Source organism: Nycticebus coucang, chromosome 5, assembly GCF_027406575.1.
Source record: "Nycticebus coucang isolate mNycCou1 chromosome 5, mNycCou1.pri, whole genome shotgun sequence".
In the NCBI taxonomy this organism is placed as follows: Eukaryota; Metazoa; Chordata; class Mammalia; order Primates; family Lorisidae; genus Nycticebus; species Nycticebus coucang.
The window spans coordinates 1,281,687-1,771,338 of record NC_069784.1 but is presented as its reverse complement, the minus strand read 5'-3'; the positions used below and the strand labels follow the sequence as shown (position 1 = coordinate 1,771,338).

General features: G+C 45.1%; 1 protein-coding gene, 1 long non-coding RNA gene, 2 other non-coding genes and 1 pseudogene across 6 annotated transcripts; 2 read left to right on the top strand and 3 right to left on the bottom strand.

Annotated features, from left to right (window-relative positions):
• Positions 1–10,419: 10,419 nt before the first annotated feature.
• LOC128586625 (40S ribosomal protein S8-like) lies at positions 10,420–11,014 on the bottom strand (annotated as a pseudogene).
• Positions 11,015–67,308: 56,294 nt separating this feature from the next.
• On the top strand, positions 67,309–67,415 carry LOC128586886 (U6 spliceosomal RNA). The gene has a single exon (XR_008380344.1). It is a non-coding gene; the product is annotated as a U6 spliceosomal RNA (small nuclear RNA).
• A 13,002-nt stretch (positions 67,416–80,417) lies between these two features.
• PDE4B (phosphodiesterase 4B) lies at positions 80,418–464,395 on the bottom strand. 3 transcript variants are annotated; one of them, XM_053591241.1, is made up of 16 exons: positions 464,278–464,395; positions 457,790–458,043; positions 197,399–197,593; positions 191,026–191,062; positions 190,846–190,916; positions 175,648–175,697; positions 118,894–119,006; positions 96,040–96,133; positions 91,768–91,946; positions 90,245–90,343; positions 89,977–90,141; positions 87,949–88,048; positions 86,462–86,616; positions 86,241–86,363; positions 85,351–85,533; positions 80,418–82,671 (listed from the first exon to the last, which is right to left on the bottom strand). In XM_053591241.1, exons 1-16 carry the CDS (start codon positions 464,317–464,319, stop codon positions 82,306–82,308), a joined length of 2,226 nt encoding a protein of 741 aa, XP_053447216.1. In that variant the 5' UTR covers positions 464,320–464,395; the 3' UTR covers positions 80,418–82,305. The 3 variants fall into 3 exon arrangements, with proteins under 3 accessions (XP_053447216.1, XP_053447217.1, XP_053447218.1); XM_053591242.1 differs by lacking the exons at positions 457,790–458,043; positions 464,278–464,395 and adding an exon at positions 409,791–410,204; XM_053591243.1 differs by lacking the exons at positions 175,648–175,697; positions 190,846–190,916; positions 191,026–191,062; ... (1 more) ...; positions 457,790–458,043; positions 464,278–464,395 and adding an exon at positions 119,250–119,269.
• On the top strand, positions 122,295–132,875 carry LOC128585867 (uncharacterized). The gene is made up of 3 exons (XR_008380131.1): positions 122,295–122,396; positions 130,607–130,971; positions 132,539–132,875. It is a non-coding gene; the product is annotated as an uncharacterized LOC128585867 (long non-coding RNA).
• Positions 464,396–473,705: 9,310 nt separating the features above from the next.
• On the bottom strand, positions 473,706–473,818 carry LOC128587057 (small nucleolar RNA SNORA17). Its single transcript, XR_008380484.1, has one exon. It is a non-coding gene; the product is annotated as a small nucleolar RNA SNORA17 (small nucleolar RNA).
• Positions 473,819–489,652: the final 15,834 nt, after the last annotated feature.

Here is a 489,652-nt window from a genome sequence, read left to right as displayed (position 1 = left end):
TAAAAGCGCCCACTCCGTGGGGCTCTGGAACCAAACTGGCAACGTTCGAGATCATTTCTGGGGCGGGAGGCGGGGACGGAGGGAGCCGGCGGGGAGCAGAGGCCTGGCCGGCCTGGACAGCTGGGCGCGCCCCGCTCCCGCCCCCGCTCCCGCTGGGCCCGCGGGTGGCCGCACGCTGGACACCGCGGGCGCCCTGGACCACCGGGTTCGAGTCGCGCTGCCGCCGCGCCGGCCGAGGGTGGCTGCTGCTGCCCACTGCAGTCGCCGTGCAAACCGGACTTTCTGCTATGTGACCGTTTTTCCGCTATGCGCCTCCGGCATCTGGAGTCTCCTTCCAGCCTCTTCGCCCAGCCGGGGGGAAATCAGGGGGGGCGATCATGATGGGGTCGGCAGTGTTTGGGGGTGGGCGGAGCCCTGGCCACGCGGCGTCCGGGGACAGGGGAGCGGTCTGTCACCCGGGCGGTTGAGCTGAGTCTGTCACCCGACCGCTCCACAGAGACCCTGGGTCGCAGCGACCCGGTCCCCTTCAGCAGGTTCAGACAGCGGAGTAAGAAGAGGGCAGGGCTGCCTGTTAGAAGGGACGGAGAGGCCGAAGAGCGCGGGCTGCTTGGACCCCAGGAGAGACGCGAGCAGACGCGGCTGTTCTGCGCTGGGAGCAAAGCTGTGCAGGTGCAGACAGAGCTACTGCGCGCCATCGAGGGAAAGGTGCTGAAACAACTTTCAGGAAGATGTGCGGCCTGATCAGGGCTGAGTCTCTCTTTCCATTGTTGCTCATTTATATTGTCATCACACACTTTTAATAGTGTTCAGCCTTTGACATGGTCTAGATCCTTCTGCCAGAGCAGATAGAGGGTCTGGGTGGCTGAGAAGGACTGAAGGAAATACAGTGGCGGGTTCAAACCCGGCCCCGGCCAAACTGCAACCAAAAAATAGCCGGGCGTTGTGGCGGGCGCCTGTAGTCCCAGCTACTCGGGAGGCTGAGGCAAGAGAATCGCTTAAGCCCAGGAGTTGGAGGTTGCTGTGAGCTGTGTGAGGCCATGGCACTCTATTGAGGGCCATAAAGTGAGACTCTGTCTCTACAAAAAAAAAAAGAAAAAGAAGTGACTGACGGGGCGGCGCCTGTGGCTCAGTGGATAGGGCGCCCGCTCCATATACCCAGGGTGGTCGGTTCAAACCCAGCCCGGCCAAACTGTGACAAAAAAATAGCTGGGCTTTGTGACTTCCTTGCAGTCCCAGCTACCCGGGAGGCTGAGGCCAGAGAATCGCCTAAACCCAAGGATTTGGAGGTTGCTGTGAGCTGTGACGCCACAGCACTCTACCGAGGGTTAATAAGTGAGACTGTCTCAAAAAAAAAAAAGTGACTGACTCTGCCTTAAGAGTCAAAGCAAAAAAATACTTCCTTGGCAATTTAGAAGCTTTAAAAAAAAACGTATTTCAAAGGCCTCTAAATTTCAAAATGAAAATCTCCAGAGAGATAAAAGTACTTCTGACTTTCCCTTATACCTCTAAGGCAGTTGAATGTGAAAAGGGGAATAAAACCCACCTTGAGTACAACTTTCACTGCTCTGAAAACTGCAGGGGATGACCACAAAGACAACTGTGTGCACGTGCATGTGCCCAGCAAATTTATCTTTGGTAATGATTAAGAACATGGGTAGATATGGTGTCGATCCGACTGGAATCCAGTTTTGTGTCTGCTACTTAATGAGCTCTGTGACCCTGGGTAAGTTATGTAACTCTCTGTGCCTCACAGTTTTCCTATCCCCGAGATGTAGATAATAATAATACCAAGTTAATTGGGCTATAAATTTAAAATCGCATTAATGGTTTATTGTGTGCCAAACAGTGTTCTAAATACTCTGCCAGTGAATTACTTAGTATTGTGTTGGAGCTGCACTCTGTGTTAGCTATTTGATGTCGGTATTATCACCTCCAAAGGGCTGGCAGGTGTATCAAAGATGTGTGCCACCAAATGGAAACTGCGCCATATGCAGGAGACACCTTAGCAAGAGACCAGGCCAGGCACAGGCGGTGTGCTATGGTGGAGAGCTCTGAGAGGCTGCAAAGGAAGAGTGATTAGAACCCAAAGGGCTTCTTACAGAGAAAAGATTTTAGAGTTCAGAACAAAATTGGAAAGGGCATGGAGTGTCCAGGCTAAAGGAGACAGGGAGCTCTAAATAAGAAAAAAAAAAAAAAAAACTATGTAAAATTGAGCGCTGAGAAGAGGGAGGGGCCATCACCAGAGAAACCTGGTCTGCCCTCCCTGTGTAAGTTTTACAGTGGATTACAACAGTCCTGCCGGCCAGGTAGATTGGTATTGGCACATACAAGTTCTGGATTAGACTTGCGGCAAGACAACCAGATAGGGCCAGTTCAAAGTAGTCAGCAGATATTTGGAGGAAAAACAAAAGTGTGTAGATATGATTGGCAGAGGAGGACCTAGAAAGGGATGTGTAGTTAAAGACTGTGAGGCTGACTGCAAGTCTGGTCACACTTCAGTGCAATTTCATCTGCTGTTTGTGTGTTATAACCTTTAAAAAGAAGATGCTGTGGTGGCGCCTGTGGCTCAGTCGGTAAGGCGCCGGCCCCATATATGGAGGGTGGTGGGTTCAAACCCGGCCCCAGCTGAACTGCAACCAAAAAATAGCTGGGCGTTGTGGCGGGCGCCTGTAGTCCCAGCTACTTGGGAGGGAGGCTGAGGCAAGAGAATCGCTTAAGCCCAGGAGTTGGAGGTTGCTGTGAGCTGTGTGATGCCATGGCACTCTACCCGAGGGGCATAAAGTGACACTCTGTCTCTACAAAAAAAAAAAAAAAAAAAGAAGAAGATGCTGTTACCTATTATAGGAGTACCTACATTGCTCATGTATGTTATCAGAAGGGATTAAGTATTCTAATTTTGTTTGCTTCATAGGTTTTTGGAAGAAAAATCGTTTTGCTCAGGAACAATGACAGTACTTGAGATTGTGGCCCAGATTTTAGCATTTCATGGTACAGTTTTTGCTTACCAACTAGTAAAAAAGAGAATTTATAGCTTCTAAAATAATGGATTATTTTTTGCAAGTATGAAATGGAAGTTGAAGGATTTGTGGAAAAGATGAGGTAAGTCACTGATTTGCATTAAAGTAAAGGATTGTCCAGGAGTTCAGATCATACCAGGCTCTCAGAGAGTTACCACCAGTTCAAGAACAAAAATTTAATTGCTGAAGTCACTAGACATTCAAAAAATTTTTTTTCTGAAATAACATTTGTATAGTAGTGATGACCTATTATACATGTGTTTTAGAATAAAATCCTATTATTTTCTTCCTATAAAAGTTGTATTTTTTCACTATCTCCCAATTTTAGTGTTAGTGGGGGAGGAAACCTCTTCATACTTTGCAAAGAGAAAGAAGAATACTGAGGAATTAATCACAAAGGAAGGGGAAAGAAAATTAACAAAGGGAGAAGTTTCGAGTATGGACCCGGACGTGTGTGTATCTGTATTTATGTCTCTCTCTCCAAGGCAGTGAGGATAACATGACAATTGACTCTGGCCGTTCTGCTGTCACCATTGGGATAATTTAATGAATGTAGAAGGAAAAATCTTGTTCAAGCCCAGGAAATCAGCAAGATTGACGAACTGGATTTCCCTAGGCTGATACAGATGGAAGAGAGAGATAGTATCTCTCAGGTGTGTGTGTCTATAAGTGTGTGTGGGTGTATATACACACATATGCCCATACTCACTATGCTTATGGTTAAAATAAAAGAACTTCAACATAAACTAATATGAGCAAAAAGGGGATTTACTAGAGTAGCTCACGGAGTTACAGAAAGAATGGAGCAGGTGATGGAAGGCAGGAGGCAGGACGCGCCAGGAACTTCCTTACCAGAGCCCAGTGTCCAGAACTCTGTCCCAACACGCCAGATTCTTTCCTTACTAGTTTCCCTCCACATAACCAGGGAGCAACTAAAAGCATGGCCTAAACTCACATCTTTATAACTTGACTGTCCCAGATCTTCAAAGATTTTCTGGGAAGGACTCTGACAGGCCTAGCCTGGATCTTTGTCCCACTTTGGACCAATCAGTGGGACCGTGTTGATGAGGTTTGGACCAATCAGTGGGAACGTGCTGGTTGCTGGTGAGGTTTGGACCAATCAATGGGACTGTGATGATGAGGTTTGGACCAATCAGTGGGAATGTGATGATGAGGTTTGGACAGATCAGTGGGACCATGATGATGAGGTTTGGACCAATCAGTGGGAACGTGATGATGAGGTTTGGACCAATCAGTGGGAATGAGGTTTGGACCAATCAGTGGGAACGTGATGATGAGGTTTGGACTAATCAGTGGGAACGTGATGATGAGGTTTGGACCAATCAGTGGGAACGTGATGATGAGGTTTGGACCAATCAGTGGGAACGTGATGATGAGGTTTGGACCAATCAGTGGGAACGTGATGATGAGGTTTGGACCAATCAGTGGGACCATGTTGATGAGGTCTCTTGATGGTTTGTTTAGACCAAAACTTACGTGGAACTTAGTCACATGCTCACGATAGTGACTAAACACAGGAAGGGAAAATGAAAACTTTTTATGACTAACAACCTTGGACAGGATGGACCCCTAACACGGATGGAGGAGTAGACGAGATTCCCCGGAAGAAAGGGCACAGTTACCAGAGGAAACGTGGGGAAACAGACCACGAGACAAACGTGACACGCCACGTAGACATTACCCAGTGTTCTTAAAATCCAGCTTCCAAAGGGCTCGTGGTTGCGGAGAGGGCGGAAGGCCTGGAAGGGTCTCCCGCTGCGTCACTCACACGTGCTCGCTCACCTCCTCCGGAGGGAACCCTGTCCTCGCGGCCACCTGCTCCTCGGCGCCGGCTGCTCGCGGCCCACTGACCCCAGGGGGCAGCCGCCTGGACGGCCGCGCGTCTCCCCTACCAGGAGCCAAAAGGATCTCCGTCAGCGGGGGGCGCCGCTCAGTCCAGACCTACATGGACGAAAACAAGCAACAAAGACTGAGCCCAGGGGGAGAATCAGCAGTTTCAAGAAATAACGTAGCTCACTGCAGCAGAGGTGACGTATACAATGGGGGAGGCGTTTTCAAAAAATCAGTTTTTTAGTTATAGTATAATTTCGAGGATATAGCAGCAATGAATAAGAGCAGATTGCTATGATAAAAGGGCATGTTGAGAGTCTAAATACATGCATGTGAAAATAGTAAAAACATTCTTAGCAAACATTTCTAAACGTTACAGCTGTGATCAGTGGTGTAATGAGCAGGTCGGGACTGAACACTGACAGCCAAGCGGTGGTGTGAAGAGCAGAGACCTTGGGTGAACTCGGTGGGGTTCCTCCTCCCCTTGAATAAGCAGTTTACTCATATGTGGCTTTAACAGGTCTACAAAAAGAGGAAAACCGCTGTAAAGATTTACTTTATGAATTGTGAAACTATGACAAAAATAATTAAAATTAAATATAGTTCAATTTCACTTAGGAATATTGGTGCCAAAATTTTAAATGAATTGACAGCAAACAGAACTTTTCAAAAGCATTATTTATCTATATACCATAATACTTGTATCTTAGACTTTATTTTAGGAGACAGAAAAATAGTCCAGCGTTAAGAAATCTACTTATATAATCCACAATATTAAGCTATCAAAAAGAAAATTAAATATATTTAACAAAGTTACACACATATCACTCATTAAATAAATGAAAATCTTAAGGAGATAAAAATTTCCTTAGGATGATGACATATGCACATACCTATCCAAAATCTACCACCTTGTGAAGTGGAGACATAACGTAAAAGTTTCCATTGCCAGGAATACAAGTCAGGAATACAACTCACTTGCCGTCACTGTGTCGGGGACAGGGACACCTGCTCGTCACACCGCTCTCTCCACCTGGGCACGCTGACCACTGTGCTCTTCAGCCTCCCTCCTGTGGATGGGTCATGTGACTACGTTAATGGCAATGCAATGTTTCAGGCCTGGCACTTACAAGCACACTACATACTTTCCAGACCTTTCTCTTCCTTGCAAAAGTCAGAGAGCTGCCTGATTTTCATCAGACTTTGAATTGGTGGAAACTAAGCTCCTGTTGTTCGTCTCTGTGCTGTTTGTGTCCATCAATATAACTATCTATATGTGCATCAATGCATCAATGTCTCAGTCTGTTACAACAAAATACCATGAACTAGCTAGCTTATAAACAACAGACATTTATTTCTCATAGTTTTGGAGCTGGCAAGTTCAAGGCCAGGGTGCCAGCAGGTCAAGTGTCTGGCGAAGCCCGCTTTGTAGTTCATGTAATCTAATCTGGGTGGTGATCACCTAATCACTTCCCAAAGACCCCACCTTCTAATACTACAATTTTTGAGGTTGAGATTTCAACATGTGAATTTTAGGAGGATATGAGCATTTAACCCCTTGTTACATGTGTGCGTAAGCTTTTATAGATGATATATTAAAATGTATATTCTTAAAAAGAGCCAGAGGAAGAATAATTCAAACAGGAAACTCCAAGTTAAGTATTTTCTAGACTCTAGCACTGCAATGTACAACGCAGTAGCCACTTGCTATAGGTGACAATCGCATTTGAAGCCAAGAAGCTGCAAGTCAGCACTGAAAGTGGGGAGGGGGGGCAAAACGATGACCATGAGGCTGTCTGAGACCGTATGTTTTGAAAGTGCTGTGAGACCTTTTCTCTTTAAAGGTCATTAATCGAGGGCCCGGCATCGTGGCTCATACCTGTAATCCCAGCACTCTGGGAGACCAAGGTGGGCGGATCGGTTGAGCTCATGAGTTTGAGACCAGTCTGAGCCAGAGCAAGACCCAGTCTCTAAAAATAACCAGATGTTGAGGTGGGCACCTGTAATCCCAGCTACTAGGGAGGCTGAAGCAAGAGAATTCCTTGAGCCCATTGCTGTGGAGTTTGAGGAGTTTGAGGTTGCTGTGAGTTGTGATGCCATAGCACTCCACCCAGGGTGACAAAGTGAAACTCTGTCTCAAAAATAAATTAATTAATTAAATAAATAAAAAAAAGATCACTAGCCAAAGTAACAGTCAGTGGGTCAACTTAGTTCAAAGATATGGGCAGAGTAAGAGCAATAATCAGAATTTCATAAGATAAAGTCATTCCTTCTAAGAATCAAGCCCAAAGAAGGTCATTCTCATCTTAAAATATTTTTTTCCCCACTGACATTTACTACTTTCTTTTTAATGTCTATTACAAACTAAATAAATCCTATGCTAGACAGGTGTTTTTTAATCTTTTTTATCTCACGGCACACTTGAATCTACAGCTAAACTTCCACGCACACTTAAATCATGTTGATCAAAGAAAGGAGTAAAAGAAAGAATATGCTTACTGTGCTTTGAACTGCTTTTGAAAATAACTTAATTAACTATTTTCAAATATTTTTGCAGCACACCTAAGATCCTCTCCTGGCACACAGGGTGAAAATCCCTGTGCTAGACTCAAGGGAAAAAATTAAAAGGAAATCAAACACTGAATATATAATATGGTGTACTAGCTGAAGAACTCAAGTGATTTAGAGTTAACGCATATAAAAAAGAAAGCCTTGATTCTTGGCAGATTTCATTTCAAAAGGATAATGTGCTGAGGTTTAGATTAGGAGACAATCAACCTTTGACAATGAACCGGAGAGGCATACACCACCACTAATTATATGGCTGTCAAAAAAGGATTTCTCCCTGTGTATTTTCATTTTGAAAATATAATTGCCTGAGCTTAATTTCCCGAGTTTAACTGGGGATTGATGTTGAACAGCAAGCGCTAAGATGTCTGTGGTTCATCGGTTCACCTTGTGATGGCCGTAGCTACCAAGGACTCCAGTGCCCCGACCTCTGGGAGGGAGGGGTACAGGCTTGGATGGAAGCTTTATTTAGCAAATCCTTTCCATTCAAAACCCATAAGCTTGTCTTTGTCAGCAGGTGTCCAGAAGGGGCCATGTCAACCGATCCCATTTGACGGGGACTTGCTGTGTGTGGAGGGAAGAGGGGAGACTTGGGAGCTTCCTCTGCAGTCAGGCGTTTTGTGTGTGTGTGTGTGTGTGTGTGTACACGCACATGCGCACATACCTGTATGTTTATCAGCTGTAATTGTGCAGTGTTTTCATGGTGCATAGTCCAATAAAAAGTTAGACCTTTAATTGCTCCTTGGCGGCTTTGTGATTATTGCCCAGAATCAGAACAGCATTCAGCCAAATGTACTGCAGAATCTCCCACCAGTACAAACAGTATGACCAAAATTTTTTGAGGGCTGCTAATTTCAATGGATCAATGTGTGTTCAAGCTATTATATTCATCTTGCGACTTACTCATTTAAGGCTTTAACATTTGAGAGTAGCTTATTGTTTACACATGAAATAGTAGAGATGCTTACACTATCGCTTTTTTTTTTCTCCCTAAGAAAATGGTCGTGCCCCTGTTTAGCCCCTTCCTTGGGTAGAGGATGTGATGGAATGTTTCTAACATCAAAGGGACAAATTATTAAAATCTCTAATCTAATCACTGTACAGCTGGCAATTAAATCAAATTATTACACCTTAAAATAAAGTAAGAGAAAGGTCTTACTGAACAAATCATTTCAATTTTAGTGTTGTTTGATAAATAATGACAGGAATGTAAATTCTATTAAGTGAGAAACTCTACACTCTAAATTGAATAACACCCAGTGGATTTGAGAGTGAGAAATATATTCTCTCTGTGAACCAAAGTAATGTAGTAATTGCCAATTTCATTAAGGCAGTGGCTGGTTATTATGCAGTGTGTTAATTTAATATAATGGGTGACAAGCTTTGCCCTAGTTACACTTCTTATTTATATGACTGCGGGGATGTTTGTATCCCCTTGGCAGACCATGCCTTGGTGTGTATCCCTTTGAATTGTCGTTGTGGGTATCTTTCATCTGTAGCTTCAACTGCTCTGCTGTGAACCTACCGACAAAAGCTGGAAAGATTGCTAGGAATTGCGTTTGCTCTGACCAGAAGGTGTAGCCTAGAATTATTTGTGTTTGCAAGGCGGCATTCCAGAGCACCCCTGCCATCTTATCCTCTGATTTCCCCTTAGTTTTCCTGCTGGCTTCTTCACAGGACCTGTTTGTCTGGGGCTCTGATCCTTTCTCTGGTTTCACCAATTTCCCTTGTATGGTTTTCCACTTGCTGCTTTACATCATTGGACACAACTGCCACTGAGCCACGGGCGCTGAGGCCACAGGCGCTGATGGAAACCAGCAATGGATGGTTGCTCTGAGTTGTCTGCTGTGCTCAAGTAAATAGAACAACTGCAAGCCGTGGTCATAACTGATAAAAGACATATTTGGGCTTACACAAATATGGGAGTAACAAGGAGAATATTAGTCTAGGTGCTGAAGCTTGAGACTCTATAATTAGCCGTAGGTGTCAGACTGCAGCCCAAGGACAGGGAAGAAGGGCCCAGCCTCAGGGAGCTTCCGCCCTCTGTGAGTCCTCTCAAGGAGTCTGGAGGCCGCCATCTGTAGTCACAGTGACCGTCACCAGACTCAGTGACTTCAGTTCTACCTTCCACATCTCACATGAGCTGTTCTTATTGGAAAATTCTAATCCAGAACCATGTAGGCAAGGAGATTTTAGGAAACGTGTTCCCCAGGCTCAAGAGGGAATTGTGAAGATGCTGCTGATTTGACAGCCATCCAGCAAAGTCTGCCTCTCTGGAACGTGACCTCTATCCTCCTTTTAAATCCTAGGATTTAACTCCTAGGTAACGAATTTCATTGCACATTGTAACTGTGCTTTAAAAACAAAGGACTGACAAGCCCTCTTCCCAAAGGAGAGATTTGAGTCCCCTGTGTCACTGTCTCCAGTTAATGTCTTATCCTCTTTAAACTTACTCCTTTGAAATCTATAACATAAATACTGAAATACATGAGTAAACATTATTACAATATCTTATCTTAGATCATATAAAACTTAAGATATAAAAATTTATTCACTAGTGTACATCAAGTATAAACAAATGAAAGCGATAAGACAAGTGTAGGGATGGCCCCTGTGGTTCAAGGAGTAGGGCGCTGGCCCCATATACTGGGGGTGGCAGGTTCACGCCTGGCCCTGGCCAAAACTACGAAAAAAGATAGTCTCAAGAAGATGAGCGTAATATCTACAATTACTGTCTCTACAACGGATTGTTTTGCCATGATTTGTATTTGCAATTTTCTTTCTTCTTCCTCTTCTTCTTTTTTAATAATGAACGTTTATTACATGAACTAAGACAGGAGAGAGGAAGGCTTCTTGCCTGTAGCACAGTGGTTACAGTGCCAGCCACGTGCATGAAGGCTGGTGGGTTCAAACCCAGGGCCAGCTAAACAATGACAACTGCAACCAAAAAAAAAAAAAAAAAAAAGATAGGTGAGAGGAAGAATTATTTGCCTTTCCGGGCCTTGGTTTTCCACAGATAGAATTCCAGCTCTTTGCCTTCTAGCACATAGCCATCTGCTCGGCCACACTGGCCTGGTCTTGATGCAATGGACACAAGAAGACTGCTTATTTTGGCATTCTTTTTCCTTTCATCATATTTCTTCTGATTTTTTTTGAATGTTTTTTGTTTAAAATCTCTTCTTCTTCTGGAGTCAGCTTGGCTTCTTTTTTGCAGCCCAGGGGCAGTGCGCAGGGGGGCTCACACACTGTCGGTGTGGTGTGCTGTCAGTAAGCATGATGTGGTTCTTCACCAAGGTCTTGGTACGAACCAGCTCATTACTGGATGCATTGTAGACGACATCAATGAGCCTTGTTTTCCTAGTACAACACTCTGAGCCCCAAGAGAAGTTCCTCATGTTCAGCCTCTGGGCACCGTATTTCATGTTACCTCCCAGAACATGATCTGTACATATTCGGCGGGGGCCAAACTTAGTGTTAGCTGCGGGGCGTCCCAACTCACACTTCGGCTTCTTGTGGCAGGGCTTTCTCTTGCCCCCGGTCTTGCAGCGCTTGTGCCAGTTGTCCTGAGAGATGCCCATCGCTCGATGCTGGCTAGAAAGAGCTGTATTTACAACTTTCTTATTCTAGTAAACTTCCCTTCGTCTCTGTCCTGGTGAGTGGCTCAGCTGGTTGTAGTTCCTTGCCCAGTGGCGTCACCCACGTCTTTCTGAAGGGTGTCTGTCTCTGTCACTGGCCGTCCTGGCTGCAGTAAGCAACTACAGTCTCCCGTGATCTTTTGCCACAGGACTCAGAAGCTCTAAGACAGGGGTCCTCAAACTTTTTAAACAGGGGGCCAGTTTACTGTCCCTCAGACAGTTGGAGGGTTGGACTATAGTTTAAAAAAAAAAAACTATGAAAACATTCCTATGTACACTGCACATATCTTATTTTGAAGTAAAAAAACAAAATGGGAACAAATACAATCACACCACCTCATGTGGCCTGCGGGCCACAGTTTGAGGACCCCGGCCTAAGAGGTGTCCTGTACAGCCTTCTGAGTCTCCTCATTCCCTCTTCACCCACATTTGCAGTAGCAACTTAATCTCCTCTTTGTAATCAGAGTGAATTTTCCCAAGCAAGTGCCCTACTTTGCTTTGGTCTAGTGGCAGGAGGTGCCCACAGCAGCCAGATGGCATCACAGTTACTGGTTACAACAGCTGCTACTGGGGCCCCTGCTCTGAGGAAGTTAGATCTAAGAAACAGCAAGCTGGAGCCAGTTCTATTTGTATCACATGGTCCTTAAATCATACACCCTGGCAACAGGTGGAATAACACTGCATTCCACCTTGGCACTAGGTGGAACACTGCCCCCGATTGCTGATTCAGAGCACATGCGGCATGCGGACGCCATCTTCCCAGCCCTGCACTCTGTCCAGCAGCGAAAGCCCTTTGCCTTCAAAAGGCCATGCCGGTGTTATGTCAGGCCAGATCTGGTCACATGTGGAGGTCGTCCATTTGCTCATCGCACCTCCCAGGCCGTGTTGAAGTGCTGTCCTTATTGTCTGTGGTGTGGTCATTGTCCTTCAGAATCTTTCCTTCTCACGATACTGCAAATTCATTCATTTGTGATGCTCCTGATCCTCTCACCGTTCTCTGATTTCAAACGTCATCTCTCTTTTCATTTTCAGTTGTATACCTACACTTCTCACCACCAGCCTTCCCCAGGTGGTGACCAGGAAAATATAGGACACTAACCTGGGAGCGTTAGGGAGCCCTTCCCATTCCTGGTCAGGGATTTAAGGTGGTTTCCATTAACTTGTTTGAATGTTTCCCCCTCGGCACCCCCAGCTGGATGTGGATGTGGAATGGGGGAGATTTGGACTTAGCCAGGGTTGTGGTTTTGCCTGCAAGTAAGAGAAACGAGGAAGGAACTGAAATAAGTGACTGTAAATATTGACCTTGGAATTTTCAAGCAGGGTACGAAGCAAGAGAGGATATTGAAGCATTTAGGTGTTGACCAAAAGGGAAGAGGCCAAAGCACAAAGTGTGATTTGAGAGATCAGTAGAGCCAAAGTGAGACAGCTGCCCAGGAGACCCAGACCCAGGGAACCTGGGATGTGAGCACTACTTGGCTTTTATAACAGCAGGTTTTAAAGGCAAAAAAGGGGGATGTGGAGTGGGAGTGGGCTGATACAAAGCTCTTTGTCAGGAATTCTCATTGGTTTATAGAAATAATATTGACTAGTGATTGGCTATTCATTTCTTCCTTTTTTTTTTTTTTTAGGGACAGAGTCTCACTTTATGGCCCTTGGTAGAGTGCCGTGGCCTCACACAGCTCACAGCAACCTCCAACTCCTGGGCTTAGGCGATTCTCTTGCTTCAGCCTCAACTAGCTGGGACTACAGGTGCTCACCACAACGCCCAGCTATTTGTTGTTGCAGTTTGGCCGGGCCGGGTTTGAACCTGCCACCCTCGGTATATCTGGCTGGCACCCTACCCACTGAGCCACCGGTGCCGCCCTTCATCCTTAAACTATATAGTGTCTGGTTTCTGGTGCCACATTGTTAGGTTAACTTTTAGCTACTTGTGGCAACAGCAACCAATTTCAAGAGGTGAACGCCTTGTTCACAGGGGGAGTGATGTGACTGCTGTCTCATTCTCATGCCCCTCTGGGCCTGACAATTTGAAAGGGCTTGCTATTCTCAGATGAAAGTTCTTTTCTTTCCTTGTTTCCTACTTTTGATCAAAAGTCTTTCTTCTTGAAAGCACTGGTGATCAAAATCTGAGTGCCAAGTCCTGTCCCATGCTGGAGTGGGTGGTGCAGCATGCAGACGAGAGAAGGAGACATCTCAGAGGTGAATTTTTAAGAGCCCTAAGATTCAAATTGGGATGACATCACCAAGAGATGAGGTCTCAGTCAGACCGGCCACCTCCAGCTGCTGTCGCTTACTTAATAATCTCCAATCTTCAGAGTACCATGAATTCAGTTTTCTCAAAATAATTAAAATGACAAATATGTAATGTTTTACTAAATTGAATAGTAGAAATGGGACACACAGGAGAATTATAACCAAAAGGAGAGTGTGTCTGCCAAAGCCCAAAGCGAGCCTGTCCAGTGCGGAGCCAGCTGTGAACTCCAGGAAGACGGTTGACCCCAAAGGGAGCCTGTCCAGTGCAGAGTCTGCTGAGAACTCCAGGAAGATGGTTGACCCTAAAGGGAGCCTGTCCAGTGCGGAGTCTGCTGAGAACTCCAGGAAGACGGTTGACCCTAAAGGGAGCCTGTCCAGGCAGAGCCAGCTGAGAACTCCAGGAAGATGGTTGACACCAAAGGGAGCCTGTCCAGGCAGAGCCAGCTGAGAACTCCAGGAAGACGGCTGACCCTAAAGGGAGCCTGTCCAGTGCGGAGTCTGCTGAGAACTCCAGGAAGACGGTTGACCCTAAAGGGAGCCTGTCCAGGCAGAGCCAGCTGAGAACTCCAGGAAGACGGTTGACACCAAAGGGAGCCTGTCCAGTGCAGAGTCTGCTGAGAATTCCAGGAAGACGGTGGTGATCCTGGTCCTTCTTTAGGGGTTGTTGTGGCCGAGCGGCCTTTCTGATTTTTATTAGATGAGTTTCTACATCACGGGAGTGTTTGTGCACACACAACAGGAGCTGTTTGGCTCTGGGCACACCTCCCTGCTCAACTAGTGTTAATCTAACGCAACGTGGTTGCCCAGCACAACCATAGCAGGTGAATTAACAGCTTTTAGTTGAGCTGTGAATGAGGCCACAGTTTCATCAGTGATACGCCTGAGGTTTTAGGGAGATTTCTAATCATGTGACATCTCACCAAGGAAAAAGTGCACTCCCCAGAGCGCTCAGAGTAGTCGTTTTGACGGCTGTGCAGACAGTGGGGGGTTCCCCACACCAAACCTGCATCGAGTAGATCAGCGTCGCGGCTGGAGGAAGGATGAGGAGGCCAGTTCAACACCGGCTCCTGCAGTGCTGCGTCTGTGAGTGAAACATCGGCCAAACGCCCTAAAAGGCATTGGCCTTCATCTTTACATGCCGCAGACAGTGACAGGCCCTTGGTCGTGATCCCCTCCAAGGACAAAAACAAATCTGGAGCGGCACAGATGAGCTGCTCGGCTCTGGGGTTAAACCAGGTCAGAGCTGGGGCCAGAGGGCAGGAGGGACTTTTTTTAAAACTACATCATGGTTTTTATCACTATCATTTAAAAGTGAGGTGGCAGCTAATTTGACGGTAAGATTCTAATGGATTCACTTGAAACATGGGACAGGCAGGTTAGGGTGAGTCAAACAGAGCAGACAGACGGGTTTTGCCTATGTGAGTCCTGAGTTACGTTGTGGGTACAATCAGGAATACTGGCGAAAGTTAGGGCAGGATACTCCCCTGGGTCACTGTGGTCAAAAGTGTTCAGGGCTGCAAACCCAGCACGTCGTCAAACTTCCCACACCGGCAATGGTTTGTGAGACTTAGGTCAGAGAATTATCTCTCCATGCTACCATTGAATTAATTGAAGACAGTAAAAATAGAATTTTGATCATAGGCATTTTGCTAAGGTATATACAAATAGAACTAGTATATCTTAAGAGAAGTGTGTGTCTGTGTGTGTGTGTGTTAAAGAGCTGCCTGGAAAGTATCCAGCCACATATGTCCATATGTTTTTCATATTATACAGCTTGATAGCTCTGTGTATATGTATGTATGTGTGTGTATATATATTATAATAACTTTACTAAAGCCACCAAAAAAGGATCCCTACAAGGTGAGGAAGGCCTAAAAACCTAAGTGTTCAGTCAAAAGAGAAAAGAGACCGAGTATTTCATGGGTGGTAAGTGCTGGAACCCTGAAACATGCGTGATGCAGGCCTGGTCTGTAGCTAGGGTGGACGCAGACCACAGCAGACCTCCGCTGCTTGTCGTCCTGGTCAGGAAGACCTTGACTCGTCTTTAATTGTAGATCTCCTGGGACAGAAGAGTTTATTCTGTAAACGGGAAACGTGAGTCCATGAGTCAATGCCCTTAAATGTAGCAGCACAGGGACTGGTTGGCAATACTTGATATGATCTGTTCCAATGGGGTTAGGCAGAACCTCTTACTTGATGCTGTTTCTGGTAAATGAAATCTCCAGTTTATAGACCATGATTTTTGACACCTACATCTTCTAGGAGTTTGCTGTGAAATGCATCCTTTATTAATTTGGAGGTCTTGGTGACATTTTTATGGGACCCTGGCAGTAACGGAAGAAGGCACCTTTCAGACATGCAGGCTCCTGACCCCTTTGTCTAGCCTCCTGGCCCTCTCTGTTCTCACTTCGAAAAGAGAGAGCTGATATTTTCCAAATGGGGTGGATTGGAGGTTAAGAGAACCAACGGGAAAGCCTTTGGCCAGAGAAGATTAAAAATTTCTGTTAGCTTTGCCAATTGAGTTTTTATTAAACCACTGAGTGTTCCACCAGTCTGGACAATTGAGGTCAATAGACACAATGGAAATGTTGGAATAGAGGCCACATTTACAAGTGGATCGAATTACCTGACTGTAAAGTGTGTTCCTCAGTAGCTTGGGGGATATAAAGCCTGAGCGAGGTTTGAACTCAACACCCTGATTCACAGACTGGCGCTCTGACTCCTGAGCACAGAGCCGGCTATGGAGCTTGGACAGAACTCTCCCTATGAAGGAATTACCTCTTCCAGTAACAATTTATTTACTTCTTGGGCTGTAACTCTTCAACATGGAAAGGCTTGTAGCAGTGAGAGACATGTAAATTAGCACCATGACAGATCTGTAGCTCAGTAACCCTGAGATGGGGGCATCTGGAGAAAGTCCAATTGCCATATCTCAAAGGGTCCAAAAGGTGAAGAAAAATGTCCTTGGGACCAGTGAAGGGTTTTTTCAGGATTATGTTTGAGACAAGTCATACAGCAAGAATAAAACTTTTGTGCAATGTTAGTAGGTAGATTCCAATAGCACGGCTTTCCCCAGGCTGTTGTTTTATGTGGATTCCAATGAGTCAGCTCAGGAACGTGCCATAGAAAAGGTGTAATGACAGCCCTAAGGGAAGGACTGGTCTACCAGTAGCTCCACACCGTGAGCCTGTTTCTGGGAAAAACTTTCCTCCGTTATCTCTCCGGAGATCTGTGTCCTCTTGGGGAGCTCCTGCATGAGCCTTCTCCAGTGAAGTTTTTGTCTGGAAGGTCATTTCAAGACACCCGTCATCTGCTGTCACCTTCTGCAGCATCGATTAAGTGGTTGCTCTTCCCCAAAGTACCCAATTCTGAATGACCAGAAATTTTGCTAATGGTCAAAGATTTGGGTTTTGGTATTACCTCTAAGAGCTTGGAGCCTTGACCGTTTTTGATGGGCTGACCTGATGGGTTCAGATGCCACTTGGATTCCAAAGCATCCCCAAATCACGTGCTGCCCCAAACCCGTGTCTGCTGTCGGTTGTTAGCTGTTTGTCTTCTGCCCATTGACAAGTGTGAATTAGGGCAATCAGTTCTGCCTGCTGAGCTGATTTTACAGCTGGAAAGGATTTTACATCTGGAAGAGCATTACCTGCTATAACCTCAGTTAAAAACGCCGAGGCATAGCCAGCCCTGAAATTTCCAAATTCATCTTTTCAGTAAGGACAGCCAGTGGGGTAGGACAGAGATAAGCTGCAACATGGGCAGCAAGGGCCCGAATGATACTTTCTGGGAACAGTACAATTTGCTTTCATTGTGTAAAAATTTACATCGACAGATATGAGGATTTGCAGAAGTCATGTTGCAACCCAAAACCATCTCTCCAAATTTTCATGTTATTGACATATAGGAGATGTTACTTTTTCTGAGTGCAAAATCTGGAAGATACCTGGTCCCTGGCCGAAAGCTTTGTCCAAAATGTATGCAGATGATCCGGTGGAGGAGTGATGTTGACTCTGGAGATCACACAGATGGAAACCGGAATCAGACTATGAAAGGTCTGAAGTCATCCCATTTACAAATTTAGGAGCGCAGACTGCATTCCTCCAGAAACTGGTAAAAGAGGAGACAGAAGGCACCAGAAGGTGCACCTACTGGTTCCGACCCACACGTGGTGGCGACAAAGAGAAAGCCCATGGTAGCCGCCTCCCGGTGTTCAGTGAGATGGGCCTCTGGGATTCCCTGTGGAAGATGGCTCAGGCTGCCTGCGATTCTTCCAAATGTGGAGCTGAGTGAGCTGGACGGCATGTGGCTGTGTGATGAGCAGGTCAGAACGGAAGGAGGGGCAATAATCCATAATAAGCATGCTGGACAACTGGAGGTTTCAACCAGGGGACCCTCAGAGCTCCGCTCTACGTCTGTAGTTCTGTCATCCTAAGACACTCACATTTTAAGCTTGATTGAAAGCCGCCTCAATCTCCGCTCACCATGGTCTGATGTTTTGTTTGGATGCTTCAATGTTCATTATTAGATATCAACTTAGATGGACTCTTTCTCAGTATAGTCCTTGATGTGCATGGTTCCCACAGGCAGAAATGTCAGTGACCACAATTTAGTTAAATAACACCAGTCTCCTAAAAGCACAGTTCCAATTTCAGTTACGGCAGTATATTAACTGAATAAATGCGTGAATGCGACCCTCTCTGCTAGCTCTTCAGTCCCCAGGTCAGTATGTAAATGACACGTGGGCCTCACGATTGGTGATCAGTCACATCAGTTCATCCCTGCACACCTGTCATTCAGTCCACGCACAGCTACGTGTTCGGTCGTGTTGTCTCTTTGTGAGGCGCTGGACGTTTCCCAGAGTGGACATCAAAAGATCTGAACACCAAAGATGAAATGAAAAATGCTGATGCTGGAAGTGCGGTCTGGACAGAACATGACTGGGGCTGTAGGAGAAATCCTGCTCATGGTTCTCCGACTGCCGCTGTTCCAGGGACTCAGACACACATCCATCAGGATGCAGCGAAGGCAAACGCACCCACACAAGTGGGGACAGTGGGTAGGGTGACAAGGACAAAGTGATGGCAAAACCCTTCACACTAAAGGCCATATAATGTGACATAGAAATAGAACATTGCAAGCACACACACAAAAATGGGAAGCTGGTCCAAACTTAAAAGGAATATAACAATTGCCACGGTATAGAAAAGATGTTTACAAAATACCACAAGTTATCTGATGAAAAAAAGCAAGCACCATTCAAACTGCTCTGAATTAGGTTTTACAGTGAAATAAAACACTTTGATTCTCTATGTTTCTAATGTTTTAAATTACAATGTACTGAATAAATTATTTGTAAACGTTTTGCATTTTCTTCTATATTTGTAAATGATGTTAAGAGTTTTTAATAAAATATTTCGACAGATTTTTAAAGGTCATGGAATGCTGGTGACTTTCCCCACTGGTTATTGAGATCGCTCTGCCATGACCATTTTTTAGGTCTCATGGTACTGTCTGAAGGGGGACCAACGCCACTTCAGCAACAACTGCTTTTGGTACAATTGACTAGCTGAGGGTTAAGCTACTTTGCAAATAATCTACATATCTCAGTGCTAAAATCGATTTTTCTTTTTCCAACTTATTCATCAAATAAAAAATTAAAATATTTTAATACTATAAACCTTTCATTATTTATTTCATGCATTCTCAGTAAAAACTGTTTTCAGGGACAACAAGTTATTCTTTTTATATCTAAAGCAGCGTGGATATACAATACCTAAACAGACACTCCATCGGTGATGGTAAAACCTGGGGCTGACTGTCAGGATTAAAAGATCCAGAAAGTTTCCTGAGGGGAATGATAAAAATGAAGAAAGGAGAAACGCCGGTTAAGACGTGGAGTGTGAATAAATTTTTGGAACGTCTTGAATCTGGCTGTCGGCATCTGCACAGGATGAGGGTGACATCTTCTCTCTGCACATTTCTTTCCTGGGTTCGTTCTTATTTGCTCTATATGTATAGTAGCTTTGCTCAGTACGGTATCATTGGATAATAGTTTCTTTTACTCATTGTAGACATAGCTTGTTAGTGTATATTACTTTTTATTTCAAAATATTAAAAGGCTACAAATGTTGGTGTTAAATGGGTAGTTTTTATAATGTTTGAATCAGGGACAGAAGTGTGTGCGTCACCCGCGTCATGTTCATGGCACCTGTTTGGTAGAGTTAATCTTCCCCTCTTTGCTCTTTTTCCCCTAAAGTCAGCTTCCTGGCACTTGTCTAAGCGCTTTTTCACTAGGCCATCGCCACTGAATTAGTTTTTTGTTGGATACGGTGCTTCAATTTAATCAAATTAGCTTTTAAAATTTTGAAATATTTTGTAGTTATTAAAACTAAATTTAAATTAACTGTTTTAAAATTGACTATTAAGATTTTAAAAAAATTTTTCATTTTCCCATCTTTTTAAAATGATTGGTTTGACTTTGAGGGATTGGCATTAATCCAATCAGAGAATTAAATGTCATTTTAGGTTTTAATTGTTCACTGACACAGTTATTAGAAGTACAGTTAGCTTATCAATTCCTTCATCCATGTTTCAACTGAACCCTAGCCAAAAAATACTCTAGCTTTACACACACGTTAGTCAGATGCTAATTTTTTCTGAACTAAGGAAATATTTTGTTATTGAGGATACAAATACTCCAATTGTAATTCAATTTTAATTAGATCTTAGTTAAATTACTATTACCATTTTTTTTTCTCCTAAAGTTAGTATATTCTTAGATTCTCCATAGGGTCAAATTATAATCTTAGTTTATTGTGTTTAAAATAGGACTATCTTTTTATCGAATTTGTGACTTTGAAATTCAAATTGGTATTTCAGCTTTTCTTAGTAGCGTACATCTGTGTTGTTTTTCAAGGATGGTAATAATTTTTCAAGAGAAAATTTGTTGAGCCATTTTGCTAAGATTGTTCATCATTCCCGTTTAGGAGATCAAACTAAATGAGCATACAAAAATGTTTTCAGAGAAAATCATATCTGATTTACAGAAGACTGTAATGAAGTCTGTGTTTTGGAAAAACTTTAAGAAAATCAGTAAGCCAAAATAAATTGACTTATCTATAGGTGTTTCTCATAGGTACCGTCTCGGTGCAAGAAGCTGGTTGTCATGGAGATACGGCCAGGATGGCTTCTCCCTATCCACAGGCGCAGGTGGGATTAAGATCATCCTGGAGCAGCAGAGTTTGGGCTTGAGCAGGGGGGGGTCTGCAGTGAGGTGCGCTGTGATCCTTAACACATCTATTACGCCCCCACACTTCCCAGTTAAGGACCCCAGTCTATTTCCCTGCTCTTCATGAATAAATGGGGAACACGAAGGTCCACGGGTGGGGTGCCATTGTCAGACTTTCCTCGTTTACTTGTATGGCTTTTGGTCCCTGTGGTGGCCCAACCAGATAACCAGGTTGATCCATGGTAAGGAAAGAGTATAAAGGTTGACCATTAAAAAAAAATCAGGTATCCAATTGTGACAGTGTCCAGCCAATTCCAGTTGTTTCTTTGTGGAGGGTCAGGGAAGGTGAGAATGCCTTCAGTCCTGTCTGTGTCTGTAAACTGCCCTTCCTCAGAAATCAAACGTCCTGAGTATCTTACCTGCATCGGGCAGGACTGGAGCTTCTCTCTGGAAACTCTATGTTTGTTAGATTCCAGCTGTCATAAGAGATATATGCTGTGGTCCCTTGAAGCATGTGTGTTCAGGGAACAGAGGATGAGATCGTCCCCACATTGGATGAGTGCAGACCCCTGAGAAATGCACCAGGCCAGTCAGACTTCAATATTTGTGAAAAGTGGGGCCCCTAGTGCACCCTGCAGAGTGACAGTCCACATTCGTGGGTGTTCTTCCCCAGGAAAGGCAAATGCGTGCTGACACGCGGTCTCCTGGAACACTCAGGGGGCACTGCATTTTAGCAGGGACCACTGCAGCAGAATGTGGGGTTTGGGGCCACCTATGTTTTGAGACCACAATATTGCTGATAGCTCTCAAGTCTTGGGCAACATGCCAGCCCCTCCCATTTGGCTTCCTTCTGGGAAGGATTAGAGCAATATGTCAGCTGGCGAAGGAGTGACTGACCCTTTTCTATATATAATCTTTTACTATAGGTCTGATTCCTTCAATTGCTTCAGGCCTTAAAAGGCATTGTCTAATATTGGGCAAAGGTCTAATTGGGTTTAATGGAGGTGGCTGAACATGTCTTACCAATGTCACTGGAAGGTCAGGACCATAAGTGGCCCAGCAACGCTTGCGATAAATCATCGTCCGAGTTTAGTAAAAATTTGTTCCATCTGGGTTTTTATAATTTCAATAGTTGCAGTCTCACTCTGCGGTTGTTCCGTCAAATTTATATTCTATTATAAATTTAGATACACTTCCCCCTTCTGAGAGAAGGAAATGGGTGCATCGCGAAGCTGCAAAATGTCTCTGCTGAGAGCTAGCTGGGAGCCAAAGGGACAAGCAGGCAGGAATGAGGATCCTGGAGGTCGGGGGCCGGGACTCGCAGGTCCGAGGCTCACTAGACATCCCTGTGTTACTCCGGGGAGGGAGCAGGTTAAGAGACAGCCTCTAAGGACAGAAAAGGCGTAGATGGGCTTGTGTCTGTTCTCCATCTCTGAAAACTTCCCTTTCTCCTAAGGTACTAGAAGAGACGGGAGGTCACCTTTCGTCCTTTTGTTGTCCCTGCTGTCACTTAAGATTTTACAATGTTTTTGAAATGGCCTGGCTTTTTGACACTAGTTAGTTGTTATAGTTGCAAATTCATAATCTTCTAGGCCTTAGTTCTTTCATCCTTCTGAGTAGTTTTAGAAAGTGCATCTGCTGAGTTTACTAATTCATGAGTTTGTGTATTTGTCCAGTTAAGCTGGTATCTTTTAACTAAGGTGGCCAAGTTCTCATTTAAGCCATTGAGTGAAGCTGAATTTACTAGGCAATTATTCCAGTGATTTTAGAGCCCAGCACCAGCCTTTCTGGAAAATGGCTTAAAACAGTGGTTCTCAACCTGAGGGTCACGACCTATAGGAACTGTATTAAAGGCTCGCGGCATTAGGAAGGTTGAGAACCACTGGATTAAAGGTTTCTTCAAATCATCCAAAACATCCAAGTACAGAGTTCTGGCCTTTGAGCATGTTGCTGACATCTCTTATCTACATTTTTAGGAAAAACAAGGGGAATGGCATCATGAGGAGACTTGGCTAAAACATGAAGCCTGTCACAGTCTGTCTCGGCTCCTGTTTGAAAATTCTCTCAAAGATTCTTTCAGGCTGTCTTTATCTACTTTGGTGGCCCTGCCTTCTGACACCAGGATATAAATTAATTGATAAAGTTCAGGATATCCAGGCTCATAGTTCCAACAAGGAAATCAAGTTCTTTCACAAACCCTGCAAGCTCCAGGTCAGGGGAGTCTTTACAATGTTCTTACATTCAGGATTTGTCCAAGGGGCACACGCAGCAGTGGGTTCACCTCTGCCTGCGGGTTTTACCCTGAATGGGGCTGCCAGAATAGGAGTTTCAGGAAGGGGGTCAGAGACCTGGGGAGTTTCCTCAGCAGTGGTGACGGAAGGAGAGGCAAGTCAGGATGGGGGTTCAGTAAAGGGGGAATCTGAAGGCAAGCGGGCATGAATTTTCTGAAGGGGGAATCTGAAGGCATGAATTTTTAATTCAGAACTAGTTTAAGATGCTTTGTTTACATCTTGGAGTGGGGGCAATTTTCTACAAATTTCTTTCAGAAAGTTCTAGGTGCCATTGGGAGTAAGTTTCCAATTCAATTTGGTTCTGAAACCACCTTTATCCCAGAGTGTCTGCAAATAAATCATCTTAGGCGTTTCAAAAAGACTCCCGTGTTAGCCACTGCTGCTGTGACCATCCTGGGTTGGGGGGTTGTCTCCCAGACACTGGCAGGAGGGATTCCCCTAAGTGTTACATCTGTGTAAATCTAGCTTGTGTTTCTAAAGGCTGGTATTTGTTTGAATGGTGCGCAGCTTTTGAAATTTAATTTCCCATAAATTAGGAGTTTTGCAAAGGGACTAGGGCTGGGAATGTGTTTAGGGTTGACTGGCTTCTTGCCAGGACCATTCCCAGGTGTCACCACCCGTCACAATCGCTCTCTCTGTGTCGCAGACGGTCTCTAACCACGTGGTGGCAGCAGAGAGTTCAGGGTCCGGAGACTGAGTGCACAGTTTCTGGAGCGGCTGGGAAGGCCTGTGAGGCCCGCAGGGGCAGGGACCCTGGCGCCTCTGCAAAGTCTCCAGTCTCTTGGAGCTCACGATGGGGCGGAGGAGCAAACCACCTCTTTTCCTTGGGGCGAGAAAACTCACTCTCATGCACTTCTCGGCAACTGACAGAAATCGTTCAAAAATGAAAAACTGTCTGAAATTTCGAGCAATGGCTGCAATGGGTCAGAAGCAGAAAAGGCAGAAGTTTAGAGAGCTCTGCCCAGCTGTGACCCGCATTTTCAGTCCGTATGCAGAAATGGAAAAGGCGGGAGTTTGGGATTTTTTTTCTTCCTGTAAAAAAAAAAAAAATCTCTTACTGGCCAGGTGCTGAGTCTGGGAGGCGTCGGTAGTGTCAGAGTGTGGAGAGTGAGTCACTCACCATCCTGCTCGGAGGGCCAGAAAGGTAAGAGATTGAAATGCAGAATGTGATTTAAAAAGTTTAATTGCTCCGAAGTGAGAATGGGTGTCGGGAAGACTCAGCCCTGAGTAGCCCGGACTGTGTGCTCCTTTCAACCTTTGTCACAAGCAGGTTTTTGAAGGCAACAAAAGAGGACAGGAGTGGCTGGCAAGGCTGTTTGTAGGCACGCTCACTGGTCTCCAGAAGAGATGCTGAGTGGGGACCTCCGGACGGCCCCACCCAGGGCATGTGGGCTGTGGTGTCCAGCGCAGCCTGTTGTGCTGCTGTGTAGCTGCTGGTGGTGACAGCAAGTGGTTTCAGGGACAGACACACAGCTCGGGGGCGGGTAGGGCACGGCTGCTGCCTCTTCTTCACAGTTCCTGGGCCAGTGATTCTTAGGGGATTACTATTCTCATAGACGATTCTTTCCTTTCCTCCCTGGGACAGTAAAACGCTGATCAATTGAAGGACGGTACCTTGAAGAGGCTGCCTGAGTGCAGGAGGCTCCCTCACCACCCTCGGCCCCCTCGCTCTGCTTTCTCACAGCAGATGCCGAGACTGCACAGTATCATAGATAGACACGCCATAGCTCCGGGTTTGGTTGTTTACCTTTGACCTTCTTCCCTAGACGGTGAACTCCGTGAGAGCATGAGCCCTGTCTGCTGCTTCTCCAGGATTTGTGCTCATCCCTGAACTGAATAGGCGTTCACTCATTACTTGTTGAGTAAGCTGAAGAGGCAGAGTCTGAGGCCTCAACCTTAGGGATTTCTCCTTAGGAAGCACGGTGGCTGTTTCTTACCAACGCTGTTGTTGGCCTGATGCTAAACAGGAGGACGTTCAGGGTGCCCCTCCCTCTGTCACTGTGTTAAGAGGCGAGGTGATCTAGTGGGGAAGGCCACAGATTCCACGGGTCTGCCAGGGTTTGGATCCCGGCTCTGCATATGTACGAGCTGTGTGGTCGGGCAGGGTATCTCCTGTCTCTGCTCCCAAGTTTCATGGCCTCTCAGTTGTCCATGAGGATGGTGGCCCTTCCTTCACAGGGTCATGGTGAGGACTGAGTGAGTTCCCACATGGAAAGTGCTTAGAGTAGCTTCCGGCCCCCTTTCAGCTTGATATAAATGTTGTCTGTTAATATTAACCACCATCTGCTGGGCCGCTTTGTGTTTGATAAGAAGGAATTCTATTAGACTTTTAAAGTTCTTTTAAAATTTTATAATGTGAATTCCTAGTTATTTATTGATATGTGTATTGGGTGAGCACCTTGCCCCTTGAGAGCCAGGTTTACTACTTGTGTAACATAATACCTGGTCCATTTTATATTTCTATACATCCTGGAGGGAGGGAAGGGCTGATAATAGGGCCAAGGACACTTACAGACTTGGACAAAAGTACACCAGGGCTTACTGTTATTTGTGGTGATCATTGTGGTTAATAGCAAAGTTTGACAAAAAATATTCCAGGAACCTGGCCATTCAGGATGCATTCTATCTGCTTCTCTCTGAACTGTCAGCTCCTCAAGTCCGAGAACCTGAGTCTTCTTTACAACACGCACGATGTCTGGCTTGTTGGTGAGAACAAGGCGCATCCCCAGCATGCTTCCTCTTGCAATCAGACCCACTGGTAGATCAGACAACTCTCTGGTCCAGCCAAGTCATTCATTTTCGATGCAAAGCACTGTTTTTGAGGGAAACCTCCTTTTGCTAACAGATGGAAGCTAAAGAACCTGTCAGAGGAAACAATGTGGCATTTGACAAAACGCTTCCGCAAAGTTCAGATGTGCTCCTGTGTGCACTGTCTGCCTTCCTGATTAAAAACAAGACAGAATAGGCCTTCAACATTATTTTTCCTCTTGGATACCAGCAAAATCTGTGCCAGGCCCCCTGCACAGAGACTCGCCTTGTTTGTTAGGCCGTAGCAGCACTACCATTACTATTGTTATTTTTGCACTGCTAAAATGCTATAGCTTCTGTTATTAAACACGTGTCTGCTCTTTTAAAAGGTTTTTTTTCTTTTATTTGACATAGATTCAGGTGAAAGTGAATTAGCTGAGTGCTGTCCATCACTTCAGGAGGGAGCTCTCGCAAAACAGACTGTGAATCGCAAACACAGGCACACCATCTCCATGTCTTTGCCTGAAACATTGTGAATTCCTGCACAGGACTATTTTTTTAAACATCTATTATGTAAAGCAATATTCGAAGTGTTTTGCATGTAGCAGCTAATTTAATCTGTTCCACAAGCACAGAGCTCTTACTTGGCGGTCACAGTGAGTGATGTTACCTGCCCAAGCCACCAGCTGAGAACTGGGGGAGTTGGGCTGGGGGTGGGGGCAGGGTGGCTCCAATGCTCACCTTCTCTGTTCTGAGGAAGGGGGTGTTTCAGGTTCTATTTATTTATATTGATTTACACATTCTCAGAAATGCTACTCACATGTGAACATCACTGCAGTCAGCTGTTGTCCTCAGGGTGGCAAACTGCTGCTTGTCTGAGGCCCCCAGTTGCTGCTTTCACCCCCATGTATCTGTACTCGGAAGCCAGCCAGGGTCTGGAATTTCCCTAACCTCCTTCCTCTCCTCAGAATGTCCTGCCCTCTTGAGACTCTAAAATATTGGCAAAATAATCCAGTGTAAAGGTTAATGGTTTCTCTGTAGTGAACATCCTCCCCTTGTCTAAGTCCATAATGCTTGGCCTTAATGAAGAGAAGTTTAATTAGGCCAATGAGGTAGTTCCTGTCTGGCAAGTAGAGCTCAATGCCCCTTCTGTTAACGCTAAAGGTCAAGTTAAAAGAGAGTCAGACTGCACAGAGCAGGAAAAATGGGACAGGCAGGGACAGGAGCCCCTGGGCAAGGCGGGCGTCCAGGTGAGTCTGTGTATCTCTCTGTCCTCGGATGAGGCTGAAACAGACTCAGTGGCCTCGCTTGCTCAGAGACCACAGGTAACTGCAGTTGAGCAGCACAGCCCTCCTGAGCAAAATCAGACTTTTAGTATATACAACATATAAGGTGTGAGAGAAAGGAATGTCGGCTGACGCTGTACTCTCCGAAGCATTCTTTGTTAAATGGCATGTTTTGGCCCAGGGACTAAGTGATCATTTTCCATCCCTCTTTTTAATTTTGTTACACTTTTTTTTTTTCTGACAGTGAAGGCAAAACCCCCCCAAAACAAAACAGTAGAACCTCTGTAAGGTGACCACCCGAGGGACTGTAACAAACTGGCTGACACACGGAGAAGGTGGTCAGTGTAAGGAGCTAGGCTGGCTGTGCTGATGTGTACACGTGGTGCCTGTCAGGTTTGTGGAAATTAGGCCAACTTGAGGAGGTGGTCAGTGTGGGGAGTGGATCGGTGGGGGAAGGAGGTCAGTGCAGGCAGGGGGTCAGTGTCAGTGTGGGGTGGGGGTCAGGGTGAGGAGGGGTTCAGTGTGGAGTCAGTGGAGAGAGGTGGTCAGTGGGGGAAGGTGGTCAGTGGGTGGAGGTGGTCAGTTGCGGGGAAGTGGTCAGTATGAGGAGATGATCAGTGGGGGAAGGGGATCAATGTGCAGATGTGGTCAGTCGGGGTGGTCAATGTGGGGAGGTGGTCAGTGTGGGGAGGTGGTCGGTGTAGGGAGGTGGTCAGTGGGTGATGTGGTCGGTGTGGGGATGTGTCAATGGGGGGAGGTGGTCAGTGCAGGGAGGTAGTCGGTGCTGGGAGGTGGTCAGTGTGGATGTGGTCAATTGGGGGAGTCAGTGTGGGGAGATGGTCAGTGGGGGAAGAGGGTCAAAGGATCCTCCTGCCTCAGCCTCCCAAGTAGCTGGGACTACAGATGCTTGCCACCACACCTGGCTAATTTTTTTCTGTTTTTAGTAGAGCTGGGGTCTCACTCTTGCCTAAGTTCAAGAGATCCTCTGTCTCTGGCTCCTAGAGGGCTAGGGTTGCAGGAGTGAGCCACCATGCCTGACTTAAAATTATATTTCTAATGTTTGTGTTATTCATCATCAGATTATATTTTATCTGGAAGCTCCTATAGAGTAACCAGTGTGCTATTTTGCCAGAAATTATAATCTACATCTTTCTTCGATAAATTAAAATTTTTTAGGTCAGGCTGAGAGCTTTGGTTGTCTGAAATTCTAAGGAACTCTGCACATTTTCCAAAAGGATAACGCACATTATGATCATCCTTGCCCAACTGTTCCAAGCTCTGATGCTCTAATGACAGAAAGGATGGTCAGGGGAAGGAAGTGGCTTGTCCAAGTTACTTTAGCAACTGAAAAAACAAAAATAGGGTTAGAACTTATCACCAGAAACCAAGAAAGTTCTCAGGTTTATCCAGCAGTATGTAAATAGGGCTCAGAAAAAAACAGATCAAAGGTGAGGGTGAAGCCAGAGCTCTCCCAACAGCAGACTGCTTGGCCTACGTGAGTAATCTGGGCTGTCCAGCAAAGACGTTTTCTCCACCCATGTCCTTAGTACAACCATGATTTTCTCCATCCTGAGTTTGATCAGCACCTGCAAGGTGGAGTCATGAGAAATTGGAAGAAAAGAAAATTTACCAGTTGAGCAGCCAGCTCTTTTAAGCCCGGCACATCGTACGTAGCTTGTTCTCTTGGAGACATCACAGGGTATCCACTTCTATCCCAGGAATCTCTTCAAGATTCCATGAAAGGGATGAAGAGTTGCCTAATGGGTATCAAGTACACTGTTCAAGTTAACGGGTATACTAAGGCTGGACTCCAGCACTATGAAATACATCCATGTTACAAAACAGCACCTATACTCCCAAAATCTATTAAAAAAAAAAGATTCCTCGGGAATGACCTGACTCTAGATGCTTCTTTCTTTACTGCTCAGGAAAGCTTTGTGTTTAAATTCTCAGACTGGTAACATCTGGGGAGAATTTGCAGGAGCCCCCCCCTTCCCCAAAATGTTGATGTTTATTTTCTCGGCTCTCAGCTATAAATCTCAAATTAAGGAGTGAAGGGACCTGTTTTAGAGGACTGTCTTGGAGGCCCAACTCACTGTTTTGGTAGCAAAGCAGACTAGCGTTAGCTCTGAGAGAAATGAGGAGAGAGCGACTTCTGAAACCAGCGTGCGGGTTTTGTGATACGCACCTGCTGGGTCCCAGGCCTGTGAGGCCTGACAGCCGGGGGGCCCTGGAACCGGCCCTGACGGTGAGGGCCTCGCGGCGAGGGGCAGGACCCGCCGCTGGGTGGCGCCCCAGAGCCGCTCATCGCCGCTCACCCTCCAGCCTGAGCCGCGGTAGCCGGGCATCATGGAGCCTTGTCTTTCTGAAAAAAGCTGGAAATATTTCTGTTTTATCTTTGAGGGTGGTGACTGTTCGAGCAGCACGTCTGCTACAATCAGATGCGCGCCGATTCCCGTGGCTCAGGCCCCAGAGACAGTCGCACCTGCGGAGCGCGGAGGGCGTGTTGGGCCCAGCTCAGGACTCGGCCCCGCCCCGCCGCCCTGCGGCGCTTCCCCGGAATCTACCCCGGAGTCTCCGGAGGCGCTTCCAGCTGCGGCTGTGTGCGCGAGCCTGTGCTTGTGTGCGTGTGCATGGGTGTGTCCACGTGTGCACGTGCATGGGTGTGCTCGTGAATGTGTGTCCGTGTGTGCATGTGTGTCTGGGAATGTGTGCGTGTATACGTCTGTGTGCCTGTGTGCATGTGGGGGTCCGTGGATGTATTCGGTGTGGAGGGTGCGACAGTCCCCTCAATGCCCCTCCCAGCCCTCACAGTCTGTGGATCTAAGTCCCTTAGTGTTGGTGGTGGGTCCTGGTCTGCCTGTGCACACACCAAGAAAATGTGCATCTCTGGGCTCCGGGAAGGACAGGCCTGCGGTCCCGGCTCTCCCCCAGCACCCTCCTCTGTCTCCCGGGGTCTGTGTTGTTACTTATTGTCACCCTGAGCTCTGGCTGACCCAGGGAAGTCAACACATCAGGCCAGAGGCATTTGGAAAAGGATCGCAGAGACAGGGCGTTTTCATGGCAATGTAGTTAAGTGAAGAAGAGAATATATACCCACCTGCTACAGTGAGCTTATGTACACAGAGAAACAGTGACTGCGTGTCACCGCCCTCACACACGAGGGCGTCCACCCAGCAGACCGTGCCCAGAGGCAGGGGCCGAGCTCACAGAGCACACGGTGGCAGAGATGGGCTGGGAGACAATGGCGGGAGAGGGCTCCACAGGCCGTTTCAGGCATCTGCTGTGTGCTGGGCTGTGAGGGCAGGAAGGAGAACTTCAGGGACCTCAGGAGCTGAGCGACAGGGACATGCTGGAGAGCTGCCAGTTTGGGAGGGACAGGGTGCTGGGGCGAGTCAGGGAAAAGGCACTGACTTTGGTGGGAGACTTGCTGGAGAAACTACTGTCCAGCCAGATCTCAGTGGGCCCAGAGAACACCACTGAGGTCTCCAAAACCTTGGCTAATGGGGTTTTATCAGTGATTTTATGGAAGTTTTGATTGGACTTTTTTTTTTTTTTTTTTTTTTTTAATTTGGCCAGGGCTGGGTTTGAACCCGCCACCTCCGGCATGTGGGACCGGCGCCCTACCCGCTGAGCCACAGGCGCCGCCCATGATTGGACTTTTTTGGTATACCTTTGGTATGTGGTTGCATACAGTTCATGATGTAGTAGTATTAATAATAACTGCTCTTCATTAAGTAGGGTACATACAATTCTATATTTAATCCTCAAAGAAATCCTGTGAGCCAGACAGGTATTAATATCCTGGTGTTGAAAATATTTTTATGGAAAATTTCAAGCTCAGACTGCTTTTCTTTCTCATGTACAGTTTCCCACTGTACCCACCACCCAATGTGAATAGTTACTGACTCAGCAAACTCTGTTCACCAGTGGCCCCCCCCACCACATGCGAATGTTGGTTGTATGTTGAAGCCAATTCCAGACAGCATATCATTTCCTCTTTATATAGCACAATAATTAATATAAAAGATAACAGATAATTCAAAAAACATGACCATAAGTCTACTTCCGGCCATGGTGGAGTGGCAAAGACCAGATTTACCCTTCTGCCTGAAACAAGAATAAAAAGAAAAGAGAAGACGTATGTGAAACTATGTTTCTGAAGACCCTGAAGGCCAGGGGTGCCGACAAGGATGCCCGGAAGATGAGGATAAAGAGCGAATCCCTGCCTCAGCTCCCCACTCTGAGAAAGTCCAGGTGTGGGACAGGGAGAACGGGCCGGAAGCCTATTGTTGGGTTTTCTGGAACTTGATAATTCGCTTCTAAAATTCAAATGGAAATGCAGATGACCTAGAATCACCCAGAAAAATTGGAGAAGAGGAGCAGCCCTGCCTGACCTGAGGGTCCAGTGGAGGAGCAGCCCTGCCTGACATGAGGTTCCAGTGGAGGAGCAGCCCTGCCTGACCTGAGGTTCCAGTGGAGGAGCAGCCCTGCCTGACATGAGGGTCCAGTGGAGGAGCAGTCCTGCCTGACATGAGGTTCCAGTGGAGGAGCAGCCCTGCCTGACATGAGGTTCCAGTGGAGGAGCAGCCCTGCCTGTCCTGAGGGTCCAGTGGAGGAGCAGTCCTGCCTGACCTGAGGTTCCAGTGGAGGAGCAGCCCTGCCTGACCTGAGGTTCCAGTGGAGGAGCAGCCCTGCCTGACCTGAGGTTTCAGTGGAGGAGCAGCCCTGCCTGACCTGAGGTTCCAGTGGAGGAGCAGTCCTGCCTGACCTGAGGTTCCAGTGGAGGAGCAGCCCTGCCTGACCTGAGGTTCCAGTGGAGGAGCAGCCCTGCCTGACATGAGGTTCCAGTGGAGGAGCAGCCCTTTCTGACCTGAGGGTCCAGGAGAGGAGCAGCCCTGCCTGACCTTAGGTTATAGCAGTGTTATACACTGTGCAGTGTTAGAGTGAAGAGGGGCAAGTAAGTCAGCAGTCAGAACAGGGAGTTCAGAGATAGACGTACACACACACATATGTACACACTTATGTACACACACACATATGTACACACTTATGTACATACACACATAAATTACACACATAGACATATATACACACATACACCTCCATATATATGCACACGTACAGACAGATATACGCACTCACATATATACATACACACCTACATATATAGACAGAAACACACATAGACACATACATATATAATACATACATTACACATATATAGGCTGTCCATAACGTTCATGTGCAATTAGTTACATTTTATTAAATGCAAAGTGCACATGAACGTTATGGACACTTTGTATTTACGCACTCACATATACACAGACACACACGTACACACATATACACAAATATGTACACACATACATATTTATATACAAACACACACACTCATATATACATTGAGAAGTGATTTTTAATGAAGCTACAAGGGAAAGTGTGGAGAAAAGATGATAGTTTCTATAACAATACCAGAACAATTAAATATTTATATGCAAAAACATGAAGTTTGATAGCTACTTTGCAAAATAAACAGAAATGGACCATAAACTTAAATTTAAAACACTAAAGCTACACAACCGGGAACCTTTTGTGGTTTGGGGCTGGGTTAGGCAAAGTCTTCTTAGGCGTGATCCCAGGAACCTGATCTATAAAGGAAGAAAACTGACAGTCTCGACTTCATAAAAATTTAAAACTTTTAAGAGAGTAAAAAGACAAGCTACAGGCTGACAGAAGATTTTTGCAAATCATGTATATGATAAAGAACTTGACCACATACAGGCTGAGTATCTGTTATCCAAAATGGTTAAGATCAGAAGTGCTTTGGATGTGAATTTTTTTTTTTTTGGAATATTGTATGTGTGCATAATGAGATATCTTGGGTCTAGGAATCTTGAAATTCATTTGTGGTTCATAAACACCTTATAAATGCAGGCCGAAGGTAATTTCATACAGTATTTTTAATAATTTTGTGCATGAAACAAAGTTTGTATGTATTGAAGCATCAGAAAACACAGGTGTGATGTGCTTGGGGCTCTGCAGCACTGTAGCTTCCCTGTACACTAGAGCAGCTCAAGCGATGGCAGCAAACAATTCTGGGGTGGAGGGGAGGCTGTTTACTGTTTGTTGTTTGATACAAGTTTTCCCCTTGTCACCCTGGCTGGAGTGCAGTGGCATCATCACAGCTCACAGCAACTTCAAACTCCTGGGAGCAAGAGATCTTCCTGCCTCAGCCTCCTGAGTATCTGGGACTACAGGGGCCTGCCACCAAGCCTAGCTAGTTTTAGAAAGGGAGTCTCGCTCTTGTTCAGTTTGGTCTCGAACTCTTGACCTCATGAGATCCTCCTGCCTCAGCCTCCCAGAGTGCTGGGATTACAGGCATGAGCCACTGCTGTATTTTTGGCTAAAAGTTATTGTATACCATATTTTATTTCATTTTCTAGGTGAGAAGAAACGTCAGAAATAGTTGAGAGACCAGGAAGTGGAAGCTGCAGGGATGGGAGACGTTTGTTAGATGGCTTTGTACATGTTTTCTCCAGTTGTTCGCCTCAGTGACAGTGGTTTTTTTTTTTTTTTTTTTTGCCTTTTAGTATCTCTTTAGTTTTTTAATTACAGATTATTAAAAGGAGGATCAGATGCACCAGGTAAAAGACAGACCTGTAAACAGGTCTACAGTAATGGAGTGAGTGGGAAGTGAATTGTTCCCCCGTCTTATGATGAGGTCTCAGTCTTTTAATTCTCATATGCCCCTGGATTCTGAACTCTTATCAGTCTTCCTCCCACCCCCTTAGGTGAGACAAAGTGACTTGGGGAGGCTGGGGTTGGGTACTTCTTTACCCCCAGATTGACTAGGTTCTGGTACAACTCCAGCAGATTAGACTTTAGTTAATTAGTTTCTCCTGTGGACAAATCTTGTTAACAAGAACAGAATACTGTGCTCAAAGGAGTAGGGCACTGGTCCCATATACTGGAGGTGGCGGGTTCAAACCCAGCCCTGGACAAAAACTGAGAGTAGATGATTTGTAAAGAGCAGACATGGTTCTCGATGCTGGGATGTCCAACAGCGGGGACCAGCGTCTGCTGGGGGCCTTCACATCCTGTTATGCTCTAGTGGAAGGCAGAAGGGAAGGGAGAGGAAGGCCAAGAAAATCAGTGACAGTGGTTTTGTTTCAACCTCTCTCTCTCTCTCACACACACAGAGCCATGTGCGGGCCAGTCAGTCATGTCCTGCATATACGATAGTGGTCCCATAAGATTATAATAATGGATTTTCACTGTACCTTTTCTATGTTTAGGCATGTTTAGGTGCATAATACTCACCACTGTGTTACAATCCCCACAGTATTCAGCACAGTAAGGTGCATACAGGTCTGCAGCTGGGAGCCGTGTCACCACCACGTGCGCGGTGGCTGAGTCATTCAGGTGTGTAAGTACATTCCGTTCATGTACATTCCGTTCACACAGCGGCAAACCACCCAATGATGCTTTTTTCAAAAGGTAATCCCGTTGTTAAATAATGCATGACTGTTTTTTAATATATATGTACTATTTAACATACATAATAGATGTAATATTCACAGGGTATATGTGCAATATTTGTAGCACATGTGTGCGTGCAGTATCTATGTGTGTGTGTGTAATATCTATGTGTGTGCGTGTAATATCTATGTGTGTGTGTGTAATATCTATGTGTGTGCGTGTGTAATATCTATGTGTGTGTGTAATATCTATGTGTGTGTGGGTGCAGTATCTATGTGTGTGTGTGTAATATCTATGTGTGTGTGCATGCAGTATCTGTGTGTGTGTAATATCTATGTGTGTGCGTGTAATATCTATGTGTGTGTGCATGCAGTATCTGTGTGTGTGCGTGTGTAATATCTATGTGTGTGTGTAATATCTATGTGTGTGTGCATGCAGTATCTGTGTGTGTGTAATATCTATGTGTGTGCGTGTAATATCTATGTGTGTGTGTAATATCTATGTGTGTGTGTGTAATATCTATGTGTGTGTGCATGCAGTATCTGTGTGTGTGTGTAATATCTATGTGTGTGCGTGCAGTATCTATGTGTGAGTGCATGCAGTATCTGTGTGTGTGTGTAATATCTATGTGTGTGAGTGCAATATCTGTGTGTGTGTAATATCTATGTGTGTGTGTGTAATATCTATGTGTGTGTGTAATATCTATGTGTGTGTGTGATATCTATGTGTGTGTGTGTAATATCTATGTGTGTGCGTGCAGTATCTATGTGTGTGTGTAGTATCTATGTGTGTGTGTGTAATATCTATGTGTGTGTGCATGCAGTATCTGTGTGTGCGTGTAATATCTATGTGTGTGCGTGTAATATCTATGTGTGTGCGTGTAATATCTATGTGTGTGTGCATGCAGTATCTGTGTGTGTGTAATATCTATGTGTGTGTGTGCAGTATCTATGTGTGTGTGCATGCAGTATCTGTGTGTGTGTGTAATATCTATGTGTGTGTGTGTAATATCTATGTGTGTGTGTAATATCTATGTGTGTGCGTGTGTAATATCTATGTGTGTGTGGGTGCAGTATCTATGTGTGTGTGCAATATCTATATATGTGCGTGATATCTATATGAATGTGTGTGTAATATCTATATGTATGTGTGTATAATATCTATGTGTGTGTGTGTGTATTTTCAAGATGCTTCACCAAAGAAGATGCACAGAAAATAAGAGTTAGATGCTCAGAACCATTAACCATTAGGGAATCAAGTGAGCCCTCCAGCAGATGTCCCTACATAACCGGTTAGAATGGCTAAAGATGGAAGAAACTGAGGCTATGGAATGCTAGTGAGGAGACAGAGCTTTAGCCAGAACTGAACCCCAAAAGCGCTTCTCAAAACTCACTTCTACTTGTCTTGCTTTTCCAACGCCACCAGAGTATTTTATTTCGTCTAAACACCCACATCCCTAATTTAGTGAACCGAAGCCTGGGGTAAATGCGCTGAAAGGAGGATGTGATCATCTGCCGTGCGGGTTGGGAGCACTGAGCTGTGCAGAGCCCAACGGGACCCAAGTTCTGAGAGTTTCGGGGCATGCGAGCTTTCACTCCAAACATGCTGAGGTGAGGGCATTTCTGCCTGGACAGCAACCTCCCCCAGAGAAAGGCAGAAAGGGAAGCTCCTGAGTGGGGATAGTCCAGCAGGACACATTTCCTTCCTGGAGCCCCTGTTTGCCCTGTTCCCCTAGTTCAGATATGCACATGGACTGCAGTGCGACACCGCAGCTCAAGTGTCTGTTAGGAGAGGGAGGAAATTGGAGGGTGGTTGTCGTGTCAAGAGAAGCCCTGGATGTTGTTTTCTGGTGACAGTGACTCAGAACTGTACAGGGAAATTCAGGGTAGCATTTTCAAATAATCAGATCAATAAGTCCAGTATTTAAAACATAACATGGACTTAAGCTCTGGCCAAAAACTGAACACTGCAATTTACCAGGCCATGAGTAATGAGCATTTGACTTCAGTAGATGCATTTTTAGCTAGTGAAGTGCACATTTAGGGTTTAAATCATGCAACTGAGCATTGGGAATCACTAATTATTCCGGATACAGGTCCTGCCATGCCACACCGCCCTCCACCTTCTTCCTTGGTCGAAACTGTGTGGCCGCCTTGAGTAGTCCCCTTTGCCATGTAGCGCCTGAGGCTTCTCACGTACGAGGCAGAAGCTAACGTCGTTATGCTCAGGGAACTCAACAGAGGTCTAAGATGCGTCCCTTAAATGAATGTACAGCCGGCTTGGTGCGGTTACCGGTTAAGTGCTATCACAGGCCACATCAATGACCATCATCTTCCAGGGCCTCTAAAGCTCACAGAGGATGCAAACCATTTCCTGACTTCAACTGTGAAAACCAACTTCCTCGTTTCAGTAGAAGTGAGACATTAGCAAGGGGTCAATGCCGTAAAAGTGTGTGTTTCCTAACACTGGTGATGCTCTTCAAAATTTCTTAGTGCTTTTTCTCCCTTCAAAAGTTGGAGATGAATTCCGTGGCCTTCTGGTTGTTCCTGCTGTTTCACATTCAAGCAAAGTGTAGCTGCAGTGACAGGGCGACAGCAGAATTGCCTCTCCTCACTGAGTCCTGGGGGGAAGAAGGCCATCGAATTCTCCCTGAAACCTGCTGTTGGTATCAGGTGGCAGGTGTGATCTGTGAAATTGATGGGGAGGCGGGGACAGCCATGCTGATGACAGGGAGGGACGGCTGGGTCTGGTTTCATCACTAATGACCTGAATCCCCCCAACTGTAGAAACAAACCTCATACCAAGAGAGTGGAGGGTGCAGGAATCAGAGAGGGAGGAAGTGGAAAGTTCCATTAGTCTGGGAAGCTGGGTATAAATAGATACCAAAAAGCAGGATGGCTTCAACTTCCACAGAAATTTCAGGGAAGGAGAAAGAATGAGTAGAAAAGCCATCAGAGCAAGTCCCTGCGTGTCGAGAGACCCATTCCCGCCAACCTTGTCCTGGTTGAGATCGAGGGGGGTAGGGAGAGGGGAGTTGTCGAAACATGAGTCACAATTCCACACTTCAAAGGAACAAAAAAGCCATTTCCAAAATATGGAACTTTAAAATAAGTAAAAAGGAAGGAAAAGAATATGTTCACGAGGGAATACTAAGCTCATTGGCATCAAGTTACGTGACTGCTTCTGAGACACGCTCGCCCTCACAAGCAAATACCCTCAGCCCAGGTGCCGGCGGCCTGCAGGACGCCCCACCACGCTCCTACGCAGGCTGCAGGGTTGCCATGGCACTTTCAACATTTTGGGCCCAGTAATTCCCTCTGTGGGGGATTTTCCTGTACGTTGTGTGGTGTCCAGCAGCTTTCCTGGCCTCTATCCATGAGAGGCCAGTATGGAGCTCCCCAGTGGTGACAACTGAGGTCCCCCGGGAGGCAAAATCACCCCCAGGTGAAAATCCCTGCCCAAAAACTCTGCACCCATTGTGCACGTACAGAAAAGGAAAATATTTGTATAAAATGAAAAGTAAACTGGAGGGGATCTGGGAACAGTTAAGCAAAGCTCAGTCAGTGAAAAAAGTCATTGTGCTTTATATTTATATACTTATAGGAAAAGCAAAATATAACATATTTAGAAAAATATTAAATTGAAATATTAAATATAAAAGTTCTAATAGAATTATTTCAAAATGTTAAAGTAGAAATTTGAACTTATTCCCGTTGACGTATCTTTTTTGCCAACTATGCTCAAAATAACTGAGAAAACTCTGATCAACACTTTGTAATGATGATTATCTCAAATTCCTAGCCGTGGCTTTCAACAAGAACCTTCATTCACACAGGCAAATGATAAAGTTCTAAACCATTGGTTTACGACCATTTGAAGATTTGCAACATTTGAAATGAAAGAATCTAATAGCTAACGTGTCCTTTTCTTGTACTGACAATTTAATGTTTAATTTTATGTGAAAAGAAAAAATGTATTTCAAACTTCGATGTATCTTGTGTTTCAAAATAATAATGAAAGTCTAATTTGTGTATTACACATAGAGCCATTTCCCCGCAGCTATAGGGAAACTACTATATGGGCTTCTTGTCCACCCTCTGCAGGCGGCAGGAATATCTGGTACCTGCAGAGACAGGGCTTCTGTTCCCTGGCATGGGCAGACCGGAACCCCCGGCTGCATCTGGGCAGAGCTCAAACCTTCTGGGCCCTGGATACAACTCCCCCCTGGTCCTCAGGCCCCATCTGGAATGGTCAGTGGTGTGCTCTGAGCTGGCTCCCCAGGCAGCAGCCCCTTCTCCCCTGCATGCACTCAGGGCATTTTGGTGGGGAAATGCCTGGAAGGTGTGACTCCTCATGTTACTGCCTTCTCTGAGGACTGTAAGGGTTCTTAGGATGCTCAGGCCTCTCCCTGAGGAAACTGTGGAGGGCTTCTCTTGGCCTGAGGCACACTCCAGGTGCCAGAGACTCAGTAATCACAGCACGCCTACTGCACACAAGGTGGGAACTCTGCCCTGGAGACTCTGCCCAGTCTTGGGTGAGTGAGAGTGTGGGGCACAGGGGACAGGTGACTCACCCCAGATCACGCACTGAGTTAATGATGGAGCTCGGCCCCCACCTAACTCTTCCGCCCCAGCTCCACAGCCACGTGGGGCTCTTCATTTTGTGCCTCTGATCCCCTTCTGTCTGCCTGCCTTCCAAGCACACACCTACCGTGTGCTCCCTGCTAATCAAGTGGTGAGGGCGGCCCCCCATGAGTGGGACAGAGTCTCTTGAGCTTTGTGGTGCATAAGAATAGATGTGTGTTTGTGGGGAGCAGGGAGAGAGAAGAGTGAAGATATTATCAGGAAGGCGAGGCAGCGTCTCCATTATACTCCCTCTGCTGTCTGTGGCTGAGCCCTACACTGAACCCAAGAGCGTGGTGACCTTGAAAGAGACACAGGGGTCCAAAGCTTACAAACACCTAAGAGTTTAAAGCAACAGATTATTTTACCTACAAGTGGAAATGATCTCAGATGCCTGTGGGGCCTGCAGCTGTTTTCACGTCCTGTGTGCGTGAAGAGTCTCACAGAGAGCTTGTTCAACTTACCTGTGCGGGCAACTCTAAGCCAGTTGATTACACTAAAGACATGGTGTGTGTCCTAGCGAGAGCCCTGGAATAGCTAATGGAGAAATGCTGAGATAGGGGCAAGACCCGAGAGCTTGATTGTGCTGTATAATTTGGACATTGCAAAGGCTGAGAGGAAAACACATTTTTAAATTAAAAAAATTCTGATTTCTCTAGAGAAGTGTTTTCACATTACAGATTATTTCCTAAAGCCCAAACAAACACACACAGATCTCTTGCTGCTCCCCTCTGCTTTATATCTACCTTGAAGCTAGAACGAGGGGGGTCTTGTGTTCAGACCATTGATAGAAAGACCCTGTCATGGGCGGAAGAGCCAAGTCACGAGCTGTCCTGGTCCCACATCTGTGACCTTTGTTCGGCTTGCCAGATACAAATCGCAGGTAAGGCTCCCTTTGTTTGGGGGTAACCTGGACACGTTTGTGCGATTTCTCTGCTCTCTATACAAGGAGAGGGAGATAGTGGGGCAGCAAGGTCAGGGCAGAGGCTGGTGACAGGGTTCTGAATGCCGGGCATGTGAGATGGGGAGTCCTACCCAGAGATGATAATCTCACTCTCTCCTTGTAAATGCCGCTCATGTGTTTTATCACATTGTGCATGTGTTGTGTGTGTGAACCCCCCTACCATTTTACCCTGCCACCCACAAGCACTGTGCTGATATTTGCATATATTTTCCAATCTGATCCTCAAAGCTTTGTGAGGGAGGGAGATTTAGAGCTCTAACATGTAATGCTTGGAATCACCAAAGTCTTCTCAGCTTCTGGTTTGTTTTTCTTAGCCTAGAAAATAGTGAGACTTGCACGACCAACCTCTTGGCCACATGTATCATACTGAACTTGTCCGCGATCACAAGGCTAGGAAGAAACCAGAGCCTTGATGTTTTTCCTCCGAGTCTGCTGTGTGCTTTTCTAAGTAACTGGCTTGTTAGAGAGGACACAGAGCCATCAGCTGGGGACTCACGCATTCAGCTGTGTCCAGGGCAACAAAGCCAAGATGAGCCCTGCACTGCAGCCGCCTGCGTGGACCAGTCCCCTGTGCGATGGTGTGCTGGGGGTGCCCTCAGGACGTCTCCCGGCCATGGATGTTCTAACTGAGCACAGGTTTGGAGTCAGGATGTGGTAAGAATACTGCATGGGCAGCAGCGGCTTCCCAGTCGGGCCCTGCCTGGCCACAGCAGGCAGACATCAGCCTGCTGGAGTCCGAAGGCCACCACATCTGCCTCCACTGGGTCTTGGGTACAGTCTCACTGCTTTTAAGTGAAGAAATGGGGCCTTCCTTACAGCACCCTGTTATCAGACACAAATTCGGCCCAGTGTGACAGGATCAGTCAAGCTGCAAATTGGAGGTTCTTATCCTAGTTCTGAATAGCTGTGCGACCTTTAAGTCACTTGACTTCTAGGGAACTGAACAAAGAAAATTTGACTTGGGGGTGTTTTATGCCCTCCCACCTGCCCTTGGCTTATATGTTGGCTTCCTCTCAACCTAATGCCCATCACCCTCTCGACCCGCTCAGTCTTAAAGCCCAGCTTCTGAACTCACCTCCTTTAAGACGGTCTTTCCCCACCACCCTGCCTGACTGTGATGTCCTCTTTGCTCCTAGACGCCAGTCTGGCAACGCCAAGTGACCATTCTGTCTTTCCTGTCTGTGCGGCGTCCTCTCTGCCCTCGTGGCAGGAACTTAGTGGTGTCTCCCAGTGGCCAGGCACTGCTGTAACTCCCACCCCACACCAGCTTTGCAAAGTATTCAGTGCAGATTAATCCGTAGGTGTTTTTTCTTTTTGAGACAGAATTTCACTATGTCACCCTTGGTAGAGTGCCGTAGCGTCACAGCTCACAGCAACCTCAAACTCTTGGGCTTAAGTGATTATCTTGCCTCAGCCTCCCGAGTAGCTGGGACTATAGGCGCCCACCACAATGCTAATCTGCAGTTTTCTCTTACAGAAGCCTTTACTGGCTCAACAACAAAACTGGTGTGCACTTGGGTGAGACAATTAGCTTCTGAAATTTTTCTCTGTTTGCAAAATAGAGTAATCAAAACAGGATACTCCTTGTCCCGGGATGTTATAAGAAACAATCTTTTAAAATGAATAATTGTTGACTAAGAAGCAAACGGGCCAGGTGCACCTGCCTGCTTAGATGGAGAATGCTTCCTTTAAGTAATTATGCAAGCTTCCCCCTCTGCAAAGGATTTCCTGACATCCACAGATGGACTTGTTTTTAATAATTATATTTGTTGAACATTACTAAGAATTGGACACCCTATTAAACACTTCATGTACATTATTTTACTCAGTTGCCAGGCCACTTCACACACTAGTCATTACTAACCTTACTTTATAGATGAGGAAATTAAGGTTTAAGAGATTAAGGCATATAATTTAACAAAAATCACATGCTAGTTTGAGAGCTGGAGTTTGCATGAAGGGCATTCTGGCTGCTGCGTATTAGTCCCTGGCCCTACTTTGTTGTAGAGCACCTAGCTTTACAGGACCCCTCCATTGCTCTGCTGGGGAGCGCCCGGCTTTACAGGACTCCTCTGTTGCTCTGTTGTGGAGGACCCGGCTTTACAGGACCCCTCCATTGCCCTGTTGTAGAGCACCCGGCTTTACAGGACCCCTCTGTTGCTCTGTTGTAGAGCCTTGGCTTTACAGGACCCCTCTGTTGCTCTGTTGTAGAGGCCCGGCTTTACAGGACCCCTCTGTTGCTCTGCTATGGAGCACCCGGCTTTATAGGACCCCTCTGCTGCTCTGTTGTAGAGCCCCGGTTTTACAGGACCCCTCTGTTGCTCTGCTGTGGAGCACCCGGCTTTATAGGACCCCTCTGCTGCCCTGCTGTGGAGCACCTGGCTTTACAGGACTCCTCTGTTGCTCTGTGGTGGAGCACCTGGATTTACAGGACCCCTCTGTTGCTCTGTTGTGGAGTACCTGGCTTTACAGGACATCTCTGTTGCTCTGTTGTAGAGCACCTGGCTTTACAGGACCCCTCTGTTGCTCTGTGGTGGAGCACCCGGCTTACAGGACCCCTCTCTTGCCCTGTTATAAAGCCCCCGGCTTTACAGGACCCCTCTCTTGCCCTGTTGTAGAGCCCCCGGCTTTACAGGACACCTCTCTTGCCCTGTTGTAGAGCACCCGGCTTTACAGGACCCCTCTCTTGCCCTGTTATAGAGCCCCCGGCTTTACAGGACCCCTCTCTTGCCCTGTTGTAGAGCACCCGGCTTTACAGGACCCCTCTCTTGCCCTGTTGTAGAGCACCCGGCTTTACAGGACACCTCTGTTGCTCTGTGGTGGAGCACCTGGCTTTACAGGACTCCTCCATTGCCCTGTTGTAGAGCACCTGGCTTTACAGGACCCCCCTGTGCTGCAGAACAGTCACATGAAGAGACTGTGTGACCTTTGGAGGGGAGTGCATGGCTGTTCTGCATGTCCAGTGTGTGGCCCAGAGCAGGTGGTCAGTGAAAGCAAAGCGAACACAGAAGTGAAGGTGAGAAGGGTATAGAAGCACTATACCCAGGCTCGGTGACTGGAATGCCACCACCAACGCAACTGCAGAGGCTCAAGGTGGGAGCCCCCACCTGCTGTCAACTAAGGCGTCGGCGGAGGAGGCTTCTGTTGAGGTCGTAGTGACTCCTCCCCCAGAGTCCTTTCCTCAATACCCTTGACCTGCACAAGCCCCTCCTTCCTTCCTGACAAATAGGATGCCAAGTACAGGACACTAAACCTCTTACCAACTCAGATAGTCACTGTGTCACCTGGGTTCCTAGCTGCAAACTTAGAAACAACTCTAATTTAAGCAGAAAATAAATTTACTAGCTCACAGAATTTCCAGGAGGGCCACAGAATCAGGCTTAGGGGTTATTCAACCAGAAATACCAAAAAGCCTCCTTGTGGTGAAGCATCCACACCGCTCCACGGCTGGAAGCAGATTCCTCACTTTGGCTCATCCCTGAGTCCTGTCCCATGCTAACTCCAAACTGGACACTCCAGCCCCCCATTTGTTAAAAGTTGGAATCCACTTTAGTTGCTTTCTTCCTAATAAAAGAGTGTGAAGCTGCTGGGCAAAGCAAAGCTTCACGTATCCATGTTCAAGCTTCGAAACCTGCAACTATAAAACTGCTGGAAAAACCACCAGGGAGAAACCCCACCAGGTGGGTGTGGCCAGAGATGTCCCTGGCGAGGAACTCAAAAGCACAGACCATAGTAAAGTAACCGGCCTGGGCTGAACTATCACAAAAAGTTTCTGGGGAGCAAAAGAAACAGAGTGAAGGGGCAACCCACAGAGGGGGAAGAAACATTTGCGAACCATACGCATGACAAGGGGTTAATATCCAAAATACGTAAGGAACTCAATTCAATAGCAAAAGGAAAAAATTAAAACCGGGTAAAAGATTTGATCAGACACCTCTCAAAGGAAGATAAACTGATGGCCAACGAGTTCATTAAAATCATCAAAATTGTGAATCATTGGGGAAATTAAACTTGAAACCACAGTGAGATACAACCTCGCAATCAAAAGCATGGAAAATAATAAGGGTTGTCAAGGATGTGGGGAAATGGGGACCCTTGTCCACGTTGGGGGAAATGTAGTAGCATAACAACTGTGGAAAACTGTATGAGGGATCCCCAAGAAACACAAAACAGAATTATCGCAGGATTCATGAATCCCACTTCTGGGTATTTATCAAAAGGAATTGAAGTCCATATGCGATGGGACGGTGCCCTCCCAAGTCCACTGCAGCCCTGTTCGAGGCAGCCGAGGTGTGGAACCAGCCTACGTGTGTATCGGCAGGTGAACGGACGAGTGTGTGTTTATATATAATATTTATGCACACACTGGAATGCTATTTTGCCTTAAAAAGAAATTCCTGTCACTCACAATAATGTGGATGAAATTTGAAGACCTCACGCGGAGAGAAACCAGCCAGGCAGGGCCAGACAGACGCGCACAATTTCCCTCACGTGTGGAATCTAAGAAGCTGAACCCACAGAAGCAGCGAGGAGGAGCGCGATTCCCTGAGGCTGGGAGTGGAAGAAGTGGGAGCTGCTGGTCAGGGGTGCAGAGTTCCGGTTAGACACGGGGAGTGACTTTGGCGATTGATTTCTCAGCGGGATGACTATAGTCACTAGTAATGCATATGTCAGAATAACTCAGACAATAAATCGCAGTGTCTCACCACAAGACAGTGGTAAGTCAGGAAGGTGATGGCTATGTTAATGATCTTGATTTAATTATTCCATATCAAATATGCATATCAAACTATCACATTCTACTGTATAAAGAATACAATTATGATTTGTCAGTTTAAGATAATGTTAATAAAACATGTATGTATATAACAAAAAGGTTGAGACGGAGACTTCTGGCTTCTCCCTTGGCAGAGCAGACGTCACAATGTAAGTCATTCTCCCAAACGTAAGGAAGTAGTTAGAAAATGCTGAGGACGCTCTGAAGTGGAACAGATGCTGATATAACAGCATCAGGAGTGGAGATCACTCGGCCTTTGTCCTTGGCATTTACACACATCCCCCTTTCTTCCTTGTCACAGCCCCACAGCTGATGGCACCAGTGTGCCTGCTGTTCACAGGTGGATGGTAAGACCAGGACAGGCTGGTTTCCTAAGGCTGTGGGTCTAAGGCATCGAGTCTGAACTCGCCACCTTCCTGACCTCCCCCTCATCATATCAGTCTTTGTGTCTCATTATTCCTAAGTTGACACTTCTTCCTGTCCAGGTGGCATGAGCACACAGCTCTCACTGTCTCGTTCAGGGACGTGCCCATTGTGTCCCCAGAACCGGCTGTGTCCCTTCACCCAGGACCAGACACTGACCGTGAGCTGTGTGCTAGACACCTGCATCTGTCTATCTGAGGACGAGGCCTTGGCTCTGTCTAATGGGCTGGGCACTGCGACTGGGCCCTGCTTAGGGACATCATGGGGACAGGACAAGCAGGGACCCTGCCTCCTGGGAGTTACCTTCTGCCTGAGAGAGACAGACAATCAAAAAATAAACCTGTGCATGGTGTAACTGCAGGCAAGGAATAATAAACCAGAGGAGTGGGGAGAAAGCAACTGGCGTGTCAGCAACGAGGAATAGGTGGCGTATGAGACTGAGAATGGAGGAAAGATCTGCCTCTTACCCCAGGAAGATAAGGGAGCCACATCCTAAGTGCTGGAAATAACACAGGCAAAGGTCCTGAGGTGGGCAGGAATTGGGCTAAATCCAGTGAATAAGACGGAAATGCTTAGGCGTGAGTTTACAGGGACAATGAGGAGCCAGGCGCGTGCGACCTCGAACCTTCCCTCTGCCTCATTCAGGTTTTGTTCAATACGACACAGCATTGTGAGGTTCTGAGCAAGGAAACGCCATGGTTGGAGTCAGTCCCGACTAGATCGCCAGCAGCCATGTGAGACGGGGCAGGGTCTGGAGCAGGGGAGTTGTGTTGGGGCTGTGTTAGCAGGAAAAGAGGAGAGAGAAGTTGGACTGGGATGATGGTGTGGAGGAAGGAAGAACTGGCTAGATTCGGCTAGAGAAGATAGGTTTCCTATGCATTCAGTGAAGTCAGGGAAAGAAAAGTGATGTAAGCACCTGAGTAAAAGGAGACGCCATTTCTTGAGATGTAAAAGACGACAGGAAAAATGTTGGAGGAAGAACCCAGACTTCATGGTACTCTGGACTCAGCCCCTTCATGGTGCTTCCCAGACACCTGGGTGAACCTGCTCAGAGGCACTGGGTATAGAAGCCGGGGTTTCAGGACAGGGTCAAGACCAGAAGTACACACTTGGGCAGCCTAAGTACACACATGATATTTTAAGCCTTGAGACCAGATGGAATCACCTTCGTTGAACTCAATACATTAAGTATGTTTCAGGGTGGAGACGGGGCTGACACATGGTTCTGACTCAAAGCCTTAAGACACATATATTTCATTGCTTAGCTGTGTGACCTTGACAAGTGCTTTGTCCTTCCTGAACTTAGGATGTAAAGAGGAAAAAATTTCACTGATGAAGAGGGGGAGACTGATGGTGGGAAAGAGCCTCTGAGAGGAGGGCGTGGCAGGCGTGCCAGGCAGAGCAGGGGCCGCGCGAGGGAGTGCCGTGGGGTCCCGGGACCCCTCCCACCTCTTCCACCTCGTTTGCTCACCATCCCCCTCTGCTCAGTGAGGGCGTCTTGGTTTCGTTGACCACATTTTCAGAGATTACTCATGGAGTACATTTTACAAGGCCTCTTGAGAGAACGCTATTTCTATTTGTACCAGGAATAGTCATCCTTTCTTGAGAAATTTCCAATGAATCCCAAGAAGTCTAGAATCCCACAGCTTGCTCACGTATGAGGCTCTTTTTGGGTGTCTCTTCTGGAGGCTGAGAGCTTCTTTCCAAGTCTGTCTCGCACCCCAGTAACATTTGTCTGTCGTATTTATGTGCTTCTTGTTTACGTTTCTTTGTGGTCTGTAAATATCTCTGACAGCGACGTGAACTCCTACAGGGAGCAAGGCAGGAAATAAACAGCAAACAAACGCAGCGACGGAAGGAATCTTTATTTTAAATCATCTGTCCTGCCGTCCTCGTGAGCCCCTTGGTGGACATGTGACTCCATCACTGCAGGGGAGATTCTGTCTATGAAGAGGCTGTGCCCCAAGTTTCTAGTCCATCTTCTGTTTTCCAGAGGAGAGAGTGAGTGAGCTCAGCCCTTCTTCCAGTCACTTTGAGAACAAGAGCAGGATTAGATTAGCTCCTGTATCGGGAATAAGAGAGACTGACCAGTGCCCAGCCCTCTTATCACCACCCCGTGGGTGGCAACCGGGGCTGACGAGAGCCCCCTTTGGCTGCAGCAGGGGTCTCAGCCTGGCTAAGTTGTACTCCTTGGGGGGCACCGACAGTTTCAGGCACGTGTGCATGAGGTGGGTCGAGCCCCAGAGCCGTGTCACATGAAGGAATGCTTACTGAGCCCCAGTAAGTTCCCATCTAGAGTGGAAAGGTCACATCATGGAGCCTTTGGCATCGGCCGTGACAGAAGACATCACCACTACCAGGCTGAGCAAGAACAGTGGAGAATGGTAGCCTGGAGCTCCACTGCAGAGCCTGTATGAGAACGTTGCTCCTGGGGACCCTAGAGCAGTGAGGTGGAGTTTGGGGGGCTGTAGTCACTGTAACAGCAGACAGGGGAAGGGCCCGAGAAATACTGCTTTGCTAACGAGTTGCCGAGACCCCTGATTATTTGGCCTGGAGAAATGCTATTAGTACACTATTTTTAGAAAGGATTGAATCATTAAAAGCATAGAACATATTTATCTAAGTAAAATTCTAATAGCTTCCACAAATGCTAAAGTAAACCTCCCTATACACAGGGAAGCCCTGTGAATTCAGTCACTGCTGGAAATAGGTCACGTGCTAGGGGGACAGAGATGTACTTCCAGGCATCCATCAGTCAGTTGAGAAAATTTATTAAGAAATGATTACAAGCTTGCCCAGCTTGGGGTGGATTTATTTATAGAAAATAAAATGTGGTTGCCATGGAAACTGCTGATAACTCCCCGTCCACCAGCCCAGGCGCAAACTGATGTAAAAGGCCTCTGACTAGATCATTGTCTCCAGGCAAAGGCCTGCGAGCTCCGAGCCTACTGCAAACCAGACTTCCGGCTTTGTGCATCAAGTCCTCACCCCACCGAAACATGCTGTGCGGCCCGGGCCCCCATCTTCACACTCACCTCGGCCTGGCTCACACTGCAGGCTGTGGGGAGGGCAAGTGGGTGGCGGCAGGGGGACAGGGCGAGCTGTCGCACACTCATTTCTTGGTTCACACCAAAGCATTTCCCAGGAGGAGAATCCCAGAGACAGATGGCCCCACAGCACCCGGGAGGATGGCCGCAGCTCTCACTTAAGGTGTCCACCCACCGTGGGTCCCAGCTCTGCTGCCCAGTGGCCCTTTGACACCTGACAAATCCCTCAGGCCCTCAGTCACCTCTTACTTTAAATGGGGATGTCAGTTACTAGATCATAGACCTGCTTAAAGATCACTTGAGATAACACCTTGGAAGAGTTTGGGTTTTTTTTCCCCAAATAGGAATTCATGCTACTCTCTTCACTTTGGGGGAAGGGGATCAGGACTTAGTTCGGGCATTTCTGCAGCTTCCTGAGCTCTGAGAGCTCAGATCTGGGCACAGCGCTGGGCTGTGCAGGGCTACAGTGGTTGTCTGTTGTTGAAGACACGGAGGACTGTGCCCACTTTGCTTGGAATCTCTTTGATCTTGACTCCAAGAATTGGAAGGAAGGCTGGAGGTCATCCAGTCTGCACCTCTGCCTCTGGTTACGCAGGTGAGACTGGTGCCGTGTGAACGCTGCCACGGGGATGTGAGTGTTCCTGGACCCCAAGACTGGTCTGCTGGGCAAGGGATGAAGGAGCCAACTGGGCACTCACAGTGCAGGCCTGGCCAACGTCGGATAAAGCAGGGTGTTATCTGCGTGGACATCATAAGGCCCAGCTCCGTACAAATAACTCCGCTGCCCTTAACTTCCTGTTAGTTTATGAGACAATGTCTCCACAAGGCTCCTGCTGACAATATAGATGTGGTCCCAGAGTATGGAGGACCCGCTGGACGGGAAGGTGCCACTGGCTAACTATTAGGGGCTGGGGGATGGAGGGTGGAGTGTTTCTCCAGGAGCATTAACAAGCTGGGCTCAACAGAGTAGTGCCAGGGAATAGGAGACCCAGAGACAGAAGCTGTGAGATGTGCGTCTGGAGATGTGGCAAACTCCACCCATTTGCCTCATTTTTTAAACTGAAATTTCAATTGAGATAATTATATTGTAGACGCACACGCAGCTGTGAGGAATGATGCAGAGACGCATTATGTATACTTTCTCGCGGTGGTGACACTGTGCAGAGCTACAATATCATGTCACGACCAGGATGTTGACATGAATGGAAGCCACAGACCTGCGGACTCCCCAGCCGTCCTTCATGTTGTGTGTGCCAGGTTCTAAATCATTGTTTCACTTCCATGGGTTCACGTATCATCGGCACTGAAAGTCTGACTAATTGTTAAGGTAATTAAGAATTTCAAAGTACAGCTCTCCTGATTTCCTCATGTAGCACAGTCATGGGAGGGGGTCCAAGGAGGTCCTGTAACCCCACAGCGCCAAGTGAGGAGATTAAGGCCCACGCTACTTGGGTGACTGTTCACTCAGATGCTACGTGTGGAAGTGCCACTGCGGTCTGTCCCTTCTGAATCCTAGCTGAATTCCCTTTCTGTTAAGCCCAGCTGCCCCTCTCTCTTGGACAACCTAATAACAGAACAATGACAGCCCAGTACAAGTGGCCCTAGCAGAGGGGTGTCAGCTCTTTTTGGGGTGACTGTTCTTTTATGGAGCTATCACTACATAGAAGGTATTGTGTTAAATACCTGAGAAGCATTAGTCATTATCAGTTATCACCTGCAATTACAGATGTGGGAAATGAGCTGTAGCGTCCTTGCTCTCATGGGCCAGTGAGAGGTAAAGCAGTGGCTCAAATCCAAGTCTGTCTGCCTTCAGAACCTGGGCAAGCTCAGCCTGCTCACCGGAGGGTCTCTGGGGTTACAGGTGCTCTGGCAGAGCCCCACGCTGGGGTCCTTCCCCAGTGCTCCCTTAAGTGGCTTTCTAGGCTGTCGGCCCAGGGGAGTCAGTCTCCCTGCCTCCGGGGCAGCCGGCTCCATTTCAGGACTGTTCTCAGGGTTGTATCTCACAAGGGAGAGAATTTCCTTCTTCCAGCAGCAAATACAGGAACAGTTTCATAGGAAATGAGCACTATTGCCCCCAGGAATCAAACAAACTTCTGCAAAATCTATAAAACCCTAAAATATCTGTTTGGTTTTTCAAGGAAATCTGTGGGGCGGTTGGCCTGGGGATATTCCCAAAGAAATAGAGATGGTGCCTGTGTAGACAGTAGCCTCGGTGTGAGTCCAGAGTCCAGGGGATGGGCCCAGCAGCCTGGCGTTGAGGCCTGGGGTGGAACTGGAGACTGCAGTAGCTCAGAGTGGACCTCCTAGGGCCAGGAGGCCTCGGCGGACGCCTGAGCTGCAGGTAGGAGGCTCATTTCCCAATCACCACACTCCTGTGAGCTCATTCAACTCCACTGTTCCGAGTAGAGGAAATGGGTCCAGTATCTATCTCAACATGTACATGTGATACTATTTGAGACTTTCTCGAATTCTCATCTTTGTGAATATCATCATGGCCCGTGATCTCCTATGCATTAATCTGCAAAATGAGACTAATAATACACCCCACAAGGACTTTTGTGTGAAGATCAGATGAAATCCTGGACTAGCTGGAGACAAAGCTTTTTAGAGAAGTGGCCTCCAGGCAGTCAGGCAGGCTCGCTCCCCCAGATCACCTGCTTCTCATCGTGGGAACCAAATTTGTGCCTCGGCGAAATTTGAAAATGGTGGCATCACTCAGCCTTCAGAGGGAAGCTGAAAATAACCAAATCCTAAGGGTAAAGTTTGTGTGCCATGGTTTTCTATGTCAACCAACATATTCAGAATACCTTCCATATTCTCTGAGTTAGAAGCCCCAGGTCTTTGCATGTCAGCACCAGTCCCAACTTAAAAAGATGAATGGTCCAAATAACTGTGCCTCATTTTCCTTCCAGTTAGTAATGAGCTCATCTCAGGGGCTTAATTCTCCCTGCTTTCAATTATTATCTGGGAATAGGCAGGAATTATTGATTAGATCCTCAATCCTTGTCCCTTATGCCATCGGCAGAGTCAGAAGGAGATGCTGCCTCCCTGGGGCTGGAGTCACGCTGGGGACCAGGGGCCGGGCTGGAGTACAGATCCCAGCTGGGCGGGATGCCAGGATTGTGGGCAAACATCATCTTGTGTTTATCTCCCAGGGGATCTGCAAGAGGCAAGAACTCCACTTGTTTGATTAGAGAACGTGAGTCTTAACACTGCAGAGATAATGAGTGAGATTGGTATCACAGATAACTTGGGGAGTGATAGGGTGGTCCCACACATACTGTAAGCATCCGTGGGTGAGCCGGAACTCTGCATGTTACTACTGGCTACGTGAGCCCCTGAACTCCCCACATGGTGGGTGATTAACCTCCTTGGAGGGTGCCCAGTGCAGATCCCTGGGCCCTCTGAAGATAAGACAGGGGAAGCAATGACGGGGTTGGGGGAGAGGCCAGAGGCTGCGTTCCCGGGACCATTAGAGGGCCAGCAGAAGGGCTCCAGAATGCTGTTTCTTGCAGGAAAGACGTGGCATTATCTCAGAACCATCTGGTGGCAGCAGGAACCAGAAGGCGGAGGGCGGCTGTAAGCAGTGGTCACGTAGGCTGGCCTTGCTGTTTGCAGACGCCCACGGTCAGTGACTTCCTGACAGAAGCAGGTCGGCTAACAGACTCAGGAAAGAATGGAGCTTCAAGGAACGAGAAAGGATCTCAGCATCTGCAGGGCAAGAAAAGTCTGAGCTGTCACTTGAAGCTTCCTGTGCACCGGGCAGAGTCCTGGGAACGGGGAGTGCTCGAGTGCACTGGACCTTTCAGTGTGAGATTTGACTGGATTCAGGAGGGCTGACCCTCCAGGAGCCTCATGCATTGCTGGTGTCCCAGGGCTCAATGTGACCCACATGTACGGCCCCTGTTTAGCCCCAATCAGTGGTAAAAGTATGGCTGGACTAGGACCCACCTTTCAGATATCAAGATATTTCACGTAAGGGATGGCTCTCTGGCTCCTGCTGATGAAGGTGACCCTAGGCCCATGTTCTTACACAGCAACATGTGGCTGGAATTCAGTGACCACTGTCCCCAGAAGCCAGGCCCTGACTGCCTCTCCAATGCATTCTCTATCCGTCCACTTTACTCAAAGCCCTTCAAGCTGCTGTCTTTGTGATTGCTTTTTTTTTTTGAGAAAGAGTCTGAAGCTGTCACCTTCGGTAGAGTGCCGTGGTGTCACAGCTCGCAGCAACCTCCAACTCTTGGGCTTAAGCGATTCTCTTGCCTCCGCCTCCCAAGTGGCTGGGACTACAGGTGCCCACCACAACGCCTGGCTATTTTGTTGATGTTGTTGCAATTGTCATTGTTTTAGCTGGCCTGGGAGGGGTTCGAACCCATCAGCCATCAGTGGCTGGCACCCTACCCACTGAGCTATGGGCATTGCCCGTGACTCCCTTTAGAAAAGAACAAGAGAGAAGGCAAGGAGGGAGAGCTATGACGCGGTGGGGCTTTGTCTCTGGCGTCTGGCTGCCCAGCGGCATTTAATCAGTATTTGCTTAATAACAGAGAGTGAACGGATGCGGCTCACTGGATGCAGAGCACATTTGCTGTCAATCCAGCCTGCCTGGTCTTGGACAGTGCCTGCTCTGTCTAAGCCTCTGTTTTCCTCCTCTGTAAAATGGGGCTAAAACACCTGCCTCATGGGGGAGCCTGAGAGGGTGAATGCAGAGCTCTCAGGGCCCGCACAGAGTGCACGCAGCAGATATCTGCAGCAGCCTGAAAGAATGTTCAGTGACAGGGCTGTGATCTGTGGGCCTTTGGCTGGGTAAACTAGAAATTCATTAGGTTAAGCAAGCATGAGAATTGTGGCGGGTTAGAAAGGAACCACAGATGGTAAGAAAACAGCGATTCTCAGGTTCTCATGGCAGTGACAGGGTGTGGAGTGGGGATGGAGACTGACTCCTCCCCGGAATTATACCAGCTCTCAGGGCAATGGCAAGAATTGCAGCAGGGGACAGAGGCTGCTGGTGAGCTGTGGGGACAAAGGTGAGCACAGGCTTTGGAGACAGGCAGATGTCTGGTGTGTGCTTTGCTAGACTGCTGAAGCCATTGGAGACCCTTGTCTCCTCCATCACAAAATAAAGTAAATGATAACTGCTCTGTGGGGTTCACTCTGATCAGTTAACACAATCCATGTGACATGCTTAACACGTGGGCGAGCATGGTGGGAGACGCTCAGCAGACGGTGTGAGACGGTGCCTTGAGGCTCCTTGGGTGCTGCCCTTCATTCTGTCACTTTGCTGTGTGATGCTGGGCCATCCACTTTCCTCCTAGTGACTCTTCCTGTAAAGCAAGAACTTCAGCTTATGAGGTAGGTGCTGCCATGAGTCACTGAGAGCCCCTCGCAACAGAGGCATTTGATGCCCCCGTGGCTGGACGTGCTGGCTGTGGATGGCACCCCGGTGCTCCTCTTTGAGAACCGCTGTCTCTTAGCCGGGGATACCCACCTTGTTCCAGGCCCTTCCTTGGAAGCCAGACTGTGCAGGGGTAGGAAGAGCAGAGAGATTAATCTGGGGAATCTCTAAAGGGCCACTCCAGCTTCAGAGTTCCCTTCAGGACCAGCTGGAACTTCCATGTCACACCAGTCCTGTGTCTGCTCTGCCCAGCCCTGTCTCCTCATCCCTTCCCAATGCTGTCCCTGAGAGCACTGTCCAAGCAGCTCCAGCCACAGGTCTCCCTCGGGAGTCTGCTTCCAGGGCACTGTGGGTCGTCCCCGCTGCCGTCTCTCTGAGCTCACACTTCTTTCGGCTTGCTGTATGTAGGTTGGATTATAAGGAACTGGCATGTATCACAGAAGAGGAAGGATTTCTTCCTGGGAAACCCTTAGTATAGGATTTTCAGAAAACTCTCTAGTGAGGATCTTAAAATAACAGGAGGACACAGAATTCAAGCCAGCGGCAGACGTCACCTCCTGGGGTGGGATTTTGGAGCTTGGGGAGAAGGACTCCACAGGTCCGTCAGACGTGCCTTCCAAGGGCCTACAAGGACTCGTGGAGGGAAAATCCTGCCTTGAGCCTGGGGTGCAGACGTCAAAGCTCTCCAGATTTCTACCCCCCAGTGCTACATACAAGTTCTGCAGAACCAATATCTTCTCGCCAGATAAGGTGGTGGGTGCTGCCACCATTCCAGGGAGAGGAACCTGTGAAATCACTGGCCCAGAAGGGCTGGTCCCGTCCTGCGGCTTCCCCCTCCCTACTTGAGTCATTTCTGCACTCGGAATGGTGAGCAGAGCCTGCCTTTCCCTGCAGAGATGAAGAGCATCTGGACAACAGAGCAGGAAGCCTCAGACGCCCCTTCAGTGCTCTTCAGAAAGGGTGCTCGGCCTTCCAAGTGTGGGCCAGGCCCCTCCAAAACCAGTGAGCAGAAGGAGCCAAGGCCACAGTTGGTGTCTGAACATGCTGTCCCGGGACCCAACACCTAGCATCCTGTGAGCCCTTGTCTGGTTCAGAAGCAAAGCTGCAGGGAAGGAGGCCAAGTTCATTCCTCACAGAGACTCCCTGAGGGGGAAAGAAAGCACCCTGGCCAGGCTCATGGGGGCCACGATGGGGAGTGGCCTTGGGGTCTGAGCAAGTGAGCAGAGGAGAAAGAGGTCTTTCCAACTCTCTCCAGGAGTACGTGTGCACTCTCTTGGGGCAGGGTGTCTGCCAGATATGGGTGAGGCATTCAAAGGAGGCAGGGATGCGTCTTAGAGCCAGAAAACTGACTTAGTGCAGGGCCGGCCCTCTACGAGGTGACACACTGAGCGTCTAGTGCAGGGCTGTCCCTGGGCAGGAACCCAGGACTGATCTGTCTGCACCTTCATTCTCCAGGGCGGCGGGTTCAGAGGCACCAACAGGAAGAGTCTGGGCTCTTGGTGCTTCAGGCCAGGTGTTCTCAGGAGCTGGTTTAGGAGGTCCTGACCGATGTAGGGCAACTCACACGTGCGGTTGTCACTGTGTCCAGACTGGGTCACTGCCTGTGTCTGAGTCTGACTGGCTGTTATCAATAGAAAAGGACCGTCCTTCCCTTCCCACGTGCCAAGCCAGCTTATTCCAGTCCCTCTTGATTCCAGTGGGCATCTAGTTTAAAACAGTGCAAGGAAGCCCCAGAGTTGTTTTCCTTCGTTATTAATGCCATTATCACAATACATTTTGATTAACTGAGTCCCTACTGTGCTAGTGAGCGTGGCACCTGTGTCAATCAGAATTAACCTTATCGGGTGGGGATGGTGGAGGAGAAAAGGAAAGTGAGGTGGGAGCAACACGGCAGCCAACAAAGCTGGTTCCCAGGTGCATGTGGGACCCCTGGGATCTCCCAGAAATCTCTGGGCACTCTCTCCAGGACCACGGGCACTCCCTCCAGGACCATGTGTGATGACTCCCTCTAGGACCATGTGTGCACTGTCTCCAGGACCATGTGTGCACTCCCTCCAGGACCATGTGTGCACTGTCTCCAGGACCCATGTGCGCACTGTCTCCAGGACCATGTGTGCACTCTCTCCAGGACCCATGTGCGCACTGTCTCCAGGACCATGTGTGCACTCTCTCCAGGACCCATGTGCGCACTGTCTCCAGGACCATGTGTGCACTGTCTCCAGGACCATGTGTGCACTCTCTCCAGGACCCATGTGTGCACTGTCTCCAGGACCATGTGTGCACTGTCTCCAGGACCATGTGTGCACTCCCTCCAGGACCATGTGTGCACTGTCTCCAGGACCATGTGTGCACTGTCTCCAGGACCATGTGTGCACTGTCTCCAGGACCATGTGTGCACTCTCTCCAGGACCCATGTGCGCACTGTCTCCAGGACCATGTGTGCACTCTCTCCAGGACCCATGTGCGCACTGTCTCCAGGACCATGTGTGCACTCTCTCCAGGACCCATGTGCGCACTGTCTCCAGGACCATGTGTGCACTGTCTCCAGGACCATGTGTGCACTCTCTCCAGGACCCATGTGTGCACTGTCTCCAGGACCATGTGTGCACTGTCTCCAGGACCATGTGTGCACTCCCTCCAGGACCATGTGTGCACTGTCTCCAGGACCATGTGTGCACTGTCTCCAGGACCCATGTGTGCACTGTCTCCAGGACCATGTGTGCACTCTCTCCAGGACCCATGTGCGCACTGTCTCCAGGACCATGTGTGCACTCTCTCCAGGACCCATGTGTGCACTGTCTCCAGGACCATATGTGCACTCCCTCCAGGACCATGTGTGCATTGTCTCCAGGACCATGTGTGCACTCTCTCCAGGACCCATGTGTGCACTGTCTCTAGGACCCATGTGCGCACTGTCTCCAGGACCATGTGTGCACTCTCTCCAGGACCCATGTGTGCACTGTATCCAGGACCCATGTGCGCACTGTCTCCAGGACCATGTGTGCACTCTCTCCATGACCATGGGCACTCTCTCTAGATCATGCAGGTATTCTCTCCAGGATTATGTAAGTACTCTCTCCAGGGCCATGGCACTCTCTCCAGGACCATGGGCACTGTGTCCAGGACCACCTGGGTCCTCCTGGGCAGTGGAGGTGAGAGCAGGCACCATGTATGTCAGGGAGCCCTTCTGAACTCTCTCCTTGTCAAAACTTTTGTGTTGTGCTCTAAAATACCTTCCATATCTTTCTCCACACCTCTGGGCCAGGATTTCCTTGTGCCAAATAAGGAAAATTTCAATTCTTTCCCCTTATCATGGTCCTAGACTGGGAGTTTGTCTCTTCAATTCTAAGTATGCGGCTGTGTAGGAGAGGGCCTCTGCTCTGAGAAACCACTGAGAACACCCATCACTGGCCACGAGAGTCCAGAGGAACCTCTCCAAGAGCTTCCCTCAGAAGCTTGCTTGGAACTTTTCTACTGATGTTCATTCCATTCTGTGAAGCAGCAGGATCTCCCCAGCCTTCCTTCTGGAAACAGCCCTGAACACAGGAATTGGCTTCCTTCCAGGCCTTCTTCCTTCCCTCTTTTCTTTCTTCCGTCTTCCTTCTTCCTGCCTTCCTCTGGTTCTCCCTCCCTCCTTCCCTTCTTTCCTTTGTCTCTGCTCCCTTCCGTCTTGTTTGTTTAATTGCTTCCAGGTCTCAGCTTTCCACCCTCTGCCTTGTGTTTTGGTCTCTCCGAGCCTCACCTTTTCTCTCTAAGGTGTCCATCATGACTTCTATCACCCTTTCAGCCCTAACGCCCAAGTTAGCATTGCCCCCAGGACAGTGACTAGGTGCTTGGACACTGGTGTCAGTCAGGACTGGTTTGGAGCCCATGTTTGCCACTGACCTCATGACCTTAGGCCAGAAAGGCAGGTGCCGAAGGCTTTCTAACATGGAGGCAGTGCCGACCTCCATGGTGAGCAGGCACTGATGTGTGAACGTGCGCGGTGCACCCATGCTCCGGGTTCTGCAGGCTCTTTGCCCGCTGACTCCCTGCATCAGGGATGTAACCAGGAGTATCATTCTGCTCCTTTTCTGCAGTCTCGTTGAGAGTACTTATTTGCTCATTTCAGATGTAATCCCATCACTTCCTATTTTTGACTCATCTATAAACAGCACAGGTAGCTTCTCTGTTCTCATTTAATATGTTATTTTAACATATATTGTAAAGGCTACAGGCAAGAATAGAACACCAGGAAAATAGTGATAACCTTTGCGTGTTAGAACATGAGAGAGTTTTTGAGATATTTGAGTGGTTGGAATCTCTGAGGGTGGGACCAGATGTTGAAGTGTTTTAACAGGTGCCCTGTTTGTTCTGACAGTTGACGGGGACGTGCATCCCACGTCCAGGAGTTCTGACTAGACTATCTACCTGAATGGATCTGGGTGAGGTGACAACACACTGTAAGTCTGCTTGTGTGAGCACTACACCCATATTTTTGGTGATTACCCAACTGTCAAATCCCTTCTGGAATCAGAATACACCATTTAGCACGCTCCTGTTCAGAGCACCCTAGTTACCCTGACAGAAGAATGCTAGCTCCTGCTGTTTCCATGATCATATGTTAGAAATATGCTCTAGGGTTTTTCCCAAATTAATTGCAAAAATTAGTAATTTCTGAAATTCACCTTTTTTGAAAATTAGAAACTATTTCCAGTCTTCTAGAATCTTACTCCATACTCTTCAAGTAACATTTAAAATGGCCTATAATCCTAGCATTTCGGGAGTCTGAAATGGGAAGATTGATAGAGCACAGAAGTTTGAGAACCCTGTCTCATTAAAAATTAAAAAAAAAAAAATAGCCAGGCATAGTGGTGCACTCCTGTAGTCCCAGCAACCCAGGAGACTGAGGCAGGAGGGTTACCTGAGCCCAGGAGTTTGGGGAGTGTGGTGAATTATGATCAGGCCACTGTGTATGCCAGCTTGGGCAACATAACAAGACCATTTTGCTAAAAAATTAATATTTTTTAAAATTACATTAAATTTTTTTAATTTTTAATTTTAAACATTAATTAATTAAATTTTTAGCAAAGTGGTCTTGTTATGTGAGCCACAAAATCACCAAATATGTAAGCCAAATGTATTTAGGCTCCTTCATCACACCTGCAAGCACCTCAATTCTGTTCATTATAATCCATGTGTATTTGCAGGCTCAGAGTTAATTATGTGATCTTAATGCTCTTTTTCTGCCCCTGGCTTCTTTCCAGTTGTATTCACGGATTAGTTATTCCCTCAGTCATGCTGCAGACCAGCTCTGCTCCCAGACTGCTGGGAAGATAACCCCCTGGAGGCTGCTGGGACTCTGTTCCCCGCAGCTCTCCCTGAAGAAACCTCTTCACCACCTTCTCCTCCACTGCAGCATCTCAGCTCTCAGCTCGGTGTGAATTGTCCAGTCCTTTCCAGTTTGCAGGCTCCTGGGTGGATGGTCTAAAATTTGCTTCAGGGTCTAATATCTAGTGCCACAGTTCAATGCTCTCTTCTTTTACGTTTGGGGTTAGTAGGAGGGTACACATGATTGGGTTACATTATTCATGTGTTAGGTGAAGTCCAAAGTCTGAGATGTGTTGTGTCGCTCATCCAGGGAGTGTGCCGTATGCCTGCATTGCACCCGATAGGTGGGAACAGACTTACCCCTTCTTGAATTTAATTGTTATTTTCTCTGATGTGGGCCTGTAGCTTCCCGATTGGAACTGAGTACATGGGATGCTTGCTTTTCCATTCTTGACATACTTTACTTAGGAGGATGTTCTCCACAACCATCCAGGTAAATACAAAAGATGCAAAGTCTCCGTCTTTTTTACGGCTGGATGGTATTCCATGGTGTACATTCACCACAGCTTTCTGATCCATTCAAGAGATGATGGGCACTTGGGTTTTTCCCACAGCTTGGCAAAGCTGAATTGAGTTGCCATACACATTTGAGAGCAGATGTCCTTATGGTTAAAATAATTTTTTTTCCTTCTGGGTAGAAACTTAATAATGACATTGTAGGATCAAATGGGAGGTCAACTTTTATTTCTTTGAAGATTCTCCATACTTCTTTCCAAAAAGGCTGTCCTTGGTCGCACTCTCACCAACAGTGTATGAGTGGACCCCTCTCTCACACCCACACCTGCATCTACAGCTTTGGGATCTTGGGATGTGGGTATTCTCACTGGGTTTAGGTGATCTGTCAAAGGGGTTTTGATTTGCATTTCTCTGATGATCAGGGATGATGAGCATTTTTTTATGCCTTCATTGGCGATTCATGTATCCTCTTGGGAAAAGATTCTGTCACGTCACTTGCCCATTGATAGATGGGGTTATTTGCTTGTTCCTTGTTGATTTGCTTGAGTCTTTTGTATATTCAGGTCACGAGCCCTTTGTCTGATTCATAACATGTGACTATCTTCTCCCATGCTGAAGGTTGTCTATTTCCTTTGTTGATTATGTTCTTAGCTGTGGGGAATCTTTTCATTTGAGTAGGCCCCATTTATTTAATCTTGTTGCTGCTGGGTTTGTCAGTGGGGTCCTCTTCATGAGTGTGGAATGCCCTCTCCTGCTCCTGAGAGTGCTGATAGCCCCTTTACCAGACCTGTCAGAGCAGAACAGAGCCTGCCTCTTTGTGTTCTAGTGAAGCTCTTATTGCACAGCGTTCAGACTTAGAGCCAACATGTGTTCTCCAAAACACAGCTCGCTGCCCTGGAAGGCTGATTCAACACAGCCTACGTGCTTATCATCAGGAACCTGTGAGTTTTCACTATACACAGAAAACAAGTCAGAAATTGGATGTGAAATAAATCAGCTTTTCTAAGTTTTCCTTTCTTTTCACTCTAAACTTTACATATTCCATAATTATATTCCCCCAAATCCCTTTGAATACTGGGGAAGTTTCTAATTACAAAGTCCATTAGGTACTGGATTGTTATCCATTTTAACTCCTATAATTCTCATTAAACCCTCTCAAAGGTAGGTGTGGTAATACAGCTTGGGAAGCTGAATTTTGAGTTGCTAAGTAAACTGCCCAAGTTCTGACAATACCATGGGGCAGACTCGTGACTCCAACCCAGGCATCTGATGACCCAGGCTCTGTTCTTCACACAGCCTGAGCTGGCGCTCCAGGCTCCAGCCCAGTCCACGCCTGTCATTAGTGGGTAACATTCCTGTGGGAGATCCTACTGGAACATTCCTAGCAGTACTCACTCTCGCAGAGTGTTCAGACGCTGTCCCCACAGAGCGCTCACACGCCGTCCCAATAGAGCGCTCACACGCCGTCCCAATAGAGCGCTCACACGCCATGCCCACAGAGTGCTCATGCTGTCCCCACAGAGCTCTCACACGCTGTCCCCACAGAGCGCTCACACGCCCTCCCCACAGAGCTCTCACACGCCCTCCCCACAGAGCGCTCACATGCTCTCCCCACAGAGCGCTCACACACCGTGCTCACAGAGCGCTCACACGCTCTCCCCACAGAGTGCTCACACGGCCGTCCCCACAGAGCGCTCACACACTCTCCCCACAGAGCGCTCACACGCTCTCCCCACAGAGCGCTCACACACCGTGCCCACAGAGCGCTCACACGCTCTCCCCACAGAGCGCTCACACACCGTGCTCACAGAGCGCTCACACGCTCTCCCCACAGAGTGCTCACACGCCCGTCCCCACAGAGCGCTCACACACTCTCCCCACAGAGCGCTCACACGCTCTCCCCACAGAGCGCTCACACGCTCTCCCCACAGAGCGCTCACACACCGTGCCCACAGAGCGCTCACATGCTCTCCCCACAGAGCGCTCACATGCTCTCCCCACAGAGCGCTCACACACTCTCCCCACAGAGCGCTCACACACTCTCCCCACAGAGCGCTCACACACCGTGCCCACAGAGCGCTCACACGCTCTCCCCACAGAGCGCTCACACACCGTGCCCACAGAGCGCTCACACGCTCTCCCCACAGAGCGCTCACACACCGTGCTCACAGAGCGCTCACACGCTCTCCCCACAGAGCGCTCACACGCCCGTCCCCACAGAGCGCTCACACACTCTCCCCACAGAGCGCTCACACGCTCTCCCCACAGAGCGCTCACACACCGTGCCCACAGAGCGCTCACACGCTCTCCCCACAGAGCGCTCACACACCGTGCTCACAGAGCGCTCACACGCTCTCCCCACAGAGTGCTCACACGCCCGTCCCCACAGAGCGCTCACACACTCTCCCCACAGAGCGCTCACACGCTCTCCCCACAGAGCGCTCACACGCTCTCCCCACAGAGCGCTCACACACTCTCCCCACAGAGCGCTCACACGCTCTCCCCACAGAGCGCTCACACGCCCGTCCCCACAGAGCGCTCACACACTCTCCCCACAGAGCGCTCACACGCCCGTCCCCACAGAGCGCTCACACACTCTCCCCACAGAGCGCTCACACGCTCTCCCCACAGAGCGCTCACACGCTCTCCCCACAGAGCGCTCACACACCGTGCCCACAGAGCGCTCACATGCTCTCCCCACAGAGCGCTCACATGCTCTCCCCACAGAGCGCTCACACACTCTCCCCACAGAGCGCTCACACACTCTCCCCACAGAGCGCTCACACACCGTGCCCACAGAGCGCTCACACGCTCTCCCCACAGAGCGCTCACACACCGTGCCCACAGAGCGCTCACACGCTCTCCCCACAGAGCGCTCACACACCGTGCTCACAGAGCGCTCACACGCTCTCCCCACAGAGCGCTCACACGCCCGTCCCCACAGAGCGCTCACACACTCTCCCCACAGAGCGCTCACACGCTCTCCCCACAGAGCGCTCACACACCGTGCCCACAGAGCGCTCACACGCTCTCCCCACAGAGCGCTCACACACCGTGCTCACAGAGCGCTCACACGCTCTCCCCACAGAGTGCTCACACGCCCGTCCCCACAGAGCGCTCACACACTCTCCCCACAGAGCGCTCACACGCTCTCCCCACAGAGCGCTCACACGCTCTCCCCACAGAGCGCTCACACACTCTCCCCACAGAGCGCTCACACGCTCTCCCCACAGAGCGCTCACACGCCCGTCCCCACAGAGCGCTCACACGCTCTCCCCACAGAGCGCTCACACGCCCGTCCCCACAGAGCGCTCACACACTCTCCCCACAGAGCGCTCACACGCTCTCCCCACAGAGTGCTCACACGCTCTCCCCACAGAGCGCTCACACGCCGTGCCCACAGAGCGCTCACACGCTCTCCCCACAGAGCGCTCACACGCCGTGCCCACAGAGCGCTCACACGCCGTGCCCACAGAGCGCTCACACGCCCTCCCCACAGAGCGCTCACACGCCCTCCCCACAGAGCACTCACACGCTCTCCCCACAGAGCGCTCACACGCCGTCCCCACAGAGTGCTCACACGCCGTGCCCACAGAGCGCTCACACGCTCTCCCCACAGAGCGCTCACACGCTCTCCCCACAGAGCGCTCACACGCCGTGCCCACAGAGCGCTCACACGCCGTGCCCACAGAGCGCTCACACGCCCTCCCCACAGAGCACTCACACGCTCTCCCCACAGAGCGCTCACACGCCCTCCCCACAGAGCACTCACACGCTCTCCCCACAGAGCGCTCACAGGCCATCCCCACAGAGTGCTCACACGCTGTGCAGGTAGCCACCTGACATCTCTCAGTCTGCAGGAGGGCTGAGCTGCCATCCCTTCGCAGTATTTGGGCACCGACCACGTGTTGTTAGTTGCATAATACAAGGACAGGGTCTTGTAGTAGCCATAACCCAAATTGCTTGAATTTTACAGCTCCTGCCAAAAATCTCATTCTTTTTATTTAAATCCCTCACCGTTCTCTTGAAACAAAAACCAATTCCTATGCTCACCAATGCTCTGCTTGCCCTGCCCCTTCCTGCCTCTCGCCCCTCATCTTGAACCTCTGACTTTTTTTTCTGCGCTCTGGACACAGAGAGAATCTCCCAGTTTCTCACATAATTTATGCTTCCTTCTTTCTTGGGGCCTTTGCATGTGCTATGCTTCCTCCCTGTCACATCCAGCCTGCCTCCTTCACCTGGCTGGCCCCTCTCCTTCCTGTGGACCTCTGCGTGCTGTCTCTCAAGCTCCCATTCCATTCTTAAATACTGTCACTGGTAGCCACCGTCCTTTGTGAGCACACTTGGACTGTGTCATTATTTAATCAATGCATCCCTCCCTCACGGACCGCCCTAGTCTGGCACACAGTAGGCAGGTAATAAGCTGACAGAGGAAGGCAGACCCATCTCCGCACATTCTGAACCATTCCTGCAGTGAGCCGACAGCTTTCTCCGTGCTTTGAGCATTGAAAGCACCCACTATTATTAAATGTGCAGACGACATGGTCAGAACATGATGTGCCAGAGAGTCACAGCCTCCTTTCCCTGCGCTCCCCTGGGCACACGCAGACACGAGCCGTCTGGCTGCCCTGCTCTGTTTCCACCCAGAGGCTGTGGACACAACAATGGAGCGAGTGGAAGTGCTGGTGTCAGCCTGGGGCTTGAGTCCCAGCGCAGACCCTCCAGCTGTGCAGCATGTCACGTGGCTCAACTCCTGCATTCCTCGATTTCCTCGTCTGTAGAATGCTTCACTTGCAGGACTGCCCTGGAGACTACAGGGAACACAGATCTGAAGTGCCCACCTGGCTCAGGGTCTGACTTAACACACAAGAATTCTCTTCCTTCCCTGAGGTAATACCTGCTCAAACAACAGTGCCTTTTCTGAATCAAGTAATACAATGAAAGTGGCTGACACCAGGCCATGGCATATTGTCCTAAGCACCTCCCCCCACTAACCCATTTGAACTCGTAAGAGCTCTAGGAGGCACGTCCTGGTACCGTCAGCCCCATCTTATGCATGAAGCAACTCAAATTCAGAGAGGTAAAATAACTTATCCAAAGTCAGCCCACATTTAATCCCCACCAGTCGGGAACCCTCTGGTTCACCCTTCCGGAGCTCCCTGGTTCGGTGCTAACAGAGAACTAGCAAAATCTCACAGCAAGAGGAGCATTTTCTTTCAAAAGAGGAAGTTTCCCCGTTCTCTGGGGGGCCTTGGTCAGTGCAGTTCTCTGTTCCCTAAAATGAGCCTGAGACCATGTGCCATCAGGGTGACACCCACAGAGGGGACAGAAGGAAAGTCCCTGTGCTCACCTGGCACTGGGCGCATGTGGGCTCTTCCCTCTTGCCTCACACCAGCCTTTCCTGTCAACACAAGTAGCCTAAGGTAATATTTCTCTCTTCTTACAAAAGTGTAACCTTTGTGCTTTCTCTCCAATTTACCTGGACAGGGTTAAGAGACCATGGCCTTCAGCCAGCTCTAGAACTTCTGTAACAGAAATTGTTGACACTAAGCCCACACTAGGCTGGAAACTCCCAGAGGGAAAACTGCACAGGCTCTGACCCAGCAAAGATTTCCCCTGAATTCTCCAGAGTTTCAACACATATGAGGCCCTTAGAGAGAAAAGCCCATGATTCCGGAAACAGAGTCCAGCAGGAAGGAGGGGGCTCCATTCCCCTGAAAGAGAGACGGTCTCTGTGATTGTGACCAAGTGTGGTCCAGCAAGATAGCCCTGAACTTCAGAACTGTCATGAATGTTGCTCTGAAACCTGTCCCCAACTCTCCAGCAGCATACAGCATCCCAGTGCTGTCCAGAGTTAGGGTTTTCAAAAGAAGCAATTTATTCTGACACTGACCTTTGGAGCTCAGAATCTCCCTCTTCTGTAAAGGAGAAGCATCTGCCCAAGGTGGCCTCAGGACACATCTGGGCACTCTCAGCCTGAGGGAAGGGTTTGTGGCTGCACCATGCCTCAGTCCCCATCCAGGAACAGGCGCCGAGCACAGTCACCTCCCTTGGTTATGTGAAGACACAGTGAAGTGACACATGTTCAGAGCCAGGCCCAACCCCAGTCCCAGTCAGCTCTCAGTGAGTGGTATCCGGGCTCATAGCCCCAGCAGTGTAGGCCTCTTGCTCAGGGTCACACGGGAACGTGGGGAGAGGCAGGAGGACTGCGGGCAGGTCATGGGGACCCTCCGTCCCAGCTCTCTCCCCACATGAAGAGCTTCTCCCCACCGTTGGAGCCTCAGTTTCCTACTCTATACCGTGGAAGAACAAAACTATATGGAGAGTGTGGGAAGAACACTAAGCTCAGAAAACACCTCCCTCCGAATCTCAGCCTCACTCCACCCCCAAAGACTCTGCCCCATTAAGTTGCCCCCGACCCACAATCCCTTGGGTGTTCTGGGCTCTTAAAGGCTTCCTCAAGCCTCGGAAAGTCCTCCTGGGATAGAGGCTCAGGGAGATGGCACAACGGGGCCGTGTCCGGCCCTGGGTCAGTGTGGCCAGTAAAATAAGGGCATGTCCCAGGTCAGTGTGAGACCTGGGGTCCCATGGCAGCAGGTGTGCAGGGCAGGTGGCACTGGCAGCTGGGGACACCTGAGCCGGAGAGGACAGCCTGGGGTGTGGGGGAGGCGGACAGCACTTGCTCTGCCTCGGATTGACTCAGCTTTTCCTCTGCGGATAGGAGAGCTTAACCCCCTCCTCGTGGGGTCTGGGGAGAATTAAGAGGGACGTTCATGTAGGGAGACCTTTCCTCTCCTCTTCCAATACAAGTACAAATAACAGCCTGGGTCCCAAGAAGGTGGAAAGATAAGATTACAAAGTGGACATCAATGCTCAGACTATTCACAATAGGCTGCAATATGTCATTTCATCACCTCAGGAGCCCGTGAGAAGGGACTATTATCATCCCCTTTACACAAGAGGAGACAGAGGCTTAGAAAGGGTCAGTGACTTGTGCAGCACGGCGGGAAGGTGGTGGGGCTGGCCGTGACCATGGCCCACTGTCTCCTAGGTTTGTCTGCCTCCCATGTCTGACTGTTGTGGGGACTGAGCTGTAACTATCAGCCAGGCAGTTGTGGGCCTGGCCTCCTGGAGTTTTCTCACAGCTGACAATTCTCTAAGCAGTCTGCCAGTGCCTCGCTTGGGGCCCCCACCTTGCCCTTTCTTTTGAAGCCAGTGTCTCCTGTTAGCTGTCCCCTCTGAGTCGCGTGATGGGATGTGGAAATGGCAACATCAACACCCAAGGATGCCCAGGCTGGCCAGACTGGGGCTTGGGCATTTGGTGAATCTGGCTGTGGCCTCCCCAGGGACACATTTCCCAGTTCGATGCTGGGACAGATTGGCCCTTCTCAGCTGTTGACAGCTCTTCCTCTGCCAGGGGCCTGCACCCTGCTGCCTGCCCTGCTCCCCACTGCCCACCCCTGTTCCCCACTGCCCACCTTTAATCCCCACTGCCCGCCCCGCTCCCCACTGCCTTCCCTCCACTGCCCTCCCTCCACTGCCCGCCCCGCTCCCCACTGCCCACCTTCCACTGCCCACTCTGCACCCCACTGCCCTTCCTCCACTGCCCGCCCTGCTCCCCACTGCCCACCTTCCACTGCCCACTCTGCTCCCCACTGCCCTCCCCCACTCCCCACTGCACACCCTGCTCCCCACTGCCCATCCCTCTCCTCACTGTCCACCTCTGCTCCCCACTGTCATGGCCTGCTTTTGCGTGGTCCTCAGTGGTGCTCACACTCCAGCTGTGCGCTGTGTTCTCTTCTTGCCCCCACACTGTGCTACTGAACTTCCCATACACCGTCAGCTTCGGGCCCTCACACACACAGGTCCTTTTGCTTAAAAACCCATCCATTTCTGTGCTCGCTTCAGCAGCACGTATACTAAAATTGGAATGATACAGAGAAGATTAGCATGGCCCCTGTGCAAGGATGACACGCAAATTCGTGAAGCGTTCCATATTTTAAATCCAATACCAAAAAAAAAAAAAAAAATACCATCCATTTCTGCTCTCTTCAGGGCATACTCCTCCAAGTCCTTCAAGGTCAAGGCCACTACCTGGCACAACTCTGTCATTAACATTATGGAATGACTCCCTAGAATGACCCCCACCACTCTCCCCGACCACCTGCTACCACCACTGACACCTGCTTTTGGGCAAAGGAGACCTGAGTGTGAGGAGGGAAGGGCTAGAGAGCCCTGGTGTGTTTGGAGGTGATGGGGGCAGAACTGACTGAGCCCCCAGCCACTTCACCTGTCAGGATGAAGCCTTCTGCATTCTGGGCAGAGGAGCCCAGAACCTGCTCAGGGTCCCAGGTGAGGGTTGGTCTCCTGGGAAGCAGGTGCAGGCCTGGTCACGTCCTCCACTTTCTGGTCTTAAGGTTTCAGCAGGTATGGCCAGAGCATGAGATGAGCTGGAAAAGTGGCCCTGGGCTTCCCTGTCTCCAGGAGCACTGGGGGCTACACCTGTCCCTTCAAGAGCTGTGAGATCGGTCAGGGCTCTCAGAGGCCGTGACTGCCTTTGACCATCATCGAGTAGATGGGAAAAGTGTGGGAGTTGGGGCATGTTTTTGCTAATGCTCTTTCCTGTGATTATCAAGCCTTCTAAAAATATTTTTATTCCTTTTTTTCTGATTATAAAATAATGCTCTCTAAATGTAGGAAATCTGGACACCATAACATAGAAAAGTATTTTTAAAAAGCCAGCCAAAACCTTAACCCTGAGAAAAAGGGAATTTCGTATCTGGGTTAATTATTCTTTTTTCCTATAGTACGTATTTGTACACTCAGGTGTACAAATATATCTTTATTATACAGCTTTTTAACAAATTTGAAACTAAATATAGCATTAAGATATATAATTAAATAGTATTCAAAAATATTATTTTAATGGCATGATAGGGTTTCATTGTGTAATTATTTTCATGTTATTAAATATTGAGACTATTTTAAGGTTTTTGCTACTATAAAAATATTATAATTAATATATATGAACATATGTTTATGCACAAATCATTCCCTTAGTCAGTTCTACTGAAAAATAGGTAAAGACTAGGAAGATTTTTTAGGCTTCTGACATATAGTAGCAAAAACACTTCAAGAGAGTGACAGATTGACAGACAGAGTGACATTTAGAGGGTTGAGTTGTGTCGGAACCTGGCCACTGGGTTTGATTTTTTAAAAATAGTTTTGTAAAGTTGAGAAAGAATATCCTCTGGTTATTTTAATTTGCATTTCTTTTGCTACTTACAAGGTTAGTATTTTTCACACACAATTAGCCACTCAGATTTCTTCTTAAATGTTTCTTCTGTTCACTATCTTCATCCAGTTTTTGAGAGCAATGCTTCTCTTTTCTTTGTTCTTATTAATTTTGAGAATGGAAACCAAACCTTATTGATTTTTGAGATGCCTGTCACACAAGGCCAATACACATTTATGTTTCATATACATGACGTTTTTTAATACTTATTATTTCTTTTAATTTTGCACATAGTGAGGTTTGACCTAAAGATTTTAAATGTTATAGAAAAAAGTTGATTAATGTTTTACTTTTTAGTTTGTTTTCTGTTTTCGTGCTTGGAAAATCTCTCTCTTCCTTGAGATATGACTGTCTCAGGTAATTTCTTATAATTCACTTCTATCTTTAACTCTTTAATCGATTTAAGCTTAAGCGAAGGGGAAACGATTTCTCTGTAATAACTAATGAATAGCTCCAGGTTTGGACAATATTGATTAAGCCTTCTTTTCAGAAATGATTTAGTGCACATCCTCTGTCACGCATCACAGTCTTGCAAACCAGAGCTCAGTGGGCTTCTGCTGTGCTCTGTTCTGTGGGCCCCTTTCCTTGGTCTATAACATGGTCCCTTGTCTTGATTATTATAATTCTACAATAATTTTAGTTACTTGGAAGTTCGTGTTATCCTTTTTTTCCTTTGAAATTTCTTCAACTACTCTCTTGCTTTGATTTTTCAGATGAATTTTAAAATTAGGTTTTTAAATCCCCTCCAAAACTGGCACTGATAATTTTCTTGGAATTATACTAAGTTTATATGTGAACTTGAGATGGATTTATATTATGATATGGAGTCTTTTCACCCCAGAGTGTAATGCATTTTAAACTTGGTAAAGCCTTTCCTTATACACTTAATAAGCCATGTCTTTGAGGTTTTTTCTTACAGGTCCTACCTATTTCTTCTTGTTTCTTCCTAGGTATTTTAAGATATTTTTGCTGCACCATTGGAAATGTGATTGTATTTTCTTTTCTTTTTATTTTTTGAGACAGAGTCTCACTTTGTTGCCCTTGTAGAGTGTTGTGACGTCACAGCTCACAGCAACCTCAAACTCTTGGGCTCAAGTGATCCTCCTGCCTCAGCCCCCCGAGTAGCTGGGACTGCTGGTATATATCACTGTACCTGGCCAAGATTTTATTTCTTTATTACACTTTTTCTATGGTTATTCTTTCATATGAGATTTTATATTTTTATTTTACTACCGGGCCCAACTTACTAATCTGTCCCATTAATTTAGCTTCAAGGAATTGCATGTGAATCAAATGTAGGCAGCATTTCTTATTTCTCAGTAGTGCTAAGAAGCAGGGAATTTTGTTGATTCCAGTTCTTATCCTCCATCCAACCACGTAGGTTTTTAATCACATGGATAGTAGGTGCCTTTCCCCTGCTGCTCTTGGCAGTGGGGGTCGGCAGCCTCACCCGACGGTCACCATCTGAGCTCACTTGTGCCCCCTTGTCCTTCATTCTCCTCTGCCCGAGCCCACAGCCATGGTGAGGAGCTGGGTAAGTGTTCATCACACTCACTGGCAGCCTCAGTGCTCATCTGGAGGCTTCCTGGATTTGGCAGCGCTGACTTCCATTTTAATTAGTTTCTCTGGGGGTGTTTCACAATTCATAAGATAAACAAAAGCGCAGTGGAGCGAGCAGCGCAGTGAATAGCAGCCTGGTCTCCCAGGAAAGCTTCCTGGAGCGCTGTTTCTGAGAAGGGTGATCTAAATTGTGAGGAAGGGAATCCTGGGGCTGGCCGAGCTCATCCTCACGGCGAGTCGGAAGCCTGAGCTGCTGCTGGAGACCCAGGCAATGGCCAGGGTCCTGGACAGAGGCCATGTAGGGAAAAATAGTCAACTATTATTGACTTTATCTTTATTTTCGAATTTTATATTTGGTCCAACATTGACTTTTTACATTAGTTTTGCAAAGATAGATTGCATGAAAGTATTCTTCCTCATCACTGAGGATGAAATCCCCCTGAATTCTGCATCTGACCTGAGCACCTCACTCTTCTCCCCACAGTCCTGACCCAGCTGGAAATGGGCCTGTATTGGGCTGAACTGTGGCTCCTCCAAAGCTATGCCCACATCCTAGCCCTAGAATCTGTGAATATGGCCTTGTTTAAAGGAAGAGTCTTTGCAGATGAAATTAGGGATCTCAAGACGCAGTCATCCTGGATAATTTAATGGGCCCTAAATTCTGTAACAAGTATCCTTATAAGAGACAGAAGAGGGAAGGAAGGAGGCTCGCAGAAGAGAGGGTTGCACGATACAGACCCAGAGTTTGTAAACTGGCAGAGCCCAGGAGTGCCTAGAACGGAGGGAAGTGGGAGAGTTCAGGGAGGATGACCCTTAGAGGTGGCGTGGCTTTGCCTGCATGATTTTGGACCGAGACAATACGTTTCTGTTGTTGTAAGCCACCACCAAGTTTGGGGGTCTTTGCTAAGGCATTTTGATCAGTTAATGCAGTTTGCAAGGTGGGTGTGTGGATAAGAATTCTGTAAGTTGGACTGGGTAGAAACTTTCATGCTCTGGTGCAAACCAGTTGCACGTGTCCTAAAGTGCGTATAAAGACAAACAAGCACAAAATTAAAAGTTAAAGACAGCTTCTGGTAAGTTGAGAAAGAGAGAGAGAGTGTGTGAGAATTTTTGTTGACTTATCACATATTTATTGAGTCCTTTCTTTTTGCCTGCCCCTGTGCCGGGCAGTGTGTGGCCTGAACACACCCTTGCATGGCTGTCCAAGCATAGATGCATGATTTAAATCAAATCTTAAGAGATGGAGCTAAATTATGAAGCATCTGTTAGATTCTATTCAGCTTTTCCAAGACTACTTTCCACATCCCTTCTGTCTCCTTAGGAGAGCTAGTGAAGCCATTTCTCTGTTACTTCTTATGCCCTGGGTTCACTGCTAGCTGGTAATTTCCCCGCTGCAATTATAATAAAAGATTCCCTCATCTTCCCATTTCCCCAACAAGGTAAACTCCTCAAAGCCAAGCAGACTCAGAAAGTGCCTTGTAAAATGTCTACTACTCTCGTAAAAACTACAGATGTTGAAAATATAAACTCATCCACTTTTTTAGAATAGAACCCAAATAACATTTTGAGAAAAGCTATCAGACATGATAAACAAGGCCACAGTTACTGTAACCTGGAATGTTTTAGCAGAAGTCTTAGAAAGCCACCAGGCAGGGAAGGCAGCGTGTGCAGTGGCCAGACCTGCAGGCCCCAGGCTAAGCTTCAAGTCCGGTGTCCTGGCTCTACTGTTTATTCCTGCAGCCTGTCCCAAAGTTCTCACATACTGAAAACTAGGCTCCCAGGAGTCCCTGCCTTATACATCTGTGGTGGGAACTGGATGTAATAATTTTTAACTACTATTATTACTATTAGTAATACTATTACTACTATTGTTGAACAAATAACTTTGAAGAGTATAATATTCTTATGTGTCCCCAAAATAGATTGACAGCAAAACATAATTCTAGAAAAATGAAGGAGTGAATGATATAAAAAGTTATTAGCTTTAAGTTGAATAATTGTTAACTGTTTCCTGATAAAAATGATGTCACTGGTTTTGAACTTATTCTTATGAAGATGGTCTTTTTTTCTTTTTGGAGATGGAGTCTCACTGTGCTGCCCAGTTAGACTTGAAGTCCTGAGCTCAAGCAGTCCTCCTCCCTCAGCCCCCGAGGAGCTGAGGGGACACGTGTCCACCGCCTTGCTTGGTGCCTTCCTGTTCTGTGCGGCTGTGCAAGGTGTAAGGTCGTTTTCTGAGTGAGTGAGGTGTAAGGTCGTTTTCTGAGTGAGTGAGGTATTTTGCAGAAAAGTTGTAGTATGTTAAAGATGTAAGTTTCTAGGGTAGGTTTGTCATATTAACCGCAAAAGACCTAACTAAAGGAAAACTAAAATAGCAAAAATATTGACTTCTGAGCACACTTGTGTTCATTTCTCAATCATTTGATTAATGTCCCTCTAGATCAGTGGTTCTCAACCTTCCTGATGCTGCACTGTATTTTCATTGTTAAAAGGGGTTGCGACCCACAGGTGGAGAACCACTGCTCTAGGCGGTCTATGCAGTGAGCTTGTTTTTCATAATTTTATCCTAAGAGTCTAGACAGGGCTTGGTAGGTCTCAGGTACTTACTAAATCATTTTTGATTAACTGACTGACCCGCAGATGGATCAATTGGGTGTGCTGTCAAAGTTGGCACTGATGTGCGTTGAAGAGGAAAAATTTACACACAGAGAGCTAAAAAGAGGCCAGAGTAATTTGACTCAGAGCTGGCCGAGACTACCTAAAATACAACATTGAAGAGAGCTTGATAAAAGGAGGTCTCAGAAAGTTCATTCAATAACTCAATGATTATGTTTTACAGTTGAGGAAGTAACGAGGGGAACAGCAATTCCATGTAATCACAACCAAAGGGGAAGAGCTCATTGCTGAGGAGGAAACGCCGGCGGCCCTGGAGAGAGTGAGAGTGCCGACTGACTCGGATTTCACCATTACCTGACAGCCAGGCGGCGGCTCTGCGTGGACAGAGTCTAGATGTCAGGCCACGCACACGTCCACTTCTCAGCTCTCTAGTGGAGCACCTGATGGAGGTGATGACGACAGTGGTGGTGATGTTGGCAGGGGAGGCACACCTGGGGAGGCCTGAGTGATGATCACTGCAGGGATCCCTGTGAATTGACACTGTCAAGTTACAAGGTGCCTTACAAAGGACCGATATTCCTGGATTTTTGGAAGAAAGGGAAAAAAACTCACGTGACTGCACAAGAAGGCTCTCTGAAGAGCTCAGGTTGTAAAGTAATAGGTATCAAAATGATAGGAGGAAGACCATTTTCCCAGAATAAAAACAAGAGAGGGGGGCCACAAGAGAAGACGCAGGAAGTTCATTTGACGAACTCCATAAGCTCCAGGGAAAAACAAGCCAGAGAAAATGCACACCCCAGACACACACATGCAGACAGCCACCAGGGACACCCACAGACACACACATGCAGACAGCCACCAGGGACACCCACAGACACACGCATGCAGACAGCCACCAGGGACACCCACAGACACACGCATGCAGACAGCCACCAGGGACACCCACAGACACACGCATGCAGACAGCCACCAGGGACACCCACAGACACACGCATGCAGACAGCCACCAGGGACACCCACAGACACACGCATGCAGACAGCCACCAGGGACGGGGAGCCTCACAGCTCCTGCTGACTCGTAGAGATAATGCGATTCACAGGAGAACTCCAGCCTGACAATTCTTACTTCCTATCTTTCTTTTTTTTTTGCCAAAAGAATGAATTTCATGTTGAAGAGGAGACAAATGGTCTTTGGGCTGTAAAGGGCAGAAAGACAGGGAAGTGGTAACTCTCAACATTCAGTCTCCCCCTCACGCTGGAGTTTGTCCCTCTACATCTGTTCCAAGAAGTAAACATCTCTCTGAACAACCACATTTAAGATCTGAGGTTTCACCACATCTAAAGTCATATAATTCCTTTTTTGGTCAAGAATAGTCAGAAAATTCTGTTTGTCTTGCTTATGAGTTCAAACACACCTTCCCTTTGCTTTCATTAGCCTATATCCCATCTGCAGTAGACTCAAGAACTAATTTTCTTTTCATATAAAAATTCTTTGTGTCTTTGAAGGTTGCTACTATTTCTCTTCTCCAATTAGAATAATCACTTCCTCAGGCTCAGCACTCCCATTTTCCTCCAACGATTAGGTGGTTGAGTCCATCCAGCATCCTCTGATAGTGTTTTGATTTCAACTAAATGTTCCTCTTGGTTAGAAGAAGTGGCGCATGAGAAAAGTCCAATGCTCTTTCTTTAAAAGAGAATCTGTCAGACGTCAGAAGAAAGGAGCCCCTTCAAGTGTGGCCCCAGTGAACACACAAGTCCACTTATATCTGTGCCCTTCCTTTTATGTTTTATTGGAAAAAATGACCTTTCTTCTAAGACTAATTCCTCTATCAGCACTTTGGGTCACACCACTTGTGCTTCCCAGGAAAATGTTGTCAACAATCCCACTGCTTGTCTGCATTTTATTAATTTATGTGTTTATATTTCAAAATGCTAAGAGCACACAAATGTTTTTGTTACATGGATACTTGTAGGACATTTGTTAAAGTCAGGGGCTTTGGTGTGCGCATCACCCAAATGGTGACATGGTGCCCGTCAGGTAGGGTTTGGCCCCTCCTCTCTCCCTCCACCCCACTTCAGGATTTACAGCAAACTTTACTTCTTTCTGTACCCATGCAAGCCCACCAAGTAGCTCCAAATTATTAGAAAGTGAACACGTGGTGTTTACTTTTCCATTCTTGAGATACTTCACTTAGGATAATTGTCTCAAGTTCTATCCAAATTGGTACAAAAGACATGAATTCACTTCTTTGCACTGCAAGTAGTACTCAACGGTCATATCCATCACATTTTGTTAATTAGCTCATCAGCTGGGGGACCCTTGTGTTGATCACACATCTTTGTCACCACTGCACTTGCACACAGCACTGGAAGTCTTAGCGACACCAGTCAGATAAGGGAAGGAAACCAAGGGCATCCCACTCAGGAAAGCAGAGGCCAAATTATCCCGTTTTGCCAATAGTGTGATCTTCTAGCTAGAAAACCCCTAGAATCTTTTACTAAGATACTCCTGCACAATTACTGATAATACATTCACTGAAACCATTGTTGCTGTTTCACCGATTGCAGTTTTCACAAGCAGGGCTTTTCTCCTGTGTGTTGCTGTGTCCCCACTGTCTGGGAGAGCAGCAAATATTTTTGAATAAGTGAACTGTGAACATCCTGGCCTCAAAGATACGCTCCCGTCCTCTGCTCTTCATGTTCCCCCTTTCTTCTGGACGGTGGGCCTCCTGCCCGCCCTCTCCGGCTCCATTAGGTCTAGTAACAGCTCCCCCTCGTCCTTGAAGACTTGACCTTGTCCTCCCATCAGGAGTGCTCCTGGCTTATCCCTGTAGGAGTTTAGTGCTCCCACACTTGTGTTTTCTGTGACCCTGCACTCCAGCGCGTTTTATAACACACATCCACTTTCCTGTGTACTTGGACACACAAGGACAGGGACAAAGTCTCAGAATAGTGCCTGAAAAGTGTCAGGACTCAACACAGGCTCACCGGATGAGTCAGTAGTGATGCTGGAGAATCCCTCTGACCTGGAGCACAGACATGCTTGTTGTCTTCCGTCTTCTGTGGTCATCCTTCTGAGACTGTGGGTTTGGGGGGAGGAGACAGTTGTCCTCACTTAGAAGGACATAAGCCCTTAACTAAGAGTGTGCGAGCGCCATGCTCTCCTGGTAGATACACTGAGCACAGCAAGGAGGGGTTAAAAGAACCTCTCTGCTCTTGAAGTAGTTCTGTGTTTCCAGACACATGATTTCCCAGACTGTTACCAGGACTTGACAGCATGTTTGTGGTGCAGAATTGGTGATCGTTGAGAAATCAGAGAGAACAAAATGGACCATAAATCTGCAGGTGCATAGTAGGCAAATACCATTTCCTTTTTCATAAAGAAAGCATGAAATTGATGTATGAAAAATTCCAGAAGGGATTGTTATTGGATAGTTTTCAGGCTACTTGAACAGGAAGTAACCATCATTAGTTCCTGAGGACAAGCCATGTGGTCAGGGACACTTCTGTGAGTGAGGGTCAGCAGAGTGCCAAGGAGGGCGAGGCTTTGGGGTGGTGCCTGAGTGTCAGAAGAGACTTTGATCTCATTCTTCCTGATACGGTTTTGGCCAGATTGGCCTACATGATGATGTGATGGGGAATTTATAATCGACTCAGGACCATATCCCTGGAACCTTGACTAATAGATCAGCGCTGATCTGGAGGGCAGCTGGCAGCCTAGCTCACATGCATTCCTCGTCCTACATTGCTTAACACTTTTACTAAAGTGTAAACAAGAGTTTAAAATACCTAATTATCAAAGATGTAAAGCACAGATATTGGTGGAGGCATAGTTAATAGACTCTGAGAATCGGAATTCAAAATGAGTATTTAGGCCAAAGTTAATAGACTAAAACTCATAATATGGAAAAATATTATGAGAAAATATTATGAGAAACTTTTTCCATAAATGAGAAACTTTTATCTCATTTACTCGCCACTGAAGGGTGTTAATATTGCTAATAACACTCATCTATTCTATCCCTGGAATGTGCCCACTGCTCATTTATTCTTCCCAAACAATTTTTTGATATGAGTAACATTCCTCTATTTTACAGAAAAAATGTCTTCTCCAAGGTCATAAAGTGGCACTGGAGCTGGGCTTTACAAATAGATTAATCTGATGCTTAAGTTGAAAACTCTTTTTCCTACATGCTACTGGTTTTTCAGATAAAAGTACAAATTCTACACTGAAGTTCAAAAACTTAATTATGTGAGTACAAAATGGAGAAGGCTTGCTCTGGCAGACGTTCATGGGAGAGGTGTGAAGGGTTTTGTTTTCCCGTAAGCACCTGCCAGCCCCACCTGAACACAATGGTGGCTTTGAGTTCAGAACCAGGAAGGGCAAGAGTCACATGGAGCCCTCCCATGACAGAAGCGTGGTGCTTGGTTCTGGAACACTCATCCTAAGAGAAGCTCTGTCTATTTAGACAAGCCCAGAATAATTCAACCAGACTGGTGAACAAAGTTCATAGGAAAAATGATTGCAGGAGCAACACGTAGGAAGCTTGCTGCCTCTGGGTACTCACACTCAGAATCTGCCAAATGCACACCACGGGCCAGAAACTGTAGTTTACAACTTTAATGCACTTAATCCTCACAATGAACTAGGGACATAGGTACAGTTGCTATTGTCTCTATTTTACAGATGAGGAAATGGAGGTGAAGAAAGGTCATATATTTTCCCCCAAGGTCGTGTAGTCAAAACGCTCTGGAAGTCTGGCTCCTATTTTCAACTGGAAAGGGAGACCAGAGAAGGAATCATATAAAATGGAAACAACAAATCAGAGGGGGCTCTAGAGGAGTAAAATTTGACTGCATCTCAGAAACTTAGTAAGTTAAATTATTTGAAAGAATATTGCTGAGTTTCCCGCCACCAGATGCTTTCAATCAGATATGTTTTGGGTTAGAAAATTTAAGTGATTTGCCCAAATTCCCATATCTAAAACAGTGCTGGAAAGGGCCAGGGATGGAGAGGTTTTCAAATCAGGCTTCCTGCAGTGTCCTCTGCTCTTTCCCAAGAAGATCAAGCATATGGATTTTTTAAACAAGTAATTGCAACAAAAAGGGATTTCAACCCTGTTTCTTGTGTCATCAGCTCAACAAATATTACTGGGCATTAAAACCTGCATAGTGCTTGGTGGCAAAGGCTACAGAAGTCTTCAAAAGAGATCAATAAAAACCATTGTCCTATCATGGAGGGGGTCAGGGTTGGATGAGGAGACAGATCTGAGGAAAGGTCACTGCAGTCAAATGAGGGAAACTTGAGCATTAACTCACCCAGAGTGTACATTTTCCTCCTTCTGTTAACTGAATGTTTATTGTCATCAACATCCAGATCTAGTCAACAAATGCTTGACCATCACCTCTTGTGCTCTAGGTGGACAGGTGAACTCTGTGCCTGTGGGACCCCAGGCTTTGTGAAGCGGGGGACAGGGCTAGGCGTGGTCACGTGGACAGGTGAACTCTGTGCCTGTGGGATCCCAGGCTTTGTGAAGCGGGGGACAGGGCCAGGTGTGGTCAGGAGGAGAGGTGAACTCTGTGCCTGTGGGATGCCAGGCTTTGTGAAGTGGGGGACAGGGCTAGGTGTGGTCAGGCAGACAGGTGAACTCTGTGCCTGTGGGATGCCAGGCTTTGTGAAGTGGGGGACAGGACTAGGCGTGGTCAGGAGGACAGGTGAACTCTGTGCCTATGGGATCCCCGGCTTTGTAAATCAGGGGACAGGGCTAGGCATGGTCCCCGCTCCCACACGTGCTACAGTTGCCTTGAACCCCTGACTTCCCACCTGGCTCTTCTGGAGATTTCCGTGTGGGAAAGTTGTGAAACTATGCAGACCTGTCTTACCTGGAAGTTACGGGATGCAACAAAAATTGCCATGGAGAATAGCCGTATTCTCCACATGGCTGGCGACTGAAGGCAGTGGGAGGCGTGCCCCACTACAGCGTTCTCAGTCTGGAGCCTGATTCTCTACTCCATTTGCACATCATAATTATGGGGGAAAAATTTTAAAATCTGATGCCAGGGGTTGCTCCCATGCTCAGATCAACCAGAAATCTCAGAGGAGGATGAGGCCCCAATATAAGCATTTTTTAAAAATCCAGTGGTACCTCCATAGCTGACTACTTGTCTACACTGACCACCTCCTTACGCTGACCTACTTTTCATAGACTGGACACGCACCACATGTGCGCATCAGCACAGGAGGCCTCGTTACTCATGGTGGCCACCTCTGTGTGTCAACCAGTTTGTCACGGCCCCTTGGTATCATCCATAGAGGTCCTGCTGTGTTCCTCTCTGACACGATTCTCATTTGCAGCGAGGACCACGTCTTTGCGGAGCACACGGCTGCATCACTTATAGCTCAAGCCATCCTGGATGTCACACCTGTGGGTATTGTGACCAACTTTGTCACTCAGTCTGTCAAAACTCAGAGACAGTGAGAGCCCTCAGAAATCAGAGGTATGGAAAGTGCTGGAAACATGAGCTCTGCACGAGTCTTTATAGAGAAATGCGGTGATTCCAGCCAGCTGAAGGAGCTCATTTAGGGCAGACCGCGTCCTGTGGATGAGCTGTGTGGACCATCAGGATCCCTGTCTGCAGCCTCCTCCCCCCCACACACACCTCTCAAGATAAAATACCTTTAAATGCTGACTTTAGGATTTCAACAAAGCATTTAAGTATTTTTCTTATGATATTCAAATAGTTCTTTCCAGAAATAAAATCATAACCATATGATCAGCAGGAGACTCCATGGATCCCTGAGAAGGGCGTGAGCTTCTTCTGCCCATGCTCTGTGGACTGCAGTTTAAGACGAGTCTTTGGGCCTCAGGTTTTTTGTGTGTCAGGTAAATCAGTGAGATGACCTGGCAAACATTATGCTGATGTTCTCTGATCTATGATTCATTTTTCTGGAGGACCCAGTTGAGTTGGGGATTCCTTTTATTTGTCTAGTAGATTAAATTCTCCAAATTCTCTCTTTTTTTTTTTGAGACAGAGTTTCACTTTCACGCCCTTGGTAGAGTACTGTGGCGTTACAGCTCCCAGCAACCTCAAACTCTTAGACTTGAGCGATCCTCTTGCCTCAGCCTCCCAAGTAGCTGGGACTACAGGCGCCTGCCACAATGCTCAGCTATTTTTAGAGACCAGGTCTCACTCTTGCTCAGGCTGGTCTTGGACTCCTGAGCTCAGGCGATCCACCTGCCTCTTCAAATTCTTAAAGAGGTAGAAGGAAATGGTCAAAGATGAAACAAAGTGGTTTTGTTTGTTTTCCTTTACCAACCCCCTTCCTGCACCACTGAGCCAGGTGAACAGCTGCTAAGAAAAAAGTGAAACGTTCCAAGCTGGGGGACTTTTTGGACACAGATTTTGAAACTTCAGCTATGATGCTGACCGGATAAAGTGGTTGGTTTTCTTTGTGGGGAATGGCTGGACAGAACAGAAAGATCTGCTTTTAATACGTCAGAACCACAAAATCACGGGGCTTACGGTCTAATCTGATCATGCTGTTGTTTATTCACCTGTGTAAAGTGCGTTTGAACACAACACATAATGATAATAATACCATAACATACATGGTGAGAAACTTCTGGAAATGATAAAATGTTCACCTGAAACATTGCAGTGCTCACAGGTGCGCAGACCCCTGGCTACACATGGAGACACAGACCCCTGGCCACACACGGAGACGCAGACCCCTGGCCACACGCGGTGGTGCTGTTTTCGTGACTGTCATCACAAAGCTGAACCCAAAGCCTGAAACGCTTTTTACAGATTGAAACTGACACCAGTAAGAGGCCTCACAAGCGTTCTCAGAAGAAGCTTCACATTCATGTAATTTACTACATCAGTTCACATTTTATTATAAAAATTCACATTGTTTTTAGTTTTCTTTTGTAACCAATTAGAACATGACATTCCCGGTCATGGGCAGGCGGGAGGCTAGCTCTTCAAAAAGTCCGTAGTTTGGGAACACTCAGAAGAATCCTCTATGAGCAAATGCAGTGTTGCTTTTTGGGCCAAAGCCACAATTATGGAGAACCCAGTTATAACCCAGCTCACACGTACACAGATTTGGATAGGACGTGGATAAAATCTACTTCCCGTTGCCCCTGCCCCTATCAAACTATACAAAAGTAAAAGCTCCATATAAACCATTTAGTATCTAATGTGAGAATCTTAGTTCCAAAACTGGTTCATAAAGGGTTGTGCAGTATTAGCAACTCAGACTGGGAAGTTGCGGAATCTCCAAACAAGCCCACTGCGGTCCTCACTGCTGGAGGGGCCGTGTCTCTGGTAAGCCACGTTAGGGTTACATAATACAAACGTTACAAGGAAAAGTTGCAACTCTTAGGCAGAGTTTTCTACACAAATTTAACACCACCATTGGCAGGCAATGTTAGATATATAAATTAATAACTTACAAAACATTACATTATATACACGGAGTAATAAATATAGGATTGTAAACTGGGATAGGGGTGTTAGCGCAGAGGCAGTGTGAGAGAGAGGTGGCAGCATCACGGTGAAAACAGCGCATAATCGGACGGGGAGCGCGGACAGGGCTGAGCGGACAGGGCTGCCCCCGGGCAGCGGGGTTGGGGCACAGCAGGGCACAGCGCCTCGTTAAGCTGGTTTCTACACAGACTCTCAGGGTGAATGACACAATTTCCCTTTCCTACTCCCCAGTTTATTCTTTATTCTGTGCACAGCCGAAGAGTGAAGCTCCAGAGGAGAAATACCGTGTGAAGCAGGCACACAGAGAGAGCTGCAAGGCTGTGGAGCTGGGTGGACAGAGGGGAGGAGAAGGTGGTTAGAGGGGTGTCCTGTCTGTCTGCAAAGTAACTGTAGTCAAGTGAAAAATATTGCCCAAGAAAGAAGGAAGACGGTTTTCTTTCCTTTTTTTTTTCTTCTTCCAGAAAGAGTCAAAAAAGTTATGTCAACTTTGAATGCTTCTCGTGTAGAAGTTGATACACTAAACTCTAGGTACTCAACGAGCATTTTGAAGACATGGACATGTTTTACAAAAAAGGCACACAGGTGGGCAGACAAGGGACAGGTGAGCAGGTTCATACAAGAAGCTGTCAGTCTGGTCGCTTGGGGGACAGGCTCCCGACACCGAGCGTGGACGGTCTCTCTGTGCTGTCTCGTCCTGCTCAGAGCCAGCCTCTGGAAACTCCTGAGCTTCAGCCCGCCACTGCCCTGGCAACCTGGCAGGCCAGCCGCAGGGTGTCCCGAGCTGCTGCTCAGCTCATGGCTCCAAACTCAAGTAACTGGAAAGGCCAAGTGACCTTGTCCTGTGCAAGCCATGGCCTGTGGTGGGCTGGCCCCCGCCACGGCTGGCATGCTCCTCAAGGGCGGAATGTTCATCTCCACACGGACGGGGTGATTAGGTGTCGACGGGGGACTTGTCTTCTGTTGCGGCGTCTATGTCGGCCTCTTCCAGGGGATCTCCATCTTCTGGATCAATAACACAGAGTGTCTTAGTGCTGCTGAAGTAGCTGTGGGCCTCTCCTTCCTTGTCAGGCCCTTCCGGGTCTTCCTCCTCTAGGGTCAGTTCAAACTGGAACTTCTCCAGGAGCCCCTGGCAGTCCCTGCTCTGCTCGTCCAGTGGCGGGGAGGGGCTCTGGGGTATCATGCTCTGGTACCAGTTCCTGTTATCTTCCAACGTGTCCAGAATGTCCTGAGCGTCGGGCTGCACGAGGTCTGCCCAGGTCTCCCACAGCGGGTGCACGATGTAGTCGATGAAACCGACCTGGAGGAAGGAAAGGCCAGATGTCTGTAACCGGGATGCGCCTTTGGGGACCCAACAACATGCTGCCCTGATTTCCACGCAAAGGAATAATCACAACCCCAGAGAGATCAGAAAGAGTGGACCCCATTATCTGAGCACTCGCCGTGGGGTTGGCCCTACACTGGGACAGTCCGGCAAGGTGATGACACTGTCACTATGTACAGAGGAGAAAAGGGAGGCTCACTGAGAGTGACCATCTTGTCACATGTCACACACTGGTAAGTGACTCCAGAGCTGTGTTCATCCCACAGTGACAGACCGCTTTTCCTTTTGTGTACACCAGATCAGAAGTCTGGCTGCAATCCTGGCCAGGAATGACTCTGACGCTACTTGGATTCTGTGAGTCATTCTCTGAAGAAGGAAACCCTGGGTCTAACACGCTCTGGCTCAATATTCTTTCTCTGATAACTTTAGTGCCTGCCTCTGCTTCAGAATGGTGGGACACTGACTACTCTGGAGATTCTCAAGTTTGCTGGGATGCTTTTTGCCCACTGAGGGGTTTGATAAAAGGCTGGAAAATACATCAAGCCCTGGAACAAACCATATCCCCTCTGTGGGCATGTGTGCCAAGGTCTGGGCTCCACAGTGCAAGTGTCCTCTCCAGCAGGAGAAAGAAAGGAGAAGACCAGGGAGCAGCCGCTGCCGCTGGTGCCCCTGTGAGCAGCGTGAGGCTATATGGCTCTGTTAGGGTTGCCGGGGACTGGGCATCCGGCATAAGCTAGCCAGTGGCCTTACGCTGACCTCCACATGGTCGGACAAACAGGAAACACGGGGGTGGGGGCAGGTAGGGAAGGAGATTAGGCAGGAGCTGAACGAGAGAATGGAATTCCCGGCCGTGGTCTGGGGGGCTGGAGGGGTGCTGGGCAGGCTGGGGGGGGGAGGTGGGCAGGGCGCCCCTGGGACGTTACACAGGCAATGTTCCGTGCTGCTGGGAACTTTTCTTTGTTAACATGCTGGCACCCCGCCAGTTGTGCTGTACATGAGAAGCTGGGCTGTATGTGACTCTCATTCATATATCTGTACATACGCATCCTTTTTTCTGGGGCTCTCCTGGCCTTAACAAACAAGATTTCACACCAACCTTGGGCACCTCTGATCTGCACTGATTACAAGAACTGGACCGTGTGCGCTTCAGATATTTCTCTCCCGCCCACTTCTTCTGCCTCCCTTTTACTTCCTTATGGGTGTTTTGTGGATTTTAGAGACAATTTTCAAGGTATTTTCCAGGGACCCAAAATAACAAGCTCAAGTCAACAGAGAAAAGTGAATGAGCTTGAGGCAATGCTGTCATTTCCTCTCGTTTATTTGTGTCTGTTAAGAAAAGCTGAGGACATTTTGACAGGCAGCTGCTGGCCGCTGACTTCCTAGGTCAGGGGAGGAGAGAGCTCCGTGATCCAGAGCACCCAGCCAAGAGCTCTGCTGCCAGACTAATGAGAGAAGGTCCAACAGAGCCCACCCATGGGGCCCGCCGGTGGATGGTGCTGTCACAGCAGCAGGGAGACTCGTCCATGGGACAGAGTGAGGGGCTCTGGGTGGAAGCAACTGCTGAGCTGGGCCTAGAGGAGGGCTCTGCGCCAGACGTCCCAGGGAAACGCCTGCCTTACCCATCTCACAAAGCTGTTTAGGGGTTCGGATGGGATCATGTGGGAAAACGACACAGAGCGTCACACAGAGAGCATCGCTGCTGTTAATAAAGGGCACGACTTCTCTCAGTTGATGCTGTTCTCGTTCCAGGTAAGGCTCTGAGGCCCTGGCGTCGGCCCTGACTCATTCAATGCACCTGACATTTCCACAGCACATTCAACTTCAGCATCATCATTGGTCTCAATTTCATGTCATTGGGTTTCTCTAAGAAGCAGCAAAATACTAGCTGCATAGGAACTGTACATTCATATCACAAGTGTATGCAAATTTGAGATTTTCAGGTAGTGGGGGAAAGAGGGTAGACACTAAAACAAACAAACAAACAACAACAACAACAAAAATACTGTGGATGCTTTTGAAATGAAGGCCTGGAACAACCTGTGAACTATCCTCACTCATAGCCTCTGGATTAGCTCATTCTCCTGAAAGAAGTGACATTTCAAAGAGCCCTGAAGCCGTTGCGGGGACGCTGATATTTTCCAGCACAGATATCCTGTAGCTACGGGCATCTGTACATTTCTGTGTGGCCTCCTGCCCCCCATCCTCAGCACACAGAGAGTGTGCAGCTATGATACAGCCAGACAGTGTCAGCTTCTCCAAGGCCTAGAGGCAACCTTGGAAGGGGGCCAGACTGGGCTTGACCATGGGGCTTCTGGGGGGAAGACAATGGGGGTTTGTGGCCACAGAACAGAGCCAGGGGTGGGAACAGGATGAGGAGGAGAGCAGCTGGACGGGATGGGAGACAGCAGCTGTGGACTGGCTAAGGTCCTAGGCAACCGTCTGAACAATCTGGGGACACACACTCCAAAACTCGATGGTTTGGGATGAGTGCTCTGTCACCACCCATGAAACTGTGTGCCGTAGAGCTGAACGCCTGGCTGCCTCCTTGTCATTTCATGACACATTCTGTGAAAAGAAGGGACGAGACAGAACGCCCCTCCCCCGTCCTGCAATAGTAGGAGCTTACAGAATCTCGGCAAATTTCGTGTTGAGTACCTGAGACTTCTCCACAGAGGCTGTGTGCTTGTCACACATCGGGCTGATCTCCATGCCACGTTCCCGCTCCTTGTCGCCCTGCTGGAAGAACTCCTCCATGATACGGTCCGTCCACTGCCGGTACAGCTCCAAGGCCTTGGTGGGGTTGCTCAGGTCTGCACAGTGCACCATGTTGCGAAGAACCTGGAGGCCCCACGTGGTGGGAAGCCCGGGAAATCCCGTGAGAACACTGCCAGAGCCTCTGACACCTCAGCCCTCTCCTCCCAGCATGCTCAGTACCAGGCCCGGGAACGTTTTAGGAGCCTTGTCATCCTGACGCATGCACCCCAAAAAGCAGTAATGTCAGAGACAGCCCCAAAGGGGAAAATGAGTGTCTTCTCAGACCGACAGGGACTTTAAAAGCGGGAAGGGACCTTCGAGGTCAGATGTTGCTATTGTCTCCTTTCCTCAGTTTGGAAAGAATGCAAAGAATCACTCAAAGTAGACATCTTTGTATTTTCCACTTGCGGAAAGAAGAGGCCAGCTGATGGCAGTTTGTGTATCTAAAACAGATCTACCCAATTTCAGTCAAGACCTACCCCATTGGGTAGGGGATTTTTCCCAAAATCCAAACATAAGCTTTTGGGACCAGAAGTCATGTAATGCCCTGTTACAAATAGATTTTGCGATTTATTTTTAGAACTAAGCACTTCAATAAATAGGTTTATATTTTTCCTCACAAATCAGAGGATAAACTCAGAAGTCTTTTTTTTTTTTTTTTTAGCTTATTCTTACAATAAGCCTAAAGCTGTAGTAGTAGCCTAGGGTATGTAACTAACCAAATTTGTGTTTTTTTCCTTTTCTAATTGTTGTTTGGCTTGGCTCTGTGCTAAGTCCAAGGCATCATATACCTGAATGCGGTCAGTGTAGTTGTCCAGGAGAAGGACGCCTGAGCTTGTGACCTTCTTGGTCTCTACCATTGTCTTCAGGTCTGCCAACAGGCTCATGTGTTTGGACATATCGGTCGCTAACACCTTGAGGAAAAGAAAAGGGAAACTCTTAATGCATTCCACCCAGGGTGAGAACAGCAGACGTGTGACCAAGGAGGTGAGTGGAGAGGCTGACGTCCTACCATGTCAATAACCATCTTCCTGAGGGTCTGACGCTGCTTCTTGGTGAGATTTGAAAAGATGTCACAATGTTCCTCTTGCAGCAGTTTGAAACCCACGGCAAGGTGATGGTTTTCCAACACAGATTCATCATTGTACATCAGAGCAAGCTCTGAATCTAATGAATAAGACAAAATGATGACAATATGAAGGTGATGATTCAAACCCTAGCTTATCTCCATGTGAAATCAGATCTAGTTCTCTACAAATTATCTCAAGAACTGTCACCTACATGTTACCTTTTTCGTAGAAGTCTTCCCCCACGTACAGAAGTAGTCAGTTTCCAAGAAAAATAATACTTCTAGTAGATATTGAGGCTTACGCTTTTTCTCTGATTAAAATTCACTGCAGTTTAAAATCCCCTTTCTCTTTCTATAGACCTCAGATAACCAAAGTTCTTTCAACAGAGAGTGAGGTTTAAAAAAAGAAGTGTAGATCTCAAACCCAAGTCACTCAGATGCTCTGATGATAAGAACGAGGACAAGGACTCTTTTACAGCAAGGAGCTCAAGTCTCATTTCTATAAAACCATCAACACTGGATGCTCAGCAGGACCACAACAGGGTAACCAATATTCTTAGGCAACAATGTACTTGCATTTTTAGCACTTAGGGAGTGCATTAACTGAGAGAATGAATGAGTTTTCATTAGTACGTAACCCAGATATTTTGAGCCTGGCTAAAGCTTTGAGTACAGCTTGGAATCCTATGGCTGGGTCACCCTGATGGCCACTGAGGTCACCCTCTGCCAGTCCCCACCCATCATCAGACCTCTCTGGCTAAAGCTTTGAGTACAGCTTGGAATCCTATGGCTGGGTCACCCTGATGGTCACTGAGGTCACCCTCTGCCAGTCCCCACCCATCGTCAGACCACTGCAGCTACAAGACAGGGTGTGAAACTGTTAATGGCACTTCATTCTGAAGCTCCGAAACCCATTCAATGCTTTTATGGAATCTCATTTCTGTTTGGAGGTTCTCATGCTCAGATCCCACATCTGTGGCTATTTCTCAGCAGACAAGGATAGTTGTGGGTCACCATGATCTGTGCCAGAGCCTACGCAGGGCTGAAAGTCCCTGTCACAGGACCCAAAAGAAGTGTAGATCTCAAACCCAAGTCACTCAGATGCTCTGATGATAAGAACAAGGACATCCTTGTTTCCTCATCCTTATAGCATAGTTCCATCTACCACTCTTCCTTACATGTTTTATTTTCCAAACTTTGAGAACTTTTTATGGCTCCCCTCTGACCCTGTCCAGTACTCTCTGCAGCTCAAATATTATTCTGCCACATTAGACACAGAATCCAGGAGAGGCTGGACAAGCTTGAGAGGAATGGGAGCATTACCTCATCACCACCCTTGTTGTTCCCCAGAATGAAAACATTAGTTGGAAAAAAAATTAAACACTGACTCATGCAATTATCTGAAATGACTGTGCCAGCAGCGAACTCACTTGTGTTGATGAGAAACTGATTGGAGACCCCTGGGTGGTCAACGTCATGGATGGCAGCCGCGAAAATGGCAGCCAGGACTTCCAGGTCTGTGAAGACGGCCTGTGGGGAAACATGAGCCACTTAGTCCACATCCAGCTGCCCATCCAGACTATTCAGTTTCACTTGACAATATCCCACTTGATTCTGACTGGGAGAGGAACTGTGGATGTCTATAAGAAGTCAGGGCACTGTTTAGTCAAATGTAGACTCTGAGAAAGGCTGATGGGGGCGCTCACTCCTGTATCAAGCTGCAGGCTGAGGCTGGGAGGGGCCTTTGCAGGACACCAGAGGTGACTGCCCAGGCCAGTGGGTCACAGCCTGTTGCTTATGGAACACAGGTAAGCAAACGACACTGGCTCTCAGCTGAGCAACTCTCTGACCAAATGGTCAACTCTCTGACCAAATCTCAGATGCATACAATCAGCAGTGCGAGTGTAAGTTATTTCCCAAAGCTATGTTTACAGTGTGTTCACTCACTCACTGACTCACCGCACAGCCACCGACATGCGCTGTGGGAGGCCTCAGAGCATTTCCAGGGAGCCCACCGAACCTTCCCTCTCAGCTCCTCCTGCCCATCATGAGGCTTCTCTGCCGCGACCCGGGCACAGTGATTTAAACCCAGCATTTACTGACTCTCAGGCTGAAATGTCTCCCTTAAGCCCCTGTGGATACTTAAATCTTCTGAAGCTTCAAATGCCAGTGCAGAGTCTGTCTCTTCCTCAAGACTGGCCTCATCCCTCAAGGATACACTGAGCTCTCCTCTCTCTGGAAAGTTGTGGCACCTACGGGCAATTTCTGGCCACACGATAGGTGGGCACCAGGTGGGCTGCTGACACTCAGTGCTGCCCAGGGCTGGCCACACGGTAGGAGGGCACCAGGTGGGCTGCTGACACTCAGTGCTGCCCAGGGCTGGCTGCATGGTAGGTGGGCACCAGTGAGGATGCTGCTGACACTGAGTGCTGCCCAGGGCTGGCCGCACGGTAGGTGGGCACCGGTGAGGACGCTGCTGACACTCAGTGCTGCCCAGGGCTGGCCACAAGGCAGGTGGGCACCAGGTGGGCTGCTGACACTCAGTGCTGCCCAGGGCTGGCTGCACAGTAGGTGGGTACCAGTGAGGATGCTGCTGACACTCAGTGCTGCCCAATGCTGGCCACGTGGTAGGTGGGCACCGGTGAGGATGCTGCTGACACTCAGTGCTGCCCCCTCTAACGCTGCCACTGGCCATAAACACAATCTGCTTCCTCCCTCAGCAGGGTCAAGCTCTCTTGGCTTGGTCTCACTTTCCCAAGTCTTCTCAGACTTCTTTTCTCCAAAGTCGCCGAAAATACTCAAACAGGAGAGCTGTGTCCAGTTTAGTCTCTCTTTACCTCCCAGACAGATCTACAGAGAAGGGGCTGGACCAGGTTTGTCTGGTTCCTCCCTGCAGTGCCCAGGTGGAGTTAACTGGGCACCATTCCTATCAGTCAGGTCAGAGCCACATTGTGGTGACACTTGCGCACACAGATGCGTTCATCGGGAGGGAAGGAGTCCCAGACGCCTCTCAGATCTTGTCTGGAAAGATGGAGCTGCTTGCCCCAGTGTTATCAATTCCTCAGTTCTAGATATCCAGTTATTTTTTCCTTAACCCATAGAATCAGTCTGATGCATTCTTAGGAGAATGAACCTATGGATACTTATTCCTAAGGGGAGCTGTATAGAGCATTTTATGTTCTACTCTCTGAAATCCCCTACAGTGCCTGAGGTGATATTGGACTTGTAACTACATAATTTTCAATTATCAGAGATGTAAAGGGAAGATTACTTTAATATTAGAAAGCAAAGCAAGTTGAAATGCCGTCCCTTTTTATAAATAACTCAAATGCTGGGTGCTATTCTTGATAACCAGCTCAAGTACGCACCCCATCATACTGTTTTGTAAATACATTGCATGTGGTACGGTGCTGCCACAAGAGGATGGGCAGGTGTGCAAACAGGCCACAGCTACTTACATCTAACGCGGGCGTAGAAAGGAGCACGTGGGTGGACTGGGCCACGTCGGCAGCATGGAGGCTGTTGTGATACGCCACGTCCGAGTGATAATGGTCTTCCAGAGTCATCATGTAGGTTACAAAGGTGTCGGATGAAATTTTGAATGTCTTTAGGAGGTCTCTTTCCTGTGTGGGAAAGTCGATTAGAACATAAGGAAGTGGATGCCCCTAAATGGAGGAAGGTTTAAGTCACAAGAGTAGGAAGCCGCCGAGCCCTGCGGCCACCGACCTGGAATATGGCGTACATGATGCAGGTGAGTGGACGGTTGTGCGAGTACCCAGCCACGTTGAAGATGTTCAGGCCCCACTTGTTCAAGTCTTCTAGCTCCTGTGATCAAAAACAGAGGGATTTAGGAAGAGGACAGCTCTGTTGGTGTGCCTTATTCTTTTAATTTATTTTTTGGGTGCTGGCTGCTTAGGGATTTCGGGTGCCTATTTAAGAGTGCTCCAGCTGCGTGATCATCTGAAATAAAATGGCCTAGTAGGAGGTTGGTGTCCTTTTCACAATAGCTACAAGTTTCTCTACATCAGGGGTGCTCAAACTTTTTAAACAGGGGGCCAGTTCACTGTCCCTCAGACCTTTGGAGGGCCGAACTATAGTTTAAAAAAAAAAAGAACAAATTCCTATGCAAACTGCACATATCTTATTTTGAAGTAAAAAAACAAAACAGGAACAAATACAATCACACCGCCACATGTGGCCCTGTGGCCTGCAGGCTGTAGTTTGAGGACCCCTGCCATTCTTTTTTTTTTTTTTTTAGAAAAGGGAGAATGTGTATCTATCTGTAAGTTCAGCTCCTGACCTATCGCTCCACGTGGCAGCCGTCAGTCAGAGCTGCTTTCGAAGGTGGCTGCACGTGAGGGGAGGTCACTGTCCCTGTTTCCTGCCTCTCCCCTTTCTGCCCACTAGCCCATGAGTAACAGCTGGAAAACAGTCTCAGGGAAACTCCTCAGCCTGGGGTTATTATCACATCAGGAAGACGCAGCTGCCAGAAGGTGCATAAGTCAGCCCAGTTTAATGTAAAAGTTCGTGATGAACGCCGGTTGTGAATTACAGCCTAGGCTCCTAGGCCACAGATGAGCCTGGAGAAAAATCATTCAGCCCTGTGTTGTGGGATTATTGCAAGATTATCTAATTTAAGGAGTAATTTATTCCATTCCTACTAACTGCCCAGAGTAAGAGATCCAGGCTCTGCCCAGAGACTGGGCCTGACGTTTAACCAACCGACTCCAGCGGCAGCTTTCAGAAAGTCTCACTGACAGCTTTGTAAGGCCTCTCAGTGAGCTCCCGTCAAGTTCTCACGGGGAAGAAATGACTTGCTGGTTACTCTGCGCAGCCTCCTGGAGGGTGTGCAGGTTTTTCCTCACTGGAATGTGGGCTGCTGGCTTCTCTTTATGCCTCTGCAGTCTCAACCATCGGCACAGATGTCCCCCTTGGTCACTGGCACATATACAGTCCTCCAAATGTCCTCTGGAACAATTTAGACCTGCCTACGGGCCTCCCCTTGAATTTTTCCAGTATCCTTTCAGAAGGAAAAGTGATACTGTCCATTAACAAACTCAGCCCAGGACACTCCCTCAAATAAAGTGGTTCTTTGGTATATATATAAAAAAATCTTTGATCAGGTGCCGCAGTGATGTAAAGACACCACATTTGTTTCCTTATTACAAAACTTAATCATGAAGCAGAAGCATTCCTGCTCCTTTCTACAAGGCTTGTGGGCGTCCATCTGTGCAAACCCGGCCGCACACCTTGGCCAGGTGGTCTTCATTCTCTGTGCTGACTCCAAAGCGCGAGATGCTCGTGTTGTTGAGGCTGGAGCTGTGCATCAGCTTCTTCACCCCGCTGATCTGGGTCATGAGCTGCTGCTTCTTCTTTTTCTCTCTGTCCTTCTGGGTGGGCGACGGGATCTCCACGTCATTCTGCTTGTCTGCAACAAAGGGATGTGTTTGTTAAGCACTTCTCTGACAAGGAGAATCTACCACAGTGTCCAAAACACCTCCAATCTCCTACAGTGGCTATGACGTTTATAAAGGACCCCATGGCATCATCTCACTGCGTCTCCGGGATGCCCTCGTGAGGCAGGCAAGGGCACAGGAGGATCTGTTGTCCTACACTATTGCTGAGCAAACTGTCCCACCTCTCGGACAGTATTTTTTAAAGATTCCTAAGAGACTTAGAAGTTCAGAGGTGGATTTGGGAACCAATAACAATTCCACACTCTCATCTTTCAGATGAAGTCAGCAACTTGCCCAAGCTCAAAGGGCATTTACTACACACAGTTATTTATTTTGCCATTGCTTGTCCCAGACACAGTGACTTTACAGCTCAGAGCCCAGGCCTCGAGGCTCCTGCTACAAATCTATTTCCTGCTGTGCACTCTCCAGCATAAAAACTGTATAGTATGTTATTCTTGAAATTTCTCTTCTCCCTGGTACTTCATTTCTAATAATTTCTCCCTTTGCTGGAATGAAGGCCACCGCAGCTCCTGCCTTTCCAGGCTCTCTCTCTAGTCTCGGGTGCCACTGCCTACCCAGTCATTTCTAGTGGGAATAGCAGCTTTTCCCCTTTGTTTAATTAAAGATCACTGTGCCGGTGAGGGAGCAGAGCTGCTGCTGTGTCTGGAGCACTGCAGTGAACAGTGTGGGGGTGACATCCAGGAGGGTCCCCTGCGCAGACGCTGGAACAGCCAATGGGTCTTTCTGCTCTAAATTCCCTCTGTTTAATGCTCCCTAGTCAGACAATGTGAAAATAACCTGAAACACAGACTCAAAAGTTCATGATAAATATTCAGCAAATTTACATTTACAGAATGGTCAGAATCTAGTGTGGAAACATTTGGCCCGTCTAAAACAAACAAAAAACAGATACAAAAATGGCCTCCTCCAGGCTCTGCTAATGGCATAATTTGATTTTCTCTTTTTCCGAGATCATACATTTAATCACCTAGAATTCCTAAGCTCCTTTCCTGGAGTCTTGAAAACTGCTAGTCCCAGCTTTTGAGATGGTGAGCAGAGGGGTTACAAGGATGATTTTTCTCTGTCATTTAAAATATTAACAGTAAATATGACATCAAAAAATCTTGATGTACGCACTCTCTACCTGGCTCCTGCTCAGTTGCCTCTAAAGCACTTCTGAGACCTCCCTGCCTCTTGGCAGCATCGGCAGGTGTCTAGACTGGAAAGGCCCACTGTCCACCTTTCTCCCTGCCCACCAGATGGACAGAGCACAAGCTCCCAAATCTCACCATCCAGGGGTTTGCCTCCTCCTAGGATGACACATCTTAACTTGCTGGGGCGCTGAGACAGTGATCATTAGGCCTGACTTAGATTGCTAAGTTCATCGGGGTGATTGCCGAGTTCTTAGATGAGTCTTTCATATTACTGGAAGTAATATAGGCCCAATAATCCTGATTTCCAAACTTGTTTCCCAAACAATATACATATTACAAAAATGCCCTGAAATGTGATTTTCTTCTGCTTGTTCTGAGTTCCTAACCGCCTTCTTTCCTAACCCAAGGAGTGACAGGGTCTGTAGTCTAGAGGTCCACGGAGCTGAGGCCTAGTCCCTGGGTCAGGGACATAATGGGCCAGTGACCTTGGTCAAGTTACTTCACCCCTCCAGGCCTCTTTGTTCTCTCCTGCAAAGCAAGGGAATGGGGCTACATGGCTGCCAAGGGCCCCTGCAGAGCAGACAGCTTATGAAGAGGCTCCTGGTCCTCCAGGAGCACTTGCTGTGTTTGCAGGGAAGGCTCGCAGGGAAGCAGTTCCATGGCCTTCTCTGCAGTCTAGAAACAAACTCTGTGTGTTCATTTTTTGTTTAAGGTTGTCAAATTATAAGCCCAGGTTTCATCACAGAGAACCCAGGTGGCCAGGTACCTTAGCAGAACTGATAGACTCAGTCCTTTGTTAGAGCCCATGTCAGAGCCAAAAGGGACCTGGGATATGATCTGGGAAATCTCCCGGGGAGCCGACTTACGCAGCTTTCGGTTATATGATGATGTTTTTCTCTCCCTGCATTTTCCCACGTGCATTTACAATTCTAGTCTGCCCACCCAGTCTGTTTGATGGGTTTACCAACACACACTCAGATATATCACACGCCCCCACCTCATAAGGCTAAGGGTCTGTGAGGTTTGAGATTCTAATACCCTTTTTCAGCATCTGTTCTTGGCAATTTAACTTTTGGAACAGGGAAGCCAAATGATTGGTTTTCCTCAAGAGATCTGCCTAAATAGCAAATAGAATGCTCTAGAAAGAGTTGACATTTGTGCCTTCTTGAGATACCAACTGTTGAGATTGGGAGCTCATCTTTACTGTTTTATTGGCTGTCTTTCTCGGTATCCTATGATGATAAAAAAGGTTAATTGGTAGACCAAAATATTCTCATTTCCTTGCTTAGAAAATGCTGAGGGACCCCCAAATGGAGAGGCTGCTTAGGCCCATCATGGGCGAGGCAGAGCTCAGAGGCATCGTGTCACCTTAACACTGGTAGGGAGATGTCGGACAGGCTCCGGCATTTTAAAATACACTGTTCATAAAAACAAAAATGTGGTCTTTCCCTTGTTTATTTTATTTTCCTCTTTGTAGTTATTAACCTATAAAATGTCCCTACAACAGCCCCTGGTTACAAAAAATGATGGTGTGTCACACAGAACAGGGGACATCTGGAAGGTCAGAGGAAGAGCCCCATCTTCAAAGAGATAAAGGGGGAAGAAAGAGAAGAAAAGGATCGGGATGTAATGTTTTCCGTACATGCAGATTCTAGCCACCCCTAAGAGCCAGGATGCATGAGAAACTCTGCTTTGTTCTCCCACAAAGGTTGCTGCAGCTGCAGCTGCAGCTGGGAGAGCCTGGCGCTGCAGACTCTGACACAGCCAGGAGGCACCTGCACGTCACTCTGGTGACTGCAGACTGGAGCTAATGCAGTGAGTTTTACACCAGGCGGCTCAGAGAGAAAGCTGATGGATCTGCTGGTAGCAAGAACTGCTTTGGTGTTAGAGAAACAGGATTGATTTTTTAAAATAAAACCAGAAGAGGTCCATGTTTCCATGAGACATCTAGGCAAATGCTCATTGATTTAACACTATGTGACTGTCAAAAAGGGGGAGGGTGTGAGGTTCAGCTGTAAAAATGGGCCGTTTCTTTGGAAAGTGAGATTTTATAAACAGGGATAAGTCAGCAGCAATTGAAAGTAAACAGAATCAGAATCCAGACGCTACCCATTCACTCTGAAGTGCAAATTTGCAGACACTGTAGCCTTATTAAATCAAAATAGTCCAAATAGGTTCATTATACAATAGAACTGCTTTTAAATCTGAGATCAGGAAATTCCTGGTAATCAAACAAGATGCAGGACAATAGCTGAGGATGCAAACCTTTCCAGTCAGTGCTGTGTGTGAAATACTGGTAACATAAGGCAGAGAATAACCAAAAAGGACCCACTGGGAAGGTGACACTACTTGCAGAACAGGAAATCTTTCAACGATATGAAAAATTTCCCATCACCATCCGTTTATCTATAAGAAATACCTTAACAAAGCGATGATCGAATTTTTCCAAAGCTTATTCTCATGGACCAAATTACTATAGAATTATTTCTCAACCACTCCCTTATAAAGCACCTGGGAGGAAGCCTTTTGCATGAAGCCTCATCGATGGAAGAATTTAAAGAACCCCACTCTGTCAGCAGAGCCATTGGTGCTGTCCCTAGGGTCTGGGTGACGGAACCTTGTCTGTTACTTCAGAGTCTGGCAGGTCAATGGGGGACCCGAGGGATGTGTTAATAACATCAGCCCATAATAATCCTTTGTGTTTGATGGTCAGTCTCATTCACTTCTTAAATATCATCTCCCTGCTTATTTTTCCCTCTTTGAAGATTGCCCTTACTTATTATTTTAAATGGATTTTTCTATGACTTAGCCCCACACTAAATTCATACGAGCTTGGTTCCTGATGGAGGGTCCAGATCAATGCTGAACCCCCCCCAGTTATGAGACAGGGTTCCCTCAGTTGGCAGCTTACCTAAGAAAGTATTTGAAATATATTCAGACACCTGGTTCCCTGACCGGCTCATCTCTGAGAGGTGTGTCAGCTCCCGGTTCAGCATTCTCTTGAACTGTTTATAAAAAAAAAAAAAAAAAAAATTAACCACCTTAAAAATAGCAAATGATTCCCTTAAATGTCTCTAACTTCACTTGGTAGGAATTGAGAGATTGGGCAAGCAGATACCATAAGATAAATACACTGTTTCTACAAAATATAATACACCCTTAATTTGAAATCATTCCAACGTCACCTTGGGAAAAAAGATTTTCTTAAGGGTCCTTAGAATTAACGCCTGATTTCTTTTGAAGGTGCAAACATAGGACAAAGAATTTTAATGGAGGTCAAGATCACTACACTTCAAAACATAGCTACTTTTAAAAATACTTTGGTCTGAAATTAATGCTAAAATGTAATTTGAGTTAACAAATCTATTTTGTGAGAGGAGATAATATATGAAAAGTTTAAGAGAAAATAAAAGCAAGAAGCATCTTTTACAGAATTGAGTTGATTAAAAAGAACTGGATTAAAATACAGTACAATGCATTTAAACACCATGTAAGATAACACGCCCTGGTTTTACATTACAAAGTCCTAGTGGCTTCAATGAACACACAGATCCAATCATTGCAGATGCCCAGGGATATCCCCTACTTCACAGAGAAAACACACATGCAAACATTTCACATTCTCTCAGAGACACGTAACACAGTCAAATGAACCCACCTTGATATAACCCCAAGACACAGATAACAAATAGTTTGCCTCGGGCATTTTGGAATGTTCTCCTTGCCACAGTCCACAGATCCCTTTGGGAGAATTCCCAGTTCTGAGAGAGCAACCTTGAAAGGACCAGGAATGCCCAGCAGATCAGGTAAAATACTCAAAACTTAGAAAAAACGAAACCTCCAGAATCTATGGCAATTCTTAATCCAAACAAAGCCTGTCTTCGTACACCATCCTTGCAAGGAGCCCGTTCTCCCTGCCTGCTTCCTGGCAGAAGAGGGTAATGAAATCAGGGATTGCAGGAAGGCGCAGAGCCCATCCTCCGTCTGGATGCACCCGGCTGGGGGATTGAAGCACTAAATGAATAATGGATAGTCCCGGTGGCCAAAGGGGTTTCCACGCCACACTCGTCCTACTCAGCTGAACTTTGCAAGGAAGGAGCAATTCTTTTTTCCTGCGGAGTTGCCAGGCTGGGAAACACAGCCATCTTTTTAAAAGGAGAAGATTAAAATGGAGGAAGCCCCATGAATATTAAAGTAAATCTGAAGTCAGAACCCTCCCCACTTCCAACCAGGGATTCCTTAACCCTCTCTCTCCTCTGCAGACCAGCACTCTGCAGAAGCAGCCTCCACCCCCTGATGGTTTCAAAGCTATGTGCATTGGATTAATTTACTTTCTGAATATTTAAACAAATCCTGAAAAAAGGGGTTGGAATTGTGGCTGTTTTCAGACTAGGCTTCTACAATATAAGACTTTTTTTTTTGACTAGCCTTTTGGAGGTCTTCGCCTGCTAAGCTGTGCTGATGCACTTACCCCTTTTCATAACAAAAGGGATGAGAACGGAATTAGTTTATTCCCTTTGAAAAGCACTTCACATACAGCCTGCAATTTTCTGCACTCCATCAGCTCATTAATCTGCATATTTGACTGCATTTGGCAAAAGCATTTAACTCATTTCACCTTTCCATCTGGGATCTGGAGCGTGTTAGGAAATGTAAGACTTCACTGCTGAATGAATGGTAAATTATTTGGGGCTGTGAGTAGCTATACTTGTTTGGTATTTTAGTGATGTATCTTCTAACTCATGTTAGCAATACTGAATTTACTTTATTTTAGCAGCCCAGGGCGTGCTGAGGAAGTCATTCCTGTCCTGTCTGTCTCTCTCTTCCTCTGGCTCCTTGTCAGCCTTGGGGCACAGGTAAGAGAAAACCTGAACCAGAGCTGTGCTGGGGTGGGGTCCCCACCGGGCGTCCCACTCTCCTCGCTACCTTCTTGCTCTTCACCTACACTTTCAGGAGCTCACTTATAAGCTTTCTTGTTGAGGGGACAGCAAAGCACCACGGCAGTGGCCCCCGCTTGCCACTGGGTCCCTTTCCTCCACGCCCTATGCATGTGTCTTCAGCCATCCAGCCTCGGTCATGCCACTGCCCTGTCCAGGAGACCTGCCTTTTGAGTTGAAGCCACTGCAAGTCGGTGTCACGGCCTTCTGGCTCCGCAAAGATGTTCCATTGCCCTCTTTGTGGGTGACCCTGCTGGGGTATGCAAGTGTGTTTCTCTATCATTATGGGATCTCTTAATTAGTCATCTCAGCTAGAGCATTTTACTTGTTGAACTCTGTGCGATTTTGAATCCCAGGTGAATACACAAATTCCAAGTTGCTTATTTATTTATTGTGTGTTTGTTTGCAGTTTTTGGTGAGGCTGGGTTTGAACACACCACCTCTGGCATATGGGCCTGGCGCCCTACTCCATGGAGCCACAGGCGCTGTCCCCAAGTTGCTAATTTTGAAAGACACAACTGCTCAGTCATAACGGCCTCTCACTTTCTGTCCTTAAAAGACAGACACAGCGCCTGTGGCTCAGTGAGTAGGGCGCCAGCCCCATATGCCGAGGGTGGCGGGTTCGGACCCAGCCTCGGCCAAACTGCAACCAAAAAATAGCCGGGCGTTGTGGCGGGCGCCTGTAGTCCCAGCTGCTCGGGAGGCTGAGGCAAGAGAATCGCGTAAGCCCATGAGTTAGAGGTTGCTGTGAGCCGTGTGACGCCACGGCACTCTACCCAAGGGCGGTACAGTGAGACTCTGTCTCTACAAAAAAAAAAAAAGACAGACACTTACACTGAAGACTCAAGCTGGAGAAGGCAGGTTTACATGCTCTGATCTCTCAGCTAAATTTTGGCAAGACACAGACTTTACTTGAGTGGTTGTTAAAAGAATATTGCAAAAATCTTCCACAATTTTCTCTGCACTGGACTTAGCCAAATTTAACATTCATTCATCTCACCTGGGTTCCTTTGCTCTCTCTGAAATACTCAGGAATATTTTGAAGTCAGATGGGTTTGTACTAGTTCCATAATGCCATTTTATCATGAATTCGGCAAATGTTCCTTAAATACCTAAAATGTCCATGCAAAGCAGTGACATATAGCAGTGAAACAAAACGGTTTTCCTGCTCGCGGTCAGCTTTCATTCCAGTAGCACTGGTCAGCTATCTTAGGGCACGTTGGTAACCACAACAGTGGCCTTCTGAAGAGGATGGGGGCAGAGCTGTATCAGCCACACTGGTCCCTTCACTCAGGAGACAGAAGCACACAGAAACAGGGTCGTCACGAGCAGAGGAGGATGGGCTTTTTTCTTTATTTTCTTTCTACAGCACCCACTGCAAGGGGAAGCTACCAGGAGACACTGCAGACCAGTCCTGACGAGGGGTCAGGGAGCTGTTCTCAGCTACAGGACTGGAAACAACCACACCCCTCTCCTGCCCTGCACGCCTAAGACAGGGCAGTGTGCTGGTGCTGCTTCCTCAACAGATGACCATCACCACCTTCCTTCCCACACCTGACTAGCTCTCCTGGGAGCCTTTTGATAAAGGCATGGCGATGCCACCAGGACACACCGTCACCTTAAGGGAACTGCAAACACAGGGCTGGATGAGGCAGGCAGACGGAGGTCAGTCAGGGTCAGACGCCAGCCCAGTGCTTTGAAGGTTGCTTAGCAACAACTGAAGGTCCCCCCCCCCCGCCCCAGCCCTGTAAGGGAGGCCCGACCGCACCACTGAGGCCATCACTGCTCTCATCAAAAAGCCCATTATGTTGGCTCTGCAAACTCCGGCAGGCAGAGGCGGCCTTCCAGGAACAGACAGGGAGTGCCTTTTACATTCTAGTAGCGTAGATCTCAGCTAGCACAATTACGCCGGCCTGTGTGACCAGGCTCACCCAGACAGGAATTATGCCTGAGGTGAAATCTGAGGTGATAGCTGGGTGGCAGGGCTGAGCTGGGCTTCCAGCATCCAACTCCCACAGGACAGTTGTCCCTGTTGATGCCGTGAGTGGGTCTCAGCTCCCACTGACAGCACTGCCAAGTCACGTCACCCTTTGTGTGTAAAATGAGAGACGTGTGACTTCAGGGTCTCAGCTCTCAGCCCTAACTTTTTGTAATTCTGTGATACATTTCACAGCAGCCTCCTACATCTCGACCACATTATTAACCAGCAACCAATACTTTCCAGAAAACAAACTCCCTCCATACTACGGAGAAAAACAAGTCAACCTGGGACTGCTTCAGTCCATCAGGACAAGTCATCAGCAAAGGAAAGGACACAGTTCTCACCCCTCAGAGTTTACGGTCCAGGAAGTTTGGAATCTCCCCGTCTGCTTATCAAGTTGGGTGTTTAGTCCGGACATGAAGGTGAAGCAGCTGCTGAGATAAACTGTGTCCCCAGGAGTCCCAGGGTTGAACAGGAGTGGAACTATTTACTTTTTCAAATGCAATAGAGAATTCCACAGACAGTCACTATTTCAAAGATAAATATGTCTCGTGTACACAGATACAACTTTTCTGTAAGGATCCGCCTTCAAAGAAAACCCTGTTAGGGCCTACCTGGAAATAACATCCCCAGAGGAAATGGCCAGAGCTCCTTTCAACATAGACAAGCAAAGTTTGTGAATGAGCCTGTGGAAACCCAAATGCCTCCCACTCCCTACTGAGCTTACGCCCGACACTAGATTAGCAAGCACTGTTAAAAACTGCAGTTATAGTTTGAAAAGATAAAAAGGCATTATTTTCTACATAAGCGAATTAATATCATTTATCTAGAATATATTTTCTTTATAAAATAACCCATGACTTTTTAAAATAACTTTCATCATGAAAAGTTATTTAAAAAATATAGAATCATGACCAACAACTGAAATTCAATTATACTTGAACATTTCAGTTTGATGGCCTTAGTTGTTCTTTAGCTTCACTGCTACATACAGAGATTTACTTCTTCTGAAGCAATGGAATACTTCGTCATTTTCCTGTATTTCTCAGCAGAATGATCGCTGCCTTCTCAAACTTAACCATGGGGATTTTAGGTTTCTAAGAATAAAAAATCCATGAAGCTAGTTTTAAGCATAAGACAGTGGTACTTTTAAGTAAATTAGGTTTGTTGGTGTGAAAAAGAAGTCACTTGGGAGTGAATTCTAAGTGATCACAGCTATTTCTCAGCCTAGGGAAGGTTAGACAACAGGCACTTTCCTCTCACTGACAACTTCAGGACAAGGACAGAGAGACCTGACTGCAGGGATGGGATCAAAGGTGTCAGAGGGTGGAGGCAGCGGGCGGCTGTGTGTGCAGGAGCCCCGCTGCGAGACGGGCGCCAGCTGAGTGGGGTCTTCCTGTTTTTGCAGCACGAAACAACTGCCAGAGTCACTGAAGTCACAATGACTTTAGAGGGACTAACTTTTGACTCATATTTTATACTTTGTGAGTCATGACTTAATAAGAATTCCCAGGCGTCAGGAAACTGCAGGGGCTGGAAATCCCTCCTGAAGTCACAGAAAGTCAGTGGTGGGGGGAGGCTGAGACCACGGTGGGGTGAGAGGTCAGTAGTGGGGGAGGCTGAGACTGCAGTGGGGCAGCTTAGCAAGAGCGGAGTGGACAGCCTGGCCGTCACACTCTTTCCAGACGTGCTGTCCTGGGTGAAGTGAATTAGCTTCTTGGGGTTCAGTTTCTTTAGTTGTAAAATAGCTAACTTCTTTTCTTTTCATTTTTTTTTAAGAAGTGTCTTATTCTGTCTGTAGGCTGGAGTGTGGTAGCATCATCACAGCTCAGGACAACCTCAAACTCCTGGGTTCAGGAGATCCCCCTGCCTCAGCCTCTCCAGTAGCTGGGACTACAGGTGCCTGCCACCAGGCCTGGCTAGTTTTTCTATTTTTAGTAGAAAAGGGTCTTTTTCAGGCTGGTCTCCAACTCCTGAGCTCAAGAGATCCTCCAGCCTCGGCCTCCTGGAGTGTTGGGATTGCAGGAGAGAGTCCCCCTGCTTCGGAGTGCTGGGATTATAGGAGAGAGCCCCCATGCCCAGAGTGCTGGGATTGCAGGAGAGAATCCCCATGCCCAGAGTGCTGGGATTGCAGGAGAGAGCCCCCCTGCCCAGAATGCTTGGATTACAGGAGAGAACCCCCCTGCTTCAGAGTGCTGGGATTACAGGACAGAGCCCCATGCCCAGAGTGCTGGGATTGCAGGAGAGAGCACCCATGCCCAGAGTGCTGGGATTGCAGGAGAGAGCCCCCATGCCCGGAGTGCTGGGATTGCAGGACAGAGCCCCCATGCCCAGAGTGCTGGGATTGCAGGACAGAGCCCCCATGCCCAGAGTGCTGGGATTGCAGGAGAGAGCCCCCATGCCCGGAGTGCTGGGATTATAGGAGAGAGCCCCCATGCCTGGAGTGCTGGGATTGCAGGACAGAGCCCCCATGCCCAGAGTGCTGGGATTGCAGGAGACAGCCCCCGTGCCTGGAGTGCTAGGATTGCAGGACAGAGCCCCCATGCCCAGAGTGCTGGGATTACAGGAGAGAGCCCCCGTGCCCGGAGTGCTAGGATTGCAGGAGAGAGCCCCCGTGCCTGGCCTTCAGATGTCTGATTTGTGAGGTCTCTAGAAGGGGCTCTTCTAACCTCTATTTTGCATGGGAAGAAATTAATACGGAAAAAAGTAAAATAAATCTGATTTTAAAATAAAAAAGAAAAGCTAGGATGGAGATACAGTGTGCCTTGTCTGATGCCCCTCAGGAAACCCCCATTGTCCACGATCCTTAACACCTCAGAGTATCCGACCGTGTGCATCTCACCTCTTCCCTTCTTTCCATCTTCCCCTATAAACTATGTCAATCATTTGAAACTGGATGCAGTTTCTTTAATGGCTTAATTTGAGAGGCTAGTGAAGTTGAATCCAGTGAGTTGTTAATAGGAACAACAAGGAACAATAGGGTGAAAGAAGGAACAACAGATATTCCATTGTCCACAACAGCTACTTAACCAGAAACTAAAGCTCCATGCTGGGCCAGCAAATAAGATCTGCTGTGCTAAGATCTGGAGAACACAGGGAGGGCTTTCTCACTGTCCAGGTGCCAAATCAGGAAGAAAGTCTCCTAGACCCCTTAGAACTGAATGATGATCTTCTCCCTTCCCTTGCTGCCGTGATCATGGTCAGTATCTCAGGAGAAACAGGCAGGAATGTATCTACCATAATTCTACATTGACAGTAATAATGGAGCAAAACTAGAATTAGTTTTACTCCCTGGTTGGAGGTCAAGTGTCTGCTCAAGTGGCATGTAAAAAGGCAAAGTAGGGACAAACTGTTAGCGCCTTAATGAGAGAGTTAGAAAAGATGAGATGGAAAAAACTCAAGTGCAGTGCTGTATGACTTGGGACTGACCAGGCCTGCAGGACCTCGCAATCACTGGGCATTTCTTCCAACCCAACAACCTCCTTCGCCATTGTCTGTTTTACTTAGAATTTCTGAAATTTTTTCAAGAAGTGATAGGACATATATTATTGGAACACTAAAAAGTTGACCGTACCTATACCCAAAGAAATTTCCATAAGAATGTTTTTAGAAATTTCTCATGGCCCAACATTCTCTTAACTCTGAAAGTTGCTGTCATGACACAAATAGAGAAAAGACGTTGTAATTCTTTATACTTAAAGATGGAGATATTCATTATGTATTTTTAAACTCTCTCTATACATAATATTTAGAAACTTATTCACGAATTTAAAATAGTTTAAATGGCACATTAACCTTATGGACACCCTGTATTTGTTTCACATATGTGTGGCTGCCAGATTTAGTTAATAAAATTTCAGAGCACTCTGTTAATTTTGAATTTTGGATAAATAACAATTGTGTTTTTTACTACAACCATGGTCCAGATAAGCATGTCCAAATATCCCCTAAAGAGATTGGACTTCAAAGCCATATGCTCATCATAATGCATCAGATTTAGGGTTACTATATATTTTTAGATAACTTAGAATTTTCAAATTTGTTATTTTCAACAGAGGCTTTTCCTTCTGCTGAGAAACACTGGAAGGCCTGCAGCCCCGGGCCCCACTCCACTCGACAGGCTCATACCCGCCCCTTTAACCTGTCTGTCCTATAGTAATAGACAAAAAAAGGTGCTGTGGCAGATTTCGGGTGCCAGCTTCCTAATCTAACATAATAGAACCTTTTTACAACAGATGACAAGAATCACTGCAGTACCTGAGAAAAGTCAAAGACTCAGGGAATCCATCCAGGCATCCTTGCTTTTCTATTCAAATCGTGGTTGATATTTCACTTCAGGTTCCTGAGACAAGTCCAAAGTCACAGGATAGTAACGTGATTTCGAAGCAGATGAATGAGGTTTCTTTTGAAACATTTCTTTTTTTTTTTGTAGAGACAGAGTCTCACTTTATGGCCCTTGGTAGAGTGCCGTGGCATCACACAGCTCACAGCAACCTCCAGCTCCTGGGCTTAAGCAATTCTCCTGCCTCAGCCTCCCGAGTAGCTGGGACTACAGGCGCCTTCTGAAGCTCTACAACTTACGATATTTTTTAAAATTAGACAAATCACGAGGGTCAGATTCACAGACCCGCGGTCCAGGGCCGTCTCCTGACTGGGGAAGTGAGGCTGCGTCTAGGACTCTCCTACCTGACTTGAAGGTGAGTACGCAGATCGGGGAAACCACCACCCACGGGTTCTGTTTGCTCTTCGCAACCCATGAGTATTGGCCACGGTTGTCTTCAGCACCTAATTGCCATTTTCAGTCTACAACACCTCTTGGGTTGTTTTAAACTCTACCTTATTAAATTTTCTAATATTTTTGCAGCTACAAAAATCCACCATCACTTGTTTTATGAGTGGCTTTTGCCCCTAGCCAGAGCTCATGTTTGACATTTTTACTCCACCTCCTTAAAAACATCATGAGGCACATATACGGTCATTAATATTAATTGTGTTGAATTCAGTGAGTGACTCTTACACAGAGACCTTGAGATAACAGTCAATGGGCTGCTGTCCCTCCAGAAGCTGCCCTGGGAATCATCTGTGCTGGGTGGGTGTTTCTCAGGGGTGGGTCAGCCTATTGGTCTGGCAATTTTCAAGATCAATTCTGGGGTCTATAAAATAAATAAAGGAAAATCCTGGGCTATATAATCTATTCTTCCCCCGCCCCCCGAGAGCATGTGCATGATCTGTTTTGGTATTTTGATGATGGTGGATTATGAACATGCAAGTTGATAACCACCTGCTGTAGGATGGATGTTTGAATGTATTTTTAAACTACAAAGAATGAAAACTGGAGTCTTATGTAGTTTTATCCTATTAAAAAAATAGTCATACTTGTTTTGCATGTCATGTTCTCTGTTACTAGCAACTGTAGCTTAGAAAAGAGGGACGGCCTCTGGGAACACCGACGTGCCTGGAGGTATGAGCCTGCTGGGCTCATGCCGGCTCCAGGAGACCGGCTCATAGGGGGCTGCGAAGATCCTCCCCCAGGTAGGAGCCACTGGTTGTGGGCTTGTCTTACCAGGGGGCGCTCAGAGACTCTAATAGCAAACACAACATCCTCATAGCAGGACCTGGAGCATCTGAGAATTCAATGGGAATGAAAACCCCCACTGTAACTTAGTCTCAGAAATGGGCAGGTCGCGGAGTCTCTCGGAGACTTTAAACATGGGAGGATCAATGGTCACGTGTGTAAAATGGTTGGCAGCGTGTCTGGGACCTGGCTGCTGCCCTGGGGTGCACTTAGCTTGTCCTTGAAGCTCCGTGTTATCTCTGAATTTTGAAAGAATCTGATCTCACCTCCCTTCTTCACTTCAGATTTACTTTTGGCTGGAGGTTTCAGTTGGTTCTTTGGCTCTTAAACCCCTTTCTTGTAGTTGTTGAGGGCAGCTCACATAATTGACTATAGAATTCCCATGGAGTTAGGCTGCAGGTGTGAGGCAGAGCCCTGTCACACAGATTGCGTGACACGGGAGTTACTCACAGAGGTCTAGACTCACTGGTTGGCTTTTAGATTATTCACCAGGCCAAGAAGTGTAAACTAGAATTGCCAGAAAGAGACACAAAGCTTGCCAGATGACAGCAGTAACTCAAAATGGCCTTGCAAGTCATGCAGCAGAAGCCCGGATGGAGAAGCCCAGCTGTCAGTGGCTCTACCCCTTCATGATTCCTTGACTCAGCTCATTTTCTCCTCAAATTAAGAGACTTCACAAGTCTTCACATATTAACTAAAAGCCACGAATGACCCCAATTGCCTGGCACAAAGGAAACTGGGCCAAGTACTCCGCGTTTTGCTCACGTTTTTATGGTCAAGGGTCAAGGTTAGTCGGGTTACACACAGGAGTCGATGGAGTCTGTGGCTGAGCTGAGGGGCGTGGCAGCAACATGCTGGCAATGAAAAACACACCCAAAGATAGCAGAATGATTAGGCCGCCGTTCTCCAGACCAGATTCTCTTCTTATTCACTTTACTCCTCACAGTTAAGCAGAAATAGAGCCATTCCTTCTTGGTATTTTTTAGCCCGAATACTATAAGCTAAGTGGGATCTTAATCATTATAAACCCAATTTCAAGTCTTGAGAACTTGCACTTAGAGCAGGTATAAATACGATCCCCGAGAGGTAGAATGCTAGCAATGGCTGGAGGGCAGTCTGCGAGAATCTGCATGAAAGCAGAGAGGCTCAGAGAGGACTGTTCCCGGGCCGGGAGCCGGTCTGATGAGGGGTCTGAGCGGCCCGGAGGTTTTCAGGGCAGGGAAGTACCAGGGGAGGAGGTTGCACCTGTCCACCCTCCAGTGACAGTGACTCGCTCACAGCTTCAAGCCACATATTCAATAGATCTGTTGGCATCAGGGCAGAGAGGAAGTCAAAGTCTATTGTTTTGATCAATAGAGCTACTATAATTGTAGTCTCTCTCTTTTTTTTTTTTAGAGACAGAGTCACACTTTATCACCCTCGGTAGAGTGCTGTGGCATCACAGCTCACAGCAACCTCCAACTCCTGGGTTTAGGTGATTTTCTTGCTTCAGCCTCCAGAGTAGCTGGGCCTACAGGCGCCCGCCACAATGCCCGGCTATTTTTCTGTTGTGGTTTGGCCGAGGCTGGGTTTGAAACCACCATCCTTGGTATATGGGGCTGGCACGCTACTCACTGAGCCACAGGCGCCGCCCTGCAGTCTGTTTAAAAAAAAAAATCTTTGTCCTTTCTTCATATACCCACACACTTATCCTGGATCTTAAATCCTCTCCCCCCCCCCAGGTAGAATCTCCTTTTAAAACACTTTATATTTTAGCTCAAGTTTTCTTTATCTTATTTCAATAGCCAAAACACCTAGATTTCTTATTCATTGAAGAATTAGGAATTTTCTTTTCATTTCTTACATTGTATGCTAAGTAATTTCCTCTTACTTTGTCCTACTTCATAATACAAATAATGATTAGAAATGGTAAAGACCAAAAAAGCAAATGGAAGATTATCAAGAATCTTCTAGGCATGGAACGATTTCCCTTAGTAAGCGTTCTATCAAAGTGACTCGTTCTCCCTGAATATTTTTCCCTGCATCTGCTCATTTTAAATAATTAGATTAATAGTTTATTATTATCCATATTTTATGACAAAATATTTTCAGCATCTGCTTCACTCAGAGGTCTACAAATACTAAAATTTATCTTAAGCTGTATCAATACATAAAAATGTGTCTATGCTGTGATTGAGATTTATTTGATTTTAAATATTTTCGTGGGATTAATTACACTTATATTGTTTCTCAGCAGGTATCTGCCAACACTGATGCACCTAATTCCACGAGGATGTTGTTACTATAGGTTCAACAAATCACATTTGAGTTGTGAGAACGTCACATCTGGGCTATTTCGCAGAAGCGCTCTTGAGAGCAGGAAGAGGGTTAAACTGAGGTCTCCACCTTGGCACCTCTCTGAGCTAACAGCTCAGCTGCGCGGCAAGGAGGAAGGAGCAAGAGGGCAAGTTTTGGCTGTTTTTTTCGCTAGTTTGTAAAACTTTCCAGTTTATCATCTTTAGTTTCAGAGAGAGGAAAGGAAGGGATACGAAGAAGTCAGGGCAGTTACACTTATCACAGAGGATTTTTACTACTTAAACTTGGTGTTGGACTTGGGAGAGAGCGCGCCTGGCACTGAGCGCTTTAGCAATGCTCATGCCTTCAACTCCTTAACTCTGTGGGAATTTCACCTCAGAAAATAGCAGAGACGGTGCAAAGTTACAATGATGAAAACATCAAAACATTAATCATAAATTGGGTAAGTTATTAATAGTGCATTTGGCACAACTGAATATGAAACAGCCACCAAATATTAGTAATGATTATTCATCACATGAAAAGATAGGCTATTACGTTGACTAAAATAGCTGGATGTAAAAAAACTAAAGCTGGACGTAAATTATCTATGGGGATCATGTCAGTGGAAGGTGAAAGTTCTAACCTTGGTTGCCTTTGTAAAGTGAAATTTTTTTCTCTGATGCTTTATATTTTCTTTTCTTTTCTTTCTTTCTTTTCTTTCCTTTCTTTCTTTCCTTCCTTCTTTCCTTTCCTTTTTTTTTGAGATAGGTTCTCACACTGTTCACCAGACCAGAGTGTGGTAGGGTTATCATAGATCACCACATCCTTGAACTCTTGAGACTCAGCCTCTCAAGTAGCTGGGACTATAGGTGTGCCCCACCATGCCTAGTTAATTTAAAAAAAATTTTTTTTGTAGGGATGAGGTCTCACCTTGTTTGCCCAGGCTGGTTTCAAATTTCTGGGCTGAAGTGATCCTCCTGCCTCAGCCTCCCTAGTAGCTGGGACTACAGGTGCCCACCACCACACCTGGCTCACCTTGTGGCTCATTTTTTTAATTTTTGTAGAGATGGGGTCTCACTATGTTGCCTAGGCTGGTTTCGAATTCCTGGCATCAGTGATTCTCCTGCCTCATTCTCCTGAAGTGCTGGGATTATAGGCACCAGCCACTAAGTCCAACTGTTCTATTTTTAATTCAGAAATTCAATCAGCACAAAGTGAAGAAAAACAGTTAAGGCCAGGGGCATTGACAGGAACCCATTCAACTATTTACTTATATATTTTGATCACCAAATTTGCAGGTATACTAAATTAGTTCTTCACTTGAGAAAATTAAGAAACTTTACAGCTTTGACTGGAAGAAAGGTTAAGTGAAGAGTGAGATCAGTGAACTAGTGGGGCAGTGCCCGGCACCTGCTTAACCAGAAGGGGCCGCTGACTCCCGAGGAGCAGTCGCTGCACTTGTAACAAGATCTGTATTTTAGTGTCTTAATCCTACTAAGAACCTTGTGACCCTGGAGAAGTCATGCCATGATAAAGCTGCGTTTCAGGCTGTGCATTAGATTTAACAAAGTTTTTTTGTGATAGCTTAGATATTTAATCCTCACTTTTTATTAACAAGAGAATAGATACCTCAGCTTTATCATCTATAAAATGTCTACAATAGATAATACTTAAGGTTTCCTTTGGGGCTTAAAACTCTAGGGTTTTGTTTAACACAACTAGAAAGAAAATGTTTAGTTTTTTTGTTTGTTTGTTTGATTTACCAAATTTCACCATCCATATATTTTGATTTAATCAGTTTATCTTCATACTGTTTTGTTTCCAAAATAACTACTTACATTTATTGTTTCGGATACCAAATGCCAACATCTCTTGTCCTAAATCTAAAATTTTTAAACTGGCTTAATCACGACTGCTTCCTGGTATCTGTACTCACATTTCATTTATATAATTGCTACAGGCTGTAATATTATTATAGTCTGTGTTGTTAGCGAAGAGCAAGGGTAACGTGGCCATTTAAAGTTTCTTATAATCCATGTAAAAATTACTATATTTTGAAAAAAAATAAAAAATTAAGGCAGCGCCTGTGGCTCAAAGGAGTAGGGCACCAGCCCTATATGCCGGAGGTGGCGGGTTCAAACCCAGCCCTGGCCAAAAACTGCAAAATAAATAAATAAAATAAAAAATTAAAAGCTGAAAGTTGTTGAGCCATAGGATACATTTTGTTTGAGCAAGTTCTCTAAACTTGAATCTTTGAGGACATTAGGTTTCAAAAGTGGTACATTTTTAAATTGCAAGTAATTATCAGAAGGAAACTGTTGTGACTGATGAGCAGACCTGCATGATTTATACTTTCAAAATCTCCATGAAGAAGGAAAGACTATCAGGCACTTCCCCAAACAGAAACAAGAGAAACAGGAGTCCCACTGTTTCTTTGTTTCCAAATGACTTAACAGTCCTTTCTTTGTGGAAACACTTGGTTACTTTAAAGCAGATCAAACAAAGGAAGTTCCAGTGAAACATCCAAAAGACTAAACAGTTGGGCACCAGTGGGGGAAATGGCACATAGCCGCGGGCACCGCAGGGCAGGGGTGGGGTCCGGTGGGATGCCTGGGCAGTGGTGTGGGGAAGCACAGCTGCCCACCACCCCCCGGAGCCCTGGGCTCTTCTGGTTGACCAGGGTTGGGCCTTCCCCAGAGCTCAAACTTCCCCACCTGCTGAGCACACTTCCTGTAGAAATATGGTCTTTAGAGGAATAACCCCAGGCAAGCTCTACCCTTGGCTTGTCTTTCATAGATAATGAGGGAATAGACTCTCTAAATGAGAGAAGAAAGAAAGAAAAAAGCATACAAACGGAAACCAGACACTGATTCTGCTCAGGTGTTATATTTCTATTTTTCAAGACTTGTGTTTTACATTTATGTTTGATGCTCTTAACGTAGTTATTCCCCCCTCAGGTGGAGAGAGGCTTTCCTTAAAACCACTTATTCAGTACATTTGGGGGCTATTACCCTCTCTGATCAGCTACTCAGGAACGGCAATCAAAGGGAATGCTGCCTCACCTCATCCTGTTGTCCTTTAGAGATTCGTTCAATTGGGTAGGTTAACAGAGAGATGGGGCTAAATGGATTAGAACTCCGAGAAGGAAATGGTATTGTAAAAACGAATGCAGAGCTATTTAAACAAAGCGCCAAGTAACTTCCAAACTCTTTGATTTGTTACATCTTGCTAAGACTAGACCTTGGAATACTGAATTGTGTTCTCACTAACTCTATTTTGTCATAGAAAGAATAATTAAACAATCATAGATAAAGAATAGACAAGTTAACCTTCACACTGATTTTTGCTGGAGGGCAAAGTTCAAGGAAAACAGTCCTGTGTTACTCCCAGAAGGTTCTCCTGTACCTCCCGGTTTTATGGTTGTGTCGCAGGTGGTGGAAAAGACAGCACGTCACGAAATTGCCCCAATTGTTTAAATGGTAGTAACATTTAAAAGAAAATAAGAAGGACTTCTGTTCATTTTCTTCTTTTATTTTGGAAGGCAGGGCAAGAGGGAATTTAAGGGTGGGCTAAGGTCTTTAAACAAAACCTTAGTATTTTATCTTAGGCCATGACTAAGAGAACTTTGAGACACAAATTTTGACATTGGCACACTAATCCACGCCAGTCAACAGATGAGTTTGATGTTGTTCTTTTCATGTCTACGAGCGCCTCACACCCATTTTCCTATAGACACTGCTGCTCAGCAAGGAGAGCCTAAGTTCAGGGCAGCTAAAGGCTGCAGATCAGGGTTTGAACCTAAACCCACCAGGATGGCCAGAGTTAGTGGATCAACCACTCCAGAATTCCCTGACAAGAGTCGGTAAATGCCTTTGCTCTTCTTTCTGTTTACTTTTCTCACTGGGATCATTGATGGTGAGTAGATGATTCAGGTGTGAATCCTGCTCTCTCACTGGGATCACTGATGGTGAGTCAGATGGCTCGAGTGTGAATCCTGGTCTCTCACTGGGATCACTGATGGTGAGTAGATGACTGAGGTATGAATCCTGCTCTCTCACTGGGATCACTGATGGTGAGTCAGATGGCTCGGGTGTGAATCCTGCTCTCTAACTGGGATCACTGATGTGAGGCAGATGGCTCGGGTGTGAATCCTGCTCTCTCACTGGGATCACTGATGTGAGTCAGATGACTCAGGTATGAATCCTGGTCTCTCACTGGGATCACTGATGTGAATCAGATGGCTCGGGTGTGAATCCTGCTCTCTCACTGGGATCACTGATGTGAGTCAGATGACTCAGGTGTGAATCCTGCTCTCTCACTGGGATCACTGATGTGAGTCAGATGGCTCAGGTGTGAATCCTGGTCTCTCACTGGGATCACTGATGTGAGGCAGATGGCTCAGGTGTGAATCCTGGTCTCTCACTGGGATCACTGATGTGAGTCAGATGGCTCAGGTGTGAATCCTGGTCTCTCACTGGGATCACTGATGTGAGTCAGATGGCTCAGGTGTGAATCCTGGTCTCTCACGGGGATCACTGATGTGAGTCAGATGGCTTAGGTGTGAATCCTGGTCTCTCACTGGGATCACTGATGGTGAGTAGATGACTCAGGTGTGAATCCTGCTCTCTCAGTGGGATCACTGATGTGAGTCAGATGGCTCAGGTGTGAATCCTGGTCTCTCACTGGGATCACTGATGTGAGTCAGATGGCTCGGGTGTGAATCCTGGTCTCTCACTGGGATCACTGATGGTGAGTAGATGGCTCGGGTGTGAATCCTGCTCTCTCACTGGGATCACTGATGTGAGTCAGATGGCTCGGGTGTGAATCCTGGTCTCTCACTGGGATCACTGATGGTGAGTAGATGACTCAGGTGTGAATCCTGCTCTCTCACTGGGATCACTGATGGTGAGGCAGATGGCTCAGGTGTGAATCCTGCTCTCTCACTGGGATCACTGATGTGAGTCAGATGGCTCGGGTGTGAATCCTGGTCTCTCACTGGGATCACTGATCTGAGTCAGATGGCTCGGGTGTGAATCCTGCTCTCTCACTGGGATCACTGATGTGAGTCAGATGGCTCGGGTGTGAATCCTGCTCTCTCACTGGGATCACTGATGTGAGTCAGATGGCTCGGGTGTGAATCCTGCTCTCTCACTGGGATCACTGATGTGAGTCAGATGGCTCGGGTGTGAATCCTGCTCTCTCACTGGGATCACTGATGTGAGTCAGATGGCTCAGGTGTGAATCCTGGTCTCTCACGGGGATCACTGATGTGAGTCAGATGGCTCAGGTGTGAATCCTGGTTTCACGGGGATCACTGATGGTGAGTCAGATGACTCATGTGTGAATCCTGGTCTCTCACTGGGATCACTGATGTGAGTCAGATGGCTCCAGTGTGAATCCTGCTCTGTCACTGGGATCACTGATCTTATTGACTTTGGTCAAGTGGTCACACCTCACTTTACTTGTCTGTTGAACTGGGGTGATAGCAGTACCTATTTCCAAAGGTTGCTATGAGCAACAGAATGCAGGTAAAGAGCTCAGCACGGCATCTGGACATGGGGATACCTATACAGGTGGTCTGGCTGTTCCCTTTTGTTATCCCACCAATAATATGAGAGCTGAAGGAGACCATGGAGATTGTCTTCTCCAACTAATTAGTCTTGTAGATAAGAAAATGTGGAGATTCCAAATATTTGTCTATGATAACACATTTAAGTCAAGGCAGAGCTAGAATTCAAATTCATGGTTTATTCCCTCTCTTTCCACTTTACGTGGCTACCCCCAGACTTTATTTTATATAAATATGATCAATAAAGAGAGAAAAGATGTACCAAAAAAAAGACAAAACTAAACCACGAGTGCCCAGTTGGCTGCCACAGCCTGCACACCCACTCTCCTCCCACACACACCGCTCTCCTTACTCCCCAATTTCTGCCTCATGGGTTCCCTTAGGTCTAAGGCTGAGCACTTCCACAGCATGTACAGGGAAGAAGCCTGTCAGTCAGTTCAAAGGCATTTGGGCAGAGAATGCTGGAGTCTAGCAGATAGACAGTGTGGTCTGCAGAGGGGAGAGGAGCTGCCCCTGTGACCCAGCAACTTCTCATTCCTGGTGCAACAGCAGTTGGATGAAGGCCAGACAAAGGCTCTCGCTCCGAAAGCACAGGGTCCAAAAAAAGGATCTGTCTTGTGGTAGAGGTGACACTGCTGTGATGGCATCACTGAGTTTGGGGTAAAAGTGACGTTAATTCCTTTCATAGATTGGTCTCCTGCCTACCATCTTCCAGACAGAATTCTGAGATGAACCTATTGGCCAACAGGATCTATTTCCTTTCAGTTCTGCTGGGATCTAATATATTCTAAAGTTACTAATTATTCAGTTAAATAGAAAATGCCTTACCCATCAGTAGGGCAATCAGCCTGTCACAATCACCTCCCAGAGCCAAGCAGCCTGGTTGTCTACCAGCCTCATCTGGTGGGTTTATGTGACTAGGTTCCCTCCCACCCAAGAGCCCAGGCAACAAGCTGCCTTTTCTCTCAGGGGTCAGGGCTCTGGCACAGCCACCTAAGGGATGAGGGAACAAGCCTGCATAGCTGGGAGGACTCAGTTCCCCGACACGGTGTCTGCTGCTGATGTCACAGTGCCTTCAGAGACACGGGCTGCCCAGCTCTGTTCCCATCATGGTGGTTTCCCCAGGAAATCTCACAGCAGCGCCAGGTCCTGATGCTTCACTCTGAAGACCCTTCTCAGCCAGAGGCCACTATGTGCAGGGTCCCCCTTTGCACATAGGCCCAGGACAAAGCAATGGAGTAAAGGACAGTGGAGGGGCTGGGGAATGAGCACAGTGACCAGCTGCTTGAACACAGCCCCTTTTGAAAACCATTCCTCATGCTGGGTGAGAATGACCGTCTGATATTTGCTACCTGCAAATTCTAGGTTAGTGACTCTGCTTCTCAGTAAAATGGAGGAAGGGACAGCTCCTCCTCTCCTGCCAGGCACAACTGCGCTCCTGGGACTGTTCTGGGCTGGTCCTTCCTCAGTCACTGTTGTTGCAACCCTGTACTTTTCTGACTGCGTCTGCCGGAAGGAGACAGGAAGCGGCAGTCACCCTCGGCAGCTGTGCGGTTCCCCTGTCCTCCTGCGATGACGTTGGTTGGCTTTGGTGACAGGAGGCCAGGAACTGAGCCACAGTGAAGGTCAGGAAGACGGGTCACTGTTTATGCTGCTGTCGGGCTGGGGACCTGTGAGGGCGTCTCTGTCCTCCCTTCTACACTGTTTCTCTTTCCGTTCCTCTTTACAACGCAGAGCTGAAGCATCCTGTTTTCAAAACATCTAACTGTTTTGCCACTGAGGAACTCATGCTCTGATGCATTCTGCTGAAGTACCAGACAATTCTTCTAATTCAGGGGGTGGTGAAAATCGCCAAAATTAATGAACGAGTCTAAGAAGCCATTTGATGTGAGGCAGGATGGCTTAAACACGTCCAGCCAAACTTGGGCACCTGGCACAAGGCTCTCTAGGTCTCTTTTTCATTGTGAAGAACAATGCCATCTCTGGTTAACCTCCTGCTACATTTACCCCACTTTTACTTTTAATTCTTGGAGAAAGATAATTCACGATACTAATGTAGCAGCATTATTCTCTAAAATTCTGGAATTCTTTTTGGCCTGTGGCTAGCAGTAAGGGATCAGGAAATCTGGGCCAGAGATAAGACTCTGACTTTGTAAGTTAGAGAAATAGTTTGTTATCCAATTCCCTAGGCTTTGGAGTACTATGGGGAAAGTCTGTTACAATCTTTGAATAACCCAGTTTTCTTCAAAATGTGAAAGGGTTAAGGAAAACAAGCAATAAAAGCAGAGCCTACCTAGATGAAGTTTATGAAGGACGCCTCACACTTTCTCCCCGACATGGCTCTGTGCCAGCTGTGTTCAGACTGCCCAGACATAATCCCCAACACCCTCAGGCACAGTGCTACCTCTTCCAACACCATTCCCCTTCTTTCTTTTCTCTCTCTTTCTCTCTCTCTCTCTCTTTTCTTCCTTTCCTCCTTTCCCGCTCTCTTCCTTTCCCTCTCTCTCTCTTTTCTTTCTTTTAATATTTTAGGTTCAAACTTTTTTTTTTTTTTTGAGACAGTCTCACTTTGTTGCCTGAGGCTAGAGGGCAGTAACACAGCAAACTCAAACTCCTGGACTCAAGCAATCCTCCTGCCTCAGCCTCCCAAGTAGCTGGGACTATAGGTGCCCACCACAATGCCTGACTAGTTGTTCTATTTTTAGCAGAGATGAGGTCTCACTCTTGTTCAGACTCAGGAGTCTCCAACTCCTGAGCTCAGGCAATCCACTCGCCTCAGCCTCCAGGACTGCCAAGATTACAGGTCTGAGCCACCTTGCCTGGCCCCAGCCCAACACCATTCTTAAGTAAATTCAGACATTGTAAACTAAACTGAAGTGCTCACTAAGCTGAAATAGAACTAGGAACACAGACTCTCAGTGCAAATGTAGTGGCCATGGCTGATGACGGTGCCCCCTCTAAAACCTCTTCAGCTCAGATATCTGCAGGCCTCCTTGGCTGGCGAGGGCAAGCAGAATACAGTGACAATGATATTTTTAAGTGGCAAACTGGTTGAGAATCTCAAATAATTTCAGCAACATTTAAAACTGAATGTAGAATATGATTTTTGCCATAAATAACTTCCCAAAGAACTGGTATAGACCACTTTGTCTTTGGTGGCCAAGAAAATGTTCTCAAAGCATTCTATTATTCATACCACCATTTACATTACCCTTAAGCTTCACCTGAGACAATTATCTGAATAATCAAGACTTTTATGAAAAGTTAGCTAAGTAAAAGAGCTTTCTAAAAATGGAAATTGTCTTTATCTGTGAGTTGGGAATCATCCACCCAGTGGCAGTTGCTTTGCCTGACAACCTTTCCCTGGTGGGTCTGGACAGTGGGTGAGCCGTGCCTCCAGCTGAAGCTGCCTGTGTGGGGGCTGAGGGCCCGTCCTGCCTACAACACCAGAAAGGAGGAGAGGAAGCCCGAGGGCATGGAATTCTCACCAGGACCTCACCGAGCCTGGTTTCAGAGCCTCATTCACTTCTGTGCTGACTATGAAGTCATCTTCAATATGTTTGTGAGACAGCTAATGTCTAATTTCAGCACTCCAGCCACAAATTGCACTAGGACACTGCAATACATCGAGAACACTCAAAATGAACACCTAATGGCCATTCATAGTTTATTGGGAGGTTTCTTTTTCTCCTCCTGGAGTTGGTTGCCTGTTTTATCTTGGTGACTGTCCTTTGTTTATTCTGATGACTCTAGAAGTCTTCCACATCCTCTGGGCTAGGCCCTGTTGGACAACTACCCTCTAATATCGGCTCTCCACCCCCCATGGGCTCTGTGCAAACTGCAGAACAGTGTCAGTGGTGCTCAGAGCAGGTGGAGCCCGCGTGCGGGTCTCCCACATGAAGTCCCTGCATGATTTGGGAGGCCGGGCGGCCAGGCCTCCTGGGGAAGCAGTTGGTTGGGTTTCAGACTAGCCCAAAAAATACCTGACTTCAGCCTTCCTTTGACAGCTTCAGAGAAAAGTCGGCAAATAGTTAAATCTCAAATGCGTTCTTTTGTCTTCCCCGACTCCAGATTTAACTCTAAATAAAAGGTTTTTTTTTTTTTAGTTTTTGGCTGGGGCTGGGTTTGAACTTGTCACCTCCAGTATATGGGGCTGGCACCCTACTCCTTTGAGCCATAGGTGCTGCCCTCTAAATAAAATTTTTAGAAAGGGACTTCTTTTTGCCTTTTCTTAACCAGGAAACAAAGAGATCCAAGTCAAAGAGTCCTGTCTCCTCCTTCAGGCCCTTCTGAGGACCTGGCTTCCTCCACCAGACTTTCTGAGCAGGAGCCAGCACCTTGGTGGAAGGTGCCACTTTTGCCCCAGAAGACACACACTCAGTGCTGCCCCTCGAGGCTGGACGGGGCATATCAGCAGATGTGAGCAAAATCTCTTTCCAGCCCCAGAAACACAGGACTGAAAGATAATGAATGCCTCAGGCTGGAATGATGGAGATTGGGACTCTGAAACTGCATTTTGAGGGCTCAGGGCAAGGCTACCCATCCAGGGCTGTGCCTGTGTAAATGCACACACATACACATGCAACTATGTAACTACGCACATGTGACATTCTTCACCATGAAAATACAAACAGAGCAGACTCTCACTACATAAATTAGCACTCTAAGTCCAGCTGGTAATTAAACAAATGACATAATGATAGATAATTAAAGCTCTTCAACACTAAGTTTTGTCTGGGCATTGTAAATAAAATCATGGGTTTTTTGTTTTTTGCAGCATGGGTGAAACTTAACTTCAGATAATTCTGCTATGAAAAGCAATCACACTTAAAAATAATAACTTTCTGTTTTTGGAGACCAAGTAGAGTGTTTCTTTTTAAGCTTAGGTCATGCCAGCATCACAAAAGAAATAAAATCTCAGAATGCCCTTCTTCTCAAAAAGAATCTATCAAACTTGAGGGCAAACCATTCTCTCCCATTGATAGGCAGAGGACAAATTATTTTCCTATTTAAAAAAAATACATGCGACAACTGATTGCAAAGAACATGTTATACATTTTACCCAATGGACTCATTTATAGTTTAGTTTTTAGATAATTGTAAAAAAAAAAAAAAAGGCATTTTCAATTGTATAGTGATTTGGAAGATTTATAGTCACCTCTCCCTTTAAACATATTCCAAACTGCTTCAATAAGAGAGAGAAGTTTTGTTTCTGGGAATTAAATCTTAATGAGGATTTTAAACTTTTGCTTAGCATCAAGACACAAGCAAAATGTGACCCTCTGGAACAGAATCTCCTGAGACAGATCAACAGACATTCTCTGGGAGCTGGCTGGTCGGGAGCCCCAGAGCACCCAGCTGCAGCTGGGGCGAGGGCCGCTGGAGCCCTGCAGGGCCACCACAGGGGTGGGAGGCTCATTGCTTACCTTGTTAGAAGCCATCTCACTGACAGAGCGGTAGGTTTGTATGGTCTCCAGCTGGTCTAAACACCAGTCTAACTCCTCCAGCGTGTCCATTGCTAATTTTTGATATGATTCTTCTGCAAACAAGCATACGGACATGTAGTTAGGCTGGAGCGGCTGCAGGCTGTCCATAGCAGAGTCGCCGCTGCCACCACGGATCCCAGAGCTACTGAAGCTGCCCCTGTGCTCCTTCATTATCCACACGCTGGCTGACTCCTTCCTTCCACCTCTCCCCACCAGGACAGCAAATCGCAGCTCTGCCTCGGGGAGCTGGTGCCAAATTCTCACCCCCCCGTCTGGATGAGGTGTCAGTGATCTACCAAGAAACTTCCTCTGAGGAGGAAGGCGGGAACGCCTCTTAAGAGCTCATCTGCATAAATGTGTCCTAAAAGCAAAGGCAGGGAGTTTTTCTCAGGCTCACTCCGCCTTAGTCATCTGGGGTTCTGCAGGGCGTGTGATGTCACTTTGGAGTGTGTGCAGTCTCCAGGAGAGATGAGGAAAGAGTTTTCTCATTTTGCTTTTCTTCTAAAAGAGGCAGTTGGAATTGGGGGGCAACTGTTTGTCCATTGCATCTGAGTCTTTCGTTCTGGGAAACTGTCACATTGGGATGACTGTGACTGGGGAAGAGCTAGAGGCACAGGGCTGCTTCTCTCTGTCCCTGAATCTTTCCTCTAATTAGAGGCGAAATAAGGTCTCAGATGAGACTTCAATCTAAGTGGAGCTGTCTGGGGTTTTAGGGGAACACATTTATTGGCCTGGGAGTCCTGCAGGCTCTTGTTATACTAAACAAAGCTGAAACTTCCCTTCTGCAAGTGCCAGGATCACAGGGAAATTCCGAACCGGACTTTCAGGTGGAGGCAGATGTGAATGGGGCCGGCTGTCAGTTTGGAGGAAGCTGGGGACTCTGGTTTGTTGCTCTTAAGAATCTAGATTTTCAGGTCATAGGTCTTTGTGGTTCATATAAAAATACATGTAAATATATATATATATTACTTTCAAGATTATATATATATAAATTCCATTTTCAAATGTTTGTGTGTCTAAACCAACAATTCAGGTTATTGGCTTAAGAAATTTCTGTGAATGAACACTGAGTTAGTTCTACAGATGTTGGAAGGATTAAAGACACGGGGGCAGCTGTGCGAAGCTGACTGCCCACGTGACTGCCGTGGCGCGAACAACGGAGAGCTTTCTGAAACGCAAGCACAGCAGCACCGGCAGAATTAAAATCTTGTATGGAGTGCCAACACAACATTCCTGTCAGATTTAGACCCTCTTTTATGCAGTTACACAGAAATTCTAGGAAGATCATGTGGTTTTTAGTATCATAAGAACGATTTTACGTGTGCCCCATGCTTGGGGCGGAAAGGAGAAGGGACAGGCGTGGACTCCAGTGACTGCAGCCCCGGCCTCAGACGTTCGTTTCACAGAATAGCTGCGGCTCATCCCCACAGGGCGTCCCCTTCAGGGCGGTCCAGTATGTCACACTTGAAAAGCCGCAAAACCACTCCGGAAGCTTCCTCCATTTTTTTCACACTCCTCAAAAAAAATGGAGCCAAGAATCGAAGTGTTTTTAATGAAACTCACTTCTGGCCAGACGTGCACACACCTCTGAGGCTCCCTGCTCTCCTCTTCAGGAGACACACACACACACACACACATACACACACACACAGACACACACACGCACATGGGTCCCCTCACTTACTCTTGCAGTGTCCAAAACACCCTCTCCTTCCTCTGTTTCCTTCCAGAAGAGCACCTTTTCCAAGGAAACTTCTTCTGGAGAGGCAGATCCTCCCACCATCCTCTCCCTCACCCCTCAGTGTCCCACACCACAGCCTGTGTCTCTGTGACCCAGGCCAGAGCCGGCCAGCATGGTGGGAGGTGGGTGGCACCGGCTCAGCCTCTGAATCAGCTGATATGCAAACAGGCTGTGAGATGGTACATCACACTCTCCTCCATGAAGAGGAAAAAAGGGATCCGATTTCCACTCAAGCTTCATAAAGGAAACATGTACAGTCATTAAACCCACAGAAGTACTTAAAGAAAGGGAAGGCTCTTCAAGGAGTGACATCAATTGGCCGCCATCCCCTCGCCTGCTCCAGGGAGCGTGCACATGCACCCTCCAGGAGCTGGCACGGGGGTGTGAGGGTGGTGGAGGGGCCGGCGACAGGTCCGTGGACACAGCACACAGCAAGACCTTGCTCCTGCCTTCTTTTTGTCAAGTAAACCATAATAGTTTAAAATCAACAACTATTACATTTTAAAGTTACATTATTATACATTGTTACTCCCCCAGTTCTTAATACAGGGTAGGATTTCCTTTCTGGCCCATTTTACAGCCTTATCCCAGGAACGAAGGTGGGGAGCCCAGGTGGCAGAATGGTCTGGGGCATCAAACCCTGGCCAAAGAAAGTGACCAGGTGGGTCCCTGCCGTGGCTTCACAGCTCCACCACCACACCCAGCGCCGGGCACCTCCTCGCAGACACTCAGTGACCACCTGGAGGAATGGGAACCGGATGGAGTGCCTGCCCAGGCCGTCGGCCATGACCGGGCACCTGGAGGCTGCATGGTCCATGTCCAGCCCTGTGGGAAGAGCACTGGATCTGGAAAAAGAATCAGGAATATTGACGTGGTCCTGGACCCCAGTTTCCTACTTTGGTAGAATAAGAATAAAAATACTTGTCTCATGAGGTTATGCAGATATTAAATAGAATACAGTGTATAAAGTTCCTGGGGGTGGTGGCCAGTCCTTAGTGGGTGATAAAGAAATGGGAGAATTGTTAATGGCCGCAAAGAACTCAGAGGGCTGGCACTGGGCCGGGGGAGCTCACGAGGAGGAACAGAAGGGAGAGGCAGGACCTCACACTTGGGGCGTCCACAGGAAGGGTCAGCTGCGTAACTGGAAGGGCTCAGTAAAAATAAAAGCACAGGAGGGGAAAAGTGCCACTAAAGGGTCTCGACTATGACACTTGTTCCTTTTCCTTTTCTCTGCAATGTCTCTCTCAGCCTGTTATGGTGCTTTTTAAAAAAATATATGCTTTTTATTTTAAAATAGTTTCAGACTGAGAAAAGTTGCCGAGACAGCACAGAGTCCCCGCATGCTGACACCCTGCCTCCCGCTGTTCACATTTCACCCGATCCTGTTTGTCACAGTTAATGAGTGGGTTGGTGTATTTTGTTTAATATCTTGTCCTTCAGGCACAGGGGTCCCATGGGTGAGGGCAGAGCCTCCCAGGGGCTGGCGGGCCTGCACCCCAGACCAAGGACACACACAGCCCCACTGGCTGCCCCTCCCACCGGCTGCCAGAGTGACAGGCCACACCCAGCCAGGGGCATGCCCTGGGAAAGTCGAGCCAGACTTTTCTCTTTCCTGTGGTTCCAACATCTTTATCCACAGAAGACAATCCCTTAGGTCCTGGGCTATTTTCCTAAGGATGCTGTGACCTCCTGCTTGGACATGGTAAGTGCCTGGATCAGGGCTGGTGGACAAAAGGCTCACCCCCACCTTTGCCTCCTACATTATGTGCCAGCCCAGGGCAAGGACAGCTGCCACTGTGCCCTTTCTGACTTGGCAAGGCAGGCATGCCTGACTCAGACCTTCCCTGCTCCTAGAGCCGGGCCCCTGACGGGATACAGACAAACAGTAGTATGGGGGTGAGCAAAAGGAGGTGCAGTGGTTCCTGGGTGCCAAGGATCAATTAAGGGCCTGGCAGAGAACCTGTCCAGGGGCAGGCAGTGGGCCAGCACACGCAGAAGGCTCTGGGCCATCAGACTTCACTCACAAAACACAAGGTCAAAAATGAAATTAAGAGTTTTGATACAGAAAACATGGAAGGCTTCTGAACATGGGGTGCTGTGGTACCATGGAAGTTGCATGCCCATGAGTGGCTCTGTTCCTGTCCACATGAGACGGCTCTGAGCAAGAACAAGACTTCACACCACAGAAGCCAGTCTCCGGGCAGTGACAGCAGGTGATGGGACCATGTAATGTCATGCCCTTGACCCTGGTTTTCAAGTGTTTCCAGAGGGAAAGAGCAGGGAGAACCCCCCTCCTGCCTTCCCGCCCTCCTTTCTCTCGTTCACTCCACCCAGAGTGGCAAAGGAAGACTTTCTCCCTTCTTCAGGTCTGGTAGGCATTGGCCCTGAGAAACAGGAAGAGAAAATGAATGAGCAATTGTAATGAATATTAATCTGGTAATAATATGTGGCAATCAAATAGCTCTTTTCTCAAAGGAGCTCCAAGCTCACTGCTCATTAATCCTTGCAACATCCTACAGGACGGATGCAGAAGGGGCGCGTTATGTCACAGGCTAGACCAGGACACACCGAGTCACAGGTTAGACCAGGAAAGCGGATGGTGCCCACGGGATTCCTGACAAGCCTGTGTCTGGGTCTGTGACACAGGGGATTCAGTGCAGCTCTGAAAAATGCATGTCTTCTTAGAAATGCTGCATTCCCAGCTGCCTGTTGTGGGTCTTTTCTGTTTAAGGTTGTGTAACGGCTTTCCTCAGTGCTGCTATTGCTGCTGCCTCCTCTTCCCTTTTCTGATTACCTAACGAAGCTCTCAGCACAGGGGCTGTGTGACATTTCCTCGGGGGCCGTGTCCTGCCCCTTTCTTCAGTGACCTCAGCCAATTACCTAAGTCCTCTGAGACTATCTTTATTTTTAAAATGAAGGCAAGAAAAATATCCTATTCTCACGGGGAAGGTAGATTAGGAGCATGCACATGAACTTGTGAGTATATACATTTTGCAAACATTGTTTCACATGTTGCATTGTGGACAATAAGAAAATTACAGAGAAGCAAAATTTTGACATAATAAACATCTCACATTTTTACCAAGCAGAGATCTCCATTGGTAACCCTTTGAGCACGCAATTTCATGTATCTGTGTATACATACAATATATGTGTGCAATCTAAACACGTCTGAGCACGTCTTTTCACGTATGTGTGTATGTACATACATATGTGTGCAATCTACACATTGTACAAACTGCTGGGCAACATTGTTATTTTCAGTCAATGATCTTTTCTATTTTTATGTTTTAATAATGCTAAATAATTTTGTGTTAATAATGTTTCAGCTTGTCTAGTATTTAGTTTCATAGTCCAATTTCCCCAGCCTTTTCATGGCAATCCAGAAATATGTATAAGTTAGCAGAGTGGCATTGGGAGGAGAAAGAGACCCAGAGAGGGGTGAGGGGAAAGGGTAATGAGAAACCTCTGGGTGGTCAAGGATGGCCAGCTGCTGTGGTCAGGAGTCATGGGACCAGACAGCCACAGTTACAGAGTCACTGGACAAGCTTTTAACAGACCTAAGGTGCCTCAAATGCCAGCTGGGAATTGTGCAAGAAAGTCTGATCTTATTACCCCACTGATATCTTAAAAAAGTGGTGTTACAGGCCCTCTACATATTTCATGTCATTAAACTTTAAAACCCTAAGTTTCATTAATACAGACAAGAAAACTGAGGCTTGGAGGGGTAAGTGTCCTGCCCTAAATCACACATGATTCCCAAGTGAAAGCTTCGCAATGATCACAACATGCAGGTGCCTGCAGTGAGGAGACAGAGCTCATCAACAGCAAAATGTTAAAAAGTACATGAGAAAGGAACATGGTTTAATTTACATAAAGTTCTGAGGAGGGAAGGACTAATCTAGGGTATTAGAAGTCAACACGGTGGTCCCCTCAGGGGTCGGGTGACCAGGAAGGACGTGAGATGCCTTCTCCGGTGCTGGGAACCATCTAGCTCTTGGCCTGGGTTATGTGGTGCCTTCATTTTATGAAAATTTTCCAGTTTCTACACTCGCGATTTGTGCTCTGTCCATCTTTCTGATTCTCTGTGCAGGCTGTCAGCAGGCAGCCACACACAGGGAAAGTCCAGTTTAAAAACAACAGCACGATTTCTAAGAACCCATTTCCTCCCTTTTGTTAAACTACAGCAATGAGCATCAACAGAGTTAAAATCTGACACAGCTGAAAAACAACCAAAATGCTGCTTTTGGTATGACATAGACCCAGATGCTCCAAATTCAGTGGAACCTGTGGGGTCTGACCCAGCTGTTTATAAACACTGACTGTGTGACTGGCCAGCAGTGTGGCCTCAGACCAGGTAATGAGCCACCAGGCCCCTCTCTCTCCCCCTGTAGACCAGGAAGATGGTGTGAAATGCCCTCCGTGCTGCGTCCTCCTCCCTCCCCAACCTCCTGCTCCTGGGTCTCTTTCTGGGGATGTATCCACACACATTTGACAGCTGAGTCCTAGAGTTTTGCCCTGGCCCTGGGGAAGGGAGCCTGGCCATGGAAGTGCCCCTTCCACTGTTAGACTTCAAAACCCTGCCTCTATGGTCCTGCGTCAGGTGTGACCTTGCTGGGTTCTCACTTCTGAACGGTGCACCCGACCTGTTGGATCTCCATGGTCCTGCCTCAGGTGTGACCTTGCTGGGTTCTCACTTCTGAACGGTGCACCTGACCTGTCGGGTCTCCATGGTCCTGCCTCAGGTGGGACGTTGCTAAGTTCTCACTTCTGAACGGTGCACCTGACTTGTTGGATCATTTGGCTTTCACCCAATCCTCACTGACACCAGTTAGTGGCCTCTGCTCATGGAGAACTGTGTGAGAAGGCTGTCATCCATCCATCCATCCATCCATCCATCCATCCATCCATTCAGCAAGAGCCCAGTGAGCCCCAGCCTGGTTTGGAGCCTGCTACTGGATTACGGGGACACAGCACCGCAGGGGTGCTGAGTGAGTACACTGGAAACCCCCTTTCAGCTCTCCACAGGGTGAGTCTGCACCTCCTCAGCTCCCTCCCCTGCTCATCTGCTACTTGGAAGTGAGGAGTGTGCACTGGCTGGGTCCACAATGGCTTCATTCTATGTGCAGCCTTTCCACTCATAAGCTTCAAGCCCTCCTCACATCGGGCCCCTCTCCACATTCCAGGTGCCCTGGTGTCAGCGTCCTTCTGTGTTCTTCCCTGAGTGTGATAAGGACAGTCGGCCCTCCATGAGTGACCGCCAAGGGGCTGTAACAAACTGGTCAACACCCGGAGGTGGTCGGTGTGAGGGACTTGGCCTGCTGCCTTGATACGCATATGTGGTGCAGGTTCGGTCTGAAAACCAGGTCAGCTTAAGGAGATGGTCAGTGCAGGGTCAACTATGGAGGTTCTGATTATTTTTTAAAATATAAAACAGTTTTAGACATATGGGCATCAGCCTCTCCTTACATAGAAGGGCCAGGCTGGGGCTGTTGGTCTGTTTATTTGGTGGTCCGGGCTGGGAATGTTGCCTGTGTATTTGGTGGGCAAGGTCATGGTTTTTGCCTTATAGTCAGCAAAGTCTTTTCTTCCTCATAAGCTACTATGCCCAAAGCCATATAGTTTCTTTTGAGAATATTTGCTAAGTGAAACACACCCATAGTTCAACATTTCAAGAAAGCTTGTTGTTTTGACCCTGAGTAAAACATTCTTAGAGTAAATAGCAGGGACTGGAGGACATGTAAGCCTGTGGTGCGATTCTCCCAAAGGCAGAGCTCGCAGGCCCTGTGTGGGTTTTCTCTAGGCTGGACGTGGTGAACATGTCTTTGTAAATATAGAATTTTTCAATCGCATATGGCAGGGGTTCACTCTGGGAATCTGGGTGGATTCATAGAAGAAAAGGTTCAGTGACCTCGGGAGAAGTGACGGTGGAAAGCAGGTCACGTCAATGCCGATCTCCTTAGCAAACTCAGCTGAGACCACAACAGACGCACTCTGGTCACTAATGGCTTTTACATCCACAACGTGACAGGTTACCAACCACTTTCTCTTGACTATCTTATTTTTTCCTTGAAAAATAAACCCCATGAGATAGAAATTATTATCATTACGGCAAACATTTTCCATTATGAATGTGGGAAAATTGAGGCTTGGATATGACCTGTTTAGTAATTTGCTCAACATTTTATGAGACAGAGAGGGAATCTGAGTTCTCTGATTCATAATACCACAATCTTTTCTTACTAAGCCACGAGCAAATGGTCTGTTTCTCTTTCCTTTACCAAGGCAGGCTCAGACAAAGCAAAACTCCATCTTTGGCATGCCGGCCTCAGGGCACTATGTCCTTCTGGTCTACCTCCCTCTCGTACGATAACTTTTAGCTTTACCCAAACTCGCACTCCAGAAAGACTCGACTTTGGCATCAAATTGCTGGTGAGAATGTGAACTCAACAGTTAGAGGCGTGGACCACCAGTGTGAAGGGAAGTTTAAGGAACATGGTCCTTGGCCTGTGTTTGCATTAAATGTCTAGGACACAAGAAAGTGGTCAGAGATGGAGAGAAGTTTCTGTCCAATTATTATTCTAGCAAATTAGGTATTTAGAAGAAAGATTCATTATTAGGTTATAGAGTAGGAGTGAAAACTTAGTCTCTGGAGCAAGGCTGCCAGGTCTGCATTCTAGCACCACCACTTGCTGTGACCTAACCTTGGAGAAGAGTCTCAGGCTCTGCAGGCCTCAGGTTCCACATCCATGTAATGAGAATAACAATATTAAATAACCATAAATGTAAAGAGCTTAGGACAGTGCATGGCATAGTACAAGTACCAGATAAATGTTGGCTATTATTTATTAAATATGATACGATAAATATTTAATGGGTAGAATTTTTGATCTACTCATTGAGTAGATTTTTGTTTTAGGCACATCATGAAACTCTAAAGGTAAAGTGGTAAATATCATAGAGTTTTTTTGTTTACTTGAAGGCTATATCCTGGCAGGAATAGACTAATTATGATATAGAAACATACTATAATTGAGAAAAGAGCTACTAAGAAGTACAAAGTGCTTAAAAAATTTATAGTAGAGGGTCCAAAAGTATCAGAAGCGGGGAAGTATAAGGAGAGTCTTGGGAAGGCCGACCTTGGAAATTTATGAGATTCAAAGAAATAAGAACTAGGGCCAAGGGGCAGGAAAGCTCTGCAGGGGAGGGAGCAGAGGGAAGGGCTGGGGGAAGCTGGGGGTAGGTCACACCCAGCTGGGGAAGGCCCAGGACTATCCCGGACTGGGACCTTTGGGGAGCCTTATCCAAGGAGGGACCTAGCCGGATTTGCAATTTAAAAGCTCGCTTTTGCAGATGAACTTGAAGGGAAGGATGAGTGTGAGAGGCCAGCAATGAGGTGAGCGGAGTAAGAGCCCAGAGTCCAGACACAAATAAGCTGCTGTCTGGTTCTGCCATTCACTAGCACTATGAACTGGGGTGAGTTAGTTAATTTTCTAAGTCTTATTGATCGCCTCTTCTCTACAACGGGGTGTGTACTTTCTTTCATGTGGGTGGTTAAAAGGGTTGAACGAGGCTCATGCAGGCACCAGTGAGTGTTCACGCCAGGGGCTGGTAGCGACGGTCTGGATGTGTCCCCCCAGATTTATAGGTTGAAACTCACTCTCCAATGTTTTAGAAGTGATTAAGTGAAGAGGGCAAGAACTCATGAATGAGATTAGCAGCCTTACAAAGGGCTGGAGGACTCAGCAGGGTGCTCTGCCCTTTGCCCCTCCCGGGTGTGAGGACACAGCTGCTCACTTCTTCCTCTGGACGCAGCACAGGGGCCGACTCCAGGCGGAGAGAACCTGCCGAAGTCTTGATCTTGCACTTCCAAGCTTCCAGAATAATGAGAAATACGTTTCTGTTTTTCCCAAATCACCCAGTCTCTCATCTTTTCTTACACTGCAGCGTTATTGCTTTTTACTTCAGTAGCCTCTGCAGGGGGTGGGGCAGGCTCAGCATTTGAGATATTCGTGCCTTGAAACCGTGGTGGTATTGGGTTGTATGTTCATGTATGTACATGTGTGCACATCTATGTTCACTATAGTTTTTCAGGTCCATCATGTGACTTCGTCTGTGTGTTTTGAGTTCACTCAGCTCATGTCCAGCCCACAAAAGCCCAGTGACAAAGCAGAGGCCAATGAATAAACATAGAAACACAATAATTTACAAAAAGCTTTACGTGTCTCTCTCCGGTCATCGCATGCTGTCCTATGTGAGAAACCAAACTTAATCCTAAGATTGCTTGACAAGTATGAATTCGGAGCAGGGGAGTTAGCTGGAAAGTTTAAACGGCTCCTTTCCTCAAGAGGAGACCCTCAGCTCTGCTCTCAAGATGGAAGGCAGCTGTTCCCTTACGCAGTCCCATCTGCCCAAAGTGCCTTCCCAGCTTTGTTCACATGGCTGAGTCTTACTTATCTTTCAGGACTCAGCCTACAATCATCTTCTATACAAAATTTTCTAAACATTCTGAGGTTGGATCACTCTCCCCTGACACCACTGTGCACAGGCCTCTATTTCCAACTCAACATATTTCTTTGCAACTCTTTCTCTGGTGTCTCTTACCTAGTTGGTGCTACCCTCCAAGGGAGCAGGGAACATATCCTTTTGGGCTGTTCTTCTATACATCACAGCATCTATTACCTGGTAGAAGCTCGAAAAATATTGCTTGAACTGCTAACTTGCTCAGCATATCCGTAGATGTCCTTTCCAGCACCAGAAGGAACAGGGCCTTTGCTACTAAATGGCACTGGACACATGACTTGGGGGATTCCTGTTCCCTGTTCTTCTGTCGCTAGCGTGCACACCACCACCTTCTTTTTGCTGATTTATTCAGCATTACAGTTGATGAGCTCTGTCTTTATTTTGCATTCATGCCCTGATTAGATTTCCAGGCTGGCTGGTTTTAATATGGGGGGGCCTTATGCCTCGTGACAGCGTTTCCACAAAATCACACACAGCTCTGGGTAGCCACATTCAGGCACCCTGCTGCAGGAATCTAGAACTCTAAATACGTTTTTACAGTTGTCTTAAGCAAGTTATAAACAAAGTTCAGAGGCAGCACAGATAGAGCTAGAGGAGGGGAAGATCAGGAGAGATGTGTAGCCCAGGGAAAGAAGAATGGGTGGGATGTTGAGAGAGAAATAAACGAGGCAGGATAATGGGTGGCATTGAGAAAAGTATAAACTTAGGAACAGGGCACTGTTCGGGGAAGATAAATGACCGTCCAGTTTGGTTAGAACATTGGTGTGGGTGAGGCAGTAGAGAGAGAGCCTTGCAAAGGTGGTGTGGTCAGCACCAGGCCGTGGAGAGCTTGTACGCTGGACTTAAGGAATCTGACTTTGTTTGGCGGGCAGGGGGTGCGGGGGGGGGTGGTCAAGGAGAACTGTTCCACCTAAGGACAGTGCAGAGTGTTTGCAAATCTCGTCGTGTGATTTTCTTGTGGGCTGATGCTTCACAGTGACACAGACTTGCTACACGCCGTCTCTTATCCTCACACCTGGTGAGAAACGTGTCCTCATCTTTATTTGACACAGGGATAGGCTGATGCTTGGGGAGTGGGTCTCGCCGCAAACCCCACGACTAGTAAATGCAGGATCTAGGAGCTTGGCTCTAGGCTGCCTGACTCCAAGTTCCGTGCTCTTGCTGAGTATAAAAGAGCCTAGAAGAAGACGAGTTCCGGGCCTGAGACAGAAAGTTGTAAGAAATGTAAGACGGTGTGGGGAGAACAAAAATGAGTTAGATCGCTAGCGCCAGAGATTCCTGTTTGTGGGAAAAGTTGAGACTTTAGGAAGTAACAGGCCTCAAATTAAGGTGTTGTCAGAAGGAATGCAAGGATTGCTTACTTACACCTAATTTTATCTCCATTTGCAGAGTGAACGCTGTTGGAGGAACGGCAAGCATCTGAAGTGACTGTGTTTACTGTTGAGCGTGAAGGCTCTGGGTGCGAGGACAGGAAGTCACCTCCCGAAACTACCTGCTGAGCCTGTCTCTGTGGGAAGAAGGGGTCTCCACTGGTGCAATGCGGGGTGACGGCTCACACCCCCAGGACTCCAGCGCACAGCCCATGAGCATCACTTTGCCTTCGACGGCACAAGGACTGTGAAGAAAGAGCAGAAAGCCTGCCCCAACCACCTCTCCAGCTGCCACCGCACTTCCAAGTTTGCACATTTACTTCTGCAAACGAAGTCATTGGCATGACCCTGCTTTCACAAATTAGATACCTGAGGCTGATCAAGGTGAGAGGACTTGCTTTACAACCTAACGTTTCTGCACTGTTCAGTCTGGGAATACTATTCCAATACATGATCACTAGTCCAGTACAGTGGCTACTAGTCCAGTATGGGGCTACTAGTTTAATACAGGGCTACTAGTCCAACATAGGGGTACCAGTCAAGTATGGTGGCTACTAGTCCAGTACAGTGGCTACTAGTCCAGGTTGGCACCTACTAGTCCAGGACGGCAGCTACTAGTCCCATACAGCGGCTACTAGTCCAGTTGGTGGCTACTAGTTCAGTTGGCGGCTACTGAGCAGGTAAAACTCAGCTGGTCTCCTGTCCAGTGTGCTGTGGGTATGACGTACACACCAGATTTCAAGGACTTTGTATGGAAAACAATGGTACAAAACAGCTCAACATATGTTCACATTCCACTGCCTGTTGCAATGTATCATTTTGGATCTGTTGAGTTAAGTCAATTACATTTTAAAGTTAATTGCACTTGTTTCTATATATGTGTTTACTGGAAGATTTAAGATTACCCATGTGGCTTGATCATACTTCTGTGGGGCAGCCTTGCTCTAGAACAGATCATGAGGCTGTAGCCAAGACTGGAGCACTCCAAGGCCCGCCCTCGTCCCATCACACGTGCTATCTTAACAGAGGTGGTAACACAAGGACATTTGCACCAGAATGTTTATTGCAGCTCGGCTCACAATTGTGACGTGGATGCAGTCCACGCGCCCATCAACCCCTGAATGCACTAAAACCCGTGGCACATGTAGCCCACGGAGCCCTGTTCAGCCGTAAGAAAAGATGGAGGCTTTGCGTCTTTTGTCTTTACCTGGATAGAGTAGAAACACATTCTTCTTAGTAAAGTATCTCAGGAACAGAAAAAAAGTATCCAATGTACTCAGTACTAATATGAAACCAATATATAAACAACTACACTCCACGTGAAAGAAAAACCTCAAGTATACTCTAGAGAAGGGAGGAGGGGAGGGGAGGGGAAGGGGAGGGGAGGGGAGGGGAAGGGGAGGGGAGGGGAGAGGAAAGAGGGAGGGTGATTGGCAAGTTCTCACCTAATCACACAATGTGAGGCGTTCAGAACACCCCCTGGGTGAAGGGCTCAACTACAACTTGAACTTTATCTTAGAATCAAAAATAATGTAACCTAAATAGTTATACCCTCATATCAATCTGAGGTGGTAATAGCTATAATTATCACAGCTAATATTTGTTGAGTAGCAGTCACAGTTTCTAAGCACTTTACATCCATTCACTATTCCAATATATATCATAATTTGATGACCCAAGTATATTATATATGATACATCATTTTGAAACAGGAATTCAGTGACTGTCCCAGGCCCACAGACTCAGCAGAGCCGGGACCAGCGGGGAGTCTGCCCCCAGCGCTAGTAGGAATACGGCTGAGGCTGTCTCAGCCACTGAGTACCCTGGAGACATCTGAATCAGCTTTAATTTTGACCAACCCCAAGTCAGGCAATGTCTGGGCAACCTTATACATTATCTTATTTAATCTTTGCAACAGCCCCAGTAAGTAGTAATTATCCCTATTTTATAGATGAGCATCCTGAGCTCAGAGAGGTTGCACCATCTGCCCGATGTCACACACGAGTGTCTGCTGGAGCTGTCTCTGCCCCTTGGAATCCAGAACTGATGCTCACTGCCGCACCTGGCTGAAGAAGCTGCAGGGGGGTCCCCTGGGCCGTCCCCGCAGAACTCCTAGTGCACAGAACGCTTGCTCCAGGCTGGGTGATGGGAGATGATGCTTTTCAAAGTTGCTCCAGGGAATCCCCCTCCTCCCTGGGTTTGGTAAAAACTACCCTATCTGAGTCTTTCATTTTCAACATTTTGTTTTCCTAGGAGGCTTCCTTCCTCACTCCTATGAGCTGAATTTTTTTTTTTTTAAGGAAAATAAAATAAATAAATATAAGCAACATTTCCTAAAGCAGCCTTCATTAGGGCTGCCTACTCATCTCAACAGAATTCCTGCTTCTTTCAACTCTTGTCATTTACTGCAAAATGTGGCTTTATTATGTTAGGATAATCATAGATTTTAGGGATAAAACAATCATCCCTCCTGAAGACGTTCATAGCAAATATCTAAGCAGCCCAGGACTGTGTCTGAGTTGGGACTGAGGGAGTGCGGAGGTGGGAGGGCTGGGGGAGGAAGTCGTGGGGACTTACAGGCTCCGGAGGGGATTTACGACCATCCCCTAAGAGCCACTAGATTCAAATGAAGACCCAGGATGAAGGGGGCCGGAGATTGTTTGGGGTTTGGGGTTCCTGCCTGTGTACGTGCGTCTGTGTGAGGAAGGGTTAACAGGACGCTTTCTTGCAGGTTTTGTGGGTAGACAAACACTCGCTTTCTGTGACCGTCAGAACTTCCAACGAAATATAAAATTAGGCCCCAGGTTTCATGGCAACCCAACTCGCCACAGCAGCAAACAAGAATTGTTTGAGAGTTAGAGAAAGAAGCCACCACTCTGCCTGTCACAGCTCGCTGGCTTCCCCCGCCAAGTTTTCCTAATTTAGCAGGACTTCCGTTCTTACCCTAATGTCCTCTGGTTTGTAAACTACGTCACTTAATTGAACTCAGCTCCAGACTTTGGAAAAACAAAAATTCTGCATTTCAGAGATGGTTTTCCTAGCATTTCTCACTCTGAAGAATTTCACTTAATTCTCATTTTTCCTTTTTTCCCCTTGAAAGAGCGTAGCTATCAGCTGTTCTTACTCTTTCCCTGTGTCTCCCTTCCTAGCACAGGGTTAATGCAGTATAATGCAATGTCTGTGTAAATGAGATTAAAGATTTCAGTGTTTGGTTTAAACCAATATTTACCAGTGAGATGCTGCCAACAAAAATGTGCAGACCAGGGAGAAAATATTGCCTTAAATGAGTCTTCCTGCTGCACACACAGACCAGGACTGTACATGATTTGCACGTTGATTGTTTTTGCCTTCTTTGCCACCTTCACACATGGCGATGATTGGACACAGATTCAGAACCATCTTAAAAGCGGGATAATCTGTATGGTGGATTCCTAGAGTAATTTTTTAATGTTTACTTATTAGCTAAGGTTTATTGATGTTGTTTTTTATTCTAAAAATTCTTCTGGTATGGATCATATAATGTCATGTAATCTAGTTAAAAAAGTTTCCTTGAATTAAGAGAATTAGTATTATTTGAAATAGTAGAAAACACAGGAATAGATTGACCTTTATAAAAACAGAGTATGTTGCAAAGCTTATTGCAGAAACATACAGCAGACGTCCTAAGATTAAGTCACTTGCCGAGTGATTGGTTTAATTTAGCAAAGATTTACTGAATAGAATGTATTCACTGATAGAATTTATTGAATGAGTGAATTACTGCTATACTCTGAATGAATTTCAAATAGTAGTTTGGATTAGACGTTATTTTTCTAAAACTGGATAGCCCTGGCAGCCAGTAGACAGAGGCCCCAGCTGGCCCCTGGCAGCCATAAGCTCTGGTGAAGAACGCGGGCGGGCAGAGAGTGGGGAGGTTACAGGCTGAGGCTCGGGACCAAGCCCTCAGTGAGAACTCTGAACTGGACAGTTCTCACATCCACTTCCTCCCAGCACAGGCGGGCTGGGTCTGAGGTGAGGAAGAGGGCGTGGCTCACCAACAAAAAAGGTGACTGGAGTTGCTAATGGTAAGCCCTGAATGGTGCCTGGCAAACAGCAAGCACTCACTGAATGCTTGCTTATGAATAGGTGAAATTAGATGCATTGACTTACTGTAACTGGTGGAGTCAAGTACGGAATTTTCCAATCAAGACTTAAGGGTCTCCTTAACCTTTACTTTCTACTTCAGTAAAAGGGGCGGGGTCACAGTAGGAACCATGCCCACCTCTTACAGTGATAAAATTCCTTTTGTTATTTTCTCTAACTACAAATGCCTAAAAGCCTGAGCATCAAAAATGAAAGGACCACTGGAAGGATGAGTAAGAAGCATGACGTTAATCATCACAACCATTACTGGAGGGTCCACTCCCAACAAATACCTCTAATCATTGAAACAACCTTGTGGGGTGGACTGAACACCATTAGCTCATGATGAGAGTGGTGGGAAGGGAATGGTGAGTAAGGCCAGAAAGGAGACCTGGTGACTGGACTTAACCAGCAGGTCCCCGTAGGGGGTTACAAAGAGCAAAACATAAACCACTGGATCCTCCAGGAATGTGTGTCCAGAAGGGTGCAGGAAGGAAAACAGCACAGGCGGGTGGGTTGCAGGGTGGGTCATCAGAGAGGTCTGGGGGCAGCTGAGTCTCTTGTGCTTTGGATGGGGCAGACACTTTATCAGTGTTTGTGGAGGTGCACAGAGCTGGACTGAATTGAGAGTCAGGCAAATTACAAGGACGCTCTCCTGGCGGAGAGTTGTGACCGTCAGCAGCAGTCCCCACATGGAGTCCTATTCCTGCTTGCAGGAGGACAGGCTGGAGAGGGCGGGACAGTGAGGGAAAACAGAGACAGAGTGAGCCAGATTACAAGGTGAGGCTGGGAAGTCTGGTTCAATGTAGGAGTAGCAAGGAGCTGTCGTGGGTTCTCCAGCAGGAGGGAGGAGATGTGAGACCCTCGGAGGCTGGAGGGGGTGCTGTGGCTCTCAGTGGGGAGTGGAGCGAGGAGCCTCAGGAAGGCCCTGCTCCTGGGGGACCCACGCAGGCTGGATGGGGTGGTGACAACAGAATGGGTACAAGAGCTAAATTGCATGCAATGTTTGGAAGGAAAAAATTATGTCTTCACAAAAGAGGGATATAGAGGGCTGGGGAGAAGGAACTGGTCCAAAACTGTCACCAAGGTTTCTAGCCTTGGAGTGAGACAGATGTGAGGGAGTTAAGGGAGGGGGAAACAAGTGAGTTTGGCCTGACTCCCATATGGCTAGGGACAGGACTCCAGGCAGGGACTGCTGCTGACCGTCGCCCCTCTCTGGCCAGGAGTGCTGCCCTCTCGTTGGCTCCTGGAGAAAGGTCTAGAGCATGTGACCACCGCCCAAGATTATCTCAGCAACTCTGGGTACACCTCCACCCCGATTCCCACCTCCTCAGTCCCCAGTGGACACACAGTTAAAGCAAGTACCAGTGACACTCATCCTGGATGTTTCCAGCTCTGAAGGCAATTTTCATATCCTGAAGTCACTCTCAACACCTGCAGGAAACAGAATAACGGCCCCCGAAAGACATCTGCACCCTACTCCCGGCACCCTGCAAAAGCGTTTTGTTCTATTGCAAATAGGAATTAAGGTAGTAGGTGGAGTGAAGGTTGCCAATGAGATAACCTCCAAATCCGAAGATCATTTGGATTATCTAGGTGGGCCAAAATATTCACAAAGGCCCTCCACTGTGGACCCGGGAAGCAGAAAGTCAGTACACGGTGAGGGGATGTGAGAGCTGCTCTCGCCAGCTTTGAAGTTGGATGGTCCAAGAGTCAGAGTGTGTGCGCAGCCTCTAGAAGCAGGAAGAGGCAAGAAAATAGACTTTCCCTCCAGAAAGGAACACAGCCTTGTCAGAACCCTGACTCGTGTTGTTTACATTTATGTAATTTGTCACTGCAGCAATAGAAAACCAGCACAGCACCCATGTGAGCAAAACCTTCTGAACACTCCAAAGAAAGCCGGCTTCCCCAGTTAGTGCAGTCTGGCATCCACTTAAACACCTCACTTAGATGAAGAGGGTGTGTTAAAGAAAACTGGATCTGGATGTGGGGAAGTTGTCGCTGACAAGCAGCAGCTCTTACAACTGGTAAAGCATGAGGTGAAGTCCTCTGTATGTGAGTTTCTTTGAGGGTTCCCAGATCCACATCCTCGGGGATTTATCCTGAGGAAGGAGAAGCTCCGTGCGTGAAAGTAAAGCTGAGTCTCAGAGCAGGTCCGGTACGCACTGCTGAGAGGAGAAAGTGGCCCTCGGGCAGCAGCCCTGACTTCTTATTCCACTGGCAGAGGCCACCTCTGTCCCCTGCTGTGCCATCGCACCACTTCATCATGGGGAGCAGTTTGCTGCTTTAAAATGTGTATTAGAAGGGACTTGAAGAGAAATTTCTCTGAAGAAGATGGCACGCGGCCTACAGACATATAAAAAAATGCTCATCATCTTTAATCATCAGAGAAATGCAAATCAAAACTACTTTGAGATAACATCTAACTCCAGTAAGATTAGCCCATATCACAAAATCTCAAGACCAGAGATGTTGGCGCGGATGTGGAGAAAAGGGAACACTTTCACACTGCTGGTGGTAATGCAAATTAATACATTCCTTTTGGAAAGATGTTTGGAGAACACTTAGAGATCTAAAAATAGATCTGCCATTCAATCCTATAATTCCTCTACTAGGTATATACCCAGAAGACCAAAAATCACATTATAACAAAGATATTTGTACCAGAATGTTTATTGCAGCCCAATTCATAATTGCTAAGTCATGGAAAAAGCCCAAGTGCCCATCAATCCACGAATGGATTAATAAATTGTGGCATATGTACACCATGGAATATTATGCAGCCTTCAAGAAAGATGGAGACTTTACCTCTTTCATGTTTACATGGATGGAGCTGGAACATATTCTTCTTAGTAAAGTATTTCAAGAATGGAAGAAAAAGTACCCCATGTACTCAGCCCTACTATGAAACTAATTTATGGCTTTCACATGAAAGCTATAACCCAGTTATAACCTAAGAATATGAGGAAGGGGAGAGGGAGGAAAGGGAGGGGGGATGCTGAGTGGAGGGAGGGTGATTGGTGGGATTACACCTGCGGTGCATCTTACAAGGGTATATGTGAAACTTAGTAAATGTAGAATGTAAATGTCTTAACACAATAACTAAGAAAATGCCAGGAAGGCTATGTTAACCAGTGTGATGAAAATGTGTCAAATGCTCTATAAAACCAGTGTATGGTGCCCCATGATCGCATTAATGTACACAGCTATGATTTAATAATAAAAAAAATTTAAAAAGGCGAAAGATTTGTGCGATCTGAAGAGAAACCAGAGTATTGCAAGAGGGACTTTACCTAACAATTGCAATCAGTGTAACCTGCCTTATTGTACCCTCAATGAATCCCCAACAATAAAAAAGAAAAAAAACAAAAAGCTAATAGGTTAAAGGGCTCAAAGTATTAAGAAAAACGGTACTCTATTTATTCACATTAAAAAACATATTCAACTATTTATGGAATGTCTTGCTGTATGCGAAGCAGTAAGAAATGTAAATCCTGTTTCCTAGTACTTAACTGTAATAATGGTTTTCCTTAATAAATTGTTTCTCCACCTGAAAAAAAAATAAAAAAAAATAAAATGTGTATTAGGAGGGAAATGAGAAAGCAATGCTGGTGACATTTGGGAAAGCAGATGACATTACAAAGGTGGACCTGGGCAGCCTCATTTCAGACTGCTGCTGCCAGGCCCTTGAGAGGCGGCCCATGGAGGTGGAAGGCTTCCATCCAAGAGTCTCTCTAGTTGATCCCAACCTCCCAACATCACCTACTCAGTGCCGTCTGCCCTGCTCATGGAGGTCACCGTGCAGGTGCAGTGAGCCGGTGACACTCACAAACCCACAAGGACACTGGGCACACAGAGCCCTCACGTGCACGGCCTCTAGTTCTTCTCCTCACAGCGCGGTGAAGTGTTATCAAAGCCTCTTGCTGGTAAGGGATTTTCACAGGCATTGTGCAGCCGGCTGGAACCCCACAGCTAGAGAGGGGAGCTGGGGCTTCAACCGGGACTCAGTTGTTTAGGCTGGAGCTCGGCTGCCCATCCTGCTGCCCCGTCCCACCGCTGTTCCTTTCTTCCCTTCCTTTTCTTTCTCCCTCTCATCTGGAGAGCTTCAATATTCACTCTGCACCAGAAACACTGAGCATGGGCCCCCGTGGTCAGGGGGACGTTAGCAGTGCCATGAAGCAGTGGTTTGGGGAGGGTGGGAACTGCTTGTTCAAGCCGAGGAACACTTCACATTGTCTGCGTTCCTGCCTGGGAGACTTCACTATGAAAGAGGAGCCCTATGTTTAGCATCCAGAAGCTTCCCAGGTGCCCCCCACCCCAGAATACATCACCTTAGATCAGGCGTCCTCAAACTGTTTAAACAGGAGCCAATTCACTGTCCCTCAGACCATTGGAGGGCCGGACTATAGTTTAAAAAAAAAAACAAACTATGAACAAATTCCTATGCACACTGCACGTATCTTATTTTAAAGTAAAAAACAAAATGGGAACAAATACAATTCACACTGCTTCATGTGGCCGCGGGCCACAGTTTGAGGACGCCTGCCTTAGAGGATGGGTAGGATTGGGCTCAGCAGGAAGCATCCGGAATGGTGTTATCTGCACAGAGAAATGGAGAGGGGGCAGGTGCGCTGAGCAGGTGCACTGAGCCTTGGGCTGCCAGAGAACTGTTCTATGAGAGCTGAGAGTTGATGAGCTAGGGCTTCAGGTTACAGGTCGTGGAGAATATAGGAAGGATTTCCAGAAGGAAATGAAACAATGAAAATGGGAATTGGAAGCCAAAATTTAAATTGGGTCAAGAAATGATGATGTACCTAACATGTCCCACTTCTTCTTACTGGGAATAAAGGCTTCCTAGAACACAGCTGTTTCCTATTGCCTCTGACTGTTTCTGCTGCCCATTCAGCACAATGCCTGTGCAGTGTAAGTCTTGTCAAACTCTATATGTCCTCTAAAATTCTGCCATGTGGAAATAGTCTAACGAGTAAGACTGATTCATTTCACGTGAGGATGATACTCATTTCCTTGTTAGTCCCTAACACTTGGTGCTCGGCTGAATGCTGGGTGAACGCTGGGCTCCATACTTCACGGATTGGAGTCTCAGGCCCTGCTCCTTATCTGCTGTATTTATCATGCTCCATCTATGTGTTGCTCTGATAACATCATTTGGTGGTGTCGTGGGGTCATCTAACCTGACACAAATCAGGGAAATGTAGCTATAAATAACCACAGAAGCAAGTTCAAGTCTCTTCCCGAGACTGATACCTGATGACTGGAGATTCGGCTTTCAGCGATAATACAGACCATGAGCAGGCGGAGGTCAGGGCTAAGTCTTCCAGTAACTCTAAAAATATGTGCTCTTACCTCCTTCCCGACATAGTTACACAAACACTACCCTCCATCCCTGTCACACTCTAGCCCTCTCCCAACTCTAAGGCTTGCTTTTGGAAATGATCTAACATTTCAGGCAAACAGCTAGAGCATGGTTTTCTGAGAATCTCCCGGAAATGGCACTGAGTTCTCAGATGGTTTAAAATGTTGGCCAGAGAATACAAAGTCTCTGTGAGACGGGAAGCATAAGTCTCAGAGCTCTACTGCACAGCAGGATGATGAGAGTCATTGCACACTTGACAATTGCCACCAGCAGGTCTCAAATGTTCCTGCCACAAGAAAGTATGTGAGGTAATGGATGTGTCAATAGCGTGATTTAACCATTTCACAATGTGTGGTGTCTTACGTCCATGCATGTGTGTGTATGTGTCTGTATATCTGTCTATCTCATGGCATCATGTTGTACACTGTAAACATGTAATTTGTGTTTGTCAAGCATACCAAGTTGAGGGGCTGGGCGAGGAAGGGTTTTCAATGCTCTCCTACCCCTGAGGGTAATGTGGAAGCAAAACTCCTCTCGGCTATAGATTATACAACTTTTCCTCAAGACACACTTAGCCGGGCCCAGCTATGTCGGGATGGAGCACAGGGATGGGGCTACATTCCAACACAGGCAGGCGCACCGCAGTGCTGAGGACGGCCGTGGAGATCTCTGGGTGCCACAGAAACCCACACAATGACAGCTAGCGAGCTCTTGGGTCTTCATGCAGGAAGCGGTTTCCGAGTGATAAACTGAAGGAGTTACAGAAATAAAGAGGCTGGGAGAGGAAACCACAAGAAGGGCAGGTGTGCAGGCCCAGAAAGGGCGGAGCACCAAGTGCGTGTGGACAGAGCTGCCATCACTGCTGGTCAGCTCAGCACAGCAGAAGAGCTGTGTGGTGGGTTCTGATCCCCCTTCCGGGTGTTCCCCAAGGAAGCAATGACTTTGGCTTTTATTCTGCTTTTTATATTGACACCATTGTTTTTGGTGAACTCTGGCCAGTCACGTCACCTTTTGCAACATCAAATTTCTAATGGAGCTAATGACACCCATGCTTGCAGGACTTTGCAGGAATCCAGTGAGGCCATGTGTGGGGAAGGGCTTTGCAATCTCTACAACAAAAGATTATTTTTCTAATTCCAGCCACCACCGAGGACACTCCTTGTGTCCACTCTCCACTGCCCATCCAGATTTGCTCCATAAATCCAAGCTAAATTTAATAGCAACTATGCACAGGAAACCAAATAAGTCATCAGAAGCCCAAAGACAGGCTTTTAGAGTCTTCCAGGTCCCATAACACCACAGTCCATGTCACGGTGACAGATAATAGTGAGCTGAGAAGCAATGCCAGCTGGCAGCAACATTCCAGCTGCACCAAGGACCATCAGGGACACTTACAAACTGGGCAATCTAAAATTCTTTTTGTGTTTCTTGTTTATTTGACAAGTGTGGAAAATGGTGCAGGGAAAAGTTTCATGAGTGTCACTCAACTGGGAGTGATGCCCAGGGGGCCAGACTGTGGGTGAGCTGTGCCACTCCACGGCCTCCTGCCTCCAAAGCCAGCAATCCCTGTTGCTTCAGGCCCTTCTAGGATCCTCCAGAAATAAGTACAGGCCAGCACACTGCAATTTGGAAGCAGCTCAGCTTTCCCTGTTCCCTCAGTGATCCACCCTAATCTCTCTCTGCTTCTGGCTTATTGCGTAAGCCCAGCATAGGGCCAGCCTCTGCGGTTTGAGAGGTTCACAGCCACCTTTCAGTCAGTCAGGTTCGGCATTTGGGTGAGCAGGAAGCTCCAAGCTTTAGAAGGAGTCTTGCCTAGAGTTATGAAAGCCTGCAAACGTGTTAGTAATGTTTGTATCTCTCCCTCTGCAAAGTCGCTACAGCAATCCCTGCAAGAAAAAGGTCCTTGCCCTTGTAACTCACATGGGTGTATCAACCAGACACGTCACTGGAGGATGGAGCTCGATTATGCCCCGGGGCAGAGAGATGAGAGACTGAATTCATGACCTAGTTTAGGTCGTATTTCGAATGAACTTTAACATTTTCATCTCGTTGTTACTATTCTATCATGAGGTCACGTTTATGTGTTTCCATTTTTTTTCTCTAATCCTTCCTGCATTAAAAAAAATATACATGAGATAGAAATCTGGCATAGTTAAAAAAAAAAAAAAAGCACAGCCCCAGTGGCAAGGAGATGGAAGATCTCCGCCCCCCGACCACTTAGGAGGGTCAGGATCTTGGCAAGTCACTAAACCTCTGGGCCTCGGCTTCCTCCTCTGGGAGACAGAGATAATAAAATTGGTTTTTTCTCCCTTAGGGTCTAATGGAGCAGGAATAAGCCACAATGGAATGAAGGTCTGAGTGTCCAACTCAGTGTCCTGCAGGGCAGAGCTCTCAGGGGGGCAGGAGCAGAGGAGGCCCTCGAAAAACACCTGCCGGGCAAATGAGGACCTCCAGTTGGGTTTCTAAAATAATGGGAAAAGGGTGTCCTTAAATTATTAAAAATTACTAATTAAAATAATCTGCCTAGCTAATGTTGGTAGACTGGTGAAATGTCGCCACCACACAACGCCTAAAACATGCTTGTAGGTTGCATGGTGGTCCATTCATGAGCATCGCAGAGACCCACATTTCCACACACACGCTCATGGACATACACATGTATGCACACGCACACATATGCTCACAGACGTACATGTGCACACACACGCACATACATGTATGCACACATGCACACACACTCACAAACATACACGTGTATACACACACACGCTCACGGACATGCACGTGTATGCACACACATACACACACGGTCATGGACACGCATGTGTAAGCACACACACGTGTGCACATATTGACTCTCTTCTCTCTCTTTTACTAGAGATAAAAAACAGCCTCTTTTGTGGTATTAATAGCTTGATCTTCAGAGCTCATCCTTGTAAATCCTTGTAAATATTATTTATCAGGGATGCTATATGTGGTTGAGAAACCCCACTGGGATAGTCAGGGGCACACATGAGGACACATGCGGACTAGAAATGGGGCTGTACACGGCCAGCGGTGATGGCCCCGTCCAGCCAGCATGGAGAGACTGCCCTGGCATGGAGTCCTCTCCTTAGAGACTCAGCCCCTCTGGGGAATCACGTACTCAGGCAGGGTAGAGCCTGGTGCTGGGTCTGGGTCTGATCTGTCTCTGTGTCACAGCTCCTCGCACCAGCAGGCGTCCAGTGTCAGATGAATGTGAGTGGCGTCTGCTTTGTCCTCTGTCATTGGCCAAGACATGAAATTAGTCTAAGTGTCTGCAGAGAAGTGGATAACAGAGACCTGGGACACACGTGTGTGTGTGTGCACGAGAATGCCGTTCAGTCACAAAAGGAGGTGAGCTTGTGGAAGTGGAGGGCACAACGTGGCTATAAAGGGTGAGGGAGAGGGGAGGACAGAGAGGAAACCCCAGCTCGCTGGGAGGAACAGGTTTTGGTGTTCTACACAGAGGTTTCAACCTTTCTGGCACCAGTGACTGGTGTCTCGGAAGACAAGTTTTCTATGGGTTGGGGAGATTGGACTGTCGTAGGAGCTGCAGCCCAGATCCCTGGCAGGCACAGTTTACAGCAGGGTTCCTGCTCCTGTGAGACTCCGATGCCACTGCTGCTGTGACAGAGGGGCCACGGTGAGGTGCCCTGGGGAGTGGCTGAGGGCCAGGGAGGCTTCCCTGCATACCCCTCCGCTCAGCCCTGCTGTCTGCCCAGTCCCTGCATTCGGGACCGCCGGTGACAGCATTGCAGGGCGAACACTGCCAGCGACTACATGTTTTCAGATCCATGTAAAAGATGTATCAGCCTGTGCCAATGCCCACAGAGGCGCTGTTCAGGTTGAGAAGGTGTGGAACCTTTCTTCCGTTTGTTGGGGAATGTCTGCCAAGGGCAGCACCCCCCAACTGGCCTCCCAGTGGGCTTAACGGGAGCACCTGAGTTAGGGTGGTCAGTGAGAAGAGCATGAGCTTTGAAGACTTGGATTCCAATTCCCATAAGAGTTGAGTGACTTTGGACAGATGACTGGACTTTTTATTTTTAATGGGCAGCAGCGATTTTATCTTTGAAATGGAAGAAGTCAGTCATTCTATACAAGTGCCCACCCACAGTGGGTCTCACTCGCCCAAAATGTACCAATCAGGTGTGTGCATTAGGCCTGGTCCTGTGGATATAAAGACACAGGTTTTGTCTTCCATGAGTATAATGGAAAAGAAAAACATGTAACAGTGTGATAAGGCTGAAATAAAGCCAAGACCAGAAGGCTAAGGAGAGTGCAAAAAACAGACACAGCCTCAGAATAAGAGGTGTTGACTCCTGAGTTGAGGCCTAAATAGATGTGATTAGCAAGGTGAAGGGAGGAGAGGTGTGGGTCAGGAGCGGTGAAGGGAGGAGAGCTGTGGGTCAGGTATGGTGAAGGGAGGAGAGGTGTTGGTCAGGAGCGGTGAAGGGAGGAGAGGTGTTGGTCAGGAGCGGTGAAGGGAGGAGAGGTGTGGGTCAGGCGCAGTGAAGGGAGGAGAGCTGTGGGTCAGGTACGGTGAAGGGAGGAGAGGTGTGGGTCAGGTACAGTGAAGGGAGGAGAGCTGTGGGTCAGGTACGGTGAAGGGAGGAGAGCTGTGGGTCAGGTACAGTGAAGGGAGGAGAGCTGTGGGTCAGGTACAGTGAAGGGAGGAGAGCTGTGGGTCAGGAGCGATGAAGGGAGGAGAGCTGTGGGTCAGGTACAGTGAAGGGAGGAGAGCCGTGGGTCAGGTACGGTGAAGGGAGGAGAGCTGTGGGTCAGGTACGGTGAAGGGAGGACAGCTGTGGGTCAGGTACGGTGAAGGGAGGAGAGCCGTGGGTCAGGTACGGTGAAGGGAGGAGAGCCGTGGGTCAGGTACGGTGAAGGGAGGAGAGCTGTGGGTCAGGTACAGTGAGGAGAGGTGTGGGTCAGGTGCGGTGACTCACACCTGCAGTTATTTTTTCAACTTACCCCCAAAGAGTTCCGGTCCTTTGCAAACATCAGTACCTCTTCAGCACTCTGGGAGGCTGAGGCAGGAGGATCGCTTGAACCCAGGAGTTTGGGGTTGCTGTAAGCTATGACATAAGGACACCCTAGCCTTTGTGACAGAGTAGGGCTCTGGCTGGGGTGTGGGGAAGAAAGGGGAGATGGTACCTAAGTTGATACAAACGAGTAAAATTGCTCCTGGCAGATGTTTAGATGCAACGGGGGAGGCAATAAGGCAGGTGCCCTGAGCAGAGCTGACGTGCAGGGCAGCGGAAGCCAGAACGGTGCTGAAGGAACTACAAGTGTTCTAGTGGGAAGGACGGAGTGTGTGAGCCTGAAAACTGGCTGTACTGTACTGTATTGTACTAGTGTGTCTGTTTAGGAGGGAGGTTGCGGACAGCACAGAAATTGGGGCGCGCATTTAGAGATCTAGCAGTGAGTTGTTATGTCTATGGAGTAGGTCTTAAAATAACAAAAGAATAAGTTGGAATTGAACAGACAGTACCAGGTCTGACACACACGTAAAGGTTAACATCACCTGATGGAGCACCCAGACAGGCAGAGACTGAGTCTGGATGCAGGATCTGTACCCTTCCTGAGGATCAAAGAAGTCTGAACACCACTGGTTCAGTGTGTGTCTTCCAAGGGTCGGTCTCCTTTGCACCCCCACCAGGCCTCCTTTGGGGGACTTACAATCTACCTACCCCTTTTGGAAAACAAAGAGAGGCCTACAGGGTCAAACTTGTCCTGGGTTCTTACACACTGCCCACCCTCCAAAGCCCATGACCTAATTCTAATCACAGTGGCCACACAGACTCCAATGATCAGGAATTTATCTGGTACGTAATTAGTATTTCCATTTTAAAGAAGCTAGAAAAATAATGCACAAAATGAAGCTTCAAATGGTGCCAAGAACATTTGGGACCTGTAGAAAGTAGTTCCCTAAGCCAAGTGTGTTTCCACCAAATGGATGGCCCAGGTACAGTGCGGAGGCCTGAGTCAGGAAACGTGCCCCATGTGATGTCCGTCTGTACAGAGGGATTCTCCTGACCAGCTTTGGATTTGTTCCCCACTTTCTCTTCTGGAGCAGCCAATCTCTTGGTAGTTTCTCTGCTCACTGAGTTCTCTTTTACTGTGTTCCATTTTGTTCCTCTTCTCTTTTGTTGGAACATGTGAATTAATAAAAAATAGTTCATATACAAAGAAAACAAAAATACAACATGGGTTTAAAAAAGAAGGAAGTGGAGATGTACAGTTTCTTTTATATTTATTTCTCATCTGTTTGCAAGGCAAAAAAAGCCGACAGAAGAGGCTTAATAAGTGCGTCTCAGTGATCTGGTTCATCTGGGCTAAGAAGACAGTGGAATGGATAAAATTAATGGATAAAGGCACTTTGGGCCTAATTTAGGTTTGGGGCCACCATCAGTGGAACTGTGTGTGTGGTCAGCGTTCCCATTTGTCTGTGGATAAACCAGCGACAGCCGCGTTAGAGGTGACTGGGCATCTCCCCAGTGCTAAGGAATTCTCTTCTCTCTTTCTCGAAGAGCAAGCCCCTTCCCTGAACCATGGAAACACCTGCTCTGTGGAGACGCTCTCGGAGGGTCACAGACTTCTGAAACTTGAAGGGAAGCTGAGAGATCGTCTGACCCAGAGTTTCACAGCCAGTTTTATATGTGCAAGAACATAAAAATATTATATACTTGTCTTTATGCAGATTTGAATAATCCTTTGGTTGAGATTCTCTGTTTTCTATATGTCTATTGGCTAAGAAAAGTTTGTCAATCTTTATTTTCTCTGGCTTCTAAGGATTTTTCTTTTGTGTTTTAAATTAAAAATGCCATGTTGAATGTGCTTTATTAGACAATGTACAGAACTGGGAGTCACTGACGCAGTCCAAACCCCTGTTTCACAAACCAGGAGAGGGCGGCTGAGCACTTCCTGTGCCGTGGTGCTTACGTGGGGGGTCATAGCGGACGCTCAGTACAAATGCAGTTCAAATGCCTTTAAAATGGCCATGGAGGAAAAGAGTGAGTAAGAAATGCCGGACGAGAAGTAACTCCTGAGCTGCAGCCCCGCGGCTGACGCTGCTGTGAGGGAGATTTTCCAGGGGATTTCAGACTTTGCCCTCCATTCTGTCACATTTTAGTCCCTCTGCCAACAGCCCCACAGCAAATGGCTGCAACATGTGAGAGACCCTTGTCCCAGCAAGTGGTATGAACCACAGCTGCTGTTTAGAGCCCCAGAGCTCCTCCCCTACCCGCCTGATCTCGAGGGCCTCAGCAAAGGTCATTTTGTGAAACTCTGGTGTGTACGTGAGTAAACGGGACTCATCACATGTCACAACGACAGCCACTAAACCAAATGCCACAGACCAGATCACTGTGTCATCCCCAAACAGGTTATTATGGTAGGTCTGGGCTTCAGGTCACCAGGGAACTCCAGCTGGGTTGTTGTTCAACTTACCCTCAGGGAGTTCCGACCTTTTGCAAATATCAGTACCTCAAGCCATTGCAGGGGCATCTTAAATTCATTTAGACCTACTTAGCACAGACAGAATCACAACAGAATCAGGTTATTTTTCATGTTATGTAGAATTGGAGTACCTTGGAAGTGGGGGGAGGTCTCAGGAACAGATCACACATCAGGAGGGAGGGCTGCTTATCTGAGTAATTTAGATACTTAAAGTAGCAGGGAAAGAAGCATCTATCTGGTACAGAATGGGTGTGTGGACTGTACATGTCCACTGATCACAGCCATCACAGCTGTGGAACGTGTTCTCACAGTAACATGCAGAGTACTGACGGAGCCCACGGCGCGCCAGGCACACTCAGTGCTGGAGGGCCTGGCCGTGCCATTCTCACAGTAACACACAGAGTTGTGTTCTCAACTCCCTCTGTCCAGGTAGTAAGCGGTAAGTCTGTCTCCAGATTGCGACTTGGCCTGCAGAGGCTGCAGCAGCCCCGGGGCCCTCATGCCCGTGCTCAGTGGCCGTGAGACCTGGTGCTGCTCCGTCACCATTACCTGTCTGTCTTCAGAACGGAACTAAGTACAGACCCTGCATGGGAACGTGAGATGCGCGACAGAGGACATGCGTGCTGTTTGGCATAGAGCAAGTGCGTTCAATCAGAGACTGGTTTTCATTACTATAGTGAGAACCCAGCCTACTAAGGGTCACTTAATTCCTCTTACCCTTAGCAGGGAAAGGAGAGGAAAGAAATCAAACAATTAGAGCTCATTTATTCAGTGGTTCTTAAAACTTTAGTTTATGCAGAATCAGCTGAGACTTTATTGAAAAATTCAGATTCCCCAGGTGCTAACACAGAATCCAAACCTCAGGCTCCATCCCCACGAGCACACTTGGCCCTGATCATGTGGGGGGTGTAAGTGGGGCCCACGCAAACCACCCACCCTGTACTAACGGCCACAACCCCCTAAAGGTAGGTCTGTGTGCACAGCTTATTGTCAGTATGTCTGTGAATACCCTGGACAGCTATGATGCCTAGATATCAAGACCGAAATTTTGTTATCGACCTCAGTTATCTGGGAATTTCTTGTAAAAGCCAAATCTCAGTTCCCAGTCACATGGTGACTGGGTTATCGCTGCCGCCCTTGGCGCCCTCTGGGGGCAGCTTGCCCGGTCACACGGCCTCGGCACATTTGATTTTAGGGCAGATCCTCTTAACATAGGTCACCAGGTTTGCAAAAACCCCAAACCCATGAACTTTTCACTTTAAAAGGCTCATTGTTCTCAAAGGAGGGAAATATGAACAAAATCCACTAATTCTGCAATTACCCCCAAATTAGTCCCTCATTTTGATACTGTGGGAGAGGAGAAGGCAGGCTGAGAATAGCTGGAAATAAAACCCATGTGTTTTCTGAGTAAAATCCATGCCATGACAGCAGCACAGGCAGATGCGTAGACATACACGGGCCTGCAGATGCGTGGACATACACGGGCCTGCAGATGCATGGACATACACGGGCCTGCAGATGCGTGGACATACACAGACCTGCAGATGCTGGACATACACGGGCCTGCATTTGGCAGGGATTCCCGTGAACACACTACCGTGCCACGCTGGGGGAGGAAGTCAGGATTCTGGAGTCAGACCACCTGGCTTCCACTCTCCCTGTCTCTGCTTGTTAGCATCCTGAGCTTAGAATTCCTTAAAGTTAGGTTTCCTTATCTGTAATAAGAGATCAAACAAATACCTGTCACTGGCTGCCTTTAAGATCAGAGGGTGCTGCATACAGAAGCAGTTAGCCCGGAGCCCAGCACAGAACTGTGCTCAGCACATGTCAGCGGCTGCTCTCTGCCGACAACCAAAGCTTTCTGTGTCACGTAAAGACCTTGCACCCCTCCCTAGGGGATATTTCCTGGACCCTATGGCTCCTGCCCCTGAGCTGGGGGTGGAGGCTGTGTGGTGGGTGGAGGGCTCTTGGGTCCACATCGCCAAAGCGACTTCTGGAAAGTGCACGGGGTGCTAATGAGGGTGCCAAGTGGGTGTGATCCTTACTCCTGGCAATGGAAATCAACCCTGCATCAGTTAAGTCTGACTGTTAATACCATGGTGAATCCATTTGCATTCTGGGCTATATCTACTTTACATATGTGATTTCAAATCTCAGATGAGCTCTCAATCCTGCCTGCAAGGTCCACTTTCTATGACACCTACTTTTCTCTCCTCAAACCTTTCACCTGCCTCCTCTCCACAATTCAAATTATCAGATGAGAACACTCTCAGATTTGATTTACCGTGAATAAACACAGGAGGCCTGACAATCAAGTTCATGAACTTGTCCTAGACAAAGAGCTATACATCTCATGGTTGAATAACACTATAGTCACCTTGGAGGGGCTTCCCTGGGGAAGCTGTGAACCAGTGAACTTTTGGAACTCTTTTTCTGGAATGGCCATCAGAGCTGTCACTGTATTGCCCTCCATATTTTGAATGTCATTAAAATGTCTTCAATATTTCCTTTGTCTTCAGGTAAAGAAAAAAGTCACTGGGGCAGATCAGGTGGGGAGGGAGTTCCAGTACAGCGGCTTGTCGCTGGCCCAGACCCCTCGCAGACACAGCCGTGCGTTCTTTACTTCTGTTCACGGGGGAGCTCCTTCGGGACCAGTTCTGCACACACCTTTCTCATGCTGATATTCTCAGCTCAGATTCTCTCAGCTGTTTCTCTGCTGGTGTTTACTTGGTCTGCTGTGCTTCTCACAGTCAGGTGACAATTCAGTGAACTTTTGCAATGTTCTCGTGAGTCTGCTTGTTACTGGGCACCCTGACCTCTCTTCATAGTGATGCTCTCTGTCCCCTCAGAAAATTGTTTAATCCATTTGCCAATGCCATTTTCTTCATGGCATTATTCCCATAAACTTGGACTAACATGTCCCCAATTTCACTTCCACTCTTGCCAAGTGTAACAAGAAAGTTAATGTTTGTTTGTTGCTCGAATTCAGGCTCTGACATTCTTGTGACCGCACCCAGCATGACATGGGCACAGGTCAGCACGAGCCCTGACGTACCCAGGTCATGAGCCTTCCTGAGCTGTTTGTACAGTGCCACCAACGCAAGTGCACAGCGGCAAGTTCACTAACTTAATTGTCAGGCCTTGTATCTGGTTTTGAGGATTAAGTGAATCAATAAATGAAGATTGCTAAGGGCTTTGCCTGGCAGCTGCCCTGGTGATCATGGACCACCCCTGCACTGGGGCCGCCCGCACTCTGCCTCTGGGCCCCTTGCCCGTTGCTCCTCTGGAATTGCTCCTTCCACTGTGAGTATTTCCCTCTCTCCCGTCAAGGTCCCCTCCTCCATCTGGATCTGTTCTTTATCGGCCCATAAGCAGCCTCACTCCTGTCCTTGTAAATTCTACAAGTCTCTCCTCCCGAGGTTGTCAGTGACTTTCTGCTGCCACAACCAGGGGTCTCCTTTCTGTCTCTGCGTACTTCAGCTCGGCTGAGGGCGTCTCCCACGGGACGTGCTTTTCCCTCTCGGGTTCTCTGACGCTGCACTCCCTCCCTCTCCAGCCTCCCATCCGTCTCTGTTCTCCTTCTTCTAGCTCAGCGTGTCCCATGACAATGCCTCTGGGCCCTGCTGTCTCTCTGTTCTCACTCATGCTACAGCTCTGTTCACACTTTAAATGCTGAAAACTCCCAACCCGTTCCTCCCACCTCACCCCTGCTCCTCAGACTTACGTGTCCCCTTCAACACATCGCAGGGCTCAAAAGTCACTTCAAACGTCCCCGTGCTCATTTCCTCCCCGCCCCACCTTCGAACCTTCTCCACCTGAGCCCCCAGCACGACACCTGCTCTGAGGTTCAGACCAGATTCTGCCTTTCATGCTTGAACTTTTTCTTTCCCTTCTATTTCTACCTTCAGCCCCTCCCCAGGTATTCCATCACTAAATCTTTGCATCTACAAACATCTGTCACCTCCCTCAGTCCCCACCACTAACTGCCATCCTGGATTGAGCAAACATCTCTTATTGCATTCACTGTGACATTCCTCTCACTTCCTTCTTTTTCCAACTCAATTCAACATACACATTGAAGTCTGAGTAAGCTTTAAAAAAATTCTGTGGCCAGGCACAGTGACTCATGCCTGTGATCCCAGCACTCTGAGAAGCCAAGGAGGGTGGATTGCTTGAGGTCAGGTGTTCAAGACCAGCCTGAGCAAGAGTGAGACCCTGTCTCTACTAGAAATAGAAAAACTAGCCAGGTGTAATGGCAGGTGCCTGTAGTCTCAGCTACTCAGGAGGCTTAGGCAGGAGGATGCTTGCGCCCAGGAGTTTGAAGTTGCTGTGAGTTGTGATGACACCATGGCACTCTAGCCAGGGTACAGAGACTCTGTCTCAAAAAATATATATAAATAAATAAAAGTAAAAAAAAATGACATTTTCTCCTCTCTAGTTAAACATATTTTTGGTAGCTCCCAATGCACCTTAATAGAATCTGAGCAGCTGCTTACCAGGGCTAGAAGACCTACCAGATCTGGCCCCTGCCCAGCTTCCTTCAATCCCAGTTTTCACCTCTCAGCCCCTGGTCACCCTGCTCCAGCCACTCTGCTCTTCTGAAATACACCATTCTCAAGACCTTGGAACACTGCACCTCCCAGCCTGGAGTAAGCCCCTTCTTCCTCCTCAGCTGTCCAGTGTCCATAGAATCACAACTTGGCTGTTCTCTTGTGTGTAGTCTGCCTCCCTTCTGCCCCCAAGGGCTCAGTGCTTTGCTGTACCATTCAGCACTGCCTGGTAACACGCCTGCCACACAGCAGGGCCTCCTCAATACCGGTTCAATCCTCAAGACAGTAACAAGCAGTGTTGGAATGTCCCCCCTCTGAGGGGGGGACATTCCAACACAGCTCAGAAGCGAAGCAGAGCTTTGGGCATCCTCACTAAAACTGGAGCAGGGCCAACTATTCTCCCAGAAACCAGCGCCAAGTCCTGATGAGATCAGCACCTCCTGGGGTGACCTATCCCTCCCTTCCCAGCTCCTGCCAGTTAGGAGCCTCCTCGGACAACTCTTCACCTAGCCATGTAGTGCCACGGAGGGCCTGGTCCTTGAGGAAACCCCCATATTTCTCACTTGATCCTCAGAAAACCTAAAGTGCTCAGTTAATAATTATAGTCCATTTTGTGCTTTTATTCTGAACCAGATGCTGGCTTAGGAAATGAGAATCAAACATGAAGTTCATGAAGCAACCTTTGTTCAGCATCACTTACAACAGGCGATGCTAAGCATTTTATAACTGTGTTCATGGAACATGCTATGTGGCAGGCCCCAGGCTAAGAAATACTCAAATTTTAATTCATTTAATCCTTATGATAGGCCTAAGGGGCAGGTAGTATTATTGTCCCTATTTAATAGGTTGGGAGCTGAGGCAAAGGCAAGTTATTTGCTCAACAGTATAGAGCTGACCAATGGCAGGCCCTATCGAGAAGCGGGATTCCCCAGGCGGGAAGCGCCGGGCTCTTTACTCTCCACCACCTCCCAACTCCCTGGAAGGAGACGTGATCACCTCTGCTTCACCAGGAGCAACTCTGAACTCAGACTTTAACTCTGCTGGGGTTACACAGTTGGTGAGTGTGTTTGACATCAGACATGGGCAGACAGCCCAGTAAATGCTGGAGCTGTGCGGGGTCTGAGATGTTTCCAGATTGCGTCCCGGAGGCTCACAATACAGCTGATGCACAGGCAATGCAGGGCTCAGATGTACGAGTTTCTGGCCTCAAAACTCATGGCCTTTCGATTATTCCTAATAGAGTTCAATCAAATGATGTGGATTCAGAGATGAAGGTCAGCTCTGCGTCTTCACTGAGGAAGAAACCACCTTTTATTGTTATTTAAATGGTAAATAGGTCCCATTTGCACTCAGCTCTAATCTCTTTGAGGACCAGGGCTCTAATTTAATATTACTCACAGTGCCCTGCACCCTGCTACATACACAGCGTCCAATAAAGGTATTCTGAAAGGTGCCAGAGTAGTCTTTGTAACTGCTCACAAAAATGGTAGTATGAGTTTCACTATGTTTCATATTTAGTCAAGCTTCCTCCAGCTTGAATACTTAATTACCACGGCAGACGTGCACTAGCTTTTCTTGGCATTTTGGGGACAGTGGCCCAGAGACTGAATGCCATAAAACCAGGGGTACTGAGGATGTCCCCCCACCATGGGCAGGTTCTGCAAGCTTCCAGATTCAATACCACCCTCCCCCCACACACACACTGAAGCCCCTTCCATTGCCAGACCCTCTGGAACCAGGAGTCCTGAGGCTGTGTCTACAAATTGCCCCGTGTTTAGGTTGCCAAAATAGGCAAACTCTGAATTCTCACATTTTTTTCCATCCATGCAATGGGAGCACCAGGGCCTCAGTCCTAGGAAAACTGATGATGAGAAACTGACCCAAATGTATGCAGAGCAAACATGACTGTTCACCAGTCGACTTGTTTGCTCTGGGGGAATGTGGGTTTATTAATGAGTTTCTCAATGTGGCACGCACACTCGCACTACAGAGCATCAGTCACAGGGCAACGCAGGAAAAACCCATTAAGTCACCCAGTCCTGCCTCTGCCAACGCTGCAGGCCGGGTTTCTGCCTTGGCAGTTTTAACAGTTTCAAAATAAAAGATGAAACGTTAGGTGCGCTCCTCACCTGTGAGTCATCATCGTCATGACGATGGGGCTCACCATGGGAGTATGTGAAACAAAACGTACACAAAGTTCCGGCCTCTCCAAATTTCAGTTTATCACCCCTGAATTTACAAAAAAAGAAACACTGACTACTGCACTCCTCTTACCAGAAGCACATGGCATCTTCAGTGGAGACTCACAGGCCAAGGGGGGAAAAAATCTACATTTATTTATTTAGCACTTATTTATTTAACCTTCTGGCTGGGTTGGGTTGCTGGGTTTGGTTTTACATCCTGAATTACTAAGTTTATGATGGGAACGTGTGTCAGATGTTTGCTGAAGAAAAGGAACACCTCTGTTCTTTCTCGTCTCTTGTTAACAGAACCAAGCGTCCTGAGTGTTTGTTTAGAGAAGTTAAAATATGGCAGGAGGAAGGCATGCCCCTAGCTGGGCTTCATTCTCCAGATCTCCTGTCCCCTCCTCAGACAGTGCCCCAGGCAGACTCTGGTGCCTCTTGCCAGCACTCTGTGCAGCCCGTTACCCGTCTCCTCCTTGCCCTCCCATCCATCTGGCCAATGCTGCCCACATCAAAAGCAGCTAAGATTTCCCGAGAGCCAGCCCCATGCTACTCTGCATATGTGATCAAACACGTGTCCTACACTTAATTATCACAGCTACCTTATGTCACAAGAATGGACACAGTAGGGATGATGGCTCAGGCATGGGCAGGGGAGCTGTGGACACTCAGAGAAAGTCAGTACACTCACCTGGGAGACAGGAGAAGAACGCTGCCCACTTCTAGGGTTGTTTTGTTTATTAAATAGCATTACGGGGCATGTTTTGTCTTTCACTACTTCACATTTTCAAGTATACAATTCAAATATTTATAACAAATTTACTAAGTAACCATGACCATAAATTGCATTAAAAATATTTTTATCACCCTATGTGATCTCCCCTGCACCTTTATAATAAATTCCTGGCCCCTTGCCTGGGCCCAGGTAATCACTGATCACCACTCACTAATGTTTGTCTTTATGTCTTTTCTTCTACAGGATGTTTCACACAGGTGGACCAGGCAGCTCCTGGGATCTCAGGTCTTCAGGACGTTTCACATGGGTGGACCAGGCAGCTCCTGGGATCTCATGTCTTCAGGTCGTTTCACACAGGTGGACCAGGCAGCTTCTGGGATCTCAGGTCTTCAGGACGTTTCACAGGGGTGGACCAGGCAGCTCCTGGGATCTCAGGTCTTCAGGTTGTTTCACACGGGTGGACCAGGCAGCTCCTGGGATCTCAGGTCTTCAGGTTGTTTCACACGGGTGGACCAGGCAGCTCCTGGGATTTCAGGTCTTCAGGATGTTTCACACGGGTGGACCAGGCAGCTCCTGGGATCTCAGGTCTTCAGGACGTTTCACAGGGGTGGACGAGGCAGCTCCTGGGATCTCAGGTCTTCAGGTCGTTTCACAGGGGTGACCAGGCAGCTCCTGGGATCTCAGGTCTTCAGGTCGTTTCACAGGGGTGGACCAGGCAGCTCCTTGGATTGCAGGTCTTCAGGATGTTTCACACGGGTGGACCAGGTAGCTCCTGGGATCTCAGGTCTTCAGGATGTTTCACATGGGTGGACCAGGTAGCTCCTGGGATCTCAGGTCTTCAGGACTTTTCACACAGGTGGACCAGGCAGCTCCTGGGATATCCGGTCTTCAGGTCGTTTCGCAGGGGTGGACCAGGCAGCTCCTAGGATCTCAGATCTTCAGGTCGTTTCACAGGGGTGGACCAGGCAGCTGCTAGGATCTCAGATCTTCAGGTCATTTCACAGGGGTGGACCAGGCAGCTCCTGGGATCTCAGGTCTTCAGGACGTTTCACACAGGTGGACCAGGCAGCTCCTGGGATCTGAGGTCTTTAGGACGTTTCACAGGGGTGGACCAGGAAGCTCCTGGGATCTCAGGTCTTCAGGACGATTCACAGGGGTGGACCAGGCAGCTCCTGGAATCTCAGGTCTTCAGGTCGTTTCATACGGGTGGACCAGGCAGCTCCTGGGATCTCAGGTCTTCAGGTCGTTTCACAGGGGTGGACCAGGCAGCTCCTTGGATCTCAGGTCTTCAGGACGTTTCACACGGGTGGACCAGGCAGCTCCTGGGATCTCAGGTCTTCAGGACGTTTCACAGGGGTGGACCAGGCAGCTCCTGGGATCTCAGATCTTCAGGACATTTCACACGGGTGGACCAGGCAGCTCCTGGGATCTCAGGTCTTCAGGACGTTTCACATGGGTGGACCAGGCAGCTCCTGGGATCTCAGGTCTTCAGGACGTTTCACAGGGGTGGACCAGGCAGCTCCTTGGATCTCAGGTCTTCAGGACGTTTCACACGGGTGGACCAGGCAGCTCCTGGGATCTCAGGTCTTCAGGACGTTTCACAGGGGTGGACCAGGCAGCTCCTGGGATCTCAGGTCTTCAGGACGTTTCACACGGGTGGACCAGGCAGCTCCTGGGATCTCAGGTCTTCAGGACGTTTCACATGGGTGGACCAGGCAGCTCCTGGGATCTCAGGTCTTCAGGATGTTTCACACGGTGGACCAGGCAGCTCCTGGGATCTCAGGTCTTCAGGTCGTTTCACAGGGGTGGACCAGGCAGCTCCTGGGATCTCATGCCATTGAGGTTCATCCATGCTCTATGCAGCACGTGCCTGTGACTTGTCCCTTTTTATAAGTGAATAATATCTAAGTACAACAGCATTTGTACAATGACTCATCATTCAATGCATTGGTTATTTATAATTTTTGGCTATTATAAATAACATTTCTATGAAATTTTGCCTTCAAGGCTTTGGGTAGACTGTCTTCAGTTCTCTTATGGAGACACTAAGAGTGGAGTTGGCAGGTCATATGGGGGGATTTATGGGGAGCTCTTCAAGAACTCACAGAGTTCTTTTGAGGCTCTAATATTGTAGAGAAGTGGCCTACTACAATGCTATGTGGAGAGTAATGATCAATAAAAATTATTGTGGTTGTTGTTCCTGTTATTTTTAGGAAATTTCATTTTTTTAAAACATATAGATGAGGAGGCTGATGCTCAGAAATGGTTACGAAGTTGCTCAAGATTACTCAGCTACCTGATGGATGAACTGGGATTCATCCATCTCTTCCACGTTTTTTTCTGATGTCAAGCCTGGTACCACTTCCTGTCACTGCAGTCAATACTACACAAACCATCCGAGAAGCAGAGTTGGGATGGTGCTCCCTGCAGACAAGCGTCAGTGGCTGCATTCTGCATGTAAAGGACAATCTTGGGAGCCACACAAAGCCCTCTACTCTTTTCCTAGCCATCTTTCCTGCCTCATGTCCCCCCCACGTCCCTTACCTATCTTCCTTTCACTAATTTTTTAGGATTATGTTCATTCCAAGGACTAAGCAATTAAGCCTATACCTTCCTTGGCCTCTGTGCCTTTTTTTTGAGATGGGGTCTCACTGTGCTGCCCAGGTGGGAGTGCAGGGGTTATTCACACCTGTGATCCCAGGGCATGGCAGCCTCCAGCTCTTGGGCTCAAGGGATCCTCTTGCTTCAGGCTCCCTAGTAGCTAAGACTATAGGCTGTCTGCACAACTGCTCATGGCTGGCCACCATACCTCTCTCCAAGCCTGGTCTGCTTTTCTAAACAATATTTCTCACTTTGCCTTATGAATTTTACCCATCCTTTCTGGCAGAGTTTAAATTACATCTCTTATACCTTCCTTGCCCTAGTGGTCCTGGTCAAAATTCACGTGTGGTCTCCTAACACACTTGGTTATCCTGGGTGCTCAGTGAATGTGATGACTTCAGCCAAATGACTAAAACTGAGCCATGTTAATGAATGACCCAGCTAAGAGAAGTGCTAGTTTTTAAAATTTAATGAAACTCAATCTGTGAATTTCCTAGGTGCCGTCCAGCACAGGAGCCCACCTGCAGCTGCGGTGGGCTCCTGCTCTAACTTCCCGTCTTCCTCCACACACCCGCAGCACTTCCCTGAGACAGATTTTTATCTGGCCTCATTATATGCATCTGTCTCACAAGACTGTGAGCTCCCCTGAGAGAGAACGCCCGTTTCGTTCACTCCCATATTTCCATCGCCCACCACAACACCTGATTCACGCTGCTGCGCCTGCCCACTCGCTGGGTGCTCTGCAGTGAACAGGGAGTGAGGGGGAGGGGAGCCTCTCTCCGTTCTCTCTGACATAGGAAATCTATTAACAATAAGGGGTGCTCTCTTGTCTGATATCAAAATTCTAAAAGAGTTTTTTCATTTAAGAAAAACTCTAATCTTTTTGGTGTGCTGTCAATCCTACCTCCTTCAGCATGGCACACTTGATTAAATTAATAAGTATAGGATATTTTAGTCCCAGTCCCTTAATTCTTCCCATACAAAGGCCATACCCAAAGGAAGAAGAGGAACATTTAAAAAGAAACATTTTTCAAGTTGCACTTACGTGAGCTTTAAGACAGGGTTATTTTTTTTTAAGTAAGTTGTGAAAAGTTTGGATTCCACCAAGGACCCATCCATGGCTTTGCACATAGTAGAAACATGGTAAATATCTGTTGAATAACTGGCAAACATTCATTAAGTGCTGGTGAATAGCACCAGGGGGCTGACAAGGGTCTGTCACAGTGGCAGTAACAACGATGATGTATTTGGACTTGTACTATTTTAAGTGTTCTACATGAAATAACTCATTTAAACCTCAAAACAACTCTATTAAACGGAAGATTTTAAAGATGAAAGTGGGAATGAAGAAACTGAGGTATGGAAAAGGTTTGAGGTAATAAATGCCGCAGAACTGAGACCAAACCCAGGGAGTCCAGCTCCACAGAGTCCCTGGAACATGTTCCTATGTGGAGGTGAGGCAGTGCGTCCCCGTCACTGCTGTCTCCGGGAATGTTTGCTGATGAACACTGCCAACTACCAGGCAACGGGAATGAGGAAGATGACAGAGATACACTGTTTTGGGGCCACGGGGCAGCTACCATCAGGTGGGCAGCAGGCAAAAGCCAGGCTTTGGAGCCAGACCAGCGAGAGCTAGGCTTGAACCCCAAAGTCCACTCAGTGGCTGCTTCCTTTGAAACAGAGAAAGATCCAACCTGCACCCACATGCCGTGATTCTCAGGCAGGAGCCATTTCAGAAGCCTGAAGTAAGACTGGAATCCAGACTCAATTCCCAGAACAATTCAAACGTCAAGACCACTGGGTCTGGGAAGGTTGAAGACTGGCCTCAGGCTACGCTGTTATGGGGCACCAGAGCTCCAGTTTTGGGTCTCCTGAGTTTTAGCCCAGAGCTCTTTCACTGAAGTCACACGGTTTCATGTAGGGCAAGGATGTTGAACAAAGCACCACAAAAAGCAAATTATTCAAGGGGGGACTTTCCGGAGCCAGCCTGGGACAGGATGGCTGCCTCCCTGTGATGGAGCAGGACACACCCCAGTCTCACTAGAGATCTGAAATCTAATTCTCTCTCCTTGTGATGTCAGAGGCTGGAGAAGTCTTTCGAGCAGTGAGTAATTCTCTGGAGTTACATTTCCCGAAGCTCTGCTGTGTTCTAAAATTCTCCCCTGCTCCTCTCCCTGCCAGGATCGCCTGCTTGAAACCCAAGAGTCCTCGGACTTATTCCCAGAAGAGACGCAAGCACTGCCACTCCCTGCTACCCCGTCATCCCACGGAACGGAGACAAAGCACTGAAACACATTTTCTCCTAAATTCTCATTAGTTACAGAATCTGGAGGAAAGAACAGATTAAATATAGCTCAGGAAGAAGTGGGCTTTGGACAAAGCGGAGAAAGCTGAGAGGGACCATGACAGACAGCAGATCTGAATGTCACTGCAGGGGTGTTTGTACCTTTAAGACAGGCACCTCCGCAGACCTCGCCTCAGTGGCGACCTGAGGGCACAGTGGGCTGGTGTTGGGCTCACAGAGCTGAGCAGCCCGGGTTCAAATCCGGCTCTGTGACTGACCAGTGCAGCTCCCTAACGTCACTTGTCACCCTCACTGAGGCATGGTTTCATGGGTTAGAAAAATGGAATAATAATGGTTTCCTAAGGGGCTGATGAGGATGACACATCCTCTGCTGAGAGTTCCCAATTACAGATCTGGTGTTTAGTAGGGGGGTCGATATTATGTCAATACCTCCCCTGCCCCATGGCTTGTCTTTGAAACAAATGTTTTATGGAGAGCCTTTGAAAACAAGCAACACATACTGGGAGCTGCATAGAGTTGAAAGTGATTTCTTGAACCACAGTTAGGAGCATACACAGTCAGAGCAGGACGACCTTGGAAGTGACAAGTCTGCCCTTGGACAGGGGGAGGGAACCCGTTAGGAGCACCTGTCCTGTCCCGGAAACGGCTCTTCCAGCAGGGAATCGCAGAGCAGACTGCTTCCCAGAGAGACTCATTCCATTTTCTGCCAGATCTCTAGTGGGTTAAAAGCCTCACTGAGGCAAACATCTCTCATGTGAATTCCACTGACTGTAACCTGCCTCTGTCCTCTGCCCCTGCAGCACACGAAGGGGGATGCGTCCCCAAAGCTGTTTCCTGGTAGAGGTGAGTGGGAACTCTGTCCACAGAAACGTGAGCAGGGGAGTCACTGGACCATGGCGGAGTAGCAGAGAGCTCCACCAGAGCAGAGAATGGGCAGGCAGGCTAGCATTTCTGCAGCTTGAGTAAAGTAAGTTTCCAAGACCTGAAGAAAAGGCAAGATTCTGGACAGAAGAATGGTCAGACGCTTATTCCTTAAACCCCAGAAAGTATCAACACTTGGTTCAGTTTGGTAATTTGACGAGAGCATTTTTTATCCAAAGATAAAAGAGAGAGAGCAGGAAGCTTCACCAAGCAGGCAGGTCACAGCCCCAGACACTGCGGCCTCAGAGCCACCTGTGGGTCTGGTGAGTGACGGTGCTCATCTTACAGGACTCACACCCTTGTATGCGGTTTGCACCTGCTGTTCCAGTCACACTCAGCTTTCTGTGGATAGCACCCTCTCTTCCCCGAGTTACATATCATTTGCTCTTTTGTTCAGATTCTACATTCAAGAGGCCTAGAATAATCAAGGCCAGAAGCAGTTACTAAAAATCCAGGTGCCCTTGGGTGCAAAGGCCTTCCTGGAGGTGCAGCAGGCATGGTGAGAAACTTGGGGTGTGGGGAGAAGGCAGCCAGGGACACGGTCACAGAGTCACCTGGTGCTAACGTGCTCCTCAGAGAGGCTGGAGGCTTCCCTCAGTGACAGGACCACAGGGCTCAGGGGAAAACACAGATAAAGAAAGGTTTACTGTTCAGGTTTGAGAAGGAAGAAGTCTCAAAATGCTTTGGCATATTGGATCGAAATTCAAATTTCAGAATCCCGTAAGCAGGTATGAGTCTCGCAAATCCTACTCTGTGGAAATAAGTAACGTAGGTCAAGAAGGTCCGCATCCAACTTGTACCTCCCTGAGACATTTATGGCCAAAATTAACTTGTTTTAAAAGTTTTTATCTCAGATGAGTTTAATCATGGGTGGTGGGCTCCATTCACCAGGCACACATTGACTGGCCTTCTGGCAAAGCTGAAGCCCCCAATCTTTCCTTCCCTCTGAAACCCCCAATCTTTCGCTCCCTCCCATTGCTCAGACGGAGTGGCCGTGGGTTTGTGGTGAGTGCACCACTGCTGCTGGGCACTGTAGAAAGAAAATACTTAGTACTCCTGGCCCTTCAAACTGTCATTTGACTTTCAAAACAATTCTGTGAGCTGGAATGAACGATTTTGTGTTGTGAAGTAAAGTCTCAATTAGTCAGAAAGAATGGAGATCTTTATTGCCCTGGACTTTATATTTCTTTATAGTGGAGCGAGGCATAATTCTGGTGTGGTTCTGAAGACAGGTATTTTTGTTTTGCTGAGGTTTTTCTTGTTTTTTTGGTTGGTTGGCTGGTCCTTGTGATAATCGGTTTTACATGACAATTAGGCTACAGTACTGAGTTATTTAATCAATAATGATCTAGGTATTGGTGATGAAGGTACTTGTTGACATGGTCAACATCTACAAGGAACAGACGTCCGGTAAGGATCCCCTGGTAATGTCGGAGAACCTCATGCAGTCAGCTCAAGGGCTCAGGAGCAAACCTGAGGCTTTCTGGGCGAGAATAGAGGTCGTAAGCCTGCAGCATTAATTCCTCACTGGATTTCCTGTCTGCTCTATGGACGTCAAGCTTGCCAACCTCGCAATGTGTGAGCCAAATGCTTAAAGTAAATATTCTCTTACTGGTTCTGTTTCCCTGGAGGGCCTGACTGATATGGTTCCTATCTTCTTGTGCCTCATTTCTCATCTCCAGATGGTGTAAACTCTAGGTCAGAGTCTGGGTCTTGGTGACGATAGCACTCTCCCCTGTCCCTCCCCCAGCTTAGGGAGGCCATATCATAAAATTTAGCTTAAGGAGCACATAGAAACCAGAACAAATGGATGAAGGGTGTAGGTGCAGCTTATACCCACGACATAAAGAACCATGATGCTTTGTAAAAGCAACACAGGACATGTCTAGTCCAATAAAATGTCAGCACAGTGAGCAATCATTAGCAGTGGGCAAGACCAGCTGCGGGAGGCTTTCCAGAGGGAGGCTTCACATCAGAGCAGAGAGGACTATGGAGAAGGCAGAGGGGTGTGAGGGCGATGGAGAAGGGGTATGTCAGGGAAGGCCCGGAGCAATCTGTGGGTGAGGAGAGGCAGACTGCCTGAACTTGCGATGAGAGACGAAAGAAATAATGGAAATCCCGGTCAGTGAGAACAGAGTCCTATTGTGTGGACAAAAAGCACGCAAAGAACCCTTATTTTCTCCTGGGATGAAAAAGTAACAAACCAGCGTACACAGGCATATGGCTCAGAGCTGGAACATTCTGGAGCTAAAGGATTTGTTGTTTGTGAGGGCAGGTACCCCATGTAGCTGCGTGAAGAATTGAGGGGGCTGTTGCTGGCGAACACCAGAAAGACTTCCGAGCTTCTGAGTATGTGAAAAGTGTCTCCAGCACTTACTCACCACACTTACGGTGCATGCCTCCTCCGCAGAGCCGAGCCCTCTCCACTGGGGCCCTCTTAGCAGAGAAGGAAGTCTTGGTGTTAGTTGGGATGACTGGGTCTTTTGGTGAGACTGTCCTTCCAAAGGCAGCACAGGGAGTGCTCAGAGGTTTAGCCCTGCCTCTGACTTCAGAGAGGCCGTCACAGAGCCTCCGAGAATAAAAAAGCTCTTTCATAAGCCTAGTTTTCCTTTTGGGCAGATGGCAGTCTAGATTGGCATCACAGATTTTGAAACAAATTTTTGTCCCGCAGATGTTGTTTCAAGTTCCTCAAACCTGTACCAGCTGGGCAGTTGCAGTATTTCAGTTTTCCTGTCCCTACAAGCGCACTCCTCCTTATCAGAACATGCCCCTTATTCCAGGAAGCCCATTTTTCCAGGGACAGGGAAGTCACCTGAGATTTATGTCATGGCTGCTCTTTCTGTGAATATTTCTTAAGCATCTGCCTTGTGCCAGGCACTGAGCATACAGTGTAGCGGCATAAACAGTCAAGAAAACAGGCGTTTACTAACGTTTGTTCAGTGCTTTCTGTGTACCAGCCTCTGTTGTAAACACATTACATACAATTAGCAAATTGTGCTCTCAAAACAATTCTATATGGAAGGGTCTATTATTATCCCCATGGTGTGGATGAGCACATGAAGGGCCAGAGATTTATTCTATAGTCATACGGAAAGATGGAAATAGAATCAGAAGCAAGTTCAAACAGTCTGGCTCTAGAGCCTCCCTTCTCCATCACAAGGCAGCGGGGCCAGGAGCTGAGTGTCAGGAGGGACACAGCTCAGGTGTTGGGAGTTCATGCCAAAACCCAGACTCAAGGCTCAGGGAAATGTTCTGTGTCTGAACTTCAAATCAGACCATGTCAATCTGCTTCTACAAATCTTGGGATGGCTCTCACCTGAGTTTGCGATAAAATCTACGTGTCTATTACAATGTATAAATGTTCTGCCCAGCTGGGCCTCTCAGGCCTCTGCCTCCTCCCTCACTGTTGCTCGAGCCACTCGGGTGTCCATATGTGGCACCTTTGGGGACCCTCCACCCACTCCCACTCCTCACTGTTCAGGGCTCAGGTTCAAAGTCATGTATTAGCAGTAGCTTTCCCTGTCCCATGATCAACTTTAGTCCCCAGAATAACTCATGATAATAATAATTAGAGCAAACATTAAATAATACTGAGTGTCAAGAAGAGTCCTAAATGCTTCACATATTATAACTCATCTAAATATTGCCACAACCCTAATGGTAAGTACTAGTATTATTTCCATTTTTTAATTATTATTATTATTATCTTTGAGACAGAATCTCAGTCATCCTGGCTAGAATGCAGTGGCTTCAACCTAACTCACTGCAACCTTGAACTCTGAGGATTAAGTAATCCTCCTCCCCCAGCCTCCTCAGTAGCTAGAACTACAGGCACATGCAGCCCTGCCTAGCTAATTTTTTCTTTCTTTTTTTTTTTTTTTTTTTGTAGAGATGGTGTCTCTCTCTTGCTCTGACTGGTATTGAACTCTTGGCCTCAAGAAATCCTCCTGTCTTAGCCTCCCAGAGTGGTGGGAGCACAGGCGTGATCCACCGGGCCTGGCTGTAGTATTCCCATTTTTGTAGGTGAAAGAGCAGGGGATACCGAGGCCTTCTGGTTGCCTTCATTGCATTTGTCTAACACATAGTCAGGCTCTCGTTGATGTGTTATGTCTTTGTGACTCATAGGGCAGGGCCTGAATGCCTTCTCTCCATCTTGGCATCCTCAGTGGTTTGCACTGTGCCTTGTATGCAGTAGGCACTTAATTCATGCCTACTGAATATATTAATCAATGGAACTGAAGATTTCAACGTTTGCTTACTACTTAAAATAAAATGGACAGATCGATGACAAAGGCAGCAAGGAAAGTCCTGTGGTGCTCAGTAGTTAACTATGGCTGCTGACAGTCCAGTAAGTTAGCTCTCTGGCCGTGACATTCTCAACATCCTCCTTTCTGTAAATTATAACACTTGAGGTTTATGGTAGGAAGGAGGAGTGACCACGTGGGTCTACAGGGTAGAGAAAAAGCACGGGTTTTCAAGAAACAGAGGTCTCGTTTTCAATTCTGACTATCGCTTGAGTCAGCCCCACCTGCTTCCTGGCCTCCTTTTTCAGATCTGTGAAATAGGGATAATAAAGTCTATAAACCGGTTTCACTGGGAGAGTCAGGCCGGCTCCTCTTCTGAGCCGGGAGGCGGGGGGGTGGGGGCACAGGCAGCTTCCGACCTTGCCAGGTTTGCAGCTCACAGCACTTGCCCATCTGGACCCTATACATCTGAAGCCCAAAGTTCAGCTGGAAGGGCAGAGGGACACTGCACTGCCCGAGCGGCTGGCACCACAGATCAAACGAGCTGGCGGGTCGCCATGGCCCAGCTCACTCCACGGACACAGCCAGAGAGGGCAGGAAAAGTACACAGAAGACTGAGGGTCACTTTTGGTCCTCATCAATAGCTCTGGCAGGGAGGAAGTCAAGACAATAAACCAAGAGAAAGATCCAGTGAGTTCTCTGTTTCAAGGGACAGTCCCTGCTTTGTTTCTCTTCCCCTGTGTGGAAGACTGTTCCCTGACAGGCTCCTGGCTTCCGAGAACAGCTTTGGAGGCCGCTCTGCAACGTGCTGTGCAGGGGCTGGTCGGAAGCGAGCAGAACCCACCCTGCCCCCAGGATCTTGCCATCTTGGGGATGAGGAGGCAGGAAAGGGAACTTAGATGGCTCTCTTCCTTCCTTCTTCTAGCAAACTTTCACATCCATTCTTCTCTAGGCCCACCCCAATCTCCTTCTCGCCCCCGCCCCAATAAAGGGAGCAGAGGAGGATAAGGTGGATACGACCGTGTTTTCCCCTTCCCAGCAGTACTGAGAGGCAGAAAGTCTTTCTGAAAGAGCCCAAGCCTCTCCCCTTCCCCCCCCCACCCCCCAGCACACTGCAGGCTGCAGGCTCTGCCTTCTCTGATGCACCAGCTCCAATTGCTGCTCCCCAATAAACTGCCCGGGTAAAACCCACATCCAATAAGCTGACTGGGTAAAAACCCACATCCTCTGCCAGGACCAAGGTAAGATCTGGATTTAGACATTACTACAACGGTGAAGAGTCATAAGGTTGTAAATACCCTGCCTTATAAACAATGCCATCTCAGGCTTATGCAGGAAAGGCCTCTCTGTTAACTCAGATCCAGTCTTCTGGAATCCTGAACCATGTGGCCTCTCCTGCACTCTGCACCCTGGGTCGCGCCCCTCCGTGCAGACTCAGTTTCAGTCTCTCCTCTGCCTCCTCAGAGTGTGTCTGCAGAATCCTGCCCTCAACAGGAAAGCTGCTTCTGCAGAACCCAGCGTTCACGGTTGCAGGGGAAAGAATCTTAAGCTTTAAAGACGGTTTCTCTTTTAGATTGTATTCCTGTGGAAGGGAAGTAGAAACGAACCTTTTAGAAGGAGCTCAGTGAGGCTTTCTGTTTTGGTTCCCTCCTGATACCAGAAGACCTGGGCTCTCAGCTACCACATGCTGACCACTTGCCATTTGCTGTGTGAGGCATGTTATGAATGCTAATGTCAGTGCTAACGCTGGCACTTTCTAAGTACTTTTCAATTTTAGCGTATTTAATCTCTACAACCAACATATGATATATGTGCCCTTTCCATCCCAATCGTGAAGATGAGGCAGTTGGGATACAGATTAATTAATGCCCTGAGGTCATTAATGTCACGTGGTGGGGATGGAATTTGAGAAGGGTGCTCTGACTCCAGGCTCGTCTGGACATGGCTGCTCTGCGGTCACAGTGAGGACGCTGGCCACGCCTGATTGTGTGGGACCTTCAAGGCACCCGAAGTGAACTCTTACTATCCATTGCTTCAGGAAGAAGTGGCAATGTTAAAAGAAATGAAAGAAAACAAAACAACCAAATGGTGACTCATTTTCCACATTGTATTATTTTTTTCCCTCCATGCCCAGCACAGTGTGTGGCACCAAATGGGAGCCGTGTTCAGGCCTGAGCAAAGCTGGGTATGAGCCTCCATTCTCCCTAGTATTTTCTGATTCATGGATGTGCATTCATTAATTCACACTTGTTCATTTTACAAACATTTATTGAGCATCTACTATGCTCCGGGTCTTCTGCTACAAATGAGGAAAAACGAAGATTCGTATGTGTATTTGAACTTGGAATGCTCTTAGGTTAGAAGGGGAGAAAATGAACTAAATAATTACAGCTGAATATGACAAGTGCAAACATCGAGATTTTGAGACAACAATGAAGAGTGATTTGGGGTGAGTTGCAAGGGGTGTGTCCAGAAGATAGAAGCTGAATCTTGAAGAATGCGAAGGGTACTTTCCAGATGGGAATGGGGAGAGGAAATGGTGTTTCTTAAGCACGTATTATACACCAGGCCTGGTTTGAGACTGCATATTGTTTTTAATCCTGACTCCAAACTCCAAGGATCAGAGAATATAAAGAATTTGTTCACAGTAACAATGTACGTAGATCCCTGAGCTGAATGTGTGAGTGACATTCTGGGGACAAGGCAAGCCATAATTCTAGGAAGGTGAGAAGGCAGCGAGGGGAGGGGCCTTCTCCACGCTGCACCACGTCAGCCATGCCAGGGTGACTAGGGCAGGCGGGAGGAGGGGCCGAGGGAGTTGGGAGCAAAACTCTGAAGGCCTTTGCATGTCCAGGAAGAAGTTTGGGACTTAAGGCAAAGTGTGACCAAATTAGAAAATACCGTAGATCCTCTGCAAGGTGACCACCCGAGGGACCGTAACAAACTGGTCAACACACGGAGGTGGTCGACATGAGGACAGAGGTCCACTGTGCTGAGGCTCACACGTGCATGTCTGGACTGTGAAAACTGGCCAACTTAGGGAGGTGGTCAGTGTAGGGCAGGGGTCAGCTGTGGAGGCTCCACTGTAACATAACCACAGTGGGGTTTTACAAGAATCACTCTGGTGCCGGAGAGGAGGCTCGACTTGGGTGGGAAGGAGTGAGGGCAGCAAACCACGCTGGAGGGCCGCCCTGACGGGGAGCACGAACCGAGGAAGGGGAGGTGTGGGGACAGGAGAGGAGGATCACAGGAAGGCTGCAAGGACCAGCTGTGGTAGGTGAGGAGAGAGATAAACGGGCGGATGGTGAAGCTGGCAGCCAAACCGTGAAGGAGGGTGGTGGAGGGGTCACCTGCGCCTACTGACAAAGAGCTGTCCCCAAGGGGTCAGGTGTGCGGCATTTATATACATAGTTACTGATAAGTAAGGGGAGCCAGGAAGCCAGGGACAAGGACGACAGACAGGGGCAGACTCAGATGACAGATCTGAAGAAATCTGTTTGCTGAAGACAGCTCCCCAGCTTCGAGCTGGGGAGGCAGGAAAGCCTGTGTGTGAGGCATCTTTGGCTCTGCCTCCTGGTTGATGGGGCTGTCAAGAATACCCAGAAAGAGGCCGCCGTCTCCTCAGGGGCTCTCTGTGACACGCCTGGGTGCTGCATGACCAGGCTTGAGGCAGCCGGCAGCTGGGGCTGGAAGGACACAAGCACGTGGATGGCCTCCTGTGGAAGCATCCAGACAGGCAGGGAGAGAAGCAAATCTTTCTTCCCAGCTTCCTCCTCCACCCTTGCTGTAGCACAGCGCCAGGTGCAGAAAAGTGGCTTTGTGGAGGAGGGGCTGCAGCTACAAGCCACACGGAGGCAGCAGAAAGGACACAGTTGTGCCCGTGTGTGTGCACGCTCCCGCCTGCATGTGTGTGTGCATGTGGGTAAGGTTGTTTATTTAGGGAACTATATATCAAAGACAACCTTACTGGCAGACAATACTGATTTGTCCAGATAACTTATGCCACTGAATAAACATCCAGATGGGCTGGGTAGAGCAGAAGGTGATCCTCTCTAAAAGTGGGGTACCTCCCTCGTGGTCTCAATCACAGGAGATGCATTTGTGCACAAACTGTCCAGGCAATAGTATCTGGGTAGCTGCCTGAGCCTACTGTTACCAAAGAGAAAGAAAGGCCGGAACTGAAATGCAAAAGAAAGAAAGAAACTGTTTTTGGAGATAGGTTTGCTGCAGTGTAAACTTTTCCCTCTCCCTGGCTTATTGCTACAGCAAAACCTGATGGTTGTCTTTGTAAAAAAACGTGTCTATATCTAGGTCCCTGGCAGTGATTTGCCTCTGGGAGGGCCAGCAATCTATTTAATGACTCCATTGACGTCAATGGCATAACTGAAATACTTACTAACATGCAGGATTCCAACTTTCAGAGGAGGGTGGTGGATGGTGTGTCTCAGCAGTATGAAAACGTGGAGTGGAGTCGGAGTGGAGCGAGCCCAGCTCTTCAGGCTGCCAGAGACAGATGAGACCTGCCCTTCTTCCCAGTTCTCTTTAATGAGAAGAGATATCTATGCTGTATGTAGACATTAATTTTGGACCAGTGAAATGGTCATAATGAGCAGGGTTTTATTTCGGGCGATGTTTGCTTAAAGGTAATATTCCCACCATGAGCATTTTGGCCGACTTCTTAATGCTTTGCCAGGACCTACACTTAATTTCATATCTGTATGAAATAACTGCAGTCAATATAAACAGTTCAAGGCTGAGGCTCCAGGTAAACTTCCACAAGAGGACTGTTTTAGACAAAAGCAAGTCTCACAAAACAACAATTTGGAGTATTACCCTCAAAATAAAGGGAGCTTTTCTGATGTGTTTTCCCTATAGCTTTATTTGCAGGGTGTCTAAACATTCGGGATGAATAATTAAGGCGATTAGCCCAATAATTCTGGCTGCATGGCATTTAGAATACTGAAAAAAGCATAGTGTGATACTTCTATGTTTTTTCGTTTTCCCTTTCTTTTCTTGCCTTCTTTCTTCTTTTCTTTTTTAACAATTCCCTGCAATGCCTCCTTTATGAGGAACAGTCACAGCTTTTGGAAACAAGATTGGTTGTATCCCCATCTGCCCGCGGTGTTGTAATCCTGGGGCACGTTCTTGCTCAATGCAGAAACTGAGCAGAAGTGCCGCTTTGCTGGGCTTCATTTCCAGTCACCAGACACAGAGCCGCTCTCGGGACACTGCTGTGGCCTCAGAGGGCCTGTTCTGTGCACATAGAGTCCCTCTCCCATCACAGGCCCTGAAAGTTTGGGCAAGGAGGAGAACTAAATGAATGCCAGGACTTTCTGAACTCCTTAGAATCAAAGGCAGCTATCTGAGCCTGCTGGCGGCTACATGAGCAGCCCTGAGTCTGTTTCACCCACACGGTCTGCAGAAGGCAGTCATGATCAGATGCGGCAGGAGGGGCCCACAGAGAGAAACAGCCTTCCCAGGAGAAAGCCTCCTGCGACTTACAAAGTGGTAAAAAGCCATTTCCTCCCCAGAATGGCCTGAATACATATTAAAAGAAATGGATGCACAGGGCGGCGCCTGTGGCTCAAGAGTAGGGCGCTGGTCCCATATGCCGGAGGTGGCGGGTTCAAACCCAGCCCCGGCCAAAAACCACAAAAAAAAAAAAAAAAAGAAGAAGAAATGGATGCCCATGAGCACTGGAAAACTTTAAACCTGTTTCTCACACGGGGCGACCTGTCTCAGTCCTGGCTGGAAAGCCTCCACACTGCCTTACCTGATTTCCCCAGACATGGTCTTTTCTAGGACTGTGTTGTAACTGACTCTCGGCCCAGGTTGTGGGTGCTCAGGCTGGACAGACTCAGTGTCTGCAGCCGTCCAGCCTCACGTTCTCCAGGCGAGTCCTTGTCGCCTTGGTGACAGGTCTGCTGCCCTTTCCCTTGATGCACAGACGTCCAGCTATTCTTCAGAATGCCTTACCTGTTGCCAGAGGTGAGGGTCCTGCTCAGTAAGTTTACTGGTGAATTTTAGAGCCAGAAACTCTGTCTAGAACACTCCACCCGACGCGCCCATTTGGCTGCTGAGATCCTGTAGGTAGGATGCACATCAAGTCACATTATGTGACTCAGAGGTGCGGCCATTAAGGGAAACAGCTCTTTAACTAATCTGTGTGTAAAGCAAAGAATCCTTTTGTAAAGGCAGTGAACACTTGATAATGTATCTTTTCAGTAAATTCTTGCTGTCACGACATATGTGAAATCACTGTCGAAGAGCAAAAGACAGGATGGCTTGGAAAAAGTGGGACAGTCCTTCCCCTGCATGTGAATTCACACACCCCCATTTCCCTCAATTATTTGATATTTTATTGTTGAATTAGTTTTGGAGTCTGAAGTCCTGAGAATTACTTCAATTTTCCATTTTGAGTTTGTACAGGTGACAGGATTCAACGTCCTGCCTTCTTTGTGAGTCTTCTTTCTTCTTCCGTTCTATTTTTCCCCATTCAACCCTAGAACTTAGAGCCCAGCCTTGTGGAAAGGCAAAACGTGACCCAAATGGAGATGCTCATTAGATTCCCAGCACTAGCATCTTCAGTCCCCGGGGAGGATCTGCTGCATCTTGGCCCTCAGTCTGAGCACGTGGACGCCACACCACTCCAGCCTCAGCATTCTCCACTGTTTCACTCTGCTTCCCTTTTCAAAGTGCATAAGACCAGCTGCTTATATTTCACTCCTCTGTTCAAAACCCATCACAATGCACTAACATATGTAAGCAGTTAGAGAGTATGTTTCAAATCTCTTTCAATTTCAATGCAGTAAGGAATTTTTTAAATAGAAAACCCCCACCATTTGAATACTCTTCATAAGAATACAGATAAAAATATTGTCTCCTCATTAAAATTTAATTTTACGATCATTTGCCTTTAAAGTCTCTAAATTGAATGGAGTTTTGCTGGTCAAGTCAACACTCACTGTGTCCGTACTCTGTGAAAATAATTATACCAAAGCACCACGGATGCAGAGCGGCGCAAGGTGCAGCCTCCGTTTCCAGGAGCTTAGTCTCCAAGGGGAGAGACACAGCACATAGTAAAGTCCATCCTGGGAGTTAAGTTGGCATCATAGCAAAAATAAAAGAAGTAATTATGCCAATTTAAAAAAATAGAATGTCTTTGCAAAGGAAGGAAATTTGTCTCTGGCCATGAGAACTGAGAATAAACTTGGTTGAACAGTGAAAAGAAAGGTATTTCAGATTGAGAGATTTCCCTTGATTTGCCCATTGAATATTCCAGTTCATGATCAATGTATCAGAGTAAATGTATCAATGAACTATGGTTTTTGATGATTGGCTTTTTTTTTTTTTTTTTGCCACAAAGAATAAGTGTTTATTAATGCAGAACCTAATATAGAGATTTGGAATTGTTTTATCTAAGAATACTACTATGTATACATACATGTAGAAAAGTAAACAAATCAGAAATACACTGCTGGTTATGTTTAATTTTTACAAACAAATAGACCATGACCAGTATATCAGAAGTCTCCCTTATCCACCCTTATCTCTACTCACCCCAAGGGTAACCCATAGCTTGTGAAGTTATGGATTATTATTTCCATTTGTAATCAAACAATTTGGGGTTTTGTTTCTATGTTTTGCTCAACTTAAATTGCGTTTCTTTCATTTATATATTCAACAAAAAAAGGAAGAAGTTTTTTGCCAAGACTTGGTGCTCTCTCTCCTAAAACTGCTTCTATATGAGACTAGTGTCATCTAAGTCAGCCAGGCTTTCCTAACAAACTGGATTGCTTCTGTTTAAATTATGGTGGATTGGGCGGCGCCTGTGGCTCAGTGAGTAGGGCGCCGGCCCCATATGCCGAGGGTGGCGGGTTCAAACCCAGCCCCGGCCAAACTGCAACAAAAAAATAGCCGGGCGTTGTGGCGGGCGCCTGTAGTCCCAGCTGCTCGGGAGGCTGAGGCAAGAGAATCGCGTAAGCCTAAGAGTTAGAGGTTGCTGTGAGCTGTGTGAGGCCACGGCTCTCTACCGGAGGGCGGTACAGTGAGACTCTGTCTCTACAAAAATAAAAAAATAAAAAAAAAAATAAAATAAATTACGGTGGATTTCTTATGCCTTTTATGTGAGATTTCAACTGAGATACGTGAGCCCAACCTCAGTACTGACAAATGGAAGCCCCATCTCACCACAGTGACACATGGATTTCAAGGCAGCGCCCACCTCTCGCTCCTGTTCGCTCTCAGCCACTTAGTTTCATTCTCCTTTAAGGTTCTATTTAAACTCACCTCTTTGTCATATGCTGATAAATATTAAAATAACAGGAAAAATCTGCCTGACTTATTTAAGCTGATAATAAGAACAAAACACGGGCTCTGTGTCTATTCCTTCCTTTCCTAACTGTGGTTAGACGTGAAGGAGATTTTGAAACCTGTAATTACGTAATAATTGATATCACTACATTCTCTTTCCAATGAAAAGCCAGAATTTTTGTCATCTGTCACAAAGACAGAGGAAAACAAATTGCCTATGTGGTATTGTCATTTCTTTCCTCCATTGTTTTAAAAGAATTTATCTAAAGAATCTCCAGCTGCCAAGCTGTGGTCACTGTGCCAAGAATCACAAAATGATGGTTCCAACCACATCTTTTGGCTGGTGAGCTAATTTATAGAACCATAAATATCACAAATTCTCCTGTGTTTGTCAGTATTTATGACAAGAAAAAACAGTCTTAATGTTCGCATTGATGTCAAAAACTTAGTAAATTTGACTAACAGAAATGTGAGCAATTCCCCAGTGTTAGGCCAATATGATGAAATGATAGGGGTTTCGAAACTACCTCCTTTGATCTCCAAGTATGTGACACCAGTTATATGTTAAAACACTTTTTTATTTTGTAAAACTCTGAAGGAAATAGTACTCTGCACACCAGGCTTTTGAAGCCCATACAGATAGTATGCTTGTACTCCTATCACAGGGCTGCAGAGTAAACTCACACTGATTTAATAGCTTTCTTTATTCTTGTTCTCAATCTTTCTCTTATAAAAATATTTTTAAAAGCATGTGTCATAGCAGACATGTCAGAAACCAATGAGCTAATAGATTCTTCCACCTTTATTCCCTTTCTTTAGAAATTGGGTTTTTGTTATACTCATAGTCACGATCCCAGCAAGAGAACACAACATCCAGGTGAGGTGGGCATAGTGCACAGCAAGGGCAGTGCTGCTGCGGTCAGGAGGCTGAGAGGGGCAGCGCTGGGGTCAGGAGGCTGAGAGGGACAGCGCTGGGGTCAGGAGGCTGAGAGGGACAGCGCTGGCTGGGGTCAGGAGGCTGAGAGGGACAGCGCTGGGGTCAGGAGGCTGAGAAGGACAATGCTGGGGTCCGGAGGCTGAGCGGGGCAGCTCTGGGGTCAGGAGGCTGAGAGGGACAGCGCTGGGGTCAGGAGGCTGAGCGGGGCAGCTCTGGGTCAGGAGGCTGAGAGGGACAGCGCTGGGGTCCGGAGGCTGAGCGGGGCAGCTCTGGGGTCAGGAGGCTGAGAGGGACAGCGCTGGCTGGGGTCAGGAGGCTGAGAGGGACAGCGCTGGGGTCAGGAGGCTGAGAGGGACAGTGCTGGGGTCCGGAGGCTGAGCGGGGCAGCTCTGGGGTCAGGAGGCTGAGAGGGACAGCGCTGGGGTCAGGAGGCTGAGAGGGACAGCGCTGGCTGGGGTCAGGAGGCTGAGAGGGACAGCGCTGGTGTCAGGAGGCTGTAGGAGGCAGCACTGGGGTCAGGAGGCTGTGTGAGGCAGTGTTGGGGTCATGCGATCTCACTGTGAGTTTGCCCTAACTGTTCCCTGTGGTTTATCTCAGACTCACTGCTGTAACACCAGGGAACAGATTCAGGGTAAAAATTCCATTTGGATTTTAAAAATGTCATCTAACTGGTTGTATTTTATTGAGACAAGAATTTCTGCTCAACACATCTGCAGTGTCCCTTCCTCTGTGCTGCGTTCAGGGCCACCTGACACTCCCTGGAGGCACTGAGCTAAAAGATGAGAAGTCAGGTTCTTTAAAAAAAGCACCTTTGAGGAACAAAGTTGGACAACCTCCAAAAGGCATGATTCATGACCCGAAAGAGGCTTTGCGTCTGGAAAGGATGGAGATTCAAGTGGGTCTCTAGTTGACGCTAAGATGAATACACTGACGTGCCCCTGGGTTGCAGGTCTTTGAGGTTAGCTGTGCCGGACCTCACAGGCAAACAGCCCCCTCGAGGTCAGGGGACACTAACCCAGCTCTGCCTCCAGCCCCTCTTCTGGGAAGCAGAATTTCCACACACTTGTCACATTCTGAAAGCCTGGGCATGCAATGGGTAAATTATTTAATATTGCTTTTAATTTGGTTTTATATTGAGTAAAGAAGCTCCAGCCTTTGAAGAAAGTCACCAAGAGAAATACTTTTGAAGCCCACAATGTGTAAACAGAGGCTATTATTTATTATAAGAAAGGTTTGGAATACGAGGTGCATTTATTATTTGGAAACATTGAGCTAGATCTCAGGACGTCGCCTACCTTGCAGGTTGGCCCTGGAGACGGGAGGCTGGCTGGAAGCTGGAGACCTCCTGTGGAGACAGAGGGAATGATGAGTGAGTCTGTGCACCACTTCTCCCACCCTGTGTCCCCCTTCTTCTTCTTCTTCTTTTTTTTTTTTTAATAATTCATATATACTTAGATCATGAACACATTTATGCCTTTGTGGGATTCAATGTGTTGATTATTTGTACAAATTGGAGTGCTTGCATCCTACTAATTAAAATAGCTTTCACCTCATTTACTTAATCACAGTGTTAAGACATTTGTGTTCTATACTTGATAGATTTGACTTGTATGCTTGCAATATGCTCCATAGGTGTGGTTCCACCATCAACTCTCCCTCTATCGAACCACCCCTCTCCCTTCCCATCTCTCTCCCCTTCCCTCCTTCATCTGGGGCTATAGTTGTGATTCATCTTTCATATGAAAGTGTGAGTGATTATAAATTGGTTTCATAGTTGTACTGAGTACATTGGATATATTTTTTTCATTTCTGAGATACTTTACTAAGAAGAATATTTTCCAGCTCCATCCATACAAACATAAAAGAGGTAAAGTCTCCATCTTTTTTTTAAGGCTGCATAGTACTCCATGGTATACCATAATTTGTTAATCCATTCATGGGTCGATGGGCACTTGGGCTTCTTCCATGACTTGGCAATTATGAATTGAGCTGCAGTGAACAATCTGGTGCAAATATCTTTGTTGCCAAATGATTTTTGGTCTTTTGGATATACACCTAGTAGAGGAATTGCAGGATCAAATGGCAGGTCCACTTTTAGATCCCTGAGTTGTCTCCAAACTTCTTTCCAAAAGGAACGTACTAGTTTGCATTCCCACAAGCAGTGCAGAAGTGTTCCCTTTTCTCCACATCAACACCAACATCTGTAGTTTTGGGATTTTGTGATGTGGGTTACTCTTACTGGAGTTAGATGGTATCTCAAAGTGGTTTTGGTTTGCATTTCTCTGATGATTAAAGATAATGAGCATTTTTTCCATGTGTCTGTAGACTGTGCACCTGTCTTCTTCAGAGAAGCTTCTATTCATGCCTCTTGCCCACAATGAAATGGGATCACTTGTTCTTTTCTTATTAATAAGTTTGAGTTCTCTGTGGATTCTGATTATTAGACCTTTGTCAGAAATATAACTTGCAAAAATCCTCTCCCATTCTGAGGGCTGTCTACTTCCTTTACTTACTGTGTTCTTGGCAGTGCAGAAGCTTTTTAGGTTGATCAGATCCCAGTAATGTATTTGTGATGTTGCTTTAATTGCCCGGGTGTTCTCCTCATAAAGTATTCTTCCAGGCCAGTTTTTTCGAGTGTTTCCCCTGCAATCTCTCTAAGAATTTTTATAGTTTCATGTCTTAAGTTTAAGTCCTTTAACTAGTGAGGGCAATTTTTGTTAGAGGAGAAAGGTGTGGGTCCAGTTTCAGTCTTCTACAAGTCTCCAGCCAATTCACCCCACACCATTTGTTAAATAGGGAATCTTTCCTCCAATTTATATTTTTGATAGGCTTATCGAAGATCAAATGATCAAGTGTCTGGGTTCATCTCTTGGTTTTCAATTCTGTTACATACATCTACCTCTCTATTTTTGTGCCAGTACCATGCTTTTTTGATCACTATAGATTTATAGTATAGTCTGAAGTCTGGTAGCATGATTCCTCCTGATTTGTTTTTAGTTCTGAGTAATGTCTTGGCTATTTGAGGCTTTTTCTGTTTCCATATAAAATGAAGTACTAATTTGTCCAGATCTTTAAAGTATGAAAGAGGTGCTTTAATAGAGATTGCATTAAATCTGTAGATTGCTTTGGGTAGTATAGACATTTTAACAATGTTGATTCTTCCCAGCCATAGGCATGGTATATATTTCCATTTGTTAACATATTCAGCTATTTTGTTTCTCAGAGTTTCATAGTTCTCTTTATAGAGATCTTTCACATCCTTTGTTAGGCACAATCCCAGGTATTTCATCTTCTTTGGCACTATTGTAAAGGAAATAGAGTCCTTGATTGTTTTTTCACCTTGACTCTTGTTGGTGTATATAAAGGCTACAGATTTGTGAGTATTGATTTTGTATCCTGAGATGCTGCTTTATTCCTTCATCAATACTAGGAGTTTTGTAGTTTGTAGATATACTATCGTATCATCTGCAAAGAGTGACAGTTTGATCTCCTCTGATCCTATTTGGATACCCTTGATTGCCTTCTCTTGCTTGATTGTGATGGCTATAAGACTTCCATTACAATGTTAAAAAGCAGTGGAGACAATGGGCTACCTTGCCTGGTTCCTGATCTAAGTAGAAATGATTTCAATTTTACTCCATTCAATATGATATTGGCTGTGGGTTTGCTGTAGATGGCCTCGGTCAGTTTAAGAAATGTTCCTTATATACCTATTTTCTTAAGCGTTATGATCAAGAAAGGATGCTGGATATTATCAAAAGCTTTTTCTGCTTCAATTAAGTGAATTATATGGCCTTTGTTTTTTATTTTGTTTATGTGATGTATTATATTTACAGATTTATGTATATTGAACCATCCTTGGGACACTGGGATGAAACCCACCTGGTCACAATGTATAATTTGTTTGATGTGTTGCTGGATTTTGTTTTCTAGGATCTTATTGAATATTTTTGCATCAATATTCATTAGAGATATTGGTCTATAATTTTCTTTTCTTGTTGGGTCTTTTCCTGGTTTGGGGATCAGGGTGATATTTGCTTCATAGAATGTGTTGGGAAGTATTCTTTCTTTTTCTATGTTTTGGAAAAGGTTAAGTAATATAGGTACTAGTTCCTCTTTAAAGGTTTAGTAGAATTCTGATGTGAAGCCATCTGGTCCTGGACTTTTCTTTTGGGGGACATTTCTTATAGTTGATGCTATTTCAGAACTTGATATAGGCTTACTCAACATTTCCACTTCTTTCTGGCTAAGTCTAGGAAGATAGTGTGTTTCTAAGTATTGATTTGTTTTCAGATTTTCATACTTCTGAGAATAAGGGTTTTTTGGTAATATTCATTAAGGATTTTTTGAATTTCTGAGGAGTCTGTTGTTATTTGACCTTTATCATTTCTTATTGATAAAATTAAGAATTTTACTCTTTTATTTCTGCTTAGGTTAGCCAAAGGTTTATCTATTTTATTGAGCTTTTCAAAAAACCAACTTTTTGATTGATTGATCTGTTGTATAATTTTTTTTGTTTTCAATTTCATTTAATTCTTCTCTAATTTTAGTTATTTCTTTTCTTCTACTGGGTTTGGGGTTGGAATGTTCTTCCTTTTCCAGTTGCTTGAGATGTACCATTAAGTTGCAGACTTCTTCTATTTCCATTCTTTTGAGGAAGGCTTGCAATGCTATAAATTTCCCTCTTAGGACTGCCTTTGCAGTATCCCAAAGGTTCTGGCAATTCGTGTCTTCTTTATCATTTTGTTCCAAAAATTTGGTAATTTCCTTCTTAATATCATCTATGACCCAGCTATCATTCAGCATGAGGTTAGTTTCCATGATTTTGTATGAGCATGCAGATTCCTGTTGTTACTGAGTTCAACTTTTATTCCATGATGGTCTGAGAAAATACAAGGAATAATTTCTATTCTTTTAAATTTGCTGAGGTTAGACTTGTGACCTAAGATGTGATCAATTTTGGAGGGTGTGATCATCCATGGGCTGATGAGAAGAATGTGTATTCAGTTTTGTTAGGATGAAATGTTCTGTAGATGTCTATTAAATCTAATTGTTGAATGGTTAACTTAAAGTCTAAAATTTCTTTGCTTAGTTTCTTATTGGAGGATCTATCCAACACTGCCAAAGAAGTGTTAAAAATCTCTGACTATTATGGTGCTGGAGGAAATCAAGTTGCTCATGTCTGTTAGAGTCTCTCTTATAAGTTGAGGCGCATTCTGATTGGGTGCATAAATGTTAATGATTGAAATCTCATCATGTTGAGTGTTGCCCTTAACAAATATGAAGCAACCATGCTTACATTTCCTTAATTTTGTTGGTTTAAAGACTATTGTATCTGCGAATAAAATTACAACACCTGCTTTTTTTCTGATTTCCATTTGCTTGTATAGATGACCATCCCTTCACCCTGAGTCTATATTTATCTTTTAAGGTAAGACGAGATTCTTGTATGCAGAAGATATCTGGCCTGAGTTTTTGTATTCAGTCAGCCAACCTGTGCCTCTTTAGAGGACAATTTAAGCCATTCACATTAATTCACAGTACTGATAAGCTTGGTAGTATTTTGCATATTGAGTTTTTCAAAAGTCCAGTGGACACTTTTAATCCTTTTGTCACTGTGGAAGTAGGAGTTTGATCAAAAGTTTCTGAGTGAGTTTACTTTGGTGGTAGAGCATTGTGCTTGTCATTGTGGAGGATGGGTCTGAGAATATCCTAGAGAGTTGGTTTAGTTATGGCAAATTTCTTCAACATGTGAATGTCATTAAAGTATTTAATTTCTCCATCATAAATGAAACTCAGTTTAGTTGAATACAGGATCCTGGGTTGAAAGTTATTTTGTTTTAGGAGGTTAAAGGTCAATGACCATCCTCTTCTAGCTTGAAAAGTTTCAACAGAGAGATCTTCAGTCATTATAATATTCTTCCTCTTATAGAATAGGTTATGGTTTTCTTACGTCTGGCTGCTTGCAGAATTTTCTCCTTCTTATTAACTTTGGTAAAGTTAATTATAATGTGTCTAGGAGATGTTTTATTTGTATTGAGTTGTGCTGGGGTTCCGACGCTGTCTGCTATCTGGATTTCAGAATCTCTTACCATGTTTGGGAAGTTATTCTCTATTGTCTCTTGGAGTAAAGCATCTGGGCCTTTCAAAGCAATCTCTTCTCCTTCAGGGATTCCTATAAGGCAAATGTTTGCTTTTGTGAAATGGTCCCACAATTCTCTCAGGGAATGGTCCGCTTTTGTTCTCCACTTCTCTTCCTCTTTGGGCATTTGGGAGTGTTCAAAAGCTTTGTCTTCAATGTCAGAGATCCTTTCTTCTGCCTTTTCCATTCTGTTACTGAGAGATTCTACTGTATTTCTCAGATCTTTGAGGGCTACAAGTTCTTGCCTCAATGTGTCAAAATCTTTGGTGATTTTGTCTTTGAATTCATTGAATTCTTGAGACAACATTTGAATTACTCCTTGAAATTCTAATTCCATCTTTACCTCCATTCTATTCATCTTATTTGTCATCCAAATTCTGAACTCGATTTCTGACATCTCAGACATTTGTTTATGAATGGGATCATTTGGTATGTCTGTTTTGTCATTTCTTCTCTACTCTGATTATTCACGTGGCAGAGTTTTTCTGCTGATTCTGCCCCATGATTATTTTTCACTATTTGGCTAGATGGGCAGGCAAGGCAAAATTGGATTGGGGGCTCCTGGAGTTGTGGTTAATCAGCCCTTCGCCAAGGATCTGGGAATGGTGACTGCAGCTTTTTCCCCTACAGCTTTGTAAAGGACCCATACAGTATTACAGTCCTAGGCTCTGTGGACCTGCTTGGTATGGTGAGGTTAGGTGGCTCTGTCTTGTATTTAGCTGGTCTTTGTCTGACCCTAGTGGTTCAGTGACTCTAGGGTTGAAGTCTTAGCTGTGGAGAAATACAAGCAACTAAGACATCCTGCCCACCATGGGCAACTGGAAGAAGAAAATCAACCCTTTCCATTGCCAAACAACCAGGGTACCACCTGAGAGGGTCCTTGGGTGATTAGCCCAGGTTAGGAGTTCCAAACCAATTGACCCCATCAGTACCAACTCTCAAGTGGAAGAGTTCAAAAGGTCTCCAGCAACTAGATAGCAGACATCTACTGGCTGCTCAAATGTGGCTCACTCTTGTGCTCTGTGGAGTCAGAAGGGCTGGCCCAGTAGCACAGTTGGACCAGGGGGCTGGCATCTCTTTCCCCACCTTGCACCTCTTTCATGCCCAGTCAATGGTAACCCCATAGGGCTGTGGTTCTTCTCCCTCCAATAAGGAGATGTACCAGGGCTTTACGCCTGCCAGAGTCAAAGGAAAGTCAAAGTCCCTTCAGCTCAGCCACCACCCTGTGCCACCAGCCGGCTGGGGGAGCTCAGGCCTGTCTGCCTCAGGTACTCAATGGAAATTGGCGAGTGTTCCACTTGAGCTCAGTCTGAACCTGAGGGTAACAAGTCAGCAAATGATTTTCTCCCTCAGCCACTGTGTCTTTGCCCCAGCTGTTTTGCAGCACTGGTATCCCTATAGGGTGAGGTCTGGCTTCCTCTGGCAGTCCTCAGAGTTGGGGAAGTGTCTCTCTAAGATTAGACCCTGGCGGGATAGCTCTACTGTTGCTGAATCTTCATGGGAAGTGTCCCTGCATAGCTCCCAGGCAGCTCCAATGGCCAGGGAGGCAGCTGTAGCAGCAGCTCCAGGAGTGCAGGGGCCCACAGCTCCAGCAGCAGGGTGGGGTTGGCTGCAGTTCTGGCAAGGCTGGGCACCTGGTGGCTCCGACATGGCGGGGCACTTGGTGCATGGTTCTGGCAGGGCGGATGTGAGGTGGCTCTGGCAGGGCCGGGCACGGTGAGTGGCTCTGGCTGGGCAGGGCACAGGTTGCGAGGCTCCGACTGGGTGGGCACACAGCTCGCAAGCCTCGTCCTGTAGTTGGTTTGTACTTTGCAGCACCTAGCTCTACAGCCTCCACCCCCTTGTCTGCACTACTGATGGGCTCACTGTTACAGTGCAGCTTTTCTATTATGGCCCTTTGTAGGGCAGACATTCTGGTCTCTGGAGAGGTTAGGCTTCTGAACCCTCAGGCGACAGGGGAAGCACAGACTGGAAGTTCAAAATGACAGGGAAAATGTTAGTTCAACTTTCATGCCTAGGCAGAGTGCTCAGGGTTACAGCAGGGTCCCTCTGGAGAAGTAGTGCCCACTTCCTGCAACTCTTTCTCATGGGGTGAGACAAGAGGTCCTCAGTTCACCACTCACCTATAGAAAACCTACAACAAGCAAAACAAAACAAAACAAAAACAAAAACAAAAAAACCCCACAACTTTCTTCGGGGAGGGAATGGACGCTTTTCCTTTGGGATGAGTTTTGCACCTGAAATTTGCTTTCTTGGAGTCGCAGCTTGCCTCAGCGGAGGTGACATACAGTTATCACTCTTCTCTCTCAGCTCGACTCCCTGTCTTCAGCTTTATTGGGTACTTTCTGGTCATTGTCCTTCCCTTTGGACAGGAGCTTCTGTTGAAAGCTGGCTCCAGATGGCCATCTTGCCCCTCCTCCCATGCGCCCCCTTCCTTGGAGGAGCTATCAAGTGACGTAATGCCATCTCTGGAAGGCAGGCTCCCATAACACCGTAGGTGGCTGCAACTACTTCACACCTCATGGCCTGGAATTTCCCTCTGCACAGCCTCAAGATACTCCAAATCTCCAGGAAGGAAGTTGTTTACTCAGTTCCTACCCAGCCCCTGTTTTTGGCTTTTCTGTTCCAAGAAGCCCTCAGAAGAGAGGCTTGCGTAGGCATTGCTCTGAATGCTGATTCTTTTGGGAAGTGCCATATAGAAAGTTCCAGCCAGAAAGCTGCTTGGCAATCAATCAGCTCCACCCCACCTTTTCCACACCTCAGGAAACTGAGCCCTGGAATGGGAGGTCACCTGTGAAAGGCCAGACAGCCACTGGGAACAGTGATGCACCTTCCCCGTGTAGGGCACAGACTTCCCTGGGAGGAGCCTCACAACTGCTGGTGTCAGGGGTCAAATGTAACCTGCAATCGCCCGTGTCACCCTAAGTCCTGGGGCCCCTTCTTTTTTTCTTATTTCCTTTTCTTCCTCCCCCTCCAATTTAGCTGCTTTCACCATCCTCCTCATACTGTGCAGGACTTCCACATCTCCAGCATTCTGGGGTACCTCTCAGGAGTGGCACCAGCAGGGCCCTCAGACTTTGGGGCACAGCAGAGTGACCCTGAAGGCTTAGTCAAACACACTGCTGGACCCTGCCCCAGAGTTTCTAATTCAGTAGGCCTGGGGTGGCTTGGGAGTTTATTTTTCTAAAGAGTTCCTAGGCAGTGCTGGTCTGGGGACACATTTTCAGAACCACTCATGCGAAGGACTTTCTGCCTGGTAAGAAGTAATATTAGTGATTAGCCAGAGAGGGGGAACTTGAGGCCAGCACTTCTTAAAGGTGGACGAGCATCAGACTCACTGGGGAGCTGTGAAATTCCATCCTCATCCCCAGAGTCCATTTCAGCATGGTTGGGATAAGGCCTGGGAATCTGTATTTTTTTCCTTCTCTGTGAATTCTCTTGCACAGGTAAAGTGGAGAAAGAAGCCAAGTTCCAATGTGGCCTGCAAAGTTGATGCTAAGGAAGGGCCTTCCAACAGGTGGAGCCACAGAATTATTTTCCTGGGTTTGTCAGGGCTGCAAATCCATATCTGGGCCCTTAGGGATGATTCTCGTTTAGGTACCCACACCCTGGAGCTGCAGGGTCTGAGGACAGGGACTGTATCTGCCACTAATGTGCTCATGGGTGACCTGGAGCCAAGACTTTTAAACCCTCTGTGGTATGACATCTTCACATGTGACATGGGAGGGGTAATTATCTCCCAAGGATTGCTTTTTTCCCTGCTAAGCAGTGTGCTAAGCACTTCTTAGCTTCCACTGGGAATATTATGATCTCATTTTAAGCGTGAAAAAACTGAAGCTGGAAGGTGAGACCCACACTGGGGCACATGGTCTGTAACGGTGGGGCTGGGAGTCAAAGCAGAGTCCTTCTGAGTCCAAACTGCCTTCTGCTGCTAACACCTGCACACATACCAAGGGATGTTTTTCAGGGAAATTGACAGATAAAATTCCAAACTCCTTCCCCTGCATTCAAAGTCCTGTGCTCTCTAACCTTCGTTTACTCCTTCCAGCTTCCTGTTAGAGTCGCCCCCCTTTTGACATTTCATCTCAAGCTACCAGCCGGCTGTGCTCTCACCATCTTGTGCTTCTCCTATGTAGAACTTTAAAGGAGCAATCACCACAGGCACTAATCAGGGATATGTGACCCCTTCGATCAGTGGTTCTCAACCTGTGGGTCGCAACCCCTTTTTAACAATGAAATACATTGCAGCATTAGGAAGGTTGAGAACCACTGACTTAGGTTAATGTGAACTTCATGTGGGCAGGGAACAGCGTGTTAACCACTTGAGCCCTGGTACTTAGGACAACCTTTCATATGACAAGTTCTCAGTAGATACTTACTAAATGGGAGAATGAATGGGTGAATGGCTGGCAGAATGAGGGGGCAGAGCTGACTCACACTTTTCCAAGGCTAAACCTGATCACTTTTTCCTTGAACATGTGTTGCCCCCTTTCCTGTCATGACTTCAGGCTAATCTTCTGTCAAGGAAGCTCTCCCCATGCTAAATATCACCAGCCTGTGAAAAGCTGAGTGCATCTTCTCCAAAGGATGCCATCCCTTTAACCAAGAGCAATCTCTGCCCTGCTCTGCCACAGCACTTGATTTGTGTCATTGTATCACAGTTCACATGGTACATATCATCCCACAAGTGACCTGCTGATGGCAGGATCTGGTTCTGATCCTTTAAGTCCTCTGCAGAACCCATCAGTCTCTCCACCTCTGGGAGTAGGGACTCCAAAGTGCTAGTGGGCTGTTGACTGAATGAGGCCTGGGCCTGCCTCTGTGTGAGCATGTTGCCTGGTCTCCTCTCCACATGCAGCCTGCAGCCTGAACACAGCACACTCCCTGGTCTGAGTCTTCTCCATGGTCAGCTCAGCTGGACACTTTGCTGCTTCTCCACATGCATCTGCCTGTTTCTCCTGTCTCACGACTCTGCTTCAGGGCTGACTGCTCAGGGGAGCCTCCCTACCCAGCCCTCTGGCTCCCCACACCTCCCTACCCAGCCCTCTGGCTCCCCGGCCTCCCCATTGCTCTGGGCTGCATTTCCCATTTTCCTGGCCCGAGTGCTGGTGACCTCGACTTCCTCAGAGGCATAGTGTCTCACAGCGCCCACTTTTCCCAACCACTCCTTGGGAATTACATGGATTATACAAAATCTTTTGTCCCAGAAGTTAAGTTTGGAAATGTGGTTTTATTTAGAACTGTTAATTCAGATAAGCATCTCTGTGCATAAGCTTTGGGAAGATAGGAGCCACGTTTATTGCTTATTCTCAAGACTTGGTACAAAGAAGAGATTTTTATACATTTTAAATGAAGGTATGACTTCTGGAAACCACATTATTGCTTGTAGGCACGAGAGCGCCAGTTGGAAAATTGTGGTGGGTGCCAAAGGGAAATGGTGCTGGTTGCCTGATTTTCAGCCATGCCTATGGAAGAATCATAGAAGTTATGTGCCAGCGACTGAGGCTGGTGACATGGATGGCAGGAATAGGAGGACAATCTGGGGACAATATGGCCACAGTAGCTAACACTCTCCAGCCCTGGCCAGCACCGTGGGAGACTGCAGGGTGGCTGAGAAGACGGGAATCCCAGGCCTGCAGCTGGCATCTTCCCACCACACGGCCCCGGAGATTCGCTGAACCTCTTAAGCATCTTCCTCACTTGGAGGAGACAGGCAGCAATGAACATTTATAATGTGCCGGGTCCTGTGTGAGGGGTTTATGTCTATTTCCTCGTTTAGTTTGAGAACACTTGGCTAAATTCTTTCCAGCTCTGAATGCTCAAGATTTTAGGATTCCCTGATAATTTAAATCCCAGGCCAAAGTACACAAAAATGAAAGATACCTCAGACACTGAAAGAAACTAAATGGTTATTAATTCTTTCCTGAAGGCTACATGCATTTTGACGATATTACGCCTTGGAAGAATGTTTATGCAAGCGAGCTGCATGATTTCCTGGTAGTCACATGCAATACCCATGATGTTAGTGGCACAGCTGAAAGTGGCCCTCCTGGGCTCCCAGCTGCTCCTCCGGTTTCAGGTTGGTGAGTGGCGGGCACGGTCACTCCCACCAGATAGATCACTCCTCCCGTCTGTCTGAAGCCACATACGGAGTTGCTGCTATTACTGATTTCAAGTACATTCTTAAATGCCTTAAGAATGCTTATCTGAATTAACAACTGTAAATGAAAGCCATATTTTCAAAATTAAATCCTGGGACAATGGAAATATAGGTTTTAATTTGCAGCAAGAAATGCAGGTCCTGTCAAGCACCCTCAGTGGGACATTTCATGGAGGTTCGAGGAAGCCGCCTCCACAGGAGCTCTGAGATTTCCAGAGCAAAATTTCCAGGTGGCAAAGCTCAAGCAGACAATGGGTGGCCTTTGTGTAGAGCAAAGAGCCAGAAGAAAAAAGAAATCTTCACTTCTGAGAAGTAAGTTCTATGTGGGAGTTCCTTCTCGTGTAATAAACCACACCATCCAGATGTCTCATGAGAAGCACTCCAAGGACATAATTATTGCTTAAATGTTACCTTCAAGAGGGGGAGTGGTTCCTAAAATCAAGTCAAATATCCCAGAAAGCAACCTCTGAGCTCCAGAGGCTCACAGCTTCAGCTGTGAAGGCCAAAGTGTAGGGAGAGGAGCAGGGCCCCTACTCCCAGCAGACAGGCCCCCTACTCCCAGCAGACAGGCTCCCTACTCCCAGCAGACAGGCCCCCTACTCCCAGCAGACAGGCTCCCTACTCCCGGCAGACGGTCTCCTCTGCAGGCCCTTGTCCCTGTCTGAGGGAACTGACTCCCCAGAAACAGAATGGAATGGAGCACAGTTGGCAGACCCTCGGTTTCCCACCTGCCCCACCAGTTCGCTCCACTGATGGCTGACCAATGGATTTCCCTGAGGTCAGCTCCCTGATGGCTGAACCCTGACATTCAGGTCTGAGCCTGGGCTGGACTGAGGAACATCAGCCTGCTTTGTGACTCTCCACTTGTAAATATCCTGCTTTAAGCTCTGGTTGGCAAGAGTTGGTTGCACAGTGAAACTTGAAATCAGTTAGCAAGACCAAATAATCTCAGCACTCCGTGAGGCCGAGGTGGGTGGATTGCCTGAGCTCACGGGTTCGAGACCAGCCTGAGCTAGAGCGAGACTCTGTCTCTAAAAATAGCTGGACATTGTAGTGGCACCTGTAGTCCCAGCTACTTGGGAGGCAAGAGAATCGCTTGAGTCCAAGAGTTTGAGGTTGCTGTGAGCTATGACGCCACAGCTCTCTACCGAGGGCGACAAAGTAACATTCTGTCTCTCCAAAAAACAAAAACGAAAAAAAACAAGACCAACTCTGGACCCACACAGGCTGGGCTGCACAAGGTCCTTAGCTGCAGCCGCCTTACTGCTGAACCCCACTTCATTGGGCAAGTGTGGTTTTCTTGGATCACAGGTGACACATAATTTGAGGTGTGGTCCTTAGTTGGAGAGTCAGAATAAGGTCTGGGTTAGTTCTGTGTACAGCCCCAAGGCTAAGAAAAGACTTGATTCTTGAGAAAACAGCTAGTGCTGACATATTTGTTAGTCACCAGGGTTAGCCTGGATGCCCCAATACTATTGGCAGAGGAACCCCCAGCCCAAGCCCAGGCCTCATCTTCACCTCAGAGGGTGCAGTGTTGCTCCTGAGTCCAGCTACACTAAAGAAGGCTTTGAAACATGTGCTTATTAATCACTTCACCTCCATCCCCAACTAGTGCTCTGGTTTAAGGCTTCACCCACCGATTTTAATTCCTGAAAATACTATCTTGGCTAATGTCTCCACCTTCAGGCTTTCTAATCTTCATCTATGTCATAAGTTTTTCCTAAATGCTTTTCTGTTCAGAAGCCTTCACGGGTGCAGTGAAGGGAAGGACCCTGTGGTGTGAGTTAGGGTGCCTGGTTTCGGGGGTGAGTAGATGAGGTGTCCTCATGCACAAGTCCATTAACCTCCCCGAGCTTTGTCCCTTACCCACAGAGTGGGGTCACAGAACTGTCATGAATGTCATTTCTGGGGCCTTTAACTGAGATAATGCACGTGAAAACCTCACTGTTACGTTGCTCTGAATGCAGCAAGAGAAATCTAACTATGATAACAGCTCACATCTACTGAGCACCTGCTCTGTGCTAGGTGCTATTTTATGTACTTTACAAACATCAACTCATTCAATCTTCTCAACAACTCTCTTCTATACATTAGGAAACTGAGATATAGAGACAGTAGTCAGTTTGCCCACGTACATAATTTTCGACAGGTAGAACTGGGTTGTGAAGCCAGTGAGTATAACTCCAGAGGCCGTATCCTGTAAAGAAAAGAGGCAGGGATACGGGAGAGATTTTTTCCTAAAAAAGTAACTGGTGGTCTTTCCCCCAACATATGTATGATGGATACTTAGGGAGAGTAACTCTATTTCAGGCATTCTGTTAATTCTTGGAAATTCAGGGAAAAATAAGCATAATTCCCACTCTTAAAGAACACACAGTCTAGTGGGGGGAGAGACCCAGAAAGAGTGTGATAAGGTTTTCAGAGTATCGTGGGGCCAAAGGAGGCCCACTCAGCCAGACTTGGTGGGTCAGGAAGAGCATCTTGGTGAAGGTGATTCTAGAGATGAGTCATAAAAAACAACCAGCATCTGACCAAGCAGGGGAAAGAGATTTCTTGGCAGAGAGAATAGGAGGTCCATGTTTAGGGTGGGGAGAGCACTCAGGGAATAACAGACCAGGACTGTGGAACGTGTTCCTATGGGGACAGAGCACTGGTCTGAGGGTTCAGCACCGTGTCCTCCAGCACATCCTATTGGGATGTGAGCCCCCAAGGGGCAGAGGACTTGCCTTTTTGGTTACTATTATATCATCAGTAAACATTTGTTAAAGGCTGGATGAACAGCATGTACTAAATAAACACTTGTTAAATAAATTAACAAATAAATGAACAAGGAGAGGCTGGGCCAACCTCTAGGATTTTCACAAACAATCTATATTTCAATTGTACTAAATATAAACCTAATCAACTGTCAATCAGGTTAGCTGAAGCTGGATCATTGAAGGGCCATGGGGGCCAAGAGCCAGCACTTAAACTTATCTCAACACTCACAGAAGACCCACGGGAATGCCTCAGACTGAGAGCGGCACATCAAACAGCCTGTGGGAAAGACCGTTCTCATGGTAATTTGGAGGAGAGACAAGGGGAGAGCCTTGACAGGAAAGACTGCACCAGGCACAGAGTCACCTACCAGGAGGCCCCGCAGTGGTTACAGACAGTGACAGGGAAAGCGGGCACTCCCAGCAGTGTTTACACCCTCCTTTAATTAGAAAATTAGAAAGCCAAAGGATTGAGGACAACTTCACAGACGTTGGGGAGGCAGGGCACTCCAGTGAACACTGGGGGGGAAAAAAATCAAGAGTTGTAGGTTCGGGCTCTGGTAAATCTCTAGCTTGTGACATGGTTGTTAACAAGTCACTGGATTTCTTTTTTATTTATTTATTTTTTATTTTTTATTTTTTTTTATTAAATCATAGCTGTGTACATTGATATGGTCATGGAAGTCACTGGATTTCTGAGCTTAGGTTTCTCCTGTAAAACAAAGAGGCTAAATTGATGATCCCCAAGGCCTCTTCCAGCCTTAACATTCCAGGATTAAGGATTCTGGGAGCTCCGAGCCTTGGCACGGTCCTTCTCAGTGTGCCGACGAGGGGCCAGCCGCACAGGCTTGTAAAGTGAACTGATTTTGGAGAAGAAAGTTAGTGCAGGGAATGCCAAATTCAAATTCTTTATTTTATGGTCAAAGAACAAGGATCAGCAATGTTGACTGAAATGACCCAGATCAGGCAGTTAACCGACGGCAGAGGAAACAATTTCACTCTACTCATTACACTGTGGGAACCTGTTCATGTGTTATCCCTGAACAGGCAACATGAATTTGAACTTTTTGGAACCTTTAAGTTTGAATATTTGAATGTATTCGCAGCTTATTCAAAAAGACTTAATAGAATTTATGATTATTACTGGCCTAAACGGTTAAAAGTGAACAAAAAAAATACTATTCTTTCATTTGTTGAACTCCTGCTGTATGCTAAGGGTTACAAGTGCAAAGGTTAATAAGACCCAGCCTAGATACTTTTAAGGCCTCACCAATTCTAAACTACTGTAGTACTCTATCCTATTTTAAAATTTTACTGTGTATTCTCTTCTAGCATGGAGGATAAATTTCCGTGCAATAGTTGTTTTCATAAAATCTTGTTCAGTATGTTTTACTTTTAGGGAAGGGATTCATAACTCACAAAAGTCACTGCTTACTTGTTGGCTGTTCCATGAAGGTTTGTCAGTACAGTGAAATTGTTTCTCACACTCCGCAAGCTGGCAAGGACCTGCAAGAAAATGTTTCAAATAGTCAGAGATTTGATCTAGGGTCAAAATGATCTAGGGTCAGAGATCACGCTTAGAAGAGGGAGAGGGAGCCAGGGCCAGCAGACCTACCTGAGCAAAGGGAGTTACGATCAAGTCATCGCCATGTCTGGTGAGAAGAGAGAAAAGGAACATTTAGAAATGCACTTGAATCATAACTGTGACATTTATGTGTAACGTGGAGCTCTGTCAGGGTTAGTGACACACATTTGTACAAGTCCCCTGCTGGGGTCTGAGGCAGAACTCACAACCAGGCATCAACAGGTACCCACACAGGGGGAAGGAAAAAATATAATAGTACCAGATTCATCACTCCTGGATTCGTGGTGACTACAAGTAAAATCATTTGCAAATAAGCACATATCCTTAGGGTATGTTCCCACTGAGTAACAGACCCAGGGCTCTGTAATTCAAAGCGACTTGTGGATTTGGTTGCCGGAGTCAGGAAATTTAAAGAGAGGGTTGCTCACAGGGACACACACAGTCGGAAAAATGCTGTAACAGTCTGGATAAAGGTTAACTTGGGATTTCCTGGCTTTTGTTGATTTGAACCACAGGTCTAAAGCCATTTAAACACAGATTTCTATCTGGAAATCCCATTACTTTTTGTTTTGCATGTAACTTTTTTCTTTAAGTACCCAAGGAAAAGCTTTTAATGGTAGTCCAATGCTAAACCTACCATAACCACACCATTGCAATTCACTTTGCAATGATGGGAAAAGTCAAAAATATATTTTCAGAGTTCCTCCTCCCCTCCTCCTTCTCTCCCTCTCTCTCCCTCTCTCATACTTCTGTGGGTCTACCTAAGCCCACACTCCGCACACTGTCAAAGGTCGTGAAAGACAAGTTGCCCTGAGCTTCAGTTACAGAATCAGGCCACAGGCTGTCTCAGTGAGTCACGACAGCAGGTCAGACATTGATGACACCAAGCTTCCCTCCTTGTCCCACCCGCTTCTCACGATTGTCACACAAACACGGCACCTCCTCTGCTAACTATGGGTGTGACCGATAATGACGAGGCCCCTGCCCCGAGCAGGCACTAGGCGATGTGGGATCCAGGCTGAACAACGCACTCACCCACCTGGGCCTCCGCCCTAGCACAGGCTGTAGACTTGGGGGTCTTACCGAATACGATACTTTCCTTCCCATCTTTGTCTTTAGCTAGAAGTTTCCATTCAATGTAAGGTAGCAAATTTCTTGTGTGCCTACTTTTTACGTTGGCAGTAACAGGAATACTAACAGCGAGAATTCTTGGCATGCTCACCGTGCGGTAGGCCTGTGCTGACATTCTACATTCATGATCTCATTCACCTCTAACCATGAGGCTGTGAGACAGGTGGTCTTTTAAAATTCTACTTTACAGGGTTCCTGCTCTGTCATCCAGGCTGGACTGCAGGGGAGTCAGGTACTCTCAATATTACTGTTTTACAGTTAAGCAACTGCTCAACTCACATGTAGCTAGCAAGGGGAGAACTTGGACTGTCAGATTCCAAAAACATGTGCTTTTAAGCACCAGGCTTCCTACTTTAGGACGATGCTACATAGTTGACAAATTAAATTTTACAGAATCCATGATCAATCACCCTCCCCTGCAAATTAAAATATAGTAGGAAAGACAAAAAATATTCAAAAAACTTAAGAGACATTGAAAGATAGAGCGAACATACAAACAAAAGGGATATGAGAAAACAGTGGAGTCCTGAGCAGAAAGGAGCAGGTGGTGGGGTAGTTTATGGCTCATGTTCAATGCTGAGGGACCAGCTGAGAGTAAACACGGACATGGGGAAGGAGGACTGACACAGGGCAGGAGGACGGACAAGCAGGCATTTGGGCTACAGATTTGTGGTTAGTGATGACGGGAGGGTGGTTGAGGCCATGACAGGTGCCTCCTGAGCGGGGAGTGCACATGATGTGGGGGACTCAGAGGAGGAGCCTCAGGGGAGAGATGGAATGAAGGATGGAGAAAGACCGCTGTGTTAAGAGTGATGTGCTGAACTGCGTTGAGGGCTGCTATTTTTTTGGGATGAACTTTGAGATGGTGAAGGATTCTGCACTTTGTTCTGAATTCTGATGTGAACTTCACATTGTTCATATGACATCAGGTGAGTTAAGGACAAGATAAGGGTTTAGCAGTGGTTCTCAACCTTCCTCATGCCACGACCCTTTAATACAGTTCCTCATGTTGTGGTGACCCCCAACCATAAAATTATTTACATTGCTACTTCATAACTGTAATTTATGGAATTATGAATTAAAATTCATAATTTTACTGTATGAATTGTAATGTTACTGTAATTGCTACTGTTATGAATTGTAATGTAAATATTTGATATGCAGGACGTATTTTCATTGTTACAAAGGGGTCATGACCCACAGGTTGAGAACCGGTGGTTTAGAGTGGAGCAGATCTGCTACGGCTCCCTGATTTCCAGAGTCTAAATAGTCAGGTCTCAGATTTAGAGTTGAGCAGATCTGCTACGGCTCCCCGATCTCCAGTCAAGTATAAATAGTCAGGTCTCAGGCAAACATCGTGCCCTGAGCAGACGAATTGACAAACAAGTCGAGGACTCACTGAAAATGCATGACGAAAGGTCAAAGGGAGGTCAGCAAACCTTATGGGGCACAGCAGGGACAGGCCTGGCCTGTAGACGTTGTGGCGTCAAGGAGGACGGCACAGGCAGCAGCAGGGATGGGCTGCGGAGCCCGGGCCCGGCTCCCTGGTCTGAACTGCAGGAGTGTGGGCTGCGCAGCACATACGGCTGGGAGAGGAACTCTGGGGTTCTATGGTATCAGGGAAGAAACAAAACAAAACAAAAAAACCTCCCTGCTGAGTATGGCCAGAGTATTTATGGGACTATTCCTAATTTTTTAAATTCATAATTCCATAAATTACTGATCAAGAATCAAATGGCATAGAAGCCACAAAACATGTGGTTGATGATTGAAAACGTGCGTGTCTTAACCTCCTGAGCCGGCAGGAGGCAGCAGGCTCAGGAGCGGGTGGGACCCCCGCTGCACGGGCGACATCTGGTGACAGAATCAGCACAGCACAGCCTCGCAGCCCCGCTGGGGATGAGGGTCTGTCTCAGGATCGTCTGCTCTAAACAACCAACGGTTTCCAGAGGCAGAAATCCTGCTTTTCACCTACACTCTACATCGTATTTATTAATTAATTCCTCCTGTGTCTGCTCCTTCACTGGGCACAGAACTTCATTTGTCTTTTTCTTGTAGCTGATTTTAGCCTCTCACATGAGGAGATGAGTGTCAGAGTGTTTCAGAGCGCAGGTTTATAACCAAACGGCTTCGGTCTGTCTCTCAGCTGCACTGATAAGTTTCAGCACTTACAAAACGGGCTTCACACTAAGTGATTTTGCCCGGCTAGGGGCTGGTGAGTGCCTTCTCAGCATGTCCAAGACAAGACAGGCTAAGCCGTGATGTTTGGCAGGGGAGGCGTGCTAGAGGTATGTTGACTTAATGACATTTTCAGCTTAGAACGGCTCTTTCAGGACATCACCCCACTGTTAGTTTGGAAGCATGAGGAAATAGAGGGTTGCTATCTATTTCCAGCTGGTAAAAGCTGCTTTAAGATGCTCACACCTGCCCCCCACTGCAATTGAGAGGGCTCCTGTTTTACACTGTACACACAGTGTACAGAGCATTTCCATTCACATTATTTCACATGATCCCAGGGAATGGTGCTGAGCCTAAAATGTCCCTCTACCTCCCACTATGATCAACCACCAGCTGCTGGTGACCCTCGTGTGCAGCTGTGTTTGAACTGCCGTGGAGTCTGGGCTAAGTACGTCCCTTCTGCTACTCTGCAGACCGTAGCCTCCCCAGGGGCTCCTGACTAGTCACAGGCTCACCCCCACAACCATTCTTCACACCTAAATCAAAGCTATCTTTCAACAATGTACCTGATTACATATTTTCCTGCTTGAAAGCTTGTAGCTGCTCCCCACTACTGTCTGCAGCACTGAGGCCAATTTCTCCGCACAGACCCTTCAAGGTTCGGGTCCGGCCCTCCCTCCTGCTCCCTGCTCACCACTTCCTCTCCCATCATGTTCTTTGCCCATGCTGAGCTCTGGGTTCCCAGCATGCTGCCCCATAACCAGAGGGTCAGCACGTGGCCTTCCTCCCGCACATCCTCCAGCCCGCCTAGCTCCTTGGCCACCTTATAACTTCCTGAAAGTGACTGCTGGCCCCTCTGGCCAGACCTTCCCAAGCCCCAGGCTTCTCCCCACAGCTGCCTCATTGGAGCCATTAAAACTGCCTGTTGACTTACAAATCTTTTAGTGCCCTTGAAGACACAGAAACCATCTTATTTGTTAACAAAGTGCCTACATTTAAGTAGATATTTATTAAAAGAGAGAATGAATTTGACCCTTGCTTCTTACCTAAATTTAAAGCTGGCAACACTGCGTGCGTCTCAGTTAGGGAGAACATTTTACTGGTCAGTGAAATTGAGAGGAGGGTGAACCACGGGAGCGGGAAAGCCGGGGGAAGAGGCCTGAGAACCACAGCTCTGTGTTCAGACCTAGTTGGACTGTGATTGCCAAGGTCTCTTCAAGTTTGAAATTTCTATTACCTTTTAATTCCAAGTAAGGAAACATCAGAGTTTAATCTCGAATTTGTTTAGTGTTTGGGGGAGACCTGAACGACCCTGTGATTTGTCATACTGTTTCGTATGAGTTTGGGGAACTGTTAACTGGGAAGTTAGTTTGGAGATTCACTTCCAAAATTAGTTCACAGAATGATTAGCCTTTTACCTGCAAGATACTACATGAGTAAGGATCGAATTATCCCACTCCCACTATGAAATCTGGAATAGAAATAAATGTTTTATCTTGGTAGGGAAGAGAATTCCTAGAACATTCAAAGCCCCATCCACACCTTTGTCAGAAATGGCCTGGGGTTTCTACCTGTTTCTACCTGGTGGAAAAGATGCTACTTTGCAGCTTGTAGAACAAGGGAAAAAAGAGTCCATGAGGCACTCCAGCCCACCAAAATGAGGGAGATTCCATCTCAAACAAAACAAAACAGAATTGTGAATGTGACCATCGTTAGCCACACCCCAGGACATAGCACGAGACACAGTCATGGGATGGGGGGAGTTTCTCAGGGTCTTGGAGCCCCAGACTCATCGTCTGTGGAGTGGGGATCATACGGGTGTCTGGCCCCGGCAGGGCTGCTGCAAAGATTAACAGAGACAATGCGAAGAAGCTGCCCCACATTGGGCGTGCACTGCACACCGGTGCCCTCCGTGCGGAGCTGTGTGTGCACCTTCCCATCTTTCTTATTTAACGGCCGCCTGTGAGTAAGAGATCTGCTCATAACTCCTCTGTGATTCGTATCGTGTTTTATCTTTTATCCACCAGAGCCTGGCACCATGCATGGCACACAGAGGAGATTCAGTAAATATTTAGCAAATGACTGAAAAAAATAAATGTTGGCCCACGTAATGATGGAGATATTTTAAGGCTGGGGTGCTTCTATTAAAATTTTCTGATAGAAATGCCTTGGGGATGAGGCCACAGTACTCTACCAAGGGCGACGTCGTGAGACTCTGCCTCAGAAAAAAAAAAACGCCCTGGGGAATATTCTCTTGCTAGTAGCTTAAAAATGCCCACTTCCCCTTTCACAAGAGGGTAAAATTGTTGGCTTCTTTCCCAATAGCTGGAGAGGACCCAGTGGAATTTTCCAAGCTGCAGACTATAGGAAGTTACTGATACTTTTATAACATTCAATATTGAAAACCATTGTATGTGTGCCCAGAAACCTTTTAAAGCATGAATTCCAGCATCCAATTTTATTTGATTTTTAAAATGTAATAAACAAGTGACACAACTCTGGCCTTGTTTTTTTTAAATAAAAATAGGAGATTTACAATTAATTGCAGCGAAACAAAAATAACAGCAGTGCTTAATAGGGCTGTAGAGGCAACAAGTGGGCTTTGTGTTAAAGTCCAGAGAAGAGACACAGGCCTGCGGCTGGATGACAGCTTAAAAAATGTCACCGGGCAAAGGCCACCGAGACAGAACACATGTGACCAACCACCGTCTTTCTCTCTGCTGGAGCCTCATGCAAACTGCATATACAACTAAAAATTCAACTGTGATCCGTAATAAGTGTTCAAAAGTTAAGATTCTCATCTTGCAAATGATTCAGCAGTTCAGGAAATGAAGCTCAATCAAAATTTCTAAAAAATACCAGGAACAGATATAAACTGGACAATGTACCTAAGGTTTTTAATGCTCTGGCAATCCCCAGCCGCACGTTCCTCAAGCTACAAAGATGTCCCTAAGACGGCCACCACTGTCATCTCTGCTCACTTTGTCTTTTTCCTCCCTTCCCACGGGGTAAAGGGGACAATGGCTGCCGCTGCCCCAACAGGGTCAGAGAGGGGGTGAGTGTGAGGCCAGGAGCCAGGCAGGCTCGTACTTACTGCTCGCTTGGAAGTGAAGAATTTCTCGACATTGCCTTTGGTGACAAGTCATAGTCGCTGTCTGATCTGTAGAGAAAGGATTCTCTGCGCTGGCTGTGCCCAGGGAAGGTGGCGTGAAGAACCAGCCCAGAGGAGGTGCTGGCCTGAGGGTCCAGCGGGCTCCGGCCTGGGGAAGGGCCATTTTCCACATCGAAGCTTAAAGAGAAAGCAGGACACCCTGTTATAGGCGGTTCACAGAGGGGACACACACTGGGGCTCACATGAGGAGCACACCGCGTTGAGCACTTTACACACTATGGGAAGTTCAAATCCTCTAAACACCTCTGAGTCGAGGTCACAATTCCCACTTTGTACACTGGAAACTGAGTCCCACTGGCGCTCAGCCCTGAGCCCACCACTAGCAAATGGTGCCTCTGGAACTTGAACCCAGGAGCAAACACCAGGGCCTTGTCTTCTGAGACACTCAGAAGCCAAGACAAGATAAAGTGACCTGGTGACAATGAGACCCTCCAGATGGGGCCTGGGCACAGCTGAGCTGTCAGACTGAACCATCCTGGAGTGAGTCTCCCTAGCTGGAAAATTTGTTCTATAAATAAATATATCACAGCCTCATCAATGACATCACAAGCATATTCTGGAATGTTTCAGGAAAAAATGTCACTCGGGAAACCTCCACTGGCTAAGTTTGTGGGAGGCCCAGCCTGAGATTTAATATTTAGATGAAAATTTAACCACAGAAAATGACTTAATTAATCTGATGACACCAAATTGCTCTCCAAGGCTGCAAAGTGCTCTGGCTCCTCAGAAAAGTGCCATGAGGCTTCCCGGCTCCGCACTCGGAAGAGGGGCCTCAGGCCCAGAGCCACTGAACATGCAGAGGGCAGCAGAGATCACGTCTCTCTCTTTTTGCCCCTTCCTGCTGGCCCCTGGCCACTGTGCCCACGTCATGCTCCTGTGGTCCCACATGCATTTTCCCTGCACACGCCACCTGTCTCAGCCTCACACTGTCAGTAAGTCCCTTCTTTTGCATTTTTCTAGAGCACTCACGGGTCCCAGCCAAAGCTCTGCAGAGGTGTTGGAAAGGGGGCTGGGCTGGGGCTCCCTTCCCAGTCAGACCCCAGCAGTGAGCTTCCTTCACGCTCATCCAGCCACCATCATCCATTTCTACATTCTTGGTTCTTTTCTCTCACTCGTTCTTACAGCTGCTCTCTTTGGGTGGATTTTTCCTATATTTCTTTAACTGACAAAGTGCTTTTTTTCTTGATATATTATTCCACTTTCTCTTAACAACCCTGTAAAGTATGCAACGCGATTGATCTCACTGTACATATGTGGCAAGTGAGGCTCAAAGTCACAGGCCAGCAGCCTGCAGAGCAAGGGAGACCAAGTCTTCCATCTTATTCCTTACAAGTCCACATTGCCCTGGTCTCAGAGTTCCAGAATGTTCCAGAATGACCCCGGCTGACTGAGGGCAATCTCCCTTCAGTCTCTGCATTCCAACACGAATTACGGTTGGTAGGTTTTGTTGAAAGACGAACGAAGCAGTGACAGAATGCGAGGGGTAGTGTTTGCTAGGAGGCCATCCTGGGAAGCTGCCTGTGGACCACTCACAACCACAGGTGTCTGATGAGCAGTGGCAGGTGAGAGGGCAAGGAAGAGCCGCAGCAACCTGGCATGGACTTGGGCTGTCTGAGAGCCACAGATGGGTTTTCTCAGCAGGCTGATGGTCTGGGACGAGGCTGCCTCTCAAAGACTGCAGGCGGGGGTCATTCACACCAGCCTGTTCGCCCGCCTGCTAGAGGGAGAGCCATGTCCTAGGCCATGTATGTTGCAGCAAGTGAAAGTATTAGAAAGGTGAGCTGCGAACTTCCCCGGGTGGGCTCTGTGCTAGCTACTAGCAGGATAAAGAGCACCGTTGTGGGTAAGCACACTTCCTTTTTTTTTTTTTTTTAGAGACACAGTTTGACTTTGTCACCCTCAGTAGAGTGCCGTGGCATCTCACAGCTCGCAGCAACCTCCAGCTCTTGGGCTCAGGCAATTCTCCTGCCTCGGCCTCCCGAGTAGCTGGGACCACAGGCGCCTGCCACAACACCTGGCTATTTTTTTGTTGCAGTTTGGTCGGGGCAGGGTTCGAACCCACCACCCTTGGTATATGCGGCCGGAGCCCCACTCACTGAGCCATAGGCACTGCCTGGTAAGCAATGCCGCTCAGTCCTGTAGAGGCAGTGGGCCATGAGGCTGTCTCTGAACCCTTCTTAAGGACAAAGAAGGTAGGTCTACAAATGGGAAGGTAGGATCACACAGAGCTTAACATTGGGCCTAAGCTTCCAAATCCCATGTGCACTCATGTTGTTATTCACCTGTGTGTGCCCACATGGCCATGGATATTAAAACATTGCAATACATTTTTAACATTGGCATCCAGCTGCTGCCCCAGGCCCTCCCGGATGTTCTGGGCTTGCTGGTGATCCGGTAACTAAAGGTTTGGTGTCTGGCCTGGCTCGTCTTTAACAGGTGGGTGTGTGCTCACGCAGCCCCGGTCATTAAGCATCGTGAGTCTCACTGCTGTGTGTGTCTATGCTAAAGCCTCGGGGTTGGTGCCAAGGGGGCCGTGCCCACCAAGCTCTCAGAGCCTTTTCCCTGGAGGGTTTCCACCAGTGCTCACCCTGCTCTCTCCTTTGTTAAAGGCATTTCTAGTGGGCAAGAGTAGGTCTATAAAGATTCCCCTTAAAGTGACTGTCACAGGCATTCTGTCTTTGGTGTGAGCAGCCGGGACATTCCATCCTGCTGCGTCCACTAGGACTAGACTCTGACTCCAAACCCCTCCCCAGGTGCTCCTTTTCCATCTTGTTTTCTTTCTTCCTTCCCCTGCCTGAACTTCATGGGAGAGCCTGCTGGAGATCAGAAGCCAGGGAAGGAGCCTCTGGTGCAAAGAGGCAGTCTTAGGGAGACAAATGGCCTTTCATATCCCCTGGGGCACCAATTCAAAGCACCCCACACAGATGTACAACTTGGAACAAACATGAATCTCCAAACAGATACCAGTCCCAGTCACAGCAAAATTAGTGGGAAGACATCACAATATGTCCCACAGACCCAGGAAGCAAGGAGGGGCGTGGACAAGGGGAAGGCTGCGGACAGACTGGACGGGCACAGCTAATATAACACACGGGCTGAAACACATCTGGGTGGTGTGGAGCAGAATCTGGAATAACAGAAACAGACACAAAAACAGGGTCACTGTTTGGTTAGGATGATTTTTGCCTCTGTCTCAATCAGGAGACACTTTTCACCTTTAGCTTCTTTATATGGAAAAAATCATATAAAAGTAATATGAGAACGTTACATCAAACACAGGCAATAGAGGGAAACAGCCACGTTAGTTACTAGGAGCTTTGCATGTCTTTCTTCTTTTTTTTTTTTTTTATTGTTGGGGATTCATTGAGGGTACAATAAGCCAGGTTACACTGATTGCAATTGTTAGGTAAAGTCCCTCTTGCAATCATGTCTTGCCCCCATAAAGTGTGACACACATGCATGTCTTTCTTCTAAGTATTCTTTTTCTGTGAGTTTGGAGCTTTGCTGTGTTTTAAAGAATTTTAACAGGTTCTCCGATTTGGACATATAATTTCCTATGGCTCTTTGATGGTTTCCTGGCAGGTCTCCTACAGTTTCCCGAGCATTTTCCCAACTCTGGGTCATCATGTTCAGGAATCTAAGTAAGACTGCAGGTGATGACTGTGAGCTCACAGCTAACTCACCATCCTGAGCCCGTCACAGGCAGTTTCAGAGAGAAGAAGTTGCCCTCAAGTTGGAACATTTGAGGGTGACTTACACCTCCTGGACAAGAGACCCCTCCCAACCCTGCTGTCTGATCTCCAGAACTCCTCACGCTGCCCTCCCGCTCTGTCTGCCTCCGCTCACCTCCCTGGACCGAATCGGTTGTTTGCTGTCTGAAGCCCAAGTCTTAACAACTGTCTTCTGTTTTGTATCTAGTTTTCATCTCCTAGAGGCTTGGTGCTGGGCGCTGCTGTGTGTCAGCACGGGGTTCCAGTAGCTGGAACACCCAATGAATCACAATGTTCAAAACTCAGCTCACGTCACCTCCTCCAGGGAGTTCTCTCCGACACTGAAGCCCCGTGGGATTTTGATGCACGCTCCTTCATCCAGGAATTGCCAATTTATTTAGCTGCTCCCCCATAGACTGTGACCTCCGAGAGAGAGGTAGTGGCACTCTGTCACTCAATAGCATTTACTTACATCCTAGGCATCTGGGCAGAGGCTTGGGAATAGTAGGTAGCCTTCAAAACACAATGAGGGGAGTGACTGAAGATCACTGTCGCTGCTCTGAAGTGATCCCCCCCCATTTGACTCTCTGCCCTCACCTCCCTCCCCACCGGCATGGGTTTCTGCTGCTCCTGGCAAATGAATTTATAGATATACCGCATTAATTTATTGATCAGCCTTATGAGGCAATGATCTAAAAATAAAATAGATTTTTGAGAAAGCACTTCTATGTACTCTCTGAGCAAAACAGCCTGCATGGAAATATCTTAGCTGTCTGTGATGGTCACTTCTTTACACAACCCCCCTGAGGAGGAAGCCCTCTTCTGCCAGCCTCTTCGTGCTGTATTCTCATCTCTTTGTTATTCATAAAAGCAGGACAGTTCTCTGCCAGGCATGTGGTTCTCTCCTGGTGGTTTCCATTCCCTGGGAATCCTTGCAAAGTCAGCCCGAGGAGCTGGAGCAGGGGACAGGAGGACCAGCAGATGGCAGAAGACGGCCACGGTGTCCTCAGTGTGCCCTGCCTCCCGTCCCAGTGCGTGGGGCTGCCTGACAGTCTTGGGGAGAGAAATAAGACTGAAGCCTTATTCATAAGCCTGGGAGGAAAATCTGGGGACAAAGAGCAGAACCACAAAGCATGTGTGAAGCTTTGATTGAACCAGGAGAAGCTCTACTTCCAAGAATTCAAGTTAAGCCAGGTGATTCCAGAATTGTCTTCAATTGTCCCGGGGAAGGGTTGTTTCCTGATCTCCAATTACCTGTGCAACCCCCAATTTCTGCAACAAAGACTCACAAAGCAACATCCTGGGGATAGTTCATTTCTGGAGCAGAGCAGATTTTCCCTCTTCAGCTCGGTCTTTCTCCAGTCATTCTCCTCTTGGCCTTAGTCTGACAGGGACCTGCTGGAAAGGCTGCAAACTCCACACAAGAGGTTTAAACCCACAGGGCAGCAGATCTTGCTCACTGCCCTCGGCCAAGGCAAGAACTCTGCTGGCTGAGTTTGCTCTTCTGTCTTAGAAATGACTTGCAAGATATAAATGTTTTAACACAATAACTAAGAAAATGCCAGGAAGGCTATGTTAACAAGTGTGATGAAAATGTGTCAAACGGTCTGTAAAACCAGTGTATGGTGCCCCATGATCACATTAATGTACACAGCTATGATTTAATAAAAAAAAGAAAGAAAGAAATAACTGACTTGTAGGGCCTCTTCTGCACCACTGCATTCTTACAGCAGCCTTAGAAGCCCCATCTCTTTGTGCCGTTTCAAAGAGGAGAGAAAAGAGGCCTAAAATGTTTAGAAAAATGTGAAACGTGACTCTTTCATTACGATCTGGAATCTGTGCCCCAGTTCTCTCCTCTGTGTCCCCATAGCCTCCTCCTTGATCTCAGAATCAACCATCCTGTCTGTGTTCTTCAGGAACTAAGCCTTAATTCAGTGTTGTACTCCCAGGCCTGGGGCTGAATCTAAACCAGAATGCCTACAGTAGTGTTTGCTGAATGAACATAAGCACCTCACAGATTCTATCTCTTATTTGACAAAACGCCAGTTCCATTGGACTAAAGGCTCTGGCAGGTGAAGACCTCAGTGGAGGCCCCAAATGAAGCTGCTAAGCCCTTTTTTCCTGGCATGCTCCTTTCCCACAGGGTCCCAGAAACCCCAGCCCAGGGGCTTTTGATTGTGAGAAATGTTTTGTCTGTATAAAGTATCTGTGTGTAGAATATGTGTCTGTTGATTGGGGGGTGTATTCATGAAAAATTGTGTTTCTCTACAGTTCTATTGGAATATAGTCCCCTCCATTGCACTCAGAAGCTAATGTCTTCAAATGCTTATCATTTTGATAAAAGCAAATAAGAATTTACGCATTTACTTATGTGCTCACATTGGTTCTTGAGGTGGGGGGGAGACAGGGGCACACAGCTTTACTCATGATGACAGTGACCCACACTTTACATGACTAAGGACTGCAAGGTTCAGTGGTCCTGATTTCTACTGAAGGACTTAACTGTGCAGGGTCACAGCCTCCAGGACGGAGGGAGAGCCCACGTCCCGGCTGACAGTCAGACTGCTGTGCCCACAGTCACAGCAGAATATTGCAGTTTTGCCCTGAGAATGGAGCTCCAAAGTCTGTGACCTCCCCTTGCAGACGACGAAGGAGAATTCCGCTGTTCCCCTTGTTTGAATTCTAGACTCAGCTACCTGTTGCTTTCTCTTCTTCTTGGGGGCTCTGAAAATTATGTTCATGGCAATAATGGCCCAGGCCTCCCTCCCCGCAGAAAGGCCTGACCAGCGGCAGGGTGGGAATGCTGAAGAACTCCGGAGTCCTCAAAGCCTGCCTTCCAGATCCTGCTCCGCGAGGAACTGATGGGAACTCACCTCCCTGGGTCCTTCCCTCACACCTCAGCCTCTCCCACCAAAACGAAGATGTGGGGTAGACCTCCCAGCTGCCTCGGAGATGAGACACCTCACAGACATTTTGAAGAGAGAAACAAACCCTGACTTTCAAGTGTGGCTTTGGGTTCATGGTGGTGACCATTCTTTCACTCAACAGATACTTATCAGGCACTTCTCATGAAGCAGGCGCTGTTGTCTGCCTGAGACAGTATACAGCAGTGTGCGAGACAAGGTCCCTGGGGGACGGATGCACAAAAATAAAACAGATAATTTCAGACACTGATAAATGAGATAAAGAAAACAAAACCTACTGATAATAACGTGGTAGAGACACAGAGAGAATGACCCTTCTTCGGTTGGGTGGTCCACAGTTCCCCTTCATGTGATCCTGTGGGCTGCGTATTGTGCTGCCCCAGTGGACACCGTCCATCTCCCCCAGTGGGCACCATCCATCTCCCCCAGTGGGCACCATTCATATCCTCCCCAGTGGACATTGTCCATCTCCCTCAGTGGACACCGTCCATATCCTTCCCCAGTTGGCATCGTCCATATCCTCCCCCAGCAGACATTGCCCGCCCTCCCCTAGTGGGCACCGCTCATCCTCCCCCAGTGGACACCACTTGTCCTCCCCCAGTGGGCACCGCCTATCCTCCCCCACTGGACACTGTCCATCCTCCCCCAGTGGGCACTGCTTGTCCTCCCCCAGTGGACACGGTCCATCCTCCTCAGATGCTGCCAACTGAGCCAAGACTTGATAGATGTACTGACAAAGCTGTTCTTGGGTTCTTTCCCTATCTCTATTTCTATGCCTGTTTTAACTAAAGAATTGAGTGAGAAGCTACCTGGGTTTGAATATTTTTCTCATTTCTTATTCCAGTGCTAAAGGCCATGCCTGCCGAGTGGAGAGACGCAGGGATGTCTGATGAGTGCACAATGAAGGGATAGGGGGTGTGTGACCAAGGAACTTCCACTGACTCCCCTTGCTGCCACAGCAGCATGCATGAACCGGCGCTGCAGGAGGAGGGCTGCGGGCAGTGTGAGGACACTGGGCAATCTCCTGCCCTTCACTCTGATCAGCCCTGGAAAACCAGTTCCATAAAGAAGAACCACAGATGTGCCACCAAATGCCACCAGCAAAAAGGGACAGAAACGCCCTGCGTAGGGCACACGCCCCAAGGAGAAGACGAGTGACCACCTAGAGGGAAGTCGTTCGCATCCCTTGGTGTTGACTGTGTGAGACGGAAGTGTCAGGACTGTCCCTCTTGCTGTTCCTTTGGTAGAAAGCTTTAATATGTTTTTTTGGGGGGGACTTTATTTTGCAAGTTGTTTTATTTATTTCTTGAGACCCTTTCTTGGGTTTTAAACATTTCACAAGGGAACACCACAAAGGGCACCAACACCTAATTTTTCTATGGAGGTTGTAAGATAAGGACCATTGTTTACAAAGTTTTGTTTCAAATGCTTAGGAGAGCATTTTCACATGACCCTTTAACAATTAGACCCTGTGTTGTACCTGTGTCATATGATTTAATCTGCAAAGAAGACAAGACCATGTTACATTCCCACTTCACAAGTGCAAGAATGTGACTTCTAGAAAGTTTACACAATGCTCTATTTCCAAATAAAAAATGTTCTACAGAAATAGGAATGGTATTAAGTATGTTTTCTTGTATTTCAAATTATGGCTGGAATTTCACAGACCCACTCTCAAACTTTCATTCAGTAAAATTCCTTAAGGGATAAGACAACTTTTAACAACAATTGTAACTTTTTATGGCACAGTTGTTCTCAAGAAAGGCAGGGGTCCCCTGAAGGAAATAACTTTGTACGGGGATGTGCTTTGTATGTAGACATTAGAAAGGGTAGTGGGGTTGGGGGAGCAACTTTGCATTGATGTCACGCTACCATGCGCCTAGGATACACTTTGGGTATACAAATTATTCTACTAGCTCAGTGTTTTCCAGACTACATTCTCCATTAAAATTAATGTTATCATAAGAGATAATCAAATGCTCTCTTAATAATATAAACATACTCCAATTCATGAGTTAAGTAGCCCTGCCAATAATAACATCTATTAATTAAATAAAATCTTTATTAAGAAATACACTGCCAGTTTCCAGTAGCTCAAAGGGAAATGAGAATGATCTGAGAAAATTAGTTTTTATTCAATCAGTGATGGCTTTAAGAAATTGATGCAGGGTGGTGCATGCCTGTAATCCTAGGACTTTCAGCAGCCAAGGCAGGAAGATTGCTTAGGCCAGGAGTTCAACACCAGCATAGGCAACATAGTGCCATCTTGACTGTATAAAAAAATAAAAGAATTAGCTGGGCATAGGGGCATGCACCTGTCCAGTTACTTGGTAGGCTAAGGGAAGAGAATTGCTTGAGCTCAGGAGTTCAGGGTTGCAGTGGGCCAAGATAATTCAACAGAACTAGACCCTGTCTCAGAGAGAGAGAGAAGAGGAGAGGAGAGGAGAGGGAAGGGGAGGGGAGGGGAGCGGAGGAAGGGAGGAGAGGGTAACCTTATTCCGGCTTTCCTTTGTAAGTTCTCACATATCATCTGGAAATCATTTCCAGAAACCCGCTTGAAAGCAGAGTCTACACTCTGCAGATAAGTGGTCATTTAGCTTCTGTCTGTGTACTCCACTGATGGAGACATGCAAACCCCATGAGACAGGAAATTTCATTTCTGCATTGATTTAATTCAGGACTTGGGCCAGGAAAATTGAATTTGTTTTAATCTTTGTCCTGCCTCCCCCAGTCTCCCTTCCTGTCACTCATCCATCCTCCCTCACCCCATAAATGGAAACATCGTCTTCCCAGTTGTAGAAACCAGAGTCCTTCATGATCGTGCTTCCTCCTCAGCCCTCTTCCTCATCTTCAGTTGCCCAACAGGCCCTGTCCACCCTACATCCATGCAGCTCCTGTCTCAGGGTGTTAAAATCTCTCATCTGAACTAGAACAGCTGCCCACAGCTCTCCTCACTCCCACCCCCCCATCCTCTGAACTTTTCTCCACATAACAGTAGAAAAAATTCTTTAATGTAAAAGTTAAGTCATGTCACTGGCCTCAGAACATTTAATCCCCCCTCCCTGGTGTGTGTCACAGACCTTCACGTGATCTGGCCTCTGCCCCACACACCCCTGCTTGATATGACTCAGCCACAGTGACTTTCTTTCTGTTACAGAAGCAAATCCTCTCTCAATGCAGAGAGTTTGCATGTCTGTTTCATACTGGCACATCTTTTTTGCTTTAAACAATTCCTGGCTCATAGAGAAGGCTGGATAAATATGTGTTGAAGGAGTGAATGAATGAGCGAGTGAATGAGTGAGTGAGTGAATGAATCAATGAGTGAATGAATGAGTGAGTGAATGAGTGAGTGAATGAACGAGTGAGTGAATGAATGAATGAGTGAGTGAATGAATGAACGAGTGAGTGAATGAATGAACGAGTGAGTGAATGAGTGAGCGAATGCTGGCTTCTCGCCGCTTTTCTCCTCTGCTTTCTGCATGGCTTCCTCCTTCCCATTCCTTGAGCCTGGATTAGGTCACTCACCAGCAAACTCCTTCCCCAACCTTGTCTCCGTGGTTCCCCCTGCAGCTTTTGCTAGACTTGTTGTTGTTGTTTTTCTCTTGTTGCCTTCATTGCTCACAGGGCTATAAGCCCCATGAAGGCCGTTGGTTGTATTTACCAATGAGTTACAGAGTGGCTGGCCCTGCCTGGGACACGCTGCTCGTGCTGTGCACTCGTCTGCCTGGTGGATGACGTGTTAGTAGCTGACTGTGTGAGTTCACTGAACACCAACAGTAACCTCGTTTACTAGCAGCAGAGTCAATTTATTGTTGTTGTTTAAAATTTTCCCTTTTTGTAGAAAGGCTCCTTTATTTATTTCTTACCAATGGGTCAGAAAGTCTATCAATTCCAATGAAATTTGAAATTTAAAATATCAATTGATGTAAAACTTTGTCACAAGTTTGAAATATTTTTGGGTGATTATTACTGTGTTTATTTCAGAAAATGAGACTTTTTGGATTAAATTTCACAAGTTGTTAACCTTCCAAAGAGAGCTCCACAGAGGGGCCAGGGTCCACCTGGAAGACACCGTCCCATTTTAGGTCTATACAATGCCACTGCTTCGCTCTGCAAAAACTTTGCATTTTTAAAAACGATTTCTATTCTCTTGAGAACGAATAGGCCAAATATCTCCTTTTGGTGGAGGTAGGGAAGTGCAAGGAGTTGCAATATGGTTTCTATAAAATCAAATAATAATCATTAAAATCAGAAGTTGCTTCCTGAGCCTCCGTCCACCCAGCACTGATCAGCGTTTGTGTCAGTGATCACCTGGCCTCCGGTGTCCTCAGTCTTGAGCCCTGCACCTGCACAGACCTTGGCACTGGGATCCTAAATATGCTCTTTTGGGAAGTGAGGAGGGATGACCAAAGTGGGGAAAGAAAAAATAGAGGTGAGAAAATGGGATCCCAGAATCTTTTCCCTCTTACTTACTGTAGAAAATCTATACTTCTTTTGTCCTGACAGGTATTGAGCAGGTACAAGCTGTCAGGCCACAGGCTAAGCATTTCGGGTATCTTACTTCATCTCATTGCTATAATCACTTTGTTATTTTACAGTTGTGAAAACTGAAATTCAAAGGGTTTAAATAACTTTCTGACCACGACTCATGCACAGAAAAGAGACATGAAACAGCAAACTTTCTTATGATGACGGACGAATGGCCAAGAAACACGTGAAAAAATGATCATCGTCCCTGATCATCAGAGAAATGTGAACCAAAGCCACCCTGAGATGTCACCGAACCTCAGTGAGAACGGCCCACATCACAAGCTCCCAAAGCTGCAGGTGCTGGCGTGGGTGGGGAGATGGGGGGGACTGCAAACTAGTACAGCCTGTGTGGAGAGCAGCAGGGAGATTCTCAAAGAGCGTAAAGTCGACCTCCCATTTGATACTGCACTTCCACTACTAGGTATTTATCCCAACCCCCAAAAGGACATTTTGTCATAAATACACTTGTACCTGAATGTTTACAGCAGCACAGTTCACAATTACAAAGATGTAGAAACAACCCCAGTGCCTGCCCCTCAACCCATGACTGGATTAATAAACTGTGGCAAATGCGTACCATGGAGATGGAGATTTTGTAATAACCTGGACGAAAGTGGAGACCATTCTCCTGAGGGAAATATCACAGGAATGGAAGGCAAGCTGAACTGGACAGGACTGGAACCAGAAGAGTAACACCTACGTGCTCGCAGGAGAGAAAAATTCAATGAAATTCCAGGAAAATTAGGAACAAGGTAACAGAGCCTGTTCTTACCACTTCTATTTAACATTTTACTGAGGTTCTAATTAATGCAACAAAGCCAGAAAAAGGAATAAAAGCATCTACACTGGAAAGAGGTGGACCTGTCCTCATCTGTAGACCACACGCAGTGTGACCACCTGTGTAGAGTATTCACTGAGGCTTCACGCAGTGTGACCGCCTGTGTAGAGTATGGACTGTGGCTTCACGCAGTGTGACCGCCTGTGTAGAGTATTCACTGAGGCTTCACGCGGTGTGACCGCCTGTGTAGAGTATTCAGTGCGGCTTCACGCGGTGTGACCGCCTGTGTAGAGTATTCACTGAGGCTTCACGCGGTGTGACCGCCTGTGTAGAGTATTCACTGAGGCTTCACGCGGTGTGACCGCCTGTGTAGAGTATTCACTGAGGCTTCACGCGGTGTGACCGCCTGTGTAGAGTATTCACTGAGGCTTCACGCGGTGTGACCGCCTGTGTAGAGTATTCACTGAGGCTTCACGCGGTGTGACCGCCTGTGTAGAGTATTCACTGAGGCTTCACGCGGTGTGACCGCCTGTGTAGAGTATTCACTGAGGCTTCACGCAGTGTGACCGCCTGTGTAGAGTATTCACTGAGGCTTCACGCAGTGTGACCGCCTCTGTAGAGTATTCACTGTGACTTCACGCAGTGTGACCGCCTGTGTAGAGTATTCACTGAGGCTTCACGCAGTGTGACCGCCTGTGTAGAGTATGGACTGCGGCTTCACACAGTGTGACCGCCTGTGTAGAGTATTCACTGCTGCTTCACACAGTGTGACCGCCTGTGTAGAGTATTCACTGAGGCTTCACGCAGTGTGACCGCCTGTGTAGAGCATTCACTGAGGCTTCACGCAGTGTGACAGCCTGTGTAGAGTATTCACTGCTGCTTCACACAGTGTGACCGCCTGTGTAGAGTATTCACTGCTGCTTCACACAGTGTGACCGCCTGTGTAGAGTATTCACTGAGGCTTCACGCAGTGTGACCGCCTGTGTAGAGTATTCACTGCTGCTTCACACAGTGTGACCGCCTGCGTAGAGTATTCACTGAGGCTTCACGCAGTGTGACCGCCTGCGTAGAGTATTCACTGAGGCTTCACGCAGTGTGACCGCCTGTGTAGAGTATTCACTGAGGCTTCACGCAGTGTGACCGCCTGTGTAGAGCATTCACTGAGGCTTCACGCAGTGTGACCGCCTGTGTAGAGTATTCACTGAGGCTTCACGCAGTGTGACCGCCTGTGTAGAGTATTCACTGAGGCTTCACGCAGTGTGACCGCCTGTGTAGAGCATTCACTGAGGCTTCACGCAGTGTGACAGCCTGTGTAGAGCATTCACTGCTGCTTCACACAGTGTGACCGCCTGTGTAGAGTATTCACTGAGGCTTCACGCAGTGTGACCGCCTGTGTAGAGTATGGACTGTGGCTTCACGCAGTGTGACCGCCTGTGTACAGTATTCACTGAGGCTTCACACAGTGTGACCGCCTGCGTAGAGTATTCACTGAGGCTTCACGCAGTGTGACTGCCTGTGTAGAGTATTCACTGAGGCTTCACGCAGTGTCACCGCCTGTGTAGAGCATTCACTGAGGCTTCACGCAGTGTGACAGCCTGTGTAGAGTATTCACTGCTGCTTCACACAGTGTGACCGCCTGTGTAGAGTATTCACTGCTGCTTCACACAGTGTGACCGCCTGTGTAGAGTATTCACTGAGGCTTCACGCAGTGTGACCTCCTGTGTAGAGCATTCACTGAGGCTTCACGCAGTGTGACAGCCTGTGTAGAGTATTCACTGCTGCTTCACACAGTGTGACCGCCTGTGTACAGTATTCACTGAGGCTTCACGCAGTGTGACCGCCTGTGTAGAGTATTCACTGCTGCTTCACACAGTGTGACCGCCTGCGTAGAGTATTCACTGAGGCTTCACGCAGTGTGACCGCCTGCGTAGAGTATTCACTGAGGCTTCACGCAGTGTGACCGCCTGTGTAGAGTATTCACTGAGGCTTCACGCAGTGTGACCGCCTGTGTAGAGCATTCACTGAGGCTTCACGCAGTGTGACAGCCTGTGTAGAGTATTCACTGAGGCTTCACGCAGTGTGACCGCCTGTGTAGAGTATTCACTGCTTCTTCACACAGTGTGACCACCTGTGTAGAGTATTCACTGAGGCTTCACGCAGTGTGACCGCCTGTGTAGAGTATTCAGTGCGGCTTCACGCAGTGTGAACGCCTGTGTACAGTATTCACTGAGGCTTCACGCAGTGTGACCGCCTGTGTAGAGTATTCACTGTGGCTTCACGCAGTGTGACCGCCTGTGTAGAGTATTCACTGTGGCTTCTCGCAGTGTGACCGCCTGTGTAGAGTATTCACTGTGGCTTCACGCAGTGTGACCGCCTGTGTAGAGTATTCACTGTGGCTTCACGCAGTGTGACCGCCTGTGTAGAGTATTCACTGAGGCTTCACGCAGTGTGACCGCCTGTGTAGAGTATTCACTGTGGCTTCACGCAGTGTGACCGCCTGTGGAGAGTATTCACTGAGGCTTCACGCAGTGTGACCGCCTGTGGAGAGTATTCACTGTGGCTTCACGCAGTGTGACCGCCTGTGTAGAGTATTCACTGAGGCTTCACGCAGTGTGACCGCCTGTGGAGAGTATTCATTGTGGCCTCGATGTAGTAACACCTGGAAACATCACAACGCTAGGAAGTGAAGGGATAAACAAATGGTGAAGTATCAAACGGTGGAAGATGCCACTGAGCAACAAAAAGGAGTGAACCACTGAGATTGCAGCAACACCTGACCTCACCTGACCTTCACCTGATCTTCAGCTAACTAGTTACACTGTGTGAAAGAAGGCAGATGAAAAGGGCACATGCCGCATGATTACGTTTGTTTAGAATTCCAGAAAATAAACACAATTTCTAAGGACAGAAGGCAGATGGGTGATTCCAGGAAGGATGGGCATGGCAAGGGGTACAAAGGGGAACTTCTGGTTTTGACGGGTATTTTCACCATCTTGAATGTAGTGATGGTTTCATGAGTGGACCACATGTCTGAAGTGTACACTTTACAAAGTAGATGTTTTGCAAGTCATTTGTACCTCAATACAATGCTTTCAATATCAGTAAAAATACTTGGGAGTAAGCCCCACCTCCTTCCTTCCATTGCCTTGTTTTTCTGGCACTTCTTTTTAAATAAAACGTTTTGAGAAGTTGTCTTTCTTGCTATTTCTGCTTCCTCAACATCTATTTTCTTCGCAACTCACTGCAATCAGGATTTGGTCCCCGGTGCTTCCTAGGGAATCCCTCTGGTCAGGACCTGTCCACACCAACAGGCAGTCCTCAGCCATGATCCTGCTCTAATGTCAGGGCTATTTATTTGATCTGCATTATATTTCTCTTAATTTGACTGTCAAGGTAGCATCTCCCCCTGGTTTTCTCCTATTTCTTTTTCCATAGTGGACAGTCTCTGGAGTTACTTCTCAGCCCTTCTCTTTTTCTATAATAATGTCCCAGCTGGCTTCAGCTTTGTGTTTATTGGGGTGTAAAACACTGTCTATTCACTAATGACTCCCTACTGTCCTGCTGCGTTTTAAAACAGTAAGAACTACAAGACAATCATGCGTTGTCAAGCACCTGAACAGACACAGCTACCACTCTGAGACCTCAGTGGAGGATCTGACAGTCTGAGGATGACAGCTGAAGGCGCGGTACAGGGGCCATCGCTGCCGGATGGCACCCAGACCGGCCTGCGGTGTGTTCCCGGCGCGCCCTCTGCACGGCTCCTGCATCACCCTCGGCTCTGGTGGTAATCTCATGTAAAATGCATCCAATTTCTATAAAACTGCTTAGCATTGATTTTGTATCTGCAGAGTTTCAGACATGTCCCTGCTCCAAAAATAAATGGTGCCGTGATTTTATTAGAGCTCAAGCACAGTCTCCAGGCTTTGCTGTTCTTTGCTGTTATTTTTAGAAATTAAATCTTCCTGTAATATAAACCAAACACTATGAGCAGGGCATAGCTTGCCCCTCATCCTGTGGGGAAGTATTCTGTTTTATTCTCTAAGGCCAAGGTACAGCCAGTCAGGTTTGGGGGGGGCCCTACCAGCACGTGTCCTGGGGGGACTGCACCAATCCTTTACCCCACACTTGGTCCTCACGTGGAGCATAAAAACTCCAAATTAGTATGATAAGCTTTTGTTTTTCTTTCCAGAGCAATCCTTTCAAAAGAGGCATGTTGGAGTCGTGTGTTTGGAAGCAGACAGGAAAGAACTCCTTACTTTTTAAGTAATATGAATTCATTTCCTGTTCAGATGTCAATACCTCCTAGATGCCCATTTCAAAGGAGGCTTTGCCATTGCACAAATCCATTCCTTCAACGACAGAAACAGTTGCTGCCTTCCAATCTAAGCACTTGAGGAAACACATGTGCAAAGCCATCCTTTCAGCTGCTGCTCCTGCAAGCCTGTCCTCTGACTTGGTCACAGGCATTGAACAGGGCATTGAAAGGGTTGATTTATTTGATAAAGGTATCCCTGAATACTCATTCTCAGCTCTGTCAATAATTCCATTTCCACCTTTTATCTGTTCACAGCATGGATTTCCTCTTTAATGCTCAATTATCTTGACTTACTGGTAAATTACCTGTTTAACCCAAAACACCAGCTTCAGTCATCAACAGGACGGGGCTTTTGCTGTGTTGCTGGCTTATGTGTCTGACTCACAGATAGCTGCACTGTCTTCTGTGCCACCTCAATAATGTGGCACAAAAAATAAACCACCACCTTAAATAGTCTAGCTGAGTTTACTGTACAAAGCTTCTCAATTTGATAAATGAGTCACTTAACTTCTTCAATATTTTTATTTCAGTTCTACTCTGAAGCATGACCCATCTGCTCTAGACCAGGGGGCTGTAACTCATTCCATTTCCCAGGCTGGTTTTACAGTGTAGGAACTACTTTAACATAGAATTTGGAGACACTAAAGGTCATTTCTTACTTAACAAAAGTAGGAGCAACTCTTATTCGTTCTGGGAAAACTGAGTTTAGAGACAGGTGCTGTTTAAAGACTAATGGTTCTTCTGACACACCAGCTGTAAATCTTATTGCCATCTCGGACGAGGACATGAACCTTTCAAATCTCCCTTAGGAATCCCTGTAAGCAGGACTGTAATGTTTACTTGGTATTTAAAGCAATTTTCAAACTTTGTTTCTAAAGTTGTAGCCCAAAACGTATAGTGTAATTTAACTCTCAAGTGCAAAATTTCTAATATTTCTCCATTGCCAACAGAAGAAAGGTCCTCTGGCTGGCAGTCAAGGTCCTAATGATCTGATCTGAACTTGACTTCTAAGCGCACATGCCCTCTCACCTCCACTATGACCCAGGGAATCATGCCCTTTCTTGGAGCTGTTTCCTCACTTATTCTCCCTACTCCTCGCCAATCCCTCCTTCTAGAATATATTTTCTAATATTTCCACAAAACCAACTCCATGTGTGAGCAAGGGTCTGGGAAAGGGGACACAAAGACCAGGAATTGGGGAGGCGCAGTGACTTTACCTGGGAGAGCAACTTTTTGAGAACTTAAGCTGCCCTGCTTTATTGGCCCCATTAAGAAATACTCAGGACGACTCTAGGGTCCCCAAGAGGGCAGGAGACGATTGCCCTGGGACAGGTGTACTCAGCAGCTGTTCAGTGCAGTGGGCCAGGCAGAAGCTTTGGATTGAGGCAGAGTTGGATTTAAATAGAAGCTCTGTGTGATTTGTGAGCTAAATGGCCTTGGATTTAACCTCTCCAAGGCTTAGTTTTGTCGTGTCTAAATTGGTGACAGAAGAGAAAGCTGGAGACCTGCAGTGAGGATGAGATGAGACTCTATGTGTCAAGACGCAGATGGGGGCTCTGCTGCTTCCTGGCCATGTCCCAATTAGGACTAACGTGCAGAATGGAAATGGCAGTGTGGCTTCTCAGACAGAGGAGCTGAGGTTGTCCCTGCTGCCCAACTCTCTGAAATGAGATTCCTTCAGATAGGACACCCGGATGTTCTCATAGGACGAAGTGTGGAACAGGAATTTAGTACAAAATCATAAATCACAGTCGGTGCAGAGTGGGGGCCACCCCATAACAGGGCCAGGAGGCTGGGTATTGAGGGAAGATTGGCTGCACAGAAAGAGCCAAACTGTGAACGGCAGGCGTGGAACTGGCTTCCCAAAGGCCCACGCAACTCTGTGTCTTACTCCGCCTTGGGTCTAAATGTAGGTGGGTGTCTATCTCTGGGCAAGGCCTCCCCATCCCCAAATATTATGTTACAGCATATGACACTGCCATATTTATAGGTTAAAAAGTAGCTTCAAGTCAGTAACTTCAGGTAGTTCAACCCACTGAGGACAAAGTTTACTCCCTAGGACTCGTCACCCCCCTTTGCCCTTTCCTCTTTTTCTCTACCTGGAACGGGAGGCTCAATGCATAGACAAGGCAACATTATGATTTTGAAGATAAGCACCAGGATGGTGGGAAAAGAAGATAAAAGGATTCTGAGTCTTTGGAGTCACCAGTGAGGTCAGGCCTCAGGTTACTACCCCTGAAATTCTTGCTGCCTGAGAGAAACCAGGCTCCATGCAGCCTCTGCAGCAGCTGGGGACAGCTAGGGACAGCTGTGGTACCAAACCAGCAGGCAGATGGCCAGTAGCCTTTACTGGGTAGGAGAGCTGTCTCCAGGACAGCTGGCTTCAGGGAGCAGGGCACTGCTCAGAATGAGCCCACCGGTTGAAACAGAAACTCATGAGGCTTCCCCAGAGGCAAATATGAAAGGGGAAGTGGTGCCAGGAAAGATTCAGTCCTGAGCAGGGCGGTTGGCTTAGCAAAGAATCTGGGGGAACATCTGGGACACTGCGCGTCCAGCTGAGGAAACCGATAGTGCAGAGGTGAGAGCCTGCCTGGTGCACCTGAGTGACAGCGAGGTAGCCAGCGTGGCTGGCGCAGGAGGGAGGGAGTCGCAGCACGTCAGTGTGCAGCTCTGTGAAGCCGCCCATGTGAAACTTTCACAAGGTACATGTGAGAAGGACAGGGCAGAAATGACCAGCGAGGGCTGTGCCTGAGCAGTGGGAGCCCCGATGCGACTGACTGAGACGAGGAGGCAGCAGCAGAGGTGTGGGTGGGGCCAACACTGGAGCACGTTAAGTCTGAAACGACAGACGAGGAAGAAGAGAGCCCAGTAGGCAGCTGGAGTCTGGTTTCAGTGGGGCGGATCGCCCATTTCAGGCCCACAGGGATGTTTCCTAGATTGATAAACCCAGGGTGGTCTGTGCAGGCATGCACATTTTTTTAAGTGAAAAATAAACCTGTGTTTGCACCTATCGGTTCTCACTGTCCTATAGACTGAGAACTGGCCTACGAGGCTGACGTGAGAAGGTTGGGTGATCAGGCAAAATCATGTATATGAAGGCAGTGTCTCAGAGTTCAATAAAAATTCCTAATAAATATATTGTGTGCTTATATTTTTCTAGGTATTTTTGAGACAGACTTTCACTTTGTAGCTAGCCCTCAGTAGAGTACAGTGGCATCACAGCTCACAGCAACCTCAAACTCTTGGGCTGAAGTGATTCTCTTGCCTCAGCCTCCCAAGTAGCTGGGACTACAGGCGCCTGCCACAATGCCCAGCTATTTTTTAGAGGTGAGGTCTCATTCTTGCTCAGGCTGATCTTGCACCTGTGAGCTCAGACGATCCACCTGCCTCAGCCTCCTACAGTACTGGGATTACAGGCATGAGCCACTGTGCCCGGCACTTTGTTCAACACCTTGCATAAATTAACTTATTTAATCTTTACAATCCATCTGTGAAGTATATAATATTTTAAATACTTGTATAAACGAGGTCTCTGAGGTCTAAACAACTGAGGAATCTCACTCAGAGTTAAGTCATAGAGCTGTTGGGCAGAACCTGGTTTCAAACAAGGACTTTCTCCTGGAGAACCAGTGCTCTCAGCCACTATCCTGTACCCTTATGTTCAAGCCTGGGAGGCCTCATGGGAAATCCTGTGTGTGCAGTGACTCCGACGTGTGCAGTGACTCCCGTGTGTCTGCAGTGACTCCCATGTGTGCAGTGACTCCCGTGTGTGCAGTGATTTCCGTGTCCAGCACCCACTCAGTAGGTTCACATGGGTGCCTAACAAGTGTCTCTGACTTCACATGGTCCAAACTAAGTTCTGTGTTTTCCAACTAAATCTGTTGTTCTTTCAGTCCTCCCTTTGCTCAAGCCCCAGGCCAGCTGCCGTCCTTGATTCTTCATCCTTCACCTGCTACATTTGGGCCCCAGCAGGGCCCACACCGGCACATTCTGCTCACACTGATGGCTCCTGACCCAGCCCAGGGGTCTCCATTTGTTATCTGCGATCTTCTTGTTTCCACTCCTGGGCCCTATAAATTACTTTATTCACAGTTACTAGAATAAACTTTATTTTATTTTTTTATTTTTTATTTTATTTTTTTTTTTTGTAGAGACAGAGTCTCACTTTATGGCCCTCGGTAGAGTGCCGTGGCCTCACACAGCTCACAGCAACCTCCAACTCCTGGGCTTCAGCGATTCTCTTGCCTCAGCCTCCCGAGTAGCTGGGACTACAGGCGCCTGCCACAACGCCCGGTTATTTTTTGGTTGCAGTTCAGCCGGGGCCGGGTTTGAACCCGCCACCCTCGGTATATGGGGCCGGCGCCTTACTGACTGAGCCACAGGCGCCGCCCTAGAATAAACTTTAAAAAATACAATCTAGATCACACTTTAAAATCATCTGTAGCTGTCCATCACCTTCAGAAGTAAATCCAAGATCCTCATTACGGTGTAGAGGGGTCTCCATGATCCACTCTCTGCTCTCTGCCCCCACACTTCTCCTCCGATCTTGTCTGGGTCTCCATGATCCACTCTCTGCTCTCTGCCCCCTCGCCTCTCCTCTGATCTCTTCTGAGTCTCCATTCTCTGCTCCACGGTCCACTCTCTGCTCTCTGGCCCCTCGCCTCTCCTCCAATCTCTTCTGGGTCTCCACGATCCACTCTCTGCTCTCTGGCCCCTCGCCTCTCCTCCAATCTCTTCTGGGTCTCCACGATCCACTCTCTGCTCTCTGCCCCCACGCCTCTCCTCCAATCTCTTCTGGGTCTCCACGATCCACTCTCTGCTCTCTGCCCCCTCCCCTCTCCTCTGATCTCTTCTGGGTCTCTACGGTCCACTCTCTTCTCTCTGCTCTCTGCCCCCATGCCTCTCCTCCACTCTCTTCTGGGTCTCCACGATCCACTCTCTGCTCTCTGCCCCCTCGCCTCTCCTCCGATCTCTTCTGAGTCTCCACGGTCCACTCTCTGCTCTCTGCCCCCTCGCCTCTCCTCCAATCTCTTCTGAGTCTCCACGGTCCACTCTCTGCTCTCTGCCCCCTCGCCTTTCCTCCGATCTCGTCTGGGTCTCCACGATCCACTCTCTGCTCTCTGCCCCCACGCCTCTCCTCCAGTCTCTTCTGGGTCTCCACGATCCACTCTCTGCTCTCTGCCCCCTCGCCTCTCCTCCGATCTCTTCTGAGTCTCCACGGTCCACTCTCTGCTCTCTGCCCCCTCGCCTCTCCTCCAATCTCTTCTGAGTCTCCACGGTCCACTCTCTGCTCTCTGCCCCCTCGCCTCTCCTCCGATCTCGTCTGGGTCTCCACGGTCCACTCTCTGCTCTCTGCCCCCTCGCCTCTCCTCCAATCTCTTCTGGGTCTCCACGATCCACTCTCTGCTCTCTGCCCCCTCGCCTCTCCTCTGCTCTCTTCTGGCTGCACTGACCTTCCTTTTTCTTGAGGAATCACAGGCGTGTGGCCTTGCTCTGAGCTCTGCTTACATCCTCTCCACAATTGTTCATACCACTGAGGTCTCAGAGCAAATGTCAGCTCCTCAGAAAGGCCTTCCTGGTCCTCCCCTCTCACTGCCAATACTTCACACCTAGTTATATTATTTAATCTACTTCATTGCACTTATTACTATTTGAAATTTTCTTGGTCATTTATTTGTTCATTCATTTTCACCAATCTTCCTCCACCAGAACTCAGGCTTCATGGTACTGGGGACCTTGCCCCATCTTGCCCTCTGCTATGTCTCCAGAGCCTAGGACAGTGCCTGACATGTAAAACACCTTCAAAAAGGATTTGTTAAATAAAACTGATTGGACTTAAGATAATAGGGAGTGGTTGCCAGCGCTTTAGTGAATTGGATGTATGCTCAGATTCTAAAAACTTAGTTGGCCAAATCAACAGTTCTGTTAAATTTTATAATCCCTGCACTTTACTACTTCACCTGACTTGCCCTCAACAATTCCATAAGGCTGGGGACCTGAAATTACAGCTCAAAATGAGGCTGAATTCCACCGTGCACATAATCACTAGTGTGCCCTGGGTCAGCAGTGAAGGAGGCGTGCACAGGGCAGGCACAGGATGAATGGGATTTATCGATGAGAAATTATTACAAATCCACAAAAACAAATTTGTTTTCAAAGACAAGGGATTGGAAATGCCAATCTCCAGGAAAACAAAATAAAAATGGAGAGTCAAAAAACAGTGTGAATTTACATAAACGGACAATTATTTTAAAAAAGATTTTGCATCTGAATTAAACATCAAATACTCCTTTCCTGTTGCTGGGCCCAAGTATTGAGTTCATAATTTCTAGAGCCCAGGTGTCGGTGAATCCTGGCTGGGACTGTGAATGAAAACTCTTGCACCAAAAGCCCCCTGGAGACATGCCTGGGGGCTGGTACACCCGTGCCCCGGGGGTGGGGTGGGGGGGGGACGACATACACTCTTCTCTTGATTCAGTTCAAATGCACCCAGTGAATGTAAAGGAACTCATACCCCTCAGGGACCCCCATTACACAATGGAAGGGTGGATAATGTCTGAGCTCACATTAAGAAGGCAGCAATTCTTAGAAATATTATGTATCGGGATGCATAAGATGAGGACGGATCACGTGCTGTGGGTTTTCACAGAAGAGGGGATACAGGGGTGAATTTTCCATGTGGTGTAGAGGCCAGAACTCTCACTGAAGTAGGCTGAGGGGAGAAATAAAGGCAACCTTTTAGAGAGCTTTGCCGTGAAGGGGAGGCTGGACACGGGACAGCGAGGGGAGGAGGCTGTGGAGACCACTAGGTTTTGTTTGTGTGAGAAAGAGAGAGAGAGAAACTGCCCATCAAGGTGAGGGAGGAGAGAGGTGCAGGAGCGAAGGCCTTGAGGAGCAGATGAGAGGGGCCCAGGACCTGGGTCCAGTGGAGACGCTGGGCTTGGCTCATGGATTGAGGCTAAAGAAAAGGCAGAGCCCAAGGGTAGATTCTGTGACAGATGGAAAGTCAGCTCTCCTGTGATCTCTGTTTCTCAGTAAGAGTGAGACAGATGAGCACGGTTTGGGAAGTCTAAGGAGAGATGATGTTATATGATGTGGTATGAAATGGGTGTGTTGGAGACCGGGAGTGAGCTGACCAGAAACCAGCAACAAAATTGCTCTGTAACACTGACAGTCAGCTGAGACGCAGAATGGGCTCAGGAGTGTGGCTAAACATGTTCCCTGCTGGTGGGCTCATTCTGAGAAGGCAAGAATTGATCTAATCAGCTCTGAAATTCTGCCCAGAATTTTGGTGAACACCTAAGAATATTTAGGGAGGAGTGATTTAAGGATAAACATTTAAATCTAAGCGAGGTAAGGACAAAGTGGGGAATTTGTGTGAGAAGGACTGAGGGAGTGTGGGGCAGTGACAAGTGGCAGCCCAGTGAATTGGGAGTCCTCATGGAGCAGAGATCTGAGTGGGGGAACAGAGAGATGAGCTGAAAGGCGGAAAGAGAGAGTCGGACATCAAGTGAGATGCTTGATGCCGAGGTCTCAGAGACAGTTCAGCTATGGGTAGGTAAATGGTTGAGGGAAAGTGAAGAGAAGTGGCTGAGCTGGTGTGGAAGAAAAGGTCATTCAAGGTGACAGCAAACCGCTGTAAGACTTGGGTATGGAATGGATCACTGCGTGGATGTAGAGGTGCTTATAAGTACCAGCATTCATAGTGGGCATGAGGGCTGAGTCAGAGGCCACAACATCCAGTGGATTAGGGGTGCGACCCAGATGTCTGTGGCTGGCTACACTAAGGCCAGGTAGCTAGTGGTGTGCAAAGGGAATGGCCTGAAAAAAATGGCAACAGTATTTTGTCTGCCCAACTTTTTGTGAACTGAAACTTGTATCCCTGCCTGAGGCCAGTGGTTGGGAAGGGCAGGGATGTCCCTTGTTTCTTGTGCCACAGGAGATAGCTCAAGGGACTCGTCTGGGCAAAGGTCACAGATCTTCTTAGCTGAAGGTGGGATGGGTGGAGGTCATGAGACCATCTCAGCCCAAGATGGGATTGAAAGGTCCCAGGACCTTGGTGCAGAGGTCATGAGAGGCCTGAGCTGGGATTCTGGGATCAGATCCTTTGAAAGCGCCATGCTCCTGCTCACCAGTGGGGATTTGGATTTGGTGACCATTGTCTGCCATTTCCCTCTTTAGTAACTTCTTTTTCCTTCTCCTCAAGCTGCTTGTCCCTGTTCTCCTGATGTGGCTTTGGGGGACAAGTGCTGGACCCCCGTGTCAGTGGTGCAGTCTGGCAGTCAGCACTGCAAAGGGGCCAGGTGTCTGAGAAAGGATGGGAATAAAATGTCTCTGGGCATTAGCACAAAGTGAGGAAGGGCCCCTTCCATCTCTTGGGCCTCAAGTGCCTGAGATAAAGGAGAAAAACTATAGAAGAACATGGCCAGGGTAAGACAGAGGCCCAGGAGGCCAGTGTCTTTATTCCAACCCGAGCATCGCGAGTGCTGGTGGGTCCCCTGCAGCCATGGGAGTGACTGGGCAGGAGATGCTGCCTGGTGGTCGGCAGGATGCGGGTGGCCGATGACATCCACAGCCACCCAACATGCCTGGCTTGCTTGGCTTTGACACGATAGAATAAAACTTTTGATATTTAAACAATATCCAGCATATTCAGCCAAAACTCATCCTAATTAATACAGGTAGGGAGACAGAAGAAAACGTGTGAATATTCCTGGTACCTGAAGTCAGTCTCTTCAATTCTGAGTTAATTAAGGAAAGAGGATTCAATAAGCTTTCAACAGTGTTGACCAAAGGGAATAAAGAAAGATGACAGGGCTGATGACAGCAGGTGGGAGGGCCAGAGGGATAAGAGGAGAAAGGCATTTGGAACTGAAGCTCCTCAAGGATCTTAGTCTGATTATCAAAGCACCAAACAATAGGAGACACAGCAAAGAAAGAAAATATGTAATCGGAGACTTGGTCGCCAATGTTATTCTGTCACTTAATTGTTGTATTATTTGGGAGATTTTATCTGATCTATTTAATCCTAAATTACCCAATCTATGTAACAGTCATAACACTGCCGAAATACTTCAGAGTGTTGCCACAGAAGCTGGATAATGTTTTGCATTTTTTTCTGGAAAGTAAAGTAAAGTATAATGGATTTTGGTTGCTGAACACTCATTCCCATTTTTAACAATTCTATCTTTCCCATTAGATGAAGCCTTCTGATGTTCTAAGTGACCCAAACAAGGGCAGTGTGTGAGCCCCTTGGCCAGCCAAGATACCCCACCCGTGGCATTTAAATCCCAGATAGAGGAACAAAGAAGCTAAAAAGAGCGTGTTCCTCTTTATCCCGGGGATTGCATCACCTTGTGATGGCTCTGAGGTCTCCGAAGGCCCTGTATTGTTTCCTGCTCAATCCAGGGCTGGCTCTCCAGGCCTGTAGGGATTGTAGGCGCTCCCAAAATATTTTCAATAAATTCAGTAAGTTCCCCTTTGTTTAAGTTAGTCAAGGGTAATATCTGTTGTAAGAAGCCAGAGACTCTTAACTGATATATCAGTACACATTACATACTGTAATTACTATTGTTACTACAAATAGCAGTAAAATAACGTGCCTGTCCACCACTGTAGACAGAAATAGTCAAGGCTTAACCAGAAAACAAATGGAGATATCAACTTCATGTAATTTCCTTGAGCCCTGGCAACATTTCCAACTTATTCTCCTTCAAGGGACTATCAATTCCAATCAATGTTATTACCCATCTCCAGAAAGCTCTCTGCAAAAATTTTAAGATACCATTCTGAAGGTCTAAATTTGCCAAATCAGTCACAGTAAATCCACATCCACACCATTAAGAAATGGGAGCAGAGAGGAAGGCAGTTTAAGAATGTGAGTGGGCGCTCGGCACCTGCAGCTCAAGTGGCTAGGGCACCAGCCACATACACTGGAGCTGGTGGGTTTCGAATCCAGCCCAGGCCTGCTAAACGACAATGACAACTACAACCAAAAAATAGCCGGGCATTGTGGTGGGCACCTGTAGTCCCAGCTGCTTGGGAGGCTGAGGCAAGACAATCGCTTAAGCCCAAGAGTTTGAGGTTGCTGTGAGTTATGATGCCACAGCACTCTACCAGGGTGACAGCTTGAGACTCTAACTCAAAAAAAAAAGAATGTGAGTGGAGAAGGATACATCCCTGATAAAAAGATAAATTAGCAACCTAAACGCACAATGACTTAAAAAGAGGACATCCCTTCTAATTTACAATGTGAAGGCTCACTGCCACCCTCCTTCATGGCCTGCAGGCAGCAGGTCAAGCTTCCATGCAATGTCAGTAGCCAGTTCTCATGACTGACACCCGCACTGAAGCCCTCAACGTTGGGCTGCATCAGGGGGGTGCTGGCCTACCAGGCTCCTGAGTGCCCCACTCATCCCTCAGAATGTAAAGAAGAGTTGATTTGGAAACTATAAAATGTTTTCTCACTGTACTGGAAAGGAGGTGAGGCTTAAAGAAAAGTGCCTAGAGAAGAATCGCCGAGCATTCACCTGGAGCTCTGAGGCTCTGGAGTCCAGGGGTCCTCTCTACTCTCCCTGCTGGTCGCACGCCAAACCTGCGAGCTTTCCGGCTCTCAGCCCAGGATGTTGCAAAAATCCTGTTCCTCAGTTTGGCCTTTCATTCGGCAGCTTTCCCATCCCCCAGAAATCTTCCTCAAGCCCCCGATTCCTCACTGCTTCAGAAGGTAAATGGGCGATCTTCTAGTTTTATGATTTGTCACTGTAGGAAACTGTCAAGAAATCACAAAAATGATTCGCTAGCAGAAGGCTCAGCATCAAAGAGAACCAAATAAATTTTGGTCGAATGGCTGTATCAAGTTATAAAAATTGCAGTAGGATGGCTTAAGAAATGGGTAATTTCAGTCTAAGGCTTTCTTTGATCTCAAAAGCCAGGAATGTATAACTAGAGCTGCAGTCTAGGCACATACCTTGTCCTCAAGGCATCTCGCTGTGCACAGCTAACAGGCTGAGAATGAGATCACCCTCTCCAGAGTCACAGTCAAGTCCAGAAGGACAGATTCTCGACTATACTATTGTCAAGACTGACTTCTCCAAACAGCCTCACCTTCCCTGTGCCTGCAGTCAGTAGCCCCTTTGTTTGCTTACACTTCGGAAAACTGGCTAGCTGGGAAGCGAACGTGTCAAATTCTGTCCCTAGCTAACAGCTGACTATGCTCTGAGGCATCGTCCTCCCAGCACAGCCCCCTGGAGGGTGGCAGAGTCTGGTGCCGTGTCCCCTCCTTGCCTTTCCTCTCCAGGGCTGGGTCAAGGATGGGCAGGGCGGTCACTTGCTGGTTTAGGGGAGCTCTCCCTGGTCACCCTCTGGCTCTTGCTCATGAGATGGTGTTGTGGATGGGGCCTCTGGGGCACGCTCAGCTTCGACTCAACCCCCTGCCCCTACAAAGGCCCCTGCAGAGAGAAGCCATCCTACTGCGCTTCAGCCCTGACAGGAATCTACGTAGAATCCACACCCTTGCACAGCCGTGGATAGAACACCACCCCCGTGACCAGCAGTGACCTGGGCAGCTTTCAGCTCCTCCTTCCTCTTCGTCTCATGTCAACATATTCCTGTGGAGTCACAGCGCACAGGGGCAGAGACCCCAGAAGCTGCAACATCAAGTCGAGGGCTCCCTGCACTGTTACTCTAGGTTCTCCCATCTCCTCTGGCAGTTCCCAGCCCTGGGATCTTATCCCACGTACCATGCTAAAAAACTCACGTTCTTCACTGACAGTCAAACTCTATGCCCCTACGGGGAAGGTGTTTGCTGGCACTGTGTTCACTGCGCCCTTCCCAAGGGCTTGCTGCTGAGCGAGGCCTAGGAGGCGTCTGTCGCTTCTCCATGTGACGACTGTGCTGAGCTCCCTGTCCTGGGCTCTGTCTGCCTGTCAGTCTCCCGATTACCTTATCCTGAACTTCCCTCACCTGTCACAGCAAGTTGCTGCTGCCTGTTCCTGGGGTCTAGACCCTCTGTCTCCACCCACTCTGTCCACTTCTGAGCCCTTTGATCCCAGCCCTATTCTGCTCCAGCCCACACGTCTAACCCTTGCTCCTGACTTACCCGTGTTTCCGTATTTATCCCTTTAAGCCTGGACAAGTTACAGGAGAGCACTGCATCCAGTATCGTTTGGTTTGCCTTGGGCTGACCTAGTCAAGTGAGATTACTTTGGATCCTGAATTTGTTGTAATAAATTGCAGGTTTTCATCCTAAATCTGAAGTAATATGTATACTTTACACGTTAAAGTATAACGAGAAGTAGGGGGGAAGGAAAAAAGCCCCGACTTAAATCCACGCAGATGGAGACTCTCACACATTCGGGTTTGAAGACAAGACCCTCAGAGGCAAAAAGGCACTTGTGCGAAGTCAACCAGGAGGCTTTATGCAGCCTGTGATATTGCAGTAACAATGTGTATTGTGCTCAGAGGTGTCAGGAAAACAGGACTGACACAGTCAGGGTCTTTGGGACACACATTCCATGGAACACCTGTTTCACGCCAAGTCACCAAAGATCTATTTGTACACACAATTGGCATCATAGGATGAATACTGAAAAGAATTTTAGGACTATTAATTTTCACCTTAACGCCTGAAAAAGGAAAAAGGACCCAAAAGGGTGTGAGGGCAGCAAATTCCCTCTGAAGAAGAAGCTCAAAGCAACCTGGTCCCTCCTGGGACGATTTTTCATGTTCTACCACTGAAAAGTGGTCTAGTCCAGTCCCAAGGAGCTTCCTCAGGAGTTTGATGGTGCACAAGGAAAGGGTGTCTGTAGAGTTTCAGCTGATTAAGGGTGGGCTTCTGGGGACAAAATAAATCGGCAAAACCTAACTCAGACAAAAAAGAAAATCCATGTCTGGAAAATGAGGTTTGATCCACCACCAAGAAAGAGGAACAAACTTGGGTGGCTTCCATCATCTTGGTGGCCCCTGTTGTTTTGGTGAAGTCTGAGTCTTTGGTGGCCTCTGTTGTCTTTGTGGAGTTTGAGTCTTGGTGGATTCTGAGACTTGGTGGCCTCTGAGTCTTAGTGACCTCCGAGTCTTGGTGACCTCCATTTTTCTTAGTGGCCATATATGTCACATTACAGCGTGCTGTCTAGACTCACTGACCTTGGAGCTGAACGCCTTTAGCTTTGAGGAGGATCAGAGTGAGGAGGGTCCCGCTGCTGTCCTGTGCTGCTCTGCAGGTGGCTATTACACGCTGTCCTTGTCACTGAGCTGGTCCACTGCTATCAGCACCAGCACACAGCCATCTGGGAGGCGGTGTGGGGTCTATCGCAGTCACAGAAGGAAGGTCACGGTGGAGGTCACCAAGATTTGTGTCAATTGAGCCAATGTTTACGGAGCCTCCAGTGTGGCCAGGCTCACTCCACATGCCTGTTCTGTCAGTGAGCACAGAAGAAATGACATCAAGGGATTCGCCTTTGAGCGTTGAGAGAAAGACAATAAAAGTAAAAATACTAAGAAAGTAAATTACATAGTATATTGGAGAGTGACAAGTGCTGTAGGAAACAGTAAAAATAACAAAGATCAGTCTGGTGGGAGAAGAAAGGCAGGCTTCACTCAGAATGTGAGACTGAAGCAGAGGCTGGGGAGGGGTGAGAGGGCGAGCCACGGGGGTGTGGCCTGAGGAGCAGGGCAGACGGACAGGCAGGGAGAGCTGGGCACTGTGTGGTGCCCGGAGAGAGCAGCACGGAGGCCACAGAGCGGGAGGAAGGAGTGAGGAGGGCGCAGGAGTCAGAGAGTCAGAGACACGATGAGGTCCCAGGAAGGTCTGGTTCCAAGAGAACGACGGCCCTGAGGCCTGTTATCAACTGTCAACAGATTCCAGGACAAGAAATAGGAGAGAGCACCCAACAGTGGCCATGAAGTGAGGAAGAGAGACGTTCCCAGGGGCTGAACCCCATGAGATTCTCCTCGCTGTCACTTTTCCTGGAAGGGGAGACTCCAGTCCCTGCCCGACTTATTCACAGTTGCTGCTGCACAGGGACCGGGGGAAGCAGAGGATTCTCGGAGCACTTCTGGAGACTCCATCTCCAGCTTAGAAGGCAAGAAGTCTCTGTCAGAGCAACGCACTCAGCAGCACGCGGGGCAGGTGCAGCAGGAGTAAAGGACTGGGCTTCACTGGCTCAGAATATCTGCCAGCTGGACGCAGCAGGCTCAAGGCTTGTGGGGAACCTGGAACGGGAGGCCTGCTCAGCAAATCTGCCATGTTCCCCACCATGAGCGGAATGTCGTGCAGCTGGGATGACGTCTTCTGGAGTTTAGCAGACCTGGTCATGGAACACTGGACAAGTCACTTAGCTCCCTAAGCTCCAGTTGCTTTAGAAGTCGGAGTAATTACAGTGCCTACGTGAAAGTGTTGCTGAGAGGATTAAATGAGATGGTGCACGCACAGAACTTAGCACAGTGCTGTTTGATTATTAATAAACCAGTATAATTTCCCCCAGGACATAGCATTATTATTTAGCTGACCTAAGACAGAGGATACATCACTCAGTGGCAGAAAGGCGGAGCATCTGCAGGCTGGTGCAGTAGCTGAGAGTCCGTCCAAGTCTCCCTGAATCAGCCTGCTCAGTGAATGGGAGGGAGATGCATCAGCTGACAATGAGCTTGGGCAGGGTCTGGAGGAATTACAGAGCAGAGAAATACTTATCCAGAAGTATAGGAGAGATGATGTACTAGGAATGTCCAGTGTGATGGCCTGGAGAAAAATCATGCCTTTTACACAGGAAGTTGCATCTGGCGAGTGTGTGAGTTTTAGGAGACACTAAATCTCTAAGTCATGTGCCCTCATGTTCTCACCACGTGGCATTCAAGTGACCCCATGGCCAGGCTGTCCACTTGGTATCATGAGGGGTATGTCGTATCTTCCCTAGCCAGGCTCTGTCATCAGGAGGAACTGCTGAAGCCAGTCGTGATATCACAACTAGGGGACAAGAACTTTGGGCCGTACTTCTGCCATGCCTGCTCCTGAGGGCTTTGCTGACTTAGGCATGACTGTTTGAAGGCACACAGGAATGGAATAGGTATTGGAAGGGGAGTCGTGCTTATCTAATGATGGCCCTGGGAGCCGGAGTGTAAAGGGAGAGCCCAGGGTCAGCAGCTGTGACAGCAGTGTCAGCACAGACCACCCGTGTGATATGATCTCGGCTGTATCCCAGGCTGGTCCTGGCAGGCGCCAACTTTCCTCACTCCTGTGTTTGACAAATCTTTTTCTACAGGTCTCCACCGATTGCATGAACTACCCTACATCCTGTCCTTACATGCATCTCCTTTCTCAGGGAGCCAGATTGGTTCAGTTGCTCGGAACTAAGAAGCCTGGCAGACCCACTGAAAAACAGGACTGCAGGGAAGTGAAAAGATGGCTGGGCCCTCTGACAGCTGTGTAGTCCATCAGAGGGCACGTGACCATGCCATGGCAGCCGGTGTAAATGTGCAACCACATGTGAGAAAAAGCCTTCAAATGACGTGCGTTTCAGGGATTCACTGGAGTCCATCTACATTCCACAAGACTGCGTCTGTGTGCACAGCAGCGAGGGCACCCTCAGGACAAAGGCAGAGCCCCAGGAATGCTCTGGGGTAATTATGCTCACAAGCCCACAAAATGGGGAAGTGAATGTTCACAGCAGCTTAACTCATATACCCCCAAACTGGAAACAACCATGAACTATCGGGAAGCAAACAGCAGACGTGGTCAAAATGATATGTAGTATAATAGAATACTCTTCAGTAAAAAACAAACAAACAAACAAAAAAAGAATAGATTGATATAAAAACATCTGTATATTATACAGATTATAAAATCTGTTATATAGACAACACATATGAATCTCACAAAACTTTATGTCAGTGAAAAAAGTAAACACAAAAGAATATATATTGCCCTGTTTCTTTTATGGGAAGTTCTACAACTGGCAGATCTAATCTATTGTGACAGCAATCGGATCAATGGCAGCCTGAGGCAAGGGGCAGGAGAGGCCGGGAAAGGGCACAGAACCACGTACGGGGCGGTGGAGATGGTGCATAACGTGAGCAGTGTGGTGGCCACAAGGGCATATCGATGTTTAGAATCTCACCGAAGGCATCACATTTAAAACATGTTCATGTTATTTTTTATAGTATACTTCAACACAGTCAATTAAAAAATTACATGTTGCTGGGACACAGATGGGTGGTAAACATAACCTCTGATTTAACCATCAGGGCAGTTTGGTATAGACTTTGAAACCCAAGTCTGAGTCTGACTCTAAGACACTCCATACAATTAGCGGCTACTTAACTTTGGGCAAATGATTGAAGATTGCGGAAAATCAGTAGCATCATCCATTTTACAACAGAGTAAAGGAGGAAACACGAAACTCTCAGGCATGTCATGGAAACCCGATAAATAATACTTTCAATAAACAACGCAATGGGTTTCATGGTGTTGCAAGTAAAGCTACACATGTTTCCCTCTGAGTAAAGCGGATATTAGCAACTCCTGCGTACAGATTGCTGCTATCTCTAAAGTGCAGAAAGAGGCCTAAGGCTGACCAGGAGGTCTGGCACGAGGTGAGGACTCCCACCTGACACGCATTAGTGAGGCCTCCATGGTGCTGACCAAAGAGTCTGAAGCTGACAGGGTTGAGTGTTCCTGGGAGTCGAGGCGGCCCCAGTCTGCTGCCTCCTACTAGGAAAGAAACTTGGACTTGCCAGTCCCTGGCCTAAACTTCAGCTTTGTTGTAATGGGGGTAGGCACCGTGGCCACCTCACAGAGTCACCATGAGGGCTAAGTGAGACCCTCCAGGCAGGACTGGTGTGTTTCCTACACTTCCTTGGTCGATCTGCTCATTACTTTTTTGTCTTTTTTTTTTTTTTTTATTAAATCATAGCTGTGTACATCAATATGATCATGGGGCACCATACACTTGGTTCATAGACCATTTGACATATTTTCATCACATTAGTTGACATAGCTCTCCTGGCATTTTCTTAGTTACTTTGCTAAGACATTTACATTCCACATTTACCAAGCTTCACATATACCCTTGTAAGATGCACCACAGGTGTGATCCTTTCAATCACATTATGACCCACTTTCTATTTGTGAGAGCTTCCCGTCCAACGACGTATATTATAGAATAAATCCTATTTTGTAATATTTGAATGACTTTGGAGGAGCAAAAAAGCATTTTGTAGGAAATCAGTAAGTGTATTGCAAAGCTCCAGCTGTAACAATAAGCCACCTTGTTAAATTTCTTTACACTCTCCTCACCTACAGTTTCTGCAAGGAAAGATCACCATAGCTTCTCTCCCAGTTATCTTAGAATCTTCAAGGCGTTAAGCACATTTTAATAACTCGCACGGGAACCTCTATCTCTGGACCGGGCTGGGGACAGGTGGGCAGGTAGCTGGGCGTTGGTGCTACCGAGATCTTAATTGTCTGAGGGCTCCTTTGGCTCTCCAGCTCCCTGCTCCCACATGGGGACACTCAGCAGGTCGCTGGAAGGGGGTCAGGAAAACAATTGAAACAGCCAGCATCGACAACAGCTCATGTGAGAGAACTCGTGCCATCCCTCAAGCTGCCTAGAACAGAAAATGATGGAAATGGTCAGTAAAAACGTATGGGCGATGGCCACAAATGACAGGAATAGAAGGGGCGCAGCTAACGGGCGCAGAATTTATACAGAAAGCTGTTATACATAGTGGGAAAAATTTCCTGTCACTGTGAAAATACGAGGTTTCCCTTCGGGTTTATTTAAAATTACTCTAAGTAATTGAGCCACAGGAAGGATGAAGAAGTCACACTCCAACACCTGGGAAGCTATACTACTGATTGGCTAAATCAAACGTAAAGAAGACAAGCTAAGATCAAGCCTTATGGTGTTTGATACTATTCTGGAGACCATTTCAGGATACAAAAGTGCTCAGAGAGTATTTTGTAATTATAAACCACTGAGAAGACCCACCCAGGAGGAATAATTATGTGATTTCTTCCTGGCTTGGAGAATGGCAGGAAGTAGCCCCATCCGTCACTGTGGCTGCTGCAGGCAGTGACTCTCCATTACCCTGGGGACTGTGTCTTAGCATAGTTTTCCTTTTTCCTTTGTGTATCATATAAGGAATTAAGCAGACTATATTTCCCAGTGACTTAAAAAAATTTTTTTTTTAAAAATCCCCAAACTTGGGCGGTGCCTGTGGCTCAGTTGGTAAGGCGCCGGCCCCATATACCGAGGGTGGTGGGTTCAAACCTGGCCCCAGCTGAATTGCAACCAAAAAATAGCCGGGCGTTGTGGCAGGTGCCTGTGGTCCCAGCTGCTCGGGAGGCTGAGGCAAGAGAATCGCTTAAGCCCAGGAGTTGGAGGTTGCTGTGAGCTGTATGATGCCACGGCACTCTACCGAGGGCCATAAAGCGAGACTCTGTCTCTACAAAAAAAAAAAAAAAAAAAAAAATCCCCAAACTTGATTCTGTTTCTGAGATTCTTGTCAGGAACAGGTCTGCAATAGAGGTAGGCTATTATTAAAAATGAAAGAAAAGGTTTTTCATCCTGATACTAACCAAGGGGAAATGAATTTATATCTTTAATGACCTGCGGTTCTTAAATATGATAGCAAAATGCCATCTGTGTAAATAACTGGAGTTCAGCATCTAAATTCTTGAGGATAACACTATAAACCACATCAAGAAACATTTAATTTGCTTCAGTCTTGCTAGTAGTGTGTCCCAATCAATGAATACTTCCAGACAACTTCCTTATAAATCTACATGTGATTAAAGAGAAATGAGGGTGCTCACAGACTAAACGGGCTAACAGGTAACAGAAACAATGCCCTAAAACCAAAAACAAGACCCTTAATCTTCTAATCCCCCATTTGTCTCAGTGTAAATCAAGAATTTATAAACTTCTTGCTATATATGAGCTGTGTTTGTTTACTCAGTTCTGTTACTGTTCACAGTGATGGTTGCGGCTGGAGGAAAACTGTGGTTATCCTTTCAGTATAAGCGTTGTGATCTTCCACCAAGAAGGAGCTGTGCCCTTGCTTTGGGTTTTGCTTGTGTGTGTGTTTGGTCTGGGGAAGACGAACGGGAAAGCAGTGGAGGCAGCAGAGAAAGAGCCTCTCGTAGTTCATGCTGTGGTGCAGAATTGCTTCTGTTGACCCCAGCGACCTGCCTTCAGTTTAACTTGTGTGCTTTAAACTCACATACTAGAGATTCAAACACAGAGGAAACCGGTTTCAGAGCTAGAGGACCACACAGTCTCCGAAGTTCAACACATGGTTATAAATGTCCCAGACTCTGCCCTGTGGGTGACTGGCGACTTTGTCAACGCTGGTCACACTCAGATTACCCATTTCGATCCCATTTCTGCTATTTACTAGTTTCTTTGCCTGTGACAAATTACTGGGAAGCACGTTTCTGAACCAAGCCAGCTGCTGGCAGAATGAGCCAAGGCCATTGTCATGTGATGCACATTTCACATTATTGCTCCTAATCCTGCCCAAAGGAGTTTTTTTTTTTTTTTTTTAGGAGAAATGATCACAGGCTGTTTGGTTTCCCCAGCAGGACCATCTCCGCCTTCCTTTCCCGGATTCCTAGAGTGCTTGTATTGTGTGGTCACTGGGCTCCTGCCAGGAGGAGACTCTGTGCAGTGGGCTGCGTTGGCCCCGCAGAGGCTGTGCCTGTACCTGCCAGGCAGCCTCCTGTCACTGAACGCCCAGGACACTGAAACAGAAACTCTCCAGTGCATTATGTGCAGCTAGCCCATACCTGATACTAATCCTGCAGGATATATGCTAAGTCTCCCTGAAGGAATCTGGATCGGAAATTTCCACCCTGAGAGAAAATACCCAGGAGGGGGGTGTCCTGAAGCAGAGCTTCTGGGGAGTGAGACGGTGCCCGACCCTTGGGAAACCCTTCCTTGTGCACCACCCCACCGAGTCCTGGGGACGACAGTGTGCAAACCCCTGACGCCTGGTTTCTTGCCCACCTTCTCCCTTTGTCCCAGTAATCGCTGTGAGTCTCCTGAGTCCCTGTTAGAAGGAGGGATGTTACTGAGCAGAGTGAGTCAGCCTGAACGCAGAACAATACGGAGAGGCAGTGAAGCGTCCACTCAGGGAGCAGGCCTGAGAATGAGAACAGAGAGGCCGTGTATTTGTTCTATAACTTGCCTGTTTCGGTCTCTCTATGTAAAACAGGGAAATTAATAATAATACCACATTTCACAGCAGTGTGGGGATGGTCAAGCGGGCTATCCATGAAAGCGTTGTAACCTGTAGCAAGTGAATTGTGAACAGGACACCTAACACTACCCACTGAGAGTGGGTACCATGATGTGAGGCTCCCACAGGAACGCGGTGCAGGGCAACACTCGCTCCCTGCTACCTACTGTGACTGCTGTTACTCTGCGGTTATCACCGGTAAAAAGCAAAGTAAAACAAAATGAATGAATAAAAATCCCACGGGTAAGGGTGTGAGGTGAACGCAGAAAAATTAACTGGAAAAGCAAAATTAAAAGCTTTATAAACAGAACGACCTTATCAACATTAAAAACTATATATACGCTTGACAGGAAAACCAGAAGAAAATACATCAAAGTGTTGTCAGTAACTTTCTCTGAATAAAGGGATTACAGGTTTAAAGGAAGATTGTTGCAGTATCTTCTTAGTCCCCTCCTTTGAGGAAGCTGCCCCAACCCTTCCCCTAGTCTGTTTGGTGCAGAGGCAGCACCTGTGCCTGTCCTCGTCCCCTGTCCTCGTCCCCTGTCCTCGTCTTCTGCCACCCCAGCCTGCACCACGTGTGACTGAGCCAGGGTGGACTGTTGATCTAAGTAGGGTCCATGAGCCTCTTTCTAAAGAATCTAGGTTTGGACTAGAGAGGGAATGTCATACTAAGCTCTGCTCTGCATAGCTGAGTCATAAATTCTAAAACTTTGGGGCTCTGTGACCAGGCTTTGGGTCACGTGAGCTAGAAAAGACCAGCCCACCATAGACTGGTGGGAGCACCCAGATGTGCAGAAAGGGCCAGAAAGCAGCCACAGCAGGTCCTGTGTGATTCTGTTTGTGAAGCTTTGGAAACACATGCTTTTCTATTACAGTTTATCTAAGAAATCTCATTATACCTACAATAGAGGCCACTTCTGCTTCCTCTGGCTTGCCTATGCTTTCTGACTGTTTTATGGAATACAAAGAATTTTTTTCTTTACACTTTTTGTTATTTTTATAAATTTTCCAAGGTGGGGATGTACTTCTTTTATAAACAGACTAAAATAAAACTTATTTTAAAAAGCGTTGGGCACATAGCGAATAGAAAGGTAAGATGCGGAATGCCAACACTCGCTGTCTCGCAGTCACTCAGAAGAGAGACTTTTTACATCAAGTTTAAGCAGTGGCCTCCACCCCAGGACTCACTAAGAAAAGGAACTGGGGGCCCTGTGGAATCTTAGCCACTTTGTCTCAGAGTCCAGACTCACATCACCATTACCAACATGAGCAGTGAACTGACACAGACCCACGAACCTCGCATTCTTCTAGCAACTGAGCTTCCACTGTGGCCGTCGTGCACTTGGCCCAGAAGAGCTCTTTGCAGAGAAAGTAATAAAAGGGTGTGATTTCCTTGGCCCTCTCTCTTTGTTCGGTTCAAACACACTAATTTGCCAGCTCAACAGAAACCTGTTCCTTCCCACTCCAGGGCAGCAGCCATGAATTTTGAATATATGCAGGGGCGTGGAAACCGGGTCTTCCTGTCCATTCTCAAATCAAAACGCTGGTGTGTTCCAGACACGTCCGGGTTGAATCTCGGGTGGCCGAGGACTCTGAATTTGGTCTGTGCATTTCTTACATGCCTTATCCTTAAGTTGTAAAAGTCAGTTATATTTTCATTTTGATCTTTTGAGAGAAAAAAAAAAAAGGAAAGGGAATTGTGAAGGATCCACTGTTCTTTGAGACTTACGTTTTCTTCAGCAGCAAGGAGCCAAGAGCAAAGGGGGCTCTTCTCGGTGGCCAGACAGCACGTCTGCAGAGAATCTCCACAGGACATGCCAGACACACCAATCCTGAATATGCTGCTTAAAATACACAAATATATGTTGTGTGTCTCTGGCTGATGTTTCAAGACTCCCTCTTGTAGTCGGAAGGGCTGCAGCTCTGGAAGATTAATATCCACATGTTATTTTGCTTTTTGCTGGGGTGAACTAAGTTGACTTATCAGCTGATGTGGTTGAAGAATGTGGCTCAAGGCTGAGCATACAGGTGCACAGGATCCCTTTTCCAGTGCAGAAAAATGGAGAAAAAAATAAAATGTAAGGTTTTCAAATATATTTTTTATTCTAAATAAAGAGATCTAATTTAGGGCCTTATGTTGGAGATTCACAATCATCTATACTTTCCAGCTCCATCAAAATAAAATTATCAAGAGAGGCATTCCCACATGGTGAGCTCAAGAGAGACTGCAGCAACACAGGTGGATCTGAACTGGGGTCTCTGAAACCTGATTTAGTCGTGTAAATATGTGCCTCATTTCGTATTCTGTGCTTTTCATTCCCTTTTTGTTATTTTCTTCATCCTAAACTCTTGCTTATGTCTCTTTGTTCTTGTTCTTTTTACTTTTCCATTCAGTAACACATCTTCTGGCCAAACAAGACAGCGTGGTCTTTGAACCATCTAAAACCTTCTCTTGTCCACACGAGGGCAACTGCCCCTGGTGTTCTTCCCGCAGAGATGTGCTGGCCTCAGGGCTGTACCACTCTGCAGAAAGTCCTCCCTGAGCCAGTCCTGGGTCAGAGCTCCCAGGGTGTCCATCAGGGGGAGTAACAATGCCTGGAAAAGGCCTGGGGCATTGTGCTCTCATCTTAAAGGTGAAGCAAGAAACATCCAAAAGGGAAAAGTGACTTGCCCGCCCGAGATTATCTTGCTTGTAGTGGAGCTGGACCTAACCCCGGGGCAGCTGATTCCTTGTCCAGAATCTCTTCTCATACCATTTGGCCTTGACAGGCTGTAATCAATTCTCACTTTTAAAGCTATGTATTTTTTCTTTTTTTTAAATCTTAGTTTCTTATATAGCAACACATTCTCAAAGGTTTATAGCTTTGTGTCATTATCAGGCTATCAATAGCACTCTCAGAGATAAATTCAATACGATGTTTAATCAAAGACTTTCAGCAATTTCTTGTCAGGATCCCTTAAGTGCATTGAAAATACTAGTTTGTAAATCACATTACCCTGCCAATTGTCTACTAACCAGACTAGAAAAGGCAGGAACAGAGGTGAGGAGGTAGTGAAGTTATGAGAACTCAGCAGTGCCAGGATCTTATGAGCTTGGTAATGTATTTCCTATTTTATAGAAAAGAAAACTTAGGTTACAGAGGCTAAGCAATATTCCCACAATCTACTTGCAAGGCAGAACTAGACAACTTTAACTCCAAAGCTCACGTTCCTTAAGCCAAATATTTGCAAACCAAGGGGAAAGATAGGGAAGGGTGCTCTTTTTTTTTTTTTTTTTTTTCAGTATTTCTTGATTTATTTTTCTTTTTTTTTTTTTTTTATTGTTGGGGATTCATTGAGGGTACAATAAGCCAGTTACACTGATTGCAATTGTTAGGTAAAGTCCCTCTTGCAATCATGTCTTGCCCCCATAAAGTGTGACACACACCAAAGCCCCACCCCCCTCCCTCGGTCCCTCTTTCTAAGCTATCTACAATATTATGCACAAGCTCTGCTTTTTAAATGTTTCCCTACCGTAAACATTTTCCCTGTGTTATTCCCCTGGCCCTTTGGCAGTGTTCCCCGTGGGAGAAGGTCGAGTACTCGGAGACTCCTTTGAGTCATGTTTTTAATAAATAAAGCAACATTATTTAAACCTTTGCGTGCTTTTGTCTGTCACAGATACCACCGATTTTCTCTCCTATAGGGAAATGCACACGAGATCACGGAAGCCCTGGAAAGATATAAGTTTTTTAGAGTAGCTTGGCTGCCTTGGTGCCACATGACTGGACTGGCTCCTGGCAGTCACTTTCGTCACACCCGAGCTCATTTGTCATTCTCAGATGGCTCAGCAGAATTCAGGCACTGTACCAAGCAGTGAGCTCTGTACCACTGATTATTCATCTTAAGGAGCTCATATTTAGCTAACTTTTTATGAGATGCAGCAAATGGCTAACAGAACCATTTTGGAAAGATAACTGCAAATAAAAGTTTGGCTTAGTTTTTACACTAATTACTAGTGATGACTCTTTTACAATTATTCATAGTAATGACTCATAATTAGAGTTCAATAGTTGAATAAAAATTTTCACATAAGTGATCTCATGCAATTCTCACAAGCAAACTCTTCAGTAAAATTCAAATATCGAGAGTTAATCTGTGTTATGAATTGGGTGAGGGGCCTAGCTGCTGGACCTTAGAAATATAAAACTAAATAAGCAATGGCCCTTATCCTCAAGGAACTAACCACCATTATTACTATCATTTTCTCTAAGATTTTAGGTAAGTAAAGCTCAGAAGTTATAAAAATTTGCTCCATGAGTCCAGTTACACACAGTCCTGAAGCTGGGGTTGTTTGACACCAAAACTTATCTTACCACATTAATGTTCTACTCAGCACGGGAGTAGAAATTTAAAGGAAAAGTAGTTATTGACATAGATAATTAAATTATCTCCCTAAATCTGTTAGTTTTTAGTTCGTGATTTTTATAAATTTGGGATTTTTAAGGCAGTGTGCACCTTTGTGATTCCTGTTGCTGTCAGCACAGTCCTTCCTATTTCTATTGTTAAAAGTTAAAGTTTTTGTTGTACGTTTGCTTAAAGAGAAGCAGAGTCGTAGTTACTGTGTTCACTCCACGTATGCAGCTAAGCAAGTCACAGAGCATAACAGCCGAGTCTGCCATCATGTGTCACTCTGTGTTAGACAGAAAGAAATAAAGAAATTGTGAAGAAAGGTTCCAGGAATCCGGCTTAGGATGAGAGCGGGCTAACATCCTGATACACCCGTCATGAACACAAGGAGTTGTTTATTTTTTCCAGCTGTTTTCTGCCTCTAAGAACAGAGGAAAATGAGCTCAAACTGTAGCCCTCAGGATGTAGCTTAGCTATGAAAAACAACTTGCTGGCAGGTGAAAGGGTCAGTCCCTGGGTAAGGTACCAGGGAAGGTGGAGAGTCTCCTTTAAAAAAACAGAAAAGATTTCTATTCCCTTTTTAGGTTCAAATGTGACATGGCCCCAGGCAGTAAGGTGGGCTAGCTGGCATCCCAAGTTTCTTTCTAGCCCCTGACTTTATCACCATGGCACTTTCAGCTGCTAAAAGCACTTTCCACAGTGTGCCTGAGGTTTCCCTTTTATGTTACTAAAAGCTCCACCCAGGCTTTAACCTCAAAACTTCATGGTTTTTCTCTGAAGGTCAGTTACAATCAACTTAAAGGTCCCTTGGTTAGTCTTTCTAAAGGTTAAAAGGCCAAATGTAGAACCTTTCAAAAACTTTTTTCTCTTTCACTTATTAAGGTTCATGATGACCCCAGACTATGGAGAATCCGGTGGGGATTATCACTGCTAAGCTCTGAGATGACAATACCGCCTGCGGGAACTTGCACACATTTCAGGGGTCTCCTTACATCTTCAGAGGTGCTCAGAACCAGGCTGAGCACCGCAGAGGGACAGGAAGGAATGGTCCATCCAGTTCACGGGTTTAACAGCCAAGCGCAAGCTCAGGAAGTTGAAGGAATCAGGGAGGGTCACATACTTCAGTAAAACGCGAAGTTGAGAATGGAATTCAATCCCGTACAGTAACTCCTTCATAAACACGTTGTTCATTTTCAAAGAAAAATTTAAAAACCCATGTTTCAAAGTGTATCTGAATGGCTTGAAATTCTCTCCTTATGGAAACAACTGACTTTCTCTCTCCGCTATTTTCCACACCGACAGACATGCATGATGGTTATTCCCTTACCATGTTCCAGCTCTGTGTACGAATAAAATCCTGGACTTTTTTTTTATTTAACAAACTCATACCTTTTCTTATAAATTTGTTTTACATGAACCTGTTGATTTCCCATAACTGTTAAAAGTATGCTTTAGAGCAGAAAAACTTTAATTAATCTCAACTTTGCCAACTCTTACTGTCTGTGTGACTCTGTGCAAGTAATATAACCTTTTTGTTTCTTCATCTGCAAAATGAAAATAAAAATATTTGCCTGTCCTGACTGAGGTGTTGTCCCATGTGAAGTTCTGAGGGCAGGTCTGGCAAATGCCACCTGCTCCATCTGCTACAGCTGCTGCTCCGTTACTGTGCTCGCCAAATACCTCAACTCCCGGAAAGTTTCCCTAAGAAATAACTAGAAATACAGCCATTCTACTAGGCATCGAGGACAAAAGGAAAGCTTCTTTAGACAATGAAAGATGTATCTCTGTTGTCAAAAGTACATTCAGTTTAACAGGCCTTTCTTGCATTTTCTGAGGACCTGCTGTGTATAAGAGACCACAGGCGACATGGGTGTAAATGTGAAGGGCATTGGTGTGCTCCTCAAGAGTTTCATGGCCCAGAGGTGAAAGAATCATGTAAACACAAAGTGATATGGACAAGGGAAGAGGGAGGACACGGCTAGAAAGGGAGAATGGAGAGGGTGGTGGACAGAGATGGGGACCAGCACAGGTGAGTCAAAATTCTAAGCAAAAGACAACAGGAGAAATGGGATCATGATCAGTAAATAGTTTGTTTTAAAGACAACTAAAATTTTATAAGCAGAAAGAGGTCGAATTAGTTAGTAATCTGCCTGATGGTTATTCAGCTGGGCAGAAGGGATCACAAAAAGTCTTCAATAGAAGGAAGGAGGAGAGAGAAGAGAGAGAAATGATATTTTGGGCACCAGGCCCACCATATACACATACGTGCATATAGCGGTATTTACAGAGCAGGTCTTTTTCAGAAAAGCTGCAATTTGTGGGGGGTAATTATCGATGTAAGAGAATCATGACCATCTTATTTTTACTAACAACTTCTCATTCATCCAGGGAATGGTCTCAATTCTCCATTTCTTCCAGCATGTGTATTTTTATTCCAACCTGATACATAAACAGCATCATTACTGGTGTCCCTGGGGACTCCACTGACCGGCTGGGAATCTGATTATGTGGCCCACATTTATTTGAAGGTGAAGTAAAATTTTAATATCTGCTAATTTTTAAATATATGTGGTAAGTAAATCTTACTAATAACATGACCAACAGATTGGTATTTTGAATGTTATGAAACATATAGGAGAAGCCAGCTACACTGTCTGTAATAAATCATTCATATAATCTCAGAGAAGACAACTAGATATTTAAAGCATTAAACGGCTTGTGGTGCTGTAGCTCACAAAATACTTCAACACACTCAGAGCACATTCTCTGCAGAACTGAGTCCCTTCTCCACAAGGTACCAGGACCCTAGAAATAGGTTTTAGGAGCTCCCTAGACAGTATCTTTTTTCATAATGTATATTCGGTTACTATATAAGCAGAAACCATAGCAGCAATCAGATGAGATTATAAATTTCAGACAACATTCCTCTGAGATAACCTTCCTGAGATTATTTGAAAACACAACAAATATAAATACGACTCTTTTCAATGATAAGTAAAATGGGAAACAATATACTCAATTAACACTCTGAAATATTACTATTTTGTTTCAGTAGAAGTACACTAAAAACAACCACTCATAGCTAATAATTAAAGTTTTATGTAGTGCTTAGTGCTTTGTCAAACATGCTCCCCTCTCATCAATCACCTTACGTGAGCTACGCAGCAACGCCTGAAGGCTGACCTCACAGGACAAGCCCACTTTCGGGAACGGGTTCTGGACTGTGTCCTCGCAGGAAGAGAAACCCCCGAGTGAGCCCCGAGTCCTCGTCCATTCAAAACCACCTGCTACTGGATGCTGTTACTTTACTCCACAGCATGTGAAGAATTTGTCCCTTCCTTTCCCTTTCTTGAGTGATAGAAGGAAAGATCTCTGAAGCAGGGAGTTTATCTGTTGTTGCTGTTTCTCATACCTGAAATGGTGCCTGGTAATTAGCAGCTGTTCAATAAATACTTTCAAACAAGGAATGAATTCCAATTTCTGCTTCCCCAAACCTCCCCTATGGGTCACTAGGGCACCTCCCGATTGCCACGCAGGGTCAGATTTTCTTTTCTCTCATGTGCCTTTCAAGGTGGTGGCTTAGTCAGTGTTACTAAAGCACAGATTGGTTTTTTCCCTAGCTTAGCACATAAACGTCTCCTTATTACTACAGACCTCTCGTCCTCGCCTTTACGGTTGGCCACTAGTAGCTTCACCCAAGCTCCATCAGATCCCGCCTTCAGCTTGAAAACAGCATCCCTGTGCTGTTCCTGGCAGCCCCATGCCCATCTCACCTACCTGATTCTATTCAGGACGCTCCCTTGTCCCCCAGTGGCCACATCGCTCACCTTTACCTACCGCAACACCACAGTCAGATGCCACCGTGTTGTCTACGTACCCCTGTGACACAGGTCCCTAAGCTCCCTCAGGACAGCAGCTGTGCCTTACCTGTCTCCTGCCCTAAAGAACCTACTACATGTAGTAAATGATAAGTATCTCTGCTAAATTGAAGTGATTTCAAAAACGAGATCACAGAAATTAGAAAAAAATGGTGACAATTACATTATCTAACAAAAGTGAGGTTTTCCAAAAACCTCAAAAATACCTTATGACAGAGAAATTTTGGGAAAATGAAGGTGATGATGCTTTGTGCACTTTAAAGTTCTATAGAGATTCGTGTATTTTTAGCTGAGTGCAGTGGCTCACACCTGTAATCCCAGCTCTCTGGGAGGCCGAGAAGAAGGGAGTGTCTGAGCTCAGGAGTTCAAGACCAGCCTAAGCAAGACCTTGTCTCTACTCAAAATAGCAAAATTAGCCGGGTGTCATGATGGGCACCTGTAGTCCAAGTTACTCAGAAGGCTGAGGCAGGATGATCATCTGAGCCCAAGACTTTGAGGTTGTTGTGAACTAAGGCACCATGGCACACTAGCTGGAACATATTCTTCTTAGTAAGGTATCTCAAGAATGGAAGAAAAAGTATCCAATGTACTCAGCCCTACTATGAAACTAATTCATGGCTTTCACATGAAAGCTATAACTCAGTTATAACCCAAGAATAGGGGGAAGGGGGAGAGGGCGGGGAGGGAGGGGGGAGGTGGGCGGAGGGAGGGTGATTGGTGGGATTACACCTGCAGTGCATCTTACAAGGGTATATGTGAAACTTAGTAAATGTAGAACATAAATGTCTTAACATAATAACTAAGTAAATGCCAGGAAGGTTATGTTAACCAGTGTGATGAAAATGTGTCAAATGGTCTATAAAACCAGTGTATAGACCAGTGTATAGCAATTTCCTTTCATACAACCAGTGTATGGTGCCCCATGATCCCATAAATGTACACAGCTATGATTTAATAAAAAAATTAAAAAAAAAAAGATTCATGCATTTTTGAACCATGTGCTGTGGAGCTTGTTGGGTGAATGAGAAGGAAAGCTGCTTGGTTACTGTGAGTCCCTCTCTCCTTGGAGAACAAGGAGCCTTTTCCTGCTCCCAGAAGCAAAACTGCCCAGCTGGTGAAAAATTAGCACCTGAAAATATTTTAACATCACTGCTCAGTCAAGTCACTAAATTGCTGTGTGGCAGGATTTAGAGAAGTTTCTCTGTAATAAGGTATTTTGAGGTTTAGAGTTTATCATGTATTTAAAATATTAAGTTGACTACAAAGCTTTTTTTTTCTTTTTAAAAAACATGTATCTGTAACCAGGCAAACAAATAAAAAAATCCCTCCTGTAAAATATTACTCTATTCTGTGTTCCTGTCCTTGTCTGTGAGGGGCCCTCATATAAAAGTCAGCACACAAGGCTGCCGGGGTCCAGAGAGGAAGGACGGTGCTGGGGACCCGCCTGGGCAGGGAGCTGGCCCCGTCCCCACGGATGGCTGCTTCCCAGGCCGCGTTCTGCTTCAGCTATTCCTGACTCGGGAGACAGGCTGGATGTAGGCTGGGATATCTGAGAACCGTGGAAAATGTGCCTCACTGCGATGTAATCTGACTTCAGAAGGGCTTACACAATTCACATTCCTTGCAGAGGCTTTCCCACATTTCTGGACAGTTGCTGAATGTTTTTCTTTTTCTTTACATTCAGGAAAGGAGAAAACAACCATTATCTGAGAGACTACACAGCCCCCTTTCTGCAGTGAAAGCTAAGCTCTGAATCTGCATTTTCTGTTTCTTCATTTCATCTATGTGCAGGTTTACTGGACATGCTGGACTGGTTTGAAACCTCCCAGTGACGTCAGTGGGGCTGGGAAACTGGAGCGGCGGAGATAGCTGCAGCGCCCGGCCCACGGAGGCTTTACCCCCCTCACAGGGTGACATCTGAGACAGATAGTATCAATCAGGCCTCCTGGCTCAGCCTCAAATCAAAGGCACTTTATCACTCAAAGCAATAAAAGCTGCAATTAGATGATCTGCCGCGGTGTCTTTCCCAGGAATATTTTGTTCATGATAATTAATAATGCAATTAAAACTGAATTTAAGAAGAGAAGGCCTACTAAAATATTTAATTTAAATACGGGAGCAATTTCCTTTCATGCTTCATTTACAAAATTATTAAAGATTGCTCTCTATAGGTATTTCATATAAAAATTCAAAACAATCAAATTACTATTCATTCCAAATGCATTAATAAAAGCCATGATAATCAGCAGCCAGTTCCTAAGTAATGTCCAAATGCCCAGGCAAAAGAAAAAAAAAGTGCCGGTAACAAAGCCCAACCATCATTAGGGACTGAGCTGTGACAGTGACAGCCAGGCAAGACCTGTGAGAATGGGCGGGAAGCAGACAGTGCTCAGGGAATTCACATTTCTTTCAAAAACATTCAAAATAAAACCAAAAAAAAAAAAAGGAAGCAAGGCCAGCTGCTTTTTTGTTTGTTGAGCATACTGTATTATTTACTGATTTTTCAAGCTCTTATCTTAGGAATAGTCTTCTTACTAGCCTGAGTGCATAATAACATTGAAAGCTGAAAAAATACAGCACTTAATCTAATTATTTGAAATAAAGGTCTCTTTTTTCCTGTGATTTCTTAAGAAGGAAACTTTAAACTGCTAAAGATATCCAAAGCCAATCCTAGCAAATCTAATTAATAAATATCTTTAAAGTAGATTTTATTTTGCCTTTGAAGTTACCCAGGAGAGCCAGGCGCTGACCCACCCAGAGTGAGGACCAGGGAGCTCATTGCTGCCCTCTGTCCCCTTCCCTTCTCCAGTGTTTGGTGACAAACAGTGCTGGTGATAGAAAAAGCATAAAGTAAATCAGAGAAAAGACAGGGTAAACATAAGGGAGGAAACATGAACGTAAATCCCAAGGTTATGTAGCCAAATTCCACAGGATTGAAAGTGAGACTGGCCAAGCACAAGAAGCAACCCTCCAGCCACCGTCTACTGCCCAAGCGTGAGCAGGCCACTCTGTGTCATTGCATCGGCGAGCAGTGCGTATGACGACACGTTCCTCTGACTTGATAACAGCCTTCAAAGACGTGGAAGGCCATTATGCTGGAGACTTGCCTTCTCAGCGAGGAACGAACAAGAGGATGTTGTGTTTGCATGTCAGCACCAAGAGCACAGTTTAGCTGGAATAATAAACTTCGTGCCAATCAGGTCACATCTGCATATCAGGTCAAACTAGGGTATCTAAAATGAGTTTTAATGTTTGGACTTAAACAATAAGATTTTTTTTTCACCCTTTCTCATTCGTTTGGCTATGAAAGAGACAATAAATCACAGTTCAATCTACCAAGTATCCCGTACATTATTTATAAGGCTGAGCTTCCTAACTGATGCAGCTCTCAACTTCCTGCGACCACCAGCTTTATCCCCCTTTGTTCAGCATAATGGCATGCTGTGGGTGCTGAAGTGGGCGCTGATGTCGGTGCTGATGTGGGCACTGAGGTGGACAATGGGGTGGACACTGAGGCCAGCTGGGTATAGGCCTGTATCACAGCTTCTCAGCAGAGGCACATCCTCAAGTGACCTTGCACCGGCATGATGACAATGAAAGGAGACCACACATGGAGAAGACCCCTCAGATAAGATGACACACGGGTAAGACCCCTCGGAGGCACTCCAAACGGGACAACTACTGTGTGGATATCTATTAAAAACACCTATTATTGTGTCCCAGCACCAAGCACTGTGCTATGTGGTAGGAACACACACATTTTCACACACGCAACCCACAGAATAAACCAACTTAACAATCATTCCTTTTTTTTTTTTTGAGACAGAGTCTCACTCTGTGGCCCCAAGTAGAGTGTGGTGCTGACATAACTCACAGCAACCTCAAACTCCTGGGTTTGATCAATCCTCCTGCCTCAGCATCCTGAGTTGCTAGGACTACAGGCACCTGCCACAACACCTGAAAAATTCTAAATTTTTCAATTTTAGTAGACACGGGGTCTTGCTCTTGCTCAGGCTGGTCTTGAACTCCTGAGCTCAAGCAATCCACCCACCTCGGCCTCCCAGAGTGAGCCATCCCACCTGGCCTTGAGAATCATTTTTACCTCCCACAAGTAATCACCATTCCTGTACCAATGAAAGCAAAGTCAAGTCCTTTACAGCAATAAGAAATCTGGTTTATCAGCCAGGAACCTATCAGACCTTGCCAGTGTTATGAGCAGGTGAGCCGCTGCCCCTTGGGCTCTGTAGATGGGGGGAGTCCACCTCCTGGTCTTTCTCAAACTGGTTTCCTCTTCTGGCCAACAGATGCCCTCGTTCACAGTTTTACCACCTCTTTCCTGGGACACTGTTACAACCTTCTAAACAGTTCCCTGCCTTGAGATTTCCTTGTATGATCCTTCTTCTAATTTATGAATCTGGTCATGTCACACTCTGATTAAAAACCTCCCTGACTTCTCAAAGCTTTAATGGAAAAGGCTCTCCCCCTTAGCACAGCCCAACAAACCCTGTGAGGCGTGAGGCTTGAGTCACACATTGACCTCAGCTTCTGACGCGACTAGTGATTCCCACCCATGTCCTAATCTCACAGCTCCCTTCACTTGCTGGGTTGCGTCAGGCTCCCTGTGTTTTCTGACCTTTTCTATCTTTACTCTCCCAGTCCTGCTAATAAATATTGGAATGACACTCACCAAATTGCAATGTGTCGCTCACACCTGCTCCCTTCCTCCTGGACGTTGAGGGCTGTTGGCATGCAGGAACGAATGTGGCGTATTACCCGTGTCCATCTCCCCTAGCTAGGCAGAGCAGCGTGCTAAGTGGGTGCTCTCAGAGGAGGCTGATGGGTCCACGGACTTTAGTGACTTTAGAACTCGTTATGGAACAAAAGTGGATGTTCAGGAGGCCACTTGGTCAATGAGGCCCCACTTCCTTTCCCATTGGACCTGTTTCCATTGAGCAAATAGGCATTGGGGTAGGCACAGTGGCACATGCCTGTAATCCCAGCACTCTGAGAGGCTGAGGTGGGAGGATCGCCTGAGCTCAGAAGTTCAAGACCAGCCTGAGCAACAGTGAGACCCCATCTCCAAAAATAACCAGGCATTGCGGCCGGTGCCTATAGTCCCAGCTCCTTGGAGGAAGATTGCTCAAGCCCAAGAATTTGAGGTTGCTATGGGCTATAATGCCATGGCACTCTACCCAGCGTGACATAATGAGATGCTATCTCAAAAAAAAAAAAAAAAAGAGAGAGAGTATGGGCATTGGATTCTGGATCCAGGGAACCAACAGTTCTAGACTCAGGATTACAGAGATGTATTTAAAATTCACGCCTTCCAGGGGTACCCTGTGCCTGTAGGAAGTGCGTAATCTATCGTATCAGTACAGAAATTGAGTGAAGCCAGTTCATACAGAAAGCGAATCTATCATCTATTGACAATCACATTTGTCCAAATGACCTGAGTGTCCTGGACCATTTCTTCATTCATTCAGCAACTATTGACTGATGGCTGTGTTGCCCCAGTCCCTGTACATTCAACCATGAGGAAACAGCTACACACATACATTATTTACCGTGAAATTCTTTTCTTTCCTGCCAATACACATGTGAGCAGCCCATGTAGAGGACTCTATTCTAATCGATGAGAAGCACTCACTTCCTGCGCCATGCTGTGGACTTCTCCAGGTGACTTGTTCCTGGGCTCAGCCTCCACCTCTACTGTGTCCTGTGTCACTATGTGACCCGTGGGCAGCCCCCACTGTCCACGGACAAGCAAAGGAGCAGAGGATCGTGGCACAGACACTGCCCAGTCTGCCTCATTGTCCACCACAGCGACACGCTGACAGTGACAAGAAGACAAGCTGCGGAAGCGTCCACAGGAGGGTGACAGACGCCAAGGATCTGAATCCATCTGTGTAACAAAAAGCAAAGCAGACCCTGCTGACAGGTGGCTGGTGGCACAGACCTGGAACCCAGCACACAAGCTGCATTATCCAGGCTTAACCGGAAGGTCTCTGAGGACCTTTCACTTATTTACAACCGTTTCACGCACATCCCGTCTTATACAGTTACTCTGACCCACCGTGTACTATGAGTGCCATAAAAATTTGTTGAGTGTTTCATTTTTAAGCAATCAAAATATCTTCAATTAAGAGTGCCAATATCTCGGGTGGCGCCTGTGGCTCAGTCGGTAAGGCGCCAACCCCACATACCGAGGGTGACGGGTTCAAACCCGGCCCCGGCCAAACTGCAACCAAAAAATAGCCGGGTGTTGTGGCGGGCGCCTGTAGTCCCAGCTACTCGGGAGGCTGAGGCAAGAGAATTGCTTAAGCCCGGGAGTTGGAGGTTGCTGTGAGCTGTGTGAGGCCACGGCACTCTACTGAGGGCCATAAAGTGAGACCCTGTCTCTACAAAAAAAAAGAGTGCCAATATCTCTAGAATGGGAAATAAATGCTATTTTTCTGTTCATAAAGTTAACAAAAGAATTCAATATATTCATTAACTAAAACTTAAATATTTATAAACTTTATAAGTAATGACTTATACATTAAAATGGCTGCCATTAGCAGTCAAGGTATCTATAATTACACAAATTATATGTATTTGTCACAGATGGAAAGAGCAAGAATTTCAGAATAATATGGAACAAAGTTTCCTTCAGACTCTGCTCACTGTTCTATGAGAACAGGAAGTTGATGCCGGCGATTTTTAACCTTTAACACAGGGATAAGAATGTCTGTCCATTAGATTGTTGTGAGGAATCATGACTGTATAAGGCACCCTAAATGGGCATAACATAAATATTTAACATGTAGAATAAACTTTCATTGATTCTGGGCTTTTTGGGAGAAGGAAAAATTCATTACACAGTAATATTAAAATACGTCACCTGTCCTGAGCTTTTGCAAATAATATATAAAACAATAAGAAATGCATGTATCTTGACCTTATTATCATTTGGTATTTTAAAGGGGAATTACAATTCCAACTCCAGGACTGAGTCCTTGGTGTCTTAGAAAGTGACTTTAGGTGTGTGACTTGAATTGCACTGGGGTTTCCCTTGAAAAGCAAGGCCTGCCGAAGCCGTATGATCTATCCGAGTCCTTCTCTGTCCTCAGCCCTTGTGGTGCCCGTCTCTCAGACAGGCTGCAGGGCGTTCCGGCGGCTTACTTAGAAATCAGCAAAACACAACATGTCCTTGAACTGAGATTGCCCAAATGTCACAGAGGTTGAATATTTTTTATTTTATTTATTTATTTATTTTTTATTGTTGGGGATTCATTGAGGGTACAATAAGCCAGTTACACTGATTGCAATTGTTAGGTAAAGTCCCTCTTGCAATCATGTCTTGCCCCCATAAAGTGTGACACACACTAAGGCCCCACCCTCCTCCCTCCATCCCTCTTTCTGCTTCCCCCCCCATAAACTTAATTGTCATTAATTGTCCTCATATCAAGATTGAGTACATAGGATTCATGCTTCTCCATTTTTGTGATGCTTTGCTAAGAATAATGTCTTCCACTTCCATCCAGGTTAATACGAAGGATGTAAAGTCTCCATTTTTTTTAATAGCTGAATAGTATTCCATGGTATACATATACCACAGCTTGTTAATCCATTCCTGGGTTGGTGGGCATTTAGGCTGTTTCCACATTTTGGCAATGGTAAATTGAGCTGCAATAAACAGTCTAGTACAAGTGTCCTTATGATAAAAGGATTTTTTTCCTTCTGGATAGATGCCCAGTAATGGGATTGCAGGATCGAATGGGAGGTCTAGGTTGAGTGCTTTGAGGTTTCTCCATACTTCCTTCCAGAAAGGTTGTACTAGTTTGCAGTCCCACCAGCAGTGTAAAAGTGTTCCCTTCTCTCCACATCCATGCCAGCATCTGCAGTTTTGAGATTTTGTGATGTGGGCCATTCTCACTGGGGTTAGATGATATCTCAGGGTTGTTTTGATTTGCATTTCTCTAATATATAGAGATGATGAACATTTTTTCATGTGTTTGTTAGCCATTCGTCTGTCATCTTTAGAGAAAGTTCTATTCATGTCTCTTGCCCATTGATATATGGGATTGTTGGCTTTTTTCATGTGGATTAATTTGAGTTCTCTATAGATCCTGGTTATCAAGCTTTTGTCTGATTGAAAATATGCAAATATCCTTTCCCATTGTGTAGGTTGTCTCTTTGCTTTGGTTATTGTGTCCTTAGCTGTACCAGAGGTTGAATATTTATTATCTGGTTTTAATGCACCGTGGACACAGCCTGAACTTGTTCTTCCTGCCTGCTCCTTAAGATGGCTTGAGGCTTTGCAACTTCGCTGCTTTCAGAATAATGGCCAGAGAGGGCCACCCAGGGGTTGTGCTGAACACCTCACGTTGTACACATGAGGCGAGATCCCACCAACCACCCTCCTCCTGCCCCCTTCCTCCTCACCCCTCCTCCTCATTAGACCATACTTGTGTTTTTCTTTTGTGTGGGTGTGTGGTTGTTTATGTATTGGTTTCATATTGGTATTGAGTACACTGGATTCTTCTCCATTCTTGTGATACTTTACTAAGAAGAATGTGTTTCAACTCCATCCAAGTAAACACAAAAGTTGTAGTCTCCATCTTTTCTTATGGCTGACTCGTGCTCCAGGGCACAAGGAAAGCAAGCAGAGAGCCACAGATGGGCAGAGGACACCCAGACGGGGTGACGCTGACAAAGGGCTGCTAACCGGAATCTACCGAATTCAAACACTCAACAACAGCAAACAACCCCACTTCAAGTCTCTCAGTGGGCGAGAGACTTGAACAGAAACTCCTCTGCAGATGATAGAAGAATAGCCAAGAAATCCATGAAAAATGCTTGTCAGATGTCATTTCTACAAAGTCACTTGGATTCCTGATGCCTAAGTCCCAAATTATACAATTACAACCCAAACACACACTCACTCTATGCACAAGCATTTACTGAGCCCTAACTATGTGCTCACCACTGTTCTGGGCTTTGGAGACATAACAATAAAACAGACCAATGTCTTTCCCTTACGAACTTTACGCTCCATCCTGTGGGAGGATGGGTCCGGAGGGACACTGTACACGTGAGTCATCCTGCAGGCTTCCTCTTCCCTGGGCCCTTCTGGAGCCTCTTGCTGTCTCCATTCCCTGAATTTGCTTCCCTCCCCATCTGCCCGGACGCCCTGGCCACCCAGCTGGACCAAGGTCAGCTGCTGCCTCTTCTGTGAAGCCCCTGCCGCTCTCTTGGGCCTCACGGAGCTTCACCCACAGCTCTGTCTTGGCGTTTCTCATGTTGACTTTGTGTCCACAGGTGTCCATCTCTCCCATCAGAGGACAAGCCCCTTCCAGGCAGGAACCCAACAAGGAACAATTCTTAACAAGTTTTGTGTCACCAGGGCCACAGAACAGAGTAGAGTAGCATTCTCAGTAAACGTTCATCTAAAGAACGACTTCTTCAGTCTATCAAAGAAACGAAACTCGTTGCGAGGTGGTCTGGGATTAGGGCTTTCTTTGCATCTACATCAAAGTCTGAATAATTCATGAATTTAAAAGAATATTTTGCTTGAAATAGAACCACTTTATGTGAAATACATTAGCCTTATGTTACTGAGAGCTGATTCAGCAGGCACGGTAATTTGAAAGCTAACTTTTAATTAGTTGACATAAATAACCTTGACAGCAGTACTAATTTTACGTCTTGATTATCTTTTGGAATGTTAATTTCATCTGTGCTTACATTTTGAATAGGTTGAAGACCATAGTTAAGCTATTTATTTTCTTCTACCTCTCAATTATCAGAAGGAAATGAAATTGTTCTGCTATTCTGATAGGGAAATGCTAGTCACCCGTCAAGCTCTCTGTGATTAGCACAGAGGAGCTTACTTGGGGGGCACTGAGATTTCAGGCAGAGAATGTTCAAAGAGGGGGTGTACCTGCAGCCTTTACACTGTGCCCAGACCTGGTGCCACGTGAGGCCCTGGTTTTGCAGGCGGGGCTCTCTCGAGGTGTCATCTGACATATTAGCCACCTACGGTTTTGACCGGTCAATCTTCAATCCTGAAGCTTTTCTTCCATTTGTCTTCAGCTTGGGAAACGTTGCTTGCTTTACTGTTTCACCTATGCAAAGGAAGCTGCATTTGTGACAAGGAGGAAGGTCTTAGGAGGACGCTAACATCACTCCCTGTAACCAACTCTTGGGTGAATTTTAGGACTTCTACTGAAATGATAGCCTGAGCCATCTGCCTCAAACTAGCTTATAAATACTGAGTAGCTCTTACCAGAGTAAAAATGTGTCTGTTCTTGCTTTTTTTCTCTCCTGAAGAAAAATCTTTTGCCTGGCTTTTCAAAGAATTATTCTCATGGAAAGAGCTTGCGTTTCTGCCCCAAATCTGAGGAAGTACATTCACGCCCCTTTGCACCTTCCCACAGGTATCTTCATTGTCGAGAAGCACAGCCAATTTGTTGTGAGTAACAAACAATGGACACAGGTCTGTGTCCTGCTGGAGCAGGCTGCATGCAGTTTTTAAAAACAGCATGGAAAAGAAGTAATGTAATTCTTCAAACGTTACATACATTTTTCTTCATCAAAGTAGGATTACAGGCACTTTACCTATAATGCAGGCGTGTAACAGCCCGTATAGCCTATGGCTAGGAGAAGTGAGAGTTATAAGAAATACCTGTATAGCTCAATAATGGAACACCTTGGTGGAAAGGGCATGGAGAGGGATTTAGCGCCTAACAAGCATGAGAGCTCGCGAGATGAGAGCATTGGTGAATCGGCAGTCTCTACACCTGTGGTGTTGAGAGGCACCAGATCAGCCTTATATTAGGCTGGAGGAGAAGGCAGTCGGGAGCATGCACATTCTATCACGGACTCGCTTACTCTGACTCTGTCTCCTCTCCTGCCTGCAGAACGCCAGCACGGGGTCTCTCTGCTGAAGATTACCAAACTCTGCTAAAGACTAAGATCTATCTATTCTAAGACGGCTTTACCCTCTCTCTCTCCAGCTAAAGTAGATAGCCCTCAGGCACCTAACAGACCTGAGCAAGGTAACTTAGTGGTCCGCATCTGGAACCTAGTTAAGTGGGGCCCGAGACCTGGCCAGTCCTGGGCTGTGACAAGTGGTGTCAGGAGTGAGATGTGACACAGGTGCTATGGCTAAGGTCTCAAGAGGAGGAAAATGACCCTGGCATAGCAAAAACATGAATACATTTTTTTTAAATCCTGGATGTTTATCCATAAATTAGTTGTTGATTGAAATGAACTTTTCTGCTACGTGTATCTGTCAATGAGTATCAGTAAAAGTTGATACATTTTATTTTTATGATTGTTCAAATTTTACTGGTTTTTATCTTCACAGGATCCTGCATTAAGGCACGATTTTTTTTTTTTTTTCATTCTGGCTTAGGAAATTAAAACAAAGGGTCTTCTTTGAGCTGAAAAAATAATTCCTTCATAACAGAACTACAAACAGGACATAACCTGATAGTGCCCAGATTAGTTCCTGCAGTTTGGACATTAGTTTCATTCAAAAAATAAACAAGGATTTACTGGTCTCTGGAAATGTTTATAAATCTGTAACTTGACTTCTGATGTACTTGCCACGGCAGCCAATAGCATTTTAGGTTAGGCTCATAAACTAACGTACCAAGTGCACGAAATGTGGATCTGCACACCCACACTTAGCATATTTAATAATATAACACAAAATGGATCCATGAAACACAAAGAAACTAGGAAGTAATTTTACTATAATTTTCATTTTATTATAAAAATAGTTCTTCTCTTTGCTAAAGGATTTCCCCTAGCAAATCCTTTGCAGTTAGCTCACCTAGTGCAGTTATGTGACTATTTATGTATCATTAATTGATGTGGGCATAATTGAAAATGTAGGGCTCAGTTTTATTTTCTCACCTGAATTCATTTTTTTCAGTAGGAAAAAACATGTAGGTAAAGTAACTTAAAAAATATTTAAGTCAAATGGGAAGATCAATTTACACTTAACTCTTGTTATATACAAAGAGGTAAACTCTTCATCAGGTAGAGGTCTTACAAGGATACTATAAGCAAGTCTCTGCATCTTTAGCTGTTGAACCTTGAAAACATTTCACTACTTAATAATTCCCTACTCTGATGGCGATGTTTCACTTTGATAACTGAAAATGCCATGTAAGAGACAACCAAGCCATTGAGTCACCCCAAAGATTATAGACAATGCAAATAGACTCTCGTGGGTTTAGTAAACTTGCCTGAATTTTTTTCCTCCTAAAATACAACACAACTCTATCTTAACAGAAGCACCCTTAGCTTTTACAGAAAACACCTGACCTGTGTGCCTTTGGGCTGCCCCCACATTGCCTGACGCCTTTCCCTGCCTTATGCTCTCATAGTCCCCACAGATTCCAGGACAAAGGTGAAGATATCATGAGGGCTTCTCAGCCCTGTCTGACTTTTCAGTATTGTCTCAAGCAATCACTCCTCATCTTGTGATTTGGAACAGCAACAATTTTTCCCTCAGAAGGAATCATGTTATAGCGTATTATGCTTAGAAGGCCTTCTGTCTGATTCTCTGCTCAATTTCGGCCTATCTATCTATCAAGATTCTAACTATGGGTCACCTCCATTATACCCTAATCAGATACAGGTGTATCCACATTCCCACAGAAGACGATAAGCATGTGTGTTATTATTTTAACACTTTGATTTATAATCATTTATTTGTTTGTGGGTTAACCCTACCTAATGGTGATACAATTTCAGGCACTAGAAGCTTAGCACAGTAACTGGTACAAAGGAAGTGTTAAATAAAATACACATTGGAAAGATGAAGAAATCAACCATTTTGATAGGTAAGTGCAATTTTAATTTTTTTTTATTAAATCATAGCTGTGTACATTGATATGATCATGGGGCATCATTCACTAGCTTTACAGACCATTTACCAAGTGTAAGTGCAATTTTTAAAAAGTGCGCCAGTCTGTAAATGTGATTCACCCATAAACAGAAGCAAAAACAAAGGCCATATGACGACCTCAATAGATGCAGAGAAAGCATTTGACAAAATTCAGCACTTTTTCATGATAAGAATGCTTTTTGACCATATCTCAAAATTATAAAAGCCATATATGACAAACCCATAGCCAACATCATACTAAATGGGAAAAAATTGAAGGCATTCCTCCTTAGACCTGGAACTAGACAAGGCTTCCCTCTACCATCACTTCTATTCAGCATAGGGCTGGAAGTCCCACCAGAGCAATCAGACAAGAGAAGGGAATCAAGGGTGTCCAAAGGGGGCAGAAGAGATCAAACTATCACTCTTGGCTGACAATATGACCTTATAAACTAGAAACCCCCAAAGATTCTGTCCAGAGACTACTGGAGTAAATAAATTCAGCAGAGTCTCAGGATACAAGATGAACGTACACAAGTCAATAGCATTCCTATTGACTATTCCAACAATGGTCAAGCTGAGAACCAAATCAAAGATGCAATACCTTTCACAACAGCAAGAAAGAAAGTGAAATTCCTAGGAATATATTTAACCAAAGAGAGGGAGAAGTGTGAGTTAATGAGGAAGGAAATCCCAGAGGATATGAACAAATGGAAAAATATACCATGCTCATGGATCAGCCAAATCAACATTGTTGAAGTGTCTTTATTACCCCAAATTATCTACCGACTCAATGCAATCCCCATTAATAAACCAACATCACTTTTTTTTCAGATTAGAAAACAAAATTCTACACTTCATATGGAGCCAGACAAGAGCCTGAATAGCCAAATCAACCTTAAGTAAAAAGCACAAATCAGGAGGCATCTTTTTACCCAATGTCAAGTTGTACCACAAAGCTGTAGGAACCAAACAGCCTGGGACTGGATGAAGAACAGACACACAGACCAACAGGTCACAACAGAAAACCCATTTGTATAACCCATAATATAAAACCACCCCATCTCATGTCAATCTGATTTTGACCAAGTAGACAAAAATGTACACCGGGGAAGAGAATTCCTGTTCGTAAATGGTGCTGGGAAAATTGTATGGCCACATGCAGAAGGTTGAAACAGAATCTGCACCTCTTACCACTCCCAAAAATTAATTCATGAAGGATAACAGACTTAGACCTAAGGCATGAAACTATAAATAGTCTAGAAGAAAATGTTGGAAAAACTGTTACAGACATGGGTCTAGGGAAAGAATTTATGAAGAAGAGACCCCAAAGGTGATCACGGAAACAATAAAAATCAACAAATGGGATGTGATTAAATTAAAAAGCTTCTGCACAGCCAAGGACACAACCAACAGAGTCAACAGACAACCTGCAGAATGGGAGAAAATATTTGCATGTGAACATTCGGTAAAAGGCTGGTAACCAGAATCTACAGAGAACTGAAGCAAATCGACAAGAAAAAATCAAACTCAAGACAAAGGGGATAAAAGACATGAACAGAAGCTTTTTAAAGGAAGATAGATGAGCAGACTAAAGGCCAAAAAACATACAAAACATGCTCAAGGCCTCCAATCCTCAGGGAATGCAAACCACACCCCCAGGGGGCATCAGCTCACTCCAGGGAGAACAGCTTTTATCAAAAGGTCCCCAAACAACAAACAGATGCTGGTGTGGATGTGGAGAGAAAGGGATACTGTTGGTGGGACTGCAGACTAGTATGACCTCCACAGAAAGCTGGAGATACCTCAAAGAACTAAAAGTGGACCCACATTTTGACTCAGCAATCCCATTACTGGGGGTTTACTCAAAGGAAAAAAAATCCTTTTATTAAAGAGACGTGCATATGAATGTTTATAGCAGCACAATTCACAATCGCAAAGATCGGGAACCAATCCAAGTGCCCATCAGTACTTGAGTGGATTAATACAATGTGGGACATGTATACCATAGAGCACTACTCAGCCATAAGGATAAATGGTGAACTAATACCTTTTATAAAATCCTAGATGGAACTGGAGACCCTGGAAGAGCAAATTCCACATATACTCACTATTAAACTGGAAATAAGTGATCAGGTCAACACCCATGGGCACAGTTTTTCAATGGAAAGAGAGCAGGTGGGAAGGCAGGGTGGGGGGGTAAATCATACCTACCAGGCTCAGTGCACCCCATCCAGGGGAAGGGAACACTTAAAGCTTTGACTTGAACTGTATAAAAGCAATTCATGTAACAAAACCATCCGTACCCCCCCCATAACATTCTGAAATTAAAAAAATATATATTTGCTTTAAACATCATATCATTACTAAAAAGCTCTAAATTCCCAACAAAGTGCTAACTAACTTCTAGATAATTTGAAGGCGGGGGACAAGGAATAAAGCAGCTAGAATTTGCTGAGATAAATTCCTCCGAGTAGGCCCTCTGCTAAGTACTTTTACATATTAATCAAACACCATCATCAGTCACATGATACTAATATTATTTTTCCATATTTCATTCTCAAAATGAGCTCAGTTTTTACTGAGTGCTTCACACACACGTGTGCCAGTCACTGTGCTAGGTACTTTCATGTCATGTCATAATCTTGATAACATTTCAAGGGAATCATTAAATTCATTTACAAACAAGGAAATGCAAACTCAGTTCTGCATGAGGCCACACAGCTGATAAACGAGCTGCAATCTTCAACAGCATCAATCGGGCTCTCAGGCCATGTTTGTCTCACTGAAGCAACATCACATCACCCAAACTGCATTCCAGAGGTCCTCCGAGGTAATAATAGGGTTTGCGGTCAGGTAAGTTTAAATTACTTTTATCCTCTTTTTAAATGAACAATGACCTTAGCTGTATACCATAGGTCTGTCTAACCACACATTTTCTAATTTTAAGAAACTGCCATCTTTTATGTTTTTGCAACATGCCAATGCCCCACCCACCCTGTGAAGGGGTCACGTTAAAATGGGAGGAACAAGGTTCTTTCTCCACCCAATCACTCAGATTTCTCTTCTGAATGTCATTTGTGATGAGACTACTAAAAATTCTAATTTCCTTTCCCTTATCTGTCCCTGACATTCATCCTAGAAAAAAACGAGATCATGAAAAATTGTCGAGTGATGTATGAGAATCAGTGATGCTCAAAAGTGAGAGGAAGAATGCTCTGTTCCTCTGGTTTACTCATTAACACTCCCCAAAAGGGCTGTGCCAGGCACTGTGAAAAAAATGGATGACAGCCCTCATTTCTTCCCACCAAAGGCTTTGGCATCCAAAGCAGTTCAAAAGTGAAATAACATCCACACAAGCACTGCCCATACTTAAACTGTGCCCTCATATTCCTTTGTTTCCTTGCACATGTAAACCTGTGCCCATCGTGTCACACAAGATAAACCAGTGTAGAGCTCTCACAAATCACTGGCCATCTCCAGCTCGTGAGGCCCTCTGTCACCCACATACCCAGGATTCCATGCTTCTTATAGGTGTTAGCCCTGAAGACAGAGCCACGGTTCACAGACAAAGGAATGTTTTAAACAATGGGAACAAAGCATTTTAAATCTCTCCAATAGCTCCAAAAACCAAGATTAAAATGTATCATCAACTATCCATCACATTTGGGATGGGTTAGGAAATCTTCACAATGGGTAGTAACTGCTCATTACCTTATATTTCTTTCTGCGAGAGTCTAATAGAGGAAAGCTTTTTAAGGACAGTCTTATTTTAAACTTCAAATAGACGAAAATGAGTATCATTCACTAATTTTACTCTGGCCTGAGGGAATAGATAATTTATTTCATAAAAAACTCCGCTCAATTCATTATCTAGTCCTATAATTTAAGGAAAGATAAAGAACTTTAAATATATGTATGTACTCAAGGTATGTTTCCTAAAAATCATATAAGTCTACAAAGCATAACACTGTTCCCTGGACATTCTCCTTATTTTTAATATCTTGTCATCCTCCCAGCTTTACTCCTGAGCTGCCGCCTGCAGTCTGCTGTCCGTGGCCTCATCAACACCTACCATATCCAGGAGTGTCGCCGAGGAGGAGGCGGGTCACTGACTTGCAGCATCCCGCAGAGCTGGCTGCTCAGTGGGCGTCCTGCCCTCAGCAGGCAGCTCCCCTTGCCACCCCTGCGTCTGGTACAAACTTGTTACCTAGCTCTCTGTCACTGCCCACTGCAGAGCAGACATCATTTCAGTGTGGTTACAGATGACTTAGCCCTCAGCGTGCAGGCGTCCGTTAGGAGCATCTCCAATAGTTCCCCTTGGAAATTAAATGAGACCATCGCTCTGCAGCCAAATCTGAACGACAGCATCCCATGGTGTGTGCAGCATTTCTCCAAATTTCCTCAGAAAAAGAAAGAGGTTGAGTCTCCAAAATTGTAGGGAAAATCCCTCTTTAAATAGTGCCCTCTGTTCTCTCTCTCATTGTACATTTTCTGCTCCATGATGGTGATATGTCTGCGTGTTTGGCGTTTGCTTTCGGCCAAAGCCCACAGCGATCAGGTTAATCAGACCCAGTTCTCTCTCCCTCCCCCCTCACAGCCTGTGGGAGGCACGGAGCCTCCTGTCTGCCGGCTGCGCACTGCTGAGCCCATGCAGCCTGTGATCAGAGCGCACCCAGCGCCCAGCACATGGTCAGGTTTCCTGGACGAGTTATGTCAGATACAGCAGAGGAGAAAGCCCCAGAGAGGCGGGAAGGGCCTTTCAGGGCAGGAGATTAGACAACAAAGAAAATGCCTATGCCACACACAGAAATAAGGGTCACTGGAATAATGAATTCAGCATTCAGATTTGGGACCGACTCTCCTGACTGCTCTGAGCATGCTGGTGTGTATTTAAAGTTCCACCTCTGGTAGAGAAAGACCAGCCTCGAGCTAGATACAATAGCCTCTGAAGGCCACTTGGATTACCATTAACTCAGCACAACAGTAACAGGTTCAAAGATCCTCAGATTCCTGAAGAAGGAAAGGCATCTCCCAGAGTGACAAGTTACAGGCCAAATGCACCCAGCTGCGAGGACAGAGCCACTCTCCGGACTCTGGAGCAGAATACAGTCGTCTCTCACAAGGATACAATGGTGTGTGGCGAGGAGGCCGTCTGAGTGGCCACCTCTGTCTCTTTCTCAGGTCTCAGCCTTACCCTCTTTCTGCAGCCCGATGATCCTGCATTTTAATTAGATCTGTGTTCTTAGAAGGGACACTTGGTTTCTTTATTTCAGAATTGCCTCCATAGCTCCTCCCCACTCCGCTGTGTCTCAGGGAAGCTCCCCCCCAGGACAGGGCTCATTTGTGCCGTGGTAGCAACAGGCATAAAAACATACAGGCTCACAGAAAATCAGACTTAGACATGAAGCCAGTCTCTAACCAGATTCCTCTGCTACTCTTGCCTGCCTACAGTTTATTTTCAAAATTGCAATAGGATAATTCTTTGAAAACCTGATTCAGGGTCAGCTGGGCACTCTGTTCACACCTGTAATCACAGCACTCTTGGAGGCTGAGGCAGGTGGATCACTTGAACTCAGGAGCTGAGACCAGCTTGAGCCAGAATGAGACCTCAAAAAAGACTGGGCTTTGTGGCAGGTGCCTATAGTCTCAGCTAGTTGGGAGTCTGAGGCAGAAGGATCGCTTAAGCCCAAAAGTTTGCGCTATGACGCCATAGCACTCTACCCAGGTGACAGAGTAAGACTGTCTCAAAAATCAGTAAATAAATAAAGAAAAACCCAGCTCAGGTCACACAGTGCCCATCGGCGGGCACCTGCCAGCTGGCCTGTGTTTTGTTCAGTGTGAGAGCCGAGGTCCTTACTGGGGTCTCTGAGGCCCTGGGCATGGTCCTCATCATCTGCTCACTGCTCCTCTCTCTTCACATGGCGGAAGCTGCAGTGGCCCTTTACTGTTTGGGGACCATGCCAGGCCATTGCCCTGTAGACTTTTCAGCGGTTGTTTCCTCTGCTCTGCCCCAACTGGGCCAACAGCTTGTTCCCTCACCTGCTTGAGTCCCAGCTCAAACACCACCCAGCCTGCCCACCTGCCCCGCCACGCTCTCTCTACTTTGTTTTACAAAGTGTTTACCACTAACATAGTGTGTAATTTTTTATTCATGACATGTACCATCTGCATTGAGGAGGAGGAAGAGGATTTCTGAATTTTTTTTCTCACTGTTCTTCTGTCTGGGGCTACTTTAGTGCCAAGCACAAAACAGGTGCCAAATAAATATTAACTGAAAAATAAATGAATTAATAAATAGTTGGAAACAAGTGCCCGTCCACAGGTTTATAGCTAATAAGAAAAAAGATAATTAACCAGCTCATAATCAAATAGAAGTGATTTTCATGAAAATATTTTGAGTCATATTTAATATTCAAGATAACTCTCCCATAGTAAAAACCTTTTTTGTACCTGGTGGTTTGGGAGCAGGATAAATTTTGAGATGGACTGAAGAGAAAAAAGAGGCATTGGTGAATTGGTTCATTAACCCACCCAGACAGCTGACGGCTTTGGAGAATGCAACGGAAAGGTGAGCTTTAGACCGTGGAGGAAACACACCTGTATAGAGTTAACACAGGCGATGTGGAAATATTTGATAAGAGAGTTTTAAAGATGACATTTACCACACGACTCTCACTAATTCACCAGCACAACCATAACAGATTTTGCTTTTACTCTGGACAATGGAAACGCCATCCTACGTTCTCTTTCACTTCCATAGAATCATCAAGCAACTTACGTTCCTCTTCTGAAAACAACTTTATCCAGATACATTTCACATGTGTAGTATTTGCCCCTCTGCAGTGTCCAGCTCAATGGTGTCTAGTATTTTCCACAGCTGTGCAGCCATCATCACTAGCAAATTTTGCGTCATGTCAATCACCCCCCAAACCTTCATCTCTGCCCCTCCCCTCCTGGCAACTCGAACCCACCTCCTGTCTCTGTGGAGTTGCCAGTTTTAAATGCTTTGCATAAACTAACCTTCTGGCTAGCATGGAGTTTCATGGTTCATTCCTATTGTAGTGTGTTCCAGGACTTCTTTCTGTTTCTAAGGAAGATTCCATTGTGCTGTCATATCACGTTATGTCTGTGTTGCCATATGAGCTGTTTCCACTTTTTAGCTTCTGTGCAGGCATGATGCTTCTATGCACATTCATGGAGAAGTTCTTGTGTAAAAGTATGTTTTCATTTTTTCTGGATATGAAGCTAGAAATTCCTGGGTCATGTTGTCACCCCTGTGTAACATTTTGAGGAGTTGCCAAATCATCTTGATGTGGCTGCACCATCCAACTACCCAGCCAGAACCCACCGGAGTCCGGTTTCCTCGTGTTCTCCACGGTGCCGGGACCCACGGAAGTCCGGTTTCCTCATGTTCTCCATGGTGCTGGGACCCACCAGAGTCCAGTTTCCTCTCCACGGTGTTTTTGTGCATCTTTATCTCTGTACGTCACGAATCAGTATCTCACTGGGGTTTCCTTGATAACTAACGATGTTGAGCATATTTTCATCTGGTTATAAGCTATTTGTATGTCTTCTCTGATAAAATGTCTATTCAAATCTTTTGCTCATTTGTGAATTGGATTATTTGGTTTTTATTGTTGAGTTGCAGAAGTTTTTTGAATAGTCTGGAAACAAGTCCTTTATCAGATATACGATGACAAGTACTTTCTCCCTTTCAGTGGGCTATCTTTTCACTCTTAAGTCTCCTTGGAAGCACAGAACTTTTGATTTTAGTGAATTATAGCTCATCTGTTCATTATTTGTCATTTATGTCTTCAGAGTCACAGCTAAGAAATCACCGACTAATCCAAGGTCATGAGTATTTACTCATATGTTTTCTTATAAAATCTTTATAGTTTTAGCTCTTACTTTTAGGCCTGTGGTGAATATTGAGTTAATTTTTGTTTATGTTGTGAATTAGCAGTCCAATTATTTTTGCATGTGGACGTCAGTTTTATTAGCATTATTGGTTGAAATGACTATTTTTTTCCACATTGAACCATGTTGGCGCCTTGGTCATCCGTATCTGGACACAATTCTGTTCATTTGTCTGCCTACCTCATGTCAGCACTACACTGTCCAGTAAATTTTTAAATTGAAAACTTCAACTCCTCCAACTTTTTTTCAAGATCATTTTCTCCACAGGCCTTTATAGGCCCTTTGAATTTCCACATGAAGTTTAGGTCAATTTTAGTCAATTTTTCCAAAAAGGCAACTGGGGTTTTGATAAGGATTATGCTGGATCTGTAAATAAACCTGGGGAGTGATGTCATCTTAAAAATCTAGTTTTCCAACGTCCAAGAGGCATCTCTTTCCTTTTATTGAGGTCTTCTTTGAATTCCTTTGACAATGTTTTGTAGTTCTCGGTGTGCAAATCTTACACCTTCTTGGTGCATTTGTTTCGAAGTATTTTATTCTTCTTGATGCTCTTGCAAATGGAATCACTTTCTGAATTTCATTCACAAGTAACCTTTGTGTATCAACCTTACATTGGTCAACCTTGCTAAACTTAGTTGTTAGTTTTTTAGTGTGTGTGTGTGTGTTTCTTAGAATTATCTCTACAAAAAATTATATGATCTGAAAAGTTAAGTTCTTTCACTATGAAATTTATTTAGCTCAAACACCAAAGTTGAAGGTGGAAAAATGTCTTTCTTTGAGTTTCCTGGGAGAATCCACTGACCTTCAGATAACAGTATTAGAAAAAGTAATGACCTGCGAACTACTACGTCTCTTACCAAATGTTACAATGTTAATACTGATGTGATTATAGTAATACCCTGTTTCCCCGAAAATAAGACTTATATTAAGGTGTGCTGCCAAAGATGCACTAGGTCTTATTTTCAGGGAATGTCTTATCTTTCCTGTGAGTAGGTCTTATTTTCGGAGGATGTCTTATTTTCAGGGAAACAGGGTAATAACCGTAGCTATTGTATACAGAGGATGTCAGAAAAATGTACACATATTTTAATAAAGGAAAATAAATCTTAACATTGTAATACTCAATATATACCACTATGAAAGATGAACAGGAGGCACATAGGAGCTCTTCTTATAATTGCAGAAATCAAACATGACTGGAGTATATATAAAAGGTGCCCCCAAAAGTATACAAGTTTTAATAAAGGAACAAAAACTATGCTAAAATTGCAATGTTCAATTCATATTTGACTTGCAATTACAAGAGATACAATCTACAAGATAACAAACTACATTGTAGTATATTGACGTTACAAGTTCAGTACAGTTTTTTCCTTTCTTTCTAAAAATATGTATACTTTTTTCAGCACTCTCTGTATTTCAGGAAACACACTTTTTAAACTTTATACTATTTAATCTTCCCAAAAAACTCTTGAAATCAGAATAATTTTTATTCTCATTTTATAACAGTGAGTGAGCCTGAGGAGGACGCATGAGTTGTCCGAGGACACGGTTGGTTGGGTGTTGTGGGGTGCAGGGCTTCCAATGTGAGTTAAGAAGCTGAGTCTGACAGGTGCAGCTCCAGGCTGCTCACCCAGCAGGTCCCAAGTCACAGCTGCGAACTGAACCCCGACCCTTAATTTCACACGCAGTGCACCCCACTCCCTATAACAAGAGTCTGGTCTTTCACCGGAGTTGAACCATGGGTAGTAGAAATTCCATGGGATAAAGAAAAAGATCACACATAAGAAACAGATCACTGGGGGTTACGTCCCCAAGTGGCTCTTTCTGCCCAAGCCTGTCCTGCTGATGAGAGGAATCTGGTGTCCCATGGAGAGATCTGGGCACCATCAGGAAATAAATGGGAAAAAATGATAGCAGGGACTTGTACACTTACATAAAAACAAATCTCAAAGCTTGTGCTTAAAGCTTCTTAAGAGGAAAAGCCACAGGAATGAGCATCGTCTGAGTGCTCCAGGCAGGTGGGTGGCCCACCAGCATCTAACAGCAGCAGAAACACCAGGTCTCCCCCACCTGAGCCGCAGCCTCCCTCAGTGACGAGTCGCCCACCTGCACCGAGGGAAGGTCTTCTGCAGTTTTAAATGACATTTTAAAAATGACTGCACTCAGAACAATTTTACATGACATACTAAAACATGACTGAATTGGTTAAAGTACATTCTATTTCACTCACAGTGAGAGCTGCAGTCCTCACAATGGTCTGCCAGGGTCCAGACGTCTCTGAACAAATCTGATGGGCTGCAGAGTTTGAAACTTTATTTCCAAGCAATCTCCTTACATGAGTATTTCTTTGATATAAAAAATCTGAATCTATTATTTCACTATTTGACTTAGAAATGATGAGCAACAATGATTAATGTTTAACAGTTTATAATCATTTTACAAATAATCATAATAAGGGATTAATAGTACTAACAATTACTCTTACATACTAATTTCTAGCTTCCCAATGCTGTCATGTACAACACCGAATTTCATCCCCATCAAGATCTTCTGGGAAATGTCTCCTGATCTTCATTTTATAGATAAAGTCACTGATATCCTGACTCAGCCTCAGCAAACATCAGCATGTCGGACGCTCCACCAGACACTGCTGCCACACAGTCTTATCCACCAGGAAATCTGTCTGCCACTCAGCACACATTTGAGAAATGTGTTAATTCCACTCTGCAGATGAGTGTCAGGGAGAATATAAAGTTGTCCCACTCTAGCAGGAAGCAGGGAAAGAAGCAAGAATCTCAGGACATTCTCTGCTGTCTAAGGCTGGTGCTCTGAGGGACCTACAACCACCCTAGATGGGCGGCAGCATTATTATCTCGATTCAGGAAATTGGGAAACTGAACTACAAGCAGGTCAGGGCCTTTTCCATGACCACAGCAGGACTAACTGCCCTCCAGGGACTAACGGTGACTTGGATCTTCCATTTCTCAAAGACAAAAACACAAGTGATAATTCATGGGTCCACAGCCTGACAACTGATAACCTCATCCTTATTCCTCAGTTTATCGGAGGTCCAACACCATCTCCCTCACACTCCGCCCAGGCTGGGGCCAAATCCCCAAATCTGAAAATCTGAAATGCAAAATGCTCCAAAATCTGAAACGTTCTGTGTGCCAGCATCACACTCTAAGGAGATGCTTTAGTGAGATTTCATCATTTGGATTTCACAGTTTTGGATTTGGGACCCTCAACTGGTAAATGCACACAATATTCAAAAATCAAAACAAATCTGAAATCTGAAACACTTCTGATCTCACATACTGCAGTCACAGAGCACAGAGAAGTGGGCTGGTTTGTCCAGGACCTGAGCACCCTCTAACTAAGACCACCAGTTCTGTTAGGTGCTGGTCCCAGGTGCCAACCTCAAGGGAACCTGGAGCAGACCCTTTCCCTTCTCGGGAAGCCACAAACTCACAGACTATGTGTGGGGGGGATTAAAGTCACCAGCATGGCCAAAAGCAAAGAGGGCACACCCACAACCCTCACCTCCAAAGACATCACAGAGTGAGTATCTGCTACCAGTTTCTAACTCAGGATGAAGCCAGGAAGCAGGAATCTCTGGAGGTACAAGGCACCTCGGCACTGGGCACTTCACTGGACATTTGGAGCTTCCATAACCCTCATGTCAAGGCCAAATGAGGCACTTTTCTTCTTCTTTTTTTTTTTTTTATTAAATCATAGCTGTGTACATTGATATGATCATGGGGCATCATTCACTCACTTCACAGAGCGTTTGACACACTTTTATTACACTGGTTAGCATAGCCTTCCTGGCCTTCTCTCAGTTACTGTGCCAAGACACTTACATTCCACATTTACCAATTTTCACATATACCCTTGTAAGATGCACCACTGGTATAATCCACCAATCCCCGTCCCTCTACCCACCTCCCCCCGCCCTCCCCTCCCTTTCCCCCTTCCCCCTATTCTTAGGTTATAACTGGGTTATAGCTTTCATGTGAAAGCCCTAAATTAGTTTCATAGTAGGGCTGAGTACATTGGGTACTTTTTCTTCCACTCTTGAGATACTTTACTAAGAAGAATATGTTCCAGCTCCATCCATGTAAACATGAAAGAGGTAAAGTCTCCATCTTTCTTTAAGGCTGCATAAAATTCCATGGTGTACATATACCACAATTTATTAATCCATTCGTGGATCAATGGGCACTTGGGCTTTTTTCATGACTTAGCAATTATGAATAGGGCTGCAATAAACATTCTGGTACAAATACCTTTGTTATAATGTGATTTTTGGTCTTCTGGGTATATGCCCAGTAGAGGGATTATAGGATTGAATGGCAGATCTATTTTTAGATCTCTAAGCGTTCTCCATATCTCTTACCAAAAGGAATGTATTAATTTGCATTCCCACCAGCAGTGCAAAAGTGTTCCCTTTTCTCCACATCCGCGCCAGCATCTCTGGTCTTGGGATTTTGTGATATAGGCTAGTCTCACTGGAGTTAGATGATATCTCAAAGTACTTTTGATTTGCATTTCTCTGATGATTAAAGTTGATGAGCATTTTTTCATATGTCTGAAGGCCATGAGCCTGTCTTCTTCAGAGAAGTTTCTCTTCAAATCCCTTGCCCAGCCTGCGATGGGATCACTTGTTCTTTTCTTGCTAATGCGTTTGAGTTCTCTGTGGATTCTGGTTATTAAACCTTTGTCAGAGACATAACCTGCAAATATCTTCTCCCATTCTGAGGGCTGTTTGCTTGCTTTACTTACTGTGTTCTTGGCTGTGCAGAAACTTTTTAGTTTGATCAAGTCCCAGTAATGTATTTTTGAAGCTGCTTCAATTGCCCAGGGGGGTCCTCCTCATAAAATACTCACCCAGACCGATTCTTCAAGGGTTTTCCCTGCACTGTCCTCTAGTATTTTTATAGTTTCATGTGTTAAGTTTAAATCTTTAATCCAATGAGAGTCTATCTTAGTTAATGGTGAAAGGTGTGGGTCCAGTTTCAGTCTTCTGCAGGTTACCAGCCAGTTCACCCAGCACCATTTGTTAAATAGGGAATCTTTTCCCCACTGAATGTTTTTAATGGGCTTGTCAAAGATCAAATAATAGTAAGTAGCTGGATTCATCTCTTGGTTCTCTATTCTGTTCCAGACATCTACTTCTCTGTTTTTGTGCCAATACCATGCTGTTTTGATCACTATCGATTTGTAGTATCGGTCTGGTAGCATGATTCCTCCTGCTTTGTTTTTATTTCTGAGTAATGTCTTGGCTATTCGAGGTTTTTTCTGATTCCATATAAAATGAAGTATTATTTTTTCAATATCTTTAAAGTATGACAGTGGAACTTTAATAGGGATTGCATTAAAATGGTATATTGCTTTGGGTAGTATGGACATTTTAACAATGTTGATTCTTCCCAGCCATGAGCATGGTATGTTTTTCTATTTGTTAACATCTTCAGCTATTTCTTTTCTTAGAGTTTCATAGTTCTCTTTATAGAGATCTTTTATGTCCTTTGTTAGATAAACTCCCAAATATTTCATCTTCTTTGGTACTACTGTGAATGGAATAGAGTCCTTGACTTTTTCAGCTTGACTATTGTTGGTATATATAAAGGCTACTGATTTATGAATGTTGATTTTGTAACCTGAGACACTGCTGTATTCCTTGATCACTTCTAAGAGTTTTGTAGTAGAATCCCTGGTGTTTTCCAGATATACAATCATATCATCTGTAAAGAGCGAAAGTTTGATCTCTTCTGACCCTATATGGTACCCTTGATGGCCGTTTCTTCCCTAACTGCGATGGCTAAAACTTCCATTGCAATGTTAAAAAGCAATGGAGACAATGGGCAGCCTTGTCTGGTTCCTGATCTGAGTGGAAATGATTCCAATTTAACTCCATTCAATACGATATTGGCTGTGGGTTTGCTGTAGATGGTCTCTATCAGTTTAAGAAATGTCCCTTCTATACCAATTTTCTTAAGTGTTCTGATCATAAAGGGATGCTGGATATTATCAAAAGCTTTTTCTGCATTGATTGAAGAGAATCATATGGTTTTTGTTTTTTAATTTGTTTATGTGCTGAATTACATTTATAGATTTACGTATATTGAACCAGCCTTGAGACCCCGGGATAAAACCGACTTGGTCATGATGTATAATTTGTTTGATGTGTTGCTGGATTGTGTTTGTTAGGATCTTGTTGAATATTTTTGCATCTATATTCATTAGTGATATCAGTCTATAATTTTCTTGTTGGGTCTTTTCCTGGTTTGGGGATCAGAGTGATCAACCTGTTCCAAAAGGTAGAAAAAGAAGGAAGACTACCTAACACTTTTTTTCTTTTTTAGCAGCCAAGAACACTTGGATTAAAGCCAGAGCCCACTGATGAGCACCCACTTTGCATAACGAGTCCCACTCTGGCGGGGATGGCTGCCCAGGGCTTTATACAGTTTCTTGTTTAATGCTCACTACAAACTTTTGATTTTATGACCATCACCTCCACGTTAAATGTAATGGAACCAAGGTTCTAAGAGGTGAAGTCCTCTGTCCAAGGTCACAGAGCTAGAGGATGAATCTGGGATTCCAAACCAGACATCTTTGGCTCTAAAGCCCTTGCTGTTGGCGCTGCCTGAAGCCTGAGGAAAGTACCAGTGGGAAAAATGGCTTATCCTGGGACAGACACCCCATATCAGCTGTGCACCCAGGAAAAGTCCTTTGTCCTGGGGGCTTCAGTGTCTCCATCTTCAAATGCAAATAACAATATGGCTGCTGTGATAATAAAAGACAAGTAGGTACAGTTTAGACAATAATAGTACTAATGTTACAGGTGCCATAGGGAATGTAAATAGGTAATTTGTATGAAAATACTTGGTAAAGAATAGAATTCCACATAAATATGACATTAAAAAACAATAGAGCTTATTTGAAAAAGAGAGTCTTAAAAGATGAATTGATTTTCTTTTTTCAAGAATTAAGTAGTAAACCAGAAATGCATTCAGTATGATTATCCTGACACGTTAGACTTGGGCAAGTGTGAAAAGCTCCCACAGGGGACAATCTCTCAGCACTATTCTAAGAACACATGCCAAAGAAAACAAAGTCATTCTGTGTGTGTGTGTGCGCGAGCGTGTATGTGCACACGTGTGTGTGTGCAAGTGCAAATGTGTGTGTTGTGTATGTATGTACACACGGGTGCATGTGTGAGTGTGCATGAGTGTGTGTGCATATGCAAGTGTGCACGTGAGAGCTCATGCATGTGCGAGTGCATGCATTTGAGTGTGTGATTGGGTGCGTGTGTGTGTGCACTCAGGTCTGCCTCCTGCACCTGCCTGCCTGGCAGCGCTGAGACCAGCCTCACGGATGAGTTTGCTTCCCAGGTCCCCTTCCGCAGAGCTGCTGGTGTCGGCAGGTCTGAGTCACAATGGGAGGCACTCGTAACAACCATTCTGAAATAATGTGTTTTCCAAATTTAGGAGTGTATACTATAATTTCCAAGGGGAAAAAAGAACGGCCTTTTCATCTTTCAGAAGATGGGCTGTACCTGGATAGTTTTTAATTCCTGACAACGTGCACATGTCCTACAGGATAGAACCCTGATCTGGAAATGACGACACGCCGATGTTCTGGTGGTGTCCCCCCCCAGCCCCGGTCACTGTCGGGAGCAGGAAGCCAGCCTGCTCAGGGTCGCGACAGCCGGTGGAGGCACGGCCTCGTGGTGGCTTTTGATGGCTCTTTGTTTTCACTAAATCCAGGAGACAGGGTCACATAACTACATCATCAGAGACACGAAGAATCAACTTGACCTTAGAAAACATTTGAAAAAAATCTCAAGAGGTCATTGAATTCAACGTGGTTATTTTACAAATAAAAAAATCTTGAGCAGAGACACAAGTGGGGACCTTGACAACTACTTTTTTTTTCTGTGACTACATTAGATACTAGTCTCCATTAAAAAGACAAAGACAAGTGGCTGTGCCACCTGTTTCAGTGGTCGCGAAGACCCCTGCAGAGTGCAGAGTGACGAAGCAGGCGCTGGACAAGTCCCCTCCGGGCCTGTGGGTGCCCCTCGCTCTGTGGGCTGGGTCCTTCACTGTGCAGAGACTTCTCAGCGTCGTGTCCTCCCACTGTTTTCTGTTCCACCCTTCTAGTTTCATTGCCTCAAAAATTTAAATCTATGAATTCCTGCTTTTTTTAGGGAGGTTCTCGGATCACTCTCAGCATTGTCCTAACCCTGTGCACAGAACATCAGTGAGACGTGACCTGTGTCAGTGGACAGCATGCTGACGACTGCCACCAACACAAACTACAGTATGGAAGTGCCCCAGTGATTCTCCATTTATTCAGAAAAAACACAAACAGCATTCTCAAAACTTTTGTCAAAATATTCCGGAGATGCAAAAAATAGGGAATGACGGTCACTTTTGACCTGGCCTTTGGTTCCTGGGTAGAGCACTCAACTTGTAGTCAAAATATTCATAAGTAAGGCACATTCCCTCCTTCCATCTGCGTTTGTTGGACACATGTAACGAGGCAGAACTGCTCCCAGTGTGAGCAATACAGGAGACAAGGGCTCCTGGACCTATCTAGTGAGATAAAGAGGAGCAAAAATAATTAAGCAAATATTTACTATGTTGACAGGTAAGCCAGTAAGGAGACATATGGTGGTTTCAAAAGTGGAGGGGAAGGGGTGACCTTGGAGCAGAAACAGAAGAAATTGAAGAAATGAATTATGTGAAGGTCTGGTGGAAACAATCCAGGGAGAAGAGAGTGCAAATACCCAAAGTAGAAATAAGCTTGGACAGAAAGACCTGCAATTTCTAGAAAAGACTGGGTATTAGTCAGAACACTAAGGGAATCCCCCCGGATAGTTTTATTAATGCATTCCACACCATCACGTCAGCCTCACTGCAGAAGGATCAGGGAAGGATCCTTCAGAACGCTGTCCCAGAAGCTGAGGGGTGATCGCAGCGGCTTCACTAGCTCAGTAGCCGTGGGGATGGAAATGACCAGGCAGAGGCCAGGCCCCTTTGCCTGGCAAGGCCAGCAGAACTTGCCAGTTGATGCAATGCTGGGCGTGAGGGAAAAGAGGTGTTAGGGCTGACAGCAGGTTTGTGGCTAAGGCCTGCGTGAGTTAGCACCGCTTCCCAAGAATAGGAGTGCCAGCAGTGGAGCGGGGCCTTCCAGAAGTCTGTGTCGGGAGAGCGAGCTGGAGATGCCCGTCTGGAGAGTGTTGGGAAGGCTGTTGGGTGCATAGGTTTAGAGCTTAAGAAGGAGAAGTGGGTTGAAGATACAAATGGGAGAATCATCAGCTCACGAACAGTAGGAAAGCCTGTGTCCAGCTTAGTCTGCCCTGGTAGTGATTGTCCTCAGAGACAGGATGGAGCAGGGGACACCCAGGGAGGCCGTGGGGAGGCAGGAACAGCCTCGTCTGAGGCAAGGGAGGAAGTGTGTTTCCAGGAGGGGCAGGGATAGAGTGAACAGAGAAGCCGGATACCACCAATGACGGTGATGAAACAATGTCAGTGGAATTATGGGAACAAAAACCAGAGGGAAGGTGACTAAGAACATCAGGCGAGCAAGTTGAGATATGAACACAAACGCCATGTGGGCCTTGCCATGAAGAGAGAAGACACACATCTTGCTTCTCGGGGGGGAGGGGGGCAGGTGAGGACCAGCAGGGGAACCAATGGAGACCTAACAGGCTGCTTGCAAACTGAAGGGGACAGCCCAACAGAGACAGAAAAATTGAAGTTTAAATATAACACATAGTGATAATGCAAGTGCACTTGGTGTAGCGGGGAAGGCTGTACAAGTGCCGCTGCTTACTTATTTCATAACCTTCCTTAGCCATGGTGCACAGAACCCTGTATCATGTTCCTATCATAAATATTTATAGTGACATCGCAAACACTCCCCTGACTGTGTGTGGTTTGTGTTCAACTTACAAGAGCTGCTTTGTTAGCCACAATAATGGCTATTGAGTTTGAAAAAGGATGACATTGTTCATGGACCAATGAACTCACCCTCTTGGGTCCTTCCACTCACTCATTCCTATTGAACCTGAAGCCAGAACAAAAACACAGATGGCACTTTTTAATCCATTCTGACAAAAATACATCAAGGACTAAGCACACAGGAAGCAGAAGCAGATTGGTGACATGTCCACACCAGTCAGGATAACGTCATCTAGACATCGAATCCATCAATGCTTCTCCCAAATTTGTCTTCGTTTCATCCCATACTCTCCACATCTCCTGATTCTGCCATGCGTGAGGGGAAGGGCATGGAATAGCGTAATGAATTTCATGCATCACGCTGGCTTTGTAGGAACATGACGTACGAGAAGCTGGAGAAGCAGGGACAAGCGCCCTTCTGCACCTGGATGACAGATGCCATCCATGATTTGAAGCAGGGCATACCATGGTTTGATTTGTGCTTTGGGAGATTACTATTTTCAAGGTCAATTAGAAGGTCGGTGAGAGGGCAAAATAACAGGAATCAGGACCATGCGGGTTTCTCGCACAGTGGTGTCCCCTGAGCCTCACACCCATCCTGGCATCCTGTAGGAGCCATCTGCAGTATATAGCATATTACATGCACTGTTATTTATGTACATAAAAGTCTATAAACAATCTAATAGTAACAAATGGCAGACAGGTAACTATAATATATAATCAGCTGTTGGTTAGGTTAAATTTACCAATTTTTCGATTAACCTTGATAAAAATCAATTTTAAGAACTGATTTGTGGAAAACTTAGAAGTGGTTTGGCCCACAGAATACTTCCTTGAAGGGACTTATTTTTGAATCTGAAAGGCCATGAGGTTATCAGGGGTCTAGGGTAGCCAGAGTGGAGGGAGCAGAAATTATGGGTAAGCAAAAGACCTCAGGGGCATAAGTGACAGGGTGAGGAGGGGGAGCAAGAGGAAAGTGAAGGCACGCTGGGCAGGGATGGAGGGACTCGTGAGGAAGGGAGCTCATCTAGCCAGTGAGGGGGACAGGGGACAGGACTCAGAAGGCACCAAGGCCTCCAGTGAGGAGGGACAGGGGACAGGACGTGGAAGGCACCGAGGCTTCCAGTGAGGAGGGACAGGGGACAGGACTTGGAAGGCGCCGAGGCCTCTAGTGAGGGGGACAGGGGACAGGACTCGGAAGGCGCCATGGCCTCCAGTGAGGAGAGACAGGGGACAGGACTCGGAAGGCGCCGAGGCCTCTAGTGAGGGGGACAGGGGACAGGACTCGGAAGGTGCCGTGGCCTCCAGTGAGGAGGGACAGGGGACAGGACTCGGAAGGCGCCGTGGCCTCCAGTGAGGAGGGACAGGGGACAGGACTTGGAAGGCGCCGTGGCTCCAGTGAGGAGAGACAGGGGACAGGACTCGGAAGGTGCTGTGGCCTCCAGTGAGGAGGGACAGGGGACAGGACTCGGACGGCGCCGTGGCTTCTGTCCTGAGTTCAGCTACAATCCAGGTGCATCTCTGAGCTACAGCCCCGTTACCCCAGGCGACATGTGTAGACCTGCGTTCCCTGCGACCGCCCTCAGCTGTCTTACCAGCTTATTCTTTGAGCAAAGGGGGACACAGGCGTGAGAAGAGTTTTGTGCTTCCAACTCATGTGGAAGCTTTTTTTGTTCTGTAAATGGCGCATGTGCGGCCACCTTTCCACTTGACAAAATGCTTCCAGAAAAACTCCTGCCGGCAGATGGTACTTCAGATTGTGTATTTCAAAACAAAAGAGCGTGTTTCATTCGAATGCTCTTTATTCATGAATGAAACCAAAATGAGGGCAGTGGGATCGAGCATGGTCCCGGGCACAGCAGCGGTGCCTGGGGTCCCTTCCCCTCATCTCTCTTCTCTTGCCCTTGAATTCTTTTTCATCAAGCCTTTCCCCTAGGCATGCTCTGGGTTCATTCTGTCAACAAGGAAGGGCAGCTGACAGGTGCCCTTCTCAGAGAGCCCTGGTCCTTCCAGGAAGCACCCACTGGGGGTTGCCCTGTGCTAGATTCTGGGGTCGCAGAGATGAAAACACTGTTTTTCCTTAAGATCTTAGTCTAGTGCAAACTAAGGCAAGTTTTAACCAGACAGACACAGAGGGTGGAAAATCTACCATGTCATGGGCACAGGGTGCTCTGGGGACCCAGCAGAGGCGCCTCGAATGCCTGTGGCTGGTGTGAGTTTCTCAGGGAGGGCCATCTAACCACGTCTTAAAGGGGGACAAAAGGGCAGAGGTGAGGCTAGGAGGGAAGGAATTTGAGCACCTTGTCACCGTAGGCATTTAGTGATTACCCCAGGTGGCCTGGGAGACTGGGTAATTCTGCATCCGGATGAGCAAATCACCACGGCTGGCAAGTCAGACACCTTAACAACAGAGAGATTATTGGATCAGTCACCTCCTGGTGCCCCTCAAATCACACCACACATTCTGCTCCTCAAAAGCCTTCTTAAGACTGAGCTCCCACCCACTACAGGCCGCTGTCTGCTCCTACTGATACCTGCCAGGCAGAATGTGGGAAGGAGGGGAAGGAAGGGAAGGAGGGGCTGCTGCGGAGAAGGTATCTGCCCTTCTGCAACAGGAACTCAGTCTAACAAATACCGCAGGCACCAACATTTCCTGATTTGCCTTCCCAACGCAACCAGGGAGTCTGACCAAGCTAGAAGCTGGACCAGTTGAACTTGACATTCCTGGGTGGACAGCACAGTGCAGTACAGAGCAAGGCTAAGTGTTAGTGTGTAGTGGGAGCTCAACACTCTACAGGGAGCAAAGAAATTAAAACAAAACAAAAAATCATGAACTTCTTGACCCCCTTAGTCCACAGAGGAGAGGGGACAATTGCCATGAATACATATAAGATGCAAAGGGTGGGGGCTGAAGGTGAGGGCATGTGTTGGGGGAGACAGAGGAGAGAGAGAGAAGAGAGAGAGGAAAAAGTTAACTTTAAGATCACCCTCAGTAAGCGCAACTCAGTACATGTAAGAATGTATGCTTTCAATGAATGTGCAGTTTGGTGATTCATTTCTTTTTCCTAATCTTATTCATTTCTTTTTCCTAATCTTTTCCTCATAAGATTAGGAAATTATATTTATTGGCCTATTAATTTCAAACTTGACACTGCAATATTAACTTCAGCCTGAATTTCCAGCCTGCTGGCTTGGCCCTGCAAATTTTGGACTTGCCAGACCCCAGAGGTGCATGAGCCAATTCCTTAAAGTAGATCTCTGACATATCCCCTTGGTCCTGCAGGGCTGACACAGGCCGCGGGCATGTGTGAAGGCGGAGGACGGGCCCCCGCCCAGGAGGCCGAGCTGTGCTCTGCTGCTGTCTCTGCCCTGTGACAGGGAGAATTTCAGAAACAGTTTAGGTTTAGAAACACTTTACGTTTCCTGTATTCTTTTTTAAAAAACTTTTAATAATTTCTTTTATTTAACCCCAACATGGCCAAGATTTTACGTCAGCATGTAATCAACATAAAAATTGTAAATGAGATAGTTCACATTTTTCCCATAATACATATTCTAGGTCTAGCACACACATATATAGCTTCCTCTTACAGCACACTTCAGAAAAGACTATTCACATTTCAGAAGCTCAATTGACAGACACGCTCAGGGGCCACAGATGCCTTTGGGACAGTAGCTCTCCAAAATGAAAACACTTCTAGGGACTCCAATTTCTGGCAGCAGGAGGTGGTTAGCTTTCCCAGACAAATCCACCCATCGAAAACAACAAAAACCGTAGCTAAATTATCAAATAAATCCTCCTAAAAACGACAAAGAGAAACAGATAGTAAGAAATTAGCAGGACAACATTGGAGGAAAAACTGAAGAAGGCAGAGAAAGCAGCGGAGAATGAAAACTGTGCCCCAAGTATCTCCTGGGCTTGTCTGAGTTTAACCTTTAACTTTGAAGGGCTCTTGGGGAGAAGTCGGAGCCCACGGAAACCACACATGGTGATTCTACAGGAGACTGTCCCCATGATGTAGGAACGTCTAGTGGCTTGTACCATTGGGAAAGAGCAAAGTGAAGATAAAGTAACACCCAAAGTGAGAAGAAAGAAAGTGATTAAAGTAAAAGAGAACACCAATGACGCAGGAAAACAACAACAATAATAAAAAAAAAATGGAGAAAAATCAGTGGACTTAGAGACTGTTCTTTGAATAGATCTCCATATTCCCAGACACTTATCTTAACAGCATGGAGAAAGGCTTCCAGATACAGAGACACAGCTCATCCCTGAAAAGCCTTGAGTATGGAGCTCCCCTCCCTTCTTATCGAGCAGTGTTGTTATGATCATCAGAATCCCCCAAACACAGCTCTGTTACACCATAAATCCTCAAGTGTAATTATGAATCAAAACACAACAGAATTGTTTTGTATTTTCCAAAAGAGATGTCATCCAAACAGATTTTTATGCTTTCTGTTTCTTACAGCTACTTGGAGGCTGTTATGGTGCTTTTTTTACTGAAGAGTTCAAAATGTGCTACTGACATTACAATGCTAATTTGTCATTTCCTAGCATTAACTTCACTAAGCATTTGTCAGTGTCATGCACGTGCCTGGGGAAGTGAAGCAGCGGAGTTCACCCATTAATTCCAAAGGCACCACTGAGTGTCTGCTACAGGCCCGCACTCTGTTGGTTAGGGACAAAGAGGGGAGTGGAGTTGGTTCCTGCCATCACAGGGTTTATGTTAATAATAGGTGAGAAACAGACATATTAACAAAAAACACCCAGGTTATTAGATGCTTCTCACTGATATTTTAGTTAGATGACACCCGGGGTGAGTCTTAAACTTGAGTAGACCCTTTTCAATCGCACAGACAGAGGGAGAGACTGGCCTGAAGGCTCACCTGGGTGTAAGACCTCGGTGAACAAAGCCACGAGGTGAAACCGGCCTGCCTCCTGGGAAACTGAGCCATAAGAGTGGGCGGAGACTGGACACAGAGTCAGGGAGAGGTGGAGACTGAATAAAGGGACAGGGAGAGGGGGTGGAGCCTGGACACAGAGTCAGGGAGAGTGGGTGGAGACTGGACACAGGGTCAGGGAGAGGTGGAGACTGGACACAGAGTCAGGGTAAGTGGGTGGAGACTGGACGCAGGGTTGAGGAGAGTGGTTGTAAATATTGTGAGATCAGCAGGGATGAGGCTTTCAGCACAAGAAAAGCTATGAGGGCCGAGTGAGGACAGAGAGGGGCACGTTCCGGGTTAGAGGAACCCACTGCAGGCCAGGGAGTTGAGACCCTGAAGTCCAGGCAGTGGGAAGCCACCACACCCCTGCTGCCTATGCTTTCCAACTGATCCCAGAGAAGCCAAACTGTGCCACCGCTATCCTCACCGCTCAGGCCTTGACCCACAAACACCGACAAAGGGAAGCCCACGGCCAGATGGCTCTGCCAGTAAATTCTGCCAAACATTTTTCAAAAAATTAACACAGATCTTTATCACACCAATTTTTTTCAAAAGCTAAAATAAGAGGAACCACTTTCCACTTCATTCTATGAGGCCACTACTACTTCAAGTTTAACACCAATGAAGACATTATGAGCAAAAAAATACAGGAATATAGGCAGTGTCCTTTATGATGCAAAGTCCCCAACAAAATCTAGGAGATTGAGTCCAGGAGTATATGATTAACACAAAAGCAGTAGACACATGATCAAGTACGATTTTACCCAGGATCCAAAGTTAATTCAACATACAAAAATTAACATGATGTGCCATATTTATAGAATAAAGGATAAAACCCCCATGATTAATCTCATAGACACACTGAAAGCATATGACATATTTCATATTCTTTCATAATAAAAACACCAAACAAACCAGGTATACAATGGAAATTCTTTGACCTGATGAAAGACACTTCTGAAAAGCTCACAGTTGCTGATCTATTGAACAGCGAAGGACTGGACGCTTTCCTCCTATGGCCAGGAGCAATACAAGGCTGTCTACATGGACCACTTCTTCTCAGCATTGTGTGGTGGTTCCAACCAGCACAATAAAGTAAGAAAAACAAATAAAAGATGCTATGATTGGAGAGGAAGAAGTAGAGCTATTTCTATCTGTAGATGGCATGATCTTGTGTGCAGAAATTCTTAAAGAATTCAGTAGAAAACTATTAGTACAATAAATGACATCAGCAAGACTGCAGGACAGACCAGTAACCTCAGATCAACTGTGTCTCTACACACGAACCAGGAGAGTCTGGAAATAAAGGCAGGGAGACAGCTTCAGCTCCTCACCGCGTGAAGACACAGCAACAAGGTGGCAGGTGCAAGTCTGGTGACCCGTCTTGTACTTCCCAGGCTCCAGACTGTGAGAAATAATGTCTGATGCTTAACCCCCCAGAAGAAAACAATTTAATCAAAATAACTTAAAAAAATAATGATATACTTGGAACCAGATTTGACCAAGGATGTACAAAATGTATACAATAAAAACTATAATATTGCTCAAAGGAACTGAAGAACAAAATAAATGATGTCCCCTGTCTAAGACAGCAATACTCCAAAGTCATCACAGACGCAGCATGCTCTCTACCAAAATTTCATTGGTCTTGTTTTTACAGAAGTGAAAAAGCTTATTCTAAAATTCATGTGGGATTACTAAGGCCCCTAAATGGCCAGTGTCACCTTGACAAGGAACAAAGTTGAAGGATTCATCATTCCTGATTTCAAAACTTAATCTCTAATCAAGACAGTTGGTACTAGCTTAAGTATAGACATATTTAGATCAATGGGACAAAATTGACAGGCCAGAGATAAACTCATATAGCCATGGCAAGTTGATACTCTATAAAGATACCAAGACAGTTTAATGGGAAAACAGTCTTTTCAGTAACTGATGCTGAGACAATTGAATACTCCCATAGTTGGACTCTGACCTCATAACACAGTAAAGCAGTGTCTCAGGATGTATCATCTGGCCAGATTTTTAAACATGTAGAAGAACACACAGGATTAAGTTGTCATAAGTCTGTGTTAGATAATGATGTCTTATATGTGACATCAAAAGCACAAGTGATAAAAACACAGGGTATCATATGAATTAGACTCCATCGAATTAATGGGCTATAAATGATACTGTGGAGAGATTTATAAGACAACCCACATAATAAAAGAGAATATTTACAGATTTACAACTGATAATTAGACATACTTCTGTCAAGAATATACAAAGAACTTAATAGTTAAAAAACAAATAATACAACAAAAAACAGAGATTTAATAGATGTTTCACAAAAAATAGACACAAATGGCAATTAAATGACGAAAAGTAAACATCCCTATTGAAGAGAGACTCACATGGAAGTCACAATTATAGACAAAGATGGTCAAAAAATACAGACAGACAACCACAAGTGTTGACAAGGACGTGGAGATCTCAGAATGCTCATTCATTTCCACAATTATAGACCACCCCTCCCACACACAAAGATGGTCAAAAAACACAGACAGACAACCACAAATGTTGGCAAGGACATGGAGATCTCAGAATGCTCATTCATTTCTGGTGGAATTTCAAGATGAGGCAGCCACTTTGGGAAAGTTTGGCCAATCTTCAAATATATATGTCCCCATAATAATTTAAAAATTAAACATTTTTTAAAAGTTAAACTTAGAGTTACCATATGAACTAGCAATTCCCCTCCTAGGTATGCACAAAACTTGTACATGAATGCTCATAATAGCATTGCTCATGATAGCCAAAAAAAACAACCCAAATGTCCATCATCTGATAAATGGATAAACTCAGTGTGTGAATTCATTGGATGGACTACTGGTCAACAATGGAAGGGCATGGAGTGCTGATACATGTTACGTGAACATGCCTGGAAACCACTGTGTCAGTGAAAGAGGACAAAAGAGCCCTCTCGTAGGATTCCACGTAATGGAACTTCCAGAAGGTGAGTCTGTGGAGCCAGCCTGTGCATCCTGCTGACTAGTCTCAGGAGGCCAAGTGCAGGCTGAGCACTGCTGCCCTGCAAATGATGCCTCAGCGGTTCTCTGGGGTTATGAAAAGATTTTAAATTAGATGTTGGTGACAACTGAATGATTCTTTGAATATACTAAAATTATTAAATTGTAAACTATTAAATTGTAAATTATTAATTGTAACCTTTATAAAGACAAATTTATAGTATGAGAATTATAAATGAATAAAAAGGTTAAGAAGAAACAGCAAACTATAGGAAGTAAGATATGCAAGTTATCGTGGGAGACAGAATCAGCACAGAAAGCTTCAGAGAAGATGGAATTTCAGCTCCCTTCAAGTGCGGAGAGGATTTGGATGACAAGCCAGCCTGTCATAGACAATTCCATGGGAAAGTTGATGCAAATTCTTAGACTCATGTGAACGTATTCTTTTCATGTTATAGATGAGATAATGATCCCCCCAAAAGGAAACAAGTTTATTCTAATTTCTATTGCCTGCAATACTTGGTTTACTCTGGGGCAGTGCAAATGGCGGGCGCCTCAAGTGCTGGAAGGACGCCAGTCATCAGAGACACCTGTCAGGACAGGGCTCGTCCAAGCCTGGCTTTCTCAGCCTAGTTTCTCTTCCTGAGTGATTTAGAACATTTCCAGGTGAAACTCCCAGAAGCTAAATACAGGAGGTAAGAGATGCCCCTGGAAGCGCCCTATTCCCACCGTCTGTAATTTGCTCACCTGCTCCTGAAGTCTGACCGAACCCTGATTTGCCAGGGTTAGAGAACAGCTTCTGCTCTCTCTGCACCAGACACTTGACCTGGAAAAGGCAATTCAGTACGCATGGGCTGTTTTTTCTTTCCCCTGGAATTGTGTGGTTATTGAAGGGACACTGAATGTGGGCATGTGGACGGTGCCTGGTGTCACAGAGTGCACTGACCCGCTCCCCACTGCCGCACAGTGTAGCTTCCATTCCTGATCTTGCCGTGAACTGACCGACCATGTTATCATGGGCAAGTCCACACTGAACTTCACTTCCATCCTCTGCAAAGGGGCAGTAATTCAACGTGTGGGGCTAATGGGTAGGCCCAATATGATGAATGGTGATTAACTGAGCAAGTATGTATCAAGGATTTACGCTGGCAAAAGGAACACAAAGAATTCAAAGACGGGATTTGACGGAAGAAGGTCACCGTGTCATGTGAAAGCACTTCCTAAAATATAATACGTGGATAAAATTTAAGAGAGTACTTTTGCTTTCCATACATGTGACATGCCCCTCACCACATGAACTGGCTCACTTGGGTTCAGGGCTGCCACCACTTTTCAAAGCTATTGACTGGCTCGTTAACATCGTCACACTCAAACCCTGGAGAGCATGGATTCGAGATTCAAAACAGTTTGACTCTCCAGGCCCTGGAGTGGCATCAGAATCATCCCTGGAGATGCAGTCCTTCGAACTCACCTATCATTTTAGTGTGCTACAGACATAAGAAAACAGCAGAAAACATGACTTTTCCCAGATCATTAATTTTCCTTTGTGGTAGGCACTTTAACACATGATTTTTATCTTAAAAGAAACAGACACATATTATAATAGAATCGAAAGTTACATTGAATTTCTATATATAATCTTGAGTCTTAGGACAGCAAGCAGACTTACAAGTGTGTGATGCTAAGTGGATGTATTTCACGTATCTCAGCTCAGAACTGTGATGTGTCAGTCTTTGGATTGTTTGTTGCACAACTTCAAGGTCACAGTTTGCCTAGACTGATTTGAACAGTGCCCTGGGGGGTAGCGGCCGCGGGGAGCGGTTCAGCTGCTTGTCTGGGGAGACATCTTGGTAGACCACCTGTAAACCCAGACTTCCAGGGCTAGGGCCTTCTCCCAAGCCTTGTTCAATATGAGTTTTGATAGATGCCCTTTGTGGTATAAGCAGAAAAGAAGGATCAGAATGTCTACAGCATGTGCTGGAAGTCACTTCCAGAAATTGGGGAGCAGGGCATGAACTGGTTCGTCTATCAAATGCTCTTCTATCTTCACAGACTTTTGTGAGGGAAAGAAATTATTGTAGCCACTCAATCTTCCAAACACACATATACCAATTCTTAGGAATAGCAGGGATCATCATTACTCAAGGCCACAGAGCTGATACCATCACCGAGAAAGCATCATTACGAGAAAGGCAGTACTCGGCATCAGGAGATGCCCAGCAGCCTGCTGTGGGAAGCAAAGCAGTGATGAGCTGGCCAGAAAGGCTCCTTCTTTGTCTTATTTCATCCCACATTTCTTAAAGGGCAAGCACTAATAAGGCATAAAAGCTTTTGCAGAAACCACTTACCATCATCCGAAGCCCACAGGGTTGTTATTTAAATAAAAATCTTGGCAATGACTTCCAAAGGTCCCTGAAACTCACGACCTCAAAATACACCCATACGTAATACAAAGATTAATGACGGGGCGTCCTCATATCCATAAAAGGCCCATGTTTTTACTTTTTCAGTACACCTGCTCCCCTGAACTCGAGGGCGAGCGTCACGCACACCTGCTCCCCGGGGCTCAAGGGTGAGCGCCATGTGCACCTGTTCCCCAGAGTTCAAGGGTGAGCGCCACCCGCACCTGCTCCCCGGAGCTCAAGGGTGAGCACCATGCTACCCTCAAATGTTTTCTCACCACCTGCCATGGTGTCTGCACATGGTAGGTGATCATGTTTGATGAATAGTTTAATGCTCAAATTAAATATTTATTTTAGAAGCTAGCAGTCAGGTTAGTGGATTGCTATTCATGGCCATCAGAGAGGTATGAGGGATGAGGAGGTGGGATTCACACACGTGTCCACCATACTAGAAGTTAGAAGTTTGAGAGGGTGAGGTGGCTTTCAGGTGGAGATGGGGCCTCTGGAAGTGTATGGAACGAGAGTGGCCATCGGATGGCATTGATGTCCCCAGGGTGACGTCTCTTTAGCTGCTTAACTCACTTTAGAAACACACTAATTTTGTGCTTCCATAGCTCTGAGTCAGTGGGGACTGAGCGCCACGGCCACTCCTCTTCTGCAGCGCTGACATGCAACCTACAAACCCCTCCATGAAATGCCTGGAACCAGCAGCACTTCCAGTTTCAGATTTCTGGAATAGCTGCACTATATTTACTGTTTGAGCAGTTGAGCATCCATCACTTGAAAATTCAAATTCCAAAACCCTCCAATGAGCATTTTTATGTTGTTTTAACACTCAAAAAGTTTTAAATTTTGGAGCATTTTGGATTTTGGATTTTCAGATGAAGGCTGCTCTGTTTCAATAACTAAGCTACACTCCAATTTTTGCTGCAGCTGTAAGCAAGTCATTTATTCTCTGTTAGAGTTTTGGGAATTTAAAAAAAATTTCTCAAATCCTATTTACGATTAACTTGGACACATTAGTTTCCATTAGGTCACGTGTTTTGTGTCCCTGACATCCAGCACAGTCTGACACAGCAGTGGCACAGTAAACACTGACGGTTGATGAATGGATGGATCTTCTAACAATGAGCAATTCTTCAATGGAAAAAAAATACAGAAGCCTTTGCAAAGGCTTGGTAAGATCTGGAAGGTGTCTGTGTCACAACCTCCACTCAGAGTCACCTGACTTTTCTGTTCAGCTATTGTCATTTTCCCCACACATGTAGCTGCATTAGCAGGAGCCTCGGCCATCGTGGTGGAAACAAATCAGACATTTCTTTTCCTGTCATGACAGGAGTCTGAGGCAGGCAGGCCGAGCTGCTACTGCTGGGTGGCCAGTCTCCTCCATTCTTCCTGCTCTGAAATCCTCCTGCCACCCAGATAACGGCTGCCTGTCCCTGTAGACTGGGTGGAAAGAAGGTTACCAGGCGATCCAAAAAAGGCAGATGTCCACTGCGTCTGTCCCCTTAGAAGGGCCTTCCAGAATGCCTTCGGCTTACATCTCAGTGGCCTGAACGAGGCTATGTAGCCATCCCTGCCTGCAGGGAGTTCTGGGAACCGATTGTACGTGGGCACGTCACCTCCCAAATTGCCAGTAGCAGAATGCCTCGCCCGGTCAACTATGCCACCGTCCATCTGTCACCACTCTGCCTGGAAGCGCCCTGCCTGGTAGAGGGTCAAAGGTCTTCTGACTGCACTGTGCTGTTCCAGTTATGGGTCCATCAGCCTCATCCTCCTGCATGATTACTCCTCCATCACTGAATCACGCTGAGACTGTTGCTGGGATTCCAGATCTAATGCCCATCCTGACCTGTCATCTCCATGTTCCCATTTTCCCACCTGCTGATATTGACTCTATTTGTCAAGGCTCCAGTTGTGTCACCTGCTCAGCAAAGCCTCCCTGACCCTCATGACCAAAACAAATCAGTATTCTGGAGCACAAATGGCTCATACTCTGTTAGCTGTGAGTGGCCTTGTCCCCTCACTTACAGAAGGCAAACTCTTCAGGACAGAACTCTGTCCTGCCTTTTATTGTAGCTCAGTGTCTGGCAAAAAGGAGATGGCTTATTCTAACCGCCTGCCTGGCTGCTGAGTTGCGAGACTGACACACGGCCTCTACAGCCCCTCATAACTCCCTGTTACACACAGGTGCAAAGCAGGTGTGAGCTGAACCGTTCCCTCTGCCCCAGCGCATTCTCCATCCTGTCCACTTTCCTCTGACGCTGGGAGAAACATCTTCTTTGGGGACATTTTCTGGTGGCTGACATGAATGTTGAAGGTGACCTCAAAACCCTTCTTCCTCCTTTCTAGACTGAAGGCATGTAGACACAAAATTGCCAGATGTGGACAGATGTTAAAAAAGAGGGAAACAGAAAACCACATCATCATTAAATCAGAATATGGCTGTGACACTCCTCATGGCATAGAAAGCTTTGCCCCCCATGCAAATGCTGTGTGTGTAACCCGCAGCACCTGTGCTATGCTTCCCGTTTGTCTGTGAACCTTCCCTCTCACAGCAGGGGTGTTCTTACAGCAGGTGTTCTGGTGGATGCCCTGACTGTGCTGGCTTTCCTGATGCTGCCGTCTGTCACCAGGAAAACACACCCTCTCTGTGTGTTGGCCGCTGCAGCAAAACTCAAGTTCCTCCCATGGTTTCTTCATGAGAAAATAATTGCGTATTGAATTCTTGGCAAAGGATTACAGCTTTCCAATTTTTAAGTGAACCAAGGAAAGAACACATGAACTGCAGGAGCAACTCCGAGCCTTTCTGCACCACCGTTCACTGGCTTTCTCAGAGGCTTCAGGAAGATTCAGCGGACGCTTGAACAACATGGGTCTGAACTGCAGGGTTCTGTTAAACTGGGGCTGTCTTCTGCCTCTGCCTCCCCTTCACCTCAGCCTCCGAGACCTGCCGAGGATGAGGATGAAGACCTCTCTGACGATCCACTTCCACTATCCAGCCAGTGTTTCCTCTGTTTTAATAACCTTTTCTCAATCACATTTTCTTCAGCTTGCTTTATTGTTAGAATACATTATACAATGCTTATAACAGAAAAATGTGTATTAATCCACTGCTTACATCATTGGCAGAGCTTCCAATCAACAGTGGACTCTTGTGAAGTTTTGAGTCATACGTGGTTTTCAACTGTGAGAGGGGGGTGGTGCCCCAGCCCCGAGTTGTTCAGGGTCAATTGTGTTTCTACCCCCTTCCTGTTTTCATAATATCCCAGGTTCAGAAAATGGTGTGTTGCTGTTGTTGTTTGAGCCCTGACTGATCTGGGAGGGGAGTCCGTGAGACTTTGAGAAGCACCCCCAATCCTGGCCAGGAAAATGTCGCCCTAAAGGAAAGTGTTCTCGGGTGTCCTCAGGACCCGCCTGCCATACGCCCAGAAGGAGAGATGTATTCTGCCCTGACCTCTCCCAGAGGTGGGGAGACGTCCACACGGCCCGGTCCTGGAGTTCCGAGCAGGGAAACCATCACCTCTGAGGAAAGTGACGGCCTTTCAAGTTGCAGGGCGGATTGTGAGACCTCCAAGGGACTCCACGCTCTCCCCTCCTCCCCTCCCGCTCTCTCTCATCTCCTTCACTTCCACCCTCCACTAAACGGCGGGGATTCACCCAAGCAGGAAAGATACAAAAATATCAGAACCCGAATAACCAAGTTACATCTAAGGGCTTGTCCACTAAAATAAAATCATCTCCAGGAAGCTTTGTGTAATTCTTCCTGCCCCAGTTCATGCTAAGTTTCTCTTCTATGTATTCGCAGAGCTCTCTGCCTGCATTCCTGTCTGAATCCAGGGTCCCGACAACCTTAGTATCCCAGAGTTCAGGCCTTTACAGGGAACACCATAGGAGCACCAAAAAGTTTAATAAATGCAAAGTAACTTTTCTAGGTATCACTTACAGAGCCACACACACGTAAGAACACACGTGGAGACCAGATACGTTTGGCTTTGTTGGACTGACGTCTCGGACGGCCGACAGCCAGTCAGCGATCTGCATTTGCAAAGGCAGCATCTGGGACACTGCCACACTCCCAGAACCAAGACGTTAATTTATGATGTTTTTAAATATATCTCACAGGCTTCAAAACAAAGATCTAAAATGTAAGTGGGTGGCGAAAGTAGGGAAACCAACTGCCACAAAACTAATTTTCAAAAGAGCAAAAATGTATGTGGAATCACACGCTAAGTAGCAGAGCAATCTGTGAGACACCCACCACTCCCCACGAAAATGTGTCCTTCACACGAAGCGTTCACTGCAGCTTTACCAGCCGCACGGATCCATCCCACTGAGGCACTGTCGTGAGTTAAGTAATACCCTCTCGTACTGAAATAGATCCATAGTCCCCCAAAGTCATTTCTAAAAGATGAATATTTTTGAAGTTGGGTAAAATAAGCATGCAGATTCCTATAAACGGGAGGAAAACATGACTGATTTCTGTATTTTGCATCCTGAAACAATGCCGTTTTTACTTTTCACATTTCACATAGTACAAACTGAGACATTTAACACATTTTGCAAGTTTTTCTTACATGATTAAAGGATCTTCAGTTCCTTTGACATTTAAATTATATTTTGTGCTGCTTATGTAATGATGTGTCACTCTTTGCATTTAATTTGTAGCTGTAAAAGTTGCATTTTTACAGGCATCAAATGACAAGTCTTTTGTTTCCTGGTTCTCTATTTTTAAACCTGAGAGGCTTTGCAGACCCTTCCCGGTTCCTGGCCCTCTCGGAGGCAGTTACATCAGGTGGCTGCTGGCCTCGATGTGCGAGGTTGGTACCACACGGGCGGTGAGTAGCAGCTGGGGACACACATACTAACAAGCTGTGATCGCCACCCTTTCGTCATTTTATCCGGGTGAGGACAGTTTGGAATGGGCACCAAAACAGCTATGATGAAAAGGAAGTCCCCTTTTCCAAGGCATTTGCCACTCTGCTGTGTCCATTTGTCTCCCTGTCATTTTCCCCAGGGAGACGGTGTGTTTGATCGGCTCTGAACCTGCTTCAGTGACTAGCACACCTGTGAGCACAGTTAATCTGGCAGGACCATGGCTGTCCTCACCCCCACAACAGCCACCATCCCCAGAGTACCTCACACAGGTGGAGAACACCCCATGCCCGTTGATAGACTACGGACACCTGATGAAAACGGTTTTCTTTCTAATTGTGTCCACCTTGTCTCTGACTAGAGTGGACAGACAGCAGATGTCTGTCCCTGGAGCTGGGGAGTGTTCTCCTAGAAAGAGGCACTCCAGTAGCTGTTCCCCAGAAAGCACATGTGCTTGGCTGAAGGATCTCAGATGTCCCCGCCCGAATCCCCCAGAATCCATGGGTATGTTACATTCAATGACAAAAGGGACTTTGAAGGCATCATCATTAAGATGTGCCGTTGCTGGTTTGGAGATGAAGGGGACAATGTGATGTGACAAGGAAACTGGCCAGTGTTACGAGGCCGAGAGAGGTTCCTGGCTGGTTTTCAGCAAAAATACGGTAACAACAAAATAAAAACCCAGAGACCTCAGCCCTCGAGCCACAGGAGCTCAGTTCTGCCAGCAATCTGCATGATCGTGGAGTCAGTTTAGTGTTCAGAGGTTCAGAAAGGAGGCGGTGTGCTGGCACAGGGATCCTAGCTGGTGGGCCTCCCGGCAGCACACAGCCGACCCTCCTGGGCTTGGACTTCTGACGACAGACGAGAGATGACAAATGGCTACAGTTTGGAGCCAACTGATTGTGGGAACTGGCCACATCAGCAACGCGACGGTGATAACTGTGGGAACTGGCCACGTCAGCAAGTGATGTGGAGGCTGAAACCCAACCCTTTCGGTTCCACTTCGAGCTGCCCCTCCCGAATGCCTTGGAAATGTAGATAAATGAGGGGAAAGTCTATTTTTTGTGAGGATCAAAAGCTTCCTCAGAAGCCCAACCTGGATGTCCTGGTCCCTTTCCTTCTTTGGAGCTCGGGGTCATTAGGACCTACCACAAAGGCTGGGAAGGCTCCAGCTTAGGTCTGCAGGCAAGAGAGGTCCTCAGGGGAACCTCAGAGGGGATAGCAGCTTGGTGACTCGGCCTTAATGTCAGAGTCTAACGCCTCAAATAAATGCACGTAAATGGCAAATCTCCCTAGACTGTGTTTCTTTGATCAATTAAATGCAGCAAATTCTTGTTAGTGTTTAGAGCTCTGTTAGTAAAATGTGCTCCAGGGTCATTCGGAAGGGAGTGAGGTGCAGGATCTGATCCCAGAATCCCCGCAGCTCCAGTGCAGAGCGTGTCACTGAGCAAACTTCAATACACACTTGTTGGGTGGGTACCTGGACATGTGGACAGGTGGACGTGAATTCTCAGCCTTGCATAAAACCTAGCTCTTGCTCGGCTCATTTTTTTTTTTATGGCAGTTTAGTATGGCTGTAATTTTGATGGAACCTCAGATATCAGCTGCCTACTCTCAACCTGTGTCTATTCTCATCCCACTCAGATCACAGGGAGTCGGACCAGGCTGATCCTGCCTGCCGGGCAACCACCACCCACATGGAGCTCTCCTTCCTGTTTCTCCAGCTGCCTGAACTCAAGGTTTTTCAATTCATCAGGCCTCACAGTGTTGCTTTTTTGTGCTATTATATCATTCTGTAATTGATTGCTTTATTTGCGAAAACCAATCCTGTCTTCCTTTTGCTTTCCCCAAAGAAGACCCTCCCTGAGAACAGAAACTACGTATGTGTGTGTTAATAATGCATCACCCTGTGGATGGTGCAGCTGCACACGCCCGGCGCTGCCACCTAACACCTTTGTGCAAGTTCATTAATGTCATTGGGCTTTGGTTTCCTTCTTTTTAATATGGAGATAAAAGAGTTTGCCAGACTCACTGGGTTTTGTGAGAATTATATTCATTTATTAATGGAACGGTTCCTGCACATGATAAATGCTCACTAAATATTAGATTTCCCAGCATAGTACTTACCACAGTGACCAGAGGTTAGGAGATACTCAGTAAATGATGGTCAAAGTTTAGTTATAAAAAGGAGAGGGGACGGTGATAAAGGATGTGTAAATTTAGAACTCTTTTTGCAATTTTCAATATATTTTTACCCCTTGTTCTTTGACAGACTGACAAAGATGAAACATACAGATGTCGTCACACTTGCCGGTGCCAAGAGCCTGACAGTCTGGAGACCCTGCTGCAGCTCAGACTCACCCCAGCCGCAAGCAAGTCACTGAGGGCTCCCTCTGCTGTTTCCACATCTCTGCCTTAGGCATAATAATAACCCCACCCCGTCTGGCACAGCCTCCCTGCTGTCTGAGGAGTGGACTGGAAGAAGTGACTTGTGTCCTGACTCCCCACACTCAGCAGACACCCTTTCCCCTGCTTTAGTAAGGGAACAGTAGCCATCAGATGTGACGGCCTTCAACTCTGCCACCGAGAACAAACAGGCCAGAACGTCGTACACTTCCGCCACTCCCTCCTTTTTTAGACGATGAGACGACCCTCCTAACTATAGCCCCAGCCTCCTGGCTATGCTCTTAATCACCGTCCTTCCTTCGCTCCACGGGGCCGTGGAAGTGACTACCAGAGAAACAAATGGCTCAACCACATGCCAACAGTCACCTTCTGTCTTTCCTGGATCTTCAATCAGCCTCATCAATGCCAGCGGACACTGCTTAAGTTTCTCCCATCTGACAAATTCTAGCTGCCTTTACCCTACACCTCCTCCATCCAACCCTGTCATCCAACTTCTCAAAATCTCTCACCATTTCCCTTTCTTTTGCTGGATTTGCTTGCCAAGGTAGACCCCCGGCAGAGTAAATATAGTCAAGCTGCCCTTCACAGGCCCGGCTGCTGTGCTCCAGCCCGAGACACGTTCAGCCCACCGCACCACACCCCACCCCCACCTGTTGGTGCTGGATCTAAGTGTGTATGTGAATGAGATCACACCCACATTCTCCCACCACTGCTCATTTCTGCATGTCCCTGATCCTCAGCTCAGGGCTCTAACACTCGAGCGTCCACTGAACACATTCACATGTTCCAGAGTCATTCCCAAATCAGAGTGATCCTACAAAAATGGAAATAAGATCATGTCACTCACAGCTGAAGACACAGTGATGAATTCTCAGCAAACAGAAGAAAACCGAACTTCCTCTTTACAGCCCACGAGTGATTAGCTCTGACCCAATCCTAAGGCCTCATCTGTACCCCCTCGTCACCTGCTCTGCCCCAGCAATGCTGTTTTTTTGTTTTAAAAAGCTCCTGTGGCTCAAGGAGTAGGGCGCTGGTTCCATATGCCAGAGGTGGCGGGTTCAAACCTAGCCCCGGCCAAAAACCAAAAAAAAAAAAAAAAGAAAAAGCTCCCTTATTTCAATTTTGGATCATCTCCTCCCAGCTCCAAGGCCAGTGGGTCTACCCTCCTCCTTCCTTGGGTGTGACACAAGGTCATGTAAGTGGGGACCAGTGTCACCTTCACTGGTCTGTCCCCACTGCTCAGGACAGTGTCTGGGGCACAGCAGGTCTTCAGTAAATATTAGTGATTGAATTAATTTGTTATTGCCAGAAGAGTTCAAAGTATTACATCATCCTCATTCTTTCACTGGTTAGTAATATATGTTTTGCATTCACAAAATGTTGAAGGTGAATAATAGCATTTAACCTGATTTTGCTGTTTTCATAGCCAACACATAGATATTTTTGAATTTAAGTGTTAATTTTCTCTCGTATGGAAAACTATTCTAGATTCAGGATCTGTTTTCAATTTCACTATTTTTTTATGATTATAAAAATGAAATCATCATGATTATTTTATGTTTATAGTTCCTTATTTTGATCATCCAATTTTTGTCACAAATGGAAAAGGTGGAGTTGACTCTTTAACAAAGTTCCCAGGGAAACAAACGGCACGGATGTCTGGTGCAGAGGTCTGCTCCGCTGTCAGCACTGAAGCCAGCCACGTTTCTTCTGCTCCTTATCTCCAGCCCTTCTCCTGCTGATGGTGGCCCTGGGACCTTCCCACCCTGCTCTCAGCTTCCATTCTGCACAACTCTTTTGACCAGTTCTGAGAGCTTCAGCCTGCCATCCTGGGACTGAGGACTTGAACCACCCCAGCAGGGGCATTCCAACCCTGAACCCCGTTTCTAATTGCTGGGCTTTCCCCAAATGGCATCAGGAAATGGCATCTGGACTCTGTGTGAGCTTGGGTGAAAAGCAGAGCTCCCTACCCAGATTCCTGGTTTATAAAATGAATTTTCAGGGAATAGATTCATGAGCAAGAGATGTACTACTGGTCAGTGCCTTTGACCAGTGAGGAAAGAGGCCTGGAGAGTGGGGGATAAACTGTGACCGGGTTGCAGCCCAGGCCTTGGCTGAGCCTGCTGAGGCCCTCTCAGAAGGGTGACTCCTGTACGATGCTTCCCCCTGAGCGTAGGACTGACTCCATCGCCCAGCCCTGGAGGCAAGAAGGCTGCCCGGGAAGGCCGTGATCTTAGGTGGAGCAGCTGTCTTTGGTCAAGAGAAGGTATCTCTCAATAGGGAGTCACACAGCAGCCTCCACTGCCAACCTTTGGGGCAGCCTGGAAGGTGGACGCGTTCAGTCCTGGGGGGCCTGGGTTGTTCCCTTCAGAATCCATTACATGGGCTTGGTCGTATTTTGCCAATTTTGTGTAATTTCAAATGAGATTTTGTATGTGAACAGCATCTAGCCTAGTCCCTGGATCTTTCACTCAAAACATAATTGTTTTCAAAAAAAAAAGAAAGTTTCACTGATGCTGTATCTGGTGGGTATTTGCTACTTCCTAGGTGCCACCATCTATCACGAGAATCTCACTTCTTTCTCACAAAGTACGTGGCTGGAGAGGCTAAAATTTATAAAGAGCTCAGCTTAGGTGGGGCCTGTTTCCAAGTCGCCAGTCAGCCCATCTTCCACCTGCCCTGACTGAAGACAGGAAGCCCCTGCAGGTCTGGGCCAAGTGCGCTGAGTGAAGCAGCTGTGTGATGGGTCTCAGCATCTCGGGTATTTGAAGAATTAGGGTTAGGCTCACAGAAGTCAGAATTAAGAACAAAATCACTTGTATATTTTAGGATATGGTGCTAACCTAGCCAACTAATATTTTTAAATGATTTCACTTTAACCGGCCCATGTATGAGATTTGCATTAGGAACAAGGAAATATACATCTCCTGAGATAAGAAAAGTCACGTGAGGTGGTTATTACTTTTACAAAGTCAGAAATCACATTCCTCTTCCTGGATTAGTTCTCATATTTTAAAGAAATTCTTCCAACAAATACCCTTTTTCACATGACCTTGTGAGAGAGCTCCTCCTTTCCCCACTGTGAAGAGGTTTAAGTGACTGACAGGCTCCTTGCAGAATTAGTAAAGGACAGAGCTACGACTTCTAATTTTTACTACCCTGCTGCCCTGCCTCCCATAATTCCTCAGTTACTTTGTTCTCTACTTCAAAACTTTGTCTTCTTAATGTAAAATTAATTAATTCTTTTATTCATTAGCTAACATTTTTGTACCACATTTTATATGCAAGCACTCATGCAGCCAAGACCCGCCAACACAACAGGAGACGTGTCGGAAAGCAAAGTCCCAGAGTTTTGTGAATAGAATGTTTCCCTATTTTTCAATCAGGAAAGTTTGCAAAATCAGAACATTTATATGGGTTTCAAATTTTCCAAGAGGCAGCAGTCATATCCAAATTCAAACAGATACTGATGAAGAATGGAGCTCTTCTTCAACCTTCAGGGAGATGAATATCATCCTGAGAACAGGCTGGCTCCTCTGAAGTGAGCGTCTTGAATACCCATATTTAGGCTCCAGCATAAAGAGAACCTGATGGTCAGAGGACAATCATGGCCTCCTGCGGCTGACCGGTTTATGACTATAATGAGATAATGACCACAGCCCTGTTGTTAATGCTTTTCAAATCCAATACAATGATGATTATACAAATATAGGATGCTGTTATGAGAACAAAAATAGTGTTCCTTTGAAAAAAAATCTCCAGTGAGAGCTATTTCATGTCACGGTATCTCCCTAGAGACTGGTTATGGAATTTTCTTGCAGAAAACATTTTATGCGATAAAAATGGAGTGCATTTGTTTCCTTGGAAACAAACCCTTTCACCTTGATTGCACAGACTTCAAAGCAAAAAATATATATATATATATAGTAATTAGGCCCAGAATCTACCTATTTTTAACTAGTGGAATTTTCAAAGTCATGATATTATTAGAAATAAAAACCGTTTAGATCAGTTGAGGTCAAACAAATAAACCTTTACACGACTTAAAAATATAGATGCCTGGCGTGTGAACACTGGAAGAAAATTACCTCCAGACGATTACATGTGAGTAGTTTAGAAAATTCCCCAGTTAAAATCAGGCACTGACTAAAATTATCTTCACAGTATTAGAGAAGAAACTAATAAAGGCATAAATTGAGTAAAAAAAAAATATCGTTATTAGGAAGTTGATAAAGAGACAGTGACTACGACTGTGCTGGTGGTCTCTAGCCGAGCAACAGAAAATGTTTTCTAAAGGAAACAAATCGTGTTTTCTTTGTTAAAGAGAAGGCTTATAGCCATACTCTTTTTTATACCCCAGAATTAATCTCCTGTATGTACTTTAGAAATCACATACTTTCCTTTTTCATATTACTCTGTTTTTAGGGTAAAGATGTAAACATAGGTGATGCATTAGAAAGGCTGAGATTAATGCTGACATTAGTCGAGATGAATCTCGGGGTCAAAATGATTAATTCAGTAAAAGTAATCGTACAGTATAATTAAATTCTATATTCAAAGACTAGAATAAAGGTGTTACAGAAAGGCGTCCATCGCTCCCTTTGCTTCAAGTTTTCTCTAACACAGCTAGAATCAGCTTTGAACATTATCTACGCTGCCTTTCAAGTTCATTACATATGTCTCTAATGTGTAAAGACAATTATTTTTCAAATTTGAAATTATTTCAACCTTGGAGAAAATCTAAAAAAAAAAAATATGTACATGTCCTGTGTGCTCTTAACCCTTCACCCAGTTCCCCAATCTCCTTCTCACGCAGGCAAGCCATGGGCGCGTACCCACAGTACGAGTGTGGAAACTTAGAGTTAGCACAGTGCAGACGTTCTGCGATCCTATCTTGTATCTCATATTGCTCTTAGTTTTAAAAGTTTTTCATTCATCTCCAATCTGTGACAATTCTTCCCCCTTTGTCTTTCAAGAAGAGAAATAACCAGCCGTCTTGTATGGCGTGCTCAGAAGGGAAACACTTTTCAGGCCCCTCCGTGGAGCTGCGCGGCGCCCACGCGTGCCACGGCTGTGTTGACCCACGGCTCCATCACGCGGCACCTGCAGGCTTCTGCTGCACAGCACAGCGCTTCTGCTCTGTGACTATAGTTATCTTGGGTTAATACTTTGAGACGATGAAAATACTGTTTGTCTCATTCCTTTTACATTCATTAAGTGAGCATCTTCTGAAAGGAGGACCTTTAAGGACCGGTTTTATTCTGTGATTGGTTTGAAAATAAATGTTCATTTTAATTATTTGCTCTAGGTTTTCTGAGACTTATATAATAAGTATTAAATGAAAGCTCTTATCTTAATAGGGCAGGGCTGCGGGAATTAATGGCACCCAAGGCTAAGGAGGCTAAGGTAGCTGGGAAAGGGGAAGGGCTCCCAGAGCACCCATAGTTTGCCGGGTATAACATGCTGCTCTGTACAATGCGCACCCACAGTTTTTGCCCAAACTTTCAGGTAAAAAAAAACTTTTGTTTTTAATTTTTTTAGAGGAGGGTGGGCATGGCTGTGCAGGGGCCTCTTCCTTCACAGGGCACCAGGCACAGATTCACCCACTGCAGAGAAGCCGGAGCCAGCCCAGGTGGCGGGTGAGGGTGGTCAGATGGACTCAGAACTGACCTCCTAGCTGTCCCCTTCTGGCCCACCCCCATCCCACATCCTCATTTCCTGTCCCACCCATGTCTGTAGGTGGGGATGTGGCCATGGCCACTCCTCGGAGAACCCCAGGGCCCTTATATCCCAGGAAGCTGGTGTGAGGGGCCAGGGCCACCCTGTCTGCCCTAGGCTCCCAATGGTAGACCCCTGCCCTGTCCTGCTGCCTCATGTCTCACAGCTGGCCCCATGCTGAGGCCCCCTGGACACCGTGTTGAGGGGGAAGATCCCCGATGACACCCCAGGGAAGCCCTCTGCACTTGCATTCCTGTTCAGTGACCAGACCGTGACCAACTTGAGCCATCCCGACCCTGGGCACTCAGTAACGTGAGAATGAATGACACTGGCCTCAAATCCTACAGATCACCCAGGGACTGGCTAGAATGAGACCCTTACCCACACCCAGTTCCACTGAATCTGCACCCCAGGAGAAAGACCCGGGTGTCGGTTCAGCTGCCAGGCATCCTGGAGGGCCCTTCCTACTGGCCAGTCTGGGAGATCACACCAACCCGACACCTTGCCCTCCAGACAAGCCACAGGCTCAGAGTCACAATCTACAGGACTCTGAGCTGTCCTGCTTCACTTCCAGGTGCCCACAGACAGAACTTCATGGGACTAAGGCCCAAGGCCACAACAGCGGCTACCAGCAGAACTGGGTCTCAGAACTCAGGTTTTCCTGCTCCAGCTCAGGGATTTTCCTTCTCAGCATGGGGTCCAAGGGCCTCAGCAAGGGGCCAGCTGTGAGAGGCTAGGCAGCCAGGAAAGGCAGGGGTCTATTATCAAGAGTCTAAGGCAGGGGTCCACCGTCAGGGCAGGCAGATTCCCAGGAAATAAGCCCCCCGTGTTCTCAGAGGATGGCCACGTCCCCACTGATGTGGGGGTGAGAACAGGGAATGAGAGGATATGGGGATGAAGGTGGCCGGGAGGGGACAGTTGGGGGAGGTCAGGCACTTGGACTGTCCAACCACTCTCCCCTGATGCCTGGGCTCGTCCCAGCTTCTCCCAGCTCTACACCTCGTGTCTCTGGTGAGAGAAGGAGACATCACTGGGCTGCCACCTCTGCCTCCTTTCCCTGATGTCCAGATGCCGACTGTCCCGTCACTGTCTGTCACCAGCCCACCTGCTTCCTCGGCAGTAGCGCCAGGTGTCCAGCTGGAGGCTCCTGCAGCTGCCTGGTGGAGGCAGCTGGGGCGGGGAGTAGCAGGGAGGGGCACGATTACCATACTCAAGGGCAATATTATAGATACAGGTATTGTTATTGCTTTTTAGAGTTGCACTTTTAAAACATGAGCATAAATAAAAGAATTGAAAAGATGTATATCATTAAGGAATTAGTGCTACCCATGTATAATGTGTATCCTTATTTTTCCCTCAAAAGTTTGGGTAAAAATGTGCCTTCTATGGGCAAAATAGACTAAATATTACATTGGAAGCCTCTACCACTGAAGTAATGTCTTTGTATTTAATATTATACCATCAGAAGCTTATTAGAAAGTTATCAAGTCTTAATCATTTTGCTAGGTGAAAAACTGGCTTTTTTTTTCATGCTGCAACTCAAATATCTCTTCTCAAACACACTCCTCTAACTTAGTCTGCAGGGCAACACCTCCCTGATGTCCCTGGTGCTCCTCGGTGCCTAGCCTGCCGTTTGATACTATTTGCTGTATTTGCTACCCTGTGTCTCAATTGCTGGCCCTGCTCTCCTCCCCCAGCTGCAAGCTCTTTGACATCAGCCACTCATCTGACTCACCCTCTGATCTTTATCACTTAACAGCACAGAGTTAACACCCATGTGACGGATAGATGGGTGAATGGATGGAGGATGGATCAACTAACGAGTCAAAGCATATTAAGTCCTCACTGAATGTCCCTGACAGGTCTTTAGAAAGTGTAATTTTATTTATTTTTAGTTATTTATTTTTTTATTAAATCATAGCTGTGTACATCAATATGATCATGGGGCACCATACACTTGTTTCATGGAATATTTGACACATTTTCATCTCATTAGTTGACATAGCCCTCCTGGCATTTTCCTAGAATGTGGAATGTAAATGTCTTGGCAAAGTAACTAGAAAGTGTAATTTTAGATGGAACTCCATAGGTTTACTATAGGTTGACTGATATGAAGGAAAGCCAAGTTCCCATGACATATTTCTGTCACAACACATCACGAAACTTCTAAATAAAGAACCAAAATAGTTCTAGTATTAAACACTAAAATAAATATAAGTGATATGTGCATCTAAGAAAGATCAATAAAAACAAATGAGATAAATAATATTTACCCAGAGCAGGGCTGCAGGCGGCCAGCGCTGTCCTGGCAGCTCAGGGTGCAAGGCGGGGGCCCACCCTGGATAGCGCACTCTCCCCCCACCCTGGGCACACTCGTACCCACACTAACTCACTCACCTGGGAATGACTCTGGGATGTGGGAGGAACCACAGCACGCAGAGAAAACCTGCAGACCATGGAGGGCCACACAGACACCACACCGCTAGTGACCTGGCCGGGAATCTTTTGTTTTTTTTTTTTTTAATCAACATTATAACAAAACGACATTGAACAAAAGTTATTTAAGGACCTGCTGTGTCTACCCTCAGGGAGTTTATCTAGTGAGAATTTGAATTATTGTGAGTAAAATGCAGGAGGTAATGTATTGAAAGAGTCCAGCTCAGACATTGAAACGACAGGTGGACGGAGCAAAACCATTTTGCCTTTCTGGGTTTCAGTTGACCCATCAAATTAATGATTGGATGACATGTAAAGTCACTTTCGACAATCACACCGTCCATCATTCCGCCCTCTGCGTGGTGCTGCTGAGATGGGGAACTGACGCCCTCAGTGTCCACCGAGCCAAACGCATCGGCAGGCACGCGGCTCTCTCCACCGCCAATGCTTCTGTGCTCCGCCTCCATCCCCTCCCCGTAAGGAGCATCCTGTTCCGTGTTGCTGTCTATCTGCTCACTCTTCAGGACTCACCACGGGGAATGAAATGGTCATTTTACATCTCAAGCTATAGCAGAAGTAAGCAAATTTTTTTGGTGCGTTCCAAACGCCCCTGGAATTCCATTACGCCAGCCCTGGCTTCACTCATGCTGATGTTTTTAAGCACGTCACCTCTCTTGAGACAAATTCATAATTTAAGAAATGAAATTAAATGCTCAATGGCATCACACAGGCTTACTCCAGTGCAGAGCAGTCTTTCTGCTAATGAAAGTGTTATCTTGCATTTAGTTTGCGTTTTATATTTCCAAAGAGCTTTCACAGTCATCACCTTGTATATGGGAACATTTTTAAAACTCTGATGAGCTGAACAACAGTTACGTGCTGTTATTATCACTATTACAACATGATAATCTAGGGAGGTAGACAGGAGGCCAAGAACCTTTATCCCAGGTCATAAACTTAATAAAAAGCACAGGCCGGCTAAGGACGTTCTCATGACCACGCGGACGGTGGGAATTTCCACACTTCTCAGGATGTTGAAGAGTATTTGTATTTGCCTAAGGTACTCACAATTTAATAGATTTAATATTTAAATTTATAATATATTATTATTATAATATAATATAATTATTTCAATACTAACATTTAAATTTATCTATTAAATTTAATAGATTTAATATTTAAACACAATTTTTTTTTAATTTGATGACTTGGTGGTGAGGAGGGTGAAAATGTCTGTGATGAGTATTTAATGGCAATGTTACCATTTTAACAGAAGCAGGATAACACTAAAGCCTCTGGAAAAAAGAAAACAAAAAGAATAAGAGAGGGAAAGATGAATAGAAGGAGGACGGCAGGAAGGCGGGAAAGCTTCACTCCACCCTGTCTTACCAGCCTCACTTGAAAAATCAAATTGAAACATTATAATTCAACTATCTGAAAGTGCTGAGGAAAATCGGTGTTTTGGGAAGCAAGTTGCCTGGATACCAAAGGTTCTGGGGAAGGGTCATGTCCAAAATGGTGTCGAGAAGGTCACAGGCCGACACGTTCTTGCCAAACATATTAGGATCTCGTTTACCTACTTACTGACACCACAGTTATAGGAACTGGAATAAGGGCTGTTTTTTTCTCTTGTTAAAATCACTGTCCTCATAAAGAAATCAGAATTTCATTATTCTACTTGTTTCAAGTAAAATACGCTTGCAGTATGTGGAAAACTACTGAATTTACCAAATGTCGAGGTATGATAGGCTGGGTGTGTCAGCCAGGGAGAGAGGAAAGAGAAATAGATAAATAAATGGTCAAAACACAGAGTTACTGAAAAATTCCAAAGAAACTCTAGACTGTCCCACTTCTTTCACGTAAAGCACCCCTGGATCTCACTCAGCAGGCAGAGGAAGGCTTCCACGGCAGGGCCACAGCCTCCTAAGAGTGATTCCTTGGTTGTATGGATAAAAATTACCAGTCAGCGTCCAAAAATACATTTTACTAATTATATGGATCTAGGTTGTGGATTCTATATGCTATTCCATAATAGTAAATAATCTCTTGAATACCAAAACACACATCTTATGTCCAAAATTACACAAGGAAAATTTTAAATTTATTTCTTTCCATATTTTTAAAGCAACCCATCCTCAGTGAGGATAAATGGGAGAAAGAAAAGCAGCACATCTGTCAACAGTAACAATAGCGAATATTCACTGAGCACTTGGCAGGTGCCCCCGGGCTCTGGGGCTCTGCACGTGATAACCACAGAGTCCCAGTAACATAGGGCCACGGTGCTATCATCATCCCATTCTGTGGACTGGAAGCTGGAGGCTCACATTTGAACTGATTTTGAAAAAATTTGTTAGGAATTCAAGAAAAGAAAGAGGGAATGAGTATTCCAGACAAAGAAAAGGGCACCTGCAGAAGTGAGTGGAATGAAGACGTACGAGGCATTATGGACAGGCAAGGACTGTAGTCACTTGGTTCTTAAGGGCCATCAACTCCAGATAATTCACCAACATAAGAAGCCTTTTTAATGAAGAAACACCCATGCCTTATCTGTACATACCAATTGTCTTTCATTCACATTATTTTTCAGACTAAATGGACGTATGGAAAAGAAAAACGTCCCAGAATCAAAGGAAAATTAGATCATCTGATAAATTCCTCCCTGCTCGGTATTTGATGAACTGTTGCTCTGCCAAGGTCACAGAAACTAACTCAGTTTATCAACGGAGAATTTAAGACTCATTATGAAGCAAGCACTCTGCTGCATGCTATGAGGGTTATAAGAAATATTTCAGAAGTAGTTATGCCTTGAAGACTTAAAACAGACTACATAGATTCTACCTATGTTGCGACCACATTTCTTCCAACTTGTGTATTTCATATGCTGTTTTTTCTGCACTCGTATACTCTTATGTCCCCAAGTATTCAATGTCCCCCTGCAGCTAATGTTCACGATTACAGCTCCTGAGTCTTCTAGCGACACTGTTTAAACTCAGTGTCACAACAAAGTGGACATTCATATACTGATGTGAAGAGGGTCAGGAGCAACTTCTCGTTTACACCCAATACCTGGGCTCATGAATTTGATTTAAGAAAATTTCTATATGATCATCAATCTTCTCTTTCTGCAATTAACAAAAGCTTTCTTGAGAAGACAAGAGGTAGAAGAGACAGAGTTGGCCTCACCCGCACCTGCTCCCGGCTGTAATCCAGTCAGTGGCTCCTCCTCTCTCTGTTCTTTTAAATTTATTTCTGTGGCCTGTGTGGCCTGCAGTCAGTCCCGCCAGCGGGGTGTGAGCGCTTCTTCCTCTAGGCTTCCATTACTTTTTTACTTTTCAAACGTGGCCATTGTGACAGGGCTAACATAATACCTCACTGTGATTTTAATTTGCATTTCTCTAATGATTAGGGACATTGAGCAGTTTTTCAATGTGTTTATTGGCCATTTGTCTATATTCTATCTTTTGAAAAACTTCTGTTCGTGTCTTTTGCCCACTTCTTAATGGGATTGTTTTTGTCTTGCTGATTGATTGAGCTTTTTGTAGGCTTTGGCTATCAGCCCTTCATTAAGTGTATAGTTTGTGAACTTTCTCTTCATTCTGTAAGTTGTCTATTTGCTCTGTTGATTTTTTCTTTGCTGTGCAGAAACTTCTTATTTGAATCAAATCTCGTTTATTTTTCTTGTTGCTGTATTTGCCTTTGGGGTCTTAGACAAAATTTCTTTGACTAAGTCAATGTCTAGAAAAATTTTTCCTACATTTTTGCCTAGAATTTTTATGGTTTTATGCCTTGCATTTAAGTCTTTTAGCCGTCCTAAATTAACTTTCGCATATGGTGAGAGGTAGGGGTCCATTCCATTCCTCTGCATGTGGCTATCCGGTTTTCCACCACCAAAGATGTTTGTCCCCTTTTCCTCCTTAGATATTTTGAAAATAAAAATGGAATTTTCAAAAAGCCACAAATAACCCAAGTGCCCATCAACCCACAAATGATTAAATAAACTGTGGCATATATGTACCATGGAGTGCTGTTCAGGTATAAGAAAAGATGGAGAGCTTACATCTTCAGTATCTACCTGGATGGAGTTAAGACACATTCTTCTTAGTAAAGTATCACAAGGCCGTAAATGCAAGTATCCAACGTGCTCAGTACTAACATGAAGCCAGCAGAGGATCGAATGCACGCCCACACGGGAGAAAAACACAAGTGTATTCAAGTGGGAAAGGAGAGGATGGAGGGGCTCGGGGACCTCTCACCTAACGGACTCACTGTGGGGGTCACCCACACCCCCAGGATGGGGGGCTCAACTGCAACTTGGACTTTACCTTAGAGACACAGACAATGTGACCTAATCGTTTGTACTCTCATATTAATCTGAATTTTTTTAAAAAAGCAATAAATACACAATGATGAAGAGAGCGTGGGTGGGGTGGTAGCCAGCACACTAGATGACCAAAGCTGGACAGAGGGGCATCAAAGACCAAGGCAAGGCAGACACAGCTCAACCCAGTGATATCCTGGGGCTGCTGCAAAGGGAACCAGAAAGAATCCAGGGCTGGGAAACTGGGGAAGCCAAACATCTGTATTAAACCTCCAGATAGCGACAGTCTCCCTTCATCCTCAAGCTCCTCCATAGAATTTGACTAAACTGCAGGTGAAACTGCAGCCTTGCTGCCTCTGAGGCACTGGGGGGTGGAGGCGGTGGCCAGCAGAGAGTCCCCGTGGAATGCCCTGTCCACTCTCTCTGCCTGACCACCCTAAAGCTAGATCCGCCTGGATCCAGGGCTCCAAACCAGCGTGTTACTGACTCATTCCCAAATATGAACAGACAATTGAGAATCATCAGACATCTGAGGAGAGCCATGAGAGAGTTTTCAAAAAATAGAAACAGAAATGATCTGACAAGGCTCCCACATCTGGGCGCCACTCTGCATGTGGGGTCAGCCCTGCCGAGCACCTCAGGGGCAGCAGGTCAGCACTGACTCTCCTCCTGGGCTCCTGCCCACACCTCCTGGCATGCACTCAGCAGATAGGCTTCAGGGCTGCGGCACTTGTGACTAATACAACCAAGAAAATATCATAAAATAGAATGTTGCCAAGGCTAAAAACTATAATAAAATACTATATTTAAAGAAAGAAAGGAGGGTTCAGAACAAAATCTCAGAAAAACAAGAGTCAAAGAAGTGTAAGTGTGTTTGGCAGCATAGAACTCACATCAGCACAACGTCAGAATCTGCCCTGAAGACCACTGTCACAGGGACATTTTATCCAGATTCTTCACACTTTATTCAAAATATCCCAACATTATCAACTCTGTCTACTGAGATTCCAGCCTTTCAGAGCAATAATCTGATAAATGTGCCCATCCACCTAATCAAAAAAGAGGAGGAAGTTTTCAGACAGTGACTGTGTCCCACGGAAAGTGCCCAGGGTCTGGCATTGCACCCTCCAAATCAGAAGGTTTTGTGTTTGGTCAACATGCTATCAATTTCCGAGGGCTGGATTAACTTTCATGCAGGGTTAGAATCAAGTTTCAGACCTCAGCGCTTAATGAATTCACTAAAAGAATGATGTCCTATATCGCCTTGGCCGGGCAGCCAGGTGACTAACTCCTGGCCTGGCTGGGACCCACTTTGTTTAGTCTACGTCTCCCTGTACATTGGTTCTCAATATTTGCTACTCTTTTGAATTATCTGGAGAATTGTTAAAAAATTCTTAAATTAAGATGGACTACAGTTATTCAGATCGATTTGATTTGTATTTAAACCTGGACATTGGTGTATTTTAAGCAATTTCTAATTGGCCCAAAAGAAAACAAGAAAAGAGAACCACCGGTGTGAGGTAAGTCATTGCAGGCGAGGAGGTGACCCTGGGCTGCGGACAGCTGAGTCTGAACTGCAGCGTCCACTTTGAATATCAGCATTTTATTACCAGTGGTCATTTCACTCATTTATACTTCATGATCACACATTTCCAAGACACTGGGACAAAACAACTGTTACTAAAAATATAAAGAAGGTTTTGATACCTGCAACTTCTTAAGAATCGCCTGGATTGTAAACTGTCCAGCCTTCGACGGCTTTGAGGCCGAGCAGAATCCAACCTGATACTTTCTGTTCATAGGGAGACCCCAAAAATAAGTAAAACATCGTCTTTGTTTTCAGGGAGTTTTCATCCAAGGTTTCTTTTCATCCTAAGCTTGTATAATTTGCACATCAGTTATTTTATTTTTATCAGACTAATAATAACATTCAGAACTGAGTATTAGTATTTTCTTCCTTCTCCTAGATTTTCATATAAAATCTACTTTATTATTTGATGCTTTATTTCTTTTAAACTTCAGGCAGTTTAATCACTCTAAACTTCCGTTTCCTCATCTTTGAGAAATACTATACACCAAGCAGATCACAAACAACAGAAGTAACTTCTTCCCATTCCGGAGGTTGGGAAGCCCAGGGTGGAGGTGCCGGCAGAGCCAGTGTCTGGTGAGGACCTGCCTGTGGCTCCTGATGGAACCTTGCTGCTGCGTCCTCTCAGGGTGCAAGGGACACCACGATTCTTGGGGGCCCTTTCCCACCAATCTCTCTTACGAGAGTCTGCCCTCACGTCTAATCACTCACAAAGTCCCCACCCTCTAATATGACCACATCGGTGACGGGGTTTTTAACATGAGAATTGTAGGAAGACACAGACACTCAGACCATAGTGGTTCATAATAGTGAAGTTCTTACTCTCTGATCATTCTGTGGGCACTAAATGCACTCAGGCTTTTAATGCTCTTAGCATAAAGCCCAGCTCTAAGCACATATCGAATCAATGTTTGCTGTTATCCCCTGGACTCTCCAACAAGGTACCAATGAATAATTCAAGATCTCTTTCCTTCCTGCTATTAGTATAATTTAAGGAAACTGAGATATTTCCAAGGATTCCTCTGTCTCACTTGCAGAACTCTACTGATAGCATATGGAATGAATATATTTTTTGCATATTTCAAGGGATCTATGAAAAGTAAGAAATACCTTGCGTATGGAATTGGGTACTTGTCTAGGGACAAGGGGCACAGAGACAGACATACAATGTACAGTTTATAACGAGCTGTTACGTTTTCTTATTCATGTGCGTGCTCTCCATTCTCCTACAGAAGCTGGGTAATTAAATGATTATAATTATCTTATTATGGGCTAGCATAGTGAATATAAAACACGTGTGGAAATAAAGGATCTGGTATTAGGAAATGCTTATAACACAGAATAGCAACAGCTATTTTGTACTCATCTCCATGAAACTCGTTTTTGTTTTATAAATCATTAGCTATTTCCCAACTCTGCAAAATAAAGTAAATTGATATTTTCCTCCACAAAGTGCTAGTTAAACTAAAATTTCGATGGCAATTATACTTGTAAATTGATCACAAGCTTTCAAATATCAAATGCAAATAAAGCAGCTCCAAGCCCAGGACATCTGGAGCAGCCCAGCGCTTCAGCCTCTGGGTGTTTTCTGCGGTGAGAAATGTTCTAGTCAGTAAACAGATTAACCTTTCTGGATGTTATTCGCACATTTGATTCAAATCCATGGGGAAAATCACCTTTCGGTGCATGAGAATTCTGAATGCAATTTTGTCTCACAATCTCAACACCAGTGGAGAAGAGGAACAAAAAAGGAGCTTGGCTACCCCAAAGGCCATCACGTCCACTCAAACTGCAGTGTGCCCCTGCCATGTGGGGCCACGCCAGCTCTGGTGGGGGGGGCCAGCTGTAAGCTCTGTTCTGCCTCGCACTTGTGGTGTCTTAGGAAAGTCCCCACATTTCCCCGAGCCTGTCTCCTCTTTTGTTAAGATGGAAAGGACACTATTTCCTCCACAGAGCTGCTGTGGGGATTTGCTGATGTGTGGTCAGTCAGGAAGCCCTCCACCAACTGAAAAGCATTTTGAGAGGATCAGACATGATGAGGTGTGGATGCCTTGATGGTAGAGGCGTGGAAGGAAAACACGAATTGCAGCAGAGACACAGGGCTGAATGCGTCTGCAGTCAGGAGCAGAGATGACCAGACCCCTGCAGAGGTTCCTGTATGTGCTCCACACGCTGCCCACAATGGTCAGGGTGGCTGCAGCCACTAAACTCGAGCCTTACTAGAACATCAGGCACACAGTAGACAATTGGTGAATTTTTTTTTTTTTTTTTTTTTTTTATTGTTGGGGATTCATTGAGGGTACAATAAGCCAGGTTACACTGATTGCAATTGTTAGGTAAAGTCCCTCTTGCAATCATGTCTTGCCCCCATAAAGTGTGACACACACCAAGGCCCCACCCACCTCCCTCCTTCCCTCTTTCTGTTTCCCCCCCCATAACCATAATTGTCATTAATTGTCCTCATATCAAAATTGAGTACATAGGATTCATGCTTCTCCATTCTTGTGATGCTTTACTAAGAATAATATCTTCCACGTCCATCCAGGTTAATACGAAGGATGTAAAGTCTCCATTTTTTTTAATGGCTGAATAGTATTCCATGGTATACATATACCACAGCTTGTTAATCCATTCCTGGGTTGGTGGGCATTTAGGCTGTTTCCACATTTTGGCGACTGTAAATTGAGCTGCAATAAACAGTCTAGTACAAGTGTCCTTATGATAAAAGGATTTCTTTCCTTCTGGGTAGATGCCCAGTAATGGGATTGCAGGATCAAATGGGAGGTCTAGCTTGAGTGCTTTGAGGATTCTCCATACTTCCTTCCAGAAAGGTTGTACTAGTTTGCAGTCCCACCAGCAGTGTAAAAGTGTTCCCTTCTCTCCACATCCACGCCAGCATCTGCAGTTTTGAGATTTTGTGATGTGGGCCATTCTCACTGGGGTTAGATGATATCTCAGGGTTGTTTTGATTTGCATTTCTCTAATATATAGAGATGATGAACATTTTTTCATGTGTTTGTTAGCCATTCGTCTGTCGTCTTTAGAGAAAGTTCTATTCATGTCTCTTGCCCATTGATATAAGGGATTGTTGGCTTTTATCATGTGGATTAATTTGAGTTCTCTATAGATCCTAGTTATCAAGCTTTTGTCTGATTGAAAATATGCAAATATCCTTTCCCATTGTGTAGGTTGTCTCTTTGCTTTGGTTATTGTCTCCTTAGCTGTACAGAAGCTTTTCAGTTTAATGAAGTCCCATTTGTTTATTTTTGTTGTTGTTGCAATTGCCATGGCAGTCTTCTTCATGAAGTCTTTCCCCAGGCCAATATCTTCCAGTGTTTTTCCTATGCTTTCTTGGAGGGTTTTTATTGTTTCATGCCTTAAGTTTAAGTCCTTTATCCATCTTGAATCAATTTTTGTGAGTGGGGAAAGGTGTGGGTCCAGTTTCAGTCTTTTACATGTAGACATCCAGTTCTCCCAACACCATTTATTGAATAGGGAGTCTTTCCCCCAAGGTATGTTCTTGTTTGGTTTATCAAAGATTAGGTGGTTGTAAGATGTTAGTTTCATTTCTTGGTTTTCCATTCGATTCCAAGTGTCTATGTCTCTGTTTTTGTGCCAGTACCATGCTGTCTTGAGCACTATGGCTTTGTAGTACAGACTAAAATCTGGTATGCTGATGCCCCCAGCTTTATTTTTATTACAGAGAACTGCCTTAGCTATACAGGGTTTTTTCCAGTTCCATACAAAACGCAGAATCATTTTTTCCAAATCTTGAAAGTATGATGTTGGTATTTTGATAGGAATGGCATTGAATAGGTAGATTGCTTTGGGAAGTATGGACATTTTAACAATGTTGATTCTTCCCATCCATGAGCATGGTATGTTCTTCCATTTATTAATATCCTCTGCTATTTCCTTTCTGAGGATTTCATAGTTTTCTTTATACAGGTTCTTCACCTCCTTCGTTAGGTATATTCCTAGGTATTTCATTTTCTTTGAGACTATGGTGAAGGGAGTTGTGTCCTTAATTAGCTTCTCATCTTGACTGTTATTGGTGTACACAAAGGCTACTGACTTGTGGACATTGATTTTATATCCTGAAACATTACTGTATTTTTTGATGACTTGTAGGAGTCTTGTGGTTGAGTCTTTGGGGTTCTCTAAGTGTAAGATCATGTCGTCAGCAAAGAGGGAGAGTTTGACCTCCTCTGCTCCCATTTGGATTCCCTTTATTTCCTTGTCTTGCCTAATTGTATTGGCTAGAACTTCCAGCACTATGTTGAATAGTAAAGGTGACAGAGGACAACCTTGTCTGGTTCCAGTTCTAAGAGGAAAAGCTTTCAGTTTTACTCCATTCAGTAAAATATTGGCTGTGGGTTTGTCATAGATAGCTTCAATCAGTTTTAGAAATGTGCCACCTATGCCTATACTCTTCAGAGTTCTAATTAGAAAAGGATGCTGGATTTTATCAAATGCTTTTTCTGCATCTATTGAGAGGATCATGTGATCTTTATTTTTGCCTCTGTTAATATGGTGGATAACGTTTATAGACTTGCGTATGTTAAACCAGCCTTGCATCCCTGGGATGAAGCCTACTTGATCATGATGAATGACTTTTTTGATGATAAGCTGTAATCTATTGGCTAGGATTTTGTTGAGAATTTTTGCGTCTATGTTCATGAGTGAGATTGGTCTGAAATTCTCCTTTTTGTTTGGGTCTTTTCCTGGTTTTGGTATCAGGGTGATGTTTGCTTCATAGAATGTGTTGGGGAAGATTCCTTCTTCCTCAATTTTCTGGAATAATTTCTGCAGTACAGGAATAAGCTCTTCCTTGAAGGTTTGATAGAATTCTGGAGTGAAGCCATCTGGACCAGGGCATTTTTTGGTTGGAAGCTTTTTTATTGTTTCTTTGATCTCAGTGCTTGAAATTGGTCTGTTCAGGAGCTCTATTTCTTCCTGGCTGAGTCTAGGGAGAGGGTGTGATTCCAAATATTGATCCATTTCTTTCACATTGTCAAATTTCTGGGCATAGAGTTTCTGGTAGTATTCAGAGATGATCTCTTGTATCTCTGTGGGATCAGTTGTTATTTCCCCTTTATCATTTCTGATTGAGGTTACTAGAGATTTTACTTTTCTATTCCTCGTTAGTCTGGCCAATGGTTTATCTATTTTATTTATTTTTTCAAAAAACCAACTCCTTGTTTCATTAATTTTCTGAATGATTCTTTTGTTTTCAATTTCATTGATCTCTGATTTGATTTTGGATATTTCTTTTCTTCTACTGAGTTTAGGCTTAGATTGTTCTTCTTTTTCCAATTCCATAAGATCTCTTGTGAGATTGTTGATGTGCTCTCTTTCAGTTTTTCGAATGTAGGCATCTAAAGCGATGAATTTTCCTCTCAAAACTGCTTTTGCAGTATCCCACAGGTTTTGGTAGCTTGTGTCTTCATTGTTGTTATGCTCAAGGAAGTTAATGATTTCCTGTTTTATTTCTTCCTGCACCCATCTGTTGTTCAACAGAAGATTGTTTAGTTTCCATGCCTTTGGGTGGGGTCGAGCATTTTTGTTAGAGTTGAGTTCCACCTTTAGTGCCTTATGGTCTGAGAAGATACAAGGTAAAATTTCAATTCTTTTGATTCTGTTGATATTTGTTTTGTGTCCCAGGATATGATCAATTTTGGAGAATGTTCCATGGGGTGATGAGAAGAATGTATATTCTTTATCTTTGGGGTGGAGTGTTCTATATGCGTCTATCAAGCACAGTTGTTCTAGAGTCTCATTTAAGTCTCTTATATCCTTGTTTAATTTCTGTTTAGAGGATCTGTCCAGCTCTGTAAGAGGAGTGTTAAAGTCCCCTGTTATGATGGTATTATCAGATATAATATTGCTCAGACTGAGTAAGGTCTGCTTCAAGAATCTGGGAGCATTTAAATTGGGTGCATAAATATTTAGAATTGAAATGTCTTCTTGTTGTATTTTTCCCTTGACCAATATAAAGTGACCATCTTTGTCTTTTTTGACTTTAGTTGCTTTAAATCCACATGTGTCTGAAAATAAGATTGCAACTCCTCTTTTCTTCTGAATTCCATTTGCCTGAAAAATTGTCTTCCAACCCTTGACTCGGAGCTTTAATTTGTCTTTTGAAGCCAGGTGTGTTTCTTGCAGACAGCAAATGGATGGCTTGTGTTTTTTAATCCAGTCAACCAATCTATGCCTCTTCAGTGGGGAATTCAAGCCATTAACATTTATTGAGATAATTGACAAGTGTGGTAGTATTCTATTCGTCTTATTTTGTGAGAGTCCATTGCTTAGTTTTATCTTTTGCATCAGTGTGGAGGTTAGGTTCTGTCCTTTAATTTCTGAGTTCTTACTTTGCTGCTGATCCATTGTGGTGGTCAGTGTGCAGAACAGGTTGAAGTATTTCCTGTAGAGCTGGTCTTGTTGTGGCGAATTTCCTCAATGTTTGTATATCCGTAAATAACTTGATTTCTCCGTCAATTTTGAAGCTTAGCTTAGCAGGGTACAGAATTCTGGGCTGAAAATTGTTCTGTTTAAGTAGATTAAAGGTAGATGACCATTGTCTTCTTGCTTGGAAAGTTTCATTAGAGAAGTCTGCGGTCACTCTGATGGATTTGCCCCTGTAAGTCAACTGGCGCTTACTCCTGGCAGCTTGCAGAATCTTTTCTTTGGTCTTGACTTTGGACAGGTTCATCACAATGTGTCTTGGAGAAGCTCGGTTAGAGTTGAGGCGACCTGGGGTCCGATATCCCTCTGAAAGCAGTGTGTCAGAATCTTTGGTGATATTTGGGAAATTTTCTTTTATAATATTCTCTAGTATGGCTTCCATTCCTCTGGGGCATTCTTCTTCCCCTTCTGGAATTCCTATAACTCGTATGTTGGAACGCTTCATAAAGTCCCATAATTCTGACAGTGAACGTTCTGCTTTCTCTCTCTTCTTTTCTGCCTCTTTTACTATCTGAGTTATCTCAAAAACTTTGTCTTCTACCTCTGAAATTCTTTCTTCTGCATGGTCTAACCTGTTGCTGATACTTTCCATTGCATCTTTAAGTTCCCTGATTGACTGTTTCATTTCCTTCAGCTCTGCTATATCCTTTTTATATTCTTCATATCGTTCATCTCTTATTTGATTCTGTTTTTGAATTTCCTTTTGGTTATTTTCCACTTTATTAACAGTTTCCTTCATTGTTTCCATCATTTCCTTCATTGTTTTCAGCATGTGTATTCTAAATTCCCTTTCTGTCATTCCTAACATTTCTGTATAGGTGGAATCATCTGCAGTAGCTACCTCATGGTCCCTTGGCGGGGTAGTTCTGGACTGGTTCTTCATGTTGCCTGGAGTTTTCTGCTGATTCTTCCTCATGGGTGATTTCTTTTATCTGTTTACTTGCCTTAATTTTCCTTTCAATTCCTCTTGCTCTTTAAGTTCTTGTGCCTGTGGACTAAGGGTTACAGGACCAGAAGGGTGAGAAGGTTTAAGAGCAAAAAAGCGATGAAAGAAATGAGGACCGAGTGATAAGAAAAAAAAAAAAAATGAAAAAAAAGAAAAATAGAGAAAGGAGAGTGGTTGGGTGAAAGGAATATTGACAAAAAGAAGAGAGGCACAGAAAGAGGGAGACAGAGCAATATAGGTGTACAGTAGGGTACTTTGATACAACCTTAAAAAAAAAAAAAAACACCTTCTGGGGGTGCCAAGTGGGGTGGTTCCCTTGAGGTCAGCAGCTCTTTGCTAACCTGATCAGACACAGTACCCCACCTCCACCAAGTAGAGAGGAAAGACAAAAATGCTATAAATCAAACCAAAACAAGCAAACAGAAAACCTTACGGGATAAAATTGGCTGGAAAAAACAAATAATAGTGGTAGAAACACTAACAAAAATGAAGTTCTGATTATTGAAATAGGCAGCAATGGGAAATTATAATTAAACTAGAAAAATTGAGAAAGAAAAAGGATCTGTATGGAAAAGGTTGAACTTAAAAAACAAAACAACAATCTAGAACGTCAAAATAAACAAAAAAAACAACCAAACCAAAAAAAAAAAAAAAAAAAAACCAAACAAACAAACAAAAAAAAACACACACGCAACCAAAAACAAAGCAGTATGTATATGGAATTGAATATTGTCTGGGCAACACGTGGTCTTCTGGGGTATGAGATGTTAATCACAGTTCTGATACGACTGGAGGCTGCTAGTTTCTCGAACCCCAGCAGGTAGACACCCTAAATCTCTCTTCAGCCCACTTAAAAGGCACTTTGAACTTGTTCACTTACTGAGCAGAAGCTTTCTCAGGGAAGTGCTTGTTGCTGGAATCACTGCTGAAGTGGCTATCCACTTACCCTGTGTGTCAAAACTGGTCTCCCTCTGCCCCCGAGGGTTAGGGCTGCAAGGCTGCTCAGACCCCGCCCTTAGGCTACTTGGTCGCTGGGTTACCAGCTCCCACCCAATTCCAGCTCTGTGACCCTGAGGGCGGAGCTTGCCAGGGCAGATCGCTCACAATGTCTGCCTGTGACCCAGAGCCAAACTCTATTAGCTCCGTCTGGCTCAGCGGCTCAGACTGGGGCCCTAGACAAAGGCCAAAGTTCTCCGTACTCCCGCTCAGGCTCTCCCCAAGGCAGTTCAGCTGAGTGCCAAGTCCAAAGACACCAAAACAGTTCACAGGTAAGGCCTTTCTGGTTTGCAGTCTCGCTGCTACTGAACTTACAGTTGCGGGCGGGTTTAGGCGGATTGAACACACGCGACCACTTGCCGGTTTTCCACTGTTTTAGTCCTCCTCTTGGGGTCCAGAAGTCTCTCGCTGACTCCCTGTATCCTCTCAGGGGTGATAATAGGCAGATCCCACCAGCCAGAGATGCCTGGAGTCCTATATCCCCAGACTCACGGTGCCCAGATGCAAGGAAGCTGTTACTCGGCTGCCATCTTGCTCCACCCTCAATTTTTTTTTTTTTTAATTTTGATCACAAGGGATCAGAAGTAATTGCAACTGTAAGCTGTTGCTTATTGACTTCCGAGTGCTAACTATGTAATTTTTTATGTGGTTATTTAATTGATTCATTCATCAGGCATTTGCCAACGCTCCTAGTCACATTGGTGGGAAAAATGACATAATTCTGCTCTTGTTATAGTCTGGAGTGAAGGGGACATTCAATAAATGATTTCCCCAAATACATATGTATGAATTGGAAAAATTTCTCTCAATAAAGAGTGCAAAAGGAAGCAGCCCAGGACCAAGGACACCTGACTGGGGAGGACAGAGCAGGCCCGGCCTTTCCCCGCCCAGGACCCAGAATACCTGGCTGGGGAGGACAGAGAAGGCCCGGCCTTTCCCCACCCAGGACCCAGGACACCTGGCTGGGGAGGACAGAGAAGGCTCGGCCTTTCCCCACCCAGGACCCAGAATACCTGGCTGGGGAGGACAGAGAAGGCCCGGCCTTTCCCCACCCAGGACCCAGGACACCTGGCTGGGAAGGACAGAGAAGGCCCGGCCTTTCCCCACCCAGGACCCAGGACACCTGGCTGGGGAGGACAGAGAAGGCCCGGCCTTTCCCCATCCAGGACCCAGAATACCTGGCTGGGGAGGACAGAGCAGGCCCGGCCTTTCCCCGCCCAGGACCCAGAATACCTGGCTGGGGAGGACAGAGAAGGCCCGGCCTTCCCCACCCAGGACCCAGGACACCTGGCTGGGGAGGACAGAGCAGGCCCGGCCTTTCCCCGCCCAGGACCCAGGACACCTGGCTGGGGAGGACAGAGCAGGCCCGGCCTTTCCCCGCCCAGGACCCAGGACACCTGGCTGGGGAGGACAGAGCAGGCCCGGCCTCTCCCAGCCCTTCTACTTCCAGGCGAGTCTCCTCCTCTGCCAATGGACGTGAGCTCCCGAGGATGACTCGGTTAGTTAGAGATTTTTGTAGTCTGAGCATTTCACCAAATTCTTGGCCTGTAATGACCGCTTAGTGAACACAAATTGGTGAACTTGTTTTACATACTGTTTAATCATTTTGTTTGTCTTAAATTCAATCTTGGATAAAATGCAAAGCTTCTAAGACAGCAGAGCTCTAGACGCATTTAGGCTTATAAGTTGTAGGTTTCTAATACATATTTAGTCCTGACAAAAGATGCTGGACCCTTTAGTTGCTTCGTTGCTGAGAAGTGCTGATGACAGTGCACCATGCGTTGACTCCTTTGGTGAGTAAGGAGCCACAACAGATACTCTGAGAGCAGCTGAAGCCGAGAGCTGGGAGCCATGCTGACCAGACACAGCCGGGCCACACCAGCTGGGCCATGGTGAACATCTCACTGGTTGATCCCTGGCGGTTAGAAAGCTGAGAGCACGTAGGGGACAGCCCTGTCCCCTCTAGCCTGGCTCCACACACATTCACACCTACAAACATTTCTGTGACACGCAAAAGGCCCCAGACTGTACCACATGTGACTGATTAGAGTTGTGACTAATCAACACCAACAATTATGCTCAATAAGGGCTGAAAAAACAAAAAGCATAGTTTGAAAGGAAAGTTTGACACACTGAAGTAACAGCAGAAAACAATCTACGCATGTGTGTGTTTTAACGCTCACGCTGGCAGCCCTCCCGGCAGCCGCTCCCTGCATTTGCTCATCCGGCCGTGCTGGGCAGCCTCTGTCTGAGCCCTCCACGTGTACCACCTCGCTTCACGCTAGGACAGGCCAGCCTGCCTGACCAGCAGCACTCAGCTCTCTTGCCCCGACGCCTCCCACCTGCAGCCAGGGGAGTGCGGCAGGACGGGGGAGCTGCTTATTCTTCTGCCTCCTTCCCAAGGGCCACCACGGGCCACGTGAAAGGCTCACGCATGTGAGGCGGCCGTCTCCACTCAGCTTGCACGTAATTCCCTCCTTCCCCCTCCTCTCGAGACTCAGCAACAGCAAGAGTACGACCATTTCTCACTCGGCCACTGGACTATCTTTTGTGACTTCCTTCACATGTACCTTTGTAAATTAATCTTGGTCAATTCCTCAAATTATGCTAACTTGAAAGTGCCATCTGTTTTCCCATTAGGACCCTAACATACCCACTCATAGAATTTTCGGAGAGCACATGCATTGTGCACCCACCTCTGTTTGTAGGTGCAGAGAGGAAGAGGCACTGCTCCGGGGGACCAAGCTAGAGGCAAGACCAGGGTCACAGGCTTTTATCACTGAGGCAGCACAAAAAGACAGCAGCTCTCAGATGTGATTCCCACCCAGCAGCCACGGCGTCACGAGGTAAGGTGTGAAAGTGCAGACTCTCCCCTACTGGACCAGAGATGCTGTGACAAGGCCCAGCAGTTTTGTATAACAGTCCCTCTAGGGGATTCTAATTTCCAGTGAGATAATACAGAAAGGCTCAGTGATTTGGACTATTAGAGTAAAAGTTCATTTAAATGGAAAGGCTAAGTTAAATAACAGTCTTTAAAAATAATTACAGGCTCAAGGAACTCAAAGTAGACCTACCATTCGATCCTGCAATTCCTCTACTAGGCATATACTCAAATGATCAAACATTATTTTACAACAAAGACATTTGCACCGGAATGTTTACTGCAGCCCAATTCATAATAGCCAAGACATGGAAACAGCCCAAGTGCCCATCGACTCATGAATGGATTAACAAATTGTGGTATATGTACACTTTGGAATACTATGCAGCCGTAAAAAATATGGAGATTTCACATCTTTTATGTTTACCTGGATGGAGTTGGAACATATTCTTCTTAGTAAAGTATCTCAAGAATGGAGAAAAAAAGTATCCAATGTACTCAATACTACTATGAAATCAATATGTAATCACCTACACACTCATATGAATGGCAAAACATAACTATAGTCCAGAAAGTAGAAGGGAAGAGGAGAGAGAGGGAAGGTGGGGTGTGGGAGGAGGGAGGGTATTTGGGGGGACCTCACCTACTGTGCATGATGCAATGGTACATTTCAAAACTATTAAGAAATGACTATAATTGTGATGGATGTGTTACTTAGTTCAATGTAAACATTTCACATTGTTTATCGAAGCAGTACCCTGAACTCCATAAATGCATCAATTTATAGTTATGAGCTAATAAAAAAGTTAAAAAAAAAAAAGACTAGGATGATAGAGTCAAACCTCACCCAAATAGGGTGGACCCACCTAAAAGAATCAACCCCCTACCCTCTAAAAATAACTACAGGTATGTTAATGTTCATAGCATTACAACAATTGCCAAGAGGTGGCAACAACCCAAATGTCCATCAACAAACGATGGATAAAGCAAATGGCCATATAGGTACAATGGAATATTATTCAGCCTTAAAAACTAACACTCTGATGCCTGCTGGATGGCTGTGCTGGGTGAAATGAACTGGGCACAGAGACAGAGGTGTTGCACTGTGTGACTCTACCTACACAAAGTACCTAAAAGTACCTAGCTTGGTAAAGACGAGGGAAAAAGGGCGATGGCCAGGGACTTACAGACGGGAAAGGGGCAGTTGCTATCTCATGAGCTTCAGACCAGGGAAACGGAGACAATGGGTGGTGACCACGGCTGCACAGCAGTGTCCATGCACTTAATGCCCCTGGGCTGTTTAAAAATGTTCCAGATGGCAAATGTTATGTATTTTTTACCACAATAAAAAAGAGGCGTCAATTCTTTTAAAACATGCAAAATAACTGAAAACTATTTCAAAGTTTTTGCTGTATACAGCTTTTCTTAACACCTCTTGGGACTGAGGTGTTTTCATGTTGGTAAGGAGTTGGCGTGCCCTAAATCAACTAACATTACATCATTTCATCATTTACTAATAAATAGGTTGCTAAAGTTGATAGAAGTTCTTTATCATATAGTCAAATACTCACTATAACCTGTTTTCTCACATTTGCTCCATAAGTATTACAAAGGAAACTTCAGTTCTGTCAGAACTGGTCATCTCCATGAACCTGGCTTATCCAAAATCTGCACCAGGTCCTGCGGGGTCCTCACGAGAGGCCGGATAATGGTAGTTCCGGAAGCAGCAGGCGTCACACCGTCAGCTGTACTTGTACCAGAAATGGCTGGTGTCTAAACTGTGGGCTTACTACATACTATGGGTTGTTTTAATTGCTTTTTTATATAGTCTCACTCATTTATTTTCCTGACAACCATAAGAGGTAGATACTATTTTTATCTTGCAAGATTCAGAGAAGTTAAATAACATTCCCAAGTTTACCCAGCTGGTATTGTGGAAGCAATATGAAAACACAGATGGTTTGACTTCAGAATCGGTGCATTTAACCATTCAGCTTTGCTACCTCCGTCAGTAATTACGGGCTCCCATGTACTCCGCATTCACTACGTGCCAGGAATTGTGTTACGTGGTTTTTCTTGCATGATCTCACACAGTCTCCCTGAAGAGCTGGGTTAGCCATCCACACGCTGGAGTTTGTTTATCCATCCCTCCCTTCCACTTTCTCCAAGGACAGACACCTGCGGCCGGGTACATAGACCTGACCTCAGTCTAGTCCAGCATTTCTCAACCTGTGGGTTGTGACCCACAGGGACTGTATTAAAGGGCCGCGGCATTAGGAAGGTTGAGAACCACTGGTCTAGTCAAAGCTGCCTGAGTCAGAGGCAGGGAGAAGCTCCTGGTTCCTCCAAACCCCTCTATTTCACAATTCCTTACAAAAGTGATAGAAGTCATTATTGTGACTGTGTCTCCTGGGCATTATTTCCTCAAATTTTCATCAATTTCTGCTCGTTATTGAAAACCTACATTTAAGTAATGGTTTAAGACCCTCTTTATCAGTACCCTGCATTTATGAACGCTGTCAAACTTTCTACTATAACCTGCAGGTTTTTGTGGAACCCAGACCCTGCTGTGGTGCTGGAAATTTACATTAAGGCTAACATTTTGATTGAAAAATGTTGACAGTGAATTACTTGATCTTTCTACACCTCAAAAAATAGGAAACTGCTCATGTAGATGCACGGCACAGGAATGAACTCCAGTGTGGAAGTCTCCACAGAAGTTACCTGTGAAGTTCAGCCCCTGATACTCTAACAGAAATGCCTGCTGCAAAATTATCCTAGCAACATTATTATAGGCTTTTAATTTCACCTGTAGAACTACTGTTATGCTCACTCAAAGAATTATCTCATCATCACCAGTTGCATTTGCATTCTTATATACTAATATTTAAGTATTATTATATAGTAATTTGAGAAAGAAACTCTAAGAAACAAGAAGAATTTTAAAAAGTTTTCCAAGACATCCATTGGTTTGTTTTAGGTGTATCTCTGCCAGGCCATGTGTCCTAGCCATGACTGCATTAATTGCATTATCCCTTAATAAGCAGGCACAGTCATTAGCAAGAGATATTCCAATAACTTATTTCAGTATGTGTAGCATCATCCCTCCATCCATCTCAGTACAACAGTAGAATCGGACAGAAACAGAGCTGACCGGGAGAGGCATGGAATGAGGACAAGGTTGTGGGAACAGGGACTTTCCATGTGACCAATGGTTTGGCTTAAATCCAGTCAAAAACTAGAAATTGGGCAAACTAGTTCCATTGGAAAATGATACCAAATCATTTGTTAGATTTGATGAGTGAGCTGAATAAAAATCATATGTAACAACCCTGTAAGCAGAAGCTGAATAATTTGCAATCTATGACTGACAATAAATACCAACAAGTATATACGGACACCATAATAAGATGCCATTAATACAAGATGTATAAACTCGACGTGTTTTCCTGATGGTTAGTGGTGCTAGTGGCCATGGCATGTCCTGTAGGTCCTCTGCCCCCGTTTTAGTTGGGTTGTTTTCACTTATGATTAGGTGTGTGGTTCGCAAATATTCTTTCCAGTTCCCCTGGTTGATTTACTGATTGTTTCCTTTGCTGCTCAGAAGCTTGATGCAACCCTGTTTTTCTATTTTTGCTTTTGTTGTTTGAGCTTTTAAGATTGTGTCCAAAAACTCCTTGCCCAGACCAATATCAAGATACCTTTTGCCTGTGTTTTCCTCTAATCATTTTACTTAAGTCTTCAATCCATCTGGATGAAGTTGGAGGACATTTGCTAAGGGACACAAGCCAGATGCAGAAAGGCAGAAACTGAATGTTTTCACTGACATGTGAATTTAAAAACAGTCAAACTCACAGACAGAAAAGTACAATGATGGTTACGAAGGGCTCAGGGGTGGGAGGTAAGTGAGTTTGGAGAGACTATGGACAAAGGACACAAAATTTCAATTAAATAAGAGGAATAACTTCAGGAGATCTATTGCATAATACGATGTCTATATTAAAAACAATGTATTACACACTTGAACATTTCTCAGAGGGTAGATCGGTAAAGTTTTATCACCAAAAAATGATGGATGTGTGCGGAGAATCAATACATACACCAAAACATCAGGCTGTACCCACAGGTAGGTGCACCTTTTCTCAATTTAACTGATGAATTAAGAAATGAATGTTTCATTTTTTAAAATCCAAATGAAATATCTTAACTCTAAATGAAATACTTTAATCCGCAGGCTGGCAGGGAGGGGAGAGAAACTAAGGTTCAGAGCTGCTGTCTTTTGGTGGCCAGGCCCTCGGGGGGCATCCGGGCACTTTGCTTTTCACTGCAATCGTGAGATTTGTTGTTGCCGTTGTTTCATGCTGACATCTACGTCACATCCACAAAAGCTGCAAAATAGCTCTGACTATCCCCGTCCACGGTCACACAGCTGAGACTGTTCAAGTGCACTGGTCGCTGAGAATAGTTTCACATTCCTCAGGATCCAATTTGTCCTGAGAAAGACTTGCTTTATCTGTCTCATAAAAGGTTTAGAATCATGAAAGCTCCTGAAGAGAAAGCACTGGAGAATAACTTGGTGTTGTGTAGGTGAATATATCCTCAGGACAATACATTATTTCCTGCAATGCGGATTCTAACAAATAAAAGATTCTTCAGTCATCATGCTGGACCTACCGTGAAAAGTCTCATAGAAAGCAGATATTTTTTGCTGTTCCCTAAATTATGAGAACAACTGAAAACTTTTTCTAAGTATGAAAATCAAAATGGTTTTTAAACTCATTGTATATAATAATATTTTTATCAAAAAATGTGTTTATTGGGATGGTTTTGCATTCATCCCAATTAATTCAGGGTACCTTTGGTGCTGCCTGCTTCTGAAGGAACGCCCCTCTATAAGCCGTGCTCCCCTCCGCAGGCCGGCAGGGGACGGGACAGCACCAGTACACAGAGCTGCTGTCTGCACGCGGCGAGGCCCTAGGTGAGCATCTGGGCACTCCACATCTACAAGGCAGGGACAGGGACAGCACCAGTGCACAGAGCTGCTGTCTGCACGCGGCGAGGCCCTAGGTGAGCATCTGGGCACTCTACATCCACAAGGCAGGGACAGGGCAGCACCAGTGCACAGAGCTGCTGTCTGCACACGGCGAGGCCCTAGGTGAGCATCTGGGCACTCCACATCCACAAGGCAGGGACAGGGCAGCACCAGTGCACAGAGCTGCTGTCTGCACACGGCGAGGCCCTAGGTGAGCATCTGGGCACTCCACATCCACAAGGCAGGGACAGGGCAGCACCAGTGCACAGAGCTGCTGTCTGCACATGGCGAGGCCCTAGGTGAGCATCTGGGCACTCCACATCCACAAGGCAGGGACAGGGCAGCACCAGGCATGTCTTCTTGTGTCTCCTCCCTGCTTCCGAAGAGAGATGGAGGCGAGCCTTCATGTGTGGCATCTTCTGGTGGGAGGTTACCACCACTGGAAAAGTGTGTATCTTAATTACTAATAAATACAGGAAAATGGTTGACAAGTTTATTACTGTGCTTCCTCACCTCAGGTGCACACTCAGAATAACAAGTGATGCCTCTGAGTTGGAATTTCATTTCTATGTAGTTGGTTTAACTTCATATTTCCTGGAAAGCAACAGTTTAGTATAAAGCAATCTGTTTAGTATAAACAGATGTAATGAAAAGTGAATTTCACTCGGCGACCACAGAGAAGCCCATCTTGACAGATTGCACAGGGGAAAATATCTATACTTAATTTTTTTTTTGCATAAAGGCTATCATATTAACTAGAATTACTTATTAATTTTATTTGTTATTTTTTTCCCTGTGGGTTTCTTACTATAGCAAAAACTATAAGTAATGTGAAAAGGTTGCCATGATCTTCATTGACAGCTCAAGGCCACCTTTCGAGCTGTGTTACACTAATCAGTGTGTGCACAGGGTCACCACCAACACCTCTGAGAAACTTTCAGCTTCACAAGAAGAGACCCTGTGAGACCATCTTCAGTGGCAGGTACACTGGTCCCGTCTCAGGAGGTTAAGACACAAAATGGGTAGCAGGGTAAGAAGAGGAAACCCAATGAAAGGAGAAGGCCACGGTGTTCCAAAGTTCTGACCTTTGGAGAGACATAGTCAGCATCCAGTCTGCAGAGAAGGATCAAATGATGGGAAGAAATTCACATGAAAGGTGATTCCTCTCACTCCAGAGCGGACTTACAGTGATTTTTCAGCCACAGATGCTAATTTTTACAAAGTCAATTTATATGTCTGCCATGCGGTCCTAAGTTTAAACCAGATGCGGTGGTTCACACCTGTAATCCCAGCACTGTGGGAGGCTGAGGAGGGAGAATTGCTTGAGCTCAGGAGTTAGAGACTTACCTGAGCGAGAGTGAGACCCTGACTCAAAAAAATGAAAAACCCAGCAGGTTGCTGTGGCAAGCACCTGTAATCCCATCGGCTTCCGGCAGTGGGAGGCCCACAGCCCGAGTCTGAGGTTGCAGTAAGCTACGATGCCATTGCACTCTGCTCAGGGCATAGGGTCGGAATCTGTCTCAACAAGAAAAAAAAATGTGTCTGCCATACAATCCTACATTTAAACCAGATACTTTTAGAGAGGCAAAGTGATTTCACTCCATCAGTAACGATAATGCTTAATTTGTCAGTTTTTAAAAATATTGTATTCATAAATAAACATAGGATCCTTCTTTTTATATAATTAATTTCCTTGAAAGTAGGCTGTGATTTATTCTCCATCATATCTACATCTAAAAGGGTAATTTTACTATTGAAACAGTATGTAAGGCACAATATTTAAAGTACTTGGAGCCAAGACGCGTGGTGTGTTAGTCAAGTGGGTGGGGGGGCTCTGGTTTCTGGTTCTGGCCACCATTGACCTTGAGAAAGTCACCTTCTGGCATAGGGCACAGAGCCTCAGGTTTGAGCCATAAATTGAAGGAGGGATCTATAGAACCTGCTGATCTCTTCGGCTTCTTTTTTTTTTTTTGTTTGTTTTTTCTAATAATAAAAGACACTTGTTTGCTTTATTTTATTAAATAAACAAGACAGTCAAATCAAAAGATGGGAAAACAGATACATTTTGTAGGAATTTTAACAGAAATCATCTGTTAGGATTTTAGAATAATCCTCGAGATTTCCTCCTAAGCCCAAATTGTGTGACTCAAAGGCCTTAATGGCCTTCAGAACATCAGAGACTCTAAGGGCGTCAACACTGCCCACTTCACCAGCTACACTCAGCAAAACAAATCCCCGTATTTCCCGTGTACTGCTAGAATGATAAACTCTGACTACAAAATTTACTCTGTCTGGGACTCATTACACTTTCATAACATTTCAAAATAAAGTGTATTTAGGTAGACACATCCATTCTCTCTGAAAATAAGATGACAAAATCCTATATTCAAAGCAAAGTATTAGTATAGTGTGGAAACCTTTTACTTAAAAACAAAACAACCTCCCCCCCCAAAAAAAAAACCTTTAAAAGATCTTAGTATATAAAAGTATTGGAGTCTGTTTCATTTACTATTAAAATCAAAAGACTAAAAAGTCAAAAGCTTAGCATTTGGCTTAGCCATGGATACCTAATAGCAAATATTTTAGCCATCTTGATTCACAAGTAGTAATTTTAGGGAATGTGTGATTAAACTCTCCACGGAGAAACCTCTCCTCACAACACCAAGGAGACTGGAAACCATTCTTGGCGAGTCCTCATACAACTGGTTGTCAGTGTTAACCAGGGGCAAATACCCAGTCCAGCTTTGGGGCCACATGTGGCCTTCTGGACCCTTCAGTGAAGTCTTTCACTGATTTCAATTTTTACAGAGCAAATCCTTTAATAAGGGATACAAAGGATTTGTTCTGCGAAGTTTGAATTCAGTTGAGGGACTGAATTTGGGGATCTGACGAGCAACATACAGCCTTGAGGCTGTAGGTTCCCCACCCCGGTTCAACTTAAATATAACCATGATGAGATTAATAATGGAGAATTCACTTTTACTCATTCGTTGATTGATTAAGTACTCACTTGTGCAACCCTCAGCTCTAACACCTACAGAGACTATGATGAACGCACCAGCCAAAACCTCCCCTCCCAGAGCTTACTTCGAAGTGAGGGGGAGAGGGAAAATTAAAATACAAATGCATAATATATCTGATTATAACAAAAGCTCTGAGGGAAAATAAAGCAGAGTAAGAGAACAAAGTGTGAAGGGGTTTAGGAAAACCAGCCAGCATGTCTTTAATGACATTTACAGTAAGATCTCCAAGGACGTCAGGAGTGAGATGGGACACTTTCCAGTGAGGTGTGTCACAGAGAAAGGGGACATTCCGGGCAGAGGGGGCGACCTGTCCAAGCTGCATCTGCACAGAATGGACTCTGGAGGGACGGCTCCGTGGGACAGAGTCACCGCCGACCTCAGCCAGTGTATTTCCTGGCGCCCATCACGTGTACTGCAGTAAGTAGGCACCAGTGTGTGTTTGGGACTCAGACACGTTGACTCCTATTCACCCCCTGCTCACTGAGGATTTGAGAAAAGAAGAGAGGGTCTGTCTCCCAGCGCAAATCTATCAGCAACGTGTGTCCATCTTACTAGGGTTTACTGAATGTCAACTCTGTGTCCGGCATTGGCAAAACAGATTTTACTGAATTTTTGTCTTAAAATGTATATTCTGCTATTAAAAGTCATAATCACATAAAGAAAAAGGCTTTAAAACAACAAAACTGAGATGAGTTAAAAATACCTCAAAATATATTAAGTGGCATCTATTAATTTATTATTTCAAAATTTTCACAATTTTTACCAAGCCAAAAACAAAAGATCTGAGAATTAAATTTGTGAGATGCCAGAACTGATGGGAGATGTGTTATGGTAATTCAATCCCCACTGTGTCCACTATGTGTCCATGAGTGTGTGTCTGTGTGTCTCCGTGTGTGTGTCTGTGTCTGTGTGTGTATGTGTCTGTGTATCTCTGTGTGTGTCTGTGTATCTTTGTGTATCTTTGTGTGTCTGTGTGTGTGTCTGTCTCTCTGTGTGTGTGTCTCTGTGTGTGTGTGTCTGTGTGGGTCTCTGTGTGTGTCTGTGTGTGAACAGAGGTGTGACGTGTTTTTTCTGGCTTAGTGACGAAAGTACATTAAAATATATCTGAGTGAAGCCATTTATGGGAGAGTTAAAGGAAAGCACTCCAACTAAAATGCTTCTTAATGCTCTAATTTGATATAGAAACGAAGTCTCAGAAATTCAGGAACAGGACTGTTCACTATAGTCCGTAGACTTCCTTTCCTGACAAAGTGTTAACATTCTTATCTGGGTTTCTCTTGGAACCTAGGCAGCAGAAATTTAAAACTAACCTCTTGAGCCACACAAAAGGCTGATATTTTTAACTGTTGATGTAAAGGAAAAACTCAGCCTGCCAATGTCACATGCAGGTTTCAAAGAGGACATTTTGTTTTAAAGTATTTGGCCCTAAAGTATTCCAGCCACAATGGGATAATGAGCTAGATTAACACTCTCACTTGAAATAACTTTAAAACGGAAGAAAAACTATGAACCTCTGGATCACGATTCCTGAAAGAGGGTAGAGAGATGGGTGAGTGTCCAGCCCAGTGTCCAGCCTGGAGGGAGATGCCAGGCTCAGAGCGGGGAATCCAGAGGGAGTCCCGCATTGGTGCTGTGTTAAGAAAGATGTCAGACGTAGGGAGGACAGGGGGGCCGGGGACCACCAGACTGGATGGCAGCGATGAGGGATTGTGCAGGGTGGCACTCTGGGGATCTGCTGAGAAGTCCTGGTAAGTCTGGCTGAATTCTGGTTTCCAATTGTGTGAGAGCAAATTACCATGACTGAAGAAAGAGGCCAGTCTGAGCAAACCACAGAGCTCGTGTACAAGTCCCCATAGTCCAGGTTCTACCAGCCAGCGTGATTACCTGGAGCATCCATAAGAATTCCCACATAGTTATCACCAAAGCAGTGACAGTTACTGAGCCTTAGACGAAGTGCTGCTCTGGACCTGCTCTAAGGAAATGCAAAGCAGACTTCAGAAGAATCAAGCTGACTCCAAGCCGTTCACCTGGGCCAGAACAACATCAATCACTATTTAAAAAATAAAATAGAGCAAACCCAGCAGTGCACAGTGTAAGTCTGAAATGTCCTGTGGTGAGGCCCATGCGAGGTGCTGATTTCCACAGGAATCCCCAGTCACTCAGTGATCCTGCCCCCATGTCCGTCACAGGCCACACACTGGATGAGTGGTCCTTGTAGAGAAAGTTTTACTGGTGGGTGTACCAGCTCTTGCTTGCTTCTTCTGTTGGCTACAATGAATTTCAGATACACTGTCACAGAATGCTGTTACCCAACGTAGTTTTTCTTTATGAATAAAGAAGGAGAAAACATTAAGTCAGTAAAAGTAGTTAATGTGGTTATGCTGGCACCGAAACCCCCAGTCAGTGTACGTTGACATGTGCTGAATGGACTCCACCAGCCGCCCTTGGCATTACCTTCTAAACCCCCCAAACATAGTTTCTCAGTAAAAACAAGAAGTATTACTGACTCTTCCTGCTGAGCGCCAACAACTCTGCTTCTTTACAAATGATGTCTCATGACCTGTTTGAAGAAAGTGTCTAAATTTCACCTAAATGTGATGAAGGGTAGCAATCCATTAGAAGAATAAAAAAGGGATCTCAGTTTCAGAAAGTGAGTGAGGACCAGGCACACGGCTAGGCCGTGAGAACCCCTTGTCCAGCAGGGACTTCACTCTGCGATCTGCTCACCATCACTTCTGAGTTTCCCTCATGCCCAGGAGGAGGAATAAATGAATTCCTTCATTATGAACAGAGACACTCAGCGGGCAGTAACCTGATTTTTTGGAATCTCATTCTTCAGGAGGGCTTTCTTCTGTGCCTTTGAAGTTGCCCACAGGAGTTAAGTTGCTGCACATAACCAAGGAAACCGCAGGAAACTTGGTTGCTAGGAAACCCTGAATTGTCTCATGAAGATCACCAGGGTAGGCTCGGCTTGAATAGCACAGATGCTAGGAAAATAAAATTACCAAGTTACAGTTACATTTTTTTTAAACCCAGGATGCCTCTTTAATTGCCACTGCAGTCTTTTTGCCTAAAGAAACTGGAAAAACAATTTATCATTTCTGAAAGGCCATTGCACAGGTGGGCCCACAGGGTGCGTCCAAGGCCTCCTCCAACCCATGCACCCTTCCTCTTCCCAATTAACGTGGCTACCCAGGGAATGGGGTATGGGGACAGCTGCCGTCACCACAGCAGAGAGGGAGAATTTAAAGGAAACACTCTTGTAATTGAGTATTTTCAAACCTGACTGTTAACATCCTCCAGTTTGCTCCATGCAAAACTCTTTCCTAAAAATGTTACAATGTTTCATATAATAATTATGAGTTCATTTTATATTTGTGAAAATATATTTGTGAAATATATCTATTTAACATGTGCATAAATATATACACTTATATAAATATATATATGCATAAAAATGTTACAATGTTTCATATAATAATTATATTCATTTTATATTTGTGAAATATATATATTTAATGTGTGCATATATATACACTTATATAAATATATATTTTTATATATGCATATAAATATATATTTTTTTGTCATCTAAGGCTCTGTTGAACTTGTACTCATTTGTTCCTCTGAGTAACTGGCTTATAACAACACTTGCAAATTCAAACACAAAGGGATGGGCAGACTGGGCCAAGCCGCTGCACCACCCTGCACAGCCCCCACTTAGAGGGAAGGCCCCCCATGTTGCCCTCAGATATTGTGTTTATGTTCTGATGATGAGTTCTGCCCTCCACTGCACATTACTGATATATTCATAACTCTATCCAATCTGTTTAGATTCTAAATGTACTTCTACCCAAACCACCCCTAGAGGAAATTCGCCTTCTCCCTGACTGTACCCTCACAGGAAACGGTACTCCCTTCCGTACCAAACCTGAGTCTTTTCACTGCTCTGGAGTTACAGCTGCCATATTCACACTATGACCTCCCTCAGTTTTGCTGCTTCTATGCTGGCTCTGGTCACTTTGTTCTGAAAGTCCCATCTACTCCACGATGCAAACCAGTTTTTCTCAAAACGAAGTGATGAGACGTCATCCTTATCCCTTCCTTCCGTTTTCTGAGACTTAAATTTGTCGTCTACATATATCAAGGGTGGAGTGGATGTGATTTCATTAGTAAATTTAGATTCCAGCTGATATTCAAATGAATAAAGTCTTCCATTAGTTTTATCCTGTGGGCCACGGTCTTATGGGGGCAAAGGAGGGTAAAGGTCAGGGGATGACAGGAGCAGTGACCAGACTGTGTCAGACGGGTGACTACGGCTCTGTGACAGCAGCTGATGGAGTTTGGGTGCAGGACACACTGGAAGCCGAGAGGATGGTTCAGAATCCCTTTGGGCACTTCCCGGAATGCACAGAACAGTAAGCTTCCCTGAGCTGGGAGAAGCCCCATACCACGTATCACCAAACACGTAGTTTACCCAGGTTCGAGAAGCAGGTGTGCTCACCTTACATGCAGGCTTAGCAAGGTGACTGCTAAGTTACCCTTCTACAGGGCAACTCCGAAAAGCTCTATCGCCTCAGGGACAAGATGATGAACCTGGGGCTACTTTAGGGTGAATTAATTGTGCAACTCTATCTACCCACGGCCCACTAATGGAATCCGTGAGAAGGTCAGTGTCGGCACGGCCACCTGGTCCTGGCTCTACCTGCTTCCCCTCTTTCAAGCTACTGCTTAAAGTCTGAGAGGGAAACAGCCACTGCAAGATGCCACAAAGTCAATACAGTGAAAGGGACGGACATGGTAGTAACAGTGCGTGGTAGTGACTAGCTCCTGTTTACGGCTACTCTGTACCTCATCTCTAACTCACAGATTCTAGCAGGTTCACCATCATTACTCTCATCCCCAGAGCGAAGACTGCGGCTCAAGCAGCTGTGTAGCTTGTGAGCAGTTAGTACCAGCAGGACTTCAGCCCGTGGCGGCTCTCCCTTCACCAGTTGGACTGGCTCAGTTGTGCTTTGAGAACAATCATGGTGATATCGCTGGCAGGAATCTGCATCTCAGCCAAGGGGGCCTTCCCAGGAATCTGCACCTTGCAGCCACTCAGGACCCTTGTTGAAGTGTTCCCTCTCCTTCTCTGCTTCAAATGGAACCAGTAAGTTCACTCCATCTTTTCTCAGCAGTGTCTCTCCCCACCAAGAGTCTTAGCCCAGCCTGTATCTCCTCTTATCTGTTCTTAAAACTATCTCCATGAACACCGAGCTGAGGTTCCTGCCCTTCTGTCTGATCCATTGCAAATCATTTCACAAATTTCTTCCAGAACAATTTTCAAGTGAACTTTTTAAACCACTGTCTCCCTATGTGGAAGCCATGGACTGCCCAGTCAATACCCACAGGGTAAAGTGCAAGTGCAGGTGTGCAGGGAAGGAGAGCTTTCACAATCCAGCCTGAATTCCACAAGGGCTTTCACAATCCAGCCTGAATTCCACAAGGGCTTTCACAATCCAGCCCAAAATCCACAAGGACTTCCACAATCCAGCCCTAAATTCCACAAGGACTTTCACAATCCAGCCTGAATTCACAAGGGCTTTCACAATCCAGCCTGAATTCCACAAGGGATTTCACAATCCAGCCTGAATTCACAAGGGCTTTTACAATCTAGCCTGAATTCCACAAGGGCTTTCACAATCCAGCCTGAATTCCACGAGGGCTTTCACAATCCAGCCTGAATTCCACAAAGGCTTTCACAATCCAGCCTGAATTCCACAAGGGCTTTCACAATGCAGCCTGAATTCCACAAGGGCTTTCACAATCCAGCCTGAATTCCAGGAGGGCTTTCACAATTCCAGCCTGAATTCCACAAGGGCTTTCAAAATTCCAGCCTGAATTCCACAAGGGCTTTCACAATCCAGCCTGAATTCCACAAGGACTTTCCCAATTGTAGCCCTAAATTTCTGGCTTTCTCTTTTGCCCACCCTTCAGCCCCCATTTCACAGGTGTGGACCTGCCCACTGTTCTCTGGACACAGCACACACTTTGTTCTCCCAGGACCCTGTGGACACAGTTGTCTCTCTGTGGTGTAAGTGCCTTCCCCTCCAACGTCCACACAGTCCTGTAAGGTCCAACTGAAACACAGCTGGTGTCCATTCCTCCTGTCTCCCCGCACACCTCTGTCATTGTCCTGACCTGACTCTATGGAGCTCATTTCTCTACAAGTCTCTCTTCTATTGTATGAGGCCTGTGTTCTAGAACTTGCTATGAACCCCGACGTTTGGGGAGAATTAGGGTGGGGCTGAGCTGGAGAATGAAATTCTAATTAAGTGGAGCTAACGGTGCAGTTTACAAAAACCAGCATTGGCTTAAGATTTTCAGATACCAGGAGTAAAGTGACAAAATTTATGAAGAGTAAAATACAATGATTAATAAGAATAATAAATGAAATGTTATTGGCCTTATCACAACGGAAGCACTAATTAGAATTCCTTAATGACTATTGACATAAGAAAACACCCTTTAGAGTGTGGGCCACCAGGAAGGTCAGAGTGGCTCCCCCAGCACTGACGGTGAGCTGCCAGCTCGGCTCAGGGACCCCAGACTCAGCGGATCCTTTATTGCATTACCAGCTTCTTTATGAAAATCTCAGGCAGCAAAGATGCAAAATATTAACATGGCACCTGCCAGCATGATCTCTGAGGAATTTTAAATTAGCACAAAAGAAAGTGTTTCCCTCGAGAGCTATCCTGGGAGCTTATACTCACATACTGCAGCTGGTATACGAGACCAACACAACATGCTTTTAATAAAACACCCTATAAACGTGGGAGGGGTGGTTGCCATCTTTTTGGTGATAATTCTGCTTTTTTCCCTTTGGAGTAGAGAGGCAATGATCCCCACTGAGCCGATAAAATAGGCTCCATGAATCCCTGTCGCGAGGGTACCATTAGCGGTGGAATTGCATAGATTTTCCAAACGCCTGGGTAGCATTTCATTATTGAAGTTGCCTGATTGTTTTGGTTCAAACCTTTTCCCAATTCCTTTCTTTCTCTATTTAAAAATCACTACAACAAACACCTGAAACAGCCAGATCACAGGCAGTAGGACGGGCCGAATTCCTCACCACCAGAGGCGGCCACACAAACCTACAGGCAAAACAACCACTTTAGTGTGGCACAAACAAAGCTTGTCATGATTCCCTGACACCTGTCCAGGCAACAGGAAATGTGCCCTGAGCACCCTGGGCCTTCGTGCTCCTGTGGGTAGAATGTATCCTGAACCCAAAGAGAACATTCTGGAACCAGCGCGCCCAGCCACTCTGCTTGCCACAGCACCCAATTGTTTTGTTTTCATCTGCTGGCAAGTTATTATTCCCCTTCTGTATAGACAGCCACTCTCCCTGCCCCTTCTCCCAAAATAAAACTCCTCAGCTGCCACTGAGCTCAGATTAAAATCTCCCCCTTCATTACATTTGTACCTTGTCTTATTATCAAGAGGACTTCTAAATTTCCCTCTCTGCACTTCTCTCATAAAAATCCCCTTTTCAATTCGATGACTTGTTCCAAGCCATTTCATCATTCTGCTCCTTATAAAAAATTTAATGGAATCTAATCCTCTAAGTCCCACTGAAATTGCTCTGTGTCCAGTGTCAGATCCAAGTCAGCCGTACAGCAGACATTTACACCCCAGACCTGAAGATCCAGCCCCTAATTCAGTGGTTCTCAAATTTTAGCCTGCAGGAGAACCACCTGGGGAGTGTTTTAAAGATGCAGAGTGGAGGCTTGGAACTCAGGAGGCCCCAATTCAGCACAGGACTGGGGAGCACATCACACACCCCATGGCCACTGCTGAGCCGGTGAGGCAGAGCCCAGACAGGTGGACATCCAGCCTTATGCTCACTCACCCTGACATTCGGTGTGTCCTGACCAAGCAGACACTCTCTGAACCCACTAGTCTGCTGCAGCGTTCCCCACCATCCCTCCCTGACCATGTAGGGCTGGGTGTCAGCCTGGGTTTCTTAGTTAGCACTTTTGTTTCCAGCAAAATAAGACTGTGCCTGACAATAACCTCAGCCCAAGGACTGGGGCCTGCCTGGTCCCCTTCAGGGATAATCCCTTCCTCTGTAGCCCAAGCTATAGTCTAAATTTCCACAAAAACCCAGACAGACCCCAGAGTACAATGAAGAGACTGTAAGAAGAGCTAGACCTGCCAGACCCCACCTGCCTTGACACCTGAGCCCCCACACCTCCCAGGGTTAATCTCTCAGACCTCCTGTTTGTGTGACGTGGGCTCTAAACCGCAAAGTGTGCCCTGACTCCCACCCGAGGAACTATTTGCAAGCCATTTCACATTGCTTCTACGATATCATTGGCTAGACTGAGGGTAGAAGATAAAGTCCAGTGAAACTCTTCCTCGTAACTACAGTGATGATGCTGGCAAGGGTGTACTGTTCACTTCCTTACCCATTTTCCTCTTAATAAGAACCCACAGGGATGCCAAAATAGATTTAGTGCTTCTGAGCAATTGATTCGTTTGTAGCTCATGGACTCTAAACTCTGTGAGAGAGGAGAGTTCTGCTTTTTACCTTTGGCTGTGGGAAGCACAGCCAGCCTCTAGCACTAGCTTTATGCTGTACGTCACATTCGAAGCAACATTCTCTCCACTTTTATTTTTCTATTTTCTTTCATCTTAATGTATATTCTTCATTATATTTTCACACCTTGCATATGCCTTGCATTTCTAATTATTTAATTTTCATGTCAGCTTCACTGACAGACATTCACTTAGATTTAAACTGACTTCCTACTGTGGATAAGCAAGGTGCCCAGAGATCAAACACAAAGTCTCCTTTTCCTTAGGGAGTAGGGGGGAGAAGACATGAAAAGTGTGAAAGACGGCAGTAAACCCAGGCTGCCGAGCAGCGCCTGACCGGGCGTGCAGTGAAAATGAGGTCAACAAATAGCGGGACTGGGGCTGGGGGGACGTGTCAGCAACACTGCTCCAGGGTCCTAGTTTTAGTCTGTGACTCCTCTCTGTATTTATGTTCCAGTCCACTTCTCTGCTATGATGCTGTATAAAATACGCTACCCTCCCCCCACCCCACCCCCCTGAGGATTTCACAAAATCCCCCTGTCCAGTCATCTGAGGACTTTGGAATAGATTGTGGATAGGCTCATGCTGTGTTAGCAGCAAAATGTTTGTGCAAATCCAGAGTATGCATAGGAGCACGCACACACACGGGAAAGCGGGATGGGGTGAGGGGTGAAGGATGGCCTTTTAATACGCCAGCTGTCTCTCTGACCACACGACCATGACAGCAGGGCACCTGTCCTGCCCTCAGGCCCCTGCTCATGGTTTCTAACTCTGTGACGCAGGGGCTAGGTCCTCCCTGAAGTGCAGAAGGTCAGGCTCACACTGCTGATGGGATCTCAGCCAACCCTGACATCTGAAAGTTCCAGAAGTTATTTTCCCCATGACGGCAGAGACTGTCGTTCTCAAAAATTTGCTTTGTGCTAGGCCCTGGAGTGAGGGTGTCATAGTTGATGCACACAGGAATCCAGGGAGTGAGTTTTTTCTTCAGATTCCAGTCATTAAAGCCAAAACCACACTGGATATTGCAAATGAAGGGAGTTACTTACAGGGGGTTTGTTACACTGATATTAGATGATTGGTGAAAAAAAGATGCTGAGGGGCCAGGTGACAGGGAGGATGGGTGTTAACAGAGTTTACAGTGCACCTGTAACACACCTTGATGGGACTTAAGAGAGTTTAGAGTGTACCTGTAACACACCTCGATGGCAGTTAACAGAGCTTAGAGTGCACCTGTAACACACCTTGATGGGAGTTAAGAGCTTAGAGTGCACCTGTAACTCACCTTGATGGGAGTTAAGAGCTTATAGTGCACCTGTAACTCACTTTGATGGGAGTTAAGAGCTTAGAGTGCACCTGTAACACACCTTGATGGGAGTTAAGAGCTTAGAGTGCACCTGTAACACACCTTGATGGGAGTTAAGAGCTTAGAGTGCACCTGTAACACACCTTGATGGGAGTTAAGAGCTTAGAGTGCACCTGTAACTCATCTTGATGGGAGTTAAGAGCTTAGAGTGCACTTGTAACTCATCTTGATGGGAGTTAAGAGCTTAGAGTGCACCTGTAACACACCTTGATGAGAGTTAACAGAGTTAGAGTCTATGGAGTTGGAATCCACCTGTAACTCACCTTGATAGGCCACGGTGATGTGTCCCCCCCTTTTGTTTTCTATAATTCCCATCGTATGTTAAACTTCCTATCATTTTATTATAAATTCAGGCTATCTCTGTAACAATATCCTAATATTGAAATGTTCATCAATATTTTCAATGATTATATTTTGAATTTTACTTATATAATGAAGCCTTCTCTTTTTCCCCCAAATGTATCTATTTATAAGCCAGCACTTTCTCATTTGCTAAAAAGATCAATATATTTTTAGGGTGTTGGTTTTGTCAAGGTAATGATTTTAGTTCCTCTTTTTGTTTGGTTTCTAGCAACTTACACTACAGACATGTACATGGGCACATGCTCCATCAGTAGTTTCGTGGTGATTTGGGTAAGTGACACTTTGACACAGTTTTCCTATGTGAGCTGGAATGACTTTTTCATAATGTCACAGGAACACAGAAAGCTCACAGGCTAGGCAATATTCTCAGAGATGTGCCAACGAAACAGAATGCTTGAGAGTAATTCTTTTTTTTAATAGTTGGTATCTTGAGTGTCTCCTACTGGAAGAGACCTAGGATGTTTCAGGACATATATTGCAGAAATATCTGGGTACAGATAGGCCCTTGTTGGAATGAAAGAATTGCTCAAATTGGAAATTAATAGATATTTTAAAATAGCATGTCACTTAAACTGTTCAACAAGTATTGAGATCATTTACATTAAAAACTTGTTGGCAAATTTTTCTATGCTTATTTTTATTTCTTTGAGGAAAAGCTTTCACCTTATAATTGGAAAGACTACTTCATAATGTAACAAATTTTCTTTTCAACAGAGTTCACACATCTCATGTTCAATTGTCTGGTTGCTCTCAATAGTGCTTTGTTGTACAACACAAAAGTCTTTCCTCCTCAAGATTCAGTGTCTTCAAATAATATCAAAGAGCCATTAGCTCTTCCTTTAGTTTCTGCTCAGTCAAGCTGTGCACAGTTAGCTCCTTGAGTCTTTTCTCTAAACAATTCTCTCCACTCAGTTTGTGCTGCATTCTCTGAAATGTCTATAATCGACGGGCATTTGCTGAGTTGAATCACCTATGACAAAAACCAGTACAATGCACGTGATTAACTATGCTGCACAGTATCCCTGAGGGAGTTAGAGCGCCGGCAGGCTCACGGGGCATCTCACGTGCAACCTGTGAGCTACGCAGGTGTTCTGTGTACACAGGGACAGAGAGCAAGAGGCAGAATCCTCGAGCTCCCTCCAGTTACCGAGGGCACCTGTGCAGCTGTGACTCCGTCTGCAGGAGTTTCAGACAGACAGACCCAGAAACTCTGGGGGAGAGGGCTCAGAGCACCCGTTTTCAGTTCTACTCAAAGAGAATCAGCATCTACTATATAAGGACAAATATAGGCTGCTGGGTTGTGAAATGGGTCATGTTTCTGACAATTAGGGTTGATCCCCCTGACCTGCATGCGTCTGAGTGAAGCTCCTCAGAGACAGGGAATTTATCATATGTGCCTGTCAACAGCCCTGAAATGAAGAACATTCCTCAAATGAATAAATTGCTAGTGAGTGGCTGGTGGGCAGAGTGAGTCTCTGTCTCCCCCCCATGCCATCTCCCCCGCCCTCCAAGCTGCAGATGACCTGACTCGAGAGAACAGGAGTGTTCTTTGACTTACGGAAGTGGTTCCATCTGCCTGCTCGAGTTCTCATATGTGTTTCATATACTGTCCTGTGCTAGGCTGTGGTGCAGAAAAGAAGTCTATGATAAGATTTAAAGTATAGTTGAAGGTAATGATAAGGGGGAAATGTCACAATTTTGTACAAAATGAACTGTCAACTAAACATCATAGCAGGTCAGAGAAGAGACAGAGTGGATTCTGCCTGGACTCTGGGCACCACGTCGCCCTGCACAGGTGGGGCAGGGGGGTCGGTTAGGGAGATGGTGGCTCACAAGGGGCTGAAGGGAGACGCTTTAGGTCAGGAAGAAGGTAGCCGCAATATCAGTTTCCTGACCACCTAACTTTACACAGTTGACTCAGTCGCTCTATTACTCAATTTCTTTCTTGGTAAAATGTATTTAATGAGAACAGCCAACTGTTTTCACTGCTCAGTGGGCCAACCAAAAGACAATGCTTTACGTGAGTCGACTCATTTAATCCCCACAGAATCTATGAACTAAGTGCCATTAGGAGAGACAATTCCTATAAATTGCTTAGAACAGTACAGAGTGCATGGTGACCTTAGAACAGGTTAGTATGACCATTATTATATCACTGTCACCACCTGCAGGTAAGAAAAATGATGTACATAGAAGTTTGCTATTTGACCAAAAGCATAAAAACCAGAACTAGTAGAGGCAAGATTTGAACTAGGAAGTCTGTCTGCAGAGTCTGAGGATATAATTCTTCACAACACGACCTTTAAAAATAACCAAATGGCTATGGACAAGGCATGGCACTGTCTCAAGGACACGGAAAAGCTCAAATATTAGATACTACCCTTACTGTTGCAGGGAAAACCAGAATCACAGCTTTGGAAACATATAACTCATTCATTCACTTAACCACAGTTGATAGCGTGTCTACATACACTTGGCACTGAGGAAAATGGTCCCTGCCCATAAGGAGCTTGCAATATGTAAAACAAGGCAAGTTCATAAGCAAATAACTGAAGAATGACGAGAATTATGCTATGGGAATAATGGCAATGAAATCACACCTTCCTCCATCTTAGACAAGTGCCTAACCCACAATACAGATTTTAGTATAAATGCATTACTGATTTTATTACTGTTATGATCACCTGAGTGGTGGATACTCATGAAGGAAAGGGAGCTGAAGGAGCAACTCCCACTTGTGAACAAAGTCCAGCTCCCAGACGTGCTGGGTTTGGCCCTCCGATGTTTCATTTTGTTCTGTTTTGCTTATATGTGAATGAGTTTCCAAAATTGAAAACTTAGAAGATCACAGATTTCCAGTGTCTCCTGAAAAATCTAAAAACTGGAAAGCACATTTCTGCTTAGTGGACATCAGGGTTTGGCACTTGAAGGCAGCAGGGTCCTCTCTCCACTGTACATTGCCAGAGACCAGCTGGAGGTCCAGACAGCGCCAGCAGCCTGGCTCCTGGTGAAGGGGGTGAATGGACTATAAAGAAACCCCCTCTCATCCATACTGTTCCTAGAAATGTGTTTATAAGATTATAATTTTGGTCATTATTATGAATGGAATTCTTTTTCTTTTTTTGCATAAAGGGGATATTGCTAAATCTCTAAAGAATGAACATGAGGCCTGATGACCTTTCCTGATCTCACAAGCTCCCTGCAAACCAGCAAATACAAAGCCGCTTGAAGAAGAGTTTTCCTCCATAAGATGAAGGACTGCCATACGACCCAGCAGCAACTGCCCTCCGGGGTATGTACATGAAATAATTGAAAACAGCTATTCAAATAAAAGCTTATACAAGAAAATGTCCAAAGCACAACTATTCACAATATTCAAAAGGTAAAAAGAACCCAAATGTTTATCAACAAAGTGTAGTATATCTATGTGATGGAATACTATTCAGCCATGAAAAATGAAGAACTGATCAGTGCTACTGAGTGGATGAGCCCTGGAACACTGTGCTGGGTGGGAGGCACAGACACAGAGGGCGTACACTGTGGTTCTGTCCACATGAATGCTCAGAACAGGCAGGCTCAGTTCTGACAGAAGGCAGGCTGCTGGGCCAGTGTCTGGGGGTGGAGGACGAGGGGTGACTGCTTTAATTGGTACAAGATTTTCTTTTGTGGTGACAGTAGTCATGGTTATAAAACATTATGATGTACTAAATTCTACAGAATTGTGCCTTTTAAAGTGGATAAAATGGTAAATAGCAGGGTTTGCGTATTTTACCATAAATTTTAAAAAGGAATATTTCTCAGAATGTAGGATCTCAAAGATCAGGAGATTTGCTGTCTTTTATCAAAGCAGTGAGTTCTTCTCAAATACAGTCACTTAATCAGCACTGTGTGACTGGATATCACATAGTTATTGACCAAAAGAAAGCCTGACCTTATTATGCCTCACAAAGGTGTCACTGATGTTTTTTTTGTCTTTTTTTTTTATTGTTGGGGAATCATTCAGGTACAAATGCTTATGCTGCTTGTATTTGCCAAGTAAAGTCACTCCTATAATTGCGTCCCACCCCCAAGAGGTGTGTCACCTTGTGACCCCTCACCCCCTCCCTCTCTCTGCTCTCCCCCACCCCCCACCATGTTCCAGCATCAAGTGTCCTAACATCAGAATTGAGTACATTGGATTCTTGCTTCTCTATTCTTGTGATGCTTTACTAAGAAGACTGTGTTTTAACTCCATTCAGGTTAATACAAAAAAAGTAAAGTCACCCACCGCCTCTTTTAGTGGCTGAATAGTATTCCATGATAAGCATATACCACAGCTTGTTAATCCATTCCTGGATTGGTGGGCATTGAGGTTGTTTCAATTGTTTGGCAATTGTAAATTGAGCTGCGATAAACAGTCTGGTACAAATGTCCTTATGATAAAAGGATTTTTTTTCTTCTGGGTAGATGCCTAGTGATGGGATTGCAGGATCCAATTGGAGGTCTAGTTTGAGTTCTTGGAGGATTCTTTATACTTCCCTCCAAAAAAGTTGTATTGGTTTGCAGTCCTGGCTGGGGGCATCAGCCTACTAGACCTACAAGGCCATAGTGATCAAAACAGCATGGTATTGCCACAGAAATAGAGACATAGACATCTGGAACAGAGTAGAAAACCAGGAGATGAAACCAGCCTCTTACAGCCACATGATCTTTGACAAACCAAACAAGAACATACACTGGGGGGAAAGAATCCCTATTCAATAAATAGTCCTGGGAAAACTGGATAATCACATATGAAAGAGTGAAACTGGACCCGCATCTTCCTCCACTCACAAAAATTGATTCAAGATGGGTAAAAGATCTAAATCTAAGGTATTAAACAGAATTTCGGGCATGTTTTCCTTTATTATTTCAGGTATGTTTTCCTTCCTGTACTGAACACAAGGCCTTCCCCCTGCTCTTCTGAGGCCGTGATGACAAGCGGCCACACCTCCAGGACCTTCTCAAACACAGGTCGTGACTCTGCTGCAGGCAGGGCTCCTGTGCACAGGCAGATGCGGGCTGTCTGTGCTGGAACAACAGTGCTCACGGAGCACCTGCAGTGGCCCAGGGCTCTGCCTGCAGCTTCTCAGGACCATTTCACTCATCAAAGCCCCTGCAGTGTGTCTAGAGATGGTGTTCACACACACCGTGGTGCTTCCCCCACTAAGTGTCTCTTGTTCTCTGATGGGGCTTTCACATTGTTAAGTAAAACAGACCTCTCCTGAGGCTCCCCTCCTGATAGTGTCCTTAGGGGCAGCATCTACAACTGGGCTGAGCATCCCAAATGCAGTGCACAGGCTGCTAGCGAAGGAGCTCCAGAGCTCTGCTACTGAAGCAACTTATGTTTGCTTTAGGGAGAATCCTGTTATCTGGCTCCCTGCTGGGTTTGTTGCCATCTAAAGCTTGAAGTTGGCCACAAATGCATTTTCTTTTCCAAAAAGCACATGGGGGAGACAGGCTGCCTCACTGTGCGCCAGGAAGGCGCAGGTGGCAGGAGTGGGGGAGGGGAAGGCTGGGGGTGGGAGAGGGGAGGCTGGGGGAGGGGAGGCTGGGGAGGTGGAGGTGGGGGAGGGGAGGCTGGGGAGGTGGAGGACAGCTGGAGGAGGGGAGGGGAGGCTGGGGAGGTGGAGGACAGCTGGGGGTGGGAGGGGGAGGGTGGGGAAATGGAGGTGGGGAGGAGAGGCTCGGGAGGTGGAGGACAGCTGGGGGTGGGAGAGGGGAGGATGGGGAAGTGGAGGAGGGGGAGGGGAGGCTGGGGAGGTGGAGGCCAGCGGGTGAGCCTGGAGCAGGTGGTGTGGAGCCCTGGGCTCTGGAGACCCTTCTCTTCCACAGCTCCACAGCTTCATAAAGCCTCTGACATCGTGTTAAGACTTCATTGTCCAAGCACTGTTCTAAAACTTTTGCTAACACTACCTCGTTGAATTCTCATCATAATGCCGTGAAATGGACTTGAATAACCATTGCCCAAGATGATGCCATTTGTGGCAAAACCTCCACCAAACAACTATCCACCTAACCTTCTGGCTCTTGCTCTTGATGACAAGGAGACATGGTAAAGAAGGGTACAAAGATGCGTCCAGAGGGTCCAGTCTGCTGGGCACACTGACTCAGGCCAGACCCTGTCCTCAAGCATCAGGAGTCTGGCAGGACCCAGCCCCAAACCACCACACAGAGGAATTGTCCCATGTCTCAGGCAGAAATGACCGTCTGCAAAAGGCTAAAGATTGAGTACGATTTGTGTTAGGGCAGCAGGATAATTTTTAGTTGCTTAACAGTGTGTTTAAACTTTATTTCCATCATTCCGACTTGACAGGAAGATCTACATGTTCGATGTCTTTGCTTTGCGCTCCTGTCTCATTGCACCACTTACTACACTTCATTGTTTGGTTTATTCTCTTTCTTGTCTACTAGATCACAAAACTTCCAGGGCAGGACCACACGTGATTTGTCTCCGTGTCCCTAGCACCTGGCAGAGTACCTAGAACGGGATCCTAGTGAGCCAGCACACGGGGCCGTCTGGGAAGGCCATACTGAACAGGTGCAGTGTCCCCACGCTGGACAGGGGACAGCTGCTCTATCAAGCCAGTTAGTGGACTGCATAGCTACCTGCTGCTCCCCACACCACCGCCAAGAAATTATAAATGTACAAACTAAAATCGGCACACCCACTTTAGTGACAGAATTTCTCTCAGAGAAATCACAAGAACATGTCTACACAATGACGTGAAAAACATTAGGCCCCAAGCAGGGACTCGGGAAGTCTTCAGTGGCTGTAGAAGACGTCAGCTCTGCTCCCGCCACTTGAAAACATTTGGATGCGCATCTCGGGGAGGCTGCACTATTGAGGAGAAGCTCACCACTCTTCCTCACTGCTTCTTACTGTTTCTCAAGCAGCCTCCGTGGTATTCACCAACCTTTAGAATTTCTGCAGAGGAGCAGCGTGCAGGGAAGGCCCCAGCTGGACGCTCACTGCACAGAGGGCTGTTTGAGTGCATTTATCTGTGGGGCCCTGGGGCAGCTGAGGAAGGTGGGGTTCTAGGCTGAAGCATGGCCACGTCATGGCCTGGACATGCACTGATGCCGCAGAGAGCCCTGACCCACAAACAGGAGACGTGGCCTCAAGTACATCACCAGACCTGTCTGCACCCCAGTTTGAAATGAAAGAGTTGTGCAGGCTCACCACTAGGCTACCCCCACCTGATAAAGTTATATGACCTTAAGAAAACAAGAGGGCTTTTCAGTTGCCCACAGAGTCTGAAAAATCAACACGCTCTGTGTTCCTCAGTTACAGAAACGCATAGTCTTACAGCATCTACAGAGCCTTTTCTTGTAACCAACTTTTGAATATAGGAAAGATCAGTCATAGAGGGAGGGCCGTCCACAGGAGGTAAACACGCTCTTCTTTTGGAATGATGAACTCTGTACACCAAAGATGAGAAGAGGTGACAGGAGGGGAAAGCGATTCTCAAAAAAGGCAATTCGACCCATCTGAGTTGACATGGAAACACACATTTTTGCCCATGGGTAGCACTATTTCCATAGTGTATCTATATAAATGTTTTTAACTTTTTCATCTGTTGAAAGTGTAGCTCTAGAAAGTGATAAGAATATCCGTATGCAAAGTAACTCCCTGGAACACAGAAGCCCAGCAATCACAGCAGACTAAACCTGGCCTGCCGTGATCCCTGGTGGGCGCGCCAGCCAGCCGCAGCCTCCCAGACAGGTCAGTAGACGGCCCTTAAAGGCCCTGATGGAGAGAGAGTGGACGTCGTGGACGCATCAGCTGGTCGTAATTCAACACCCACGGGCAAATCAATGAATCTTCTATCACCCAGGTTTGTGACTGGATTCTAGGATCATGGGGCAGTGTTAAGATGCAAGTGGTTATGAAATCATTTAAAAAATGTGGCATCATCAGTGTTACGGATGAAACTGAGGACAATGGAATTCAGTGGGATGAGAAAAGTGACTTTTCAGAAGATAGGAGTAATGTGGAACTTGAAGAAGATGATACTCCTGCCGTTGACAGTGATGAAGAGCTCTTGGCCGTCTACGATATATAAATATCATAAATTTGTAACCAGTACACAAAATTACCTATACCTTGTATCTGTTCTTGGGTTTTGTAATTATTTGTTACATAAAATATTTTTGTACCATTAAAAAATTAATGCTAAAATTCCTTTATACATTGTAATACAAAAGAAAACAAGTATCTAAATGTAAACAGATAAAAATTTAAGTTAAAAATTATAATGCAGGTGGCGCCTGTGGCTCAGAGGAGTAGGGCACCGGCCCCATATACCGGAGGTGGCAGGTTCAAACCCAGCCCTGGCCAAAACTGAAAAAACAAAAACAAAAACATTAAAATGCAAAATCTTTTCCCTGGCAGTTTAAGTCAAAAACGTGGGTGTGAATTATAGATGGGGGTGCATTACACAGGGAAAAGTCCACTCTGCATTCCACTTTCACAAAACTGAAAAAGTAGTGAATCATTTCAGGATATAGCATCTAAAGAAATATTCAAAGGGAACTTTAAAATAGAATCCTACAATTTTGCAGGCAGCACTAAAGTTTAATACCCTGTTTTATCAATTCATGTTTCTATAGGTTGTGTTTCTACATACATGGGACATTTTTACATCATCTAATTTTTATATATTTTCCATCTATAGATGTAGCATGCTTAATAATAATTCCTTTATATTTCTGTTGTAAGTTGACAGCCAAAATAAGCAAAATAAAATCATAAATCAAAAAAGTTCTCAAAATTCAAATTGTACAAATTTGTTTAGAGAAACAGCAAGCCTGCTTTTACTGTATCAAAATGCTTGCAATGACCCTCTCTTAATATTATTAGAGTCTTTTAAGCTGCTAGCCAGTGCAAATTTAAAGCAAAAATTTAACATTCCTTAAAAAAGTTTCGTTATTGATATCACTTTATAATCAAGAGGAAGTGTAAATTAAAAAAATGGGTGGGGCCACATCTATGGTGCATCTTAGAATGGGTACAGGCGATTGCACTAATGTACACAGCTATGATTTAACAAAAAAATTTTTTAAAAATTCATATTTGTAAAATAACGTTTCCATCCCTGATACAGAAAACATGTCAAATTTTAAATGGATTGCATAATCAACAAAATTATATCTTATCAAATTGAAATCAAAGAATAGTCCATAAATTCCTGTAAATATTAACTTTCCAAGATAGAAAAAGAAATGTTTTTACACAAATCTTGGTGTGTGTCACACTTTATGGGGGCAAGACATGATTGCAAGAGGGACTTTACCTAACAATTGCAATCAGTGTAACCTGGCTTATTGTACCTTCAATGAATCCCCAACAATAAAAAAAAAAAAGGAAAAAAAAAAAGAATAGTCCATAAATTTCTGTAAATATTAACTTTCCAAGATAGAAAAAGAAATGTTTTTACACAAACCTTGGTGTGTGTCACACTTTATGGGGGCAAGACATGATTGCAAGAGGGACTTTACCTAACAATTGCAATCAGTGTAACCTGGCTTATTGTACCCTCATTGAATCCCCAAAAATTAAAAAAAAGAAAAAAAAAAGAAAGGAGCAGAAAAAATATTCAAAGAAAAACAAAAAACAAAATTAACTACAATCTAAGCTATACGAATTTTAATCAGATGATTGGCTAAAATAAAGAAGAAGGAATCTTAAGAGCTTGTCTCTAATTGTCCATATTTCCATGACAGCAATCTCTTTCCTTTCCTGCTTCCTAATATCTTTGTTGATCGATATTTTATGATAATTGTTTCCATGGAAACTTGTACTTAATCTACTTTTTTCCTAGCCTAAATCTCCACCTTCCCAAAAGGTAAGCCAAAGATGTAGAATCTCTCAGCAAAGATGAACAGCCAGCACTTTGGGACAAGTTATTTTTAAATGGCTCATTGTCACTTTGTGTCTCACTTTGTCACCTTCCACCCCCCAGATTCCCACTTCAGCCACTTTTCCCTCCTCAGAGTCCCATATCCTGACATGTCCTCTTTCTCCAGCTTGTAAATCTGTCTCTTCTGCCCTTAAAGCCTCTCTTCCATGTAGTTATAGACTTTATACAGTAACGAGAACACTCAAATATTCCAACTAAAAACTGCAACATACCTTTTTCTTCTGAGAAAAAAATGTATATAGACACATGAATCAATCTGTGTCAACCCGGTTACTAAGCTCCTGTCCTGTGTGTCACGCCCCTTAGCAGAACACGGGTGGGTGTGACTATGAGGTGGCGGCACTTGCTCCCAAAGAATTCACAGTCTCATAAAAGTGTACAAACTTGAAACAGATCATTTCAGAGTAGCAGGTGTAAGAAGCCCTGTGCAGACCTGATTGAGACGCCACATCCGGGTGGCCACACACAGGCCTGCAGCACCCACAGGTGAACGTACGCAGGGACAAATGTGACTGCAGAGATTCGCACAGAGAATCGGGAAAGAACAAATCTGATCATGAACGATCATAAATATGACTTAAACTGCCCCAGGAAGTAGAATTCCACCCAAAATGGTTTAAATGAGAGAGTGCAGGTGGGGCTGTCAGCAGAGTCAAGATTTGGCTTCCTGCTGAAGGTTTTTCTGACTCCACCCTCACTATTACCTTACGTGAAGGTTATCTTAGGCCCCCTCTAAACTGCCATGCATTCTGTTATAGATCTATCATGGCAGTTACACTCCGTTTTAGAGATTTTCTTTTCTACGTCCTCAGTAGAGCTGAGATTTGGGACAGCAGGGAGTGTGGCCATTCCATCTACCCACTGCTAATAGCCCAACATCTGATCAATAAACTCTACTGGGAAGACAGAATTATAGCAAATGAGAACTATAAATGTAGAAATTATTATCATGTAAACTAATTTTAGAAAATGCATAAAGCAGAAGTATCAGAAAGGGCTACAAGAGAACCAAGAATAGGAATTTATAGCATGATCCAGGGGTCTGCTGAGTGGGTGGGAACGAGTGCAGCGTGTGATGATGTGTGGTCAGGACACCACCACACAGACACGAGGGAGGGCGTGAGCGGCATCACGGAGGCAGGAGAAAAGGAGGAAAAGGAGAGGATACTCGGAGAAAGAGACACTATGACTGGATGCAAAGACAGCGATGGGAATGAGGTTGGAAAGGTCGACGGGAGCTCTGGGTCACAGTGGTTCTGCAAGTGAACACAGTGAGTCTGCTTATCAGCACCCAGGGGAAATAGAAAATAGGAAACCATAGAAGGATACACAGGAAGTTGACAGAGTCACCAAACAGTTATAGGCTTATCTAGAAACTGGGCCTCAGAAAATTAGTAAGGGGAGTGAGGAAGGGACATAAGCTATAAGGCACCAAAAAGCAGAAATAGATATGAAACTACAACTTTTTTAAAAACCAGAATGAAGAAAGTTATTCTAAACTGAAATACCCCCACCACATACATGACTTAACAATTCTAAACTATATACATATTTTTTCACATTTTAATGTTGCTGAAATCAGGATGCTAATTTAAATTGATGGCAATTTGCATTAGTGACATACAGTAACAGTCGCTCAGTAAATATTTCGCTCCATGAATGAATGAAGATTGATATGAACCAAGAACAGACTGATTTTAATCTTTCATCCCATTTCTATTAGTGCCAGTCTACAAGCTTTATTTGATTTTTAAAAAATAAATTTAATATGTCATTTTGAATCTACCTTTAAGCAAATTCTGGGCTTTGATTTAAAATACTGGGAAAAAAAATTCTCTACAGAAATCTAAAGTATACTTTCTTCAGAACATCATCTATGCTATGTATGTATTTTTTAGTAAATGCTACTGATAGTTAAGAGTTGGCACTCAGGTTGCAACATATGGTGTAACATTCGAATAAAGTGGGGAGCGCAGAGTGCAGAGCCCCAGAAGCCAGGAAGACACCCAGCAACTCACGGTGCCTCACGGGCAGCAGGAGAGGAACAGACTTCAGAGACCAGGAAAACGGTGAGCCGGGAGAAAGACAGTCAGCAACGTCCCTCCTGGGGCACGGCCCACAGAGGAAGCTCCTCCTGGCTTCCCTTTGAATTTGACCACCAGTAAATTCCAGCAGGAAATTTGAGGGCAAAAGAGAGCCAGGCCGTGGCCACTTCTCCTGGACTCCTTTCTAGCTCTGGACGGCCTCCTTTCCTTCCTTTTCTCTCCTTCCTTCTTTCTTTTTATCTTTATCGGTGTCTGACGCAGCTGGTGACTTTCATTTCCACAGGGGCATGGCTGGCCCTTCCCGGCAAAGTCGGCTCCCACCCGGGAAGACCTGGGCTTCCCGCATCTTGTTTGTTGGTGTTGGACTGACCCTCGCTTGGCCCCTCCCCTTGACGGCACCTCTGCACACAGTTCTCTCATTGACAAATCCTCATTAGAACCATCTGGGCAAGTTCTGTTTTGCTGGGTTTCTGACGGACAATGCCTGGGAGAAACTTCAGTGAAACCTGAAATGTAAATAATCTTGAGGAGTATGAAAACGTAATTCTGTTCCTCAGCACCTCATTAATTCATTCCTGGGCTATCTCCCTACTCTCAGAAAAAAGCACTGACTCAACTGTGAGTAACTCAGGGGCCCCTGGTGAATTCTGATCTGCCTCCAGCGCTGTTAGGAGGCTCAGCTCTGAGAGACCCCCTGCTCCTTACAGAGGACTCAGGGAGACACGCTGGGTGACCCTTACAGATTGCTTTATGCAAGGGTGTCTTCTGTGAAATCTTGGGCTTCAGATTTTTTCTATTTTAGGTATAAGCAAAGTTTTTATAGAACTTGAAAGAATGGTAGCTAAACCCTACATCCATAGTATGGTTTTAAATAGATACAGCTCTGGCTGGAGGGCTCCTGGGACCTTACAGGACAGAAAGCAGGAGCAGTGACGAGGGAATGAAGGGCGTCACCTGACAACTACCTGGGAGATGGCCAGAGCACTAATGGGCATCTGGGTGACAGCCCTTTATCTCACTTGCACAGGAGGAACAGTAGTTTATTAGATCTGTTAGTCATGGACTCATGTAGTTTTTCTCAGGACTCAAAGTTTTCAGAGTGTGAAAAGCAACCAGGATAATAATTGGCACACAGACCACTTGTTTCTGCAGGAAGTGAAAGGTGGTAGCCACCACGGGAAGCAAGCTCCAGATCCTCCTGAACTCACACAGTTAGAAAACCAGCCAGAAGACTGCAGGTCAGAGGTCCCCGGCTCCAGATTTTTATAACTCAGTATACATCACTGGGGCATTTTGAAAAGTAAGATCTTATTTTCACAGTCACTAAAATGCCATCTTCCACAAACTTGGTAGGAATCAGGCTGACATGACCAGCTCCCGGGGTCCCCACCAGGCTGACATGACCAGCTCCCGGGGTCCCCACCAGGCTGATATGACCAGCTCCCAGGGTCCCCACCAGGCTGATATGACCAGCTCCCAGGGTCCTCCACCAGGCTGACATGACCAGCTCCCGGGGTCCCCACCAGGCTGACATGACCAGCTCCCAGGGTCCTCCACCAGGCTGACATGACCAGCTCCCGGGGTCCTCCACCAGGCTGACATGACCAGCTCCCGGGGTCCTCCACCAGGCTGACATGACCAGCTCCCGGGGTCCTCCACCAGGCTGACATGACCAGCTCCCATGGTCCTCCACCAGGCTGACATGACCAGCTCCCAGGGTCCCCACCAGGCTGATATGACCAGCTCCCAGGGTCCTCCACCAGGCTGACATGACCAGCTCCCAGGGTCCTCCACCAGGCTGACATGACCAGCTCCCGGGGTCCCCACCAGGCTGACATGACCAGCTCCTGGGGTCCCCACCAGGCTGACATGACCATTTCCTTGGGTTCCCCCACCAGGCTGACATGACCAGCTCCCGGGGTCCCCACCAGGCTGACATGACCAGCTCCTGGGGTCCCCACCAGGCTGACATGACCAGCTCCCAGGGTCCCCACCAGGCTGACATGACCAGCTCCCGGGGTCCCCCACCAGGCTGACATGACCATTTCCTTGGGTTCCCCCACCAGGCTGACATGACCATTTCCTTGGGTTCCCCCACCAGGCTGACATGACCAGCTCCCGGGGTCCCCCACCAGGCTGACATGACCAGCTCCCGGGGTCCCCCACCAGGCTGACATGACCATTTCCTTGGGTTCCCCCACCAGGCTGACATGACCAGCTCCCGGGGTCCCCAGCAGGCTGACATGACCAGCTCCCGGGGTCCCCCACCAGGCTGACATGACCAGCTCCCGGGGTCCCCCACCAGGCTGACATGACCAGCTCCCGGGGTCCTCCACCAGGCTGACATGACCAGCTCCCGGGGTCCCCACCAGGCTGACATGACCAGCTCCCGGGGTCCCCCACCAGGCTGACATGACCAGCTCCCGGGGTCCCCCACCAGGCTGACATGACCAGCTCCCGGGGTCCTCCACCAGGCTGACATGACCAGCTCCCGGGGTCCCCACCAGGCTGACATGACCAGCTCCCGGGGTCCCCACCAGGCTGACATGACCAGCTCCCGGGGTCCCCACCAGGCTGACATGACCAGCTCCTGGGGTCCTCCACCACCTCCAGGCAGCTTTCTGTGCAGCCTTTGTTTCCAGACTCTAGGATGCTTGACGTTTTTATTCTATAGCAAAGCAAGATTCTTGTGAGCACTGTATACTTAGCATTTAATGGTTCAAGTCAGAAACACCTGGCCTTAATATATATTTAATCTCTCCAGCTTCCCTATGAGAACAAGAATATTTACATCTTCACTTACACTCACTCATGTGCCTACTCAATTGCTTATTTTATTTTCATAAACATTTCTTGAATGCCAGAAATACACTAGAGAGCAAACCAGTAGAGGGAGGGTTAGGGAGGACGCCTTGCTTTGAGGGTTTCCAGCTTTTACGTGAAGGTGAGGAACTGCAGAGCCTGGGTTGTGTCTTACAGGCCAGATTTGAGCTGAGCGCGCAGACAGGAGGCATCTACCACTCCCCAAAGTCGTGACCAAAAACTGCAGGAAGAATGATGCCGGCGTTGGATTTAACAAATGAATGGGCGTTCTCAGGCCTCAGGTGACAAAAGAACAGGCCAGTCTGATGGCACGGCAGGTCTAGGCAGGAAGAGCAGTCTCCCCACTGTGTCGTTAGCCCTAACTCTTACATCAGGGCAAAATTCATCACTTCCGAGACTGTCGTGTTCGTTTAGAGCAGTGTTTTGATATGTTTTATCTCATAGCACACTTGAACCTATAGTTTAACTTCTGGGGAATACTTAAATTATATTGATCAAAACAAGAAAAAAGAGCATAAATGTCTTAATACAATACTTAAGTAAGTGAGGTGAAGGCTATGTTAACCAGTTTGATGTAAGATTCCAAATTGTATATAAAATCAGCACATTGTATCCCATAAATGCAACAATGTATATACCCTAATGATTTAATTTAAAAAAAAGAAAAAAATTAAAAAAGGATACAATTACTGTGCTTTCGCTTTGAACTTCTTTCGAAAATAATTTAACTAATGATCTTTGAAAAATTTTCACAGCCCACCTGAGATTGTGTCACAACACACCAGCTGAAAATCACTGGTATAGAGAGAGACATGGGAATACTTCCTAGGGAAGCCTGCTTCACTCTCTCTGCCAAGAAGACCCAACTTGAACTTTCTCTATAAAATTAATATGGGATCAATGACTCAATAGTTGGAATAAAGAAACTCTCACTTTGTTTATAAGGTGTTTGAATTTGATTAGAAAATAAAAGATAAGAACAGTTCCCTAACAGTTGGGATATTATTGAATGTTCCCAGCAAAAGAAATGACGAATGTTTGAGATGATACATCATGCACATCTGAACCTCACCACATACCTCATAAACATATATCATTATTATGTGTCCATTTGAAAATAATAAAGTATAATAAAAAGTAATAACAAAAGACTAGCACTTCTCAGCTTGGGCTTCACGTGAGAATTACCTGGGGATCTGTCAAAAAACACCAGAGCCCAGCAGCCGCATTAGACAAATTACATCAGAGGTCCAGAGGAGGGGGCCCAGACTCTGATAATAATCTTTTAATCTTCAGGCGATTCCAAAGGATAGCCGGGGTTTAGAACCACTGAAATATGCAATGTCTATGTTCTCTTCTTGCTTTAACATATTTTCATTCCAAATGAGTAAGAACCACCTCTCCCGCCCAGACGTGTTCTCATCTTCGTAGTTCTGCGAAGATTTTGAGTTTGGTGTCATTGAAATTACTCACTGGGCAAAACCACTAGGACACAATGTGAATGCTGTCTACGTGAGCCAGCTGTGTGCAAACACGCCTCAGGGGCTCCTGCTGGTAAGTGTTAATAAGGTCCGACTAGAGACAGGCAGTACCAGAGAGGGCTGTGCGGGGTGACTGCAGAAACACCAACACTCCACCTCTCAGCAGAGGGGCTCCTCTGGGGTGTGAGGACCTCACTAATAAGCAGGCTTTCACTGCACTGAGGAGGGATGTAAAAGACACACAGGGAACGGGATATAAATACACGTGCAGTTCCATTTGGATTTGCCAAGTGTGATGCAATATAGATAGTAAAAGTTTCTTATTAGAAAACTGGTAAGACAGATCAATCACTGATCTGCTTATCTTAGCATTGAAGGTTCTTACCTTGTCCAATACTCTCCCTAAAGTTGAATCTCCTGTTAGCTTCTTTATGGCCCCTTGTGGATAGCCCCCTGAATACTTCTTTTCCCAGGGAAGAGGCCCCACTTGCCTTCAATGTCACCATAATCTCTATCGCTGGGAAAGTCTTTGATAAACTTGAGCAAGATTTCCTTCTTCTTTTCCCTAATTCATCTGAAGTCATGCAGAACAAGTCTAATTTCCTCCACCATCTGAGAGCATTTTAAATTCTTGGAAAAGAGCTCTGCAGAACCTCAGATTGTCTCCCAGCCTGAACAAACTCATCACCTGCAGACACTCCGTGGGGCTAATGGGTAGAGTTCCATTTTTACTTAGGTGCTACAGCTACTGCAATTTCCACAATTAGCACCCAGAAGTCTATTGGGGAGCAGAAAATTGCATTTTATAAAGAAACACAGGCTATCTCTTGCTTCTTATTTTAACTAAAATAGTGTTTGAGTTTTCCTGTGTAGACAAAATTATCCCTTTCCCATGGCTCAGGATATAGAATATTAGCAATTTTCAAATGCTAAAATGGCTAAAGTGGTCAACATTCTGCCAAACTATACGAACAAGCAACCTCCCCTCCCTCCCCCTACAACAAGCAGAGAGACCCATTTGGGGGAACCAGCGTGATTCCTTTTAATTTGCTTCCGTATGAATCTCATAATGATGTCCCTCTCTCCCTGAAGACAAATAAGAACAGAAACAGATGTTCACAAGTGGCGAAGGCGACTGACGATCTCTTCCTTTCTGCTAGCATAGAGCTCAGTTTCTTTTGGTGCATCAGCTTAAACAAAATAACAAGATTCCACAGATTCGAGGGTCATAATATCAACCTCTGTCAGCTGCACACAGTGAGTGTGGTCCACAGTCCTCCAACAAACTCTTCAAACAAAAGCAGAGGAAATCTCACGATTGGACAAGCTAGGGATGTTATGATTCCACCTGCCCTCTCTGTCTTCACTTCACGGACAGGCTCTCTGTTTCTCTCCATCCTGCTCTTGAAACTCAAACGTCTTTGCTCCTGGTAGTAGAATAGTCTCAATTCACGTGCAAGAGGAGTAAAATGTTTGGTTTCTTCTTTTTTTTGTTTTTTTGGTGAGGTCATTATTTTATTTGATTTTTGCTTCTTTTGTGTTTTCTCAGAAAGAGAAATAAAAAATAACACAACAAAAATGTGAAGAGAAACAAGAAAAAGAAAGGAGATTAGAAAGAGATTTTTATAAATGGGCTCTCCTGATCTGGGAAGGTTATTAAAAGGGAGAGAAGGATCAGGCTCTTAAAATATTGGCATTTTTCTATTTTTAGAGGAATGTCTTTCTGGCCCCGAGAAACACTGGCGTTTACACATATTACACCCATGACCCTGACCTGGTTCATTGTCCTGCAGCCTCAGCATGAACTGAGCCATGGAGGGCCCATGGCCATGGAATGAGTCATCAAGGTATCCACTGAAGAGGCCATGGAGGAAGCCTTGGATGAGACCACTGAAGAGGCTGTGTCAAGTGACTAGGAAGGCCTCCAGGGAGGCCGTTGAAGAGCGTATGGTCGCTGGGTAATTGGAGATGTTCTAAGGGACGGGATCTTGGGGATGAAGAGGGTCATGGAGAAGAAGACAGAATCATGAGGGGAGAGTGAGTCAAGATGAGAGACCAAAATGTTCCTGGTCATAAGTCATGGCCTAGGTCGAAGACAGAACCATACTCTTGGAGTATGGAACTAACTAGACTCTTGGAGTCTGGCCAAAAAGGTCAGCTCAAACAGAGAGTGGCTTTGGAAGAAGCCCACGCCTCCTTAGGCCTGGGGATACCTCAAGTACATTGGTTTCTTCTTTAGAAAGCACGGGCATTTGGGTGACCACTTCTTACTCGCGAGTGACAGTGTCACAATGAAATAACCAGTGCCATGTTGCTAATCAACTTCTATCGTTAAAGGAGGACAGTGTGTCATCACACTGGTTAATCCAGCCTGCCCAGCTCTTTCCTCTCTCTTCAAGCCTAAAATCTGCCGTCCCCATATTCTCCTGGTTTACATTGCTTGCTAAAGACCACATGTAAAATGTTTACCTGTATCTTTCTCATTGTCAAGGGACATGTTCTAGAGAAAAATGGCAAAGAATCTAATTATTGCTGAGAAAATATATTGCCCACTCCTCTTTCTCAAAAAAATTTTTTTTGAGGCAGAGTCTTCTTACTTTCTTGCCCACAGCTCACAGCAACCTCAAACTCCAGGGCTCAAGCGATCCTCTTGCCTCAGCGTCCTGAGTAGCTAGGACTACAGGTGCCCACCATAATGCCCGGCTGTTTTTAGAGATAGGATCTCACTCTCGCTCAAGCCGGTTTCAAACTCCTGAGCTCAAACGATCCACCCACCCTGACCTTCCAGAGTGCTGGCATTATAGGTGTAAGCCCCGGCCCCTAGTCCTCCCCCATCCCTTCTCAATTTTGTTCACTTCCTTTGAAGGTATCCAATGATATCCTGAGGTTTCTCTTATACAAATGCATCTGTCTATTATTTTCTCAAGAATAAAGACATATGCGCAGAAACAACAAACTCCGGAAGAAGAGAAGGACCAGCAGGGATGTCACACGGCCAAGACGCTGACTGTCCACCTAGGGTTTAAAATCCAGACTTGGGTTCCTGTGTTTCTCTATAATTGGAAAGACTGATTTAGCTAAAGTAGCACCTTCCAACAGAAATGTAATGTGAGTCACTAAAGAAAACACAGACTTGCAGATTTTCTAATAGCCGTGTCTAAAAATAAAAAAGAAATGAGTAAATCGATTTCAATAATATGCTTAGCCAAATATGTCCTATTACCTCATCAATACAAACTTTATTAGGAGATATTTTATGCTTTTTCTTTTGTGCTACATCTTCAGAATCCAGTGTGTATTTCATACTTATATCCATCTAGACTGGCTACATTCCACACACTCAACAGTCATGTGCACTGTGGCCATGTTGGAAAGCACACGGGAAGTGCCAAGACGTTCTGAACGTTTGCCAAGGGAGAAAAAGTAAGTGTCATATTATATATTTCAAATATGGGAATTATTTTTATGGCAAGTGAAAACTCCTCAAATTTAAGGGGCTAAGTACTTTTCTTCCTACTTTTTACCAACCTCAGAGTCAGCAACAGAGGCAGAACGCTGGAGAAAGAGCCCACAGCCACAAGTCCTGCTGAAGGGGACCCTGAGGCCTCATAGCCCAGAGACAGACGACGTCTCCTGGATGGAGAGCCAGGAGATATGGTCTGCCGGTCAAGTCAATTCCGGATCAAGTAAGAACTGCTGGAATCAATGAAAGTACGTTACGCTACAGCAGTTAAACGTTAATCTTTGCAGACCTGTCATCTATAATTTAATTTTCACAGAGCAACTTATTTAAAAACTGTTTCTGAAGTCAGGGTCGGATTCCAAATGTATGGGAACTTGGAATTCTACTTGGGCTTTTTCCTTGTTCACTGCCATTTTGGCCAGAAATTGTTTTAAATTCTCAGAGTTTCCACTGTGAGAGGTGTCTTAAAAACAGCGTGGTAAAACCAAAGAAAATAAGCTCTCGTCTGATTTGACATTAAATGGGGAAATAATAAAATACACAAGTACATATGTATTAACTCAAAAGGCTTCCATTCTTTAAAAACTGTGTTATCGCAGGCTGGAAGAGCGCTAAGCGGGAACGAAGATAGGAAAAGTCCTAACCCTCCAGAGACATGGCAACCTGTAAGGAGGGCGATCTGGCATAACCAGTCAGGACAAAGGTTGGACAGCGTATCCTCAGTAGCAGCAGGAAGCCAGCCTGCTCCGCTCTCCAGCACCCCTGGCACTCAGCCTCGTCCCAGTGGAGGCCGAGCTGCCTGAAGGCCACAGGACAACAAAGACTTAGCTCCTCCGTGTGCAGAGAACCGAGGGCTGCTGTGAGTGCATTCGCCTTGGGGACAGGACAGTAATTTAAGCATATGTTACTAACCCATCACAGCAGAGACGACACACACAAATTCAAGACTGTAAGTGTATCTGTTACCCTCACTGTGATGTGAAATGTGTGCACAGTTGCATTTTTTGATGGCTGCTGAACAAACTACTAATTTAGTGCCTTAAAATAACACGAATTTTATCATCTTGAAGTTCTGGAGGTCAGAAGTCTGACAGAGGTTTCACTGGCAAAAATTGAGGTGTTAGCAGGGCTGTTCCTCCTGGAGTCTCTCAGGGAGACATCTGGACGCTGCCTGGGCTTCTTGACCCCTGCACAGCACCTCCCTCCACCGTCAATGTCATCAACACTGTCACTCAATGATGATTCCTCTGTGGTCACAGCTCTACCTGACCACAGCCAGGAAAGCCCAGAAAGGCTCCCTATTATTAAGGATTTCTATCCGGTCATACTCGGATAACCCATCTCAAGGCCATATCCTTCATCACACCTACAAAGACTCTTTCCAGGGATTAGGGTGTAGGCATCTGTGGGCATCTTTGGGGGCCCATTATTTTCTATCTCCCACAGAGAATGGATAAATTGTAAAACTACACATACAACTTCCTTGCTGTCCCCACGGCTGGGTGCTGCCTGCATTCCTCAGCTCCCAGCCACCTTCCTCCATCTTCACAGCCATCAGCATTTTCTCTCCGACCATTCTTCCAAGGTCAAGTGGCCCTCTGACCATATCCAGGAATGCTGTGTTTTATCTCCCTCCCTATCTCTCTCTCTCTGCCAGCTCCATCCCAACCATTCCCTTAACTAATCAACAGTCTGAAAGAAAAAGGAAACTATATGCAAATACAGTTACACTTACTTCCCCCAACTGTTTCTTACTGCCTTGGAGGGCCTGAAAATCACTATACAATAGAAGAATAAACAAACAAAAAATTAGTAGCAGAGATACAGTAAACATCATCACCAACATACCCGACTATCAAATACATTCAAATAATAATGTCGAATCAATCGTGGGCCAAGTATACATTAAAACCATTTTTGCCCCTGTTATTTTTTCCTAAGGGAATTGAAGCTAGAAAAAGTTATACGTGTTGGTATTTACAAAAAATAGCAGCTCCATTGAAATGAAAGTGCAAACCATATTGAGCAGTAAACATTTGTGATAATTACCTTTGTGCAGACAAAATATGCACTCGCCCCCTCCCTGTATACCTCTTCAAACACCCACCATGAAAACATGCAGAAATGCAAGATTTTCAGGGTTTGCTATAATGATTTAATTTATATCTCAAAATGCTTTCTACTGTTAATGTTCAGATTTCTAACATATATTTTTATATAAAAAGTATGCTTTAAAAATGAAAATATCTGTTTTTCTTAAATATGTAGTTCTGAAACACTTTTCTCCATCAACCCCAAGCCGGACACGGAAGGTGCCGCTATAGAGCTGGATGAGTTTAAAACAATTTCTCATTTCTGACTTGCGTACTCGCCACACCTGTCCTCTCCCAGGTACTCGTTATCTCCTCGTAGTATCAAAAGAGACAGAAACTCAGTTGCTTCCATCTACAAACAGAATACAATCACTCTGTCGGTGAGACTAACAGTGTACTCCATATCAGGCACTAAGCTAGCACTTGTATTAATTCTGCATCACCTTTTATCTTCGCAATGACTCTATGTGTCAGTTTTGCTAACCCAAAGGTATCTGAGGCTTAGAGAACAAAAGACGCTGGGCAGTGTTAGGTGACTACACTCTTCGCTGCAATGCGATAAAGCACTGCAGGGTCCACGCGTTTCCGAAATGCTGTCCTCACACATAAAAACTTTAGAGAAGTGGTTAAGGCAACCAGTGGTTAAGTTGCTCATAGTTAAGTTCATGCCATCAAAAAGCAAAACTACTTTATTATTTCTTAATTCCTAGACTGTAATTGCTTTTCAAAATCTAAATCAGTGAAATTAGCCTTTGACATCACTGATGCTCATCCCAATGCCTTGCGCTCCTTAAAAATCAGCTTGATTAATACCACCTCTCTCAAATCCTAAGGCAGTTTTATCAGTACTTTACACGGCACTATGAAGACGACAGGAGAGGCTGAGGAGGAAACAGGCCAGAAGAGGAGGCTGATGGGGCCTGCAGGTGCTGAATGCACACACCAGGTTTCAGACCCAGCAGGGAGAGCAAAGCGGAGGTAGTGTCAGCCTGGGGGAGACCGCTCAGGAGTGACCAGAGGGAGAGGAGGAACAAAGCATCAGGATATACCGCAAGCCCATGTGCCCCACAGGAAACAGAGGACAGGCCTGGGAGACACCAACTCTAAGCAAAGCGAGTGGCCTGACAGCAGGTGAGATGAAGTCGGTTAAGAATCATAGCCCGAGCGCTTCCTTCCCAACCACTTCTTAAAGGACACAATGTGTATTGCTGACCACGGGCACCATGCTGGACAGCAGGTCTCCAGGACTCACTAGCAAGGGGGGCAGGAGAAAACCATCAGAGGTGATGACCGAGCAAGTGACCTTGCTCCAGCCACGTCCTGCAGGCATCTGCACATGTCCAGGCTCACCAAACTGGATTCGTTGCATGGGTGACCTTTTGGGCAAATCAGTTATACCTCAAATAAGCACTACAGAAAGAATCCACATCTGATTCTAATTGAACGTGTTAGGCCTTGGCATATGATTGATTACCTACTCATATTACCAGTTAATAATTTATAACTCCTTTGTGATACGTTTATACCAAAACACAAACCATGGAACACAACATGGTAGAAATATAAGGGCTCCAGAGTCACTCAGTGACAGTTCAGACTCTGGACCCACCACCTGCTGCCCTAGAGACAGAGAGCTAAGTGTGGGTCCCTGAGGAGACACTCCAGACTGGGGGCGACCGACTGTCCTTCCTGCCCAAGATGGCTGTGGTTTACACACTGGAAGTCCTGCGTTCTGGGAAGCTCCTCAGTGCTGGGCTCACCAGAATGGCTGGTCACCCCACCTTGGCTGAACCCCACCTCTAACATTCACTGTGGTGTGACATAGGCCAGGTTACTTTTCTCTCTGTGACTCAGTGCATGCATCAGTAAGGTGCCAGTGAAAATGACAGCTTCAACCTTCACTGGTCGTTCTGTATATAAATAACTATATACATAAAGCTCCAAGAACACACCAGGAACACAACAAACCATAGGTGTGAACAAGGAGGCATCAAGCCTTAAAGTGGAAGGGTGGTGCCTGTGGCTCTGTAGGAGTAGGATGCTGGCCCCATACACTGGAGGTGGCGGGTTCAAACCCAGTCCCGGCCAAAAACTGCAAAAAAAAAAAAAAAAAAAGAAGAAGACTTAAAGTGGCCAGGTGCAGTGGCACATACGTAAAGTCCTAGAGCTTTGAAAGGAGAGGGCGGGACGGTTCCTTGAACACAGGGGTTCCAGATCAGCCTTGGCAACATAATGAGACCCCATATCTACAAAAAAACCTTTCCAAAAAAAGTTACCCAGGTGAGGTGATGTGCACCTATAGTCCCAGCTACTCAGGAGGCTGAGGTGGGAGGATCACTGGAGCCAGGAGTTGGAGGCTGCAGTGAGGTAGGATTGTGCCACTTAGCTTGGGAAAACAGCAACACCTTGTCTCCTAAAACAAAAACAAAACCTTAAACTTGGAGAACTTTAGATTTTTAATGGAAATGGTAATATGGCCTTCACAGAGTTGCGGTGAGGCTTAAATTGAGTATTATGTAACTCTTTGTCTAGTGTCTGAATACAAAAATGTGTACAATAGTATTGATTCATCCAATATTGTATACATACGTGAAAGTATTTTCTACATGTTAAAGAGTTATAAAAACACTACTCCTTCAATATCTATCTGCTCAGATAAGAGGCTAACGCCAAATGAATCCCGGCCGTACACGAAGGAACAGATTTAGCAGTAAATATTTCAGCTTCCCACACAGCACCTGCTAAAATGGGCTCTGACATAATAGTTTTGCTAACCCGCAAAACTCCAAATGGCACTTTATTGAATCTAATGCCTAAAAAAAAACTAAATGCATTTTTTGTGCTCCCTGGAGGAAGGTACAAGGTGTGGTCCTAGTGGAAGCGTCCCTCAGCCTGCCCGCCAGGCTTTCAGAAGAGGCCTGGCTAATACCCACTTCACCCGGAGAACTGCTGAGTGTCACGGGTTCAGAAAGCACCTCTCATCTGATAAATTCTAGGCACAGTTACAAGCTGACAGAATTACAGGAGACAGACGTGCCCTCTGCAGACCTCCCTAACACACCACACTCCTGCTCACTTCCCTGAAAGCATTTCACAGTTCTGGGAACCAGCTGCGCCCCAGGGATATGAGAAAGAAATTAGGTTAAAGAAACAGAGGAGGAAAGGGGGAGAGAAGAAAACCAAATAAAAACAAATTACATCTGAACTCGGAGCGTTAGAGGAGCAGGCCTGCCTTCTAATTCTACGCTTTCTTCTCTGTTGCACTTTGAAGGAAGAGCTGTCTTGGGCCACACAGTAAATATACAAACACTAAAGCTGATGAGCAAAAATAAAGGTCTGTGCATATTTTTCAAGCTATACAACATCACAGATAAACAAAATGGGCCTCAGATAATCTGCTTGTGGCCTGTGGGCCGCAGGTTGGACACCCCTGAAGTCTGACTTTGAAGACTTTGAGTCAGTCCTTCTGGCCCTCTGGGGCCCAGCTTTAGAGCATGTTAGTGGGTTTGAACTGTGGGGTCTCCTGAAGTCTTCTCAGTATAGGCATTTTCTCAATACTCTTTGGTAACTACAATTTTGCATGTAAAACATGAACATACTGAACATTTTCAGGCATTTCTTACTTTCTTTGTGAATTAAAAACTAATACGCATGATTTAATGCCATGCATACATTTGAAAACTGATTTTCTAACTTCATGGACATTTCAAAGAGAAAAAAATAAAATTTTTTCAAATGAGAATTTACTTGCCACAGAAAAAGCACAGGATGCTAGTTGTGCTGTTTCAGAAATCATTCTGAGCTGGAGGTTGACATTAGGATGTTTGTTAAGGAGAACTGCTGGGCTAATAACCACAGAAAGGAAGGGAGGCCACTGGGCTGAACCACTACGGAAGGGAGGGAGGGGAGTGGGGCTGGGACCCTGCCGCTCTGCCAGTCGACCCGCCAGCGCATCAGAGTCCTTCCACATTGAACCATGACTGCTAGACCTTTACACCCCAACCTCCACCAGTCACAGAAGTGGGCTGTGAGGGGGGCGGGGTGGCCTTGATGAAGAGGCCACAGTGTTTCCACAAGAACGCGTCTGGATGGCCTTTCGCCTGTCTGCCACAGCGCATGGGTGATGCTGGTCCACAGGCAAACGTCTCCAGAAAACACATCAAATTTATAGAAATACCACTTTTTACATTCTATTCAGGGCAAGAAGAGATGATTAGAATGAAACTTTACTTTGACAATCTAATCAGATCAGTACATGACTTCACACAACTGTTAAGTTACGTATGAAAGTGAAAAGTAATATTTTAATAGCATTTTATTCATTTCTTTTGTGAAATGTCACCCAATTACATACTGAAATGTGTATAATAAATGTTTCCTGCCTCTATCCACAGTCTTCAAACATAAATAAATCATTCTCCTTTTCAGAGAGAGAAATGAGTGAAAAACCTCTATCTTCATTTGCAGATGCTAAAACGAATGATTTATATTCTGATTTCGTTTCCAAATCTTTTCCCCAACGTAGAAATATTCATTCTATAAAACAGGGTTTGAATTTTGTCCTCTGATGTACTGGCCTACTAATTGTGAGTCTGGTATTATTCTTCCAATTTTAATGTAAAGTCCCATGACTCAGCACAAATTCTAAGACTCAGGATTCAAATACATAGTTTATCACAAACTTCAATATTTTCCTTGTTTTCTCTCAAATTTAATTTTTTAAGAAAGACTTTAAGATTTAAAAATTAGTTCCAGAAGCAAAAAGATAAGATGGGTCTAGTGCAGAAGAAAACTTAACTTTTTGAAATAGAAAAGCCATCACTTCTTTGCACCCCCCCCGAGTGGTGATACAATTTTCACATTTCCTTTGGAAACTTTGGGTATCACGGTTCCCCACTCTGCCCCACACTGTTTTTTTTCTTTAATCAGTACAGTACTCCATGTACAATTTTCCAGTTCTCACTGACGGCACCCTTCCTCCCATGGCGTCTTCACGTTCTGCTTTTCAGTTTATCCTTTGTACGTCGGTGACAGAGCAGCCCTTGTTTCCATGGCAACAATGATGCACCCCTCACAGATCTCCGACTCGGCAGATTTCCAGCACAGCCAGGCAGGATACCCTCCCTTTCATCATTTTTATTCCAACAGGAAGAATTGAAGGGATCTTTTTTAACAAAGGTGTATCTCAGAATAGAACCGATAGCGTGTGATTGCTCGGCCCTGTCACATGCTGTATAATCTAAAGGTATTGCTGTTAAAGTAGCATAGCTTTGCAATTCCGATCAACATTCGTCCCAGAGTCTGTAGGGCACTGTGAATCTCCTACATTAGTAGGCAACATTAATAAAATGTTGTATTATGTATGTGTGTGAATATATGAAATATTGCTAACGACAGGTACAGAAATCAACACTGTTGTTACCCTTTCTTAGCATTCATTAGGTTTCAGCAGAGGCACGCAAAGAAGCCACCGCTTTGTCTCCCCAATGGTCCAAATTTTATTTCCACCAAATGATGTCACTAATGTCATGGTTACTACAATACTGCACAGAGCTCAGTCCTGCCACTGACACAATAGGTCACCTAAGCAGCTGAGTCATCTGTAACAAACAATAGACTTTCTGTTGATGCTGAATTAAATGTATGTTTCCAAATGAACAAAGGATTCATGCAAGCAGATTTTTAAAGCTTCTCGGTATTAGTTTAGGGACCAACATGTTTTATGCTCTTTAATTTTTTCAGGGAATATCTATCTCCCTAAGTCTGTACGAGGCTCTCTGAATCAAAGAAACTTAGGTAAAGTAGACTGTTGCCTCTAACCCCCAATTACTTTCTTTTCAAGTCATTCCTCTAGAAATACTGAAAACTGTATCATTATTTATTTATGTGGGATTTTCACACTACGTTCTAAAATTCTCAGCAACTGGGGGAAAAGCTTAAACATATATTTTCCATCTCTGAGGCAAAAAGTAACCCCAGGTTCAATGTGTATTTTTGCAATAGAAAACTGGAAGGCATTCGAGGACGTCCACAGTGGTTAAACACTAAGGGCCCAGCAATGCTGAAATCAAGTCCTCAGCGTCACTGGTCACAGGTCCACCTTGCTGCCTCCCTGTTTATACCTTCAGGATGACCCGCACCGTACTGCAAATGCACCCGAGGAGGGTCCTATAGCTCTAATTTCCTACTGTGCTCCCTGGAAGGATTATCTAGGAAATCTATGCTTGGGTGATGCAGTTTTAGAACATATCATGTCCACATGCCAATTTTAATACGAGTCAGCTACATGTTAATTACAAGTGCTTTCATGTTTTAAAATATGAAATAGAGGCCTAATTAAAAACCACCAAAAACACCCCAGTCCTCTCACTGAGAAGTTCTCTTCAGTGTCCCCTCGTTATCCAGGGAGACGGGGAAGATATTCTTGCCACTCGGACCCCACTACTCCTGTCCAGGGGTCTTCCATCGGGCAGCACCAACACAGACACCCCCCCACCCCGTTCCTCCTCCAGTAACCAGGCAGGGGACGCATGAAGTCCCTGGGGCTCGCTGACTCTAGCCCTACCTCCAGGAGTTGTGGCTTCTCCATTCATAGTAACTAAGTGAATTTCAGGCGATGTCATTTAAAGCAACGCTCCAGTTTTACATGTGAGGAAACAGAGGCAGCCAGAGGAGGGGTGCTCCCATGTGCAGGCTCAGGTTCACAGGGGAATCTGAGGAGAAGTGGCGTCCTTGTCCTCGGGTTACGTTCTTTCTACTCTCAAGTGACAGACATAACATAGGAACCCAAATTTAAAGCAGTGAATCTAGTGGGGACAGCACAGCTCAGGGGCCAGTCCAGTCCTGTGGCATCGCAGTAGATGGGCTCAGAGGCTCCCCACTCCCACAGATGGGACGGAGGGTGGGGCCTACACTTCCTCCTGCACGTAGCCCACCCGACTTACCACTGTGTTAGAAGTGATTTCTCGGGGTCCCCTGACATATCAGATAAAACAGAGGTGACCACAAGTCATTTTCAGACGCGCCATCGGGTATGAAATGTCTGAGAGTGAAGAGCATGGGCCGTGTGAGTCACAAGACTCCCTGCCAGTGTCTCTGCTGACTCTGACCCTGTGCTTTGAGCAAGTCCCCTCTGCTTGGCTTCAGCTTCCCCAGGCGTAAAATAAACATGCTGGTCAGACAACCGTGTTTCTCCTTTGTCACTAAACATCCTTGGGTTCCACGGTTTATTTCTCTTACACTGTCTTCTTTGTAGCATAAATCATATTTTATGTGACAGTGTACCTTCCAGATAATCATCAAGAAGCACAGTGAACACCGAATTCTTTTGTTCTACTCCCCTGGATGAAACAATGTCTGGTCTGGATTCTTTGCTACTGTCCCCAAGTCATTACAGTAAAGGGTCATGGGTACCTACCTGTTCTATGGGCTACAGCCAAGATTATTCACTGCATGTGGGAGGAAGGTGGGCTTGGTGATTGCTCCTCAGCTGTCAGGAGACGGCTCAGCTTGGGGAGCCTTGGGGAATGGGGTGGCTCAAAGGAAAAGTTTACTCCTAAGACAAGTGATGCCTGGATGATGGAAGCCCATGATGGAAAGCCAAGGAAGGGGTTAGGAAGTCACATTACAGTGTTCAGAGGGTGTTCAAGGAGCATGGCAGACAGAGGATGGGCGCTCCCTGAGTGACCAGGCGAGTTGCCAGACACACCCTGTGGAGGTGACCCACTGACGAGGACAGCTCCCGTCATGGTCCAGGGGACAATTCACCTGCACACCCTGTGGAGTTGACTCACTGCCACTGAGCCCACTAGACCTAGTCATCCCATGGTGCCAACACCGTGCTGACAAGATCACAAACGCTAGGCAGATGGACAGCAGCACGTCCCTGGCAGGACAGGCCCGCTGATGTTGGGGTGGAATTTATTTAGTTGGCATTCACGATCTGCCTCTTCAAAGGGTCTGACCAGCACCACCTAAGCGAGGAGAGGCCGAGTTCAGCAGGTTGGTCACAGTCATGCTGACATGCTCAGGGAAAGCCTGTGGGCAGCAAGGAGGCTGCTCCTCTGTGGTTTCAGGGCTCATCCCTGTAGACCTGTGGCTGGGGGTCCAGGGTATGCAGAATGGTGCAGAGGCTTCTGCTGCCTCTGAGTATGGAAAGCATTTATTGGGCATCACAAACACCTCAGAACACCCATGTGAAACAGAGCTGGGGACTCTGTGCAGAAGTTCAGCACACCTGGCTCAGCAGCTGGGAATAAAGTGCAGAGAGCAGAGTGACTCAGTGGAGCAGGGCTTCTCCGAGAGTTTGAGGACGACAATGTTTCCTTCTCCATGGACAACAAGAGCAGACCTTTAAGTGGTGCCTGTTTACAGTGCACTACTCCCAGGATCTCCCCCAGACAACACCTATGATCGACTCTTCAACCCAGCCAGGCAGGTGTCATTATTATCCCCACATACCAGATGAGGAAACTGAGGCCCCAAGGGGTCAGCACAGCCTTGAGCAGCCCCCATCAGCTCAGGCGTCAAGGTGCAGGGTCCCCGCACGTGATCCCAAGTCTGTGCTCTCTCCAAGCAGAGACACAGAAAGCTTCAGAGGACGTGTTCCGCGGACCTGGCCATATCCCTGGAATGACTAGCTATCTCACAGATTTATAAAATCTTGTTTGTTCTTAGTTCTGATGTCTTGTTTCTGCTCACAGTTCTCTGGTTTGATGAAATTCTAATTAAAGTTCAGAGAATTCTAGCAACACTGGCTCATTACCTCAGGTTTTAAGATTTTTGGTTCTTGAGGGACTTTACCTAACAATTGCAATCAGTGTAACCTGGCTTATTGTACCCTCAATGAATCCCCAACAATAAAAAAAAAAGATTTTTGGTTCTTAAAGAAATTGCAGAATAGTGGAGGCCACCATATGCAGCAGCCCACCCCAAGAATAAATGCTGGAGGGGGACAGTGTTCCTCTGTGAAGCAAAGTTACACACTTTTTCCTCACTGAATGGTCTCCTTCACTCCTCACTGTTAACAACTACAATCATTATTCTATTCTTATGGCCAAAACCATGTAATCCTTCATAATTCAGAATCTTCCTGATAAAGAACTGGGAATACTTTATGCAAATAAGAAAAACCAAGAAAAAGTCCTTATCTTTATGGACCATCGCCAGACACCTGTTTACCACCAAGAACAAAAGGCCCTGGGAGGCGTCCTGCTCTCTTCTGATTCTCTTCAAATTGATTTCTCCCTGTCATGCATGTCATTATGCTGGGAGATTCAAGAAAGGGTCTACACGATTTGGGGACATGGCTAAAGAGAAGTTAGAAACAGTGAAACATTTGGTACATACTTTACATTTCTTTTTTCTGAATTATATGAGGTCTGTGGGTTTTTTTTTTTTTCTGGCATTTTCTTAAAATGTGCAACTTCGTGATTTCTCATTTTATTTTATTTTTTTATTAAATCATAGCTGTGTACATTAATGCGATCATGGGGCACCATACACTGGTTTTATAGACTGTTTGACACATTTTCTTCACACTAGTTAACATAGCCTTCCTGGCATTTTCTTAGTTGTTGTGTTAAGACATTTACATTCTACATTTACTAAGATTCACATATACCCTTGTAAGATGCACCACAGGATTTCTCATTTTAAATAAATATTAATAAGCTTGCTTTTCTTAAGTCGTATTATATTTTATGCCTCATCAAACCTGGATTTGTTTCTGCTGCTTGAAGTAAACTTTTAGAACTCTCTGTGTCATATATACTTGGTAAATATTTCTCTTAACTATCTCCTCCTGATCTCTACCACCACAAACTGTCCAGGTCTTCCTCATATGCTGCTTAAATCATTTACAGCCACGTCCAGATGCTGTTCCTGCCTAAGAGTGCCCCTTTCAAACGTCTCCTCTTCACTATGTATGAGATACATAGTCAAAATAGATAGGAAATTTAGCCAAAATAAACACACTGCACACAAACCCACCATGGGCAGAATCAAGACTTGGTCCACAGCTTGGCCGAGGTCTAGGCGCAGCTCTCACCCTGCCCATCCCTGTCCCCCTGCCACGCTCAGCTCTGCCTGACTGTGCACACGTCCAGGGGGACAGCATCCTGCCCTCCTGCCCCTCCCTGTCCCCTCTCAGGCTCAGCTCTGCCTGACTGTGCACATGTCCAGGGGGGCAGCGTTCTGTTCTCCTACCCCTCCCCGTCCCCTCCCAGGCTCGGCTCTGCCTGACTGTGCACACGTCCAGGGGGGCAGCGTCCTGCTCTCCTGCCCCTCCCCGTCCCCTCCCAGGCTCAGCTCTGCCTGACTGTGCACACGTCCGGGGGGGCAGCGTCCTGCCCTCCTGCCCCTCCCCGTCCCCTCCCAGGCTCAGCTCTGCCTGACTGTGCACAGGTCCAGGGGGGCAGCGTCCTGTTCTCCAGCCCCTCCCTGTCCCCGCCCAGGCTCAGCTCTGCCTGACTGTGCACACGTCCAGGGGGGCAGCGTCCTGTTCTCCTGTCCCTCCCTGTCCCCTCCCAGGCTCAGCTCTGCCTGACTGTGCACACGTCCAGGGGGGCAGCGTCCTGCCCTCCTGCCCCTCCCTGTTCCCTCCCAGGCTCAGCTCTGCCTGACTGTGCACACGTCCAGGGGGGCAGCGTCCTGCTCTCTTGCCCCTCCCTGTCCCCTCCCAGGCTCAGCTCTGCCTGACTGTGCACACGTCCAGGGGGGCAGTGTCCTGCTCTCCTGCCCCTCCCTGTCCCCTCTCAGGCTCAGCTCTGCCTGACTGTGCACACGTCCAGGGGGGCAGCGTCCTGCCCTCCTGCCCCTCCCTGTCCCCTCCCAGGCTCAGCTCTGCCTGACTGTGCACACGTCCAGGGGGGCAGCGTCCTGCCCTCCTGCCCCTCCCCGTCCCCTCCCAGGCTCAGCTCTGCCTGACTGTGCACACGTCCGGGGGGCAGCGTCCTGCCCTCCTGCCCCTCCCTGTCCCCTCCCAGGCTCGGCTCTGCCTGACTGTGCACACGTCCAGGGGGGCAGCGTCCTGCCCTCCTGCCCCTCCCTGTCCCCTCCCAGGCTCAGCTCTGCCTGACTGTGCACAGCCCCCGGAGGGGGGGCGGGGGCAGCACCTTCTTGTGCGTACATCTTTTGGTCCACTGCCTGTCAAACTCATTCCCATTTTCTTCGTCAGACTTAACTCATCCAAGATTCATTTTTCAAGAACATCCCTTGTTTGCCTGGATCTTGACTGCACCCTCCACAGCAGTCCGTGCAGGCTGCGTCTCCCTGCGTCTGTCCCTCTTTAACACAAGTGTCTCTGGGTGAACACGTGTCTCCCCGTCTCTGAGTGGTGGCGCTGAAGAGCACCAGAGTTCCTCCCACGCAGCAGGCTGCTGAAAGGCTTCAGGAACTTCCTGCTGCGTTCTTGCATAAAACTAGGAAATACATGTCAGGAAAACAATTTTATAGGAGAAAGTTGGCATGAGAATAATTTCAGTAAAGCATGCAGAGGCGATACTGGAAGGATCTTAGGAACCTGGGTCTCATCTCCAGCTTTGAGCTAAAGGTGCCTTCTCCTTGGGAATCAGCATGAGCTCTGGGGAGCCAGAAGAAGGAGTTTGGGCTTTAAAACGGAAGAAACAAATCTTTGATGACAAAGTACTATTTTGAGATTCTAAAGTGAAGGGAAGAGTCAAGAAAGAGGGACTTTTGGCAGCACATAAACCAGAACAAAGAGTCAAAGAAAGAGAAGAATAGTCTGGAAAGAGTCAGGAGTTGTGTAAGGTCTATCTCAGGACAAAGATCACCCACATCGGAGGAGCTTCGCCCTCCTCAGGTGGTTGGAAATAGGATGCAGCTGGTTAAATACATATATTAGCCAGTTATCTAGTCACACGGGACTTAAAAATAACATATTCCATAACTTTAAAAAATAGGTCATTTAGAATTTTGTTTTTAAAAGCTAAGACCAGTTGTTATAAGTCTACAGTGATGGAATGATATTGAAATGAAAATAGAGACATAAAAATGTACGGAACAGAATTGAGAAGCTGGTGGTAAAGCCAGCCTCCTATTGCCGTCTGATCTTTGATAAACCAAACAAAAGCACACACTGGGGAAAAGAATCCCATTTAATAAAAGGTGCTGGGAGAACTGCTTAGCCACATGTAGAAGACTGAAACTGGACCCGCCCCCTTTACCACTTACAAAAATTGACTCTTGCTGAATAAAATATTTAAATTTAAGACACAAAATGATAAAAGCTCTAGAAGAAAGTGAGGGGAAAATGCTTGACAGTATCAGCTTGGGAAAGAATTTATGAATAAGACACCGTTGGCAATTATGGCAATGATATAAATAAATAAATGGGACCTGATCAAGTTTAAAACCTTCGGCACGGATAAGGACACGATCAATAAAGCAAACAGACAACCTTCAGAATGGGAGAAGGTCTTCACACATCACAAATCTGACAAAGGGTTAACAACAGGAATCCATAAAGAACTCAAGCAAATCAACAAGAAAAAAGCAAACAACCCCATCAATCACTGGATGAAAGACATGACCCAAATCTGTTCCTGGGAGGACAGTCCAATGACCCAACAAACACATGAAAAAATGCTCATCATCTCTAGGTATCAGGGAAATGCAAATGAAAACCACTTTCAGATATCACCTAACCCTAGTGAGGATTTTCCCCATCACAAGGTCCTAAAGCTGCAGATGCTGTCGGGGTGCAGAGAGAAGGGACACTCACGTGCACTGTCCCTCACTGGGACTGCAAACTAGTATAGCCTTTCTGGAAAGAAGTATGGAGAATCCTTAAAGAGCTGAAAGTAAACCTTTTATTTGATCCAAAAAGCACATTACTAGATATCTACCCAGAAGACAAAAAAAATCATTTTATCACAAGGACATTTGCAGTTGAATCTGCATAGCAGCTCAATTCCCAGTCACGAAGATGTGGAATCAACCCAAGTGCCCATCAACCCAGGAAGGGACTGATGATAAACTGTGGCATTTGTATACCATGGAGCTCTATTCAGCCATAAAGAAAGGTATTCACCTGGGTGGATTTAGAGAGCATGCTCCTAAGTAAAGTATCTGAAGAATGGAAAGCAAGTACCCCATGTACTCAATACTAATTTGAAACTAGTAGATGAACAACTACAGGCCCACACGAGAGAAAAACAATTAAATTCAAGAAGGAGGGGAAAGGGTTTGGTGAGTTCCCCTCTCACAGGTGCAATGTTGGGGTATATGGCACACTTCCTGGGTGAAGGACTCAGCTTACAAACTGCACCTTACAAATATTAATCTAAGGAAAACAGACCCTGTCTCTCCGTTTCTTCAGAAGCTGAAATCAGGTGGAAATAATTCCTACCCACAAAAATGACAAGGATGTTAGGTGAGAAAGCACATTTAAGAAGCTTAGCATAATACTTGATAGACTTTTGATGATTATCAATGCCCGCCCATAATCAAGTGAGAGACAGGGTTTTTGTATGTTTTCAGTTTCAAAATTACATCTTTAGTCCTCACCTGTCATGGTCCCTACCTTCTATAATTTATAATTCTCGACCTAATTTTCTTTTTTTCTTTTTTTATTGTTGGGGATTCATCGAGGGTACAATAAACCAGATTACACTGATTGCATTTGTTAGGCAAAGTCCCTCTTGCAATCATGTCTTGACTTAATTTGCTTATTTGCCTTTAGGCTGTTTACAAAGACAAACCACCCCTGTCCCATCTCTGCCTGTCACAGAGCACAGCCTGCTACTGGCCTGGCCTTGGCCCTGCCCGCACGCTTTGCTGACTGGCAGGTGAACCAATTCCAAGCACAACTGCACTTTGAAAAGGAGACTGAACTGGATTTCCTTCTCTCACAGCCATGAGAAATTAGTTTTCATAAGTTTAACTTTCATGGTTTTGTTGGTCTTTGGAAAGAATTTCAATTTTTCAGGAAAAAAAAAAAAAAAAACACAAAATTCTCCAGGGTACTGGGCAATTTCCCAGAGACCCTGAAAGCGCAGTGGCTCTCAGGCGGTACGAGAGGGTTGAGTTTCTCTGCTCCCTGAAGTTTCCATATGGAAGTTACAGAAGTTGAAACCACTAAACCATTTGATGAAACCCAAACTGCTGAGTCCTGCACTGCATTACAAGAGGCCTTCTGTTCCCTAACCAGCGTGAGCTTGGGAAATTTTCCATTTACTTGGAGAGCTGTCATGTAAGCTGCTTGACCAGTTTTGCTCAAAGATTCAGCACAGATTTACTGAAATAGGGAAATGAATTCAATTAGTTGACTTCTACATTTCATTTCATTTTATTTTATTTAATAACTGGTCAAAAATTCAAATTTAATTTCCTTTTCTTCCTCTGAAGGCTCTAAAAAGCTTTTGTTAAAGGGCTGAAACTTATTCACCTTTTATCCCAAAAGCACATGGCAGGCGCTCGGGCACACAGTAGGCCCACAGAATCTTCTGTGCCTTCAACTCACAAATTACATTAGACTTTTTGTATTCCCAGGCTCATGGGAAGACCATGTGAATTTCAAATAGCAAGAAAATAGTAGGTTGTGCTGCAAAGAACTTTACCATTGCTAAAGTATAATTCTGATTTGATTTACTCTTTACTGGGCCCAAATGACTGTTGGTATTTGGAAATTTGAAAGGCAATGGATTTTCAAGGATTTTTAAATAATACGTCAAATTGATTTTTAAATTAGCAAATTTATGCCTATTTTTGCTAATATAAGATAATCATTCTTACCAATGAAAATTTAAATTAATCAGAAAATTTTGAATGCCAGCAAAATGTCTTATTAATTCCAGACTTACTGATTCAAAACCATAGCAACATACTGTCTTAAGAACAATATCCTTAAAAGAGAAACAGTACTTTATTGAAGTTGTTGTATGCTGGGAACTGGGCTAAATGCTTTTCCTAAATTATCTCTTTCATACCTCTTAGCAACCATTTGAACCAGGTAATGTAACAGCCTGCTGCAGATCAGGGAAAGGGGGCTCAGGAAAGCTAAGTTGTTTGTCAGCTTTCAGAGATACCAGGTGCGAAAGTCACAAGTGGGACTCAAGCGCGACACTCCCGTCTTCCTCGGCTCCCTCCCAGCTCTGGGCATGCTTTGTACTTTATTGTAACTTATTATTTTGTCCATCAAATTCAGTAAGCAAATCTCTAACTCAAAAATGTATTTCAGGTTGATGTGGGGGCCACATGCTTGTAATCCCAGCACTGTGGGAGGCCAAGATGGGTGGATTATTTGAACACAGGAGTCCAAAACCAGCCTGAGCAAGAGCAAGACTCCATCTTTACTAAAAATAGAAAAACTAGCTGGACACTGGGGTGGGCACCTGCAATCTCAGCTACTCCGGAGGCTGAGGCAGGAGGATCGCTTGAGCCCAGGAGTTTGAGCTTGCTGTGAGTGAAGCTGATTCCAAGGCACTCTAGCCTAGGCAACAGACACTCTATCTCAAAAAAAAAAAATAAGTTAAATTAAGTAAATAAATAAAAAATAAAAAATGTATTTCAGACACATGAGAATTACTGCTATTATATAGGCTACATAATGAAATTATGCATAATTAATAATATACATATTGCATCAGCAATGAACCAGCATATTAAGATGTGCTGGGCCTCAGCATGACTTTCTTCAGATAGATAAACGCTTCATTATTTTTTCATCCATTAATGTTAAAATATATCATAAGTTAAATCACAATAGTCTGGTTTCCTTTTCTTGGAAAACACAGGAGAAAAACTTATGCTATTTTTGATCTGAAATTGTTACTATTGAAATGTTTTTTCTAGGTATTTATATTTAAGTTGTATCAATAATTTATGTATATACAAAGAATTTTAATATTTGTTTGAATTACATGTATTTGGGGGGGAAAAATCACCAGAAGTTGGCTGGTTGAAAAGAATGATTAGTGATCTCTGCTTACAACATTTCCTTTGAAAATTGCTAATTAAATGTATCTTCAAACTTTAGTAATAAAAATAGAATCGAGGAGTTTGTTTTGAAAAATCCTTTGAAAACATTTAACATTTACATGTTGTATGTCCATTATGTAAAGTACTTGAAATTCATGTCCTTGTTTATTCTTTCCAGCTACAGATTCAGACACTTTGTGGAACCATGTGGCAGGTGCCACGTACGTGGGTATGTGAACTGTGTGTGTGCATGTATTTCAAAGCAAGAGTAAAACATGTTCTCTCTCCTCAAGTAACTCATGACCAGGAGGGCGGGGGCAGGAAAACGATGTGCCGAACCGTGTGACAAGTGCCACAGTGAAACACGAGGCCACTGGGCCTGAGTCTGCCCTGGCCCCACAGCTGGGCTGCTTCTGCAGGGCGAGGAGTCCTGCCTTGATGGTTCAGTAGGAGCCAAGTGGAGAAGGAGCTGAGAATATTCCCCCCACCAGGACAGCACAGGCAAGGACAGTACTTGGTAGAGTTGCAAATAGTTCTACACCATTGGGTCTTAAGTTGGAGAAAAGGGAAGGAGGGAGCTCGATAACATCTAATGATAAAAAGTCTCAGGAGCTGCACTAACTACTATCGGCTTGAGAGGAAATGTGGAACACAAACTCTGGACATTGTCAGTACAAAGCGAGTGCTCATTAGATTAGTGGGGAAATGCTGGAACATTTTTGCATATATGTGAGTATCAGAAAAAATTAGAAGCCAACTAATTAGCTTTGGGGCATCAAGCTCTCTAAACCACTTTGCTTAGCATGTTTTTTGCCCAAGACATAACTACCGACCATCACCCACCCCCTTCTGTTTACAACTCCTTAGTACAGGTTAGTTTTAGAGAAAAAGATATTCTATTCAATAAAAAATCATTTCAAGGCACACCTACCCACTATGTACTGCCATTCTTACCAATTCCAGAACAAATGGGCTTACAGGTGTGAAAGAAGACAGGGCCGTTAAACCAAGAAGATCATGCACATTAGATTTTAGGCAAAATTATCAAGTGAGCAAGGTATTGTTCTGCCTTTCCTCCCTCCTTGTACAAACCCTCCTCTCCTTCCCTTTCCCCAGGACTGCAGGGTAAGGGCTGACTGCCCAAATGGTCCCTATACAAAACACCAGAGTCTTCCCTAACAACAAGCCCCAAATGCAAATCTCGTCTTTACCTTTGCTCTCCCTGACTGAAAACTTAATTTCCTAAGTAAAGTTGGTTTTTTCACATTGCATCCAAACCGTCTCATCAAACCTCTAGCTCACTCGTTATTTCCAACAAGATGTGCATCAGCATATTCTTTTTCTTAAAAAAAGAAACAAAAACAAAAAACAAAGCAAGCAACTTTCTCTCCCTAGGTGCCTGGCTTATAAAAAGAAGTGTCACCTGTCACTTTAATCTAATGGAGCCAAGAATTGTACCACCCAGCCTACTCCCTCTGCATAGCCTTTCTCTTTGAAGGTGGGAAGAAGCCTTTGTATCTGCAGCCCCCTTCTTCCTGCTGGCTAAGGAAACGAAGAGAATTGAGTGTCTCTGTAAGAGCCTCTGAGATGGTTTCTCTATATGAAATGGGGTGCTGTTTAACTCTAGTTAGGGCCCGAGTGCCCTGGGTGCCTTATGCTAACATGTGTTTGGAGCTGGGCAAAGACACAAACCAGTAAAAAGAAGCCCTCTTCCTGCCAGTGCAACAGTCACCCTAGTTAAACAAGGAAAGGTGGACGCAGGGTCCTAGGACAGCCAGTGTTAGATACAGCAGCCTTCCCTATCAGGAGGCCCAGCCCACCTTCTCCCCTGAAACTCCACTCTGGATGCTGATGGAGGGAGAGGAACACAGAGCCCAGCCTCTTCCTCCCAACTCTCCATTTTTTAAAGGGTACAGTCTGAAACCACAGACTTCTCACACGTCCTTCAGAACTTTGGAGTGAGTTTTGGAAAACAATAACCATTTACGCCTGTGTACAAGTGAACATCAACAGTACACAAAATATACACCAGAATAACTGTGTGCCAGCTACTGAGTGCTTCACACAGACTATTTCTAGACCTGTCACAAAGTCTACTTCCATGCAAAAACTGAGGCTGAGTGACTAGATGACATTTCTGGGTCACAGCAGGTGAAGCCAACACAAGTTAAACCCAGGTATAAGTGGCTCCAGCTACACACATGTATGTGTATGTGATTGTAGGTCAGTGGGTATGTACATTTAAGATAGATAGATACAGAGAAATGAGAGAGAAAAAAGAATAAACAGTATTGTTGGGAAACTCTAAGACCAGAAACTAAGAATGGAAAGACAGAAAATATTTTGGAACTTATTATACTGAAAAGTAAATAATGATACTGTTAAATAAATCAGTTACCACTCACTGACCCTCTGTCTTTAAAAATCTCTTTCTTCCTTTGGTATACACTTAATTTCAACCAGAAAACATGGGCTCTTTGCAAATTAAGACATATTTTACCTGCAGATACACTAAATAGAAAAGAATAAGACTGGTTATATGTGAAGAGACAAGAAAAAACGCCAGGGCTGATTCTGTTCACTGAGGCACCAGCCAACCAAGAATAACGTCCATCAGATGTCCACTATTTTCCAAATTCTGCCTCTGGTGCCCTATATAAAAGAAATAGCAATTCTCCCAGCCCAGGGGAGGTTACCGGTTTTATTCAGGGAACAAGAACATAAATAATTAATTGTTTCATAGAATGTATGCTAAGAGGTAGAAATAGAATTCTGTGGGATTCTGGGGGAGTAGCATAAAACTCGTCCTGAGAGCATAGAGTGACATTTTGCTGAATATATAACTTTTGAGATACACTCAAACAACTCCACTATTTTAGACAGGAGTGAAAAGATGTCACAAAGACAGGAAACACGTGCAGGGCGTTTTCGCGTGGACATCATAGGTCTTGATTCACGGCCTCCTTACTGCCTGCCTCACTCATGACCTTTCCTCTGGCCCTCCTTAGCCCTGCCCTTCTCCAGTCATTCCGGTCATCCCACAATCTATTGTCACCATTCTTCAAGCAATACCTTTGCATTCACTCCCTGCTCAACAGCCTATTTACCAAACAATCTCAACTATTTTTTCCGGTCAGAAAGCTCCATGGAAATACGACCCCCTCCCCATATAATCCCACCACTTCACTTCCTGTTTCTACCATCTCAGGACCCAGCAGACACTTTCCTTGCCTTTGTATTTCCAGCTACTCTGTAGGTGCTGAATCCTTCCCTATAAACCTTAAGGATGCCCAAGGATTGAATCAACCTTAAATCAAAACAAAACAAAGAGCGCTCCCTTCACTCTCACTTCAGTACATATTTTGATGGTTGTTGCTTCCTCACGGAGATCTCTGAGTCTCCCCTCTAAAGAACTGACCCCCAGCCATGCATGTTGATGACTTCCGTTCCTTTCCTGAAGAGCATATATTGTGTGGTTTGTCCTGTCATTAAATTCTTCTTCTTTTATTTCTTTTTAAGACAGAGTCTTACTATGTCGCCCTTGGTAGAGTGCTGGGGCGTCACAGCTCACAGCAACCTCAAACTCTCGGGCTTAACTCTTGCCTCAACCTCCCAAGTAGCTGGGACTACAGGCACCCATCACAATGCCCAGCAATTTTTGTTGTTGTTGTTGTTGTTGTTTGGCAGGCCCGGGCTTGGTTCGAACCCCCCATCCCCAGTGCATCTGGCTGGTGCTAGCCACTGAGCTATAGGTGCTGAGCCCATGTCATTAAATTCTGGTGTGATTCTTCAATTCACAACTGTACAGCAATACACGACATGTATTTATGTATGTTTTTACTCACCCCCCAAATCCAAATCCTAGTACAATGACAGGCACAAGGAGCAACCTGATAGTTTAATTATGAGCTGAGTGACTGAGTGAGTCTGGCCCACGGCACACATTGTGTTCCAGCCAAACACATGGGTCAAGTACATACCAGTTTGATTCCACCATCTCAATGTCCCCTCATCACATAGTTCTGAGCTCCTGAAAGACCATCTTCAACTCTTCTCTATCCAAATTTTATAAATATTTCACATTTCTACAAAATTTTATAAAGTCTTTTATTTTGTGACTCTTTTCTGTTTCTGATTTACTGTACAATTTTGGCCTAAGTTGAATAAAGATAATAGAGGAAACTTTAATATAGTTTCCATTATTTTCATTTTTCTGTCCCATAATTTTTATACAATGATACAATTATCTTCCATGAGAAATTTTTACCACAACTCAAAATTTAAAAAATATTTCTATTGTTGAAAATTATGCTAGTCTGCACCTGCCCAGTGGTGTAATTCTGAAGGCTTCCTGTGTGGTCAGGAGCAAGACCAGGAAGCTACTCCCACCATTTCTGTTTGCCACTGTACCAGACGTCCCATCCAGAGCGATCAGACACAAGAAAGACATAAAAGAGACCCAGACAGGAAAGAACCAAGTAAAATGATCTCTATTTTCTGGTAACATGATCTTACATATGGAAAACCCTAAAGACTCCACAAAAGAAACTGCTAGAATTAAAAAAGAAATTCAGCAAAGCTGCAGCGCACACAAATCAACTTACAAACATCAGTGGCATTTCTATATAATAACAAGGGATTGTGTAGAAAAAATTAGGAAAACATAGCCATTTACAATAACATCAAAAAAAAATTAAAATGCTTACTAGAAAATTTAACCAAGCAAGTGAAAGATCTGTCTACTGAAAACTAGGAAGCCTTGATAATACAAAGAAATGGAAAGAGAGCCTGAGTTCACGGATCAGGAGAGTCAACATTGCTAAAATTTCCATACCCCAAAATGAGTCAGTGCAGTCCATATCAAAATTCAAATTTCATGTCCAAATTCTGTTCTTTTTTTTTTTTATGAAATCATAGCTGTGTACACTAGTGCAATCATGGGACACCATACACTGGTTTTATAGACTGTTTGACACATTTTCATCACACTGGTTAACATGGCCTTCCTGGAATTTTCTTAGTTATTGTGTTAAGACATTTACATTCTGCATTTACTAAGTTTCACATATACCCTTGTAAGATGTACACCATGGAATATTATGCAGCCTTAAAGATGGAGACTTTACCTCTTTCATGTCCAAATTCTGTGTTAGTCTTCACAGAAATAGAAAACACAATCTTAAAATTTGTATGAAACCTCAAAAGACCCTGAATAGCCAAAGCAATATTGACCAAAAGGAACAAAGCTGAGGGTGTCACCCATAGATGTCCAGACACACAGGGCTACAGCGATAGAACAGCATGGTACGGAGCAGTCACAGACACACCAGCCACAGAACCGGACTGAGAACACGAGGGTAAGAGGACAGGTTGATGGCCCACTGCGTTCTGACAGGAGAGGACAGTCTGCAGTAAGTGTGCCGGGAAAACTGGTCTCCACAGTGGAGAATCAAAGTGAAGCCTTGTCTCACCCCTATACAAGAGCCAACCCAAACTTGATAAGGCCCAAAGCTAAGAGAAAACACAGGGGGAGCTCCACGAAACTGGGTGGGGATTTCTTGGGTATGACTTCAAAGTGCAGGCAATGAAAGAAAACCAGAGCAAGGGTTTGCAGAAAGTGAAGAGGCTTCTCTGCACAGCAAAGAAAGGGGACAATTCACATAGTGAAGGGACAGTCCCCACAGAACAGGAATAAATATTCATACACAATACCTTAGATGTTGGGCAAACATCCCAAATAGATGAAGCACTCAAGCTATTCAATAACAAGAAAACAATTCACTCTATTCGAAATGGGCAAAGAACTTGTAGAGACATTTCTCTAAAGAAGACATGCAAACATCCAAAATGTTCAACATCTCTAGTCATCAGAGAAATTCAAATGGAAACCTCACTCTTGTCAGCTTGATGGTTGTCAAAGACATGAAAAACACAAGTGTCAGCAAGAACGTGGGGAAAGGAAAATCTGATGTGGGTATTGGAAATCAGCACAGCATGCTCAGAAAACAGTATGGAGGTTCCTCAAGAAAATTAAAATGGAATTACTACACGATGGAGTAGTCCAGTGCTGGGTCTGCACCCAAAGGAGTTGAAGGCAGCCTGCCACAGAGCATCCGTGGTCCCAGGCTCATCCCAGCCAAGTTCCGGAGACAACCTGTGTCCATCAGCAGATGAATGGATTTTTTTAAATGTGGCATATGTACACACTGTATGTATACACCCTTAAAAAATCAAGAAATGTTACCACTTGTAGCAACACAACAGTTAGGTGAAATAAGCCAGGTACAGAAAGACAAGATACCATATGATCTCACTTACATATGGAAACCAAAAAGTTGACCTCCCGGAAGAGGAGAGTTGAACCGTGGTGAGAAGAGCCTGGGGTGGGAGTGGGGGAGGAAGTGTGTGCAGGGAAAAGGGGGGTGTTGGTCCACGGGCACAAAGGTACAATTACAGGGGGACTAAGGTCTGTCTATTTTAAACTAAGGGTCTATTTTAAATTAAGGTGACTGTAGTTCATTTCAAGAAACCTAAAAGAGAGAATTTTAAATGTTCTCACCACGAAAATATGATAAATATGTGAGGTGATGGTTATGTATTTATCCTGATTTGATTATTCCACAGAGAATTCATGTATCGAAACAACCTATTGTGCCTCATAAATATATGAAATTATTTATCAATTAAAAATAAAAAAATCTTAAGGAAACGATGACTATCTTTCATGAAACTAAAATTTCATTTTTAGTTCTGTCAAAATTTGTGCAACTCAGACCAGGAAAGGATCCAAGCTACATAGAATAAGAGTAAATTGCAGAGCGGGCCCCGTAGGAGCAGAGGCGGCTGGATCTGCTGCCCAGCAAAGCAGGGATAAGACCATGACCCACCTGTGGAAAGGTCTTAAACAATCTCCACCCACCCAGTTCCATCACGCAGGTGGGGGAGGATCTCTCAGCAGACAGAATAACAAAGTCCGGGCTTTCTGGGAGAAAGTGAATGCTGAAATCAAAACATTGCAATAAGAGAGGGAAAGCTAGATCAGATGGAACGGAACAGAGAGAAGTAAAAAGGAGATTTGGTCACTCCAAGATTCTGCATGTAGAAAGTAATTTTCCAGACATGCTACCTCCTGAACAGAAAAGCAAGGGTCTTCCAAAACATAAAGGAAAAAAAAATAAAGGTTTTGAGTAAGTTCAATAGATGTATAGGCTGAGGATTTGTGCAGGATGTTTCTGTGTACCCGTCTGAATGCTTTCTCTCTTTTCAGACCCTTTAAAGTTTGGTATAGATTTCAGATAATGGTATCTGTAGCTAAGCAAGTTAACTAAATGTTGTGGTTCTATGAAACTAGAAAGCCAGGAAACCCAGCGATATTCCATGGTATTACATATGAATTAAATGTATTATCTAATAACATGAAAATAACAGCTTAAATTGGGGTTTATGATTCTTTTTCTACTGAAATATTCTGTCCTAAATTCCAAAGAGGGAGTGCATTCCATAGCAAAAAAAGCTCCTTTCCTCTCCTTAGAGATGTGAAATTTTAAACTTTCATCTTATTTATTATTCAAGGGAAAACTAAGCTTTTGTACAAGTCTTTATTAAATAACTGTAGTTAGTATTTTAAACATGCGATTCAAAATCCATGGCTTGTGTAAATAGGAATGAAGGGCATGCAAAACATTCAGAGAAACAGAGTAAAAAGAAGCTGACACACAAGAGGGAGAAAGAAACACACAAACTCAGAAAACTGTAGGGGAAGATACAAGAGGCAAAAGAGACCTGGAAAATGAACACGAACATGAACGTGTGAGGAGCACAGAAGATGAGGCGCGATCAGGGCGTGAATCTGAATTCTGAGAAGCCACGTGCAGGTGGGGGTGGTGCCGGGACCTGTGTGTGTCACTGGGTTAGTCTCAGGCTGTCACTCACCTGAGGGGGTGACTCACAGAATCATCACCCATTGTCGCTATCTCTTTGAAATGCTAATTAACTAAAAGTCTAAAATTAACAGTTAGTCCAAGATGATTTGAATGGAAAGCATAAGGCAAAATTCCAAAAAAAACAGAAGAGGAAATGCAGCCTCTTCTCCCTCTCTCCCCGTGTTTCAAGGTGGTTATGGCGTGTCGTTTGGCTGGGCACCCTGCTCTCTCTCTGTGGCTCCTTTGCTGAGTTAGTCTTGCTTTCATCTGGATACTAACACATTCCAATTAAGGTCCTAAACAAAAATAAAATGCACTCTTAGGTATGCCACTTCTCAGCAGACTGAAGAGAGCTTTCAAGCCACTTAATGAATTGAAGCACAGTGCACCAGCCCCCGAGCTGCAGAGGATGAGGCCTCAGAAGTTCAGGGAGCACCTAAGCCAGGCCCTGGGAGGAGGATGGTGTGGCGACTGAGAGACCGGAGCAGGCTGCTCACTGCCCACTGCTCCTGCAGTCTGGCAGGAGCCTTGTCCTGGAGATCTTACCTGGTGCTTTTGCTGAAAAGTCTAGAGATTAGGGCAACTTCTGGGGCAAAAAGGCACAGTAACATGTGGCCGACCACTGTCCAAGAGACTTAGATGCCCATTTTTATTTATTTATTTTTTTTTTTTGTAGAGACAGAGTCTCACTTTATGGCCCTCGGTAGAGTGCCGTGGCCTCACACAGCTCACAGCAACCTCCAACTCCTGGGCTTAAGCAATTCTCTTGCCTCAGCCTCCCCAGCAGCTGGGACTACAGGCGCCCGCCACAACGCCCGGCTAGTTTTTTTTTTTTTTTTGGTTGCAGTTTGGCCGGGGCTGGGTTTGAACCCGCCACCCTCGGCATATGGGGCCGGCGCCTTACCGACTGAGCCACAGGCGCCGCCCTTAATTTTTATATTATAAATAACACAGTGTTCAGCACCAACTAGAAGGGAGAGGAGGAGGTGGGGGAGGGAGGAAAGAAAGCAACAGAATGGGAGGCCGCTGAGAACTGACCAGAGAACAGCCGACAGGAAAGGCCTCAGAGGCTCCACCCCGAGTGAGACAGAGGCCACCAGCACCCAGAAATGTTAGCTATGCCACTTTGCCCTTCTGTAATTACCTTGCCTGCTGTACATACTGCCAAAGAAAATTACAAATGGCCCTAAGGATTTCACCAGGGCAGTATCCTAAGGGCTATTCAGCAATTTATTGTTCAAAAAGGGTACATTTTACAGAAGTCTTTATATAAATCTGAGTTGAAGAAAAAAATATAAACTACAGCCTTTCATGATTATGACTTGAAACGTTCAAGTCTCTCAAAATAATCATCCCACTTTTCATAGAGGCTGGGCTCGTTCGCACGCCCACCAACAGCAAGCACTCCCTTCTCCGCTTCCTCACCAACATCTGTTGTTTTTCTTTAATATTGGAGATTCCAACTGTAATAAGATAGTATATCATTCTGATTTTAATTTGCATTTCTCCAATGACCAGTTACATTGAGCGTTTTTTCATTTCTGGGCCATTTTTATGTCTTCCTTTGATAAATACTTGCTCACGTCCTTTGCTCACTTTTTAATGGGATTGTTGGTTTTTCTCTTGTTCGGTTGTTTGAGTTCCTTGTAGATTCTGGATATTAGTCCTTTGTTGGATGTACAGTTTGTGAATCCTTTGTCCCATTCTGTAGGTTGCCTATTTACTGATTATTTCTTTTGCTGTCCAGAAACTTTTTAACTTAATTAAGTCCTATTTATGTTTGTTTTTGTAGTATTGTTTGGGAGGTCCAATTCACAAATTATTTGCCCAGGTCAATGAACAACAGGATTTTCCAAAGGTTTCTAAGATTTTTATAGCATCCAGTGTGACACCTAAGCTTTTAATCCACCTTGAGCTAATTTTTGTGCCTGGCAGACACAGGGGTCCACGTCGTCCTTCAGCATTTGTCTCTCCAGTATCCCCAGCATCACTCATGTCCTTTCCCCAGGGTAGGCTTTCATCTGCTTTGTTGAAGACCAATTGGTTGTAGGTAAGAGGCTTTACTTCTGGGTTCTCTATTCTGTTCCATTAATCTATATGTTTATTTGTGTACAAGCACCACGATGTTTTGGTTACTAGAGGCTTTCAGTATAAGGTGAAGTCAGGTAGTGTGATGCCTCCAGCTTTGCTCTTTTCACTTGGAATTATTATGGCTATTCAGGTTCCTTTTTAGTTCCACGTGAATTTTAGGATTATTTTCTCTAATTCTGTGAAAAATGAAATTGGTATTTTAACAGGAATTGCACTGACTCTACAGATTACTTTGGGCAGTATACTTACTCTAATAATGTTGATCCTTCCAACCTGTGGACAGAGGATGTTTCTCCGCTGGTGTCATCTGGGATTTATTTCATCACTATTTTTAAAATGTTTTATTTCAAAATATTATGGGGATACAAACATTCTGGGTACACTCATTGCATTTGGGTCAAAGTTATAGGTGTTCCCACCACCCAAATAGTTGCATTGTACCTTTTAAGTGTGAATTTACCTGTCCCCTCACCCCCCACCACCTACTTGATTTTCGATGACTATTTTGTAGTTTTCCTTATAGAGATACTTCACCTTCTTGGTTAAATATGTTCTGAAGTATTTCATTTTTTTGATTGTCTATTCAGGATTGAATTCTTTTTTTTTTTTTTTTTTGTAGAGACAGAGTCTCACTGTACCGCCCTCGGGTAGAGTGCTGTGGTGTCACACGGCCCACAGCAACCTCTAACTCTTGAGCTTATGCGATTATCTTGCCTCAGCCTCCCGAGCAGCTGGGACTACAGGCGCCCGCCACAACGCCCGGCTATTTTTTTGTTGCAGTTTGGCCGGGGCTGGGTTTGAACCCACCACCTTCGGCATATGGGGCTGGCGCCCTACTCACTGAGCCACAGGCACCGCCCTCAGGATTGAATTCTTAATCTGGTTCTCATTTTGGGTGTTACTAATATGTTGACCTGCTACTGATTTCTGTGTTGATTTTGCCTCCTGAGACTTTGATGAATTCATTTGTACAATCTCAAAGTCCTTTGGAGGAGTCTTTTCTAGGTTTAAGATCATTTTATCAGCGATCAAAGATAATTTGACCTCTTCTTTTCCCACTGGATGTCTTTTATTTCTTGTTGCCTGCTTGCTGTGGTTGGGCTTTCGGCCCTGTGAGGAGCAGAAGTGAGAGTGGGCGGCCTTGTCTTCTCACAGTTCTTAGGGGAAACACTTTCAACTCTTCCCCATTCAATATGATGTGGGCCGTGGACTTTTCATATATGGCTTTTATTATTTTGAGATATTTCCCTTTTTTGGCTAGTCCATCAAGGGATTTTTATCATGAAAAGATGCTAAATTTTATCAAATACTTTTTTGCATTTAATATATGCATATATATAATTATACATACCCTATAAAATAAAAAAGAATGAAATCATGTCTTTTGAAGCCACAAGGCTGGAAATGGAAGCTATTATTCTACGTGAAATAACTCAGAAACTGAAGGTCAAACACCACATGTTCTCACGTACAACTGGGAGCGAAAGCCATGAGCACGTGTGGTCACAGAGAGGGGGATGTAGACGCAGGGGACCCACGTGGGCAGGGAGGTCACACGGCGGGAGAGGAAGGTGGGATGAGACATTGCCTCATCAGCACTATACATATTAACTGGGCAAGGAGTCCACAAAAGCCCAGACTTCACCATTAGGCACTACATCCGTGTAACAAATCTGCACACACACCCCACAAATCAATAAAAACTATAAAAGACAGAAGGGGAAAGAGGAAAGCCATGCTTGCTGTGAGTGGCATTCTCTCCACCACCTCACCGTGCTGCCAACCTCGAATCACTGTCGGATCAATCTTAGAAGGGGTTATTACATTCTGACACTGGTAATAATACATGCCAAACACATTATGCACATTGTTTCAGTCATCAAAGTGATTTTATTAATGGGCACTAGTTTATCACCATAAAAGGAACTTGCCCTTGGAGAAGCTGAGCCACACACTCTGGTAACAGAGCCAGTAGGTCATGAGGCCATATTTGAGCCAAGATTACGTCTGCTCATTCTGGGCCTGAGCTACATTTTATCTACTGATCATTTTATCACCTCCATTAGGGGACTTCAAATACTGTCCAAGAGGAGCCCTAGGAGGGGCCATGTCTGGGGCTGCCATAGAGGGAGGGGGTGCTCAGTGAGCCGTGAAGAAAATCCTTCTTATGTGCAAACTGAGCAGTTTCACTCAATTCAAATGTTTGAATCCACATGATAATTTAACCTGAAAATATATGTCTACTGTCGATAGGTATAAAAACTTTGGAAACCACTGATCTAGATTTTCAAAATTTGATGACTTTTTTTCCATCATAATCTTGAATTATTGAAGAGCTGTGAGCCCCAGAACCATATGGGGTTCATCAAGAACTAAAGAGCAAGGAGAAAACATAATTCCACCTCAGCATTAATAGAAAATGAACCTTACAGGCAGCTGATCAATAATTAAAAGTGAAAACAACAAGTGCTCTCTAATTTATTTGCAGGCTGCAGCCCAATCCTGGAATAACAGGCACCAACCCACAGCACATAAAAGTAAATATATGAGTCACTGAAATGTTTCCATTTTTTTCAAAGTTATCAATTGAAAATATTTGTCAATTTTAAAAATGCGAATTTAAGTTTATATTTTGGATGTGCTGCAGCAAATCTTCACCACCAGCAGCTATCTTCCTCCCATTAAAACCATGTTTGTTGACGTGAACGACTGTCCTTGCTAGACCACGTCTCCCTGGCCCTTCCCTCTCTCCATTTTCCCTCTTTGTAAAAGAATGTGAGATGAGAGTAAAAGAGAAGAAATAGTAATGTGTTTTTCACCAATCTACGGAGAAAGAATATTAAACACTCATCTACTACTCTCGAATCAATGTTTTAATCTATTAACTTTACGTATCTGCAAATGGAGTTTGTGGCTTCGGAAGTCCAGGTCTCAGTACCAATTCCGTCGCTATGCTTGACTGTGCCACATAATCTCTCTGAAATTAGGATGAGCAACAAGCTGGATACTGATCGAAAGAAAATATTATTCATTAGGATGATCCCTGAGTGAGAAATCTGAAAGAGGTAATTTCAAATTCCAGATGGTGTAAATCAAATCTCTCCTAAACTCAATATTCAAAGTATTTCATGATTTCAATGTCCAGGTGTGGGGAACTGAATTCATGATGTTATGACAATTACAGTTAAGAAGAAATTTTGTCAGTTAATGCTTATTATTATATCATATGACTTATATTTCATATCAAAAAGTAAAAGTAACTGACATTCATCCATCTTTTATATAAATCATTATTGGAGTTGAATATTTTAGTTTAAGAAAGAAGAGTCAAGAGACACTTCAGTGTTTGTCTTTGATCCAAAACTTTTTTAAAACAATGGTAAATTTAAAAAATTGCTCTAAAATATTTGTACTATAAATCACACTTATCTCAAAATGTCCCTACTCATAGCCTCATGTATTAAATTACATTCTACCAACTTAGAGCAAGCTTCCTGTCTGAGCATACAATTTTGACTTGTACTGGATTTTAATATTAAAAAGGAAAGTGCATTAAAACTAACAGTAAAACAGAAGCCAAGAACTTGAACATTCACTTTCATAGTAACACTGGGCACAGATCAAATAGGATGACTCACAGAAAATCTTGGTTTACAGCTTGAAAATGGAAAAGTTTATGGAGCCATAGATGCTAATTTTCACAGAATCCTATAGCACAGATAAGCAAAAAATTTCTCGCATAATTTACATGTGTCTCATGGGCTGCAGGTTGGACATCCCTGCCAGGACGAGCTGACATCTCTGATGAGCACAGGTGAAAAAGTCCTCCACAAAATCTTTGTAAACTGAATTTAACAACACATTAAAAAGATTATTCATCACAATCAAGTGGGAATCATCCCTGGGATGTAAGGATGGTTGAACTTACGCAAATCAATCAATGCAATACATCACATCAACGAACAAATACAAAGGCCATGTGATCATTTCAATTCAGGCTGAAAGGTCATCCAATAAAATTCAACATCCTTCATGACAAAAATTCTCAAAAAAAACTGGGTATAAGAGGAACTTGCCTCAACATGGCAATAGCCATATACAATGAGCCCACCGCTGGGATCACACAGAGTGGGGAAAGCTGAGAGCCATTCTTCTAAAATCTGGAACAAGACAAGGAGGTCCCCACCCATCCCTGTTACCCAACACAGTCCTGGAAGTTCCAGCTAGAGAAATCAGACAAGAGGGAGAAATAAAGGGCTTCCAGTTGGAAAGGGAGAAGTCAAATTATCCTGGTCCTTAAAGAATATGATCTTATATCTAGAGAAACCTAAAAACCCTGTTATGATTGATAAACTCAGTAAAGTTGTAGGAAACAAAATCCACACACAAAAAAATCATTTCTATATGCTAATGGTATATAATCTGATAAAGGAACCAAGAAAGTAATCCCATTTATAATAACTACAAAAAAAGCAAAATACTTAGGATTAAACTTAGCCAAAGAAGTGAAAGATCTCTATAATAAAAACCATAAAATATTGATGAAAGAAGGTGAAGGGTACACCACAAAATAGAAAGAGCCTCCCTGCTCCTGGATTGGAAGAATTAATACTATTAAAATGCCCACACTACCCAAAGCAATCTGCAGATTCAATGCAACCCCTACCAAAATACCAATGACATTCTTTACAGAAATAGAAAAAACAATCTTACAATTTACATGGGACCAAAAAAGATCCAAAATAGCCAAAGCCAACCTGAGCCAAAAAAAACAAAACTGGAGGAATCCCAGCACCTGACTTCAAATTACACCATGGAGCTGTAGGAACCAAAACAGTATAAATCCTGGCATAAAAAACATAGACCCCTGGAACAGAATGGAGAACCCAGAAATAAATCCACACATGGATAGTGAACTTCCCATAGAACATACATCACGAAAAGGACAGTTTCTTCAATAAATTGTGCTGGAAAAATTGGGTTTCCATACACAGAAGAATGAAACTAGACCTTCGGTCCCACCATACACAAAAATCAAATCACATGGATTCAAGACTTAAAACTAAGACCTGAAACCATGAAACCACTGACAGGACATGAGTCTGGGCGGCAACCCCTTGAGTAATGTCTCCAAAGCACAGGCCACCAAAGCAAGATTGGACAGGTAGGGTCACATCCAGCTAAAGGGCTTCTGCACAGCAAAGGAAAGATCCAACAAATGGGCAAACCACAAAATGGGACAGAATATTTTCAAATTACCCGTCTGACAGGGGAGTAATATTAACAGCTAGAATATATAAGGAGCTCCAACAACTTGATAGTAAAAAATCAAATAATCCAATTAAAAAGAGGCAAAGGATCTGCCCAGACGTCTCTCAAGTGACCATCAGGTACATACAAAATGCTCAAATCCTTCATCATTGAGAAATGCAAATCAAAACTGCAATGAGATATCATCTCACCCCAGTCAAATGGCTTTTATCGGAAATACAAATAATAGTAATTGCCAGCAAGGATGTGGAGAAAGGGGAACACTTGGACACTGCTGGTGAGAATGTAAATTAATACATTTACTACAGAGAACATCAGGGTGTTGCCTCAAAAAACTAAGAATAGAATTTCCATGTGGCCCAGCAATCCCCCTGTTGGGTGTCCTTCTAAAGCAGGGGACTCAGTATATCTGAAAGATCTCTGTACCCTGTGGTTACTGCAGCACTATTCACAGTAGCCATGGTGTGGACTCAGCTCGAGTGCCCATCCACAGACATGGTGGCACACAGAGGCGAAGGAATATTACATAACCAAGAAAAGAGTGAAGTCTTACTATTTGTAACAACACAGATTGAAATGGAGAACTTTATGTTAAGTGAAATAAGCCAAGCACAGAAAGATGACCCTCCCATGTCCGCACTCACAGGCAAATATTAAAACATTGATCTCATGGAGATGGGGAGCGCAGCAGCAGTGGAGGTGGCTGGGAGAGGTAGCGGGGCAGGGGGTAGAGTGGAGATGGTGAACAGGTGCAAATATACGATCAGACAGACGAGCAATATTTAATAAAACAACAGGGTGACTATATCAACAGTAGTTAGGGTATACTTTAAAATAGCTAAAGGGGTAGATTAGAGTGTTCTAACAACACAAAGAAAAGTGACAGGAAACACCCAAGGTCATGAACACCCCAGTTGTCCGGATTGGATAGTTCACACCACATGCCTGTATCAAAACATCACATGTACCCTGTATAGACACATGACTATTAAAAAGGAAAAAAATCATGGGCAGTCCAGCTTACCGCAGGACCTTTCCAAGTGTTACAGGGAGTCATCAGTGGAACGGCTTCCTTGAGGGCAGTGAGCATCCCATCTCTCCAGCCAAGTGACCGGCTGCTGGAGATATAATGCAGTTGTATGACCACCTGATTGGGTAAGGGGTAAATGAGATGCCCTCTGAAGTATTTCTAACTCCCAGATACTCTGATGCTGCATTTATAGTTTTTAGGGACATTCTGAAAATGTCTTGGCAAAAGACTTAACTGAATACTATTGAAACAGTGTTTATCTATGATTAGTGTCCCTCGGTGATTATTTTCCCTCGTGGACTCTTTACAAGTGTAAGCAACTCTACTTCGCGTTCTCGGAAGTTGCTCGCACGGACAGTCTCCAGAGCGGAGGATGCCACGTCAAGAGGCTGGAAGGAGAAACAGTGGTCCAGCAGCACAGGACACAGAAAATGAGTCCCTTCATTTTAATTTTTTTTCAGGCTGAAATAACCCCATGATTAATGACTGAAATATGTGTAACTATTGTTTAGAAGGTCTTCCTCTATACAACAGGTTCTTTTCCTTTACATCATAGGAATTACTTCCTGAATTCAACCCTCCAGTCAAACACACACAATATATACTTATACAGCACTAACTGAAACAGAAAATAATGATGATTCAGACTAGGAGATAAATCTCCACACGTGCCCTCGTTAGTCCTATCCAGCACTGACCCTTTATTTCCAACACTTTATCTCCTAAGCACCGTTATTAAATGTATACTATACCTCATTACCCGTTTAACCTTAGCCAATAGTTATCTCAGTGCTGGTTCCTGCTTGTTTGTTTTTTTCTCCTTTCAGGTAGATTGCAGGATAATTAAAGGTAAAGACCTGGCCCAGCCCTGCCTTCCCCTGAGTGAGCAGAATGCTGGCATTAGCCATTGTCTTCACCAGGCATGGCCTCCCCATCTCCCAGGTGTCTGAATACTAGCAGGAGCTACAGTGCGCCCCCCCACACACACACACACACCGGGTCCACAGTCCTCGGTGAAATCTTCCTCTTATAACCGTCCCTGCCACTGAGTCGGGCAGAGCAAATTCTGCCTCGGCCTTGGCAACACTTCTCCGGCCTGAGCCAAAATGTCTCTGTCCTGGAGAGAGAGTGGGCATTGGGCACGGCTGATCAGCCTGTCCGCCTTCCCCAGGGCACAGAGCCCTTCCAGGACCCACATGTTGTCTGTCATCTGTGTGAAGGCCAAAGGCTTTGGCCGAACAAAGAGGATGTCCTAGTCCCAAATGTCTAATCACAGAAACTGGAGCACAGCTGCATGGATGGTCTTTGAGCTCCATTGGGACGGTGGAAACAGTCAGGCAGGTCCAGGGCTCGGAAGGCAAGTGGCTTGACCAAATCAGAGTTAGAGGTCATGGAGAGCTCCCCCCACCCAGGTAAGGAGAGATTTGCACTGGTCTTCCCACACAAATGGTTAAAGTCTTGTTTCTCCATGATCTTCAGTGGAACTAAGCAGCTGATACAGCCTTCCTGACTCCTACCCCTGTGACGCCAGACACCTGCCCAAATCTGAGTTCTGCCACACTTGACCTGTCACTGTGACTGGCCCAGCTATACTGTGACCAGCAACAAAATTTCCTGTCGCTGCAACTGGCCCAGTTGTACTGTGACCAGCAACAAAATTTCCTGATTGTATTTGAAATAGACATTTAAAAAATGCAGAGGTACAGTCTCCTCAGCATTAATGCAAACTTCTGAAAGGAAAATTGCACCCATGCGTATCAATTAAATGCTTGCTCATAATGATTAATTTCTTTTTCTTTGACTTCTATGTACACAGTCCAGCACAGGTCTCAGGCATAAGTGACCACCAGTGACGTCTTGGGGACCACAGGACCCAAAACACAGAACTCAAATACAAGGCTTAAATGAGACTCACAAACGAACCAGAGAAGTGCACTGAGCTCCTGGGTCTACAAGGAGAGCTGTTTAGGGGCTGCAGAGCTCAGATCTGAAGGATGCAGAGGGCTCTGGAGGGAAGGGGAGATGGAGAGCTGTTTAGGGACTGCAGAGCTCAGATCTGAAGGATGCAGAGGGCTCTGGAGGGAAGGGGAGATGGAGAGCTGTTTAGGGGCTGCAGAGCTCAGATCTGAAGGATGCAGAGGGCTCTGGAGGGAAGGGGAGATGGAGAGCTGTTTAGGGGCTGCAGAGCTCAGATCTGAAGGATGTAGAGGGCTCTGGAGGGAAGGGGAGATGGAGAGCTGTTTAGGGGATGCAGAGCTCAGATCTGAAGGATGTAGAGGGCTCTGGAGGGAAGGGGAGATGGAGAGCTGTTTAGGGGCTGCAGAGCTCAGATCTGAAGGATGCAGAGGGCTCTGGAGGGAAGGGGAGATGGAGAGCTGTTTAGGGGCTGCAGAGCTCAGATCTGAAGGATGCAGAGGGCTCTGGAGGGAAGGGGAGATGGAGAGCTGTTTAGGGGCTGCAGAGCTCAGATCTGAAGGATGTAGAGGGCTCTGGAGGGAAGGGGAGATGGAGAGCTGTTTAGGGGCTGCAGAGCTCAGATCTGAAGGATGTAGAGGGCTCTGGAGGGAAGGGGAGATGGAGAGCTGTTTAGGGGCTGCAGAGCTCAGATCTGAAGGATGCAGAGGGCTCTGGAGGGAAGGGGAGATGGAGAGCTGTTTAGGGGCTGCAGAGCTCAGATCTGAAGGATGCAGAGGGCTCTGGAGGGAAGGAGAGATGGAGAGCTGTTTAGGGGCTGCAGAGCTCAGATCTGAAGGATGCAGGGGTCCCTGGAGGGAAGGAGAGATGGAGAGCTGTTTAGGGCCTGCAGAGCTCAGATCTGAAGGATACAGAGAGCTCTGGAGGCCCGGCAGCAATATTGCTGGAGGTCAGACCATGAAACTGCACACCTAGACATAAACAGGATGGTAAATTTCATGTGTTTCAGGTTTTACTTCACTTGAATTTTTTAAAAAAGTATCCAGTGTACTCAGCCCTACTATGAAGCTAAATTATAGCTTTCACATGAAGACTATAACCCAACTATAGCACAAGACTATGGGGAAAGGGCCAAGGAAGGGGAAGGGAGGGGGAGGTTTTGGTGGAGGGAGGGTAATGGGTGGGGCCACATCTATGGTGCATCTTAGAACGGGTACAGGCGATTGCACTAACGCACACAGCTATGATTTAACAATAAAAAAAAAGAAAGTTAAAAAAATACATATTATCCATTAAAGTCCTCACAAAATATTAAGTAGTTATTTGATGATTTTATTGCAGTTTTTCCTACCTAGAAGGAAAAACTCAGCAGGCTCAGTAAACACTGCATTACAATATAAATACTTGAATGGACAACCTAGATGTCCGTAATGATAATACATGAGCATCCTCTGTTTAACATAAGGGCCTCTCTGGTGTGAATAAATTGCTACAGCCAGTTCATTTTCCATCTTTCCAGCAGAGTAACTGCTTGTCGGAAAAAAAAAAAAAAAAAAAAAACAGTATCAGTAAAAACCAGTTAGTGAATTGCAGAGTGTTGTTCTAGATTCTAAATTGCAGAATCCCAAGCATCAACCTGGCCGTGTCCAGGTCTCACATTCAGGTATCTCTGGGGCCACCAGCAGTCCTGAAGGGAGAGCAGCCTCTCCCTGGCACCACTGAGATTTGCCTTTGTTTCTATTTCAAATCACGGTAAACTCACCCATTCTTAATTACACACTAAAATACTTATCAGCAAAGCTTCGCTGAGTGCCAGCTCTGAGTCAAGCATGGTGCTAGGGGAGTCACCCAGGTGACTGTGCACACCAAAGTGTGCACCTCGACACTTTGAGCATAGTAACAGGTGTTTGGGAGTCTGAGGCTGAACACAGTCAGTTATTCCATGGTTTTGTGTGAACACCATGGACTCTGCAGCCTGACCACCTCAGTCTGGATTCCAGCTTGGCTACTTGTGAGCTCTGCACTTTTTGCCTTTTGCCTTGGTTTCTTCATGTTTTAACAGGGATACTAATAGTGTCTTAGTCACAAAGTCACTGTGAGAAATAAGTTAGTATTTGTGAAGTTTCTAGGGCATTGCCTGGCATACAGCAAGGGCCCGTAAGTGTGTACTCTAAACAAATCCATGAAAACCCAACTACACAGAAAAGACCTTGCTAGGAGCTGTGAACTTTGACTCAAACTGTGCTACAACCTACCATCTAAAATGTTCTTGGGTATTTGGCTATTTCAAGAAAATGCTCATGTTCTTAAAAACACCCCTCCATCTGTGGTGAATGAGAGCAAACTGTTTAGTGAAGGGAAAGTGAGGCCACTGCTACGTTTCCCTGCCCTGGGCTCAGGATCTGAGAAGTCCTCCCAACCTCGGAGCCCCAAACTGCACAGGAGGAGTGTGTGGGGAGGGGGGTCTGCTCTCACTGTGTGCACACGATTACTGTCAGAGAGAAAAGCACATTCACAGGTTTAAGAAAGAAAAGGCAAAAGTAAAAATGAGTCCAAAGTTTGAAAAGTATTTGCTCCATCAAGAGTCCTGAGTTGAATTATAATGATGCTTTCTGAGTGGAGTGTGAGCCGCATCACAAATGTGAAATCTTTTATGAGGACCAGATAAAACACCAAATGCCTAGAGAATCTGAGCACATGTTAAGGGGAGAGTCCCAGTCCAGACATGGGGACTACGTCTGATGTATGCTCCTGCAAAACCAGGAAATATTTAGGACCTAAACTCCTTCAAAGATTGTCTTTCACTGAAAAATAAATAACCCTTAAGAGTTCCCAACTGGCAAAACTGTGGCTAAAAAATCCGGCTAGAAATTTCAAAAAATCGCATTTGGACCTGTGAAAAAAATGGTAAGATGTAATTCTTGATATTTGTCATTATTATGACACAAAAAGGAAGAAACAATTATAAGTCCTAGGTCTCAATTAAAACTTAGTTATAAGTTCTGGGTCTCAATTAAAACTTAGCTCTTCACTGTATACCCAGGAAGAAAAAAATGTTCATAAAATGTCATAAGAAAACTTAGCAAAAACTCTTCTGGTCATTGACTTAGGCAAGAAATTTATGATTAAGACCCCCAAAATAATATTGCAAAAACAATATAAATAAATAGGACTTAATTAAAATAAGAAGCGTCTCAACAGAGCAAACAGACCACCCATAGAATGGGAGAAGATATTCACAAACCACACACCCAACAGAGGGCTAATATCCAGAATGGGTAAGAAACTGGAAATCAGCAAAAAAAAACAAACAAACAACAACAACAACAAAAAAAAACAGAAAACCCAGTAAAAGGGGGGCAAAAGTCATGAACAGACATTTGTAAAAGAAAATATACAAATAGCCAACAAACATATTTTTAAAATGTTCAGCATCAGTAATCACCAGAGAAATGCAAATTAAAACCACAATGAGATGCCACCTTGCCCGTTAGAACAAACAAAGGCTGGGTTACTTGTTTGAAGTCATATAAACAGCAAACAATGTAATCAAGGTACAAACTGAAGTTTTCTTGATGTAGGTTCAGTGTACTTTCCACACTGCCTCTCTCCCTCTCTCTGTCCATATATACATATATTTTTTAATCTGTTGTTCAATTTCATCTGATAATAGTTTTTAATTTTTTAAATTTGTATTATCAGATAAAATTGCCACTTGAAGGGGATGGTTACTTTTATCATTTTATTTATCATATTGTGTTTTAAACTGTTCATATTTCTCTCTGCCATTCAACTTGGGGGCTCAGTACTTGAAACTGGAAAGTGCCCAGATAGTCTACAAATTTTTTGTCTATTAATTCACTTATTGGTTTAACAAATACACATTGTCTGTTTATCACGTGCTGGCTGGTGTTATGGTTTTGGGAGTTCAGCCATGAAGAATGCAGGCAAAGTCCCCTCCTCAGACAGCTTATGTTTTAGTTCAGGGGAAAGAAAAAACCAGAGCTATAGATGCAGAGGGTCTGAATGCGGACATACACATGGATGGTCTGAACACGGACATACACATGGATGGTCTGAACTCAGACCGTACACACGGTGTGTGTGGTGTGTGCACAGCGACCCTGCTCGGGGTGAAGGTGCTACTAGGGGATTCTGAGCAGAGGAGCAGCAGGAAGCCGGACATCCTGCAGGGTCACTGGGCAGCTGTGGGGGAACAACCAAGCGCCCAGGTGGGAGGTCAGGTGAGGGGTCAACATAACACTCTGGGCTGTAGTGGGGGGGCCTCGGGTCAGAATGGGCCGGCTGGGGAGAAGTCAGATTCTGGCTTCATTGTGAAAAGTGAAGGCAGAGCAGGTAGAATTTGCCGATGCTGCTGAAATGTGAAATATCAGGAGATATAAGAGCCCTACAAGACTCCAAGATTCCTGACTGGAGCAATCAGAAAAATGAACTTGCGTTTTTCTGAGATGGAGATCAAGACGGTCACAACAAGGTGTGGGGGGAGACCGTGGGGCAGGCTTTGGACATGCGGTGCCATCATTGCCAAGAAGCCCAGAGGACGCCTGACAGTTCTGGCCACAGGTGTGAATTTGTGAATCCGTAGCATACAGATGTTATTTAAAGTCAGGAGCCTAGGGAGTGAGCATGAACCAAAAAGGAACTGGTCACGGCCTTCTGGGGCATCTCAATATTTAGAGGTTGGGGACATGGGAGGAACCAGCTGAAGAAATTGAGAAAGAGCCACCTGGGGGCAGGAGACACATCAGTGACTGGAGGCCACGAGAAGCCTCATTTCAGGGAAAGTGAGGCGTCAGCTGCAACAAGCCACCCTGGGCTGGCCTGTGAGCAGGGAGACGTGACCGTGAGATTCGGCCCGGGGATGTCAGTGTCTCAGTAAGAACACTTCCTGGAGTTGTGAGGCAAAAACTTAGACTTTCCCAGAGTAGAGCAGAGGAGGACAGCGGTGTGGAGGGCGGCACAGTGATTTGGGGGAGTTTTGCTGCACAGGGGGGTTACGTGGAGGCCAAGAGAGCGTTCTAAAGAGGAATAGCATGTTTGTAGACTGAAAGAAATCATTTAATAGGATGAAAAAATGATAGCATGGGGGCAAGCTCAAGGGCAAGACCCTTGTGGGACAGAGGGAGAAAGGACAGCGCACAGGAGCAGGATTCACGTGGAGAAAGTGCAGGGACCGGAGACTGGGGCTCACACAGGCTGTGGGTGGGGAGTGAATGAATGAACGAATGAATGGTTTGCAAACACAAATACAGCTGGGACCCTTTAGCTCAGCAGTTCTCAACCTGTGGGTCGTGGCCCCTTTCTAACAATGAAAATATAGCGCAGCATTAAGAAGGTTGCCTGTGGCTCAGTCGGAAAGGCGCCGGCCCCATATACCGAAGGTGGCGGGTTCAAACCCGGCCCCGGCCAAACTGCAACCAAAAAATAGCCGGGCGTTGTGGCGGGCGCCTGTAGTCCCAGCTACTTGGGAGGCTGAGGCAAGAGAATCGCTTAAGCCCAGGAGTTGGAGGTTGCTGTGAGCTGTGTGAGGCCACGGAACTCTACCAAGGGCCACAAAGTGAGACTCTGTCTCTACAAAAAAAAAGAAGGTTGCGAACCACTGCTTAGCTCATCATCTATGTCCTGTGCCTGCAGAAGGCGGGAAGATGCCTCTCCTGCTCCCTAAGGTGTAAAATTCTGTACACAGAGGTTAACTCTCCTGGTTAATGTTCGCCATTCTCCACATGCAATAATCACACAGGAGACCCACAAGTCAGTTACGCTGAAGTGCAAATGAATTTGTCAGGTCTTCACCACAGGGAGGTTTTTAATAAGGGGACACGAGAGTGCTGACCCTGGATGTTTTCTCACGGGGGGCCAAGAGCTGGCTGGCAGGGTGGGGGTGGGGGGTTGGTGGCCAGCACGGCACCCACGCCTGTGGGCCCTGCAACTCATATCAGATCACGTGGCAGGCTGCCAGCCTCTCTGAGCCTCGGCTTCCTTACCTGATCTGTCTCAAATAAAAAAGAGAGACTTCAGGCATCTCCTGGTGAACGTGGCTTCTCTAGGGGGCCCTTTTACTCTAAGAGGAGCTGTTGCAGGGGCCCGTGGATCACATGAGGCGGTGTGATTGTATTTGTTCCTGTTTTGTTTTTTTACTTCAAAATAAGATATGTGTAGTGTGCACAGGAATTTGTTCATAGTTTGTTTTTTTAACTATAGTCCGGCCCTCCAACAGTCTGAGGGACAGTGAACTGGCCCCCTGTTTAAAAAATTTGAGGACGCCTGTGACCTAGACATTGGGAAGGGGCACAGCAACATTGCTCTCCATGCCTCGAGTTTCTCCATCAGATAGGCTCCACGTGGTAGCAGTGGGAAGGCCATTACAGTTTATACTTACAGACCTGTCTGTGCAAAATAAATCGCTTCACATGCTGAATGACTGTGTACTCTTTTGCCCAGAATAAAGCTCCCTGATGGAAGGTCCATGGTGTTTGCATCATTCAACAGTAAATGTCTCTTGTTTGGAATCACAGAGAAATAAAAACACAAGCACACATTGGAATTAATTCACTAAGCAACATCCATCTGGATTTTATCCACTGAGAAAGGGCTGACACACACAGACATGGGGATGCCGTAAGGAACCCGAAACACAATCATCTCAGCTTTCAGGGCACCGAGTACTTGACAAGGGCATTTTTGGGGTTCACATAAAGTACAAATTCACTAATGCATTCTAAAGCTGAGATACACGTTTGAAAATCTGATATGCATAAAACATTATTAGAAAACCTTTTTTCTTTGTGAATGCCTCTGCCATGTTAATTTGCAGCAAACCAGACCACTCTGTACACGCTGACTACTCATCCCAGCTTGCACACAGTAAGGTGATGGAGCAGGTGATTATGAATCTTGCTAGACAATGGTGCCGACAGAAGCAAATGGACACATATTTGCTCCCTGGGCATCTGGGGTTCAGCTACATTAAAACTCAAGTCCTCTGCATCCCAAGCCAGCACCGTGTTTATGATGATAGCACCTTTATAATATAAGAAGCTTCATAATATTAGAATCTGCAAAGCTTTCTTCAAACGAAGCAGTTATTTAATTTAATCTACAATTTCCAGATCCCAAAATATTATTTTTATTCATTTAGACAGAGCCAAGAACTTGGCAGGATTCTTCTGAAGTTCAAAAGTCTTTTATTGGGCGGCGCCTGTGGCTCAGCGGGTAGGGCGCCGGTCCCATATGCCGGAGGTGGCGGGTTCAAACCCAGCCCCGGTCAAATAAAAAAAAAAAACAAAAAACAAAAGTCTTTTATTTTTCACTGTCACTAAGCTTTGAGTTTATAAATAGCTATTTTTTAATGACATACCAATTCATTTAACTAGGTCTCCTCCCCTTAAAGTATAGCCTGGTGACACTTCCTGTAATGCTAGTAGTTTGGGAGCCAGAGGATTGGTTAAGGTCAGAGGTCAAGTCCAGCCTGAACAACATAGTGAGATTTTGTCTCTGCAAAACATTTAAAAATAACCTGGGTGTCATGGAATGTGCCGGTGGTCTGGCCACTCAGGAGGCTGAAGCAGGCGGATAGCTGGAGCCCAGGAGTCTGAAGCCACAATGAGTTATGATGCCACTGCACTCCAGCCTGGGCAACAGAGCAAGACCCTATCTCTCGACAGTGAGACCCCGACTCGTGAAAAAAATGGAAAAACCCAGCCGGGCGCCGCGGCGAGCGCCTGTAATCCCAGCGGCTTCCCGAGGCTGAGGCAGCGGGGTGCCCGCAGCCCGAGTCTGAGGTTGTGGTGAGCTACCACGCCCACTGCACTTTGCTCAGGGGCATAGGGTGGGACCCTGTCTCAACAAAAAAAATAAAATAAAAAAAAAATAAAAAGATGATGTGAGAAGGAAGCCTTTATCAGAAGTGAAGCAATAATGCTTATTTCTGTTTTTATCCTTAAATTTTCTTGGAAATGACCAAGAAATAAACAGCAATTTGATTTAAATGCTGTAAAATTGTCTGGATAAAAGTTAAATATGACTTTTGTTGCACTGCGAATTGGTTATATGATCTTGTAATTATCTTTCTCCAGGAAGCATAAAGTGGTACAAAGGCTCGTGGGACAGATAAGATTCAGTCTGGCCCCTGTCTGCAGGTCTCACTGGAGTGGCCCCTCCAGCAGAGACTCCTCCCTCCTGTTATAAGAGAAATCTGGAACTAATGTTTATTAAGAGGCTGCTCTTCACAGACAACCCGCATACACCCACAACTCTTAAACCAGTCCTCTGCTTTTTATACATTAGTGGCAGTCTACTGTTATTTTCTCTGTTTGCTGATTAATATTTATAAATAGTGTATAATCATATAAGATCCTACAAATAGAGAATTAATTGTTATTGCTTTCTCTCTGATCGCCAGATGAGAAAGTTGAGGCTTCTAACGGTTAAAGGGCTACCTCTTGGCCACTCGAAGAAGAAGAAAAACAAAAACTCAAAAAACAAAACAGTTTGTTGGTGGTGGCGCCAGGACACATGTCCAGATTCTGGACTCTGGATCCTGGGCTGTCTTCCCTTTTCTCTCATGAATAAACTTTCTTACGTAAACAGTTCTCCAGGAGGCCAGATTCTGCTGACCAGAGACAACAACGATGGAGACATTCTGGTACTTTGAAAAGACCATTATTTTTCTTTTAACTTAGTAAAAACTTGTTTATGTAACTTAAAGAACTAGTGTTTCATTGGCATATAGTTTCACTAATAAAGAAAAGTAGCAAATTAAAAACGGTGACTAGAATTGTTAAAGAAGAAAGCTTATTTCATGGCCCAGGTCCGAAATTGCAGTTCTCTTTGTGATGAATGAAAGTGATTACACACCATAACACATAGCAATTTATGTTATTTGGGGTTTTTTACTGTGGTAAAAACACTTAACATGGGCTTTAAGATAAAGTAATATCACATGAAACTAAGTCCTATCTCAGTCATCTGAAAATGAGTTTAAGATAAACTACAGTTGCTCAGAACTGATTTAATTAAACCATGGCATAAAAATATTTAAATAATTCGTATTATGAAATATATTATAAACATTTTTACATGAAACTGTAAGCTCTGGATACATTAATGAATTACTAATAACCTGCCATGGGCCAGGGGAGGAGGGTCACTCATCTTTGTATGCAAATTATTTCATTTAATCTTCATAAAGGACTAATGAAACACAAGTTGCGTTTTCTAATTTTTTAGATAGCTAAGATAGTTTGAATGGTTTGCCCAAAACCTAGCAACTGGTAAAAGATAGAGATGGCATTTAAATGCTCTGCCCTTTGCTCCAAGCTACCTGGCCTTTTAAAAGACTCTGTTGTGGTGGTAAATGTGCATGTTTAGAGACACAACTGTATTTTACGGTGAGCTCACACCTGGTTGAGCAAGCCGACAGGTAGAAAGAAAAGCCAGAGTTATCCCCAGGAAGTAGAATTTTGCATATAAATTTCAGCAGTAAAATCTTGGGAGAAGTCTTGGGCAGTTAGGGCACCAGTAGGAGAGACTGGGACCCAGCGTTCGTTAGGGCACCAGTAGGAGAGACGGGACCCAGCGTTCGTTGGGGCACCAGTAGGAGAGACTGGGACCCAGCGTTCGTTGGGGCACCAGTAGGAGAGACTGGGACCCAGCGTTCGTTGGGGCACCAGTAGGAGAGACTGGGACCCAGCGTTCGTTGGGGCACCAGTAGGAGAGACTGGGACCCAGCGTTCGTTGGGGCACCAGTAGGAGAGACTGGGACCCCGCGTTCGTTGGGGCACCAGTAGGAGAGACTGGGACCCAGCGTTCGTTGGGGCACCAGTAGGAGAGACTGGGACCCAGCGTTCGTTGGGGCACCAGTAGGAGAGACTGGGACCCAGCGTTCGTTGGGGCACCAGTAGGAGAGACGGGACCCTGGGCTACTTGTGCTGTGTCCCATGACTGCTCTTCCGGAGGCCTCAGCAGTCCTGGGGGTGAGTAAAGGTTTCCTGTGTAAACTGCTGATGTGATCACAGCACAGACAAGCCTCAGAGGTGCTCACAGACCCTCCGTGCCGGCACTCTGCGTTCTCTGATTTCATGGAGGATACAGAGGACGGCGAGGAGACGTTTTGAAATAAATAAGTTTTTGATGACCCTGGAATTCTTCCAAGGGATTTTTTCACTGAATCCTACACTGGTTTTTCATACGTGGATCCTGAAATCAAGAAAACATCTTCTTTTGCTTTTTGTTTCTTTTTCTTTTTGCTTTCAAGCTTATTGGCAGAAGCCGACAGAAGGCCGTCAAAGTGGTTCTCTTTCTAAGTCTCTCACGCAGTGGACGGTACTAAATGCCTTTTAAAAATACATTGGTGATAGCAAAACAAGGCTCTAAAGTTTCACGCTGGGTCTTCTGATAATCTGTGCATTTTAGTATTATCTAACCTGGTTCATTAGGACATGAATATTACATGATAGTAAATGAATAACGTTGTGTTTCTCTAATAATTCAATGTAGCTTTACAGAGAATATAAATGTATTTCTTCACAAACCCACATGCACTTTGACTTTTTCAAATTGGCACGTTCCGTAGATAAGGATGCTTTTCATAAAATAAAAAATAAGTTTCTGCTTTACCAGTCATGTCTGCCAGTAATGTGCCTGTTTGGTGATCTAGTGAGATAAACGGTGACATCTATTATGTGACTTTAGTGCATAAATATTGTGCTAACTACTTTAACACATCATCTCAAGAGGTAGCTGGCCGGCAGGCTAGGTAGATATTTCTTCATTAAATTAACATTCGAAAATATTTGAACACAGGATCCTTTCTCCACTTTGCAAGCGGAAGAATTGAGATGCAGAAGAGTTGACTGATTGATCTAACATTTCTGTAGACAATCAAGAGAAAAATACTGATGCCCGAACTTGGCTCCAGATGAGATAGCTTAAAATAAGTTAACATTAAAAATAAAATTAAAGGTAATATCAAAATTATATAATGACAGAACTCCAAGTACAGTATGCTAAGACACTATAAAACATTCCATATCAATGGTGCAAGTTTTATAGTTATATTAAAAGAAATAGCATCCCTTTTTTGAGGCAGGAGAATTTGAATGCTGTAACATCCTCTTAGAAATTGTTCCAAGTAACCAAAATCAACAATTTATCACCAGAAAAAGCCACAGACCATTACAGACAGCTCTAACTTCCCACCATAACTGACTTAATAGTTTTCTTTTTTTAAATGGGGCTAAAAACTTAGTCACAACTTGTCAGTATTTTAGCACATTGCTAACAATTAAACTCCTATATTTTGATAGGGGAGCATGCTGATGAAATGGAAATAATATTAAAATATACATTAGTCTTCTACCCCCAAATTATTGCTCTCTGTCTAAATGTGCTCTCTTCAAAATAAAGAAAAAATATATAGGTATATAGAGAAAGGGACATAGATGATTTTAAGCATGAAGAACTATAAGTGGACAACCATTACTCAGTAAATCTAGATACGCAGGGTCCATGCACTAATCTTACCACTGCCTTTTCTTTTTTTTTTTTTTTTTTGTAGAGACAGAGTCTCACTGTACCGCCCTCGGTAGAGTGCCGTGGCGTCACACGGCTCACAGCAACCTCTACTCTTGGGCTTACGCGATTCTCTTGCCTCAGCCTCCCGAGTAGCTGGGACCACAGGCGCCCGTCACAACGCCCGGCTATTTTTTGGTTGCAGTTTGGCCGGGGCTGGGTTTGAACCCGCCACCCTTGGCATATGGGGCCGGCGCCCTACTCACTGAGCCACAGGCGCCGCCCACCACTGCCTTTTCCGTTCCCATCACCAGTGCCCTCTCTCTGATGCACAGAGGCCTCCATCCCTCCTGCAGCCATCTGGACATGCTGACTGTGTGTAATCTAATGTTCTACATTACCTGGAAATTTGTATGACTTTATCAGCCTCAGACTCTTTTTCTATTTATTTATATCCAAAACTGGTGGTTTTCAAGTACTTGGAGATTATGGAATCTGTGTGAGAATCTCCAAAATTCTCCAAACCTGTATCCATGTTGCTTTGTCCAGAAGCAGGACAGACACAAACCATCATGACCCTCTTTTCACGGAACCCTCAAATGGTTCCTAGAACACTAACGTTCCAGAAAAAGCACTTCGAAAGAAACGCTTTTTTGGAAGCCACTGTATCCTCAAACCCTGTCTTCTAATCCCCACAATTTGCAAGGAGCCTCGGTTGCAAGAGGCCCAGTTCTGAAGAACAGGACAGTCCAGCTCTGTCAGGGGAACACACGGCGTCACAGGACTCGTTCAAGAGGCCTCGGGAAACAATCACCCTTATTCTTCCTCAGGTCTAGCAAGAAGCAACCTGAGAAGGTCAAGTTGCTTTTCTAATACAAAGTATACAGTGTATCCAAAGATACCCATGTCAAACTGCCGGCTACGAGAGAGAGAAGTCTCCAGCCTCCTGGTTCAGGAAGAAAGAAGGAGGCAGAGCAAGTGGGAAGTCTCATTCCTGGGGGTGTCTTCTTAGAATACGAGGGGCTTGTTTTCTCAGGATATAAAACCATAAGTCTATTTTATATTAGAGAGAGGGGAAGAGATGAGAGAGAGCAAAAGAGCACAGAAATCAGAGATGGGAGGGACGTGGGAGGGAGAGAAAGAAATGGAACCAGAAAAAGGCGGTGTGGCCTCTCAAAGACAGGACACGGAGTTACCAATTTAAAGGACACGAGGCTATCAATTTGCAATGACTTCACTCTGGAAGTCTCAGACTCTCACTTCCAAGTTCCCTGGGGTAATCCTCCCAAAATCTCAAATTATGGTAGCTATCACTAGTGTGCACATTATAAATGTTGTATCAGTAGGAAAATGCAGACAATTAAATTTTTCAATATATACTATATAAATATTGCGAAGGCAAAGTAGCAAATGGATTCCTCTGTACAACTTGCCCTCTCGGCAGGTGATGGCAGAGATGGGGGGAGCTTTCCTGAGCTGAAGCACCAGCTGTATGGCTTGGATACGGGAAGAATAACCCAATAAATAACCGTGCAGGCGACAAACAGCGGCTACTGTATTACACTCCACACCAGGTAGCACAGTTTGTACATGGTGGCTTAATTAAATAGGCTGCCATGTACAACACGGAGCCTGGAGTGAGATATTCTAATTAAACCTGTGTCTGCAGTGTCACAGGACACAGAACGGGAGTAAGTTGGGACAGCTCTACGGGCAGAAAGGGAGCACAGCCACTCGGGGGACGGAGCAGATGCTGGCAGGGCCGGGGCAGGAAAGCTTCTTTCCTCCGTGAAAAGGTGCTCTAAGAACAAAAACCAGGAAACAGGAAAGAGATTCATTCTTTTATTTTTTTCGACAACTGTGTATAAATGTCTCTCTTTCTTGTAGGCTCCTGGGGCACAGAACACAGGAAGGGATTCCTTCCCTTGTGCAATTTAGCAGGGACAGAAATGAAAGCATAAGACACTGTGACAAACAAGCATTTTATCATACGTTTTCAGGTAAGAATAAGTACCACGGGGAAAAATCAAGCCGAGTAAGGAGCTAAAAAGAGCATTATTTTAGATTGGAGGGGGGTCAGTAAAAGCCTCTCCAGCTGGTGACATTTGATTAGAATCCTGAACGGAAATCAGACTGAGCCCTCTTGACATCAGGGAACTCGTCATCCAGGCAGAAGCAAACCCAGGCGAAGGCCCAGAAGTGTGAACCTGTGTGGGTCCCTGAAGAAAAGAAAGAAGGTTTCCAGGAGGACAGAAGATGAGGTCAGCGGCGGCCCGGGGCACCTCGGCCAGCAGTTTAGACTCCTCTAAGAATCAGTTAAAGGCTTCCGGCACCCAGCACGGTGCTGCTGCTGGAGTCTTGACAGTGATGTTAGAGAAAGAAACACGATAACCATCCAAGGAGAAGACTGCTCGGAGATAAAAGAGGGAAGGATGGAAAAATAAAGCAAATAGGATTTTGCAAAAAGGGCTTCTTAGACATTAGCAGTCAGGCAGGGGCCAAGCTTGCCAGGCCACCACAAGGTGTGTGTCCTGGGTGTGTCACCATTACTGTACAAAGACTTTTCCACAGCAAGAATTTTAAAAATCCAATATATTGAAGACTTGAGGATATTGAAAGGCCAGGAAAGGGCTATTTATAGAGACACCGATAAAGTGCTTGTTCTGATGGAAGCAGCAGTCCCAGACCATGATTCACAGACTTCCACTGGCATTTGATTCAGATGGTGAACTAAGATAATTCCTGCTTAAAAACCAAACTCTCCAGGACTCTGCACTTAAAGCCAAGCACGGAGCGCCTCTAGTATATTAGGACGTCCTGACTGGTAGGGCAGCGGTTCCCACCCTGTGGGTCACGACCCATAGGAACTGTATTAAAGGGCCATGGCATCAGGGAGGTTGAGAACCACTGTGATAAGGTTTCCCCCTGTGCACCTTTGCCAGCATGGCGTGGTCCCAGGGGCAGAGGACCAGCCAGTGCTGGGTCAGCTACGCTGCGGGAGGCCAATGCAGAGAGAACCAGTTCTGCCTCTTTCCTCTCTGTTTCCACGCACTGTAGTTTGTTAAGACACAAAGAACGTCATAAACACGGCTTTCAGTGTTGTGGGAGATACAGAATCATTAGCCATTATCTGTCAGATACGAACACTTCCCCTCCTCCTTTTGTTTCTAAGCTCTTCATCCTCCGATCCGTTCTGCACGCTTCCTGCAAAGTACCTTCCCAAAGTAAAAACTATGTTCGTTCTCAAAGGGAGATCTGGAAAGAAAAAAAAAAAAGCAAAATCTATGGATGGCAATCCTCAGCCTGGAGTGACCCCCTGCCGCTGACGGACTGAAGCCCCAGTGCTGTGGACAACACTGGCAGCACCAGGGTGCGGCTGCAGCCCACACAGCAGTCTCACTCCCCCTTCTCACCTCGCCTCTCGGGCTGTAACCCTGAGAACTACGCAGACCTTCACGTACACAGAGACAAAGCCCCGTTCAGCTGCTTATCTGCTGTGTGACTTGGGCAAATTATTTATCTTCTCTGACCTTCATCCCTTTTATAAAATTGACATAATACTATATAACACATATAACCTTGAGTTTGTGATGAGATTAAGTGAGAAAATAACTCCGCAACAATGTCAAGCGCAAGAGCTGAATAAATGAGGGACACTGTCCCCAGTGATCCAGGGTTAGGGGCGTGTGCTGGACACTGCCCCCAGTGACTTGGAGTTAGGGGTGCATGCTTGACCCTGTCCCCAGTGACTCAGGGTTCGGGATGAGTGCTGGACGCTGCCCCCAGTGATGTGGGGTTAGGGGCACGTGCTGGACGCTGCCCCCAGTGACTCAGGGTTAGGGGTGCATGCTGGACACTGTCCCCAGTGACTCAGGGTTAGGGGTGCGTGCTGACCTGATGACCTGTGCTAATTTCTGTTCAGCCTGCCATTGACGCTGTCCACCTAAACTCTCCGCTACACTTGGCGGCGTATGAGATGTGTTCTGACTATATTTTCTTACATCACCAACAATGCATATGGTATCTGCTTTTAGATTTCAGAATTCAAAGAAGGATTTGGAAATTTGGGATGGTGGTTCAGAGTCAAAACAATGATTAACAGAGTGGAAATACTTAAAGCAGTGGTTCTCAACCTTCCTAATGCCGTGGTCCTTTAATACAGTTCCTGTGGGTCGCGAATCACAGGTTGAGAACCGCTGACTTAAGGGAACCTAAAGCTATACAGAATACTTTTATATCTGCAAGACATAATCCTGAAAGGAACGTGAACTTAGAGTATGGTTATGCTACAAATGAAACTTAAATGACATAACATACAAAGGGTGCCAAAAAAAATGTACACCCATTCTAAGAGACAAGGAAAATGCACATGGGCAACCTGCCTGGGTACAGCTGGCCAGGAACAGGGCTCCCAACACAACTTCAAAATGTAACACACAGATAACATCTCTGTATATGGGCATCTAGTGAAATAATGTGGTGGGCATTGGAATACATGTGAATTGAATCAGAATTTTTTCTTTTCTTGCTCACAGAAGTGCCTAATTATATATGTTAAGTGAATGAAAACACAAACCCCAAAACCAGTATGGTATAAAATTTACTGTCCATGATGAAAGATACATTCAAGCTTGTATTCAATTACCCTTTGTGTGGCTTAAAGGCAACATAAAATGGAATGAAAAAACAGGAGAATTATTTTGTCCTGTGTGTCAACTGTTTACTTGTATTAATAGTTCTCTAAGTTTTAATCCTCAAAAGGAACAGCTGTATCTGTTGAGAGCCAGGACAGGTGTGTGGATGCCAGTGAATTTGACCAGACCGTGGCAAGAATCTCCTGCCCTGACAGTTCCCAGATTTGTGGGGGTTCTTGTGAGCCTTTTCTGGCTATCCACTGAGGAGGAAGGGATATATATTATATATAAACTATGTCGATTAATCATGAGGAAGAATTCCCAATACTTGGACTATGAAGTAGTGACATCATGCACTAAGTGAGGTCATAGAATGATTTTCTCCAGACTTACAAGCAGGCAGATTCCCACATGTCAAAGACAGAGTAATTGTGGTCTTGCCCAAGGGAGCAAGGAGACAATTGTGGAGATTCCTTCCAGGTCTGAGATTGTGTAAATACGCTGACTTAGTGACAACACGTGGAACATCTACTTTTCTTCAGATATTTTTTAAATAATCCCAGAATTTCACATGTATTTCTTAAATCTTCTGCCATTAGCCCATACTTCATAACTTGAGTTTCCAAATCCAGAACCGCTCATTCATACGACTAAAATATGAAACCTACAAATGACTAAAGATCTTAAAAACCTGTTCAGGGGCTTAGCTTAGCCACGCACTGCACATCTTCATTGTTTAGCTTTGCCGTGAAAAATTACTTTAATTTCGATGCTGGAATCAAAACAATCCAGTCTTCTTAAAAGAAGCCTACTGTCTACTGTAAAGTAATAACATGTTTTTAGAGACTTCTAAGGACATACCCTGAAATTTCTAACTTAAATGCATGGTTTGAAAAATGCCAGTTGTTCATTGTGAAAGGCTGGTTACATTTCATAACAAAGAGGCGAAAATGAAATACCTATTTCATCATGCAAATATTTCATCTGATATTTTAAAAGTACCTAATTTTTAAGATTTGAGAAAAGTCACTAAAATACATAAGATATAAAGGGATTTTCATGACATGTTTCATGAAAATAAATTTGAAAACTGTTCAGCATGTACTGAGATAAAGCTATCGAAATCAATATAAATATATAAATATAGACCGTCATGAGCTGAAAACGAACTGTGATGCAGCTTTACCAAGAAACAGAAGGGGGGGGTGTGAGCTGGAAGAAGAAAGGCAAAAATGAATCATAGTCCTAACTAAAGTTATTTTATAAGTTTAATGATTGACGCATTTTTTAAACCTATATTGTGGAACTTTACTCCAAAGTCAGTGAAATTATGGAGAATTTTGTTTTAACTCACCAAAAAGATAATTTTACTAGCTTAAGGAACCTCAGATATCACGTAATTATTCTTCTTGCAGCTAGCTTCAAGAAAAATTGTATAACACATGAGTAAAACTGGCTTTTTAGTCATTTTAAAATTCCCATTCTTTTGAAAAGAAAAATACCCAGTATTTATAGCTCTATGTTCCTAGCACATAGCAATTCTATTCTAAGAAAAAGAAAGTTCACATTATTATATTAAGGAAGCAAAACTCGAAGAAAAATATTACCAAGGTTCTAAGCAGACTAATCATATCCAAAAATTACCTGTGTCACATTAAATATCCTTTCGGTCAAAATGATGGTTTAATAATAACTCAAAGAGTAAAACATATGCATCTATTAATTAAATGTATATATTCTACATATGTTCTTTTTGTGGGACTAATTAACAATATGTCTATATAGCTTCCTCTATTCAGTTATACGACTTACCAACTATATGAAAATATAACGTTCAGGGTGGGATAAAGCACAAGAGAGAACTTTTCAAATTAGTGCATCTCTCTCTATAAACCTTATCTTTCTACTAATGTTACCACCATTAGTAGTTCTAAAAAAACTAATAGCATGTGTTCTACAAGTAAGAGGTTAGAATTAAATAAGATTTAATACATCAAGAACAATAATAATATTCTCCAATAAAACAATTATGTGAACAACAGTGCACTGCCAGGAAACAAGAATAATTCCACCATAATTACCCAGGCAAAGTATGTACTGGGAGACTAGGTGGTACCATTGCAGGCAAGCTTCGACTTTCCAGGGTTAACCTCAATTTGCCAATACAGTATGCAGAAGGTCACACAAACATTTCAGATGAGTAGAAAATTAATCAAGTGAATCTTAATTTTCAACAGATATCCTCAGTTTATAATGTCAGCTGGCAATTTAGCACATAGTCACGAAATCACAGGTATAATTGCCTGCAGAGGTACAAACTCCCTTTATTGCTATGATCCCTTGTAAATAAAACTGAGGGTTAGTACCCAATTATGAAAGGTATCCTCATCTAATGGAAATAGAGTCTTCAAAGAAATCTGAAGTTGTCTAGCTTTTATAAGCAAAGGTGATTTCATTTGATTGGGTTTTCCCTTACATTTCATTATTGTACTGACTTAAGGAGGCTACCGGAGTGTTCTTATGTTACTGTAAGCATACACACTAAAGGGGACAGGCTCAAAGCAATTTTTACCGAAGATTGTTGAATATATTTACTCGGCATTCCCAAAATATCTGTAAATTTAAGTTCCATTTTTAAGATAAGAGGCTCTTCAAGATAACAGCAATTTGGAATCATAAAATAAAAGCCATTAACCATTCCATTTCAGAAGAGGGAAGTTAGTTTTCCTTTCTTTAAGTAGCTTGAATACAGATTCAATAAAAGAAAAACTCTCTGGTTTACATCCTATGAACATGGTGGTACAGTGAAGTTTTACTTTATACATTGTCTTCAGAAATAAATTAGAACTAACGTTAATGCACGTATATTTGCCCCCAAAGTATTTTTAAAAATCACCAACCACAAAACAAAAAAGGCACCATCACCTCAACTGAGACTAAACAAAAAACTAACTGACTTTTAGAACTCCTTTGTTACTATATTTACCCAGAATTAGCTATGGTTTTTTTTTTTTCAGCAGTAATTTTAAAGGCTCTCTGCAGTCAGAGGCGTGTTTTGCTGGAAACGCTCACAGCACAGTGACAATTTAGCACACAGAGCTCAGTGTGCTCTTCAGCTGACCCAGTCCCCATCCCTTCAGACCTATGCGATGTCTCAGGAACAGAACTAGAATGTTCCCTTCCCACGCCCTGGTCCCCGCTGCCCAGGCGAGAACCCGCATAGCCCGGCAGGTGCCCCCAGCCCCTTACCAGGTGTGAGCCACAGTGAAACGTCGTCGCTGACGGATGCTTTTGTTCACCAGCAACTTTCTGAAAAAGCAGGGTGAGTTCCTTGGAGAACTGCGTGGAGAGATTTTAGGAGACGTGGGTCTGTTTCCCGGGAGCCTGGGAAGCTCCAGTTCTAAGTGCATTTGCTCCTTGAAAGTCTTGATGCAGACCTCAGAGGCAGAAGCAGTGAGCTCCTTTGAAGAATCTTTTGCTGTCATGTCTTGTGAGGAGTGCTAGCTCTCACCACACAAAACAAAAGCCTCAGACATGCCAGAGATCCAGCCGCAGGTTAGAAGGATGGCAGGTCTGCAAACTCTTTCCAAGGTAATTTGGGAGGCTGTGGCTCCTGTGGGTGCTGCCTGGAGCAAAGGCAGCCACCCAGAGAACGGCAAGTCAGGCTGCCACCGGGGAGCGTCACCAGGCTGCCTTCGCCCCTGAAAACACGCCAAAGCGCCTCCAGTGTCAGCAGCCTCCTGGTGGAAGAGGTTTGTCTGCAAGCGACACGCTGACACTCACTGAATCCATTCAGCGGAATATGTCAACTCATGAAATATTCATAAGGGCTTCTGATAAATCCCTCACATGCATTTTTTTAAATCTTCCCCAACAAGCTGCATTCACTAATGGATAGGAGGCAAAACCTAGTCACTTAGTCACTGGTTCTGTTTGCACAAAGAGCAGAACAAGAACCGTCCAGCATGTGCCATGTCTGGAGTCTTCATTCAGAATTACCTCCTCTGAAATGCACCCAGCAGCAACTCCGCCCAACAGACGCGATTGGTCCGGGGTTATTTAAACAACTCTACTGTTTTTTCCCCTCCACAGCACCCTTCATGGCTCAGATTTTCACAGAATTTGTGAGGCTCCTGTCTCCACCACTATAAAAACTGATAAAGTCAGGAATTGTCAAAAAGCCTCGCTAAAACAGCCTTCCAAATTCCATTTCTGAGTGAAAGAGCTGATTTGCTGAAGTTTTTTTCTTTTTTTTTAATTTTCTCCCTTCGCCCAAAGATGCAAAAAAGATTTAATATTAAAAAATGTCACTGAACAGGAAAACACTGGATTTGGTCCATTCCCCCGAGGAATTGAAAGCCCAGTCTTCATTCCAGTGAGCACAGTTCTCATCCTTCTGTTGGAGCTAATCATCCCCGGTGCTGCCCAGCCCGCCCCTCTGGATTAGAGCTGAAGCTGCTGCTGACAGCCAGAGCCCCTCAGACAGAAATGGGGGCCACGGTCAGCACAAATGACGTTCCCTGCACGATGCGTGGGTTCCTGTGTCAGTCAGCACACAGGATGCTGAGTTTCCATGTGACTCTACAGACCGGTGAGTCTGCATGCAGGCCCAGGAATGCAGGTGAGACCCAGGCAGGGCAGCAGATCCCTGAGCCGGATGTTTAGAGATACACTGGAATGCAGATTCTGTGCTTTAAAAGACACTAGACATAGAAAGAAAATCATGGTGCTTGAAGTTGTAGAAAGCGTGTCCTGCCAACGCCTGTCACCAGGGCCAGCCTGATCTCAGACCAATATGACAAAACAGAACTAGGACTAGACAGCAAGAGTGACAGAAAAGGCAGGGTTTGCAGCAGGACCCCCGTGAAGAGGGAGACATTTATTGTTTCCATGGGGGTGTGAGATAGTCCACCCTTATAAAATCATTCACATGTGTCAGATACTCTAGCCAAAAACCTGATGAGTATCTAAAGGTCTAAATAAGTGTAGACACACACTCCCACCAGAGTGTGCAAGAGCAAACAGATTCCCCGGGCCCTGGGAAGGCTTCAGGCATCTCAGGGGTGGGGCAGACGACCAGTTTGCAGGTGCCATCTTGGAAAGCACATCGATTCTTCAGTGACTACATTATAAACAGAAGCGCAGTCGTGGAATTTTGGACTTGTACTGAATCCTAATACATATCTAAGAGTAATAGCAATCACCTGGCTCAGCTTCTCATTCCAGAGACAAAGAAATGGGGCTAGAGAAGGTCAGGGACTCGCCTCAAGTCTTACTGGTAGTTGATGTTACAGCTAAAACTAAAACCCAGGTTTTCTGATTCTCAACTGAATTCTCTTTAATTCAGTTTCAATGTTGCACTTTTGTCCAGCTAGACCTCAGTGCATTTTTTAATATCTAGAAATATTTAGCTGCCCTATTTGAGAAGACAGATTGTTATCAGTATCATGGGAGAAAATCTGACTGATGCCACTTGCTGTTTACCTGGGACTTTTCCCAACAATAATATGGTTTAAAACTGGGACACAAGCACATGTGATTTTGCCATTCTACTGAGTGACTTACTAGCAAAAAGTAAAATGGCAATTTTAAGTCATTAAATATATTTTTCATATTTCCTTTTTGAAACTTCATTTTAGAAATTTCATTCCCCCCCCAATGGCAAATTTCACAGCCCTGAATAATGTAAAATAATGTAAAAAGGAAGTGTTGGTGTAAACACTCCCTGCCCTCTCTGCCGGGTCCCTGACACCGTGTGGCACCCTCATGACCCTTGCATTTTACCTGCTGTCACAGCCAATGTCTCAATTAAAGAAAAATTGAGAATCATCCTAAGAAATAAAGTTCTCAAAAATATGTGAAGTCTGTTAACCCCATCCACTCTAGAAAAGAAATTTAGAAATACTAAAGACAGTCAACTGAAATACAAAGTTCAGAAGACAATCAAACTGTTTGGAAGTCTGAACTACTTAGTTCTGAAGAAAAGGAATGTGTGTTTACAGGTAAATGCACCAATGTGTGTTTCTAGAGTCAAAGGGACAAAGAGAAAGGGTCACTGTGCTGAGTCCTGAAACCGTAGATGCTGGACGGCGGACGGGGGGTAGCAGGAGACGCCGCCTCAGGAGAAGTGAACAGAAGCTGCATTTCAGCAGAGAACTGAGACGGCCAGGAGGGCAGGAGGGAAAGCAGGCAGAGTCTGTCTGTCCCGCCATGTGCCTAGGAAGGAGCTGATGAAAAAAGTGAAAACCTCCCTGTCCACACCCAGTCTTCAGGCCTTAGTCCCTCTATAGGAGAAACGAGTAATTCTCAATCAATTTATCAGTGTACAGATATTGGCCCTTGGAATGATTTCAGACTTCCAATTATAGACACATCTCAATTTTAAATAATAAAATTTCTGGTATTCACATCCAGACACAGCAGTAAGAATCAAGAATTTATCACATTAAGTACCACTGAAGGATTTGAATGTTGTTATGCAGTCAATAATAATTAAATAATGATCCACTTATAAATATTATGCACTAATCGAAAACATTTGAATCTTCATTAAATTGAAAAGGAAGGCCAATTAGTCACAACCAAAGAAAATTATAAACTTGTAGTATGAGTATAATAACATTATTTAAAATGTTTTTGGAAGTAAACAACGTTATAATAAGTTATTTTGAATGAAAATAATTATATTCTTTTTATATTTAATATCCTTCAGACTTTAAAAGTTGACCCGGAATACATTTTCTCTGATCATTTTCCAATTAACTGTTATAAAATTAAAGTATGTTAAAGACACAGAATGTGCTTTCAGTGTGTAATATTAAACCTAGCAGAACGCTGAGCTAAGTAGCATGGCTCCCATTGAGAAGACAATTCATTCACAAGTTTTTAAAAAGAACAGATTTAAGACTCTCGTATTAACACAGTAGAATTATTGTTGATTATATCTTTGTTCATTTCAACGTCCAGCTCTTTTTTCTAAAATAATACATCATCTGAACACAGCCATTAGATACTATTCAATTAAAGATACACAAGTTACGTTCCTTCAGCCAAAGACAAGGTGGTAAGTGAGCAGAGCAGAATATCAACAAAATAGACTCTTCCAGTAATATGTTCTGTTATGCAACAGAAATATACAGTAAATATACTGTCACATATAACTATATCACCACAAATTACAACGTCTCCCAATTTTTCTATTTTAATTTTAAGAAATGGAGCTAGAGAATTATTCTAACATGATAGAAAAAAAGGTAATATTCAACTTATTTAAAATGGTTATGCAGCCATATTGGAAAAGAAAATATAACTGACAACCTGAAGGGTAAGAAATACTAGACTTAACCTACATTTGCTGGGGACACAGCAAGAGCTAGAAATGCGGTGAACCTTTCTAGTAAACCATTTTATCTGATCCTCTCAAACATGTTAGGCTAATACTGCTGGAATTCCTTGTTTGACTCCCCATGTATTAAATGTAAGATCCTTGAGGGCTGGACTGGGTCTTGATGAGCATCATATTTATGGAAGGTGGGCTAGTGTGTGGCACAGAGGACACAGCCAACAAACATTTGTGCACTGGATGTACATTATTTCAGATGCGAACCTCAGGGCACAGGTGGCACAGCTGACGGAGTGGATCTGACAACCCCGGCCAGGCCCCCACCACACCCCGGCACCCACTCCCTATGCTGCACCAGCGCTGCCCGAGCTTTTATGTGGAGGACAGCTAAGGAGACCAGGGAGGAAGCTCACACTTCCAGGGCTCTAGTCCTGTTGCTAAACATCCATCTTCACATGTGCAAAACACCTGCAAGCCTGAAGTTACCCAGAAACTGTTTTCTTTATACAACAATGTGAATAACTTCACTTTTATCCATATGGTGCTATAAAATTACTCATCTTTACTAAAATGTACTTCAGAAAGATGAGTTTTAACCTGTACCACATGGTAAAGTGACCTGTCTTCTAGATGCCTGAGCCTGGTAAGGTACCATGTGGTCCTACTCAAGAGAGAACTGCCTGTTCAAAGCCGTCTAGTGACGACTTATCGCTTCAGTAGAACCCTAAGTCCACAACATAACGTGGACGTCCCTGTGTGAGTGGAGCCCTCCCTCTGCGGCAGCTCTCTGAGCTCATCTCCCTCGACTCTCCCCTAGCTCACTGCTCCTCGGCCACACTGGCCTCCTCTCTGTTCATCGAACGTGTTTTTCCAAGTTTCCTTTCCCCCAGGATATCTGCGTGCTTTGTTCCCTTATCATCACCTTCCTGCGTTTGCCTGGATACCACCTGACTGATGAAATCTCAGGTCATCGCCCTGTTTACAGTCTCTCCATCCTGCTTTACTTTTCTCCACAGCACTCGTCAGCGTACGGTCCGGTCAGGATGGTTGGTTACTCCTCCATCACCTGTTTGCTCCCCCCAAACTGAAAGTTTCAGTTTCAGGAGGGAAAGGACTTTGTTTTGTTCAATCCAGTAATTCCCAACTCCCAGAACAGTGCTTGCCACATAGTAGCTATTTAAATAAAAATTCACTGAATGAAAAAATAGCTAATCTTCTCGGAGTAGGATAAGATAAAGGAGGCATCAAAGGAAAACAGAATAAATTTTGTCTCTCAAATTAGAGCAACAGTTACACCGGCATTAAGCAGTAATATTTTCTAACTTTTATGTATTATTTAATGCAGTTTTCACTGCCTGGAGTGTTCTCTCTCTATTTTCTTTGCCAAGAATACCTGTACTGTCTTTCACCCATTAAGGCTAAATTCCAAGGAAAACCCCTCAGTGAAATTTCTTCCCAACTTCCCTGGGCAGAGTCAGCTGTGCCACCCTCTCCACTCCAGCAGCCCTGGGACAGCTAATGTTCAGCCCTCAGAACATTCTGGACGAGATCGTAGGACGTAGTTTCATTTGTCTGCTGGCCTGACCTACGAGCTCTCCGAGGACATAAACCATTGCATTCCTCCTTGTGTCATCAGAGCCTGGCATTTCATTCTGGTTAATATTTATTGATTAAGAATATAAATGAAAAGTAAATTTAGTGCCCCAAATGCCCCACAGTTAGCCCTAGATTTTTGTTATCTTCAGAGCTATTCTAGCCAATATGCTAACTTCTTATACTTGAGCTTACAAAGGATTTCAAACTGAAACTCCCTAAATCATAGTAATTTGGTAATGATTACCATTTAACTGGTAAACATTTAAATGGCATTTATTTGTTTTTTAAATAATCATAATTATTGTTCACACCCTCCCTGCAGTGCAAAACCACAATGGCGGCTCCCTGCAGCTCTGAGCACTGGGCAGTGAGCTGGAAGGGAAGGCTTGCCAGCTCCCTCAGAGGTTTCCTGGCTCTGGCAGAGTAATTGGGTGCTTCTTCCACAAGGTACATTCCAAGAAGGCAGATTACACAGAATAAAAATACTAAAGAAGTCCCTCTCTTTGTTTCCTAGGTCATTGTTCACATTAAGACAGATCAGCAAGGAGGAGTCAGATCCCTGAATGCGAGGAGAGAAACTGCGACCACGGAAGGTGCTTCTGAAAACACACTAAGAGAGGACACTCCAGTTCCCAAAGCAAATATTCACCCATCAGCAGACTGTCTGAAAGGGTGATTTCAAATGCATAAAATATAGAAATATACATGTTAGACATAAAGATATTTGGGGGAAATTTTCTTTCATTAAAATGAGCTTTTTTAATGTTATATCTTATCAATAGTGTTCTGTGAAATGGGGAAAAGAAAAAATAATGCAGTATTAATCTATATTTAAAAACTTTAACTGTAAATAATCACCTATGTTAAGTCCAATTAATTGTGATGCTGCAGAGATCACACAAAGATCATGGCACACATGAATATTAAATCAAATTCACTCCATGGCTCCTAAAAAGAAGATAATACCCTGTTTCCCCGAAAATAAGACAGTGTCTTATATTAAGGTGTGCTCCCAAAGATGTGCTAGGTCTTATTTTCAGGAGACGTCTTATCTTTCCTGTAAGTAGGTCTTATTTTCAGAGGATGTCTTATTTTCGGGGAAACAAGGTATTCAGGGATCAATTTAACGTTTAAGGATTTTAAGGATACACTTGCAAGCTAATTCACAGAAGCATTATTATTTTGTAAATTAATATTTTAGTATTAAGAGTTTTTGAGGGTACAAAACACACATCAATATGGAAAAACACTTCAAAATTAATAGGTTAGAGTCTTAATTTCAAGGATTTTTGTTTATCCATTACATATTCTGTTAACTTTAAATGTGTTTATATTAGAAGTTTTTTTAAATTCAGTAACATTAATGATAATGACTTACTGGTTTATAATGAAGAAAAGAGAATTTTATTTATCAAGACTGACTATACAATCCTAGAATTAAGAAGTACTTCAAATTTAATTTTATATAAATATTTCCTAACATCAAAACTGCAGTATCATATATGTAAAATCCAAGGCTTGAGACATTTTATAAGCAATCATGCTGAGCTTTATAGCAAAGACTTTTAAACAGAAAACATATTTTTGGAAAGTACCTTTGCTACTTCTTTTATGTCTTTTATTATTTTTTTTTTTATTTATCATGCAGTAAGACTGGGCTTTTCCGGTGCAGTGTTCTGTGAGGTTGAGCACACATGAGGACCTGTGTAAGCAGCACTGTGGTCAGGACACATGGTTGTAATGTGTGTGTACACACAGCGCTGTCCCCCCAGAAAGCTTTCTCGTGCCACACCTGTGTAGGCACATCTCTCCCACCCACAATCCCTGACAACCTTTGAGCTGTTATAGTTCTGCCGTTTCGATAATGCCACAGAAACAGAATCACGGAGTAGTCAGCCTTCTGAGACCAGGTTCTTTGGCTCAGCGCTCTGTCTTTGAAGTTGAACAGAGACACTGTGTTTATTGATAGCTCATTAGTTTTTATCGTCATGTAGTATTTCGCTACGGGATGCAGCTCAGTTTGTTTATTCATTTGAAGGACATTTGGGCTGGTTCTAGTTTCAGGCGATAATGAGTGGAGCTTCTGTGAACACTCACATAGAGGGTTTTGTTGAAAACAAGCCATCATTCCTCCACGGTAAATACCCAGGCGTGGGCTTCCTGTGTCCTATGAGAGGTGCGTTCACCTTTATAACAAAATGTCAAACTGGTTTTCATTTACATTTCCGCCAGCAGTACCTGAGAGCCGTGGCTGCTCTGCTTCCTCGCTTCCTCTCAGTGTATTTGTTTATTTTAGCCATTCTCATAAAGGCACAGCCGCATCTCAGCCCGGTTTCAGCTTACATGACCCTAGTGGCTGACATTGTCTTTCATGTGATTATGTGCTACCTGAATGTTCTCCGTGGGGGAAGTGTCTGGTCAAGACTCCTGCCCATTTCAAACCAGACTGATTCTTTTTTACAACTGAGGCTCTTCCCCACTCTGCCTGCTGGAGCTTCCTTCACGGAGTTCCCAGATAGCTCCCTCTGTCCAGGACTCAAAGCTGGATTCATGCTGGAGGCAGAACCAAGTCTATTACTCCTTACAGGCACCAGAACCTTTAATAGAAGAGTGTCAGTTACAAAATTCTGAAACTGTGAAATTGGTTTTATAGTTTATAACCCTTATACTTTATCAAAATTCTTTCCAAAATCTTCACTGTTTACATTTTTGACTTCACTGGTTGGGTCAGCTGTGGGGCTTACATGTTGGACCATCGAAAGCGGTTTGGACCATATCACGTAGTAACGAGTCCTCCACGCCACCAGGAGGGGCTCACAAAGGAACAGCAAAAGGTCGAATGTCTTTTGTATCTATTAATATTTAGAGAAACCTTTCCAGAAGTGGACACCGGGCAACTCCTGCCCACATTCCCAAGCAACACTCGCCTTCTCCAGTGCTGTGATGCTATAAACACTTCCCAACCTTGGGGCCAGACGGGAACAGGACCTCTTCACTCCCGCTCTGTGCTAGATGTTTATACTAAGTCCTATGTCATGTTCTTCAAACATATCCTTACGAGTAGGCACCACGTACCAAAGTATGATTCCCATTTTCTTTGGTAAGCCTGGGTTATTGTTTGAACTTTGTATATTTGTTACTGAACATAAAATCACGGGTTTTTTTGAAATTTTATGTAATTTTTATTGTAGCTATAGCTTGATCTACTTTTCATATAACCTTATTAACAGTTAACATTGCATTTATTTTGCGTTTGACGGTTCTTTATAGCTGTATCAAAAATCTAAATTGTTATGACAATATGATATTCAGGAAAATTTCAACATTAGCCTTAAAATTGCTTTCTTGTCTGTTCGGGCCTCACAAAAAACTCTAGACTCTTAGAAAATAAAGATCACAATTTATTCTTTATGCATTCATCTATTTACATAAATAAATAGATTTAAGTAAAACTCACATATGCAGAAAATGCTCTGTGTGTGCTAGATAGATGTTTGAAAACACTGGAATATGATTCAATATTGTGTATTTATTTATTTATTTATTCAGCTGGTGTTAGTTAACCGTCACAATGTGCCAGGCACTGTGCTCCTATCAGGGACATGGCAGTGGAGAAGCTGGACTTAACGTCTGTCCCCATGGTACTCACGGTCTGGTGGCAGAAACATCATAGTCTAATCATAATTATAATCCTCTGTCTTTTTATTCACCTGTTGTTCATTTTAAGGGAGGTTGAACCCAGTTACTCTTTTGTTTATTTCATGATTGTGAATTATCCTCATCCTGACTGCCCTACAAGATAAAATGCAGAGACGTCTTTGGCCAGAGTTTCTGGATATTTTTCCTTAGTCTATCTTAGTCCGTCCTGCTAGTGTCTAGCCCTGTTCTTAGCTCAGCCTATAAATTTTTTATTTATTTTATTGTTGGGGATTCATTGAGGGTAAAATAAGCCAGATTACACTGATTGCAATTGTTAGGCAAAGTCCCTCTTGCAATCATGTCTTGCCCCTTGGTGTGTGTCAGCCTATAAATTTTTAAAACTATCAAAATGATACAGAGGCCCATTCAGTGACGAACAGCAAATACAAATGAACCCTGTGGTTTTACCCCTCTGTGAATTCTAACTAGAAGTCGAAGAATCCTGTCCTCTCTCATCCTTAGACAAGTGGCTCTTCTTCAATTAAACCCAAAGTCTAGTCTCAATAATGTCTTCACATTGGTTCTAGCCGCCACTTGGAATTGGAGAAAATATGTCACTTACAGCCCTTCAAAGATATACTTTCTAATACTTTTCCATCCTAAGTAACTGGACTCTTCCAACTATGCTTATATAATACAGATTCCTGTCAGTTTTTATACCCTTGGGTTGAACTTTGACACACACCGTAGCAATGGTAGCGTGTACACTAGATTTCACAGGTTGCCGTGAGGAAGCACAGAAGACCAGGTGGCTGCAACAAGAGAAACGCCCTGTGTCCCTGTTGGGGAAGCTAGTTCAGAATCACGATTTCAGCAGGGTGCTTCCTCTGAGGGTTGAGAGGGGGAGTCTAGTCTGCCCCAGGCCTTTCTCCAGGGCTCAGAGACAGCTGCCCCTCCGACATCACTCCACCTTGTTTCCCTCTGCCACTGTCTGTGTCTGGCTTCCTGGACAGTTCACAGAGGTCCGGCTCATCCCAAGTCATCAGACAAAAAGGTCTTCCACAGATCTTTTCTAGACAACAATACTTCCCTTCCTGGCTTTTGCAGAAATGCTTGGTTGAATCCATGAGTCACATACCGGATCTTTCTAACAAATGGTTATTCAATCACACACGCACACTAATGATCTGTCCAGAAAGATCATGAATCATACACCTGGTCTTTCTAACAAATGGTTATTCAGTCACACACACACACACACACACACCCCGATGATCTGTCCAGGAAGACCATGAGTCACACACCTGGTCTTTCTAACAAATAGTTATTCAATCACACACACACACCGATGATCTGTCCAGAAAGATCATGAGTCACACACCTGGTCTTTCTAACAAATGGTTATTCAATCACACACACACACACACACACACACACACACACCCCTAGGATCTGTCCAGAAAGACCATGCTTTTGCAGTATAGGTAGGCTGAGACTTTCCCATATCTTCAAGGTCTGGTCATTTTTCCTTCTTCAGTTTACCTCTCTCCTCCCACACTTTACTCTGTGCACAGGAGAAAGCGGGTGTGCCGCAGCACTCTGCGTAGACATCTCCTCTGCGAACTACACAAATTCACCAGTTACCAATTCTACTTCCCACAAAGACACTAGGACACTGTTAGGCCCAGCTCCTCACCACTTTATAACAAGGATCACCTTCCTCCTGTTTCAGGAAGACATTTATTTCCACAAGCCTTCATCAAAAGCACCTTTTACATTCCCTTTTCAACCAATGGTCTCCTCAGGAGAATCTAGACATTCTCACCAAGCATGTCACGGCTCTTCTGCTGCTCCCCACGGCCAAACCCCAAAGCCACTTCCACACACAGAAGCTGCAACATGTTCTCAGCACCGCCCTAAAGCCTGCCGGGGATGAGCCCTGACCGGCTGGTGTGACCCGCAGAAGCTCACTGTCTCAGGGGCCTGGGGGCTGCAGGTCAAGTGTGGGCAGAGCTGGCTCTGCATGAAGCTGTGAGGAAAGGACTTGCTCGGGCCTCTCTGGAGGGCAGGCCAGCTAGGGACTGAGCCGTGACCACGTAATCATTGAGAGTTCACTAGGTCCTAGTTGCCTGCATATATGTTCTTATCACATCATTGTACTGTTTCTCACGATTCCCCTTTGAAGTACATAGTCTGCACTTTACAGAGGAAAAAACTAAATTACAGAAAGGTGGGATGGATTCCCAAGTTTAACGAGTTAGTAGGGATTAGAGCCCAAAGCCATCCAATTTCAAAATTTACGTGTTGACCAACCACACTTCATTACAAAGCAAAAATGAAAAAACAAACACACGGATATGCTCTGAATAGAAAGATAACAGACTGCTTTAGAAATCTATTAATCCCAATCATGTTATGTACTGAAACTAGAATTGTTTTTTCATAAATGTCATATTTCAGAACAACACAAAGTAACTTGGTGGCTTCAGTAACCTGATTTTTACAATACGAAGTAATTTGAGTGGACGACAAAAATTAATTTTACCCAGAAAACAAGCTAACGTTCGAAACAAATAATCCTTAAAGATAGTTTTGTCTGAATTCGCTCATAAATCTTAAGCCAATTTTGGAAGATACCGGTTTAATGTGCCCTAGCATGTATATTCATTTGCAACTCTAAATTCGAACTTACTTGACATGTGTGTGTTAAAAGCTAAAAACGGTTCTTATATACCTCCTTTTCTTTTTTGGACTTCTAGGCTAGATATTTAATTCCCGTGGTTATCATTGCTACAAACTTTTTTTTGGTATGAAATCTGTACTGACTGTGCAGGCTCTAGGCTGAGATCTTTTTTTTTTTTTTCAGTTTTTGGCTGGGGCTGGGTTTGAACCTGCCACCTCCGGCATATGGGGCCAGCACCCTACTCCATTGAGCCACTGGCGCTGCCCCTAGGTTAAGATTTTAAACAGTTAAATTCATGCTATATTAGCTATAGTCAATGTTTTCATGTTATTTTTGGCAATTTAGAAATTTTAGCAATCAAGAGACAGAATTCTTAATAATATTACTTTCATTTAATATTTAAAATTTTTTCTGAACGTAGAGGAACTTTTTCAAGATAACGTACCACTTTGTACCAACGTGTAGAGATGCTTAATTTGTTCTTCCCAACGGTGCCCGGTCAGCACCATTTCTGGGTTCAATTTTCTCAACTTCCCAACACATATTGGATTTGATTGGTACAGTATCTATTAAAATAAATAAGCACTGCTCGCTACACACCGAAGCCAAAGAAAATCTCTTCATCAAAACATAAACAAGCTCAAAAGTAAAGCATTTTGAGAACACACATGAATAGGGACACCAATACCCTCTTTGTGATGAGAAATTTATCTTCTAAAACCACAGCCAAGGGTTACAGTTGTAGATTCCATCAGATATTTTTTACAGCTAAGAAAATGTGCGTCTTCAGGCAAAGATCCCAATTTCTGAATCGTGACAGCAGCTGAAGTCTAAAGATAGACAGTCAAAACACCATTTTCTGTACATTTTCGGTTGTTAAAAAAGCAGTTATAGTACATTATGTATAAAGCATATTGTCTTAACCCTGTGATGGCTCTGCTGGGAACAACGTTTATGACAAAGATATTCTTTTATGCCTTCATTATACTACACATACACATAGTTTTGGAAGAGGTAACAGGCTTTTTAATATGTAATATTTTTGAATGTATTTTATATAGATGTGTATAATCATTGTCAACAAAGCGGTCCTGTTTCAAGGGCCTGTGAATTCACACGTGGCCTTGTCACATGGCCAAGCACGGTCTGTTTGCTTTCAACTCAGCCCAGGAAGGCTCTTTCTCTAGACCTTTCCGTGATATTTGTTCATATGTCTTCTCCTCAAAAAGTCTGTCCCTGGCCGGGTGTGGGGCTTGTAATCCCAGCACTCAGGAGGCTGAAGCTGGAGGATCATTTGAGCTCAGGACCTGGTCGCTACTAAAAATAGAAAAACTAGCGGGGTGTGGGGGGAGTTGTTTTGGGCACCTGTGGTCCAAGCTACTCAGGAGGCTGAGCCAGAAGGATCACTTGAGCCCAGGAGACTGAGGTTGCTGTGAGCTAGGTTGAGGCCACTGCACTCTACCCAGGGTGACAGAGTGAGACTTTGACCCTGTCTCTAATGACCTGACGTGAGCAGCTCCCCATGCCCCTAGCACCTCACTCACTTTTGCTCTTTTGACAGTTCAGTCACCCTCTGGCGTCGCTTATGTCTGACATCCCACTGAGATGAAGGTCCTGTAAGGACAGAGGCCTTGGCATTTTATTTGCCACACTAACTCTTAGCACCCACAGCAATGCCAGGGGCAGGGCCGATGTTCAGTAAATCCATGCGTAAAAAACAAAGGTCACCTGGACTGTTCGAGCTGAGGTCCAGTTAAGCACCTGCGTCGTCCTCAGCCACTTCCACCAGGTCCTTAAGCAAAGTCATCTTTACGGTGACTGCAAAGGGACACTGAGAGACACGTGTGACCATGAGGACAAGCGAGAGGCAGCCTTGTCTGGACTCACTACCACTGATGTCCCTTCAGCCACCCCTGGTGGACACACCGGGAGCCTGGTGCTCCTCTCTCCTAAATTAGAGGCACTACGTTCTCTGTTCCCAGGCAGGAGTGCTTTTGGCTGGACAGAGGACAAGGAGGACATGAACTTGGGACCTCCCAGGGGAGTCTCTGCACCACCACCCAAGCTCACGACACTCTCTTCTCTGTTCAAAATGATAAGCAGCTGGGGGGGTGGCAACTGCCCACCTGATATCCAATACCCATAGATGGAAGACCTGGGGTCTGTGAGTGACTTCTTTCTTCTGGAGTGGAGGTCCAATAAGGAGTTACATTCCAGCAAAGTAATCACAACGTTTTGAACTTGATTTTCATAGCTCAATAAATACTGGAAAAAGGTGAAGATGATGATGATAAAAATTAAGGCAAGGTTTCAATTACAATCAAGTTGGACAGCCGAAAATATTTAGTAAAGAAATAATGTTTAATGGGACTTTGAAGCATGCCCATTAGGATGAAAAAGAAATGAAATGCCAAGGTGAGAGGCCTGTATAAAATTCTAAATGATTCAGTGTTCAAAACATTGAACTTGTTGTCAAGGAGATCTATGCCAAGCATAATAATTCTCTTTTCAGTTCCAAGCCATCATTTATGCTGTCCAAAAACAGTGGATTATAATTAAGAACTATTTTGCCATAGAGAACATTATATTTCCTAAGGAGTACCCTTGACATTTTTATTAAAAATATAGCAATCTATAAATAATCTGCATGTGAAAATACTTGTGGAAGCAAATTAAACCCCTGGTAAACTGAAGAGCACTCAAGTAAGAGGGTGACCCAGGAGAATGAATTATTTATAAGAAGACGGATTTGGGATCAGCTCTAAGCCAGCTTCTTCACCCTTGAGCAAGTTCCTCGAGCTGTCCACTTCCAAGTTCCTTGTCCACAGATGTAAATGTTCACAGCAACTGTTCCACAGAGCAGTTCATGTAAATTAACAAATTACAGTTTAAAATGTAAATGGCACTGCATTTACATTGCAATCCAGGACATGTATTCAGATAGCCTTCTTCTTCGCAGGATCTAAAAAGTGTTGTGGATATTAAAATTTCGATGTAGCAATTGTCTGATTCCTTTTCTAAATGTATTTATGTCCGTTTACGAGGTTTTTGCTTCTAGTCCTTATCTTAAACATTGTTTTTGTTATTAAATGTTAAGCCTTTTTAATTTTGTGAAGGCAAAAAGATGGAAACCTAATAAACACATGTATATGTAAAAATAATTTTTAAGAAAAGTGTTGTCAATATTATCACAGTCATCTTTAACCTGTGAAGGTGGAAACTCCAGCCTCAATGTGGCCCCTCAGCTTTTATACAAAGAAACCACCAGTGATGCTCCCAAGCCTTGCCTGTCACAATTCTGTTTTCCTCGTGATGTTGGTGGTTTTCAGAGTCTGGTTCTATGACCAGTATCACCAGCATCACTTGGCGATCTATTCCCTAAAGTTGGTCTGTTATTAAAATAGTTACCTGGAGAATCACAAACTCTGGGGATGGTACCCGGAAATGTCTGCTTTAACAAGTCTTCAAGTGATTCGGATACACCCCAACATTTGTGAACCACTGCATTCCACCGTGTTTTCCAAGTTGACACCAAGGAATTCCAGCAGATTATCAGTCCAAAGGAAAAGGCAGAATTATTGTTAGTAGGCCAAGTTCCCTAAACTTAGGCCAGAAAATCATGTCAGTTAAAATAGAGAGCATGAACTTTCTCAAACTGATAAATGCTTGTGCAAGGATGAAAAATAGGTGTTATTTTGTGGGTGGAGTTGAATTAACGAGTCGTGAGTGTCTGAAGCACAGGGATGAGGTTTGGGAGGCTGGACAGGAAGAAAGCCGTGATCCATTGGTGATGTCTGCCTCAGAGCAGGGAGGAGAGAAGGGCACCAGCCAGGCCGTGCTGAGTGACAGCTGTGAGCCCCTGCAACTGTGCAGACATCTGAGTATTTCCTGCAGAGGAAGCCAATGTAAGGTGCTGGGGTTGTAGAGATTGGTGGCTTGTTGGAAATAACAGTGAGACCTTAACAGAGCATCAAGTTGAAGCCGTCCATGACAATTACAGTCTATTCATTGTGGTCGGACACATCACAATTATTGGTAATGATTCCTTAGAACATCGTTGAGTTTATTAAAAGCATTATTATGGTCACAACAAGTGAGGTGATCACTAAACAGAGATGAGAAGAGAAGGTGACAATGATCTGGAATTTTCACCTGGGTGACATGAAAATTATTCCAGCACTAGGTTTCTGTCTTACACGTATTTTTCATTGTTTTGTTTGAGCTGTATTGCATGTGTGAATGTATCTATCTCCCCAACTATACTGTGGCAAGCTCCCTGGCAGAAACATTGTATATTTTTTCTCTGTGTTCCTTCCACAATAACCTCCTGCAATCCTCATAATAGCACTAGAATATCCATTAAAAATAAATTAACAACCAAAAGTAAAGAGCTGCCAATTCCTAGATGTCTACTTTGTTCTAGTGGCTTTGCAAATATTACAAAACATTGCATAATATGTATGTTCCTTTCCCATTTTACAATTAAACTCATGTTCTGAGATTCAGTGTTGAAAACTGGTAAGTAGTGACAGTTTTATTCAAACCCAGCTCTGTCTCACTCTGAAGTTCTTTCTCCGCTTAAAATGTCTTCCCTGAAAATCAATTAGTTTATAAAACAGAGTATATAGGTATATAATTATATACATAAAAATATAAATATACATATATTTATGTATAAATCTAAAAAATCACTGAGTTTGAATACTTACATTAGAAAAGCTACATTCACCCATAATTATCTGTGGACTGGAGAATTTCACTGCCTTTATTTACCTTCAGTTTAGTTCTGTGAAGTAGGACTCCATGCTACTTTCCAATTAACAGGAAAAGATTATTGGTTCTAGAGCTGATTTTTCCCCTAATACGGTCATTTAGGTAATGCTCAAAGCTGGCTAGCCCTGGGTTTTTCTGATACAAATACAAGGGATAGATTTTCAGCCACAGGAACACTTTGCTCACAGAACTTCACCTAAATGCAATCAAAAGAATATTCAGGACAAAATAGTCACTGGTCTAGAACTTTTCTAAGGCAAAACTTTGTCACGTTCGATTCTACGCATGACCCAAAGTAAGCGTTCAATAAATGTTTGGTTCCAGAGAAGTTAAAAACACCAGAGTATGTTTTCTCTCTCCTGAAAAAGCTTGTTTGTAAGAAGACTGATTATAGTGTAAGTCCATCTAAATCAGGAGAAAACAGAGAGTCCTGTCCAGAGACAGCTGCGCAGAAGCTGTAAGTCAGAGAGTATCAGAGGGAAGTGATGCCCGCACCTCCCTCCATGTCCAGTCTACTGGTAAATAGCACAGAACGTTGGGCTGATCAGGTCTCATTCAGGTCCACACTCCCCAATTGAGGAATGTTGTCATCCTTTGGCCAGAGATACTTTCCATGACAAAAACTTTACCTAGACTACAAATTATCCCTTTACCACACCTCTTCTTAAATAATCTCAACCTATAAAATGTTGTAGGGAAAAAAACTCTAAAGCTCCAAAGACTAAGATATGTGGCTCTCCCAGGAATTCACCAGCTCTAACAAATACATAACCCAAATGACAAAACCTACTCTAACATGGCAAGACAAAGACCTATATGCAAGTCTCCAATCGGCCATTTGAAGAAATAACTTCCTGGCCCTTGGGGGACTGACCATCTAAATGGCAAACTGATTCTCAAAACAATTGGCCATCCGACCTCCAAACATATACATTGAAACACACCTATATGTTAAAGAGGGAGGGACCTAATGCTTCTCAGAAACTTAAAAATCAAAGACCACAATTTTAAATAAACAGAACACCCAAACAAGTGCACATACTATGTTAACAACACTTTTTGTACCAGAGTCTCTGCCTAGTCTAGCTGGAAAAAATAATACTATTTCATAACAGAAAGAAGCAAAACGAATTGATATTTTTTGGTAACATGGCTAATGGCTTTTATATTCATAAGGTATAAGACACGGCATTTAAAAAGCAAAAAAAAAAAAAAAGAAGAAGATGCTATAGTCTACTTTGTTTCATTATTGATAACGATGCTTACTTCCAAAATCTCTCAAATGATACATTGTTATAGCTACAAGAGGGGAGAAAAACACCTACTTAGGCATTCTAGAGGGGACAGTTTGGAGTTAGCCCATTTGGGCAATAATCATTCTCCCTTGTTTACATTCTTGATATATTACAAGCAGTCCATACTGCTGATAATAGTATCCTCTCTGAACATTGCCGGGGACTATCTTATTCCACTTTTGAAATAGTTGGAATGAATATCACTGTCAGCACTTTCAGCTCACGTCAGCCACCCCTCATCCTTCAAACTGTGCCTTTTGCTACGTAAGTGGCATCAGCTTTTCCCTTTATTCAATGACGGGTTCCTGCAGTGAAGTCAAAGAAGGCTCTTCCTGAAATGATTCCCTCGTAAATCTCCCCAGTATACCAATTACTATCTGTTAACAGGAATGGCTAAACACATACTCAGTGCCACACAGATTGTCATAGCTGAGGGAGGCAGTGACCACTATTAACATTCTGCTGCTTTCTAGCAAATGCATCAGTACTCCAAAGAAAATTTAATGGAGATGTTTTATACAGAAAAAGCAATCAAGTTATTAAAGGACCAGGTGCCAATTTCTAAGTACACTATCATAATATTATAAATTAAAGTACAAGAATCAGTCACCCTTCTCAGTTGCTTAGAATCTACTCACTAGCAAATTAAGCAGTACAGGTGAAGATTTCTGTTCCTGGTGCTTCCGAATTCCACTATTTCTAATTCCCTCCACCCATACGATTACTTATCTTCCTAAATATATCAGCCTGATCATGTCACCACTTGCTTTCCGAGGTAAGTTCCAATCCTTTAGCTAATGCTTCTCCAGAAGTTCTTCAGCCTCTCCTTTTTTATCTTAAAAAAACTCATCTATTCCGAGGCAAATCCGAGCCCAGGTCCTGTCTGGTCCGGCCCTTGGTCATCCTGCGGCCTGCTCTGCTGCCCCGCCCCACAGGCAGGTGCACAGCCTCTCACTCTCCCCCAGATCCAATCACCCCCCAAATCCTCTCATCCCTCCTGTCTTCCCCCATGCATTTCACCTCAGGACCCCAGTCGAATGCGACCTGATTATCCCACTCTTGGAAGATCTCACGGATAACGCCACATTGGTTTTCTACAACCTCTTGGTATTTTCACTGTACTCAGTAGATACCTTTGCCATAGAACTTATTAAACTGTATGTTTGTTAATTATATGTTAACATATTTGTTTCCCCCAGTTGTGTGAACTCCAGGAGAATGTGGCCTATGTCTTAATCCTTATATTTAAAGTTACTTCCAAAGTGTAATGCCCACTGCAAACACACAGTCGCTTTTGGCTGGGTAAGTGAATAAAGTTTGGATTCCAGAATATTTAGCAGCGACTTATTTATCCATGTCATTAATCTTCCAAATGCATGTATCACTCTTCTTCTAAGGATCATAGCAAAGACGGCACTCTAGCGCCTGTCTATTGGTTGGAAAACATATTTCCCATTGTTAGGCTTGTATTGTCAGATTCATATAAAAGAATAGAGCCTTTATGATCTTTACAAAATAATGAACTAATTTACTTAAAAAATTTTTGTAAATTCTTGTAAGTTCTTTAGTATATAATTAAATCTTTTAAAATACATAATTAAATCAACTTGAATGTCTGCTCAATAGAAGGCACACAATAAAAGTTTATGAAATAAGTGAATCCATAAATGAATAAAATAATGAATACACATAAAATAATACTTTAGTACAAGATATAGGTTAAAAGGCACTCATACATCACTTAACTACTCTAAGAAATTTGAGAAATGAACTTCTGAGATTGATATTTAGACATCCTTGAGAGTCTAAAATAATCTTCTGACAAAGTCCTCCCTGCTCTGGCTCAGACTGACGCTCTCCTGGCGCTATCGAGGCCAAACACTGGAACAGCAGCTCAGAACCAACCAGGAAACCGTCCAAAAGAAACACAAAGGGAAAAGCGAAATTTAAGGGAAAAACCTCCACTGTAACCAAAGCTTCCTTTTCTTTTAATGCTTTTGAGAATCACAGTAACAAAGTAATATCTACGGGCAAAAGTATACAAACATACGTCATTACAGATATTTTCACAAATGTAGAATTTGAAGATGTTGGTAGAACTCCAGGAATATGTGATAAAGTGAAATTGGTCTGGTCAAGAAAGTTAAGACGGCTTCTCCACTAAACATTGTCCTAGGATGACCAGCAGTTAACTGATATCCTAGCAAATCAGGGAGCGAACACCTGGAAACAATTCTCTGATACAGTACAGGGCAGTAATCAGTGTCCCCGCCACGCAGCACAGCTGTCCTCCCTGGGCAGATGGCCGGGTAGGGCTTCCGGGCCTCTCAGTGAAATCAGGAGACGCGTGACTCACTCTGACCCATGACCTGTAAGTGGATGTAACCAGACCCCTGGCCTGGGCGAGAGCTCGCTTTGACCTCTTGCTCTCTTGCACTTATCATGAAAATGTCTGCAATGATGGCTGCAGTCAGCCCGGGTTTCAGAGAGATTGTGACCAGTCCAGTTTGTCCATCTCCAGTAGGAATCAATGTGTAGGGAGAGCAAGAAGAAAACCCACAGTGTTTCAAGCTTCTGAGGGTTTGGAGTTGTTTGTTACAGCATCAAACCAGCCTGACCTGACTTGTAGCCCTGAGAAAACAGGGTGGTTCCAGTGGACTAGATGAGATACTCCGGTACCTTCTCTTTTGTACATATGGTTAAATCAAAGCAATAAAAAGAGCTATGCTGTGTCACGATGTGACTATGAATATTTAGTAGAATTATCTCCTTTACATTAAAGTTTCAAGACGTTTTGCTTTCATAAAAATCTTATTGTAAAAGAAAAGTATAGGTTGGGTCATAAATATGTGGCAATAGGACTCAATATATAGTTATAGTTCCTAAGACGTCCCTTAGAATGGTCAGTCTACTCTAGAACACTAAAAATGGGAGTTTACAAAACACAGTTTACAAATTGCATGTTAAACATGCACCTACGTTGTAATGTGTAGTACACCCGTAATGTCACTAAAGGGTAGAGCACATCAGGTCTGCGATTATTCTGGTTCATTCAGACAATCGACAAAGAAAAGCACCTTGTGTTTACTCTTTCTAAACTCCTCTATCTCATCAGAGAGAATGCCACGGTGATGAACAATTTCCCCAGTGAGAATAACCTCCCACTCCTCTAAGATTTTACTTTAAACAGTGAGTAAAATTTACATACATAGATACAGTCAGGTGAGTGGGAGGAAGACAGCTGTCCCTGTGAGAGACCTCAGCCAGGGACGGCGTATATCTGGTCTGCAGGCCTGCTCTGCATGGCACGGCGGTGCTGGGCACACGTGGGGACCTCCCAGGAGCCCCGGAGGATACATTAGTGAATGGGAAAGGAACTCAAGGGATCCCTTAGAATCTTAGGTCTGGAAGAAAGTCCCATTGGGGTAAATATAGTCCAACCCTCTTTTTAACAAATGGGTAAATAGACCCACAGAGAGAGGAAACCACACCCCAAGTTAACAGAAGAGCTGGGTTGGAGGTCAGTCCTGCCCGGTCTGGCTGTTTCTCTCTCAGTCCATCACTCCTCCCACCCTGTCATTCTACATATAATAGCACAGCTGGGGCACCTTCGGTACGTACCTTCTCTGGCTCTGCACGAATGCACACTTTTGTTGAACCCTGTCACGGATCAGGCACTATGTTGAGCACAGAGGGTAAAGGGTGAATGAGATGAGTTTTGTTTTGTTTTGTTTTGAGACAGAGTCTCACTCTGTGGCCCTCGGTAGACTGCCGTGGCATCACAGCTCACAGCAACCTCAAACCCTGGGGCTCAAGCAATCCTCCTGTCTCAGCTTCCTGAGTAGCTGGGACTACGGGTGCCACCCACAACATCTGGCTAGTTTTTCTATTTTGGTAGGAAATGGATTCCTGCTTTGCTCAGGCTGGTCTCACACTCCTGAGCTCAAGCAGTTCACCCGCCTCAGCCTCCCAGAGTGCTAGGATTACAGGCCTGAGCCACTGAGCCCAGCCAAGATGTTTTTTATGCTTTATGGAAATGTATTCATGGTTACCTTGTCTGATCCATTATTAACTGGAAGGCATAATGGTTGACAACACTTATATTCCAGTTATGCTTTTTCCCATCAGATAAGCTATTGAAAAATATTAAGTCTTGGATTTCTGTAAAATAAGGGCATTCATTTTAAGTAAAAAGGCTGACAGGATTCCTGGAACTGTTCACCACTGCTTAATATTTAAACCTATAAAAGTGTCTACTGTGGTGTGCTCCACGTAAAGTATGTTTAGTTTTTATTTCAAGGATGCCATCTTTCTGCACTGCGTTTACTTTGACAACAATACGTGCTTTGTAACCCTTCAAGAATAGGACCCTGCACCAATTTCACTGCAGTCTGTAACCACAGACTATGCGAAGCTGAATTCTAATTAACAATATAGTGAAAGCTTTGTCCTCTCTGCTCCATGGGGGATGAAACGCCTTAACTCTCCAAGCAGGCACCACCCTGTGCTGCCCAGCGTGTCCTCCTTCCTCTAAGTCACCCGTCCTCACCATTCTTAAACCTATTTCTAGATAAAAGGGAGGGATGGAAGGAGTTACCCACATGCCCTCCACTATAAACTCACCTTATAATAATGTGTAAGATCCTATCTCCTGTAACATTCAGTAAGTCCAGGAGGATAACGTTCCCTTTATCTTAAAGGGTCAAGAACACTCAAGACAATAAAAACAAAACACAAAGATAACATGTAAACAGAATAATAAAGCAACATGACTTGAATTACTCTCTCCTGGTGCAGCTTCTGGGTATAACCACTGTTAACACGTCACATACACAGATGTCAAGTAGTTCTTGGAAGATTCTGTAATCTGTCTTCACCACTTAGCAATAGATTTTGAATATCTTTCCTCAGCAGCAAATATTATTCTGCAACATGGTTTTGGTCAGATAGCAATTCGTCATCTAGCTGTAAAGTGAAAACCATGCTTATTTATTGAAGATGTAGAATTTTTATTCTTTTTCAGAATTTTAAACAATGCTTTAGCAATCATCTCTCTATATACTGCCTATAAACATCTCTATTCAGACACATGCCATGGTTATTTTACATTAACAAGGATGTGAATGGGCATACCGTTAGCACACACAATTTTGTGGTGAATTGATTTTCACACTATGGTTTATAAAAGTTAATTTCTCTTGCTACACCGAAAAGTAGCAGGAACTGAAACTGAGACTTGAGAGCTTTGGTTACAACTGTCACTTCATAGCTTAATTTTTATAGTTCTTTGGAAAAATTTGCCTTGAAAATCTCCAAACTCTTTTGTTTTAAGAGATAAGGTCTTGCTTTGTTCCCCAGGCTGGGGTGCAGTGGCGTGATCACAGCTCACTGTAGCCTGAACGCCTGGGCTCAAGGCATCCTCCTGCCTCAGCCTCAGCAGAGTTGGGATTATAGGTGAGAGCCGCTGTGCCTGGAAAGAAGTCTTTTAATTGTGTAACCGTGTTGTTGCTTGTTGTCTAACCTAGAAATACTTTTGTAAAAAAAACTAAAAAACTGTTTAAGCAAAGGAACAGCATTAGTACGAGCAAAGAATCATCGTGACAACTGGTTCTGTTCCAGCCACAAGCAGAAGTGTGTGCAGACGCGCGTGTGAGCTCACGCCTTCCTGGCTAGAAATAAATTTCATCCCCACGTAAGTGCAGGATCATCACCTAACACCAATACATTCAGGATGTTCAGAGGAAATGTTTTCTGTTCTTAGCACTTCTCAAAAACAAGGAGAACAGCTGCTTTTAGGAAAGCTGGTAAAAAGTGAATTCTTCTGCTATTTCACCAATCTCTGAAAATATATGAAGATCTTCACATAGAAACAGGAATAAAATAAAAAGGAGGAAAAGGGGGAAAAAAAAACTACATTCCAGGTAAGAAGGTATTTGTACAATCCAAGTTCAACTAATTAGTTCAGGTAACCAGTTTATTTCTAAAATAGGATAGAAGATTCTGCTTTCTAGAAGGCAAAGAATGTGTTGTTTTCAGAATGAATTATGCGTGTGAGCCCCGTCAGCCATGGCCAGGAAATGTCTCATGTCACAGGCTGACCCCCCAGCACAGCAGGCACACGAGCACATAACAGAGGGTCCCCAGTGCATGATGGCTCAACTCACAATGTTCCAACTTTACAGTGTCACAGAAGTGATGTGCGGTCAGTGGGGACCATGCTGCAGGTGCACAGCCCTCCTGCTTTCCCAGTTCAGTGCAGCCGTCAATGCATTACACGAGATATTCAGCCCTTGGCTATAAATAGGCTTGTATTAGAGGACCATGCCCCCCTGCAGGTGGTATGAGTCTGAGCTGTGTTGGAGGACCATGCCCCCTTACAGGCTGGTGGGAGTCTGAGCGGGCATTAGAGGACCGTGCCCACCTGCAGGCTGGTGTGAGTCTGAACATGTGAGGCAGGTCAGGCCACGACATTCTGTAGGCCAGGTGTATTCCCTGCATCTTTGACCTGTGATATTTTCAACTTACAACGCAGCTATGGGGGCGTAACTCCATCATAAGTCAAACAGCATCAAGGTCACACCGAGTGTCACAGGCTCTCCTGCTGTTTCCTGCAAACAACATTGTGCTCTTCCACGGTCTCCTCTGAGCTTTCGCCTCTGCCAGGAGATGCTCTCTCCCCGTGATGAGCTCACCCTCACCCCCAGCATGGGCGCACGTCACCCTCCCTGGTAACTTTCTGTAGCCCTTTGCACCCTGCTGTATGTTTGTCACTCGTCTTTCTGCTGCTGAGTTAGTCTGCAGCCTGCACTTTGAAGTAGACAAAGTGTGGCCTCTCCAGCTTAGGATACCTGAGGAAGCTATTTAGAATCTCTGAACAATAGCGGATAATTATATTTATTTAGTAGGACTGTGAGGACTAACCTAGAACGCAGCCAGTGTTCAGTAAATGCTAATTACTATCATTATTCTTATCATGAACACCTATGAAAGAGGAGCTGTAAAATTATTATAATAGATACCATCTCTCAAAAAGACGATGGATTACACAGGAAGCCCAGTAATTTGCAAGGTTTGCCCAGCCATCCAGCTGCTTTGCAAACACACCAACTTCCCATCCTCATGTCAAGGCCCGTGACTTTCTGCTTCCTTTGCCAAGAACCCACTTTTTCTAGATGAATGTGTGGCTCGTTTCTTTGTTTCATTCAGATCTTAGCTCAGTTTTTTCCTCTACAACAGATGCTTTTCGGACAACTCTGTTTAAAAATACCCCCTCCCCCACCATTCTCTATCCCTTGACCAAGTTCTGTTCTTCTGTGTGTCTGCACGTGACACGCGGTCTCCACACGCCACTGCCACACACACAGGCTCTGCCAGTCAGCTCCGTGCATTGCTGGGTCTCCAGTGCTTAGAACAGTACACATTGCAGGTCCTTATAAATGTCTTTGAAGTGAATGAATCCTCCCCTAGCATGTAGGAGATGCCAAAAAAATGGTTATTAATTTGAACTGACTAGATCAGTACAAAAGTGCAGGTGTGTGTCAAGTGGAAGTCAGGTTCAGAGCAGAAAGCCATCATGACGACTTTACAGTTTATAAAGCATGCTCACAAGCATCTTCCCTCTCACTCCTGAACTTCAGGATTTCTAGAGACACACGGCAGCCCCAGTGGGCACAGCTCAAAGCTGCAGATGGCTCTGAGTTAAAGAGGTCAGTGCCCTTGTCACAAAGCAGGGTAAATGCTTTTCAATGGCTATTGTTAGTTGATTGTACATTATGAAAATAATATATATGTGTGTGTGTGTATATGTATACACACACATACATACACACTATCTCTCTATGTGTGTGTGTGTGTATGTGTGTATATAAGTATATATACACAGACACACATATATATAGAGAGAGAGATAGTGGTAGACAGAATATAGACATATATATATATATATACACACACACACACAGAGAGAGACAGAGGCAGACACTCACCACTCCTGAGAACTTCATGTTATTCTGATCTTTCTTTCACAGATGAGGAATCTGAGGCTTGGGGAGTTTGACCAAGGTCATGAGCCAGAAAATGGCAAAGCTGAGACTGACCCCTAAAGTGATATGAAGCCCAAAAGATGCAGTTCTGGGGCAAGAATAAAAAATGCCAGCTCAAGAATCTCAACCACCAGCAAGCACAGACTATCTATTTCAGCGATCCGTTTTGTCTAACTTTCCCTTTCTGGGAAGTTAAGAAGGAATTCTGTCTCCCATATCCATCTTTGACAGATAATAGAAACGGTGACCTCGTGCCTTGGTTGGCACTTTGGGTTTCTCGGAGGAAGATATGTCTGAACCTCCTCTTGTCACCGAGTCACGGGTGCTGTGACACCTCTCTGAAGGAACCAGAGCCTTCTGGAGCCCCTCCCTCCCCACCCCCTGTAGAAATCGAGATTCTCAGACATAGCTCAGACGTAACAAGCTAAAAGTAATAAACGCAATAATAAAATTTAGATTTCATATAGCCTTTTGTATTTTGTTTAAGGTATCCTAGGCTATATCAAGCATATGAACCGGATGTGGTAAGGGATGAAATAATTTGATATCAAACAAAATTACTTATTTTGTTGAATCACTGTGGATCAGTGAGAAAAGCCTGGACTTTGCAGCCAGTGCTCCATCTTGTGGGCTTCATGAACTAAAGCATGAGTCAGCCCAACCACACGTCTGCCCCCTCATCAGTAAAAATTGGAGTAATACCTACTTTATGAGATTATTTTATAAAAAATAATGTAGCAAATATAAAATGTAAGACAACTAACAGCCACCAATGGCACCTTATGATTAGTATTCTTAGTGTTAGTATTAGTATCCTGTTCTCCATCCCCCAGGAATTCATGTGCAGGGACGCACAGGAGCACTCAGCACCATTTTCACGCTTCTGGAGACACGAGTGGGGTGTAACAGGAAGCTCGTCTGCCCTGTGACCGCTCACCCTGCAGCTCAAACAGGTCTCCACCTATTTCCCAGTAATATAATTAAAAAGTCTGTTTAAAGGAACTCATACTATCTGGAAAATTTCCATACATAAACACTATAAAACACTAGTATCTGGTCTTCTCAGAATTGGGTAATTGTTACAGAATCAGACTCCATGAAGAAACATAAAACATATAAAATGTGATTGTCCTCATATCAAAATTGAGTACATAGCATTCATGCTTCTCCATTCTTGTGATGTTTTACTAAGAATAATGTCTTCCACTTCCATCCAGGTTAATACGAAGGATGTAAAGTCTCCATTTTTTTAATGGCTGAATAGTATTCCATGGTATACATATACCACAGCTTGTTAATCCATTCCTGGGTTGGTGGGCATTTAGGCTGTTTCCACATTTTGGCAATTGTAAATTGAGCTGCAATAAACAGTCCAGTACAAGTGTCCTTATAATAAAAGGATTTTTTTCCTTCTGGGTAGATGCCCTGTAATGGGATTGCCGGATCAAATGGGAGGGGGAAGCAGAAAGAGGGACGGAGGGAGAGGGGTGGGGCCTTGGTGTGTGTCACACTTTATGGGGGCAAGACATGATTGCAAGAGGGACTTTACCTAACAATTGCAATCAGTGTAACCTGGCTTATTGTACCCTCAATGAATCCCCAACAATAAAAAAAAAAAGGAAAAAAAAACATATAAAATGTGTATAAATGCTCATCCGACAGCACTGTTTTAAAAACTGGCCTGTGAATGGTGTCCTACAAGTGACATAGCAGACTCTGCGTCCACACAGTCCTTAAACGACTGCCCACTTGAAAGAAGTGTTGTGCGTTCACAGGACTGGGTGAAGCTGCTGGGCCCGCAGGGATGGACAGCGTGGTGATGCTGCCCCCTGCTGTTGGAAAATAAACTCTCTCCAATTAACTCAGTCAAAAGTAGAGAGAATTAAGAGGAATGAGCACAGCCTGCAGGAAACATGAGATTATGTAAAAAGGTCAAATGTAAGAATCATCGACATCCCTGGAGTGAAGAGAAAATACACAGAGGTGGGAAAACCTATTTCAGGGAATAATTGAGAAAAACTTCCCTGTTGTTGCTAGAGATTTAGACATCCAGGCACTAGAGTTTCAACCAGCACCTAGAGATTCCCGAGAGGCAATGACCAGGACACAGCTGTGAGAGTGGCAGAAGTTGACACGAAGGAGGAGCTGTCACAAGATGGGAAAAGAAGACATGGAGTGTCTTACACAGGAAACCAGCAAGGTACCTGCAGACATCTCAACAGAGACCTTCTCAGCCAGGAGGACCTGGGGCCCCATCATCAGTCTTCTTAAACAGAGCAACTGCCAGCCTAGACTTCCGTGTCCTGAAACACCAAGCTTCATATAAAAAGGAGAAATAAAGACTTTTTCAAAATAAGCAAACACTGAGAGAATTTCTCAGACCGGACCTGCCCTGCAGAACCACATCACATGAGGACAGCACAGTAGGTGTCCATGAGAGTGAAACACATAAAAGCTAAAGCTCAGAGCTCATGCAAACAACGCATGAGAGGGAAAACACAGCAATAAGGTACTATCCAATAGGAGGAAGGGAAAGCACCCTACACATCAATCCTATCAATCACCACCCTAAATATCAATCCTATCACCACCCTACCTATCAATCCTATCAATCCTCACCATAGATATCAATCCTATCAATCATCACCCTTCATATCAATCCTATCAATCACCACCCTACATATCAATCCCATCAATCATCACCCTTCATAGCAATCCTATCAATCACCACCCTACATATCAATCCTATCACCACCCTACCTGTCAATCCTATCAATCCTCACCATAGATATCAATCCTATCAATCATCACCCTTCATATCAATCCTATCAATCACCACCCTACATATCAATCCCATCAATCATCACCCTTCATAGCAATCCTATCAATCACCACCCTACATATCAATCCCATCAATCATCACCCTTCATATCAATCCTATCAATCACCACCCTACATATCAAGCCCATCAATCATCACCCTTCATATTAATCCTATCAATCACCACCCTACATATCAATCCCATCAATCATCACCCTTCATATCAATCCTATCAATCACCACCCCACATATCAAGCCCATCAATCATCACCCTTCATATTAATCCTATCAATCACCACCCTACATATCAATCCCATCAATCATCACCCTACATATCCATCCTATCAATCACCACCCTACATATCAATCCCATCAATCATCACCCTACATATCCATCCTATCAATCACCACCCTACATATCAATCCTATCAATCCTCACCATAGATATCAATCCTATCAATCATCACCCTTCATATCAATCCTATCAATCATCACCACAGATATCAATCCTATCAATCCTCACCCTTCATATCAATCCGATCAATAATTACCATAGATATCAATCCTATCAATCCTCACCATAGATATCAATCCTATCAATCTTCACCTTCATATCAATCCTATCAATCATCACCATAGATATCAATGCTATCAATCCTCACCATAGATATCAATGCTATCAATCACCACCCTACATATCAATCCTATCAATCCTCACCATAGATATCAATCCTATCAATCATCATCCTTCATATTAATCCTATCAATCACCACCCTACATATCAATCCTATCAATCATCATCCTACATATCCATCCTATCAATCCTCACCCTACATATCAATCCTATCAATTCTATCACTCACCACCCTACACGTCAATTCTGTCAATCATCACGAACAGTCCAATGCCCCACTCTAGAGACATAGGCTGGAGGAATGGATGAAAAAACACAACCCAAGTATTTGTCATCTCCGGGAAACACAGGTGACCACAGGACTCATACAGACTCAAACTGAAGGGATAGAAAAAAAATATTTCATGTAAATTAAAACCAAAAGATAGCAGGTGTAGCCAGTCTTATATCAGATAAAATTGACTTTAAATCCATAATCCTAAAGGAAAAAGACAAAGATGGTCATTATATAATAGTAAAGGGAACACTTCAACAAGAAAAGATAACAATCCTAAATCTTCATGCCCCTCACGCAGAATCACCCAGATTCATAAAGCAACCCTACTACATGTAAGCAAAAAGATAAACAGCAGCATCATAATCACCAAGGACTTCAAAACCTCAAAGGTAGAAGTGGACAGATCATCCAAGCAGAAAGTAAATAAACACTGAGCTTGAACAAGTCTCTAGAAAAATGGGCCTAACAGACATTTTCAGAACACGTTACCAAAAACAAATGAAAATATTTTATTTCTGTATTTGGAAGGTGCAGAACCAACTCAAATTTAAATGATTACTTAAATATATGCTGTAATACTCTTCCGACACATAGCTGCAAACTTAATTTTTCCACAAAGAAGCTTTAAAATATAACTGTATACATGACAACTTCAGATACATAATTGCAGATTTACAACTCCAGATACAAAAGAGATGAAAGAGATAATAAGGAAATACCCATAAAAGGCATCTGTGAAAAGACTACAACAGACATAATTCTCAATAGTGATTGCAATTGCCTTTAAAATAAAAAAGACAATCATGTCTATTAAGGCCCTTCTTTTCAAGACTAACCTAAACAGTCAATACAATTACTATAAAAGAATAAAACAATAAAGGCTTAAAGATTTGAAAGGAAGAAACAAAAGTATTAACATTTGGAGACAATTGGTCTTTATGCAAAACACAAGAGTCTCCAGATTAGCTAATATAAGTAATAATAAGGCAACAAAGTGCTGGCTGGTTATAAGGTAAAAATGAAAAAACTAATTGTATTTCCACGATTGGCCACAAATTGAAAATACAAAGGTACTACTTTGAATGGCAGCAAAAGTAAGGTAAATCTAACAAAATGTCCAAGCCCTAACAGCAAAGCTTACAGGTCTTTACTAGACCTTTCAAATACCTAAATTGATGGAGAAATATAGCTTGGGAGTGGAGGCAAAGACACAGCACCACAAAAACACCAACTCACAACAAATGACTTGCTAAATTCACTGTAACTACAACCCAAAGTCCCATAGGTTTTTAAAAAATGTAACTGATGATTTTAAAATTTACATGAATGAGCACAGGTCCTAGAAGAACCCACCATTTCTGAAGAATGACGGAGTGGGGGAAATTGCCTCACAGACATAAATGACTAATGAAGCCGAGGCACAGACAGTGGCCCAAAGAAACCAGATTAGAGGACCAGTGTTAGGCTCCTGCAGAAACGGAGGCACAGTTCGTACCAGAGATGGCATTGCAAAGTTTTGAGAGAAGGCTGGGTCGATGAACGGTGCACAGAAACTTTTAGTAAAAATATAGGAGAAGATCTGTCTGAACTTGGAGTAGAAAGGGAATTCTTAAATATGAGGCATTGACAACATAAAAGATTGATAATATTCAACTGCGTACATCAATATGAAGAATTTTCATTTAAACACCATAAAGAGAATAAAAAGATAAGCTATGATTAACTCACAACACATTAGTATTAAAATATGTTTTAAATGCCTGCAAATCATTCATAAAGAGAAAAACTTAGGAAAATGGACCAAAAAAAACACAAACCGGATGTTATAGAAAATAAAATAAAATAAATGGCAAATAAATACTTGAAAATTTCTCATCTTTATTCACAACGTATACACAAATTAAAGTGGCAATGACAGTGTTATATATGAATAGATGGGCAAAATGTAAGAGTCTGACAGTATAAAGGTTGGAGAGTGCATAGATAAATAGAAACTTTTATACCCTTCTGGTAGGATTGTAAATTGTCAATCACTTTGAAAAATAATTCCGTGTTTCCTGGTAAAGTTCAAGGTATGCATACCCTCTAAAACAGCAATCCTCCCAGTGTGCATCTCTCAGAAAAAATCCTGCACAAGTGCAGTATACTGAGAGGCGTGTGTAGGCAAATTCACAACAATGGAAACAAAGCATTCAAGGTTATTTCACACTCCATCTCACCTTCTTTCATTTATTATTCACATTTTTCAAAAACACTTACTGGAAGTTGGATATGGATTGGAATTTCGGTGGAGAAATACACAAGTGAGACATCCTTAGAAACTCAAGAAACTATCACCAATACCCACCACTTACCAGATCTGCAGCTAGAATAGTATCGTGACGCTAGTACAGTAACACAGCAGGTGTGTGCATTACATACAGGGGCCTTGAGAACAGGACAGTGATTGGCAAGAAAGGCTTCAGAGAGAGCAATCAAACTGTTCATTAAATCAACACCTTTTGTTTCTTGAATTAAAATAGGATCATTTGCCCAAAGCACTAAAAATACCTCTCTTTGCAATGTGCTGACTTAAGACTTTCTCAAATCTAAAATATACCCCAGTAGGAAGAACGAAACTTTGGCAATTGCAGGGACTCCCTGAGAGCCCCGACAGACCTTTTATAGACGCCTGCTTCAGGCTGGATATCAGAAGGAATTTGCTGACAGCAGGGAACAGCCCATGTTGGAATACAAGACTGAAGAAAACTGTGCAGTCTTTCCAGCATTCCTCCTGGTGTATTTCAGTGACCATCAGCCTGGGACCTGCAGACATCTGAATGACTTCTGAGTGTCACACCCACACTAACAGGTACATAGTTGCTGAATTATAATGGTAGTGAATTCCCCTTTATTAAATTAAGAACTTTCTTATTACTACATATTCAGCTCCTAATAAATTCTAGGCATTTTGTTAGGCAACAGAAATGCAGAAATTAATTAAAAACAACCCTTACCCTAAAGGAAGACCAGCCTGCAGGGTGTCCAACTCACAGCCCACAGCCCACATGTGTATTATCTGAGGATTTTTTCGTTTATCTGTGGTGTGGATATCACAAAAATAATGCAAGGACTTTTTTTCTCATCCACTTTCGTTAGTGTTTGTGTATTTAATGTGCAGCCCACGGCAACTCTTCTTCCAAGGTAGTCGAGAAAAGCCAAAAGGTTAGACCCCCCTCTGAACCCAACCAATAGCTGGGATTTATTGTTCTATATCGTTACTTGCTACTGCACAGTTATGTATACAAAGGTCAAAAGAAACTTGGGAGGTCTTCCTTAAAGTGGTAAAATGTGAGCCGGTTTTGAGTGACAAATAGAGTTAAGGTGCTGGACACTCTAATTAACTAGAGAAATGGGGTAAGACCCCCACGCTGGGCGAGACAGGCTCATGTACCAGAAAGAGCTCAGTGTAAGGCAGACCTGGGCCTGAGTCCCAGATCTGACTGTAAGTAATACAAGTTTGGGTAACTTGGTGCATTCTCCGCGGTGTGCCCCTGTGCAGACATACGTCACTTGCTACATTATATTATGGTATTTCTATGACTGCTATTCTCACTTTTCAGGTAATAGGAGAAAGACACATTTCTACGGGTAGAGAAGATAACATCTCATAAAAAGGTTCCCCCAGAAGCATGCATGACGTTTTAGGGTGTATCAGAAACCATCAGCGCCCCAGGGAAACCCGGGTCAGTGCCTGATAGTTTATGGGCTGTGACATCAGAGATGCAGATGGCTTCAGTATGTGGGAAGGATTTGAACAAATTAATTACTCAAATCCACACTCTCATACAGAATGACAGCGAAAGTGTCTTACAGAATAGTAGGATTTTCCAGTAACGCCAAGTATCTGCTTTCCCATATTTCCGTGTTCCTGTGCATGGTCCTCAAGGGACTCACAGGCCGACCCAGTGTGAACTGTCCCTGTTAATAATACAGCAGAAGCTCACAGAAACAGATGTTTCCGGGTTTGGTTACTTTGTTTTAAAAAGAATAAAAAGTGTGGAGTGGGGCGCTGGCCCCATATGCCAGAGGTGGTGGGTTCAAACCCAGCCCCGGCCCAAAAGAAAAAAGTGTTTCTAAATATTTTGAAATTTTCTTTTTAAATCGAAATTAACTACATGCAAAATGCAACAAAGTGACATTCCAGTAAAACAATTTAAAATTAGAGGACATAAGAGAAGATGGGAGCAAAAGTGAACCAGAGCCTGTTTCCTGGCCATTCTAAACCGAGCTATATTTTCAAATGAAGTGAAAAATTGAACAGATTAAGTACCATACTTCATTGTTTTAATATTTCAGCATTGACAGGATTGAGAAAGAATGTAAGTAAAATTCTTTGCATCTAGGTATTACTTTGTAGATGTTGAAAATCATAATACATATGATAGTGATCTAATTGTAAATTTAATATTTGGTCATTTTTTTCTGAGATCATGATAATTTATCATAGGCAATGCTATCAACTGTAAATGACATATAAATTGATAGTATATTTCTTAATCTAAGTATTCTTTAAGATTTTTTAATAATAATTCTGTTGCTACTATCTCAGTACAGCCAAATTTACCCAATCAAAATTACTTTTAAAAAATTACCTAAGAACTACAAGAAATCAAGAAAGACGACCTGGCCTGGTCACAGTGTCCGTAAGAAATAAGATCTCTGAATAACATAACTCCTGAGTGTGCTAAAAGGCAAGAATGTATTACATTCTTTATTTCATTATACGTTTAACTATTACTGAAACCTTGAAAGGCCATGTGTATGCAAAATTATCAATAAATTCAATCAATACTGATATTTTTCCAACTTGAAGTCCTATAAAAATATATGTACACATTTTTTAAAATTATGTTATCATGAAAGTAGGAGGGTTGTCAGTTTCTTATTGCCATAGTAAAACATTACCACAACTTTGTGGCTTATAAAAACCCAAATGTGACTCTAACGATTCTGAGGGTCAGAAGTCCAACAACGGCAGCAGCGGTGCTCTCTCGGCACACTCTCTGGGTGTCCAGGGAGGCCCACTCCCTGCCCCACAGCTCCCGCGGGACACCTCCCTCCACCTGCTGCCCCCGGTCACGTCTCCTTCCCACCTCCTCTGCCTCCCTCTTTACAGAACCTTGAGTTTACACTGGACTAGACTATGTCCAGTGATCTCCCATCTCAGGGTCTTAACTTAAGGGACATCAGCAGAGTCCCTTTATCACACAAGGTAACACATCCAGAGGCTCCAGAGATGCTGTGGGTTGTCATTATGCTCACACAGAGGGTGGGATACCCTTCACTTGCTTTGTGAGTTGTGACACATGTAGCACCTGGGTCCCCAGTGCCCACTCCTGCTCCAGGCCCTGAAATGCTGAGGTGGGCCTGATGCTTCCAGAAGGGATAACCTAAGTGACAGAAGGGTCTTGAGAAGCAAACTGGATGGTGGGAACAAGACACAGAAGAGGAAATTCCTACATCTCTCATGGCCTAGACTCCAAGGACCCAAGATACCCTGGGGGTTCTTTAGAATTCCAAGGGTGCAAAGTGGCCCATCCCCCTGGTGGCAGCCTGGGACCCCTGAGACTGGCTGCAGGTGAGGGCTGTGAACTGAGGGAGATTCAGCTAAACTACAGTTCATTTCCATTTATAAAACATCTTCTTTGGGTAGGCACTTTGCTATTAATAATTTCTTTGTTTTCATCATCTTAATTTTCACAACAGTCTTAAATGCAGGTATTATGGGTGTCATTTAACAGATGCAAACCCTTAATACCAAAAGGATGAAGTGACAAGAAGGAATCAAAATCCACTTTGTCTGACTAGAAAACTGGTGTGTTTGACCATTAAAACACATTTGCATATCCTGTGAATCATGAATCTAACTGTACGTTACTCTGGGAATTAATTTTCCTTTTATTGTGGACAAGCCATTAGGAATGCTATTCTGAAGGTGCCGACTGTGACATGACAGTTGACGGTTTATTTGGTTTGCAGCACTAAATTGGAGAGCATCCCCTGGAGAAGGCAGGGTGGCATCAAAGTGACCAGTAAGAGGCCCCTAGGGCAACTGTTCTCACATTCCAGCAGGCCTCGGAGTCGGCTGGGGGACACAGCAAGACCAAGATCTTAGGGTTCCAGATTCAATATCTCTGGAGTGAAGCTGATCATCTTCATTTGCGACAAGCTCTCTGCAATGCTCAGACTCTGGGCTGTGGACCAGGCTTTCAGGACACGTCCCCAAGGGAAGGGTGTCCTCACAGGCAGGAGAGACTCACTGGGCGGCGTGAAGCCCACAGGTCTCTCCAAGGTTCTCCCCACAGGAGATTCACCCTCTGTTGCCAAACCTTGGAGTGTGAGGATTTGTTTCCTTAGACTGAGACTCAAATCCAGCCGAAAACTATGGATGGAATTTTTGTAGGTAGAAAGGAAAGGGGTATTATACAGAAGCAAGAGAAATAATATCAGGATTTATGTTTGGGTTTGTAAAAGGTGAAAGACACTTTAGTGAAAGCTTTGGCGAGGTTAGAGCAACCATAACACTTCATCTCTACACAGACTTTTACAGTTTTCGAAATGCTATTTGGCTGTGCGACCACTTTTCAAGCGTTCTTGGGGCACAGACCATCCGTGTGCAGCTCAGGGTCCTGCGGGGAGAATGGGCGTTTCCCATGCAGATGGTCTTAAGTTGGGGTGATGATGACTCAGCTCAGGCCCTTCAAGAGACTGAAGCCCTGAGTTGATGTTATACTTTTTCACTAAATGCAAAAAAAAAAAAAACCCATGCAACACAAACTTCCAAACTCAAATAATGAAAATACAAGAAGTCAAAATCTCACTCTGGACCCTTGTCTGTCACTTGTGGATCAGACCTTCTCTCTTCCTTTGGTTCTGTCTTTTAAAAACAATAGCAAGTATTAGTATAGAGACATTTTCACTTGCTCATAGAAAGAAAAAAAAAAAAAAACGTTTTCCAGTGTACCATGCTATTCCAAACGGGACAAAGGTCTTAAAAGGGATGTTCTCAGAATCTTTCACTCCAACCATTATAGATTAAGGCCAAAGGTAAGATGGAGGGCGGAAAAAATGACGACATCAAAAACCAGTCACAGTGGGAATAATATTCTCAGGCTGGGGACTTGAAGAGTTGAAGGCAGATTGGGAAGAGAAATCTTGCTTGTATGAGAGACCACCATCTCTCCAGCCCGTTTCCAAGCACCCACCTGCAGCGGTCTCTGCTTCCACTGGGCCCCTGTGATTCATCCTACCCATGCCCAAAACACTGTGTTTTAAAAGTCATATTGTGTCACATTTTTGGTTAAAATCGTATAAAGGCTTCCTCCTGCTGTTGGAACAAAACAAAATTCCTACAGTAGCACAGAGGCCGACAGGCTCCCTGCCTGCCCCGGTCCCAGCTCCTGTGTCTTCCCGGCTCTCCCTTTTTCAGCCACACTGGCCTCCTTTCTCCTGCTCAGACACCCCTGGCACATTTCCTCAGGGATTTTACATTCCTATTACCTCTGCCTATGAAGTTCCTCCCCCACCCCCTACTTTTTGTGGAGAATAGTTGCTTTCATCATATCAGTATCAATCAACTATCACCTCCTCTGGGGGAGTTTCCACGGCTGCCTGACCTACCGCAGTGCCTGCCCTCAGCTTGCCTCCGGTTTATTTGATTCATTACATCTGTCTCAGTCTGCAGCTTCCTTGTGAGTTATCGTAATTACTGTTGTAATCAGCACACACCTTGACGAACAGACTCAGGCCTTTATCAATCATTTAATCAAATACTTAACAAGGGATCAGCAAGTTTCTCAAGCCGCAAGATGCGGAGTAGGAGATTCAGCTGCAGCGAGCACCGAGCACCACTCGGGCAGCCAGGGGACATGCCCTGCAGGAGCCGGCCTCGCCTGAGCAGCTCTCACCAACGAGCTTTGGGGGCAGCCTATCCAGGGGTCCTCAAACTACGGCCCGCGGGCCACATGAGGCGGTGTGATTGTATTTGTTCCCGTTTTGTTTTTTTACTTCAAAATAAGATATGTGCAGTGTGCATAGGAATTTGTTCATAGTTTGTTGTTGTTTTTTAAACTATAGTCCGGCCCTCCAACGGTCTGAGGAACAGTGAAGTGGCCCCCTGTTTAAAAAGTTTGAGGACCCCCGCAAACCTCTTCCTTACATACCACATACATCTAGAATTTATTTTATTTTTTTCTTTTCCTTTCCCTCACCCCTCCCTCCTTCTCTGTCTGCTCTTCCCTCCCCCATGCACCACTGTGTCATTAATTGTCATTAATTGTCCTCATATCAAAGTTGAATACATAGGATTCATGCTTCTCCATTCCTGTGATGCTTCACTGAGAATAATGTGTTCCACCTCCATCCAGGTTAATACAAATGCTGCAAAATCTCCATTTTTTTAAATGGCTGAATAATATTCCATGGTCTACATATACCACAGCTTGCCAATCCATTCCTGGGTTGAGGGGCATTTAGGCTGTTTCCACATTTTAGTGATTATAAATTGAGCTGCAATAAACAGTCTAGTACAAGTGTCTTTATAATAAAAGTTTTTTTTCCTTCTGGATAGATGCCTAGTAATGGGATTGCAGGCTCAAACGGGAGGTCTAGGTTGAGTTCAACATCTAGAATTTATTTTAATAATAATAGATTATACTTAACAGATTCAGCTTATACTTTTATATTTACTCTCAGATGACTGCCGTTGTGGGGTTCGAGACCTAAGCATGCCTTCCACTATATACAATTAAATCTCCATTAATCTGTATGTCTCCCCCAGTATTACTAAGGATGGAGGTTCAGCTTGTATGACAAAAAGAGATGCCCCCCCAAACCCAAGATTTTATTTATTTTTATTTATTTATTTATTTATATTTTATTTATTTTTTATTTTATTCATTTCCACAGCCAGGTGCCACCTCATTCGCCACTGATCACCCATCCAACCAGGAGAAAAGGCACAGGGAGGGGGCCTCTCTTCACTTCCATGGTAAATCTGCTCGACTGGGAGGAAGCTGCAGAAAAGTCTGGATAATAAAGTCTATTTTCTGGGCGGTCGGTCACATGCTCAGCTGCAACCCTGGAGTTTTATGTTTGGGGGAAGAAAAGAAAGAATATTGGGGTTCTCTCCTGCGTGCTGGTTGAAATGTAAACTTCATAGAAAGAGCTTCTCTGTCCTCTCTCCACCTTGTACGCCAGCATGTAGACAGGGCTGGGCGCATCTGTCCTCCCCTGACCACTGTCCTGCCTGTGTCCCTGTTCAGCCGTCACCCTTCTCACCTGACCAGAGCAGCCCTGTCTACAGGGACTTTCTGTCTCTCCGTCAAACCGTGTTCCATACTGCCATCAAAGCGAATGGCCACACTTAAAATAAAAATGTTTCTCTTTCATTTCATGGCTTAAAGCCCTGTGAAAGTTCACAAGTGCCCTTGGGATAAACTCCAGTGTGCCACAGAGCTGTTGAGGCCTATGCGATTACACCTCACCAAGCTCACCTGCTCTCCCCTCAGCGGCAGTCCCTGCAATCCTCTTCCCTGCCTTGACCACCTTACAGTTGCTCCTTCATCCCAGAAGAGTCAGCCCCGCCTCTTCCACCTCCAGCAGGTGTACATGCCCTGTGGGGCTGTGTCCTGTGACTCTGATTCACACGTCTGCCTCTTCTACTGGCTGTAATTATTGAAAAGGAGGACGGGGGCATGATTTGTTCATCTTCCAGTTCTTAGCCTTGAGCCAAGCACAGTACTTTTTTTTCTTTTCTTTTTTTTTTTTTTTTTTTGGTCTGAAATAAGCGCCCGTTTGAAGGAACAGGGCTTCACCGGCCTCTGTAAGACCGAGTGTCCTGTTTTGTGCAGGCACCTAGCGTCCCCTGCTGGACAGATGATGCACATAAGGAACAGATTTAAAATGATGCAGGACTCTTGTCTGGTCCCAGAAGGGCCTGCCCGAGGCCTGACAAGTTGAGACGCAATGGTAGCGTTTCAGGGTATTTTGATAGTTAAGGGGGTTGGAGGCTGGAGTGACAGTCCCTAGAGGACAGGCGTTTGCAGTCTGAACCTCCCCACAGGCACGAGGAAGGCCTGGGTAGGTAGGGGGTCTGGGGGGAGTGGTGGGAGGTGCCCAGGTTTTCTTATCTTCCCAAGACCTGGGGCTGAGGGCACAGGAGAGGCAGGAACCGAAAGCTGTCAGCCACCACACACCAAAAACCAAGTCCTTCTCTTTCTTAGGAAATTCTTTATGCTGATTATTACACTTTGGTCACAGAGTTGGGTTTTTTTGTTTGTTTGTTTGTTTGTTTGTTTTTTACCTTAAGGAATGATGCTCACCTCAGAAGGTTACTGTGGAGTTAAATTTAATTAAAATAGAGAACGGAAAGGACATTTTATACTGTTATGTGTACTGAGAACGTTATCTACACTGCAAAGTATTATACCAACTATTACAATCATTTAGGCCAGAATCTATCTGAGGCATCTTTTATATAAAACCTGCGTTTTTTGTTTTCTGACATAAATTTTAATAATCACAGAACATGTAAGCAAAGGATGCTCCTTTTAAATATCCATTGTCCATCATCTCCCCCACCTAAGGCAGGGAGCCCAAGGGGACTCTGAATTGCAATGGCTGGTGCGTGAATCACAAAGGCAGCTGCCGTGGGTGGTGAGACCTGGTGAGGGCTGAGATCTGCGTCATCCACTTCCCTCCCTCACACATGCTTTTGTTGAACGCCTGGCATTTGCACTCAGCATCTGTGGGTATTTTGATCTTTACAGCACAAATTTAGGATCTGTAGTTGAGAGGCAGCACAAAAGAATCAAATATTTTTATTGAAAGCCTCATCAGACTGCCAACTTGCGACAGACCGTGGGAGCAGTAAAGCTCGCCCCAGGTTTCAGAGCTGCCACCTCGGTGGGTAAGGAGAACAGCTGGGGTGGTTTCCAGCCCCAGGGAGCACCCAGGACATCAGCCCCACTCTATCCTCAGTGGAGGGGGGAGTTTGGACAGTGAACATTAGGGATATAAACACCTAAGTTAATAGATGCCCAAACAGAATCATTGTGGTCACAGCTGAAACATTCAGAGATGCAAAGAACAGCCCTCAGGCAGATGGAGATGGGAGACAGGCACATTTGTATTTATGATCTTCTTTGAAGGAACAACAAAGGAAAAAACAAAAGTGTTTCTATGAAAAAAAGCACCATGAGGAGACCTGAAACAAGATTTCCTGCCTTGCCTGTTTCTGCTCTTCTTCCCGTCCTCTGAACATGAGGCTGTGAGCACTGGCAAAGCAGAGCTGCTGTCCAGCTTAGGGTGTCCTGTCCACCCCAGCTCAGTGGGCCTCACATGTCCAGTGCTTGGTCATGCTGGCCTGGGGCTGGGAAGACAGTGATGAGCCCACTCTCTCCTCATTCTCCACAGATGACTTACAAAATCTAGACTAGGCGTCTTCAAACTGCATTCCCTGAGCCAATACCAGAAGTCCCAGCAAGAGGCTTGTCAGACAGACAGTCTTGACCCAGGTCCAGAGGTGCAGCAGCCATGTTTCCATGAGTCCCCAGGTGATTCTCAGGACTGGCCCATTCCACAATGCCATCTCCACCCTTTGAAATGAGGCTCTTCTATTTCTCTCTTTGTCACTTGCAATAAAGCCAGGTCCCTCATAACAACTCTGGTCAACGATGGACTGAATATACCACGGTGACACCATAAGATTATAGTAGAGCTGAAAAATGTCTGTCATCTGCTGGTAGCCTGATGTCACAGCACACGCATGGCTCACGTCTGTGGACATGCTCAAGAGAACGAGCCTGCTGAACTTTTTCCATGATGCCAGTGTTTACTCTCACACACACACACACAATGTGTGATGTCAGCTGTACGGCAGCCTCAGGTGGGTCCCTCAGAGGTATCCAGAGGAAGGCATTGTTGTCATAGGGCTATGACAGCTCCGTGTGTCACTGCCCCTGCACACCTTCCAGTGGGACAAGATGTGGAGGTGGAGGACAGTGACACTAATGACCCTGACCCTGTGTGAGCCTAGGCCGATGTGTGTGTTTTTAACAAGAAGATTAAAAAGTTTAAAAAATTAAAAATTTTAAAAATAGAAAAGCTTATAGAATAAGGATATAGAGAAAGAAAATATTTTTGCACAACTATCCAATATGTTTGCCTTTCAAACTTAGTGTTAATACAAAATAGTCAAAAGCTAACAGTTGAATTTATAAAGTCAAACATTTATAGTAATCTAAGGTAATTGATTATTAAAGAAAGAAAAAAATGAAATTTACTGCAGCCTATACTTGAGTACACAGTGTCCTGAGTCTTCATGTTCACTCACCACCCATGACTCACCCAGAGCAATTTCCGATCCTGCAAAGTCTGTTCATGATAAAGACTCTAAAGATGCACCATTTTTGTCTTTTACACCATATTTTTACTGTACCTGTTCTCTTTAGACGCACAAATACTCACCACTGTGTTATAATTGCCTATGGTGCTCAGCACAGTACCATACTGTGCAGGAGGGTAGCCAGGAACAGCAGGCTGCAGGGAACCTGGGTGTGCAGGGGCTATGCAGGGTCCTGGGTGTGCAGGGGCTGTGCAGGGTCCTGGGTGTGCAGGGGCTATGCAGGGTCCCGGGTGTGCAGGGGCTATGCAGGGTCCTGGGTGTACAGGGCTGTGCAGGTTCCTGGGTGTACAGGGCTGTGCAGGATTCTGGGTGTGCAGGGCTGTGCAGGTCCTGATTGTGCAGGGCTGTGCAGCTTTGTCTGCCTGCAGCACATCCCTCCCCTGTGCTCCACCTGCTGTTTTCCACATCACGTATTACCCATCTCTCTTTTCTGCTCTCTCCACACCACTAGGTCCTTCTGCTCATCAGGCTTAACCATCTCCATCCACACTGTAACTCTTCCCTCCACCGCACCTCTGCCCGGTTCTCGTTCTCTGTCCTTGAAAGAGAAATTTTATTTCTATCCTTACTCCTCGGTTCCAAGTTATGATTCTCTTGACATTTTATTGCACCCCCTATTATCACTGTTAACTTAGCATCAACATGAGGAAGCACACAAGAGGCCCCACCCAGCCCCAGACGGGGAGGCGCCTGCGCGCCGCGCCCTGACCCTGCGCATGCTCAGTCGCTCTCCGCCCAGGGCGCTGACTTCCGGGGGGGCCCTCCAGACGCTGCTGCTTCATCCTGACCTCTAACGGTTTTCCATTACAGGTAACTGCTGAGGCAGGTAATGGACCAGATAGGAAAGATGCCTGTTTGCAGAGCATTTGTTAGCGTGCAGTAGCCTTGTAGTAGCTTTGCAAAGTAGCCCAGCGCCCCAAGTTGGACATCGCGGAGCCCCCTGGACAGCCCAGCGCTGCGCTCCCTGAACTCACTCTCCATTAGGGCCAAGGAGAAAACCGGGTACGGACAAACCTTTAATTCAGGTGGCTTTTCCCTAGAGTGTAAACTTGAAAAATACTAACATAGCTACTAACTAGGTCAGTTTTCAGGTGATACAGTTGGTTGGAGGTAGGTATTCAGATTTTGCCTCAGACCGGAGAGATAATACCTACCCCACCAAATTTACAAAATTCAAGCTTTAAAGAAAAGTGGAACAAAGATGAAGTATGTTGAAGGAGACCCTGACAGCACAGAAGCAGACTCTGGGCAAAGAGCAGACGTTGCTCTGATGGGAAAATATCTACTGGGTTGGATCATCCGCTCTGGAAAGAGGGGAGTAGGTGAGATTTATTTGCATAGAGGATGCTTTTACAAACTCTAGAACGCAAATATTCAGGCATATGTTAAATAAACAAATACATGAATCAAATATCAAAGAAAAAATAAACGAGACAATACAAGCACACATAGGTCTACTGTTTTCAAGACTAAAATAAGATTCAGATCAAACTAGTACAATCTCAGATGACCCTTTGTGAGTGAGAGACGGGACAGGACAGACATGACCTCTCCTGCAGAGAGTGAGCAAACATATCACTTAAAACAGAGAACCTTCAGACCCCGGGGAAAGACAGTGGCCTCGGTGCACCAGTCAAGGAGAAGCACAAGCTTCAGAAATCACAGCAGAAGTTCCAGTTCAAGAACGTGCTCGAGGTGCTTCCATAGCTAACACCAGTGTGGGCTGAAAGAGCTACGATCTCCAGAGCCCTGTGAAAGATTTCTGAAATAAAGGAGTAGGCTATCTCAATTAGACTTTTGCTTTAAAAAGAAGGAACAGTACCCCCTTACCTTCTTAATGCCATTCATGAAATGACAAGTTAGTGAGGAAATAACAAGCAAAAGTCAAAGAAAAGTTTCTCCCCAAGGCTGTGTAGTGAGCCCCAGAGCTGCTGTTGCCCTGAGGACAGTACACACGGGTCTACTGGCCTTGAGGGTCAAGGTGACCTGCAGGCCAAGCCCAGCCATGCCTGTGGTGAGGACTTCAAAAGTAGAGTCTTCCCAAACTGAACTTGGATTTCAAGGTGCTACTCTCTCAGAGCAAAGTCAAACAGAAGCCAACCTGTCCCTCCCCAGCTCAACCCAGAGACTGCGGGGTGGGCAGCCTTCATGATGATGAGGCAAGCCGGGCTGGGGGTGGGAGGGGCCTTTTTGGATAACGATTAAATTCCAGCCTGGTGGTTGAGAAAGCCTCTAGCCAATCTAGCAACACCCTAGTGCTCCTGCAGACCTGGTGGGATCAAAGGCAAATTCTCTATGCAAACCTTACTCTTACATCTTAAACTGAGCCTACAAACAATGTTTCAGTGACAATGAGAATCACATAATGAATTTTAAAAATCAAGCGTATTTCTTAAACCTAATGTTGAGGGCAGCAAATAAGTGAAACACAAAAGGGTTCATATTGTGGGATTCCATTTATACAAAGTTCAAAATCAGACAAAACGAATCGATGTTTTTATAAGTGAGGAGAAGGTGGCAACTGCGGGAGCGTGAAAAGGGCCTCTGGGACGCCAGTGGAGTTCTGCTTCTCAACTTGGGTAATGGTTGTGCAGTTGTGTCAAATCTGTGAAACTTTATCAAGATGCGCCTTACGACATGTATACTTTTACGTGTACAGATTAATACAGTTTTTCAGAGCATAAACAATAACAACCAGGAAACACAGACAGTAGAAAACAGACCCATTGAAAACTTTAGATATTAAAATATTCAAAAGAATAAAATAACCTTTCTCACTATTTCTAAAAGCTTAAACCATCTGCATCTGGTCTCCAGGGACACCCCCTCCTCCTTCGTGGCTGTGCACCTGCCAGCTCCCATAATCACTGTGCTTTCCCCCAAGAGGGTTACATTTACATCAATGTTTTTATTTTTTACGTTCTATACAATTTTGGGTGACGCTTTCTTTTAGAACTCACTCAAACTCTTTCGCTGGCCAGCTGCCTTGGTCTAATATACAAAGTCCAGTTCTCATGACTGAATTAGCTTATCAGCCAGGACTTCAAGGTCAATTTCTATCTTTTTTGACTGAAAAATCAATTACCAAATCTAGGAGTCACACAAGTCCTAGAGATCGTTTCTAGGCTAGAGAGGGTGTCAGGAAGTTCTGGCCAGCCAGCTGCCTGTTTTTATAATCAAAAGTTCCAACAGAATACAGCTAAACTCATCTGTTTACACATTGTCTATGGTTACATTCACAATACAACAGCAACTCTGAGTAGCTGTAGCAGAGAATATAAAGCCCAGAAAACTGAAAACATTGGCTGACGGCTGGTCTAGACATGGAAATTGATCCCATATTCTCAGTGCTCCAAGTGGAAAACATAATTCTCTCACTTGGTCGGAGGCTCTGTGCCCCACCTCTGTGAAATTTCATAAAGGTGACGGCCATGATGACAAGTTGGAACCCTACTTTCTCACTTCTAACCACATCATCTTTCCGTCACATTGCTCTGCTTGTAATTCCACAAATCTTCAACCATCAATATTCCAGTGGAAGCATTTTCAGGTTGTGTACAGAATCACTTTAACTTGTCCATATGTTTTTAAAATTAATTAATTAAATGGTTGGATACTCTTATACTTTAAAAAGCATCCAGCACATCAAAATAAAATAGACATGTAATGAATGAGTTACTAATACATTGGTTACTATGAAAGTTTTGAGACAGACTGTGTTATGATCCGTTTTTTCACTTCCAGGAAACACGGTTGACAGCACCCTTTCTGACTCACCGTGCAGGTTCCAGCTTTCATAGTGACCCACACACCCTAACCTTCCTGGGTAATGGCCAAGGCCTGCATTTCACCCCGAACTGCTGATTCCTACTGTGAGGCTGGTGATACTTAAAATATGGTTTCTAATTTTCAAAAAGCTTTACTGGATAATGATTGAGAGGAAAGAAATTAATGTTTTCTGAGCACTGAACATACACCTTATATAGACTGGGTTACCTCATTTTTTTTTTTTTTTTAATTTGGCCGGGGCTGGGTTTGAACCCGCCACCTCCGGCATAGGGGACCGGCGCCCTACCCGCTGAGCCACAGGCACCGCCCCTGGGTTACCTCATTTAATTTTCAACATAGCCTATGAGGTCATTACCTTCTTTGTAAAAATAAAAACATTCAACTTGGAGAGGTGAACAAACACGCCCCAAAAGGGTAAAGTCTAGATCTGATACTTCTAAGTAAGGAACAATTTCACAGCTCCCAAATACCTTTCAGTTAACCCCAGTTTTAAAAGGTACTGTTTATCCAGGGTGTCATTCAAATCATCTAACAACAGATGCCACACCAACACCCACCAATACCAGACTTCTACTGTGCCAGTAACCATTTCTTTATTGTTGACTCTCCTGGGAATTCTGGGGGCTCCTGCAGAAGAGGCCGGGATGGTATAGGAGGCGGGAAGAGGGCTCAGGAAAGCATATATTTACCAACTATTATGAAAGTATTTCAGTATTTTAACAACTGGTGCAATGGTATCTGTGCCAATGTGCTGAAAAATAAATCTGGAAATCTTTACGACTCTAAACCCGCAATTATGCAGAAGCCCAACCACAACCTGGTCACATGAGCCACGATCGAGTCGGAGCAACATGCCCACCGTGGTTCTCAGCGAGTGGCTGTGACTATTATGTTAATTCAGCTGAGCCGAAGGTGTAAATCGGTACATCTCAAATTTTTAACCCATTTTCCCTACAATATTTTGCCTGCTTCTCTACCACACACAAATCGTTTGATGAAACATTTCATGCTATTAATGGTGATACCTGGAATTTCAGTGACCTAAATTCTTAAAGCATTAGGTAAACACTGACTAAGAGACACCACGTGTCACTCAAAAAGCTCACATCAGCATTGCAGAGCTCGGCATTCGGCAGAAGCCCTACACTATTATAATTTAAAATTAAACATAGAAAAGTTTTAACAAGAAATCTTCATGTTAGGTAAGTAGATCACTCTTGGAAAATATTCGAAAATTATGTAGAAAAAAACACAAGAAAACAGGAGAAAGTACTTATAAAATAGATAATAAAACACATCTGGAACACTCGGCACCATTTTAACCATAATTATAAGAACATACATATTTGATTAACCCTCAACATTAGTTTAAAAATATCTCTTTTCATAAAATATAGAGTCTGCAAAACAGTCCAAGCATCTCTCTTATCTCTCATGGCACAATTTCTATCGCTCTTTTGATTTACAGTGAAGTGTTCTCTTGTATAGGTAATCAAAAACTGAAATCGGAAAAATAGAATTATAATAAAGAGAAGTTAGGGATATGTGCAAAGTTCAGCAGTAAGAATATTATATATACATAGTCTATATCCTATAAGTACTCTTAGATAATTTTGCTTTTCTAAGTTATAAACATTGATGCACACAGAATAGGTTTAAAAAAAAAAAACAGATCATAGGCAGTAATTTCTCTTCCCCTTCATATTAATGTAAATGCATTTCACTCCCTCCTCAATGAGCTCTGTAAGAAGCTCCTTCTGCTCTGAAGAAGTAGAAAATACCTGCAGCCTCAAAATGTCAATAATCCTAGTTAATTCACAGATAACTGACATTTTAATACCCTGAAATTGTGTTTGGAGTAACAGGAAAATAAAATTTAGAACCGACATTTGACTTTGAGGCTACTCACCACTCCTGGCTGACAGTCGTAATAGCAATGCTTGGAAGCGTGGCCAAAGGTAGCGAGGTCAAGGGCAGCGTGGTGGGCCTGGACACGCCCTCTCCCTCGGGAGTCCTGGCCCTTTCACTCTGTCTTTGGGACAGTGGAGGCAACTGTAAGTTTCCTGAGCAGCACCTTCTCCCTCTCCAGAGGTCAATCCCAAGGGTGTTACTGGAGGAACTGTAGGATTTACTCAAGCTGCATTCAAAATAATCTTTAACGTTCTGGAGGAAGCACAGGGGAAGAAGAAGAAAAAAAATGAAATTCAAATGTTGAATGTTGAAGATGATGATGTGGAATAAGAAACTAAATGATCAACCTGTCACTTAAGAAATTCTGATTCATGGGGCGGCGCCTGTGGCTCAAAGGAGTAGGGCACCAGCCCCATATGCCAGGGGTGGTGGGTTCAAACGCAGCCCCACCCAAAAACTGCAAAAAAAACTCCAAACAAACAAAGAAATCCTGATTCATTATCTCACAAGCATAATCTAACACAGATGTCAAAGTCTTAAGAGAAAACAGAAGGAGGGGTGTTCATTTCTCAACTTTTAAAATAAATCAACCAGTTGCATATTCTTGGAGATGTGCAGGCATGTAGATAATGTTTACCAATCATAGCACGTGGATTGGAAGCTTTCTTCTTTATTTCTCTTTTTTATTTTTCATTATTTTTTTCTTAATTTGCTGAAGTGAAATTTGCTAAATTGAAAATATGTTTTGAAAACCAGTGTTGTTATTTTGCAACATGGGAACAAACTACAATAAAGTTTCTTATCTGGTGCTTCAAAGTCAAGTTCGGACAACTGTGTAATGGTAACTACGGGTGACTGGCTGTTCCATTCCTATGAAAGGTCTTCTCACAGTTGGTGATTTTCTTTTTGGTCAAATTGCATAAGAGCTCAGAAAAACATGAGGTAAATGTTATGCACCTCTGACCTGCCCTATTTAAGTACATGCCCTCCCAGTGATATAAATCAGATAGCTGTAGGAAGACAAAGGCTGCGACCAGCCACAGAGTTACTCGCTCTTCCTAGGTCTTGGGGAGACTGTGGGTCCTGCCACTGCTGGGAGTGGGAGTCCCAGAGGCCCAGCCCCTGGTGCCCCACTCATACCAGCTCCAAGACAGGAAACGACGCAGCACTGCAAAGCCGCGGACAACAAGGCGATTATAAACAATGCAATTTCCACTCTCCACACTTAACAAAGAATGATGGACATCCTATGTCAGGGCAAAGTCTGTCACTGGAAAATCACTCTGTGGCCCTAGTCAGGTGGTCCCTACTCATGTGAAGGAGCCCTTCACATGAGACCTCCCACTGAAGGTTTAAACAAACCAAAGTTCTTTGCCCTCCCTGCCTCCACCAGACCTATCCTAGGGTCCTACTTAGCTCATGTTTGAGGATATAGCTGGGTCCATCCAAGGAATCTTTGATGGACATGTATTACAGTTTTGCTCTGTGCTGATTAGAAAGGATGCAACGACAAAGACAGTCATGCCGCCGTCCTCAGGGACCACATTCTGGAGGCTCGTGCTTATCTGATGCACAGAAGGCCATATTTTAATGGCAAAATTTTGAGCAAGAAAAGGCCTGACAGTTTTCAAGATCCCCACTCTCCCTGTCTGAAAATGGGGGATCAGCCTGTTCTCTTGCACTTGGCTTATGATTTTAAAAGGTCATTTATTTGAAATTCAACAGAACCACAGTTCAGGAATAGGAAGAGACAAAACAATTTAGAATTTTCCAGAGTTTGAAATATTCTGGAATTTGCTTGTGTTTTACTATTTAGTGACTAGCTATTATATTAAATTCTTTGTAGACCTAGCATTTACTGCTTGTTGCGTGTGTGTGTGTGTGTGTTTTAGAAACTAAAGGCCAAAGGAAAAACCTAGTATATATAAATTTGTTTCTTAAAATACAAATTTGTTGAGGACACAGGGTATACAAAAAATTCCCAAAGATACTTAAGAACAAACTAAAAGCCAGAAAGTATAACTGTAAATCAGTCTAGTGCCAAATGGGCATGTAAGAAATACTGGTTATCTTAGCAAAATAACTAAGAAAATGCCAGGAAAGCTATGTTAACTAGTGTGATGAAAATGTGTCAAACGGTCTATGAACCAAGTGTATGGTGCCCTATGATCATACTAATGTACACAGCTATGATTTAATAAAAAAAAATTAAAAAAAAAAAAGAAAGAAATACTGGTTATCTGGGGTGGGGGGTGTCTTATCCGTACACTTCACCTCTCAGGTAAGAAGCCAGGCAACAAAGAATAGAAACGAGGGTATGATTCAGTAGCCCACCAGCCACCACAGCCTCCTAATAAAGTTACTAGTAAGTATTTTTCTCTTTCAGAAAAGAGCACACTGACAATCAGTTTTAAATGCAGCAAATGAACTAAATCGGTGCTTATTTGGTGCCTGTTGTTTGAAAAATAACAAAGTCACAATTACCACAAAATATCTCCCACATTAACATGTCAACAAGCTTGATTTACAGATTTGAAGTCATTATTTGCGTTAAAAAGATTTGTTTTAGAAGACTTCAGTTAACATGAAAATGCTGCAAAAGAAGAACATAATGAAATAGCTGTTAATTAAATTAAATATGAAAAACCTAACGTTGTTTTAGAAGCACTCATTAACCCATGCAGAGTTATTCACGATTACCTCAGACTCTATAATTCATACCCATAATTTACAGGCACAGGGCAGATTTTTCAAACGTTCTAAAATCAGAACTAGGGAGGCAACGAGGGACACTCAGGGCCTCTGGGAGCCCCGGGGTTCTTCTGCTCCACAAGACGATAATGAAGGGATGCCAACCCCGAAAAACGTGCCCTTATCACAGGGAGTGACCGTCAATCACAGGAGCATCAGCGGGAGGAGATTCTCATTTTTCATACTGGCTACTTCCCTTCTTTCAAACAATCCCCTAATGTCTGTGACCAGAAGAACAAACCAACCACTGGGGTACAGATGTAGATATTTGCTTTGGTTCTAATGCTGTACATGTTATATATGCACGTATAGTACAGTGTAGTATAGTGCAATATATGTCCTGAAGTGTAATGTATTGATAGCGGCAGTGTAGCACATTACAGTATGGTTCAGTATGGTATAGTATGGTACACTATAGTAATTATATTAGGATACGATACAGACCCTGTAGTGTAATGTACTCACACGGGCAGTGTAGCACATTATAGTATCATACGGTATGGTGTAGTATGGTACACTATAGTAATTATATTAGGATACGATACAGACCCTGTAGTGTAATGTACTCACACGGGCAGTGTAGTGTAGGGACATACATTCATCCGTTCTCTCCCTGTCTTCTTCTCTCACTTATACACATACCTCCTGGTTGTTTTCTCCTAATTTCTACTCTTCAACTCCTCCTCAAACCCGCGACTTCTTCCCCTCTAAACTATCTTGTAATTCCATTCATCGTAACTAATTGCTCATGCCCCGTACTTGAACAGCGCTTAATTTGCCCCTCATCCTGGAACTTAGCTCCAGAATGCCCAGCATTCAGCATGCACAGCTCCTGCCGCACCTCTGTGCTCCATCTGTTTAGTGAGTCACGTCTGCAGGTGGATAAAGGCGGGAGTCAGGGCCACCCAGCTGTGTTCCCACAGGCCCAGACACGGAGCCCTGCATGGAGCACAGACTTTCCCTCTCCTGTTCCTTCTGCCAGACGGCTCTCCCCAGACCCCCCACCCCCGGCCAGGGTCCCTCCTTGCTGCTCGTGTGTCCCCTCTGCCCACCTGTCACCTCCTCACATGGTCCTTCCGTAAATACCCTGTTCTCACCATCCAGTCATTCTTTGCAACCCTGACCAACATCATTTTTTTGTATAGCCTGTATCACATCTGGGGTTATATTATGATTTATTAATTTATTTCGGTCCTCCCATCTGGAACATCAGCTCCAAAGGGACAAGGATATTTCCTATTTCTTGCCAAATCTCCAGAACTTAGAGTAGTGTTCAGCACATAATAAAATTAAATATTAAATCAATAGTAGTCAATCAATCAATCAATAGTAGGTGGATATTTAAACCACTGAACAAAAGTTTGCTGAGTTGAAATAAATGATAATATAATAAAATATCCCTGACTTAAGGGTGACAACTTTCTTAAGGGTGGTGGCATACAAAATACAGATGGCTGGTTTATAAATATAAAACCTATTGTGTTGCTCTCGTGGGGGAAGGGACAGCATGCACGATCAGTGGGACCCCCTGCACCGCACTTGCCAGGCTGAGGTGGGCAGCGAGCAGTCTAGGTTAGCACTGTCCACTAGAAACTGAGGGAGAGCCCCAGTGAGAGCTGAATACGTAATCGTAACCCTTCCAGTAGCAGCATTAAAAAAGGCAAAAAGAGAAAGACAGGTAAAATTCACTTCAATAATCTATTTTACTTAGCCTAGTATATCCAAAATGTTACTTCCACATGTAATCAATAACAAAAACTATTATGAAATGTTCACAATTTTTATATTCGCTGTATATATTCAAACTCCAAGATCTATTTTGTGCTTCCAGCACCTTTTCATTCAAACTAGTGCTCAATAGTCACACGTGGCTGGTGGCTGCCGTGCTGGGCAGAGTGAATGTGGATACTACGGCTCCATTTCATTTACGGTATTTCATTCCCTTTCTACACATTCTTACAGGCAACCTTCCTCCTCTTTTGATGGTAACAACCATTCCCTTAGTGAGTATCAGGATTATTATTCTAAAGATGATGCAATAAGAAAAAACGGCTTTTCTATCTTATATAGATGGAATGCTTTTCTCAGTGTCTTTTTTCCAAACCACAGAAATCTCAGAGCACACAGTACGAATATTATTAACAGATCATCCCAGGATTTTTTTAAGAGAAAAAGAATTTCTAAATTCCAGAAATTTCCCTTTTGATATCCTGAGCAAAGCATGGAAGTCTGACTGCCAGGCTTTTTGTCCCCGGCACTGAGAATCTGAAGGACAACTTGTGGGAAACGTCCTTTTGCTCTGGAGGCAGGAAGGGAGAATGAAAGGAAGGCGGTATCATCACAGGTGATGGAATGAAACCTGTTAGCTGGGAGAGCAGAACTGGACGGGTGAGGGAGACAAGGGCCTCAACAGTGCACCCCAGCCTTCCTCTGCACCGTGGGTCCCTGCTGATCCCACGGGCTCTGTGGACACAGAAGGAAGCTGTCACGGGGTTTGCTACAGCAGGAGGCAAAAAGACCATGCAGTCCATGGGATGAGCACCCAGGGGTGGGCTGGATGGTGAGCTGAGCTGAGCCTTCAATGGCCAGAGCCCCACAGAGAGGTCAGGTGAGGAAGCCAGGCTGTTGAGCCAGAACGTGATCTCGGTGAGCTGAGAGGGTGCACTGCACACACCCAGCGTGACACTCGCCTGTGACACCTGCTGCCATAACTCCACGCAGAGCTGCATTTGTCCCTCTGCCCACGTGATGTGCAATTATAAGGGAACAGCAAGAACCGGGGGGGAATCTTGAAAAACCGGACCTTTTCCCCAAAAGGCGCCATTTAACATTGATTGGCAAGTTCAAGTCCCTCTGAGGATTTTCCCCAATCTGTGAAACAGGAGCTTAACGAGATGAGCTATCTCTGGAAGCACGAAGACAGCCCTCTCCACTTCCTCCCTCCCTTCTCCCCTTTCACACGTCTGGTTAGTGGCATATAATTTTTAGCTCAATTTCAAACAGTCACTGGGAAAGGACTAGAAAATTAAAAACACACTAATGGGGGGCTGGTCAATTGAAAGCAAAGAGATAATTAGTCTCAACTGACTGACTTCAAAGCTATAAAGACGGTGAGTTTACAGAAAGATGATTTAGGTCAAAGCTACTCAAAGATGATTTAGGTCAAAGCTACTCAAACATAATGCACACGGCTCATCACCCTGGGACCTTGTTAGAATACAGTCTGATCTGCAGGTCTGAGGTGTGGCCTGGGGTTTGCATTTCCAGTAAACACAGGAGAAGGGGCTGATGTTTCTGATGTGGGGACCACGCTTGAGTAGCAGAGACCTAGAAGATGTGACATTGCCAAGTCCCCACTGCAGGACGTGACTTTCAAGGGCTGGTGATACCGGCATGGAACCAATTCACCAGAGGCCTGACGATGGGAGTGGTGGGGACAGAGGGACCAGCTGGGCTAGAATGTGTGCTCATACTCAAGACTGGTGGTTTTGTGAATGGAAACCGCACATCTGAAAGGCAGCCTGTCTCCAAGCTGTAGAGTGGGCATTTTTCTTGCTCTACCCTCACAAGGCTGGGTCCCTTCAGCTGCTGGCCACGTCTGCGGTGTAGGAATACCCAGGATCTGGCAGGCATGTTAAACACCCCAGTCTGCCCTTTGAAGCATCATCGAGTGACATCTTCGTGGAATAGATCTGACCCGGATGGAGCACGGCAACTCTGCCTTTGGGAACTTACGTCCTCCGCCGCCACCGTCATCACACTCCTGCTTTTCTTCATCCTAGAGGTCGGAAATGTCCCCCTCAGGATGTCTATTATTCAATGAGGCTCTGGTGACAATTTTTAAGACCTACAGCACAAAAAAAAAAACACAGAAAGAACAGTTATGTATGCTTCATTAAATAAAAATACACAGCATAGTCTGTAAATCAACACTTGAAATGTGACAATGTACTTGTATAATAAGCAAATACCGCAATTTACCATGCCAATGACATTCGACATGGTGAGAAAAGAAGTTCACGAAACACAAAAATCCAAGGAGTTAGTGCAAAGCTATTTGGGGGAAGAAAGAGGGGATAGTAGGTAACAATTTGATTATCTGATATTAACAATTGATTATATGGCTTCCAAATAATCAACCATCACTATCAATTTAAAATAACAGCATTTGTGGAAGGCTTTCTACCTTACTAAACAGGACTTCCCATAAAGTACTTCAATCGGTCCTGTAATAGTCTCTGAGATTATTTTTATCATTTTTTTCTGACAAGAGAATAGAAGGTCAGAAAAATTATTTGACCAAAGTAATACAGCTAAAACATGACAGATTCAGAATTTAAAGAATATAATCCCTTAATGCTGTTAAAAAGAGAAAAGGAAAACAAAGAAATCAATGCAAGAGAGAGATTAAAACACCTCAATCTCAGTTTTTATCCCAGCTTAAACCTTTCACGTGCGTAAAAACCTGGGGAAGCGGCCAAGTCAACATCACAGTTGTTAGGAGGAAGAAGCTTAAATTTCCTGCTTAAATCACACGAACGTGGCCACCGTGAGGTGCAGATGCTACACTTCATGACACTTGTTTTTTGTTTGTTTGTTTGTGTTTTTGTTTTTTGTTTTTTGGGGGTTTTTTTTGCAGTTTTTGGCCAAGGCTGGATTTGAACCCACCACCTCCTGCATATGGGGCCGGCACCCTACTCCTTTGAGCCACAGGTGCCGTTTTTGTACAAGTAATGACACTTGTTTTGTGTACATCATTGGAAGTCACATCATTGGAAGTCACTTCAAGAATAAAGAACTTCCATGACACAACCAAAATTCAAGGGTGCACCCTGGTGTGCAGGCTCCAGGGAGGAACTAGCACTGGTTTATGAAGACCCAGACTCTAAAACAGGCTCAGACGTAAAACTGTCATAGTAGACTACCAGAAAATATGAAGAATTCTGAGAGTTTAATTAGAAAAGAGGTACCCCCAAAATTACCAAATCAAAGAGATGTTAACGGTAGTTGCCCGGGAAGTGAGTATGAAAAATGTCCCCGCATCAGTGCAGAGCTCCAGAAGCCGACATATCCCTTCCCTCTGCCCAGGTAGATTCAGCACACGCCTACCTTGAAAAGTCTGCCTTTCTAGCATGGGGCTATAGAGAGAGCCAGAACGTGGTGGAATGTAGCTGTGTGACTGGGAATGCTAAGTGGTGGCATTGTCCCATCTCCTGGGAAACCAAGGTTGAATTTCTTGCACATAATTTGACTATATTATGCGGATGTTGGCAGGAAACTAACAGAGCAGCTGAGGCTGGAGGAAAGGAACGCTGCCTGTGTTGAGTGTTTCAGGGAAAACCTCCCTGGGATTTTCAGGTGTATTGTTCAACATACCGAGAAAGAGAATTTCCTCAGTATATTCCAAGGAACGGGCACAGCCACTGTGCCCCTCTGGTGCTGACCCAGCAGGGACAGGCAGAATGTGAAGCTTTTACTTAATACTAGACAGTAACAGGTGCTTTATCATGGGACTATAGTTAATTTGAGCAGCTCGATAGGTAGGGTTGAACCTGAAAAATAAAGATAAGTTTAGGTGGCACCTGTGGCTCAAGAAGTAGGGCGCCAGCCCCGGCCAAAAAAAAAAAAAACTGCAACAAAAAAGATAAGTTTGTACTCCTAAGTTTTTTTTAAAAAAAAACAGTATTCAAATTTAACTTTAAATTCCAGATGTAGGACTACACATACTCAATAATTAGAACTGTAAAAATATTAGCATAGAAAAATATCAAAGAAGAAATATGACGTGACAATAGTGGAAGTCATATAAAGGTTATAGGACGTTTTCTTTTTATTATTGAGTAGATAGATTCTGTTTAGTAGAGATACCATAGAACAAAATGGTGTTCAAAGACACAAATGTGGAAACTTAACATTCTCAGAGTGTGATATACCCAGGAAGACACCGTGATAGGAAACTCACAATGGGCAGAAAGACAGAATGTTCCAGGGCAACATCAGTAGATCTCTTGGCAAGCAAGAGCGTTTCTGTAAGGTCTTAGCCATGGAGATAGAGTTGTTTTATGATCCTTCAAGCGTGAGAGCTTGCGGGATAAATGAATGTACCTTCAACCAGGAATGCATCCTGGCTAAGAAAAAGTAGGATTGCAAGTTACAAGGCAGTTTTCCAAATGTTCTACAATAAAAAAGTATTATTTTTATATTCAGAAAAAAGCCAACATCTATTACGTAAGACAAGAAAAAGAAAGTGAGAAAGATAGATTATTATTTTCTGGCTGTTTCTCCTGGGCCCCTCCAGATCCTCTGTAAACCCTGCTCCATTCTGGTCTGTGCCCTAAAAGGCTGGGCCTCGGGACTGTCTACCCCTCTGTCTCCTGGGTGTGTTCAACCAGGGGACCAATGGAGAGGGAAGGGGACAGAGAGGCCCCCTCTGCCAGTCATGAGATTCGACTCTAGGTCATGCTCCAACAGGCATCCCCACCAAGGTGCAGGAGGGAGCAGCTTCCTGTTATTCTAGGTTCCCGGAGCTCCATCAGTACTCCGCAGTTCTCAACCTTGTCTGTACTTTTTGTAAGTAGTAACCCCTTTAAATGTTCTTGGACCCCCTGTGGGAGTGCAGTCTATTTGCTGGTGGGAGCTTAACTGATAGAGATTCCTGCCACAATCTTACAAAGCCAGACGGCAGTGTGAAAGCGTCCCTGGTGGCCGGCAAGCAGGGTCTCGGTAAACACTCAGAGAATGTTGGCTGCAACCAGGTGGAGTTCTAGGCAGGTTTTAATACTTTGGGAAAGGAAGGTCAGCAGGTGTCAACTCTGTGTCCTCACTCCCAGGAGGCAGTGGCCACCTAGTGTGAGCATGGGAATCACACACGCCCTCTCGTTCCTGACCCACAGCATTTCTTAGCTTCCTCTAGTCTAACACAGACTGCGGATTTACTTGCACCAATAACGTTACCTACACATGTGATTTTACTTATCTGATAAACGCAACCAAAGAAATCAAGTAGGCGCCATCCTCACGCCAGATGTGGAAACCAAGTAAGTCTTAGCGTAACAGGGAGGCAAACCCAACGCCAGGCTTCTTTCTGGCTCTAAAGCCACGTCTTTTAACTTGTCACTATACCACTGATTGGGTCGTATTCACATATTTTCAAAGTGGAAATGAATGAAATAAATTTTATTTCATTTTGTTTCTGTTGTTGGAAATGCATGTTAAGTTGATCGCCAGCTTTCCTGGAGCCATGCTCCCTATTAATCTAAGGACAAGAGGAATAATTTCAAAATATTTAATGCAAATGTTGTTGGAGATTATTTTACCACTATAAAATTTGCTTCTCAATAAATAGAACACCATATGCCTCATTAAAACAAAGCGTTTCTAAGAATTTCTAAGGTGATGAGCCAGTATAACGGCTGTAATTTGCATCTCCGGCATATTTTTAATAATTTTTCCTCTTTTTTTTTATATTTTACCACTTAGACGATGCTTTTAACTTAAATCATTAGCCTTCCATAACAGTTACTTGTGTTAAATCTCCCTGTTTTTCTAAGTGGAACCTAAGGGGGGCTGTAGAAGCTGATCGTCCCTATTGAAGGCATCCGCCTCTCTCCAAGTGAGTCTTCATTTTCAGTAGGCTAAGAACTCTCTTCTCCAAAACCTCTCTGTGTGCCCTGCACCCAGGGTCTATGGAGTTGAGAGGTGAGGGATTGGACAGTGATGACAGTGACAGAGCCCCTGGCTCCTGTCTCCCCCAGAGGCAGGGGCCTGACCACGTTTATACATGGCTCTCCTTAGAGAATGCAGGGTCCTCTGATGGCCTTTACCTACTGCTTTGGCTACTGTCGCCCTTTCCAGCTTAGAAGGAAAGCCTTTCTCATCACCCTTTAGATGTCATTGTGCCCTTCACGAGATGGTGAAATGTGACAAGCATGGGCAAGTCTTCCTTCTGTTTCTTAACGGCCTGAACTGAGAAAACTAAAAAGTGGCGATTCTATGTCAGTCCACTAATTCTAAAGTATAAATGTCTGAGAACCGCTGCCCAGACCAGCATTAAAGTCTAGTTCAAGGAAAGGAATATGTCTGGTTGGGGCTTCCCTCCGATTGACCTGGGATGGGAGGGAGGAAGCCCAGACCAAGAGGGGCCTGAGTCGCTGTCTCCACTGCCTCCTCAGACACACACACCCGGCCACAGCAACCTGCTTAGTTCCGGGCCTCAGTTTCCCTACTTGTCAAATAAAGGGGTTGGATTGTTAATATCCATGAACTTCATGAAGCTAGTGAAATTTCAGAAAACTGGTAGAAATAGCAATTGTCTGATTCCTTTTCTGAATGTATTTATGTTCGCTCGTTCTTTACAAGGTTTCTAGTCCTTATCTTAAACATTGTTATAGTTATTAAATTTTAAGCCTCTTTAATTTTGTGAAGGCAAAAAAAAATGGAAACCTAATAAACACACGTATATGTAAAAATAAAAAAAGTAAAAATTAAAAATTAAAAACTAGTAGAAATAAACACAAACTATAAAAAAATCAACTCTCAAGACTCAACAATTGGATAAACATGTCCAGAATGTGATATATAGTGTATTGAAGTCCTCCCTTGAGTCTGCACCTCCCTCACTGCAGAACTTCAGAGATGCTGTGCTCAATCACTGTTCTTTCTGATTTGCATACGAGGGGCATAAACAGGAGAGGCAAATGTGAGTCCTCCTAGAAACTGTTAAAGTGGGATGCTGCAAATTACGGAGAGCAAACAAATTTGAGAAAAACCTTCTATGCACCAAGAAAAGTCACATTTCTGTGTAAAAACTGTTTAACATTTAAATGTGAGTATTTCTTAGAAAGAAAAAGTCAGCTTATTCAATTAAGTAATTAAGCATTAAGGGCTTTTGTGATTAAGAATTGAAAATTGGGGGGAATTAATATGAACTTAAACCATCGACTTTGTTACTTGATGAGTAACAGAGAGGAAGGTATTCTGTAACTGTCATCAGGTGGTGTCACAGATCGGGCAAAGGCTACTTAGAGTAAAGTATGTCTCCTGAACAACTACCTAAAATCAATTTCTGCTATAAAATGTATTCTTTATAAATTACTAATAGGGTGCAAATTTTAAATCAATAAGTTTGACCAAAAAGAAAGAATTTTTAGAACATAGTTGGTTGGATGAATGCTAATTTCCAGCAATAACACAGCAGTTAGAAAGTGACAAATGAAGCCTATGTTTCTCCATAGATAAGAAATGCCTCAATGGGTTTTTTAACAAATTTTACTGTAGTAAATATTGTCTATGAGGGAAAGTTGTGAATTATTTTTCCCAATCTAAAAAAGGTAACTGGTACCAGCAATGAATCTTTTATAGTTTAGAATACCATAATGTAACATATAATTGTTTTTTAATCTATTTCTGGTTCCATCTTAAATGAAGGGAAAGGAGCAAGGAATTCTTATATTCAAATGAATTAATAATTTGATATTATCTCTCTCAACATCTGAGGGTTTTGATCTCTGAGTTTTGATCACAGGGTTTTGATCACTGTACCAAGGTGAAGATGTGATTAGAGGAGGTTTAGGAAGGATTATGGAATTTTTACTGTCTCCTATAAGGAACCACAGAAGATCTACAAACAGATGTAAGGGGAAACTATGGCTGAAACACACTCAATTTACTCATGAAGTATTTGCTGGGGGCTTGCTCATGCTCAAATTCAGATCTTCTAATGCCACCTCCAGTGCCACTTAGTAACGTTCATAAACCTATTACAGACACTCTAGGATCCCAATTAATATTACCAGCTTTCCATGAGAGTATAAAAGATTAAATTGTCTCCATGATCCAAAACCCACGTTTCTATCTGTCATGAATAGCGACCATTTCTGTTCATTTACATCGTTTCTCAGCAACAACAACAACAGATTCAGAGACTGCCATGTGGGAAGGGACGCTCTGGACGCTGCGGCCAACACAAAGATGAGTATGATATAGTCCTTGACCTTAAAATGCCCCGTCTAATCTTAGGAGAGGAAAAAAAATCAATGATTATTCATTCTAATCCAAGGCCGAAGGATGCGTCCTTGGCTGGTGTCGGGCTCCCAGGGTGACATAAGAGGGGATACAGCAGGAACAGAAAAGGGTTCATCAGGTGAAGAAATGAGTGAGCCACCTCTGTGGGCAAAAATCACCAAAGAGAGCTTCACAGAGGAGGCCACACTCATTCCCGCGTTCCGTAACTAAGCAACAAAGAGAGAAGCCCTCCACTCACCCCTCTCCGTTCTCAAAGTTCCTCCCGTTACTCCCACGCTACAAAGCTTTACCTTCAAGGCTTCCTGGCATTTTTAGAATAATGTAAAACCCTCCACGTGACGATTAATCATCCAAGTCACTACACATCTGGCCCCCACTTGCATTTCCAGCCTCAACTTTCTATTTTAGCTCACACCCACGTCTACACCCTACCCCTCATCCCCTCCACTTTGACTCATTTACCTTTAGTTAAACAGGATTTAGCGTTTATCCAGCACGCTTTTCTTGTCTCGGAAGTTTTCTTGCACTTTAACACATCCTCACTTTTGTCTGGCTAACTCACTCTTCAGCTTTCAGCTTTAATGTCATTTCTTTAGAAAAGCTTTTACAGACTTTCCCTCTATCTCACAAGGTCTTATCACATTGTTCTTCTTACTCAGAATATTCATCACAATTATGTATTTATTTGTATTAATTCATAGTTGGATGCCTCCCAGAAGCTCATCGTGAATCCTGTGCCAATTAATAAACATTTGCTGGAAAAAAATGTTGTTGTTTTTTTGTTTTGTTTTGGGAGGGTTTTTTTGCAGTTTTTGGCTGGGGCCGGGTTTGAACCCGCCACCTCTGGTATATGGAGCCAGTGCCCTACTCCTTTGAGCCACAGGCGTGCCCTGAAAAACTGTTTGAATGAGTAACACAGGTAGACTCCGTGTCTCTTCCTGGACACCCTAAAAGCATATGATGAACCAAAGGCAACGGAGGGAGCAGGACGCTCGCAGACAACAAGCACTGCCGGGATACATATTCTCACTCCCTCTCTGGTAGAGACACAAACAGTCCCTATCAATGTGCCATCTTGTGCGATTCTCACAACTATTTTTATCACCATGTTATAAGGGAGAATTGTGAAGCACAGGAATGGTAAATGACTCATCCAAGCTCACTCATCTGGGAGACGGCAGAGACAAGATTCACACCTGTCACTCAACTTGCTGGGCTCACGAAATCGAGCAGTATCCTGTGCTGTCACTTGGAAGCAGCCAGCAAGGATTATTAATCAGAGAACCAGCAGTGAAAAGGACAGGGCAGGGCCACACTACAAAGCATTTGATAAAATCCAGCACCATTTCATAACAAAACCCCTCAACAAACTAGGCTTAGAAAGAGTAGATCTCACGATTATAAAGCAATATATGACAATCCACAGCCGACATCATAATGAATGGAAAAAAGTTGATAGCACTCCCCCTAATAATTGGAATCAGCCCAGGGTGCCTACTGGAAGTGCTAGCCAGAGCTATTAGATAGGAGAAAGAAATAAAGGGTATCCAAACTGAGAAAGAAAGGGTCAAAAAAAAATCACTGTTTACTGATACAATCTCATATCTAGAAAACCCTAAACATTCCTAGAATTAATAAATAAATTCAGCACAGTCTGGGGTTACAAAGTCAAAGTACACAAACCAGTAGCATTTCTATGTACTCCGAACACTCAAGTTGAGCGTCAACACATTCACAACAGCGATGAACAAAATAAAATACTTAGGAATACACTTAACCTGGGAAATGAACAATCTCTGCAAGGAGAACTATGAAACACTGATGGAAAAAACCACAGGTGGCACAAACAGGGGGAAAATATTAATAATAAATAAATTTTAAAAAGGGGGGGAACCTGTCGTGCTCAGGGATCGGTGGAATCAACCTTGTGAAAATGTCCGCACTGCCCCAAGTGATTCACAGGTTCAACACATTCCCCGTCATATTTCACAGATCTAGACAAAAGTAGTCCTACACTTCATTTCTAACCAAAAAAGAGCCCAAATAACCAAAGAAATCTTAAGCAAAAAGAACAATTCTGCTGCTTCCTATTCCCCTGACTTCAAGTTACACTATAAAGCTATAGTGACCGTCACAGCACGATACTGGTGCAAAACAAGAACAATAGAACAGAACAGAAACCCAGGAATGAAACCATCTACCTGCAACCAGCTGATCTTCAACAAGACAGACAATACTACACGCTGGAAAAAGGAAGCCCTAGTCAGTAAATGGTGCCAGGAAAATCAGACAGCCACGTGTTGAAGAACAAAACAAGATGTCTATCTCTCCATATACAACAATTAATTCAAGATGTATAAGAGACATGAATACAAGGCCTGAAATATAAAATATCTAGAACAAAATGTAGGAAAAACTCTTCTTGACATTGGCCTCAACAAACAACTTATGAATAAACCCCAAAGGCAAATATAGCAACATCAAAAATATAAATGGAACTTAATTAAATGAAAAGCTTCTGTGGCAGCAGAATAAATGATCAGCAGTGAGCAAACTACAGAATGGGAGAAAATAGTCACCAGCTAAGACATCAGACAAAGGGCTTACATTCAGAATCTGTGCAGAACTCAAAAAATTAGCCCAAAAAAACCAAACAACACCATCAGTAACTGGGCGAAAGGAGTGAACAGAAGTTTTTCAAAGGAAGGTGGACAGGAGATTCCTGGAGGGAGGTGAGACTGGAGAGGGCGTGGAAGCTCTGCACCCCTTCTCCTCTGCCTTAGCCTGCACCTCTGCTTCTTTAGCATGAACAGGGAACCAGGAGGAGTGTCTGGGGGAGATGAGATGGTGGCCAGGGGCACCAGCTATTAATGAAAAGGGAGCTTCTTGAGGACAAAGCACCAGCTGCCAGCCCCCTTAGGGCACTTCCCGTCACCACTGACTCCAGCCAAGACAGCAGACACCACGTTGCTTCTCCAACCACTGCAGCCTTTATCCTCCCCAGAGGATCAGCCCCTCAGTTTTCATCTTTCATCCACACAAACATTTTCCAACTCCAGCCCTGACAGCCTGGGGGCTGGTAGGTCCTGCGGGGTGTACATGACCCAGAGCTGGGAGAGTCCAGGTGGGTTGCCGTCCTGAGAGAGGGGCAGAGACAACCAGAGTGCCAGCTGTCCTGCACGTGGACTCTGCCCTTCCCCTCCCTGCCCACTGCTGAGAGAGACGACTGAGCCGGCCCCTCAGGAGTGGCAGCTGCTCCTTGTTGGGGGCAGCCACCACAGTCAGGCTTCCACAGAGTGTGGCTCTACCCTTCCTCTTAAAGACCTGAGCAACCCCTGGGGTGCTCAGACTGTGGGGTGCTCAGACTGTCAGCTCCCTGCTCGCCTGGCCTCCAGGTGCCTCTCATTGGGCTGCTGCACCAGAGCAGTGCACACCCTGGAGCAGAGGGACATCACACCTGCTTGAACCCCACAGGCAACCCGGGACGGGCAGGGTTTTCCCCGGCAAAGGGAGAGATCTCCAGGGACCCGGGGACGAGTGTGCAGACTATGTCCCTGGGACACGGTAGTGCTGTTCAAGACACAGAAGGGAGATGTGACAACCAGTCTCAGGAGGGGGGCCCCTGGGCAGACAGGGAAGGGATCGGTGTGGACCCAGCCCACACCAACACATGGTCATGGCGCCCTGGCCCCCACACTGGCACAGGGACACGGTGCCCTGGCCCCCACACTGACACAAGGACACGGTGTCCTGACCCCCACACTGACACAGGGACATGGTGCCCTGTCTCCCACACTGACAGAGGGACACGGCACCCTGCCCCCCACACTGACACAGGGACACGGCTCCCTGTCCCCCAAACTGACACAGGGACACGGCACCCTGCCTCCCACACTGACACACAGTCATGGCGCCCTGCCCCCCACACTGACACAGGGACACGGCCCCTGCCCCCCACACTGACACTGTACCCTGTCCCCACACTGACACACTGACCCAATGCCCTGTCTCACAGAAAGGCCATGTCCCTGGACACGTCAGGACCCTGGACAAGGAGGCTCCCAGCCTGAGGTGCTGTGTGTGTGGCTCAGCCAGTTTGGGCTCCTGCCACCTAGCAGTTGCCTGAGGGAGGCTGTGGAGCATGGAGGATGGAGAAGAGCAAAACCCGCTCCTCACAGTGAGACCAGAACCTCAGAGGACCCTCCGCTCCAAGCAGACTTTATGGCTGGGTGGAGCCTCCTCAGCCCCTCTCTGCTCGCTTTCCCCAGAAACCTGGGAGCAGACCTTTGACCCCTGCCAAAACAGCAGCTCACCAGCCTTTGTGGAGTCGGAGGGCTGCCCCCGCCGTCTGTCCACCCAGGCCTGCACAGCCTCACGCGCACACTTACACGCCTCTAATGGCAGGAAGGTTTACGCAGCCGCTCACAGCACAGGCCTCGCTCTCTCTCAGACAGGTGTGCTGGCTCGTCCCACAAACACCACCTGTGTCCTGGCATTAAAGGGCAAGTGCTATGCAGTCCTGAGGGACAGAAGGCAGTTCAAAGATCTCCATCATTGCTCACCACCAACAGAAAGGGAATCCGCGCACACACCCAGCTCAGCACCGCAGAGGAAGCGCCGCGCTGAGAACGTCACAGCCCAGGCCCCGTGGAAAACCGAGACCCCGTCAGGCCACCACAAGCAAAGCCCCGGGCTCTTACCCAACACGCGCTGCAGACGCACAGCTGTGTGCGCGTGGCTGGAGCCATCTACATGAAAGGAAACGCCAGAACAAGAAGCAGACAGCTGCCTCAGATGAGAAGGGCTCGCTGAAGACAGAGGTCTGAAAACAGCTATGGACTGAAAGCTCAGAGAAAACTCACCTTGTTAGTGCAGTGGCCCTTCCTGCCGTGCTGCCAACACCGGAGCCCTGACTTGACCTTTACACAAAGTGGCCGAGTAACAAAAACACCAGTACTCACTAAATAACCCCCTTTTGTTTTGAAATAAAAACAAAAACAAGTAGAATATTAACATTTTGTCATCCAGTTAGTGGCATGAAGCTCTAATAGCCCGGCTTTTGGTCCATGATTTGTTCACAACAGGGCCTGCATTGGTTGCCTTTAAATTAAAGGGCTCTTTGGTTTATTTTGGTTTGATCAAAGACTTTATTTAGACATCAGGGACTATACCAAAACCAAACAAAAATAAAACAGCACCAGGAAATTCACTTACGAATTCTTATACTCCTGAGCTGAGGGGTTCATTTTTCGTTCATTTGTCCTACAGCCATTACAGATCACGCTGAGGACGTGTGCTGGGTGGATGCTGGGCGCAGGGTGGGCAGTGTGGCTCCTCCCCGGACGCCGAGTGTAACCAGGGTGCCGGAGGGGAAACAGTGGTACCACTATTCACACAACGGAGGCCCTTTGTACAGAGCAGCCACAGCAGGGATAGAGTCACACCGAGAGGTTAGTTACAACTGGACCGTGCTCTTGTAAGGTAAGTGACATTCAGGGACGTGAAGGAGCAGCTAATTCATAGACCAGATGAAACTCCTTCTCACTGCTCCTTCACCCCCAGTCTGAGCTGCGTTGGTGACTACGGGATCTTTAATGAGTCATTTCATACTTCCAACCTTTATTTCTGTTACTGAAAAACAATTATTTTTCATGCTGTATATTCCTATTTTGCAAAATAATCCATGGTAAGTATAAGAAAGTGTTAAAACATTGAATGTTTTTAGGGAATTGGGAGCAGCCCTGTTTCTTTATCTGTTTTGTTTGTTTGTTTGTTTTTTGTAGTTTTTGGCCAGGGCTGGGTTTAAACCCACCACCTCCAACATATGGGGCCAGTGCCCAACTCCTTTGAGCCACAGGCACCGCCCTATTTTTTTGTTTGTTTGTTTTTTGAGACAGAGTCTCACTCTGTTGCCCTGAGTAGAGTGCTGTGGCGTCACAGCTCACAGCAACCTCTAACTCCTAGGCTTGAGCCTTCCTCTTACCTCAGCCTCTCGAGTACCTATGAAGCATCTATGAGTTCTCTACTGTCAAGTGTGTTGAGCGTGAACCAGCCCTGTGTGTGTCAGGAAACTCTCCGAAGCTGGGGCCGGAGAAGTCTGGTCTGAGGTTCCATTTCTATCACGGATTCAACAATGAATTTGAAACCCTGAAACTGATTTATAAAAATATACAGAATGCCTTCTCCCTCCAAGGGTTACCATGAGCAGCGCTGGCAGGGCCTTGTACAGAGGGGTCTTCAGTCACAATCCCACAAAAACATGTCACTTACGTGCTCTTCTCCTCACCTCCCCACAAAGGGGCCCTCTCTCACCTCACTTCCTTTGAAAAACCACAAATAAAATAACACAACCTTCCATAACTCTGCGTTAGCGCTATTTATGCCTGAATTTTCTCATTATAGGAGAATGCACCAACTGTCTCCAGGATCTGGGCAGGAGGCAAGATGAACCTGGCAAGGTAAGCATTGTGCTCATCACAAAAGGACAAATTGTAGAATGAGGAAATTATATAAAGCCCGAAACGGCATTGATTCCAAGTTTTTTAGACTATAGTCTGCTCATGGACAATTGCAGGAAATGACAAAGACTGACAAATTATCGCCTGACCACGAATGCAATCTAGAATACTCTCCCCTGTAATTAATGATTGAGAAGCAATACCTAATTAATTCTTTTATTATTAAGCTAAATAACATTATCTTGGTCAAAACAATTTTGGTTTTACCTCTTTTCATATTGTCATTATAAAAGGGTCCTGGTCCTAAAACAGCCAATTCAGATTGAAGAGTTTAGTATTTATTCAAGTGGCTGTTGTACAGAAACTCTATATAGAGAGACAAATTACATCTATAATGGGGGTGTAGATTAACTTTTTTAAAATATCCATAGACTGCAAATATATAATGCAATATTTTTATGGAATTCAAAGTTTACAAGAAATCTATTTGATTCTTAGGAAATTATAGATATTTTGGAGTTCCATTATTATCTTCTGTTTTATCTCTTCCACTACGATTTTCATTTGTTAAGCTTGTTAAATCTAGTGAACAGAGAGAAAACCTCCTCTGCACACACAAATTCTATCAGTGAGTTCATCTGGTTGTAACTGTTGATGCCTGATAGAAAATGGAGCGCTGGTCCAGCAGAGAGCTCACCGTCTGAGACTCCACGGTGCTGGGGGTCAGTGATGAGCATGCAAAGAGCAGTGCAGAGATGGGAGCCCTGAGCACCCAGCAGAGTCCACAGTCGGAAGGACGGATGGACTTCGCCAGAGGAAAACAGTTGGAAGAATAATCCAATCGGAAGAAAAGCCACAGAGATGTTCAACATTACAGTGTGCCTGGAGAGCCGCACGGAGTCTGTATGGCTCTTGAGAATGGGGTCTGCCGGGGGAGCAGGGAGAACACAGCCGGGAAGAGGAGAGACAGGCAGGTGGGTGTTTTGATGTCTTGCCAAACGGTGTGGACTTGGTGTATAAAGGAGGTAGGAGATGCTGGTGAAGAACTGTGAGCGGGAACACCCTGTTCAGTTCTGCAATCAAGGAAGTGTGTTCTAGTCGCAATAAGAAAGTAATTTGAAGGGAGCAGAGTCTTGAATGAAGGATAACGAGACGGCTAAAAGGATTTATCAAAAAGATAGGAATAAAATAAGGAGGCCATGGTGACAGGCCAGAGATGTAAAAAGCTTTCAGAAGGAGGCACAGTAGACACCACGTCATGACCCAGATGGCCAAACAAGATAAGGTCTGGCAGGTGTCGTTAACGGGGAGATCAGGGAGCCACGGCTTCCTCCAGAAAGCCTTAGGGAGTACTGGGGTGGGGGGAGCCTGATTTGAGAGCCCTAAGGAGGGAGCACGCGTCCTCAGTGGCCCATGTCCGGAAAAGATCAGTGCGTGTTCCCAAGTGGAATTAAAAACATAAGCAGCGCTGCAGAACTGATTGGAGCTGGTGAGAAATAAAGTCACTCACAGGCCTGACCCCAGGACCAAAGAAAGGCCGGACCCCACTCTCATAAAAACTTCTAATAAATATTGGCCAGGAAGAACTCACTTTACTCAAAAATCACCGAGAGTCAAAAAGAGAAGAATGTAAGAGATATGCTAATAATTTTTTAAATGAGGGAATCAGAGATAAGTGAATGGAAGGCAAATGGCACCACATGAAAAATACCATTGTGAGAACAGATAAAAAAAATGAATGAAGCACATGGGCATTAAACTGCCTGTGCAAGTGTGTAGTGGGGAGAGAGGGAGGGGGAGAGAGAGAGACAGAGGGAGAGAGAGAAGAGAAGGAGAGAGAGAGGGAGGGTGAGAGAGGGAGAGAGAGGGAGGGGGAGAAAGGGAGATAGAGAGGGAGACAGAGGAAGAGGGAGAGAGAGCGAGAGGGAGGGAGAAAGTATTAAACAACAGACAAGGAAAACAGTAAACACATAATCATTATCCCCCCTAAAGGAACAAAAGAATTAAAAAGGCAACAATATAAGTCAGGGCAATATTTAAAACTATAATTTAAGAGAATTTTCTAAATACAACATTTTTTAAAAAGAATGAAATAGTGTGATCCAGGAAAAAGTAGCCCATAATGCTCAGAATCTTACTAAAATTAATGAGTTCAGAAATGTAGAAAGATTCTGGTAAAGATCTTGAGTCATAATGAAGTTTCTCACAGGACCCATCCCTGCCCAGGCTGAGCTGCACACGCCTGGGATCACACGCCACACGACCCGGGACTCACCTCGCTGAGTTCCACCTGTCAGCGTTCACTGTTCATTTCACACTGCTGAGAACTCTTCCATCTTACGAATATCTCACAGTCTGTTTCTCTTCCTTCCTCCTGAAAGACGACTGGGTTGCTCCCGTCTGGGGTGACAGGTGGGAGCCACCGGCCCCTGCACTCCTGCCACAACCTGACCTTCCATGTGCATCAGATCTCCTGTTTTTGTTTTTTCACTTTGGCCATTCCAGTGTATTTATGATGGTTTTGATTGGCATTTCACCAAGAACTAATAATGTTGAACATCTTTTCATGCATTTCTTTTCCTTTCCTTTTGTGAATTCTATGTGTAATTTTTTTGCCCATAATTTGATCTGGTTGTTTTTGCCCTTACTGAAGTGACAGTTATTTATATATTCTGAAACAAATTATTTACAAGCTATATATTTTATAAATATTGCCTCCAAGCCTGAGGCATGTACTTTTATTTTCTTAATAGTGTCTTTTAAAGAGCAAAGGGTTTTAACTGTGATTGTTTCACATTTATTTATTCATTCATTGGTGTACGCTTTGATGGCCTAAGAAATATTTACACAATCACAGATTAGTTTCCTTCTAGAAATGTATATGAGTGTGCTCAACTTCTATAAGGATGTTTATGCTTACTTTGAGTTAACTTTCATATATGGGATGAGTTATGGCCCAAGTTAATTTTTTTACATATATATGTCAAAACATTCAGCACTAATTGTCAAAATTACTGTCTTTCTCCCCATTGAATCACTTAGGCACTATGGCTGAAAATTACGTGACGAGCTGGGGGTGGTGGCTCATGCCTGTAATCTCAACACTTGGAGAAACTGAGGCAGGAAGATCCCTTGAACTCAGGAGTTTGAGACCAGCCTGAGCAAGAGTGAGACCCTGTGTCTAAAAATAACTGGCCTTGAGGTGGGCACCTGTAGTCCCAGCTACTGAGGAGGCTGAGTTAGGGGAATACCTTGAGGTTGCTATGAGCTATGACACCACAGCACTCTAGCCTGGGCAACAGAGTGAGATTCTGTCTCAAAAAAATAGTCAGACCGACGACAGCACAGGCAGACGGGAGGACAGCCCAGCCAGACAGCCTTGGGAAGAAGCTGGCACTGGGACTGAAACGGGTGCAGATGCAGACACATTTTTATTTATAGCTATTACAATTTTCTTTTTTAAATAATAGTGTTCTGACATTAGGGAGCTGGAGACATTGTGACTTTCAGGACTTAATAGGTGAGCAAAAGGCATAAATAGGCTTTTGGGAATGTTTTGTGTGATTATTCTCTTTAACAGTAAAGTAAGACCCAGAGCAGTTTAAAAAGATTACTCAACTCAGAATTGTGACTCATTTATTGCAGCTCCTGACAAAAATTTTAAGTCACGTGCTCTTAGGTTAGATGCTATCACTGTTGTGAGTCCCTGAGGTCTGCAGGTGTAGCACAGTGAGAAACGGAAGCCATTAGTGTCAGTCGCTCTGGTCTTGAGCAAGTGCGGTAATTCTGCTGGCCTCAGTTGCTGACCAATAAAATAAAGGCATTAGGAAAACACTTGGTATTCCTTTCCAGCTCTAGAATTCTGTGACCCAGATTGGGCAAGGCAAGATTTGGGGGATTACTATTACGAGACTTTCTCTTTTATCAAGGCAGAAATAGATGAATTGAAATTAATGATAAGAGTCCTACAGATGAGATTAACAGAGCAGCTTTACTTCAGAAAAAGACTAGTATAAAGGAGATTATCAGATCGCAGTGCCTGACATCAGAGGTAATCTCAGGCAGTATCCGGTTCTGGTAATGACTCCGAGAACAACTGTTTGACCTCTAAAAGACACTGATTTCATTTTCCACAATGAGCAGTAAAAATAGGCTCTGTTTGATATTAAGCATGCTGCCCATCACAACAATTGATGTGGGTGCCGACTATCAGTACATTGCACCTTGGAATTCCTGCCATGACTTTCATTAAATAAGAAAACATTTCAGTCTTACATCCATTAAAGCACTCCAATACCAAACCAGGGAAATAACTAAGTTTTGTTACAGCGATGTAAATCTATTCAATATTTCTTATGTAACCCAGACATTTTGTTACCTAATCCCCAATGCGATACTAGTCAGACTTTGTTATTGAAATAAGAAAAGCATTTTTTGTAACAGTGAGCTTGACCACATATGATAACCTGGTTTCATTAGTGGAACAAGCACAAGATGAAATACTGAGGAAATATTTAATATAATTATAGTATAACTTCATAAGGGGTGTAATAAGTACTAGGGAAAAGGCCAAGGAAAGAAAAATGACTAGCCCTGAAGACAGTACATCTGTCCACCGCCTAACAACTATTTACTTCAATTCAGAAAGTACTAATTATGTGAAGTACAGAAAGATTAAATATCCATCATTGGATAATCCGCTTTCTTTTTTCTTTTACCTGTTTTTACTGTACCATCCCTAGATAATCTAAGTCATTATGATCACTGGTGTAAATGCATGCTCAAAACCTGACTCTTGAATGAACTAATTAATTAAAAATAAAAGGTGTAGGTTCTAGTCTCTAGAAGTCCTGAGTGATACATCAAAGGTAAGGAAATTATGAACACATAATCCACAAATAGCAAATAATAACAATGATCAGCATTCACTGATTCTTAGCTACATGTCAGGCACTATTCAAAGTACTTTCCTCCTTCAATTTTCACATTTCCACCAGGCAGAATTATGGTCATCCCCATTTTACATATGAAAAAACTGAGGTTTACAGCAGGTGGGTGACTGGTATGAAGTCGCAGAGGTAATAGGAGACACAAACTCAAGCTGCTGACCTGAGAGGCCTTGCTCCTAATAACCACACTAACTGCTTCCTCTACGGCCCTTTGCTGCTGTTAATTCTGCAGTTGTGTCCAGGTGAGTGCAAAGTAGGGCTGCAGAATGCAGCCTTCACTGAAAAGCGGATGTGAACATTCCACACCACGTCTCCCAGGACGTTTACAGTCTTCTTGCTTCTCCTGGAGGGGAGCTCCTCCGGGCATCCAAATTCTTTATTATCAGCTTAAATCCCATCTCTCTGTGGCTGGCTGACTCACTCTCTTTTTCTTTCTCTCCGCCTCTCCCCCTTTGATTACAGCTGACTTTAATTATCTTTAATTGGCCAATATGTTTATTTTGCTTCCAAGGCTAGAGTGAAGGCTGAGAATGCAGAGTGTGTCTCCAGGTGGCACCGAGCCTGCTCTCTTCATTCATTAATTTGCTCTGGGCACTTAGGTTACTACACTCAGAGAGGAACACCCAAGTCGAACCCGTCTGCACCTGCCGCAAGATCTGGTTTATCCACTGACTAAATTCCACGATTCTCTAGTTTCCAGGATAACAAAGGTTTAGGTTTTAACTATATTTTTTAAAAAACAAAGTTGATGTGCTAAAGCACTCACACATCCTTACAAATGAATAGCACATGCATAGAAATGGTCTTCTCACAAAAACGCAAACCAATGTAAGACAAATTAATTGTCTTTTAATATTTTTGTTCAATTAAGTAGAAGAAATGATCAGAGTTAAAAAGAAACAAGGAAGACATTGGATTTTGCCAAACAGGAAAGAAAAAATTCAATCACACTTTGATTTACAGAATTCCCCTAGTAATTATAGTAATTATAAGATTTGTGATTCCAGCAATTCTAAATTCTTCATGTTCACAATAGTACAAATGAAATTTTTGAATTTATGGTTTAGGTGTTTAGATGTTTAAAAGTTGAACATTACAATAATCGAGTCTACCAAATTAACCATACCATACCTACCCTGGTATGGTTCAGTTCAGGAGGAAGTTTAACTTTTGGCAGGACATTTTCCAACAAGGAGTGTGCACTGTGTTTGCTCATACCCACAGTGATGCTTTCCACAGCAGCACACTTGTAGCTCTTCCACTTGGACGTCTAATGAGCACAATGACAGCAATTCAAAGGGAGCTGCTGAATAAGGGGACAATGGAGCTCACAACACCAGCGCACCTGTCCTGCGCTGCCCTGGAGCAGCAGCCATACAGTGTGGGCAGTGCCCTGGGAAGGCTGCCCACAGCCCACTCTCAGTCATGCTGAGTCCCTGGACATCTCACAAAAGGACAAATGTCCCCAGTAGCAGCACATGCTTTCCAGGGCTTCCATTCCAAACATCCTTCATATTATGAAGCATTTTATTTTTCAAAAAAAGTCATGATTTCATTCTGTTTTATATTTTTAGCAATTAGCTTTGAGTTACTTATGGTATAAATGTTGACGTAGACAAACAGGGACCTTAATAGCCCAGTTTACAGCATGTTTTACAGTTTACAAAGCACTTCACATGGAAAGCTCATCCAATTCGTGAAGCCTTCAAGGTACGTAAGTATCAGTTCCATTTTAAAGGTTAGGGAATGAAGCTCAGAAAAGACAAATAGTTTGCTCAGGTAAGTAACAGTGTGACAGCAAAGACTCAAGACATCAAATCCAGGTTCAGCGTTCTCTTCACTCTCACGGCCTAAATTGAAATGAGTCTGTTTGTGTCATGAAGGCATAGAGGTCTCATCATTTCCTATTATGATTTAAACACTCCCGTTGAAGGGTGAATTATTAGATTACTTTTCTCTAAAAATCTTTATTGAAAACCTTCACATGTAAGTGTGTTCATACACACATATATATAATATAAAAATAAAACTATGTAAAACATAAAAATATCACTCATTCTTTTTTTTTTTTTTTTTTTTTTTTTAATTTTTTTATTAAATCATAAGTGTATACAATGATATGGTTATGGGGCATCATACACTCACTTCATAAACCATTTGACACATTTTTATCCCAGTGGTTAACATAGCCTTTCCGGCGTTATCTCAGTTACTGTGCCAAAACATTTATATTCTACATTTACCAAGTTTCGCAAATACCCCTGTAATATGCACCACAGGTGTGATCCCACCGATTCCCCTCCCTCTACCCACCCCCCCCTTTCCCACTTCCCCCTATTGTTAAGTTGTAGCTGGGTTATAGCTTTCATGTGAGAGTCCCAAATTAGTTTCATAGTAGGGCTGTGTACATTGGATATTTTTTCTTCCATTCTTGGGATAATTAGACCCACACCTTTCACCATTAACTAAGATAGACTCTCATTGGATTAAAGATTTAAACTTAAGACATGAAACTATAAAAATACTAGAGGAGAATGCAGGGAAAACCCTTGAAGAAATTGGTCTGGGTGAGTATTTCATGAGGAAAACCCCCCGGGCAATTGAAGCAGCTTCAAAAATACACTACTGGGACTTGATCAAACTAAAAAGCTTCTGCACAGCTAAGAACACAGTAAGCAGAGCAAGCAGACAGCCCTCAGAATGGGAGAAGATATTTGCAGGGTATAACTCTGACAAAGGTTTAATAACCAGAATCCACAGAGAACTCAAACGCATCAGCAATATCACTCATTCTTCTATGAACTGGTCCTTTTTTATTCACACACATTTTACAACTATTTAGTTGCTATCAGCAAGAAAATTCAACTAAAAATCATTTTTCTAAACCTACCCTTAGCATCATAAACCTTTTACTCTGTAGCCATTCAATATTAATAATAGGTATTAACTGTATAACATACCATTATATTTGCACTACAATTTACCTAACATTTGCATATTAATAAACATTGAGGTTATGTCTTGGTGTCTATTAGAGAATAAAAATTTCTTACACTTCTAGAAAAAGCTAATTACTTGTTAGTCATCTTAATAAAAAGCTACCCAGCTGGGTTTAAATTTGTGTAATTGGTCAGTGACAACTCACTTCAATAACCATGATTCTGAAAAGCAGCCAGCCAATGAAATCTCAGGATTCTGACAGTCAGCCAATTGGAAACAGCTTCACTTCAGTGAGCATACTGCTAAAGTCAACCAATCAGCAACAGGTGTACGCTGGTCACTATGCTTCTCAGATGAGAGGCAATTAATTGCTAAACAGTTCTACCTCAAATCCCAGGACTCCACACCCCCCAGAACCCTGTCCCCTGCACGCTCTGTTCAGAGGAGGCTGTGCCTCACAAGCCAAACTCTCCAGTGCTTAAAAAAGTAATAAATTCAGTATCTTAATTTCTGAATTAAGATACTGGTGGCATTTACTTTCAAAATTGATAGTAATTTGTAGATAGAGAATTCTTCTTCCTTTTAATTAGCCCACAAAACCCCAAAACTACAAATGTTAGCATGGATGTGGAGAAAAGGGAACACTTCTCCACTGCTGGTGGGAATGTAAGCTAATATGTTCCTTTTGGAAAGAAGTTTGGAGAACACTCAGGGATCTAAAAATTGACCTGCTGTTGGATCCTGCAATTCCTGTACTAGGAGTATATCCAAAAGACCAAAAATCACTTTGCAAAAAAGGTATTTGCACCAGATTATTCTTTGCAGCTCAATTCGTGATAGCCAAGACATGGAAGAAGCTGAAGTACACTGACCCATGAATGGATTAACAATAAATTGTGGTATACGTACACCATGGAATACTATGCAGCCTGAAAAAAAGATGGAGACTTTACTTCTTTTATGTTTACATGGAGGGACCTGGAACATATTCTCCTGAGTAAAGTATCTCAAGAATGGAGGAAAAAGTATCCAATGTAGTCAGTACTTCTATGAAACCAACTTATATTTACTCACACTTTCTTATGAGAGATAGATCACAACTATAGCCCAGGATGAAGGAGAGACATGGAGTGGGAAGGGAGGGGAGGCGGAGACTTGTTAGGGGGAGGGTAAACGGTGGGACCACACCTACGGAGCATATTGCAAGGGTATAAGTCAAATCTCTCAAGTGTAGAACATAAATATCTTAACACAATGATCAAGTAAATGAGGCGAAAGCTACATTAATTAGTTCGATGTAAGCACGTCGGATTGTATAAAAAAACACATTGCACCCCACATATGCATAAATGTATTCATGATCTATGTGTATATAACTTAATAAAAAATAAGTAAATAAACAAATAAATAAGAGGACACTAAAAAAAAAGAAAAAAAGAATAAATTTTAGGAAAGTGCTTATTAGATCAAATGGCGTAAAGCCATACAAGGTCCGCTATCTTTCTCAAGAGTTATTCTGGTTTACATAATGCTGTTGGCACTATATAAAAATATCCTCACCAGAATAGCTTCGACAATCCCAGAGGCATAGTAGGTAGTGTAAGGTGGCTTTAATTAGTATTTTTAAATCACTTTTCAGAAGTGCAGATTGGCATGAGAGTATATGACTATAACAGATTCCAGGAACAGGAATAGTGGAGCCACAGAAACAGAGCTATGCCAATTGTGGGTCCTACTGGTAATTATAGGCAAAGGAAGAAAATTAATTTTTACAATAATTAGGCAGCACAGGTGCTTTTTGAGAAATGGTGTGGTAAATTGCTCTCTGTGAAGCAGACTCTGAAACTGGGATCAATATTCCAAGAAATTATGAGGCAGTGCTCCCCGGATGTGCGTCTGTGGAAGTGAGGACGGGTCACTAATACGAATACTTTCTGCACATGTTTAACTTACAGTGTTATGTTTTGCAAATGATATGTACCTATGAACTTGTCTCCTCCCCTACTCAGCTGTTTACTTTATAAATCTTTGATTCACTCTCATCCAACAGGTGCTTAACTTTTTTTTAAACAAATGAACGACCAAGTAAAATTCCATATGAAACCTTGGTCATATCAGAAAACATACAGCATACCCCTGTGACCATTGCACAGTTGTCATGTGTTAACCTGGCCTGTTTGCTGTGGGACCCACTCTTCACTCCTCCCTACCTTGGTCTGTGTTTCCAGGGTGCTGAACTTGGAATACGGTGTCTCGCAGGTACCCTGTTTGGGGTCTGGCTGGGTTCACCTGAGAGAATCTCTGTTGAGGAACTAGCAAGTGGGGGGAGAAAACTAAGCTTTCTCTATCTCAATTTCTTATGTCTAAAATGAGAATAGTAATACTTTACAGAGTATACGTGAAGATAAGTGTGTAAAGTGTTAGATATGACTCGGAAAATATTCTCATCACTGAAGTACTTTCTAAAAATTTTCATAATTTTAAAATTTTCTCTGCTGATCATATTAATTTGAAAATATTATACAGAAATATATTTTCAGGCTATCATTCCCAACCAGGAACATATTTCAAATTGTTTGAATATAAATATTCTAAATGTGTTTTATTAATAATTCTACATATACTGATAGAGAGAATGTGTCATAAGTTACACAAAATTTATTAATCAACAATCATATATTTAGGGATCCCTGACCACCAATAATTTAAATAATTTATTGATTAGTGATCACACACTGACAATAATATAAAAAGATATCATAATAAATTAAATAATACGTTCATTTTATTTTTTTAATATATAAACCTCAATCTAACGACAAAGTTTTACGCACATAGGTTTTATAGGTTTTACTTTAACGACAAAGTTTTAACACCACATTTTACATACATATGTATATGTACAGATGTAGTTATATTAATATTTGTTTCAACTACATGACAAAATACTAAGCTCTTTTCCACTGTGTGCCTTGACAGTCCTGACAAGCTTCATGACCCCAAACAACAGATACCAAGGACTTCTTAGGGACAGTGTTTTAGTTAATTGAATTTCTGTATGGATTTATAGCATTCAATTACACACAATAAAGGTTACAATACAAAACGAACACTGTGTGTCTGCTATGTTTCTACTGGTTAATAGTGGGGAAATCTAGAATCAAAACCATAATAAAGAAATTAATAAGCAATTCAGGTTAAAAGGGAGATTTACGATATATCATAAAATCCTTCTTGTCTTCCATATTGTTCTTTAAATACTGAAAATTAATCCTGTCTTCCCACCTTGTATCAACTTTTGAACTGTTTTGACTGCCTGGGAAAAGAAATGAATTATTCAGATGAAGATGAAAATAAAGAAAAAATAAATTTAAAAGGAATGTCCCTGGACACACTACGAAGAAGGAAGGCAGTCAGAATCTCTAGCTCTATTTATGAAATGCCATGTCAAGCTCTAGCTCATATACATGGAATCCACGCTTCTACGAAATATTGGTTTCAGACAATAATCTGATGAAAAATATCAGGGTAACCAAAGAAGAGAATTGTTCATTCCATGTACTCAATTAAAAGTGTTCTTTTTTATTAAATTCTTAATTAATTCCCTCAAATATTTTAAAATATTTTTAGATATTTCAAGAACATAATTGAGGAACGTCTGTGATAATTATTATAATAATTACATCATATGACATAATTAATGGTAGAAGATAAATGCTTCCAAAGACCACTGAAGGCGAGGCTTCTCTCCACCAATCTCACACTGTACCACCTGCACACCACCTGTCACAGCCCACCGCTGCCACCACTAGTCAGGGCCCGGGACTGGCCAGGTCTCAGGCTTGGCTTAACTAGGTGCTAGACACGGACCACTAAGCTACCTTGCTCAGGAACAATTTCTCTTAGGTGCCTGAGGGGTATCTACTTTAGCAGGAGAGAGAGTCTTTGACAGAGTAAAGCCGTCTTAGAATAGATAGATCTTAGTCTTTAGCAGAGCTTGGTAATCTTCAGCAGAGAGACCCGTGCTGGCGTTCTGCAGGCAGGAGAGGAGACAGAGTCAGAGTAAGCGAGTCCGTGATAGAATGCGCATGCTCCCGACTGCCTTCTCCTCCAGCCTAATATAAGGCTGATCTGGTGCCTCTCAACACCACAGGTGTAGAGACTGCCGATTCACCAATGCTCTCATCTCGTGAGCTCTCATGCTTGTTAGGAGCTAAATCCCTCTCCATGCCCTTTTCACCAAGGTGTGCCCTTACTGAGCTATACAGGTATTTCTTATAACTCTCACTGCTCCTAGCCATAGGCTATACGGGCTGCTACAATCACCCTCTACCATCTTGATCTTCATTATTTGTTTGAGATCATGCCCGTGCTTAAAACAATTTCCTCTATTTCTTTGGGTCTTAATTCTGAAGATTCATGTAAGTTCATGCTAAATAAATTTGCATGTCTTTTTTCCTATTAAAAAAAACTTAATGATCCCTACCTCATAAAATTCAAATGTTGTCTTACTCTTTGGAACATAATCCCCAACTTTTCTTCCCTTTCATCCTTCAGTGTTGCCCTGCTTACTTTTTTCTTCTTTCTTTCTTTAGAGACGGGGTCATTCTCATGGCAGCCTGGAACTCCAGGGCTCAGGTGATTTTCCTGCTTCAGCCTCCTGCAAGCTGAGACTGCAGGTGCTACCGCCACACCGGGCAGTTCTAACTTCACAGCGTCTCGCCGTGTTGCCAGACGGGT

Coding starts and splice junctions, on each gene's coding strand:
- PDE4B (XM_053591241.1), bottom strand. CDS start 464,319: ATGAAGAAAAGCAGGAGTGTGATGACGGTGGCGGCGGAGGAC. Junction 191,063..197,398: donor TCTTCACTTCCAAGCGAGCA/GTAAGTACGAGC, acceptor TCTTCTCACCAG/ACATGGCGATGACTTGATCG. Junction 86,364..86,461: donor GGAAGATGGTTATTGACATG/GTAGGACGTCAG, acceptor CTTTTCCTCAAG/GTGTTAGCGACCGATATGTC.